The sequence below is a fragment of the Dipodomys spectabilis genome, unplaced genomic scaffold (assembly GCF_019054845.1).
Source record: "Dipodomys spectabilis isolate Male_0828 unplaced genomic scaffold, ASM1905484v1 ptg000264l, whole genome shotgun sequence".
Taxonomy (NCBI): Eukaryota; Metazoa; Chordata; class Mammalia; order Rodentia; family Heteromyidae; genus Dipodomys; species Dipodomys spectabilis.
This window is the reverse complement of record NW_024870941.1, coordinates 7784802-8354784: the sequence shown is the minus strand read 5'-3', so window position 1 is coordinate 8354784 and position 569983 is coordinate 7784802. Positions and strand designations below refer to the sequence as shown.

Sequence of the window (569983 nt, the reverse complement as noted above, 5' to 3'; positions counted from 1 at the left end):
GGCAGGGGAGATGGCTGGAGCTACGGAGCGGCTGCTCTTGAGGAGTGGAGACAGGCTGCAGGATAGGGCTGGATTTAGGAGAGGAGCGGCCGCTTAGGAAAAGGGCTTTGTGAGCCCCAGATTCCCTGGGTGCGGGGCTCCGAAGGAGACAGACAGGCAGCAATGGCGCCTCTTCGCCAGCAGGGGGCCACCAGGCTTCGTCTTAGCAGAGAAGGGACACAACGAAGCCCTGGCCAAGAACGAGAGTGCTTAGCCGGGAGCCGGGCTGCCAGACCGAGGGAGGAAAGTGTATGACTCTTTTGTTTTTCTGGGGTCGGTCGTGGGACTTGAACTGCGCTCCTCAGCTCAAAGCGAGCGCTCTGCCACTTGAGCCACAGCACAACTTTCGGTTTTCTAGTGGCTTATTGGAGATAAGAGTCTCATGGACTTTCCTGCCTGGGCTGGCTTCGAACCACAAACACGATCCTCAGATCTCAGCCCCTTGAGTAGCTAGGATGACAGACGTGAGCCACGGTGCCCGGCCTGTAAGAGACTTTTTTGGGGGGGCGGGGTTTGTCGGTCGTGGGTCTGAACCCTGGACCTGGGCGCTGTCCCTCAGCTCTTCAGCTCAAGGCTAGCGCTCTACCACTTGAGCCACAGTGCCACGTCTGGCTTTTTCTGCTTATGTGGTCTGAGGAATCGAACCCAGGGCCTCATGCATGCAAGGCAAGCGCTCTACCACTGAGCCACCTTCCCAGCCCAAGGGGAGCCGGGGGTTTGAAGGGGAGCAGCCGCCCCGCCGAGGCCCGCGGGAGGCGCGCGCGCCGCCCTGGCCGCGGTGGTTCCAGTGCAGCTCCGGTTCTGCGCGTGGGGACGGGGTCTCGGGCGGGGTGGGCGGCCCGGGCCCTACACGCGCCTCGCGCCCCGCACGAGGCCAGGGTTCGCAGGGCGCGGAGCGGAGCGAGGCCGCGGCGCCGACGGCGCGGGGCCCGGCCGGGGTCGGAAGGCCCTCCAGGCCGGGCGGGGTGCGGGCTCCCACCGCCCCCGCCGCGGCGGGAACTCGGGAGAACAGTCCCGCACTCTCTAGGTGCTTCCCACGGGTTTCCTGGGATCCCGGGCGGCGCCGGGAGATGGCGGTGTGGGCCCGCGCGAGGGCCGGGCGGTGCTGGAGTGGCAGCCGGAGGGCGGGGGAGGGGCGGGGGGCGGGCGGGCCGGGGGAGCGGCCCCACAGCCCAGCCTCGCTGATAACTTCCAGGCGGCGCCGCCGCAGGACGCGGGTCCCACGCCGGACGCGCGCGGCTCGCCCGACCCGCACCTCCCGCGCAGCCTGGGCGGCGCGCAACGCGGCGGCGCGGCCCGGGCTCCCTCGCGGGGCTCGCCGGGGAGACGGACGACGCGGTCCCGGGAGCCCGCGGGGTCCTGCCCCGCGCCCCGGAGCTCGGCTCCCGCGCCGCGCCCGTGCGCCCCGCCCGCCAGGGCGCGCGCCTCCGCCCGGCCCGCCTCCGCCCCTCCCTCCGGCGCCCCGCCCCCCGCCTCCCCGCTCCCCCCTCCCGGCGCCCCTCCTCCGCGGCCGCCTCCCTCCACCCCTCCCCCTCCGCGCCGCCCGCCGCCGCCTCCGCCCGCCGCCCCGGCCGCGTCGGGTAAACCTGTTTGGCGAGGCGGCCGCGCCGGGGCGGATCGTGCGGCCGGCGGCTCCCTCGCGGCTCGCGGCGTCGGGGCCCGTGGCGCGCGCGCGGCCGCCCCTCGGCCCCGGAGCCCCTCGGCGGCGCCACCATGTACTCGGGAGCCGGCCCCGGTGAGTCCTCGCGCCCGGGCCGCGTTCCCGGGGTCGGGGTGGGGGGGAGGGCGGGAGGATCGCGGGCGCCGGGCGCGTCGCCGCCTCCGCCCCGCGGCTCCGCGGCCCCCCGGAGCGGCCCGGGCTTCCCGCGCGGCCTGGGCCCTCCAGGCGCCTCGGGCTCGCGTCCCGGCCCGGGGCCCGGCGGCAGCACGGCGGAGCCGGCGCGGCGCGTGTAGGCCCGAGGCCCGCCTGGCGCGGCCTCGCCTTCCCGGGCGCGCCGGGGGCCGGGCTCCGGGGTCCGGGGCGCGGGGCCGGGCGCGCGGCGGGGCGGGCGCGGACCGCGGCGCTCGGGGTGGCTCTCCGGCCCCGCGCGGCGGGGAAGCCGGGGCACCGCCGCTCGGCGGCGGCTCCGAGCGGACTCGGGCCCCGGGCACCCGCACCGCGCGGGCCTGGTTCGCGCGCCGGACACGCGGTCTCCACCGCGGCTGCCCTCCCGAGCGCCCCTTCCTGCCGGCTGCCTCTCCTTCCCTGGAAAAGTTCCAGAAAACTTAGCGCCGTGCCCCGTGCCCCGGTGCGTGCGGAGCGGCGGGCGGCCGCCTGCTCCCGCCGGGCACGTGGCTCCCCGCGGCCGGGCCCCGCCGCCCGCCGCCCCCTTTGTCCGCCGCGGGGTTCGCCGGCGCGCCGCCTCCCCGAGCGGTGCGCGGGGTCCCGCGGCCCCGGACCGGATCCCCGAGACGGCTCCGGGCGCCTGGTCTCCGTGGCTCGGCGGATCCCGCGCCCTCCCCGGCGTCGCCTCGCCTCCCCTCGGCTCTGCGAACAACTTTCCCGGCCTTCGGGGCTCCGAACGGCTCGTGAGGGCCGGGTGAGCCCCGCGCCCGGAGGTGCCCACGTCCGCCCGGGGCGGGTGTCTGCGGCTGACCCCCTTCCCGGGCCGCCCGGCCGCGCAGCCGGAGAACCTTCCAGAGATGAACGGCACGGCGGAGGCGCCCAGCCCGTGAGAGCCGCGCCGGGCCGCGCGAGTTGGTGGCGACGCGGCGGGAAGGTGCAGCCCGCCTCCCGGGCTTTGTGTGTGCCGCCTTCAGCCCCGGCGGGCCGGGCGCCGCCAGTCCCTCCTGACCCCGGCCCAGACTGACTGGATGGGGGGCCGGGAGCCGGGCTGGGGCCGCACCCGCCCCGTCCGCGACGCACCCCGCGCGGGGCCGCGGGCTGGTCTCCCTCCGGTGTTTTTGTTGGTTTGTGTGAACTCCTTCCTAGCCCGCTGGAGCCCCGCCCCGCCCCGCCCCGCCCCGCCCCGCCCGGTGCGTCTTGAAGAGCGGTTTCGCGCATCTCCAGGGTCATTTTGGGGCATTCCCGGCTTGGAAAATGGCTGCAGTGGCGCAGGCCTCTGAGATCGTGGCCTGGGGAGGAGCAGACCCGCCATCCGGGCTCAGACCGAGTGCTGCCGAGGGCGACGAGCCTGGCTCCTGGCGATGGAGCCGCCCCAGGCTCAGGTGTGGCCGCGTGCTCGAATTATAAGGTCCCGGCCCAGTTCCGTTGGACTCCCGCGCCGAGGCTTTTAATTTTGCCTAAAAGGCGTTTTTGGAGCCAGGCTTGTCCTGCATTTCCTCGCGTAGAATAATGAGGAGACATTGGGCCTGAATTGTAGAAAAGTTACACATAGTGTTGCCGCTGCCAGTAATACTTGCTGAGCAATTTATGCAAAGTCAGTTTAAGATGGAGAGGGTACGGTGGCCGTGACGAGCGGCGTTACCTGCGTGAAATCTGAAATCCCGCACCTGTCTCCATGGGAAGAGGCAGAGCTGAAACTGTATCCAGGGAGGGGGTGACCTCCTGCCACTGGCGTCGGGGTTTGGCTGGCTGGCACTCCTGTGTACACCTCCCGTTTGCTACAAAGTAACCTCTGTGAGGGTTCAGACTTGAGGCCAGTTGTGTGAGCAGGATTGTTACCCACTTCTTCCCCCTCACATGGATTCGCCTGCCCTCTCGGGTCTGTGCCCAGGCAGCTGCTGAGGCCCCGGAGGCCTGGCAGTGTGGTTGGCTGGCTGGGCAGTGAGTGCCCCTTCCCCCAATACGTACACCCTAGAGAAGAACTGCAGTGTCCAGAGGTGGGAAAGCCTGGACTCCTAAGGATTGCATAAGCTTAAGAAGCGATGTTATTTGTGGAGCCCTGGGGTGGAAGCCAGGGTCTTGTACATGCTGGGCAGGTGCTCTACCTGTAGGCTACACCCAGATGTAGTATTGTATCAGTGGCAAGCTACACCCCCAACCCAGTATTTCTGTTGGTCCCTGTGGGTGTTGGTGGTGGTTGACGTTAGATGCTTGGGCTCAGGTGTGGGGGTGCAGAGCAGGTTCTGGCCTGCACCCCACCCTTCTCTTATCCTTTCCTGCCCATCAGCGCCTCACAGCCTTGCCCCACTGGGTCCCCTATCTGGTCCATGTTGGGGACTGCTGGCACCCAGCCACGCTTGGCACCCCAGTTGTGGCCTGTTACTTCCACGTCCTGCTGTGGAGGACTCCATCTCCATTCCCTGCCCTCCCGAACCTTTTTTATTTTTGTCAGTCATGCGGCTTGAACTCTGGGCCTGGGCGCTGTCCCTCAGCTCTTCAGCTCAAGGCGAGCGCTCTACCACTTGAGCCACAGCACACTTCCGGCCTTTTCTGTTTATGTGGTGCTGAGGAATGGAACCCAGGGCCTCATGCATGCAAGGCAAGCACTCTACCACTGAGCCACCTTCCCAGACCCCCCTCAGAACCTTGAGGACCTGGGGCTGCTGTTCTTTGCTCTCACTGTGCTGCGAGTTCGCCTCCATGGAGCCGTCCAGTGCCGGGCGCCACTCTGGGAACTGGCAGGGTGCTTGCTGGGCCCGCAGGCCCCCAGCGCTGTGGCCTCCGACTCCAGACTGGGGGGCTCCAAACCCCCAGCAGCTTTGGACAACTGAGACCAAGGGCTTCCTGGGAGCCCTGTGATATCCCAGGGCCGGGCTGTGCCCTTGCAGCAGTGCACTGAAGAGCGCGGTCACAGTCTGGAGCGGCAGCCTGGAGTGGCAGCCGGTCTGTGGGCAGGGCAGGCTTCCCCAGCCAGGGCCTGGGCCTCACTCACTCCTGTCATCCTAGCTACTGGGGAGCTAAGATCGGAGGGCTGGGGTTTGAAGCCAGCTGTGGTAGAGTGCTAAGAATAGAGCAAAATAGCTCAGGGACAGCACTCAGGCCCTAAATTCAAGTCCCAGGTTGGTGCATGCGTTCAAACACGTGTGCACACAGACACACGGAATGTCGGCGGGCAAGCTGGGCAAGGGAGCGTCATTTGTAAGCTTCCTTTCTCAAGGTCATCTCCCCCCACCCTGTGCTCCTGTCTGGGCTGTGGGCATTTGTCCTCTGCGAGAGTCACCATTCTCTTGTGTGTGCTAGAGGAGCTGGGTGCTGCTCTAATCTGGTTGCATGTGGTCCTGGGCTAATGGAGAGCTATACATTTGCCCTGCCAAGCTTGAGAACATTCCAGGGGAATGAAGAGGATAGAAGAGCTTTCTCTAGGCTGGGCAGGGACAGTAGGGCCTGGGTTTAAGTCCTGCATGCCCAGCTTGGCTCCCGGCAGCCATGCTGTGGGCCTGCAGCATTTCCTGTGTAATGTGTCGAAGTGAGCACTGAGGTCCCAAATTGTGTTTCTTCAGAGCATGCGCACTGTGCTAAGCACCGCGCTGGATGCTGGGGGTGGTGAGGGGCATTGTGCGGCCCTTCCCTCTGGGCACAGGCACAGCTTTACCCTCAAAGGTTTGCTCCTCCAGGACGGAGCTGCGCGGGTTGGTGTGTAGCGCGGTCAGCTTGTGCTTGCTCCTGATGGTGGGCTTGGGTGGGAGAGGGGTGGACCCCACTGTGGAGGGTCCAGGGGAGGGGGCTGGGGCAGCTGGGTGCTGCTGATTGTCTAGGGAGAGAACTAGGGGACCCTCCCCCCATGCTGGCCTGCCCCGAAGCGAGAGCCAGGGAACACGGACACTGACAGTTCCCCCGCATCCAGCCGGTGTGAGGTGTGCACAGCCAGACATCAGAAAACTCACTTAGGTCTCCACAGCAACGTGGGTGTGGTGGGTTGTGCTTGTGTATGCACACGTAGGGCATGTATGGGGAGAGCTGAAGAAGACAGCAGCAGGAAGCGTAAGCTGCCCTGATTGGGCAGGAGCTCTGGGTAGGGGCAGGACCCCTGTTGGGCCCTTTTGTAGCACCTGGTGCCTCTGTTCTTTGCACTTGGGCTGAATGAAGACTCAGTTTCCCTAGGCGGATGTCGAATCCAGACCCCATGCTCCTGGCCAGCCCCGTACCTTGGGTGAGTGGTGCGGCTCTGTCCTTGGCTCTCTTCCTGGAAAGCAGAGTTGGTGACAGGCCCCCGTGGGTGTGGGGTGAATGGGGCCAGCTCCCGCCTTAGAGGGTGGAGGAGGCCTGATCTCCTCACCAGCACTGCATCACGCATGTTGCAGCGGCCGCCTTCCCTAGAGGAGGCAGGCGCTGTTGGTGTTGATGCCTGACTGTGCCAGTGCCCATATCCCGCCCGCTGTCAGGGCGCCTTTGACCTGTGACCCAGGGGTCATGGAGGAAGCGCTGACAGCGGATCGTTGACATAGTCGCTGATGGGTTCTGGGGAGGCTTGGGCTTACTGCGCTGTGGGGTTTGGGGTGCTGAGGGCACCAGCCATGGCTTAGCAAGGCCAGGAGAAGGTGGGGTTGGGGCTGAGAGACTCTGCGGCAGGGCTGCCCACAGCCATGCGCAGTCAGAGGCCCAGGCTGAGCCCTGCCCGGCCCGGTGGCTCCGGGTCGAGTCGGAGGGCTGCTCCAGCTTTGCTGGATCGTCCTGGGAATGTCGCCGTTCTGTGAGAATCCTGCTGCGGGGCCCAGGGCGCCGCCTGGGCGGGTTGCCCGCATCACTCCTGCTCAGATTGCTTTTTCTTTTTTCTTTTTGCTACTCCTGGGGCTTGAACTCTGGGCCTGGGCGCTGTCCCTGAGCTTCTTTGGCTCAAGGCTAACACACCAGCACTCTACCACTTGAGCCTCAGCACCGCTTCTGGCTTTCTCTGTGTATGTGATACTGAGGAATCGAGCCCAGGGCTTCAGGCATGTTAGGCAAGTGCTCCACCACTGAGCCACCTGCCCAGCCTCTGCTCTGACTTCTGCGTGCGCTGGGAGTTACCATGGCCTCTGGACCTACGTGCACCAAAAGGGCAGAGAACTCTTTCTTCTTCTTCTTCTTTTTCTATTTTTTCTTCTTCTTCTTCTTCTTCTTCTTCTTCTTCTTCTTCTTCTTCTTCTTCTTCTTCTTCTTCTTCTTCTTCTTCTTCTTCTTCTACTTCTTCTCCTCCTCCTCCTCCTCCTCCTCCTCCTCCTCCTCCTCCTCCTTTCCTCCTCTTATTCTCCTCCCCTCCTCCTCCTCCTCTTCCTCCTCCTCCTCCTCCTCCTCCTCCTCCTTGCTTGCTGAGTGACATGGCTGGGGCTTTTGTCTTCTGTGTCACGTTTCTGTAAGTGGCGGAGCTCGAACCCAGGGTACTGGAGCTTGTGGTCTGAGGCCCCCCGTGTGCTTCACTCGCTTCCTTCTCAGGCTTTGCTGCGGGATGGCCTTCTGCCGTGTTCACGCACCCGATGCAAGGCTGGTGCTGGTGTGCGTGGGGTGTGGTGGTGTGGCGGTCGGTATTCTGGGGGCCGTGACCCCGTGCTCTCCTGAGCCTGGCCCCAGACATGCAAGGGGCCGAGCAGAAAGTGAGGGGACAGCCAGGCTCCCGGAGATGGCGAGGGCCAGGCTGGCCTCGGCACTGGCAAGCAGTGACATCATTTATTTCCCTTTTTGTGGGAACAAAGGAATCGATGGCGAGATAGCAGTAAAAGGTGGGGAGAGGCCAAGGCGGAAGCCGGGGCGGTGCTGTGATGGCCTCCAGGGCGGCGGCCTCGGCCCCAGCCCAGGGCTGGGCACCTGGCTTCCTCTGGGATGCCCTTGTCAGGCGCAGGCTGGTGGAGGTGGGGCCGGGGCAGGGTGAGGAGGGCAGCGCGGAGCAGGCTCCACGGGCCTGGACTTGAGCGACAGGCAGGCAGGTGGGCGCTCTTCCTCTCCCTTGGGTATAGGCCTGTGGGTCTTTACTCTGCGGCGGGGAAGGAGAGGGACGCGAGCAGGCCATGTCCGCACTGTGGCATTTGCTAGGCGTTTGCTGGCGGGGGGCAGCGGTGACTGCAGATAGTCAGTGCTTGGCCTCCACGCCAGGCTTGGCCCTGCATTGTGTCATCGCAGACTGGATACCAGGCCGCGGTGCCTGGAGCTAGATGGGCACTGGCTGGAGCCGTGGCCTGGCCTGGCATGCTTTGCGTGGCACTCGGGGGATGGAGCTCAGCACCTGAGAGGAGGCAGGGATTTCTGGCCACCCCGCATGGCGGCCGCGCCGGCTTTCCAGCTAGGCGCAGTCAGCCCGGGTAGGTGGGAGAGGCCCTGTTCTGGCTCATGGCCACTCCCTAGCAATGCTGCACCTTGTCTTGTTTTCTGGGGAATGTTCTGGGGCACTTGAGGACCCCTTGCACGCAACCAGTCATCCTCGGACCTGGCAGTAGAAATGCAGAACCAAGAAAGCTGCGCAGGTGGCGGCTGGGGTGGGGTTCCCTGGTGGAATACCTGGAGCAGGCTGTGCGGAGGAACCGACACTTGGGGAAGAGCAGGCTTGGTTGGAAGAGACAGTCCATGCAGGTCACCCTGGAGTCTCATGTATGCTCAAAGAGAGCCACTGTCAGCAGTTGGGGAGGGAGGGGTGGCGGGACTGGGGAGCGAAGCTGTGGTCTGCATTCCCCGCAGCAGGGCTCTGGACAGACAGGAGCAGGGACTAGGAGAGGGGATTTGCGGGTTGGCCTTCTGGAGGGCTGAGCAAGGGAGAGGGAGGGGGCTGAGAGTCACCACCAAAGGGGTCATGGTGGAGGCAGGGAGGCCTGCCTGGAGGAGGATGGCGGTGCGGTGCCAGTGTGGGAGTGTTTTCAGGACCTGGAAGAGCGGCGTGCAGTTGCCCTGCACCCAGCCAGACGGGATGGCCGGCTTCTTTGTGCAAAAGTTGGTCTTGTTCCTTCCTGAGCCCTGTTCACACACAGTTCCATTGCTTGTCCTTGGATTGACACGTGCTGCAGGAAATAACCACCTTGGGAGAGGATGCAGCCCCTGGCCTGTGACCAGGCAGCGACACTCCGCAGGGCCGCAGGGCCCCCGCAGCCTGGTTCTCTGTGGGTGCAGTTGGGACGCCCGCACCTGTTGAGCTCCTGGGCTGGGTTTGATGTCACACATTAGGGGCCTGGTGCTTCATGTTGTGGGTGCCACACACACATACCTGAGGTCCGGCCCCTCCCCCCCTCTCTGGGTCTGGTGTCTTGCCTTCCCTTACCCTTGATCTCTGACCTTGGTGTTCTGTTTCTGCTACAAATACATTGGGTTTGGGTGTACGCTAAGGCAGGAAGGGTAGGGAGGGGGGCACAAGCAGGACCATTGTGGGGGACCAGTAGGATGGGAAGCTGGTGGGGGCTGAGCCGGGGCTGCCCAGTGGGGCCGCGGGAAGATGCGGTAGGGGCAGACCTCTACAGCAGCTAGGCAGATTTGAGCGGATTCTTTGAAGTCCAGGGGAAGAGAAAAGTTCTAGTCCCTGACTTTTGGCACCCAGTGTATTTTCCTCACGGGGCCCCGCCCTCTGCCGCCACTCTCCTTGCCCAGGGCGTGGTCCCGAGCCTCTGGCTCATGCGTGCTGTACCTACCGTGCAGTACCGGGGTGTCCCAGTACTAGGCGGCCTTTGATAGGGAGCTGATGAGCCTTAGCCTCAGCTAAGGTTGAGATCCTAGAGTTGAGTCAAGGAAAACATGGATGTCTTGGGACACGATTCTACACCCCGGTAAATGCTGCGAAGTACATAGAAGTGCTGCCGAGAGCCCCTGTGACTCGTGTGCACAAGGCACACACTGCGCCGTCCCCCTGGCAGATTTGGGGTTCGCCCACTAGGTTATCTCTCCCTAGTGACCCTCTCCTGAGATGGCGCTGGTGGCTGGCGCATGGCTGGCCAGGGAGGGGTGGCGGTGCTATCAGCGCCCGCCACCTGGCAGCTGCTCAGGCGGTGCCCTGGGGGCAGGATGGCCCCTGGCAGCCCCGCTGAGGTGAAGCTGAAGTTGTGGCCCAAGACACAGCATCGCGAGCGGCCCCAGGCACCAGGCGGGAGTCCAGGGCAGGTTTATGGGAAGTGTGGTTCTGGAATGACAAGTGGCAAGGTCTTGGAAAGCCGTGACCTTGACCTCAGTGCTGGCCTCCCGGGACACAGCCCCCTGGGAAGTCCGTCCTCACCTCCCCCTGCAGTCTGACCCACGTGGGCACCTCGCCAGCATGGGTGTAGTTAGCAGAAGAAAAAAGGGCAGCGTTTCAGAGGGAAGGACTTCTTTCAAAACTTGTCTTAGGGGCTGGGAAGGTGGCTCAGTGGTAGAGCTTGCCTTGCATGCCTGAGGCCCTGGGATCCATTCCTCAGCACCACATAAGCGAAAAGAAAAAAGCCGGAAGTGGCGCTGTGGCTCAAGTGGTAGAGCGCTAGCCTTGAGCTGAAGAGCTGAGGGACAGCGCCCAGGCCCAGAGTTCAGGCTCCACGACTGGACCCCCCCCCCCCCCAAAGAAAAACCAAAATACCTGTCTTAGAGAAAACACTGAAGGTGAAATTCATGTAACAACACTTAAAAGTGGGGGGTCAGGCGCCCAGAACTTCCCTTGGCTGGTACCCAGACATTCCCTGGGCCCCCTCCGCCTCCAGTCTGAGCGTTGGCGCCTCTGCCGCGCGGTTCACCTGCTCTCGGAGCGCCGGGCTGTCTTTGCTTTGCAGAGTGTGCTCTGGGTTTGTGGTTCAGCCTGGGTCAAACCCTCATTGCTTGCTTGCTCTTCCCTCTTCCCTTCCATCTCAGCCGCGTCTTGTCATGCTGCCCAGGCTGCTCTCAAGTCTTGGGCTCGAGCATTGCTGTGGCCTCAGGTTCCCGGTGCTGGTCAGCACAGATGGACTGTGTGTCCCCAGCTCTAAACTTTTTTTTTTGGCCTAATATTTCATTGTATGGATGTACCACAGGTTATCCATTCATCTGGTGGGTCTTTGTCTTTCTTTTCTTCTTTCTTTTTTTTTTCTTTTTCCTTTATTGCCAGGCGTGGGGCTTGAACTCTGGGCCTGGGCATTGTCTCTCAGCTTTTCAGCTCAAGGCTAGTGCTCTACCACTTGAGCCACAGCACCATTTCCCATTTTCTGGTGGTTTATTGGAGATAAGAGTCTCACGGACTTTCCTGCCCAGGCTGGTTTTGAACTGCGATCCTCAGCTCTCAGCCTTCTGAATAGTTAGGATGACAGGTGTGAGCCACTGCCACCCGCGTGCACTGTTCTCACTAGTGATACAGGGAAGATTGTGGCTTTTCTATATCCTTGCCAACACTTGAGTGGCATCTAAGGGTTTTAGAAAATGAAGCTCTTGGGCTGGGAAGGTGGCTCAGTGGTAGAGTGCTTGCCTCGAATGCATGAGGCCTTGGGTTCGATTCCTCAGCACCACATAAGCAGAAAAAAGCTGGAAGTGGTGTTGTGGCTCAAGTGGTAGAGCGCTAGCCTTGAGCTGAAGAGCTGAGGGACAGTGTGTGCCCAGGCCCAGAGTTCAGCCCCCACAACTGACCAAAAAAACAAAACAAAAGAAAGTGAAGCTCTTATGTAGTAAACCATTTTAAGGGGGAAAATCCTAGCTTTGTCCATTTTTCTCAGAGGGACCTAAGTGATACAAGGCACATTCATTCTTTTGTGTACAATGTAGCCCATTTGGAATCAGAATATAAACAGTTAAATAGCAAAAACCTCTTCCGCCACCAACCAGCAGGGTGAGCTCTGCCAAGTCACTTAGCTTCTGCAGGCCTGGCCGCGAGGGGTCAGCGGCTCTGCAGCTTGCCCCCCAGCTCAGCCAGCCCGTGGTCTGCGCCTCACAGCCGTGGGCCCGTCCACGCAGGCTCCTCTACTCCAAAAAAGAGAAGGGGCTTGAAAAAGCGCTGGGGAGTATCACGGGAGACTAGACCGAGACTGTGACGAGGGTTTGGGAAAACAAAGCACAATTTAATGGCAAAAACCAAAACAGAGTCTGCAATGCCATGAGAGGCCTGGGTCTAATGCGAGAGATCTTTGATGGGGGCTTGGCCTGCCCTGATTGGCTGAGTGGACTCGGGGGCACCTGATCCCCCCTTGCCCAGTAGCTGGGACACGGGTGAGGGCTCAGACAGAGTAGGCGGGCATGCATCTGGCAGTGCTGTAGCGTGAATGCATGCAGTTCACTGACGGCACAGACTAGGACTGAAAAAAACAGGAAGGACTTGTTGAGGAACGAACACTTAAAGTGCACAAAGCAGAGAAGATGTGAAGACTTCGTGTGCGTGGTCATCTGGCGTCTGGGTGAGGCCCAGTGTCGTTGCTGCCTGCTCATTTCCTCCCCGCTCCTCCTCGGGGATTTAGCCGGGGCCTTTCAGGCGCTACACCCAGCTACAGCCCCATCCTCAGAAATGTTATTCTCTTTAAAATTAAGATTCTGTTTTTATTTGCTGACTATTCATGTGCTTTTCTTTATATTCTTTAAAAACATTTAGTTGTTACTATAAAAGTGATGTACGGAGGGGTTATAGTTACCTAAGTCAGGTAGAGTATATTTTGGGGGGACAGTGGCTCCCCTTCCCTCACTCTCCCAGTTTTTCTCTCATCCCCACCCACAAGTTGTACAGTTCATTTTCCACGTAGTGACTAGTGAGCACCCCGCTGTATTTGTTCACGCTTGCTTTCTCTATTTCTGTGCCTCTCCTGACACTCACGAAGACATAAATGAACAAACAGAACAAGAAAATAAAAACAGGAAAATAATCTCATTTCCTTGTTCTGGGGTTCATTTCGATGATACATAATCAGATGCAATATAGGCATTGTGCCTTTCTGTCCTGTCTCACTGTGTTAATGCCTAGAGTCCTGTATAAGTTACTATGTCTCGCCGGGCACTGGTGGCTCACGCCTATAATCCTAGCTACTCAGGAGGCTGAGATCTGAGGATCATGGTTCAAAACCAGCCCGGGCAGGAGAGACAGTGAGACTCCTATCTCCAATAAACCACCAGAAAACCGGAAGTGGTGCTGTAGCTCAAGTGGTAGAGCGCTCGCCTTGAGCTGAAGAGCTGAGGGACAGCTCCCAGGCCCAGAGTTCAAGCCCCACGACCGACCAAAAAAAAAAAAAGTTACTATGTCTCTTTTTTGACTGTGAAATGATTTCAGCCTTAATAGGAAAATGCGTAGAGTAGTTGGGGGACCAGGAGGCCCCTCTAATGTCCCTTCAAGGCAGAGATCTGACCTCACCTGCAACTTTGGCTATTTGTCGATCGTTGTCCATTTTCTGGGTATCCTGTGCCTGCTTCTGGAACCCCTTCCAGCAGGGTGCCTTTTGTGTCCATCAGGTTTGGTGACTTCCCATGGGGCCCTTTATCTTCTGGCGCTGCTCCTGCAGTCTGGCATTTCCCCGATCTGCGCTGCCGTGGGCCCGGGTTCCTAACGGGTTTTCCTAGGGGGGTTGATCACAGAGAGTGGGCCTGGGGCATCAGTGCTGCTGGCTGGTTCCACCCGTCCGGGCCCAGGGGGCTTGCTGCTGCTGGGGTGTTCTGCTGATCTTCTTGTTGACACAGCCAGAATACGTGTGCACAGGCACACCAGCATCTGTGCTCACCTTCTGTATTCATTATTAAAAGCCATGAGTTTGTACTAACATTTGCAATTCAAATCCAGCACCACAGTGCTCATTTAACTGTAACCCTTCCAGTTCGGAATTTCTTTACCAGCTAGTAGATTGTCTGGCCTTTGCTTGAAGCCTGTCTGTCGCTCTTCAGACCAAGCCTGCATGGAAGTAGTTTTAGGATCGCGATCTGACCTTCCCGTGGCTGCTGGTGTGCGCCTGCTCTGCCTGTTTCTTTGCCGTACCGGCAGGTGCTGCTTTCCCGGGTGGCTGGGCTGGTCCCTTTCTCCTCTGCCCTGGAGGGTGGCTGACACACAGCTGTGGACATTCTCATGGCCCAGGGCCCTGCCCTGGCCTTGGGGCCCTCTTCCCTGACCCCACAGATACCTGGTGTCCTGGGTGTCAGAGGCTTGGTGAAGCGTTTATGGTGACGGTTGTGATCCTGGGTGAAGATGAGGTGGCCCCTGTGCTGCACTGAGGCCTGAGCCGGCTTAGGAGGCTCCAAGCCCTCGCTCTGTCCACTGGTGAGTTGCCCATCCCTGGTGGTGCGCCGCAGGTTAGAGTTGCCTGAACCACCGGCCGCTACCAGGGATGTGCCAGCGGAGCCCGGACAGCACTTGGCAGCAGTGGCTGCCGCAGGCCAGAGGCATCTGCTGCGATGCCCCGTGCGTGCAGCCAGGGTGATGGGAGCTGTGCGTGGCACCGATAAGTTCCGGGCAGCCAGCAGCCTTATTTAAAGGGAGGGCCCTGCGCACTTACCGGGGCCTAAGTGTGAGCACAGCTCAGCTGCCTCTGATTCAGAGCCTCCCTGGATCATCCTCCTTTCTCCTCCTCCTCTTCTTCCCCTTCCCTCCCTCTCCCCTTTATTTCCTCTTTCCCTTCCTTTTTCTCCTTTCTTACAAGCTGTCTTTCATGGTAAAAAGAAATGCATACTCATTTCAGAGAACTTAGAAGATAGGCAAATAAGAAGAGACAAAATCACCATAAATATTGTTTGTAAGAAATAACTGAGCCGGGCGCCAGTGGCTCACGCCTGTCATCCTAGCTACTCAAGAGGCTGAGATCTGAGGATCATGGTTCAAAGCCAGCCCCGGCAGGAAAGTCCGTGAGACTCTTATCTCCAATAAACCACTAGAAAACCGGAAGTGGCGCTGTGGCTCAAGCGGTAGAGTTCTTGCCAAGAGCTGAGGGACAGCGCCCAAGCCCAGAGATCAAGCCCCATGACTGATCAAAAAAAAGAAAGAACTGTTCGTGGGCTGTGAAGGTGGCTCAATGGTAGAGTGCGTGCCTTGCGTGCATGAGGTCCTGGGTTTGATTCCTCAGCACCACATAAGCAGAAAAAGCCAGAAGTGTCGCTGTGGCTCAAGTGGTAGAGTGCTAGCCTTGAGCTGAAGAGCTGAGGGACAGCGCCCAGGCCCAGAGTTCAGGCCCCACAATCCCCCTTCCCCTCAAAAAAAATGTGAGAGCCACATGCTGGGGTACAAGGGGTCCCCTGGCAGTTGTGTGGTGGAAAGCCATGTGAAAGTGGAGCTCTTTGGAGGCATGGGACTGGCCACGACTTAGTGTGGTTGGCAGTGGAGAGCTGAGCTTTGCGGGAGCATGGGGTGGGAGCTTGTACACGTGTGTGCTCAGGAAGGGAAGCCCCGATGCTTAGTGTGAGAACAGGATGCCTTGACGTGTGCATCCCGTGTGGTCATTCACAGGCGGACCCTGAGCACTGTGCTGAGCCCCTCTGGCTGGGCTCTGCACGGAGGGTGGCCTGCAGTGGGCTTTCCCATGGGCTCATACCCAGCTTTGCTCCCTGGGTCTGTCCCCCACTCGCTGGTGGGGGTTCTAACGGCGCCCCTCCTAGTCCTTGATTGCTACCACGTGCTTATGCAAAATTGTATATCGTTACACGGCCCCAAGAACTATCAGCCACGGACTGCATTGTTCTGTGGCATAGAGCGACGCCTGTTTGTATCATGCAATTGTAATTGTCAATCTGACTGGGTTAACTATGTCGTTGTTGTGGTGAGCGTGTTACTGGTCATCCTGAGCGGTGTGCCAGAGCCGCCTGGGGGGAGTGAGCCGAGGGAGCCGTGGCCAGGGCCCCTGTGGCAGTCCATCTTTGGCTGGACAGTGGGGCAGTGGAACTGAGGGTGATGCAGTGCGCCCCCACTTTGTCCTCCAGACACACCCTCTGCGCCAGCCTGTGCCCCAGTGTGTGCCTTGGTGGCAGAGGAGAGGTGGCCAGCCACGAGGAGGAGCCAGCCGGGCACCTGTTTCTCATCTGAGGCTTTGGTTAAATGTGGACCAATAGCTTTTGGTCTACCCCGTCATTTGGTCCCTGTTGTTTGCTCCAACATTGTGGATGCTACTGTGTAAGCAAGCTATAGAAGAGACAGAGCAGATACTTGAGTGCTGAAACTCCATGGTGCCTTCTAATTCAAGCCAGACCTTGGAAGAGGAGAGGGAGTGGTGAGTGTGTGTGGGGTTGGGGGGGGGAAGAGTGCGTGTGAGAGGCTTGCTGTCATCTGAGAGCAAGCAGAGAGCTCGGGCTGTGGACCCCTTCCTTACTCAAGCCCAGTTAGCGCGGGAGCCAGGACTTGGCTGGTGTGTCACCAACGGCGTGTGGCCTGGGGGTTGCACTCAGGACGGGTAGTGGGGTCAGGACTCTGCAGAGACTTCCAGACCTTTATGAGGGAATTCTTTGAAATAGAGCAAGCTTCATAGCTTCATAAAGGGACAAAAGGGGAAAAAATAGACGTGGAACTTAATGGGTTTGGAGTTTCTAGGCTTTAATTAAAGAACAATCGGTTGTGTGTTTTGTTTTTTTTGTTTGTTTTTTTGTTTTTTTGATGCTATTTCGAGAAAATGAATGGACTTGGGCTCCGCTCTTGCTCGGTGTGGTTTTAACAGGGTTTCGCAAGCACGCTCACTGGGGTCCCTGCCAACCACCAGGTTTCCCTTGGGCCTTTCTCAAGCCGCCCTCCCCGGCGCTGTCTGCTGCGTGGGGAGGATGGGGGGATGCTTGCACGGGGAGTAGGATGGAAGCCTGGCGGAAGCGCAGTTCCTGGCTCTGTCATTCCCCGTCTGCACTGGGCGGAGGGGCTCCTAAGGAGACAGCGGATCACGGATGAGAGTGGGAGAGTGCACCGGTGGTACAGCGGGGCCTGTGGCCACCGCGGGGTGTCCCCCGCAGCGGGGTGTCTCTCGCGCTCAGCTGTACTCCATCAGTGCTGCGCCAGAGGGGCCCCACCCGGAGCACAAGGGCTCTGGGGCTTGGTGGCTTTTTGTTTGTTCGCCATGCTGGGGTCAAATCCAGGGCCTTGCCAGGCACCCATGGCTCATGCCTGTCGTCCTAGCTGCTCAGCAGGCTGAGACCTGGGAAGATGGAGGTTCAAAGCCAGCCCAGGCAATTAAAGTCCACAGGACTCTTAGCAGTGGAGCTGTGCTCAAGTAGACAGTAGGTCACCATCCTTGGGGGAAAAGGCTAAGGGACACTTGGGCCTTGAGCTCAAGCTCCAGTATGGAAATGAAAACAACAACAACAAAACACACCCAGGGTCCCTGCCCTGAAGGCAAGGGCTTAACTATGGAGCCCAAGTCCTCTTTTAAAGGTTAAACTTTAAGGGGGGAAAGCAGTGGGGAGAGGACGGAAAGCTGCGGTGGGTGGCTGGTGTTTGGGTGATGCACTCACCTGGCTTAGTAGGTCCTGGGTGGCAGGGCGGAAGTGAGCCGTGGCCCGTCTTCTGCTCTCCACGCCCACAGCCAGGTGTGGAGAGGCGCCCCACTCAGCTAAGACCTGTTTGCTCATCTCTTTCCCCTGGTGTCGTTTTATGTATTTTGAAGTGAATGGTGTTTGCTGTCTTTTGAGCCAAGTGCTCAGTAAATAGTTGTTTAAACTGAAGGGGCTGGATTAAGTTGGAGGCAACATGACAATTTGCCACATTTCTAAAAAAAAAAAAAGAAAAAAAGATATGCTCAGGATGTCTGCCCTGGTGATTCATCCGCACAGACCCCTCCCCCTCGCTCTCCCTGGAGTGTTGCTGATAGCCAAAAGCAGCCAGCTGTTCAAATCCCCTCCTAGCGAGATCACAGCTGGGAGAGGCTTGTGTTTGCTCTGGGATGAGGACCCACATTCAGGGGCTGCTCTTACGTCCTGTGTGCTCAGGAACTCCTGTGCTCTTCCACTGTTTCACTGCTGTGAGTCATGTCTGACAGTACTTACTGTATGTGATATATTAAAACTGAGTTAGGGGCTGGGAAGGTGGCTCAGTGGTAGAGCGCTTGCCTTGCATGCCTGAGGCCCTGGGTTCGATTCCTCAGCACCACCTAACCAAAAAGAAAAAAGCCGGAAGTGGCACTGTAGCTCAAGTGGTAGAGAAGTGGCGCTGTGGCTCAAGTGGTAGAGCGCTAGCCTTGAGCTGAATAGCTGCGGGACAGCGCCCAGGCCCAGAATTCAGGCCCCACAACCAGACCCAAAACATAAATAATAAATAAATGAATTAAAGGAAGAAAACATTCGAAGTCAGGCATGGTGTCCGTGAGTAGTGATTCCAGCTCTGGGAGGCTGGGCAGGCAGACATGGGTTGAGGCTAGCCTGGGCTGCCTCTAAACAAACAACAGACCCCAAATTCCCTCCAAAAACACTAACAGAATGAAGTAACAGGCCTGTGTGGATTCAGTGTTTTCTGACATGAACAGCGTTTTCCATTTCTTGCGGCTCTCCGTGCGGCTGGGCCCTACATCATGCGTGATCGGGGTTCTGCGTCCGCCCCGCCGGGCTGCCTTCTGTTTGAAGGGCACCAAAGCAAGCCTAGCCGCACTCGTGTAGCATGCAGGGAAGAGGGGCTGTGGAAGCCTTTTCAAGGAGTTGTGGATACTTTTTTTTTGTTACAACACTCAAACTAGAACATGAATCCTAATACCCCTCACCTGGAAGTCCTAAATGCAGATGGCACTGGGGTGCACAGTGCTTTGAGGTCTGACACAGTAGAGAATTCCACACCTGACCTCGGGGCCGGCTGTCTCCAGTCTGTGGCACACAGACACAGCGGAGATACTGCAGCAAATCACCTTAGGTTGTATAAGATGTCTATAAAGTAGGAATGGATTGGGCTGGGAAGGTGGCTCAGTGGTAGAGCGCTTGCCTTGCATGAATGAGGCCCTGGGTTCGATTCCTCAGCACCACATAAGAAAAAAGCTGGAAGTGGTGCTGTGGCTCAAGTGGTAGAGTGCTGCTATCCTTGAGCTGAAGAGCTGAGGGACAGTGCCCAGAGTTCAGGCCCCACAACCTGACCCCCCCCCCCCCAAAAAAAAATGGAATGGATTATGTCCCCAGGTAGCACATTAATTACCCAGGCCCATTGGCATATCAGAGATACTTCTGACGATTTTGGATAAGGAATACTCAAAAGCTCAGGAACACCCCTGCTGGTCTCTTTAGTGTGAGTATTTAGAAGCTTTTCCATCTCACGGTGGCCCATATAAATGTTTTTTACTTCAAGTTTTTAATTCTAATTTTCATGCGAAAGCTTGATTTTGTTAGTTGCCGCACATACCTGAACTGTTTTTTCCAAAGTGGTATGGAGGTTGCTTGTTTCACTTTTGAGGAAAATGCCTGCCCACTCCGGCCTCCCACAGACAAAGGCTGTGGTCAGCTTCATGTGCATATAGCTCAGCATGGCCCTCAGAACCTGCCATGTTGTTTACACTACTAGCCTCAAATGCACGATCCTCCTGCCTTGGCCTCCTGAGTGCTAGAACTATGGGTGTGCACCACTGTGCTTGGCAAAGCTGATTTATTTTTTCTTTCTGTGGAGTCAGGTCCAGTGGCTGAGAGTATGGTGGGGTAGCTCACCCTACATTCGGCCCTCAGCCCAGCTGTCAGCGGGGCAGACACAATGATTAGAGCTCGGGGAGACCCTGGAGTTCCCCAATGTACTTCGAGAACTGCTGGGTTGGAAGCATCCTGAATTCTGCCGACAGCCATGTGTGTGTGAGAAACCTGAGCCGCACGTTAGTTTTAAGCAGCTCTGATGTCACACAGCTGTCCTCGGAGTTGTCAGAGCTGAGGTGCAAACGCTTTCACCTGATGTGGAGGCTCTGCCTACCTGTGGGAGTGGCGGGGAGTAAGTGTGTGTGGGAGACTTAAGCCTGGGGAGCTGTGGGGGGAAGACCCCTCACATCGCTGGTGTGGGGGAAGCGGGAAGTCCCCCAGGGCCGGCTGTGGCTCCGCTGAGTTCTGCCGAGCCTTTGTGGGGAAGTGGATGTGAGCCCGAGAGCCGCTCTGCCTTTCCCGGCCACGTCGGTGCTGTTTCTTTCTCTTAATTCACACGAATGGCATTTGGGGTGTCGCTCGACAGAGCGATCTGACGATGCCCGCCACTCCTGTTGACACGCAAGGTATTGCTGGGTTCCGTGTGTTTGTGGGCGCTGCCTTGAGCCTCATTTACAAAGGAAGCCTCCCGCTCCCCACAGAGCAGCCAGACACCCACCGGGGGACCTGGTGTTGGGGTGCTCAGGTGAGATGGGGAGAGTGGTGTCACTGCGTGTGTCCCACAGCCCCAGCCCAGGGACAAGGATGGAACTGACCATCTCCTGCCAGGCCTGGTGCCTGGCCCTCCCTGCGCTCTGTCCTGCATCGGCTGCCTCCCTCCCTCTTCTCCTCCACCTTGCACTGTTGAGCACCCAGAGGCCAGCCGGCCTTGCCCCACGCTGTTTCTGACGCCAGGGAGCTGGGGATGGGGGGGGTCAGCAGGAAAGGACTGGGCAAGAGCCGGTGTGGGCACGCTGAAGTTCCTCCTGCGACCTGCTCAGAGCTGTCTCCTATAAATAGCTCCCATCATCCTCCGAGGCGCTCAGCGGGCGGCTGCGTGGTGTGGAGCCTGGCCACAGCTCTGCCCCACCTCACGCTCCCTGTGTTTCAGCCACTCAGCCACACACTGCTGCTCCCATTGGAGTGGCACATGGGAGTGAGGACTGGGGGTCCCCCCTTGGCACTGAAGTGTTGGGACTGGGCTGGACTGGGCAGCCAGGGTGTCTGGGGTGGGAATGGGAGGGGTTGAGGCCTTGGTGGGCTGCGTGAGGGCTTGTTAGCTGCTGCAGGGTGCATTCAGGTGCCATGTTGGCTCAGCAGGTGGCCCTGCCCAGCTCCTGGGAGGAGCGGGAGGAGTGGCCTGGCAGAGAGCCCTCCCTCCCTGCCTCCCTGCTTTGTCTGGCTCCCCTGTGGACCGACACAAGCAGGGATTTTCCAGGAGCGGTGGACTGAGGCCGGCAAACCACAGCAGCTCAGCCGGCGGGGCACAACCCAGGATGCAGTGGTTTTCTTGGCGGGGGAAGCTGCAGGGAGGATCGGATGACATGGGGGGGCTCCACCCGTGCCCTGCCTGCCCACGTGCTCCAGGAGGCTCTGTGGGCTGAAGGAATGAGAGGCCACTGTCTGGTTGGCTCTCTGCCCGGGCCGTGGCTGCTGGGGGCCTCGGGTCAGGGCTGTGCTGTCAGGAGAGAGAGCTGCTGGCTGTGCTGTCTGACAGCCCTGGGTTGAACGAGGTGCACCAGGTAGTGTTGCCTGGTGCTTCTCCTGGGGAAGCAGTTCCAGGGTTGTGACCACCATGCCACAAAATGCTGCGGACACCCTGGGCCCCTGTGCCCAGGGCCAGGGGTGGGGGGCACTGGGCTTGGGGTGCGGCCAACAGGAAGCCTCAACTGGGGCTTGGGTCCTGTCCCTGAGCTTTTTTTTTTTTTTTAAATCAGGGCTAGCATTTTACCACTTGAACCACAGCTCCACTTTAGACTTTTTGGTGGTGAATTGGAGATGAGTCCAGACTTTCCTGATTGGGCTGGCTTCAGACCATGATCGTCAGATTTCAGCTTCCTGAGTATCTAGGATTACAAGCGTGAGACTGGTGCCTGACTGAAACGCCTGTCTCTCGATTGGCTTGTCTGTCTGACACTGACATCTGAAAAGGCCACAGCTTTGTTTTCTCAAGGTAGAGCAGCGTGGCTTCTCCCAGGCCACGGGGGAATGTCTCCCGTGGAGGGGAGGCTGTGAGGGACTCTGCCATGGACAGCTGGTGGTTGGATGGTGGACTCGCACACGTAACCCACAGAACACAGACAGGTGCTGTGGCCAGGGCAGCTGTGTCCCCAGGTCCCCTCCCCCATGGTGTGTGGTGGCTCACAGTGGAAACCCGTGGCCAGCACTGCCCTCATCGTACCTCTCAGGATAAGTGCCACCCTCTGTTTAGCCACTCATTTGCCATTGGGCATACTTTGTTTTCATAATTACGAGGTTGCTGATGGGGTACACCTTAAAGCCCAGCCAGGATGGCAGTCAGGTCGCTGTCATGGGCCATGTGGGCTGCCTGTTGCTCTTCTTCCCTGAGGTCCGTCCTGCGCCTCGTCGGTGCACCCGGCCTACTCCCAGGGGCTGGAGCTGTACACGCCCAGCCTGCTCTGGAACTGTCCTCTGAGGGTGTCTGTCCTCTCCCTGGGGTCAGAATCCCCCAGCTTGACCGCAGGTGAATTCAAACACTTGCATGTTCTGCAGGAGACATTTAAACTTCTCCACATTTATGATTTGGGGAAACTCTTGGCAGTTTTTAGTGAACTTGCAGAGCTGTAAATACAGTAGCATGTGCTCGGCTGATGGATGGACCGCATCAGGATGATTTCATGGTTCTATTGGCCCCCGAAGTGTCAGCAGAGGCCCCTCTCATTTCCTGACCTGCAGGGTTGAGGCAAGTCCATCCACCGCTGATCCATAAATAGCCGTGTGAACGTCTGAGGGGTACAGCGCTGTGACCATGACCACAGCCATTCCTTGGATGACCGGGGGGGGGGGGGGCTCAGATCTCCTTTCCCTTTCTTCCTTCCTTCCTTCCTTCTTTCTTTCTTTTCTTTCTTTCTTGTTGTGAGGCTTGAACTCTGGGCTTGGGTGCTGTCCCTCAGCTCTTCAGCTCAAGGCGAGCACTCTACCGTTTGAGCCACAGTGCCACTTCCGGTTTTCTGGTGGTTTATTGGAGATAAAAGTCTCAACAGACTTTTCCTGCCTGGGCTGGCTTTGAACTGTGACGCTCAGATCTCTGCCTCCTGAGTTGTGAGGATGACAGATGTGAGCCACTGGCGCCCGGCTAGAGATCTCCTTTTCTTTGTGCTTGGTTTGAAAAAAAATTTGTCCCGCTAGCGGGCACTTGGCTGTTCCCTGGTTTCGGTTAGCTCGTTAAGGGTGACCTCACGGCCGAAGTGCCCCTCATTGGGGTGGCGTGCCTGGGGCCTTTTGGGTAGGCACGCTCACGTCCCTCGGGTGGACATTTCCCATTGCCTCATTTCCTGGTGCTCCTCAAAACCGGCTTAGGACTGCACTCGCTGCTGCGTCTGGTCTCGGCGACCCGTGGGTGTCGGGCAGCTCGGCTGGTCCTCTCTGTGGACAGCCAGGCCGCCCTGGGTTGGTGGCTGCTTTCTCAGGAGGCGGGATTCCAGAAGGGCGAGCAGAGTCAGGAAGCGCTCCTGCAAGCCCCCCTCCCCCCCAAGACCCCCCGCCCCCCGTGATGTGGAACAATCACACCCGTGCGGTGGGCGGGGAGCAGGCCACCCGACATAGCCCATGTCCACCGAAGCTGAATAGGTGGGCCAGTTTTCCAGGAGGGGGGGTGTCTCCCCGAAGTCTGAAGGCAGTCCAGGTGACCGTCGGAGATCTCTGGCATGCATGCGTCGCTGCCGTCCTGCTGCGGGAAGGTGCCAGGCCCAGCTGACCAGGGGCCACGATTCCCCTGATGACACGGAGATCCCTAGAGAGAGGCATGGGTGGCATCTGGGCTGGCAGTAGGGGGCTGGGGCGGCCTTGTGGCAGGTGGAGGTGTTCAGCAATGAGATAGCGCTGATGGTTGCACAGGACCAGCTGCCACGGCCAGTACTCCCGGGTGGCTAAGAGTTCAGTTGACACGAGGGTGTCCCCCACCCCTACCTCCAGTCCCAGGACCTGGTTCTGGGTGCTGTACCCCTCAAGCCACAGCTCCACTTCTGCCAGGTTTTTGTTTGTTCATTTGTGTTTTGATGGTTAATTGGAGATAAGAGTTTTACGGACTTTGCTATTCAGGCTGGCTTTGAACCATGATCCTCAGATCTCAGCCTCCTAAGTAGCTAGGATTACAGGCGTGTGATCACTCAGGTACTAACTCAGTGAGGCCCAGCTGTGGGAGTTTTAATATAAGAAAACACCCACCTGGGTCATTTCCTGAGCCTGTTTATCCAAGGCCAATGTCACTTTGAGGTATTGTCTGGCTGCTTGGTGATATTGGGGTTCTAGCTTGTGCTATACGGGGCTCAGTTTCGCGGATGCCAGGCCTTGCCAGGCCTCAGTGGTGGGCCAGACAAGGGCTGTGGAAGCAGGAGAGCCTCGCCTTCCGCTCCACAGAAAGCAAGAAATGAAATCAGCCTGCCGCCGGAGCCTGGCTCAGTGGGACAATTCTGTAATTGTGCCATTTCTGTGATAACCAGGGCTCTGTGTGTCTGCACAGTCCACAGTATGACCTGTGCAGTTATCATTATTCAGCATTCCAGAGGGTTCCAGCATGTTCCAGCATAACTTGAGTTCTTTGCTGGGAAGTAACTGATGGGAGAAACCTAGCAGTCCTGGGGTCCTGTGTACTTTATTTTCCACACTTCACCCCCGAACAGTTATTCTGGCTAGAAAATTGTACCTCCATGGGACCGGCTGGTATGGTGGTGTTTAGAGTGACATTTCAAATGTCGGGTGGGAGGGATTCGGGATTCTGTCTTTAAGTATCCCCTTGGGGAGTTGTGACTTCCGGGCTGCGGGTAAGGAAGGCTTCACCCCTGGGACTTGTGGGGTACAGGTGTTGACTCAGGCGCCCTGTGACGGCTATGTTACCAGTCCCTCCAAATCTGACTTTTATCCTAGGGGGAATGGATGCTGTGGCTGTGCGTGCGTGCGTGCGCGTGTGTGTGTGCGTGCGTGTGTGTGCGCGTGCCCGTAGGAGCCTGAGAATCACGTGATACAAGATCCTGGAAACCAGGATGGGGAGGCCGTGGGGAGTGGTTATAGGAAGCATGTATGGCACAAACAAGATCGTGTAAAACATCTTTCTGATTTTCCCATCCTCACCTTTACTTCGGACGGTTAGGACTGAGGCGCTGTGGAAGTGCCGTGAAGGCAGGGCGGTGGTGGGTGCAGGTGGACAAGGCCCCAGACAACAGACGCCGAGGCCGGCGGGCCGGGCAGGACCAGGCCTGGGAGCTGGCTTTCCCTGCATGCGGGCCCCAGGGCTGTGTGGGCCTCTGTGCTCCACTCCTCAAAGGAGGCGGCAGAGGTCTTAGCGAGCGGTGGCAGTGGCCATGGCAGCAGGAGGAGGACGTTAGAATCTGTGTGTGTGTGTGTGTGCGCGCGCGCGCGTGCGTGTGTGCATGAGCGGAGGCGATGGGCCTTGAACTCAGGGCCTGGGCACTGTCCTTGAGTTTTGTCTGCCACAAGTCACAGCTCCCCTTTTGGCTTTTTGGTAGTTAATTGGAGATAAGGGTCTCGGGGACTTTCCTTAGTGGGTTCACTCCCGGTTTTCTTTTTCTTTAATTATTAAGTAGTTCCCATTCTAGAAAACAGTACATGAGTACAAAGTGTCTGACCGCATTGTCACCCATCTCTCCTAACCCATCCCTTCTCTCACTTTTTTTCCTTAATTGAGATTAGGCGATTACATAAATTTCACATACTTCACAGTATTGTGGAATAGTGATACCTACAGTCACAAACACATTGTAACCTTCACAAGGCAAGTTGTCCTTATCATGGTCTGTAGACTGCTGGTTGTCTAATCATCAGTATGCTTAATAATCCTTTGTTGTATAATCATGCGTGTGCTTCACCGTTGCACTCCTGTGTGTACACGCATGTGTGTGCTCCTAGGTAGGACAGTGGGGTGGCGGAACTTCCTCTGGCACACCAGCGTTGCGGGCTCTGCGTGGTCTGGGGGTAGGGGGTGGGTGTGGTGGTCCCGGCTCTTGCAGTTGAGGGGAGGTTGGCTCACAGGGCTGAGTCTGGGGTCCCACCCTCCCAGTGGGTGGAGTTTGCCCAGAAGGGAGCAAAGGCAGTGGGGCCTAGGCGGCCGCACACTCGTTCTGTGTTAACGGAAGCCACTCTGGGCTCACACTCAGTCATGCCAGGTCAGGACACACCCAGGGCACTGTTCATTCAGCCAGAGGAGCAGAACAGAGGCATGGTCCCTGCACCCCCAGCACAAGCCAGCTTCCCTTCACGGCAGGTGTGGCCGCACCCCTGCTCAGGAGCCCTCAGGCCAACTGCCATGGGCGGCAAGCCCGAGAGGGAGGACAGAAGTGAAGCCTTCCAGGAACTGCGGCCCTCTCCAAAGATGATACCCACAGGTCAGCGGTGGCTGGGGTCGTTCGCACAGGCCCTCCCCTCTCCTTCCGTCCCCACCAGAAAGCCCCGCCGGAGAGAGGACCAGGGCGCTGGCTGGAGCCACGTCCCCTCGTGCACGTGTGGAGGCGCCATCCAGCCTGTGAGGACGCCCGTCTCTTCCCAGCGTGGATGCTGGCGTCGTCTGTGTTGTGTTCTGGGAACTTGCTGTGCAGCACGGGCATCCAGAGCCCTCGGGGCTCCCCTGTCCCTGGAGTGTTGTTGGGGGGGCCTTGGGGGAGCAGGGGAGGGGGCGTGCCGTTCCTCCTGGAGTGTTTCCCTCTCGTCTTTCAGGTTCAGCAGTGTCTCTAGGTCTGGGAGCTGGGGCCTTGCTCTCAGCTTTGCTTGCTTGGCAGCTTCCAAGCTTGCTTCGGGTTGACTTTGAGACAGGGAGGTTTCTGGCTGCGGCTGTGACGTCAGCCGCTGGTGTGCGCTTGGCGTGGGCTGCACAGAACCCACTGCCTGGGTGCGGGCGGGCTTTGGCGGGTGTTCTTCGTTCACAGTTGGCTAGTGGCGGTTGCTAGGGGTGAGGCCTCCAGCCTGGATGAGTGTGGAGCACGCTTGTCACATTCCCCCTTGAGCTCCCTGAGCAGATGTTGCCAGCTGCCTTCTTAGCACATTCTGAATTCCCTGTTCAAGCCTGAAAAGAAAAAAACAAAAACAAAAACCTGTTTTTATTCTGTTTCGTGCAGTTCGGCCTGGCCCGTGGAGACAACAGGTGAACTGTCACCGCGTGTCCTGGGTCTTGCTGGGATGCTATCCTTGATGGCCTGGCCCTCCCTCTCTCTGGAGCAGTTAGGGTCTGTCCTGCCCAGAGGCCCCCATGAGCAGTGCAGGCCTGATAGCCCTGGTGCTTGGCTGTTCTCCCTCAGAGGACCCCGACCTCACCCAACCCAAGCCTCCAGAGGCTTCTCCATGGTGAGGCCAACCTGAGCCACAGAGGAGAGGGTGTCCACGGGAGACTGGCCCAGGGCGTGCACAGCGCTCCCAGCCCCCCGAGTTCTCTCTGTTGCTTTCTTAGGCCTTCCCAATTTCTATAGAGGCTGCCTAGTGTGCTGAACACAGATCTAGAAAGAACCTGGGGTACGGGTTGTGGGAGGCGCTGGTTCCGCTTCCCGAAGGAAAGCCCTGGGCCCTAGGCCCCCTTATTAGTGGCCACTGCTGCTTGCCCTCAAAGTCAGGGTCTTAGCTAATTGAGTCATCTAACGGCTTAGGTTTTCATAAGGAGCCTTCAGATTCCCCAGGACTGAGCAGTCATGCAGCTGGGTCTGGTTTTAAAGGTCATGTGACTCATAGTAAGTGGCAGTGACAGGAAGCCTGCAGCCAGTCACCTCCCTTCTGTGAAGTCTCCCCTGCTGGGGCCACACCCCCTAGATCAAGCTTTGGCCCTGTCTCTAGCACCCAGTGACTCAGAGCAGGTCTGCTGGGAGGCGTGGGCTATTTCCTCCCCTGGTTTCCAAGGTGACTGTTCAGCTCCAAGTCCTTCCTAAGATGTGTCACGTGTCAGCTATGGTCAGGGACTTGGTTCTCAGCCGGGGGGCCATGCTCATCGCACAGTAGGTCCTTAATAGAAGCCTGATGGCTGGGAAATAAGATGAGGTGACAAGACGTAGTTCTTACCCAGCAGACTTGAGGTGTGTGCCTGCCTAACCTGTCAGCTCCGTCTACTTGAATGGTCTGGGTACCGGGCTCTACCTCAACCCTGTGATGGCTGACCCTGCAGCGCCCTACCACCCCGGTGTGGTGCCCCAGGATGTCTGCCCTGGGGTTCCCAGCCCAGAGCCCTGCTTGTGCCCCAGCAGGCTGTGGGCTGACCACACGCCGGAGAGCCCGGTGGTCATGCGGCTGGTCAGTCGGGAACTCGGCGCGCATCCGTGCAGCTCTGGTGATGGCAGCGGAGTCCCCGCTAGGCCCACTGGCCAGGAGCCGGGCATCAGAGGTGGCTCCTGCCGCGCACGGGCGACACAGTGCTGGAGGGCAGATCTGGATTCTCAGGATTCCCCCTAACAGCAGCTTCCGCGGTCAGAGGAGGAGGAGGAGGCTCTCTGACAGCCGCCGAGACAGTTGGGCGAGCCCCTTTTGCTGAATTTCAAGGAAAACCGAGCGCATAATGACCAGTGAACCTGGTCTCACTGATACTTGGCCGTCCACGTCGGTGTGTAATGAAGCAGCCCGGGGTTCTTCGGTCGCCGTTAATGATGGGGCCCTTTAGCGGGTGGATGGAAGTGCTGGACGGTGTTGATGCTGAGTGTTGCTGGGCAGGGGCCGTGTGGGCCTTGGCCGTGGCCCTTGGTCCCGCTGGCCTCACACACCTTGTTTTCCATCCAGGGTGGCCTCTGAGGGCCTCGTGTGGCTCTAGCCTCTGGCTCCAGGGTGACTTTGCACCGCTGCCCGCCTCGCTGGCCTCAGGGTCATATGGACTCGTGGCCGAGCCGTGGTGAGGGCCGGCACTGGGTGGAGTGGGCCGAGCAGACTTCGGGCAGCGAGCGGTGGAAGCAGGGAGAGGTGGGCCAGCGTGTCCAGGGAGTTTTCGAGGAGCACAAGACATTATGCATCAAAGTAGGGGGGGGAGTCTCACAACCTTGTTTGGAGGAAAAGGTCGGGGTGGGGGTGGGGGTGGGCAGCAGGAGGGAGATTGGGGGCAGCCTTTGGCTCCCCGGGCGCCTGGCAGTGCTCGCTGGTGTGCAGCGTTGGTCTGCAGGGCTCCGGGTTGGTGAGGCTCTTTAGCCTGTAGGCTGTGAGGCTGCCGGCCATGACTGCCTGACCCAAGGGGCAGCGGTGTATGGACATGTCCGTGCTGAGCAGGGCTTAGGGCCGAGTGAGGGTGAGTCTCTGAGCTGCCTGGTGGGCCCCAGGGTAGGGGTAGGCGGCTCCTGCCAGGGCATTGTATAGGGGCATCTGCAAGGATTGCCTCTCAGCATGGTGCTCTGGGCATGCTGCTTTCCTCCACTGATTTCTGCAATGGCTTGTTTTTTTAAATCTTTATTGAAAAGGTGATGAGCATGGGGGGTTCCAGTTACATAAGTAAGGCAGTGAGGGCATTTGTCTTTAAACACTGTTACCCCATCCCTCACTTTCTCCCGCCTTCCCCTCCCTACTCCCCTCCCCCCGCCAAGTTGTGAAGTTCATTTCCAACATAGTGTCAAGTGAGTATCAATGTTGCATTAGTTCATCCTTTGTCCTGCTGTTTCTGTGATTCCCTTTCCCTCCCCCTGATCAAATAAACTAATAAACTAATATACAAGACACAAGGTACAGAAAACGGGAGGGGGAGGGGAGAAATAACTACATACACTATGTAGTAAGACCCTCTTGTTTCCGATTCTTGGAGTTCATATTGATACACTGCCTTGCTTCCTCCAGATAAAAGCAGATACCCCCAAAATATTACAGGAAGGAATAGGGCAAACACTAGGGTTCCTTGGCACAGTTCAAACCTACTTAATAAAGACCCAGAATCACAACAAATCAAAGAAAGCCTGGGAAAATGGGACTGCATTAAACTGCAGAGCTTCTGCATGGCAAAGGACATAGCTAGCAAGATAAATAACCCATAGACGGAGAGAAGATCTTCTCTGGCCATACAACAGACAAGGGCCTCATATCTAAAATATACCTAGAACTCAAAAAACTAAATCCCCCAACACAAATCCCCACAGAAACCACCGCCCCATGAACAAGTGGGCTAAAGACTGCACGGCGGTGAAGAAGCGATAGTCTCTGCAGCCAGCTCTTCCCTCTCCCTTGCTGGCACTGCCCGTGGGGCTGGCTGGGAAGACCCAGCTGCGGCCTGAGCCGGGTAGGGTGCCGTAGTGGGGGGACCCATGGCATGGCTTCTCTGTTCAGAGCCCTGCGTGGGGGCGCTGGGCACAGATGCTCCTCCTGCGGTGGGCTGCAGGGGGTAGGGGGAGGTGGGGGGGCCCACCGTTCCTGACTGCCGTGGGGGTGGGGGGTGAGCTGGCCCCCCACGCCTGCCTGGCCTCCTGCTCATTCATCCCAGGGTGCGCTCCGCCCCTCCGATGCTACCTGCACCGTGGATGCTCTCACCCTGCTGGACCTCCCAGGTCCCCACAGGAGGAAGGGATGCATATGGTTCTAACTTGTGCTGCGTGTACTGAGCCACCATTTTCTGTAGGAGCATCTCTTCCCAGGGGCCTGAAAACTGCTTAAGAGCAGGCAGATCAGCTGGGTGCTGGTGGCTGCTCAGGAGGCTGAGATCTGAGGATCACGGTTCAAAGCCAGCCCGGGCAAAGAAAATCTGTGAGACTCTTACCTCCAGTTAACCACCAGAAAACTGGAGTTGTGCTGTGGCTCAAGCAGTTGAGCGCTTGCCTTGAGCTGAAGAGCTGAGGGACAGCGCCTAGGCCCAGAGTTCAAGACCAACGACCAAAAAAAGGGGAGGCGGGGCTGGGAAGGTGGCTCAGTGGTAGAGCGCTTGCCTTGCATGACTGAGGCCCTGGGTTCGATTCCTCAGCACCACATAAACAGAAAAGGCCAGAAGGGGTGCTGTGGCTCAAGTGGTAGAGCACTCACCTTGAGCTGAGGAGCTGAGGCACAGCGCCCAGGCCCAGAGTTCAGGCCCCACGACCAACCACCCCCCCCCCCAAAAAAAAAAAAGAAAGAAAGAACGGCAGATACCTGGCCCTGGTCTTGCTGAAATCCACTCCACTAGTGGGACACCCCCAGGGGGACTCGGTGGAGATGGATGTCCACCTACCTGGTTAGCAGTGGGCCCTTTAGAACCGCTCTAGAGGGGGAGCCCCCCGTACTGGGGCCTGGGTGTCCTGTGGTAGTCATACCACATGTGCGTGGCTCCCCGGGACCCCTGAGACCTGCTGACAGCATGGGGTCCCCTCTGGAGGATACTGGGCCCCGTGTCATTGTCCTGGCCCCTCCCTTAGAGGAAAGGCTGAAGCAGAGACACAGCAGTGCTGAGCTGTGGGGAGACCCCCCCTGGGGGCGGCTTCCCGGCCGAGGCCTTGCTCACAGCCGCCGCTCTTGGCATCTGCTTCAAACACCAGGACTTTTGGTTTTCGCTTGTGCCGTGTGTACCAGGCTGCCCCTCAGGCAGTTGCTCACACAGGAAGTCATTACTCACTCTCTACTTCCTTTTGCTGTTTGAGATGTGGCTCCAAAAATGGAACCTTAAACAAAATGTGCTCCGTGACCGGCGTGTGGGCAAACACTCGGCGGGCGCCTGCTCTGCCCCTGGCACCGTGCTGGGTGTGGGCCTGGAGAATCTGCCTGCGGGGAGCCCGCTCTGAGAGGAGCGCCAAGCAGGGGACGTGCACACACGTGTGCACGCGGCCAAATGCAGAGGGCAGCGCCACCCCTCCTGAGGTCTGGTCCCACGGTAGCCACGCAGGGGCGTGAAATCCTGGGTGGAGCAGGGCCTAGGCTGCCACGAGAGGCCCACTTTTGGTAGTGAAGCCTTTGCTCTTGGCTGTTGAGATTCAGATTGGTAATGTGGTGTTTTGTAAACTGGAACCTGTCCGATAAAGGGTGTTTATCTCTTCTATGTGGGGGGCCACAAGCCTGGGAGTTTCTTGGGACACCCCCACCATAACTGTGACTTGACTGGCTTTACTTGTTTGGGGAGGGGGATTGCTGTACTGGGGCTTGAACTCAGGGCCTTATACTCTTTCTTGGCTTTTTTTTCCTCTCTCAGGGCTGGCCCTCTACCTCTTGAGCCACAAGCTGTATTTCCAGATTTTTTTTTTTTTTTGCCAATTAATTGGAGTTAAGAGTCCCCATGGACTTTTCCTGCCCAGGCTGGCTTTGCCCTACAATCCTCAGATCTCAGCCTCCTAAGTAGCTAGGATTACAGGCATGAGCCACTAGTGCCAGGCTGTCTTGTCATAGTGAGTGTGTGTGTAGTTACAAAGTGTTGTTACCATGTCCTAAGCCAGGTAATGAGTGGATTCTCGTGTTTGTCTTGACCTGAGCTTACTCTGGTAGGACAGGTGGAGAACACACGCAGGCAGGCCTAGGTGTCTGTGTGGTGGGCTCTTTGCTCTGCCCTTCGGGGTCCTGAAGGGAAAGATAGAGTTGCGGAGCCCATCTGGATGGATGGTGGTGGGAAGGACGGAGCGTGGCCTGCCTGCCAGGGGTGACAGCGCGGAGCTTTTTGGGGTCAAGCACATTGTGGAGTCTCTTCTCTGGCCACCCCAGCTCTGAAGGGGTGGGGCGGGCTGTGGAGGGAGCAGGCGTGGCTGGTCTGCTGTGCCGTTTGTGAAGGCAGGTGGTAGAGGAGAGACCTGAGTGAAGCTGAGATCCACCACTCTTGAACACATTTCATTTTCTCTTAGAAAACCAAACACGTAGCACAGTCAGGGCCACCCTGGCCTTCCAGGAGCGTGGCTTTTGGCTGTGTTTCCTAGTGAATGTCAAGTGGGATGAAGTACATGGGAGTTTTTTTCCCCTGGATTTGGGGTCGAACACAAGGCTTCAGCTTGTGAGGCAAGTGCTTACCATCTGATCTCTTGTCCCCAGCGTTGGACTTTTAATTTTGTTTTGAACCAAAGCTACTTGATTAAAGATTAAAAGTAGTTTATTGTCAAACAAGTATTTAACTCTTTATCTAAATTCACAGCTTCTACTCTACTAATACAGGATCGGCTTGGTGTTTCCGGGACTGTTGATGTAGAAAGCATTGAGTCTGCAGATCGGGTAGCAGCCGGGTGACCTGGGGCTCACGCCCGTCTCTCCCCTAGGTTCCCACTGGGGATGTGGTGGCCCAGGGCTTGCTCTGATGTGTTTAGTTGACAGTGGGGGGGGTGTTTCCATGCCCCCCCCCCCCCGTAGAGATGCGGGGTTGGCGGTATGGTTTCCGGGGTGGAGGGGCAGTGCTCCCAAGGGCCCAGCACGTTGGCCTGTGTCACAGCTGGACTTGGGTGACTCTGGTCATTAAGATGGTGCTTTCTGAGCGACTTTGGGAGCCCGCTCTGCCTGTGAGAACTTCCTTGAGTGTTGGTGGAAGGGGCTGATGAAATGCTCCCTGGCCTCCCTTGGTGACTCTTGAGACCCTGGGAGGTGGGTGGCAAGCGTGGTGACAGCAGGGCCGGCAGGGATTGTGGGTGGGGAGGGCCAGGCTGGGACGCATTGTAGGAAAGGTCGGCTCTGCCGGCTAGGGAGGCTCTGTTAGCCTGAGACCAGGTTGGGAGGCTGGCAGGGACCTTGGTGAGCAGGCCAGAGGCCGGTGCCTAGAAACAGACCCAAACCCGTTCCAGGTCCACAGGGTAAAATGCCCCCCCGCCAACTGGGTCAGGCAGAGGAGTGGACAGAAGGGATGGGCCCTGGTGAGAAGAGCGAGGTGGGGGAGGGGGAGCAGCTGCTGACCACCGCGGTGCCAACCCCGAGCCTCCAACGAGATGCGAAGGGGTCCGGGCAGAGGAATCCCAGCACAGGGAGGGACAAGCCAGGAGAGGACACTGAGAGCCTTTGGAAAAGAGGGGCTTGCAGTGTCGCATTCCAAGGAGCCATCCGAGCTACACTCCAAGGTCCCTTGAGCTGCTGGCGTAGGGGGGAAGGGGGAGGGGGAGGGGGGCTTTCTGTTTCTAGAAGGAGCGAATAGAAGCAGAGAGGGACGAGGGACGAGTGGGAGGAACTGTTAGGAGCCCTGGGCTGAGTGTGGCTGACTCCCCGGGGAGGGGTAGGCCCTGTGTTAGAGCACCAAAGAACGAATCTGCCCTCCTTCTAATGGACTTCTCCCTCTTCACGCAGTGCTTGCCTCTCCTGCCCCTTCAGCAACACCCATCCCAGGATATGCCTTCAAGCCCCCACCGCGGCCCGACTTCGGGACCTCGGGAAGAACAATCAAACTACAGGCCAACTTCTTTGAAATGGACATCCCCAAAATTGACATCTATCACTATGAATTGGATATCAAGCCAGAGAAATGCCCAAGGAGAGTTAACAGGTACTTAATCCCATCTTTCTTTAGTGTTTGATTTATGTGGGTGGTCTGAGAACACAGAAAAACAATGCTGGGCGCATCCTTAACTTTTCTCCCAGTTTCAGTTGCATTTGTTTTTGGAAAAATGTTTTTGTAATGAGGTGTAATTTTCGTACAGTGAAATACACTGTCAGTTCTGCTCAGTGAGGTTGACAGGTGTGTCTACCTACTGTCCTCTTCCAGACACTTCGCTGTCCCCAAAGTCACACTGGGTTCTGATTTCTGTCACCATGAATTATTTTCCTGTTTGTAGAAACTAAGCAGTGAACAGTGTCTCTTTGGATCTCACTTATTTTATGTGGCCTTATTTTTTGGAAACCTACATATTGTGAACTTATTTTTTATTACTAAGAAATATTTTATTCTATGTTTCCTAATTTAATGTTCTATTTTCCTTATATGCACTTGGGTGATTTAGACTGGTATCTTTGTACGTATATCTGCTATTTATATTTTTGTTCATTTTTCTGGTGGACATACACTTTCCCAGGAGACACCAGAATCACAACAATAGACATAGAGACAAAGAATTGTCTCAGGCACAATATACAGAACTTCTGCACCGAAGAGTGTGCCATCAGCCAGAAATCTGGCAAGCAAACTCTGGAGCAGGCAGGCTGCTCCCTATTTATCCCTGATACAGAAGGCCCTGCCCCTCTGCTTGGATTGGTTGAGCTCAGGTTCACAGTCTGCTTGTGATTGACTAATTTGAGGAGGGTAAGGTATATTTACATAAGGTGACCTTAAAAGCAATCTCCAAAAAACCCAAAACTACCCTCTGTTCTTTGAACAATCTGAGATGAGGCTTAATCAGTCAGTTAAGGCACAATTTTTCTGTTCAAAAATCCTTCCTCATCTCAAAGCAGTTCCTCTTTCCCTTTCTCTTTTTGCTGATATTGCCTTAGCAGAAGAATCAAGAAGACCCGAGTCAAAAGCAAGACCTATTTTGTATGTGTGTTGTGGTCCTGAGCCTGGAGCTCCTGGGGCAGGGTTCTGTGCTCACTTGAGCCACAGCTCTATGTCCAGTTTTTTGGTGGTTAATTGGAGACAAGAGTCTCACAGACTTTACTTCCCAGGCTATCTCCAACTATGATCTCCTGAGGTAGCTAGAATTATAAGCTTGAGCCAATGGTCCCAGCAAAAAAGCAGGAACTTTTTGTTTTTAATTTTTCCATTTCCTGGAGGTTATTTTTTTTCTTCTTATTCTGCCAGGGCTGGGGCTTGAACTTGCAGAGTTTTGGTGGCTCTAACACCATCACTGGCACCTGATATGGCCAGTCTGCTCTGATTGTTGCTGTTTTGGTGGATGTGTTGCAATTTATCATGGTTATTATTATTATTATTTAGTGGGGGTTGAACTGAGGGCTTCATGCTTGCCAACGGGTGCTCTGAGCCACAATTCCAGCCTTTGGTTTTTAATTTTGTTGGTAATTGACAAACGTCTTTCCTTATGCTTAGATTCACATTACATTCATGTGTTAGTGTTCTATTCTTCCTAGTGAACCGTCTGGATGTTCCTCCTTCTGTTGATTTGTAGGAGCACTTAGCAGATCCTAAGTGCAAGCCTCTATGCTGGGATCTCTCCCTCCCTCCCTCTTTTCCTTTCTTTTCTTTTTCCTATTGAACATTATCTACTTAATTAAGTTTATTTATTTATTTATTTATTTATTTATTTGGTCATGGGGCCTGAACTCTGGGTCTGGGCACCATCCCTCAGCTCTTCAGCTCAAAGCTAGTGCACCACCTACCACTTGAACCACAGTGCCACTTCAGGCTTTTTCTGCTTATGGTGCTGAGGAATCGAACCCAGGGCCTCATGCATGCAAGACAAGCACTCTACCACTGAGCCAACTTCCCAGCCCCATCATTTTACTTTTAATGCAATTTTATTGCCATTATTAAGGTGTTTTTTTTTTTTTTTTGTCGGCCGTGGGGCTTGAACTCTGGGCCTGGGCACTGTCCCTCAGCTCTTCAGCTCAAGGCGAACGCTCTACCACTTGAGCTACAGCACCACTTCCGGTTTTCTGGTGGTTTATTGGAGATAGGAGTCTCAAGGTCTCTCCTGCCCAGGCTGGCTTTGAACCGCGATCCTCGGATCTCAGCCTCCTGAGTAGCTAAGATTACAGGCGTGAGCCACCAGCGCCCGGCTTAAGGTGTTGTTATATAGGGGGTTTATAATTTCTTAAGTCAGGCCATGAGTACATTACCATTCCTTCACTTTTCCCAAGTTTTCCCCTCCCTGTCCACAAGTTGAAAGGATCGGTCACATCCATCCCAGAGGACCAGGCGAAGGCAGGCAGGCACAGGAGAAAGATTATTACAAGGTTTATTAGAGGAACCATATTTCTTCTGGAGCTCCACTATCTAGGTGGCAGTGGGGTCAGAGGGGTAGGACCTGAGGTAGGTGGGAGTTCATGTGGGTCTGGGCGGAGGGAGGGAGGGGCCAGCTGTATGGCAGGAACTCCAGGGCAGGAGGAGCTCAGGTCTGGGTGGAGCTGAGGACCAAAGGTGGGCATAATGCTTACACAAGTTACATAGGTCATTTTCCAGATAGAATGTACTGAATACTATGCTGCATTTTTTTTCACCCTTCTCCCCCTCAATTTCTGTACCCCTATGTGTCCCACCTAAAATGAAAACAAAGAACAAATACCACCACCAACAAGAACAACAACAAAAAAATGTTTCCATTTTCTGGAGTTTATTTCAATAAATAGTACGTTGGAATTTTTCCTTCCAGTCTGAAGTATGCTATTTTTCTTTTTCTTTTTTTGGGTCCGGTCGTGGGGCCTGGGCGCTGTCCCTCAGCTCTTCAGCTCAAGGCCAGCGCTCTGCCACTTGAGCCACAGCGCCACTTCCGGCTTTTTTCTTTTTGCTTATGTGGTGCTGAGGAATCGAACCCAGGGCCTCGAGCTTGCAAGGCAAGCGCTCTACCACTGAGCCACCTTCCCAGCCCCTATTTTCTTTTTCTTAATAGTATAGTGTCTTTTAGTGGTTAAAACATTTCTTAGCCTTTTTCTTTTCTAAATATATATGAATATATAGTTTTGTCAATCATACTTCTTGCTGCTAGTTTATTAGCATACTTTAGTTTTGTTAGAGAGGAGGTTTCATTGTGACAGCTCTACCAGTATATACAATGTTTCGAAATCAACCTCCTCTTCCCCTCCTTAACTTCCACATGGTTCTTTATTCTATTTTCATAACATAATGAGCTCAGACAGATTTACCCTCTCTACTGCCCCTCCCCATACCTGCTTTCCAAACAGCCTGCTTTGCTTTCATGTTATTTGCTTTTCTTTTCTTTTCTTGCATGTTGTTGTATTAGAAATTTCATCATGGTAAACTTTTTTTTCTTCTAGTCATGGGGCGTGAACCCTGGTCCTAGGCACACTGTCCCTGAGCACTTTTGCTGAAGGCTAGAGCTCTGCCACTTTGTGGCCCACTGCCACTTGTGGTTTTCTGGTAGTTAATTGGAGACTTTCTTGCCTGGGCTGGCTTTGAACTTTGATCCTCAGATCTCCTGAGTAGGATTGCAGGAACCATCAGTTCAGGGCCAGATGTTTCCGTCTTGCTGGAATCCAGTTTGTACATGTTAAGAGATGTCTGAAGAGGCAGATCCCCTTGTGGGAGTCTGGGCCTCAAAAGGTTTTAAAGATAATTTTCTGTTTGTTTTAAGGAGAATTACAGTTTAGGCTTATATGTTTTGAGTCAGATCCATCCTGAGTGTGTGTGTGTGTGTGTGTGTTCGTTCAGTATGAATGAAGTATAAGCGTTTTCTCGACTTACCATGGACCTTTGGGAAAGGAAAATCAGCTGGGGAGGGGGAGGGGAGACTGATTCCCAATGCCCTTCTTTCTGTTCTTTAGGTCAGTAGCCTGAACCTAATCTTGTCAACGGTAGCTTGTTTTGGTTTGGGTTTTTGAGGTTCCCGGGGCACCAGGTTGACAAGCTCAAGAGATGCATTCTGCCCCTAAGCTACATCCCCTTTCACTTAACTGTAGTTTTGTGTAAAGTCTTGAGTCAGATGTCCAAACTGGTTCTTCATTAGAACGCTTTGGCTTTTATGGAGCCTTTGCCTTTTTGAAATAATAATGCCATCATTCTTCTCCTGATATGCTGAGAATAATCCCTACCTTGAAGTTGAATTTTCTCAAATGCTTTTTCTGTATCTGTTGAGTTAACCACATTTTTCACTGTTGCGATGAGTTTGCTTTTGTTCATTAGTTGTTAGACAACTGTATTTCTAAAAGTCATGATATGTTATTTCTGTGTGGTGAGGATGGAGTTTGTCGCTGTTGAGAACTGTGTCTGTGGGGACACTGATACTGTCATTTTTTCTTGTCATTTTTTTTCTTTTGGAATCAGGGTTATAATACTGTATTAAGGCATCTGGTGATCCCTCCTGCACACAGAAGCTGAAATGAAAGCTTCATGTAATTTTTTTTGTGTGTGTGCCAGTCCTGGGGCTTGAACTCAGGGCCTGAGCACTGTCTCTGAGCTTCTTTTGCTCAAGGCGGGCACTCTACCACTTGAGCTATAGCACCCCTGCCAGCTTTTCCTGTTTATGTGGTACTGAGGAATCCAACCAGGGCTTCATGCATGCTAGGCAAGCACTCTACCACTAAGCCACATTCCCAGCCCCAAGATTGATGTTATTTCTTCCTTACATGTTGATAGAATCTGTCATTGAGATGGACATAGGCCTAGAGTTTTGTTGTAGGAAATGTTTTTTTGTTTTTTGTTTTTTGGTCCAGTCGTGGAGCCTGAACTCTGGGCCTGGGCGCTGTCCCTCAGCTTTTCAGCTCAAGGCTAGCGCTCTACCACTTGAGCCACAGCACCACTTCCGGCTTTTTTCTTTTTGCTTATGTGGTGCTGAGGAATAGAACCCAGGGCCTCAGGCATGCAAGGCAAGTGCTCTACCACTGAGCTACCTTCCCAGCCCCATGCAGGAAATGTTTTATGCAATTTCTTTTGAAGCTATCGGGAAGTTCATCTTTTTAAGTTCCTTTATGCTCAAATCACATCCTAATTTTTCCATGTTTTGGAATTGAGTCTCTCTCTCAATGATGTTTATTAATGGTACAAAGGGTTTCATTGTGATATTTCCATATGAATATAAGGTACTTTAGTCAAATTCATCATCTCTTTTGCTTTTTTCTATTCCTTTGCCCCTGTCTGAACAATTTTTAATAAGTTTTATGGTTCTGTTTTCATGTGTAAATGTGAAGTACTTGGCTCTGTTTGGGATGTGGGTCATGACCTAGGCATATGCTTTATCTTGATAAACATTCCCCATGAGATGAATGGGTTCTGGAGTTGTTGGGCGAATATTAGATAAAGTCAGTCCTGTTTGTTTGTTTTTTTTATTTGGTTGGCTGTGGGGCTTGAACTCTGGGCCTGGGCACAGTCCCTCAGCTCTTCAGCTTAAGACTAGCGCTCTACCACTTGAGCCACAGCACCACTTTGAGTTTCTGAGTGGTTTATTGGATATAAGAGTCTCACGGACTTTGCTGCCTGGGCTGGCTTTGAACGGAGATCCTCAGATCTCAGCCTCCTGTGTAGCTAGGATGACAGGTGTGAGCCACCGGCGCCCTGCTCAGTCCAGTGTTTTAATCCTTTATGTTAAGGTGTGAGTGTATGCGCGTGCGTGTACATGGGAACACAAGTTGCATAAGATTTCTCTCTTTTATTTTTTATGGTATTGGGGTTTGAACTGAGGGACTCATCGTTGTTAGACTGACCCTTTACCGCCTGAGCCATACCTGTAGATCTACTTATGGCTGGCTATTTTATTTTTTTTTTTTGGGTCCAGTCGTGGGGCCTGAACTCTGGGCCTGAGCGCTGTCCCTCAGCTCTTCAGCTCAAGGCTAGCACTCTACCACTTAAGCCACAGTGCCACTTCCAGCTTTTTTTCTTTTTGCTGTGGTGCTGAGGAATCGAACCCAGGGCCTCAGGCATGCAAGGCAAGCACTCTACCACTGAGCCAACTTCCCAGCCCCTTATGGCTGGCTATTATGGAGATAGAGTCTAGCAAACGTGCAAGTCCTGCTGGTCTCCAACGGAGATCAACTTCCTGAGTAGCTGTAAAATCTGGTTACACTTCATGTAGTTTAAGCTCAGCAGGTACATACATATCTGCAATCGTTGTCTTCTGTCATTAGGGTATAGTTCCCTCCTTCTTCCCTCCTTTCCCTTCGTCTTTCCTTTCTTGCTCATGACAGTACTGGGGCTTGAATTTAGGGTCCTGCACTCTCACGCTGCTTCTTCATGACTTTACTCTGCCAGTTGAGCCACGCCTCTAGTTCTGGCTTTAGTGCTGGAGATAATAGTCTTATTAATTTGTCTGCCCAGCTGACTTTGAACAGAAATCCTCAGATCTTAGCCTTCTGAGTAGCTAGGATTATAGAAGTCAGCCACATCTTCTTTGAGAACATTTTTATACTTAACTGTCTGTTACACTTTTAACGAAACCACGTGTGCTTGTTAGTATTGCTGGTGCCTCTGGAGGCCACTAGATACTTGGGTCTTGCCTTACCCAGCTTTTTTTTTTTCTTTTTCAGTTCTTTGGGATTGAACCCACAGATGATTTCTTAGGTTCATGTGAATTGAATGTGATTTCCGGTGGTTTGATTTAAGACTACCAATTGCCATTGTTTTCTGTTTTGTGTTTTGGTGACATGGTGGGGGTTGGCGAAATGGTGATTGGACTTCATGTGAAGGACGCTCAACCACAGGGCGCAGCCCTGTCCCTGGCTTCATCTGGCCATCCATGCATCCGTCAGTCCATTTGTATCTGTTTGTAGCTAGGGCTGGCCCCTAAGTCCTCCCCCTACCCCAACACTGGGGCTCGAACTGAGAACCTACACTCTTGCTTGGTTTTTAGCTCAAGGCTGCTACTCTGCCATTTGAGCCACACCTCCACTTCTGGCTTTTTTTGTAGTTAATTGAAGGTAAGAATCGCTGGGATTTGTTTGTTTGACTGATTTTAAACCGAGGTCCTCCTATCTCAGTTTCCTGCGTAGCTAAGATTACAGGTGTGAGCCACCAGTGCTTGGTTCTAGGTATAATTTTACTATTATCTTTCCTACCTGGAATTTGTCATTTCTTGGACTTGCATGTTGACTTCTATGAGAAATAAGCCAACACTGACCTTTGCTTCTTCTAGTGTCTTTTTTTTGTGTGTGTGGGGGGGTGGGGAGGGTCGGGTTATAGAACCTGAACTCTGGGCCTGGGCGCTGTCCCTCAGCTCTTCAGCTCAAGGCTAGCGCTCTACCACTTGAGCCACAGCGCCACTTCCGGCTTTTTTCTTTTTGCTTATGTGGTGCTGAGGAATCGAACCCAGGGCCTCATGCGTGCAAGGCAAGTGCACTACCACTGAGCCACCTTCCAGCCCCCTCTTCCAGTCTCTTTTGCTGCCTTGTTTTCTCCTGTGTGGAATTGCCAATCACGAGCAGTAGACCACTTGTGTTGGCTGCTGGACAGGGCCTGTGGTTTGGACTCCAGCGGCTCTGCCCCTCTCTCCAGCCGCATGCCTCCGTCGCGAGGTCCCCAGCACTCTGCCCCGTTCCCATCCAGTGGTGCTGTCATGGATACCGGACCTCTGTTCTGCCTCACATTGACACTCATGATTTCTCCGTCCTGGCACTCACATTTTTTTCTTGATGACCTTGAATGTATTTGTAGGAATCGGCTGCATGCTTCGTTCAGCCAGCTCCAGATCTGCTTCTGTGCCTGGCTTCCCTTTAGTACACATCAGTGTTTGGTTTGTTAGCTGCCATTACACAACAGATGAGTAGCTGGTGCCCTGTGGGGTATTCCTACCCTCTGCAGCTCTGCATCCACTGCTTATCTCTTGGGCCCTTACTTTCCAGAGTCTCTAACCTTTGGGCTGGAGCTTGGCAGGTGGTGTAGGGTCTGGCCCACATGGTTCCCTTCTCTCAGCAACCACAAGTTTCTTCGTGCCAAAGGCAGCTGCCTCCTGTGTTCTCTTCCTTGTTGCAGTGCTGGAGGCCAGGGGAAGCTGTTCCTTCACCTGGGGCCATCTCCTGCAGATAGACTAGATGCCCCGTGTGCATGCTTGTGCCCATGGGCTGCATGCTTTGTGCTGAAGACTTCCTCCTTCCTAAGAAAGAATAGGCTTCAGAGCATATAATACCTCCCACATCTGTCAAACTGAACAGCTGGACTTGGCCAGAATTTGCTGAGAGTTAGGTGAAGGCCTTTACCGCGTGCATCCTAGTGCTGCTGCGTGAAGCTGAAGCTGTGGTGCAGCTCTGGGGCACCACAGCCCGCAGAGCGTCCTTCCTTCCTTCCTTCCTTCCTTCCTGCAGGTCTTTTTGGGGTTCTCCTTTTGTCTCATGCGTGTGACTCCCCACAAATGGGATTGCCGGCCTGCTTTTGGAGTGGAATGAAGGGGAAGGCACCCACAGCTCCTGGCTTTGGAATAGTGAGGCAACGGGTTCCTATCACGCATCCGCACAGCGTGCAAGCAGCTGTCTTTGTGGATGTGGTTGTGGCCGTTGTGTGGCAGAGGGTGATCGCCAGGGGCCATCTTTTGGCCTCTCCTGCTGCAGCATTATGGCATGTGCCATGCCGGTGTGGTGCTTAGGTGTGACCACAGCTTGCAGCTACGAAGCTGTAGCCAGAGCCAGGCCAGCCACTTTGGGACAGCCTGAGACCTACTGCCCTTTTACATGCTCTTCAGCATTTTGTGCCTGTTAGCACAGCTGCTGTCTCAGTATCACCATGGTCACCTGCAGTGTGGAAGATGGCAGAGGTAGCGTTCTATGCGTCCCAAAGCCCCATGGCGGCGCCTGGGCTACACGCGGGCACAGCTGTCCGGCATGTGTGCTGCTCTCGTGGTGGACTCAGCTCCTGCCTCTCATGGAGTGCAGGCTCCTGGCCGGCCACCCTGGTGCTCAGCCGGGCAGCGGTGGGCTTGGTATGAAGTCCTGAGGAGCCAGCACTGCCTCTGAGCTCTGCAGTGCCCGTGCACGGGGGACACTGGAGTTGTGAGTTCCAGCCCTCAGCTTCCAGTGTGGCTGTGGCACAGAGACAGTTACCCAGGACAGCCATACCAGGCGTATCTGGAAGGCCCCGGCAGGGATCGGGGCCTGCAGCCCCGCCCTCCACCTCTGACTGGAGGGCTGGTAGAAAGCAGCCAGGTGCATTTGTTAAAATAGCACTATTAGAGCTGGGCACTGGTGGCTCACACCAGTAATCCTAGCTACTCAAGGCTAAGATCTAAGGATTGTGGTTCAAAGCCAGCCCAGGCAAGGAAAGTCCATGAGATTTATCTCCAATTAACCACCAAAAAGCTGGAAGTGGAGCTGTGTGGCTCAAGTTATAGAGTACTAGCCTTGAACAAAAAAAGCTAAGAGATGGAACCCAGGCCCTGAGTTCAAGCCCCAGGACTGGCGCCAAATAAAACCCCAAAACAATAGCAACAAGAGAAAATCCAGTGTTCTATACCTCATTATACTAAGTGCTTACTACAAAATGAAAGGTACTGACTGATGACTCTTAACACTGCTATGAACCACTTCCCCCCCACCCCCAAAAAAAAAGCCACTTAAAAGTCAATTTTAAAGAAAAGGAGGAGCTTTTCCTGCTACATGCATGGGGTCTGTGCGTATAGGGTGGTCCCCCGCGTGAGGTTTGGTCAGCTGCGTGGCCGTCCACCACAGCCAGTCTCCCCATCCCACGTGTTAGGAACAGCTGGGGATGTGGAGGTGTCCTGTGAATCAGGACACCCAACTCAAAAGGCAGAGTGTATGTTGGCTGAAGGGTGCGCCTGTGGCTAAAACTCTGGCAAGCCAGCACGTGAGTGGCAGGCTGCCCACACACACACAGTGGGGGGACACAGTCGGGGGGGGCCCCCTCTGCTCACGTCGGTCATGTTCTGGTTCACCATCGGCGAAGGGATGTGGCTTAATTACCAGTTCTTGTCACTTGGGAAGTACAGGGTTGCCAAAAGGAGACCACCATACGGCCCAGGCAGATCTAGGTGTGCAGAGAAGGGACGATGGAGAGAGGAGACTGGGGAGGAGGTGTGGCCACAGCAGATGTGGAGGTGACTCAGAGCCTGGGGCCTCCCGCTATCCCAGGTGCACCGATTACCTGGGTTACGCATGCCTGGCGAGGACTTCTAGGGGAGCCGTGGTTCAGTCTTGCACCGAGAACAAAGGGGGAGGGGTCTGTGTGCCCTTTTGCAGGGAGAGAAAACAAGAGAAGGGACAATTTTTCCTGGAGGACCGCACAGGAAAGCAAACCACGCAGCGCTGCTTTGCTGGGCAGGCAGGCCCCGGAGCCAGGAGGGTCACGCGGGTCTTTGGGTGCTGGGGCAGCGTGGACACAGGTGGCCGTGGGTGGGGCCGTCTGCTGCCCCCCCGTTGGCCCATGTCCCGTTGGGTGAGGCCTGGCTGACCAGCATCCTTCCGTGGCTGCACACTGCTGGGAGCTGGCGCGGTGCCGGCCACCCTGGTGCATGCCATGGTCGTTCTATCCCCGGGTGCTGGCGCTCCCGACAAGGGAGAGCAGGAACGTGGAGTGGTGCGCTGGTGGCTGGAAGGTTCTTACTCCTGTCTGATGCTGGGTCCGTTCGGGTGCCCAGTCCACTGTGAGTTGCTCGTCTGTATGCTACAGCCTGGTCACCTCTGCCATCATGGCGCTCAGCTCTGTGTCTCAGCTCTGGCACACGTCTGCAGCCCGCTCTCCAGTGCTCTGGCCGGCCTCTCCTTGCTTTTGACCAGATTGTGTTACGATGACTGCTGGTTCCACTGAGGTGAAGCCCAGCCGCCACCCTCGGGAGGGCATCTCCCAGTCGGGCCTGGTGTGGGCACCGCCGGCGGCAAGCGCCAGCCTGACCCCTGAGGCTTGTAGAAGGCCAGCTGGGCAAAGCTGGTTTTGATGAAGGATAGCCTGAGCTGATCTGTGCCTCTAGTTCCCAGAAGGGCATGGAAGGAGGACTTCTGCTCCCTGAGGGCCGTCCCACTGCCCGAGCAGAGGTTCCAGGGACAGAGCTGAGAGGCCACCTCTCCCCCCCCCCGAGGTGCGGAGCTGTGGGGGTCCTCTGCCTGTCCCTCCGTGAGGGGCCCTGGGGCCAGGCAGGGTGGAGGCAGGCTGCTGGGGAGCTGACTTGGAATTCCACAGAACCAGCCAAAAACGTCAGGGGAGACGTGCCAGGGGAAGATGACCTGGAAGGAAGGCAGAGGTGGACGGGCGCCTCAGGCTCAGCACTGGGACAGCCAAGCCCTTCTGCTCGCCCATGGAGCGTGTTCTGGCTTCCAGTGCTGGAGGATGAGGCGGCACAAGAGGGGCGACCTGGGCCGCTTCGCGGGGCACACAGGGCAGCCTCTCGGAAGGCGGCAGGCAGGCTTGTGCTGCAGTCACCGCCGGGGGCTTAGGGCGGCAGACGTCTGTTGCTGTGGCTCCTCTGCGGGCAGTTTGGCAGCCAGCTTGGGCAGACTGGACTGGTCTTTGAGACAACTTGAAGGCCTCATAACAGGGTCCAGATGTAAGGAGCCAGCCACACCCCAACTTGCTTTTTGTGTGTATGCCTGTACTGAGACTTGAACTCAGAGCCTGGATGCTGTCTCTGAGATTTTTGCTTAAGGCAGGGATTCTACCACTTGGGCCACAGCTTCATTTCCAGTTTTTTGGTGATTATTTGGAGATAAGAGTCTCATGGACTTTCCTGTTCTGACTGGGTTTGAACCGCGATCCTCACATCTCAGCCCCCTGAGTAGCTCGGATTGCAGGCGTGAGCAGCAGAGGCCAAGCCTGCCTGTGTCCCGTGTGATGTCCTTGTAGCGGGAGATGACTCACCCCTTGCAGAGGCAGGGTGCATGGCGTCCACGCTGATCGATCTGCCCCCAAGAGCCTTTCTTTCAGACCTTCTAGAAGTTCTGCTGTCTGCACGTGCAGCACCTTAGCAAGTTCTCCCGTGATAGCGTGACCACGCACACGTACATAAACCCACATGAGGCCCTGGGTGGACAGTCCTTGCGGAAGAGTCCTGTGACTTAGCTCCTGTGTTACAGGGAGGCTTAGGAACCGGTGAGAACACCGCCCTTCCTGTGTGGCTTCCCGACTGTTGACACCGTGCCTGGACGCTGTCTTTGTCTGTTTCAGGGAAATAGTGGAGCACATGGTCCAGCACTTTAAAACACAGATCTTTGGGGATCGGAAGCCAGTGTTCGATGGAAGGAAGAATCTTTACACGGCGATGCCCCTTCCAATCGGGAGGGATAAGGTAAGGTCGCAGTGTGGGGTGCTGGAGTGAAACTCGCTTTACAAAGTAGTTAATGATTGCTGTGCATCACGGGAGAGCCATTAAACTTCCCCACGACATGGTTTCGGTAGTGGGGGGTGAGTAAAAATTCCCAGCACTTCCCTCCCCTCCTTGCCGACGAAGTGGGGTGCAGCCTGTGCTGGCACGGGGAGCCGTGTTGCTGGCAGCACACAGGTGAACATGCTTCTTTGCCAACGACTCATCTGATTGGGATGAGGAAGATCAGTCCCCCGTGGAATGGTGGTTACAGTAACATGTCACCTTCTGCCCTGTTTATCCTGTGGCAGCTTTATTTACAAAGTGAAACAGTTTCTGCCCAGAAGTTGTCACTTCCACAGGAATTTGCTTCTGGGTGATGGCAGGGATTGCAGGGCTGCAAAGGAGGGGCAGGGCAAGCTCAGAGGTAGCTAGGAGACCGGCCCAGGTAGGGTTGCTTGTCTCCTGAACAACCCTGGGGTAGAACGGAGCTCCAGGTGGTCACCGCTGGGCGAGGATGTGCATTTTTTAGGGAGAAGTGAGGGACCACATTTTCTATAGACACAAGGATGTCAGGGCTTTTCCCCTTCATTGTAAAGGTGTGAGCTCCTTGCGTCCTATCGGCCTGTCTGTGTGTCCAGCAGCATCCAGGATGAGGGCACCCAGTGCTTTTGCCCCGCATCTCCGTGCAAGAGGACAGGGCAGGCTGGGAAGGTGGCTCAGTGGTAGAGCGCTTGCCTTGCATGCATGAGGCCCTGGATCTGATTCCTCAGCACCACCACATAAGCAGAAAAAGTCTGAAGTGGTGCTGTGGCTCAACTGATAGAGCGCTAGCCTTGAGCTGAAGAGCTGAGGGACAGCGCCCAGGCCCCATGACCGACAGAGAAAAAAAAAAAAAGAGGACAGGGGCTGGGAAGGTGGCTCAGTGGTAGAGCGCTTGCCTTGCATGCATGAGGCCCTGGGTTCAATTCCTCAGCACCACATAAGCAAAAAGAAAAAAGCCGGAAGTGGCACTGTGGCTCAAGTGGTAGAGTGCTAGCCTTGAGCTGAAGAGCTGAGGGACAGCGCCCAGGCCTAGAGTTCAAGCCCCACAACCGGACCCCCCCCCACCCAAAAAAAAGAGGACAGGGCAAAGACCAAGTGACCAGTCACAGCTCTGAACAGCATGGCGCTCCTCAGGCTACCAGTGGTACCTGGGTTACCAATGGCACCCTGAGGTGATGAGCCATGCACCTGAAATTGGAGGGGGATCCAGGTCAGTGTGAGTCCGAGGGGCAGGAGTTCCCCTTGCAAATTAACTTGCTCTGAATGTGACGTTCACCTATCATACAGTTCACATTTCATTGGCTCTATGTGCATTTATGTTGGGTTACACTCAGAGCCTGAGTGCTGTTCCTGAGCTTTTTTGTCAAGGCTGGTGCTAGACCACTCTGACTTTCTGCTGGTTAATTGGGAATAAGAGTCTCACAGACTTTCCTGATCTTCAGATCTTAGCCTCTGGAGTAGCGAGGATTACAGCTGTGAGCCCCCAGCTCAGCTGCTCACTTGCGCACTTATTTTTGTTGAAAGTTATATAAGAAAGAAAAGCATGCCGGGCAGCTGTGGCTCACACCTGTAACCCTAGCTACTTAGGAGGCTGAGATCTGAGGATCACGGTTCAAAGCCAGCCTGGGCAGGGAAAGTCTGTGAGACTTTTATCTCCAATAAATCACTTAGAAAACCGGAAGTGGTGCTGTAGCTCTAGTGGGAGAGTGCTTACCTTGAGCTGAAGAGCTGAGGACCTAGAGTTCAAGTCTCATGACCAACCAAAAAAAGAAAAGAAAAAAAGCATAGCAGGAGCTGTTCACAGTTTCATGTGTATATATTATGACTAGGCACTGGGAGGAGGCAGTGGAGAGTGTCCTCAGGGGTGGGGAGGGGTCTTGTGTTAAATTTCACATTGTCGTGGGGAGCAAGCATCGTGGGCTGGGGGCGAAGGAAGTGCCCTCTCCCTGCCAGGCCTCCGCAGCCTCCCAGGCAGAGTGGAGGGCAGGTTTTCATTTTGGGGCTGAGTTCTCTGCCAGTGCCAGTTGCCTCCTCTCTGGTCCCACACCACAGGGTGATAGTGAGCCCCTGGCAGAAAGTGGGTACGGAGCTCCTCCACCGCCCTCACTTGCATGAAGAGCGTTTTGGGGTTACCCACTCCCTGTGAGTCCTTCATGCCCCGGCTAATGCCCGGTGACACTCAGCGTCTCTTAACTCAACCCTGGCTGCCCTTGTCAGGCTGACCGGCTGGAAGGAGCTGGTGCACGGCCCACACCCAGCAGGCATGGGTTATGCTTCTCCCCCTTGCATGTCAAGTCCTGTGACAGTCCTGAGGCTCCAGCCCCTCCTCTGGGCCCCCATTTCTGCAGGGCTTCTATTTTCTCACTTGCCCTGTGTTCTTTGCCTGGCCTGTAGTAGGAGAGAAATCACCAAGAGTCCAGTAGTCTGGCACCTGCGCAGAGACTCAGCGGGGGCTGGGGCTGTGAGTACAGGTGCCTGCACAGCATCCTTGTTACATGCTCTTCCTGGGGAGGGCTCCCATAAGGAATTCACCTGCCTGCCTGGCTTCTGGAAGACCAGGCCCACCTGCTGAGCTCCTGTGAGCACTGGGCCAAAGACATAGACTTGGTTGTGCAAGTTGCTCAGAATCCAGTGCTTTGTGCCCTTTCTCAGAAACACAAGGTGATGTCCCTGGCTCTGGTCCAGCCTGCCTCTGCTGATCAGACCACCCACTGGAGATGTGCAGCCTTCTGGTCAGGGAGAGGTGCCGGAGCCCGGGCTGGATGGCTTGGGTACAGCTCAAGTGGTCACATAGCTGCACACACTCTGCCCAGAAACAGCTTGCTGTGGGGGAGTTCAGCCACACATAGGACTACTGCCACACATTCTGGTGCCTGTTCACCTCCAGGTGTGTCTGGGCCCAGCCATCCACGGCCACAGGAGTCCCTGCAGGTGTCAGGGGGCTGGCGTCTGCTGGCCAGGAGGCCAAGGTGTGCCAGGCCTGCAGGCAGGTCAAGGAGGAAGGGTCATAGCACCACGGGGGTCCAGGTGCCTGGAGGCCGCCCCAGCACCTGCCCTGTCCCCTGCCGGTGCCTGTGGGTTCCAGTACTTCACTTGATGCCGTGGCTAACACTAGTTTTGGTGCCAGGAGGTGCCCGTTGCCCTGTGGTTCTGAAGGTTGGGTGTTGTGTGTCAAAGACGCTGAAGTGCTTCAGTCAGTGGTGCCCAGGCAGGGAGCCCTGCCGCTGCTCTGGCCTGGGTGGGTGGGCGCAGTATGTGTGCCAGGACCGGGAGTCCTGTGGCACCGGCGCCCGCTGGTGCCAGCTGCCTCCCAGCACACACACCCCCACCCCCCGCACACCTCTGGTTTACTTGAGTGTCGCAGGACCCAACAAGTCTTCCCTCTGCCTCCGTGTTCCCGGACCTGAGCTTCCCCAGGCAGACTCTGCCTGGTAGAGCTGGCAGGCTGGCCTGGCGGTGGTCGAGGCCAGTGCGGGCTGCAGCTGCACTTCTAGGTGGGGCCCCCTGGGGTGCTGTGTGACTGGCCATGGACACAGGTGAGGCCAGCTCTCCAGAGAGCCCCAAGCTACCATGCCCCGTGGGTGGGGCGGCACACCAGACGGGCACACGGGAAGGCGCAGTCCAGGCTGCACTTTGCAGCTTGCAGTATGAGACTGAGAAAACACAGGACTGGAATGTGCTGAACAATGTCAGTAAGCCTGTGCTAGCATGGGGAATACCCTTGCTGTCTCCCTACTGGTGTGGTAGAAACGGGGGCTCGCAGTGCCCCCAGTGTTGGTAGTGCCAGGCTTTCACTTGTGATCACTGCCACATGGCGTCAGGCCATTTTCTGCACCAGTGGAAGGAAGGGCTCGTTCTTGCTGCTCTGGCAGCAGGCATTCTGTCATAGAAACCAGGTCTCTGCGGGTCTGCAGTGGACCTCCCCTCCCCCAGCCTGGCAGGCCAGGCCTTGGTCACACCCTGGCCTCATCATTCTGCCCCGTGGTCTGGGAGACTTGTGTGTCTGTCCGTCCATCTGTCTGCCTGCTGTCCTGAGGCTAGATGTACTAGATGTACTGTCCGTGAGCTTTTTGTGCTCAGGGCTACCACTCTACTGCCTGAGCCATTGCTCCTCCAATTCTGGCTTTTTAAGTAGTTAATTGGAGTTAAAAGTCACACAGACTGCAATCTGCCGGGCCGTTCTTCACAGTGGAGGTGGAGCAGATGGAAGGATAACGGGTTGTTAGCGAAGTTAATCATGTCAGGATACTGTTTCATTTCCTCTGTGTTAAGATGTTTGAAGTCCATTCTGTCTAAGGTGGACCTCACCTAGGGCTGGTGAAGATGCCAGCATCTCTGCAGGTGGCAGCGTGCGGTCTGTCCATTGCACTTGTGATGATTGAGGAAAATGTAGCAGGACACACACACAAACCCTAACACCTCCCTACCCCCAACCCCACCTCCACCCCATCCCCAAGTCCTCGGAGGTCTCTGGCTCTAAGGATGAGCAGGTGTGAGCTGGTGGGTGCATAGGCCAGCAAGCCAGTAAGTGTGCTGGGTACTTAAAACAGTGAAGCACAGGTGTGAGTAGGTAGCGGCGCTGTGTCAAAAACTGTAGACACAGGGTGCGTCTGGCCTCTAGGCTGTGACAGAACACCAGGCTGGGGTGAGCCCTGTTGTTGGGATATTTGAGCCTTTAAGGACAAAAAGTGCACATAGTCCGTGGCCTGTCCGAACGCTGTTCTAGAAACGGGGGGCTATGTCAGCAGCAGCTGACAAAGTTGCATGGAGTCACCCGAGGGGCCTGAGTGCCGCATTTGGAGGTGTTCGGGGCCCAGTGGTGAGCCAGCAGGGCTGTGCCAGGCGCCAGGCAGGCAGGTGAACGCAGCGGGGCTAGAGGCAGCTGGGCACGTGCAGGTGGTCCAGAGTGAGTGTGGAAGGCCTGCCAGCCCCTGTGCTGGCCGCCAGGACTGAATTCATTAGACGTAACGAGACAGCCGGGCCCTAGTGGCTCACGCCTGTAATTCTAGCTACTCAGGAGGCTGAGATCTGAGCGTTGTGGTTCAAAGCCATTCCGGGCAGAAAAGTCTGTAAGATTCTTGTCTCCAGTTAACAACTTGAAAACTGGAAGTTTAGCTATTGCTCAGAGTGGTAGAGCGCTAGCTCAGGGAGAGCACCCAGGCCCTGAGTTCAAGCCCTATGATGGACAAAAAGGAAAAAGAAATTGACAGGGGGAAGCGGTGGCACAAATGTGTAGAGGTGTAACAGGCGCTCTGCTCCCTTGTGTAACCGACCCTCTCCCTGTGTAACCGACAGGGGCTTAAAATTAGTAGTGCTGAAAATCCAGGTTCTTGATCACATTCCGAGTGCCATGCTGCCATGCAGAGGCCCGCGCTCAGCTTCTCCAGCCTGGCAGTGTCTCGGGGTTGACCGCGCCCAGCCTGTCCCGGAGGCTTCCGGGGAGGAGTGACCACGTGTGTTTGTGTGTGCAGATGGAGCTGGAGGTCACGCTGCCGGGGGAAGGCAAGGACCGCATCTTCAAGGTGTCCATCAAGTGGGTGTCCTGCGTGAGCCTGCAGGCGTTACACGATGCACTTTCGGGACGGCTGCCCAGTGTCCCCTTTGAGACGATCCAGGCGCTGGACGTGGTCATGCGGCATTTGCCCTCAATGAGGTGAGACCAGCGTGCGGAGCAGCTACCTGTCAGCGAGTGCGAACAGAGCTGAGAGACCCGGACAGACCAGCCAGGGGTGACGGCCATGTGGGTGTTCTGTGGGGAAGACAAGGCCAGCGGTGCATTTTATATGAGATGGAAACATTTCATTGAAAAGTCACGGGCATCCTCAGCTGAGCGTGGAAGCCCCTCCCGCCTCTCTGTCTGCGCCTCCGTTGTTGACACACTCCGATGTGGGCATCGCTTTGCTGGCCCTGCCACTGTCCTCTATTTGGTGCCTGGAGCAGATTAATGTGCCACCCTAGGGGAACCTTCTCCACGGCAGCACCGGCAGTGTTCACGCTCCTGCCTGAATTCCAGGGAGGGCCACAGATGACGGTGCTTGGCACCTCTGCGAGTGGGAGGTACACATGCCGTCACCTTGCCTGGTTGTGGGTAGAAATTTCATGAAACTGGCGTGTGGGAGCAAGTCCAGTGCACGAGGTCCACACGTGGCCCTCACACTGTGCTGCATGCACACGTGTGCTCACACACACAAGGCCTGAGGGCCAGAGAGAGCAGAGACCTAAAGCTGAAACCTGCAGGCATGGCCGGGGTGCTCAGAAGAGAGCTGGGGCTCTTCCTTGCTCTTCCTGACTGCTAGAGAACCAGCGTGGAGCCACGCTTTAGGTGTAGAGGTGACAAAGCCAAGATGGGCTGCCACCCCTGGCAAGGCCCAGCATGTAATCGAATCGGTGCTTAGAACCCTTGGCAGGAGGGAGACAGGCCGCTGCCAGAATAGAGTCTATTTTTACTTGAGTGGCAGGCATTACTATGAGTTTTTTTTCCTAATTCCTTTGGACCATTCTCATTAATTGTATAGTCAGGGAGGAAAAACTACGTATCTCAAGTAGGAAGTGCATAGACCATCTTGCCTGGCTTTGTTGCCGTGGAACTGCCCACCCAGGGTCACGGAGGCCCAGCCACCCACGGGGGAGCCCACTGGACACACTGTCCCGTGTGGGTGGCCAGGCACACCTGAATAAGGTCGGAGATGTCCCATGTGGACCTTCCTGTCCCCCTGCATCTCTGTGCAAGCTCAAGCCCTGAGATCAGAGACGCTTCACTCCAGACAGTAGCCAACCAGAGCTTAGCTAGCAGCGGTCTCCTTGAGGCCTGGGGCACACAGCCCTGCTGTGGATTTGTGGCCATGTGCTCAGCTGCCCATACTGGAAGGTTAAAAAGTGAGAATGAAGATCTTAAATGAGGGTAGCTAGGCTAGGGTTAGGAGCCCACAGAGCGGTGTCTCTGTCTATCCCGAGGCCTGGGCTGTGGCTGTTTCTGGCTCCCCAGGTGACTGTTGTGGAGAGTGAGCCTGTGTTGTGTGTCGTGTCCCTAAGCAATGAGCATGTTGGCTCTTGACCCTGGAAGAAAGGCCTCTGGGTTGTGTTTATCTCCCTCTTCCTCCCCCCGCCGTGTGGTATACTGAACATTGATGTGAAGTTGCAAGTCACTCTCCTGTCCCCCCACGTCAGCCATGAGCGCAGGCTGGAGTGCTCTGCCACGAGCAGGATTTCATAGGGTAAACCGGAACGATCTTGTGTGCAGCCTGTGGTGGCAGAGGGGGTGTGGGCTGCGGCCCCCTGTGGCCATGCGTGCTTGCGCTCAGTGGCCTCTGGCTTGCAGGTACACCCCGGTGGGCCGTTCCTTCTTCACTGCGTCCGAGGGCTGCTCCAACCCGCTTGGCGGGGGCCGAGAGGTGTGGTTCGGCTTCCATCAGTCCGTCCGACCTTCTCTTTGGAAAATGATGCTGAACATCGATGGTGAGTTGGTGGGGATGGGAGGCCCCCGCAACCGGGCCGGCTGCGGCCTCCATGGATGTCAGCCTCGTGGCAGCTGGCCGGTGTCTCCTCTGTGGTGTCTGAGCCTGAGACAGCGGTTCTCACACGGGTGTCAGGATTCCTGGGAGGGACTGGCCCCATAGACGGGTGGGGAGGATGTCTCCCAAGACCTACTCCTCAGGCCAGGCCCCAGCTCTCATCAGTGCCATAATAGAATTCCATGAAGGGAGGAATCGATTGATATCAAAATTTCCATGATCCAGCTACTTCCCAAGAGCCCTACTTCTGACTGTTGCTTTGGGGACCAAGTCCTCATTTGGCATATGAGCCTTTTGGGGTACACTATATCTAAACCATAAGAGACACTGCTCCTCTCCCTCAGAAGACCCCCACTTCCCCTCTGCTATAGGCCAATGTGCTCTTCTCATTTGAGTGTGTGTGTGCACACATATGTGCGCGGGTGTAATTCCTGGGGCTTATTAAACTCAAGGTCTGGATGCTGTGCCCGAGTTTTTCTTGCCCAACAATAGTGCTCTACCACTTGAGCCACAGCTCCACTTCCAGTTTTTTGGTGATTAATTAGAGATGAGTTTCACAGACTTTCCTGTTCAGGCTGGCTTTCAACTGTGAGCCTCAGATTCTGAGCAGCTAGGATTAGTGATGTGAGGCACTAATACCCCACTGAGAGTTACTTATTTTCAAATAATTCTATCAAGGCCTAGATGGTGGATCTTGCTCAGATAGGCGTCTATTCCTAAACAGCTACACAAAAGGTCAGAGTTCAGAAATCTGTGCAGAAGATGGTCAGGAAAAACTCTCAAGTCTGAGAATTGCACTGTGAGGATCTGTTCAGATAGGTTAGAAAGTGAGTTCATCTTTAGATTCAGCCAACCCCTTACGCTCTGGCACAGGAATGTGGACATCCCCCCTGGCTCAGCATCTTCTTGGGCATTGGGTGTGAGATGTGGGCTTTCTCACCTCAAAGACTAGAGGATAAAACCAGGCGCCAGTGGCTAACACCTGTAATCCCAGCTACTCGGAAGGCTGAGAGAGGGAAGCAGTTGGAAGCAGAAAAGCCCATGAGACACTTAACTCCAATGCCCTACCAAAAAAGCTGCGAGTGGAACTATGGCTCAAGTAGTATAGCGCTAGCCATGAACTTTTTAAAAGCTTGGGGAAAGCACTAAGGCCCTGAATGCAAAGCCCCAGCACTGGCATCAGTGAAAATCAAAACACCCACGACTGGAGGATGAGCTCAGAGGAGGGGAGGCTGTGTGTCCTCTGCCCGGACACTGGCCTGCGGAAGCCTCTCCACATCTGTCAGGCTCTCTGTCCTCTTCCGAGTGCTACCTACCACTGAAGTTGTATCTTTGTTTCTTTCTGTTCCTGCCTGCAGTGTCGGCCACGGCGTTTTACAAGGCACAGCCGGTGATTGAGTTTGTTTGTGAAGTTTTGGATTTTAAAAGTATTGAAGAACAACAAAAACCTCTGACAGATTCCCAAAGGGTAAAGTTTACCAAAGAAATTAAAGGTAATGACACACCAGCGAAGAGGCATTGTGGGCTGGGCAGCCCCCCTGAGCTCTCTTGGCTTGTTGAGGGGGTGTTGGTGGTGGACGGAAGGGGCCTCGGGGGAGGTAACGGAAGTGAGGCGCAGTGGGAACAGTGGGAGTGGTGACTTCAGTGGTGTTTGGGTGCAGATCAGACGGGAGTAGATAAGCCCTTGGCCCAGCAGTGTGGTGACCTGCTGCCCACTCCCAAGGCCCATGCCCCTTATACTGGTACGGGTCCCATTCAACCTGGCCTTCATCTCAGCCATTTCAGACTCGGGGTTTCCAGGCTGCTTCTTCAGCGGGCAACACAGCACTGGTTTTGGCTGTCTAACAGAAAGCAGCCTGAGTTATGGAGATGGCCTTTGGGGAGCCCAGGCTCCGCCCTTGGGGCAGAGCTATGGATCTGCACACTGCATCCCACACCCGGGGCTCTGACAGGCTCTGGAGGGCAAGGTAGACCTAGCCTGGGTGTCCTCGTGGCTCCGTGCCCCCTGGAACTGGTGTGTCGCTGCGGTCTTGAGCCTTGCCTCTGACACAGAGCCGGTGGTGGGGGCTGACGCCTGCTGCTTGCCTCACAGGTCTAAAGGTGGAGATCACGCACTGTGGGCAGATGAAGAGGAAGTACCGTGTCTGCAACGTCACCCGGCGGCCTGCCAGCCACCAGACGTAAGATGGCCCTCCATTCCTTTCCCACTCGGGAGTGTGGCTACAGGGACCCAGAGCCCCAGCTCAGGCCTCGGGGGTCCCCAAGCTCCTTTGCAGTGTCTCATGTAGGCCTGGGCCTCGGCCAGGCCTGGACCAGCCCCCACTGCCATGCTGGCGGCCCGTGTGTGTTTCTCCACTGCAAGAACCGTGTGGTGGGCTGGGAAGGTGGCTCAGTGGTAGAGCGCTTGCCTTGCATGAATGAGGCCCTGGGTTCAATTCCTCAGTACCACATAAGCAGAAAACGCTGGAAGTGGCGCTGTGGCTCAAGTGGTAGAGCGCTAGCCTTGAGCTGAAGAGCTGAGGGACAGCACCATATCCAGAGGTCAGGCCCCACGACCGACAAAAAAGAAAAAAGAGCCATTTGGTGTCCCAGTCCATATTGTCATCTGTTGATTGTGGCTCTGTAGAGAAAGTGCTCTACCCGTGGTTGCTTACATGGAAAATTGCGGCACTCCCAAGGTGGCTGGGCCTTATTTGGCAGCAGGCTGAGACTGGTGAGGTGTGTGCCTGTCACCTCCTTTCCCTGGACTGAGGCAACCATCCCTTGATAGTCCGAACAGAGCAGGAAAGGCCAGGCTGTGCGGCCTGTCCCCAGCTGGCGGCCTGCCTTCCTAAGCCTGCATCCGCTCTTACCATGCATAGAGGCTACGGCTCCCCCGCGGGAGCAGCGCGGGTGCTCCCAAGCTGGTCCTGCCTCAGATCTCACTTCCCCTGGGCACTTCCACTGGGCACCACAGTCCTAGGTGCAGTGCTTCAGCGCCACGGTGGCTTTTCTAGATTCGTCTTCATTATCCTGAATTCTCTCTAGACTGTAGGTGTTAGGGAAGTGTGTGATGGTCGCTTGTCTATGACCTACAGGTTAGGGGCAGTGAGAGTGGAGGGCCCTGCCGTTCACCGGTCAGGACTTGGTTTCCAGTGTTTTCCACAGGTCAGCCTGGCAGGGAGAATGGGCATATAGGCAGCCCCCAGGCTGTGTGCGGCTCCCGGGCTCATTCTCCAGATCCAGGGACATTGCTGTCAACACTCTGCCTCCCTCCCCGCCAGGTTCCCGCTGCAGCAGGAGAGCGGGCAGACGGTGGAGTGCACGGTGGCCCAGTACTTCAAGGACAGGCACAAGCTGGTTCTGCGCTACCCCCACCTCCCATGTTTACAAGTCGGGCAGGAGCAGAAACACACCTACCTTCCCTTGGAGGCAAGTGGCCGAGCACCGCCCTCACCCCTGACAGCCCTCTCACCACTGGGCAGGAGAACAGGGCAGGCTGGATGGTAGGCCGGGGAAGTAACCAGGAGAGTCATGATTGAAAGCAGTGTGTTTTAACTCTTTCCTTAAGGGTCACTTTCTGGGAGCCCCAGGAGGGCCTTTGTTTTGCACTGGCTGCTCTTTGGGCAGCCTGGATCATGCGCATTTCACGCTAGCATCCACTGAGGTCTGGGGAGAGCCAGAGCTCTCAGGTGGGACCCCTGCTCCTCTGGCAAACTGGTGCCAGGCTGTGCGGTTTTGGGTCGCGCTGACTTGGGTAGAGGGCCTTCTACAGAGAGCCAGAAGGCCTTGGCGGCCTGCTTCCCTTGTCTCCTCCCCTCCCCCTCCCCCGTCCCGTCCCCCACTGGCTCCCCAGCCGGAGGTGACTGTGTCCTCTCTTAGGTCTGTAACATAGTGGCGGGACAGAGATGTATAAAAAAGTTAACGGACAATCAGACCTCAACCATGATCAGAGCAACGGCCAGGTCGGCCCCCGATCGGCAGGAAGAGATCAGTAAATTGGTAAGCACTGTGTTCTTGGGGTCAGTCATGGGGTGGGGCAGCCAGGCTTTGGATAGACTGGATGCTGGAGTGGACAGAGCGCCCTGCCCCATCTGACCCCGCCTGCTCTCTTTTTCCCTTTTCAAGATGCGAAGTGCAAGCTTCAACACCGACCCCTATGTCCGTGAATTCGGAATCATGGTCAAAGATGAGATGACAGATGTGACCGGGAGGGTCCTGCAGCCACCCTCCATCCTGTATGGGGGCAGGGTAGGTGTGGCCTGGGGGGCAGGTGAGCCTGCCTGGTCCTGGTGGGACGGCAGTCAGCTCCTTCTGTTCCTTGTCGGTAACTGTGGTGCAGACAGACCGTCGGTCCAGGATTCCTTCTGCTCCAAGTTGTGCCTGCCTGCTTGCTTGCATTCTTCCTTTCTTCCTTCTTTCATGGTGCTAGGGTTTGAACTCGGGGCCTTGCACTCTCTCTCAGTTTGCTTGCTCATGGCTACTCTGTCACTTGAGCCACTTGGCATTTTGCTGGTTAACTGGAGGTGGCGTTGCTGCCTGGGCTGGCTTCTAACCACGGTCCTCCAGGGCTCAGCCCTGGCTGGACAGCACCTTTGAGGCCTGAGATTTCATGAAGACTTGGTGATGCTGTATTTTTGGAAAGACACTGGAATTATTTTGAATGTTTTCAAAACACTACTCTTTCCCATCAAGGTGCTTTTCTTCCTGTGCTAAGTTCTCTACCAGAGCTGAGCTATTTTCTAGAGTTTTATCCTGTTTTCCTGGTGTTTAACTTTCTGCTTTGTGGGTATTTAGTAGCAAGCCAAGTTAGAGTTTTTTGTCTGTTTTTGAGACAGTCTTCTTACATGGCACGGGCTGGCTGAGAACCTGCCCTGGCTCTGCAGCGCTCCGGTGATGGGTGGAACACTCAACTTCTAGTCTTCATGTGTGACCCGGAGTCCTGGCCCCTGACCCCTACAACTGCAATGCTCTTATTCCCTCTGGGAGCAGAACTCAGAGTTCCTTGGGGACCAGTGTGGCTGGCAGTCCTGGGAGCCAGGGCCTCTTCCTGGGGCCTGGGCTCCTGAGGCGTAGACTCATCAGCAGCTGGTGCTGGAGAAGGCTCTACCGGCCTTCGTCCCTTCCCCAGCCTGCTGCCGTTCCACCCCAGTCCTGAGACCTGTAGCAATGTATTCTACTTTTTTTTTCTCTCTTACACAATGCGTGCTTGTGTTTGAACACTGAGGTTTGAATCCAAGGCTGCGGTTCTGTGCATTGAATGGGAATGGATAGAGTTGCAAAGCATTTCTGCAGCGTTTTATTGGCGGGAACACCCCCACCACCTGTCCTACGCCTTGTCCTCTGTCACTGGGAGCACTCTCAGTGGAGAAATGAAGCACCATGGGCAGCAGAGGCTTAACCGGGTAGCTTTGCCCTGGGGGTGCCTGGCTTTGCCCCAGGGGTGCCTGGCAGCGTCTGGAGACATGTTTCATTGTCCCAGCTCCAGGCAGGTGGGACTGAGACACCGCATGGGGAGAGTGCTGCCCTGTGGTGCACTCGCAGCCCAGCGCCAGGCTTGCTGCACTTGACCACACCCGGCTTGTGAGGGGCTCCTGGGAGGCCATGTGAGAGGCTGGTGAGACACCAACTCTGGCAAGTCTGTGTTCTGTAGTGGCCCACACAGATCTAGGACAACAGCTTTGCTCCTCTAGATGTCCCCTCCTGGAGAGCCACATGAGGGCTGTCAGATTTCATGGCGTCTTTCTTTTGGCAGATGTGTGGCTTGAGATTTCTCTTGGAAATGGAGATGGCTTCTGTGCCTGGCACAGTGGCTGAGCAGAAGGGCTCGGTCCTTGCTGGGTCCCTGCAGGCCAGGGAGGCCCTGTGCACTCATGCACAGACAGACAGTAGACCAACAGTGGGAAGGGGAAAGATGGACAGGAGGAAGGGTAGTGAGATGGTTGGTGTGTGACTGCAGGAGGAAGGGTGTGTGCGTGTGTGCGCGCGTGTGCAGTGGGTGTGCAGACACACGCAGAGGGAGGTCCTAGCTCACCTAGCCTCCTTGGGCGCCCTGGGGAGAGAATGCTGATGCCGCAGGAACTCTCCTCCATGCGTCATCTCTCCCTTTTCCTGTGCCAGGCTGGTAAGGGGCACGGCAGCACGGTCATGATCGAGCTCCAGCACTGTCAAAGCAAAACTGACCGGGTCCCTGTTTCCCACTTGTTCTCACTTGTTGCTCACTCTCAACTTTGTGCTGTTTGCAGAACAAAGCGATCGCCACCCCTGTGCAGGGCGTGTGGGACATGAGGAACAAGCAGTTCCACACAGGCATTGAGATCAAGGTGTGGGCCATCGCCTGCTTTGCACCCCAGCGCCAGTGCACCGAAGTCCATCTTAAGTAAGCCCGCTTCCAGACACGCCCAGCCTTCGCCCTACTGGACAGGCAGGGATTGGTGACTAACAAGAAGGTCCACCTGGTGGGGTGGGGCCGTCACCTGGGTTCTGATGTGGGAGATTGTCAGTCATTGCCTGACCAAGAGCTCTTGTCTGGGTTAGACTGGTCCAGGGCTGAGGTCACCTGAGTTGTGGCTCTCGGGAACTGAGATTCCAAATGGTACGGACTGCAGATGAGCAGTGAGGCCCTGTGCGGGAAGTTGGAAAGTATAGGCAGAAGCTGAGTCTCAGGTACTTTGGAGTTGAAAATTAGGAAAGTTTCAGTTTGAGGCCAATCCTGGCAAAAAGTTAGCAAGATCCCACCTCAGGAAACAAGGTGTAGTGGTTCCTGTCTGTGATCTGAGGCTGTTTTCTATCACCTCGCTGGCTTGTGGGGGGGTGGATTGTAGTCTCTTCACCCCACTTAACTTATGCTAGTCACGAGCTGGGACTTGGGTTTCTGGCTTTGTCCGGGACTTGGTGTGGTGGCCCACGATGATCATGCCAGCATGTTAGGGGCTGAGGCGGGAGGATTGAAATGAAAGTTCAGAGCCTGTCTCCCCAAAAGAAAGAAGGCACCTTACGTCTACCCTCTGTAAACATGCTTCCGGCCTCGTTGGTGGATGCCATTCCTTAGGCCGTGGTGGCACTGTGCATTTGTTGTTACTTGCTGTGCGTGTTAGTGAAGCGGACCTTCTCCTTCAGATCCTTCACAGAGCAGCTCAGAAAGATCTCGAGAGACGCGGGGATGCCCATCCAGGGCCAGCCCTGCTTCTGCAAATATGCCCAGGGTGCGGACAGCGTGGAGCCCATGTTCCGTCACCTGAAGAACACCTATGCTGGCCTGCAGCTCGTGGTCGTCATCCTGCCTGGCAAGACCCCTGTTTACGGTAGGCTTCAGAGCCGGGGCGCTCTGTGGGTGTGGGGAGCAGCCTAAACCTCTCATGAGGCTGAAAGAAGGGGAGTTCTGATAGCTTAGGTCAGCATCTTGTCTGAGGCCACAGAGCTGGGCTTGGAGGGGCGGAGGTGGGGGGGCGGGGAGGAGGCAGAGCTGGGATGTGATGTGGTGGGTGCATGCACCGAGGTCCCTCACATCCTGCCAGAGGACGGTTCAGCCTCCCATAGGGATAGTGTGCCAAGCCACGGCGGGAGGGGTGAGGCTCTTGGCCCAGGGGCTTTGGCAGGAGAACCTGGGGAGCAGGGAGGGAGATGGGGAACAGACCAAAGCAGCTCCTGCTTGGTAAGTGCAGCCGGCACGATTCCTGATGATTCCCGATTCCCCACTGGCCAGAGGCGCTTTGCAGGCCCCTAGAGCCCCAAGTCCTACTCACAACTCCCACGTTAGCCTCCAAGCAAGGAAGGAGAAGGCGCGGGTGTTGACGCACCACCAGTGGCCAGTGTTGCCCGGGAACAGAGCTGCAGGGTCAGTGGGCCCAGAGGCGCTTTGCTGTCACGTCGCCTTTGCCAAGGCCTCTGAGGAGCTGGTGTTTTTATTTTTATCCACCCAGCCATGTTCTGTGACAGGAGGTGGCATTCCTGCCCAGGAATGCCAGGCTCCGGCTTCTGCCTGCCCATCCTGGGCCTGGGCCTCGTTTTAAATGGCTTTAAGGCACCAACTGGAGGGGCCAGGGGAGCCGCCCGCCCTCCCTGTGTAGGGCACAGTGGTGCTGGAACCACACGGCCAGCGCCCAGCCACCCTCCATCTGTCCGTCAGCAGCGTCTCCCAGTGCCTCGGTCGGGCAGGGCCGGGCTTCTGTGGGCGCTGCAGCGTGTGCCCCTTGAAACCCCACAGCCGAAGTCAAGCGTGTGGGAGACACAGTGTTGGGCATGGCCACGCAGTGCGTGCAGATGAAGAACGTGCAGCGAACCACGCCGCAGACGCTGTCCAACCTCTGCCTGAAGATCAACGTCAAGCTGGGGGGCGTCAACAACATCCTGCTGCCCCAGGGCAGGTGAGGGAGCCCCGCCCTGGCGGGGTGCGGAGGGTGAGGGGCGCTGTGCAATGGGTGTAGGCCAGAGCGCCATCCTGGACACCCCAGAGCAGAGCAGGCCTGGGGTTTACTCCTGACCCAGGGCCGAGCATGGCCACTGGCTGGGCAGAGCCATCGAGCCGACAGGCTCGATGGCGTGGTGAGGTCCGTGGGGGGCTGGGTCCACCCACATAAGCCTGTGGCCACAATTGAGGGCGCACAGAGATGGGGAGCCTGGTGCTGCTCTTGTATTTATCGAGCGCTTGCCTGATGTCCACGTGATCTGTGTCCCCTTGGTGGGAGGGTGAACTCACGAGGTGAGGGGCTGGGCTCCAGGTAGGCTGGAGGGTCTTTCTAGAAGGTAGCATGTGGTCAGACTCCAGGTGTCCAGGGAAGCAGCTTTGGGGGTTTCTGGAGCAGAGCCTGTGGCACAAGGCTGAGCAGGGCCTGCGGTAGGATGCTGCAGAGGGGCGGAGCCCTCGCGTGAGTGCATTGAGATGGGGTCAGGGTCACTGCCCCACTCTGCCTGCACTGCGCACTGGCCTCAGGGAGAACACGGCCGTGAGTGGTGTGAAGTAGCACCTGGGGGCTGATGGGGAAGGCAGCGGCCTGAGGGGGGGGGAGAGGGAATGATGCTACGCAGCCTCCTCGCAGCCCCTCCCTAACTCAGAGCAAGTGGCTGGAGGGCGAGAGGAGATACCGGGCCTGCAGGGAGATAGAGGTGTGAGGTGCTGGGCCCTCCATGCCTGGTCCCCATCCCCGGCACCATGGCCTAGTCGGTCTTGGGGGGGGGGGGGGCGTTCTGCTCCTCTCCCTCTGTCCTGGGCTGTTCTGTGGCACATCCTTGGACTCAGTTGCTTCTGGGAGGTTTTCTGGTGGACTGTTGTGTTGTGTTACAAAGCTGCACTGCCCATTTGTACCAGCTGGAGAGACGGGCAGTGTGGGTCCCAGGTCCCTGTGCCAGGTCTCCCGCCTCAGCCCCCTCTTCCCGCCTCCCTGCAGGCCTCCTGTGTTCCAGCAGCCTGTGATCTTTCTCGGAGCCGATGTCACCCACCCGCCTGCTGGGGACGGGAAGAAGCCGTCCATCGCTGCCGTGAGTGCCAGCGCTTTCCTCCAGGCCCTCTGCGGCCTCGGCAGGGAGTCTTTCTGAAGGGCATGGGGGAGGTTCTGGGGGCAAGTCAGTGTTGGGAGGGTGCTGGCAAGCTATGAAGGGCTCTCAGGGGTGCTGGTCTCTGCCAGCTTGGGTCCTGCCACCGGCACCGCGGCTGGCAGAGCTCAGGGCTTCACAGAGGAAGGAGCAGGATGGCTCCCGGCTCAGCAGGGGGTGCTTGGCACTGTGGCCACACGGGGTGGATGTAAAAGGGCTGAGCCAAACCGGTGCTCTGAATAGCGAGGGTTTCGAGTTTGGAATGCAGAGCGCGTTTCCCAGAGCCTGGCCGGGGACACCAGCTCTGTGGTTGGGAACACTGAGTGCATGGGTGGTTTTCGTTCTCGTTCATCTGAAACCTCCTGAGATGCTTTGGCCTCCCAGGGAGAAGGATCTTAGAGAAAGCCCAGGTTTAGAACTGGAATCAAAGGCCCGTGGGGTGTGTAGGCCTTGGGTATGGTAACCCCAGCACCCTGAATGAGGGAAACCCCAGCCTCGACCCTGAGCCCCGCACAGCCTGGAGACGGCTGCCACCTCTGCTGCTCTGCCATTGTGCGCTTTCTCCTGCTCACCTGTGATCATTGGGGAAGCCAGTGTGGCGAGGCCCAATCAGATACCCACGCCATCCAGCCCGCGTGGTGAACGCCCTGGTGAGACAAAGCCTCCACGTGTGCCCTGTACACTCGCATACCTGTCAAGCGTGCCACACTCCTTGTATGGCCTTAGTCACAGTGTCCACACGCCCCGTGTGAGCTGCGTTCCTGGCCCCTTCCTTCCTCCCTGCCATCCCTGTGCTCTGGCTTACAGAGGAGGAAGTGGGCTCCGGCTTGGGGTCCCAGCTGCTTGGCTTGGCAGGTTCTGGCCTGGCCTCCCCTGGTTCCCGTTAGCTTCCTTCTGGACAGATGAGCGTAAGGAAGGTGCGGCTCTGGCACAGGAGGCTCACATAGTGCTCATCGAACCCTTGAGAGCAGACTCTGTCCTTCCGGCGCCCACAGCTCCCCATCACAAGGGGCTTCTGTTTAAGTCAGGGTTTTTCTGTTGACAGCCTTTCAGGCTGTTCATTTTTACTCAGATTGAGAGAGAAGTGGTTGCCCCAGAAGGGCGAGCTGGGGGCACGGGGCATTTCTGGCAGCGCGTTCCCCACGAGCGGCGACTCAGGCCTCTGTGCAGGGCTCCCAGCCGCGCTGTGCTCACACTGTCACCCTGACCCTTAGCGGCAGCCTGCCATCAGAGGCCCTGCCCTTCCTGGGTACCAAAGACACGAGATAATGTGTGTTGAGTTGGAAAACCATTTGGTCTTGAGCTACAGCCTGTTCCGTAGCTTCCTTTGGCTGGATGAGAGGCTGCTGTCTGCAGCGGAGCATGTAGAATACTGGTCTGCTTTCCTTGCGTTCCTTGGCATGACTTCGGTTCTTTAGGATGTACTTAGGAACCCTTGCTCCACACACCCAAAGAAAGTCACGAGTGGTATTGGCCTTTGCTGGGCTGGACCTCTGAGAAGCTCTGCTCACCTGCCGGCGGAAGAAGGCCGAAGGCAGCCTGGGAGCCCTTGTCCTGGGCTCATCGCTTGTCTCCACAGGTTGTGGGCAGCATGGACGCACACCCCAACCGCTACTGTGCCACGGTGCGCGTGCAGCAGCACCGGCAGGAGATCATCCAGGACCTGGCAGCCATGGTGCGCGAGCTGCTCATCCAGTTCTACAAGTCCACACGCTTCAAGCCCACCCGCATCATCTTCTACCGTGATGGTGTCTCCGAGGGCCAGTTCCAGCAGGTAGGCCGTCCTCCTGCCTGGACGCAGCGGGCCATCACACCTGCACACCCCCGTGCGTACGCATGTGCATGCACACACACCAGTACCTCGTCCGACACACCTGGTCTCTGTGGGGTCATTTCCCCGCCGGCTAATGCAAGGATGGATGCAGCCGCTCTCCTCCCACTGTGGGCTGTCACCCTGTGGAAGGCCAGTTGAGGTGCGGACTCACAGAGACCATACAGCCCCTGGCACTGGTTGGATCCATAGCGTGTCAGGCGGCATCCGCTGTGCCTGCAGCAGGTGGCTGGCTGAGATGTGATCACGGCAAAGGCAGAAAATAAGTGGGGGCGGAGAGAGGTCTGGTGCTGGAGAAAACTCCACGGAGCAACATGGAGCACTTGGTTTCTCAGGCCCTGGGTGACGAGATCCCCTGGAAGCCTCAACTCTGCCCCGCAGGAGCCGCGCGCACTCCTCCCCTGTGCGGCCTCTTATGCCCAGCCTCTGTTTGTTGCTGGGCTCATGGCTCCCTGCACCCCAGCCCTCCTTCCTGCCTCCTCCACTGGCACCCCGGTAAACACATCATCTCCCAGAATCTCTGTGACTGAGTTTTCCGCCTCCAGAATGCCAGGTGTTTCTGAAACATTTTAGCACGGTTTTTGTTTGTGACTGTTGCTACTCAGGAGGCTCCAGTAGGACAAGCAATTGAGTCCAGGAGTGTGAGGCCAGCCCAGGCAAGTAACAACTAAAACCTAAAGTGGCTGGTACTTGCAGGGTGCAGTGACCCAATCCTGTAATCTCAGCTACTAAGAAGCAAAGATTGGGAGGACTTCCGTTTCAGGAGGGCTTGGCTAAAAGTTAGCAAGACCATTCCTCTCAACAACACAAGCTGGCCATGTGGTACACTGTAGGAAGGAGGATTACAGTCGGAGGCTGACCTTTGGCGGAAGTGGTACAGTGCCTGCCGAAGAAGGGCTTTGAGCCCCAGTACCCCCCGCGGATAAGTAACGGGTGTGTGCCTCACGCGGCATGAGGCTTGCCCTTCAAGTGAAGGAATTGGAGGTCAGTTCATGGTCCTCCCAGGTTATATCGCGCTATGTGATGGCAGAGACCGATTTGAACTCAAATCCAGCTCCAGAGAGTTTTCTATCAGATCTTACCTTCCTCTTCATAACAGACAAACAAGGCTAGCAAGGGGCTAACGTGTCTGGTAGTGCCTCATCACTGTGAGGAGCACGGGCACCGTTTACCCACTGTGGAGAAGATTCTAATGCTGTGCCAAGCACTTGTCCTGCACTTTCTAACTGGCCCCGGGTGATGTGGCGCTGTCATGAGAACGTGAGCTCCAGAGGGAAGGTTGCACACCAGTGACATGCCCGCGGAACGGAGCTGTCTAGCCTGTGTCGGCTAGTGGGACACATTGTTGGGGGTTCATCTTTAGGTAGCACGAGGCGCCTCAGCCCGGTCCTCCTGCTCTCCCTCCCTCGTAGGTCCTCCACCATGAGTTGTTGGCCATCCGCGAGGCCTGCATCAAGCTGGAGAAGGACTACCAGCCGGGGATCACGTTCATCGTGGTGCAGAAGAGGCACCACACGCGGCTCTTCTGCACTGACAAGAACGAGCGGGTGAGTGCCCGGTGAGGCTCAGCCTCCCCGCAGGCCGCCTCTGGCCTGGCTTTCACGGCGCCTGTCCTCCGAGGGGTGTGACGGGGACTCAGGCAGGGTGCTTGCTTTCCTGAGAAGTCTTAGTCAATCTGCAGACTTGGGACAGCCTAGGCATGAGCTGTCACTCCTTGGGAGAGAGCTCTGAGAAGGAGCCAGCCGAATGGTGGAGCTGGCCCACCCGGTGATGGTTGCACATCCTGGGGGGCCCTAGGCTCAGCCAGCCGCCGCCACAGCTCTGCACCCACAGGCCAAGAGCATGGCCTGCAGCTGCACACTGAGGAACATGCCGTGCTCCCCCCCTCCACGGGCCATGAGGGCCACAAGGGCTCCGCGGCTAGAGGAAGGAGCTGGCCAGCAGGAGGCCGCGGCGGGGGGGGGGGGGGGGGGAGGGGGTCCTGAAGCCACACAGCCAGCTGGCCAGCTAGCATTACACTGACATTCAACGGGAGAAAAGGCCAAGGCTGAGCAGCTTTCAAAGAGACGTTGAGAAGCTCTACTATCGCAGCGGGTGATTGTGCCCAGACGTGTGAGCGACTGAAGCAGGTGCGAAGAGCGGGCTCTGAGCGCTGGGAGAGCGAGCCCAGCCACCTAGCAGCTGTGCGCCGCGGAGCCCCCGGGCTCCAGCGCGTGTCCTGGCCTGGGTGAATGGTGCTCAGAGCCGGACACAACCACATTCTAGTCAGCAGTGAACGTGAAGCTCGAGAGCACAGCTTTCAGCCAGGTGTGAAGCACTGAACGTGTCACGTCATGCCCGTGGAAATGGTGGGGCACTTGCAGCCAGCAAACACTGAAGAACGTTCACGAGCACCTCACACTAACAAAACCCCGCGGTCTGTAGAGTAGGCCTGGCAGCCTGGGAAGACAGGCAGGAAGGGAAGGCAGCCTCCGCCCAGGGCGTGGAGGGGAAGCTGCAGTGCCTGGCTCACCTCTGCCCGCCCCACACACCTGTACCCCAGACCACTCCCCAGATTGGACAGCAGTGGAAATAGAAAATGAGGGTACAGTGAGGAGATGAAAATCAAACATGCTTGAAAGTACAATAAGACTCCTTCATTATATGGGGTTTTGACCAAATGATGTCAAAAAGAAATAATATTTAGTCAGTCATGGGGCTTGAACTCTGGGCCTGGGCGCCGTCCCTCAGCTCTTCAGCTCAAGGCTAGCGCTCTACCACTTGAGCCACAGTGCCACTTCTGGTTTTCTGGTGGTTAATTGGAGATAAGAGTCTCACAACATTCCTGCCCGGGCTGGCTTTGAACCACAATCCTCGGGTCTCAGCCTCCTGTGTAGCTAGGATTATAGGCATGAGCCTTTTTTTTTCCTGTCAGTCATGAACTCTGGGCCTGGGTGCTGTCCCTCAGCTCTTCAGCTCAAGGCGAGCGCTCTACCACTTGAGCCATAGCGCCATTTCTGGCTTTTTCTGTTTTATGTGGTGCTGAGAAATCAAACCCAGGGCCTCATGTGAGTCAAGCATTCTACCACCGAGCCACCTTCCCAGCCCCAATACTAATTTATTTAATCCAAAGAAATTTAATTTCCACACGTGGATTGCGGTGCAGTTGGTCAGCTGAGCAGGAGTGGGTGGCCCATTGTACTTAGTCCTGCAATGTGCACAGTGTTGCTCTTCATTCTGTGAGAGCCTGTCTCCCAAAGAGCAAGGTACAAAGGGTTGCGCTTAAGTGAAGTGACGGTGAGCATCAAGCCGGGCTGGAAGGCTCCATGTGTAGAGGAAGCAGGTGAATGGGAGGAGCATCCCCTGGCAACGCTGGGCTCTGAGCAACTCCATGGTGGTTATCCTTGGAGCCAGGAAACCATGGCTACCAAGGGGCTCCTGTAGACCCAGCTGCAAGCAAGTGTATACCACACCCGTACTGGGAGCAGGAAAGGAGCCACAGCTGCAGAGAAGACAGAACGTGCAGTCATGGGATGTGGGTCTATCTGGACACTCAAGAACGGGTATTGGTGTTTGTGGAATTATATATTCCTAAAGTCAGCTCAAGAAGATAAATCCACTCATTGTCATCAACTCCTCCAGTCCCAGTGTTTGGTGTCCAGAGCGCTGCACAACCAGCTAGACAGCCCTACAGCCTGAAGGGAACAAGGGGAAGTTGCTTGCTCATCTTGAGAGCCGTGTCCCCAAAGCTGCAAGGGACAGAGAATATGAACTCGTGTGTGTTTGCCCGCAGGCATGTGAGCCCCATCCGTCGGGGCTCATACTCAGGGGCCGAGCTGGCCTCTGCCCTACCTCCAGGCGGGAGCAGGAGGTCGTGAGAGCTAACACAGCACGGGACCCGTCCTTGGCATCATCCCCGCAGAAGCTGGTGTGTGCTGTGGAAGGGAGTACAAATGATAACCAGGTGGCAATTCTGGGTGTGTAACTGCAAGAAACGCATGAGTCTGAACACAAGAAGCTGTGAATAGAATCATTTGTGGGAGTCTTTCATTCCCAGGCCCTGCGTGGGGAGCAGGAAATGTTTCTCATCTCCATTTCTCCCTCCTCTAACTCTGTTATACTAAAATAAGTACTTGCTATAATAATAATATTTGATGGCTATACTGTTAGCAGTATGAGAAAAAAATTAAGATGTATCCGTCCAACAGCACAAGACTTGATGACTGTGTTCACATATTAATATTCAACACAGCAAAGGAATACTAATGAGCTGTATTATGGACATGTCTCAAAATTGTAACATTATGCAAAACCAGCCAGTAGCTGGTTTGTGATATACATATATATAACATATATATGTTATATATATGTATATGTGTATTATATATTTGTGTTATACATATATATAAAATCTCTGAGCCGATCCAATACTCTGGTAGTGAGTAGTGTGTACTTTCATTTTTTTAGCGCTTGCATGTGCATAATGAGGTCTAAACACTAGGGCATTAATGTGTACAGTCTTTCTGTTTACCTGTGTTTTCTCTGTCACCTGTCACGGGGGTCAGGTGTAGAATCTTCCCTGTGTCTTCATGTGGGCATTTGAAATGTTTCCAGTTTGGGACCATTTCACACTTAAACGGGTGAGAAGCTCCACTAACTGTGTGCGTGGAGTGTTAAGTCCGTGCAGACAGGGTAGGATGGATCTAGGATAGATACAAAGGTGCCACAGTTTCTACATTCTTGAGTCCTTCTTAGACACTTGAGAGTCCAGTAAAATTGGAAAGAACTTAATGGCTGTCTTTTGTGTGGTGTCTAAAGCCATTTACAACTAAAGCTCTCTAGGGCGTGGCTGGCTTGGGGTGGGGGTGGAGCCATTGCATAGTTACCTGGTTGAGTAACTACTTCTCCCCCACCCGATTTTGAGAGCTCTAAAACCGCCTGTCCTCCAGAAGCCTCTGGCACCACCGAGGCTCTAATGCGGACATCTGTGGCCCTCTGTGGCCTGCCTCCCGCCTCCAGTGCTGGGAGAGCGTGCTGGGGCTGGCTCTGCCTAATCAGTGGAGGGAAGACCCCAGCCCTGTGTGTGGCTGGCAGTTTCCATCTTGGCTTCAGATCAAAATAGCCCCGGGGATCACCAAAAACTCATAAAATCTTGTGGGTCCTGAATTAAACTACACTTTAACTCATGCAGCCTGAAATGGGAACAATAGCCCAAATGGCAGTTTGCGGGTTTTTGTTGGTACTCGGTTTTGTTTTAGCACTGCCCCGCTGAGCGAATGCATTAACACATTTTGAAAGCTCACACGGGCCAGCTGAGGACAGGCGGCGCTCGCTGTGGTGCCCGCCACCGCCACCCGCCACGCCTGTGTTGCCCACCCACCTACCACATCTGACGAGGCTGCTGTGTTGCTGCAGGTTGGGAAGAGTGGGAACATTCCAGCAGGCACCACGGTGGACACAAAAATCACCCACCCGACAGAGTTTGATTTCTACCTGTGCAGCCACGCCGGCATCCAGGTGAGGACCAGGGTCCCCGTGGACAGAATGTGTGGCATCTGCCACACTGTCCATGTGTGCAGCGAGCTCTGGAGCTCTGCTGGGCACTGGAGTTGGCACGAGCCATACAGATAAGGCTGCAACCTTGCGCAGCTGTGCTCTGCCTGGGGACAGGCCCGAGCTGGACTCCTGGGAGCTGAGGATCTGAGCTGGGCGGAAGTTGGGGCTGGCCACCAGAGGCCCCCATGGGCTCCCGTGGACGACATCCTGTTTTACATGCGGTGGGGCCCACGCGCGGTGAGGGCCAGGGCCGGGATGCTTGTGGGGGCCAAGGGAAGTCGCATGGCTGGAGTTTGTGAGCTAGAAGATGAGGCCTCACTGCTGATGCAGGCGAGGCGTGGCAGACCACCCTGGCGGGGTGATGGGCGCAGAAGACGGGCACCCACCGGCTCCCCTGAGCTCCCAGGGGAGGGACGCCTACATCTGGCCAGGAGGGAGCCACATAAGCGTGACCACTGAAGTGCCGCATGTGTCCTTGGAGCTGAGCCACCAGCTCTGCCTCGTCACCCGGGGATGGGAGGCGCCCCGGCTGTATGCCCACGTAATTGTGGAAGGCTCTCGATTTTTCAAAGGCCAAGGAAAGACTTAAATCCAGCCCCACCCTACTCTAACTTGAGAATTTGCTATGAACTGTCACAGTCCCTTCAAAAATATAAAGCCTTCCACAGCGTTCACGCTGCCTGAGGGTAGAGAATTACGGCCCGGTCCCACCCACAGCCCATTTTGGATTCATCCTGAGAGGCAGAGGACTGTATGACAGGACCTGTGTCCGTGGGAGGGGCACAGACGTCCTGCTACCGCTCCTTGCTCCTTGTCCTGTCCAGAGGCCAGGCTGCCAAGATTGCCACGTGGAGGCTGGCTGTGTGGGCTCTCAGTCTTTGCCCTTTTTGTGACCACCCTCTGTGGTTTCTGTCCTGGCCAGCAGGCCCCGCCCTCCAAGGCCTCTTTGGCTTGTTGTTCTGCTCAAGGACTTCGTAACAGGGACACCACACCGCTGGTGGAAAGGCCCGCAGGCTGGCGCTGCGTGGCTGTGCCCTGGAGAGCCAAACTACCCACTCAGACGCAGACTGCCTGCGCTGAGTCCGAGGTGTGCCTGGGAAGAAAGCCTCTCCAGCCGTCCGTCTGCCAGATGAATAGGCTGCTCTAGGCTGGTCTTGCGGATTGGCCTCCTGGTGAAGTGGGGCGGGGCAGAGGCACTAGGGCCGGGCCCCACGGCCTGGGCCCACGGCCTCCTCCATGAGGCCTCCTCCATGAGGGAGAACGGGTGTTTCCACTCCCTTTAGGAAATCCTTTCCCATGTGCACCTTTCAGCGGAGAGTTTTTTGCTTTTTCTTCTTGCGGTTATCAATAAAACAAAATATTTAACATATCCAGGCGCATTGTCCTCAGTTCATCTATTTTTTAATATTAAACTTCTTTTGGGTCTCAGTGTGGTTTGAATTTGGGGTTTTGTGCTTTCTAGGCAGATACTCCACCGCTTGAGCCACACTCCCCATCCTGCTTGCCTTAGTTCTTGGGGGTTTAATAAGGTTTCTAGACTGTGAACCTTTTGCTTACTTCCAAGGCTGGTGCTCTACCATTTGAGCCACAGCTCCATTTCTGGCTTTTTTGCTAGTTAACTGGAGTGTCCCCAGGTTTCCTGCCCCAGGAGGCTGGCTTTGAACCTTGATCTAGTTATTCTTCCGTGGCCTTCTCCAGAAAGGACCCCACCCCCACCCCCGCCATCGCCCCGCCCCCCACCCCCTCCGCGCCGTGCCTGACCGGCAGTGCTCTGCTTGGCCTGCAGGGGACCAGCAGGCCCTCTCACTACCACGTCCTTTGGGATGACAATCGCTTCTCCTCGGATGAGCTGCAGATTCTCACCTACCAGCTGTGTCACACCTACGTGCGCTGCACGCGCTCCGTGTCCATCCCAGCGCCCGCCTACTACGCTCACCTGGTGGCCTTCCGGGCCAGGTACCATCTGGTGGATAAAGAGCACGACAGGTAACGGCTGTGGCTGCGGTGGCGGGGAGGGCTCGCTTCTTGATGGGGTGGCGGCAGCGGCGGCACCGGAATCCCTGGGTGCCGGCAGCTTGGGGCCTCTGCTCCCATTCTAGCTGCTGCGACCCTCGCCTCACTCCCCCTCTCCTCGGTGTCCCCACAGTGCCGAAGGAAGCCATACCTCTGGGCAGAGCAACGGGCGCGACCACCAGGCCCTGGCCAAGGCGGTCCAGGTCCACCAGGACACACTGCGCACCATGTACTTTGCCTGATGTGTAGCGTTGAGCGGTGCGTGATGCCCACGGATTCACACGAGACCAGCTACTCAGACCAACAGCCGCCCAGCCCTTCCGCCACAGCCAGCATCGAACATGAGACGTCATTGGTGTTACTCAATTCTCCATTTTCCAGAATGCCTTCCGTCCCAGATTTCAGACTTGGATTTTGAACTGCAGACCTGTAAGAGACCCCCATTATCGTAGGAAATATGGTTTGCCAAAATCTAGAAGCTGCTTATTAAAATAGAGTCCCGTGTTTCCTAAAAAAAAAAAAAAAAAAAAAAAAAAAATCCCCTAAAACCAGTTTATGAACTCAGGGCTTTAAAACATTTTAATTTATTTGGTCATTCAATTTACTTGTTTTTAACACATGATTCTTTATGAAATTGTTGGGAGAGGGAAGCAACACGAAGCACGATAGGGGTTTTAAAGCCTTGAACCTTCTGACATCCCTAGAGTTGAGTTCCGGGTGGCGGTGTGGCGGGTGGGGGGGGGGGGGGAGTGAGGCGGTCCCCGCCTGACACGCCATGTGTGCCCCGCCGCGCCGCGGAGCAGCGGCCTGGGAGGGTCATGCGTGTTTACAGCAGTGATGGCCCAGAGAGATTGGCAGACAAGTGCCGTTTTAATGAAAGTTTATTTAAAAAAAAAAAAGAAGAAAGACAATATACCGACAGTCTAATCACAAGATTTGTCCTACAGGACTGTGACATTTATTTTCCAAAGTTTCTAAAGAATACGGGTCTGTGGTGATAAATACAGTACAATCCTTTTTCACTGTTAATGTCTTTTAATGTAAAAGAAAAAAATATATATCTGGTTTGCAGTATTAATGTGATAGGTAGACGCTGTTTTCCTTTGTGAACTAGGGGTGCTGTTTGTGACCTGTCCTGCGTAGCAGGCGTGGCTTGGTGCCTCTGTGGCCCTTTGTGCTTGAGTACAGGAAGATGCAGCTGACTTGCTCATGTGACAGTGGTCTGTCCCCGGCGTGGGCCGCATAGCCCGGACCTCAGGCGGGCGGTGTGCACTTTGGTGAGGCGAGTTTCCTCAGATCTATGCACCGAAGCAGGCGGGGAGCTGCCGGGCGGCTCCGTTCGCCAGGCTTGGAGGTGGGGCGGAGCCTGCCTGGCAGATTAGCCCCGTGCCTAGGCCGGTGGAGGGCGCAGACCTTGCGGGCAGGATGTGCATCATTTGAGACCAGGGATGGCGGAAGGGTGTGTGCTAAGTAGACGCTTTGTGTTTGTACCCGTGGGCGTGAGACTCGGGCTGAGGAAGGGCGGGTGTCCCCTGTGCTACTGTGCACTCTGTACCTCCCCTCCCTGCTCACGTCCCCTGCGTGGCGTTTCCTGGGCACCGTGAGCCTCCTCTCGCTGGGGCAGGAGCCTCCTCAGGCCCCTGCACCTGGGCTCCAGGTGGTGATGGGGGCTGTGGCATGTGAGTGTGTCCTCCTGGGGTATGCCCTTGCCTGTAGGCCTCAAGAGGGAAGCTTTTGACCAGTAAGCTTTTAGACTCTGAAATTAGGTTGGGCTCAGCCGTTCTCAGAATCACTGGGGAACACCTCTCCAAGGTAGAGGGGGAGGCCAGAGGGAGGGAGCCTGGCTCAAATGCAGATTCCCAGGCCTGCTACAAATGTCCTGGTCAGGTGCTTGGGCCAGGCTGTCATCTGTGCTTCTAGCCATCCTTGTCCAGCCAGGGTTCTGAGGCTCACCCCTCCCCCCCCTTCCTCCCTCTCCCCTGAGTGCCATCTGAGCGCCAAGGAAAGCGTGCAGAGGCTGGCAAAGAAAAGTATCAGACGTTTTTTTTGTTGTTGTTGTTTTTGTTTTTCATTTTTATCATCTTTGAAAGTGGTAGGATGCCAGTCTTGAGTGAAAAGCCAAGTGAGAGCTCAAGGCCCTGAGTTCAAGCCCCAACACTGGCATAAAAGGAAAAAAAGTATTTTGAAGATAAAGTAGCTTTTCAGTGGCTGCCTCGTCTCGCCCTGTGCTTGTTTTGTGGAACTTTGCAGATTCCAAACATCCGCAGGCCAGCAGCCGATGAGGAGGCTGTGTACACCTGTACACGTCTGTTGACCGTGTAGAAATTAAATGGCTGTAGTTTCAATTTCTCAGGTAAATCATTGTTTTCCCAATTTTCTACCAGACCCCCGCTCTTTGCCCTTCCCCACAAGCACGAATCTCGAGACTGCAAAGCTAGGTCTGTTCTGTAGCCGCCGGCCCGAGGCTTTGCCCCCACCCCACCGTTAGGTAAGGTGTGCCTTGCTTCAAGCATACTGAATGTGAAAAAAAGAAAGAAAGAAAGAAAACTGATGTAGGAAACGGGACTCATTCCGAGGAAATGTAGGACTTAGGATTTAGCCTGTCTCTTCAAAAGAGGCCTCTGGATTGGATTTTGGAACTGGACTCCCAGCCACACAGGCCCCTCCCCCTGGCACCTCCTCATGGTAGCTGGGCTGTGCGGCACCCCTGGAGGCGGGAGGCATTCAGAGAGCCGCTGGTCACAGCGCAGACCCCACCCCCACCGCGGGCCAGCTGCGCATCTCCCTGCTTCCGACCAGACCTGTGAAGGCGGCCCGGCCCTCTTGGGCCGCTTTGCTTTCCTGTTCTGAAGTCTTTCCACACACACTTTTTTGATACTACTTTAGAGTCTGTTTTGTCTCCTCCATATTTAGATGCTGGCCACTCCTCATCCTCCCCCGAACCCCAAACTGAAGGAAGGGCTTGGGGCCAGGGTTGCTGGTCCCCAGAGGGGTGGCCAGGCCGGAAGGAGCTGTGCTGTCCGCCCGCTGGCCCAGATGTTTACCCCATAGGGAGAGCTCCGCTCCTTGGTTGAGTCCCACAGCAGGGGCAGGGCAGTTCTTATTCTTGTTGTATGTTATTTTATTGTTTTTAAATGCAAATGTTGCTATTTATTTTTTCCTTGGTTGCTCTGGCTTGACTTGGCCTACATGGGTATTCCGGTGCATGTGGTACCTGATGGATAATAGTAGAGGTCATTTTTTTCCCCAGCTTTTATAATTACCTGATGTTTACCTTCTTCAAGTTTGCCGAATGGATTTATTTTTTGAAAGCCACAGATGTGATTTTTCTGGATGAATTGTTTTTCTTATATATGCAGCAGTGTGCTTTTGCATTGGTCTGCGGAGTGATTTAAATTTTATTTTTGCAAGGCAGTTTTTCAGTCAAATTCTATATTTGATACGATGTGTTTAAGGGTAGATCAGCCACAGGTCCTGCAGTCTGGAGCCCCCCGAGTGTCTCTGGGAGGCCTTTGGGGCTGGGCAGCCACCCTGGGAGCCCCTGGGGGCCGGTGGCAGCCCTCGCTGGTGACAGGTCGTCCCCTGCACGACCTTGGCCTGCTGCATGCGTCAAGGATTTTTTGGGCATTTTCCTCCGCGGAGTCCCAGGAGCGCGAGGGTGACCGTCCCAACCCGCCTAGTGAGAATGCCAGTGGCCCAGACAAGCCATACGAAACCTGCTGCGACCTCTTGTCATCTCTCGTGCATGAGAAAAGGAATGTAGCGGAGACACCCCCCCTCGGCATCCATACACCTCACCTCTCCTGCGGAATGCAAACACTCGCTTTATATTTTAACCCCTTCCCTGGAGTCACTGAGGCCCTCCTCCCCCGCTGCCCGCAGCACGCTCTGCTCTGCGTGATGTGTTTTGCTGTGGTACAGGGGCGTCTCTTGTCGCAGGGCGTCTGTGACATGCATGCTGCCTCTCTAAGGCAAAGTTCTCCGCTCAGAACAATTGCACTGATCTTCTGACAGCCTCTCCACGCCTGCTGTGCTTGTAGGAAGTGGTGCAGAGCGATCGCCATGGCAGGCGATGTGAATATGGGATGTGGCTTTGCTTCGGTGATTGCGCCATGCATTTCAGTGTTACATGCTCATCCTGCGGACTTCTGGTCTGGTCTTGGGCCTCGGGCCTCCACAACTGTGATGGCCTGGCTGGTCCGGCCTCGTTTCCTATCCGTGCATGGGGGGGGGAGTGTGAGCATTTATTGTGAATTTCTGGATGCTTTTTGTGGGTTCGTTTCTCGTAGTTGTCATGTTCCCAGGCACCTGGTTCTGGTTCTGTCCAGCCCCTTGGCTGAGATGGCCGGCGGGTGCAGGGCCCTGCTGATGGCCCACGCGGGCCATGACGTCACTTTGCTATTCAGCTGTCATTGGTGGCGTGCCTTCAGAGAGGCCAGGTGCCCGCTGGGGCCCCCGGCCTGTGGCTGGTTTCAGGGTACATGCTCCCGTCCACACAGGAACTCTGTCTGGTTGAGATGCCCAGTGTCAGATACAGAAAGGAGCTTTTAACCCCAAACCTCCTGTGTGTGTGTGTGTGTGTGTGTGTGTGTGTGTGTGTGTGTGTGTGTGTGTGTGCATGCGTGCGTGTGAACGTGTGCGTGTGTGTGTGTGTGTGTGATTGCAGTGCCATTGTGGTGCCCTTGCTTTGCTTCTTTTACTGTGTTCTGCCATTTTATTGTCTCAAGTGAATGTATTGGCTAAGCCAAATAACTACAGAAGGTGGTTTCTAAATACCTTTTAGTTAAAAAGAAACAAATGCATATAAAAGCTACCTCTAAATTCTCAATCCATGTTTGCTCGTAAGTGTAGCTATCCACACTGAAAGTAGCCAAATTGTTGCCTGAATAAACTGAATTGTGAGCATCTCTGTTCAGTTCTGGCTTGGATGTGTGTGTGCCATACTGTGCCCCCGGGCCCGCCCTGCCCGCGGTGCTGGGCTGTGAGAGAGGCCAGCATGGTCAGCTGTGCGGCTCTCCCTCTGGGAGCGCCGCCCCGCCCCTGCCCCCGGGCTGGCACCTGGCTCAGGGCAGGGCCGGAGCAGAGCGGTGAAGCAGCCTGTGCCCACCTACCTTCATGCTCCCACGCTTCGTGTAAGAAAGCACTTTTTTTCCCCTTATTTACTCGTGAGTGGGTTGAAGATAGCTCCCCCTCCTCCCCGGTGTCAGGTGTCACAGTCACAGGAGGAGCTGCCCTTTGACTTCCAGGGCCCGAGCTAACATTCTAGTCCAGCCCAGCACCCTTTCCCTGGGAGGAGCAGGGGCTTGCAGTCTGAGTAGGAGTTCCCACCAGTGCTAGGCACTGGAGGCTGTTCAGGAGCGCCAGCCCCTCCCAGGTCCGTGCTGCTGTCTGAAACGTGTCCCCCGGGCCCCCCGCTGCCTGGCATTCTGTGTTTGTCTATCTCAGCAGCGTCGCGAGCACCCCATGAGTTGCCCTGTAGATGGGTGGGTGGACGCGCGGCTGACTGACCATGGAGTCTTCTTGCCCCTGCCCCGCCATGCGGGGTGGGTGCCCGGGCCATGGCATCGAAACAGGCAGCTCAAGCAGCTGGCCAGGGGTGCGCACCAGTGCCCACAGGCATTAGCAGAACGAGAGCACTGGGGCTGCTGGCACTCTGGCCAAGACTTCTTTTAGGGCTTGAATGAGAACGCGGGCGCTCTGACCCCGCTTGGGCCCTGACCATAGGCGGGCGGGCGGTGTGGTAAACCCTCCTGGTCTGGTAGTGCACAGCTGAAGCTAAGACACCGCCCAGCAGCGCCCGGCCCAGCCCCACCCCGCGCTGTGCTGACCCCTCCGTGTCCAGGCAAGGGACGGCGGGTGGAGTGAGGTGACCTGAGAGCCCAGCAGCCCTGGAGGTCAGTGCCAGGCTCTGTGTGTGGTCCTCCGTGTCTTTCAGAGTCCTGTTGGGGGGCAGGGGGCCCCTCCACTGCCTTGGAAGCTCCTCTGCCCCCTGCTCCCCGTCTGGGAAGTGTTTTGCCGCCCTCTGCTTGCTCATCCCGCCCAAGGGTGGGGTGGGGTCGGGTCCAGTCCAGTCCAGTCCAGTCCAGGTGCCGCGCCACACTGAGCAGAATGTGGATTGTTTGAAGAAGCAGGAAGGTCTTGGGAAGGTCTTGGTGCCGTTGGTGGTTTAAGAAGGTACAGGAAGGCCAGGTTCGCTGTGTCCCGGCCTGGGGCATACAGTGCAGGAAGGGTTGGTGTGCCCTGGGCAGGGCTGCCGCTAGGTGCTAGGGCACTTGGGGATGCGTGGCTGCACTGCATTGCATTTTGGGACCTTTGGGGAGCCGCTGGCTGCTCAGGTGTGGTGTGGCGTGGCGCCAGCCACGTGTGCAGGACCCCAGCTCTGCAGGCCCTGCGAGCTGACTGTCACTGTGCAGGCAAGCCAAGTGTAGGGCAGTTCCTTAGGAAAACAGACAACCACAACAAAAACCCCACACCCACAAGAGCACTTCCCACAGAAGAAGGGCGCTGGACAGCTTAGTTCTTCTTCAGAGCCAAATAAAGGGTAGAACTGAACATTGAATTTGAGTCCTAAGTTTGGTGGTGAATTTTAATGTAGTTATTAAAGGTATGAATTGATGTTCTATAACTGTTGAAGCAAGCAAGTTTTTATTTTAAAAAAGAAGTATAAAGAGAATAATCGTAGATTTCAGTGCAGCACAGAGGCTATCCATACAAGAGTAGAATGTGGCTTCAAGTCCAAATCTGCTGACCTGTGGTACACTTCAGTTTTATCAGTTGCTAGTTTTATTTTTGTAAAATAATTGAAAAAGAACTAAAAATGAATTCTAAGTCCCGTGGTGGACCTCCCCCCTTCTGTGTTTTTCCCATGCTCAAATATTTTCCACGACATTTTAAACGAAATGCATTATGACCACTTAACGTTTACTGTTTTTTGGGGAGTCCAGTAGCAAAAGTCCTCCATTTGGGCAGTGCTCTGCCTGTCGTGGGCAGTGGCAATGTCTTGGGCTTGTGATCTAGAAAACCAGAGTTCCCAGACAGACTACCCTGCACGTGCATTGGCCTCTCGATGGAGGTTCTCATTTAATACACAGATTGTGAAATTCTAAAATGACAGCAACTGTTCCATCGAATCCTGAGGCTTCACCTCATTGTCTTTGATTTGACACCATTCTTTGTCAGGAAGATGTCCATTATTGCATGATGCTAGGTGGTAATGCCACTTTAAATTAAGCCTTAATCAGATCTTAAATTTGTGAGTTACAGAGTATGCAAAAATATTAAGCAGAGTGAGTTTTAACAGTTCAGATCGGGATGCTATAGCATAGTTCAGCGAGTCTTGTCTCTGCGGGAAGAAGCTTTTTCTCCCTTTTCTCCTGTTGCCCTTGCTTGGTGAAAACAGACCATTGTGCATTTCTGTGGCGGTCAGTTCTGAAAGTCTAGAGACCTTTTCAAGGTCACCTTGGAATGTCTGCTGCGTCTTCTCCAGCCCAGGTGTGTTCGTGCTGCTGGAGGACAGTGGGGAGGAGGGGCTGCAGACCTGCTCGTGCCCTAAGCTTTCTTCAGGTAGTGCTTCTGCAAGATGATTAAAAATGGATTTTTGTTCTAGTGAGAACATCTTCAATTTACACATAAAATGGAGGGGACCCAGCTTTCTTTACAATGTGGATCTACCTCAGTTAAACAGTTGGGTGCTATTTACTAAGTCTGTCAAATTAAATTGGAAAAAAAAGTAACCAAACCATGAGATGTAACTCCACATGAAACTTGAAATCATAATTTCCGTTTATTTAATAATAGTTTTATTTATTTTGTGCCTTTTATGTTGAACCCTGATGCATTAAGAAAATCAGAATAGAAGCAAACCATTTCTGTGACTGCAGGCAGGGAAACAAGGCAGTGGGAAGGCACTTGGTAGATTCTTCAGCCAACTGCTACAGTGTTTGGGATTCCCAACCACCCCCTGTGGGAAGGGGAGGAAAATTTACCATTTTATGAATAATAAATTCCAAGCTCTTCTCTGCATGTATTATAGCTGTCACTTCATTTTCTGTGCCAGTGACGGGGGCGGCCAAAAAGGACAAAACAAAACTTAAAAAAAAAAATCACAAGTACTTTTATCCTTGCTCTTTTTTTAACCGCTCACGCCCCTCTGCTGGCCTTTTCTGAGTTTAGTTTCCTAAGCAGCAAGTGCACTCTTGTCTCTCGTGGCCTACCTGGTGGAGGTGCTAATTGTGTGGACAGAGGCAGGGTCAAGCTCAGAGTTGGGGGGAGGCAGGCAGAGGGCTGTGGTTAGCGGTGGGCCCCGGGGCCCACGAGTTAGAAAAGCTTTCCGACAGGTTAAAAAAAGAAAAGATAGGAGGCCAATGACTTTCCACGCTTTTCTATTCGGCAGTTTACAATTCTAGACTTTTCCTACTGTGGCAATCTTTTTTAACTCAATTCTTTGGAGGTAACAATATTTTGGAGTCTTAAGAATTTGATTTTATACCAATAAGAAATAAAAGTTAGGGATCTTTCCTGTAGTATATAGTTTTACTCTTTTAAGGACATCTGTGGATTTTACAAGAGAACAACATTCCTTAGTGGCAGAACTTGGAAAGATTTGGGGAAGCTATTGCCGCAGGATCTCAAACAAATCAAAACAGGAAGGGGAAAAAGAAAAAAAAAGATGATTGTAGTTAAATGTTTTTAATTTTTTAACTTCCATCATGTTGACACGTAAGCTATATTTTATAAAGAGTAGATCATCCTTTAGTATGCTGCATATAAAGACCAGCCTTGTTGCACTTTCTCTGTAATAATAACGCCCTACCATTGGCTCACCAGGAAGCATTTTGTTTGAACCTCTAGCAAGAGTACTTTGGGCAGGTGATTAAGTTTATTCTATAGGTACCTCAAGAAAAAGCACCTGTATATGCTGCATTTTGTTTCCTTAGCTTTTACATGTAGCATTTGTTTTGCTTTTGTTACTTTGTTTAGATACATGCTTTTGGACCCCAATAGACTGTTGAGAGAGAACTTTGAGTTAGTATTCATTGTTGTTGTTGTTGTTTTATTCTTTGACCTTACTGCAATATCTGGTTCAAAAGGTGGCCCTCATTAGAATACTTTCCCCATGCACACCTGAGGAAGAAGAGTATGCTTGTCAGCTGACAGTAATTTCCAGATCCTTCGGTTCACACTGCTTCCTCCGTTCCCTTCTCTACGTCACCCAGAGGGTGGATACCTTGCTTCTAAGCTCAAAGCTAAAAGTCATGGCATCTTAACTTTTCAACCCCAGACCTCACGAGTTGCCATTGAGTGAGTAGCACGACCCTAAAGGTACCACTGCCGTGCAGCAGCACTCACCATACCGGCCTGGTGGGGGCGCTGTACACAGACGAGACACCTGGTTGAAGAAAGCTCAATGCTCGGACACTGAGCATCCGTCATCATCCTTAAGCTTAGCTGGGTCCTTTTCACGTTTGTTTTTACAGCTTACTAGATTAAGTAGTTTGCACTATTTTTGCAATAAATTCATGGGAAACCCTAACAGTTACTTGTTCTGTTTCTTACTGTGTGTATATAAACTAATACTAAAAGTTTGGCATAGTGTTTTTTCACCTCCTTCCATAACCCCTAACATGCACAGATGCTGTAAATCTGATAAAATATGATGTGAATGATATTTTATAAAGTTATTTTGTATGGTGTCAATTTTGTTTTGCCTCATAGTATGTCAGCAAAAGAAAAAAAAATAAAATTCCTCATATTTACAGCTGCCTCTTCAAAGCCTCCAGTTTATTCTCACGTTCTGTGTGACTTTAGGAAGGCGCTCAGAGCCGCCCAGGGCAACCCTCAGGGCTGGACAGAGCAAGGCACCACAGGACGAGGGATGCACTGGGCAGGAGTGAGGGCAAGCATGGCATGCGGAGAGTGCGTGTCCCGTGCCAGCAGCCACGGACAGGCCTGAGCCACATTGTGTGGGAACAAATTCGCGTCACGGCTCTTGACCTGATCACTGCCTGGCGGTGGCCCTCCTTGGGGTTCTTGGGTGGTACTGGGTTTTGAATTCAGGGCCTTGCTCTCACCAAGCCCTGTCTCCAGCCTTCTCTTGGCTGGTTTTGGCTTCTGCTATCTTTCCTGAAAAAAAAAAAAAAAATGAAACACTCAGCCCTGGGAAAGGAAAGTTGCTTTAAGGATAAAACTCAGCTTCCTGAGCTTGTTAATAGGAGCACTTGATACCATGCTCTACTGATTCACAGTTGTTTTTGTTTTTGTTTTTAATTCATTTACTGAATGGGCAACAGCTGGCATACTGGTCGAAGAGAAAGAGATGTGAAAACAGTATGTGGTGACAAGCATTGCATGGATCAGGAAGGATTCCACACAGCAGCTCCATGAGACCGGGAGGGAGCATGAATGAGTAGGAAAGATCTAGAGGAAAAATTCACTGCCGTGGGCCTTGACTGCTAAGCAGAGCATTTCCTACTACATGGGGACACTGCAGTCACAGTGATCCAGCCTAGACTTCCACCTAGTCCTGTCACTCCGTAGTGCCTTAGGACCCATGTGTACAGTTATGTGCTTTGAAATTTTCAAATATTGGAGTCAGCATAGAGATCAGAGGCTCAGCCTCCAGTACCTGTAAATATTGGTTATTGTTAACACTTGTCTCCAGAAAGACAAGTCTCATGAAATCTTTTTTGTTGTTGTTGAGGGCGCTGTCCCTCAGCTTTTCAGCTCAACGCTAGCATTCTACCACTTGAGCCACAGTGCTACTTTCAGCTCTTTCTGTTTATGTGGTACTGAAGAATCGAACCCAGGGCCTCATGCATGCACTCTACCACTGAGCCAGCTTCCCAGCCCCACCCCATCATTTTTTCTTTTAATTAAGTTTTTTTGTGCCACTACTGGGGGCTTGCACTCCGGGTCTCTGCTCCTACTTGGCTTTTTTGCTTCTGGCTGGCCTTCTACTACTTTATCCACCCTTTCAGTTTTTTAAAGTTTTGGGGGTTACTTGGAGATAAAGAGTCTTGGATTTGTCTGCCTGGGCTGGCTTTGAACTGCAGTCCTCAGATCTCAGCGTCCTGGGTAGCTAGGATTACAGTGTGAGCGCCAGTGCTCAGGATGAAATCAGTCGCTTTGATCATCCTAGTGCTTCAAAGACCAACACGGAAGGAAATTTGAGACTGGGTCTAGCGGTGAGTTTTTAGAACACAAGCAACATAGTCTGATCATAAAAAATGGCAAACTGATTTCTCAGAATTGAGAAATTTTCTTCAAATGATGCAGTTAAGTGCACAACATAACACACAGGCTGGGAGATGTTTGCAAATCACGTTATCTGTCCAAGATTCTGACTTGTGAAGCATGAAGCAATGCCAAGTTCTGCAGAACACAACTGGAGCTCATTCACTGCTGGTGGGAAGACGAAATGCCATGGCCTCTTTGGAAAACACTTCATCCGTTTTTTTTGTTGTTGTTGTTGTTGTTGGTTGTGGGGCCTGAACTCTGGGGGCTGTCCCTTAGCTCTTCAGCTGTAGACCAGCACTCTACCACTTGAGCCTCAGCCCTACTTCCGGCTTTTTCTGCTTATGTGGTGCTGAGGAATCGAACCGAGGGCCTCATGCATGCTAGACAAGCACTCTACCACTGAGCCACCTTCCCAGCCTTTGTCTGTTGTTGTAAACTTCACTGTAGGCTTCTATTCATGGCTGATTAGTGAAATAAAATCTCAATTTGACAAAGCCCACAGACAAGTGTGTGCAGGGAGCCATTTATTGCCATCAGCGCTAGAAATGCTGAAAATGGGACACTATATGTCATGTTCCCAGGAAAGGAAGACAGACTTCTAAGCCCATACACAGTGGCGTTGTACACAGCCATGAAAAGGAATGGGCACTCACCTGCAACCTTAGGAACGAACCTTACATGTACTGTGCCAAATATGGGTGCCAGACAAGCACTGTACACTTGATGCCACGGCTACCACATGCTGGGAAGACGAAGGTCCACAGACCGTACTTTGTTGGCCAAATCCAGTCCTGTATTTTGTTTTTTTTTAACAGCTAAAGTATGTTATTCTCTGTGTGTGTATGTGGTGCCACAGACAAGTCAAGAAGCACAGGTTTGAGTCCAGAGCTTCAGAAGGGATAGGTAAGCCTTTCTAACTGCTCAGCTACAGCCCAGACCAAAATTTACTTTTTTCTTTTTTTGCCAGTCATCACCAGAGCTTAAACTTGGAGCTTCTTGTTTTTGAGGGGCTGGCTAATTGGAGAGATGTCTCAAGGACTTTGCCTGGACTGGCTTCAAACCAGTGTCTCCAGATCTCAGCCTCTGGAGTAGTTAGGATTACAGGCATGAGCCACTGGTGTCCAGCCTAGGATTTATATGCTTAAATGGCTGATGAGCTGGGCGTTGGTGGCTTACGCTGTAATCCTAGTTATTCAGGAGGCTGAGATCTGAGGATCGCAGTTCAAAGCCAGCCCAGTCAGGAAAGTCCATGAAACTCTTATCTCCAATAAAAACCACTCAAAACTGGAAGTGGCGCTGTGGCTCAAGTGGTAGAGCACTTGCCTTGAGCTGAAGAGCTGAGGGGCAGTGCCCAGGCCCAGAATGCAAGTCCCACGACTGACAAAAAAAAAAAGGCTGATGATACTTGAGTATGTCAGGGGTTTTGTTTTTGTTTTTGTCAGTTGTGGGACTTGAACTCTGGGCTTGGGCGCTGTGCCTACACTCTTCAGCTCAAGGCGAGCACTCTACTGCTTGAGCCACAGCACCACTTCCCATTTTGTATTGGCTTATTGGAGTCTCACAGGAAGTGGCGCTGTGGCTCAAGCAGTAGAGCACTCTCCTTGAGCTGAAGAGCTAAAAGTTTTAAGCCGGGCACTGGTGGCTCACGCCTGTAATCCTCGCTACTCAGGAGGCTGAGATCTGAGGATTGCAGTTCAAAGCCAGCCCGGGCAGTAAAGTCCGTGAAACTCTTACCTCCGCTAAACCACCAGAAAACCAGAATGGCGCTGTAGCTCAAGTGGTAGAGCCCTAGCCTTGAGCTGAAGAGCTGAGGGACAGCGCCCAGGCCCAGAGTTCAGGCCCTATGACCGACCAAAAAAAAGAGTCTCACAGACTTTCCTGCCCAGGCTTGCTTTAAACCACAATTCCCAGATCTCAGCCTCCTGAATAGCTAGGACCAACCAAACGCCCGACTGAATTATGTTGTTTAAAAAAAAAAAAGTCTCGGGCTGGGAAGGTGGCTCAGTGGCAGAGTGCTTGCCTTGCATGCATGAGGCCCTGGGTTCGATTCCTCAGCAGCACATAAGCAGAAAAAGCTGGAAGTGGCGCTGTGGCTCAAGTGGTAGAGCGCTAGCCTTGAGCTGAAGAGCTGAGGGACAGTGCCCAGACCCACAGTTCAGGCTCCACGTCCAGCAAAAAAAAAAAAAAGTCTCGGGCTGGGTGCCGGTCCTAGCTACTCAGGAGGCTGAGATCTGACCATTGCGGTTCAGAGCAGAGAGGGAGGGCAGGAAAGTCTGTGATACTCTCATCTCCAATTGACCACCGAAAAAACAGAAGTGGGCTGGGAAGGTGGCTCAGTGGTAGAGCGCTTGCCTTGCATGCATGAGGCCCTGGGTTTGATTCCCCAGCACCACATAAGCAAAAAGAAAAAAAGCCGGAAGTGGCGCTGTGGCTCAAGTGGTAGAGTGCTAGCCTTGAGCTGAAGAGCTGAGGGACAGTGCCCATGCCCAGAGTTCAGACCCCACAACCAGACCCAAAAAAAAAAAAAAAAACAAAAACGAAAAAACAGAAGTGGAGCTAGCTCAAAGTGATAGAGCACTAGCCTTAAGCAGAATAACTCAAGGGCAGAGCCCAGGTCCTGAGTTCAAGCCCCACGACTGACCCAAAGCAAAGGGGGTCTTGAAAAGTTTTCAGCTGGCTCAAATGGTGATTTTCCCTATCTCAGCCTCCTGAACAGCCAGATTACAGTGTGAGCCACCAACACCAACCTTTTTGGTCAGTAACAGGGCTTGCTTGAGTTCAGGGCCAGGACACTGTCCCTAAGCTCTCACACTCAAGGCTGGCCGCTCAACCACTTTGGCCCACAGTGCCACTTCTGGTTTTCTGGTTAATTGGAGAAAAGAGTCTTACAGACTTTCTTGTGCCAGCTAGCTTTGAAATATGATCCTCAGATCTCAGCCTCCTGAGTTTCTAGGATTACAAGAGAGAGCCACAGGTTCTGGCTCCACCCCCCTTTTTAAAAGAGCTGTGGTGCCAAGCGCTGGTGACTCACGCCTGTCATCCTAGCTACTCAGAAGGTTGAGATCTGAGGTTTGCGGTTCAAAGCCAGCCCGGGCAGGAAAGTGAGTGAGACTCATCTCCAGTAAACCACCAGAAAACCAGAAGTGGCGCTGTGGCTCAAGTGGTAGAGGACTAGCCTTGAGCTGAAGAGCTGAGGGACAGCGCCCAGGCCCAGAGTTCAAGCCCCACAACCGACAAAAAATAAATAAATAAAAGAGCTGGTGAAAAGATAGGAGTCAGACATTCGCCGTGTTAAAAATAAAGTAGGGTTTAATAGTTTTCTCCTACAGATGGTAAAAATAATTAGTATTTAAGGAATAAAGCATGAGAAATTATCTTCAATTTACAAAAATATTAAAGAACAATTTCTGTATGTGGAGAAAATAGCTTTTGATATTTCACTTGATAATTTGAATTTTTTTTTCCAGGAACAAAAGAAGCTAGGGAGCCCTGCTGGCACACAGGCCAGCTCAGCGGTCTACCCCAAACCACACTCCCAACAAATGCCGGCTTTCAGGTTTCACAAGAATTTTCAGGTTTGACATTAGAACAAGGGCCTAGAATTACTTCACAAAGCATTTTACTGTCAAAATACATCTAGCTGTTTAATAGAAATGGACAGGATACTTCCTTACAATAAAAAGTGAATAGTCAATTTTTAAAAAAAAATACAAAAATTCACACGTCACATTCTATGTATCAACTACATATTTAGTAAAACCTTTCCAGTTGTGTTATGGGTGAACACTGCACATCAGGGCTTGGGTGCCAGCTGTGGCCTGCTGCCAGCACGCCTCCGGAAGGCCTGCAGGTGCTGCAGGCCGTCGCTGCTGCTTGCTATCGGGCTGTCTGCCCTGGGCTCTGTGGTGTAGGTGCAGGAGATGCCAACTTAGCCAGGAAATCCAGCGTGCTGGAAGTGTGAGATGGAAGCCGCACGGCAGCGGGGGACAGGCGGGGGGGGGGGGAGGGGAGCTGGGGGGCTTGCCGGGTGCAGAGGCCTGCGCTGCACTCCGCAACTCCTTACACGCTGACCTTCCTTCACAGCACATCTGTCCTGGCTTAGGACTCCGCTTCCTCATTACCGCTTTCATCATCCTCATTCTCTTCCTCTTCCTCCCGCTTCTCTTTAAGCATTTTCAGGTACTTACTAGCTAAGATCTTCTTCGGTAATATATCTTAAAAACACAGAAGCTTCCGTCAGCAGATGAGCTAGGAACACAGCCACACACATTTCACAATGGACTAGTTCCTGACCTCTAGAATAGGTTCCAGAAGGAGATGAAATCCAGACCCCCCTGTGGTCAAATGCCACCAACTAGCATTTCCTGACTCTTGCTACAGACCATGATGCTCTTCCCATTGATTTTTGTGAGCAATGTGCTCAGCCTACCCAAGTCAGACTGGGCCTGCCCCAGGATAGACCTACGGACCCGCAGCTGCACCCTGAGCTCCCCCTCCCTGTTCTCATAAAGGGACTGGGGGGGGGGGGGTGGAGAAAGGGGATAAGAAACACACTCAAGACTGGAAGGCCCCTGGAGACGGCAGCCCACCGTGTGACTCAGGTGGAACAGGAAACAGGAAGGCTGTCGCTACTAAGCATGCTTTCTTTTTAAACCCAAACTTCCAATATTAAGTACCTGCGAGAAACTGAAAAGTCTCTGATTCCTCCGCAGTATTCGCCAAATCACTGTAAGTCAGCGCTTTCTTTTCTTTCCCACTGCCATGTCTGTAGGAGTGGCTGGCTAGATACTGAACAAAGAGCTCCTAAAACAAAATGGAGAAGTCAAATGAAAAGTGTACATGAAGAACTTGCCAGAGCGCTTATTTTATTTTTGTTGTGGGGCTTGAACTCTGGACCTGGGCACTGTCCCTGAGCTCTTCTGCTCAAGGCAAGTGCTCTACCACTTGGCCACAGCCACTTCCGGTTTTCTGGTGGTTAATTGGATGAGTCTCACAGACTTTCCTGCCCAGGCTGGCTTTGAACTGCAATCCTCAGGTCTCAGCCTCCTGAGTAGCTAGAATTACAGGCGGTGCCTGGCTCTGATTTTACAACTTTTTCATTAAATGTTATTTCACTAAAATTTACATTAGGATTAAGTTATCTTGATTCCTTCAATTACTGTAAATCACTACAGGTGAGGTCAGAAAGGAAGTGCAACTGAGAGGTGACTGGACAGGAAGTAGTGGACACTTGGACGCGTTAAATGGGGCCGCTTTGGGACAACCTTCTGAAGTTCAGAAAAATACCAAGCACTACTGTGACAAAGGTGGAGGGAGAGCCAGCAGGCATTGTCTAGTTCAGGTGTATACCTTAGGGAGAACATTTACAGCTAATTAAGAACAATGAGTGATAAATGTCGAATGACCAGTCTCTACAGTCAAAGAAGCACAACATTCTCAGAACATTTTATTGGTGCCAACGTGGTGGTGCGTGCGTGTCTTCCCAGCACGGGGCCTGGGCAGGGGGATGGCAGGTCCCACGCCATCTTGGCTATACAGGCAGATCCTGACAAAGGGGGGCTGGACTGCAGTGGCTCCGCTACTTAAACGTAGCTTCTTGGAGCCCAGAGGTTGGAGGTCAGCCCAGAGGTTGGAGGTCAGCCCTGGCAGAAGGGTGCTGCTTGAGCGCATCCCAGCTACGTGGGGAAACAAAAACAGGAGGATCGAGGTCGACGCCGACTGGGCCTTGAAAATAACCGATGAGCACACCACCACCACGGAGCTGGCGGCCGGGGCCCGGGGTAGAGCCACGCCTGCCCGGGCGCAGGGCCGGGCTTCCACTGCTCCCGAGGTCCAGCGTGAGGCCCACGCCTGGAACCTTCGATCCCGCGGAGTCGATGACCCCACCTCCACCTTTCTCCTCGTCCTAAAGCAACCGCCGGAGCGCAGCGCCCCTCGAGGCTCAGGTCCCATCCCTCCACTAGCTGGGCGGCGCCGGGGGAAAAACAAGGCACGGACACATCAGGACCTGCGGACGGGGCGGCGCGGGGCGGGGCCCGGCGGGAGGGGCCTGGCGGGAGGGGCCCGGATGGACGCTGAGCGGGGGCGCGAGGGACGGCGGGAGGGGCCCGGATGGGCGGCGAGAAGGCGCGCGAAGGACGGCGGGAGCCGCGCGGGTGGGCGGGGCGGGGAGGAGGGGCGCCCGGAGTCGTGGGAAAGGCCGGCGTGCGCCTGCTCCGAGCGCGGCGGCCGGCGGTCAGGGCCGCCACCGTCGGGCCGGCCGTGTCGCCGAGCCTGCGGGGCGAAGCGTTAAGGGCGCTGGCGCCCCCCTCACGCCATGCCTCCGGGCGCGCGGGCCGCCTCACCGTGGCCTTGGCCGTGAGCACCAGGGCCTCCTGATTGATGCTGGACACCTCGGGGGAGCTCTTCATGATGACTCGGATGCGGGACAGCGGTAGCGACACGAGCCGCTGCTCCCCGCACTTATCCTTGCCGAGGGCCACGTCCGCCATCTTCCTGCGCCCGGGCGGCCCGCGGCTGGCCTCGCTGTCCCGTGGGAGTCGTCGGGCGGCCCGGGGCGCCCATGATGCCCCGCGCGCCCGCGCCTGCGCAGACACCGGTCCCGGCGCCCGCCCCTCCCGGTTGCGCAGAGCGTGGGAGTCCGGCCGGCGGCGGGGCGGGGCTTTCTCCTGCGCAGGCGCAGTGAGCGCCGAGTGCGCCTGGCTTGTGGAACTGGGAACGCCGCCAGGCGGGGTGTCCCCGCGCGGGGCGAGCTGCCTGGGCGTGCGCCTGTGCCGCTATCCGGGGGCTGTGGTGGGGCTCGGGCCGACCGGGAGGCAGAGTGTCCAACCCCAGACGTGCCGCTTGCAGCCCTCAAGCTGGCGAGGCTGGGTTTGAGCCAGGCGGTGGGGTTCCATGGCGACACCCGGACTCAGAAAAGCGAAGAGATGGAAACGAGGCTCCCGAGGGTCCCGTTCTCGAGGGGAGCAGATGCCACGCTGCCATGGTGATGAGAACCCCCGTGGGAAGAGAGAGGAAGGGGAGAGAGGGGGAGCCCCCTGACGGGTGTGGGCGCCTCCCGGGGAGCCCAGCCACCCCCCGGGAGGCGCCGGGCCGCGGGGAGTGGGAAGCTGTGGAGGAGAAGGGGCGGGCCGCGCCTTGCTTGTAGAGGATACCCTGGAAGCCAGCCCTGGTGGCTCACCCCGCTGGTGCTTGCCAGTCGGGAAGGTGAGGTCTCTCCAGAGCTCCTGGTTCAAAGCCATCCCTGGTAGAAACGTCTGTGGCACGAGCTCTGGCTCGTGTGGTAGAGCCTTGAGTGAAAACACTAAGCACGAGCACGAGGCCCTGAGTTCAAACCCCAGTACTGTCACTCACACACACACACACACACACACACACACACACGTCTCTCCTGGGACTTTTCTGATTGAAGTATGTGCATGTAGGAAATGCCATGGTGAAACTTGTTTAAACAATAGAATAACAGAATTGAAAAACAGGCTGTGTTGTGGGGTACTGTCAATGGGAAGGGAGTGAATGAGGAGGGTGAACATGGTTGAAATACTCTATGTTCATATGAAAATACAACATTGAAAACAGTTGAAATTTAAGAAGCGAGAAGGACAAGGGAGAATGATACGTGCGTTTAATGGGAATACATTGAATGCATGGATAGAAGTGCCACAATGAATTCTCCTTTGTACAACTAACGTATGCTAATAATAAAAATCTGAAAAAAAAAAAAAAAGCATAAGGAAAAGATTCCTTCCTCTTACTGCTTACTGTGAGTCAGGTGGGGTTTGAGCGGAGTGGAGTGGATTGGGCAGCATAAGGGCAGACCCAGAAAGACCAGGTAGAAGGTGGTCACAAATACAAGCAATGGTAAGGGTGAGGCCAGTGTGCCAAGATGGTGGGAACTCAGAACTGCAGAAGGTAGGGAGCAAATCAGGTCAGTCCTTAAAACTACAACTCTTTCCCAACGAGTTGAAGCCTATGGAAAAGTAGAGTGGTCAGATAGAACTTTTTCAAGAATCAGGGGAGGTAGTATGTCTTGGGATATAATTTGAAGCAGAGTCCAGAGAACTTGATAATATGAAGAGGAGAGGTGAGAAAGATGATTTTTATGTGCTGAGTTGGCAGCCCTGGGGAGGGGCAGGTCACACAGGGATTTGGGTGGAAGCATGTTAAGTTTCAGTGTCTTAACCACTGCAGCCTTGGTTGTAGCCCAAATAAATGAGCACAAAGTACAGTTGTCCCTCAGTATCCCACTGGGGACTGATTCCAGGATCTCCCACAAAAACAAACAAAAAATTGCAATATGCATGTGCCCAAGCCCTCTACATAAAAAAGTAATGTTCTCCTGTATATCGTTCTTTAAATCATCACTAGGGTAACTCATCATACCACATGCAATGCGGATGCCCTGTAAATAGTATACTGTATTGCTTAGGAAATCATAACAAGAAAATCAAAGGTCTGTACGTGTTCTCTCAGTACGGATGAAATTAATTATTTTCTGAATGTCTTCTGTCAGGTTGCTGAATGGGTGGATGCAGACCTGGCATCCTGTGTCATGTTAGGCCCTGTGAGGCCCAAAAGTACAGCCAGTGAGCCAGACAGCCATGTTCCCACCTCCACAGACCTTTCAGGCCTATGGCAGGTTGAAAAATAAATACCGGCATTTCCGCAGGTAAGTGCGATGAGGACCACAAAACTGTGCTGGAGATAGGCTCTGAGAAGTGCCCTCTGCTCAGATCTGCAGACCCCAAAGGAGCTGGCCATGCAAAAAGGCTGAGACAAGATGAGTGCCTCCTGCCCCACATCAACCTGGGATTTGACCCGAGGAATGAATGCTGTACTGCTGAGCTATGTGTTACCAGGAGGCGAGCTTCCTGAATAAGGACATCCACGGAGGAAGAGGGCTGAAGTAATTTGAGGAGCTAGAAGGCTGGTGTTACTGGAGTTCAAAGGTGCTAGTGCTGTGAAATCCAGGTGTGCTCAGCTCATGCAGCTGGGTAAGAAGTTTAGCTTTTGTCCTGAGAACAGTGGAAGAACATTAAGAGTTCTAAAGGAAAAGCAGCTCAGAAGTCAGCCTGGTTGTCCAGTCATGACCAGCGGCACCAGTGCCTGGGCAGAGCAGACTGGTGAGGGTTGCAAGGCCGGGAGGTGGCTTGTCTGCCTCGGTTTCAGCTGTTGCAGAAGACCACTCGGCAGCCTCCTGCGTAGTGCTCAGAGTTCCCTCCCTGCCCCCCTGGCACTCCAGCTCTGCCAGTGACATTGAAAACAGTTCTTGCTATTAAGTCCCTCTGTGTGAAAAGGCTAGGAGCAGTTTCTGCCTCTAGATTACACATTACAATGCCTGTACTTGGTCGCTGGAAGGGTTTTAGGAAACAGACAATGAGAATCTGAATCTGGTTATGTTTTTTTTTTTTTGGGTCCGGTCGTGGGGCCTGAACTCTGGGCCTGGGTGCTGTCCCTCAGCTCTTCAGCTCAAGGCTAGCACTCTACCACTTGAGCCACAGCGCCACTTCCGGCTTTTTTCTTTTTGCTTATGTGGTGCTGAGGAATCGAACCCAGGGCCTCAGGCATGCAAGGCAAGCGCTCTACCACTGAGCCACCTTCCCAGCCTGAATCTGGTTATTAGATGGATGTACTGATACTTTGAGACAGCCTCAATAACATACCCTGGTGAAGTGACAGCTGTCCATGTGCTGTCCCCTGATGACCAGGCAGCCACAGTGGCCGTCCCAATGCGAATGGCGAGCACCAGCCCAGTGGATGGCCTCACTTCTCATTGCTTTGAGGAGACTTCAGAAAGTAAAAGGTCAGGTCGGTCAAGCCCAGAGGGACCTCTAAGCAGATAGAGCTTCAGGTTAGACTTACCTTTGATCCTCTGTGGTACATCTCTGCCACACAAATTGAGTTTACAACCTTTTTTATGTGCTATTGGGCTAGGACTGGGCAGAGAGGGGTCCCAAGAACCAAGATGGAGACTACTGGAGGCTGTAATGAAGCCAAGAATCTTTTCTCTTTTTTTGTCAGTTGTGGGGCTTGAACTCTGGGCCTGGGCGCTGTCCCTGTGCTCTTCAGCTCAAGGCGAGCACTACTACTTGAACCACAGCATCACTCCCGGTGCTGTGGTTTATTTCTGAGTGGTTTATTGGAGATAAGAGTCTCACTGATGTTTCTACTCTGGCTGGCTTTGAACCACGATCCTCAGATCTCAGCCTCCTGAGTAGCTAGGATGACAGGCGTGAGCCACTGGCACCCAGCTGAAGCCAAGAATCTTTAACTGTAATTTGTTGGCATCTGTCCGCGGGAAGGGCAGGCCACTCCTGCCCGTCCCCACCTGAGTCCTGTGCTGATGTCTCAGGAGGTGGCCCCCTGGGTAGAGAATGCTGTGCCCTCCAGACCCCCCGTAGTCAGTCAGACCTCGCATGCCCCAGGGAAATCACTGCAGGGGCTGGTGTGGGAGGTGTGTGAGCAACGGCATGGGTCAGAATCCGTGCTGGGAGTAGGATCCTGGGGGATATGTACCAAGTCACTTTGCATGGGACAGGGTAGGGTTGACCTGGCTCAGGGAGATGGTCCAGTCAGAGGAGAATCCCTATTCTGTGCCAGGCTCTGTGCCAGGCTTGTCTCGGACAGAATGTAGCTTCTCCTGTAGTCAGCCTTACCTCTCCTTCTGTACTTGGAAAAAGGAGGCTCGGAAAACTGCAGGAGCTTGCTGGTCACACCTGCTGGGTGGACCGCTGGCTTTCTCGCCAGCCCTCCGTGGCTCTTTGCAACAGCAAAATAAGAGAGGAACAATGGACTGGCTAGTGGGTCCTGTGCTGAGCAAGTGCTGACTCAACTCCTCTAACCCTGACTGTCATAGCTCTGTCTGATAGCTCTAGAAATTGAGGTCCAAGGAAGGTAATGCCTGAGGCCAACAAAGGGCAGAGGCCAGCACTGGAAGGCAGCAGCCCAGCTCTCACCCACCAGACGTGCTTTTGTAGCCCAGCTCTGACTCACCATTTGGCACTGAGTTAGGTCCACACTGCCACCTGCACATCACCAAGGTCTAGTACTTGTGACATGAGCAAAGGGCACTTTGGGCTGTCAAAGCCTCTAGGTTTGCAGAGTTTTGGCATGGCGGCGGCAGCAGATGAATGTCTTCCTATTTCCTGCCTGGCCTTTTCAGTCCTCCCTGCATCCTTCAAGCTGTCCTGACACAAATGTGCTTGGAGCCCGGGTCGGTGGGCCAGGACATCCCTCACGCCTCTGTCTTGATCATGGGTGAGAAAGTGGGGCCCACAGGAGGTCACCCTCGCTGGCTTCATGCCCAGACCAAGCTTGCCCCACAAATGCATGTATCTGCTAAAAAAAAAAAGCCACGTGCCGGCCCACTTTGTCCCAACTCTGGCTCAGACATGTCTCTCTTAAAGGAAATTTATCCCAGGTACACACTGTGCCCAGCCAGGGCTGACATCACTCACTTTGATTAGAATCAGCACTGAGGAGAGGTCCCAGGGGCTGGTGTCCAACATCAGGACATGAATTGCTGCCTGGTGCCAGAGGGGCTGGAGCTACAGCCCTGTTGGATGTGCAAATCCAGCAGGTTGAAGGATAGCAGCATCTGTCCAGGCTCACTGCGGTGTAGCAAGGACCGTGGGCCCCAGGCAGTGTGAGCACCTCCCTGGGGAAACTGCTTTGTAAGTGGCCACAGCCCTGAGCAGGTTTGGTCCAGATAGCTACAGATCTCAGAGGTCTGCACTAGCCCTGGAATACAGAGATGCTGCTGCAGGCAGAGGGGCCTCAGGGAGAAAGAGGTGGTGGACTTTGGGTCTGTCAGTCCTTGCTTAAACCCTGGCTCTCTACTTACTGTGAGATGCTTGTCTTATCGGTGTTCTTTGCTGCTGTAACATATAACCATGATCTTGGTTGCCTAAACAGTACAAATTTAGTTATCTTAAAATCTGAGATGGGGCTGAGAATGTGGCTTAGTGGTAGAGTGCTTGCCTAGCATGCATGAAGCCCTGGATTCCATTCCTCAGTACCTCATAAACAGAAAAAGCTGGAAGTGCTGCTGTGGCTCAAGTGATAAGAGTAGTAGCCTTGAGTACAGAGAGGGTCAGGGACAGCACTCAGGCCCTGAGTTCAAGCCCCAGGGTTGGGGGGGAAAAAGTCTGGTGTCAGAAGCCCCAAATATGGTTTACGTAGATGCTGTTCTTTCTGGAAGTTGTAGGGTAATCCATTTCACTCTTTCCAGTTTCCAGAGTCTCTGTCTTCATTTCCTGTGCTCTTCTTCCTCCTTCATAGCCAGCAGTGTGTGAGTGTGTGTGTGTGTGTGTTTGTGTGCATGTGTGTGTGTGCGTTTGTGTGTGTGTGTGTCCTCTAGTTTGCAATGCAAGGGTGCAACCCAGGGCGTTAGTTGCTAGGCAAGTGCTCTACTTGTGACTGAGCTGCACCCACAGCTGGCCTCACATCTCTGACTCTTCTGTCTCCCATTTCTAGGGACCCTTGTGCTGATGCTGGGCCCTTGGGGCTGGTGAGCAATCATCTAGCTGCAAATCTTGGATTTAGTCATCTCTGTAAAGTCCCTTCTGCTGGCGAGGGTTAGAGTCTCAGTCCCTAGGGATTGGGGTGTCAACAGCTTTGGGGGATAGCGGGGTACATCTCTACATCTTGGAGGGAAGCCATCTACACTTGGAAGGTGGTTGGTAGTGTTCAGAGCACACACATGATTTACAAGGGCTGCCAAAGCCAAGATGGTGGCTTCACAACAGAGGCGCACTGTCTGTAATGAGGTGGTTGAAGGGAGATGGAGCGATCAGCAGGTAGCTTCTTCCTTAGCCACTCTCATTGGCTTGTAGGTAGTCTTTTCCTCATGTCCCCAGTGGCCATCCCTGTGTCCCTTGACCTCTGTACACATCTGTGTCTCTTCTATGCCACCGGGCATATTGCTCCTCTAATGGCTTCATTTTGACACACTCGCCTCTTCAAAAGGCTCTGTCTGACATGCCCTGAGGTACTGGTATGAGGTATTGGGGGAAGGATGCAACAGTCTATATCAAGAAGTTACAGATTTGACAAATTATACCAGCATTCTTTGCTTTATTGCTTGTTTAGAGATTATGAATCTCTAAAAGACTGCAAGGCTTCTTGCTGGTTGCCCACGGCTCCCATCCTAGCTATTGAGGAGGCTGGGATCTGAGGATTATGGTTCAAAGCCAGCTGGGCAGGAGAGTCCAAGTAACCACCACAACCTTGGGGTAGAGCTGTGGCACCAGGGGTAGATCACCAGCTTTGAGCAAAAAAGCTAAGGGAGAGCACCTAGGCCTGAGTTCAAGACTCAGTACTAGCTTAAAAAAAAAGCTGGGTGCTGGTGGCGCAGCCTGAAGTATAGTATAGAATGTTGGGATTATAATCATGTGCCAGCATGCCTGGTGCCTGAAATTTTAACTAGGTTCACATTCTCTCCCAAACCTATTGTTCCCTTGACTATCTTATCTCAATCGGCTTGGGAATTACTTTTTTTTTCTTTTTTTCTTTTGTTGGTCATGGAGCCTGAACTCTGGGCCTGGGCGCTGTCCCTCAGCTCTTCAGCTCAAAGTTAGCACTCTACCACTTGAGCGACAGCACCACTTCTAGCTTTTTCTGCTTATGTGGTGCTGAGGAATCGAACCCAGGGCCTTAGGCATGCAAGGCAAGCGCTCTGCCACTGAGCCACCTTCCCAGCCCCATCTAGGCTTTTTTCTACCTACGGAGATGAAGCCAAATTCTCCTCCTAGGCCCTTTTTGAGTGGTCTTCTGTTTTTGGTAGGGTCTAGCTGTTGTTGTTTTGGTCAGGAACTGCCTCAGACAGAAATCCTATGCCTCCTGTGTAACTCCGCCCATTCACCGAACTACTTCCTGCTACTAGGCCCTGGCTCCCTTTCATCATTTGCTCCCGGTGCCAGCATGTTGGGAATCTGTCTAGCCTCAATCTGTTTAAAGTCAGAGTGCTTTACTAATCTGGGTGTTTTTCAAGTTGACAGTTGATATTAACCATCAGGACAACGGAGGGAGCAGGTGGTGGAAGAAAGCTGCTTAGTGAAACAGGCGTCACCTTAGCTCCCGCGGGACCCGAGCGCTCCCTTCTCTTGTTTCCCCTTTAATAGATGTCTTTTAAAATTATGTGATGGCCTTTTAATTACTGAATAAAAAAGAGCTATCCCGCATGTTAGTTTTTGCAGGGTGCAATGTTAAGAACATTAATTCTTTCTTGGGGGGTTGGGGTGGGGGAGGGTCGGTCAGTCCTGGGCCTTGAATTCAGGGCCTGGGCGCTGTCCCTAAGCTTTGATGTTCAAGTCCAGGGCTCTATCCCTTTAAGGCACAGTGCCACTTGCCATTTTCTGGTGGTTTATTAAAGATAAGAGCCTCGTGAAGTTTCCTGCCCAGGCTGGCTTTGAACCATGATCCTCAAATCTCAGCATCCTGAGTAGCTCGGATTACAGGCTTGTGTCCAGCTAGTGTCCAGTTTAGTGACATTTTCAATACATTTTTTTGGTGCATTACTTGAACTAGTGGGGTTTCGTTACAAGGTAGCCAACATCACCCCCTCCTTCACTCCTTCCTGCTCACTTCAAAATAGTTTCAACAAGTTTCATTGTTTCCTTTTCACAGGGCATATTGAGTATGTGCACCATATTCACCCTCTCCATTCAGCCTCTGGATTTAGTACCTTTTTTTTACTACAAGGATAGTAATAATTTATTAGATACAATTTGATACAATAAATAGGCACAATGTGTTAGATGCAATTAGATTTGCAGTTGTGTATAAAATTGTGCATATTTTGTGATACTTGTATGTAAATTATAAAAAAAATTTTTTTTTTTTTTGAGTTCGGTTGTGGGCCTGAACTCTGGGCCTGGGCACTGTCCCGCAGCTCTTCAGCTCAAGGCTAGCGCCCTACCACTTGAGCCACATCACCACTTCCGGCTTTTTTTTTCTGCTTATGTGGTGCTGAGGAATCGAACTCAGGGCCTCATGCATGCAAGGTAAGCGCTCTACCACTGAGCCACCTTCCCAGCCCCCTAAATTATAAAGTTTATACTATAATTATGTGCTGGTAAAATGACATGATGTGGGGATTTGTTTTAAAATACTTCGAAGAATTGGAGGGACAGTGAGGCAAAATCATTAAATATGGTGAATTTCATGAGGAATTATAGAGTAGTTTCGCATAATTTATGAGAAATTTAGAGAATTTTTATGGGAATTTGTTAGCTTTATCTCTATATTTGAGTGATTAATATTGTCATGAATAATTTGAGTTTTAAAAGTTTTTGTTGCCGGGTGCTAGTGGCTCACACCTGTAATCCTAGCTACTCAGGAGCCTGAGATCTGAGGATTGTGGTTCAAAGTGAGCCTGGGCAGGAAAGTCCATGAGACTCTTATCTCCAATAAACCACTTGAAAACTGGAAGTGGCACTGTGGCTCAAGTGGTAGAGCGCTCGCCTTGAGCTGAAGAGCTGAGGGACAGGACCCAGGCCCAGAGTTCAAGCCCGACAGAAAAAAAAAAAAAAGACAGTAGATTTTTGTGGCTGTCATGTGAGTTTCTTTGTGAAGTGAAGGCTATCATATAGTCAGTGAGCTATGGACTTCCTCAGCATGGGAGTCTTCTTAGAATAACAGGAGGAACCGGGTACTGGTGGCTTATACCTGTCATTCCAGCTACTCAGGATGAGATCTGAGGATCACAGTTCAAAGCCAGCCTGGGCAGGAAAGTCCATGAGAGTCCAATGCTACTGCTTTGAACTGAAGGGCTGAGGGACAGCTTCAAGGCCCAGAGTTCAAGACCCAAGACTGACAAAACAAACAATGACAAGAAGATGTTATTTGGGGAAAACAATGGAGGGGGTAACAATGCTCAATAGGAAGTGTACTCATTACCTTGCTCACGTAACTGTAACCCTCTGTATAGTATCTTTACAATAAAAAATTAAAAAAAAATAGCAACAACAACAACAAAAGAAGATGTTATTCAAGACGGTTGTGAGGGGCTGGGAAGGTGGCTCAGTGGTAGAGCGCTTGCCTTGCATGCATGAGGCCCTGGGTTCGATTCCTCAGCACCACATAAGCAAAAAAAAAAAAAAAGACTGTTGTGATAAGAACCAAGACTGTTGCAATAAGTGGGTTCAGCAAGACACAGGGATGGGGGGTGTGGTGGCCCCAAGGAAGGTCACTAATTGGAGACGGTGGGGGGTGCTTGTTAAACCAACTGAACTGGCAGGCGGGGGTCACTCTGTAGGGGAAGGGCTTCTGGCTTGACTGGGAGCAGATCCTTGCTAGAATGGAGGCTGGGGTGGAGGCCAGGCGGAGGGTGGCTCACAGAACCTGCCCACAGTCTGCCCGAGGCTCTTGTTGCGCTTTCCTTGGAACACTGACCCATGAAGGCCTTTGTTCTGTCTTTTGCAGTACTGGGGATGGAATCCAGGTCCTCCTGTGCTAGATAAGAGCTGGACAACTGAGCTCTACCCTAGCCTTGTTTCTAAAATGTGTTCATTGAAATTCCTATATTGCGTTTCGTGTTTGTAGCTCACTGTAGCCTATACTGGCCTCAAATTCACAATCCTTCTGCTCCAGCCTTCCAAATGCTAGCATTAAAGGCAGTCGTCACCACACTGTATTTAAATAACCTCAGTGGTCAGATCAGAGGGGCTAAAAGCAGGAAGCATGGCTCTGTACTGGATGGGGCTCCCAGAGACACTTATTTGACAGGCACAAAACAGAGGCCACATGTCCTAATGGCCACTGGAGTGGAGCATGGGGAAGGCACTTTGTAGAGGTTCTTTTAAATGTTTGTTTACTTATTTTTCTTAATGCCAGTACTGGAACTTGAACCATGTATTCTCACTTGGCTTTTTTGCTCACAGCTGGTGTTCTACCACTTGAGCCATGCCTCCAGTACAGCTTTTTTGCTGGTTAATTGGAGATAGAGTTTCTCAGACTTTTCTGCTCAGGGGGCTTCAAACTGTGATGCTGAGATCTCAGCCTTCTGAGTAGCTAGGATTACAGTCATGAGCCACTGGTGCCTGGCTAGTGATACTTTTTTGTTGTTGTTGTTGGTCATGGGGCTTGAACTCTGGGCCTGGGCACTGTTCCTCAGCTCTTCAGCTTAAGGCTAGCGCTCTATCACTTGAGCCATAGCACTACTCTGGTTTTCCATGGTTAATTGGAGATAAGAATATCACGGACTTTCCTGCCCAGGCTGGCTTTGGATCATGATCCTCAGATCTTGGCCTCCTGAGTAGCTTGGATTACTGGCGTGAGCCATTGGCACCTGGCTAAGTAACTTGTTTTCCTGAATATCTTACAGTAAGTGGCTGTCCTGACACCCCATTGTTACCTTGAAGAGTTTAGTGTGTTTTCCACAAACAAGGATATTCTCCTATAGAGCCACCAGGTGCCCTCACAATCAGACATTGACACTGATAGGCTACTAGCATGACGTATGCATGTTCTGTTTCACTTTCATCAGTTATTCCAATTTGTGTGTGTGTGTGTGTGTGTGTGTGTGTGTGTGTGTAGAGGGGTAGTATATACTTTTTTTTTGTCGGTCGTGGAGCTTGAACTCTGGACCTGGGCGCTGTCCCTTAGCACTTCAGCTCAAGGCTAGTGCTCTACCACTTGAATCATGGCACCACTTTTGGCTTTTTCTGCTTATGTGGTGCTGAGAAATCAAGCCCAGGGCCTCAGGCATGCAAGGCAAGCGCTTTACCACTGAGCCACCTTCCCAGCCCCTTATGTCTCCATCTTATTTAATCTGGAATCATGACTCAGCCTATCTTTGACTTTCATACTTTGATTCTTAAGAGGATCATAGGCCAAATGGTTTGTAGACTGTCTCCCTTTAGTTTTATCTGTACTTTCCTTAAGTGGAGGGACAAGTTATGTGTGTCTGGCAGGAGCATCACAGGTCCTGCTGCGTGTTTGGTGGACACCATTCACATTGCCTCTCTCCCCCTTTTTGATGCTGGTCCTGGGGCTTGAACTCAGGGCCTGGTAACTGTCCTTTTGCTTTTTTTTTTTTTTTTTTTTTGTGCCAGTTGTGGGGCCTGAACTCTGGGCCTGGGCGCTGTCCCTCAGTTCTTCAGCTCAAGGCTAGCACTCTACCACTTGAGCTACAGCACCACTTCCGGCTTTTTCTGCTTATATGGTGCTGAGGAATCGAACCTAGGGCCTCATGCATTCAAGGCAAGTGCTCTACCACTGAGCCACCTTCCCAGCCCTCCTCTTGCTTTTCTCACTCAGGGCTGGTGGTCTACCACTTGAACCACAGCTCTACTTCCAGCTTTTTGGTGGCTAATTGGAGATAAGAGTCTCATGGACTTTCCTTCCTGGGCTGGCTTTGAACCATGATCCTCAGATCTCAGTCTCCTGAGAGTTAGGATTTCAGGCTTGAGCCATTACTAGCTTTAGAATCCTAGTTGCATGCTTTTGAGAAAAAGGGAATGACAAGAAATCACACACACACACACACACACACACACCCTACATGAAATAATCTACTTGAATAATGTGGATAAACCTTCTCTTGAGTAAACAGATACCAAACATATGGCTTCAATTTGTTCTTTTAAAATATCACATTAGGGCTGGGAAGGTGGCTCAGTGGTAGAGCGCTTGCCTTGCATGCATGAGGCCCTGAGTTTGATTCCTCAGGACCACATAAGCAGAAAAAAAAAAGTCAGAAGTGGCACTGTGGCTCAAGTGGTAGAGTGCTAGCCTTGAGCTGAAGGGCTGAGGGACAGCGCCCAGGCCCAGAGTTCAGGCCCCACGATCAGACAAAAAAAATAAATAAATAAAAATCACTTTATCCAGGCACCAGTGGCTCATGCCTGTCGCAGGACTGGAGTGCATGCATGCGCGCGCACACACACACACATATTTATATCTGTATATGTATATCTGTGTGTGTGTACAATGTGATCGTAATGATGGGTCTAACTGAAGGAATCAAGAGGAAAGACAGAGAACAAATACTATGGAATACATTATGTCTATAAATAGATAGGATAAGGTAAGTCACAGGAAGCCATTGAACATTAAGGAGTAGGGGTATAGAAGAAAAGAGCAATATAGGGAGTAATATGACTAAAACATAATGAAGTGTCAACTTGAAAACCCTTTGTACAATCAATAGACACTAAAAAGTGACAGAAGAATAAAACTTTTTGTTGGGAGGTGGTAGGGGGAGGGGTAATGGACAATGGAGAGAATGAATGAGGATGTACGTTATGTGTATATGTAAACTAAACCTTTTGAAATTGTTTTAGGATGGGCGAGGTGGACAGGGAGAGAGATGGAGGAGAGGTGAGTTTGACTCACCTCATTGCATACAAGTGTGGAAATCTCAGAATGAATCCCTCTTGTACAACTTTGATAATAAAAACTTTTTCTGGAATAGTTAAGATACACAGAAAGGTCAGGCGCTGGTGGCTCACGCCTATAACTCTAGCTACTCAGGAGGCTGAGATCTCAGGGTCCCAGTTTAAAGCCAGCTCAGGCAGGAAAGTCTGTGATACCACCAGAAAACCAGAAGTGGCGCTGTGGCTCAAGTGGTAGAGCGCTAGCCTTGAGCTGAAGAGCTGAGGGACAGCGCCCAGGCCCAGAGTTCAAGCCCCACAACCAACCAAAAAAAAAGATATACAGAAAGTACGGAGAATTTTGAGTTAAAGCATAATGTATACAACTAACATTTCTCATTATTACATTAATATATATTTAACATAGGAGATTTACAATGTAAGAAAGCATAGTAATACAATAATGAGTTCTTAAATCAACCAACTCAAGAATTAGGACGCAGCCAATTCATTTACATCTCTCCTGTGAATTCCTCCTCACCATCAGGTCTACTCAGAACACAGTGACCTGACTCCCCTGACACAGTGACAAAATCCTGAGTTTCTGTTGCAATTTGAGGCAATTAGATCCTAATTTTGCCCAGACGTAGGCGTTTGTTTTCTTGAATAGTGACTTGCTTCTTATGGCACCTGGTGGCCAAATGTGAAATTGCAGCTTTTCAAATCTGTCAGGATTTTCCCAATTCTTTCACTCTCCTCTCTCCTTCCATCCCCCTCTCCTCTCTCCTTTTCTCTTTGGAGCTTGAACTCAGGGCCTTGGCACTGTCTCTGAGCTTTTTTTGCTCAAGGCTAGTGCTCTACTACTTGAGCCACAGATCTCATTCCAGATTTTTTTCTTTTTGGTGATTAATTGGAGATTAGTCTCAAGGACTTTCCTTCCTGTCTGGCTTTGAACCTGGATCCTCAGATCTCATCCTCCCGAGTGGCTGGGATCACAGGCATGAATCTCTGTCTCCGGCCTCAATTCTCTTCTTTTAAAAAGTACAAAACCTAAAAATTGTTCTTCAAATTGACAAGCTTTTTTTCTTTCCTTTTTTGTCTGTCTTGGTGCTGAACTCTGGGCGCCGTCCCTCAGCTCTTCAGCTCAAGGCTAGTGCTTTATCACTCCAGCCACTTCTGGTTTTCTGGTGGTTTATTGGAGATCAGAGTCTCATAGACTTTCCTGCCCAGCCTGGCTTTGAACCCTGATCCTCAGATCTCAGCCTTCTGAGTAGCTAGGATGACAGAGCCACCGCACCCGGCCAGCAAGCTTCCTGAGAACAAAGAACTGCGTCCGCTCCCTCTCTTTCTCTGTCAATCCTGGGGTTGAACTCGGGGCCTGGGCGCTGTCCCTGGGCCTGGCGCTCTACCACGCGAGCCGCAGCGCCACGTGGGGCTTTGCTGTTGTGTGGTGCTGAGGAATCGAACCCCGGGCTTCGCGTGCCAGGCCCGCACTCTACACTGAGCTGCTCGGTTAAATGACTCATTTTTCATTATGCAACCAAGGCACCATTTCATTCTTGGGCTAAGGAAACAGCGTGTCAAGGAGTGACCAGGGACTGCGGTTCTGCGCGGCCTGCACGCGTGCTTTCGGGAGGACGAGGGAAGAGCCAACGCGGCGGCCGCTGAGCGGGAGGAACCGCCATCACGGCGGGGGGTGGGGGACGGAGAGCACCGCAGAGCCGCGGGTGTGGGAGGGGGGCGGCGGGGACGCCGAGGAGGGGGCGGGGAGGGGGGCCGGGGGAGGGGGGCGGCGGGGACGCCGAGGAGGGGGCGGGGAGGGGGGCGGCGGGGACGCCGAGGAGGGGGCGGGGAGGGGGGCCGGGGAGGGAGGCGGGGGAGGGGGCGGCGGGGACGCCGAGGAGGGGCCGGGGAGGGGGGCGGGGAAGGGGGCGGCGGGGACGCCGAGGAGGGGGCGGGGAAGGGGGGCGGCGGGGACGCCGAGGAGGGGGCGGGAAGGGGGGGCGGGGGAGGGGGCGGCGGGGATGCCGAGGAGGGGGCGGGAAGGGGTCCGGGGAGGGGGGCAGGGAGGAGGGCAGCCGGGCTGGGCTTGCTGAGGGCTGGGCTTCGGGGCTGGGGGAGGTCAAGGCGCAGCCCGGCTCCCCCGGGTCCGTGCGCACGCCGCCCGGCCGCGGACCGGCACCTGCGTGTGCGGAACCACGGAAGGCACAAAAGCGGGCCGCGCGGAGCCCCCTCGCCCCCGGCCGCCCGCAGCCGCGGGCAGGCGAGGAGCCGTGACGCACACGCACGTAAGCGGGTCGCTCGGTTTCCAGGGCAACAGGCTCCGGGCCTCTCTGCTTCCGCTTGCCTAGCGTCACTTCCGGAAACTCCCAGGGTCTTTTTTTTTTTCAGCCTAGTAAACGACAGGTTCCGTGTGTCGAGGGGGGGGCCGCCTCCCCCCAGCGCCGGGGCGAGGACTGTACTGGGAAAGGGCCGGGAAAAGCGAGCCTTCGGACTCGTGATAGGCGCTGAGCCGGGGTGGGCGGGGACAGGCGGAGCCTGGCTTCCGTTCCCCCAACCAATCGCTTCAAATCTTCCTCCCCCTCGGCGCCGCGGGAACGTGAAGTCCTGGTGCGGCCGAGCAGGGAGCATGCGCACTCCCGGCCAGGCGCGGCCCCGGATTCGCTGCTCCGGGGTTTCCACGGAGCTGGCAGGGAGGGGGGGGGAAATGGAGGTGGAGGCTGGTGGGAGAAACAACGCGGAGGGGGCGTGGCCAGGGCGGCGTGGGCACGGAGACGGTGATTGGCCAGTTGGAGACCCCCAGTGGCGGGCTCGGCGCTTCATTCACCGCGAGTTCATTCACGGAATGGATCGGCGCTTCCAGTGTTTGCAGTGTTCGCTCCTGCCGGGTGCTAGGTGTGCAGAGTTGTACAGGGCCCGCGCCTCGGCCGTCACTACGACGCCCCCTCGGTTCGGTGCACTAGGCTTTTGGAAAAGGACTTGACCCCAGTGTCTCCCTCCACGAACCCTTCTCTGGTCCTTTCCTACAGCAGCTGAGCACTGCAAGGCCCGACGCGGCCTCCGGGAGCAGTGGAGCCCTTCCACCACTTTACACTCCCTCTGCGAGTACAGGCAGATGAAGACAGGGTCACCTGTGCTAGTAGCACGGGACAAGATTTGCTCACCGTCTGAAATCGCTTCCTCCTTTTCCAATGAAAGTGATCACCCCCATTCCATAGATGCAGAAGTGAAGGTGTGGAGTCGGAGTGATGGGGTGACAGCTGACTTGCACGCGTGTGTCCACGTGCACGCGCAGTCCTTGAACTTGGCCAAGGCGCTGTTCCTTAGCTTTTGCCGCTCAAGGCCGGCATTGGGACCCTTGAACCTCAGGTCCACTTTTTGGTGGGTCCTTGGAGATAAGAGTCTCCTAGACTTTTCTTCTGGGCAGGCTTTGAACTTCAATTTTCAGATCTCTGCCTGCTGAGCAGATAGGTTTAAAGATGTGAGCCAATGGCGCCCAGCATCTGGTTTCTACTTTGAAATCATGGCTGGCCTAACTCCAACATTAAGCTTCTTTGGGAACTGGTCCTGTGTGTGAGCCCCCCAGTCATGATTTGATGTAGCCTGGAAGCAGGTGCTGGCACATTTTATTTATTAATGAATTGTACTTTTTTTTCTTCCTTTTTTTTTTTTTTCTCCTGTGCTCAAGGTCAAACCCAGGACTTTGCCCATGCCACACAAGCACTCTACCACTACACTACATCCCCAGACTACTGGGGAGTTCTTTTCTTTTCTTTGGTCAGTCATGGGGCCTGAACTCTGGGCCTGGGTGCTGTCCCTCAGCTCTTCAGCTCAAGGCTAGTGTTCTACCACTTGAGCCACAGTGCCACCTCTGGCTTTTTCTGCTTATGTGGTGCTGAGGAATGGAACCCAGGGCCCAAGGCAATCACCCTACCACTGAGCCACCTTCCCAGCCCTACTGGGAAGTTTTCTGATGAGTTTATCGTGAATTGCTTGTGCTCCCTGTACAATTGCAGTTTGAAATCTAATTCCTGATGGATGGTTTTAGGGGGTGGAGCCTTTGAGAAGTAATGACATCAGGAAGAGGGTTCTTCCTCTGCAGTGGATTAGTGCTCTTTAAAGAGAGGCATAAGGCTGTCAGCCCAGATGAGGATCCAGTGTGCAATCAAGAAGGCCCTAGTATCTACTACCTACTACCACCAGCAACACCGAACCTGAGCAACTATGAAGAGAAGAGGGGGACATTTTTGTTGTTGTTGGTTGTGGGGCTTGAACTCTGGGCCTGGGCACTGGCCCTCAGCTCTTCAAGCTCAAGTGCCACTTCCAGGTTTCTGGTGGTTTATTGGAAATAAGGGTATCATAGACTTTCCTGCCAAGGCTGGCTTTGAACCTCAATCCTCAGATCTCAGCCTCCTAAGTGGCTAGTGTTAGGTTTTTAAAAAGAGGTTGCCGAGTAAGAACTGCACCATGCACATGGTATTCAGGTAAGGGATAGGTTTATTCAGTAGACCTGCTGGGACCAGGCAAGGTTGGCACTCCACGTGGCTAGGAAAGGCCTGGGAATGAGAGAGAGCTGGGAAAGAGAGGAAAGAGCTAGAAAAGAGCAGAGAGGGGTAAGAACAGTAGCACTCACGTGGTATTCAGGTAAGGGGTAGGTTTATTCAGTAGACCTGCTGGGACCAGGCAAGGTTGGCACTCCACGTGGCTGGGAAAGAGAAAGGAAAGAGCTAGAGCAGAGAAAGAGAGCAGAGAGAGCTAGAAAAGAAGAGCAAGAGAGCATCTGGACCTGGGCTAGGCCTTATGTGCGGTATGGGCGGGGAAAGGTGTGGCCACATCAAATTCAGATGTGACCTCAGTGGATGCAGATGTGACCTCTTCCAGGTGTCCCAGTTGCCTAGGTAACGCAGATACTGGGTGGAGACTTTGCTGCGAGGAGGGTGGAGTCTGCTTGCCATCCAGGGGCGGACCTTACAGCTAGGATTATAGGCATGAACCACCAGCGCCTGGCTGAGGTTGAATTTTGATTTGCCATTGTAGAAGTCAAAGGGCTACATGTGGCAGAATTTCAAGGCAACAGAAAGTGCCACAGGAGATAGGGAGAGTCCTTGTACCTGTCAGTCGGTCTGCCCTCTCATTGTAAAACCTAGCGATTAATCAAGCAGCTTGACCCTGAAAACTTTAAATCTAATCACCTCCTAAGGACTCCTCCTCTGAAGGCCAAGGTCAGATTAAATTTCCACCCACCCAGTACCTCTCAGTGAAGATTAAATGTCAGCCTTGGGGCCCTGGAGGAGTCTTAAACTACAACAAGAACTTGAGTGGACTGGGACCCTCATCTCAGACCCAGACTCTAGTGCCATGGCCAGAAAATGTTTAAGTTACCCTGTGTATGGTAGTATATGTTACAACAGCCAGTATAAAGAGCAACAACATCAAAACTTCCACTTCTCTTGGAAACTGTAGGGCGGATCTGGTGAATGAGATTGTTTTAGAGGCCTCTTCCAACTTGGGGTGTCCGTAAATGTCCCACAGGCAGTCTTTAGGTATTCTTGACTTGCAGCACTTAGAGGTGACACTTGGCACGTACAGAAGCTAGTACAGGAGCATGGTCCTACAGTCAGGGACAGCACTTAGCCTGGCATGGAAAAAGCCACTGGGCAAGTTTTTTTCCCCCTGGAGGTGGGGCTTGAACTCAGGGCCTAGATGCTGTCCCGGAGCTTGTTTTTGCTCAAGGCTAGTGGTCTACCACTTTCAGCCACAGCTCCACTTCCAGTTTTCTGGTGGCTAATTGGACATAAAAGTCTCACAGAAAGCCGGGGGCCGGTGGCTCACGCCTGTCATCTTAGCTACTCAGGAGGCTGAGATCTGAGGATCATGGTTCAAAGCCAGCCCAGGCAGGAAAGTCCATGAAGCTCTTATTTCCACTTCACCACCAGAAAACTGGAAGTGGCGCTGTGGCTCAAGTGGTAGAGCGCTTGCCTTGAGCTGAAGAGCTCAGGGACAGCGCCCAGGCCCAGAGTGCAAGCCCTATGACTGAAAAAAAAAAAGTCTCAGACTTTACTGCCTATGCTGGCTTTGAAACGTGATCTTCAGATGTCAGCCTTCTGACTAGCTAGGATGACAGGCGTGAGCCATGAGCTTTTACACTGAGCTGAGCCTTTCTTATCTCAAGATGAAGAATACTAGTCACTCCCCTCCCTCCCACAGCAAAATAATAAAGTGAGTAAACTGAGAAAGGCGCCACAAAAACAAGCAGTGTTTCCTTTTGCCAGCTCTCCAAGTTGCTTATCTATTTATAGAGAATGAGAACAGAAAGGAACTTAGAGGCCTGGAGATAGGCAGGCTGGATTTGAATCCCAAAATGGCACCAGCCACGTGTGTGACATTGACCAGTGGTAGAGCCTCACTGCGTAGCTGTGTGAAGTTGTGAGCTCAGGAAGGAGTCTGGCTCCTGGCCTCAGCCCTTGGTTAGTGGCAGCCTTTTTTTTTTTTTTTTGACTAGTCCTGGAGCTCGAACTCAGGGCCTGCCTCTCTGTGCTCAAGGCTAGCACTCTACCAGTGGAGCCACAGCACTATTTCCGGCTTTTTCTGTGTATGTGGGGCTGAGGAATTGAACCCAGGCTTCACGCATGCTAGGCAAGCACTCTACCACTAAGCCACATTCCCAGCCCCTGCCTTTTATAATGTTCTTGTTAGGTTTTTAAAAAGAGGTAGCCAAGTAAGAACAGCAGCACGCACGTGGTATTCAGGTAAGGGATAGGTTTATTCATCATTCCGGCTGGCACCAGGCCATCTTGGTCCTCCACGTGGTGGAGAAAGGCTTGGGAAAGAGAGCTGGGAGAGCTGGGAAAGAGAGAGCTGGGAAAGAGGGAGAAAAGAGCTAGAAAAGAGAGAAAAGAGCTAGAAAAGAGAGCATCTGGGAAAGGTGGGAAAGAGAGAGCTATGAAGAGAAGGAAGCTGGGAAAGAGAAGGAAAGTGCTGAGAAAGAGCTAGAAAAGAGCAGAGAGAGAGGTCTGGGCCTGGGCTAGGCCTTATCTAGGGTATGGGCCGAGAAAGGTGTGGCCACATCAAATTCAGATGTGACCTCAGTGGATGCAGATGTGACCTCTTCCAGGTGTCCCAGTTGCCTAGGTAACACAGTTACTGGGTGGAGACTTTGCTGCGAGGAGGGTGGAGTCTGCTAGCCATCCAGGAGCGGACCTTACAGTTCTATCCTCGGTTCTTTTCCTGGGAGCTTTTGTGTTATGTGGTGGACACTCAGACCTTATATTTCTGCTGAAAATGTATCCTGGCTACTCTGCCTGTTTTGCCCTGAAGATGTGTTTTGTTTATAAATTATTTGGAGCTGGTGCTGGTGGCTCATACCTGTAAAGCCAACTACTCAGAAAGCTGAGGGACCAAACCAAAACCAAAAACCAAAAACCACAACAATCACTCAACTGGTTTCCCACTGGCCCTGGGCAGGGATAAAGTAAATAGTGTATTATTATTTATACAAAAATGAATAATAAAATAAGTCATAAGACAGCATGGCCACTTAACAAGAGTCAATGCTTGCAGCTTCAAGCAAGTGTTAGCTTGAACCATTTTTCTCCTTGTGCCTGCTGAGAAAGAACTATACTTAGTATTGTAAAAATATTTTAAATTGAGAAACGAATGCATATACATATTAAAGAAAATCCAAGCCAGGTGCCAGTGGCTCTCTTCTGTAATCCTTAGCTACTCAGGAGGCTGAGAGGTGAGGATTGTAGTTTGAAGCCAGCCTTGCAAGGACATAGGGAGTGGCCAGCTACATGGCCAGAATTCTAGGGCAGGGAGGAGCGCTGGTCTGGGTGGAGCTGAGGACCAGAGGTGAGGATGATAGTAACTAGCTTACGGTAAACTCCACCTGTAAACCCTTCTCCCCAGGTGCGGGTCCTGACCCAGCCCTACAAAAGCTGCAAAGGAAGCACGCCCGGGAGGCAGGCCCGCACCAAGGGGCCTCAGTTTCCCAACGTGTGAATGGGAGAACCGCCAGCGGGGCCCTGTGCGCAGGGCGAGGCTGGTGATCCCGGGACAGGTTTGGAAACGGCCATCACCCCAGGGTCCACCAAGAAAGTGAGGTTTAGAGCCGGTGGCTCACGCCTGTCATCCTAGCTACTCAGGAGGCTGAGATCTGAGGATCACGGTTCAAATCCAGCCGGGGCAGGTGAGACTCTGATCTCAATGAACCTCCAGAAAACCCGAAGTGGCGCTGTGGCTCAAGTGGTAGCACACTAGCCTTGAGCTGAAGAGCTGAGGGACAGCGCCCAGCCCCAGAGTTCAGGCCCCACAACCAACCACAGGCAAACAAACAAAAACCAGCTCAAGCCTGGGCGGCGAGCTTCGGCCCGGGTCTTCCCGGGTGTGTCACCCCGGGGTACGGGGCTCCCCATCCTTGCTCCTCCCCTCCCTCCTCCCGTCCCGCTCCGGCCGTCCAGCTTTTCCCGCTCGCCGGCGGCCCCGCCTCCGGCCCCCCCCCCTCCCAGGCCCGCCCCGCGCGCCGGAAATCCCGGAGCGGATCGCGGAGGCCGGGCCTCGCGCGTGCGCACGGGCAGCGCCGGCGCGGCCGCGGGTCGGAGCTTCCTACCGAGCCGGGCGCCGCCGCAGAGCCGCTCGGCCGCGCTGCCCGCCGGGTCGTCGGCTCCCGCTCCGAGCCCGGGGCCGCGGGCCGAGTAAGTGTCCAGCTGGGGTCCCGGGTGAGGGGGCGCGCGCCGGCCGGGAGGGCCGTGCGGCGGCGGTGCCCGCTGAGGGGCAGCAGGTGCGGGCCGGGTCTGCCGCCCGCGCCCGCCCGGGGCGCCCCCGGCGCGGTGTGCACCCCGGAGCCCCCGCCCGGCGCTCTGCTCACCTGTCCGGGGCCGGGTGCACACCTTCCCGGACCCGCCGCACACCTGTCCCCGTCGCCGTGGGCGGGGCCCTCCCCCGCGTCGGGGTGCGGGGGGGGTGCTCCCCGAGAACGGGCTCCGCCCTGCCCCGCGCCCCGCCACGCCCCCCGGCCGCGCTCACCCGCTCACCTCTGCCCCGCGCCCCCAGCACCCCCTCTTCCCGCCCAGCGACCACGCCCTCCGCGCAGGTCTCCGCGCTAGGACCCCTGCTGTGCGGTGTGTGTGTGTGTGTGTGTGTGTGGGGGGGGGGGGTCTGGGGAGAGTGAGCTAAAGGTATGGGCTGTGACACACCCCTTTAGGTGATTTTATTCCATCTAGTATGTTATATATTGCAGATGTGTGATAGTCATATATTCACGTGCGTGCACACGCAGTCTATATGTGTATGCATGTGTATACGTAAGGATGTGTGTATCCTTTTCTTTGTCGGTTGTGGGGCTTGAACTCAGGGTCTGGGTATTATCTCACACTTTTTTGCGCAAGGCACTTTGAGGCACAGCCCACTTCCGGTTTTCTGGTGGTTCATTGGAGGTAAGAGTTTCAGGGACTTTCCTGCCTGGACTGGCTTTGAACCGTGATCCTCAGATCTCAGCCTCCTGAGTAGCTAGGATGACAGGTGTGAGCCACCAGCGCCTGGCCTTCTATTTTTTTTTTTTTTTTTTTAATGTGCCAGTACTGAGGCCTCAGGTTATCATTTGACTTTTGCCAAGACTGGGCCCCTACCACTTGAAACACAACTCCACTTCTTGCATTTTTTGGGAGTTAATTGGAGATAAGAGTCTGGGACTTTTCTTCCCCAGGCTGGCTTTGAACTGTGATCCTCTGATTTCAGCCACCTGAGTGGATTACAGGTGTGAGCCATCAGTGTGCACTCAGCTTGAACTAGTGATTTAAAAAATCTTCCTCAGGTAGCTTTCTTGATGTCAGACAGTAGCACAGTGAGCAGTTTTGGGGGACCTATGGATTTACAGGTCTAAACATTTGTCCAGGCGTGATTGTGTGAGTGTGTGTGTGTGTTTAAATTGTTAGACCAGTGATATAGAGGGAAAAACAGTTGTTAGGAAACGTGGTATCTAGGACGTTGGTAAGAGGCAGGGAAATTGGAAGTCCAAGGCTACCTAAGCAAGACCTTGTAGAGAAAAACCAAACCAAACCAGAAATAATCCATGGAGACATTGTTCACTTAGCAGAAGAATTACTTGTCTGTCGATTACAATTGAGGGGTTTCCAGTATATTGAGTGTTACAGCCATCACCATTCCAGAACATTTTCTTCACCCCAAAAAGAAACTTGTGCCCTCATCACCCACAGCCCTCACAGGCCCCTGGCAGCCGCTAATGTACTTGCGTCTGTGGCTTCACATTTCATTTGAGTGGAATCTAAGTCATGCTTTTACCCCTTTTCAGCTTGGTTATAGTCAAGGTAAGGTCTCACTTTGCACCTGAGAGGGCCTGGGCTCCAAACCTCCTCCCTGTGCCTCCATTTATCGCTAGTGATGACAGGAGTGCACCTCTGTGTCCAGTCATTGGCTGAGATGGAATCTCAAGAACTTTTCTGTCCCGGGCCCAGAGCCTTGAGCTGTGGTCCTCCCATCTCTGCCTCCCAAGTGGCTAGGATTATAGGCTTGAGCCACTGAGCTCAGCTTGTGTCTCCCTTCTTTTTATTCAGCATGCCGCTATCAAGGTTCATGTCGTAGTGCACACTACTCGTCTTTATCACTGCATAATCTTTTTTATTTGGTCATGGGGCTTGAACTCAGGACCTGGGTTCTTTTCCTCAAGGCTAGTGCTCTACCACTTCTAGTTTTGTTAATTGTAGATAAGAGTCTCACAGACTTTCCTGCCCAGACTGGCTTTGAACTTTGATCCTCAGATCCCAGCCTCCTGAGTAGCTAGAGTGACGGGCGTGAGCGCTGGTGCGTGGCTTGCATACTGTTCTATTGTGTGCTGAGTCTGCATTTCATGTGTCCATTGGACATTGGTGTTGTTTTCACCTTTTGTCATGAATAATGCTGCTTTAAGTTTGTGTGCAGGTTTTAGTGTGGACACATACTCGGATCTCTTGGGTAACTACCTAAGAACTGCAGGGTTGAAGAAGGAAATGTATTTTTGGTGTGTTTGCGTGTGTCCTAGCTTTGTCTTAGATGCAGGACTGCCTCAGTGCAGGGGTGTCCTCAGCCACATTCTCCTGGGAAGGCCGGAGCGGGGAGCGCGGAGCCTGAGCTCCAGCTGGCTGTTGAGTGGGTGGTGAGCTGTCCTGGAGCCCAGCTTCACTGAGAGGTTGTGGAGGGTTTGTTTCTTCCCCAGGATCCCGCCTCTGTCAGATCTGTTTCTTCTGAAGTGAGAGGATACTTGAATGAGAGGGGAAAGTTCACAAGAAGTTGGGTCCGATCCCGAGTGGCTCCTGCGACAGTCTTTGCTGCGGTGTCCTGGCAGGGCCTGGGTGCGGTCCTCCTCGGCTCCGCACAGGACAGGAGGGCCGCGGGGGACTGCTCCTTTACTTCATAGATTGAGCGACTGGGTTGCTGGGAAAATTGAAAACCCCAAACTACTGCTTCCTACTCACCAACATTTTATGCAAGTAAGATTTGTTTTTGAGGCTGTCACCCAGGCTGGTGTCTTAACTCCCAGAGTTTATCAGTTCTCTCTCTCTTTTTTTTTTTTTTTTTGGTCAGTCATGGGGCTTGAACTCTGGGCCTGGGCGCTGTCCCTGAGTTCTTCAGCTCAGGCGAGCATTCTACCACTTGAGCCATAGCGCCACTTCTGGTTTTCTGGTGGTTCATTGGAGGTAAGAGTCTCATGGATTATCCTGCCCTTTCCTGTCCCAGCTGGCTTTGAACCGCAGTCCTCAGAGCTCAGCCTCCTGAGTAGCTAGGATGACAGGCGGGAGCCACCGGTGCCCGGCTTGTTTGTCTTTCTTTCACACACCTCTTTCCTCAGTCTCGTGTCTGAGGCCCAGCGTCCACCAGCCTTCAGGCACAGTGAGCTGTGTAGAGCTGCATCCAGTGCACCTTAATTTGGCCCATGGCAGAAGTACCCTATAACTCGTTGGGTGGATGGGAAGGCCTGAAGGTCTAAACTGAATCAGCCTGCGGAAATACTCAACTTTAAAGCATTTGGTGTTTTTTTTTTTTTTTTTGTTGGTTGTGGGGTCTGAACTCTGGGCCTGGGAACTGTCCCTCAGCTCTTCAGCTCCAGGTGAGTGCTCTACCACTTGAGCCACAGTGCCACTTCCGGCTTTTTCTGTTTATGTGGTGCTAAGGAATGGAACTCAGGGCCTCATGCATGCGAGGCAAGCACTCTATCACTGAGCCACCTTCCCAGCCCCTGATTTTCTTCCTTATATTAATTTGAAACATTTTGAAATACCAAATATACAATATTTGAACATATACTTTGTCTAATATATAATACTTAGAGTACATTTTTAATGCCATAAAATTTAAATTACATATAGAATATATGATGTTTCTATATAGTTATGTGGATAACCAAACAAAAACCCCTATATGCCTAACCCCCCACTTTAAATAAACATGACTAGTACAAAGTTTTCCTTTTTTTTTTTTTTTTTGTTGTCATGGGGCTTGAACTCTGGGCCTGGGTGCTGTCCCGCAGCTCTTCAGCTCAAGGCTAGCACTCTACCACTTGAGCACAGCACCACTTCCGGCTTTTTCTGCTTATGTGGTGCTGAGGAATGGAACCCAGGGCCTCATGCATGCAAGGCAAGCGCTCTATCACTGAGCCACCTTCCTAGCCCCTCCTTTTTTTATTTTTTTATTTTTGGCAGTCCTGGTATTTTGAACTCATGACCACTTGCTGAGTAGGTACTCTTATTATTGAACTCTGCCTCTAGCCCTGAGTTTTGCTGTTCCTTATTTACTTTAGCTGAATGGAGTTATCCTAATTTCTATTTATGATTATTCTTTTTGAGATAAGGTCCTACTTCCTGCTTGGTATGTGCCTAGGTACTAGCCCCCTGTGTTAGGCTTCCTGGTAGCTCAGATAACACACATGCTACCAGGTCTCCATTGAGAAGTTTCATGAATTTTTTTTCTGCTCCAGCTGGCCTAGAACCGGTATCCCAACAATTTCAGCCTCCTAAGTAGCTAGGATTACAGGTGTAAGTCACCCTGCCTGGCATGACTAGTACTTTGAAGCCTGCTGTTTCTCTTGCAAACAGGCAAACCACATTCTTCTTTGCCATCTAGGTTTCAAAGTGCCAGGTCTTACCTGTGCTCTTTCATCCATTTGAGGAGATTTTTGTATAGATATAGGGGCTCACCTGTAGTCTTTTTAATGTAGATATCCAGACTTTTTTTTGTGTGTGCCAGTCCTGGGGCTTGAACTCAGGGCCTGGGCGCTGTCCTTGAGCGTCTTTTGCTCTAGGCTTGCACTCTACCACTTGAGCCGCAGCACCACTTCCGGCCTTTTCTGTTTATGTGATGCTGAGGAATTGAACCCAGGGCCTCATGTGTGCAAGGCACTCTACCACTCTACCACTGAGCCACCTTCTCAGCCCCATAAAGTCTTTCTTGAAGTGAAATAAGCATCTTAAAAGGACAGAGGTGCTTATAGACATGCAGTGCATAGAAGTAGAAGGCAGTGCGCTGGGGGGCTGGGGGTGGAGGCTGGTGGTGGAGTTTGGCGTTAGAGGAGGAGGGAGCTCGGGATGGGGGGTGGACTCAATCTTAAAACCAGCACATTCTATGCCTATTTTACCACCACAGAGCCTTTCTTTTTGGTCATGCTGGTGGTTTTGACCGCTTTTTCTGGATCGCATGGAGGTGGGCAGCTCTGACGTGTCAGCTGCCCAGGCTTCCTCTTCAGAGATGGCTGCTGGCACCTGGGCCCCAGAGGCTGGGTGGCTGGCTTCCTTGTGCATGCATTTCCCGTTGGCCTGGCTTTCCCTGTGCTCTGCAGTGGCACGGCCCACAGGTGATGTCCCGGTCTGCGCGGGCCTGGTTCCATCCCGAGGCCTCACCCTCGGTGTGCCAGCACGGTGCCCACTGTGGCCCTGTTGTCCTCTGACTGTGCAGCCGTGCTGGGATGGCGCGCACCTCGCACGGCCTGTGGCCCGGTGGGCTCGGTGGTTCCCGGCAGCGCGGTGTCCTTCCTCTGACTCCACACTCCCCTCCGGCCTGGGGGCTCGCGCGGGGCCTGTGGAGGCCGGGGCGCGGTTAGGGTGTGCACGTCCCGCTTTCCATCCGCTCAGAGCCTGGCGCTTGGGGAAGCCCGCCCCGAATGCTGAGCAGGTGCGTGACGGGATTTGGTGCGCGGAAGGTGCCCGCCGTGGCCTCTCAGGAAGGGAAGGTCTGTCTTGCGTGGATTCGGTGGGTTCTCAAAGGGGGCTCCCTGCCTGCACCCCCGGACCCCCGCCCCGCGGGAGCGGGCTGCTCAGGCCTCCCCCCTCCCCCGCAGGCCTCCAGGATGAGCGTGCCCGACTACATGCAGTGCGCCGAGGACCACCAGACGCTGCTGGTGGTGGTGCAGCCGGTGGGCGTGGTGTCGGAGGAGAACTTCTTCCGCATCTACCGGCGCGTGAGCGCCGTCAGCCAGCTCAGCCTGCGCGACTCGCAGCGCGCGCTCTTCATCCGCTACCGCCACCACTACCCGCCCGAGAACAACGAGTGGGGCGACTTCCAGACGCACCGCAAGGTGGTGGGGCTCATCACCGTCACCGACTGCGCCTCGGCGCGCGACTGGCCGCCGGCGCTGGAGAGGTTCCAGGTGCAGAAGGAGCTCTACGGGGCCACGCTCTACGACTCCCGGCTCTTCGTCTTCGGCCTGCGGGGCGACGTGGCCGAGCAGCCGCGCCCCGACGTGGCCTTCTACCCCAGCTACGACGACTGCGCCTCGGTGGAGAAGCGCATCGAGGACTTCATCGAGTCGCTCTTCATCGTGCTCGAGTCCAAGCGCCTGGACAGGGCCACCGACAAGTCCGGGGACAAGATCCCCCTCCTCTGCGTCCCCTTCGAGAAGAAGGACTTCGTGGGACTCGACACGGATAGCAGGTAGGTGTCCTGAGGGACCGGCCCCAAGGCCTGGCTCCGGGGCTGCCCCAGCCGAGGGCCTGACAAAGGACGGGGCTCCCTCGCCCAGCTGGGCCGTCAGACCCATTGCCACGCCGCTGGCGCAGCCTCAGGAGGCTGAGGGCTGAGGATCGCGGTTTGAAGCCAGCCGGGCAGGAAGGTCCAGGACACTCTTAGCTCCCAGTGAGCCGCCAGAAAACCAGAAGTGGAGCTGTGGTTCCAAGTGGTGGGGGGCCAGGCTTGAGCAGGAGAGCTCAGGGACAGCGCCCAGGCCCTGAGTTCAGCCCCATGACTGAAAAAAAACAAACAATTTCCCAGTGATTTTTAAAAACCGGGGTGACCAGAGTGAGGTTGTGGGGACGGGGAGGCCTCTGGAGGGAGGTCCCTCAGGAACCAGTGGTTCCCCTCTGTGACGGCCCCCTGGGACCCCTGGGTGCTGGCCAAGGCAGCAGCCTCCCCCACCCCAGCCCCAGAAACTAGGCTAGCAGGACATAACTGGAAGATTTCCCTACTGAAAAAAAACTTAAAATGCCCCCCTTATCCACATTTCAGATGTATTAAAGCCTATTTCAACTGTCCTTTATAAACGTGGCTGCCAGAGACCCTGCGAGTCCGTGGCCGCCCTCTGCTGCCTGGTGCTGCCTCAGAGCCTCCCCTTCAGCTTTGCTTGACAAGGAAGCGCTGAGTCTAGACTGGCAGGAACCAGGCCCTTGGTGGGAACCGAACCCACGGCTCTGACCCCCAACTCTCTGTAGGTGCCAGACCACTGATAGCCCAGCAATGCCACGGGTGTCACCAGGGCGCCCCAAACAGCCCCCGGTGTGAGCAGTGTGGCCGCTCTGTGTTCCAGAGTCTGATAGGGCTTCCTGCTGCTGGGCTTTCCTTGGACTAGAACTGTAGATTAGCTCTTCTTGAACTCCCTCTTTTGCCATCTTTGCCTCCATGGCTGAGCCTGGGCAGCAGCTTTTGCCAGCGGGTCTCTGTTCTCTGCCCTGTGGTCTGACTGCCCCTTACTGGCCTGGTGGTATTGACAGCCGCCCCCCACTTGATTCTCCTCTGGGTGGGGTTTCTCCCTAGGGGGATCAAACGACGTGCCGTGCCGTGCTGTGCCTGCCACAAAATCCTGTGCTTCTGGAATTTCTCACAACCACGTAGTTACTTTCTTGCTGGTGGCATGTCTGAGGAGGAAGTGTTACAAAACTACAGAAAGTAGGCCAAGTCTGGCCCTGGCAGTTGGGAGCGTGAGGGGGCCTCTGTCAGGCTGCAGGCCATGCGGTGCAGGGTCTCTTTTTGGCTCTAGGAAAGGACAGGCCTGTCTGTACCGTCCCCGGCAGGGGAGCGCTCCACGGCCCGAGTTGGGGTTGAGGCAGCAAAGCTTAGGAAGCAGAGCCGCTCCATTCCCAGGGAGCCTCCTGCCCAGCTCTGGCCTCACTGCAAAGCCTTTCCCAGCTCCATGCCCAGCTCTGTGCAGCCCCGAGCTCTTCCAGCCCTGCAGCCACCTGTCAGGGTGGTGGGGAGTGAGTGGCCCAGCCCTCGGGGCCTCAGAAACTCCCTGAGGGAGCCCCTGGGAGTGAGCTCTGCTCCCACCCTCGGGCCAGTGCCTTTGTCCTTTGCTATATGAACAAAGGGACATTTGTCAGCTGTCAGCTTCCACCAGTGAAGTGGGTTCCACAGGAACGGCGGAGCCTGCCAACACTGCCGCAGCCTGTTCACCGGGGGTAGATCATGGCCCTCAAGGGCATGTCCACTCGAGATTACGAGCAGTCGTCCCTCAAAGTTCAAAAAGAAGCTTGGTGAGCCACGGTCTGATCCGCGCTCTGCCCACTGGTGATCCTTGCCTCTCAGGACTCCAGCTTCCGTTTCCTGCAGGGCTTCAGAGTGTTGCCCTGGCCTGTACTCCTGCCAGTGTGGAGCTGCGGGGACACGTGTGCACCACGCCCCGTTTGGGTTTGGCACAGTCTGGTAGTCCTTCCCAGGCTGCTGGGGAGTGTCCGTTTCTCATCGGAACCGAGGGTGGGTTTTGTACATATAGCTATCAACACTCTTTTTGTTCTTGTATGTTTCTAATTTTGCTTGTTCCTCTTCCTTTCCTTTTCTTTTCCTTTTTCTCTCATACTGCCCTGTGAGTATGTTGTTGGGTCTGAAAAGGTAGGCTGTGAATGGATTGCCCCCAAAGTAGCTAGCTTTCCCTGTGTGCTGATTCATTGCCTTCACCGCTTTCAAGAAACAACTAACGGCTGCCTACCTCCGTGTCTCATTCTCACATGTCCTTTAGTTGTAGCATTTTAGTCCATTGGTATGTGATATTTGTCAAATACCTGCTCTTTTTTTTTCTTAGTGACAAATGAGCCTGCACTAATTTTTTTACTGCAGTGCGGTGGCAGTGGCTTGGGGGCTGCAGAGGCCTTTCCGTGGCTGTTCAGCTGGGCCACAGCAGCAGCGCCTCGCTTGGCCCCAGGCTTTCAAGCGAGAAGCCGGCATGAGGTTGGCGCGGCTGTGGGGTGTGCATGGTGGCCGCTGGCAGGTGCAGACGTGTGCTGGGGGCCGCTCCGCCCTGCGCCTCTCCTCTGCGTTCCCGGAGCCTGCATCCACTCTCCTCCACTCAGCCGCTGCTCCCCACGAAGGGCAGAGGCTCCTCCAAAACTCTCTGTGAGGGCTCAGGGAAAAGTCCGAGATCTGAATAGCTACGTTCACTTGGGCCTTGTGAACCTGTATCACGGGTTGCCGTGGACGCAGGGACCTGTATCACGGTTGCTGTTTCCTGTGAGCCTTTGCCTGCGAGCACATGGAGCCAGGGGCGGTCTGGGGGCTCCCCGCAGCCATGGCAGGCCTTCCCACCCTAGGCTTGCCGCTTCCCTACATGGCCAACACAGCCGCTCTGCCCCGGTGAGGCGGTGTCACAGCTGGTGATGGGGTGGTGCTCCTTCGTGTCACAGATGCCTGTGGTCAGCCCTGCCGGTCAGTCTTCGGCTGACCCAGATCCCGGGGTCCCCACTCGCACTTGGCCCCCAGGAGCCTCATTGCCTCTCTTCTGCTCTGGCCCAAGCGCCAACACTTGCATTCTCTGTTTCCTTTGCTCTGGTTCAATGGGCGGGGCGCCAGGAAAGCAGTGCGGTTGCCAGTGTGGGAGCCGGGGCTGTTTCCTGGGAGACGGAGAGCGGGAACCTGTTGGCTGCCGCGGATCCCGCGGTCACCGTGAGAATAGCTGGGTCTGGGTCGGTCCTTGCCTGCTCACTCCTGCGGACATGTCAGAGCCATATGCAGTGGCCCTCCTGGCTCACCTTCAAGGAACAGACCGAGTAGTGCCCTGATTCTCGACTGCCCCCCACAGCGGGGCCGTCACCGAGGGGCTCAGCACCTAGTTGCTGGGTGCTTGCTGCCGGTCAGGCCGCGCCCACAAGCCCTGCTGGGGAGTGTTTTGGAGAGAGGGCCACACTTGGGCTTTGATAGGTTTGGGGAGTGAACTGTGAGGAACTCGGCCACTGGCTGGGAGTGAGGGGCGACAGGGCAGGGTTTGCCCTGTGGCCGGAGCTCAGGCAGCTGCGGGGGCAGTGGGGAGGGTGGCAGGGTGGCATTCCCAGACTCAGGGCGGGGGGGGGGGGTGTCTGATGAGAGAGGAGATGGAGTTGGGAGGGAGGAGGGCTGTTGGATAGTTCTGGAATAGTTCCCTCCCAGTCCAACTAGACTTAAAGACACAAACGTTCTGAACATTGATATGGGCTCTTTGATCCCTCTGGCTGTGAAGGCAAGTAGGCAGTGTGCTTCGAGGCTCTGCACTGCTGGGGGAGGGGAGGGGACTAGCAGGACCTGTGTCAGGCCGAGCCAGCCACCCTGCCCTACCTGCATATGTCATTCGTGTTGCTGACAGTCCGAGGCAGAGGGCCCGGGTGGCAAGTCCAATCTGTGAGCAAGAGGCTTTCTCAGAGAAGTTGTCATTGGTCCAGCATCACACAGCTAGTTGATGAGGTCCAAAGTGTGTCTCCTTTATTCCACTTGGAAGTATAAAGCAGGTGTTCTGGAGCCTTCCAGGAAAGCCTCTCCCACATAAGCACTCATGTTCTAATTCATGAGGCCAGTCCTCTTTGCACTGGTGTTTAACCCCCGCCCTCCAAATGAGTATCATCTCATGTTTATGTCTGCAGTGACATGGCTACAGACAGTGCGCACATACGAAGATAATGCACATTTGCATAACACAGGCATGCCTGCACTTTGCTTCTTTTTTTTTTTTTTTTGGTCTGGTCATGGGGCCTGAACTCGGCCTGGGCGCTGCCCCTCAGCTCTTCAGCTCAAGGCTAGCACTCTACCACTTGAGCCACAGCGCCACTTCCGGCTTTTTTCTTTTTGCTTATGTGGTGCTGAGGAATCGAACCCAGGGCCTCGAGCATGCAAGGCAACCGCTCTACCACTGAGCCACCTTCCCAGCCCTGCACTTTGCTTCTTGTTTGTGGTGGTAGGGATGGAGCCAGGGCCCAGCAAGGTACACACATTTTCTACCACTGAGCTGCACTACAGCTCTGCTTCCGAACGTTCCAACTTTTCAGCCCTCCCTTCATCCAGTGGAAGGTAACCCAGCCGCAGGGCCAGTCCTGAGCGCCCTTATAGAAGCATGTCTTGTTACCCAGGTTCAGTGTAAGAATGTTCAGATGGAGAAAGTCAGCACCGATGTTTGTCTCCGGTTCTTCTGAACCTATGCGCTGCATTGCAGCTTTAACTTCCTATGTGGAGCCTGCTCTAACTTGGCTGTGACTTGAGCTTTCGCTTTGCCACCCCAGCACCTTGCAGAGGGTGTGATTGCGCTCGCTCACCGGATGCCTGTAATCCAGGGCCCTCACCCCAGGATACTTCAGTGCAGTCATGAATGGGAGCTGTTGTTTAATTATGCGAAGACTTCTAACTCTGCACAGTACTCCCCTCATAAAAAAAAGAGATTGCCTTTCTCAAAGTTCCTTGGGATTTTAATAGCAAACTATTTTTTCAGTGCTTGCTTCTCGTTGGGTTTGAGTATAATGTTTCTTTGTCTGTAACTGGTTTATGAACTGGAATACTAAACCATTCTTTCCCATCAGCCACACAAATAGGACCAAAATCACAAAAAAGTACTAAATATTTTCTTTTCTCTGATCGTGTCATGAAAAATAGTACAGCCTCTAGCTTTAATTGGATTTTTCTGACATTTATTTGTTTTTATTGCTGTGCTAGTGAGCAAACTCAGGGCCTCCAGCATGCAGGGCCTGCCTGCTCCTCTGAGCTGCTCTCCAGCCCTCTGCAGCTGAGGGTAAGGGAGGGAGCTGTTGTTATGGTGTGTGGTAGGTGCTTCATCCAGCTTCTAGAAGGCATCTTTCCTTTATCTGCACAGCCTGGCCTTTGCCTGGGACTTCGCTGAGACAGGTTGTAGTTACGAATTACATGATCCCAGGTATTCTATAACCCCACACTTAGCGCCTGTGTTGTAGGCGTGAGGAAGTGATGAGCATCCTCTGGTGAGGCCCGGGGAGCAGGCTCTGCGGCTCGGGACCTTGAAGCTCCCATGGTCTTACAGTTTATGACAAACTAAAAGCATGTCTGTTAATATTTGCACTTTGCATTTGCTTTAAGTTTGTTTTGACTGTGGATTTCTCTTTTTAAACCATAGAAAAGAGGTTCATTTAAGCTCTTTGCATGTTGCTTCTTTAGTGCGTGTGCCAGTACTGGAGCTTAAACTCGGGATCTGGGTGCTATCCTGAGCTTTTGTGCTCAAGACTAATGCTCTACCACTTGAATCACAGTTCCATTCCTGGCTTTTTTGGATAGTTAACTGGAGATGAGAGCCTCATAAACTTTCCTGCCCAGGCTAGCTTTGAAACATGTCCTCAGATCTCGGCCTCCTAAGTAACTAGGATTATAGGCATGAGCCACCAGTGCCTGCTTAATCTCCCTCTCAACTTCTCCTGCCCCTTCCCCCCTTTCCTTCCCCCCCTTTTCTCACTCCCTCTCTCCCTTCCCTCCTCCCTTCTTCTCTTCCTCTTATCCTCTTTCTCCTCTGTCTTCTTTCTTTCTTTCTTTTTTCCTATTTGACTCCTAGGGCTTGAACTTGGGGTCTGGCACTGCCCATGAGCTCCTTTTGCTCAAAGCTAGCACTCTACCACTTGAGCCACCGCTTCATTTCTGGCTTTTTTGGTTATGTATTGGAGATAAACTTCCCGGGCTGACTTTAAACTGCGTTCTTCAGATCTCAGCCTCCCGAATTGCTAGGATTCCAGGTGTGAGCCACTGGTGCCCAGGTACCCAGTTAATCTTTTTCTTTTTTTCTTTTCTTTTTTGCTTGTCCTGGGGCTTGAACTCTGAGCCTGGATGCTGAGCTTCTTTGGCTTAAGGCTAGCACCTTACCACTTTAGCCATAGTGCCACTTCTAGCTTTTTCTGAGTAGTTTATTGTAGAGAAGAGTCTAATGGACTTTCCTAACCAGTCTGGCTTCAATCCACGATCCTCAGATCTCAGCATCCTGAGTAGCCTGAATTCCAGGCATGAGCCACTGGTGCCTAGCTAATGCTGCTTTTTCTTTTTTTTCTTTTTTTTGCCAGTCCTGGGGCTTGAACTCAGGGCCTGGGCTATGTCTTTGAGCCTCTCTGTGCTAAAGGCTAGAGCTTGAGCCACAGCACCACTTCCAGCTTTTTCTGCTTATGTGGTACCGAGGAATCAAACCCAGGGCCTCATGCATGCAAGGCAAGCACTCTACCACTGAGCCACCTTCCCAGCCCCTAATGATTTTTTTTGAGTCCAGTCGTGGGGCCTGAACTCTGGGCCTGGGCACTGTCCCTCAGCTCTTCAGCTCAAGGCTAGCACTCTACCACTTGAGCCACAGCGCCACTTCTGGCTTTTTTCTTTTTGCTTATGTGATGCTGAAGAATCGAATCCAGGGCCTCAGGCATGCAAGGCAAGCGCTCTACCACTGAGCCACCTTCCCAGCCCCTCTAATGATTTTTTTAAAGTTACTGTTTCCTGTGTTTTTTCCATGTCCATTAGGCATATTCAGTGCTCATACAGTTTTAGCAGTTTAAACAATTGTTCATAAAAGAATTCAAGGCTTCTAAAAGGATTTGAAAACTAACATTCAGAGAAGAAAGGGTCTGTGACTTTTTTTTTGTTGGTTGTGGGGCTTGAACTCTGGGCAGCTGTCCCTCATCTCTTCGGCTCAAGGCTAGCACTGTAGCACTTTGAGCCATAGCACCACTTTTGGTTTTCTGGTGGCTAATTGGAGATAGGAGTCTCCTGGATTTTCCTGCCCAGGCTGGCTTTGAACCATGATCCTCAGATCTCAGCCTCCTGAGCAGCTAGGATTATAGGTGTGAGCCACTGATGCCTGGCATGCTCTGTGACTTCTTGCAAGACTGAATTTGGGTGAGAAAGTTTGAATTGTACCAAAATAGGCATAACATTTTTTAGTTTTTTATATCATAGCCAACAGGAAATTAAATTTTTTTTAAAGTTATCTTATTTTTTTTACATTTCTTTAGCCCTTTTTGCTTTTAATTACTTTTTGGACAGAACCTCCTCCTCTTTTTTTTGGCCAGGGCTAGTCTCAGACCAAGATCCTCCAACTTGTGCCTCCCGTGTAGGTGGGGCTACAGGTGTGCACCACCGCACCAGGCTAAGGAGTCCAGTTTTTTTTAAAGTTGAATTTAAAATACGTTGAGTATGTATTCAGAACGGTGCATGAAAGGGTGCATGAGGTCTGAGGACCTCAGGATGTGAAGGAAGGGCCTGCCCGCAGGGCTGCTATGCGGGGCAGGGTGGCATGCAGGCACGTGAGCAGGACGTGCCCGCCCTGGGGAGCCAGCACACCTGCTGCATTGCTGGGTGACTCTCAGGCGGACAGAGAATGTCCCGCCTCTTATTTAGTGTTCTGGGAAGATGGAGAATCCCTAGAGTATGTTATATTGAGGATGAGATGCTTACAGTGGTCACCTTATTCCCTAATAAATCCAGCAGCACGTGACACACAGGTAGGAACCTTGGACTTTGAGATCTTGACCTTTGCCCTCCTTTCCCTCATCTTACCTTGGTCCTTGTCCCGAGTGCCCTTGGTGAGCCTCGGATCACTCTGCAGATAGGACCCGTGCAGTACTGTAGTGGATGGAGCACACTAAAGGCCACTAAGCCTGAGGAAAGGGCCCCTTGGGCAGGTATTGGACTAGGGTGGTGAGAAGGGCCAGCAGATGGTGTCTCGTGAACCCGGGTCCTCTGGAGCTGTCCTGAGGACCCTTTGGGGCTTGGAGCTGGGGCAGGACGGGATGGGGTTGTGCTGTAGGCAGGCCCGCTGGCCCGTGTGCAGGGGAGGCAGGGGGCGGCGGCGCTGTTGGGGAGGCTGTGGTGGTGGTCACCTTCCCCTGGGATGGGGAGCAGGCTGATGCCACGCTTTTTGTAAAGGGCTTGCCAGGGCCAACCTCGCGCTGCCGTGCAGCAACGCCAGGTGTCTCTTTTCCGGCTACAGGTCGCATGGAGCAGTGTCTGGAACAGAAAGCTGAATTCCAAGGTAGCCAGAGGCCGTGCAGTTGAGGGAGTTAGGTCTGCGTGGGTAACTGTGACTGAGAGCTCTCAACCACTCATTTGGTTAGGCATATTGCTCTTCAGGATTCTTGTGGGTGTTCAATCTGGATTAGATTGTTTTCTTGGTGAGAAAACACATACAGCTCTTTTTTTTTTTTTTTTTTTAATGTAATACTCAGCCAGGCGCTGGTGGCTCACGCCTGTAATCCTAGCTACTTAGGGGCTGAGATCTGAGGATTGTGGTTCAAAGGCAGCCTGGGGGGCTGGGAAGGTGGCTCAGTGGTAGAGCGCTTGCCTTGCATGCATGAGGCCCTGGGTTCGATTCCTCAGCACCCTATAAGCAGAAAAAAGCCAGAAGTGGTTCTGTGGCTCAAGTGGTAGAGCGCTAGCCTTGAGCTGAAGAGCTGAGGGACAGCGTCCAGGCTGAGTTCAGGGCCCATGGCCGACAAAAAACAACAACCACAACAACAACAGAACAACCAAAAAAAGGCAGCCTGGGCAGGAAAGTCTGTCCACGAGATTCGTATCTCCAGTAAACTACCCAGAAAAATCTGGAAGTGGCATTGTGGCCCAAGTGGTAGTTCCTTGAGTAAAATGCAGCTTGGGGACAGAGCCCAGGCCCTGAGTTCAAGCCCCAGGACCGGCACAAACAACAACAATAACAAAAAACCAACAAAACCCCTCCCCCAATGTGAAAATAAAACTTTTTTGTACTAGTGCTGCAATTGGCAACATTGAAAGGTCCAACCCCAGTGTGTCTAAGTGACATGCAGAGTCGAGGACTTATACCCACGTTACCTTTAAAAAATCACCCAGAAGTTGAGGTTTGGAGTCAGGACCCCTCCAGCCCTTGAAATTGGCAGTGACTGGTGCTGGCTTCAGTAATAGAGCTACCTTCTGGTATATCTTAGCAGTGGGAAAGGTGAGCAGCACCCTGCTCTGCTAGCCCCAGGGCGCATGCGTGGGTTGATAACCATGTGTTTCCATTGCATTTTGTCTTTCAGACATTATAAGAAGCGGTGCCAGGGGCGCATGCGCAAGCACGTGGGGGACTTGTGTCTCCAGGCCGGAATGCTGCAGGACTCCCTGGTGCATTACCACATGGCCGTGGAACTTCTCCGCTCTGTGAATGACTTTCTGTGGCTTGGGGGTAAGGCTGTGTGATGACGGAGTCCCATAAAATAGTGCTCTGGTCTGTCCTTGTGGCTGGGGATACGGCTGCTCTGTCCTTGTTTCAACTGTTGGTTAGAATCAGAGGAAACAGTAAAAGGGTCTGGCGGGAAGGGCAGGAAGGACTAGCAGCCAGCCTGTGCTGGTTGCCACGAGGGTTTGCGGCAGTCCTGGGCCTTCTCCGCTGCCCCCTCCAGCCGCCCGAGCCGTGTCCTGGGAAGGAGGCTCAAGCTTCCTTCTGCCTGCTCTTAGCACAGAGCGCTCTGTGTGGCCACCATTGTCATCACCTCCATCTCTCGCACCCCGCATGCCTCGACGGGGAATACACGGAGGGTAGTTATGTTCAGCCAAAAGTTGAATAACATATGGCAGTCACTGCAACACAGCTGGACGTTGGAAGCGAAGTGTTAAGGCCATGTGTGGTGGGATTCCATGATAAGAAATGTCCAGGGGCAGGAAGGTGGCTCAGTGGTACAGCGCTTGCCTAGCACGCACGAAGCCCTGGGTTTCATTCCCTCAGTACCACATACACAGAAAAAGCCAGAAGTGGTGCTGTGGCTCAAGTGGTGGAATGCTAGCTTTGAGCAAAAGAATCTTAGGGACAGTGCCTAGGCCCTGAGTTCAAGCCCCAGGACTGGAAAAAAAAGCAAAAAAGAAATGTCCAGGGTCGCAAGCCCACTGAAGAAGATGGCAGATGAGTGTTGCCTGGGGATGGGGGAAAGCATGCGGAGGGACTGATGACGGGGGGGGGGGGGGGCAGCAGGCTTTTGGGGATACGGGTATGGGATGTGTTCTGGCAGCAGGCGGTGGTCATGTTGTCATAACGGTGAAAAATGGAAAACTGAGTTGCACCATGTGGGCAGCTTCTTACTGTACGTGAACCACCTCAGTTTTAAAGACTGAAAGGAAAAAGAGCAGAAAGAGCCGCTTTCTCTTGCCCTGGCGGGCCGCAGAGCCGGGCGCTGTGGGAGGAGTCACCTGGGGGGAGGGGCCAGTGTGAACCAGGCATGTCCAGTGTGTTTTGGGGGGCTCCCATAATTCCTGCAGATAGATGTTTGTAGTGGCTAAACTAGGGCTCTGTCTTGAGGGTGACTGTTGAGGGTGCCTGCTGTCAGCCGCTTAGAATAAAACGTCACAGTGAAGTAATGAAGTAAGTTCTTTTATAGAAACTGAGTGGAGAACACCTTTAGTATCAGACGGGCTTGATGGCCTCACGCAAGTCCATAGTTTGGCTTCTTAAAGAGGTGGAGAAAGCCGGGCGCTGGTGGCTCACGCCTGTAATCCTAGCTACTCAGGAGGCTGAGATCTGAGGATCCCGGTTCAAAGCCAGCCCGGGCAGGAGAGACCGTGAGACTCCTATCTCCAATAAACCACCACAAAAACCTGGAAGTGGCGCTGTAGCTCAAGTGGTAGAGCGCTCGTCTTGAGCTGAAGAGCTGAGGGACAGCGCCCAGGCCCAGAGTTCAAGCCCCACGGCCGACAAAAAAAAAAAAAAAAAGAGGTCGAGAAATACAAGAGGGGAAGAAGGTGAGGCCTGCCTGGACTAGTGGGATGCGAAGAGGGGCCGGCGAAGGGCTCACTGTGTTTGTGGGAACAGGGTTTGGGGGCTTTGCTGAGGTTGCTGGCTCGAGCCTGTCTAGCACATGTAAGGTAAGGGTGGGCAGCTGGCACTTGGCACTTGCTGGTGCAGGGACTGTGCTCGCCTGCTTGCTCCCTGCGTGCTGAGGAGCTCCTGATAGAGGGGCCCTGGCTGTGGAGGAGCCTGCCTCCTTCCACACCTGCTCTGCCGGTCGCCAGCAGTTAGTTGTCCAGGAGCATTAGGTCTGGTGTAGGCATGGCCGGATGTAGAAGTCACTGGGAGAATCAAGCAGTCTGTGGCAAATCGGATACCAAAGAAACCTGTGTACACGTGAGCCTGCCCTTCTTCCTCTGTGCGATTTTGTTTGGGAGAACACTTATTTTCCATAAAAAATGGTAACTTATTACTGCTTTACTACTATGAAGGAGTGAGTACCTACATCTCCAAAGAGATGTAAAAAGAGAATGTTGGCAATCTCAGTTTTATTTTCCACCTTGGGAAATCTCTGCAGTGGGAACTATGTTTACAGCAAGGTTTCTGTGTTTTTGTTTTTGTTTTTTGTAATTAAAATATTAAAAAAATTTTTTTTGGTCATGGGGCTTGAATTCGGGGTCTGGGCGCTGTCCCTCAGCTCTTCAGTTCAAGGCTAGTGCTCTACCACTTGAGCCCCAGCACCACTTCCTGCTTTTTCTGCTTATGTGGTTCTGAGGAATCGAACCCAGGGCCTTATGCATGCTGGACAAGCACTCTACCACTGAGCCACCTTCCCAGCCCAGTTTCTATGGTTTTTAGTAACTCTTAAGCACATCCAGCAGTTTTGGTCCCAAAAGTTCCTTGAGTTTTCTCAAGTTTCTATGTAAAGCAAAACTTTAGGTTTGATGTTTTGCTGGGGAAATTGGCTTTCACAAATGAGCCAGCTGTTAGAACCATTCTTAGCCTCTGCAGTTAGAGTAAGTCACCCAGAACACTGACTGATGGATGGTGTCCTTTCTCATGACAGCTGCCTTGGAAGGGCTGTGTTCTGCTTCTGTCATCTACCACTACCCCGGGGGCACTGGCGGGAAGACCGGGGCTCCGAGGCTCCCTGGAAGCTCACTTCCTTCAGAAGCAGCCAACAGACACCGGCCAGGTGGGTGCTTTTCCTCCAGCCTCAGCTCACTGGTAGTTCGTAAAATAAGCAAGAGTTCGTTGCTTTGTCTCCGGAGTTAGGCTGGACCAGTGCCGACATAGAGTGTAAGCTGTTGACTCAGAAATCTTGCACGTAAGATGCTTTCTTCCTGAATAGTTCTAGGTCTTAGCTCACCGCCACCAGTCGACTTCTGGAACCTGTGAATGAAATCCCATGGTGGGGCTTGCGGGTCTGCCTGGGCCTTTTCCGTCATTCCTAGGTATTGAGTGAAGCTAGTCCCAGAATCATATTTTTTTCTTTCTTGCTTTCTTGCTTTCCTTCCTTCCTTCCTTCCTTCCTTCCTTCCTTCCTTCCTTCCTTCCTTCCTTCCTTCCTTCCTTCCTTCCTTCCTTCCTTCCTTCCTTCCTTCCTTCCTTCCTTCCTTCCTTCCTTTCTTTCTTTCTTTGTCTCCTCTCTTTTTCTTTCTCCGTGTGTGTGTGTGTGTGTGTGTGTGTGTGTATACATGTGTACATGTGTGTGCAAGTGTGCCAGTTCTGGGGCTTGAACTAGGGCCTGGGTGTTGTCTGTAAGCTTTTGTGCTCAAGGCTCAAGCTCTACCTCTTGAGCCACAGCTCTACTTCCTGCTTTTTGGTGGTTAGTTGAAGATAAGAGTCTCATGAACTCTCCTGCCCTAAACTGTGATCCTCAGATGTCAGCCTCCTGAGAAGTACAGATGGGAGCAGCCAGCAGCTGACTCCAGAATCAGTTTTAACACCTAGCTCGGTAGTCAGGCTACTTCTTGTTTTCTTGGTTGGTGAGGTTCTAATGACGTAAGCTTGATTAGCACCAAGGAAGAGGAGGAACAGACCCACAAATGCTGAGTGAATCTGAACTTGGACCTTTCATGAATGCACTTGCCTTTAATGGTCGTGATGGTAATGAATGAGGCCTGACTCAAGGCCAGCACGGAAGCTGCTAGATATTTTTTGGTCTCTGAGAGGTTTTGAGTATCCTGAAGAAGCAAATCGTGTTCCCCTCCCCCCAAAGAGAAAAGAGTAGTTAATGTTGGATGGGGGAGCCAAGCTGAATTTCTTCTTCCATGACTCTCCACCCCTCCCCCCCCAGCTCCTCTGTGGGAACCAGGTTCCACAGCAGACCCTCCGATTCCAGACATGCTGTGTGGGGGCTGCCTAGACAACGCCATGATGGTTCTTCAGGCTATTTTATTGTTTTTGGTTTTGTTTTCTTTTGGTTGGTCATGGGGCCTGAACTCTGGGACTAGGTACTGCCCTTCAGCTCTTCAGCTCAAGGCTAGTGCTCTACCACTTGCCACAGTGCCACTCCCGGCTTTTTCTGCTTATGTGGTGCTGAGGAATCGAACCCAGGGCCTCATGCATGCAAGGCAAGCACTCTACCACTGGGCCACCTTCCCAGCCCTGGGTTGTTTCTCTTAAGAGATGTCCTCTCTTCTCCCAGCAGTTCTTGCTGAGGGTTTGCTAATGTGTTAACTGTCTTGCTGATATGATTAGCAAGACTAGAAACTTCTTAGGGTAATGTTTCATTTTTTTTTCCCCCTTGATAAACATAGGCAAAGGAAGTTTAAGGGAGGACTTTTTGTGGAGTACAGAAGAGTCCTTATTTAGCTTTTACTGTTGAGGGAGGCTGTGGGGGAAATACTCAGTGATGTCTGTGTGGCAGTTGGGGGAGAGGAAGCGGCTCCACTCCTGTGGAAGCTGTGGAGGGTCACCTACCTCAGGTGGGAGCTCAGGCGGAGTTCCAGAGCATGCAGTAATTGCACAGGGGGGAAGCTTCCATTTCCCTTAGGTTTTACTCTCAAGGTCTGGCAGTTGTAGTGGCAGCCTCATTCATGCAGGAGACACTGAGGCTAGTTCACAGACAGAGTATCTCAGGTCCAATGGCACTGCCCGGTGGCAGGGTCAGCATCAGCATGAGCTGGAGCAAGCTGCTTACTCTTTCTTTTTTTTTGTTTGTTTTGATGGGTCGTGGGGCTTGAACTCTGGACCTGGGTGCCCTGAGCTCTTCAGCTGAAGGCGAGTGCTCTACCACTTACTTGAGCCACAGCACCACTTCCGGTTTTCTGGTGGTTAATTAGAGATAAGAGTCTCACGGACTTTCCTGCCCGGGCTCACTTTGAACCATGATCCTCAGATCTCAGCCTCCTGAGTAGCGAGGGTTACAGGCATGAACCGTCGGCGCCAGGCTAAGTTGCTTACTCTTTGTGCCTCAGTTTCCTTGTCTGTAAAATGGGGCAATGGCAGCTCCCATACAGAGAGTAGGTGTTGGCACTTGGTGGTGCTGGCGGCTGTGATGAATGTCATGTCTACCGTTGAGCATCACAGTCGCGTAAGTTCAGGAGCACTGGTCAAAGACTGTACAATGCACACTCAGATCGTATAGCTTCTAAACACATGTCCTTTGAGAAAAGTAAGGTTTCCTTATTAAATTAGAATTATCCTAGTTTTTGAAAAAGAATGCTGTCTCTTTTTCCATTAATTTTAGTTTTTAAGTTGTGTTTGAAACTTCACTGCCTTGGCATTGAAACATTAGGGCTACAAATTCTTTTTTTTTTGTCAGTGGTGGGGCTTGAACTCTGGGCCTGGGAGCTGTCCCTCAGTTCTTCAGCTCAAGGCTAGCGTTCTACCACTTGAGCCTCAGCACCACTTCTGGCTTTTTCTGCTATGTGATGCTGAGGAATCAAACCCAGAGCCTCATGCATGCCAGGCAAGCACTCTACCTTTGAACCACCTTCCCAGCCCTACAAATTCTTTCTTCTGAGGTTTATATGCAAACCTGTAAGTCTGTGATTAATGGATAAAACTTCAATTTATTCAGAAATGATTGGTTCTGTGGTAGAGCCAGGCATGTGCAAAGTTATGAGTTCAGTCTCACACCAAATTAAAAGTTATTTGGGCATTTTTTTCAATAAATCTACAGAAAATTGCTCATCATTGACTTGTGTTTCCTTTTTTTTTTTTTTAACTTTCCCTTTGGCACTAGAGTTTGAACTTTGAAGTCAAGGCCTTGGTGCTCTGTCACTTGAGCCATATCCCCAGCCCTTTTTGCTTTAGTTATTTTTGAGATAAGATGTCCTGTTTTGCCTGGGCCAGTCAGAGCTGCATTCTTCTCACTTAGACCTCCTGAGTAGCTGGGACCACAGAGGTACCCCACCGTACCTGGCTAGGTGGCATATTATGTGGGGTCTTACTTTTTGCCAGAGTTGGCTTCGAGTAGCTGGGATTATAGGTGTAAACCATATTCCTAGCTTTTTTTTTTGTGCCCATCCTAGGGCTTAACTCAGGACATTGCCTGAGATTTTGTGCTCAAGGCTAGCACTCTATCACTTGAGCCACAGTTCTACTTCTGGCTTTTTTGGTCATTAGTTGGATAGAAGAGTCTCATCTCTTCTGACCAGGCTGGCTTCAAATTGTGATCCTTAAATCTCAGCCCCTTGAGTAGGTAGGATTATAGGTGTGAGCCACGGGTGTTTGGCTAACTTTTGAACTACATGTCTCAGCCTCCTGGGAACTGGGATTACAAGCACGAGCTACCTCATCTGATTAATAAATGCTTCTTGATGGTTATCTCTCTTTTCTGTCCATCTGAGCCCAGTAATACTAGTCATCATTACCCAAATCACCTAGCAGGGCTGGGTGTGGCTTGGTGTTCACCATTCATCATGAGCACGTGTTCATCTTTCCCGGAGACCTGGTCTGTCCCTGCACTGGGGATGAAAACAATGGGTTACCTAGCTGGAGTCCGTTGAGCCCCTCAGGCCGGAGGCTTAGTATCAGTGCTTTACTCTGGTCCCTTTGTGGCCAGCGTTTGGGGGTAGGAACCAGGTCTCCTTTTACAAGTAAGGAGACTGAGGCCAGGTGACTGCCCTAAACCACTGGTGTGAGTGGCAAGGTTAGGATGTGAGCGTGAGTTGGCCTGACTTCACAAGAAGAGGGGTCGGTGAGCATGAGAGACAATGGTGGCAATTAAAGTCCTTACAGCCTTCCACTAGTGCGCTTTACTCACAAGTCAAGACGGAACGTTTTTTATGTTTTTTTTTTTGTTTTTGCTTTTGCTAGTTCTGGAGCTTGAATTTAGGGCCTGGACATTGTCCCTGAGCTTTTTTTGCTCAATGCTAGCACTTTACCACTTGAGCTACAGTGCCACTTTCAGCTTTTTCTGTATATGTGGTGCTGAGGAATCCGACCCAGGGTTTCATGCATGCTAGGCAAGCACTCTACCCCGGAGCCACCTTCCCAGCCCTTCTGTTCTTCACTTTGGAAGCATAAAACCAGCACATAACGAATGATGCCAGTGTAAAAATGAAGTGACTTAAAGCTGGTGCTGCTGCCTGTCATCCTATCTACTCAGGAGGCTGAGAGCTGAGGGTTGATGTTCAAAGCCAGCCTGGGCGGGAAACTCTGGAACACTTTATCTTTAGTAAGAAGCTAGACGTAAAGCTGTGGCACAAGTGGAAGACCAGCCTTGAACAAAAAGTTAAGGGGTAGCGCCCAGTTCCTGGTACTGGCACAAAAACAACAACAAAAAAGCAAAAGAAGAAGTGACTTCTAAATCTAGCTATTGTCAATGATTATTGATTATTTTCCTTTTCTAGAGTTGGTTGTTAGGAGAAGAAGTTATAAAGACCAAGTTGGTGTTATATAGTCCTTAGTATGCATAAAGGCTGCTTTAAGTTAGAGACTTAGCCTGCTTTCTATGGCCTAAATATATTTCCTCGTCCATGAACTTAGGCCAGTGTCACTTCTTTTGTATGGTGTGAGATACCTATGCTCACACACATGTATACATATGTGTACACACGTGTATATATAGATATATAAACATATACATAACTCATCAAAGTTAAATGCGATAGCAGTAGATTGGTGAGGAAGATCAGCTTTGAATAATGAAGCTGGTGGGTATTTCTGATGCATAGTAAATACTTATAAATGTGATACTTACGAGTATGGTTTGGAGTAAAAAAATGCCATTTTCTTTTTCTTCTTTCTCTTTTTGAGACAGGAATCTCACCAGACAGTTCAGGACGACTTACAACTTGTGGCCCTCCTGCCTCAGTTTTCTTTTCTCCTGATGCTGCCATGCTTGCTCAGATTTTCATTTTGGTTTTGTTTTTGTGTTAGTCCTGGGGGCTTGAACTGAGGGCCTGGGTGCTGTCCCTGAGCTTTTTTGCTCAAGGATAGCACTTTACCACTTGAGCCACTGCTCCACTTCTGGCTTTTTTTTCGATAGTTCATTGGAGATAAGAGTCTCACAGACTTTCTTGCTTGGGCTGGCTTTGAACCATGATCTTTAGATTTCAGTCTCCTGAGTAGCTCAGATTACAGGCATGAGCAGATTTTCTTTTCAATGCATAATGGACCTTGAAATAGGTCAGTGTCACTCTGGTAAGATGAGGAGCAGCTAAATTTCCTTGGGTTGAGGAATTTGTTAGGTTATTTTCACAGAATATATATTTTTACAACTCCGAATTCCTGTTGCTCCATAATCATCTACTGAAACCTTTAAATTACTAAGCATTTGCTATTCAGAAGTTGACCTTAGCCACTGAGCTTCGACAATTTGATGTTGAGCTATTTTCCAGGAAGAAGCTTATTCCTGCGCTGGTGGAAGAGGTCTGCACGCCCCTGACCCTGGTAAAGAGGTGAAAGTGTGGCTTGGCGCCTGCCACTTCCCTTTATGGTGGGGAACAGCAGGTTCTGTCACTGACCAGGTCATGGTGTTTTCGTCTGGGCATGCGTGCTGTGAGACTCACGGCCTATAGCCTTTGGGAGGCTTTGCAGATGTGGCTTTATGATTGCGGACTGTCTGTGAGCAGTTGCCTTTGGTACAGAGCAAAATACAAAGGTGAAAAAAGCTTTGTGGCAGACTGCTAGAGTCTCAGCCTCTCTGGTATAAAAGGAAGAGGCTGGGCCAGTTTGAGAGTCCTGCTCTTGCCAGGCATGGTAGCTCATGCCTGTAATTCTAGCTACTTAGGAAGCTGAGATCTGAGGATTGCTGTTCAAAGCCAGCCCAGGGGCTGGGAAGGTGGTTCAGTGGTAGAGTGCTTGCCTCATATGCATGAGGCCCTGGGTTCGATTCCTCAGCACATTAGCAGAAAAAACAGGAAATAGTGCTGTGGCTCAAGTGGTAGAGCACTAGCCATGAGCTGCAGAGCTGAGGGATAGCGCCCAGGCCCACCATTTAGGCCCCATGACTGACAAGGGGGGGGGAGAGAGAGAGAGAGAGAGAGAGAGAGAGAGAGAGAGAGAGAGAGAGAGAGGAGAGAATGTCTTGCTCTTGGACTAGTTTCTGTGAGCCTGTCTGTTTTGTTTATATTCAGCATGTTATACTTTTTAGATTAATTACCAAACCCCTGGGGCCTTCTTTCCTGAAGCAGAATTGAGTTCGTGCTAGCTAGGCTTTAGTTACCGCCTCTGAACATCCCATTTGAAAAGCCTGCTCATTTTAACTTGTTGCACAGCAGCCTGGGAAGGCGTTCAGGGAGCGTGCCATAGGTGGCACTGTTGCACCTGGTTTTCCTGTTTGTGAAAGACTTCAAGTTTCTTTAATTTGATTTCTTCATTTGATGCTTCATAATAGCATGCTTTCCATTATATCTTGGAAAAAGTATTCTAGTTATATCTTATTTTTGTTCTGTTATCTCAACATGAAAATTTGAGGAGTGCCAAGAGAGCAGTGGGGAGATTGGTTTCTCTAGCAATATTAGAAGGCAGCCATGATTGTGTAAGAGAAGGAGAAGTCGTCTCTGCTGTCCTTAAAGTGGAAAAGATTGTTGAGCTCCTGAGCTTTGATCCTCTTTCGTGGCTTATTTTTTTTTTTTTTGTCGGTCATGAGGCTTGAACTCTGGGCCTGGGCGCTGTCCCTCAGCTCTTCAGCTCAAGGCGAGCGCTCTACCACTTGAGCTACAGCGCCACTTCCAGTTTTCTGGTGGTTTATTGGAGATAGGAGTCTCACGGTCTCTCCTGCCCGGGCTGGCTTTGAACCGCGATCCTCAGATCTCAGCCTCCTGAGTAGCTAGGATTACAGGCGTGAGCCACCAGCGCCCGGCTCTTTCGTGGCTTATTAGTGGGAGGCCATTTGGTATCATGGGGAGCTGAGTTTTTCAAGTTTAGCTGGGGTTTGAGTGCGATGCTGCTCTGAGCTGCGGCTCCCACGCAGCCTTTCTTGGAGGTGGAATGGGGCTGCTTTTGCAGTTGTGGGGCCTGGAGCAAGTGTGTCTTGTGTTTTCTCTTTTTCCTTCCTTCTTTTTTATTTTTTGTCAGTCATGGGCCTGAACTCTGGGCCTTGGTGCTGTCCCTCAGCTCTTCAGCCCAAGGTTAGTGCTCCACCACTTGAGCCACAGCGCCACTTTCAGCTTTATGTGATGCTGAGGAATCGAACCCAGGGCCTCATGCATGCAAGGCAAGCATTGTACCACTGAGCCACCTTCCCAGCCCGTGTCTTGTGTTTTCTATAACGGCCATTTCCTTAATTGGCTTTTTAATGTTTTGTGCTGGTCCTGGGGCTTGAACTCATGGCCTGGGTGTTATCTTTGAGCTTCATTTTGCTTACGGCTGGTGCTCTACCACTTGAACTACAGCTCTGCCCTCAGCTTTTTTGGTGACTAATTAGAGATAAGAGTCTCACAGGTTTTCCAGCCTGCGCTGGCTTTAAAATGTGATTCTCAGATCTCAGCCTCCTGGGTAGCTAGGATTACAGGCGTGAGCCACTGGTACCTGGCTGTTTTGTTATTTTTATTGTGACTTTCAGAGTATAGTGATTTTTATTCTGTATTTAAAAATAGAGATTACTGCATATAAGACAGCTCTTACCGTAAACATATCAGTATAATAATCATGGGGCTTGTTCTTTGTATAGAAAACTCTTACTAAGGGCACATCTTATTGGGATATACCTTTTTGTTAAAATGTGAAAAAGAATGATAGCTAATGATAAATGTCATTCTTGGAAAGGGATGACAGGAAATTTCATTCTGCACAAAAGATTGATTGGCTATCACTGATATTTGGGTAATTTGGTAGATGATGAGGGCTTTGACAAGCTTCTTGATAATAGCAAAGTTAATTGCTTATATTTGAAACTAACTACAAAGCTACCTTCTAAACATTGGATATTCTGAGCTTGTGAAGCTTTCAGTGATTGTGTGTGTGGATGTGTGGATGTATGTGTGTGTATGCGCATGTGTGTTTGTGAGAGAGAGAGAAAGAAATGGAGACTGAATGTGATTTTAGGGAGAGGTGGTAAATTCGATATTGTTTTCTGGTACCTTTTCTTTCCTCATTCCAGGGTGCTGATACGGATTTGCACAATATTCCTTTGTTTTGTCACTTGGCTTATTTGTAAATAAATCCTCTTAATTAAGAGGCGTTAGGAGCATGAGCTTCAAAGAGGGAGGGGGAAGAGATAAGGAGACCCTTTGGAGTTTGCTTCCATTCCTGTTTTTCCCTCTGCAGTATGAAAGCATTGTGCTTACAACACACTGTTATGCAGGATTGCTTTTCTGATCAGATACAAGTGTCACAGATTTGTCAAGGGTATGTGAATTGGGAAATGTGTTTTAGTCTTTATCTTGAGAAGCAGTTTTATTTTTCCAATAAAGGACCATGCTCTGTTCTTTCTTCCAGGAGCGCAAGAAGTCCTCATTGATCCAGGTACATGATCTACGTGCTCAGTTTCTTTTGGTTATTTTTTTTTTTTAAGTGCTTGTTTCATGGTGGTGTGAGTGATGGTTAAAATTTCTGGATTGTAATCTCTTGAACGTTCTGATTTAAGTGATTTTAAATCAGAACTGTGGAAACCAACTATTGTGTGGTCCTTGTTGGTTGGGCGCCTGTTGCTTCGTGTTGCCTGTTGAGAGGACTCCTGCACTCGCATGGTGATGTGAATGACTTGAAATCTCGGAATGCCCTGAGCATGTTTCCCCTCTGAGTCCGTTCACAGACCGGCTTGTGCTCCTTTCCACACAGATTGCAATTCCCTGTGTGTCTCCCATATGTGTACTTAGAAGGGACAGAAATTCTGCATTTTTTTTTTTTTTTTACAGAGGTGGATTTCGCTTTCCCCTCTTAACACCTTCTGTAATTAGTACAGCAGAACCCTACTTTATCACAGTGCCTAGTTATTTCATGATGAGTTCAGTCATTCTCTGGTTTAATCAGAAACAACCAACCGAGTAAGTAGTAGAAACACGACAGACACCTTGCTTTGAAGAATGCAAAGCAGACAGCAGTGCTTACGTGGGCTTCGTGCATGAGATATTTGAGCTCACTTCACTGTGGAGTAGAGTAGCTTCAGGTTGGTCAACTCTCATGTTTGCATCTGTGTCCAGCTCCTCCTCTGTGGATACTGTTTAGATGGGGCTGTATGAAGTGTAGAGGAGGGGCATTGAGGCTTCCCTTTGCTTTTGGGAAACCGAGCTGCTAAGAGAAAACAACTTGAGAGTTTTTGATGACTGAAAAGTAGATATTTCTGCCTGTACTCGTGAAAATAAGACCAAGAAGCTGAGAGTGGTGATGCACTCATGTAATCCCAGCGCTCAGGAAGCTGAGCCAGGAGGAGCTTTCTTTTTCTTGTTTTAAATACAGTTAAAAAAGTTAAATAAATGTATTTTTTCAAAAATTAAGTGTAGAGGCTGGGAAGGTGGCTCAGTGGTAGAGCACTTGCCTTGCATGCATGAGGCCCTGGGTTCTATCTTCAGCACCACATAAGCAGAAAAAGCCAGAAGTGGCAGGTACTGTTGCTCCAGTGGTAGAGTGCTCGCCTTGAGCTGAAGAGCTGAGGGACAGCGCCCAGGCCCAGAGTTCAGGCCCCGCAACTGACACCCCCCCCCAAAAAACCCCCAAAACAAAACATATATCCTACAAAAATGAGTGGGAATGTTGAAAGGAGTGGTAGTGATCAATAGATATTGTATTCCTACACTGCTTTGCTAAATGTAAACTCCTGTGTACAAGTTCTTGATAATTAAGAAAAATAAAAAAATTGAATTTTTATCATCTTCAAATAGTCATACAAAAGGATTTCAATCCAACATCTCAGTTTATGGGCACAGTCCATTTTGATCAGTGTTACTCTCCCCATATTCTCCCAACCCCACCTGTCTCCTCAAGTTTCCCAGTTCCATTTTCTCACAGCTATTTTGAGTATTTGTCCACCATTCCTCCATTCCTCTGCCCCCACCGCCCCCATATTCTACCCTCCTAGGACAAGATGTGTGTCCAGCTAGGATGAGGAAGCGCAGTGGCCTGGCCCGGCTCTGGCTCTGCTGGCGCTGGCTCTGCTTCTTTTTCTTTTTTTTTTGGGTCCGGTCGTGGGGCCTGAATTCTGGGCCTGGGCGCTGTCCCTCAGCTCTTCAGCTCAAGGCTAGCGTTCTACCACTTGAGCCGCAGCACCAGTTCTGGCTTTTTTCTTTTTGCTTATGTGGTGCTGAGGAATCGAACCCAGGGCCTCAGGCATGCAAGGCAAGCGCTCTACCACTGAGCCACCTTCCCAGCCCTCTGCTGCTTCTTTTCAGAACAAATTGTTTCCTCCGTGGCTGCTGGCAGTTCAGCTTCTGAGCTCCTGATTTGCATTTTAAATGGAATGATTCTTTTCCCAAACTTTTTTTTTTCTTTCGGTTTCTGGGCATTTTGTGTACACTCAGCACGCGCTTGATTCAATTAAAACAGTCCTTTGGCTAACTTCATTTGACTCCTACTTGTTTTTTTTTTTTTCCATTTTCATGTAGAGAGCAGTTTCTTCCAATAATAAAAGCAATCAATTTGTACTTGTAAGGAGGAAGCCTGTTCTCAGGTACTTTTCAAGTTTTTTAAACAGCTTTAATACAAACCACCGATTTCTAGTAGACAATGCAGTTAGAGTATCCGGAGCTGTGCAAGCACTACTGTAGTCTATTTTCATCACCCCAACAAGAAGCCCCTGCGCCCAACTGAGTGTACCCAACCTGCTGCCACCCAGCCCGCGCCAGGAGCCGAGGCACTCACTGCTGCCTGTGGTTTCCTGCTCAGCACGGGTCACGAGGGCGCCACCAGCAGCGCCCTTCTGGGGCTGGCTTCTTCACTGCTGTCTGCAAGGCCCGGCCTCGCGGTTGCACCTGTTGCCCTCACTGCCCCTGAGTGTCAGTCTGCTGTGTCTCCAGTCTCGCTTGATGGACGTTTGCATCATTTTCACTCTTTGCCCCTTGTGAACTGTGGTGAGGTGGGCATTCATGTGCCCGGCTTGGTGTGCACGGTGCCTGAAGCGCTCATGTTTGTGTCTTGGAGGTGGGCTTGCTGGATCCTTTGCTAACTCATTGTCTAACAACAACAACAACTACTACTACAGCAACTACCACTACTGCTGCTACTACTTTCCTCCTCTTCCTACTACCTCCTCCTCCTCCTCTAACTCCTCCATCCCCTCCTTCTCTTCCTTCTCCTTCTGTTACTGGGACTTGAACTCATGCCTGGACACTGTGCTCTTGCTGACCCCCCCTCCCCCCCCAGCTCAGTTCAAGCCTGGTGCTCTACTGCATGAACCACACTGGAAATTAGTCTCACAGACTTTTCTACCCAGGCTGGATTGAAATCTCAATCTTCAGATCTTAGTCCCCTGAGTAGCTAGGATTACAGGTGTAAGCCATCAGCACTTGGCCATGTTTAACTTCTTGAGAAACGGCCAGATTATTTTCAAAAGTGGCTGTACCACTTTACATTCCCTCTAGCATCTGTGCATGAGTTCCATTTTTCTCCGTCTTAGCAGTTGTTACCTTTGGATTCCTGGTGGATGAAAGGTGATATCTCACTGTTGGTTTGTTTTTTTGTTTTTTCATCTTAATATCAGGTCTAGAACTCAGGGCCTTGAGCTTGCTTGGTTTGCTTGCTTAGCTCAGCCACGCTTGCAATCTGGCATTTTTGCTGGTTAATTGGAGATGAAGTCTATTCATAAACTTTTCTGTCTGGGCTGGCTTCAGACCTGAAGCCTCCAGGTTTCAGGGAGGAGGATTACAGCATGAGCATCTAGTGCTGGGCTTTGTAGTTTTTTTTTTTCTTTTTGTCTTTTTAAAAATTATTTTAAGTCGTTGTACAAAGAATTTCCCATTCTACAAAAGAGTACATGAGTACAAAATGTCTGACCGCATTGTCACACATCTCTCCTAACCCATCCCTTCTCTCACTTTTTTTCTTTAATTGAGATTAGGTGATATTTCACTTTGTAGTTATTTTGATTTGCATTTCCTTTATAGTTAGTGAACATTTCTTCATGTGTCCACTACCACTAGTTACTAGTGTATTTCCTTTGAAAAAATGTCTTCTCGGGTCCTTTAGCCATTTTTAATTGGGTTATGTATCCTTCATTAGTGAGTCATGTTTCCTTTTCCATTTCATATTTTTATGATGTGTAGAAACGGGGTATCTTCGGGTGTTCTTGTCCAGCAGCTTGTTTAGAGCATGGCATCTTCACTTCCTATCTCATGGCAGTCTTAGAACAGAGTGTGTTGTTCTTGTCACAAGGGAAAAGATCGAAGAAATACCCCTGTAACCTGCAGAAAACAGCTCGAGGATCGAGCAGAGTTCCACAAACCAGGTGGGCATTTCTGCTCATTTTAGAACCATCCTTGACATACCATGCTCACACAGCAGAGCAGGTGCATTAACTAGACTTGACAAGAGAAGCAGAATGTGGATCACGTGCCCTCATTAAACTATTTGGCCTTGGTGTCAGGAATGAGTACCCATGAATAAAGAAAAATAAGCTTGTATTTATTAGGGATGTGGGGGCAGCCTTCACAGGTATAGGGGGTACATTTCTGGCTGTTTTCAGAGCATTTGGTAGTTTTTCAACCATGTTCAAAAATTAGAACTCTTAAAAAATCATCAACCAGCCTATCCTGGCCTATGCACTGAAGTCCATGTCCCTGCAGAGATTCTGTTTTCATTCTATTGTACTAGAGTCAGAGTTAGGGGATTTCTAGGTCTTTTCATGTATGTGGAGTTCACCAGCTCCAAGTGTGGTTTCTCTTTGTTTCTTGGGTTTTCATGATTCTGTTAGGATTTTTGAGAAATAATTTTTGCTTCGTAAGTTTCGTGTGCTTCCTGAGGGATGTGGTACACTTGTCCTTTTAAAACTTTATGAAGTGTACTCTTTTTTTGGGGGGGTGATAGTAGAATTTTGAATTCAGGGCTTTGTTTGTTTGTTTTGGTCCTAGGGCTTGAACTCTGGTCCTGGGTGCTGTCCCTGAGCTCTTCAACTCAAGGCAAGAGCTCTACCTCTTGACCCACAGCGCCACTTCCAGTTTTCTGGTAGTTAATTGGAGATAAGAGTCTCACCGATTTTCCTGCCCAGGCTAGACTTGAACTGTGATCCTCAGATCTCAGCCTCCTGAGTAGCTAGGATTACAGGCATGAGCCACTGGCACCCGGCTAAATTCAGGGCTTTTAACCATGTGATTACCAGTTGAGTCATGTCCTCAGCCCTGTTTTGTTTTTTTAGGACTTGAACTCAGGGCCTGGATGCTGTTTCTTAGCTTCTTGCTCAAAGCTGGTGCTCTACCATTTCAGTTATGGCTCCACTTCTGACGTTTTGGTGATTAGTTGGAAATAAGAGTCTTATGAACTTTCCTGCCCAATCCGGCTGTGATCCTTTATCTCAGCCTCCTGAGTAGCTACTATTACAGGAGTGGTCTACCAGTGCCCAAACCATATGTATGTGTGTGTGTGTGTGTGTGTGTGTGTGTGTGTGTGTGTGTGTGTGTGTGTGTGTGTGTGTGTGTGTGTGTGTGTGTGTGTGTCTGTGTCTGTGTGTATATATATATATATATATATATATATATATATTTTTTTTTTTTTTTTTGCTGGGCCTGGGCACTGCCCCTGAGCTCTTCAGCTCAAGGTGAGCACTCTACCACTTGAGCCACAGCGCCACTTCTGGCTTTTTCTACTTATGTGGTGCTGAGGAATTGAACCCAGGGCCTCATGCATGCAAGGCAAGCGCTCTACCACTGAGCCACCTTCCCAGTTAAGTTTTATTTATTTATTTATTTATCTTTTGGGGTCCGGTCGTGGGGCCTGAACTCTGGGCCTGGGCGCTGTCCCTCAGCTCTTCAGCTCAAGGCTAGCGCTCTACCACTGAGCCACCTTCCCAGCCCAAGTTTTTTGTTTTTTTTTTTTTAAACAATTTCTCCTCTCCCCTTCTCTCTCCTTCTCTCTCCCTCTCTCTCCCTCTCTCTCCATCTCTCTCCATCTCTCTCCCCCTTTCCTTCCCTCCCGCTTCCTCCCTCCCCCCTTTTTCATTTTCTCTCCTTTATTTCTTTCTCTCCCCCCCCCTCCCCCCCACCTTAAACTCAGTATCTGACACTTTTGCTCATTGGCTGATACTTTACCAACCGAGCCACGCCTCCAACCCATGACTTGTCTGTTATACTTAACATTTTTTTCAAGGAGTGGATATTTGAACAATTTGTTGAGTGTGTTAGCACACACCTGTAATCCCAGCTAATTGGAAGGCAGAGGTAGGAGGATAGTGGTTTGAGGCCAACCTGAGCAAAGATATAAAAAAAAAACCTAAAAGCAAAAAGACTTGGTGTGTGGCTCAAGTGGTGGAGCACATGCCTGGCCAGTGCAAAGCTGTCCAATCACCAGGTCTGCCTCACAGTGACTTTTTCCTTATTATAAAAGTCATTATCTCAGTGTCCTAATAAGCTCCTTCACCTACAAAAGAGAATGAAAAACAAACCAGCCATGTTTAGTGTAGAGATTTTAGAAAACAAAGATCAAATGGATAAATTTAAAAATTACTCTTACCCAAGAGAGGTCATGTGAAATTTGTGATTGGGAAATGTCAATTCTTTCTCTAAGTTTGTTCTTTGCTTTCAATGGTTTAGGGCCAGATAATCAGTTTCCGCAAATAATCCAGTTGGGATTTTCACAGCGATTAATTGGAGTCTGTGGCTCACTTAGAAGGTGTTGCTGTCTTGAGAACACGAAGTGTCCAGTGCGTGGGGTGCTGCCCCCTCTCCCCGCCCTCCTGCGTGCCACGCGGTGCTCTACCATTGAGCCAGAGCCAGAGCCCTATCTTTATCATTTCTTTTTTAGTGATGTTTTAAGTTTTCAGAGCATGAGACTATTGGGGTTTTTGGTTAAATTTATTCTTTTTCTTTTGTTTTTTTGGTGCCAATCCAGGGGCTTTAACTCAGGGTATGGGTGCTGTCCCTCAGCTCTTCAGCTCAAGGCTAGCGCTCTACCACTTGAGCCACAGCTCACCTCCAGTTTTCTGGTCGTTACTTGGAGATAAGAGTCTCATGGGGGCTGGGAAGGTGGCTCCATGGTAGAGCGCTTGCCTTGCATGCATGAGGCCCTGGGTTCGGTTCCTCAGCACCACGTAAGCAGAAAAAAACAGCCGGAAGTGGTGCTGTGGCTCAAGTGGTAGAGCGCTCACCTTGAGCTGAAGAGCTGAGGGACAGTGCCCAGGCCCAGAGTTCAGGCCCACGACTGGATCCAAAAAAAAAAGAGTCTCATGAACTTTCCTTGCCTGGGCTGGCTTTGAACTGGGACCCTGAGATCTCAACCTCCTGAGTAGCTAGGATTACAGGCATGAGTCACTGGCATCTGGCAGATTTTAGATTCTTGAGTAGTTAGGATTACAAGCATGAGCCCCTGGTGCCCGGCTTAGATTATTCTCAAGTTGTTGCTATTATGAGCATAGTTGTTCTCTTAATTTTATTTTCAGATGTTCATTCTAAGGTATGTATATATTCTCTTTTGTACATTGATCCTAGATCCTGTAGTCTTGGTGAACTTTAGCTCTAATATGTTTTTCAGTGGCTTCTTTAGGATTTTGCTCCATGTAAGACCATGTTACCTGAAAAGAGAAATAGTTTTAGTCCTTCCCCTTCAGAAATGTGTTCTATTTTAGGGGGAACACGTTTGCCATTAAGTATAATTGACTATAAGCAAGCACCATTAGCTGTAGTTTTCTCATGGGTGCTCTGGATCAAGGTGAGACCATTTTCTGGAATTCCTAGGGTATATAGTATTGTTATTTTGGAAGCGTTTTGAATTTGCGTGTTTGTCCTGTGTATGTTGAGGGAATGATGGCCTGTTAGTCCTTTATTTCACTCGCATGAGTATTATACTAATTGATTTTCAGATGTTAAGCCAGCCTTACACATCTGAAATAAGTCTCACTTGATCCTGTTGTGTAATCCTTTTATATCTTGCTGGATTTGGCTTGCTAGGATCTTGGTGAGAATTTTTTCATCCGCTCAGCAGAGACAGTACTCTGTAGTTTTCTTCTGCTTTGGGTTCCTTTTTCTGGATTTGGAATCACATCAGTGTTGGTTTGTAGCATGAGTTTGTTGGAGTGCCTTCCTCTGTTTTTTTTTTGTTTTGAGTCCGGTCGTGGGGCTTGAACTCTGGGCCTGGGCGCTGTCCCTCAGCTCTTCAGCTCAAGGCTAGCACTCTACCACTCAAGCCACAGCGCCACTTCCGGCTTTTTTCTTTTTGCTTATGTGGTGCTGAGGAATCGAACCCAGGGCCTCCGGCTTGGAAGGCAAGCACTCTACCACTGAGCCACCTTCCCAGCCCCTCTGGTTTTTTTTTTGGAAGCTTTTGTTAAGAATTGACATTAGGGTTGGGAAAGTGGCTCAATGGTAGTGCTTGCCTTGCATGCATGAGGCACCACATAAGCAGAAAACGCTGGAACGGGCCTCCGTGCCCTCCGTGGCGTTATCTTGCATTTGAGATACTGTAGTTGTTCCTCTTTCTGAGCCAGTAGCACATATATCCTGTCCTTATTGATTTCTTTTGCTCTATTGAACCTCATCATGGTTCCAAAATTAAAACTATACAAGCCGGGTGCCAGTGGCTCACACCTGTCATCCTAGCCACTCAGGAGGCTGAGATCTGACTATCATGGTTCAAAGTCAGCCAGGCAAGGCAAGTCCGTGAGACTCTTATCTCCAATAAACCACTAGAAAACCGGAAGTGGCGCTGTGGCTCAAACTGTAGAGTGCTTGCCTTGAGCTGAAGAGCTGAGGGATAGCACCCAAGCCCAGAGTTCAAGTCCCACAACTGACCAACAACAACAACAAAAAATCTATACAGAAAGGTAGAGGTGTGGCAGTTCCTCTGTCTCCTATTTCCTCCCTTCATGGGAGGAAACTATTTTCATTTTTTAGAGGTGTCTTCTTTTTTTTTTTTTTTTTTGGTGCTGGTCCTGGGGCTTGAAGCCAGGCCTAGGCATTGTCCCTGAGCTTGTTTACTCAAGGCTAGTGCTCTACTCACTTGGGCTATAGGTCCACTTCCAGAGTTTTGGTGGCTCATAGGTGATCAGAGTCTCATGGACTTTCCTGCCCTGACTGGCTTTGAGCTTCAAGCCTCAGGTCTCAGCCTTTTGAGTACCTAGGATTACAAGCGTAAGCCAACACTGGCACCTGGATAGGTTTCTTTAAAAAAAAAAAAAAGGTGGAGGTTTTTCTTGTGCTAAAAGAGTCTATCCTTTTCTTTTTTTTTTTTGGGTCCGGTTGTGGGGCCTGAACTCTGGGCCTGGGTGCTGTCCCTCAGCTCTTCAGCCCAAGGCTAGCGCTCTACCACTTGAGCCACAGCGCCACTTCCAGCTTTTTTCTTTTTGCTATGTGGTGCTGAGGAATCGAACCCAGGGCCTCATGCATGCAAGGCAAGCGCTCTACCACTGAGCCACCTTCTCAGCCCCTGAGAGTCTATCCTTTTCCTCCCAGGGTGTTCCGGATGGAAGTTAGGTCTGTGTGTGTGCTGGCAACACTCTGCACTGAGCTTCTGTAATTTTCTCTTAGGAATAATCTGCTTATCTTTTTTGCTTCTTCTTCTTTTTTCTGTTGGATTTTTATTCTGTTTTTCTTCTCAATTTTTATGACCTCTTTATATCAGGAGTATTCGCCCTTTGTGATGTATGTTGCAGATATTTCCTCTCAGATTATGTCTTATATACTGTATTACTTATTTTTTTGCTCTATTATGTAGTTGAATATATATCTTTTTTATGTTGCATTTGAATTTGCATCATGAGGGTGTTTTGCTGTATTTGGGTTTTAAAATACCCAGGCATTTAAAAGTTCTTACACATTGTTTTGTTTAGATTGAGATCCCAGAACCAGTTGGAGTTTGTCCTCATGTTTGGTACAGGATATGATGTGGGTCTGGTTTTACCCTTCTCCAAATGGCCACAGGCAACACAGTGCCACAATTCAGAAGCCATCTCAGCCGTGTCATTTCAGGGCTTGATGCTGGGAACCGACCCTCCAGGCTCACAGATGCCTGTCTTTCTGCTTGTCGTCTGCAAAACAGGGCGGGCAGCACTGGCATCATGGGCTTTGCTTTGCGTTTTGATTGGGCGGCATCCTCCACCTGGTCCAGTGCTGCGTGTTGGCTGTGGCTGGAATGACTGCGGCAGGAGAACTTGCCACATCCAAGCCCCTTTGTTCTTCTCTCCATGAGGCTTTGCCTTCCTCTCCTCAGCCCCATTCCTCTCTGCTTTGTCTCCTCTTCCCTGCTTTGTCTTGTCGTGTATCTATCTGGGTTCCAGTCTTGAGCCATGTATCTAGTCTTACACACAATAGGAACCTGTAGCTATCTTGCTGATGGCTAAAGGACTGAGGATACTTGAATGCCTTTGTGATGGGGTCTCTCTCCGCCTCCTCATCTCTTCACACTCTGTTCTCCAGCCTAGGCTCCAGCCTGTCCATGGCATTGATTTTCTTGCCTGCAGTGCAAAGGTTGGGGTTTGCGATGACTCGGGTTTCATTGGCTCATGATAATGTTGTGTGTGGGCTGTCAGAACTGTAGATGTCAGGGAAGATCAGGTCTGCTGGTGCTAGTGTTTTTAGAGCTTGTTGTTTTTTTTTTTTTTAATCAAGTGAAATTAAATCAGTCTGGCCCGATAGGCTCTCCTGAGACGAGGCTGTACTGTTACCTTCCCACAGATGAGACCGTTTGTGCTTGCTTTGTACAAACTATGTCCTTCAGGGCCGAGTGCAGCCTTCTCCACAATGAGGAGAGATGCCTGGGGACTTCCCAGGCTTAGATTCTGCTGCCAAAAAGCCGTGATCCCTGGGCAGAAGCTCGTACCCCTTCCTGACCCTCCACACGTGTCCTCTTTTGTTTCTGTACGAGAAAAAAATGGATAACGTATGAAGGAATTTAATAGAGCTAATGCACTAAATTTGCTCTCTATCATTTATTAAATATTGGGGCTAGGAAGGTGGCTCAGTGATAGTGTTTGCCTCGCATGGATGAGGCCCTGGGTTCCATTCCTCAGCACCACATAAACAGAAAAGGCCAAAAGTGGTGCTGTGGCTCAAGTGGTAGAGCGTGAGCCTTGAGCTGAAGAGCTGAGGGACAGCGCCCAGGCCCAGAGTGCAAGCCCCAGGACCCACAAACAGACAAAAACATTTGTTAAATATTAACTTGCACAGAAACTTCTATTTTTTTATAGAAGTATTTTTTATTGTGAAAATATTGTACAGAGGGGTTATAATTACACGGGCAAGATAATGAGTACTTTTCTTATCAAGCATTGTAGCTTCCTCCTTTGTTTCCCCTTCCCATCCCTTCGTATCCACCCTCCCCCGCTCCGTCCCCCCCACCAAAGTTGTAAAGTTCGTTTTTCCACATAATGACTTGTACATCTCATTGTTGCAATGGGTCCACCTGTATCCGTTTTAACGATTTGTTTTTTTCCCTTCCCCTCCACATATACCAACATCAAATACAGTGAAAGCAGGGGTTATACCATGGGGGAGGTTCATACAAAGCAACAAAGACATAATCTTATAAATATGTTAGAAACAATCGCATGAAAGATCTCTCTTTTTTTTTTTTTTGTGAGTCCTGGGGCTTGAGCTCTAGGTCTGGGCGCTGTCCCTGAGCAATTCAGCTCAAGGCTCATGCTCTACCACTTGAGCTATAGCGTCACTTCTAGTTTTCTGGTTTTTTTTTAATAAGTGATTACATAATTTCCCAAATTTCACAGTATTATGGGATAGTGATGCTCATTTAAAGTTACAAACTCATTCTAACTTTCCTGGAGCAAATTGTCTATCATGGTCTGTAACATGTAACGGCATACACATATACACCATACATGCGATCAGCAGCTTGGCTGCTGGTTATTTAGAAACTTCTTTTTTTTCCGAGACTGGAACTTGAACTTGGTACCTGACACTTTTGCTCATTGGCTGGTGCTCTACCATCTGAGCCACTCCTGCAGTCCCAACACTAGAAACTTCTTCCCTGCTGAAGACACAGAGCACGCACACATGAGAGTGGCTTGGGGTGCACATGCCAGGCTTGTGTTCCAGGAGCTCCCCCCTGTGAGGCCCACCAGCCCCCCGGTCTCCCCTGCCTGGGCTGGATCGCAGATCCTTGGCACAGGTGCCTGAACACAATGGCTGGCAGCTTTTGTGGTGTGGGGGCCTCAGAACGTGCCCCTAGGAACCCCCTGGTTCTGTGAGCACCTGGGCTTGGGGTGCTGGGTCTTGAGATTTGAATGTGTTCTTTGGAAGTGCATTCTTTCAAACAGTTCTTCTTCTTCATAGTCTTCCCGCTCCTTGCTGTGACTTCCACAAAATGCACAGGACACATAATCCCAGGCTGCCTGCCACCCACCCCCCACCTTGCCACCCACTCCCACCCTGCCACCCGCCCCCCCCACCCTGCCACCCACCCTTACCCTGCCACCCGCCCCCCCCCACCCTGCCACCCGCCCCCCCCACCCTGCCACCTGCTCCCCACCCTGCCACCCGCCCCCCACCCTGCCACCCACCCTTACCCTGCCACCCGCCCCCCCCCCCGCCACCCGCCCCCCCACCCTGCCACCCGCTCCCCACCCTGCCACCCGCCCCCCACCCTGCCACCCGCCCCCTACCCTGCCACCCACCCTTACCCTGCCACCCGCCCCCCCCACCCTGCCACCCGCCCCCCCACCCTGCCACCCGCCCCCCACCCTGCCACCCGCCCCCCACCCTGCCACCCACTCCCCCCACCCTGCCACCCCCACCACCCTGCCACCCCCCACCCTGCCACCCGCCCCCCACCCTGCCACCCCCCCACCCTGCCACCCCACCCACCCTACCCCCCACCCAGTCTCAAGCCGCTGGCCGCCCTGCAGTCCTCTCTCCCCCCCTGCCCCGTTGTCCCCCGTGGTCCTACTTTCTGCCAGGAGACAGTTCTGCAGGTGGCATTTTCTTGGTTCCCCTCCTGCTGACGCTCTGTGTGCTCATCTGTTGCCCACCCATCTTTCTCCTTGCCCCTTCCTTCTGCCTGCTTCCAAAAAGCCTTCAGGGCAGCTTACAGAATCAGTAACTAAAGCACAGGTGAGAAAAGTGGAACACGGCTGGAAACAGAGGGTGGGAAAGGCCTGCCGGGCAGGCGGTGTGCCACTGCCCGGTGTGTGCGCTGGGAAGGTGGGCTGTGGCGGCCCTGGCCTCCGGCCGGCCATGTGACAAGTGACCCTGGTCTCCGGCCGGCCATGGAGCAGGTGACCCCGGCTGAGGTAGCCCAGCCCACCTCATACCTGGGCTTGGGGGAATGTTTTCCATTGTTCTTTGAAATCAAAGAACATTTCATCTTTTTTATTCTTATTCTTTGTCTCCTTGAATTCTCTGAGTAGTGTGGGTTATGTTCTGAGACTGGAAGTTTCTTTAAAATTCGTTCCCAAAGTGGGCCCGCTGGTGAGGGAATTGAGTGGCTCTGCTTATGGATGGGAGTTGTTCAGAAATGGAAGATGTCAGCCATGGCGAGGAGGCTGGTATTTATTTATAGGTGTTCAGTTCAGAAGATGTCTGGTTTGTCTCCCGTGAGGCGATGCGCACCGACTCCCCCTCTTGAGAGCAGAGCCGGGCGCCGGCTGCGCCGCCTTCCCGTGTTGCATGCGATGTTCTCTAAGGAGAAGTTTCAACAGGGAGCGAAACTTCCTCTCGTTAATTAACGCCAAACACAATGCTTTGCTGCTACGACTGTTACAGGACATATATAATCTATGGAGATTTTAAACACTGTTTCATTATTTAAGCTGATTCAGTGCTTTCTTTAGGTTTTGTCTAATTCACATTCCTCTTTAAACCAACAAAAGACCAAGACCAAAAAAAAAAAAAAAAAGCAAAAGATTATTTCTTTTTTTCCCTCTGTCTGCAGGTGCCCTCACGACTAATGGCATAAACCCTGACACCAGTGCTGAGATCGGCCGTGCCAAGAACTGCCTCAGCCCAGAAGACATAATCGACAAGTACAAAGAAGCCATTTCCTATTATAGCAAGGTGCTGCCGGGCTTTGTGTTTTTCGTGCACAATGGTGTCATTTCCATCATAAGTCCTCTTTGTGCAGGGCGAAGTGCTGCAGTATCGTTTAAATAGTAGTCTCTGTAGGATTCATCCGTTCTTCTCTAATGCGTGGTGCTATGTGCCTAGTATTTTTTTCTGACTCAAGACAGTGTATATTTACTGTTATACATTTAGGAAAAAGAAGACAGCAGCACCATAGCCCCACTTCTCAGAGGAATAGTTATTAACATTTTGATGTCTATTTCTGGTCCTTTTGTGTGTTACTTGTATCATAAAAACAGCTCAGGATGCTGGACTTGCTGTGGAGAGTGCTGTGGTTTTCATTTGGCATATCACATGTTCTTCTATTGGATAAATATTCCATGGCACAATTTTTAACCATCTAGATGGCCTTCCGTTCATTCCATGCAATGTCCTTTTTAACTTTGGGCTTAATCGTTTTTGATTTTGATGTGCTGGGGACTGAGCATGGGCTTCACAATGCTAGGCGGGCGCTCTGCTGCAGATCAGAGCACAACCTTAATTTTTTTTTCTTTTTTAAAATTCGAATGCTCTTACTGAAGCACTGAGAGGGAAAATGCGAACTGTGTACAACAGTGCTCTCCAGAGAGCCGTGGGGAGCCTCCCTCTGCCCTGCGACCACCAGCCCTTCACTGTATGGCTTTTGTGACCGTCTCGCCGCTGAGACACGCACACACGTTTTCTTTGCCTGTCTCTCACCCTGCAGCTTGCCTTTTCCACCTGGCGGTCTGTTCTAGATCATGGTCCTCCTCCCTCAGACCAGCTCACCCTCCCCAGCGCTGTGGAGAAGAGAGGTCGGGTAAACATGTTTATGTCTGTCATCGCTGTGTGGCTCTGCCCGCGGCTGGCAGGCAAGGGCCGAGTGAGACAGCTGCCGCTGCTCCTCCAATTCTCAGCTGGCCGAGCCGCTGCTCCCGGAGTTCACAGCTGGCCCGGCTCACTTAATCATCCTCTTGTTGGTTGGCATTGAGGGTTTCTTGCTAAAAATGCTTTGCTGAGTGTTTTGTGCATACATTCCTGTGTTCTCTGTGAATATTCCTGTGGGTTAGATTTTCCTAGACCTTTCAACACTGGGGAAGACATTACTGTCTCTTCCTGGTTATTTCCTCCTACCCTCCAAATTCCTTCTATCACGACTGAAAAGATACAGAACTATTTATTCAGGCAATCTTTTGTTACTGATCTTACTTAGTTTTGATTCTTCCCACTGTTGTAAACTGTGGACTCGAGTCAGGTCTGCATTGGTTTAGATTACAGCTTTTTGTGTTGCCTTCCAGAAAGGTACGCGCAGTCCCCGCTCCCCTGCGAGAGTGATAGAGTCTCTAACTCTTGGCCTTACGGTGTCTGCCAGTGTGGCAAGCAGAGGGCATTAGTCGTTGTTTAGTTGATCTGATCCACAGTGAGGTGCTGAGCATTTGCCACTCCTTTTGTGATCTTTATTTGCCTTCTTTGTACACATGCAGGTAGGGTGCTTTATTCCTTTTCCTTTCCTTTTTTTTTTTTTTTTTAAAACAAGGTCTTGCTCAGTGTTCTGGGATAGCCTCAAACTCATAATCATTCTGCTTCAGCCTCTGAAGTACTGGCCTTACTGATGTACACGTGTGTGTGTGTGTGTGTGTGTGTGTGTGTGTGTGTGTGTGTTTGTGTATGCATACATACATATATATATATATGTATATAAAACTAGATATATGTCTGTCTATATGCATGTAGAGACATACACACACACACCTAGCTGCATATCTAGATATATGTGTATATATGTATATGTACACCCACATTAAACGTGAGCACTTAGGTATGCTAGGACAAGCCTCTGCCACTGAGCCATAGCTCAACTTTATTTATTTATTTATTTATTTATTTATTGTCAGTCGTGGGGCCTGAACTCTGGGCCTGGGCGCTGTCCCTCAGCTCTTCAGCTCAAGGCTAGCGCTCTACCACTTGAGCCTCAGCCCCACTTCTGGCTTTTTCTGCTTATGTGGTACTGAGGAATTGAACCCAGGGCCTCAGACATGCAAGGCAAGCCCTCTACCACTGAGCCACGTTTCCAGCCCTCTTTATTTATCTATTTTTTTGTCAGTCACGGGACTTGAGCTCTGGGTCTGGGTGCTGTCCCTCTGCTCTTCAGCTCAAGGCTAGCACTCTACCACTTGAGCCACAGCACCAGTTCTGGCTGTTTCTGCTTATGTGGTGCTGAGGAATTGACCCAGGGCCTCATGCATGTGAGGCAAGCACTCTATCACTGAGCTACCTTCCCAGCCTTCCACTTCTGGTTTTCTGGTGGTTTATTGGAGATACGATTCTCACAGACTTTCCTGCCCAGGTAGGCTGTGAACCACAGTCCTCAGATCTTAGCCTTCTGAGTAGCCAGAATTGCAGGTACAAGCCACCAGTGCTTGGCGGTGTATACGTTATTGTTTGATTTGTGAATGAGATTTGTTGCTATTATATTTTCTGACTATATAGAAAATCAGATTGATTTTTGATATTTATTTTATAACTGCACTTCAAAATTGTATTAAGCACTTTTTTTTAGAGCCCTTTCTTGTCTCTTTTACAAATTGGTTAAGTTTGAAAATGGCAGTAGCTGGCAGGATTGGTGTGCGATGGCTTGTCTGTGATAGAGAAGCAGCGATGTGCTCTTCTGTGGTCATGGTTAAACCCATGGCAGGCCGGTAGATGCATAGCAGGGGTGAGGCAGCCCCCCCCCCCCCCCCCCCCGTTCTGGATCAGCCTACTTCTGGAGGGCACAGTGCTGGAGCAGGCAGCTGGGTGTGGACCAAGCCCTGCTCCTGAGGGCCTTCTGGCTGCAGTCAGGGCTCTGGTGTCTGAGCTCCAGCTTTTCTCCTCTCTCAAAATGGGGAAAGAAGGTCTGCTGTGGAGAATGCTGAATCAGGGTAAATGATTTTATGTATATAAGTGTCTAGCACAGTGACAGGCTCATTAGTACTGCTCAATAAAACATTGCTTATTGTCTCCTCCCCCGAGTTTAGTATTCCACAGGGCATCTGGGGGAGAGCTCACTTCTCATGTGGACTTATGCGGGTTGGAAAGGAAAATTAATGCCTTGCCTTTATCTGCCTGCATTTTGATTCCTTTGCTTTATTTGGCTTTTTCTCCTTTCCTCTTTTCTTTCACCTCTACTTTCCCATGTGACCCAGGCCTCTAGATTAGGATTGCCTGGAAGCTTGCAGCATCATTGAGAAGTATCAGTGATACACAACATGTGTAGTGTGCACACACATACACACGCACACACACACACAGATGCACACAGGTGCACATGCACACATACACAGATACATTTATACACGCAGATACACATCTACACAGATGCACGGAAGTAAAAATATGTATATACACAGGTTCACAAACAAATATGTATGTGCACACACACACACACACACACACACACTCACTTACATGATATTACCTCATGCTGTATCAGTGAGAACCACACCACTGTTTGGCAGATTCTTGCTAGCTTTGTGAATGATTTCTTCCTGGGTTTCTGATTTTTGCTTGAGGAGAGGATATTCTCTTGCTTGGAAGAGAGGAATGGAGGATTGACAATTTGCTGACCTATTGGGGCATTGCTTTTTAGTTTTGTTTCTTTTTTTAGCAGTCCTGGGGTTTGAACTTAAGAAGGTGCTCTACCACTCATCCATACTTCCATCCTTTTTTGCATTGGTTAACTTTTAAAAAATGTTATTATAGGGGCTAGGAAGATGGCTCAGTGGTAGAGCACTTGCCTTGCATGCCTGAAGCCCTGGGTTCGATTTCTCAGTATCACATAAGTAACATGAAAAAAGCCGGAAGTGGCGTTGTGGCTCAAGTGGTAGAGTGCTAGCCTTGAGCTGAAGAGCTGAGGGACAGCGCCCAGGCCCAGAGTTCAAGCCCCACACCGACCAAAAAAGAAAAAGTCATTATAAAGATGATATACAAAGGGGTTACAGTTAAAGTCAGGTAATGAGTGCGTTTCTTTTTGGACAGTGTCACCCCTTCCCTTGCTCTCTCCCAGTTCTTCCCTCCTGTCCCCACCCACAAGTTGTATAGTTCATTTTCAACATAGTGTCTAGTGAGTACCACTGCTGTATTTGTTTTTTTTTTTTTGTTTTAGTTTTTGTTTTTTTGGTCAGTCATGGGGCTTGAACTCTGGGCCTGAGAGCTTCCCTTAGCTCTTCAGCTCAAGATGAGTGCTCTAAGGTGAGTGCTCTACCACTTGAGCCACAGCGCCACTTATGGTTTTCTGGTGGTTAATTGGAGATGAGAGTTTCACAGCTTTTCCTGCCTGGGCTGGCTTTGAACTGCGATCCTCAGATATTGGCCTCCTGAGTAGCTAGGATTGCAGGTGTGAACCACTGGTGCTCCTCTTGTTCACTCTTTGACCCTCCATTTCTGTGTCCCCCACTTACCCTCAGATAAATGAACAAACAAGACAAAAAATAACAGCAACAAAGAGAAAACTTCTTGTTTCCATTTCCTGGAGTTCATTTTGATAAATATTATTTTATATGATCAGATGCAAATAGGCATTATGCCTTTGTTATCCTCTCCTAAGAATATCCTCCTTTGGTCTCACTGTGTGTGAATGTCTAGAGTCCTGTATAATTTACCACGCTGCGTGCACTGGTTAACTTTGATACAGGATTTCGCTTCCTGCTGTGTGCTCGATACCTGATCCACCTTTATTTTAGGCTTCCTGCCATAGCTGAGATAATGTGCATGTGCCAACACACCCAGCTTCTTCCACTGAGCTGGAATCTCTTGGGAATCTCTTGTCAGCCTGGGCTGTTTTGGAACTGTGACCTTCCTGATCTGGGCCTCCCTCATAGCTACAACTATAGATGTGAGCCACCGGCATCTGGCTTGGAGCATTGCATTGGAGTTGGAGGGTCCTTGAACAGCATGTAGCCTTCTGTCTTTCTTTTTTTTATATTTTCTATGTAGTTTAATTTTCTTGCGTCCTTTACTCCTCCACCCACCATTTTTTGTGCCAGTCATGGGTCTTGAACTCGGCCTGGGTGCTGTCTCTGAGCTTTTTTTCCCTCAAGGCGAGTGCTCTAACACTCGAGCCACAGATTCAGGCTTTTTGGTGGTTAATTGGAGATAAGAGTCTCACAGACTTTCCTGCTTGGCCTGACTTTGAACTGTGATCCTTAGATCTGAGCCTCCTGAGTAGGTAGGCTTACAGGTGTGAGCCGCCAGCACCTGACTTATCCTTTACTTCTTAGTAGGGAAATAATATATATATATATTTTTTAGCAGATTTAAAAACATCTGTAAGTAGTTGTACAAAAGGATTTCAGTTCAGCATGTCAGTCTATGAATATACCCATGAATCAGGGTCACCCCTCTAGTGGTGTAAAGAAGCAGACTCAGAGAAGTCACAAGCACTGTCACACACATGCACAAGAAGCTGGGACCTGTGTCATCCTGTACACAGGTAGTAAGGCACAGGGTGTGGGAGGCCAGAGGGCCTTGCCTGTTTGGGTTCTGGGAAGCTAGGGCCAGGCCTGGCCTGCTTTGGCTGTGGTGTCTTGACCAAGATGTCACTCATGTCCACCGTGGCTTCGGCAGAGTCTGGGTTTCTCATCAGCAGGAAGCCTGGACCCCAGGCCTTCTGTACTGGCTTGCTGATGTCCTGGGACATGGACCCCTCATTGTTTTAGTTGGCTCTCCAGTCCCACATAGGTGGGGTACCAAGGCCAGAGAGGCTAGATCTGAGCTAAGTGAGGTGACAGCCTGTATTTCCACCTTAAGTTTGGGGGCCAGGCAGCCCTGAGTTCAAATCCTGCCGCACCATTTACTAGCTTTGTGACCTTAGGGAAGGAACTTCACTTGTTGGGAACCATTTATTTTAGAGGTTTTGTTTTAGAATTGTTTTAGAGGTCTCTCAGTTACTCCCTGGCTCTGAGCTGGGGTCTTGGCAGGTAGTTACTTAGGCCCCAGCAGTGAATATGGGGCCCATCGCCTGCTTTCCAGGCCTCATGTTTATGCCAGTGTTTGTGCAGAACTGGAGATTCAGTGGTCAGTTACTGTCTATTCTTTTCCACATCCCCGCTAATTCTGGGGTCTCCCTGTCTCCCTGTAGTTGTGTATATTTTTGAATGATTTTTTTCATGATTCTATTTGAAAACTCTTTAATATTGTATGTACAAAATATATGGAAAACTCCTTTAGCTAACATTAATTCTTTTTTTTTTTTTTTTTTTTGTTGGTTGTGAGGCTTGAACTCTGGGCCTGGGTGCTGTCCCTCAGCTCTTCAGCTCAAGGCCAGTACTCTACCGCTTGAGCCACAGTGCCACTTCCAGTTTTCTAGTGGTTTATTGGAGATAAGAGTCTCATGGACTTTCCTGCCCGGGCTGGCTTTGAACTGCGATCCTCAGATCTCAGCCTCCTGAATAGCTAGGATTACGGGTGTGAGCCGCTGGCGCCTGACTATCATTAATTCTTAAAAAGAAATGATTTTAAGAGTTTTGAAGGAGAAGTAGTTCTTTTACCTCAGTGAAATCGAGTCCCTATGTCAGTTTTTATTGTGTTGCTAAGTGATACACACAATGAGTAGGTATTTGGCTTCATTGTTAGTATTAGGCAAATATAAAATAGTTCCCTGTTCTGATCATCTTTGATTAATTGTATGTAATATGTCACAGATTATTTGCATGTGACGGGTATGGAAAAGAGAAAAGAATGCAGACTTCTTTTAAGGGCTATAATTATAAGTAGTTTTTTTTTTTTTTTTTTTTTTTTGATGACCAGTTCTGATTAGTGCTTGACAAACAGGCCAGCTATGTTTTCATGAGCAGACATGCCGTGCAGGCTGGGCCTGTGATTGACCACACGTGTGGCATTCTGTGTGTCATGATGCCACTCTGAAAAAGGTACTAGTGTGTTGCCCTGCCCAGCCTGCATTCTCTTTGCACTAGTTCCCACAGACTTCACTTCTGTAAACATCTGTTTAGTTTAAAGACTTTCTTGACCTCCAGTTATATCAATTGAAAAACACTCCAGCTGGGGTGAGTCGGGAAAACAATAAGGATAAAAGACTTCAGTGAAAAAACAGAGAATGGCAAAGTTGCAGCTGGCCGGGGCAGTTTGCCGTGCAGCTGAGGGGAAATAGTAGCATAGAGGGAGAAGGGAGGGAGGAGGGAGGAGGGAGGACTGGCCGCGGGCGGCGCCTCTGCTGCCGGCTCCAGTGCGTGCTCCCACATGTGAAGCGCTTCAGTCTGACTTATTTTGACTACGTGATATGGACCCTGAAATGTGACATTTTATGCAGTATCAAGCTGTGGTGATTGCATTGGTTTAATGAATGTAAACAGGCAGGCAGTGGTGGGTCATTCATAAAGGACAGACTTTCTCAGAAATGTCTGCGCCCCATGAGGTGGGAGGGTATCAGCAACTTCTTTTCCCTTGATGATGGAGGTGCCTCCTTTGTCCCCTACAGTATAAGAACGCTGGAGTCATCGAGTTGGAGGCCTGTGTCAAGGCCGTGCGTGTCCTGGCAATTCAGAAGCGCAGCATGGAAGCTTCGGAGTTCCTGCAGAACGCGGTGTACATCAACCTCCGGCAGGTGAGCGCTGTGGCCTCGCGGAGGAGGTGGCACAGTTCGTGGGGAGTCTTTCACTGCTAATACAGCCGATTTTGCAATGCTAGTTGCTGTATGGCATGGTAAAATGATGGAGTTGTAGCTTGAGAGCCAAGTGACTGTTGTTTCTGTATTTGACTTCTTCATTTTATTGTGTTTTGCTTTTGGACTTTGCTGTCCTGTCAATATTTTTTTTTTTTATTGGAGAACTGACTTTGTCCCTGCCACTCCACATTCCTGGTCATGCTTCATGGATCCTGCCTGTATTTTGTTACTTGCGAAGAACTTGCCATTGGTAGCCCTGTCTGGGGTGTGGGTTTATAAAACATGACGTTTCTAGAAGTACTTTGGAGGACCTGCAGATGTTCGTTCAATCTGAATTGGAATAACGCTGGGGATGCGACTCAGGGTCTCATGTACACTGTGCAAGCGCTGTGCCACCAAGCCACCTCCCAGCACTTGAAAGCTGGTGTGTGTACGTGTGTGCGCACGTGTGTGTGTGTGTGTGTGTGTGTTGTGTGTACATGTGTGGTTCTACCCTGTGCTAGCTATCGCTGACCTTTGCAGGCCCCTGGATGGAAGTGTGACCACATCTAGTTGTAAACTGATCATGTGAAGTCCTCCAACGCGGATGGTGGGCGTAGCTGGGCTGACTGGGGTCTTGGCAGGGAGCCTCCGGCATGCACTGCTGGAGCAGGGTGAGGAACCATTTTTTTCTGCCGAGGGACATTGGACATCAATAGCATTATTCACAGACCTTACAAAATGACCAAAACAGAAAAAAAATCATTGCAGGCAGATGGCCATGGGTGGTCCACAGGAAGCTTACGAGTAGCATGTGTGCCTGTCCTGTCACTTACTAAGTAAATTTGAGGGCCCACGGGCTGAGTTGCCTCCCCTGAGGACCGTGGCCAGGTAGGTGCTGTGTTAGGAGCGTGCGCAGAGAGGAGCAGCCCTTGCTGTATGAGATCTGGGGTGTGGCCTGAGACCCCTCTGTGCTGAGAGATTGCCCTCAGAGGGAAAGGGCCTGCCATGGGGGCGGAGGAGCCTCTGCGCCAGGTGTACAGGGTGCAGATGCCGTTCTGGCTCTGAGCTCGGGAGCCAGACGTCCTTCAGAGGCTGGAGCAGTTGTGTTTGTGAGGGAAGTCAGGAGCCCGTGCTTCAGTGGCAGCTGGTGAGACGTTGGCACCGGCCCTGCTTGCAGATGAAGAGAGCTGGGTCCCCCCCAGACAGGCAGGAGTAGGAGCCAGGGGGCCTTCCTGCTGGGAACAGCAGTCACTCACTGATGCTAACTTCAGGTATTTCCACCTGTGAAACAGCAGCACGCAAGTGCACTGTGGTCAGGAGACTCTCCGGTGCTGCTCCGTGCTGCCCTCTGGTGGGACTGGAAGGAGCAGGGCTTTGAGGGACAGCCTGTGACAGAGCTCTCTTGAGGCCTACCTTCAAAGGCCTGAGGCAGAATCACTGCGGCCTGTGTGGCAGACGCTGGCAGGAGGGATTCTGGGGAGGAGAGCAGCCACAGCTCTCTCAGCAGTTGCCAAGGACTTGAGGTCCCTTAACCACTACCCCTGTCTTTGCAAGCTGATGCTCAAAACGGGATCCTGCTGAGACGTTTCCACAGGTGGGCATCTGCAGACATTTTTTTTTTCCCCTTAGAAGATAGTGTCCCTCAACACGTGGGCATGTGCTGCCTTTGGAACAGCTCCATCTTTGCCATTTTAGAGCACTAGAGGGCAGCAAAGGCTCACAAGAAGGGCCATCCAGGCCTGGTGACGTGGTGCCAAGGTGGCTGCCTGCCTCTCCTCTGCTGCATGGTGCTTCGGTGCTTTGTTGACTCATCTGGATGTCTGTCTGCCAGATGGGCAGGCAGAAGTAATGAGTTCTGGTGGGATTTTATAATCACAATAAAAGGAAGGGACTGTCGTTTTTCTGAAATAGAACAAGCTTTTGGTTCTTGATCAAGTGTGTTCCATTGTAGAGTTGATGACTTGAATCGATTTCTGGGGAATGATTTGGGAAAATGTAAAATTTGAAAGGAACTGATAGATGAGTACTGCCGGTTCCTCTGCTTGTAAAATCCCGGCATGAAACCAGGGGCCAGTGGCTCACGGCTGTAGTCTAGCTACTTAGGAGGCAGGGATCTGAGGATCACGGTTCAAAGCCTGCTTGGGCAGGAAAATCTCTGAGACTTTTATCTCCCCTTATAACCACCAAAAGACCAGAAATGGGGCTGTGACCCAAGCGGCAGAGCATCAGCCTTGAGCAAAAAAGCTCAGGGACAATGTCCAGGCCCTGAGTTGAAGCCCCAGGATTGGCACAAAACAAAACAAGAAAACAAACCCCGGCATGAGCATCAAAATGGATAAGTAGTGCCTTTGGCCTCCTTGGTATTGGAAAAGCTTTCTGCAGAATTGGGTGCAGGCTCTGTCTTCTGTGTTAGAGGCACAGGTTGAACTTGTGGTCAGGGTGTCTGGTTTGTGACAGCTAACTAGCATACCACACAGCAGCAAGCTTTTTGTTTTCTACCAGCTGTGTACAGATCTGCATCTCGGACATGTTCATTTTGCAGGCAGGTGGTGAAGTAGAGCTGGGGCGGGAGGAGCCTGGGCTTCACCCCAGATTTAGGCTTAAATCGCCATGGTATGGTGTGGCCCAGAGGAGTTATGTAACATTTCACTCTGCTTCCAAGTCTGTAAAGCAGGCACAGTAATGTTCCTTTCTTCCTCTACCTGTGAGCAACCCGGTGATGCGTGCCCATAGCTGGACACCCTGCCGGGCACAGACTGAGTGTTCACTGGCATGTGTGGGGCAGGCAGCAGCGCAGGCTGGTTGGTGACTGCTTATCCTGGTGTTGCGCGCCCTTACAGTTGTGTGTTCCAGGAGTAGCGGTGCCTATCTGCAGAGCAGAACCTTGGGCTAAAGGAAGGAAGTTCTTGCCTGAAGCCAGACTGGGATTCGGACATGAGGGTTTTCTGCCCTTCACTGTCCTCCGCAGTGCGCTGTGCGGGCTGCCTGCCTCCTCTTGACCGGCCAGTGAGCAACAGACAACCCGGGCTTGAGTTCTGAATGGAGAAATAGGTTCGAAGCAGATAGACACCCGAGCCTTAATTCCCACTGGGTCCCAGACCCCAAGGTTTGGGTCACTTTCTAGTTGGGCCTGCTCTAGTGATACCAATCCCAGGTAAACAAGTTCTGCAGCCATGAAAAGATGAGAGCAGAGCTCCTCGCGCGGCGGCTAGGTGCTTGGAAGCTGGCAGCAGCAGCAGCGTTCCGCCGAGGCTGGCTGCTAGCGCCCCCCGCAGCGGCCCCGCAGCTGGCTGCACGCCGCCCCGGATGCGGGCCAGGCTCAGGGTCTAAATCTGGCAAACCGTGATTTGAAAATCCACCAGGTAGCCGCGGGATGATTGAGGCTTTTTTTTCTTTTCTTCAATAGAAATGGCAAGTGACAGAAGAGAAAGTGAGTGAGGAATTGTTCCGAAAGCTAGACAAAACCCTGCCCTTACGAGACGTGGGAAAGTCGAGGAACGATTCCAAGCCACTTACCAAGAACATTTTGATTTGTGACTCCATTGACTTAAGTCTTGCAGCCTCTTTGTCTCTGGTTAATGTCTCTTCAGAGACGTTCAGATCTTAGCAGGCTGCTCTGCGCCGCTCCGCTCGGACCGAAGCGCAGCCTCTTTACATTTTTGGATGCAGTTCCTTAATGAAGCTGTTGCTAAGGAAACCTGCAAGGGCCCGGCTCACAGCCATTGTAGGGCGGGGTTGCAGGCCTGGCAGCCAGCCTGGTGGGGGAGGAGGGAGGGCAGGGGTGGGGGGTGGGGGATGGGCACGGGGGACTGGGGAAGCCTGGGAATGCGGCCCTCGGCTTTCAGAGGCTTATGAGCAATTCCTGGTTCTCACAAAGAAACTGTCCCGCTAGGAGGGAGGAACGTCGCTTCTGCACCAGGGATGGCAAAGGAGAGGGAGCTGGGAAATTTCTGATGGAATGAGAGTGCGGGACATAGAGAGTCACTCAGTTCTTTTGGAGAGAGGGGCTGATAGGGGGCAGGCATAGGAACACATTTCTTGAAGGAAAACGTAAAAAGCAAAAGCGGAACGTGAGGGAAGCACTGGCTCTCTGCTACAGCTGGGTGCGGTGGCAGCTGAGAAGAGGAGCTCCGGGCAGCCCGGGCAGCCCTGCGGGGCAGTGAAGGAAGTGAGCACTGGAGAGGGAGCACGTGGCTGCCCTGGAGCCTGCCCTCCCCAGGGACGAGCCGGCAGCAGGCCTTGCGAAACTCACACTGCACCCTGGTTTTTAGAGGGGCGTCTCACGTACCTGATACCCTCACACACTGTGTGCCAGGCACTGTGGTCTCCCCTTTCCCTGGTCTCTTGTCATCTTAATCCTCGTCTTCTCTTCACCCGATTTCGAGCTTTGTTTTATTATTGCGGGTGTATTATGTGTGTTTTAGAAATGGATCTTGGGGGGCTGGGAAGGTGGCTCAGTGGTAGAGCGCTTGCCTTGCATGCATGACGTCCTGGGTTCGATTCCTCAGCACCACATGAGCAGAAAAAAAAAGCCAGGAGTGGCGCTGTGGCTCAAGTGATAGAGCGCTAGCCTTGAGCTGAAGAGCTGAGGGACAGCGCCCAGGCCCAGAGTTCAGGCCCCACGACCGGACCAAAACAAACAAACAAAAAAAACAAACAAAGAAAAAAAGAAATGGACTGTAGCTCCTTCTTTGGAACAAGGCAGAATGTAAATATGTGCAGAAACAGTGTGTCGCAGACTTGCATCGCTCTTGGAACTTCGAAACTATTCACCTTAGGGAGGGCAAGGCTGAGCTGAGTGGTAAGGTCTAGGGAAGTTGGGCGGTGCGTGCAGGTGTGTGCAGGGGCTGTGTGTTGTCTTCATCTGTCAGCCTTGGGCTCGTGCGGTGCTGTCAGGGTCTGGCCCCGCACTCATGCCTCGGATGCCTGCGCTGGTGGGCTCTGCCGCATCATCCCCGCCTGCTCTCCATCCGTGCTGTGCCTCCCAGAGCAGTGACGATGTGGCTGTCGGTGGACATGCCAGGCACCATACCAAAAGCTTTCAGCCGCTCCTGCATCGAGCCTGTAAGGCCCTCCTGCGAGGGCGCATTTTCATTACTCAATCCCTATTAAATAGAATCAGGCTAATTTTTATTTGATGGACTTCAAGCCTTGAGGAAAGTGGCCAGAGCAGTGCAGTGAGCACGTGCATGCGGCCAGAGATGACAGTGCTTGTCCTGTTGGTGGATTTAATCACTGGGCAGAATGGTTCCAAGGCCCCTCCATGATGGAGTGGAAACTTCCTTTTGATAGCCAGATAATGTTCCGTGTATTGCGACACCAGCTTTTGTTGATTCATTTATCTCTTGGAGGAGGTTGGTTCTGTTCCCCCATCGTTTGGCTGTTATGAATAATGCTGCTACAAACATTTACATACAGGTTTTTGTTGCAATGTTTTCAGTCCTTTTTGCTGTAGGCTTGGGAGTGGAATTTTTGGTCCTAAAACTCTGTGTGTGTGTGTGTGTGTGTGTGTGTGTGTGTGTGTGTGTGTGTGTGTGTGTGTGTGTGTGTGTGTGTGTGTGTGTGTGTGTGTGTGTGTGTGTGTGTGTGTGTGTGTGTGTGTGTGTGTGTCTATGTCTGTGTCTGGGCACTATCCCTGAGCTTTTTTTTTTTTTAGTAGAACCACAGTTCTACTTTCAGCTTTTTTTTTTTTGGGTCCGGTTGTGGGGCCTGAGCTCTTGGCCTGGGCGCTGTCCCTCAGCTCTTCAGCTCAAGGCTAGCACTCTACCACTTGAGCCATAGCACCACTTCCGGCTTTTTTCTTTTTGCTTATGTGGTGCTAAGGAATCGAACCCAGGGCCTCGAGCATGCAAGGCAAGTGCTCTAACACTGAGCCACCTTCCCAGCCTCAACTTTCAGCTTTTTTGTTGACTAACACTTTGAAGCTGGCTTTCAACCATGATCCTCAGCTAGGATTATAGGCATGAGCCACTAGTGCCTACTCCCATTTAGCTTTTTGAGGAACTCTGAAGCTGTTTTCTAAGCCCATTGCACCGTTTTCCATCGCTGGCAGCACACAGAATTTCTAGTTCCCTGTCAGCGCCTGTCATCCATCTTTTGGTTATGGCCTGGCTATAGGAGCAAAGCATGTCTCATGGTGGTTTGGGTTTGTGTCCCTCCTGGTGTGTTTTTGTATGCCTACTGACTACTTGCATATTGACCCCAATTCTTTGCTAATTTTATCAATATACTTTTGGTACACAGAGATTGAATACAGGGTCTTGAGCAAATTCATGCTGTACCACAGAGCTGCCCCCTTAGCCTATAAATGCTTTGCCAGTTTTAAATTGAGCTTTCTTTTCTTTGTATTTTTTAGTTGTGAGTTCCTAGTGTATTTTAGGTGTTAGTCCCTTATCAGATTTATGCTTTGCAAAATTTTCTTCCCATTTTGATGTTAGATCTCTTTTTTTTTTTTTTTTTTTTTTTGAGATTGAATCTCACTGTGCTGCTCAGGCTTGTGTTGAACTCCTGGATGCAAGCGATTTTCATGTCTCTTGAGTAGCTGGACACCAGCATGCTTGCTTTTACTTTCTCCTCGGTCTCTTTCATGCACAATTTTGATGAAATCCAGTTTGTGTTTTTGCTTATTGTGTGTACTTTGGTGTTATATATAAGGAATCATTGCCAAAGCCATAAAGATGAGTATGTTTTACTTTAGAATTTTTTTTTTTTTAGTCTGGTCATGGGGCCTGAACTCTGGGCCTGGGCGCTGTCCCTCAGCTCTTCAGCTCAAGGCTAGCGCTCTACCACTTGAGCCACAGCGCCACTTCTGGCTTTTTTCTTTTTGCTTATGTGGTGCTGAGGAATCGAACCCAGGGCCTCAGGCATGCAAGGCAAGCGCTCTACCACTGAGCCACCTTCCCAGCCCCTACTTTAGAAATTTTATACGCTTCCTTCTTACTTGTTTGTACTATGCGAGGTAGGATTCCTGTCATTTTTTTGCACATGGCTTATCCAGGTGATCCACCACCAGTTGTTGAAATGATGTTGGAGGACTAGCAGTAACTTAGTGAAACATAACTTTAAGCCTTTTTTTCCTCCCCTTAACTTACTCTACCAAATTCATGCACCTGTTCTTAGACTAGGAGCATATGATCTGCATCACGGTAGCTTTGGAGTCAGTTGTAAAGTTGGGAAGTTGGTCTTCTTTTGTGCTTCTTTTCCAAGACTGTCCTGCCTGTTCTGGTACAGCTTGTTGACTTTTCCAAAGAAGACAGCTGGGGTTTTGAAGGTGGACACCATGGAATCAATAGATCAGTTCAGGGGCTGTGGAATGTCCACAACGCTGTCTTCCCATCTGCACACGTCGGATGTGAGTAGCCAGAGGCCAGTGGGCCTCCTTCCTGTTCCAGGAAGGAAGCTTATTCTGCTGTGGCCTTTTTATTTTGTTGGTTGTATTTTACTTGGGCTGTTTCCTAGTAGGAGAGGTATCTACCTACGTCAGTGTCTTGCTGAGATGAGATGTTTTAGGAATTAAAAATGTCACCCAGAGGTGAGCATTTTATAATTGTGTAGCTAATCGTCTTACTTTCTTGCCTCACCCCTTTCTTTACCGTGTGTGCCCCTCAACTTGTATTCTACTTGGAACCTTAATTTAAAAATTAGGCAAATTTCATTCCAATAAAGAATGCTTTATGAAACAAGGAGTATCTGGGAACAGGGATTTATCTTAGCTTTCTTCCTATGTCTCACTTCTCATGTACAGTGTGAAGATTTGGAGTTGACATTAATTTTGTTGGGGGGATTGATATTAGATTCTTTTGCCTCTCACTCCTAGGTTTTGGATTACAGGTATGAACCGCCGTGTCCAGCCATGTTTATTTGGTTTTGACACAGACTTCTACGATGTTGCTCAGGCTGGTCTTAAATTCCTGGGCTCAAGAGTGAAGCATCTTGGGTTTGCCTCCTGAGTAGCTGGGACTATAAGCATGCACCACCACATTTAGCTAAATGAAAATTTTGTGTAATTTTGAATACTTTCTGTCTGTGTGATTATGGCTGGGCGTAATTGTGGAGAGAAATGGCAAACGATCCCTAAGCTGGAGAATGCCTGGTCTCTCCATTTTCATGTCTGCTTTTGTTCACAGTCAGCACTCTAGTGTGCTGACTGTGGTCCCAAAGTGGCCCCCACTCCTGCTCTTCAGATCTCCACTACTTCCTGTGTTTGCAGAGCCTGGTGAGAGCGAGGCACAGTTCTGAGCATCCCTGGCTGGCCAGGTCATTTGTAGCCAGTGATTTGAAAGGTCTTAACTCATTTCTTGAACATACATTGAGAACTTTAGGTCTTCGCTACCTGTCCATAGATAGCAAATTCAAGTTGTCTTCTCAGTAACCTGTATTGGACTTGACAATCCCCCTCGGCCTTTAGCAGAGGAGCAAAGAGCGGGAGCTAGCCATGTGACAGGCTGGCCCAGGCCGTCTACCTGCACTGTGATGAGTCTCCTCCCACCCCCTCACCAGTGTGCTGGCCTGCTTTCTTTTGTGTTGTGGGATGAAAGGGGTCCAAGTTCACTTCCCTGCTGGCAGCAGGAGGGCGCATCCCAGCTGGAGTCCCCAGCAGGCTGTCTGGTGGGTCAGGCCTCTTGTCTTGAGCTGCTTTTGAGCCACTCATGTTGGAACTTCCATTACCATCTGGGCTCTGGCGGGGACATCGTGACTGTGAGGCCCGTTTGAGAATCACAAGAAGCATGTTTCTAGCATTGCTCCCTAAAAGAGCAGCAGATTGGAGATGAGTTTGGGGATTTGATTCCATTTCCAGTTTCCAAAAAGATCACGGCTGGCCTCTGCTTAGGACCATCTCATTTGCTCCTCATCCTTGTTGCTGCTGCCCTCCATGTCCATTGGCCAGGTGGAGCTCTGTGCCCGGCTCCCAGGACTCCTGCTAATGAGAGGCTTCCTGGTCAAGTGGCTGCCTGGATCTGGAAAGCTCTCTCCACAGGATCCAAGTAATTTCCATTCCATTTGCAACAGAGTGCTCATCTGTTGCTGTCTTATTACAGCCAGATGACAAGGAGAAGCGGGGAAGTGTTACCTTTGTCTAAGTCGGTTCCTTGGAAGGACACATGTGCACTCTGATGTGTGGAGGCCAGCACGTGGAGTCCTGTCTTGGCAATCCCTCTCACTTGAATGGTGGGCTCATGAAGGCCTCCAGCTCAGATCACTCTTTTGTTCGTGTGTGTGTCTGCCTGTGTGTACATGTGGGTGTGGGTGCCAGTCCTGAGGCTTGAACACAGGGCTTTCTGTTCCAGATCAGTTCTTTTCACTCACATCTGGTGCCTTACCACTTGAGCCATGCCTCCAGTTTGTTTTTTTCCAGTAATTGGAGATGAGACTAGGGCTGGCTTTGAACTGTGATCCTCAGGTCTTAGCTTCCTGAATAGCTAGGATTATACGTGTGAGCCACCAACCATTGGTGACTATTGTTTCTTCTCCCTTAGTATCTTTTGCCATGTTTGGCACACAGCAGGTGCAGGGCAGGGTGAGGAGTTTCCAGATGTGTGATGGAAGCATCAGATAGTCCTGCCTCTCCTTCAGACCTCTCTAGCCCCTGGCCATGGCTGGCCCCTCTTCCCTGAGTCCTTTGCTGCCCACGCCCGGAAAGCAGCAGTATTCTAGGAAGCTTGAAGTACCTCTGATCATCACTGAAACATAAAGCTTCTAGAAGAACACATAGAATATCTTTGTGACTCCAGGTGAAGTTTTCTTAGACAAGGACACAGGAAGCACGAGCCATAGGAGAAAGAATTAGGAGCTGTGTCGTAATGAAATGTTTCGGCGTATCAAGACTCCCTTAGGAAAACACACTGTATATGACTGAAGACTTACATTTGGAACAAAAAAAGAACTACTGCAATTCAATGCTAAGACAAACGACCCAATTTTAAAAACCATCAAGAGATGTGAACAAGTGCTTCACAGAGGAAGATACACAAGCGGCCAGTCATCACATGGAAAAATGGTCAGCATTGTACTTATCAGGAAAATGCAAATGAAACCTGAAGTACGGCTAAAATAAAAGAGACAGATAGCATCACATATTGATGAGCTGTGGAGAGGGCAGTGGAGGTGTGTATGCCTCATCGGTGTGAGTGTGAAATGATACCATGGAATGTTCTGGCAGTCCTGAGGGGGGGTGGTGGTGGACATGAATGAAGTAGGAGACAGATGATGTTAGAGGGTCTGGAGGGCATAGAATTTCTGGAAAGAGGCAGCGTATAGCTGAAGGTTAATCACACAAGCTTTTGGGAGAGAACTGGTAGGAGGAGACCTAGACAGCCCATTCACCCCAGAGCCTGGTCTAGCCCAGGCGCTCCTTGTCTGGAGCTGGGCCTGCCCTTTCCACTGTTGCTCATTGCATTGTTCTGTTTCTTTGCTTGCTAGTCTATCATCTTCCAGGCAGAGTAGCAGCTCCTCAGGCAGCCGTGTGGGGTTGCCAGCCTTCCTCTATGGGGTAGCGGGCAGGAGTGTGCTGGGCAGGTGATGCCCGACCCACAGTCGTGGCAGTGTGAGTAGAAGTTGTTAATATCTCTCTGAGCTTTACACGTCCTGACTGCGTCTGGGACTGCCGTGATGATGAACTTCAGCATGGTACGATTGCTGGCATATGGCAGATGCTTGGTTAGCAAGCCTGCATCCCGGAGTGAGGAAAGTACACCAACGTCATGTAATCCTGGAAGTCTCAGGTCTAGACAGCGCTGACATGTCACAGGGATCTCTCCATCATTTTCTGAGTTTTATGTGTGACAAAAATCCCTGCCCAGGGCTAGGAGTGTGGCTCAGTGGTAGAGTGCTTGCCTAGCATGTACGAAGCCCTAGGTTTGATTCCTCAGTACCACATAAACAGAAGAAGCTGGAAGTGGCTCTGTGGCTCAAGTGTTAGAGCGCTAGCCTTGAGCAAAGGAAGCTCAGGGACAGTGCTCAGGCCCTGAGTTCAAGTCCCAGGTCTGGCAAAAAAAAAAAAAAAATCCCTGCCCAAAGCCTATTGTTTCTTTTCTTTTCTTTTCTAAAGGATGCCTTCTATGATAGGTAGCAGATACTTCCTGGCAGAGGACCTTGGGCTTCTTAGCACACAGGATGACTTGGAGCTGTGGCTCGTTGCATGTCCCGGAGGATCCACAGCAGCTCCTGTCACCAGGCTTTCCTGCTCCCTGATATCTCATGAAGAGAGAGAGAGAGAGAGTGTGTGTGTGTGTGTGTGTGTGTGTGTGTATGGTGTGGTGTGCGTGTGCATGCGTGCATGCCTGTGTCAGCTCTGAGGCTTGAACTAGGACCTGAGTCTCTTGTGTACTTTTTCTATTCATGGCAGGTGCTCTACATTTGAATCACATCTCCAGTTCAGCTTTTCTTGTGTGCTACTTTTAGGGCTTGAACTCAGGATCTGGGTGCTGCCCCTGAGCTTATGCTCAAGGCTAGTGCTCTGCCACTTGAGCCATAGCTCTACTTCCAGTTTTTGGATGATTAACTGGAGATAAGAGTCTCACAGACTTTCCTATCCAAGTTGGCTTCGAACCACAATCCTCAATTTCTCAGTCTCCAGAGTAGCTAGAATTATAAGCATGAGCCATTGGCTCAGTCCAGCTTTTTTGCTGGTTAATTGTAGATAGATTCTCTGGGACCATTTTGCCTGGGTTGGATTCGAACTGTGATTTTCATGTCTTAGTGTCCTGAGTAGCTAGATTAAAGGTGTGAGCCACTGGCACATAGTTCTTTTTTATTTTTTGTTGGTTGTGGGCCTGAACTCTGGGCCTGGGCATTGTCCCTCAGCTCTTCAGCTCAAGGCTAGCGCTCTACCACTTGAGCCACAGTGCCATTTCCAGCCTTTTCTGCTTATGTGGCAAATAGCTCTTTAGGTCTTAATTTATAAAAGATCTTTTAATGTATTTCTCCTGAGCTCTCTGTTTTCTCCCTTCAGCTCTCGGAAGAAGAAAAAATCCAGCGCTACAGCATCCTCTCAGAGCTCTATGAGCTCATCGGCTTCCACCGCAAGTCCGCCTTCTTCAAGCGTGTGGCTGCCATGCAGTGTGTGGCCCCCAGCATCGCGGAGCCCGGCTGGAGGGCCTGCTACAAACTCCTCCTGGAGACACTACCTGGCTACAGTCTGTCACTGGACCCAAAGGACTTCAACAAAGGTACTGACATCTGGCCTATTAATTCCATGTGTTTGAGTACCTGCTTGGCTGTGGCAGACTTTGTGACAGGTGCAGAGGATCACACTCTGGCTCTGTACTGGGCACTTAGAACAAAGCACTACAGAACGTGGTGGAGCGGGCTGTGGGGCTGCACTCTTAGTCATGTCAGAGGGCCAGACGCCACTGCTGCCCTCACTGGCAACTAAGTACTTGATGTCCCTAATGACTTTTACTTATTTACTCATATAATTAGGTAAGTCAGCAAAAACCAATGAACCAGAAATAAACTCACATGGGTACCTGTGTATACAGAGAGCTATGCATTTTGTGGCCAAGTTTTACCCTTCCAGCTTAATAAAAGGAAATACATATAAAAATACAGGAGGAACACAGAGGTGCAGTACCTCAATGCCTTTGCTTATGAATATAATATTTATTGAAATGAACTCCAGGAAGAGGAAACAAGAGTTTTTTTTCCTTTTTGTCTTGTTCGTTCCTTTATTTGGCTTTGGAAGGGGAAGGTGGGGGGTACAGGAATGGTGAGACAAAGGGTGAACAGATGCAGCAGTGATACTCACTCGATACTACGTTGAAAATGAACCATACAACTTAAGGGTGGCGACGGGAGGACAGGAGGGAAAAACTGGGAGAAAGCCAAGGAAGGGGTGACATGGTCCCAAAAGACCTATGAAATGTAGCCCCTCTGTGTATCAACTTTATAATAACAGTAAAATATTTAATAAAGAATGCAGCTACAAATCTAATAATACGTAACATAAATATAATGCCCACTTGAGGTAAAGTCTGAGGAATAGGAGAGAAAAAGCCTTTTAGTGACTGATTCACATGGAAAATGACGTGTGTTCTTCGGTTCTGATCTAGAGTGAGCGGAGGTGTGGGTAGGAAGGAACTGGCTCCTCTGGGCTGCCGTCTCGCCAGGTCCATGTAGAACCCAACATCCCCAGGTCACAGTCCTCCTCCTTCCATGTCCCCGCGAAGTCACACCGTGCTGGAGTCTAGTAGGCACTGAGCTGAGGCTGGCTCACTCCTGCAAAGGCCATTTCAGAGTGGGCCACACAGTTTCTATTCTCTGCCATTGTGGTAAGAAAACAGCCACAAGGGATCTGTAATCCAGTAATATTGGTTGGCAGGAGCAAATTTGGAATGCTGATTATAGTTTTCCCAGCCTGACTGGGCATTTAGTGAGGTCTGTCTGTTTGTCTGTCTGTCTGTCTGTCCGCCTATTTGCCTATTTATCACCTATCATCCGTTTACCATCTATTATCTGCCTATCTATTACCTGTTTATTATATACTTCTTTTTTTCTTTCTTTTCTTTGTTGGTTATGAGGCTTGAACTCTGGGCCTGGGCGCTGTCCCTCAGCTCTTCAGCTTAAGGCTAGCGCTCTACCACTTGAGCCCAGCGCCACTTCCAGTTTTCTGGTGGTTAATTGGAGATTAGAGTCTCATGGACTTTTCTGCCTGGGCTGGTTTTGAACCGTGAGCCTCAGATCTCAGCCTCCTGAGTAGGATGACAGGCGTGAGCCTCCAGCACCCAGCTTATCTATCGTTCTCTTTTTTCACATTCCAAGAAGGAACACTGGGTTTGCGAGTGGTGCAGAAGTGAGGGCTTTCCAGGCATCGATGAAGGGAGGGAGACGGCTGGGCCATGCCGTCCAGCTGCTTCCTCTGTTGGGGACAAGAGCCTGGGTGAGGACACACGTGGTCCGGTGGCACTTGTGCTCAGGCATGAAGTTAGCTGGAGAGGGGCTGGGCGTGGCCTCAAGTGAACAAGTTGAAGGGCCTGAACATCACGTGAGTCCTCTCAGGACCCCACAGAAGCACTGGACTTTAATCTTTAGGACCTGTAGTCTCTGGAGCCACAGATGTAAGACTGGTTTTTTTTTTTCCAAATTTTTTATTGTGATTAAGTGGTTACATAATTTCCCAAATTTCATAGTATTGTGGGATAGTGAGGCTAAGTTAAAGTCACAAACACATTCTAACTTTCCTGGGGCAAATTGTCTATCATGGTGTATAACATTGATGAGTTCTATGAGCTTTGCAATACGTCATTTCTTCCACATGGGGTGATGTGTACATTTCTTTTGTTTTGCATAGCATCAGCTGTTCCCTCTTTCCCACTTGTTCCCTCCCTCCCATCGCTGCCATCGAGTTGCTTAATTCATTTTGGTCAATGTCCAGCGCAGCTGATGGGTCCTGCTGTTGTACGTTTTTCCCTGATTCCCTCTAGTTCTGTGTCATCCTCCTGGTTTCCCTCTGGTGTGCACATATATACCATACATGTGATCAGCAGCATGGGGTTATTTAGTAGTGATTTGACCAGATGAGTAGAAGTCCTTTGTTTCTTAGGTCTTGTTAATTTTGGTAAGACTGATTTTTTGAGGGCTGCTGGCCTGCTTTTCCAGTCATGAAGTCTGCCTATGTCCACCTTTCATGTTGGGTTCACAAAAAATCATGTCCTTACCTACGACCTTGCAGAGCTCTACCTTCTGCTCCTGCAAAGGGTTGGCTTTATTTTTCTTTAAACATGAGACTTGGTATTTATCTGTGCTGGGTACCCACTGACTATGACTCATTAGTTAGGGACATTTTCTTTTCTTTTCTTTTTTTGTTGGTTGTGGAGCTTGAACTCTGGGCCTAGGCTCTGTGTCCCTCAGCTCTTCAGCTCAAGGCAAGTGCTCTACCACTTGAGCCACAGTGCCACTTGCTGTTTTCTGGTGGCTTATTGGAGATAAAAGTTTCACAGGCTTTCCTGTCTGGGCTGGCTTTGAACCGTGATCCTCAGATCTCAGCCTCCTGAGTAGCTAGGATTACAGGTGTGAGCCACCAGCTCCCGGCTAGGGCCAGTTTCGTTTGTTTGTTTTTTTGTTTTTGTTTTTTATTGAGATGGGTCTTAATGTATCTTAGGCTTGCCTTGACATTGCTTTATATCCCAGGCTGGCCAGAACTTGAGATTCTCCTGCCTTAGCCTCTCGAGTGGTAGGTGTGACCCACTGCCAATGAAATTAGTGCCAGGAGTCAAGAGTAGGATTTGGGAGCCTTTCCAGCAGGCTGGGGCTCTGCAGACATTTCTGGGCTCATGCTCTGTGCTGGACACCAGGCCAGTGTCAGGAGTTGGGAGATCATCAGCCTCTCCTGGAGGTTCGCATAGCCGGTGGGATCCAATTCATTCTTGATTTTATTTTGTTGGGATTGGGGTTTGGACTCAGGGCCTTGAGCTAGGTGTGCAGGTATTCTACCCTTGAGTCATACCTCTAGCTTTTATTTATTTTTTTAAAGAAGTAGAGATCACTTAAGACTTAATTTTGTCACATTCTTCCCATCACTTTATTCTGTGTGACTTGGCCTTTTTTTTTTTTAATATAGGCTTTATTTTTTAGAGCAGTTTTGGTGCGTAACGAAATTGGATGTAACATATGGACTGTTGTCATGTTGTCCCCTGCCTCCTCAGAGCACAGCTGTCTCCTCTATCAACACCCCACAGCAGGCCAGAACATTCTTCAGTCCAATTAGAAACTGACATTATAGGAGACTGTTTCAAATCATGGGAAGTACACTACTGTCTCAAGAATGTTTAACCCAAATCTCATCATAAGGAAAATAACCAAACAATCAAAACCAAAAGACATTCTACAAACATTCACACTGAACTCATAGATGCCACAAAATTGGGGAAGGGACAAAAATGGGACACTGTTTAGATTCAAGGAGACTAAAGGGACATGACAACTAAATGCAGCGTGAGTCTCAAATGGATATTCGGTTTGAGCCATGCTAAATGCTCCCAGGCACCCTGTTATTGGGGCAATCAAAATATTCAAAAATAGTCAGGTACCCTGGCTCGTGCCTACCATCCTAAGTATCAAGGGGTAGAGATTGAGACCATAGATAAAAAAGTTGGGAAGACCTCGTCTCAACCAATAATAATAATAATAATAATAATAATAATAATAATGAAATCTGGACATGGTGGTACACACCTGTCATCCCAGCTACGTGGGAGGCATAAATAGGAGGATTACAGCATAACTTGGCCATAAACCTGAGACTCCATTTGAAAACTAATTAAGGCAAAAGATGTTGGGGGCATGGGCCAAGTGGAAGAGTACCTGACTTTCAAGTGTGAGGCCTTAAGTTCAAACCGCTGTCCCTCCAGTACAAAGTCATCATCAATGACAACAAAAACCCACATTCAAATATAGATAGTAGAGAAGCTAGTCTGTGTTATACTAAACTTCATAAGTTTGGTAAAGATGAATGGAAAATTTTCTGGGAGAATACCGTGCTGGCCCCCATCCCCTTTTCCAGACATACATATTGCAGTATTTAGGATTAAGGTGACCTGATGTTTGAAACTTGCTTTCAATTAAGGAAAAAAAAGAACAGTCATTGAGTCAATAGGAGCACATAAGCACCCCAAAGTGCACAGTTTATATCAAGTTTGCTCTTGGCGTGGCGCCATTTCTGGGTTTTGATGAATGGGTAATGTCATGTATGTACGGACAGTGACTCCCACAGAGTAGCTTCACTGTCCTAAAAATCCACCTTCCAAGGTCTGGAAGCTCTGATATATCCTTTTACTGTGGACAGTAAAAGGAGTGGCAATAGGTAGTTTATTTATTTATTTATTATTATTTTTATTGTGAAAATATAGAGGGGTTACAATTACATGGGAAAGATAATGAGTACATTTTTTTTTTTTTTGGTCGGTCGTGGGGCTTGAACTCTGGGCCTGGGCGCTGTCCCTCAGCTCTTCAGCTCAAGGCGAGCGCTCTACCACTTGAGCTACAGCGCCACTTCCGGTTTTCTGGTGGTTTATTGGAGATAGGAGTCTCACGGTCTCTCCTGCCCGGGCTGGCTTTGAACTGTGATCCTCAGATCTCAGCCTCCTGAGTAGCTAGGATTACAGGCGTGAGCCACCAGCGCCTGGCCATGATTACATTTCTTATCAAGCATTGTAGCCTTCTCCTTTGTTTCTCCTTCCCATCCCTTCCTATCCTCCCCCCAATAGGTAGCTTTTTTAGATTGGCTTCTCTCGGGTCTTCTCATGGTCAGAAATTCATTTCTTTGTAGCTTTGAACAAGAGTCTACTGTCTAAATATTACCACAGTCACTTAAACAATCATCTAAAGAATCTTGGTTGTCCTCTTGTTACTTTCAAGCTTTGGCAGTTATAAATAAGTGAGCCACAAGCATTCGTGAGCAAGGTTTGTGTGGACATAGGCTTTCTACTCATCTGGATGAATGTCAGGCAGCACAATGGCTGTATCACATGGTAAAGCACCTGTGGCTCTGTGAGAAACTGCCCTACTGTTTCCCCGGTGGCTCCCCATCAGTGCTGTGCCACATCCTTGCCAGCACTAGGTGTTGACAGGGCCTTAGATTTTGGCCACTGTGAAAGGTGTATGGTGGTATTTCATGGATGTTTTTAGTTTCAGTTTCCTAATAGTGCATGATAGTGAGCATTTCCAACCTGAGTTTCTTCTTGGGTGAAGCATCTGTGAGATCTTTAATCATTTCAGTGATCAGGTTGTTTGTTTTTTCATTGTTGTATAACTTGAGTAACAGTTTATCAGTCCCTTATCAGATATGTCTTTTGAGAATGTTCTTGCAGTGTGTGTCCTGTCTGCTCATTCTCTTGATGGTGTGTGTCACTTGCAGAGCGGAGGCTTTGAATTTTAATGACAGTTAGCTTGTCAATGCTTTCTTTCACGAATAAGACCATTGGTGTTGCATCTTAGACAATCAGTTACCTAGATTTGTCCCATGTTAATTTTAGGGGTTTTATGGACTAAATTCTGAAACCTTTTATTTTTCTTTATTTTTTTGGGTCCAGTCGTGGGGCCTGAACTCTGGGCCTGGACCCTGTCCCTCAGCTCTTCAGCTCAAGGCTAGTGCTGAGGAATCGAACCCAGGGCCTCAGGCATGCAAGGCAAGCACTCTACCACTGAGCCACCTTCCCAGCCCTCTGAAACCTTTTAGAGGAATTTGCATTTTTTTCTTTACTTTTGAAAAACAGTTTTAATTATCGTTAGATAGTCAGACCAAGGAGTTTCAGTCAACATGTCAATTTATGAGTACAGCGCGCTATGATCATTGTTACCCCTACTGTGTGTCTAGAGCAGCTGCTGTCCCGCGTGAGTGGTTGCCTTCAGCTACTGTCAGTACAGGCCACCGGGCACACTTGTTTGGCATCAGCCCAACTTAGGGCTGCGTGATTCTCTCCTCTGACACCTGGTAAGGGCAAAGCCTCACATCTAGGGCTCTATAGGCAGGCCCAGAGGGGGAGTCTGATCCACACCAGGGCAAGCTGTGGCCTCTTGGTAAGCAATTTCACTGAGTAACTTACTCCCAGTTTGCTGACGTCTAGGGTACAGAGGCTACAGACCTTGTTATATGACTACAGCCAAGCCCCCTAATGTCTGGTCCTGTGTCTGTGCAGTAGGGATGTATGTCTGGAGGGGAGGCGTTCCAAGGGTTGAATTTATACCCGTGAGAACTTAGGATGGTCTTCACATTTTGCAGCTGTCCTATTAGGGAGGTGTTCTGACTACCTCCTTCTCCAGTGGGGCCTGGAAGGCATGGAAGGCCTTCAGTGCTGTCCTTTGCAAGGACAGCTGTGTCAATGGCCCAGCCCCTGGCTGTCCTCTTGGTAGTGTTGGCTGGAATTTCAGGACTGAGATCTGGACAGAGCAGAGGAACTTACGGCATGTCCAGTCAGAAGGCTAATGGTTAACTGGTAGACAAGAAGAAATCTAAATTTGAGAAGGGAGAGTTTAGCATTCCAACTGGATTTTCCTGTATGATGAAGAAATTTGGACAGTGCGAAGTAGTATCTGTGAAGACAGAAGAGAAAGTTTTTAGAGCAGTCTCACTGCTGCTTGTGGAGAGAATGTAGGAAGAAGCATGTTTTTCCAGGTTTTGTGTCCCCATTTGGTATGCTTCCGAGGCACTCCTCTATCGCTCCAGGCTAGTGTCAGAGCAAAAGCAAGCCGCTGGGCTTTGTGCAGACTTCATCTTGATTTTCCCTTTCTTTAAGGCAGCCAGTCTCTCTGTGAGACACTTGGCTCACAGAGTCCCGCCTGGCCCCTCCTCCTTGCAGGGATGTGCTTCTCTTGTTCTACCTATCTTACTCCCAGCCATCCCTTAGGTCACAGCTGGACCCCTTCCTTCTAAGACGCTTAGGGTCCCTTCTACCTAAATGGAGTTTTCTTATTTCTGTCTTTACTAGAAAGACAGAATCCTGTTATTTTTCACTTCATTTCTTGAAATTGTAAGTAGATTAGAAAACATTTGGGGTGATTAGTCAACATTCACCTTGTCCAGCAACGCGTGAGCGTATGAGAACAGAGATTAGTTCAGCTAGTTTTCCCAGCTGGCCATGGAGGGTCCTCCACCTTTAATGGAGGACCCAATCTTGTGGGCAGTCGCAGTACTGTGTCTATGCTAGTTATCGAAGGGACTGTGTTTCTTGCTCTTCACTTGTTGGTCTGATGATTGAAATAGATTTCTTTTGGAAAATATAAACAAACACGCTTGTGGGGGATTTGGTAGTCCTTACTTGGGCTTCTGACTCAGGAGGGACATTTGTCAGCGTTTCATGGAGAGGTCAGGGAAAGAAGGCCAGCGAGTGAGATCAAATAAAGTAAAAATGGTAAATGTCAGCCCACTGTACTTCTATCTAAAAATAAACACCACTTTAAGCCCATGTCCCCTAATGCCCTGGACCATTTTAAACACTTTTTAGAGAATGAAATGGAAATCTACCAAAATCCAGTCCCTGTGAAGAGAAGGTATCAGGTCAGTGTTCTCAGTCCTGGGCTGTGTTCTGTCTCGTTCCTGAAGTGAACATGTCAGCGTGGGTTTGCAGGGACAGCAGGCGCTCAGCAGTGTGCCCTGTGCACTAGCACTTGAACCTTCCTGGTGCTGCTGTGTGGGAAGAGTCTCTGGCTTGCTGGCTGCACAGTCTCCCCCCAGGAACCGGTAGCAGAGGAGACTGGTGCAGCCGACAGTCTGTACGTGGCAGCTGTTGTCACGGGCAGTCGACGTCCATGGGCCAGCAGCACGAGAACTTTGCCATGGAGTCACATGCTGCAAGTCTGTCTTAAGAACCTTAAGCTGGGACTGATGGCTCACGCCTGCAATCCTAATTACTCAAGAGCCTGAGCTCTGAGGAGCATGGTTCAAAGCCACCCTGGAAAGGAAAGTCTTCAAGACTCTTATCTCTAATTAAGCACCAAAAAAGCTCAAAGTGGAGCTGTGGCTAAAGTGGTATAACATTAAAAAGCTCAGGGACACTGCCCGGACCCTGAGTTCAAGCCTCAAGACTGGCACGTGCGTACACACACACACACACACACACACACACACACACACACACACACGACGTTCAAGCCTCAGGACTGGCATGCGCACGCGCACACACACACACACACACACACATACACATGAACTTTAGTATTTTATAGGAGGAACACTTTGAATCACAGGAAAGTTACAACTTACACACTATTTACTGCTGAGAAAGTGTATACTGTCTTACCCATGATTACCTGTGGGAGGAACTGGCTTATTAAATATTCAAAAATGAGCAAAATTAAATTCGCTCGATTCCTGTGTGTGAAAACAGCTCTCTTGGTGTGGTGCTGTTCGAAGGTCTGACTAGTTTAATCACACATGGATTCCTTTTTAAAAAAAATGTACTTTGTTATTTTGGAGGTGATATACAGGGGCTACATGTCCATGTGTCAGGTAGTAAGTGCGATTCCCTTTGCACAGAGACCTCGCCCCCCCCCCCCCCCCCAGTGTCCCGTGCACTCCACTGCTGCACTTCTCACCCTCTTCCTTGGATTGGCCCCCACACCCTCCCGTAGATGTGCACGCAAATATATATATAAATATATATAATATACGGATATTATAAAGAATACAGAATCATCAGAAAAAGAAAAACCAAATTAAGAAAAAAGTCTTCTGTTTCCACATCTTGGAGTTTGTTTCAATATGTATGTTACTTTCTATAAATATGAAGTGCTTAGGCATTACGCCTTTGTGTTTCTCTCCTAAGCATATCCCCTTTTGGTCTCACTGTGAGTATCTAGAATCCTATGTACTTTGTCCTATCCCAGTTTTAGATCTAACTTCCACATATCAGGGAGAACATGCACCATTTGTCTCTCTGAGCTTGGCTTACCTCCCATGACATGATTGTTCTAGTCCCATCCATTTCCCTGCAGGTGACATTATTCTTTCTAATGGCTGTGTAAAATTCCATTGTATATAGTTACCACATATTTTGGATTCACTCATCTATTTTGGGGCATCTGGGTTTTTTCCATATCTTCGCTATTGTGAATAGTGCGGCAATGAACGTGGATGTGTAGATGTCCTTACCATATTCTGGCTCATGATGCTCAGGGTAGATGCCTAGGAGTGGTATGGCACACATGGATTCTTAATCCTTTTAAGTTTCCTCCCTCCCTCCCTCCCTCCCTCCCTCCCTCCCTCCCTCCCTCCCTCCTTTCTTGCTTTCATGGGGCTTGAACTCTGTGCCTGGGTGCTGTCCCTCAGCTGTTCAACTCAAGGCTAGCGCTCTACCACTTGAGCCACAATGCCACTTCTGTTTTTTTTTTTTTTGGCGGTTAATTGTGTGTCTCACAGACTTTCCTGCCCGGGCTGGCTTTGGACTATGGTCCTCAGATCTCAGCCTTCTGAGTAGCTAGGATTATAGGTGTGAGCCACCAGTACCCGGATTACTCTTCTTTCTTTTTTAGCATTGGACCATAGCTTTTCCTTTTTTATTTGGTGATATTGAGCTTTGAACTCAGGGTCTGGTACAGGCTTGGCTGGTGTTCTACAACTTGAGTCATATCTAGCTTGGATTTTTGCTGGTTATTGTGGAGATGAAATCTCATAGATATTGCTACCCAGGCTGGCTTTGAACTGTGATCCTCTAGATCTCAGCCTCCCGAGTAGCTAGCGTTATTGGCCAGTGCCTGGCCTGACCCAGCCCTCGCTTCTTTTGACCACATGGAAGTACTGCAGGAATGTGTCTCACTCTTCCTTTTTTGTTGTTGCATGAAGAGCAAAAATTTTATATTCCAAGAGGTTTCTGGAAGATGAGAAGCACCCTAGATGGAAAGTAGGGCCGTGTGTGTGTGCGCGTGTGTGCGTGTGTGCGTGTGTGTGTGTGTGTGTGTGTGTGTGTGTTGGGAGCTCTAAGAATTTCAGTGAATAAATTGTTAAGAAATACCCTAAATATACAACAATTAGAAGAGTACAATCAGCCCATCACCTAGATTACATTGTATCTATGTTTTACCACATCGGTAATATTTTTACCCTTTTTCCTTTGTTCATTCTTTGCTGGAATATTTTATAGCAGGTTCTAGAAGGTAGCTCATTTTAGCCTCATGTACCTGAGTATGCATGTCTTGAACAGTTAGGCTTTTATCTTGACATGCATGCTAGTTAAGAACCAACTGTGCACCAGGCTTCCTGCTAGGTATTAGGGTCCCTGGATGAATGAAGAAGATGTATTCCTGACTGCCAGTGCAGGGTTGAGGGGGGAAACAAAATCACGAGCTTCTAGGCGCCTCACTGCGCCTCTGTCAGCTGAAGTTTGTGGACTGAAGAAAGAAGAGGACTGTGCAGGACAGGGTCTGAGATGAGGTCAGCAGTGGTCATGGGAGGAAGAGCCCCCTGCCAGTGGGTATTATAGGCAGCCACAGTTGGGTTCAGGAGGGAGCAGTCCGTGCTGGCTGGCGGTGGGACAGGCTCCTTCCATGTTCCCTGTTCTCATCTGGCAATGTTGATTGCCTGCTTCCATGCTGGCTGTGCACTGAAATCAGAAATAACAGTCTTCACACTTGGGAACTCATAACCTGAGTGGGGGAGTTTGACACACAAATAGGTAATTTTACTTCATTAGTGAGATCTGATAAGTGTAGAATCCATTCTGGAAAAGACAGGAAAACAGGTGGCACCATCAATCATTTCACAGCTAGAGTCAGAGGCCAGCGTTCTGTGTTAACCACATTAAATTCATTGAGTCATAATGTCATTAGCATTTATCAGCTGGCATTTCTGGAGAGTTTATGATAAATGGTCACCACGCTTGAAATGGCTTGCTGTGTCCTAGAGTTCTGTTTGGTCACTTTCTCCTGGAGACCACCTCCTTGCTGCCAGCCAGCCTGGCGACCCCCACCAGCTGTGCCATGCGCTGCTGTGTCTCCTCAGCACACTTGCTTCCCAAGGACGCATTGCTGGGCGCCCTCGCAAGACAGGGAGCTCCGGGGGAGGGGGGAGTGTGGGGAGGGGGAGATGGGAAGGGATGGAAGGGAAACAAAGGAGGAGGCAACAATGCTTGATAAGAAATGTACTCATTATCTTGCCCATGTAATTGTGACCCCTCTGTACAGCATTTTCACAATAAAAAAAAAAAAAGAAGAAAGGGACCCCCAGGACCAGACACTTAATCCCCTCCCCGCTCTGGTCGTGCCTGTTGGTAATAGGTTCCCCATTTCAGTGAGTGGTCATCGTGCATGGGCCTGATGCACCTCGTGTGCTTTTGTGTCCTAAGTCTCAGATCAGTGGGAACGGTGGGAATGAGCTACTTCTTTGGGCAGGAGTTGGGGACTCAGCTTGCCTGGCCTCTCCTTGGTCATGCTGAGAGTGGAGTTTAGGGTGCAGTCTCTACTGGAGAGCCCTCACTGTGACTCAGCATGGGGAAGCCTGCAGCTGAGGTCACCCGGACTTCCCTGGGGAGCCTTCACCAGGGACAGGAGCCCTGCCTGGGCCAGCAGAAGGAGGCCTGGTGGAGGCAGCAACGTCTTGGTATCAGACTGGCACTTGTGTCTGGTTATCCCCCCAAACATCCCTGGTCCCCTGTTTCTCTGCATTCTAACACCAGGGTTTCTTCCCTGTGGCACATCCTGGTTTTTCTATTTTTTTTTTTGGCAGTTCTGTGGATATCACTAAGGCATTGTGTTTGCTGGTCTGCCACTCACCACACATCTTGAGCCTTGCATCTTCTTCATAAAGGGGTTCACAGTAGAGAATATTTAGATTAGTATTTGTTGACAAAAGGGAAGTGGAATCAAAGACTGTAAACTTCTGTGGTGTTTCAGTTGGCCGTGCGCTGAGATTTCCGCTATTATTTTACACCTGCCGTGTTGGGGGTAGCGGGCGGAGGGAGGAGGACAGCTATGTAAATCCCTTGGTAACATCTTTATCTAGTTTAGCCAGGTTTCTGCATTCTTCTCATGCTTCAGAGAAATACTTTTTTTTTTTTTTTTAGCCTAAGATCTGGATTTGAACTCAGTATTGCTCTACAACTGCTAAACCCTGTACTTTTTTTTTTTTTTTTTGTCGGTCATGGGGCCTGAACTCTGGGTCTGGGTGCTGTCCCTCAGCTCTTCAGCTCAAGGCTAGCCCCATTTGAGCCACGGCGCCACTTCTGGGTTCTTTTGCTTATGTGGTGCTGAGCCCAGGGCCCCATGCATGCAAGGCAAGCCGTCTACCACAGAGCCACCTTCCCAGCCCTAAACTCTGTACTTTCAAATTTTAATTTTTATTGTTATTATAAAGATGATGTACAGAGGGGTTACAGTTTCATAAGTCAGGTAATGAGTACATTTCCTATTTTTAAAATTATTTTTAATATATTTTTATTGTAAAGATACTGTATAGAGGGGTTCCAGTTACATGAGTAAGGTAATGAGTACATTTCGTATTGAGCATTGTTAGGAGTATATTTCTTTTTGGACAGTGTCACCCCCAGCTTTTCCTCCACCCACAAGTTGTATCAGTCATTTTCAATACAGTGTCTCTTGAGTACCACTGCTGCATTTGTTCACCTTTTGTCCCTCAATTTCTATGCAAACCCTGTACTTTTAAATTTAATGTCTTTGGCCATTGGTACTGAAGGCCTACTGACCCCAGCATTGTCTTGAGCACAGTCCTTTACTGCAAGCTTATGAGGGTTATTTTCATGAAGTATTTTGAAATTGTATCTCTGCAGAAGAGAGAATGTATGTTTTTAATATACAGAAGCATGCCAGTCAGGAGTGTCTCCTCTGTTCCCCATTGTCCCCCTCTCTCTACACACAGGGCAGTATTTTTCGTGGTCTTTGAGTGTGACGGTTGAAGCGGTTGTGTTTGAGTTGCCAGACAGATCTTACATGTGGCACTGAGCATGTTTCCTCTGTGACACTCTGTGACTTTCGCTGTAGGAACACACAGAGGCTGGGCCGCCGTCCAGATGCGACTGCTTCACGAGCTGGTCTACGCCTCCCGAAGGATGGGGGACCCTGCCCTGGCTGTGCGACACCTGTCCTTTCTTCTGCAGACCATGCTGGACTTCCTGTCAGATCAGGGTGAGTGTGTTCCGACTGGGGTTCTTTTGACTGAGAGACTTTGCGGGCTCGTGGAAGCCCTGGTCTGGGTGTGAGCTTGTTTTGGGTACCAGGTACCAGGCTCCACCTGCCCTTGCCCGTCCTTCCTCTTTTCACTTCTTGAGCTCTCGGGGCACTGCCCTGTTCTTCTAGGCCTCTCCTGGCTCTCACCATGCGTTATTCCTTCCTCTCAGCCCGTGGTCTTTTCCTCAGCCTCTGGTTTGGACACCTTTGCCTTTGCTTGCACTGCATTTAATTACCTGCTAAGGTGAGAGGCTCCTGTAGAGGACACCGCTCAGTGGGCATGAGTAAGGCCTCGGGTCAGTTGCTTTGTGCTGATTGCTCTTCAGGGTATCTCTCTACTCTGCAATCCTGAAAGTCGTTATTTTCTTTTTTTTCCTTTTCATTGTCTCTTGAGTTCTACTACAAGTTCTGGAAGAGAAAATAGACTTCACGTGTGAGTTGGAATTAGCCACGGTAGGCTTTCCATTCCACGGCGTTCCAAGAGTGAGGCTAGAAGAGATTGTGTCCGTGTGGATGACTGACAGGCCCCGAGGGGACCTGGTCAGGTGGTTACGGGACGGGGGCAGCTAGGATAGCAGTGTCCTCCTTTTGGGGTTTTGTTGTGTGTGGCTAGGTCCTGGTGGACAGTATCTCCCCTGTTTCTGTGTTCTTGCCAGGCACAAGTAGCCTTTTGTCTTTGATGAAGCCGCAGCATGATCGCTAGGGGAGTGTGAAGTGTAAGAGGTCCTGCCTGGGTGTTTGTAGGTAGTAGGAACATTTGTTTGCCCATAAAGTGCTTGTGGGATCCTAACAGTTGCTAGAGGTCATGCTCAGTAGAACTTGGGTCTTTCATGAACTGTTGGACCAGCTGCTATGTTCTGAAACACAGGCGTGTGTTGTGTCTGGCTAGTTGGAGTCTTCTGAGGAGACAAAAGTCGGGGGGGCTATGAAGATCTTTCCACTCATCTCCCCACTAATTACTATCTCAGCAGATCCATCAGTAAGTCCTTCACGAGGCTTTGTTTTCTCACGTGGTCAAGTAAGATGTGGAAAGTTCTCTGTGTTGGTTTGCTATCTTGGAGTGATAGTTACATTGATTTAGTGGATGACCTTTCCCCTAAAGAGCTGCCTGGCCACGAGCATTTGTAACCGTGGCCTGGAAGTGCGGCAGGAGGGAGAGACCGCAGAGATAGCCAAGTGCACTCGTGGTTGAAGACAGTGCCACCTGGGTGTCTCCCGCTTCTCCCGCGCCTCCCCCAGCCACCCCTCCTGGGCAGGACGGCGGCTCACGCGCGGCAAGGTCTGCACTCCCGGGGCCTTTGCTGGTTTTTTTTTTTATTGTGAAAGCACAGTATAGAGGGGTTACAATTACATGGGCAAGGTAATGAGCACATGTGTTTTTGCAAGTTGTTCTGAAGGTTTCCTGTCTGGACGTGCAGGTGCAAGGCCTCCGTGGCGTTATCGCATGGATTCACAGAGCCGTTGGCGTCCCAGGCCTCAGGGCTTGTCATGCAGAGGGAATGAAACAGTGTCATTTGGTAGAAAATGGATGGAACTGAGAACATCATGTTAAATGGCATAAACTAGTCTCTCTCTCTCTCTCTCTCTCTCTCTCTCTCTCTCTCTCTCTCTGTCAGTTGTGGGCCTTGAATTCAGGGCCTGGGCACTGTCCTTGAGCTTTTCTGCCCAAGGCTAGCACTCTACTACTGTGAGCCACAGAACCACTTCTCTAAGCCAGTCTTATAAAGACACTTATTGCATGTGTTCTCTTATGTGTGTGTGGAAGCTAGGGGAAACCAGAACAGAACAGAACAGAATGGACTAGAACGAGAAGGAACAGAACAGAGCAGAGCCGAACAGAGCAGAATGGAACAGAGCAGAGCAGAACAGTGGTCAGTACAACTAGGCTTCTGAATGTGCTGAAGCCCAGCCCTGAGGTGTGTGTGTGGGGGCCTTGCCACCATCATGTACAGTAGATTGTGCAGGGAGGCTGCCACTCAGCTAGTTCTGGTAACCCAGGTGCCATGTGGACTCGAACATGGTGCCCACCAGGGCAGTGGACAGGGTAGAGGAGGTCAGGATCTGGCTCGTTAGCCTCAGTCCCTCCACTGTTGCTGGGATTCTAACAGGTTTGTGTATAGAGGCGATCGTGTTCCCAAGGCAGATAGCATCTGAAATATGGGCACCCGGTCTCCAGGCTCCTTCCCTGCACCCACGCCGGGTATTGGGCAGTGTGCAGATGTGACGGCTTGGGAACTGGCATGCAGTGGGTGCCTGCCCTGCCACATGCCTGCCACGCTTTTGTCTCTCATTGCCATGGGCTTCTAAAAGCTAACATGATTTTACCAAGAAATAATTCCCATACCAAATAATTCTCCCGTGTAAGTATACTCAGAGGTTTGCACAATAGCTATCAAGAGGCATTCTGTGGATGACCCTGGGCACAAAGGACCATTTACTGATGCAACCAGTAGAGGATGCAGCCTGCAGCTTCTGGCTTCCCTGTGGATGCCCCCATCTCTCCATTCTCATGGGTAGTGTTGCTCCTCACTCAGGCATGCAAGTCAGGCAGTGATCTTGCACACATGCCTGAGGCTGTGTCTGCTCTGGGGGCCTTCTTATCTCTGAGGCCTTCTTGCTGCTCTGTCTCTGGCATGCTTCTTCAGCTGAGAGTTCCTACCTTGACCCAATTCTGGCCACCCTTTGGTTTTATTCTGTGTACTGCCCTAAGATTTCCTTTAGTTGCAAATCTGATCATATTATATCTTTGCTTAAGACTTCCCCTGGCTTCCCCTTACTTCTCTGGGATACATTTTGCCTCCTCTTTGCCTCCTTTCCCCATTCGTCTTTTCGACCCTTATTGCATCTTACTTGATCTTCTACTCCCCACAGTGCCTCTGGGTCCCTTGGTGCCAGGCCAGGTGCTTCCCACCCAGAACCCATGTGAGTGAGCCAGTGCAACAGTCCTCATACAGCAGGGCTTTCTCCCAGTGGCCTCTCCTTTAGGAGACTGGCCTTCCCTCCACCTTGATGCTCATAGCTCTGGCCAGCTCCCTCACTGTTCTTCCCCCCTGCCTGCTGTCTTCCTCCTTGGGCACGGTTAATGTACAGCTGGAGAGAGTAAGTGTACCCTAATGGGGGGGAGGCAAAAGGGGGGGTGAGACACAACTTGCCTTAGGTTTTGCTTGCCTGTGGCTCTGGGACTGTGTCCCTGTAGCATTGCAATGGCCATTAAGAGAAAGGCAAATGTCATCCTCCCGCAGTGTGCTGATGAGACCTGTCCGCAGCCACTCCCTGGTGGAGCTGCAGGCTGATAGGAGGCGGAGGCCTCAGCCATCCCTGTGAACACAGGACCAAGGCTCATCCCTGCTCCGATTCTGAAAGGAAGCCATTTACCACTTCAGAGGAAGTCATGCCCAGCACAGAATCCCACCGGCCAGTTGTGTCCCATCCAAGGCTCTGGCTGAAGCTCTTTCCCCGCGGGGCCTCTGCCTCAGGGACAGGCTCACCTTGGTGACTGAAAGCAGTCTGGGGAAGGGAGGCTACTAGGCACGGAGCCTTGGTTACTGAGGTGAGGCGACTCACAGCTGGCTGATAGCAGTGATGTGGACCTGAGCATGGGGTAGAATGGCCCATCCGGGCTGACACGGTCTTGGTGGCCTGTACTCACCACGTGACTCGAACAGCAGTGGCTCCTGGCGCGTGGCCATGGCCAGTTACTGTCTTCATGATCTTGTTGGTCATCGCACCTTCATGTTGGTGGTGCAGCTCTGCTTCTGCAGGGATGCTGCAGGAGATTGCAGGAAGCTTGCCATCATTGCTGAGGGATGGCTGCCAGGGAGAGGCTGGATTTGCAGGCAGTGGGACAGGAACCCCCACTGCTGTCTGCCATTCAGCCTTGCTCCTTCCTGCTGCTTGCCTCAGTCCCCCTGTGCGGCCCCCCCCCCCCCCCCGCCATTGGTGGGCCAGTGTGCCTGGATCATCACATCTCACATCGAGCAGGACCCCAGAGCAGCGTCTCTGCTGAACATGACCCCTTGTGCCCACTCGTCCCACCCTTCCCTCCTCAGCACCCGCCCCTCACCAGATGCCTGTCTTGTCACACATGCAGAGGACAGCACCTGTCTGTCAGCTGTGTCTCATGGCTGCATGCATGCTCTGCGCAGCCCTTCCCTCCTGTCCTTGCGCCCATGCATGCACTCCTCAGTCCTGCTGTTCCTCTGCTTCTGTGAGGCAGACACTGGCTCAGCGCCTGGTTCTGTGTCCTCTTGTCACTTTGTGCACACACCTTTGAATCTTGCTTAAACTATCCTCTTTCGGTTCTTATAGTTATGGATCTGTGTACTGATCACAGCAGTCTACCTGGAGACAGAGACATCTTTGGGTCTTAGTCTTTGTTGCAGGAGAGAAATTTGACAGGAGAGGGCTTATTACTTGGTCAGCCGTTCTAAGCATTAGTATTGCTGTTGAGACATATCACCAAATTGCCTTCTGAAAGGATTGTTCTAATTATACTTCTGGCAGCAGTGCCTCTGGTTCAGTGTATAGAATGTCGCCTGATGCGTTTAATTTATATTTTCTTGATAATGTGAGGAGTTGGGTGTTTTTTCACTGTGTTTGTTTACCAGCTGGAACACTTTCAGTGGCTCCTTGCCGGAATGGATTTTTATTCCAAGGTTGATGGGCTTTGGGGCTTGTGTCCTGGCCACTGGGGCTGTGAAGTGCCTATTCAGTGGTCAGACGGGGCTCTCAGCCCTGCCCCAGTGGGGATGCACAGCAGGAGGTGAATGGAGCCTGTGCCCTGGGACCTGCCCAGGGTGGAGACTGGGAGACTGGGGATGTGTGTGTGAGTGAATCTATCTGTAGAGTGTATCGGGCCTGAGGGGCGGGACCTCCCCGCAGGAGGCCACAGCTGCCAGAACTGTGCGGCCACCATTGCAGGCTGGCTTTCCTCAGCATGATCTGACATTTAAACCATAGCTGGACCTGAAACATCATCTCACTGAAAGGAGAGTCAGCTCAACACATGTGAACTTGCTGGTGCTGTGACCACACTGGCTGCATGGGTGTGTTTACTGACTGTGCCAAGTGCTTTTCCATTTCAGAACCTCTCCCTCCCTGTCCCCACTAACCCATCAGAAAGCTCATCCCCCTTCTGATGCTTGTGTTCTGTAATGCGTGTGTTCTGTGGAGGGTATTTGTAGAGTATTTGTAGGTGGCCTCCCTCTCACTTTTTTCTTGAGTACTATCCTAAGTTTTTATCCTGGGATGGATTTTGAGGAATGGACCCATCTTTTATGGCTGATCCCATGATTATTCTCCTGGTAAGTTACAGGAGTTAGGCAGGACAGGAAGCAAAGCTGAAGGATGGGATTTGGGTCTAAACTATTTCATGTCACGGCATTTAGTGGAGAGGTGTGAAGCCGCAGGAGCAGCTGCAGCCTTCCTGGATCCTGCAGAAGGAGAGTCTAGGTACAGAGTTCCTCCCAAGGACTGGCCTGTGCATCTCAGTCCTGGCCATCTCTGTCCTAGGTTCAAAGTTCTGTGATCCAGCTGCCTCCTGTGGATGGGTTCAGGCTGAGGGAGGGCAGTGGTCTCCTGTGAATGGGAGGGGCTGGGGGAGGGCAGTGGTCTCCTGTGAATGGGAGGGGTTGGGGGAGGACAGTGGTCTCCTGTGAATGGGAGGGGCTGAGGGAGGGCAGTGGTCTCCTGTGAATGGGAGGGGCTGGGGAGAGCAGCTGTGCCCCCAGGTTCTGTAAGCCCTGAACCAGGCTGAGGCTGCCGCAGCCTCCCTGCCCCAGCTCTGTGCAGAGGGCCCACGAGTCATCACCCAGCTCACCTAAGAGGACACGGGAAGATTTTAATGGCAGATGTGAATCACAAGTCCCATTTTTTTCAGGCAGCAGTAGATAGCAAAAAAACAAACCTACCAAGAACAGGCATTTATTTTCCCTTCTCCCTAACATAGTTGATATTTTACTTATTGTGTAACACCCAGGACAGCTTTGTGTTTTGTATCTCTGTGGGACACCCACACTTACAGGAATAGATGGGCTAGGCAGGAGTAATAATGATAATACCCCTCGGCCATTACAAGGTGTTGACCTGATGTCATGGGATGCTTTTGAGCCACCTTGAGGAGAAGAGTAAGCAACTCTCCAGTCCCTGCTAAAGTCTTGGTTCTTCACGGATTGAGTTGTGAGCCCAGTTCTGGGAGATGTTGGGGCTCAGGCAGGTGCATGGGATCCTGGAGGGTCCTGGTTAGGGATGGGGTGGGGAGAACTGCTGAGCAAGAAAGGCAGCTCTTTTGTTTTCCTTTTATTTCTCGCAAGTTGGGCTCAGCTGGCCTTAAGCAGGACTGGATGTGACCTTGGACTTGCCTCTACAGCCCAGGCTGTACAGTAAGGCTTGGGAACTTGAAGTGGCCGAGGCCTAGGCCAGGTGTTTGCTGTTGATGTTCCTAGATGCAGTCCAGGTACCACAGAACACATGATACTTGCAGCTCTGTAGACTCTGGCACTGGAAAGGAGATCCTGATGCCTGAAAGGGCTGGGCAAGGTGATGGAGCCGTGAGCAAGAATCAGTCTGGAGCTGGGCACAGAGGAGGCTGCCCAGTATGGAAGGTGCTGACCAAATCCCTCTCTGGGAAAGGAAGGAAGGAAGGAAGGAGGGACAAGGTCTAGGGCTCTGGGAGTGAGTTAGAGAGATTGCCTGGATGTCTTTGGGATGGGGAACAAGAGCAATATGGAGAAGCCAAGATCACTGCCTTCGGTGCTCACCCCCCACCCTCCCAAGACAAGGTGCCCAGGGGCTTTAGGTAGTTTGGCTTTCTTAGGTGCAACCCATATGGGCATTTATTACCATCTACTTTATTTTCCAGTATGGATTTGGGATTGAAACCACAGGCTGTCACTTACTGCTAAATTTCCTTAACACTTCTGGTCTCATTGGGCCCCTAAGTGGAGACCCTTTGACGTCTCCACTCCCCCAGGGCTGTGCCAGCCTGCTCTGGGTCTTCATGCCCCCCCGCTCTCCCCCGGCCTTCTGAAATAACAGAAAGGCAAGCAAGATCCCTCAGTGTCCTTTTGTGAGGACAGCAGGATTTAGAAGAGATGCATTTTGGGAAGCCAAGAACAAGAAGATGCCACTATTGGTGTCACTGGCATGACACCCCAAGTTAGAGCAGGGGGCACTCCTGTAGCCAGTGTCAGGCTCCTAGAGACAGTGAGGCTGTGGTGGGGACACTGAGGGGGCAGGAGAGGGAGCAGTGTGGCGTGAATAGCTCGTCACTTGCTCAGGGACAGCCTTGTCATCTCTGATGTGACCAAGTGATTCTAGCAGCCGAGCTCTGCTCCATGCTCTGGGAGCTCTGTTATTAGCTGCCTTCATAGTGCTGATCTCCAGCTCTGTTCTGATTGGAAGTTTGCCGCAGCACGTGGAACCCCCTGCCACACTTGGATGCTTACCAAGCATCCACGGGTGCAGCCTCGATTGGCCCCCGCTTAGCCATTTTGCCGACAGAGGCTCAGGGCAGGTGGGTCTTGCACACCCTGGCCTGCACGGCCCCCATGTGATGCAGCTGGAGGCCAGGGGCCATTCCCATCTGCCGGCCTGGCTCTCAGGCTGAGCCCAACCTGTTTTCTAGTCCTGCTTGGCTCAGCCTCATGCTAGTAGGTCACAGTCTTGACATACTAAGGTTAGTTAATTCATCTTTTCATTTGCCTAGCTAGTATTTATCTTGTAAGTACTTCTCTGTTTTTCCGCAGATGCGGCACCTTGGATACACAGAGAGAAAATGGCCTGCCTTAGCCTTTGAGTCTAACGACAGTTGTTGTTACGCACTTTCCTTGTCGGGTGCTGCTATGTGGTCCTCACAAGCGTCAACCTTACCTCGCAAAGTTGCGGAGGCTTATTTTATGGGGAGGAAGCTGAGGCAGACGTTGATTAGTTAGCCACTCTTGTGTAGTTCCTGGAGGAGCTGGGATTGCGTGCAGCCCAGGGGCCCTGGGCTGTCACCCTTCTCCACTGCCCCTGATGGTCTCCAGCGGGCCAGGCCCACTCACTGGACGTGGGGTCCTCTTGCTGACAGTGACAGGAGCTGAGCCCACCAAAGGCTGTGTCAGCTGGCCTCAGACACCACACTTCTCGTTGTCCCTGTATGGAGGAGGTTATCTATCAACTTAGATGTGCTTGTTATTTGTTTGAAAGACAAGAATTGGATGAGATAGAAAATGTCAGACGTAATTTATTCAGCTATTCCTTCATTTTGCCGCCAGGTCATTACTCTGCTACTCGGCCCAAAGAAAATGCATTAAAAGTTTGCCATTCATCAGTGTCACTGTAGATGGGGACTTGGCTGGTGGAGCTGTGCTGCAGTGAGGCCTTGATCTTGATGAGGCGGGTGACACTCTCTCATGTTACTGCATTTGGGGGGATGGGATGGACAGCAAAGGAAAGGGATGCAGTCCCCGCATACTGCCCGAGGTCCGGCCTCCCAGCTCCACACACATCCTCTGGCTGGCTGCAGAGCAGAGGCAAGTGTCCACAGGCCGGTAGGACCAGCACACCTGCCTCTGGAGATATTAGAAACACCCGTGGGGCAAAGGCTTGCGGCACTGCAGCTGTGAGCATTGTGTCCTAAGACCACTTTAAATGCGAAGCAGCATTTCTTCAGGGATGTGACGCAGGAACTTGTTTATTTCACTCACAGCACCTTGGGGAAGAAAACTGAACAGCTGGTTTCAGGAAAATTATGAAATTAGTTATATTTCTGAGACAATGATTTGTTACAAAAAATGTTGTTAAGATCAGAAATTACGGGGCTGGAGGTGCGGCTCAACTGGTAGAGTACCAAGCCAAAACAAAACTAGACATTATAAAAGGGATATTTGAAGACATAAATTAAAAAGTATTTCATTGAAGATTTATGGTATTGATTTAAGAGTGAAGCTCTTAGTCCATTCAAGATATATGTTTTTTTTGGTGCTAGTTCTTGAGTTTGAACTCAGAGCCTGGATAACTGTCTCTGAGATTTTTTTGTTTTTGTTTTTTGGGTCCGGTCATGGGGCCTGAACTCTGGGCCTGGGCGCTGTCCTTCAGCTTTTCAGCTCAAGGCTAGCGCTCTACCACTTGAGCCACAGTGCCACTTCCGGCTTTTTTCTTTTTGCTTATGTGGTGCTGAGGAATCGAACCCAGGGCCTGGAGCATGCAAGGCAAGTGCTCTGCCACTGAGTTTTTACTCAAGGCTGACTCTCTACCACTTGACCTATGCCTCTACTTCTGGTTTTCTGGTGGTTTATTGAAGATAAGCGTCTCATGGACTTACCTGCCTCGACTGGCTTTGAACCATAATCCTTAGATCTCAGCCTCTTGAGTAGCTAGGATGACAGGCGTGAACCACTGGCTAAGAGATATATATATATGTAAACAAAGATTTGCTCATGATTTTATATACTTGGACTTCCATTTCTGACCTCTGAGCGTCAGCTTCTCAGTGAAGGCTGAATGTCTGCTGGATGTCTCCTGGCATCTAAAAGACACCAGATCCTCAGATGCTGGAGATCCTTACCAGAATTCCTTGTCTTTCCTACTCTTGCAATCTTAACACTTTTGGAGTCATCTTCAAGTTGCTCTTCTTGTCTTGTATTCCACTAATTGCTTAGAATGAGCTCAGAATTGAGTTTAGCTGAATTCATACTTTCTCCATCCATACTGAGATTGTCTCATGTATACCAGGCATTTTTTGTTGTTTAAACTTATCAGATGTTTTTGTGGAAATGCTGTTGTACTAGGCTCTGCCCTTAAGTGTTCTGTTTCCCCTCTTGGGAAGAAATGAATAGGTTCTTCCTTTGCACAGTCTCATTACCTCACAGTCTCATTACCTCACTTCATTCTCAGCATTTCATTGTGTCCCAAGAGTAATTTCCTGTTTGTCCCCTTGGTGGTGAGGGCCACGTCTTATTTACTTTTTACTTCAGTCATTTGGCAATGCTTTTCCTTGAAAGTGGTCAGTCCATGGGGAACTAAATTAATGTAACATTGCCTTTTCCCAAATTTCTTCTTGAGCTGCATTAACCCCAGTAGACATAGTGAGAGAAGGGAAGTAGAGGATAAGGTTAGTATTCTTGAGATGAGAGGCCATCTGCATGCTGTAAGGTAGGAATCGTCCACCTGTGAGTGGAAGTCCAGTATTTGCTTGTTAAGTGAATGTTGAGTGAAATATCAGGTAGTTTAAAAGGAAGGGAGAGGTCTGAGCACATTGTGAATGAGAGGCTGTGGTAGAGAGGTAGAAGGCACACAGGGCTAGGAGTAATTCCTGAGCTTTGATTTACTCTGCAGATTAAGATCTGATCTTGACCTTTGTTGTCCTTCTTCTACAGTCAGCCTTGCCTTTGTTAAGGTGTGTGGGGAAGCAGTTGCGGTCAGGTGTGTCCGGTGCCTGGTACATTGTCTGTCTTGTGTCAGGCATCCGTGGTGCTGCCATCGTTGGAGGCCAACCATGATGTTGCCTTGAGTTCGGTTCTCTCCTCTGGAAGAGAAAGCGCTTCACAGGGTCTTCGCTGCACTGGTGTTTATCTTACTGAGGACATTTACAACTTTACAAAATTACATCCAAAATACTTTCAACCAAGATGCCAAAAGCACACATTTGGTCAAGGACATGCTTTTTAATAATGGTGTGGGGAGAACTGAATGTCCGTTTGCAAAGTAATGAGACCAGATTCCAAAATGAGCCCAAGGTAGATTAAACACTTAATGTATCCCAAACCATAAAACCACTAGAAGACAACAAGGGAAATGTTCTGTGACACTGGTGTAGGTAAGAATTTTTTGGATAAGAAAATGAAAAGAAAACAAGAAAAATTATATCAAACTAAAAAGCTTCTGTTTTTTCTTTTTCTTTTACTTTTTGTTGTTGTTGTTTGTTGTTGGTTGTGGTGGTTTTGGGGCTTGAGCTAAGGGTCTGGGCGCTGTCCCTCAGCTCTTCAGCTCAAGGCCAGCGCTCTACCCCTTGAACCACAGTGCCACTTCCAGTTTTCTGGAGGTTTATTGGAGATAGGAGTCTCGTGGATTTTCCTGCCCAGGCTGGCTTTGAACCATGATCCTTAGCTCTCAGCCTCCTGAGTAGCTGGGATTACAGGCGTGAGTCACCGGCTTACTTTTTTTTAAACAATTTAATTTAAATTTAATTTAATTGCCAAGTTGATATACAGAGGGGTTACAGTTACATGTGTAAGGTAATGGGTACATTTCTTGTTGAACACTGTTACCTCCTCCCTTAGAAAGCTTCTTTCTATACAGCAGAGGAAATAATTGAGAGTGAAGAGACAGCCTAAAGAATGGAGAAAATGTTTTCAGCCTCCTCATTCAACAAGAGTTTTATATCCTGATTTTTCTTTCTAAAACCTTTTGGAAGTCCAATTTCAAGGTTTTAGTATACCATGAATATGCTGCTTTTAGGAATCTTGGAAAACACTTCAGTGGGAAAATTGTGCATAGTACATAGACAAGTACTATTAGCATTTTAGTGTATTTCTTTTCTATTGTTTTCCATTATTTTCAAATTGGTTATTTTTTGATTATTTTAAAAATCAACAAAAATAAAAATAAAAAATAGAAATTTAAAAATTAGTTTTATAAATTAATAATACAATTTTTTTTTGTCAGTCGTGGGGCCTGAACTCTGGGCCTATGCACTGTCCCTCAGCTCTTCAGCTCAAGGTAAGTGTTCTATCTACTTGAGGCATAGCGCCACTTCCAGCTTTTTCTGCTTATGTGGTGCTGAGGAATCGAACCCAGGGCCTCATGCATGCTAGGCAAGCTCTCTACCACTGAGCCACCTTCCTAGCCTCTAATTTTTAAAATTAATAATTCAAATGTAATTCTGTGTCTTGACTTTCCATACAACATGAACGACATTTCCACATTATTGAAAAACTTTTATAAATGTTATTTAAAATGATAGAATTTTTTCCTTTCCTTTCCTTTCCTTTCCTTTCCTTTCCTTTCCCTCCCTCCCTCCCTTCCTTCCTTCCCCTCTCCTCTCTCTTTCTGTTTTTTTTTTTCTTTCTTTCTTGGTTGTGGGGCTTGAACTCTGGGCCTGGGCGCTGTCCTTCAGCTCTTCAGCTCAAGGCTAGTGCTCTACCACAGCGCCACTTCCAGTTTTCTGGTGGTTTATTGGAGATAAGGGTCTCACGGATTTTCCTGCCTGGGCTGGCTTTGAACTGCAATCCCCAGATCTCAGCCTCCTGAGTAGCTAGGATTATGGCATGAGCCACTGGTGCCCAGCTTAGAATTAATTTTCATTATGTTACTGTATACTGATTTACATAAGCATGACTTTACAGTTTGGTGTACAGGTTCTGCTCACCAAGTCTTTATTCGTAAGGATTTTTTCCTTTTAGCTGTTCCATCAAGACCTCTAGAGATGTTTACAAGTTTTCTAGGTAGTGTTTAAAATGCATAATTATATAATGAGCTGATTGATTTAATACAGTTGCCATTCATTTTGGTACACTGTTTATATACTTGAAAGGAGCATGGAGAAATATTTAATCTCTGGAAAACTTGAATGACTGCTTATCAGAGATTCCAGCGTGTCACTAGGTAAATTAAGTCATGAACAGAGATAAAGTAATGTCCATGGGAGACCGTTAGTGTAGCTCAGTGCAAGCTTATCAGTTCATCAGTATTCTGTTAAGGAAAAGGTTTGTTTTCTTGTTTCATGACAGATCTTGGATGCCGCCTGGTCTGGCCTATCATTTATCTTCGTAATGGTGGCAGGTGACTTTTTCATTCTTTGAAGGTGCACCATGATGTTACCTGAATGTTTATGTGTGTGTGGGGAAAGTCAATCCTTCTGGCTGTGTAATAGGTTTAACTCAGCACTCTGGAGGACAAACTGCAGCATTGTGAGTTTGAGGCCAGCCTGGGCAATGTAGTGATATTCTTCACTCGTTGCATACATTGGATTGGTTGTTTCAGGCTGGATTTGCTAATAACTTGGGCTAATCTGGGTGGGAAGTGTCACAGAATTAGAAAAGCAAAACATTTGAGTCTACAGAGTTGAGTCAAAATGGAACGTAGTCACTCATTACCTCAGTAACCTCATGAAATCACAATCCTCAAGTTCCCCATCTAGAAAATGGGCGTACTAACGCCCAAGGAAGTCACTCTGTGTGGTGGAACAAGCACTAGGTTGAAAAGCTTAGGGCTAAAACCTTTGCTTCATTCACTTGCAGGGTGACTTTCTAGAGGTTATTTGGCCTTGGGGTGTTCCCTGGGGTGGCTTCTTCTTGGTGGATCTAGAATGCTCATTTGTCCTTTTACTTCCAGGAGGGCACTGGAGATGCCAGGCTGTTGGTGTGGAGTTCTGCTTTCTTTCATTTACTTGCCAGCTGTGGTATTGGGGTGACAATGGTCACGGGACACAAGCAGGGAAGTCCTTCCTCCTTTATTTTCTGCGAGCTTGTTTGAATGAGATTAACTTTATTTCTTGGATGAGAACATGAGACCATCTGGGAGAGGAGTCCCTCCCTGCCCCCCAGCCACTTCTGTTCATGAGTTGTGATTGTAGATTCAAGAAAAACAGGGTTGTTAAGATTGTCCTTTTCTGCTTATGGCATTTCCCCTCTGGGAATTCCTCTGTTCTATCAGCTCCCAGGATGGCTGGCTGTGCTGTTTGTAATATCCCCTTCCTCTAGCAGCACAGGTCTGCCCCTTCTCCTCCAGGAGTTCAGGACTGGGCTTCTTTCCCAGGGGCTCATTGTTTTATTGACTTTTTTAAAGAGACGACTTTTGACATTGTTTGTTTTCTTTATTTTGCATCATTCATTTTGTTTTTTTTCCCCCCTGATATTTACAGTGGCATGTTAAGTAATTAACTTTAGACATTTCTCTTTTTCTAATTTTAACATTTACAGCTATGAAAATTTCTCTAAAGGTGGCTTCCTTTTGGCCTGCTACATTTTGTTACTGTTGAGTTAGAACTCTGAAAAATTTTCTTTTCTTCTCATCTGGAATTCTGTGTGTGGCTTAGCCTTCCAGCTTCTGCAAATAGATGAATGGTTGTGACTGAGCTCTGCTTTAATGTTGTCATTACAACATACTGAGGTTTGTGTTCTGGTGGAACCTGGGCTGTGTTGTGGTAACTACAGTCTGTGTCCTGCGGTTGTGCATCCAGTGTTCCATGAGTGTCAACTAGAAGACATTTGCTGGTTTGTGCAAATCTTCTGTGTCCTTATTGGGATTTTCTTACCATTGGTTAGATTATGCAATGTTTTCTTTCTGTTTCTAACGTATTTCACTTCGTGTAATGTTCTCCAGGTCCATTCATGTTGTGGCAAATAGCAGGATCTCCTGTGTATGCGAGAGTCCTAGGTTTGAACTCAGGGTCTGGGGGCTGTCCCTGAGCTTTATGTGCTCTAGGCTAGTGCTTTACCACTTGATCCACAGCTCCATTTCTGACTTTTTGTGGTTAATTGGAGATAAGAGTCTCATGGAATTTGCTGACTGAGCTCACTTGGAACCATGATCCTCAGATCTCAGCCTTCTGAGTAGCTAGGATGACAGTATGAATTACCGGTGCCTGGTGATTTTGGTGTATTTTAAAATAGATACCACATTCTCTTCATCCATTCATGCCGTCAGTGGACATCTAGATTGTTTCTCTATCCTGAGTGCTGTGCGCAGGGCTGTGGTGACTGGGGGTGGGGGGTGGGGGTGGGGCTGTCTCTGAGGTGTGGGTTTTCTGCCCCTCGGGTGTGCTTCCAGCAGAGGGATTGTGGATTGCTGGGGGAGCTTCCACCCTCTTTCTGCATAACCCCAGTGCTCTACAGTTCCCTTCTCTCCACATACCTGCCAGCATGAGGATGTTGAAAGATGGATAATATTCTTAGGAGAACAGCTCAGGTGTTAACTGGGGCTTTCTGGAAGTGTCGGTTCAGGATTGACGCACTGACCGTTTTATTTCCCTGTACTCTTCTTCCTTAGTCCTTAGTGTTTTCTTCTTTTTGTCTCCTCCCTGTTTAGAATACCGTAACTGACTTCCTGCACACACGGCTGTCTCAGGTTGTTAGTAAGAAGAAACAAGAATAAACTGTGAAATCGTGATGTGCCGGTTTTCATGCCCACATCAACTCTTGAAATGCCAAATGGCCCATGAATTGTTTGTGATCAAAAGTTTGCTGATCACATTTTCTGCTTCTATAAAGAACGTTATAATTAGGTGACAGCCAGTTTTCATTAGAGGTGTTCTTCTGTCTGCATGAATTCTTTAATTTCTGGGGTGGAAAAATGTGCTCTTGAGGGCATGAGGTGCTCTAATTTAACTGAAATCATTGTTGGAAGTGCTGGTCAACATGAAATGAGATATATTGATTTTTAGTGAAGCGAATTAAGGACCAAATCACAGGCTTGGAAATGATTAGGCTTTATTACAAGCTTTCCTTCAGCTTGGTTGGGGTGCAGATGCCAGTCACCATGGGGCCGTGTGCTCTGTTGTGCTGTGGTGCACAGGGTCTGGCTGTCAGGCCTCCTCTGGGGGGCAGGAGGACCAGCCAGCTTTGTTCCTCTGCGTGAGGCCCCCATGGCTCAAACACCTCCCCAGGAGCCCTGCTTCCTGACACTGCTGCGTTGGGTAGGGGTGGGAATATTTCCCCACAAGAAGTCTCAGGACACTGCAGCCGTGGTTACAATGAAACCACAGCTAACAGAGAGCTGTCGGTTGTGCAGTGGCAGAGGTATGCTCTTGCTGCAGTCAAGGTGACTGCTGAGGTCCCTCACCCCTCAGAACCCCCCATAGCAAATAGCAAGCCTGTAGCCCCGTCAGAAGGGTCTGGGATGGAGAGAGCCTATACGCTGTGTTCCACCCCAGCGTGGCCCTCAGGCCTTCCTCTGGGCGAGGCTGGTCAGGCACTCTGTGACTTCTCGCGAGTTTCGCATGTGGTATTTGGCACTGCAGATAGATTCATTGCCTCCTGTATTTTAGCAGCTCTTACTGAGAGCATGTATGGAGCTGGTGTAATTCAATCTAATAAGACACCTGAACCCTAACTGCTCTATCCAGCATTAGGCAAATTAGATAATTTGCATGGTATCAGCTGGAGCCCTGGGGGAGACTTATCATCTATAAATTGAAGATGATTTGATTATTTAAAGATTTTTTTTTCCCTGTTGAAGATCAACATTACCATGTTGTATTTAAAAGTGGTTCTGCTCACTTTCCTGCTCCCTAAAGAAGGCTACTTTCAGCAGAAAATGTCGGCTGGGTGGCTTCCTGGACAGCGGCTGCCTGAGACCTACCAATTTCTGTGGTCCTAGCCTGGGCAGCGCCCTCATCCACATCTACCTGTTCTCTGACCGCATCAGTGTCGGCTCATGTCTGTGGGTTGCTGGTCTCCAGGTATCATCTCTAGTGACCCCCTTCCCCTTCCTGTAGGAAAACCAGGCTCAGTAGACACAGAGGGACATCCTGGCCACGTACAGCTGCTCTTCTCTGCTAGGCCCCCTTGCCCTCTGTAGTAGCTTTTCTCTGGCATTTTATAGAGGAAAGAGATGCCTGAAGACATGAACCCCCTTGCCCACTTCCTTCCCCCAAATCAATCATTTTCTTAATTCTTTAAGGCACCATGTGAAGTCTCTCTCTCTGTCTCTGTCTGTCTGTCTGTCTGTCTGTCTGTCTGTCTGTCTCTCTCTCACACACACACACACACACCACGCACGCACACTCACAGCAGGATTGCAGTGTGCAGTACTGAGGTTGAACTCAGGGTCTTGCACTCAGGGCTCTAGGCTCCATCACAGGAGCCACGCTTCCAGCCTCTTTTCAGGTTGGTGATTTTTAAGGTAGGCTCTTACGTTGTGTCTGGGATGGCCAGGCTGTGATCCTTCCCTGTCACTGGGGATGACAGCCTTACACCGCTGTCCAGCCATTGTACTTCCCCTATAGCTGGGATAACAGTTGTGTGCTGTTGTACCCAGCCATTGCTTGAGATACAGTCTTGCAAATTTCTTTTTGCCTAGGCTGGCTTTGGACTCCAGCTTGCATCTCCACCTTCCAAATAGCTAGGATTACAGAATAGAGCCACTGTGCTGGCAAATCTCAGATTTTCTGTGTGCTATATGGAGGTAGTACCACTTGTCATCCTGAGCTTTTACCCTTGTGAGAGTATGTCATGGACAATAGGCAAACATGGCCACTACCACCTGTGTCTCCTTTCTTCCTTCTTGGTCTTTTCTCACAACACTTTCCATGTGCTTCAGAACATTGGCTTGTGATTATTGCTTCAATATATGTCATACAGACACACTACATTGTGTTTGGTGCTTAGTACTCATGGAAAAAAATATTTTTCTAGTGTCTTTGATCCCTCCAGCCCCATAAAGTCTCATGATTGTTTCCCAGCAAGTGGATGCCTCCTAGATTACAGCAGAGTAACTGGGCTTTATCTGAGTCCAGGCCTCTCCAGGGGAGTCTCTTTTTGTCTCTGGTGGTTACTGCTCTTCCCTCCCCCCCCCCCCTATTTTTTTTCTTCCTTTCTTTTGATGGTATTAGAGTTTGAACTCAGGATCTTGTACTTGGTAGCTGGTGCTGTACTACTGAGTCAGCTCTGGCCCTTCCTTGCACTGGTTATTTTTGGGATAGGGTCCTCCTTTTTCCCCAGGCTTGTGCTTACACTATGATCTTTGTATGTGATCCTCCTATTTCATGCTTCTTGCTGTTGCTGGGATAGCAAGCATGTACTCTCATGCTCAGTTTTTTCCTGCTGAGATGGAATCTGATGAATTTTTTTTTTTTTTTTTCTGTTATGGGGCCTGGGCACTGTCCCTGAGCTCTTCAGATCAAGGCAAGCGCTCTACCACTTGAGCCACAGTGCCACTTCTGGTTTTCTGGTGGTTTATTGGAGATAAGGGTCTCATAGACTTTTCTGCTCGGGTTGGCTTTGAACCATAATCCTCAGATCTCAGCCTCCTGAGTAGCTAGGATTACCGGCGTGAGCCACTGGTGCCCGACCTGATGAACTTTTTTGCCTGGGCTGACTTGGAACTTATTTCAGCCTTCCCTGTAGCTTGGCTGGAAGGTATGCATCCTTGTGCCCAGCTGTGAGTTGAGAAGGGGTCTTGTGGACTTCTTTATCCAGGCTGGCTTTGAACCACATCCTCCTGATCCTAGCTTTTCCAGCTAGGATGGCAGATATGAGCCATGCCCGTTTCTACCCCTTTTTTGTGTTGGAAGATTAGAGTCAGTAGGCTGGCATGGGTTGCTCTGAATAAAACATCTACTGTTACTTTTGTTAAGTAACAATGATTTTGTTTTTATTCCTTTTCAGAAAAGAAAGATGTGACTCAAAGCCTAGAGAACTACACGCCCAAGTGCCCCGGGACGATGGAGCTCATCACTCTCTCGGATGGCTTTGTGCTGCCCCCGGTGCCCTTCACTAAGCTGCCCATCGTCAGGTGAGGGGCCATGCCACCAGAGGGCAGGGCATTCCCTGCGTGAGGGTGCCTTCCTGGGCCTGGTCATGTATGGGGGCCTCTGGAAGAACCACATTGCTACTGGCTTATTGGGTTCATGACCTCAGAAGCATCAGTACCCACCAGTCAGCGCCCAGCAGATGGCAACGGATGGCAAACATGGGCCTGTGGGCTCCACATCCATCATTGCTACCATGCTGAGCTTGAAACCAACAGGTTAGTCCCTGTGCCCCCTGCCCTGGACCTGTGTGCTGGCCACACAGCATGGGCACCCTGTCCCCACTCCTGACTGCAGGTCGCTGCCTGCTTCAGGTTTACCACAAGGTCCCAGGGTCCCTGTGCTTCCCCCACAGGGTCCTCTGCTTCCCTCTGACACCAGAGGTGCCACACGGAACTTTTTTTCTACACTTTTTAAATATACTTTTTTATCGAGATTAAGTGATTACATAAATTTCACAATATTGTAGGATAGTGATACTTAAAGTCATAAACACATTTTAGCCTTCATAAGGCAAGCTGTCATCTTGGTCTATAAAGTTTGTGAATTCTGTAAGTTTTGACAGTACAACTATTTCTTCCATGTCGTGGAATAGGTGCATGTCTCCCTTTTGCTTGGTGTAAGCTGTTCGCTCTTTTCCTCTCATCCCCTCCCTCCCATCGCCGCCCTTGAGTTGCTTAGTTCATTTTCATCAATGTCCAGTGCAGCTGATGGGCCCCTATGTTGTATGTTTTCCCCTGATTCTGATTTTTTGTTTTTGTCAGTCATGGGGCTTGAACTCTGGGCTTGAGTGCTGTCCCTCAGCTCTTCAGCTCAGGGGAGCGCTCTACCACTTGAGCTACAGCGCCACTTCCGATTTTCTGGTAGTTTACTGGAGATAAGAGTTTCATGGACTTTCCTGCCGGGACTGGCTTTGAACCGTGATCCTCAGATCTCAGCCTCCTTAGTAGCTAGGATTACAGGTGTGAGCCACCAGTGCCTGGCTTCCCCTGATTCTGAGATGCCCTCCTTCCCTCAGATGTTGTGTTGTTGGTTCTTGTTGTGGTGGTAGGAGTCTAGAGACTGGACCCTTGATACAGACAATGCGGGCATTTAAAAGAAGCTTATGAACCAATGTCATGGAGAGATTTTGGAACCCCTGGAATATTTGTTTGAAGGCTGGAAGCAAAACAGTTCAAATTTGGCTTTCTGCTGCTGAGCAGAAGTGCTGTAACTCTGGAGGGCTGGGCGAGGAGGGCACTAGGCCTCTGGAAATGTTCTTGGCTTGGCCGCTATTTCCCAGGCCCCTCCTGCCTTGTGGTAGAGAGGTGCGGGCTGTACTTACAGGCTGATGCCTGTCATGATGGCGTCACCTCATTTCCCTGGACCTGACATGGGTGGTGTTAAATTTTCCAGAGTGCAGTGCAGCAGTAGGTAAATGCACGTGGTGTGGAGCGTAGTGAAAGCAGCTCTCCCCTCCCTGTGCCGCCTTGGAGGCGAGCATAGTTCTGATGCTGTGGGAAGGTTGCTGAGCACAAGAGCCTAACAGGCTGCACCTGGGTTTTAAGAAGGCGCTGAGGGGCGTCCACGAGGCTGTTGGCAGACAGGAATAGGAGGCTCTCCTCCACTGCCCTCCTAGCGACTCACATGACCTCCACCACTGCTGCGAGCTAGCCAAGGTCCATGCACCTCCTCATCCTTGATATGAGCTGGACAGGAAAGGCTCCCGCCTGGCTTTTCTCTGAGTAAGACTTAAAGTGATCTGCATGTGATTTGGGATTAAGGGTATGATTCATTTTTTTAAAAAAATAAAAGTCCAGAAAAGCCTTTCTTAATAATTTTTGTCCACATCATGACTTGGATCACGTTTAAATTTAGAAAGCCTTGTATAATAGAACACTCTGAACTTCATAGAACATTCTGGACTTCCGTTGCCGCTGTGATGTCCGAGGGCTGGGGAGGGTGGTTCTGGAGGGCATCGGAAGCCTCAGGGAGAGAGCCTCATGGCCCTAGAGGCTAGGGAGCATGTGTGGCTCACTGAAGCAGCCCTGCCGTTGAGCATAGAGCCTTCAGGTTTGCTTTTCGCTAGCTTGTGTCCTTGGGCAAGAGTGCAGCCTCTCTGAGCTTTGCTTTGCTCATCTTTAAAATGGGCTTGACATGGTTAGCTCCCAGGGTTGTCTGGCTTTGCTGAGCCGCGCTGGTGCAGGTGTTCACAGCCCGGTGTACACGCAACACTTGGCAAATTGGAGTGTTCTTCTTGGGGACACTTTCACATTCACATTTTCAAGTGTCTTTCACTACATTTCAGCCCTTAGTGATATAATAAACAGCTAGAGCAGTGTGGGCAGAAGTGCACAGTTAACATCGTGCAGATACCAGTCTGTCAATTGGCTGTGGTTGCTGTCCTTTATTTCCAGTCCCACTGGGGGCCCCCCTGCCCTGATCTGCTCTCAGCTGCTCTGTCTGGGTTTCTGACACCGTAGTTTTCTTTTTTCTTTTCTATTTTTTGTCAGTTATAGGACTTTAACTCAGGGCCTGGCCACTATCCCTGAGCTTTTCTGCTCAAGGCTAGTGCTCTACCACTTTGAGGCATAGCTCTACTTCCAATTTTCTGGTGGTTAACTGGAGATAGGAGTCTCATGGACTTTCCTGCCAGGGCTGGCTTTGATCCTCAGATCCTTATATCTTAGATCTCAGCCTCCCGAGTAGCTGGGATGACAAGCATGAGCACCAGCACCCATAGTTTGCTACAGTTGGACTCTAGGTGCTCCTCACTGTTCCTACAGTTCTTACAAGCGTTTAGCTGGAGAAGACAGGCGCAGAGGACCGGGTGGACGTGCTCCTTGCTGTGGACATACTGGTGCCATGGGAGGCAGCAGAACAGAACTTGCGTGCAGGGTCTGGAGGGCCAGAGTCTTGCAGTCTGTATGCTTCTTGCTGCTGTGGGGCGAAGTCCAGTGTGCCTAGGTGCTCCTCTGTGGCCCACCTCCCTGCTGCCCATCACACCTCTGTGAAACCCTTAGGGGAGGCTTCCTCCCCTCAGCTTCAAGCTGCTTCTCCTGCTCCGCCTGATGATGACCCTTAGGTGCCTTTCAAGGATTTACAAGCGTGCGAAGTGCCTGCCAAACACCCACATGGGAAGTGGGAATGGCCGTACTTCCTGTGTGAGTTAGGGGTTGTTTCAGTTCTGAAAAAAACACACCTCCTGATTACTAGATGGCTGCAGCAGCTCCTGATAGCGTGTCTCATCCAGGGCGTACTGGGAGAGAAGGGTGAAGAGGAAGGTCCAGGAATGTTTGTCTTTAGTTTCATAGTGAAGCAAAGATGCTCTTGCTAGTGCCATAGTGGGTTTCTACCCTAGTCTCCTGGCTAGAGGTGTGTATCATCGTCACCTCTAGTTACAGGTAGAAAAAATGCACATGCAGCTCTCCTAGGGTTTGTAGTGTAGCCGGCCAAGGGAGAAGGGGGTCAGAAATCCATGCTTGCCTGTCAGCCTTCAGACCCTGCCACGTCCTTTTTGCTTGCACTTATAGAGTCTGGCTACATGTCTCTGATGTCCTTTTAGGTCCTAATCTTTTTTTGGTTGATCATGGGCTTGAACTCAGGGCCTGGGCGCTGTCCCTCAGCTCTTCAGCTCAAGGCGAGCGCTCTACCACTTGAGCCACAGCGCCACTTCTGACTTTTTCTGCTTATGTGGTGCTGAGGAATCGAACCCAGGGCCTCATGCATGCAAGGCACGCGCTCTACCACTGAGCCACCTTCCCAGCCCAAGGACCTAATCTTTGAGCTGTGTCTTAGTTGGCCCTTAGGTGCATGTATGTGTTGATTGGATAAGCAGCTGCTTCCTGTCACCGTGCTCAGCAAACTGGGCCCGGCTTGATGCACGCAAAAGAGGGTTTGTGACACACATACCTGGAGAGCCCGCAGAGGAATTAGGGCAGGGTTCAAACAGCCTGGAACTTGGTTTCATCCTCTTCATAGCTCTAGCCTCAGCTTTAGTTTTCAGCCCTTCACGGGCTTCAGTTTTGGGACCCAGATGGTTTCAGAATGGCAGCAGCAGCTCCGGACCTTGCCTGTTCTTCCCACAGTGTGCAGGAGAAAAGAGAAGATAGCTTTGAGAACCCCATTGCCTCTTGTGGGGTATTGGAAGTGACATGATGTTGCATGTCATGTGTGGTTCCCCGAAGACAACCCAGGATAGTGGGCACAGGAGGGTGCAGCCCCGAGGGACAACTACAGAACTACAGCGGGTAATGGCACAGCCCATCCGCCAACTGGGACGCGGGAGTGGTGGACAGGCACCGAGTTGTCCTCACCAGTCAGAGTGAGAGATCTGGACTTGAAAGACACCCCGGGAGTCAGGCAGGGACTCGGTTTCCTAGGCTGCTGGCATTCTTCTTGGCCTCGTGTTCATGCTGTATTTGGGATTAATTTCCAGATGCAGGTGTGGTGACGTACATCTGTGACTCCATCGCCTTTCCAGACACAGAGGTGCGCTGTGTGTATACCCTCACTGCTTAGCTCACAGCAGCTGTTTCTCCAGAAGGCCCCATCCCTTCCGTGGGGAGTGTGGTTCAGAAGGAGGATCTGGCTGTTGGGTCCTTGGCTCCATTGTTTCTCAGTAAGCAGAGCCTGGTGGAGGGGCATGGCAGGGGAAGGCCACCGTTTCATGGCCCCAGGAAGTGGAGAAGGGTGGGAAAGGAAAGGTCCGCGGACAGATATGCCCTCAATCATACTGCAGCTGCCTGCTTCCCCCTGTTGACCCATCTCCTAATGAGCATTCATCTATGGACTCACCTGGGCCTTTTGGGGGTTCACATTGTGCCCAGCTTATAATAATCTCTACCTTTAGTGCCTTGGAACTTGGGCTTTATAAAAAAAATAAAAAAATTAAAAAAAATTAAGACAGGAATTGCACATCACCCCAGTAGATGTGGAGGTGTCAGGTCAGTAATCTACATACTTGAGGACAGAGCTGGTCACAAAGTCCCTCGGTGGGTCTGTTTCAGAGCTGCTGTGTAGAGCGGCTAGATACAAGCTAATTTACTGCCATTCAACCATCCATTGTTTGTTTTGGTTTTGAGTAGATGATCAGAGCCGTTTTCTGTTTTGTTGGGGCTTCTTAGATTTTAGCCACTCACAGGAAAATGAATGCATACCTGTTTTCTGAAGCTTGGGCTCGTGAACTAGGCTCACCCCACAGTGGCCGCAGATAATCATGATGCAGGTTCATAGAAAAGGAGCCAAGACACAACCTTTTAAAATTCTGTCCTGAAATTCAGTGAATCAAATGAGTGCTCAAGATGGGCCTGGCCACAGCTGACTGCCCAGGGCCCAGCAATGGTCAAGAACGGCCTTGTCACCAAGGGCTGTGTCCTGTTGCGAGCCTGCTGCCCACAGCTGGAGCAGAGGACAGCGGTTAGAGTGTAAGGGGTTTGCTTTTATTCTGACAGAGTTTTTCACAAGAAGTGTGGGGTGCAACCACCAAAAGAGAATTTCAAGGCCCCAGTAACTGTGCCATTGATTGTTAAAACTGGGAGAGAGTTTGGTGTCCTTTCCAGTTGGCAACGAGTGTTTAGTGTGGGGGATGGAGAAGCAGCGATTGTTTTTTGGTGAGCTGACATTGAACATCTTACTTGGAAAGGGACTCGGGGATTAAAGAAGGTGTTTTAATTGATTACGATTGAGTGCGCCAGCAAGACTGTGCATTTTAATTTTACTGTTTGAGGAGGTAGTGTAGGGACTGGAGGCTAGACTCAGGGCAGGTCTCCAGCCTCTGCTCCCTGGCTAGGGCATAGACGTCCTGGTCCCCGCAGGTCACGTCCTGTGTCACAGTGCCATCTCATCCTTGGCACGTGTGCCCCCAGCTCCCTCCTAAGCATTTCTTACACTTGAAATGTGTGGGACAGTAGGTAACCACGGTGGCCTTTGGGAGCAAGGGTGGCTAGTCCTGCACTACCTGCCTGCCTAGGCCCCGAGTGCTGTGACCTCCACATTACCCAGAATCGGCCGAGGCAGCTGGTGTCAGCAGCAGGTGCTGCTCAGTGCTCTCAGTGCTCACAGCATGCCAGCTCAGTCCCCACAGTGTCACCTCAGTCCCCACAGTGTCACCTCAGTCCCCACAGCGTCACCTCAGTCCCCACAGTGCTCACAGCGTCACCTCAGTCCCCACAGCGTCACCTCAGTCCTCACAGTGTCACCTCAGTCCTCACAGTGTCACCTCAGTCCCCACAGTGCTCACAGTGTCACCTCAGTCCCCACAGCGTCACCTCAGTCCCCACAGTGCTCACAGTGTCACCTCAGTCCCCACAGTGTCACCTCAGTCCCCACAGCGTCACCTCAGTCCCCACAGCGTCACCTCAGTCCCCACAGCGTCACCTCAGTCCCCACAGCGTCACCTCAGTCCCCACAGCGTCACCTCAGTCCCCACAGCGTCACCTCAGTCCCCACAGTGTCACCTCAGTCCCCACAGCGTCACCTCAGTCCTCACAGTGTCACCTCAGTCCTCACAGCGTCACCTCAGTCCCCACAGCGTCACCTCAGTCCCCACAGCGTCACCTCAGTCCCCACAGTGTCACCTCAGTCCCCACAGCGTCACCTCAGTCCCCACAGTGTCACCTCAGTCCCCACAGTGCTCACAGCGTCACCTCAGTCCCCACAGTGTCACCTCAGTCCCCACAGCGTCACCTCAGTCCCCACAGCGTCACCTCAGTCCCCACAGTGTCACCTCAGTCCCCACAGTGTCACCTCAGTGCTCACAGTGTCACCTCAGTCCCCACAGCGTCACCTCAGTCCCCACAGCGTCACCTCAGTCCCCACAGCGTCACCTCAGTCCTCACAGTGCCACCTCAGTCCCCACAGTGTCACCTCAGTCCCCACAGCGTCACCTCAGTCCCCACAGCGTCACCTCAGTCCCCACAGCGTCACCTCAGTCCCCACAGCGTCACCTCAGTCCTCACAGCGTCACCTCAGTCCCCACAGCGTCACCTCAGTCCCCACAGCGTCACCTCAGTCCCCACAGCGTCACCTCAGTCCTCACAGTGCCACCTCAGTCCCCACAGTGTCACCTCAGTCCCCACAGCGTCACCTCAGTCCCCACAGCGTCACCTCAGTCCCCACAGCGTCACCTCAGTCCCCACAGCGTCACCTCAGTCCTCACAGCGTCACCTCAGTCCCCACAGCGTCACCTCAGTCCTCACAGTCCTCACAGTGTCACCTCAGTCCTCACAGCTCAGTCCCCACAGCATCACCTCAGTGCCCACAGCGTCACCTCAGTCCCCACAGCGTCACCTCAGTCCCCACAGCGTCACCTCAGTCCCCACAGTGTCACCTCAGTCCCCACAGCGTCACCTCAGTCCTCACAGTGTCACCTCAGTCCTCACAGCTCAGTCCCCACAGCATCACCTCAGTGCCCACAGCGTCACCTCAGTCCCCACAGCGTCACCTCAGTCCCCACAGTGTCACCTCAGTCCTCGCAGTGTCACCTCAGTCCCCACAGTGTCACCTCAGTCCCCACAGCGTCACCTCAGTCCCCACAGCGTCACCTCAGTCCCCACAGCGTCACCTCAGTCCCCACAGCGTCACCTCAGTCCTCACAGTCCTCACAGTGTCACCTCAGTCCTCACAGTCCTCACAGCGTCACCTCAGTCCCCACAGTGCTCACAGCGTCACCTCAGTCCCCACAGCGTCACCTCAGTCCCCACAGCGTCACCTCAGTCCTCACAGCGTCAGCTCAGTCCCCACAGCGTCACCTCAGTCCCCACAGCATCATCTCAGTGCTCACAGTGCCCTCTGAGGTTGGTGTCCTGTTCTGGTCAATCTCTCTTTCCTCCTGGCTTTGGACTGGACAGAAGGGGACGTGGTGGGAAAGCGAGCAGGCGGCGCAGGGCCTGTTGGAGGGCTGTCGCAAGCTGCACCTGAGTCAGATGGGCTTCGCCCCCTCCGGACCTGGTCGGGGGAGAGGCAAGTCAGTAGATGCAGAGAGAGGAGTCGAACGTGAGCTATGCAGGCAAGCGGGCTGGCCCCAGAGCCAGGGGCTGAGCAGTGCATGCTGGTTCCCCTTCCCCGGCTACCACCGCCCCTGGGAGCCAGGAGGGTGAGGAAGGTGAAGAGGGCAGGGCCAGCCTGGGCTGCCTGTCTCAGGACTACACGTGTTGTCAGGGGCTTTTTCCTACTTTATAAGCAAAATAGTGGTCCTTCAGGCAGCTCAGGTCCAGGCACGCTGTTCAGCTGTGTCAGGCTGGAGCAGGCCTTTCTGCTGCTTCAGGATGTTGTCAGACTAAGAGCTTGCTGTGGGCGAGCCTGCGGAGAGCACGTGCAGTGATGGGCTGCTTATCCTTAGCGTGGCGCTTCAGAAGCTGAATTTGAAGCTCAAGCTTGGGCGTCTAGCCACTCACCATTGACTGAGGAGCCCATTGGAAGGCGCGTGTTCAATCCGTGTGGGGCAGTAGGTGAGGATGAGAGGGCAGGGCTGGTCTGACCGTGTGGGGAAGGGGGGCGCGGGACAGTGCGGGGAAGGGGGGCGCGGGACAGTGCCTGTAAGTGGGGCACGGGAGGGGGCTGAGGGCGGTGCTGCTCACCATCCCTGCATGAGGAGCGGTGCTGCGCACACCATCTACTTAGCCTGGGTTGTTGTGGGCGCTGGATGAGAGCAAGGTGACGGCAGCATCTCCTAGTGTCGGTTAGGCTGTGCTGTACAGAACACAACCCTGGAACTCAGTGGCTTCCTACAGCGCCGATGCTTGTCTTACCCACCCATGTGTGGGGACAGTTGGGCGGTGGTCCCAGGCAGGGAGCTCGCTAGGCTGTACAACCTTGTGCCCTGCCTTCTCAGCATCTGGCCGCCAGGACCGCCATGCTGTGGACAGAAAGCGCTGGGCTGTTGCTTGAAATTGTTTTGTGTCAGGATTCCCTGTAGCTTCCACTCGCCGGCCCCTGGCGAGAGATGTACATGTGCGCTCACCTTCCTGCCCGAGCCTGGGCTGGGTGGGCGCTGCAGGACAGCCAGTGTCCCCACACCTCTCAATCGTCACCACTCCACCCTTGTCCTTTTTTGTCTCTGGCCCAGGAATATCCTAGATTTTAACTACCAACTGCTCACAAAGGTGGTCTCAGCATTCTGGGGCCGAAGAGCTGACCCCGTCCTCATCAGTGTCCAGCTGTGGGTATTGGGTGATGTGAAAGCTCTCTTGCTGGCGTGTCAGTTTTATTGGTGACCTGGGAGTCAGAGCAATAGGACTTGAGCCTGGAAACAGGTTGAATCACTTGGCTGAGGCTGAGCATAGGAGGTGGGTGGCGTGGTGCCTGTGTGTGCTCAGCCCCCCACATGAGTGTGTTTAAGCAGGAGTAAGGTGTGTGTTCATGGAAGGATCATGTTCCCTTGAGCCACAGAGGGGGCTAGCAGCCTTCCTGAAGGTTCCTTCTGATCAGGTGGCCTGACTGCCTTCCCTTGCTGAGGGCCTGCCTGTCTGACAGGGGGGAGAGAGAGAGAGAGAGAGAGAGAGAGAGAGAGAGAGAGAGAGAGAGAGAGAGAGAGAGAGAGAGAGACACCCTCTGTCGAGCAGTGGGCCCTGTGCTGGCAGTGTCTAACTAGTATAGAGCCGAGTTCAATGAGGGAGGCCCTGGCCCTGTCTGCATTTTGTAGAACCTATCTCTGTCTTGGAGATGGAAAGGCCCTTGTCCATGGCACCTAGCTGGTGAGCAGTGCAGCGCTCCAACCTGGTCCTCTGACTAAAGACCATCCTGGGCCCAGTATGTGATACCATAGGGGGATATGGTTGCTCCCTGAGCCTGGAAGATGTGTACTGCATTTGACTGTCCTGCCTTGAGTTGAGTGTCTTCCCTCCCCTCAGTTTATCTTCTCTTTGCACCGATTGGCTGTTTTTCTCCCACACATTGCTGGGAGCCCATGTCCTCAAAGCAAGTTAACAAGGCTGTGATACATTTGTGTTCTTTGCGACACTAGGCATGTGAAGCTGCTGAGCCTGCCTGCCAGCCTCCGGCCACAGAAAATGAAGAGCTTGCTCGGTCAGAACGTGTCCACCAAGAGTCCCTTCATCTATTCACCAATCATCGCCCACAACCGTGGAGAGGAGCGTGACAAGAAAATAGGTAGTGCCGTTTACCCGCTGGGGCCCTCCTGCCCCAGTGCCAGTCACTCTGTGGTGCCCAGCACCTGCCTCCCCAAAGGCTCTACTGGCATACAGTGGCTTTGTAATAAATTTCTGAAAACTTAGTGGCTCAAGATGGTATGAATACATCTTTCACCATGTGGGTATAGATTAGGCGTTTCAGCCGGTCTGGGGAGTTGCACATTGAAATCCCAGGGTCTGCTGGGCCCTCCTCTGGAGGTTCAGCAGGGAGAAGATCTGTTTCAAAGCCCTTCTGCTTGGTCTTTGTTCATGAGCTTGCAGGTGCCTAACTCAGGACCTTATTCTCTTGCTGGCTGGCAGCCAGGACCATGGACAGCACCCAAGGCCACCCTTCCACATGCCCTTATAGCTCCCATGTGGGCTCACTGTATATCAGGCTTCACAGGAGGCCTCATGGGCCTATGTGTATGTGTGTATCCGTGCACCTGCATCTGCATGCTTGTGTGTGCTCGCACATGGCCCATGGGTGTTGGTACTGGGCCTAAACTTCAGAGTCTTGTGCTGGCTTTGATTGCTCACAGCTGGTGTTCTGCCACTTAAGCCCTGTCTCCAGTTCAGCTTTATGCTGGTTAATCAGAGATAGAATCTCACAGATTTTCCTGCCTGCACTGGCTTTGAACCATGGTACTTTAGGTCTTAGCCTCCCACATAGCTAGGACTAGTGGTGTGAGCCACCAGTGCTGGGCTGAAGAAAAATCTACCTTTGTATATGTGTGCCAGTACTGGCTCTTGATCTCAGGTCTGGGCGCTGTCCCTTAGTTTTGTTTTTTTTTTTCCTACTTGAGCTACAGCTTCACTTTTGGCTTTTTGTTGGTTAACTGGAGTTAGGAGTCACATGGGCTTTCCTTCTGGGGCTGACTTTGAACCATGATCCTCAGATCTCAACCTCCTTAAGTAGGTAGGATGGCAGGTGTGGGCCACTGGCGTCCTTCTAACAATCTACCTTTTAAGTAACTCACAGCCAACTCACTGGCACCTTTAATCTTCATAGTGACGTAGAATCACTGAGTTATCATGTGCTTAAACACCCTGGGACTTGGGGGCTGGGGTCATTTCAGAGTTTTGGGAGTGGATGGGGGCAATAGGAAGCTGCCTTCTCTCCATTCTCGGGGCTCAGGGTCATTGTGTTCTGTGCTGCTTGAAGGGGGCTCCACTGTCATCTCCAGTACTGCCAGCCTCTGTGTCCTAGTGTGTCGACTACATTAGCGTGGTGCTGCTTGCATCAACTTCATGTGAGGCTGAATTTGCTTTGGGATGAATTCAGCCTGCCCAGCCCAGTGAGAACATGGTTCATTGCGTCCAGTGATGGTGATGACGATCATGGTGCCACTGCTGTTGAACACACAGGTCACTGGAGGAATGAACTGAAGCCCTACGAGAAGAGCAAAGGCAGCAGCTAACACATGTGTTTTTCTGTGTGTTTTGTAGATTTCCAGTGGGTGCAAGGAGATGTGTGTGAAGTTCAGTTGATGGTGTACAACCCGATGCCGTTTGAGCTCCGTGTGGAGAACATGGTATGTACTACCAGTCGTTACCAACTTACCAGTATGACCCCTTTTTTTTTGCAAGTACTATTCTTTGAACCCGGGGCCTTGTACTTGTTTGCCTTGTGCTCTACTACTTTAGTCACCCCTCTAGTCATGCTTTTGCTGACTGTTTTTGGAGATGGAGTTTGCCTAGGTTAGTATTGAACCTCAACTCCCTGGATCTCAGCCCCTTGAGCAGCTAGGATTGCAGGCATGAGGCACTGACTGGTACCTTGCTAATATTTTATTACTTACTGTCTGCCACATACATCCGATGATATATGCTCATTATCTTTTCTGGTTTGTTAAAGATTGTGTGCTGTGTGTGAGTGAAGACTGTATTTCCTCATGGCTGTGTCTTTATGCCTGACATTCAATAAATGTTTGACCCCCACTGAGAAACCTCTGATTTACACAAGAGTGAGTTTGGTTGATTGTAAGATTTGAAATGTGTGTTTGGAAGTTTGCATGAATGAGCACAGGTTGCAGTCTACACCGTGCCTGTTGCTTGATGGTGCCAGCACTATTTTGGCACCATGAGATGGCCTGCTGGGAAGGCTCAAGGGCAGAACAAGCTGTGGGGTAAGAGCTTACACTGTCTCACTGGTGCTGTGCAGTAGCTCAGGTTTGTGACCCTGATAATGCTGCGTCAGCCTTGTGGAGGGTGTTACCCTCTGCCTTTGGAGCAGCTCACCCAGTTCCATGGTCTGGGAAGGGATTCTTGAAGCTCATAACGTTGCTTCCAGAGCCAGGCCCTCTACACATCCTCCCTATGTGGATTCCATTCCCTGGCATGTGACTGAGCTGTATATGCACCAGGTGTATTGTGGTATTCCTTACAGTTTCTGATTGGCGTTGAGTGAAAAGCAGATTGTTCATGCAGGTGCTGTGTTGAGTTCTCACCATATGTGGGGCCTGGGCAGGACCTGGATATGGGAGAGTGTGTGCCTGTCCTGGAAGGCTGGGGAGATTTCCTGGAGATCTGACTTTTTTGTTGTTACTGTTTATTTAGTGCCAGTCCTGGACTTGATCTCAGGGTTGGGTGTAGTCCCTGATCTTCTTTTGCTCAAGGCTAGGATCCTACCACTTGAGCCACAGCTCCACTTCTGGCTTTTTTGGATAGTTTAATGGAAATAAGAATCTCACAGACTTTTTGCCCAGGCTTGCTTTGAACTGTGATCCTCATAGCCCAGCCTCCTGAGTAGGATTATAAGTGTGAGCCACTGACACCCTGCTAAGACTGGATTGATGGTGCTCTGTGGCCCCAGGCTCACCTCAGTGCTGTTCTCCTGCTGGTGGCTGAGGACAGGTGTGGCTTAGAGTGTGGCTTTCATGATTCTCCCACAACTTCTCCTCCTGGGCTGGACAGGGGACAGCAGTAGTTTAGTGGAGAAGTCTCTCCAAAGTACTAAAGAATCATAGGAGGAATGAAGAATAAGATAAAAGCTCCACTTGCTATTCTACAAATCATAGCAAAAAATTTAAAAATTGAATTGTGAAATATGTATGAGATGTCTCAGAGAGTCAAGCACTCTTAAATCCACCATCCCTGTTTAATAAATGGTAACAGTTGGCCATATTGCTTTAGCTAATTTAAAAAGAAATAAGCGCCAGTACATTTGCTGGGGGCATTGGCTGTCTGATGGGGCTTTCAGCTTTCAACCTTGCCTTCTACATCCATCCGCACATGGGTTGTTTACAGCTTTGTTCAAAATCCAGCCTACAGCCTCCCTGTTGCCCCAGTGCCTTTGCTTCTGGGTGTTCACTGAGGACAGAGAAGAGAGAATGTGCATATACTCAGATGCACTTACATTTCTGTTCACATGGGCCTGGACATGGGTGCACACATACACTGGTGCACACAGATAGACACTCATGTTTCTGCTTTCATATGCTCCACAGGTAGATCCTGCGATGCTGTGACCGCCACACCACAGCAAGCACTCCTCCCAGAGGGCCCTTCTGTAATCTGTCTTAGCCATCGCTTCTCTAGCTCTTGTAAAATCCCATACATCACCTGCTGTTCCAAGATAGTGATAGTTTTGATTACTTGCTAATGGTGTTTTATTTTAGGAAAACATTTTACTTTCTAAAAATTGTTCATTGCTACATTATAGAAGTATCTTTGCTTTTTTTCTAACCCCCTTAACTTTGTCATTTTGCTAAGTGAACTTGTTCAAGTTTCAATGTTTGCAGGACTTTCTATGCTCATAGCCTTTTTTTCCTTCAGTACTAGAGATGGAACTCAAGACCTGCGTATGCTAGGCAAGTGCTCACCACAGAGCTACACCCCCATGCCTGAAAGCTGTGCTTTTGGTGACTGACCATCTATGTACGTTATGCCTTTTCTTTCTTTTCCTTGCCACGTTGCCCTGGCTGGACCTCTGCCACAATGTTGAGAAGTCCAAGGGCTGATGCCCTTGACCGTTGCCTGTCACTGCCTCCTGGAGGCCCTGTCCAGCGGCAGGCTTAGAGCCTAGGCATAAGAAATGAGTTGAAAACTCACAGGAGCACTGGCGGAGTATTAACAGGTGTATCTCCTCATTTTGTGTTATTTTTCTCTTTTTTTCTTTGGGTTCACACTCCCATTTTGGCAGAACAAAGCAAATAAAAAAGTACACCCAGGGGTCACGCCACGGAGGATTTTTTCTGTCACTTGAGAGCTCGCTAGGGTTTCCATATTGTTTTGTGTCATCATACCTTGCCACCTCTAAAGTTTTCTGTGAGATTTTGCAAAGTTATTACCCATCTTATGCCAGCAGTTCCAGGCATGCTGTTAGCGATGCCCAAGGTTCATGTGGAAGTGACCATTGGGACGGCCTGGGCTGCTGCTCCTGACACCCCTTTGCTTTCTCTAGGGCCTTCTCACCAGCGGAGTGGAGTTTGAGTCTCTCCCTGCAGCTCTTTCTCTCCCGGCAGAATCTGGTCTATACCCTGTGACCCTCGTCGGGGTTCCTCAGACGACTGGAACCATTACGGTGAATGGTAAGGAACATTTGTATTGCCATCCTGAGGCCTAGAGCTGGTCACCTATCTAGCGAGAAGATGCAAGGTTGGGGGATGTGATGTGTGAAGCATTGGCACCTGCCTGGCTCCTGCAGTGGGAGGGGCCTGCCCTGTGCTCTAAGGCCACACTGTACCCCTTCCTGTGGGCACTGTTCTTCAGGATGTTCTTAGGCAGCACAGCAGTCAGACCCTGACTGATGCCATGGGTACCTCATGCTTTGCCAGGCCTCCCCAGGATGGTGTGCACAACCCACACACCCCACCTCTGCCTCTGTAGTGATTCTAAAGTTCCTGTGTCCTGAATCTGCCTCTTAAACTTCACCCAAGATCCTGGGGCCTGGGTCACTTACTAGCAGTGCTGGTCCTCAGTCACTAACATCAGTCCCTGAGGTGTGCTCTACCACTTGAGTCGTAGCTCTTCTGGCTTTTTGGTGGCTAATTGGAGATAATAGTTTCACAGACTTTCCTGCCTGGGCTGGTTTTGAAATGGGATCCAGAGTTGAGTCTTTTGAGTAGCTAGGATTATACATGTGAGCCTCCAGCGCCTGGCTGCTTTTGTGTTTTTGGTTGTTTTTTCCTCCTGACATTGGCGCCTTTCTGGCTTGCTTGGCCTCTCTTCTGCAGTCCTTTCTCTTGTAGCCTGGCCTTCCTGCAGGGGCTCTGCAGGCTTTGGTTCCTTTCTTCCCTTCCCTATCTTGTATCTTTCCCTTTCCCCCTACTTCTTCCCTTCTCTTTTCTTTTCTTTCTTCTTCTTTCCGACAAATGATCTCAGCTGGTCTTAGCCTTCCATGGACATCACTCCTTCATGCCCCCCATGCTGATGACTCCTTTCAAGAACCCGCCCAATCAGCTGTTCCTCAGCCTCTCCTGTCCTGTGGGCACGTGACATATGTCATGTCCTACCAGCTTACACTTCCCAAAATGTCTCCTCTTCTGGAGGTCCTCATCTCAACGTGTCCGCCTGAGCCTGTTGCCCCAAGTCTTCTTGGAGCCACTTTTTTCTACCTGCACAGCCAATTCTGTCTTGCACAGCCATTTCTGACTTGCAGGGTTGGTCGCAGTGTTGGGACTGATCTTCCCCCGTCCAGGCCTCACAAAAGGCCCCCTCCATGCTGGAGCAGGTGTCTGCGTGTTTTTCTACATGGGAATCCTGAGACCCTGGCCCTCCTCAGTACCGGGCTTGCCCCGGGGTCTCACATAGCTCCTGCCAGCCAGCCTTTGTGGTCCTGTCTGAGGGCCCACCCCCAGGCACTTGTGCCACCTCAAGTTCTCAGTGTGGTTGCCTTCTTCAACTTGTGCATGTGGACTGGGTCCCTCCACTTTTCCCCATGATGCTTCGTATGTCTTCCTACTCATGCTGCGGGGGATGGGGCCTTACTAGCCTGTGCCTGTAGCCTTGCCTTTCATGTTAGCAACGTCCCCAGTGCTGAGCACATAGCCTTGCCACAGTCTGGCCTGTATCGTCTTCAGTATGTATGGGCTGGCTAAGGAGGCTATTCCTGTTGGGTGAGTGAGGCTGGTGTAATTGTAGCGTAGATGTGTTGCAGCAAGCACTCTAGTATCCAGCACACTGGGCATGGGAATGAGGGAAAGGGAAGAATGCAAAAGAGGTGGTCAGCAGAGACCCACCAGGAACTCTTCTGATGAATGCCAGTGGGCAGTAAGGAGGGAGGCAGTGAACATGGGCCGCATGCAGAGAGAATAACTTGTCCAGGAACAATGGCACGAGAGACCATGGCACATTTTGGGAACTGGGATGCTCAGGGCAGGAGGTCCCCGGTGGAGAAGGTAGCAATGGGTCTGGAAGACAGGAAGTTCTGAGAGTGTGGGGGGCTTAGGACTCACCTTGAAGGACGCAGTCTGTCCTCTGGGCCAATTTGGACAGAGGTAAAGCTGGCCACATGGTCACTTTGCAGCAGCTGTCAGGCTGCCAGATAGGGATGGGTGAGGGAGAGGCAGAGGGGTGAAGGAGCGGTGCCTGCCTGAAGGGTGGGCCCAGGGGGCGGGACAGGGCCACTGTGTCATCAGCCAGCGGGAGCAGACCTGGCTAGCCCTCCATGCTCACCAGGAAGGTCTACGCCTTACCGAAGAAGCAGGCAGATCTGCTGAGTGAGCTGGCCTCTTCATGGGGGGGCACCTAGCACTTGCCACCAGATTCAGCACACTTTTTAGAGAATGGGAATGTTTAGAATTGTGAAATAATGGTTGCTTGCAAATAAACAACACACTAGATTAGGTTTCTCAGAAATTCAGGGGTATTCATCCTGGGGGCTTCTGTGGGGGAGAAATGTATTCACTAAAAGAAGCTATAGACAGCTGCATGGGGTGAGGGTGGGGCCCAGAGTGGCCCCACTGGCCAGGCAGCAACAGGGCCTGCTCTGCCCTGAGAGATGGCTGGCTCTGCCCTGAGTGATCGCTGGCTTCGTTCCCCCTTTAGGAGAACAAGTTCCATACGGGTGTAGAAAAGTTGTCACCCTAGGCATTAGCCACTGGGTATTGTTTAATTTTGTTACACAACAAATATTGTTGATAATAATTATCTCTTGAAATCTCAAAAGCCATTTTAAAGCTTTACTTAAATAATTTCAAGTGTTTATCTAACCAATAGACTTTTTTTTTGGCTAGGTAAATGTGCTGATCTTAAATTATAGTCCTTTGTCCACATACAGCAGATTTGCCACGTCACATAGCAGCTCTATTAGCAGTGTTTGGCCCTTGAACTTAACTCTTTCAACAGAAGGTTTTGAACCATTTTTCAGATACTCATTAGGTCATAGTATGTCCCAGAAAGGACTATTAACTACCCTTTTTAGAGATGTATAGCATCTGGAAAGCAAGTCAGTAAGGGTCGATAGCAAGCTGTGAGGACCTTCCGCACATGCCTTCATCCGGACCTGGTCATCCTCGTGGCCAGGGCCCAGGGGATGTTACCACTCCATTTGGCATGAGGATACTGAGATGTCTGTGGTCTGGGGTGCCACATGATGGAAGCCAGTAGGTGATGGGCCAGGCCTTAGGGAGAGGATTCCTGTGTACATCTCACCTCGTCTGATGTATGAAGACTGTTGCCTTCTGTTGCAGGGTACCATACTACAGTCTTCGGTGTCTTCAGTGACTGTCTGCTGGATAACCTTCCAGGGGTCAGAACCAGTGGCTCCTCTGTGGAGGTCATCCCGGCTTTGCCAAGACTACAGATCAGCACGTCTCTGCCTAGGTAGGTTCCTGAGAAGCTCCGGGGGGTGGGGGGGGTGGGGTGGGAGGGGGGAGGGAAGGGGGGAGACTAATGGTTGGCCAGGATTGCCTCTGGTACTTTTCACTTATATGTTTAAAAAAATAACGCAAGTAGATTTAGTCTGATGTTCTCCTCACCAGAATATGGTTGAAGCATTTCTTTAAGATAATCAGTAGTTCATATGCGCTGTTGAAAACGAATTGGAACGAAGTTGAAGTGTCTGTTATCAGAAAGTATGTGAAGTTAGCTGTTGGAATCATAATTCTTTAGAAAAACAAGGTTTTAGGGCATTTAAGAAAAACTTGGTTGAAAAATGGCTTTGTCCTTTCTTTCGGCTGCTGAGTATTATAGGAAAGCATGAGGAAGAAAGGAGAGCGAGTGTTAGGCAGCCCCAGTGCTATTTGTGCTTTGTGGTATTTCTGGCAGAGTTTTGTGGTTTTTGATTTTTGTTTTTTGTTTTCGAAAACACGTTTGGAGTTTTTGGTATTTTTAGATATATGAGTTCATGCTGTATCATACATTTAGGTTCACTGATTACTTTTTGTGTAACCACATAACAAGCTTTTATTTCTACTTTTTAAAATTCTTTTTTTTTGCCAGTCCTGGGGCTTGTACTTAGGGTCTGGGCGCTGTCCCTGAGCTGTGTGCTCAAGGCTAGCACTCTACCACTTGAGCCACAGTGCCACTTTCAGCTTTTTTTGAGTGGTCTCATGGATTTTCCTGCCTGGGCTGGCTTCCAACCATGATCCTCAGATCTCAGCCTCCTGAATAGCTAGGGTTACAGGTCTGAGCCACCAGTGCCCAGCTATAAATTCTTAAAAAAATCAATTTGAATTATTAAAAATGGATACCATAAAGATACCTTAATAATGTATTCGTATTTATTTCCTTGTGGTTGGAATTTGAGATTTTCTCAGTTCTTGCACTTTAGAAAAGCAGTGGCTTTCCTTTTGGCCCTTTTGGTAGTGTATCTTGGGCTTGTGTTCAGAAATGTTCTTGAAGTGTGTGTGCTTCATGGACCCTTGCGCTTGTCGGGCCATGCTGTGGCTTGGCTGTGACAGTGAGCTCCACAGTCCTGGTCTGTCCTTGTGGCAGGTCCTTCAGGTGGTGAGACTGACAAGCAGTGTAGCGACTCTGTAGGGACTCTGACAGGTCCCCTGTGCTCTGCACAGCACAGGGACTTTGGGAGTTTCTTCTAGGAGGCAGCATCAGCAGTGATGGGCTAGAGGGGTGGCAACAGCTGTCTGACATAAGGAACAGAGGCAGGAGAAAGCTTTCTGCAGTTTGGAGATGAAAAAAAAAAAAGAATGCATAGGGGACCATAGACGTGATTGTAAGACCAAAAGTACACAACTTTTAAAAAGAAAGCAAGAGAGAGTGTACATGACCTTGGATTCAGATAACACCAGAAGCAGAATCCATAAAATAAAACCTTCATAAACTGGACTCCATCAAAATTAAAAACCATCGATGCTTCCAAAGACACCATTAAGAAAATGAAAAGACAACTCACGGGCTGCCAGAGACTATCTGCAAATCATATAGCCGATAAAGAGCTTATGTTCTCATAAAGAACTCTGCAACTTACTAGTAAGAAGACAAACAACCTAATTAAAAAATTGGCAAGAAATTTGAATAGCTATTTCACCACCAGATATGCACAAGTAGTTAATAAACAGCGTGGCCGGGTGTTCGGCATCATTAATCTGGTGGTCCGGCATCACACGAGATTCCAGCACGTACCCACGGGGGTGGGCTGTGATTAGAAAACAGGCGACTGCCAGGCTGACAAGAGAGTGCAGGAGCTCGGGCCCTCCTGCACTACCATGAGAATGTAAAATGGAACCCCCAGGCAGACACTTGGCAGTCTCAAAAAATGAAACACAGGCTGGGAAGGTGGCTCCGTGGTAGAGTGTTTGCCTTGCATGCATGAGGCCCTGGGTTCAATTCCTCAGCACCACTTAAGCAAAAAAAGCCAGAAGTGACACTGTGGCTCCAGTAGTAGAGCACCAGCTTTGAGCTGAAGAGCTGAGGGACAGCGCCGTGTGTGTGTGTGTGTGTGTGTGTGTGTGTGTGTGTGTGTGTGTGTGTGTGTAAACTTGCAGTATGACCTAGCAATTCTACTGCAATATATCCTTCCAGTGCAATTATATATTGACATGGAAACTTAGGCATGACTTTGTAGTCAAGAGTGCAAAAGGCCTACATGGCTATCAGGTAATGAATGAATACACAAAAGGTGGCTCCTTTGTACAGTGGCAAAAAACAATGAGAGAAAAATGAGAGAACTCCTGATGTATGTCGCAGTGTAGGTGGCCCTCACACGAATTGCAGAAGGCCCTGTGGTATCTGATTCCTGTTGTTTGAAATGTCTGCAAAAGCAGATCTGTGGAGAAGAAAGCAGACCAACAATTTCTGGGGAGGAACAGGGATTTGACTACAAGGGCCAGGCATCTCTCTGGGCTGATGGAAACACTTTATAATTGTTTCTCAGTGATGGCTGTACTCCTTTGTAAATTTGCTAAAAACGGATTGTATATCTAAAGTAAAGTAAACTTTATGGTTTGTAATTGCACCTCAGTTAGGTTGTATAGATAAGTCGTTTCAGGATGAACATTGTAGTTGTGTCTGAGGTAGCCTGGGTGTGGGGCGGGCAGGGCATTCTTGTTTCTGTAACTGCGTTCTTGGGGATATGAGCTGCCTCCATTGTAGCAACTTCAACAGTTCAAGTCTGCAGATGTCTGCTCAGGCCTTGCTGCCGGCCTACCTATTGTTCTTCATGGTAATGAGGCACCTGGCAGATGCCAGGTTAGGGAAGACACAGGCTCTGGGCTGCAGGGGTAAGTCTGAAACTCCTGGGCGTTTTGCAGAGCACCAACCACCTGAACAAAAACTCAAGGTGAGCCAGGAGAGAGAGCTGGTTGGAGATGTGACAGTGCTGAGCCTGCTGCGGGGCGGGAGGCTGGAGACAAAGAGTGCTTGGTGGAAGGGCTTCACCAGGAGGAAGCAGCTTGTTGGGAAAGGCCATGCCACCTGCCCTGTCAGTACAGCTGCCTCAGCTTACCTTTCCAGCTGTACCAAGCGAAGAACAAGATTCTAGCCATCACCATGCCCCTCTGTTTCTCCCGTTTCTAGGATAGATTCTAGGGATAATATCCAGAGGTAACTGCCTCTGCTTCTTACTGTGCTGTGGTGGGCTTTGGTGAGGGCACATGGACTCCCTGGTGTTGATGCTTGCAGGGAATCCTGAGCACAGGGCAGGGGGTGGAGCCTGTGGTGGAACTGAGGCCTGTTAGTTCTCTGACAGAGCCAAGGGCTGGGAAGAGCACCCCATGGGAACAATTTGGGCTTAAAAGGGAGATTATTTTTCTAAGGTGCTTTTATGCACTAAGAAAGTGACTGTTCTTTAAAGGAGTGTTGTCTGTAATATGAGAGTGACTCATTAAACTCACTCACATTTGTCTATACCTGAGGTGTGCTTTGTGCTTGAGTGAACAGCACAGTGCCAGCTCCACTTTCAGCCAAGCTTCTCTGTTCACAGCCGCTGGGCCAGGGCCAGGTCCTGTGGCTGTGTCTCCTCTGCTCTGCTCTGTCCTTCTTTTCTTCCTTCCTTCCCTCCCTCTTTCCATCTCTTCTCTCCTCCATCTCTTCCCTTCTTTCCTCAGAGGGCCTTGGTACCTTGACAGATAGTTCAGTTCCTGACGCAGAGGAATTCATCCGGATCCATCACACTCTTAGTTTCTGAGAATCTGGGTTGACCGTCAGAGCTCTCTTATCCAGGCCTAGAACCAAGCCCCAGGAGTGTGGGAGTGGCTTGGTCAGGTCTCTCTTGTTTTAAGCATTGACTTTGTTTGGAAACCAGAGGTGTGAAGCTGTTATTATATGGAGCATTCCTCACTGTCCTGTGGTCCAAACATCTAGATGTGAACTCTCCAGTGTCGTGGGAGACTTGCCTGGGACTCAACTTTGAGCTGTGCGCAGCGCCCAGGGCAGAGCTAGAAAGCATAGGTCCCTTGGAGGCTGTTGGACCCTGGGCACAGGGTGTCGCTGAGGTTCCTGTTGATCTCCTGATCCATTTACAGTTTTATTAAGTGCAACATTAGCTCATATTTCCAGCTGACTGTGGCTGTCAGTGTAAATCCTTCGGAAGAGGGAGATTGTAGGGTCTTGGGCAAATCTTGGGGTTCCTTTTTCGCTGTGGCTCCTTCCAGTTCACCTAGCCTTTCCTTTGTGGCCAGGCTTCCTCACAATTGTAAATACATTTTAACTTTGCCTACCTTTCATGCCTGTCATCTTTGCCAGCTGGCTTTTGTCTTGACTGAGTCCAAGAGTCCTTTCCTGGGGTACAGTGCCTCCTGACAGGAAGTCTGTTTGCTGCTGGGGTAGTTAGTATGTGGATCCAGTGCGCTCCAGCAAAGCTTGAAGATGCGGGGCATTAGTGCAGGAGGCTTGGGGGCTGTGGGGGGGGCGGCGTGGAGAGCCCTGGGGTGGGCTGTACAGGCTATGCTGCTGGCTACCTGGTTTAGTCCTGCAGGGAGGGCCGCATGAGGATGGAACCCACTGCCCTGTCATGTTCGGGGTTGATGGGCAGTGCTCATGGTTTGCACCTTAGGGATGGAATATGGAATATGTTGCATATACTTTTTTTTTTTGTCGGTCGTGGGGCCTGAACCTGGGCACTGTCCCTCAGCTCTTCAGCCCAAGGCTAGTGGTCTATCACTTGAGCCACAGCACCACTTCTGGCTTTTTCTGCTTATGTGGTGCTGAGGAATCAAACCCAGGGCCTCATGCATGCAGGGCAAGCATGCTACCACTGAGCCACCTTCCCAGCCCCTGTTTTATGTACTTCTAATTTTTTCTTTGGCCCTAATTCTCATGGTATTAGTAGGAATGGATCATTGAAGTTTTCCTATTAAATCCATGGATTTTTTTCCAAGGCAGTTCTGAGCATGAGAGCAGTACCCTTAGGGTCATTTTTTTGTATATATATTTTTATTGTAAAGATACTGTACAGAGGGGTTATAGTTACATGAGTAAGGTAATGAGTGCATTTCCTATCAAGCATTGTTGCCTCCTCAGTGTCATTTGTTAATCCACCATTTTATTTTTGCTCTCTTTAACCTGGTGACGCAATGTTTTCATGTTTCACAAATGCCCAAGAAACTGAGGCTGAGCAAGAGTATCAGATTTTTAGCCCGCAACTATGTCTGTGTGAACCAGGCCCTGCCAGGTGGCTATTGGCCATTGGCTTTCTGTCGCTGATGCTGGGCACATTTGAAGTTGGGGTTTGCCCACGTACTTCTGAGGTTCACTGGTGTGGTTATTCTCTTATATGGTGTGAACGGTCCTAGCGTGCTGTCAGGTTCTTCGCATTCCTCTTGCTCACATTTATCACTGTTACCACTATTTCAGATCTGCACACTCGCTGCAACCATCTTCTGGTGATGAAATATCTACTAATGTGTCGGTCCAGCTTTATAATGGAGAGACCCAGCAACTTGTCATTACCTTGGAAAATATTGGGATGGAGCCATTGGAGAAACTGGAAGTTACCTCAAAAATTCTCCCCACCAAGGGTAGGTAATGCTGGGACTGCGTGTGCTGTTTATTAGCAGGAGGTATACACTGAGTGACTAACTCTGGTAGTCTTCGAGAGGTTTGGTGATACTGCCTTTCATCTTCCTCTCCTTTTCCAATTAGTGGACCAAATACAGGTGCAGTATGTACAAACGGTCTCTCTAACACAAAATACCTTTCTTTAGCACTCTGAATTCCAATTAATTGGTGGTTTGGGTTGGCATTGGAACAAATAAGCCAATATTGAATGATGCAAAGTGCTGATTTATATGGGAAAGTCATTCACATCTCTTATGATGTACCTTGCCTTTACAGTTTGGTAACAGGAAAATGTTTTTTCCTTCTCTCAACTAAATCCAGATGCTAACACTGTTCATGACACGTCCATGCTTGCTCTTTCTGGGGCACACCCTCTCCTCTGGAAATTCTCTACCAGTCCCTGTTGTCAGGGTGCCCGAGGCCCTGCCCACCCCCCCAGCGGCATGTCAGCTGTCTCCCCTTACTCTGTGCTCACGTGTGTCCTTGGGAACTCATTTCCATTTCCCTTCTACACTGTAGGACCAGTCATCTCTTCCCCCTGGAGCTTAGCTTGCTGACTTCTGTTCCTACCCCGTTGTCTCCTCAGCTTTGATTCTAGCCAAGTTTCTCTAACCAGGGAAACTCTCCCAGGACTGGGTCATGGGGTGTTTTGTCATTTCAGAGTGCCCCAAAGCGCCACGACAGCTCCTCATCACCATGTGCTGTGACGGCCGGTTACTGGTTCAGTAACTGAGAGTCTCAGACGCAGCCAATTGGTTTTTTCTGGGTATTGGCACATAGTAAGGCGCTCAGGACAGAGGGACTGTTGATAGAAAGCGGTTAATGCGATATGCCATCTAGCTTATTGCTAGGGAGGATGTAATTAGTAAGAGTGGCAAGCTATTCTGGAATTCCCATGTATCCTGTGTGCCCCTTTCTTCTCCCCCTCCCCCTCTGTGTCCTCTCAGGCCGTCCTCCCCACCGCAGTGGTTTCTGCGGACCAGCCACTGCCTGGTCTTAGAGTTTGGCTTCTATCCCACCCACACGCTCTATAATTAGCGTTTTGCTATATATGCACATGCAGGCTGCCCATCCATTCGTTAATCCATCTTTGTGTGTGTATATGTATGTGTGTGTACACGTGTGCTAGGGCTTGAACTAAGAGGGCCTGGGTGCTGTCCTTGAGCTTTTTAACTCAAGACTAGCAGTCTACTACTTGAGCCACAGCTCCATTTCCAGCTTTTTGATGGTCAGTGGGAGATCATGGTCTCACGGACTTTCCTTCCCAGGCTGTTTTTGAGGGACGATCCCCAGATCTCAACCTCTGGAGTAGCTAGGATGACAGGCCTGAGCCACCAGTGCCCCTCTTAATCTATCTTATTTTTAATGTTTAAGCCACGGATTTCAGTAATTTTACTCCTAAATGCTTCAGCAAGTATTTTTTTTTTTTTTATCAATGACAGTGTGAATTTTTGGTAAAATATGTGTGCAGTGAAATGTACAAGTCTTTAGTGTGTCGTTTGGTGAGTTTTGACAAATATAGATACCCTGGCCAACCCACGCCCTTGTGGCAATACAGAACAGAACATCTCTGTTCTGGAGACAGTTTTCTGGGGTCCCTTTGTATCCGCCCTCCCTGCCTCTCCCCCAGAGGCTCCCTCTCTTTTCCATTTGCCTGCTCAGCCCTGGTGAGGACTGTTAATGATGCAGAAACTTGGAGCCTGCTCAGCGGCTGGACGGAACCCGGGGGGGACGACTCTTTGGTGGTCATGCCGACACCCACCTTCTCCACTCAGCCTCGCATTGAGTTTCTCACCTGGCCTTGCCCAGACCTCATGTCTTGCTTGCTGGACTGCCCTCTGTACTGGGCCCTGGGATGGGGAGCCGGTCTGCCTTAGGCCACATGGCAGGTTCATGAGAACTCCAGTCTCCTAATTTTGAGCTCTGGTGTCTTCCTTGGTGTCTTCATGGGAGAGGAAGACAGTCGTATAATATATAGCATGGCACCGCCATTTCCTAAACAACATGGTTACAAATGAAAAATTAAAGCCATCTTAAATTATTGTCCCAAGCTAGAGTACATTTGCACATGGGATGAATGAAAACAAACCATCTGCTTCCAAAATATGTAAAGGCAATGATTCCTCCCATGTCCCAAGGTGAGAGCCCTGACAGATGACCTGCTCTCGTGAGGAGATGAGGACATGCCCTCCGGGGACTGCGAGCCGTTTTGTGCGGGTGCAGTGGATGGGAGGAGCGGCAGCTGCTTCCACTCTGGTTTATGTTTGTTTGAAGGCCGGCACATTGAGCTCCCCTTCGCCACGTGGCGTGACATCCTGCTGTCTGCGTGCTCCGCTCTCCTTTCTCGTGGCACAGTTAGCCTTTTCCTTTCCATGCTCTGATGTGCTGGAAAGGTGGCTCTTCACCTCATCCTCGCTCACTTTCTTCACAACAGGGCTTTTGGGCCAGGGCGGTGGCCTGTGTGTTTTGCTGCTGCAGCCTCAGGGCCGAAGGGCTAGGGACAGTGCTGGTGACACTCAGTAAGTGCAGCTCTGGTGCCCTCTGCATGGCTGCCCTGAGGGTAAGCTGTCCGGGCAGAGCACAGGAAGCTCCGGGCACAGGCCAAGAACCACACTTCACTCACACTTGCTTTAAGAATTACATGTCCAGGCACAGCGTTTCATACCTATAATTCTAGCTACTCAGGAAGTGGAGATGTGAAGGCTTGAGGCTTGAGGCTAGCTGCGGCAAAAATTCAGCCAATCTCCCCTTCCCTCCTCTCCTCTCCTCTTTTCTGTGTGTCTCCCCCCTTTGTCTATCTCCTCTCTTTCTTTCTCCCTTGTCTCTTCTCTGTCTCTCTCTCTTGTCTGCTCACTGTCTCTCTTTGTCTTAAGTGAGATAGCTGGTAGCCTGATGTTTTCTGATGCTGGCAGAGTCCAGCTGTCCTCTTCCGCAGTGTTTCCAGAACAGACACAGTGCCTGTGCTGCACTGCTACCTGGTGTGTGGGGAGGAGCTGATGGGTTTGCTTCCCTAGACTGCCAGGCCTGGGAACCAGAGCAGTGGGATTGTTCAGACCGACTTGAAATGAGCCAGTACACGACCCGCCCGAGGAAGACGGGGTCCTGTTCTTCCCAAAGTGTTGCAGACACAAGCTCAGCCTTTCCCCTTGTTCTCATTCCTTTATTGGAAAGATGCACCATCCTCTGGATGAGTGAGCATGCATTGCCCATCAGAACTAGAGACCTAGAAGTGGCGCTGTGGCTCAATTGGTAGAGCACTAGCCTTGAGCTTAAGGGCTCAGGGACAGTGCCCAGGCCCAGAGTTCAAGACCCATGACCAAAAAAAACCCAAAAAACAAAAAAAACCCTACTAGAGACCACACAGCAGTTAGCCAGAGCCCTCCTTGGTACCCAGGGAGGAGGTAGAGGAAGTTAGAAACAGCCTGGGAGGCCCTTCTTTCTGTCCACATGGGGCCCTGTAGCACCCAGGGCTCAGTAATGAGCTGGCCGCAGGGCTGCATGGACGTCACTTTCCCTGCTGAGTGTCTGACTTTCTGTCTGGTCTGTCTCAGAGTTGCTATGCTATTTTCATGTATTTTTTTTTTACTCCCCCCCCCCCCCCACCGTAATTATTTTTTTAACACAAGGCAGAGTTTTGAAAATAAGTGTTGCATGAAAGTGGTTTCTACTTAGTGTCATCAAAGTGAGCGTGCTGTGGGAGTGAGGGGAAGGACTTTGTCTATCTGGCTCTTCCTGAAGTTTCCACACCAACTCCCACCTGATGCCCTGGCATGGCGAGAGCAGAGATGTGGCTGAGAACAGGTTGCTGTGGCCTGCACTGAGGTGGAGAAGGGAACCAGCAAGAAGTCCCCCATCGCGACTGGGAGCCCTCAGAGTCAGCATTGCCGTCCACAGTCAGACCAGCCTGGCTTGAATCCTGGCTTTGCCACTTAGTGGCTTTCTTCTGGGACCATCTTTTTCTTCCTGGTAGAGATTGCTTGCTGACACCTTTGGGGTTGCCATAGTACACGTGAAGTACTTACGGCACTCCCTGGCATTACCAAGAGTTCAGTACACCATAGTTCTTCCTGTAAGCCCGTGTTATTGGTGCTGCTACTATTGTTATCTTTTAAACTGTTACTTTGTCACCTTCCTTAAACAGGCAAACATTTCTCAGCATTTGCAGTGTGGTTGCGGTACCGAGGAGTAAATTCAGGATGTCGAGCATGCTTATATGTGTTTCCCACCCCTGAGCTGCACCTTCCTCCCAGCATTCCAGAAATCCATCCTTTGGCTTGTTGCCACCCTGTTGTCTTCCTGTCTCTTTTGCCTCCACTGTGTCGGGTACTGTGCTTTCGGGAGCGGCACCGCAGTGACGCGTGTCTCCCTGGGGTGCTCACGATGGGGAAGCTGGGCTGTGAGCAGGTGTCATGTGGGCAGTACCAAAGTAGAGAGAGCAGGGCCCAGGCTCTCCTGCCTCCTGAGCTTCTTGTCTGGCGTCAGCAGCTCGTCTTGGACGGGCTTCTCAGCAGGCCCTTGCTGTTGTGCTGGGCACTGGGGACCCCAGGCGAGTTGGATCCAGGCCTCTTTCATGTGGCCAGCCAGCCTCTTCCAGCCCGGCCCTTTTCCCCCAGCCAGGACCAGGGCACCTCTTGAAGGCTTTTCCAACCCCTTCCACTAGGATTGTTTTCACCGTTCCTGCTGCACAAAGCCCGCGGCATTTCTCCCAACAGTGCTCACCTTACTCGGCTTTGTGTTCTTTAACAATCAGACGTTTATGTTACAATTATATGCAGTGACTGAGCAAGCGCATGGATAATGTCTGAGCATTGTCCCAGGGAGCTCACAGCTCCATATGGGAGTCAGACATGTTCATGGGCTTGTGCTGAGCCTGGGCCACTCACCTGTGTTGTTTCTTCTCCATGTGACTGCCCACAGAAAATGGACTTGCAGGTGATTCTCTGCCAGGATGCCAGAACTCCCGGAAGACTAAGAGCCAGTCAGGCTGGTGTCTCTCTGTGTGTATGTATGTGATTTCAGTGCCTTGTATAGCACAGCCAGCTCTGGGGTCAAGCCAGAGAAATCTGTGAGCCAAGGTGACATGGCTTGTAACTGGCGCCTCCAGTGTCGGAGGTTCAGCTTGGTGGGAGCCTGAATGAGAAAGATCTGAGCAAGACAGGAAGGGCAGAAGTGAGGGCGCCCAGCCTGCAGGGGGAATTTTGGTTATTAAATTAATTCTTAGTTGTTTGGAGTCTTTATGCGTCATGCTTATGCAAAAAGTTAAAATGTGGAGAAAAGCACACTTGTTACAACTGAAAGGCAGCACTATTCACAGGTGTGCTGTTTATGTCCCACAGGTTTCTTTATATATTCAACAAGTGATCCTACAAAGAGCAGTGTGTGGCAGATTGCTGGGTCCTGGCAGAATCCCTTCTGTGCGGCCCTGAGCACCTAGCCAGAGCAGGGACAGTAGTAGGCCTATCGAGGGTAGCTCTGCTCAGCACAGCCCTGGTTTATGGCTGTACCCTCAGGCTAGCAGGGGAAGTGGGCAGGGGCTGGGGATGTTGTAGGAAGTACAGTACCTGGCCCTGGGCCACTGATTCCTCCCGTCTTCCTCTGGGATTGGGGTTGGCCTTGGTCCTACAGCCCCGCTGAAATCTCTGTGTTCTCTTCTCTCTCACAGACCCCTGTCCCTATCATTGTGTCCTTAAGTCCAGACGGCAAGCATAGTGCTGTGATCATGGTTTTAGTCTCCTTGCCCCTACTAGTCATATGTCTCTGATCAGCTAAGAGGATTTATTGTCGTCTCGCGCCCCAGACCCTGCAGGACAGCAAATCCTATTTTAGTTCTGGACAGTTAATTGATTCAACACAGAAACTGTTCTGTGTGCAGTTGTGGTACAAATTCTTTTTTTTTTTTTTTTGGGTCCGGTCGTAGGGCCTGAACTCTGGGCTTGGGTGCTGTCCCTCAGCTCTTCAGCTCAAGGCTAGCACTCTACCACTTGAACTACAGCACCACTTCCGGCTTTTTCTGCTTATGTGGTGCTGAGGAATCGAACCCAGGGCCTCACGCATGCAAGGCAAGCGCTCTACCACTGAGCCAATTTCCCAGCCCATGTGGTACAAATTCTTAAGGAACTTTTTGAATTGAGAGAAAGCTTCTGTCTTATCTGGTCTACTTATGGGGACTTCTGTGCATGGCCCCGTTGTTCCTATAATCAGACCAGCAATCCTCTCCCCCACTTAAGTCTTTACCCTCTTGATAGCAGGGGGTCGTACCCATATTTTTCTCTTTGCCCCTAGGACCTAGGATAGTACCTGGCATGAGAATATACACTGTCTGTGCAAATGAAAGCTCCTGAGCTGGGTCCTGGCGGCTCATGTCTGTAATCCTAGCTACTCAAGAGGCTGAGTTATGAGGTTCTTGGTTCAAAGCCAGCCTGGGAAGGAAAGTCCATGGGATTCTTATTTCCAGTTAACCATCAGAAAACTGGAAGTGGCGCTGTAGCTTAAAATGGTAGAACACTGGCCTTGAGCAAAAGAGCTCAGGAACGAAGCCTAGGTTCTGAGGTCAAGCCCTGTGACTGGGTGGTGGGGGAAGGGTGGGAGCTCCCTGAGTGGATGGGTTGTGTGAAGCAGGTGTCACTCACCACAGGGAGGGAGTCCATAGAAGCCTTGTGTATAGACCACACTGGGCAGCGTGCTGTGTTGTTGTATGTTATAGTGTCTCATCCCCTTACAAACAGCCTGTTGGGATGACGGAGGACATGGAACTGTCTCATTCACGGAGATAGTACGTGCTGTGCTGGGACTCAAGCTCCAGCCTGCCTGGCCCCAGGGCTCATGTGCGTGGGTATTCCATTCCTCTCCCCCTCTCCACACACACTTCCTCTTTTGGAGGCACTGTGTCATATCACCTTTGTGAGGATTTCCTGGGAAATAGTCTACACACCAGAGACAAGGCTGGAAATAGGGGAGGTAGGGTGGAGGGTACATGGAGGTGAGTGGGGTAACAAGCCACCCTGGCCAGTCCTACCTCTCACTTTTAATAGCTTTGAGCAAATTGCTTCACTCTGAGCTTTAGTTGCCTCTTTTACAACACAGGAACAACGTAGCTCTCATGTGGCATTAGGTGATAGTACTTATTATCTTGCGTTCCTTGGACTGACTCCTATCTCCTTTCTCCCCGTGGTCCTGCTGTGTCTGTGAGCACAGAGTTTGGGAAGGAGAGGTAGAGCTTAACTGATCAGTGTGGGGTAGCTTTTCCTTCCTCTAATCAAATTCTTTTTTGTCGGTCGTGGGACTTGAACCCTGGGCCTGGGTGCTGCCCCTCAGCTCTTCAGCTCAAGGTTAGCACTTGAGCCACAGCACCACTTCCTGTTTTCTGAGTGGCCTTTCCTGCCCTGGCTGGCTTTGAAACACGATCCTCAGATCTCAGCCTCCTGAGTAGCTAGGATTACAGACATGAGCCACCATGCCCGACACTGATCAAATTCTTTTAAGCCATTTGATCACCTGTTATTTATGTGGCAATAGCAATGACACAGACCCATCACTTTAGAAAAGTTTATTCATCTGGCAACAGAGTGGAGTCTGGGGACTGAGACAGTGATACCGATGTAGGCCAGGTTAGTGGGAGTAAATTAGGGACCAGTGTAAATGTATATGGGGGGAGGTGCTGAGATTATTCCAAAATGATGTGTTAGGTTTTTTTTCCCCAGAACTGAATTTTGAATTTAGGCTCCAGCTCTTGTTAGGCAGGTGCTGTGCCATTTTAACCACACCGGCAGCCTTTTTTTTTGGGGGAGGGGGGTCCAGTCGTGGGACTGAACTCTGGGCCTGGGCGCTGTCCCTCAGCTCTTCAGCTCAAGGCTGGAGCTCTACCACTTGAGTCACAGCGCCGCTTCTGGCTTTTTTTTTTCTGCTTATGTGGTGCTGAGGAATCGAACCCAGGGCCTCATGCATGCAAGGCAAGCGCTCTACCACTGGGCCACCTTCCCAGCCCTCTGGCAGCCTTTTTGTTTTAGTGTTTTCAGATTGTGCTGTTTGCTGGAGCCAGTGCTGAAGTGCAGTCCTTGTACTCATGCTTCCCGAGTTGTGATTAGGTTGTGCTCCACACCCAGTGTTTTGGTTGAGATTGGGTTTTGCTAATGTTTTTTGGCCTGGGCTGGCCTTGAACCAACAAACCTCCCCCTGAATGTTAGTACAGTTTTGTTTGTAAAAGTATACTATATGCTCATTGTGGAAAATTCAGAGAATACAGAGTAATTTGAACTACCTTATGAACCCATGACTCAAAGCCAGCCAGTATTAGGAAGGTAGCTATGCCTGCTTTCTGTCTGAATGTCTCTGTGCAGTTAGAATTACATTCTATGTTGTTTGGAGATCTGCTTTTTTCCACATAGCCTTTCCCCATCTGTTCTAATTATAAATCTAAAATGATGTCTTGGCATGCATGGATGGGTTTCACATCGTACACTGTGGAGTGCCTACCGGGTGCCAGGTCCTGTTAGTCATGGAACAGGGAGGAAGCCGACGGCTGCTAGCACTAATGTATACTTACCGAATGCCAAGCGCAGGGTGCCGCAGCCTGGAAGCATCCTTTCCCCCCACAGCTCTGGGGAAGGGCTGTGAGGATTATCCAGTTAGGAAAGAGGAGTAGCCACCACCACCCGAGTGCTTACTGTGGGCCAGGCAAACACTTGCTTTTATTAACATGACTCTGCATGGCACCCCAGTTTATAGATGAGTGAAGTGGGGCGTGCACAGGTGTGTGAGGAAGCGCGGCCTCCCAGGCGGCCTCACAACACCAGCTTTCAAGACAGGTGGACTGTGTGTGGAGCGGAGAGCACCTCTGTCTCAGCCCTTCTTCCATTCTACCTCTCCCACTGCCCCTCCCACGCCCACTTCCTCTTCCAGGACCCCTCCCCGTCCAGCACCTCCTCCCTCTTCCACCCCACAAGCCCCCCTTCCACATCCTCCTCTCCTCTCGCCCCTCTTCCCCACACCTCACTTCCCCACCCTTCTCTCCCAGTGCTCCTCTCACACCCATTCTGTCCCCTCCAGCCCCCTCGCTGCTTCACACCGTCTCCCCCATCTCCCCCTTACCCTCTCCATAGAGCTGCGCATAGTTGTACACTTCTGATTGTGGGTTGTGTTTCTGAAGAAAATGCAAATGTAAGCCCGCCCCTCCCCCCCACTAAACTTGACACTGGCTCTCTTTAGAGTGATACAGTAGAGAACACACTTTAGAAATCTAGTTTAGTTCTCATTTATATGAGCAAAGAAAGTGTTTAGGTTGTGGGCAAGAAAGAGCTGCCTACTAGAAGCAGATTCCTCAGTTTAGGCCTCCAACTCTTGATACTCTCCCTCTGCTTTGTGCCTCCTCTGTACATGGGCAAGTGCCTCAGGTTCCCTCTTGATTCTAGAATCTTCTTAGCATTTCCTCCTCTCGTGTTTTCCGTCCTTTTCCTTTGGCCTTGCTTTGAATGCATCGGAAGTCCCTGGCGGGGGTGGGGGGGTGGTAGGTCTCTGGCCTCAAGAATGTCCCCCTCACCACTGCTGTTGTTATTGTAGAAAAGTTGTGCGGAGACTTCTTGAGCTGGAAGCTGGAAGAAACGCTGTCCCAGTTCCCTCTGCAGCCTGGGAAGGTGGCTACCTTCGCCATTAGCATCAAAGCCAGATTGGACTTCTCCTGCCAGGAGAACCTCCTCCAGGATCTCAGTGATGGTGAGCTTCCCAGTTTATTCCCCCCCTCGGTCCCTGGTCAGCACTGCAGCCTGCTGCTCAGGGGCTGCTGCTCAGTCCTCAGTGTGAGCTTCCTGGGACTTGTCCTGACTGCTCTGTGTGTCTGAAAGTAATAACACTACATTTTAGCTAAATGGTTTCTTAATTCTCATTCTTTACTGTTTTATATTCATTAGCCAAGAGGTCATCCTAAATGAGTGGAAAGTAGATTTTTTTTTTTAAAGTGTAACTGCTGTGATCCAAAGAATCTAATTAGCTGTGATAAAGTGTCCCTTCAGTCTGCTGCTTTCTTGAGGAGTCTGGGTCTAGGGAAATGAGTTTGTGTTCGCTGTAGCAGTATGAAGGGCTGGCTAGGGATGAGATTTCACAGATTACTTATGGCAAGTGGTGAGGCATGGATTTATGCACTCACCCGAACGCATTGTGAGGTGTATTAGTCAGCACGAGCTGCTGTAATGAAACTCCACAAACTGCATGGTTTAAACACATCAAAGCACAGCATGGAGGGAGGGGTGGATGAGGATCTTCTTCCTGGCTAGTAGCTAGAGAAGACTTACATGGCAAGAGAGGCATCATCTCTCTGGTGTCCCTGGCCTATTACATTGGGGCCCTGGTTTTGTGAGTTTTTTTTTTTTTAACCCCTGAGTACTTTGACTATGAAGATAGTTACTTTGGGTTGCCAAGGGTTCAACATGTGAATTTTAGAGGGGAAACCAACATTCAGGCAGTGGCATGACTAGCCGTGGAGACAGTCTGTAGAGTCTGTCTCTAGAACTTACCAATTATTTACCTTTGGGTGGCTGCCTTAACTTGGTTGTGTGCCTTCACCTCCTGATTTAAAATCAGTAACAGTCCCCATTTCTAGGGTTGTTGTGAGGATTTGCACATAACTTGGTACATGGTCAGGGATCATAAGCACTAGTTATATAAGAAAGTGGTTGGAACTCATTTAGTTCAGCAGTGTGATTTAGGTGTAGCTTGCTTGGTCTGCCAGGGCCTTGTAGAGAACTTGATTTGGGCCTAGACCTGGAAGTTTCTCAGGTGAAGTAAAAAGAGTGAGCCCCACAGCTCAAGGGGTGGCAGGGGTGGTAATCCAGAGACTAGTGTCTCTGTCTCTCTATTGCAATAGGATTCTGCATTGCAGTCAGTCCCGTGCAGAATTCCTACATGCTCAGGTATGATGCTGTTGTGCCAAATGAGAGAGCGTGAAGGATGAGCTCTGGGTATTTTTTGTCACGTTGTGACATTTCCTGTGGAGTTTTCTTCCACACCTTGCCCTCTGTGGGAGTCGCCAGCTGTCTGTAAGTGTGCCCAGCACCAGGCCTTTGCCCATGCCTTTCTTCACCTGTGATCCTTACCTGGGTCTCTCACTGCTCAGCTGTGCAGGACCTGCACCTGATTCTGCAGACCTTGCAGCCAGGCTCCTCGGGACCACCCTGGCAAAAATCAGCCCCCTCCCTTTCTCTCTTACTCCTCACCCTGTGCTGCTTCCCACACTGTCCTCTAGAAGGCTCATTTCTCTTTCCCTGCCTGTCTGCTTGCTTTAGAATGGGAGCAAAGACCCTGTTTTGTCTCCTTCAGTCCTGGACCAAAAGGGACATGTTTATAGAATGGATCATGGGGACCTCTGCTCCTCCCCTCAGTGTGGGGTTTCCAAGTTCTGTTCCTCCTCCTCCTCCTCCTCTTCCTCCTCCTCCTTCTCCTCCTCTTCCTCCTGCATTCTCCCTCAAAACACTTCTTTAAGGAGTTGGTGAAGATCCTACTCCTTGTGTAGGGAATACGGAAATGAGCTACTGTGTTAAAATTAAAAAAAAAAAAAGTATCACAGTGGCTATATTAAGATCCAGGATGCTCTGTCTTAATCAGCTTGGGCTGTTCTAACAAGATGCTATAAACTAGAAGCTTGAACAAGACATGTAATTCTCACAGTTCTGGGTCTAGAAGTTCAAGATCGAAGTGTTAGCAAGTTGTGTTCCCGGGGACCTCTGGTCCTGGCTTGTAGACAGTGACCTTTTTGATGCGGCCTTGTGGTGGAGTTGGGGAGCTCTGCTGCCTCCTGGTCCCTTGTGGGCCTCTTACCCTCGTGAGCTCATCTTTCCTCATCACCCCTCAAAGACCCCACCTCTCCATACCACTCTGATGGTGACCAGCCAATGAGCCGTCCTCACACCTGCCTAACATTTCCTCTCCTCCTTTCTGCAGTGTTGTAGTACCCTCCTGGCGCCCGTGTAAAATGGTAGAACTTCATAAAACATGGTTTTTATTCTTTTTACATTATTAGAGTTATGTAAATGTTTATGTCATATGTTATGTTATATGAATCTATACATATATATATATATATATATATATAAATTTTTATATTATTAGCAAAGGTATGAAAACAAGTTGAGTGTTGGGAACATTAGAAACTGAAAAAGTCACACAGATTTTCCATTATACTAAGACATACAAATATTAGATAAAAAAGCAAAACAGAACCAGCTTTTGGTAGGAGCTGAGGTCAGTGCTAGGCACTTGCCTAGTCTGTAAAATTCCTCGGGTTTGATCCCTAGCATCCCAAACTGAACAAACAAAACAACAACAAAACACAAGAGCCGATGAAGTGGACTGTAAAATGTTTCTTTGTAAACTGCATTTTTCTATTAGTTGATTGAGGGTTACTGATGTTCTGACTTTTCTTCCCCAAGAAGGGAGTTTTTCATAAGAAATGGTGCCCAATCCTAAAACCCTGTTCAGACAATCATCCCTGAATTGCTTGGTTAGATGTTATCCTTAGGATATGTCTTGGCAAATAGACTTCTGGCTGAACTTACCTACCTGTGGGACCAAGGGACTAGAGGTTCTATCTCTGACTACAGTGTCACTGTTCATGAGGAAGGGAACATCAAGATGTAATCTTAGGGAAGTGGAGCTGTGGTTCAAAATGGTAGAGATCTAACCTTGAGCAAAAGAGCTCAGGGATGGTGCCCAGGCCCTGAGTTCAAGCCCCTCAACAGTCAAGATAAAAGGAAATATAATCAGTGTCTGTGTTTGGTGGCTGTGTTTGTGTGTGTGTGTGTGTGTGTGTGTGTGTGTGTGTGTGTGTGTGTGTGTGTGTGTGTGTGTGTGTGTTTGTGTGTGTGTGTGTCCAGAAGACAGATTTGGTTATGCAGCTGTGTTTCTGCTTTAGTTAGAGGGTGAGAAGGGAATTGAAACAACAATTATGGTTCCTTCGTGGTTTAGAAGTGTAAGGCTGACTAATTTCTGGTAGTCAGGTGGATGCAGTACCTGTAGTACATGTGTGAAGAGAACAAAGCAGTTACTTAGATGCTGTCTTCACTGATCCTGGTCCATGAAAGCTTACCTAGCAAACGGTTGGATGACACAGAAGGTCTTACTGGACAGGTTATGTGGGGAAACGATGGGAACAGTATAACGTGAGTGAGTGGCATGTTATTGTTATTACGTGTGGTTCAGGCCGACAAGGCAAAAGCTTGTTGTCAGGCCCTTCTTTGGAGGCCATAGCAAAGGATTTGTGTCCTCCTGGGGCTGGGCTGCTATCTGTTGGACAGTCTCAGAAACATGGGACTGGACCCAATTTGTTTTTCAGGCATGAGCTCCCATTAACTCTGGTTGCTGAAATTAGATGCCACTTTTAAAATTTACTGCAATAAATATAGCTCTTGCACAAATGAAGGGTACTGGATTCAGTGCAGGCAACAGATGGGAAAAATTAATATTTATTGATGGTGTCATGAGGACTGGGCTGGCCAGTTTATTTGCATTATTCCTATTTAATCTTCCCAGCAACTCTATAAAATAAAAGTTATTATTATTACAATTTCCATTTTGTAAAAACAAGTGAGCAGACTGTTCTAGCTACAGGAAATTGAAAAAAAATATGACAATCAAATGCTGTTCATTGTACTTAATTATATCCCAGATTAAAAAACTAAAGGCATTTTTGGGGCAGTTTGGGAGACTGAGTATGTGCTATAATTAGTTAATGTTATTGTATCAATAACAAATATATTGAGAGTGACAAGTTGAAAATATAGCAATGCTTTTGTTCTTAGGAAATATATTCAGGCGTATTAGAGGGTAAACGATAGTTTTCCCCATGTTTTGGAGCTGTTAGTTGGCTGTGGCAGACCCAGGGTCCCCAAACAGCCAGGGAGCTCACTCCCTGGCTCAGCCGGCCATGTGGGATCAGCAGCGCACACATGCAGAAGGGTCTACCATGTTCCAGTCTCAGGGGAGGGCCAAGAATTGTAGAACAAGGATCTGAGTAGAAGCTGCAGAAATAGATGTGGGGTAACAGCAAAGGAGAGAGAAAGGGGATCTAGTGCTAAGGAATAGAGACAGGAGCACATGCGACTTCAGCGGCATCAGAAGCATAGAATAAAATGGACATATTTCAGAATCAGAGGCTAACTGGATTCATCTCTCTGCAAACTTTATGAAAATTAATTTCGTGTAAGAGAGTGGGCAGAAAAGGATCAGCAAATCCCATGCAAAGTTACAGTGAAAACAGGCAGCAGAGAACTCACCAGGACACAGGGAAAGCATGCCAGAGGAACAAATGTAAGCACTCACATCCAAAGCAAATTCATAAAGCATTTCACAACGTTCTCAGAGACACTGAGAAATTATACCAGGCAGGAAGCAACATGAATCCAGATTAGAAAAGCTCAGATACGTGGATAGAACACAGGAAAAAATTAAAAATAAAGGCTTTTTTGTCAGGAACGTAGTCTTCTACAAACGAATGTGCCTAACACAGATGATAATAAGAAAACGAAAAAGAATAAGAGGGGAAGAGGAAGTGATAAGTGGAAAACAGGCAAAGAAGACCTAACATGTACACCTGCTGCATGCACATGTGTGTGATACACATGTCCTGTCATACAGAACCACCTGCTGGGAGACGAAGCTCGCAAGCTGCCTCTACAAACTGGAATTCAATAAAACTTCCTGAAAAAAAATCCTTGAAACTATTGATTGAACAGCACACTGTGTACCGGAAAACACTGACCCAGAAAGACCAAGACATATCCTAATGAAATTACTGGAGAGGGAAGAAAGTTTGGGGCCCTCAGGCCAAAAACACAAGTGATTTATGAAACAAAAGAAATCAGATTATAGTTGGACTTTCTGACTGTGACAGTAGATGTCAGAAGTTAATAGAATAGCAAGTTCTAGATACTCGTGTAGAGAAAACAGGAGGCAGAAAGCTTTTAGGCCCAGCTATCCTAACTTTCACGTATCAAGGGCCCAGATAGAATGCCATCATGTACGAGCGCAAGGCTTATGTTCTCATGAGTCCATCTTGAAGATTCCACCAGAGAAGTACTGCCCAACAGCGTTGGAGACACTGTTACAAGGACCATACTGAGCAATAAGCACTCAGATTACTGTGTGACCAAGATTTGGGCAGCAATGTAAGGGAACATTGGAAGTGTCCTGGCCATCTGCCCTCATGGTGCCCATCCATCACACTGACTGTAAAGGTAGGGAGCAGGGATAAAGTGTAAGCAGAAGTAATTTTCAAGCTGATTCCATTAATTATTTTGGAAGAGATAATGTGATATAAGTATTCTGAAATTTATTAGTATAATAATATGGAATAAAGTAAATGATTTACTTTATTAGTGTAGGGTAAAGTTAACTATTCATTTTATGATCCTCTAATTCTGTTGTCAGAGTCTGGTCTTGAGCAGGACTGTCATGTGAAGACAGGATGTAATGCATGCAAGGTAGGAGGTCAAAGAAAAATATCTTACAGTCTAGACTTTGAATGAAAAATACCATAAGAACACAAGAACTAATTAAAACTCAATACATCTCTATCAATCACTATGAGCCTTTTGTCTCTTACCAAAGCCTAAAAACTGACCTGTCCAGCAGCAGTGGACAGCCCCAGTGCCCACAGCGTGGTGTGAACACTGACCCGTCCAGCAGCAGTGGACAGCCCCAGTGCCCACATTGTGGTGTGGAACCACATTTTCTTTCCAACTCCGAGAAGCCATTGCTTCTTAGAGAAATGGCCAGTGCTAGCAGTGGAGCAGGAAGCTCTCGGAACATCTTATGAAAGCCACGGCAAGGCAGCGACCTGGGGACCCATGGGCTGGGCCTCAAGGTGCTCTCAGTGCCCGCTTTGTGTCCAGAGGGCGACCAGTCAGTCTCCAGCATCCTAATGGCCTAACAGGAATTGTTTACTTTTGGTGATGGCAGGGAAACAATTCGTTATTTTAAAACTGGTAATTTGTTCTATGTTTCTACATATTGTGCTTGGCACAGCATTAAGTTGATGAGGGGTTTCTCTGAGTAGAAGGATTGCAACTAACAATGAAGATGGGGGGCGAGGGAGGGAGAAACAGCGTACCATTCTTTTGCAGTTCCTGTCATGGGGGCAGTAAGGAGCAGCACAGGCACTCCGTGGGTTAGCATTGTCCCCAAGTCACACTCGAGTCACAAAGGCACAGCTATACCAAGGCTTCGTGCTTGGGATGTGAGTGCTAAAGAAAGGAGAGGCTGCGGCCAGCCGAGGGCCCACGGCAGGCTGGCCTTGGAGGGACATGAGGCAGACACAGGCCACAGACGGGGGTCCAGGGTTTGGTTTCTGGGTTGTGTGTTTGCTTCTCCACAATTCACTAAACTACACATTTATTCTATGCAGTTTTGTCCATCAGTGCTGTAGTTCACAGCAAAACGTTTTCAAGTGAAAAGACAAGTTAGAAATACATGGGGCCAGTAATTTCCCCTAGCAGAGCGTTTCTCGTCTGATCAGAATGAAAGTTGTTCTGACTGAGCCGTTCTCATCAGGGCGTCACCCTGCGGTCAGGTGGCTGCTGTGGACCCTCTTGTGGAGAGGCGAGTTTGCCCCCCCGGGGGCTTGGGATCCGTACCTGGGCATCATCATTTATTGGGATGGATGCTCTGGAGAGAGCAGCCTGTGGGGGCTTGCTGTGTCTCTTGACAGTGTCTGGCTTTCACTTTTCTTTTCTATTAATTATTTAAGTTGATTTTTTTTCTTTGCATTTTTGGCTCTTGGTTTTATAAGAGAAGTGTCAGCTTCTCCCATTGACAGTTTCTATTAGACCTGATAATTAAATGTGGCATTTCAAATTCAAGACGTGAAGGAGTGAGCCTAAAATCTGCAGCACGGGGCAGACCAGTTTGTTTTAAGGAAAAGGAAACCGAATCCCAGAAAAGTGCGAGGTGTCCCATGGCCTCGCGCGGCGGGCGGCGGAGCTTGTATCATGCTCCCCACTGCTCCTCCGACCGGGAAGCAAATGGAACAGTGATTCTAGATGCATCTTTGAGAGATGAACAGATACAGTGCTGGTGTACTGGGCCTGACATGCCGGTTATAGTTCCGTGGGCTGGTGATACTGGGGTTTGAACTCAGGGCTTTGAGCTTGCTTAGGCAAGTGCTCTGCCCCTTGAGCTACATCTCTAGTCCTTTATTGTTTAGTATTTTTCAAATAGGATCTTACATGTCTTCCTGATTTTTGCCTTCTGCAGTAGTTGGGGTGTGAGGCGTACACAGCGATGCCTGGCTTATTTTTGAGATGAGGTCTTTTTCTATCTCTTTGCCTGGTCTTGTCTTGAGCTACCAGCCTGCCCTCTGCCTCTTGAGTAGTTGAGGTGATGGGCATGACGTGCCAGGCTTTTCTCTCCCTCCCCCACCCGTGTTTCACCTGCCTTTCTCTTTTTCTTTCTTACTGGGATTTGCACTCGAAGCCTTATACTATTAACATGATGTTTTAAAAAAATGGAGTAGTGACCTGTGTCTTCCCGCCCTTCGTTGGGGAAGGTGGGAGTGGTGTGTGTGCTAGTTTGGCTTTTGAACTCCACTTGAGCCATACTTGTGTACTGCTTGTTGCGTTTTGGGAAGGGGCAGGTGCCGTGTGGGTAGCCTTCCTGTAATCTCCAGGGCTGTAGCGCTGCCGACGGGATGTGGAGCGCCATCTCTGTTACAGGGCTCTGTGCTAATGGCTCTGACACTGTCACTGCGTCCTTCCTTTAGGTCTCCTCCCCGCTCTTGCATTCTGTCCTCTCTACAGTGACCTCTTCAGAGATCCACGGAGGCACGCAGCCCGCCTTTCCCCACTGCTGGTCCTGAAGACACACAGGAGCCCTGGCTGTCCCCTTCTTTGCTTTAGTGGTCACTCTGATCTTCCGTGGGAACCATTACAGTTCCCAGTCTTGCCTTCTTAAACCCACCTTCTGTTTTATCCCAGACCCTGCTTGTCCCCGTCCCTCGCTCTTCCTCTCGTTCCTGGTGCTGGACTCCTCCATGCCCTACTCCAGCCCTTGTGAATACTGGTGTGAGGGCCAGTGCTGTCTCACAGGTGCAGATCTTTCTGTATCTCTGCCCTCCACTGCGATGTTGATCTGGCTCCTTCTGCCTGCTGAGCCCAACTTTAGTCTCCTCTGCTAAGCCTTGCAGGTCCTGTCCCTACTATTGCCTGGTGGCCAAGGTAGCTCTTTGCTTTGTGTCACTGTGGCACCTTCTAGTACTGCTGGTTTTCCCACACTGTCTCTCTTGACGCCATCTACTCGTAGCACCAGCGCAGGGCCTGGCTCGGAGGCTGGCTTCCAGTAAATGCCCCCAGTAGAGGGGCAGAGCCCAGCTGAGCCCTCAGAGAAAGAGGGAAGTCTGGGCTGACCTGGTGCCCGATGGACAGAGGCCTTTGAACAGGGCCCGACTAGAGGTGAGCGTGAAGCTTCTGCTCGCTCTGCACAAATAGCCTGGCGGCTTGCGGGGTAGGTACAGACCAGGGACAGAAGGCCATGGGGGGTGGGGCCACAGAGGCAGTTTGGGCTTCATTGGAGAGCCCACCCACCGTTGTTTTTAGGAGGCAAGTGTGCTGGGGCTGGAAGTGTTGCCTGAAGGTGGAGGGGACAAGGCGCACAAGTCTCCTGAGGGAGGTGGGGTGGGGGAGGGGAGGGGTGTTGCCCAGGGCAGCAGTGCAGAGCTGGAGGAGCTGTGTGGCCAGTGGGGGGCGTCCCTCCACCTCCCTGCACGCCGCGGCTGCCGGGTGCTGGGTGTGGAGAGGCGTTCCACGGGACAGCAGGGCACACTGGCTTCTAAGCTCCCTGCTGGAGGCCAGTTACTGCTGCGCTCCGTCCAGAGTAGAAGACTAGAAGACGACGTAAATCCATGCAGTTCCGTGTGGTATCTTACTTTATTTTGCTTCCTTGTAGTCTAGCGACACCAGAAGCATTGGTTTGTCATTAGGCCTAGGGATTGGTCCTCACCCCTCCAGGGCTATTTTCTAATGTGTTGTATTCACTTTTTTTCGGATGGTCCTGGAACTGTCCCTGAGCTGGGCACTGTCCCTGAGCTCTTTTTGCTAAAGGCTAGTGCTTTATCACTTGAACCACAACTCTACTTCAGGCTTTTTTGTTATTAATTGAAGATAAGAGTTCACAGTTTTTCCTGCTGGCTTCCAACTGTGATCCTCAGATCTCAGCCTCCTGAGTAGCTAGGATTACAGACGTGAGCTACCAGCCGTGGCTCTCTCTACTCACTTTTGTAAGCCAGCTTCTCCCTGGCACTGTCCTCTGGTATGGGGACAGTTACTCAGCATCTTTGTCCTAACTTTTCGAATTCTCAGTCTTATTTTTTAAAGAACAGTGACTCATCCTGAATCACCCACAAGTCATTGGCAAACGTGACTGGAATCTTAATGCTGTGATATTTCTTTTTTTCTTTTCAGTTCCTGGATGCCTGAGGTTTTCCACATGTATATTTTAAAGAAGGCCATGGGTTGAATCTCGGGTGGTTTTTTTCCCCTGAGCTTTGAGTGTGGGGCAAAGAATAAGTATGTATTAAGTGCTCACCATGAGCTTGTGCTCTGTAGTTCAGGTGCTTTCTGCTGGTGGCCAGAAGTTATGCCTGGCCTCTGTCACACCTGGGCCAGCACTGATCCTAACAAATGTGCCTGTCTGCACTTTGGGTCTTTCTTAGTCCACTGTGGGCATCTCCAGGGCAGGGCCAGGGTCATGTCTCTTATTTCTAGTGACTCCCTCGCAGGGGTTCTCACACTCAAAGCCCTTACCTTTAGATTTATGATTCTATAGGATTTCATCCAAGGCCGCCTTCTTCTTTGTTTCTGAGCTCTGTCTCTGCAAACTTCATTGGCCATCTATCTAGCATCAGTGACCAGCTGTGCCCCACATCTGGCTCCCTGCCCATGGGAGCGGGGAGAGGCTGGTCTGGTCTGGCTTTGGATCATGTCTGCTCCTTCCCAGCTCCATTTCTCTGGTGCTCTGCCGGTTGGTGCCTCGGTCCTTCTTGATCTTTGCCTTGCTTTGTTTCATATAGAATCACGGCAGGCTGCTGCCCCCTCCCAACCATCTCTAAGGAGAAGCCACTCAGGACCATTCCTTACCTGCCCAGGGAGCTTCTTGCTGCAAGGCCTGTGAGGGGTAGGAGCATTCAGGCCTGCAGCCCCATTGCCTGCTCCCTCTGGCCAGCCTGCTCTAGGCCTTGAGCAGCTCAGTGAGCGCTCTGAGCTGAAGCTTTCTCTGCTTGCCTGTTTCCTTTGTGGGCTAGTTTCCTCTAGACTTCGGCCCTCTGGGCAGTCAGAGAAGGCTAATTTTCAGTTTATCCGGTCTTTTCTTATTGTGAGGGGTAGGAGCTATTCCTTTGTCTCTTCTCACCATCTTGGAGCTGAAATTGCAGGTTTATATCTTACATATTAATTCAGACCTGCAATTATTTTTGGATTGTATTGGCCATTTGTTATATACTGCTTTTGTTTTGTGTTCAGTGGGTTTTCTGCTTTTGTTCTGAAGGAAAAAGGCTAACGATGCCCTGGACAGCCTGCCCATTGTTATATTTAGCCTGCGCCACCTACCTGCCTTCTGACTCACAGTCGTTTCACAGCATGGCGGCGTAGCTGCGGGAAAGGTCAGCCTGCCCTGCCCCTGCCCCCCAGGAGCACCTGTCTATATAGATGGCTTCACAACACCCCAGGCCTAATTCTTGGCCCAGACATCTGTCTAATAGCCTGTGAAGTATAGTTATCTCTAGGGTCCTGTTGGCCCAGGAGGTGGGAAGGTTGACTCAGTTCTTTGATTCACATTTGAGTTGGAAGGTAACTTTCCAGATGTTTGTCATTCGCCAGCAACAGGTGATCCTAGGGCAGACGACCGGAGCTAAGGTCTTCTGCACCATTGAGCTCACTGTTGTCATTTCACCTTCGCAGCAAAGCTGGGGATGAGTCATTATGCAGATTAGGGAAGCGTTCAATAGGGAAGACTTAGGAGGGACATTAAGAGATGACATTTGCCAGGTCAGGGCAGGTTGGTGGACTGTTGGCTCTGAGGTGGATTGCACCAAGCCTTGCCTGTTGTGTTTCTAAGCAGGCCCACCCTACCTCTCCATGTCACCACCAGGGCTCTGGTTCAGGTCCTTGTCATGTCCTTTACCAGTATGGTCTCCCAGCTACTAGTTTTGCCCCCTTTACGCTGTATTCCTCCTCCTCTCCACAGTCCTGTTCCTACGCTCCCATCACATCTCTCCCTTACCATTTGCACTGCTCTTCACTGTCCTCAGGGTGAAGATCAGGGAGTCGTCCACTCTCGAGCGCTCACGCATTTGGTTACCTTCCAGCTGTCCTAAGGCACTTGCTTTTCTCTGATTTACCCTTGGGTTTGTTGCCTCAAGTATGGGTTCTTCAACCTTCCTTTACACTGGGGTCTCCTGGGATGACTAAAATGCTTGCCAGGCACCCACCCCTAACCACTGCTTGAATTAGGCTTCGGGACATTGTAGGCACTCCACATGATTCCAGTGGGAACAGTAGTGTAGATTGCCCTCTTTCTTCTTTCTTGTTCTTGGAACAATCTTCCTCATCCTGTTGGTTGCAGGCTAGCTGCTCAAACGCTGGTGTTGCCAGGCAGATGCAGGGGCTTTTCATTCCTGATTCTCTGGGACAAGGAGCTTTGAAATATGCTAGGGCGAGGTCACTGGTGGCCTGTTCCGGAGTTCTGGATAGCCTTTGTCCTTCGATCTGCCTTATCTATTTCAGAATCAGTGAAATTTCTCAAATTAGTTTGTTAGAATACTGATTAGGATCACATCAAATTCATAGGTCAGTTTTGGGGAAAAGTGATTTTCTTGTGATACTTAGTCTTCTTAAATATGAGTATTGTATCTCTATCTTCTTTGACATCTCTCAACAATTCCTATTATTTCCTGCATAAAGGTCTTACAGAATTTTATCATTCAATTCTAGATAGCATATTTTAATTTTATTGTAATGGTATATGAAGTCTTTGTACATAAGTCTAACTTATGTGTGATAATGAGCAAAATGTTTATTGCAGTTTGCTAAATTGTTTTTTTGTATGATCATATTGACCTCCAGCATGTTATTTCCATCACCCTCCAGTTCCTCGATACCTCCCTAAGAGGTAACCCTCATTGATGCTAACTACAGTGTACATTCCTATGTCTTTTCATCCTTTTTTCCCCCATTGGTTTAAAATTACACAAACGTATTCTACATTTTTGGGATTTGGCATACCTATCCTCCTTCTCCCTCCACCCTGTTACACTATATCGGAGGCTGTGCATATTGTTGTTCATTGCATTTGCTCTTTTTTATTGCTGTATGTTATCCTGCTGAATGAGAAGACAGCAATTTGTCCATTCTACTTCAGTTAAAAGTTCGGGTTTTTGGCCGGGCGCCGGTGGCTCATGCCTGTAATCCTAGCTACTCAGGAGGCTGAGATCTGAGGGTCGCGGTTTAAAGCCAGCCTGGGCAGGAAAGTCCGTGAAACTCTTATCTCCAATAAACCACTAGAAAACTGGAAGTGGCACTGTGGTTCAAACGGTAGAGAGCTCGCCTTGAGCTGAAGAGCACAGGGATAGCGCCCAAGCCCAGAGTTCAAGCCCCATGACCGACAAAAAAAAAAAAAAGTGGGTTTTAAGCACCTGACTATTGAGAAGGGAGCTGCTGTAAATGTTCTGTGTTCAGTAGATGCAAACACTTGCATTGGTAGATCTATACTATAGCCAAGTAGATTTTCAAAATGACTATCTCCCTTCCCTCCCTTTCCCTGTCCCTTCTCCTTCATTTATCCCTCCCTCTCCACCTTCCCTTCTCCTTCTTCTCTTTGCCTAATCTTTCCTTTTTCACTCTGTGAAATATTGTGTAATTACCTGTGTAATATTGTGTGATACATATTAGATACTCATAAGTATTCATTGACTAGGGAGCTGGCATTATAGAATATTTGGAGTTATGTTATACAGTTTTAAGTTAAATAACTATTAATCTGTTCTAATCACATAACACCTTGGAAGACAATTTCATTTTTTTCTAGATTTTTTTTTTCAAAAGACATGTTTAATTTAGTAAAGTACGCAGTTGTAGTTCCTGTTTTTCCTTCTCCCTTCCCCCTCCCTTCCGCTTAGGTCTCTACTGTGGAGCTTCCCGCCCAGCCTCCTCATAGTGGCTGTTCTGATTTCTGTGCAGATCCGCAATACCTCCCCATGTTCTAGCTCCTCATCGTGCCTGTACCTGTCTGTCCCTGCATGGTGGTATCGTAACTAATGTGCTGTCTGCCTTTCACATGTGTATTTATTACCTGTGTCTCTTCTTTCATGAGATGCGTGGTAAATTATTTTCCTCATATTTAATTGGACTGTCTACTTCTGGGTGATTTGTAGGAGCACTGAACACATTTTTGGATATTAATCTATCATTAGTTATGCATTTTGTAAATCTCTTTATATATATATATGTATATCTCTTCTTCTGGCTAGGATTTTAACTTTCTTAATATGGTCTTCTCATGAGCAGAATTTCTTAATCTTATTATCATTCTCTTCTTTTGGTTAGTGCTAATTTTTGTGTAGAAAGCCCTGACCTATATGAAGATCCTAGAAATATTACTTTCTTCTGGAAGCTGTTTCCATTTTTTACATGTGGGCTTTCAAGCCATCTTGAGTTAATTTTTTTTTTTTTTGCTGTATTGTATGGTACATATTAAGTAGTCACAAGTATTTCTTTTGTTCATATTTAGAAGGTTTAATTTTTAAAAATTTATAAATATTAATATTCAGAAGTTTTGTATTTGTTGAGTTTACATTGGCATTTTCTTTTTTTGTATATATTTTTAATTGTAAAAATACCGTAAAGAGGGGTTATAGTTACATGAGTAAGGTAATGAGTACATTTCCTATCAAGTGTTGTTACCTCCTCCTGTTTTTCCCCTACCATCCCTTCTCTCCCCACTTCCCCAACTTCTCCCTCCCCACCCCTGAATTTGTTTTCAACATACATCTCATTCACAAATATTGCTTTCTTTTTTTTTAGTTGGTCATGGGGCTTGAACTCGACCTGGGTGCTGTCCCTCAGCTCTTTAGCTCAAGGCGAGTGCTCTACCACTTGAGCCACTTCCAGTTTTCTGAGTGGTTTATTGGAGATAAGAATCTCCAAGCCTTTCCTGCTGGGGCTGGCTTTGAACCATGATCCTCAGATCTCAGCCTCCTGAGTAGCTAGGATTACAGCGCCTGGCCTAGAAGAGTTTTTCTTTTTCTTTGTTTCTTTTTCTTTTTTGTTAGTCATAGGGCTTGAACTCTGGGCCTGGGCATTGTCCCTGAGCTCTTCAGCCCAAGGCTAGTGCTCTACTACTTGAGCCACTATGCCGCTTCCACAAATATTTCTTGACTAGCAACTGGCACTGTAGACTATTTGGATTTATATCACATAGTTTTAAGTTAAATAATTATTAATCTGTTCTAATCATGTAACAGTATATAACATATTTCCCCTCTTTTTCCAGATTTTTCAAAAGAAGCATATAGTTCAGCAAAGGAAGCAGCTAAAGTTCTTTTTCCTTTTTTCCTTTCTTTCCTCACAGATACCTCCCTTGGTCAAACCTCTCCCCCCCTCCCCCCCAAGATTGTGTAAGCAGTAACACAAGACACAGTCTCTTCCCTAAGATCAGGCCCATGCTCCAGCCATCCTTTGGCGCTCTCTGCACTGTGGCTGACCTACTTAGCGCTTGATGCGAAAGGTAGCAGCTGGCCACATGTTCCTATAAGCACTTGAGGTGTGCGTGGAGCAAAAGGACTGATTATGGATTTTATTTAATTTTAATTACTTAAAATTTAAATAAGTGTCTCTAGTGGCTGTTATATTAGACAGCACAAGTCTAGTGGGAGAAAAAAGCAATTTCTTAAATAAATGAATTATGACTTTGCTAAATGCTAGCTTCAAAAATCATGCCACCTGGGCTGGGAAGGGTGGCTTAGTGTAGGGTGCTTACCTTGCATGCATGAAGCTCTGGGTTTGATTCCTCAGCACCACATAAGCAGAAAAAGCCAGCAGTGGTGCTATGTCTCACGTGGTAGAGTGCTAGCCTTGAGCTGAAGAGCTGAGGGACAGCGCCCAGGGCCCAGTTCGTTTTCAACACAGTATCTTGTACATCTCATTCACAAATATTGCTTTCTTTTTTTTTTTTTGTCAGTCGTGGGGCTTGAACTTGGCCTGGGTGCTCTCCCTCAGCTCTTTAGCTCAAGGCGAGCGCTCTACTACTTGAGCCACAGTGCCACTTCCAGTTTTCTGAGTGGTTTATTGGAGATAAGAGTCTCAGGCCCCACGACTGACTTAAAAAAAAAAAATCATGCCACCTAATTTAAAGGGTAAGGGAAGAATTTTCATTAGAAGTCAAGATTGAGGTAAGATTTAGAGCATGAGCAGGACTTAAGTGAAAGAAAGTAGGGTAGGAAAGGAGTTTTTCATGCATGTGTTAAAGCTCTGTGGCAAAAAGAGTGAAACAAGTTCTAGGAACTTAAACATTTTTTGAAAAGTGTGTGTGTGTGAGAGAGAGAGAGGGAGAGAGAGAAAGGGAGAGAGAGAGGGCGAGGAGAGAGAAGAGAGAGTGTTGAAATGATTAAACTATTAGTTCGTTAGGGACTTGGGCCATAGATATTGAAAGCTAATTTGTGGGGGAGAAAGATTTGCACCACAGTTGGGTGACCCTTTTCTTTGGATAGTTTTTTTTTTTTTTTTTTGGGTCCGGTCGTGGGGCCTGAACTCTGGGCTTGGGCGCTGTCCCTCAGCTCTTCAGCTCAAGGCTAGCGCTCTACCACTTGAGCCACAGTGCCACTTCCGGCTTTTTTCTTATGTGGTGCTGAGGAATCGAACCCAGGGCCTCACGCATGCAAGGCAAGCGCTCTACCACTGAGCCAACTTCCCAGCCCTCTTTGGATAGCTTTTGAAATCAAGGTTCCACCTGGAATATCACCTTTGAATCCTGGCTGAGGGCTTAATGAGGAAATACTGACTTGGTCTGTCTTTTAGGGTTGTACATTATTTAGGACTGCGTGCACATATGCATGTTGAGCTTGTTCTTTGAGTCTCTTGTTCTAGAGGATACACACATGACTCTCTGGTTATCTGACCTGGAACTCCCCCCAGTCATTTTAGGAAAAAGCCATTATACTTACATCTCAGACTAATAGTCCTTGGGTTTTGTGTACCTGATTTTCATTTTAAACTAACCTATGCTGATTGAACTATTTCTTTGGCTTTCTCTGAAGAACTGGTGTTCATTTATTTGTTTCTCTTCTAGTAGGACTGTAGTAGTGCATGTAACCAAGATAGAAAAGTTGTCAAAGCCCGAATAGAAACAGACAAGGAGCCAAGGGGTGGGCAGAGCCAGCCTGCCTCCTACAAACTGCCCTGGACACCTGTGGGATGGCATACAGTGACTGCTCTGTCCTGCTGCCCCCACCTGGCCTGGCGAGGTGATGTGGCTGGTGGTTGGCACTGCAGCTGCTTAGAGAAGGAAGGTGGAAGGATGGGAGCAGCTGCCTGGGTACATACCCCAGCTCCTCTTCCCTCCAGTTGTCCCCTGAGATCTTGGTCAAAGTTTGCTTAATTGTGCCAAGGCTACTCTTCCGGGTAATATATCCTTCTTAGTGACTCATTGGCCGTTCTTCTTTTTATTTGTATCTCAAATTGTTTTTTTTTTTAAATTTCTAAACAGAGATTTTATTGCAGTACATATTCTCCATCATTTTTTGATTATTATCTTTAAGTAGTTATACAAAGAAGTTCCCATTCTACAAAACAACATATGAATACAAGGTGTCTGACAACATTGTCACCCAGTGTCATTAGCAGTTCTTAAAAACAATCCTTGTAGAAGGTTACAAAGAACCTACTTTTCTTTCTTTTCACTAGGAAGTTGTTCACTTTCTTACCCATTTGTGTTCATTCATGCCTGTCTATTTCACTGGGTGCCTTTCACTGCACGAGTGCAAGTCCTTGTTGCTGTATCACACAACTTTGGAAGGCAAAGGCCAGAGAGGCCGGGGTTCTGGAGTCTTACGCAGGAGAAGATGCTCAAGCTGCGGGAAAGCACCAGGCCTGTAGCTGAGTGGAGGTGCCTGCCTCCTGACGGCGGGCCTTCCCCACTCCATCCGTAGATGTGTGTGGGCCCATCTTCTCTGGAAACACCCTCACAGGCGCACCCAGAAATGATGCCTTATAATTCTCTGGGTACTTGTTAGTCTGTCAGATCAATGCTTAGAAAGCACCTGTTTTTCTGTGTCTGCTTCTGCTTCCCGTGGCGCATTCCTGCGTTCAGCTGTCAGTTTTTGCAGTTGTCATTATGATTATGATATTCAAACTAAATTTGAAAGTATTATTTCAGTACATAAAATTATACCTATGAATTGTCCACAGAAATGCTGTTAATAGAAAATTGAACACTGTAAGTGGTAGCTGTTGAATTCTCTTTACAAACTCACTTTTATTCCTGACGTCTGCTGGCATCATACCATTTTCATATACTCTCTGTCCTGAAGAGTTCGCTGAATTCTTTGGTTCTTTTACTAAGCTGACTTCATCTGTTTTTAATTTTTTTGGTCCTGTCTCTAGGATGTTAGGCCAATCTGTTCTCCATTCTATTTGTGATAGCCTGTGTTGGCAGAAAAATGGGTGGAATGACTGAATATAATTTCATCCCTGCACTCTGGCTGGAGAGGGTTCCTCCACAGGTATTCCTAGTGAGTTGCTTTCTTGCTCAGCCAGTGTTTTCCATCTGATTTCTGACTACTCTTCTGAGCTGCCCAGTCCCCTCTCCAACCTTGTTCATGTTAAGGCTGAGGGCTAGTCTTTTATTCTTTTAAAATTGTTTTTCTTTTGTGTTGGTCTTGGGACTTGAACTTAGAGCCTGGGTGCTGTCCTTGAGCTTTTTTGCTAATGGCTAGTGTTCTACACTTGAGCCATAGCTCAGTTCCAGCTATTTTTGGTGGTTAATTGGAGATAAGGATCTCACAGACTTTCTTTCCTGGGCTGCTTTGAACTGCAATCCTCAGATCTCAGCCTCCTGAGTAGCAAGGATTACAGCTGTGAGTGGCCAGTGCTTGGCTTCCAAAGGCATTTTTTTTGTTGTTGTTGTTGGTCATGGGGCTTGAACTCTGAGCCTGAGCACTGTCCTTGAGCTCTTCAGCTCAAGGGAAACGCTCTACCACTTGAGCCACAACACCACTTCTGGTTTTGATGGTTAATTGGAGATAGGAGTCTCACAGACTTTCCTACCTGGGCTGGCTTTGAACCACAATCCTCAGATCTCAGCCTCCTGAGTAGCTAAGATTATAGGTGTGAGCCACTGGTTCCCAGCTTACAGGTATTTTTAATGGCATATATGGAGTCCTCTTGAGTTGCTTCTCTATACTTAACCTCTGTCTTTGTATAGGGTAATGATATGAATTAGGATGGATCTCAGGATGGGAAGGTGCTGGAACTCAGGGAGGAAGAACTGCTTTTAGTTAGTGTGCCTCAGGATGGATTACAGATTAGAAGTGGTAAAGATCGGAACTGAAATGGAGATTTAGGAATATTAGTGTGTACAAAGATGATCATCAAAAAAGAAGAATATGGGGGCTGGGAAGGTGGCTCAGTGGTAGAGCGCTTGCCTTGCATGCTTGAGGCCCTGGGTTTGATTCCTCAGCACCACATAAGCAGAAAGAAAAAAGCTGGAAGTGGTGCTGTGGCTCAAGTGGTAGAGCGCTAGCCTTGAGCTGAAGAGCTGAGGTACAGCACCCAGGCCCAGAGTTCAGGCCCCACGACTGGACCCCCCCCCCCAAAAAAAAAAAAAAAGAAGAATATGGGTAGGATAGGGAGTGGAAAGAGTATATTTTGGTAATTTTGGTAGAATATGGTAATAATTGGAGTAGTAAGATGGTAATTGGAATAATAAGAATATGGTATAATTTGGTAATTTTGGCAGAAAAATTGTGTAACTAGAGCCTGGGACTGACTTGGTTCAAAGCTGACCTCCAGGGGCTGGGAAGGTGGCTCAGTGGTAGAGCGCTTGCCTTGCATGCATGAGGCCCTGGGTTCGATTCCTCAGCACCACATAAGGAAAAAGAAAAAAAGCCGGAAGTGGTGCTGTGGCTCAAGTGGTAGAGCACTAGCCTTGAGCTGAAGAGCTGAGGGACAACACCCAGGCCCGGAGTTCAGGCCCCATGACTGGACCCAAAAAAAATAAAAAATAATAAAAATAAAAATAAAAAAGAATCATCATTAAAAAAAAAAAAAGCTGACCTCCAGTGTCTGTGAGAACTGTTCATGTCTGGTCACATCTTCACTAGATAAATTGTTCTTTGGGATCCCAGCCTTTAAGACTATCCATCTTCTAGCCTTCATTCTCCACTATCAAAGGTATATGTTTTTCCATACCTTGAACACATCAAAAGCTTTGCTCAGCCTCAGCCTCTTTGTTTACTCCTGGAATCAGGAGATAGTAGTAGTAGAAGTTATATGCCAGGTTCATATCTCAGTATTCCTTGTATCTGGGAAGCCCCGTAGTTCCCTGCTGCCTTGTTAGTATTGTGATGCTTGAGCAGAATTTGAGATGTCTTTGACCATGTTTTCTAGCTGCTCTCCATGGCTGAGGTAGCCTGAATCATTGAACACCAAACATGTTGCTGTTGCTTACACTTGATACTTGAGGGCCTGTCTGCACCTTTTCTTTGAAAGTACCAAATGAACTTCCCATGCACATTTAGTTCATCTTCATGCATTGCTTTGGTTTATTTTTCTCATAGATGCTCAATAGTTAGCTCATAATGCTATCTTGAGGATAAGGTGAAAAATTCCAAAATATATTCCAAGGGTATCTGAAGTGGATTTGAACATATTCTTGGTTAATTATAAGTTTCTGTAAAAATATTTCAGGCACAAGGCCTTGCCTGGGTCTCAGTGATTGGTAATTTAGAAATGATGTGTTTTGCATCAATTAAAATTAAAAGCTCTTCATCTTATCCCAAGAAACTTTATTAATAAGTTACTTAAATGTGTTTGTTTGGGATGTGTAGAAGCTTATATTTTCTTACTCCACACCTGTTTTACAGGGAAAAGGATTGGAAATTGAATGCATCAGTTTTGAATTTCAGATCTGCCCCATACCCTCAGTTGTGGGGCTTGAACTCTGGGCCTGGGCGCTGTCCCTCAGCTCTTCAGCTCAAGGCTAGTGCTCTACTACTTGAGCCACAGCTCCACTTCTGGTTTTCTGGTGGTTAATTGGAGATAAGAGTCTCATGGACTTAACTGATTGGGCTGGCTTTGGACCTTGATCCTCAGATTTCAGCCTCCGGAGTAGCTAGGATTATAGGCACGAACTACTGGAGCCCAGCTCTGCTTCTCTCTACCCCTCTACATTTCACCCCCACTCATCATCCATCTGTCCATCCTTCTACCACCCATCCTCCTCCCCACCCACCTGTCTATCCATTCATCCTGCTACCCCAAATTCCCTCTATTAACTCATTCATATGCCTACCCACCCAATCCATCCATTTAATTAAATAGTTATTCATACCTGGTATTATACTTTAGATCACTTATTGTAGACAGGTTACTTTTTTTTTTTTTTTTTTTTGTCAATTGTGGGGCTTGAACTCTGGGCCTGGGTGCTATCTCTGGGCTCTTCAGCTCAAAGCAAGCACTCTACCACTTGAAACGCAGTGCCACTTCTGGTTTTCTGGTGGTTTATTGGAGATAGGAGTCTCATGAACTTTCCTGCCTGGGCTGGCTTTGAACCTTGATCCTCAGATCTCAGCCTCTTGAGTAGCTAGGATTATTGGCATGAGCCACTGGTGCCAGGCCTACTTTTTGTTCTTTAAAATGAGGCCATTTGTATAAACTATAGAGTATCACACGGATAAGAGCAGTCTTGTTTCCTATGGTTTGTATTATCTTTTCAGCTCTTGTCCAGGTTCCTTTTGGGTGTTTGCTCTCTCAGCCTGGCTTGCACTGTCTGCCATACTTGACACGTGTACCCATTTATCTGATAGTTTGCGTCTGTCAGGGAATTTTAGCTGCTTGAAAGTAACATATTGGAGACAAACAATTATTCTGAACCATGATCCAATTGTAGTCTAGTAACTTATGGGCTCGTCTTACGTCTTTTTTCTGGTTAGCTGGGAATGGAGAGTGGCTGGTGTCAGAGCCTGCCATGGTCTTAGAGACCCATGTAAACTTTGGCCTCTCCTCTTCAGTGGCATCGTGGGATGGTTGTAGTTTGAGGTATGTTTTGGCAGAGCGCTTTGCCTATTTGTGTGGACAGAAGATGGTCAGAGAGCAGTGCTGATGGGAGAGTGGCTGGGGTGTGCGTGTGTGACAGTGATTCAGACCATGAGTGCCAATGCTGGATACCTCCAGAGAGCTTGAGCTGGAAGGCCTGAGGGCTTCCGAGGTGCTATGGCCGGGTTGTCCCAGACAAGCCATTGTTCCTATGAACAATGTTGTACTTGCTGCCTGCTACTGTGGGAAGATCCACAGAGTTGTGGACGCAAGACACGATGATGTGACACAGAGTCGTGGACACAAGATGTGAAGATGTGACACAGAGGCAAAACACAAAATGCTCAATCGTTTAAATAGGGACACAGGTGGACCCGTTGCAACAATGAGATGTACAAGTCGTTATGTCAAAAATGAACTTTACAACTTTGGTGCGGGGGGGGGGGGGGGACGAGGAGGATTGGATGGGAGGGTGGGGAAGGGATGGGAAGGGGAAACAAAGGAGGAGGCTGCAATGCTTGATAAGAAATGTACTCATTATCTTGCCCATATAATTATAACCCCTCTGTACAGTATTTTCACAATAAAAAAAAAAAGAGAAATACTCAAAAAACCCCCACAAAATCCTCATGTTAAAAGACACGGAAGCCCGGTTTCAGTGGCTCACATCTGTTTCAGTGGCTCACATCTGTAATTCTACTTACTCAGGAAGCTGAGGCTTGCAGAATTGAGGTTGGAAGCCAGCCTAAAGAGGGAAAGTCTGTGAGATTCCAGCTCCAACTAACCAGGAAAATTCTGGACTGATGGTGTGGCTCAAATGAAAGGGCATCATCCATGACCAGGAAAGCTGAGGGAAAACTGAGGTCCTGAGGTCAAGTCACAGTTCTGCCATTTGTATGTGCACACTCTCACACACACACACACAAAAAAACAAAAAGAAATGAGCTTAGGCCTTACCCAAGTTTTCTGTCCTCTTTCCTAGATGGAATCAGCGTGAGCGGCTTTCCCCTGTCCAGTCCTTTCCGTCAGGTCATCCGGCCCAGAGTGGAGAGCAGACCTGGGAACCCTGCTGAGGGCAGCAAGGCGGGAGACCTCAGCCCCCTAAAGGTGAGTCCCCTCTGCCGAGGGCCAGGCTGCCCAGGCTTCTCTTGGTTTCTGAGGAAAAGCAAAGCCTTTCTAAGAATGCTTGGAGCATTTTTCTGAGAGGAAGTGGTTTTTGTTTTTGTCTGAGGGAATGTTCTGGAAAGCAGTTGTGAGGAAGCTTTCGTACCACGTGTTTTCTTGTTTCCCTGTGTTGTGGGGACTTGCTGCTAGATGCAGGGGGTCAGTGATTAGATAATATCTTGCCATTTCTTCTTTGAAAATGTATTTATTGCATAGTTATTTTTGGCATACATGTTCATCTTGTAATTTTCCCCCTAATCCTTTGGCAGCTCCTTGCAGCTCTTGGTCGCAAGCACACTAAGGTAGCAGGTTGGGATGCTTGGGACCCACGGGCCACAGGAACAGAGTGGAGTGTGCAGTGGGACACTGCAGGGCTCGGAGCTGGGACCCCTGCCGACACCCGGCTTTCAAGACCCAGCTCTTGCTGCGGTCGGTGGGCTTCTTATCTTCCTTTGAGCCCTGCCCAGAAAGCACTGGGGTGTCTGGGAGCAATGAGAACATCCACAGGCTGGAATCCTGCCATCCTCCCAATTCTTATGAAGACCAAGTGTGCTTTTATGGATCAGTGCTTCTCAATGTGTTATATGCCTTTGGTAGGATTGAAGACTCTTTATGTAGTTGTTCACGATGCCTTGGTCTAGTTTCATCTTTGCTTTTGGGCAGGTTTAGTCATTCTACAAGTCCTGCCTTCAGACCTATTTACCTTCTGCTGTTCTTTCAAAGTTGAGGTAGTAGTAAAAAAAAATGCTTCTTTGAAAAGATGTTCCTTTGGGCTGTCTATACCCCAACTTTCTTGCTTAAATATTGTTAGAGCAGTAGTTTGTTTGCGGTATTATAGTAACGTTCTTCAGCTTTCCTTGCCTTGTGTGTGTGTGTGTGTGAGAGAGAGAGGGGGCGGGGAGAGGGGGGAAGCAGGTACAGTTTCATGTGCAGATTATCAACATGCTTGTGTCTGAGCACATGAACTCCTTATAAACTACTTCCGTTGCTTTGCATACAGTAGCCTGCTCAGCATGTGCTTTTAATGCTGCGTTGCCTTTACAAGCACAGTGATTTATGGTGGGCCCTCAGGTCTGTAGGGGATCAGGCTGTGCAATTGCTTGCACATTGCTTTGACACAGCTATAGGGTCTAGCATTCATTTGAATTATCGTGATTCCAAAGGCTGGGGTGTGGACTCTTCCATGGGATAGGAACATGGCTAATGCCCCCTTCTTTAACTCTTTACCCTTACATCCTGCTTAGCCCTTCTTTCCCTCCATTGCTTACTATCAGAGTTTACTCTCCTATCACATGCTGCTGTGTCTCCCGCTTGCTCTGTCTTGTGCTATTCTTGCTGGAATTGAAAACCCCATACCTCCCTTCACTGCAGCTGCTCTTCAGCTATGCTTGTGGAATAGTCCTGAACCTGTACTGTGAGCTGTGATACAGGCGCATTGTGCATTGCCCTGGGCCTGCCCAGTCCATAATCTCAGTGTTCAACATTCCTGTTCTACCCTCTGCTCAGTGTTCAGCATTCCTGTTCTACCCTCTGCTGTGTTACATGCGCACGCCCCCCCCCCCCCCCCAGCTCTATTGGACAGGGGGGTACTTCCTCCCTAGTTTCTCCTAGGGAAACTAGAAATAAAAGAACTAAAGTTTGGCCTGTGTTCTGTGGTTTATACACTACATTTGCTCAGTTCTTGCTAATATCCCAGGAGCTGATCATGGAAGCTATTTAGGGAGGACTTGCCCAGATGTGTGGAGAAAGGGTGTGGCACCACATCCTTCCTGCTACCTCTAATGGGGTAGCATGGGGCCATGAGGGGCCTCTCATGTAAACACAGGGCACTACCTGAGGCAGGCAAGGAGGGGTGCGGACAGGGGAGCAGTGCAGCCTGCTTCAGCGAGCACCTGATGAGCGTGTTGGTAGTCTCACACCTGTGATCTTCCGCGGCACATTGCGGGGTCCAGATGTGTTCTCTCAGAGGCAGGGTGTGGTCTGTGCCAGGGAAGTGGCTCATGGTGCATTCTGTGGGACATCTGTGCCTTGGGGCCAACTATAAGACCTTTCTCTTTGAAGCAGGTGCTATGTCATTTAATCGGAATGGGTTAAAACCTATACAATCACCAAGGAATGGTGTCATGGTAACAAGCAATTCTTTGAAAGTGCCTTCATGGACCAGGACAATGTTTATTTCCTCAGTTCTTCCTGAGGAGCGATCTGCTAGCTGGCAGGGGCTGTGTGTGTCCACACTCACGGCTGTAGGGCTGGCAGGGGCTGTGTGTGTTCATACTCACACCTGTAGGGCTGGCAGGGGCTGTGTGTGTCCACACTCACGGCTGTAGGGCTGGCAGGGGCTGTGTGTGTCCACACTCATGGCTGTAGGGCTGGCAGGGGCTGTGTGTGTCCACACTCATGGCTGTAGGGCTGCACACCTTAGCAATTCTCCTCTAGGATGAAAGCAGATCAAGCACAGCAGCTTTATCTTGGAAATATATGGGCTAGTGTAGCTCAGTGGTAGAGCACTGAGCTAGTGTGTGTGAGGTCTTGGGTTCCACTCCAACATGACAAAACTCCTCAAAAAAGTGATTCTGTCTGAGTTGCCGTTCTGCTTCTCAGCTTGCCTATAAGTAACATGGGACAGTCACACTCTCCACACATGTAATATGGGATAGTCATACTCCTTTCATGCATGCACCACAGAACAGGCACACCCCTTTCATGCATGTAACAGGAGTGATCATGGTCCTTTCATGTACATACCATGGAACAGTAAATCATTTCCTGTACGTAACGTGAAATAGGCTCACTTCTTTCATGCATGTAACATGCCACTCACATTCCTTTATTGTTTGTAACATGCAATAGTTACACTCCTTTCAGAGGCTGTTGGGAGTTTTGTATTTTAAAGAATCAGGAGCTCTGATCCGAGTCCTGCTGCAGGAATGGAAGCTGCTCAGGAATAAGCAGCATTGTAGGGTTCCGGAGTGAGGTTCTGGAGTGACCTGGAGTCTGGAATTGGCTCAGATCAAGGTTGGCCCTGTGGCCGGGTGTTTAGTGCTATGCAGTCCTCTGGTCACCACCTTCTAGATCAGATGTGATGTGTGTGAAGTGTGTGAATGCGACCACAATGTGACAAGGAACTGCAGAGAACCCCCCGAGAGGGCCCAGGGTGGCCGGGCTGTGTCCTAGGCCGGGGCTGCAGCAATGCCTCGGGTTGGGTTGTATCAGAAGTCGTTCAGCTTCCAGCCCCCAGAGCTGGGCCACACAGAGGAGTGGAATTAACTCAGCCCTGGAACATGAAGCATTTTGCAAGGCTAGAATGATGGCAGAACAGTCTGAGAGCTGACTGCAGTGCAGACCACTGTGGATGTTTGCCTGGTGTGTTCTCTGGTGGCCCAATAGATTTTCCTCTCCATTTCCATTATTGCTTTGTATATGTTTCACACCTGCTTCTTAGCTTGCTGGAAAGCAATTTTGAAATCCTAACAAAAGCAAAGCTTGGTGGATGGCGTGGTGTTAGGCCTCCCTCAGGTCTGTATGCAATGGTATTGGAAGGCTGGTTGGCATATACCCACCAACTTCTTTTAAAACTTGGACTGGCAGGTTTAATAGCCACAACCAATTCACGGGTATCTTCCATGGAGCTCGGCATTCCAACTTTAAGAAATTAGAAAGGCATTAATAAAGACCAGAGCAGATATCAATAGTCTAGGAAAAGCAGAACCCTAAGTAGACAAGACAATCAAAAGTTTGTTCTTTGAGAAAAGTCAGTGAAATGTATCAAATTTCATCCAGATTGATCAAAAGAAAAGCACAGAGATTACCATTATTAGAAAAATAGAGTCTATGGGTAATAAGAGGACAACAGAGATATATTAGGAAAACTTTATGCTAAAAATGAAAAAAAATACCAGAATATCTCTGTACCCATTAAGGGAACTGAGTTTTTGTTAAAATTTCCTATAGAAAAAATTCCTTAATGGAGAAATATGAAGTCTATGTATATCCTTCTTTCAGGAAACTTAAAAGAATGAATCCTTCTTGAGTCATTCTATGAGGTCACTATTGCCCTATAGCAAAACAGAGAGCTTATGGGAAGAAACATAAAGGTCCCAGACACCCCACAGAGAATAGCCCTCCTGAACACAGATGTAAAGTTTAAAGCAACATTTTAGTTTATACTATCTAAGAGTAACTATATCAAGGTTTACCTGAGGAATGCAAGGTTAGTTTAACAGTAGAAAATGCACAATTTTCCCACCTTAGTAAACTAAAAAAGGAAAATTATAAGCATCTCAATGGGTATAGAAAAATCACTTGGGAAAATCTGGCATCTGTTTCCAATTAAAAACCCTCAACCACCTAGAGATGACAGAGATTCCTCTCCCTGGTAAAGGATACCCACAGACACACGTTCCATGTGAGAAAGGCCAAATATGCTTCCCCAGGAAGCTGCGGCTCACCCTGCCCCTCTCACCTCCAGCCAAGGCTGTGGCTTTCTTATTTCCTTTAGTCCCTGGAATGTTCTTGAGCCCTCCAATGGGGGCTGCTGCCCTTCTACAGATTCCTCCTGTGTCCTGCTCAGCTCTGCACCCACCTCTGCTGTTTCATGCAACACATTTTGATGCTGCTCATTGCTTTGACCTCTGAGTTCCCTTAGCTGAAAAATGGGCCTGGGCTTGTGAAGCCTGCCTTTGATGTAGATGTTCTAGATAACTCAGTGAAATGTTGTCTTGACGAGGCCTGGAGAGTCCCTTCATCTGTGAGGCCACGCACCACTTCACACTGGGCTCTTCCTCTGTTACGGTCCCATCAGCACTCCAGTGACATGTCTATGTGAAGATGCTGTGAATTGCAAATAATGTGGACTGCTCTTACATGCTTTTACATTTTAATAGCTATAGTTGCAATGGCAAGAGTAGAAGAATCTACAAAGAACAATTGAGACCAAATATATTCAACACTAAAACACCTATACTATGTAACAAATAACACCATTTCTTAATCAAGCTGAGTTAAAATTAAAACTAGTTCTGGCAAGCCTTTTGGGGTTGGAGCATAGAATTCCCCATAACCTGCTAAGAGAATATGTACTATGTTTATATTCACTGAGCATTTCTAGAACATTGATATGTGGGAGGCACTGTGGGGCTGCCTGCTCTGGAAAATCTTGGGGTAGAGCTGGGGGGGGGGGGAGGAGGGAGGGAAGGAGAGAGGGAGAGGGAGATATACCAGGCCTTGAGGGCCATCACTGCTCCTGTTGGAAGAGTGTGACTGCCCCTGGATGGGAGGTGTGCCTTAATTGTCTGTGCATCATCAAGGTCTCATTCAAGCCTCTGTTTGCTGAGGGAGTAAAGGGAACTGGGGAGAGGAAAGAGGTAGGACAGGGAGGGAGGGGCTATAGCAGAGATAATGATGGTCTCTGAGCCAAGAGTAATCAGAGGGGAAGTCTTCCCCAGGGAAGGCTGCTGTCCATCCTAGAGTGCAGGTGGGCTTGCCAGCAGACATGGTGATGGCAGAGTGGAGGGAATAACCACCTGGATAGCGGCAGAGTCACTATAAATACCCCCCCTCTATCTCCCGATGTTCACTTGGTGCTGAGTGCTGTGCCCAGTACTCCGTCTGCCAGAATTTTGCCATTCTCACCACCAGCCTAGGAGGTGGGCTACTGTTAGCCTGTTTTCCAGATGAAGACAGTGGTGACAGTGGCAGTAATTGGGAGACCGAGGCAGAGTGACCCCAGCACATTCAGCTTCAATCTCAGAATCCAAGCCCTTCTTGAACCCTGGTGGCTTGGGAAGGCTAAACCCTTAAGTGTGGCAAGGCTAGAGAGAAGCACAGGGCTTTGATGCCCTGCCTAGTGTGTTCTACTTTTAATGGTATTGACGGGTTACTTCCCACATGGCTACACCTGCACATTATTCAAGTGGAAATCACCCAATTGAGAGCTCAGAAAGATTAAATAGTATGGCCAGGGTCAAGTAGTTACAAAGTAAAAGTTAAAAGTCAAACCCAGACTCCAAAGCCTGTGCACAGTCATTTCTGTGATGCCACACTGGCTGTGTTCTGATAATTTCTGTTTCTGAACTTAATATACCACATTCTGTATTGATTCAAGCTGTATTTATAGAGCAGTTTCATATAAGCTTTTTGGCCTATCTGACCCCAGTTTCCACTCTGTGAAAGGCAGATAATACCTCTTCCTCCCAGCTATTGTAAAGAAGTAAGTGTCTGCTATTAGCCCTGGTAGATAAGAAAAGCTTACAAAGTGGCAATTCCAATTCAGCTCCAAATTATTTCTAATCTGTCCCAGTGATAGTTATAGAGAGGGGGAATTTCTCCCTGCAAAGTTGAAGTGTAAAAGCTTCAAAGGAATCCTGTAATCTGCTCAACAATTTCAAAACTTAATAAGTTTAGAAGCTATGTGGAAAAAGTCTGTTGCCTGTGGAATTCTAAAACAAACATTAACCCTGAGGTTCTGTGATGCCCAGAACTAGTGGCTTTTCTGCTCTTCTGACCCTCCCACTACCCTTCCTCAAGTTCATTAATTCAACATGTATCTGCTGGGCTGCTAGCATATGTCTAGGGGGAATGCAACAGTGAACAGAGCCCCAGAGCTATGCTCTGGCAGAAGAGACAAACAACAAATGGGAAGCATGATGTGGACCAGGACTGAAAGAAACAAGAATGTCTGCCACTTGCTGTTCTGGTAGACTCAGGCCCTGGAGCTAGAGGAGGAGCAGGTGTAGGCAGACCTTTCATTCTCTGGGACCCTCTACTGAGATGAGGGTATTGCTTGGATGTCAACATCAGCTGTTAAAATTTAAATTATACATATACTCGATTATTCCCAGTAGATTGTCAGTTAACTAAGTCTAAGGACAATACCTTATCAGTCTCTGCATTGCCCACACTCTGAGTAAGGGCTGACAGGCACACAGTACTCTCAGGGAATGTTGGATGGATGAATAAATGAGAAACCAAACAGCTACTCTTAAGTCAGGTTCTGAGTCTGAGTGGTCTGCACATCTTCTCACCCCAGTGCATCACAGAGATGCTTGACACCAGTCACCTGCAGGGCCTGTAAGCCAGCAGGCTAGGTCCATCCTCAGATCCCCGTCCTTTAGGTCTGCTGGGTGGGAATCTGGTAGGCATCTGCCAAGTTCCCAGGTGCTGCCACCACCACTGCTGTGGGAATCTCATTCCAAGGGCTCAGCCTTTGTTTTGATCTTTACTATCTGCAGGACACACATATGGCATCCTTAAGAAGGCCTCTCTGATGTGCCTTACAGAGATGAGCATGAGGTGAGCTCTAAAAAGCTCAGTTTGAGGGACCTCAGTAAATGATAGATCTAAAATAGGGACTTCAGATACCCAAGAAGGGATTTTCATAAACATTAGTGATAAAGCCTTAACATAAACCTACAATTAAAATTAAACCCAGACATTAAAATCAGGGGGAAATCATGGAAGTGTCTGTCTTGGAAATACATAAGCCCATCAGCCCTGTTCTAGTTCAGGACTTGCCTCAGTTGAGAGTAAATGGTAGTATAGCAATAGAAACCCTCAGGCCTATGAGCGTGGGACCCTGCCCCACAGGGAGGTGCCCTGTGGTTTATTTGCAGGATCTCTGGGACTCTGAGGCACTTACTGAGTGTGGGTCATGTGGACTGCCATCACAGATCTGCTTGTGCTTTTGTATTTAACAGGACCGATTCTGCAGACAGTGGGGCAAGAACCAGACAGCAGAGGAAAATGTGTACTTTCATTGCATTCTTGCTAAACAAGAAAATTGAGTTAGGTCTGCTGCTCAGAATGACTGACAGAAAACAAATATATTTGCTTTGAGTAAGGACATTTAAGTGACATTATTATTCCCTACAGAATCCAAAGCAGTTTAGAGACCATATGAAAGCAAAATAATCCTACCCCCACTTCCAGAAGTACCTCCACAGACAAGTCAAGGGAGGACAAGCCCCCTGTTTATTTTGTGTCAACAACCCTAATGACCCTCATGTTTGCCAGCTTTGCCGCAGTGGACAGTTCCTTCAAGTCTTCTGTGGAATGTAAATGAACTCTGTGGGTCAAAGGTAGTACCTATGGGAGGCAGGTCACACAGAATCCAACTGCAGACAGTGACCTGGGGCCAAATAAACCAGGGCCCTGCTGAACACACTAGCTGGTGTTCCGCTGCCTGTGCTGTCTCACTGGCATTTGATGAATTCTTGGCCATTTACCTATCTGTTGCCCACTGCACCCTAAGTTTCAGAAAGACATAAAATACCGTTTTCATATCTTTTTCCATGCCTTGCAGAATGCCTAGCATGCTAGGTGGTTAGTAAATGCTATTACTACTAAAATGATTGTGACAGCTCGTGAAGGAGTTGGGCAAAATGGCATCATCATTTTCCTACTTGCCAGAGACTGGTGGTACGCATTCCAGCCTTGGGGCCAGTCCTTAGCCAAGTCAAGGGAGTATAGGCTACTTGAACATAATTGGAGTAGTTCTGCTGAAATATGCCAATAACTGATAATGTGAGCTAAGGTGGGACCACAGTGAGGAATCCTGACCATCTGCTGTTGTCATGGAGATGCCTTGACTGGTAGTGCTCCATGACCTACCCTACCCCAAGTTGTCACCCCAAACTTGAACATTCTGCATTTTTCCTCATCCTGTCAAGAAAGATAGGAAACAGAATTACCTGATATCCATCCATTTTAGGACATGGAGAATTGTTGTTTTACTATTTGTAAATAGTGAAGGGCTGTTATTACAACAGACAAAACTAAAGACAAGAACAAGAAAGAAAACATGAGATGCAGAAAAAGGTAGATGCTACAGAAAGCTGTGGCTGACTTTAAAAGCAGTTCTTTAACTAAGAAGATAATTGTTTACCTTTTGAACTTAAAATTCTTGGTTTGTTAAGAATTATCTTTGAACCAGGAATGGGTGCTAGGTTTCTCCAGTGCTTTGTGTGTGAATTTCTTTTTCTTTTTCTTTTCTTTTTTTTTGGGTCCGGTTGTAGGGTCTGAACTCTGGGCCTGGGCACTGTCCCTCAGCTCTTCAGCTCAAGGCTAGCGCTCTACCACTTGAGCAACAGAGCCACTTCCGGCTTTTTCTTTTTGCTTATGTGGTGCTGAGGAATCGAACCCAGGGCTTCATGCATGCAAGGCAAGCGCTCTACCACTGAGCCACCTTCCCAGCCCCTTTGTGTGTGAATTTCATAGTTTGGGTTTTTCATTCTAGTTTGTTAAGATGATGACTTATGTTGATTGGTTTTAGACTGTCAAACCAACCTTGCATTCCTGGGTTAAGCTTCACATGGTTATGATGTAGCATCCAGCCATGAAGTGCTTGGGAAGGAACCTGATGAGATGAGAGTAGGGAAGAGGGTCAGCTATGACTAAGATGAAGTTGAGGTGGAAACTAAGGCTGTACTTCAGAAGAGTCTTCTGGGTAATATAGTACTGCTTTGGGTTGTGAATGAGCATTGAGAGTGTGAAATGACAAAAGTGGCTGAAAGCTTTGGGTAGATGGTGACTCTGGTGCCTATGATGGAGAATGGAAGGGAATGTGAGCAATGGCCCCTTGTGCTGTGTGTTCTGATCATGTTGCCTCGCCCTGGCTGCCTCTGAAAATGATACAGAACTTAACAGTTTGCTCTTAAAGGCTCTTTTTTCTCATTCTTCTATTATATTTGTTATCTTTGAGGTTTAAAACTGTTTATATAGTGTAGTCCTGACCTAAAATCTCTTATTTGCAAATAGCATTTGAAGGGACAGTCTTCTGGGAATTTCTGTTTAACTTAGGGTTCAAAGTTGCTGTTCTTAAGGAATTATTCTGCACCACTGAGGTTTACATAGCATTCTGTAATTGATGTTTTTAAAGTTAAACATTTCTGATCTCTCTAGATATCCTGATTTTGGGTTCCAGTTCTTAAAGAGTTAGAAGTAAGCACATTGCATCTTCAGGACATAGGTCCACGTCTTTTACGTATGAACTCCTTCCTTTGATAGCTTTTGTATTGGTGGATGACACATACTTGATTTAGATAGTCTCCATCTTTTAAATATTAGTGGTATCTTGTTTCACTCCTGGTAACTGCAAGAATTTTGGAGGCAGAATAATTTTCTTTCCTTCCTTCCTTCCTTCCTTCCTTCCTTCCTTCCTTCCTTCCTTCCTTCCTTCCTTCCTTCCTTCCTTCCTTCCTTCCTTCCTTCCTTCCCTCCTTCCCTCCCTCCTTCCCTCCCTCCCTCCCTCCCTCCCTCCCTCCCTCCCTCCCTCCCTCCCTCCCTCCCTCCCTCCCTCCCTCCCTCCCTCCCTCCCTCCCTCCTTTCTTTCTTTCTTTCTTTCTTTCTTTCTTTCTTTCTTTCTTTTTTTCTTTTCCAGTCCTACAGGGCACTGTCCCTGAGATTCTCTTTGCTCAAACTTAGTGCTCTACCACTTGAGCCACAGTGCCGCTTCCAGCTTTTTTCGAGAACTTTATTGGAGGTAACAGTCGCACAGACTTCCTATCCAGGATGACTTTGAACCATGATCCTCAGATCTCAGTCTCCTGAGTAGCTAGATTATAGGCGTGCACCACTGGTACCCAGTGACAGAGTAAGTTTGACATTAGTAGAGAGAATTCAGTATTACCATTCCCTGTAATTGCTCTGTACCCAGTTTGGATACTTCTATTCATACTTTTTTTCCCCCTTCCTTCTTTGTTTTTAAAGTCCATTTCCCTAGATGATCTCTGAATTTCTTGGATAGCTCTTTCTATACATTCTAGTCCTCTTTTTTCCCACTGTGGAGGAACTGCCTTAAATCTTCAGCATTTGGTGAAATTCTGTTCTCTGGGATTTTCTGTGAGCTTTTCCTCTCTGCCTTGGCTCACTCTGACCCCACTGGATGTGGCACTGCCCTGTCAATGCTCATCTATCCAGCTGTTCCATCTGTGAGAGACCTGTAGGTTTTTTTGTGTTCTTAATCCTTGAAGCTTAACACCTTGGTCTCATACAGGGTCCTCTCCCCACTCCAGGCACCCAGCCAGGAGCTGACAGTTCATCAGATGACCTCCCAGAGCTGTCGTTAATCTTGTCATTAGTGATGGGCTCTTACACTCGGGGACCACCTTGCACTACCACTGTCTGGGGCTTGCTGAGCAGCACTGTGAGGTTACTAGACCTTGGGCCTTTTCAGACCATTAACAAATGCTAATCAACACAGCTGCAGTGTCAGCAAATATGGCCTCAGTAATGCAATGAAATAAGCAGAAATGAAAGGAGTTCCCAGAGATCACAAAACCAGTGCTATATTTATCATTCTTCATCTTTTTAATGAATTTTGTGCATGATCTCCTCAGAGCCTGTGTGGATCCTTCTAAATCAGAACTAAATCACTGAAAACACTGCTTCATAACTTTGTTCAACTAATGCTTAGCCATTTGGCATTTCAACATTTTTTTGTCTCTACAAAGTGAATATTTAAAAATTCCCTCACATTCTACTATAACTAGTTCATACCAGTAGACAATCTGGGACTACTACTTGTTTTGGTCACTATGTTGCTCAAGTTTGTGTTAACTTGATACCGACTTGTAGGAGAGAGCAGACTAGTTGTCTGATTTTTTTCTAGTTGCTTCCCATAGTGTAATTTGATTGTTTTCTTCTCGTCCCTGGTTTCTCTTGCATTGGAGGTTGTCCATAAAGGCTCAGTGCAGTCTGAGAGTGGATTGAGCTGCTTTCACCTGGAGTTTTGACCTTCAGGTTGCATGGCCCCATGGATGCTCAGGTTCTGGCAGTCCATGTCAGCAAGCACATGCTGACTCTCATGGGGTGATGAGGCTCTGAGACCACCGCAGTCTCCTTCCACTGGAGAACACTCCTTTGCCAGCAACACCAACTTTTCATTTTAATCAGTTAATGGCTCTAACACCCCTTGGTCATCAATCTGCCTGATGACACTGTAGTTCTATAAAACCTTTCTCATAACTTTTTTTTCACAAGGTGGCATTCTATTGTAGATTAGAACTTTTAGCTCAGCTGCTAGGTCTGTTTGGTTACTCGGAGATGATATATACCTTACTACAAAACCAGTGAGCACCTCCTTTTTATTTTCTAAGTTCAGTGGTTTGACAGTAAAGTCCTCACCCTCTTTTTTGCCAGTCCTGGGGCTTGAACTCAGGGCCTAGGCACTGTCCATGTGCTTCTTTTGCTCAAGACTAGCACTCTACCATTTGAGCCACAGTACCATTTCTGGCTTTTTCTGTTTATGTGGTACTGAGGAATCAAACCCAAGGCTTCATGCATGCTAGGCAAGCATTCTACCACTAAGCCACACTCCCAGCCCCTCACCCTCTTTTCTGAGTATCACTGGAGAATCGTGGTTTTTGGTTGATTATGTGTTTTGATCTACTTGCAGTCAGTATTCTCATTGCTCAAATAGTCACAGTTTGGCCGGAGGAAGCTTTCTTAAGTTGGCTCCTGTGTTCTTTTGGCATGCTTATTAATCTTGGAAAGGTTCGTTGTTTTTTATTTTAAAGGATGAGCTCTTCACTTTGGTGGCAACTTGGAATGTATCAATATCTCTGTTTGGAATGGGGAGACTAAAGCTTAAAGCCGATGCTGTTTAGTGTTTAATGCAGCTAGTCAATGGCACTGTTGTAGTACAAAGTCAGACTTGTCTAACCCTAGCATCTTTCCTACCGTGCTGGAAGCCTGCTTGCTCTCCTCTGCCCCTCTCGGCCTGCATGGGGCTCCTACCACACTTTCACACTGTGTCTGTGAATGAGGCTTCCCTCCCTTCCTCTCCCCACCGCCCCCCCCCCCCCAGCCCCCAAACTTGACATGGAGCCCAGCTGTGGGCCTGCTTCATCTGCCCCTGCCCAGCTGGTATACCCAGGGTACTGCGAGCCTGTACCAAGGGGCCACCGTGCTAAAGCCTCTGGCTTTTGTGCCTTTTCTTTATTCTTCGCTTTGATAAGCTCGGGGTTGGTAATAATAACAGCGAGCAAGTGGGAGTCACCGCGTCAGTATGACTCAGTTGAAGTTTGACTGTGTTTTTAAATTAAATATCAAGACCTGCCATCTGACAAAGCAGATAAATGGCAGTGAGACACAATATTTGAAATCAGAGCTGCTCTGGGGAGGCAGTGTCGTGCTGTGGCAGTGTACACACTAGGCACGTCAAAGTGAAAGAGGAGGAACTTTGTTTCCTGAAAAAGTTAAAATGAAATTTGTCAAATATCAGCTGAGTTGTTTTTTTTTTAAGTCAACTGAGGCATTCTTGGAAAATTCTGGCATCTTTTATAAAAAAGTACAGCAGTCCAGATGAGGAGGTTAGAAGTGTTTCACAGGAGATGGAAATTATGAACAACTCTCTCAGGGTCCTAACATTACTTAGGTCCCAACTGTGTTTTGTAAAATTGTTTTATTGTCATTATAAAGGTAATGTACAGAGTAGTTATAGTTATATACCTGAGGTAGTAAACATTTCTTTTTGGACATTACCCCTTTCCTTGCTTTCTTGCAATTTCCCCCCTCCATTCCTATCCAAAAGTTGAATAGTTCATTTTCAACATAGTGTCTAGTGAGTACCACTGCTGCATTTGTTCATCCTTTGTCCCTCCATTTCTGTGCCCCCCAGAGACTGATAAACAAACGACGATAAGAAAGCAAAAACAATGAAAAAACTCTTCTTTCCATTTCCTGGACCAAGTATGCTATTTACCACTAAGTAAAGAGCTTAATCAAGTCCATGTATGTAGTGTATCCTGCTCTCCAGGATCTGTTCCTTCACCGAGAGGAAGCAAAGTTCAGCTCCAGCCGTGCTTTAATAGCACCAACACTGGCATTGGAACTGGGGAGCCTGGGGCAGGGGGGGCCACAGAATCCCACCGCAGGCCTCCTGAGTCTGGAGTCGGCTTTTTCAGACCCCAGGTGACTTGCTTGCAGATTTGCTTGCAGATTCAAAGCCCCGCTCAGGCTGGGCTTTGAACTCCTCTTCCGCTTGCTGCGCTGCCCCTCCCCTGCTCCCTGCTCCCCTGCTCCTCCCCTGCTCCCCTTTTCTCTGCTCCCCTGCTCTGTCCTTGCTGACATTCAGCCTGCTGTGCTATTGCCACCTGTGTGCTCTGTGCTCACGATCATGGCCTCGTGTCTGAGCGCAGTGTCTGGCACACTGAGTGCGCTCCATCAACACTGCTGAGGAGAAGAGTGTTCATGTTTTTTGTCCAGCTCTGGAGATGATAAGAGAGAAGAGCAGTGGTCCTCACCTGCCTGGGAAGGAGGCCCGCTCCTGATGCCAGGGAGCCTGCAGCCACGCAGCTGCCAGCTGTGAGGACCCTAAGGTGGGACACAAAGTTGGGCTGTGTGAGTTGGGCTGTGTGAGCACTGGGGAAGCCAGGCAGAGAGCAGCTTCCTTCCCGTCGCACTCACGGCTGACCCAGGGGAGCTGGGGCCCTCCTTCCTGAGGTCAGTCTCGGACACATTAGCAGGTGGCAGTCTGTTCACCCTAGTGCCTCTGCATTTCCTGGAAAGACCCTCTGAGCCCTGAAGCCCACCTGCTCTGCCCCTGACTGGGCCAACTCCCCATGACCAGTCTTGGTTCGTTTTCTTTGTTCTGTGTTCTTTTGTTTTATGTTCTGTGCTCTAGAAGAGACAGGACTACTTTAAAAAGCAACACGGAAGTCATTAAATGAAAGATCCCCAAGGGCTGGATTGTGGCTGAATGTCAATAGATATCTGTAAGGAGAGAGGAAATTAAAACCCACATCAGTGAACTTCATCTGGCTGGGCCTCGATGGTAAGGCAGCCTGTCCCAGTAGCAAGGCTGCGGCCAGTGCAGATAGCACGGCGCCCGTGGCTTCTGACTGGAGTTCCAGTCTGAGGCCTGCTTCCTCTGGAAGGTGGCTGTGTGGCTCAGGGCCTCCGCCTCTCATTGCCTGCTATGGGGCAATGGGATGTTGCTTCCTCCAATCGAACAAAGCAATGGGGTTGTGTTTAATAGATAGCAGTGCTCTTACATTAACATTAAGGAAAATTGTGATGACCAACCCCAAAGCTTATTCTTAGTGTTTTCCCAAAATATTATCCTAAGTTTGTCCTTTCCTCCCTTCTCCTTCTGCCTGGCCTGTTCCTGGCCCTCTGCCCTCCTCCTTCCCCTTTCTCCTAGTCCTCTCTAGCCAGTCCCTCCTCCCATCAGCTCTGCAGCTCTCTTTCTCATCCATTCCCGCATGAAGTTTGCATTCCCTACATCACTCTGGCAATTGCTAGGTGTCAGGGACACTGGAGATAAAGCAGTGTTTTCCCAGTAGCATTCCTATGTGAACCATTAGTGGCATTATCATTCGGAGGACCTGGCTGGACATTTGTATACCTGCATGTAACTACATGCACCTGCACACACCTGTACCCATAGATCTTGAACCTTTACAGGGGAGCTGACTTGCAGCCCGTGTACACAGGGGGTCTTGGTGTCCCGCTCAGTGTTTGTTCCAGGCATGTACAGGGGCTCCAATGGCACCAGGTGGCTGGGGTGTGGCCAGAGAAGGGCTGGGTAGTAGTTAGGAGAGCCAAGAAAGCAGAACTGAGGAAACAAAGGCCCTTGCCACAGGACGGTGTCTGCATTTTAAATGGCTGATCCAGGGGAGTTCAGTGGTGGAACAATGTGGTTGGAAGTCATTTTCAGAGTTTATTCTCGTGGCCACAGGGGCAGGGTGATGGGTACAACTGGGATGAGGACCTGTGGTGCGGAGTGAACGAGCCAGGGAATGGTGGCTGAAGCCTGCCTTTTTGGAACCCACTTCTTGGCATTTTTCAGAGTGTTGCCTTATGCAGAATGACAAAGCCCATTAGTTTCTGTGTGTCATTAGGTCCTTGAGTCTTGTGTGCTGTGCTGAGTGCTTTGCACATATTATTGGCAGTTCTCAGGCTGCAGCTGAAAAGTAAGTCTGCCACATTCCTCCATCAGTAAGTTTTCTATGCATAAACTGGAAATGATCTGGGCCTCAGAGCTCTTGAGGAAAGAGAGCATCTGCATGAGAAGATGTGGTGGACGGCGGTCCTCAGTGAGCGTTTCTAGCTTCCAAGGGCCTGAACTGGTGCACGGTGTTGTAGTGGAGGCTGATGCTGAGGATCTGACGGTTTGGTGACCCCCACCCTCTCATAGCAAGGGCCTCTTTAGGACCTAGGATCACCGTTGATGTGACTTTGGTCTGTAGTGAACTTGGGAATTCGTGAACTGTTCAGCACTAGGAGGTGCATTCTCCAGAGCTCAGATGTGCTTTCCCTGACTTAATCTCTGTTCTTATGTGTTTTACTGTCTTCTTTCAGTAAAGTCTGGACAATAAAACTGGATAAGGTCTTACTTATATTTGCTACAGAGTAAAAAAAAAATCTACTTCTGAAATAGCAGCTTACTAGAATGAGCCAAGGAGGGTAAGAAATGATATGTTTTTTGTTCTATTCAGCCCTTTTGCCTCTTTCCTGTGCCCCATTCCTTTGTGTGACAGAATGAGCCACTTTTTCTCCGGGAGGGCAGCTCTGCCTGCCTGCCCTGTACACACTTGAAAGCCAGGGCTGCTCAGGCCAGCTAACACCTGCTTGGAATTCCACTCAGCACCATCCCTCATGCTTTGTTGTTCTCCACAGGATTTCAGTGACCTTTTCTCTTCTGGTTTCTGGCCAGAGCTGCTGGTGCAGGACAGTGGGAAACAAATGATTTCTAGCTTTGATTTCTCCTCTCTGTTCAGTTTATTAGACCTTTCTGGAAGTGCTTTGTGCTTTGACATGTGCCGGACAATGTGGCGATGCCCAAGATACAAGAGAGATATGAACGGCATTCGTCTGCCCTGGAGAGCCCGGACTGGCATGTGCGGGGTGACTGGGGAGGGACGGTCTGTGTCCCTGTGTGGCCCGCTGGGGAGAGGACACTAGAGGGATGGGAATGGCATACACGGCAGGAGATGTGGCAGCTAATTCTTTCTGTTTGTGCTCACTAGTGTTTTCTTATCCTCAAAGTAATGAACGTCCTTCTTAGAAAAATCTGAAAGCCCAGAAAAATCTAAAGAAGAGTAAAATGTTCCTCATGGTTTTGCTCCTCAGAAATGGGTGCTTTCATCTTTATAGTGTGTGTCCTTCTGGGTTTTCTCAGCAGCTCTGCCTTCGTGAGATCAGACCTTTGAACAGTTTAGTCCCCTGGTAGTTCTCCTGCAGTTATAAGCATTTTCACACCATATGCAAGCACATTTTTTAAGTTACTTCCTGATAAACCTGCTCCATGACTTATAAAAATACTCCTGCTTGATGCTTGGTCGCTCGTTCTTCATGGTGCCGGTGCTTTGCTGGAGCTGGTCTTATGCAACAGTGAGCTGGCAGAACTTTTCAGGCAGATCTTCCCCAGGGTGGGAGGAGCTCCAGCCAGGGGGGTTGGTCCTCCAGTTGGTGAGTCATCGGCCTGCAGATGCATGCTGGCATGAGGCTGAGGAGAAAGCTGGGACCTAGGTGATGCAGGTTTGCAGGAGGCGGTATTAGAGGGCTAGAGAGCAGGGCGCTGATGTGAGAACATTATGTGCAGGGTGCGATCTTGGAACATTTGCAAAGCCACCCCTCGCTGGTGATGATGGGAAGAGGGCAGGTTTCAGGTTGCTCGTTGACACTGCCCAGGTGATAAGTACTGCTGAGGAGTAGATCTCTGCCAGGATTCCAGAGCGGGCTTTCAGCAGTGGCAGGAATTAGTGACCCTCAGCTTGTAGATAGGGTTGTGCAGGTCCAACTGCTTGGGGCAAATGAGGAGAGAAGCGGACAGAAGCACAGGTGGGTCGGTAGGAACATACTTAGGAGGCCGTTGGGAAGGTGAATCAAGTCAATAGAAGGCATTTCAGGCCCCCATACCTGCAGGGGAGGATCAAGGCTGGCAAAGGGGACGCCAGGCTTAGCAGCAGGGCTGTTGAGTGTGGTCCGAAAGGCTGCATCAGTAGGGTCAGGGAGGGTCGGGAGAATGGACGTTTGGTGAGGAGCGGAGGATGGGAATGAGCTGTCCATGACATAACCATGCTCCGAATACAGAATAGGTACTTCCAAAAGAGGCATGGAAGTACTATTCTGGGAAGATGTCGCCTTGCTTGAGATCAGGATGGATGCGTTTCTCCAAAGGTTTCTGCTCATGTCTGCATCCATTCACACCTCTGTTTGTGCACTGATTTTATGTCTGCGTATCATCTGTATGTTTCTCAGAGTTTGTTTCAATCCCGAGGGCAGTGCACTGTCATTCTTTCACGCTGGGGAGTATTTCCAGCCTCTCGCAGTCCCCATGCTAGTCAGCTTTCCATCACTGTGACAAAGTACATGAGATAGCCAGTTGATGAAAAGCAAAGCTTTCTGTTGGCTTTTTCTGAGGTTTCAGTCTGTGCTGGCTGGCTTTGTTGCTTCGGGCCTGTGGCAAGGCGGCATAGCATTGTAGAGAGTGGGGGGGGGGGGGACACAACTGCTTTTCCTGTAGCAAGAAAGCAACAGAGAAAAGAGGAGAGGGCAGGGCCCCACAGACTCCTTCAGGGGAGGTCCCCAGTGACTTACACACCTCTCAGGGGACTTCAGACACCACCCTGAGGACCTTTAACACCACTAACACCTGGGCCTTTGGACACCCAGATACTAGCATCCCTAAAGCTGTGCTGCTAAGCAATGTTCTATTCTAATTTTCCCAGGGACTTTTTATTTTATTTTATTTTATATTATTTTTTTGGTCCAGTTGTGGGGCCTGAACTCTGGGCCTGGGCGCTGTCCCTCAGCTCTTCAGCTCAAGGCTAGCGCTCTACCACTTGAGCCACAGTGCCACTTCCGGCTTTTTTCTTTTTGCTTATGTGGTACTTAGGAATCGAACCCAGGGCCTCATGCATGCAAGGCAAGTACTTTACCACTGAGCCACCTTCCCAGCCCCTTATTTTTTATTTTTATTTTTGTCAGTTGTGGGGCTTGAACGCTGGGCCTGGGCACTGTCCCTGAGCTCTTCAGCTCAAGGCTAGGGCTTTACTACTTTGCACCACAGCACCACTTCTGGTTTTCTGGTGGTTCATCGGAGATAAGAGTCTCACGGACTTTTTTGCCTGCTGGCTTGATCCTTGATCCTCAGTTCTCAGCCTCCTGAGTAGATAGGATTACAGGCGTGAGCCACTGGCACCCAACCATACTTGGTAAATCCTCTTAAGTAGTCTTGCTTATCTGTTGAGATTGTCCTGCCACAAGCTCTCAGGAGGACCCTATTTTCTTTTCTGCTTCTGAATTATTTGAGGAGCAAGTTGGGGCTATGGGAAGAGCCAAAGGGGCCCAGAGTATGTACAGCAGGGGAGATGCCAGCTTGGCGTCCTGCATGGGGAGGTGGGGAGGTGTGGCAGGCAGAATCTTCCATGGCTTTAGGGTCCTCATGCTTTGAGAGAAAATTGGAGAGGGATTTAAGGCTGCGTGGTAGCTGCTCTTCAGGGACTCCAGTGAGGAATTGGATTCTCTGTGTCAGGAAGCATCGCCAGACCTGGGTCCAAGCCACATGAGGCCTGTGGGCCTGTGCAGCTACAGCTTTAGTAGAATAGTGTGCAGAGAGAGTACCAAGTTAACGTTGATAAACATGCATCTGGCAGACTCTAATAGTGACATAACATGTATCTTTGGTGTGCGTTTCTTTTGTCATTAGCTTGCAGCACTAGTTTTCTATTTACTTGTTCCAAGACAGGAAATGTTCTGGAATGTGGGACTCAACTGTTAGTCATTTAAATTCCAGGCTCATATCTATGATACTCAGGAGGCTGAGATCCCGAGGATTGTGGTTTGAAGCCAGTCCAGGAAGAAAATCTGTAAAACCCCATCTCTAAAATAATAAGCAAAAAGCAAGACTGGAGGTGTGGATCAAGTGTTAGAGCACCAGTAGAACATGTTAAATGAGACAGGCATGAGACTTTGAATTTAGGCCCCAGAACCCCAAAAATAAAACAAGACAAGCTAACAAAAAAAAAAACTCCAAAAACAAAAAACCCCTGATGATTCTGCACCTTAAGGCAGATATTTTGTCCCTCATAAATTCTTCCTCCTGTTGTCAGAATCTGCTGACTTGAAGATTCCTTTTTTCTCTCTTTTTACCTGCTGTCATTAAAAATAATGTAGGGACACAAAAATGCATCTGGGTTTTTCTTTTGGGGGGAACAGTACTAGGAATTGAACTCAAGACTGTGTACTCTACCACTTGAGCTATACACCCAGCACATACAAGACCGCATTGTTTTAATGAAATAAACCATCAGGAAGAAAAAGATAATTGCTTATGTTAGAAATAATATTACTTACATTATAAGCAAGTATTATGACTCTTTGATAACTTTTTTAAAGCTTTATTTAAAGTTGATGTCACTTTTTTTCTTTGGTGGTTTAGCTCGTGATCTGTGCTTGGAAGCATTCTCATCTTGAGCCATGCCTCAAGACTGCAGAGATACCTTTTGGCTATATGGTAGGTCTGTTGTAGCTTTTTGAGGCACTTCATACTGGCTTCCAAAATAGATACACCAATTTACAATGTGCCATCAGGGATCCTTTTCCCCACAAGTGTTAACTTCCATCTCTTCTATCATAGTTAGTGTAGCAGGTGATGTGATGCTGTCTCCTTGTGGTTTTAATTAGTGATAGGGAGTGTTTTTTAATATATTGGCCATTTTATGTCTTCCCTTGAAACATTTCTGTACAGATCCTTGGTCCATTTTCAATAATGTTGTCTTGTTATTGAGTAGTGTGAGTTTCTTACATGTCTTAGAGATTAGCCCTTATCTGATGTGCAGTTCCAAGTCATCTCTCCACTCTGTTGATCATTTTGGTTGCTGGCAGGACTGTGTGAATTTGATGCAGTCCTGTTTATTTGCTTTAGCTGTCCTTGCCTGTGCTTTGGGGATCATAGCCAAGAAATCATTGTCCAGACTAATCCCATGGAGCTTATGTTTTCTTCTGGCAATTTCATAGTGTTGGGTCTTCAGTTTAAGTCTATAATCTATTTTGTGCTGACTTTTATATATGAGGGAAACAGAAAGATCTAATTTTGTTCTGCCTGTGGAGATCCAGTTTTCCCAGCACTACACTATTCACTGTAGAGACTGTCCTTTCTCCATTTGAGCATCTCTTTATGGTAAAACGTCCCTCTCCATTAAGTAGGTGTTTACAGCATATGATTCAATATAATAAGCACTATACATGATTAACTCACGGTTAATATACATTAGAAAAAAATTAAAAACTTTTCGTTAAAGATGTGGAACAAGGCAAGGATGACGTCTTTTGCCAGTTCAATTCAGTCTTGAGCTGGAAGATCTATAAAGAGTTGGGCAAGAGAAGGAAAGACGAGGCCTCCAGGTTGGAAAGGGTGACATGAAGTTGTCTCTGTTTGTAGATTGTACACAGAGAAACCTCAATAGTCTCCACCAAAAAGGCTGTTAGAACTAATTAGTGATATGCAGGATACAAAATCAAAATGCGAATGTCAATATATTTCCTATAAACTAATAGCAAAATAAGTGAAAAATTAAGAAAGCAATCTCATTTACTTACAAAAATACTTAGGAATTAGTTTAATCTCCCTAGTCTGAAAACTATAAAACATTATTGAAAGCAATTAAAAAGGACACAAATAAATGGAAAGCTAGCCCATGTTCATGGACAGAGGAATTAAAGTTGTTAAAATGTATTATCCCAAACAGATTATTTGGGATATAGGTAAAAATATAGATTAGATAAATCCACGTAGAAAAACCTATTGATATGAATAAACCAACATAGATAAATCTATGTATGTACGTTTATCTGTTCACAGTTTTATAGATAAGCCTATTCAAAAATATATATGAAGACTCTAAATAGCCAAAATAGTCTTCAGTAAAAAGAATAAAGATGGAGGTGTCATGGTCCCTATTTTAAATACAACTTTCTAGTTGTAGTAATTGAAACAGCAAGATAAAAACAGACTAAGCAGAACAAAATAGAGAGCTAAATCTACCCATCCATATCCACTTGAGTTTTGATAATAATGTTTTAACAAAGAAGATACAATCCACAAACAAGAAAGAACAGGTAGCTTATCATGTTGTTACAGAAATTCTTGAATAGGATTTTTAAAATTTGTTCTGTAAATCAGTCAAGTTAAATATGGGGAAATGTTTTACTTTGAAGTTTGTGCGTTGGTTTATTCTTTCGCAGGCTTCTAATGTCCTTGGCATTATTTGGCCTCATGATGGCCCGTGACAGTAGCATTTGGAGATTACTGCTCCAACTTTATCAATAGACACGAGACTGAGGCTCAGAGAGGACCTTGTCTGGCAACCTTGGCAGCCTCATGCTGCCCTCTGTGCCCCAGGTCAGGCCTGGACTCAGATTCCACTGCAGCTTATCTCTGCTGGAAAACGACGTAACACTCTAAAGTGGACAGACATTCGTTTGCACTGCTGCTCAGTTAACATCCTTCCCACGGTAGCTGCCAGTTCCAGCAAGTGCCAGGCCCTTGGTGTGGCCCCAAGGCACAGCTCCTTGCTCCTCCTCACTGGCACGTGCTCTCCTTTGTGCCTTGAGCTGGTCCCTATCCGCACAGGCAGGGGCCTGTCCTTACTCCATTGTGCGCCAGCACTAAGCTGTGCATGTGTTTTGCAGTCTGGACCCTGCGACAGCAGGACTTCTGTCCTTAGCGCAGTCATGAAGAGTGCTGTCGCCTCCTGAGGACCGGTGCTTGGGTGCTCAGTGCGAATGGTGGGCTCCGACTCCCGTTACACACAAGAAGAGTGAGACCTGTTAACATTAAACACTTTAAATATTGTTCATCTGTCCTAAGCTGGGTCCTTTGGTTACATTATTGGACTTGATGGTCTCTCTGTCAGTTCATCTGTGTGCTCACCCCTCCTCCTCTCTCCGCTTCCTACATATTCAGTAAGATATTCAGGATCTGGGGATGAGAGGAGGGAAGGACAAGTTTTGTTATGCCATGTCTACATGAAAGCCTTCTACCAACCGTCCTTGGTCCCCAGCTAGGTTTAGCGCTCCTCTAAGAGGCCTGGTCTCTTTAATTTTTACTCTTATCTGGAGTTTGGCATAGTGCCTGGCACTAAGGAGGCTCAGCTCTTGATTTTTGAACAAAAGAGTGAGTGGAAGCTAGGATCGGGAAGAAATACAACAAATTAAATACCATCTCTCCCCCCTCCCCCATATCAGTTTTATGAGAAATCAGTGAAGTGATACATATGGAAGCGTCTAGCTTATTCTGGAAGGCAGTATTGAGCTGGTCACAGTGATATGAACACATTGCTTCACGAGCGAGAGTCCTCTGGTCCTGGGTTGGGTGGGCTTCTGGGGAGCTGTGTCTGGGCCATGGTTTGGGGGTACAAGGTGCAAGGCCTGGCGTGTGTGAGGATGTGTGTGCGTGAGAGGAAAGGTCAAGATCAGGTCAGGTCTTCCTAGCCAAGTTGTGTTCTTGGAGTTTGAATTTTCTTTAAATAATTTCTTAGAATCTAATAAACAAATGGTACAAGGATTTGTTCTGCCAGCCCCTAATACTCTTTATTAGAGAATGACACGGGAAGGCTATGGGCAGGAGACTGGCATGGCGCTTAGCAAAGTGGCGCTCCTCATCTCTCCAGTAGATGGATGGACACCGCCTCGTTCTAAAGGCGTGGTGTGGGCCGAGTGTGCCATTGAAGCATCAGCTGACATCAGCGCACCGGCGGGCTGCATAGCAGCTCGGGAGGCAGCCATTCCCAGAAATATTTGTGAGACTGAATTTCAAGTAGTGGGCAGTTATTTTTGGAAGGTAGCATTCCTAAGCATATTTCTTTTGACTTAGTAATATGAAATATGTAGAAAATAAACTAATGGACTAAGAAAGACACCTCTGAAACTTGCCTGCCTCAAGCTAGAGAGCATAATTTCAGTTATTGTTTTGATACATGTATGCACTAGAGTGTGGTGAGTAAGATTTCCAGCTACCTGAAACAAGGGAAAGGGTCAAAACCTAAGTGATTAATACACAGGCAGTTGCAATGACTTCTTAGATAAACTTTCCTAGGCCGCACAGGGCTCACGTGGAAAAGGGGGTGTGTCTGCACAGAGTCGCAAGGACCTTCCTGCAGTCACAAGTCTAGACCATACTCCCTGTGCAGACTGGCAGGGGAGTGTGCCAGGACCCAGCGTCCTGGAGAGGAGGTCAGCGCTCCTGACACCTGTGGGGAGCAGCCAGGCAAGCCATAAATGGCCTCACAGGCACTGCCAGGCCACAGACATGGATGTTCCATGTGGGAGAGTTTGTGCAGAGGAGGTGGGGTCCATTGTTTCCCATAAACCACATCAGGACCCAGGCTGTCTGCTGCGTGGAGGTCTACAGCAGCAGATGGGGGAATGCTCCTTCAGCTAGGAGACTTGGTCGTCATCATGGATGAAATGGCCGGAAGGGTACTAGAAGAAATGAAACCACACTGAAACAAAGGTAGGTGAACTGAAGAAGAGCCACACGGAAATTCTAAAGTTAAAAACAATCTATGGGTATAGCTATTGAGGTAGCATAGTTAGAAAGTATGGGTTGTTACAGAGGAGACAGAGGCTCAGTGAATTTGGGAATGGATCTTAAGGCCTCCCAGGATGCATTTCAGTGAAATCCAGGGAACACTGAGGGGTGGTTGAGAGACTAGTGTGTGTTGGTTAAGTAGGACCAGAAAGCAGGAAAAAACCCTGGAGAGAAAGACATTTAAAGAGATAACAATGAGGTGCTGGGAAGGTGGCTCAGCGGTAGAATGCTTGCCTTGCATGCCTGAGGCCCTGGGTTCGATTCCTGAGCACCACATAAGCAAAAAGAAAAAAGCTGGAAGTGGCGCTGTGGCTCAAGTGGTAGAGCGTTAGCCTTGAGCTGAAGAGCTAAGGGACAGCACCCAGGCCCAGAGTTCAGGCTCCATGACAGGATCAAAAAAAAAAAAAAAAAAAAGAGATAACACTGAAAACTTAGCTTAAGAAATACATAAGCCCTTAAATGGAATAAATACATCAGATTTTGGGGTTTTGCATTTAATGATAATGATAAGCCGTCAGATCCAAGAAATTTCTTAATCCGATTAGGATAGGACAGAGGAAAAAAATCACACAAGATACATCATAATCAAGTTGCTGGAAAATATATTGAGGACAGTTTTAACCATCAGAAAGGACTGAGCTTGGTGATACATGCCTGTAAAAACAAACAAGGCCTCCCACCTTTCTCCCCAGTCCAAACCAGTTAGAGACACCGTGTGGGAATGATGCTAACAACCTGATGTCTTGCTAGCACACCTGCCCCGGAAGACAGTAGGATTTTACCTTTTATTTAGTAAAATAAAACACTTGCAACCTAGGATTCTATATGTGGCAAAAGTATCCTTTAAAAAAATGCAGGTGAATGGGCTGGGAAGGTGGCTCAGTGGTAGAGCGCTTGCCTTGCATGCCTGAGGCCCTGGGTTCGATTCCTCAGCACCACATAAGCAAAAGGAAAAAAGCTGGAAGTGGCAATGTGGCTCAAGTGGTAGAGTGCTAGCCTTGAGCTGAAGAGCTGAGGGACAGCGCCCAGGCCCAGAGTTCAGGCCCCACAACCAGACCCCCCCCCCAAAAAAAAAAATGCAGGTGAAATACAGGTATACCCTGAGTGAATTCATCTCCTGTGAACTGGCTCTTCAAGAGTAGTTCATAGAATTATTTAAGGCAAAGAAATGATGCCTCAGATCATGAAATGGAATGAAATAGTAGAAGTCTAACCAAATAATAGTGATTTCTAGAGCTGGGTGTGGCATGATTAGAAAGTATGACACACTTCTAATTTCTCAGCTGCATAAGAGGCAGAGATAGGAAGATCATGTGTCATGGCCAGGCCAACAAAAAGGCAGCCAGACCTTGTCTCAAAAAGGAGTCTATGTTTTCAGTGGCACACACCTGTAATTCCAGTTACTTGAAAGGCAAAGGTAAGAGGATTGAAGTCTGTGGCTGGCTAAAAATGTAAGATCCTGTCTCAGAAACACTAAAAACTAAAAGGGCTGGAGTGGAGTATGTCTCAAGTTGACAGGGCTTTTGCCTAGCAAGCATGAAACCCTGAGTTCAAGCCCCAGGACTGAAGAAAACGAGAGAGAGAGAACAATTTACATACTTGCTTTTTGAAATTTTAAAATTTTCTTTTAAGGAAAATTGATTGTATCTTAAGCAAAAATGCTTTTAAAACATACATCGAGTAGAAAATATAACCAAGCATATGGTGGGAGATGAAAATGGAAATATGATGTGAAGTCTTCATTTTCTATATAAGGTTTTATGACACTGCTTGAGGATAGCTTGTGATCAGCTCAAGATGTGTGTTATAATCACAGAATGATCATACAGCAGAATTCAAACCATTATATTTGAGATGTCAACAATTCAGGTAAAATAAAACCCTAAAAAAATATGTAACTATGAAAGGAAAAGAGGGGAACAAGAGGAAGAAAAAAAGAGATGAGCCAAATGGCGCGTGGGAGGTCTAAACCCGACCACGTCTATGCTTATGTTAAATGTAAGTGGTCTAAAAACGGCAGCTTTTGGTAGAGACTATTATATTGGATAAGACAGAAGGCCCATCTATATGCTCTTTATAACACATGGATTTAAAATATAAAAACACAGATTTGATATAAAATGATGGGAGTAGATTGCTGTGCAAATACTTCACAATAGGAAAGCAGGAAGCTATTAATGTAAAATGAAATAAACCAGGAATAAAAATGAACATTTTATGATGATGAAAGGTTAAATCATTCAAGATGTAGCATCCTTAAATTTCTATACACTAAATTACAGAGCTTCAAAGTTTATGAAACAAAGAACTGGTAACATTGAATTAAGAAATGGACAAATCACAACTGGGGATTTGAACACTCCTTTCTTGGTGATTGATAGAAAAGGTGGTATAATATCAATCAGGATATAGAGGACTTGAATGAGACAAACAATTTATCTAGTTGACATTTATAGATTGTGTAGACTACTTAACAAAATGATACTCTTTGATTTCAAATATGTACTGAAATTTAGCAAGCTAGAACATATTCATGGTTATGTCAAGTCTCAATAAACTTAAAAGTACATGAATCACATACAATATTTTAGGACTATATTAGAATCAAATTGAAAATCAATAACAATAAAAAGTCTTGATAACTTCAGTATACTTGGAAATTAACATACTTATGAATCACTCATAGGCTACAAAAGCAAATCATAAGGCAATTTGAAAACCTTGTGAATTGGGAAAAATGAAAGCACAGCACATTGTGATTTCTGGTTGAAACTAGAGGGAAATTTATAGTTCGGATACTTACATTTAAGGAGGAAAATGCTTTACAACTAATTAACAGACTTCCTTCTTAAGAGATTAAAAATAGTTCAAAGTAACTATAAAGGAGAAAATAAAGAGCAGATGTCAATGAAATTAAACAGAAAAATAGCAGTGATAACCCAACAAAAACCGAGATCCTATTCTTTTTTTTTTTTAATTTAATTTATTGTCAAGGTGATGTACAGAGGGGTTACAGTTACATACGTAAGGCAAGGAGTATGTTTCTTTCTTTCTTTTTTTTTTGGGTCTGGTCGTGGGGCCTGAACTCTGGCCTGGGCGCTGTCCCTCAGCTCTTCAGCTTAAGGCTAGTGCTCTACCACTTGAGCCACAGTGCCACTTCCGGCTTTTTTCTTTCTGCTTATGTGGTGCTGAGGAATCAAACCCCGGGCCTCATGCATGCAAGGCAAGTGCTCTACCACTGAGCCACCTTCCCAGCCCCGGCAATGAGTACATTTCTTTCTTTTTTTTTTTTGTTGGTCATGGGGCTTGAACTCTGGGCCTGAGCGCTGTCCCTCAGCTCTTCAGCTCAAGGCTAGCGCTCTACAACTTGAGCTACAGCTCCACTTCCGGTTTTCTGGTGGTTTATTGGAGATAAGAGTTTCTCAGAGTTTCCTGCCCGGGCTGGCTTTGAACCTCGATCCTCAGATCTCAGCCTCCTGAGTAGCTAGGATTACAGGCGTGAGCCACCGGCGCCCGGCATGAGTATAATTTCTTGTTGAACATTTTTAGCCCCTCATTTTTCTCCCCCTTCCCCTTCCCCTTCCCCTCCCCCTTCCCCTTCCCCTTCCCCTTACACTTTCCCCATAAAAAGTTGTGAGCCTGTTCTTTAAAAGGTTTAATCAAACAAGACTGACCAAGATAAGAAAGAGAAAATACTTAAAATATCAGTATCAGGAATGAAAAAGAGATATCAGTCTTTCATACAGACATTACAAGAGTAATAAAGGATTTTAACAGACAAACTTCATATAAGTAAATTTGGTAAGTTAAATGAAATGGAAGAATTTTTGAAAGAAATACATCACTAAAGATTGACTCAATGAAATTGAACTTTATTTAAAGAAAACCAATTCATTATTTTAAAATCTTTCTCAAAATAAAGTGTTAGTGATATAGCATCAGTAGATTTTTGTCATATTACCATAAAGAAGAAATACTATTTTTTTTGCTAGTTCTGGTGCTTGAACTCAGGGCTTAGGCACTGTTCTTGAGCTTCTTTTTGCTCAAAACTAGCACTCATCACTTGAGCCACAGTTCCACTTCTGGCTTTTTTCTGTTTATTGGAGATAAGAGTCTTGGGGCTGGGAAGGTGGCTCAGTGGTAGAGCGCTTGCCTTGCATGCAAGAGGTCCTGGGTTCGATTCCTCAGCACCACATAAGCAAAAAGAAAAAAGCCGGAAGTGGCGCTGTGGCTCAAGTGGTAGAGCGTTAGCCTTGAGCTGAAGAGCTGAGTGACAGCGCCCAGGCCCAGAGTTCAGGCTCCACGACTGGACCCCCCCCCCCCCCAAAAAAAAAAAAAAAAAAAAAAAGGAAAGAGTCTCTTGCACTTTCCTGCCTGGGTTGGTTTTGAGCCATGATCCTCAGATCTCAGCCTCCTGAGTAGCTAGGATTATAGCTGTGAGCCACTGACACCCAGCAGAGATGCCAATTTTTATAAAAACTGTCTCCAAAAATTGAAAAGAAATAATCCCTAGTAATTTAATGAAGCTCACTCTATTCAGGTGCAGAGACCTCATAAGGAAAGTATAGACCAGTATCACTCATGACCACATGTGCACAAATCCTTATAATGAGCAGATAGATTCCACCAATAGAGTTATACTGTGTGTGTGTGTGTGTGTGTGTGAGTGAGAGAGAGAGAGAGAGAGAGAGAGAGAGAGAGAGAGAGAGAGATGGGACTTGAACTCAGGGCCTGGGTGCTGTGCTGTCCCTGTGCTTTTTTTTTTGTTCAAGGTTAGTGCTCTACCACTTTGAGCCATAACTCCACTTCCATATTTTAGGTGGGTAATTGGAGATCTAGTCTCATGACCTTTTCTGCCTGGGATGGCTTCAAACCACAATCATAAAATCCCAGCCTTCTGAGTAGCTAGGATTATAGGTGTGATCTACCAGCACCTGGCTCTACCACTTGAGCCACAGTGCTACTTCCAGTTTTCTGGTGGTTAATTGGAGATAGAGTCTCATAGACTTTCCTGCCTGGGCTGGCTTTGAACCTTGATCCTCAGATCTCAACTTCCTGAGTAGCTAGGATAACAGGCGTGAGCTACCAGCACCCAGTTAGACTTGTACTTTTTAAAAGAAGGGGGGAAAATGAAGCAATATATAAAATGGACAATTTGTCATGATCCAGTAGGATTTATCTTAAGAATATAAGCTTTGTTAAACATTCAAAATTCAGTCAGTACACTTCACCATATTTATAGAATAAAGGAGACAACACCAATGCATTTAGAAAACCCTTGACAAAATATTTGACGTTTTTAGTATATCAAAACACTGAGGAAACAAGATGGAGAAGTTCCTGGGCTCAAACTGCTAGTGGCATCTGCAGAAAAACCTAGAGAAAAATCTAGAAGAAACATTGTGTTTATTGCTGACCTCCTTTCTCTGAAAGCTGGTTAGAAGGCTAGGCATAACTCTCACTACTTTGATGTACCATTTGTACAGAAACTTTAGTTAGTGACATCAGAAATGAAATAAAAATAAGAGTGCCCAGTCTGGAAATGAAGAAATAAAACTCCTTGTTCATGAAAATATTACCAGAAATATTTACAGAAAGTCTATTTGACTAAGTTAATTTATCAACCACAAGGTTGATTAAAAAGCACTTTTATTTCTGTATGTTATCAATGGAAAATGAGATTAAGAATACCATGTATTATAAAGCCACACAGTTAAATACTTGGAGATGATTTCAGAACTAGAAGAACTGCACATTGGAAAGGACAGAAGGCTGATGTGAGGAAATAAAGAGCTAAATAGAGAGGAGCCTGTACAGCTGAGCATGGCCCTGGGTGGAGGTTTCTACTGTGGACGCCACAGCTCTATCCACCGGAGCTTCGCATTCAACGCACCGCTCTCCACACTTCCAGCAGGCTGATTTCTTAAATAAAGAAATTGATTGCTTTTACTCTAAAATTTATGTGGAGGCCCACAGGAGCTGAACTGTTCCAGACAGTGAAGGCACAGTAATTACGCAGGGTGGTACTGGCATAAAGATAATGCAGAGATCAATGCGAGGACAGGCAGCTCAGCAGCAGGCCGTTCATAGACAGTCAGATGTGCCAAGGTGAGTTAAAGGGAGAGAGAACCGATTGTTTTTTTTTCAACAGATGATTCTGGAAGAACTAATTATCAGCATGCAAAAAATAAATTTTGATTCTTTATATACTTAAAAGTTACATTGAAATGGGTCACAGACCTAAATATAAAAGATAAAGCAGTGAATTTTCTGGAAGAAAACACTGAAGCAAATCTTTTCTTCTTGGCAGGGCTGGGGAGAAGTCGCACAAAGATTACTTAAAATTTAAAAAAGCACGAACCAAGGCTGGGAAGGTGGCTCAGTGGTAGAGCGCTTGCCTTGCATGCATGAGGCCCTGGGTTCGATTCCTCAGCACCACATAAGCAGAAAAAAAAGCCAGAAGTGGTGCTGTGGCTCAAGTGGTAGAGTGCTATCCTTGAGCTGAAGAGCTGAGGGACAGCGCCCAGGCCCAGAGTTCAGGCCCCACAACTGGGCCCCCCCCAAAAAAAGAAAAAAAAAAGCACGAACCATAAACAATGAAATAGTAAATTTGATTTCCTAAGCAATAAACCTTTAAAAATCACTTGTAGGGGAATGAAAAAGCAAGCTTCGACCTTGAATTAAAGATTTGCAAAAATGTCTATCTAGAATATTCATAAGACCCTCACAATAAGTGATAGGACAAAGAAACAGGTTTTCAGAGTAGGCAAAAGATTTGAATAATAATCCACATAAATAGCAGTTGGGCACCTGAAAAGAAGCTTAGCATCATTTATTGGTAGGAAAGTACAAATTAAGACCATAATGAGCTCTGTTGTAGAACCTTAGAACTAAGGATTGATCATTCCATTTTTTTTTTATTTTGAAAATACTGTACAGAGGGGTTACAGTTACATGGGCAAGATAACGAGTACATTTCTTATCAAGCATTGTTGCCTCCTCCTCTGTTAGGAGTGATCATTCTAACTGTTGCTAAGGCTATGAAGAAACTGGAACTCTCCAACATTGGTAATGAGAAGGTAAAATATTAAAATATTTAGTTTCCTATGAAATTAAACTATTTCTTACCCTACGGCCTGTCAGTTCCGCTCTTAGGTTTTTACCCTAGAAAATGAAAATGTAAGTTTCCACAGCACAACAGATAATAGTTGGGAGCCACTGTGTCTGTGGACTGGGGACTGGAGAAGTAGCTGCAGGGTGCCTGTAGATGGAGTCCCACTGGGCAACGAGAAAGAAACCAACCGTGCCACACCCAGCCACACCCGCATCGGTCACATCCATCGCTGGGCTTTAGCAGGCAGGCACACAGGCACACAGGTGCTTTGATTCTGCTTGGAGGTATGGTTGCTGGGCAGACACTGGCATTGACCCGGGGAGCCATGAAGGCGCTTTCAGACGTGGTGGAGACTTTCTGCATGTTACTTCTGTGTTGGTTACAGCAATGAGTTCATTCGTCAGAGATTGTTTTGCATATGCTTACCGTGACAGCACTTTATTGCATATTAATTATTCCTCAGTGCCATTGATTAAAACAGCTTTTCTACATTTGGAGTCATCTTTTTGATGACCTTTCCTCACCATTCCACTTGCAATGCGTTCAGTGCACTGTGCTCTCGCTGTGCCTCAGCGCAGGCTGCACACTGATCATTCCCCCCTCTGGGTCCAGGCTCTGACTCTGTGTGTGTGTGTGTGTGTGTGTGTGTGTGTCTGTGTGTCTGTGTCTGTGTCTCTGTCCCACGAAGCATAGGCCAGTGTGGGGCATAAGTAGTCCTTGCTTAACAAGTGTGTGAATAAGAGAGTAACTTCTTCCTTATTATCCCCGATCCTTTCAAAGTGCTCGCTGCACACATACATTCCAGAAGGCCTGGCAGTATGGTCACATGCTATCATGACGTACTGCACACAGGATGGAGCTTTGAGTGACTTCAACATTTGCTCAAGATGGTTCCATTTGCTGGGCACTGGTGGGTCACACCTGTAATTCTAGCTACTCAGGAGGTTGAGATCTGAGGATCATGGTTCAAAGCCAGCCCGGGCAGGAAAGTCTGTAAGACTCTTATTATGTTCACCATCAAAAAAGCCAGAAGTGAAGCTGGGACTCAAGTGGTAGAGCACTGGTCTTGAGCACAAAAGCACACACACACATACACACACACACACACACACACACACACGCACACGCGTGTGTGCACACGGCTATGATGTTTCATGGCAGTGTCCAAATTTGAACTTCAGATTCTGTGGTTTCACACATAGACCTTTAGCTCTATCTGCCTGTACTGAAACTCAATTACTTTTTTGCTTTTAAAATTGTCCTTATCAGTAAGTGCAGATTACTTTGGAGTGTGAGCTTATATGTAAGCCTCCAAATTTTGGCATCAGTTTTGTTTTTTTTTTGGGGGGGGGTTGGGTGAATGATTTAAAGTAAGAAACATCCTGGAACAAACTGTTCAGACCTTGGTCAAGCATATAAGTTGAATAGCATTGTTGCTTGCTTAATTGCATAATAGACTAATTAACTATGCAGCAGGAGCTGACAAACTCCCGTGGCAACTCTGATGCCAATTTCTGCTTGTTTCTTTTCCCTTAAAGAAAGCATAAATCTCTTACTGACTCTGCATAATGGAAGTTTATAATTCAAAAACCAATTATTTTGGGAGCTAATGGATGAATTTTCTTTGGCGTCCTCTTGTGGGATGATTTTCCTGTGAGCAGTAAGTGCTGTTTTCCATAGAAATGTGAGTGGTTGTCTATAGAAAATATGGTACTCTGATTTTGAGACTTGATTGAAACTAGGCGACCTTAGAATAGATACCACATTTTTCTTTGCCAGCAAATCCTAAGAAATTTATTTGACTTTATGTCACATCAAGAAAGCCAAACCAAACCAAACCAAAACAAAAGCAGTCTCTAGGTATATTGGAAAGCAGTTAGGTAGTTCTTAAACACTGAGTTAAGATGTGAACACATACTAGATATGTATTCAAGAGACTACAAATGTCCACGTAAAAACATGTCCAGGCAAGAACTTGGGCATGAATGTTTGTAGTAGCCAAACAGTGGAAACAACCCACCTGTCCCTTTGTTGATGGATGAATAACCAGAACTCCCATGTCTCTTGGTTGGTGGATGGATAACCAGGCTGCTTCATTTCCATACTAGAGTATTATTTAGCCAGAAAAAAGAATAAAATGTTGATGCATGGACACACAGCTCAAAAAACTCTCGAAAACTTAAGTGTAAGAAGACAGACACCTATTGTATGATGCCATGGGTGGGAAATTCTATGTGCTTGTGCCCATAAGACCAAGAGCAGACGGACGCTGGTAGGGCATTGAGGGGAGGAGGAGGTTGGGAGTGACTGCTTACGGGTATAGGATTTGGGGGATGGTCGACAGATTCTGAAATTAGGTAGTAGTGAGAGCCAAGCAAGCCTGTGGATGTACTGAATTGTCCAGGACTCTAAGAGGCCATTATGCTGTTTATGGCAAATGGTACATTAGTGGAAAAGTCCCTGAAGCTCATCCTTCTTTTCTCCTTCTCATTTGTCCGCTTGCACCTATCTACCAAACTCACATCTTCTGAGTAATTATAGTAATGGTCTTCCGCCTACTGAATTTACAAGGCCTGTCTGCAGGACAGGCATTGATGAGAGCACTCCATTTTCCTGACTGTGTGCAGCACCCATTGCGTGTGCTTCTCAGAGCCACTCACCGGATTTCACCTCCTAGTGAGCGGCGGAGGCAGGTGGAATGTGGCCTGTGTGCCCAGTAGACATCTCCTCCTGTCTCTAATGTTCCCCTACACCTGAGACTTCTCCATGTGCGTGAGTAGCTAAGCGTATTTCCTGCCTGGACATTGTGTGTGTGTGTGTGTGTGTGTGTGTGTGTGTGTGTGTGTGTGTGTGTGTGTGTGTGTGTGTGTGTGTGTGTGTGTGTGTGTGTGTGTGTGTATCTTAGACTAGGGCCACAGATGTTCACGGGGGCAGGCTGGTTTCCCCCTGGAGGAGCAGCTCGGTACTCTGACAGGCCGATTTTTAGAAGGCATCGAGTGCTGAGCAGATGTTTATAACCTATGGGTCTGGCTTTTGATGCCCTTGCTGCATGGTGCCTTCTTTTCTCCTTTCTTGCAGTTATAAACTCTGCATCATATCTGGTAATTGGGTGCGATTGTTCACTATGAATCAAGTTAAGATGCAGATTGGAGAGACCATGTGATGTATATTCTCTGACTCCTGTGTCTGTCTCAGCCAGCTTAGTCCCATGCCTAGGGCTTCGTACTCTCTGGTATTGGCTGTTAACCAGCAGATATGGCTGGTTACTGGCTTCCATTTTGTTCCTATATTCTCTGCCATCGTGAGTAAGGGTTGTAGCTCAGAGACAGTTTCTGTAGTTAGATTCTCAGACCCAACCTCTTAGCTGCTGACTTCAGTCAACCTCATCTTCAGCTCTTGGCACCTTAGCTTTCTCATCTCTACAGTAGGAAATGATAGTGCTTTCCTGGTAGGATTATTAAGGGAATTATTTGTAATAATGGCAATAGTTAACTTACCTTGTGCTGGAGACTTTCTAAATTCTGTAAGGTATTTAGCACGGTGTAGAGCATTTCTAAGTGCTCAGTAAATGTCAACTGCTATTATTACTATTATAATATCTCTTAAGCTCAAATCTAATTAGGCTTTTCCTTTCTTAAATCCTCTTCCATTATTCAGAGACAGTTCAAACTGAAATCCAAGTCCTTTTTCAATCAGATACAAGCTGCCTCTTTAGTCCCACCTCTCTTGGGTCTCCTCCTCCCTTATGGAAAGCTCCCCGTCGGTCCAGTGGGCTCTGCTCTGCTCTGCTCTGCTGTGTTTTAGGTGTGTCCCTGCTTTCAGGCCTGCTAGTACTTGGGCCCGGCTCTTTATCTCCTGTGTCAGGACTCCCCTGTGCATCGACTTTCTCGGGCAGGTGGTAGCCATCGCTGTGGTCAACTTCCACACAAATTTGCTTGCCCCTCAGATGTTAATGCATCCTGTGTCCAAGTCTGGGTTCAGAGCCTTTTCCTGGTACCACCGACTGCAGCAGTGCTCCTGAACACGAGCACTGATCCCCAGCACCACAGAGAGTTTCTGCACGGAGGCCCTGCCCAGGCTTAGTGTGCCACAACCTCCATCAGAGTCTCACTTTCAATGCATGGGGAGCTATAAAAATGACATATGGCCCTGGAAGATGGCACACAGACTGTTCTCAGGAATACAGAGCCTTTGCCTCCTGCCTTGCTCCCCCATGGCTTCTCCACGCAGCCAGGCCTTGCCCTGTGTGAAGCCTGTAGGGAGCAGGAACACCTTCGCAGTAGAGGCCTGAGGTTTTGTTTTGTTTCTTAGTCTCTGATTCTAGCAGCTACTTTTGTTCCTTTCTATTTCTAGTTCTTGGTATTAACAGCTCCTGTAAGATTTAACAGGATACAGCTGTAAGCATAGATAATCACAGACCCTCAGTGACGCCTTAGTTTTAAGTTATGTTCTTTTTGGAAAATGAATCTCCAGCCGTTTCCTAGTTCCTTTCTCATTTTACAAATAGTAAGAACTCCAGGGTGAACACGGCTACATCTTTATTTAGTATTCTCGGCCCTACTTCCCCTCGCCACCTTTTGCCTGTAGTTTGCAATATAGCTGTACACTCATGTGTGAGAGCGTAAAGACTGCGGAAGATGTTTTGATTTCTAGCCAGAGACCTACCCATGACGGTGGGTACCTGCTGATCTGTATGCCCCTGCACTCCGCCCCCGGGAGCCGAGCAGGAGGGAGGCCAGGCTGGGGCTCAGGCTCCTCGTTGCAGGCACAGAATGGGGCTTCTCAGATCAGCCTTGGGTCAAGGCTCAGGCAGGAAACTTGAGTCATATTCACCCCGTCACTGCATCTTAAAGCATCTTTCTGTGCTGGGCATCCCATAGAGGGCTGTGAGGCTGGTCCTTTGTCTCAGCCTGGTTGCGCTCTTCCTGGTGCCACAGGAAGTGCAGAGAACAGAAGCGTTCAAGACTCTCTTTGTTGGCACATAGCACTCACTCAGCCTCAGACGCCCACTGGGGCTGGGCAGCAGCTCATGCCCCTTGCACCTGGAGCAGCCCTCCATCCCCTTCTCTGCACCTGCCGTTCCTGCCGTCATTAAGATTGTACTGTCGAGCTGTGTCTTTCTGAGTCCAGTCTTTCTGTGCCAGGAATCTTTATGTCGTTAGTGGTAGAAGCTCCCGCTATGTGGTTTACTCAGAGGTAATATACTGGCTCATTAGTGGAAGAATTCAGGTGTGGGTTTGTTTTCTGCTCTCTCCTCTTCTTGTTGCAGATGCATGTCATCTTTAGGCTGCATTTGGAAAAACACAGCTGACTAACCCCAGGCCCATGTTCTCCTAGGTGTAAGATGACAAGGCATCTTGGACCTGCGTTTCTATTACCCAAGTCACACGGTTGGGATGATTGGCAGGTGGGACAAGCCGAGGAGGGCTTCAGGTTGGGTGTGGCCACTCCCACCCATAGCAGCTGACCCAGGTACTGGAGCTGTGTGACCCCTAAAGGAAATGGGGCCCTCGTTAGGGGAAGAGGAATCAATAGACCTTGAGCTGCAGACTGGCTGCCCTCCACATGCTTTCCTTCAGGGGGCGCTCTGGCTTTTCCTCCAGTTCTGATTGTCCTCCAGGGGTGCCCACTTCCCCTTGGAGACAGGTGGGGCATTAACAGTGAGGGAGGTAAGTTGATTGTGTACATTGCTGCCGAGCCATGAGCAAGCTCACTTATTTTTAGGTCAACAAAAATGATTAGTTTTATACAGTGAAAATTAATTATACTTGGAATGAAAAATAATTACAGAGAACATCAAAACCACAGTGTACAGGTACCAGAACAAACAAACCTGGAAGCTAACAAGTATGGGTAAGAATGTGGAGAAATGGGGCTTGCTAGTTTCTCCAAAAGTGATACATGCAGTTACCATATGATCCAACTGTTCTCCAAGGTATGGAGAAACGAGAACTGAAGACAAGTGTTCAAATAAGCAAATGCACACATGTTCAGAGCAGTGTAATTCACAATAGCCAAAATGTGGAAAGAGCCCAGATACCTACCAACAGATGCCATTATACAGCCCTAGGAATGAGGGAAATGTGGGTAGATGTACCAGGGGTAAGGCTTGAGAATGTGCTAAGTGAAAGGGAGTGGATGTATGTGATCCTGTTTATATGTAATATTCAGAATAGTCACATTGCTGATTGGTATCTGCAGGTCCCGAGCAGGAAGTGGAGAGCGGTAGCCTAAAGGGCACAACCTTTCTTTTTGGGGTGATAGAAGAATTTGGGACCTGGATAGAAGTGGCAGATATACGACACCATAAATGCCCCTGAATTGTTTACTCTAAATGCGCTCATTGCTCCTGGATCGTTCACTATAAAATAGTTAATGTTTTGTCAACCTCACCTCAATTACAAAAAGTATTGAAAATTAAAAGTCACCCTATCACTTTGAAAGGCAAGACCATGTGGCGACAGTGATAAGGATGTCACACTAATTAGACATCTCCGTGCCTTTCCCCAGCCTGTCGTTAGCCTCTTGGTTGAGTGAGCTGCCTGGTGGAGGGGAAAAGTGTCTGTTCAGGAGCACAGATGGTGGCCTGGCCTCATTTCACGAACTGGCTGCTAGGTCCTCTGTCCTGTTTTGTGGGTGCTGGGGTCCCACTGTTCATGGAGCAAGTTGGTTCTGAGCAGAGCCCTCCTGCGGGCTGAAAACCTTCCCTCAGCCACTCACCAGGAAAGTGGAAATGAGCTCAGACCAGCGTAGTTTCTTTGTAGAAATACCTGGTGGGCTTTTGCGTGGCCTTTTGGTTTTGAAATGAGGAAAGAAGAGGTGATCGTTCATACTCATGATATGTTATCATCACCACACTCATTCTCAGCTCCATCCTCTACCTTTGTCTCCATCCTAAGTGTCTCCGGATATGCCCACATGGATGCCTGAGCAGCCCTGTGGCCCTATAAACCCAACATGTCCAGTGTAGTAACTGTCTTTTCACCAGGGAGACAGATTTGAGCAGTTAGTTCTTTTTTTTTGCCAGTCTTGGATCTTGAACTCAAGGTCAGGGCGCTGTTCCTGAGCTGCTTTTGCTCAAGACTAGCACTTTACCACTTGGGCCACAGCGCCACTTCTGGCCTTTTCTGTGTATGTGGTACTGAGGAATCGAACCCAGGGCTTCATGCATGCAAGGCAAGCGCTCTACCACTGAGCCACCTTCCCAGCCCGAGCAGTTAATTCTTATAGCTTCAGTTTCCATACTTGTTAGTTGGCGATCAAGTTGCCTGTCTTGGGCCAGGGTGAGAATTACATTAAATAGCGTGTCAAGTCTTCCCATCGCCCTTTTGGCACATGATCTGCGTAATACCATTCCCCTTTCTCCTTTCAATCTCTAGACCACTTAACTCTTACTTTTGTAACCCTCTCATAAAAACCTGTGACACAACCAATCATCCTTCACTACATTGTCATTATCACTAGTACTGCCCAAGTGACTTAGCTGTTCTCTCTTTGCCTGTCCACCGTGTAACATAATGTTGACATTCATTCCTCAGACTCCAACCTCCTCAATCCAATCAGAAGTTGTTTCTTTGGGGTGCGTGTGATAGAGATTGAATGCAGGCCTCCCTTATATGCACTGGTTTTAGACCAGGGACTGTCCCTTCAACCCCTTGGTCCTGTGACCTGGTAAGAGGATGAAAATCAAGGTGACCTGCAGCAGATACGAATGTCTGAGCGATTCAGAAACCTGGGTTTTATATTCAGTAGCATGTTGGAGAATGTATGGCAGTTTTTCTGGAGAGGTTTAGGGCGAATTGCCTTCCCTCCATCTGCTGCATGGATGCCATCTGAGTTCTGGTAAGGTGGAGAGGGATTTGGGGACACACAGCAAATGGAAGCCCAGCCACAGAGGAGTGGCTTCCCAGGGGAGGAGGCCAGAGAAACATTCAGAAGAAGGCCAGCTGTGAGTCAGCCCAGCTCTAGGCACAGAGGATAAGAACCAGTCCCGATCTTCCATCCCTTTCCTCTACCATTCTTAGCTTTACAGGCCAGTCCGTGTCCTCACCCGTGGAGTTGTTCTGCCTGTCCCCGACAATGGGGTGGCCTGGGGTATGCTTCACTAGAAATGCCTCTCATGAGACTCCACTCCTGGTGCCATCCACTGACCACTGACCACGGTTCCTCATGTTCGCTTGGAATCCAGTCTGCTTCGTGAACTCCGGGCCTTCCAAAGTGAGGCTCTTGTGCTTCTTCACCTGTCTGCCATTGCTTACCCTGTTCCCCAGCCTGTGCCCTGACTCGGGAGGGCCCTGGAGGAGTGTACAGGTCAAGAGGAAGTATGGAGGAAAGATCTTTAAGTCAGTGTCCTCGTTGCTAAAGAAGAGTATGTCTTATTCTAAGTTCTCACCAGGACATTGGAGTAATGGCACTCATAGTCAGTGTTCCACTAAATTCTCTGCACACGAAGCCATCAGCCTGACCAGTACAGACAACCCACAGTGGTTGGTGTTAACCAGTTTCCTATCTTGCCTGTCGGGCATCATGATTAATGTCATTCTTCTGAGGTGTCTGTGCCACACCAGCTGAGCCTTCATGGGTGTGTACAGAAGGTGCTCCTGAAGGAGATGGTGCATGGGTTCCCTGGGAAACGTGAGCCAATGCCCTAAGAACTGGTCTGGAACACAGTACATCAGCAGCAAGAATAAGGAAAGGTGCAGAGGGGGAAATGTTTTCATCCCTTTGGGCCATATATTAGTGGGGAAGTGATGAGTGACAATGCAGGAGAGAAGACAGAGGTCTGAACAGAGTGGCTCGTGGCATGGGCTCCAGGCAGGTTGCCTTGGCTTGAGTTGTGGTTTCACTACTGACATGGATGTGATCCCAGGCCTCACTTCAACTCTGTATACTTTAGTTTCCTCATCTGTCAAATGAAGTAGCACTCACTTCCTAAAGTGGATGTCAGGATTGAAGCACTTGGGATACTTCCCTCCTCTGCACAATATGTACTTATTCTCAAGATCCTTTTGCCTTTTTGCTACCAGCAAGTGAGGCCAGGCCACACGGAGGCTTTTTAATCTCCTGGCCAGATGTTGTACATTAACTGTGTGTTGTGGCCCCAGAATTCCAGCAGCCTGCTAACCTTAAATTTGAGAGAGGGACAGTGACTGCAAATGTGGAGCAAAGAGATAATATAAGCCTGAACCCAGTGTTAAAAATGGCTGGACACAGAGGACGGACTCAGATAGTTAGATCCACAAACCAGAGACTGATACGATGCGGTAGAGGTAGAATTTGGTTTTTGGCCTGGTGGCTTTTGGACAGAGGTACGTGGCAGGTGTGTACTGAGCTCTGCCTAGACCTGCTGAGTCTGTGGCTGCAATGTGACAGGCAGACCCTTAGGGCAATCACTAGTTGTCCAACTGAGTGAGCCAGAGATGGAGACATGGCAGCCCAAGGTAAGGGGAAAAGACAGCCCCAAAGGGACGCCAATCACTCGGAGAGCGATCTTCCACGAGAAGAAATGGGGCCAGTGCTGGAGTTCTGCATCCTCAGTGTATCAGGGTTGGAAAATGAAGAGATTAACAAAAAGATAGGTCACAGAAACCAAAGGAATATCCATTAAGTTGTGATTCATGACAGGTAGATCCAGTGGGAAAATAATGAAAAATACCAGCTGAATTTGGCACTGTGGAAGTTGAGGACCTTACTCGGCTATTAGAAGGTTCTGTTCTACGTGTGGGTTGACATCAGATGACATGAAGTGAAGGGAGTTAGTCCTGGAATGAAGGGAGTAATCATGGGGCATAGCTGCCCTTTATGTGAAGTCTGGTGGTGAAAATCATGGCCTGGGTCTTAGGTCTCTTAATGCCCCACTGCCTAGAACCTCTGGCTGACAGCAGTTGCACACCACGGAGGTGTGGGGGTCACGAGGTGGCTCTCTACTTGATGCCACATACTTTGATGTGTGATAAAGATTTTAATCTTCCTTAGTTCTTCATATCTTGTGTTCGTTAAGGCTTGAAGTTAGAAGTTTTCTTTGATGAGGTATTTTTAGATCCTCATAATTTTTTTCCACTTGTTAATTAATCCCAAGTTCTTCTCCCTTTTTCTTAAAAATCTCCTTTCTAAGTCAGTAACCTTTTTACCGCTCTCTTTTTGGTCCTTGAGTTAATAGACTTTTTCATTGACCTTATCCATTCTATCCTTTGAGATCTGAATTGGTAATTACAGTCTTCGTGTGCCTGCTTTCCCCACTTCCCCTTTGAAAGACAATTTATTGAAACAGGCGCTTTGATAATCAATGGGAAATGTATTCTGTATAATAGATTGATCTGGTTTCAGGGCGCAGAGGGTACCCCAAGGCTGGCTTCCACTAAAGGCGCAGCTCTGCTCTACACGTACTCCGGCCTTCTGCCCCACCTCACTTGCTTTCTGATGTTACTGCGCAGGACTCCAGCACTCTTTAGATGGGTGAGTAGGCAGGGAGCCGGCATTGGACTTGGACTGAGTGTCCCTGGTGGGGAATGACATGCCCACCCAGAGCCTGACATGACCCCTCTGCTGGACCACTGCTCTTTGTTGGTGCAGTTCTGGGTGAGGGCCGTCCTTCTGTGTGAGGAGTTCACAGCCAGGTTAGGGCCTCACGAAATACACTCTTGATATCACTGTGAGGTAGAGCAGGCTGGTGTACCTCACTCAGGGAACGGGGCTCACGGCCCTGGGGCATGGCTCTGGGAGGGCTGCAGCTCGCCCAGGCAGGCGGTCAGTGGCAGCGGCACGTGGCTGCAGGAAGGAGGCAGCTCTGTGCAGCCGAAGGAGGACCGACTGTGCGGCTCACACATTGTGGTAAGTGCACATAGCATAGCGTTGACACTGCCGCTAGTTTTAAGTGTACGATTCCGCGGCATTAGGGACGTTCGCCCCGTCGGGTGCTTGTCACCACTGTCACCACAGGACTGTGGCCTTCCACTCCTCCCTCTCTAATTTCATTATTGCCGTGGTGGCTGGCTGCATAGCGTTGCATCATTCTGGGCTCATTCAGTAAATATTTATTGAACGTCTATGTATTAAGCCCCGAACTCAGTCCTGAGACTACAGACCAAATGAGATAGGACTATCTTTAAGGAACTCAGACTCTTGCCAGGAGCACCGCAATGAAAATCCGCTATCTGGCTCACATTGGAGCACGCGGGGCAGCGCTGAGCCTGGGGCAGCGCAGTCAGGCCAGCACTAGTCTGGGGAACCATGAGTTTATCGAGGTTGGCCTAGGATGTGTGGGTGTGCACAGATGTGTGCAAAGTAGATGGGGGGGGGGCTGCCGTTGTTTCTGCGGCTGTCCTTTGGGGTTTCTTGATAGAGAATAGGGACCATTTCAATATTGTCGTCTTCGTCTGTTGGTGCAGCCTAGTGAATGTGTACCTAAAGTGACAGGCAAAGCTCAAGGCTGACCGATGGTCACGTGAGCTGACAACTGGCATCTTAACCGCAGTCCCCTTGGGGCCAGGACTTCACATCCAGAGAAGACAACAGAGGTGAGAAGAGCAAAGGTGCTCACCCTGTAGGCTCCCTCTGCTGGCCTTGGTCTGGCCGTGTGTTAGGGCCAGGCGTCCCGGGCAGGGCAGGGTCTGCACTGCATGGCTGTTTTGTACCTCCTGCAGATACTTCTCTCTTCCCCTCTCTCTGCCCAGGTTTAGACCGCTGGGTCTCTGTTGGAGACATATAACATGGCTGAAAGAACAGTTACATTCAGAGCCACCAGGGAGCGGCTCTTGTCTGCAGCTTGCTGGTTCGGCACTGGGTCTTTGAGCATCAGCTTTTCCATCTTTCAGTCTGGGGTAGGATTTACCTTGGGTGCTGTATGAGTACAGGTAATGTGTGCAAGTGCCCAGAGCCCAGTGGCCTCCCAGAAAGTTCCATGGGTCATATGTGAGTCTGTTCCAAAGAGGAGGAATCGGGGGGCTCTAGTTCTTGCTGTAGAAGAAACAGTTTCCTGCACTGGGGCCTACCAGTCATCAGCCGGAGACTCTGCAGGAAACATCAGCCCTTTCCGGCCTCAGCCTCCTCCCCGTAAGGCAGGCACCATAACAGCTGCTCCTGACCACGCCGGGCAGTTGACTTAACCCTGGAGACATTATACATGCAGTGGATGTTCGGAACTCAGTGGCAGGTGCTCTTGTTTAAAAACTCAGGATAGTTCATCATAACCGTCTTCATCATAAAACCGTCCACCTAGGCTGTTAAACAGAGCTGGAACTTCTGTCACGTGGGCGGGGGGGGCAGCAAGCAGGCCCCTAGCCTGTCTTCTCTGGTGTGAGGGAGGGGATTGTGGGCAGCTGGCAGGTGACGCAATGCCCTGCAGTTCATCCACTTCACCACACAGGGCTGCCCTTCCTCACAGAATAGCACCACTGGTGTGGTACCTTCTAGAAGTCTTGTTCTGAAAGATGGATTGATCATTAGATTTTTTTATTCCCACTCCTCTTTTGCATGCAGTGCTCGACTGTCTTTGGGTCTGTAGAGAGCACTGACTTCCTTCTTTACCGTAGAGACACAAGGTAGATGGGTTTCTGCAGAAGTTCCACCGTTGGCTGAAATATTCTTCATTTAGAATCGTGCTCTCTTCCTTGCCTCAGATGCCGATTTGTGTATTTGACTTGGAAGCAGGTGGGAGGTGAGGTTTTGCCGGGCGGTGGCGGTGGCGTGGAGGGGAGGGGGACTTGCAGTTGCTGAGGAGCTGGAGAACGTGTTGGATGGGGGAGTATGGCAGGCACGCTGTCTTGACGGGGTTCGTGGTGATCTGAGGATGAGGGCCCTGCCTTCTATCATGGGAAATATATAGATTTAATTTTAAACTTCACATGTTCGAAGTGTGCTGTCTGCCTCTACAGAATTACTGTTGAACCCCCCTTCTGCTATGAGTGGACAGGAGTAAAAAAGAAAATCTAACTTAGCTCTGGGATTTTAGGCATCAGAACAAAAGGCAAACAGCAGAGTGAGCTGGGGGCTGGCAGGCGGGGCTGGTTGCAGTGCTGGCTTGGGGGGTGGGGCTCAGGCTTCCTGCCAGCCCCCTGGGGTCGCTGGCACAGAAGCCCCCTGCCGGGGCTGCTTTGTTCATGCTGTCCAGCATTGCCAGTGCAGAAAGCAGGGCGCCCCGGCAACAGGCGCTGCTGCCTGTGGTCGGGTGAGTGAGGAGGTGTCTGTGGCAGTCACCAGACCTTGATCTGTAGTCTGTTGAGTGGGAAGGGTGTCAGGTAAGTCCATGTTTGTAAGCTTAGGAGAAGGATGAGGTCTGCGCAGGCTCGTGCTTGGCACACAGCTCCCAGACAGAACCACAGAGGAGGGCACACTCAGTGGTCTAATACGGTACAGTTTGCCTTAGAAGGAGCATCATACTGTAAAAACATCCAAATATGTCTTGTTTTCTCTTACTGCTGCTGCGGCTGCAACAAATACTATGAAGCCTAGTGGCCTGCTGCCCCGTGGTTCTGGGGCTGGAGCTCTCACGTGGCAGTAACCCCAGGCTCATGTCATTCTGGAGGCTCTGGGTGGGGAACTGCTTCCTTACCTTCTCCAGCTAACACAGCACCGCTAACACAGCCCTCCCTCTATCTACGGAACCTGTGTGCAGTGAAGTACTAGCCACTCCTCAAACCCAAGGCCCTTTTCTCTCACTTGGACCTCGTGTTGGCAGTGGAGCTACTCCACAGTCTTCCCCTGCTTGGCCACCCCTGAAGGATCTTCTCTACGGATTTTGCATGTTGGGATGTGGCTGTCCCTGGGGAGCTTTATCTGGTTTCATGCCAGGACGAATCTTTTTTTTTTTCCCCAGTTGTGGGGCCTGAACTCTGGGCCTGGGCGCTGTCCCTCAGCTCTTCAGCTCGAGGCTAGTGCCCTACCACTTGAGCCATAGCGCCACTTCTGGCTTTTTTTCTTCTTGCTTATGTGGTACTGGGGAATCGAACCCAGGGCCTCATGCATGTCAGGCGAGCACTCTACCACTGAGCCACCTTCCCAGCCCAATGACAAATCTTTTTATCTAACCATTCCATATTTAGTTTATGTTAAGAAAAAAAAAGTGGGCTGATGCACCAAGATGTGTGGACTACATCTTTTGTCATGGCATTATTTATAATACCAGGATTATTTAAAAGCATCATAAATGTCCAGTAACAGGGAATTAATTAAATAAATGATGATAAATCCATTTGATGCAGGGTCATTAAAAATGAAGGTCTAGAAGGCCATATATTAACATGGAAAGATAGCTGTGACTTAGTAAACAAAGGGCAAATCATAAACCAGAAGGAAGGATATGATCCCATTCTCACACATGCCTTGAGAAGTCAGCGTTGAAAAAGTCTAGAAGAACAGACACAAGATGTAAATGAGCGTTCGATCCAGGTTGTAGGCCTACAGGAAACCTTCTTTTTTCTTCTTTTTGTTTCCTAATGTTTTGACAGAGAGACGGTGTGAATCTTATAAAAAGAGCCCTGTCCCTTAGAAAAAGATGACTGAATTTAGTCGGCAAGAACATCTATGCCACAGTGAAGAGCTGGCACCGGAGGATCACGCTTGAAAAAAAGTGCTGGGGTTTTATTTGAATAGAGTCCTTAGTCCTTAGCTGGATGGCAGCTTCTGAGGGCTGCATTGTCTCCTGGCATTGAGCTAGAATTTTCCCAGACAGTGGCTCCCATAGCCTTCCACTGTGGTGGGCCTTTGCCTTCCTGCTACCCAGCTGTCCCCAGAGAGACGGCACGAAGGGCTGTGAATGGAAGAGGAAGCTTTTTCAAGCGTTGCTGCAGCAAAGTGGTTTTGTGCTTGTTTTATTTAAACCTGTGTTTTTGAAACTCTCTCCTCCTTACATTATAATTTTCTGCCATTCTGCCTGTGTTTGCACTTCTGTATTTTTTTTTAAACCTATTTCTTGGCCATACATTTGTTCTAGAGATTCTGTGACTTTCCCTGTGTTGGTGGCTGTGCATGTTCCTTCCTGGTTGTGACTCAAACACAGATCCTTTTCCTCCTTCCCAGCCGAAGGCTGTGTCCGTGTCCTCTGTGACCGTGGAGGAGCTGTAGGCAGAGGGAGCTGGGCCAGGCCCCAGCCTTTCAGTTCTCCTTTTACCTCGCAGGACTGATCCAGGTTCTTATTCAGATCCAGGCAGCTGCCAGATTTGCTCAGGAATCATGTGGTCTTTTTCTTGTGTGATGGGAGAAAGAAAGCAAAGTTGTGATTAAAAAGCATTAGTAGTAATAGCGATTGAGAATCCTTTGCCGGCAGTGATAAAGACAGGCTTTAAGCAGCACTTTCTCCTTTTTCCACATGAGTGCGGAGCCCTGGCCTGGCATCAGCGGCATCTGAGCGTGGCAGAGGCAGGCACCGAGGTGTCAGAAGTGACCACCGTGCTGGAACTGCAGAGCTGCTGCACCTCTGAGTTATGTCAGATGCTCAGGTCTCCTTGCTCCCCAGCCAGTGTGCTTTCATTGTGATCAGAGAGATCGTACGACAGACAACACAGGGGTTGAGCCTGAGTACAGGGCCTTTTGTCCATCAGGCCCTGATGTGGTCGTTCTGGGTTCTCTGATCCGAAGGTCCTTGAGGGCCTCCAAACAAAGGATGCCCTTAGCACTCAGACAACAGCCACTGTAGAGGTTTGCAAGTGTCTCTGAAAACACAAAATGACTCTTTTTGCTGTCGCTATAACATAAACCTTTCCCATTAGGCATCACCAATCAATCAGGCAACTGTTGCAAAGACCAAATTATACCCTCAATTGATTTCACTTTTCTCACAGTTTGGGGCATTGATTGACAGCCTGGGGGGGGGGTCAAATGTCAATAGATTCACAGAGATATATCTATTTTGGCTGGAGGGTTATGTATTAAGACAAATAAGACTGTACTTTTAATTTATGAATGTGGTTGTTAGTCACCAAGGCCTGTGAGAGTCCATGCAGCACCTGCCGCTCTTCCCGATTGTGGGTCAAGTCTTCTCCCAGCTGCTCCCTTTGTCTCTGGCTGCATCTCTGCTGAGTGCAGGGCTTCTTCTCATGGCACGGCAGCAATGGCGTGGCCCTTGCTGGTCACATTGAGTGATGAGGACGCCGGCCCTCCTTTGTTTACCACCCTGAGGCTTCCCTGGTGGTTGAAACTCTGTCTGCTGAAGCCTGGTACGGTCTGTGGTAGTGATGCCTTGCCCTGAGGAGTTCCTGGCTCTTCTAGGCCTGGCTTCTCTGAGCAGAACAGGCCCAGGCTAGAAATCCTTCTCCATCTCCTGACCTTGCTGGTGGAAAGTTTTGCTTTTTAACATGGTAGCTCCCAGCATTTTAAGACGTTTACTGAGTGTTTGCTGAGTGCCAGGGCAAGACAGGTGAACTCAAAGACCCATGAGGGAGAGAAGTAGACAGAAGTTTCTGCTAAAAGATCCCATGTGCCATATCAAGATGCGGGCACTGCCTGTGGAGCCATTTCTTTCTGCGAGGGGCAGTGAGGGTGATCTTACTATGCACACACTGGATTGAGTGCCTTCTGGGGAGCCCGTGCAGTGTGCTAAGGGGCATGGTACCACTGCTTCTTCCTGAGGCTTGTAGCCTGTATTCTACAGTGATCTGATTCCAGTGAGAGCTTATTTCAAATGGAAATGAAAACTCCGGAGAGAGCCATGGTTCTGTGAGGCTCTGGACTGGGCCTGGATGAGGGGACCACCCTTCACCTGAGAGTACCACCTCAGGATTTCCTATCAAGGTCAGATGTTCAAGCTCAGATCAGAAGGCTGAGTAAGCACTGGTAGGGGTGGTGGAATGGGCTATTATGGTGCATGCACAGCCACTGTGGGGTGTGGCATCCATCACTGGAGGTGTAGCTGCTTCTTGAGGGCCTTCAGATAGGTAGCAGCCTCAGGAGCAAGTGGATCTGACCCCAGCGAAGCCAGCTGACAGTGAGGATCAGGAGCAAAGCAGGAGTGATTGGTGGGAGGTGGAGGCATAATGCTAGAGAAGTGGGTGGATTTCAGAGTTGCCTAGGAGCAATAAAAGGGTCACCCACCCACCCTTGGTGGTGGAATGTAGAGAGAAGGACTTGTAAGGCTCTGTCTTGAGTGTTGGGGTAACTGACAGAATCATTATTAGGCTGGGACACAGGGGAAAGGGAACGTGTGCTTGTGAAATTACAAGCTGAGAAGGTAGGTGAATGAACCGATCTAGAGCTCAGAGGTGGAGTGGGAAGACAGCAGGGTGGTTTCTGACTGCAAAGGGTGGAGGATGTGATATTTAGTAACTAGATAGTACAATAAAATTTACACTGTAGAAAAATATTTTGTCAGGAGAGCAAAGCATTGATTGACGAGTTCTTAATTCATTCAATTAATTTATTCCTTTAGCGTTTGGTATGCCAAATCCTATGTTAAATGCTGTGAAATAAAGGTCAGTAATCCAAAGACAGTGCCTTTTAATTCACTACTTATCAGTGGGAGATAGATCCATAGGGTAAGAGTGGACTGTACTTTGGAAGTTGTAATAACACACGAACATAGATGTTGGTCTCTCAGCAGAAGGGAAATACAACTAGATGGCATTTAGTGGAACATTCCAGATAAAATCACACAAGATTTTAAAAGAATTATATGGGAAAATGAGTCATCATAGGGATTGGATTTAATACAGAAATGGTATAAAAAACAAAATTGTGGAGGGAAAGAGTAGCAGAGTCTGTTAGGAGAGGGCAAAGAGCCAAGTGAAGTGGTGAGAGGGGTGGGTGGCAGCGTGGGTGGCAGCGTGGGTGGCGGGGCCTGAAGTCCAAGCACAAAGTCACAGCAGACTCGTGTAGCTCTGCACTATCTCAGGATCATTCTGGCAGCTGCAGAGAGGATGAATTTTCAGGTAAGACACTGAGAGTCCCTTCCTGACAAAACAGGACACAAAATTGAACCCAAGCCTCATTTAATAACAGTGCATCTCCTAAATGAGTAAAAGTATCTAAGAAAAACCAGTTTACGCCACACTTTATGCTGTGACAGTTTCCCTCGCTAAGATCAGGAAGAAGACAAGAAGGTCCACTTTTTCCATTCCTGTGGAAGGGGAGAAGCAATAATGCCTGTACTTGTGGATGATATGGTGTTGTATTATAGAAAAACGCACATAGTTTACTAAAACACTAGCACTAGTACATGAGTCCTGGAAGGTTGCAGGATACTTGGTCCATACTCAAAAAATTGCTTGAATCTCTCTCTCTGTGCATTTGCAACTCAGCTGTCAGGATTCAAAGTTAAGAAAATTCTGATTATAATAGTATCAAAAATAATAAAGTAAGTGTAAATAACCAAATGAAGTGTAAGATTTGTACTCTGATCACCATAAAACATCAGTGGGAGAGGTTAGAGAAGACTTAAGTGAACGCAGAGACATACCATGTTCGTGGATAGGAAGGCTAAATGTTGTCAAGGTGGCAATACAAATACCCAAATGCATGAGCAGCCAGTGCCATCAAGATCCCAGCTGGCTTCTCTGTACATGTCAGCCAGCCAGTTCTGAAACTCATGTGTTTCAAGCACACTTTCCTGGAAAAATAGAATTATACAGCTTCAGCTCCCTTAAAGGGTAATTGACATATATGAGGCACAATGTTATCCAAAACCTGGCTTATCTTTTTATATGAATTAACGAATTTATATAACTTTGGAAATAACATTGGTAAGAGGAGGAAGCCGGGACCAGCCCACAGTCACAGAGCCAGGGAGTTGGGTAACCAGAATTCCAACCCAGTCCCTAAGCCTTAATCCCACAGAAACTTGCTCCTGAGGCCTTCCTCCACATACAGAGTAGGAGGGCTCTGGTTACTTAGGTGACAGTACCAAGCAGGCACATAGCTTTATATCTGACACTCAGGGTGAGAACTAGATATGGGGCAAGGGCTTGAGCATCACTGACCCAAAGGCAGGGGTCTTCATCATGACAGGGAAGAAGCCTCAGAACAGGAGGTTGTGTGAGAAGAGCAGTTGGCTGCGTATTAACACTTCAGAGTCATGGGACTAGAAGAATGTTATGTTTGGACTGTGTCTTCCCACCCCCCATAATTTGAGTCAAACTCTTGACCCCAGTACCTCAGAATGTGATGGTATATGGAGATAGCGCCTCAGCCGAGGCGACTGGCGATCTAGTCCAAGTGAGATGCTAGGATAAATCAGTGAGTCTGGTGTCCTCATACGAAGGGGAATTTGCAGACAGGCACACATAGGGAGGAGGCCACGGGCACAGGACATGAGTTCCTTGGCCATCTGTAGGCCAAGAAGGGAGACCTGCAAAGGAAACAATGCCTCCACTCCTTGATCTGACTTCTAGCGACCAATACTGCGAGCAAATGAATCTACGTTTGTTTCAGCCCCTTAGTGTGTGGCTCCTTATTTATGGCAGTCTGATTGAAGCAACACAGGCAGGAAGAAGTGCTGCTCAACAGAGGGATTTGCGTGTCCCATCACAGGGATCGGGGCCAGACCTGCCCAGAGGTCCTGGTCAGATCAGAGCTCTGCAAGGGCCGCTCTGATGCTGGTGTGGCCTCGGCTGTGCCCCCCGAGTCCGGCTCCTGTCCCCTTGAGCAGAAGTGGGTGTCATGCGCTCCTGGCTCTGCCTCCCTCACCTACCGCCACTCTCAGCCTCTCAGCATCCATTTCTGTGCGATTTTTTTTGCTCTTAAGTGTGTGCCCTGGCACATGTCATCTTACAAGTTGGTTTTCGTCTATCAGTAAAAGTTGCTTGAAATGTCTCTACATTTCTAGAGAGGTTTCCCTGCCAGTTCTTCCTCAGAATGGCACCAGAAGACAGGCCCACAGCCACGGTGAGTCTTTCTCCCCTAGACTCTGGGCCCCTTGAAGTCCTGTTTATCCCACTTCCTCTGGAATCCTCCCTGGGTCCTCCTCCCTGGTCCGTGTATGTGGATGTTATCTAGGGTCTGGTTGTCACCTCCCTGGTCATGACACCTCCGCCTCTGTCTCCAAGGCCTCGTCCCCTGGTCCCAGTCCCCTTCCGCTGCTCTCAGAGCCTCTTAGGGTGAAGTCCTTTGATCCAGTTAGTTTCCACTCCAGCGATGTCTTGGGCTTCAGGCTCCCCACCTGTGAAATGAAGATAATTGATACCAAACATAATGTGAAAGTGATGCTAAGTGAGATGATACAAGCAAAGAGCTTGGCACCGGTGTGGTGCATGCCAAGCCCCCAGTGAATGTTCACTGCCATTGTGGCCACCGCTGTCATGGGGCACACACTTCTCAGGGACGGCCTGCCTGTACTCTCACCAGGCCTTGCTATTGGGTGACAGCCGGCACTTGTCTAAGATCTGTCTGAATAGCTTGTCTGCTTCCTTCTCTTGTCCAGCCTGCAGTGTTCTGGATGTGAAAGAGTCATCTCATGTAGGTTCCTTAGGGCTCATGTTTGTACTTCATCTACTGGGTCAGATTAAGCAGAACTTGGAGGCTTCCAAGATACTATGGGGGGTGACTCCTTGATTGAATCCCTGCATGGTAGGTATTAGATACTAGATTCTCATGGAGCTCAGCCTCTGTTCCGAAGCAAAGTCTTACTCCTGTGTGAGAGTCCAGGAGCCTGGCAGTTGTTTTTGAGCTTCTCAGTCCAGTTAGGATTGATTTGGCATCTGGGGCCATCTGACAATGCTGTGGGACATTGGTCAAGTGTAGGGCAGGCACCAATGCATATCATCATACCTCAGGCATATCATCAACACTCCACAGTCCTGCCGCCTGACAAGCATTTTCATAAGTGGGACCTCAGCTTCACAAGACAAACTGTTCAGATCAGCAAATTATAGACTGAAGAAATAAAAGACTTACCGGTGTTCCATTTCTGTTTTAGCTACTGTGGGCTTAACAATAACAAAAAAAACCCCTACCCCCAAATGAGTGTAGTCAATAGAACATTATTGTAAATAATGTCTATAAATGAACACTTCACAATCTCAATAAAGTATGAACAGATTGCAACAATAAATTGAAAAAAATGAGCACAAAAATGAGAAGAACTCCCCCCAGGTTGTTCATTATATCATCTCGTGCTGGGAACTGGGAACTAACCAGCTTCAGGAATGCCTGTGCCTTCTGCTGCCAGGTGAACACGGACACTACGGGCTATGACTGTACAGGATACGTCCAGGTTTTCTCTGAATTGCAATGAAGTAGCTGGATGGCACAGACAGGATAGAAAAGCCTTTGGGGAGCACTCTCCATGGTTGGGACAAGGGGGACATTATGTTTGCATGAGACGTGTTGTCTGGCTGTGTGCTGGGACCCGCTGCTGAGCTTTGCTGTGAACCCTTTGGTTTTGGGATACATTGAAGCAACTATGGGCTTAAGAATGAGAGGATGTCTGGACAGTTCTTCAGTTTTTTCTTCCTCAGATAATGAGTTTATGAAGGATAAGCAGGAATTTTTTCCTCTGACAATAGAAAGCTTAGCATAGAACAGAGTTTAGTGTAACGAAGCCAAGTCCAGAAAGTCAAGGGACATACGGTTCATTCCTGTGTATGGTGAGAGGAAGTGGACCGTGAAGTGCATGCTAAGGACAGAGGGAATCGCTGTTGGTAAAATGGTCCAAGTATGAAAATGCAGTGTCTCGAGTATACCTGGCTCCCTCCAGGCAGCCTGAGGCTAGCCTGCTGCCTGCCTAGCCCCTTGTCTGGGCACACTCTCCATTCTGCCCATGGAGTAGACACTTTTGTGAGAGCAAAACTGTGTCTGTCTTGTCACTGCTGTGTTCTTAAGGCCGGAGCCAGCAATTAGCATTAGTAGGACCACATTCCTTGTCAGTCATATGGGTGAATGACCATCTTGCTGTGTGTTAATGTCTCCCAGAGGCTTGAATGTACTAACCCTGCAAACCGACTACCCCAGTGGATGGGCACTGATCTGGGCTCTTCTAAGAAGAGCTGCTGTGTTGCTGCTGAGGCCACTTCCCCGGCTTCAGTATCTCCTTATGTAAGTTAATTTTCTGTGGTTTAGGTGAATCAGGTCTGTAATACATATGAAAACACTTTTAAAACCATGAGGCATTGTTGATTAAGCTGTTTGTCTGTCTGTCATTGTAATTATGTTCTTTTAGGTCAGAGTGATGTTCACACTTAAGATAAAAATAATCCTAATAATGTTAGTAAGTTCTGATTTAATCTTTGGTTTCTCATCTTCTTGCCCTGAAGTTATCAATTTATAAATAAGTGTTCTGACTGCCTTATGACAAAGGAATTGAAGCCGAGCTTCTTATCTGGCACTGACAACTTATCTGTACAACCTTAGCCGGTGCAGTTCACTGTCTCCCGCGACTATTGATGATACCTTTCTGTCTCCTGCGTAGAGTGAGGCATCAGCTGAGGAATCTCGACATTTATGAGCTCTGAAGCTTTGCCTCTGCTGGGCGCACATGTGCTGCTCTCACCGAATACGATAATTCATTTAAATATATATTAAATAGAGGTGCACAGTGTTATTGACGCAGGAAAGCGATTCAGACATACAAAGATATTCTTGCCTGTGGCAGCACCATGCTCTCTCTATTGGATTTTCTGCATAAATTCAGGCTAAAGAAGGCAGAAACTGTAGGAGAGAAACAGGAGCAGGCAGGAACCATCAGTGGGCATTTAACTATTTAATATGGAAGGATAGAGGAAAATGGGGGGAAAGGAGGCAACAAAGTGGAAAAGAAGAGAAGAAATGGAAGGGAACTGCCTCAGACAGCTGCACAGTCAGGACGTCCATACACCATTCTACATGGTCACCAGACTGGCTCAGAGGAGGCATTCTCATGCCCGTTTGTTTTCTCTAAGTTGACTGAGGCTCATAGATACTAAGTACCTCACCCAAGGTTGTAGACACATTAGAACAAGTGTTCAGAGCCTGGTGGGTGGGAAGCTGGAAGAGCTATGAGTTAGTGGCCACTCATAAAGCCCAAGATGCCCTGCACCAGGGGAGGGCCAGGCAGGGACCTTATCATTAAGGTGGCGCTAACATTTGTGAAGGAAGCTTGAAAACTCAAATGTATTTACAAAATAATATGATTTTAAAAAATCTCAGGGGCATTGCTTTCTTTTTTAAATTTCATTTTATTATAAAGATACTGTAGTGGGGTTACAGTTCCACGAGTAAGGTACTGAGCATGTTTCTTGTTGATTCTTTTTTTAAATGGAGATACTTAGAGTGGCAGCAATGTAAGCTGAGTTAAAAAGAGAACGCCTCAGGATGACCTACCCAGCCTTGCCCTGCCCTGCCTTGCCCTCCCCGCCACCTGGCATGCACACTTGGAACCTGTGGGCACACATTCCTTGAATTTGGAGTACAGGAGCCAGTTCTTGGCCAGACACCACTCGTATCTTGCTGTGGCATGAGTGGGCAGCAAGGCATTGCTGTGGCCACTGCACACATGTCTCCATGGCCCACACGACACTGTGTGTGCCATGCTGGGCACAGCAAGTAGAACGGAGTAGCCACTGACGAGTTTACTACTATTTCTTTCACATTTTCTTTAAGTGCATATCTCCTTAAAGCTTTTGTTTTTTTGCAAAATGTTGGGTTTCCAACTAGTGCACTGAATATATAGCAATTTGTTACATTGAATCAACTCTCCATACACTCAGTATTCTAGTAGGTAACGTTAGTATACACTTGTTGGACATAAGGGAGTAACTGCTGAGTGGAGGTGGAGGTTTGAGCAAAGGAGAGAGCATGGGATGGCATCGGGGGAAGGATTGGCATGGAATCCTAGCCAAGCTGGCCTGCTTAAGGTCAGAGTTAGATTGTCCTTGTCAGTGAAAGGGCTTGGGCAATGGCAGGAAAAGTTTAATAGGAGAAAACCCAAAATCGTTGAGCAAGCTAAAAAATAAAACAAACATTTAGCAAAGTAGAAATAAAATACAATATGAAGCAGTTATCTGGGTTCTGTGTCCCAGAATTTCAGTGGTGGCTAGGTTTTTTTTTTTTTTTTTTTTTTTTTGGTCAGTCGTGGGGCCTGAACTCTGGGCCTGGGCATGCTGTCCCTGAGCTCTTCAGCTTAAGGTGAGGGCCCTACCACTTGAGCCACAGTGCCACCTCTGGTTTTCTGGTAGTTAATTGGAGATAGGAGAGTCTTACCAACTTTCTTGCCCAGGCTGGTTTTGAACTGTGATCCTCAGATCTCAGCCTCCTAAGTAGCTGGGATTACAGGCGAGAGCCACTGCACCAGGCTCCTTTCTTCTGTCTTGAAGGAGTACCAGGGTTTGAACTCAGTGTCTCTGACCTGATAACCAGGAGCTCTACCACTTGAGCCATTTACCTAAGTCTTAAATACAGTAATCGAAATAGAAAAGAATACAATGACATTCACCATTTATTCAGAAAAACAGTTCTTTGTACATGAAGTCTACAAGGGGCCATATTAACTTAAAGAAGGGTATCAACAAAGAATCTCTAGGAAAAAAACCCACCCTTAATGGTAAATTTTAGACACCTGACCTTTTAAGTCACCAACAAGACAACATCATCTGCTACCATTGCTTCTATTTGAAATATTGTCCCAACTGGTTATTAGTTCCAACTAATAACTATTAATATAATATAATATATATTATATGTATTATATAAGTTCCAACTAATGCAATAAGAAGAGATGAAGACATGCGAGATAGAGGAATTAGAATGTAATGAACAGAGGTGACTTCATTTTTAGGTGAGAGGATTCTGTCTATGGGTATTTCAAGAGAAGTTATGAATAAACAGAATTTGTGAAGGAGTTCAAGTTTTCTTGGCTCAAGATGAAAAATTGGTAGCATTCCCCAATGAAAACAATTAGAAAATAGAACTGAAGATATCCTATTCACAACACTTTTAAGATACCTTGAAAACAAAATGTGGTGATCAAGGTAAGACCTCTCTGAGGAGTACAATGGAACAGTAAACATACAAAAACCTAAGGAAAGAGCGAGCTCTACCATACTCAGGGATGAAGTAGGCATCATCATGAATAATCAACTACTAGTAGATTAGTCTAAGAAGTACTGTAAATCTTGGCAAGATTGTAATAGGAATTTAAAAATTCAACCTGAAAAGGTAGTCTTAGAATCCATACAATAGAAGGAGGCAAGACCAGCCAAGATGAACGGAAGGGTGTGACTGACTCGAACAGTCTTGCCCCGTCAGACATCAAGGCTTATAAGCAATAGTAGTTAAAACATTTAGGTAAATATACAGAGGGAGACAGACTATGGAAGAGAGTAGTAGAAAGCTCCAACGCAAATCTGTAGATAGGGAGAAATTCAATTATGTCCTATTTCAACTAGGAAGTAGGAAACAAGAAGGATCTTTGTTTTATGTCTGAAATACAAATTTATCTGACAGTCAATGGTATCTTATAGTTGGCGTCAGCCAGATGGCGTACCTAACATGCTTGCCCCACGTATTTCAAAGATTTTATGTTAATATATCTTTTGGCGGGCATCATTCAGCCCACCTCACTGCCTAACTTGTTTTTTTTTTTTGGTGGGTTGTGGGGCTTGAACTCAGGGTCTTTGTGCTCTCCTTGGGCCTCTTTGTGCACAAGGCTTGAGTTCAACCACTTGAGCCACAGTGCTACTTCCAGGTTTTGGAGATAAGAGTCTCATGGGGACGTTTTTTGCCAGGCTGGCTTCAAACCATGATCCTCAGGATTACAGGCTAGGATTACAGGCATGAGCCACTGGTGCCTGGCTTAAAATATTTTTATAAAAACTTTCTGATAATGGAAGCACAAAATGTAGAATGGTAGGGGATATTACAGGGAGAAAATGAGAACTTTCTCATGGTAGTAGGATACATACTTGCTTGTACATGAGAAAAAATCTGAATATTACCTACAAATGAGTATAAGAACCTACATACAAGTATACGAACAATATGTTTAAAATTTCAGAAGACCGTCTGGGAAACCATCGTAAAGACTTGGGGCCAGAAGTGGTGCTGTGGCTCAAGTGGTAGAACACTAGTCTTGAGCACAGAGGCTCAGGGACAGCTCCCAGGCCCTGAGTTCAAACCCCAGAACTAGCAAAGGAAAAAAGAAGAAAAATGACTTTGGAACAGGGAACAGTTTCTTAAGTAAGGAAGGTAGGTGTAAGACAACAGGAAAAGACTGACCCATTTGATGACATTCACCTTTTATATAATTCTATAAGGCCATCCGGAGTGAAATATGAAAAGTGGGTCACATGTACAGTGTGCAGTATGTATCTTTATGCACATGTGAGAAATTCCAATAAAGAAAAGCTAGAAGGGTGCAGAGAGAGTCCCCGGGAAGGGGCCTGCTGTCTAGCTTTGAGTGGTCCTGGTGCTGGTGGGAGCAGAGGAGAAGCTGAGCTGAGCAGGCCTGAGCCCAGCGGGCAGGGGGCTGCTCATCCTGTTGGCGTCTGGCCTCCCTCGGCTTGAAGGATGCGTGTGCCCCACCTGGTGATGAACCGGTTTCAACACTGCTGTCAGGCATGGGTGAGGCAGATGTGCCAGCATACTTGCCAGGTGCAGTTCCCTCACTCCCTGCCCGGCCCCACGCTCTGTGTCACTCATTCACTGGCTCCCTGGCAGCTGTGTCTCTGCGGGGCTCCCCATGTACTCTGTGGACCTGTAGTTTAGGTGCCATAGCTTGCCTTCAGAGAGTTATGGTCTGCAAGTGAGGGGCGGAGGGGGAGGGGAGAAGACAAGCAGACCTCCTGCCGGCCTTGCCCAGTACCATTCTGTGCCTCTCTTTGATTCTTTCCTCGCTGCAGTCTCTGGTTTAGCCATTTTACTCTTCTTCTTTGCAAATGAATGGGGTAGGTTATTTATAGAGGTAAAGCAGCCCTGTGGCCAAGCCGAAACTCAAGCCTGCAGCTGTCTGGCTCTCACTCCAGGTAGAAAATGACCCGTGTCTGGGGGGAGTGTGAAGAAAGCGCAGGCGCATTGGTGGAGGGGGCACTGGTGGAGGGGTGGCCATGATGACGGGCTGCAGGGAGCAGCGGCTGCAGGGAGCACTGTGGTGGGAGGGTGGAAACGGCCGCTCCCGTGCGGGTGTGGGGGGAGTCTTTCTGGAGAGAGTGGCCCGGGGACCACGGGACACGGGGCACCACGGCACCACTGGGTTCGCACACAGTGGACCTTCTTTCTGGAACACTGCAGTGACATAGGAAAGTTGTCAAATGTCACACCATTTGTCGTATACTTCCAGTGTTCAATTCTTGGCGCTGGGGGAAAAAAGGAAAATGAAAAGCTCTCCCTGTGTGTGCACAAGATGCAGTGTTTCTGAGGACACGTCTCCAAACGCAAGTGCGGGCAGCTATTTTTAGGCACCCTTCCTCCCAACAGTGCTGTTTAAAGATTCAGCTCAGGCTGCTAATAGGTATATTTATAACCATTCTGTCGACGGCCCCAGCATGAATGCTGCTGCAGATGATGCTATTCTTGGAAGCAGTTGCCATGGTTACCATTAACCCTTTTGCTTTGGAAGAGTCTATCTGTTGGAGGCTTTGTTCCCCCCCGGGGTGCTCAGTAGCATTTGAAGACGTAAGTATGCTCCAAAATAGGAATAAAAATGGAATGCATCTTATGCTTAAGTAATGAAGAAACTCTATACATGAGCTGGCAGCACTGGTGATGAAGAGCAGTAGAGGTGCGCCCCTCCTGACCTGACAAAGATCATAATGAAGGCAGCTTCATAGCTACTCCAAGCACTGATGGGCTACAGTCATCCTTTGAATCTGAGCATAGACCAGCACTCTAGAAGGAAGACTCAGTCCCTGAAGATGCATTGTTCTGGCTTCACTACCTGTGACCTCTCTTAATTTAGAAACTTTGTTATTAAAAAAAAAAAAGGAAGTATTTCCTTGTCATATCCATTCATTAATTGGAATTTCACTACACTAAGCATCTTGAGGCATGGTACCGATTATAGGTCATGGGGTTAAAAAAAAAAAGGATGGCTTTTTAATTTCCAGCATTTTGCAAGTAGTGTCAGAAATGTGGTGATTTTTCCTGCCCACACGCAGGGGAACCGTGATAGTGTAGCATGAAGAAGGGGCGTTGTAGACAGCAGGCGAGGCCTATGAGAACCATAGGGAAGGTGGAGGAAGCGGATGTGCTTCTGGCTGGGGGAGGCCGTGGTGCACGGGCCTGGCGAGGCAATGGGTGGGGCCTGAGGATACCTCAGTAACTGTGGCTGAAAGATAGCCTGGGCGCAGCCCTGGAAGGCCAAGCAGCTGCTTCAGAGCCGCCCTCCCCGCAGCAGCCCCTGGAGTGTTTAGGAAGAACTGACTTGATTTGACTTGGTTTTATTAAGATTGCTGTGTGAGGCAGAAAAGAGCGTGGAACATTAGGTGTGTCTGGGTGGAATCCAAGACGCATAGAATTCTTTCTTCATTGCTTGGTGGGTTTTTGAGTGGAGTTATCTTCCTTTCTTTCATTGACTGATTCACACAGGAGACACGTTCATGCTCTTCTTGTTTTCACTCTTTGTCCCTTCATTTCTGTGTCTCCCCTTATCCTCCCAAAGACATGTTTGTGCTCTTGTTAAAAACACCAGTTATAATACCTGACAAATTAAATGTGAAATACAGTTTATAAGCAAGGAAGGAGTCGTTGGGAGAGATGGCCAGGGATGGGCAGGGTTTTCTCGTTCATGAAATGAAGAGGAAGGAGATCACGGCTGTAGCTTGAGTCGATGATGGTGATGATGGCTCAGGAGTCCAGTCACTCCAGTAAGCTGTCCTCCGGTTTCCTTCTCTGTCTGCCCCCTGACTCTGTGCATAAGCACCACAGGTACGGTTGTAATCAGACTTTCTGTCTTCCTTCTCCTATTGCATCAGATTAGGGGACAGCCTTAGTGATGTGTGTCCTCAGATGCTTTATGGTAAGTACCAGAAAGTGTCAAATGAATGAATCAATGAAAACAAAACTAAGAAATGTGTAACAGCTTTGTGATGAGTAGACTTTAAAAAGGACTTATTGAGATCTGACATATACTGCAAAGGCATAAAGAATGTTTTTTTTTTTTTTTTTGGGTCCGGTCGTGGGGCCTGAACTCTGGGCCTGGGCGCTGTCCCTCAGCTCTTCAGCTCAAGGCTAGCACTCTACCACTTGAGCCATAGCGCCACTTCCGGCTTTTTTCTTTTTGCTTATGTGGTGCTGAGGAATCGAACCCAGGGCCTCAGGCATGCAAGGCAAGCGCTCTACCACTGAGCCATCTTCCCAGCCCTGAATGTTCTAATGGATTCCTCCGAAGCGTCTGAATCCACGGACTGCATCAGCACCTCCCCTCCCCACAGGTAAGAGCCAGAGTCCCCAGCTCAGTATGCCAGGTAGCTCTTACTGCTTCTGAAAACCTTCGCAAATTCTGGCTTTTTGTCAGTTGAACTGTGTGAACAGAATAGAAGGGCAGTGTGGAGACAGGCTTCCCAGGCAGTGTTGCACACGTGTGGAAAGAGGGCACGTGGGGCAGGGAGGGGGTCTGAACCTCTGTACATGGCAGGATGGACCTGGGAACTCTGGGACTGGGGCTCACACACACGTGCCAGCGTGATTTCAGTGTGAGCATTCCTTTGCTTTTCTCTGGACTCTGTGGTTAAAGCAATTCTGTATTTTCTCATCTGTATTTTAGAAGTAATCATGGCAGATACTGTTCTTATTCTAGGAGTTAGGAATATAAAATACAGGCATTTTCATCAACCACCTAAAAACATCTCGCGAAGCCATAAATACTCAAGAGGTGGAGGCAATCCTGGGCTTTCCTTGGGCACCAACAAACCTAATGCCATGAACTCCACTTATTTGTGTTTTATTTCTGAATAAATTAGATAAGTTGGGCTTTTCAACATTTATTTTTCTTACCACAAGAAAAGAAATCAGCATTATTATTCAACAAATCCAATATTATCTAATAAACCTCTTCTTATCATTGAGCAGGTAACTGAATTAGTTGCAGATTAGGCACTGTCTGTAGATTCAGAACCTCAGAAGAACCTTTTAGAAAACTGAAAAATGCAACATTTTGTTTTCTCAAAAATGTCTTACAAAAATAAGTAGGCCACAAGATATATTTCCATTCTCTTATTTTTAAAGGGCTGCTTACACTGGACATGGTGGTATACAACTGTAATTCTATTATGTAGGAGGATCGAGAGTTCAAGTCCAGCCTGGACTGCACACTGAGACCTTGGCTGTACATACGTACTTACATATATACACACATATATGCATGCATGTATGCATGTATGTATGTATATACATGTATGTATGCATGGATGCATACTTAGATTGCTTGGTGGCAGTTGCCCAGGTACAAGGTTACCAATTTGGTAAGCCAGTGAGACCATGAGGAGGTTTGAAGAACAATCTCGCTTTCTGGCAATGCATAAGTATATGTGTGTTTTCTGAATAAAGATGCCATTTAAGAATGGTTATGTGGTTGGCAGAGACATTAATATCGGGGTAGCTGAGAATTTGAACATTTTCTTGTCAGCTTGTTGGCCTTCCTGAGGAGGATTTTTGTGTTTTTTTTTTTTTTTTTAACAAAGAAAAAAAACCTTTCTTCCATTTCCTGGAGTTCGTTAAGGTAAATATTATTTTATATGATTAGAAGCACAGCGGCATTGTGCCTTTATGTTCCTCTCACTGTGTGTAAATGCCTGGAGTCCTGTATAATTTATCATGTGCCAGTGTATTTTAGATCTAGTTTCCACATATGAGAGAAAACATGAGCCGTTTGTCTCTCTGAGCTTGGCTTACCTCACAACTTGATTTGTTCTAGGTCTGTCCATTTCCCTGCAAATGACATGATATTATTCTTTCTAATGACTGTGTAAAATTCCACTTTGTATAGGTACCACAGTTTTTGGATCCACTCATCTGTTGTAGGGCATCTGGGCTGTTTCCACAGCTTGGCTATTATGAATAGTACAGCAGTGAGCATGGTTGTGCAAGTGTTTTTACGGTATCCTGGGCTGTGATGAACAGGGTAGATGCCTAGGAGTGGCATGGCTTGGTTGTAGGGAAGATCTAAGATCTATGTTTAGCTTCTTGAGGAACCTCCAGACTGGTTGTACTAGTTTACATCTGAGGAGAATTCTAAATAAGTGTGTGGGTCTTTGAAATGGGGTACTTGTGGGTTAATCTAGTGCTGATGTGGTGATGGAGGTAGGAGTGGGCTTCTCTGGCATCTAAATTTTTAAAATGGGAATAAACTCAGTATTACTTGTTTGCTGGCTGGCTGGTTAGTTGGTTGATCTGTTTGTTTTTCTCGCGTACTGGTTGGCTGGTTAGTTGGTTGATCTGTTTGTTTTTCTTGAGTACTGGCTGGCTGGTTGGTTGGTTGATCTGTTTGTTTTTCTCGAGTACTGGCTGGCTGGTTGGTTGGTTGATCTGTTTGTTTCTCTCGCGTGCTGGCTGGCTGGTTGGTTGGTTGATCTGTTTGTTTCTCTCGAGTGCTGGCTGGCTGGTTGGTTGGTTGATCTGTTTGTTTTTCTCGCGTGCTGGCTGGCTGGTTGGTTGGTTGATCTGTTTGTTTTTCTCACGTACTGGGGGTTAAACTCAGGGCCTCACATTCTCTCAGTTGCTTTTATGTTTTTTGTTTTTTCTTCTCTCAAAGCTGATGCTCTACTGCTTTAGTTACACCTCTAGTTCTGGCTTTGTACTAATTAATTGGAGTTAAAAGTCTCTAGAATTTGTCTGCTCAGACTGGCTTTGAACCTTGATCCTCAGGTCTCAGCCTCCTGAGGAGCTAGGATTATAGGCATGAGCTATTGGTGCTGGCTGGACACAGTTTTAAAATTTGTTGAAAGTATACGTTAAAGGACAAACATTCACTCTGGGCTAAGCAGGAAAGCACGGGTTGAGATAGCTGCAAACTTGGGAGGTGTCTCGGCTACGGCTTATTGGTCAGGGCCCCTGAGGGAGGAGGCATCTTTGGGTGCTCCTTCTTTTATTCATACACACGAGTGCACATAACTTCCCTTGCTGTCTGTTCAGCAGCAAGCCAAGGTGGGATGCTGAGAAGGTAGGAAGCAGGTGTCTGCCACAGCATCACAGTGAGGATCAGTGGAGATCCTGCAGGCAAAAGCCATGGGCACCCTTGCTCTACTCATTCTCCCTTTTTACTCCTCCGTCAGGGGGCTGGGCCCCTGGGATTTAGAACAAGAAACAATCATGGCCCACGTGCAGGGAGTTCATGGTCTACACACATATGATTGTCGGATGGATGGATGGTCAGCGATGCCCTTCATGTGGTGGGAATACCACCAGCTTTATTGTAAAAGAGTCCTTGGTGAAATCCTGGGGACTGAGTGACACATGCCCTAGGTCCTAATAGCCCAGAGTCATCTGGGAAGTAAACATGGTGCCTGCTGGGTCAGGTGGTGATTATATCAGATCACATAGGAGTATTCTGGCTTGCCTGCCACTCTTCCATGATACTTTCTTAGTATATTGTAATGAATGTTTGATTGAATTAAAACCAGAAGGCTATAGGTACATGCAGCTTTATGACATAGTTAATACTCTTGAACTGAGTTGCTTTTGAGACAAGGTTTTGCTAATGTAGGTCAGGGTAGTCTCTGCTCTGGCCTCTTGATTGCTAGGATTACAGGCATGCATCACCATGCCTGGCTTAAACCAAACTTTTAAATACTCCCAGGTAACCACCTTCTGTCAAGAATTATACCACAGGGTAGATCATGTGCTTAGTATGTGAGAGTTCCTTGACGCTCTAGCATTGCCAAAAAATATCAATAAAAAAAAACTAAAAAGAGAGAGATGAAAGTAAAGAAAAAAACTGCAGACTAGCCCTTATGCCGTAAGTCAGGTTATTGGCCTGGTTCATTCATCGCTTACCCTTTTCCTCCAAACTAATAACTGTTACCAGATTCTAATATCACAGGTGACTTTGCTTGTTTTGAACTCTGTCTCAATGGCTTTGTACACCAGGTACTTTTTTTGTACGTAGTTTCTTCTCCCTGTTATGCTTGTAAGATGCATGCGTGCTGTAGCATACGGTAGGAGTTTATTCATCTTTTTTCGTGGGAGTGTATCTCAAGCTCCATAGCTGTCTGTGAGAAAATCCTCAGAGCGCACAGTGGTAAATTTCCATGGTACAAAGAGCGAAGAGGCCCTAAAGCTTCCTGGGAGCATTTAGGGAGTTTCACAAACACTGCACAGGCTATAGATGGAAAGTGCCAGGTGAAAGGAGGGGCTCAGGCAGAGGAATGGTGCCACAGGTACCCAGTAGCCAGCCTTACATCCAGCTGGCCTCTGTTCCTCTGGACGTATGAGCTCAAGGGTTCTGGAGCTGTGCTGTACTCGGCTTGCTCCCGAAATGCTTCCTTTGGCCATGTCTCTAGAGAGAAGGGCAATTTGTGGACTTCTGGGTATAAATTTCAGGCCCCTGGATACCACACACAGTTCACTGCCAAGTCTGTCCTGCTGTCGGGCCCTGGCGTCTGTGTGGGCGCAGTGCTGACTCAGGCCGCAGCTGACAGCGCTGCCTGTGTCCAAGCCAGCTTACCTCCTCTTTAAAGAAGAACTCTGACATCCACCTGTTCATTTGTTTACTTGTCTTTTTGTCCATAAAGCAGTGCAGAGAGACACATTCCTGTCTTTCTGGGCGTCTGCTCTGTCGGTGTGGAGGGAATGGAGGTAGCCTGTGCTGGCTGTGTGACGCTGCTGTCCTGCACACAGTGGCAGCCTGGGTACATCGTCCCTGGGGAGAAGCTAGCCCTGTGCTCGAGGACCCGGCAGGTCTGAGGAGACATGCCAGGGCTTCCAGCAAACACAGAGGAGTCCTGGGACGCCAGCTGGGAGCATCCTGTTGGGGAGGCAAGGCCTCCACCAAGCCAAGTCCTTAACTAACAAGGCTCAGACACGCATGTCCAGCACACCCCCAAACCAGATGCTGTTTAAGTTGTTGCTTTAATAATATGACAGTAACACTGCCATGTATTTGCCAGTATCTACACACGCTACCATGTGAGCTCCGCCCTCCCACTCATGCTACTGTGACGTTTGCAAGTTGACAGTGTAAAACCGCATGCGTTGCTGGCTACTGGTGGCCCACGCCTGTGATCCTAGCTACTTAGAAGACTGAGATCTGAGAACTGAGGTTCAAAACTAGCCTGAGCAGGAAAATCCATGAGACGTTTATTTCCAGTTAACCACCAAAAAGCTGGAAGTGGAATGGTGGCTCAAGTGGTAGAGTGCCAGTATTGAGCAACAAAGCTCAGGGACAGTGCTCAGACCCTCAGTTAAAAAAAATTGTATGCCTTGATGGGTCCAAAGTAGGCAGGCCTGGCTTGAATGCTGACCTATTTACTGGGCAGAAGATGCGTGCGAGTTCCTGTACTGTGTGAGAGGAATTGCCCGCCTCTGTGGCGCAGGCCTGCTGACGAGGGGGCAGGTGCTTCTACCATGTCAGCTAGCACTGGCGCTACCTGAGAGGCCTGCTACCAGTAGGCTCTGACCCAGCAGGTCTTCCGGCGGCCTGCAGCCCTGATGACCATCCCCAGGAAGTGCCTGCTGCCCCATTAGTTAGCTCTCCATGCGGGAGGCTTACTTCCCACTTCTGAGTGAGTGGGCAAGGCGGGCCCCCTCTGGAGTCTGAGATCACTCCCCGAGAGGACAGGACAGGATGCGGCCTTAATTAACCAGGCAAAACGTACTGATTGCCAGGTGCTGGGCTGAGGTGGTAATTGGAGCGTGTGGTCTCTGCTGTGGAGTGGCTCACAGCCTAGGGGAGATGACGACAGCCCAGAGGACCCCAGGCAGAGGACAGTGCAGGAGCCCAGTGCCCAGCCTGCCCGGGGACTCCATGTACTGAGAGCCATGCCTGTCAGGCCGCGCGGCAGGTGTATCACCCCTGAAGCAGGAGTATCCACCCCTTCCCCATCCCTCTTCTTCCCGAGTTCCTCTGTCTTCCGCTCTGCTGCCTGTGGCCGCACCCACCTCTGTCTGGTGGGTCTTGCAGCTGGCTGCAGCCTCACTCTCACTATTCCATACTGTCTGGAATCTACTCTCTTGCCAGGCACCTGAGTCAGGGCACAGCCCAGGGCTAGACCTGAACCCCTCCGCCCCTAGCTGGATGTGGCCCAGGCTCAGCTGCCTCCCTGACTCTGTGGGTCCCCTCCCGGCGCTCCATGCTCCTTGCTGTGTCCATCCACCTTGAGTTGGACCTGGCTCAACCACAGTCACCTGATAGTGGTGCTTTGGACAGTGATGGAGGGCGTACAGACCGAGGTCTGTGAGATTAGGATGGAGCTGATCATTTTTACCACCCAGTGATGACGCGACTTGGCAGTCCTGGCACTGCAGCACAGTGCATGTGTGGGGTGGCCAGTCCTGTAAAGGCGTGGCGCATACAGTTGTGTTCAGCAGGCAGTATCTGGTCCTAGCGATCCACATCTTAAGGCTATGTGATTACTGCACCGTGATTGCTATTTTAGCGTGTGCTCCTGCTTATAAAACTGTTCCCTGTGGACAGCAGGGCCTTGTCCCTCCCCCTTCCCCTAGCCCCCTGCCCACTGCCCTGTCTCCTTGGACTTTGTAGAATATGGTGAGTGCGCTGGCCTTCCTCCATGGCTGGAGGTATGACAGGTTGAAAAGTGGAGGAGACTCATTTCCTTCCCTCCTTACCCCTGCCACAGTGTGCACATTCTCACTGTCTCCCTCCCCATTTCAGTGTAGTGCTTTGCTTTGTCACTTTTATGTTATTACAGTGACATATTTTTCTAAAACAACTGAGTCTGTCACTTTTCACCTAAACTCCCCTGCCAGGAAGCAAAGCCTTATCACCCAGCCTCCTGCACAGCCCTTCTCTGCCCAGCGTCTCAGAGTCACTTTACTCTGTCTTAAAATTGGGACAGTTATAAGACATTTTAAGATGTGCAACACAAATTACGTTCAGAATGTAATTATCATATTCTGCTATGTGCAGCTATTACCAGTACCCACAAAGAAACTGTCTCATTAAGCAGTGATTCTCATTTCCTCATTTTCCTAGTCTTTGGAAATCTCTAGTTTCCTGCCTTTTATGAATTTGCCTAGATCAGTTATTTCCTGTATGTGTCTTGTATATTGCACCTAGCAGAATATACTTGAGGTATATCCATGGTATAGCATCTGTTAGAATTTATTCCTTTTTCTGGATGAATAATATTCCATGTGTATACACAGCATACTTCATTTATTCATTCTTCTATGGATGGACACTTGGATTGTTCTACCTTTACAATGAATAATGCTTCAATAAACATTGGCATACGAGTGACTATTTGAATCCCCAATTTTGATGTTTTTCTTAGATATATACCTAGGAAAGGAATTGCTGTGTGATAATTCTACAGTTAGGTTTTGAGAAAACATCAAACTTTTCCATATTTGTGGCACTGTTTTTTATTCCCACCAGCAGAAAAGCAGCAAATTCTCCATATTTTCACTAATGCTTGGTATTTTTTTGTTTTCCGACAATGCCATTCTAGTAGGCAAGAAGTAGTATCTCACTGTGGTTTTGACTTGTGTTTCCTTTATAACTAGTGTTGAATTTTTTTTTTCTCTCTTTTTTTTATTGCGAAAATACTGTACAGAGGGGTTACAATTACATGGGCAAGGTAATGAGTACATTTCTGATCAAGCATTGTAGCCTCCTCCTTTGTTTCCCTTTCCCATCCCTTCCTATCTCCCCCCCTCCCCGCCCCACACTCTGTTGAATATCTTTCTACATGTGTGTTGGAAGATATATTTTTCTTTTCAAGTCCTTTGCCTAGGTGTGTGTGTGTGTGTGTGTGTGTGTGTACATGTGCATGCGCGTGTGTGCTGGATCTAGGCTTGAATTTAGGTCTTGGGCACTGTCCCATGAGCTTTTATTCTGATTTTTGTTTTTCCTCAAGGCTAGTGTTCTACCACTAGAGCCACAGCTCCATTTCTGTTTTTGTTTTTTTTGTAATTAATTGGAGATAAGAATCTCACGGACTTTCTTGTCCAGGGTGGCTTTGAACTGCAATCTCAAGATCTTAGCCTCTGTAGTAGCTGGGATTACATGTATGAGTCACCAATGCTCGACTATTTTGCCCACTTTTAAGTTGGGCTTATGTTTTTGTTTTTGAGTTGTGGGAGTTCTTCTGCTTTACCCATAGTTTTGACCAGTCTATAGATGGTCCTTTTACTTTCTTGCTACTGTTGATTTCATGTGAAAAAAGCTTTAATATTGATGAAGTCTAGCATATTAGCTTTATTTTTTCTTATGTTTTCAGTGTTTTATCATAGTATTTACTCTAAAGTCCAAGGTATAAAAATGATCACTATGTTGCCTTATAAAAGTTTTGTGGGTTCAGTCTTCATACTCAAGGAAGTCCTCAGTTTGAATTAATATTTATATATGGTGTATATGGTATGTGGTGTGAGATGAGTGTCAACTTCATTCATTAACTTGTGGAAATCTGATTTTCCCAGTACCATTTGTTAAAGATAACCATTCTTTCCCCACTTCATGAACTTGATACTCTCATCAAAATTCAATTCTGGTGGGGTTGGGAGAGAAGGGAGACAATGATGGAAGGAATGACATTGATCAAGATGCATTGTACTTACACAGTGATATGCTGAATTGAAATCTCTTTGTACAACTATTTAAAGATAAAAAAAATCAGTTGCCTATGGATAGATGCATGGCTTTATTTCTTGACCCATAATTCTATTCCATTGGTCCACTTTTTATGTCTGAACTACCTTTTTTTGACTTTGTAGTTATCCATAAAATTGGAAAGTATGAGTCTTCCAACATTAAAGAAAATACTGTTTCTGCTGCCTAGGCTCTTTGCAATTCCACAAGAACCTCATCTTTTCCACATCTGAAAAAAATGCTGTTAGAATTTTGGTAGAGATGGTGGTGAGTATTTTGTTTTGGATAGGATTAACATCTTAACAATAACATCTAATCCAGTGAATGTGGATTTTTTTCTATTCATTTAGGCCTTCTTGTTAGCAGTGTTTCTTTTGCAATTTTTAGCATGTGATTCTTTTATCTTTGGTTACATATAGTTCTAGGTGTTTTGTTCTTTTACATGCTATTTATTGTGTGCCAAATTGCTTTCTTATTTTCCTTTTCAGATCATTGTCAGCTTATAGAAATACAACTGAGATAGGGATTTGGCTTAGGTAGTAGAGTGCTGGCTTAGAAATACAACTGATTTTAAATGCTTGCTGATCTTGTATCCCACTACTTCTCTGAATTTGTAAATTGTCTCTAGTAGTTTTCTAAAATATTCATTGGGATTTTCTATATATGTAGGATTGTGTCACTTATGAGTAAATAATTGTTTTACTTCTTACTTTCCAAACTTGATGCCTTTATTTTTTTCTTGCCTAATTGCTTAGGCTAGAACTTCAAGTACTATATTGACAGATAGTGAAGAAACTAGGCATGCTTCTTGTTTCTGAGCTTAGGGGAAGAACTTTCAATCTTTCTTATTAAGTATCATGTTAATTATGTTTTTTTCACATTGAGGAAATTCCTTTGAATTTCTGTTTTGATGAACTTCTAAAAAATTCGGAAAGGATGTTGAGTGTTTTAAGTACTTTTTTTCTGCATCATTAAGATGACTGTGGACCTTGTCTTTTCATTGTGTTAACAGGGGGTATGACATTGATTTTTTTTTTTTTAAATGTTGAATAGTTCTTTTAGTCCACAAACAAACCCCAGTTTGTCATTGTGGAAAATCCTTTTTACATCTATTTGGTTTGGCTTCCTAGTATTTTGTTGAGAATTTTTACATCTATATTCATTGGGAATATTGGTATGTGGTATTCTTATGCTGTCTTTGTCTGGCTTTGATATCAGGTCAGTCTGAACTCATAGCATGAGTTAAGAAGTATACTCCCACTTACATTGTTTGGGGTATTTGAGAAATATTGCTCTTAATTATTATTAAAGCTGGAGGTTATAATGACTACACCTACTTATGATCATTCTTGCCTTCCTCTAGGCCTCAGGGCCTACTGCTGAGTCCTGTACTGAGGCTCCTCCCCTTTTCCTCCTCTCCCTCCTCATGACTAGCCCCACTGCCTACTAACTACCAAGGCTCCTTGTGTGTCCTCTGTGGTTACCAGTATTCTGTGATTGTCTCTGTTCTGTTGGTCTTGGTCACCAGACTAAGGTCTAGAGTATAAGTTCTTTCCAGTTCCTCTTGGTGCTGCTGGCTCTGTCTTCCTGTTGGCCTCTGTAGCTGTGGTTTGGTGAAATGACACTGTAGTGCTAACAGCAAGGCCTTAATCTCATTTCTCAGTGACTCACAGCAAAAACAGGGAAGATGATGTAAGCTCCCCAGACTGAAGTTTGGGTGATAATAACATAATATGAGAAAAAGTTATACTGTTAAAAAATATCTCAGCAGAGAACAAAAGATCCTTGGATTTCAAGATTCAGAATGCCATCTTACGTGGTTTTAGTCCTTTTTCATTTTTTATTTTTTTCAGTCCCTTTTAAAATGGCCTTTTTCCTCTTCTGAGCATTGACATGACAGAGTCTGAAGGGCGCACTGCTTGGAGGCATGATGGTCTGCGGTGCTGTGTGTGGTGCTTTGGGACAACGTGTTGCTATTATTCTGTGGACTCTGGGTGCAGAGGTGAGGAAGGCTTGCTGGTCTCTGGCCTTGCATAGTGGTAGAAAAGTGGTCAGAGAGCGTGTGGTGGTAACAGCCAGGCTGGGGAGCCTAGAGGGAGTGAAAGTTCATGGCTGTGTCACCCAGTGGGGTGCTGGGATAGGAGTCCGTCCCTCCTTGAAGGACATGAAGCTGCAGAAGAGCTTTGTACCATGGTGGACTAGACTCTGCTGAAGCAAGGACTCTGTGAGATGTTACTGAATGCGTGAGAGGAGGGGTGATTGTGGATGGACTTAGTCTCTAGACTGTTCTCTAAGGTCCCCTAAGAAGGACCAGCTCAAGATTTGTTTTCTTGGGGAGAAGAGTCATCAGTGCATTCACTGGAAGCAAAGGCGTCTAGAAGGGAAGGTGCACATTTCTACCATCTGCTCTTGTGTGATGCAGAGCCTAGACCAGATCCCTGTGTTGTGCCCTTGACCCTGGCTTTCGCCGTGAGTCCTTAGAGGTTCGGATAGAGTGATTTCCTTCCTCGCGGGGTGGAAGCCCTGTCTGTGGGAATACCTGAGTGTTTGGTGCAGGACCGTAGTGATTGTGCTGAGATCTGAAGTGGTTTTGTGAAGATTCTTCATATGGTAGGTATGGCTCAGTGTGGTGTAATGTTTCTGCAGGGAAACGTGTGTGCTTCTGCATGCGAAGGACCTTGAGAGCCTATCCTCTGTTATCCTCTGATTGCGCTTCTACTAATATGCCCTAAGGGGGTACCCGAAGTGCTCAAAGATTTGATGCAAAGAGGGGTACTGCAGTATTATTTATAACACAGAAAAAATTGGAAACGATCTAAATGTGAAATAATAGGGGATCAGCTAATTGAATTATTGAGCACATTTACAGTGGAGTAATATGCAGTCACTGAGGAAGTTTAAAAAGTGCACTATAAAATATTTTTATAGTATAATTCCAGCTTATTAAAAAATCTATTTATAGAAAAGGGACTGCAAGGCTGCACAGAGAATTAATGGCCATTACCTCAGTGATGGAAAAGTAGATTGTTTTAATTTTCTCTCCTATTTCCTCAAATATTTTATGTTGAGCATTTATTATGCTTAGCCAATTGTTAAAAAGTTCTGAAATAATCATACACTTGTAGAAGTTTTCAGCACAGGTGGCTGATTTGGTGCCCCAAACCCTCAATTCTTCTTCATTTGCTTATTTTTTTGCCAGCCCTGGGGCTTGAACTCAGGGCCTGGGAGCTCTCCCTGAGCTTCTTTTGCTCAAGGCTAGCACTCTACCACTTGAGCCACAGCACCACTTATGGCTTTTTCTGTGTATGTGGTACTGAAGAATTGAACCCAGGACTTCATGCATTCTTGGCAAGCACTCTACCACTAAGCCATGTTCCCAGTCCACATGGACCCTCAATTCTTTATAAGATTAAAAAAAATTATCTTGAAGTAGTTATACAGAGGACTTTCAATTTGGTATATCAATTAATTTGTGAGTATAGTGCATGGTGATCATTGTCGCCCTTCTCATAATTCTCCACTGTCTCTCCCAACTTCACCCCCTCCTTCAATTTTCCTAGTTCTGTTTTCACATTGAATATTATGACTGCATTTACCTATCCTTCCTCTCTCCATTTGTCCTCCCCCCTTCCCCTCATCATCTGACAACACAAGTTCCAGCTTCCTGGCATTCATTGTGTTAGACTGTAGGTCTAACAAAGGAGATACAGCATTTGAATCTTCCCCTGCATATATCATACTTTAGTTAATACATTTGTGTTTATCTGCATATGACCCTGTATATGTTTAATAATTTAGATCTAACTTCCACATAGGAGAGAAAATGTGCCCTTTGTCTCTCTGAGCCTGACCTACTTCACTTAACATGACTTTTTCCAGGTCCATCCATTTCTCTGCAAATGATAATAATACCATTCTTCCTGAGAGATGAGTAAAATTCCATTGCATATACGTACGCCACATTTTTCTGATCTGTCTGTCCATTGAAGGGCATCTGGGCTGATTCGATTCCATACCTTGGCACTCTTACTTCTTTACCATGAGTTCCCCACAACTCAGCATTTTCTCTATAACCGTGGTCCAGCATCCAAACAAGGGAGCTGCGGTTCAGCCGTCAACACCGGCATGGTTTCCAGTGGTCCCCGCAGGTCTCCGTGGGGAAGCGCTCCACTTTTAGTCTCTGTACAGTGCACTCTGGGGGAGGGGAGCTCTTCTTCAGGCACTCATTGGCTTTTATGCTGTTTTCCTGGCATTTTTAAGATTATGATGTGGTTATTTTGTAGGGCTGTGCTGTGTTCAGGGCAGGAACGTAACAGAAACGAGGCAGCCGTGAGGTGAGGCAGCACGTCTGTCTGTCCAGTGTCTGACCATTCTCCCCAGTCATGGGAGCCAGGAGGTATGGGTCGGGCACCCACCATGAAGCTGCTGTGAAGTTAGTTAAGAACTTACAGAACGGCGTTAGGAACTGTGTGAGGACTGCACTCATGGCCCTGGGACCCCAGGTCTTATTTTCTGTAGCAGGTTATAATCCATGACTTGTTTATGTTGGTATACATTGTCTCAGACTTGACCAATGCAGCCCCTTTAGGCTGTCGTATTTCCTTGCTCCCTGGCATAAGATGCTCCAAACAGATGTACTTTCCCTGCTGCAGCCCTGCACTGGAGGATCATGGGGCTTGGGCCCCACGGTCGGGCTTGCTGTGTGCTCATAGCTCCTGGCATGCCACCCGGCCTGGGCCTCTCTGGACGGCTGGGTGCGCTCACCTCCACCTGTACTTTTTTCCTTTATTGTCTCTAGAGATAGAAAAGTATGAGCTGTCGGTGATAGCTTCAGTTCTTGTCTGGTTCTGCCAGCTTTGTCCTAACTGACCTGCTGCTCTCTAGATTAATAACTCCTCTTTGTCTTCAGTATTTCCCTGGTTCTCGCTGGCTCAGATTCCCTGTGGGTGACGAGTGCGTCCCCCCCCCCCCCCCCCACTGCCTCTGCTCCTGAGTGGACATCCCCGTCACCCTGCTGAGGCCCAGCCTACATCCTGGCTACTGGCATCATCCCTGGCTCCTGTGTCCCAGGCCGGTTTGGCCCCTCCTGGCTCTCCCCACTGGGGCTCTCCCCTCTTTTCATTGAGCTGTGTGGTGCCACTTTCATGCCAGACCTCCCTTCAGCTTGCCGCGCCCGCTCCCCTGCGTCCGTTCTGGGCTTTGGCTGTCTGAGCCCCGCTCCCCTTGCTTCGGCTCTGACCCCCACTCCATGCCACCCTGTAGCATCAGTACTGACTGGTTCAGGGGGGAGGGGGTTTGCCTCAGTTTGGGCTGTTAAAGAAACAGATTTGGTAGGGAGTTGGCATAAGCTTTAGAGGTGACTCGAGGCTGAGAAAGAAGAACTTTGCCTTCCACGGATTGAAAATCTTCATTCTCCTGGGCCAAGTCACAAAGATGTCAGCAAGGAGCCCCCTTCGTGGGAAACTAAAACAGCTGTGGAGATGCAGCCTTTCTAGAAGAATCAGGTTCTCTGTCCCCCATGTGCCGACCTTTCCGTGGGATGAACTGACTCACCGTTGGCAGGGCCTGGCGGAGGCGGGACGCACAGTGGACCGAGCATTTGTGACCAGTGGGTCTGACTCCAGGCCAAGCTCTGCCACTTACCCCCGAAGTCACACTCATCCCGTGGGCCGTTCACCGGCATCTTGAGCCTCAGTTTTCTCGAAGTCAAGTGTAGCTCTGTTAGTTCCCGCCTCGCAGGTCCATTTTGTGGGTCTACAGTACAGGAAACATAGTCGGTATTCAATTAATATCACTCCCTTTAGACTTATCAAAGAAGTAAATTGTCCTCACTCAGGCTTTCAGGGTAAAATTGGGAACGCTTTATATGCTAGCCTTTGTCCCTATCGTTGGTCTTTAGTCTGCACAGCAGCTCAGCCATTTAGTCATTGTGTCTTGCATGCCAGCCTCTAGCTACCAGCTGTGGGTACTAGATGTCCCCGTGGATGGCTTGTTTATTACAGGAAAAGTCATAGAGAGCTGGACAGGGTGTTGCGTGCCTGTAATCTCAGCACTTGGGAGGTGGAGGCCAGAGGATTGCAAACTCAAGCCCAGCCTGGGCTACATAATGAAAAAGAAAAGAAAAAAATATGGACATGTGTCTATTTGTCTATCTATCTATCTATCTGTCTCTGTCTGTCTGTCCACTAAGTCTGTCTATTCTTTGTCTTCTCTGAAGCAGAGGCAGCTACATTTAAGCAGTCTTGGGATCCAGCATTATCTAGACTTGAGTTGTACCAACGTGATCTAATGATCAGCAACTGTGAAGAGCCACAGGAAAGTAAACTGAACTTTTCTTGCCTTTGGTGTTGATAAAAACAAATTTAATTCCATTGTAAATCCTACCTTTTATGCACACCATTGTTCGGTTCCTGGCTGACAAGCCCGTTAAGCTCTTTATCTGTGAATCATTTGGTGAGTGAAGTAGATGATATCTTTGTTTATTGGTTTATAACTCACTCACAATAATTAGAATACATTTACATTCAAAAGTAAATTTGGGCTTTACAGTCTATGACTGTAGGTTAGTGTACTACTTTGGCTCATTTATTCTGGGGGCCTTATTTTTTCATAAGGACCTGGTAAAACAACAAAGGTTTTCAAGTTCAGATTCTACTTTCTCTCATAGTTGTAGATTCTTGGTATTCTTTACATGTTGGCATAGAAACACCACCTCAACCTGGCAAATGTTTCTTCTAATGGGAATGCATTTACAGACAAGAACATCCTTTCAGTGTTCACTGAAGAGACTCTGTTGTCTTGAGGTGTGTGTGTGTGTGTGTGTCTTATCTTCAGTGAAATCTGTGGCTTTTCGAACAACCCCATATCCTTAAAGTAACTCTTTGAATTAGGAAGCCAAAGATTTCAGTTTATTTGACTCACAGAGTGCTTACTGAATACCCTTAACAACACCAGCTTGTGGCTAGTGCTCTGCTGCCTTGAGCCACAGCACCACTTGCGGTTTTCTGGTGGTTTATTGGAGATAAGAGTCTCAAACACTTTCCTGCCTGGGTTGGCTTTGAACTGGGATCCTCAGATCTCTGCCTCTTGAGTAACTAGGATTACAGGCATGAGCCACCAGCACCTGGCAAATCCTTTTAGCTTTTTTTCTTTTTTCAGAGCTGAGGACTGAACTCAGGGCCTTGTACTTGCCAGGCAAGTGCTCTTCCACTGAGCTAAATCCCCAGCCTCCCTGTGTTTAACTTTAGAGAAACAACTCTTGGCTTCCCCTTTGAGGCTGGGCCATGTCAAGTGCCTGTCTGGATATTGACATGTGAATTCTCTGCCCATTGACCAGTAAAACAGGGGACTCCAAAGGCCTGTTGGGGAGACATGGGTGTGGAAGAGAGGTTGACCCAGGCCCTAGTCCTACCTGTGACAGCTTGCTGTGTGAGCCTGGACTAGATTGGTTCCTGTCTTGGAATGAGGGAGGAGTGAGGGTCAGGATGTGGCTGCTGTTGTGCCATGAAAGCCTGGTGTACAGTTGGTGCCACCTTCAGTGCCCCCTGAACAGGGAGCGACACTGCACATGGGAGCCGGGGCCCCGTGAGCCAGGCGCACTGGAGGGCTTGAGGCTTCCCTGCTTGCGTTCCGGCTGTTGGCGACTGGGAGGCCAGCAGTCAGACCAAGCTGCCCTTCCTTACTGCCTTGCTCTGGTGGAACACCATCCTAATTAAATGTTTCTTTTCCATTTAAAATTCCACAGTGCTGTAATTCAAATGAGAGAGTTACTGTTTTGACAGATGATGTCATTTAATTTTAGGATCATTGTGCTTCTTGTAGTCAACCACAGACTAAATTGGACCCTGTTGCAGGGCTTTGATGAAGGATTGTGTTCTTTTGAATGCCATGTGGCAGGTTGGAGTCTCTCCTGCTGATGGTCTTTGACAGGGCTTTATGGCATGGGGACTGGCTAGTGAGTTTACTGGTTTGGAACCTGGTGCCCAGTGAGCCTGGCTCTGGACCTATACAGTTGCGTTTGTCTGGTGGCCGCAGACGGCTGCTCCCCTGGAAGCCCCGCTCCTTCTTGTCTAAGCCTCATCTTCTCCCTCAGCCAAGAGCCTGGGAAAAGGTGGACAGAACCAATCGCTTGTTCCTCTCTTGCTTTGCCTCCGAGTTCCCCTGACAGTTTTGCCATTCCCCATAAGTGAAGAATAGCTCTCATGCAGTAAACTGGTCCTGCTGAATTTGCATTCAGGATGCGATCTGATGAGTGGGTGTACCCGGGAAGCCACCACCACCACTAAAATGGCATAGTCATGATCTCACAGACCCCTCCATGCCCTTCCCCAGCAGCAAGAGGTGGAGTGATGCTGAATGGGGGGTGGGGATGGGGGGCATGTTGGGGAAATCTTAGCCAAGAAAAGCTGAAAAAGGAAGTGGGTTCTCCTGAGTCATCCTGAAGGAAGGTAGCCTTGGGATCACTGTGGTCTTAGCAAACTGCTCTCTAGAATGGTGTTCGATGCATTTAAGCCTGTAAGTTTGTGATCCTTTGCTGCAGTGCTTACAGGAATCCAATATAGGACATTGTGAGACTAAGCAGGAGCTGTGGAGCAATGTGGATATAGCCGTCATTCTATAGCCTCCAACTGAAGCTAGCAAATGACCTGGACAGGGCTGCTACATCAGCAGGCCAGAGTGGAGACTGATGTGAGTTCAGGATCTGTCACTAAGGTCCACGGTCTGCTCCTGTCCCCCTGCCCCCTTTCACCTTCCCTGGCAGAACCCTGTCTGTACTGCCAGCAAGAACCAAAGACACATGGTACGCAGCAGGTTCACTTTAGTGCTCTTGGTGGCCAGGCCGTGGATTAGCCCTGGATGTCAATCACTCTTATTTTGGTTCTGCTTATGGTCTTATTTGAGCAGACTAGATAGAAGTAAGTAACAACTACATATGCATTTATAGTTTTTGCCAGGTTGTATGCCGGCACCGCATACAGTGAGGAAGGGCATGGGGGAGATGGGAGCGGGGCAGGGCTGAGGCAGCAAGGGGGAGACTAGAGCCGGCAGAGCCGTGGCAGTATGGCACAGCGTGGCTGTAGCAGTGTGTAGGGAGATGGAGAGGCAGGGGAGAGGCAGGGAAGGAGGGGAGAGGAGGAGCTCATCCGGTGCTGCAGGGCCCACGTGCTCCAAGGCCTCCGGGTCATGGACCCACATTTGATCAAGAGGCTGTGGGTGCCAGGGAAGGTTTTAAGCAGGAATAACATTTGCAATTTCACTTAAGGAAAGAGCTGTTTTGGCTGGCGTTTGGACAGTGAGTTGAAGAGGTCAGACGCGGCCATGAGAGGCCAGCTGGGGCGGCCGTGAGCTCCGCTCACACCAAGTTGATTGTCTGGCTGCTGCGTTGGCAGCAGGCTTCATCATGGCTGTTATTGTTATGGCTTTGAAGCACTTTCCCGAAGAACCAACAGCCAGACTAAGCTGAGGAAAGGGGTAACCAGCAATGAGGCCGATGGTAGGACTAGTTACTGAGGTGGAAAAGCCCAGGAGAGGGTCAGGTTCAAGGGGAAACTAGGAAATGCAGATATGGAGACCTCCCATTCAGGTTCTGGGGTGACAGCCCAGGGGAGATGTCGGATTGGCAGACATATGCACGAGTCATGCTGAATACATAAAATGAAAGTGAAGATTTAGAGGGTGTAGGGAAGCGCTTCCGCACACGCATGCATCCAGCAGACATCTAATGTGTGCACACTGTAGATAACATTGCAGCCAACTCGTCCACAGAGCCTCAGAAACTTGTTCCTGACCAGCTCTGATGCCCCATGTGAGGCAGACCGGAGGCTCTGGCAGGAAGTCATCGCTGGCACCGCCTGCTCTCCAGTCTCCCCCTCATTGCCACATCTTTGAGGTACAGAAGAGGCATGGAGCTCTTCTTCTGTTGGACCTGCGTGTACACATTGACACAATTTTATTCTCATAGAAACTTCGTACGTAGGCATGATTTCTCTCAGAAAGGGAAGAGGAAGACTTGCCCAATCACAGAGCTAAGAAGGAGCAGTTCTAGGAGCGGATTAGGTGTCCAATCTAAGACTTCTTCATTTCGACTCACTGTATTAGTTGTCCATTGCTGTGACAAGTTACCACAAATGTCACCAGGGCTCAGAACAACATGTGCTTACCACCACATGGTCTTTATGGGGCATAGTCCGGGCAGGGCTTAGCTGAGACCTGTGTTCTGGGTCTTGTAAGACTGTAGTCACAGTGCTGGCCAGGAGACCGGTCTTGGAGGGTCATCTGGGGACATTTCTGTCTCTGAGTTCCATCATTGGTTGGCAGCACCGAGTTCCCTGCAGACAGAGAAATGAGCACTGTAGTTGGTGCTTACTGTTGGTTGGAGACTACCCTCAATTTCTGGAGGCCACTTGCAAGGCCTTGCTATGTGAGGTTTCCCAGGGGGCCACTGGAGAGAAAGACTAGCAGGATGGGTGTTTGTGCCCACACATACCTGCCGTCACCTCCACTGTGCTGTGTTGGTGAGAAGCAAGTCAGCTACCATCAAGGAGAGTGGATCCTACTGGAATGTGAGCCCCATAGGGAGAGCTTGTGGGGGCTGCAGTAAGAGACTGTCTACCACGCAGAGTCACTGTGCCTTACTTATCCATCTCCCCAGGCCCCTGGGGCACTTCGGTCTTGGCCTTGGTCAGATTTGACCATCCTTCCAGAATTTTCTTCTAATGAAAATCAAACAGTTCTTTCCTATGGCTCAAGAACAGAACCAGGTTCTTTGCCTGCACCAACCTTTTGTTCCATTCTTCCTTCAGCTTGACTTTTGATACCACCCTCCTCCAAGGTCCAACACTGTCAGTATTATTCCCCCATCTCCCTCCCCAGCCCTTGGTCGCTGCACCTATCACGTTCCTCTCTGAAATGCGCCTTGACCCCTGCCTCACCTTTCTTCATGCTCAGTTACGTGATGAGTGAACTCCTCCTCCCCGGTGCCACTCCTGGCAGCCGCAGGAAAGGCCCAGCGCCCTTGTGCTTTGCTGCGTGGTTCTGGGTAGACTCCTTTCATGGAACCAACATCTGTGTGGTCAGAGAAGTTTGTTCCTTGACTTTATTCTTTGACATTCACCTCTGTATTCTCAATCTTTGGGAGAACTTGTTGATAGTGTTTCATTCATTCATTCGTTCATTCTGGTGGATGGATGGTTGATGGATAGATGGGGGAAGAATGAAGATACTGCCCTGGACCTGTGTGGAACTGCATATCTTAAAAGCAACATCTATTAAAATTCCTTTCTGGAATAAGCACGCTATATTGTATTAATTAACTCAGAAGCTTGTAAATTGGGAAATGCTAATGATCTCTTTTTCCAGTTGCTGAAGAAAGGAACTGGCAGAGCACCGATTCATTCATCACTTTCAGCTTAGGTCTGGCTGTGCTTGTTTTTCTGGTAAACAAGGAAATGAAATTATGCCATACTTTTGAGTTGAAGGGATTTTCATTTGGAGCTAGAGTTGCCTTAATATCTGGTTTGTGGATGCATATTGAGTGTCACTGAATTTGAGGCTGGGGTTAAATCTCTCCTTTTTAGGATCTTCCATAGTGTCTAGACCTGCACTGCACACAGAATAAGCCTGCAGGTTTGCTGGGAAAGTGAGTCCCGAGCAGGGCTCTGGGCTTGCCTTTATCTTCATCCGCCTTGGGGACACTTATGGCTCTCTAGTTTGGTGAAACCATCATATCCAGGGACCCAGGGATTTAATGTCAGCGGAAGGAGGGCCGACAAGAGGGCCGACAGAGGTGCACAGACTAACACTCCTAGAAGACCACAAACAGATCTATTGGAACTGAGAGGAAGTGCTTCCTTTCTGGTTTCCATGAAATTGGAAGGTTTAGTAGATCAGGTGACATTTTGGGGACCCCACAGTTAGAGAAGGTGGGATTTAAAGTCAAAGGACCTGCCAATTTCTCAACCTTTCTACTCTGGAGCAGTTATCTCCCAAGCTGTGTTTATGCGATGATCAAATGTGCAGAAACCCTCAGAGGACTGAGTTCATTTCTGTCACGCTGTGGTTCCTGGATGGACAGAGGAGAGGTGCAGAAGGAAGTGCACCACAGGCAGGGAGCCAGGTGAGGCTGGCGGCCTGAATGAGAGCTTCCTGCTCAGCCACGGTCTGTGGCCTGGGTAGAAGGGGAACAGACCAGCACTCAATGGACTCATTTTGCTTAATCCTGCATTGCATTTCCCTCCCTCCCTCCCTCCCTCCCTCCCTCCCTCCCTCCCTCCCTCCCTCCCTCCTTCCCTCCCTCCCTCCCTCCCTTCTTCCTCCCTCCCTCCCTTCTTCCTCCCTCCCTCCCTTCTTCCTCCCTCCCTTTTTCCCTCCCTTCCCTCTCTCCCTCCGTCTCTTTTTCCTCCTTCCCTCCCTCCCTCCCCCCTCCCTTCTTCTCTCTTTCTTTCTGTTCAGTAATTCATCATCCTGATCACGGTTTTCTTAGGCTATGGCTAAAATTAGCTTGAGTTTCCTGAACTCCTTCCAAATGATAACCCTCTGGCCCAGGTGCTTGCTGGGATGTCAGGGCCTGGGAACATCCAGGTGGCGTCCTTTATGCCTTAGCCTACACTGCATACCTGGCCCCCTTGCTCTCTCTGCCTCACCTGTGGTGATGTGGCTGTGCCCACGTGGCTTCCTGGAGATTCTTATACTTCACATGGCTTTGGCATGACATTAGACTGCTTTTGGAAGGGGACTCTCTAAATGAAGACTCTTGACTGTGGTTATCAAAATCATTGTCAAACTGTCTTAAGCAAGGAAAGAATGCACGGGAGAAGGTTGGGGCTGTGTGTGTGGCCTAGCCAGGCTGCAGGTGGGGCCATGGCTGGAAAGTCCTTGAGCGGCCTGGCCAGCTCTCAGCCCAGGCTGTCTCTCTTTTACTCTCTGTCATTTCTTGTCCTTCTGTTTTTTTTCTAGTTGCTGGCTCCTCTGCTTTTTCAAACCATGGCCTCTTAACAATGGCTCTCCAGGTCCTCAGCTAACATCACTACAGGTGATACCAACAGCCCAACAAGTCATCCTTTGCTGACAGTCCCAGACTGTTAGGAGGAGGCCTCTTCTTGACCCAGCTTCTCTTTTCTGCCCTTCCGTGGTCCTGTCACCTGGGGCCAGTATATCCTGAGCCTGTTTACCCAGCGGGACTGATTTCTCTACAGACCTACTCTGGAACTGTTGCCTGATCTCTGCTTTCTTCATTTTTCTAGCTCTAGAATGGAATATTAGAATCTTCTGAGCTTCTGCATTATACAAAGGTCAAGGGGTGTTTCCTGACAAACAGGACAGTTTCTAAAGAAGGGGCTCCTGTGGGCTGTGAGGAGACTTGAAAGTGTACTCGTTATCCATGTACTCAGAGATGAGGGGCCTCTGGGCTCTGGGGACGCCTGTCAGAGGCTGTTGGAATCGTAGACATGTGTTGATTGAGCACTTATAAACCGCCTGTGGTGTGAGGCAATGGCTGTGCTCTGAGGGTCCAGCGGGAGACGCCCAACCTCACCTGTAGGAAGCTGTGGTGGCTGGACCCGAAGCTACCATTGGGTCTCCATTCCCAGCTGCTGGCTGTTCTGTGGGCATCTGGCCATCTGTGGGGAGGGTGTCTAAGCTGCCCGCAGTGCTTTTCCCAGGGGGAATTTTGGTTCCTGGTAGGTAAAGGCAAGGGTCAGCCCCGTCTCACAGAGACGGTCCTTATTTCACCCTGTGTTTTATGGGCAGCATTTGTATGAGCTCCAAAGGCTCTGTACCAGTTGCATGGCTGTGACCTTGGGCGTGGGGCTGCAGGGCAGATGTGTGATCTCTGAAAGTCCTAAGCGTGGGAAGAATCTATTGGTTGCTTTGTAGATGATGTGCTTTTCATGTTCTATCTCTGAACCCAGATGGGCTGAGCCAGAATTTAGTTCCCAAATTCTTTTTGAGAGAAGTAGTACCGAGCTTACTTTCACTACTAATGAGTTCTGTTATGCCGTATGTGAGAGTCTCACTGACTTCCTGCAGGTATTTTTTTTGTCTGCTGCCATGTGCCTTGTTATGGTTCAAATATGTGTCCCTTCAAACTCACACTGAAATTTGTCATGACAGCATTACCATGTATGTAATAAGGTAAGTAAGAGGGAGGACCGGTAACAGAGGCTGAGGCCAGGAGGCGCCGTACCCCTGGGCGGCCCTTCCTGCCATGGGAAGACCAGGTGCCCCCTTCCTGTATGAGGACAGAGTGTGCCAGTAGCACCATAGAACCAGAGATGCCAGGAGCCAACCTGCTGGGGCCTTGATCTTGGGCTTCCCAGCCAACACAGCAACTAACTTGTTGCTGTTTCTTATACATTACCCAGTTTCAGGCATTTATTATAGCAGCACAAAATGGACAAATTTGACTATTGTGTGCATGCATCCTGTAATTTTAAATCTTCCTCTGCACAGGATAGATTATTTCCTCTTTACATATGAGGACACTATCTCAGCCAGTAAAACTGATTTACACAAACGATGCTGCTAAGACCCTCAGACTTTAGAGTCCCTCCTCTTCTTCCAGTGCTATCCTGGGGAGGAGGACAGAGTTTTAACCAAGACTCGTCCCTTTCTGTTCAGGTGGATTCTCCTGCCATGGATTGCTCTGGGGGTGTGGGAGAGCTAAGACCTCCCCTTGCCTAGCCCCCCTAGGCCTGTGCCCCACCACCTGGGAGCCTGTGGACTCAGTTGAAAGCCATAGATCTCTCCACTCTCTGCCTGTCAGAAGCCACATGAGGGTACACCCCAGACTACAGTGCAGCCTGGGGACCTCACTCTCCACATGTGTTATCTTTAAGCAAACAAACAAACATGGCATTGTGAATTAATTTTAGTGCATCAGAGCTATATATGGCTCTTAATGGTCCCCCAGAATTTAGAAATTACAAGTATTAACATCTGTGAAATAAACAGTGGCTCCTAACTCCCCTGGGGTTCTGAGTGACTCTTCTTTCAAAGGGAAAACGAGTGTTAGGTTGGCTGTTTCACTGAGGTCTATGAAAGGAGAAAAAATGTCACATGTAGAAATAGCCACCCCTGGGGACTGAAGATTGTTCCTTTGAGTACGAGGTCCCTGCCTCTGAAAGTCAGCCAGGGCTTGTGCCAACGGGTTTGAGATAAACCCACCCCACTGTCCAGATAGCTACCAACATGCTCTGTTTAAGGTTCAGGTAGAGCCGGGTGCTGGTGGCTCACCCGGATAGTCCTAGCTACTCAGGAGGCTGAGATCTGAGGATCACGGTTCAGAGCAAGCCGGGGCAGGAAAGACCATGAGACTCTTATCTCCAATTAACCATCAGAAAACCGGAAGTGGCGCTGTGGCTCAAGTGGTAGAGCACTCATCTTGAGCTGAAGAGCTCAGATGATAGCGTCTAGACTCAGAGTTCAAGGCCCACGACCCCAAACCGCCCCCCCCCCCCCAAAAAAAAAAAAAAGAAAAGAAAAGATTCAGGTAGGAACATACCTTCCCCCTGCTTTCAGCCTCTCATTATTCACCTTCAGAGTGAAAGGATGCATTCTTGCTCCCACAGACATGCCCTTTGCCCCTGCCTCTTCCCCACACCACTGGCCTCATTTCCTTGGCTGTCTAGGATTTAAGCCTGGTGCATCTTTCCTTCCCTCTCATGCCCACAAGTGCCTTTAGACCACCACTCAGCAGGCAGACCCTTCTCTCCCTTCCCCAAGAATGTCTGTGCTCCGTACCTGCACTGTGCCTGTGTGAGAACGTCGTCTCCTGCAACCCTCCAAGTCCCACCACGAGGAGCTGGCACTGGCGTTCGGAAGAATATAGGGGGCCCTACAGGAGGGGGTGTCCAAGCTTGACGCAAAAGTCCATGGTCCCCTCCTTCCTCCAGGTTGCTTCTCCAAGACAGCCACTACTCGCTTCTCTGCGCCCTCGCTGCATGGAGATTTGTTCCTTGCAGATCTGTCTTCTCTCCTGGATTGTGGTTCTCCTCCCATCAGCAGCTGTCCCTTTGATCCTTCTCCTTCCCTTCAAGCTATCATAAACCTAGCTCTCAGGAGGCAGTTAAGTTAACCTAGGTGGATACTGGAGACTGGGAAGACATTTGCTCTTTCTTCCAATCTTCCATTACTACTCATGTAGCCAGAAGCAGCATTATTTCTGAGTCATCTGCACTTCTCTCCTCATCTTGTCTCTTCATTGCTTTTACTTCCTTCAGCCTCTTGAGGCCTTTCCTATTTCTGCCCAGGCTTGTGGGAACTAGCTGTCCTCTCTCCCCTTCCTGGACCCTTATTTGCTCTTGTCTTCATGGCACGTCATTTCCTTTCCCTTTCTTTGTCTCTGAGTCTTGGATGTAATGACCCAGGTCCTAGAAGCAATTACAGAATGATTGCCTCAGTGATGGATGGTCCATTATGATTCAGTCGTGTGCGGGGATTAGAGATCTTCCCATCCAATGCCGAGGATGGCTACATTAATGTCAAATTTTTGATCAAGCTTAACTCAAATTTTCATGGTTGAGAGCAATCAAATTAATGACATTATGATAACACATTTCTACTTTCAGCTGTATGGCTCTAAAGTACCATGTGTCTTTTGAGGTGTCAACAGTTGCTGTTCCAAATGCTTTCTTTGGTATTGTTTTGAAATATTTCTCATTCTCATTAGCTATTCTCAGGCACGTGAGGACATTTGGCAGTGCATTAGCTTTCTAGACACATGGTCTGGGGGTGGCAATCTGCCCTTCTACATTGTAGGGAGTCCCAGAGAGCCAGGCCAGGCGATGGGATCCCAAAGGTGAAGGCCAAACCTCATGCTCCAAAACAGAACGCACTCTGTGCGGATTTGAGCATGGTAGCCACAGTGTCACCCGTGTGCTGGAGGCAACACTGGTGCCCTGGAAGTGCTGGTTTCTCACCAGAGAGGCGAAGGCCACTCTGGTGAAGAGTGCTCCCCATGCTGGAGACAGAAGATCTGCAGAGGAATGGGCCTGAATAGACTTGGGATGGGGAGGAGACTCTCAGGAGAGGGCCGGGGCCTTTCCTGTGTAAGGCCAGGTAGAGACTGAAGTCAGGAGGAAGATGGAACTTTTACCTGCACCACTGGTAGAGTTCACTGGGGGGACTAGGCCTGGCTTTGCTAGCCAAGTGGGCTTGGGGACAGTGTGCTCAGTTGAATCCCAGTCTAAAGCTGCCCCAAGGAGTCTTCTTTTTCCTGTCTTCTAGTACAGTATGGAAGATGCACTTCCTATCAACAGATTTCTCCCCAGGAAGCTCCCCAGGGCTTCCATCTTTTTCTGTACCTGTTTCTCTGTTGCAGATATCCTGGGCAAGACACAATACCTAAAACAGTTCTCAACACGTGGATGCTCGGTAAATGTTTAATGAATGAATGACAAGGAGTGAACAGTGAAAGTTATCATGGAAGACATTTAATTTTTTTTCCCATGTTAAGAAACGAGGCAGTGTATAGGATCTAGCAGGCCACTGTAGGAGGAGGGTGGGCCTCATTCAGACAGATGTGGTTTGAGCTTTAGTTCATGAACTGTAATACCACGTGCCAAAGATGGTGTCTTGAAGCAGGAATGCCACCTGTGAACAGGTGCTTGTTCTACTTGGTGTGTAGGTCAGGGACAGTGGCTGCATCTTACAGCTGTGATGTCCAATTCATTCTGTGGAGACTGAGAGCTCAGAGAGCTGTCACAAGGATTAAAGTCACACACCACGTGTCGACATGATGTCAGGCTTAATATCTGGTAGCTATTATCATCACCTGAAGTTCTCAGTTACCTTCCTTCTGCCTCAGGGCAAAACAAGTCAAAGCTTCCTGTTGATGTGTTGGCTCTCTTATTACTTCTGTGGTTATGAAAATGGCCAAGTTGATAAAGGAGAAGGGTGTCCCCTAAATGTTCTTTTCTAGAGAGATCTGTGAGTATTTGACGGAACACATGGCTGCATCCCGCCGTGCCGCCTGTGCTGGCCGCCTGCAGCAGTTGCCTTATTAAAGTGTCCCCTTGATGGAGTGTGCCAGTGCCACAGGATGACTTGCTTTCTTCCAAAATCACTCAAAAGTCATAAATATTTTAAGGAGTTTTATCTGCCCACTGTGTTCTGTATGCTATCCATCACATTGATCACTTTTCAGGACAGGTTCTTACCCAGGAGCTACAGATTGTGGCTTCTTTTGTTTTGCTTCAGTTTTTTTTTTGCAGCACAAGGCTCTTCATTGTCTTCTTCCTCACCCGGGGACGCTGAAATGCCTGGCATCTTGAGGAGACAAGAGTGAGAGTGGTCAGGTTAGCATCAGAGGAGTCCACGGTCTGGGTGTTTAATCTTGTGGTGGGCACAAGACTAACAGAATCTGTTAGTCCTGAGTGCCTGCTACACAAACTGGCCTTTGTGGGAGGAAATGGCCTCTGTGGTCCTTCCTGTCTGCTTGTGTCTATGGCCACACCCAGGTCCTGGGGAAGGTAGCTTAGAGTGTGTACCTCGAGGGGCCAGGGGCTGAGCCCAGCCTGGGAGGAGTGGTCAGAGAAGATTCTAAAGGGTGGCCCCCGAACCTCATGGATCAGAGGAGAGGCCCTGCAGTTGACTTTCCTGTACAGTGCCAGGCACAGGATATGCACACATGGTAGACCCAAGGCCCAAGCCAAGGAGCAACCAGAAGGGGAGGAAGCCTTCAGGGTTCTCCTCAAGACAGGTAGCAATACCAGAGTGGGCTGGGGACAACTGAATACAGCGAGCCTTTCCAAAGAACTGAGAGTGTGTGTGGGGGGGGGGGAGAGGAAGAAAGAGGGAGGGAGGTGGGGTGGGAATATCTGGGTGGTGGGGTGGGGTGGGGCTGGCAACTGCTGGGAGCCCATCAGCCTCTAGGCAGAGGCAGAAGGAGCTGCAGGTGGGTGCGAGGAGGCAGAACTGAGCCTAGCATCTGGCCAGGGTCCAGAGCCACTGCTCCGAACAGGTGCTTTCTCCTGTCACCCATGCTGGTGCCTCCCCATCAGCTATGCCTAGCTGGGACCCAGTGTTCCTGAAATGTGCAGATGTTGTCGTCCGAGCCCTGTTCTCGGAACACCTGGTCGGGTGGAAGCAGACTGGGGAGAACACTCAGAGCATGTTCAGCACGAAGGGTTTAAGTGTAATTAATTTTCACCAGGCTTCCATGTTGAGCGTGTGGGCCTCTGAGGCGCTCCCTGGCATCCAGCAGACTGGGAGAAACGGGTCTTGGTGTCCCAGAGTAGGAAATGTGGCTGTGTCCATTATTTATTTATTTATTTTTAATGCTGTCAGGTAGGAGGGGTTATGGGCTGGCAAATGAGGAAACAGATGTCTGGAGAGGCTTAGTAACTTGCCTGTCACCTCAGGGGTGGGGCTGGGCACCACGCTAGACCCTCAGTTCCCTCCCACAGAACCCACCACCCTCTAGGCACTCAGGGCATCAGGGCATAGGCTAAGCTCCGCCTGTCTTTCTTATCTTATCCAATCCGAACCATGCAGGCTGATTTGCTCCTTAACTTTTTTTTTTTTGAGTGACAGACTTCTTTGACTAAGTCTTGCCCACTCCTTCCCAGGTTGCCTTGCATTTAGTGTGTCCAGGATAGCCCTATCCACTCTTGCTTGCCCGGAGTAATGATTAGCACAACCTGCAGTCTCACAAATGTCCTAGTCACTCAGGTTGTCTTCTCGTGGGCCCAAGCCACCCCTGCCCCAGGCGGGGACCCTGAGATACGAGGACTTCAGCCCTTCCGGGTCTGGGGAGAGATTTCTGCTTCCTCACCATCCCCATTGCCTGAGTGGCATCGCTTTTGCCACGTGAGTTGGAGGCCATTTGAACACATACCCAGAGTCTTTTAGTAATCACGTTTGCTTCTGAATGGGAAAGGAAAAGTCAAGTATTTGGGGAGGGTATAAATTCTCTTTGTCTTGGTGTTTGGGAGCTCTGTATAGTTTGTGCTGTTTCTCAGTAAGTAAAAAGCCTTGAAACAAGGCATGGGAAAAAATGGCTACCTTCTAGATCGTTGTTTTAAATTTACTCATAGCCATAGGATATTCTGTCAATGCAGAATGGGTGCAGGTCAGGCTTCTCTGGGTAGAGCTGAGCAGTGGGTTCAGCCAGCATGTTCCATTTCCTGTGGGAGGCACTGTACAGTACTGGGATCCATAACTGGTGCCAGGCACCGTTCAAGCACCTGGATCCGTACCTGGGAAATAGAACACCCTGGGGATGGCAGGGGACAAGGGTGTGTTGTAGGCCGAGGGCGCTAGGCAAGCATGCTCTGGGAGACGGGAGGCGAAAGGCACGTGTTGACTTCCATGCCTCCTCTGTGGCAGGCCCCGGAGGAGCCCAAAGTGACCGGTGACAAGGGGCTTCACTGCCAGGCTACTTGGCAAGGTGGGCAGGGTTCCGAGGTGAGCAGGGGCTGGGCTGGAGCAGTGGAGGGCTGGAAATGTGCAGTTTAACTTCTCATTCTGCCTTTGCAAATAACCAAGCAGCTCATTCCTGGGGGGGGGGGGGGGGAGTTCTCCATTTACTCTCTCTGGGACTCACTTTCCTCATTTGGAAAGGAAGATTGGACTGGATTAAACCAGACTTTCCTCCTCCCCATTCATCCTTCGGATTTAAGGATCAGTGATTTTTTTTTTCAGTTTTGATGTGACCCAGAGTATGTTTTAGATACAGTTTCTATGATGCGTATGTATGTGTACACGTGGGTGTATGTGTCTGCCTTCCCCTTCACATTTTGAAAACTGAGCACTTCATGCTTGTCCCTTCTGGCCTACACTGTGGGCTGGGTGAATTCCTTGGGACTTTGTAGTCTTCCTGTCTCTCCCCTGCACAGATTTCGAGTACATCCCTGTGAGCTCCTACTGGAGGGAGCCATGCAGGCTAGCTGGCTGTCCCAGGGTCACGCCCTTCTTACCTGGTTGCCTCTTGTGTGGCCAAGCTCCCTCTGCTCACCTGAGTGCACAGGTGTGGGCTGGCCTGCCTGGGGTACTGCTCACCTCAGTCTCCTTTGCATTGTGATGTTCTCCTGGGATGTAGTCCCTAAACCAACTGCCCCTTTCCACCCTAACACCCACCACTTCTTCTGCGACCTCCTGAGTGCTCCCTTCAGTTCCCTTGGGATCACATGGCATGCGCTCCGAACTGCAGCCGTCTAGTCTCTGGCCGCGTCTGTGTGGCACAGAAACCTCGGTGGGGCTGGTCCACTGCACGTGCTTTTCTGGTCTCAGCACCTCACACCACACCTTGTCAAAGCAGAGCCTAACCAAGTATCTGGTTAGCAAGTGAAGGCAGGAATGATTGTCATCTGTCACGCTCTGTGGCCCGGAGGTCCCAGGCACCTGTGCTCTGCTGCAGTCAGCGCTTCAGAGGGCGGTCCACACGACTTTTGGCTTGGTGGCTGAGTGTGCATATGCCTAGTGTGGCACTTTCACAGTGGCCCTTCCTGTGTGTGGGCCAAGGACCCTTTCAAAACTGTAGTGAAAGCCCTGGCTATTTCCACAGCTTGTCTTTAATGGCCAGAGGGCTTAGGGTGAGAACCCCTGTACTGGGCAGCGTCCACTGGGGCAGATTTGAACTTCTGCAAATGCTTTTTGAGATTTTACTCTGTGCCAGGGCACTTAGCTGTTTGCCAGGAATGTACAGATAAGCAATGCTCTTGAAGGACAAGAAGATAGGGCTTTATTTATTTTTTATGTGTCTAGGTGGAGCTTATTTCTGTTAAGCCCTGTATGTGTTATCTCACTGGATTTTCATAATTGTGCTTATGAAGTAGGCTTTGCCCACTTTGTAACTTCCACAGCCCAGGCTTCCCTTGCAGGTGCACGCCCCTCCGGCCCTCTCACCAGCCTGGGCATCCACTTACCTGTGCAGCCCCAGGGGAAGGCCCAGCCTGGCCTGCCCTCTGCAGGGACAGCTGCTGAGTAAATGCATCCAGTAGCCCAGAGCCCTTTGCAGACACTGCTGCCACTCCTCAGCTAATCTGATCCTGACTCACAAACAGTTTTCCAAGAACCTGTTTATCAGCAGCCTTTATGGCTTTTTCTGTGAATCCTTGAGTCCAAACTGCAAGCCCAGTGTTCATTTCGTAGGTCTTGACTCTGATGGTGTGATGGCCTTTGCTCAGGGCCCGAAACAGGCGACAGAGATGCTCTCACAGATGAGGCCTTAGCCTTGATTTTGTTTTGAAAGTTGTGATTCATCACCCCGTACTTTGTCCTTTGTGTTTCTTTTTGATCTGAGCACTGGACTTAAAAAATTTTTTTTTAAATGTCATCATTACAAATCTACATTGGACTGGCACTTTAACTGGCTAGGCTTTGCCCTTTCATTGTTCATTTCCAAGGACAGGGGAGTGCGGACCCTCCTGCCCATACAAGGCCACGCCTGAGCTGCCGAGTCTGTCACTGAAGAGGACTTGTGCGGGACATGGGGGCCGTTTACCGGGACCACATTGGGGCTTGTTCCTTCTCAACTCTGCACACTGAACTCTGCCACCATGATGTAACTGAGGGACAGAGGTGGCATGGGAAGGCTGGAAAGAGACAAGGAGAGATGGCACAGTGGAGGCTCTGCTACCGGGAGGACCCGGAACAGATGTAGTATCTGCAGGGTGGACCAGAGGAAGGTGGAGGATGATCTGTTTAGGAAAGAAGGCCTGGGCATCCTAAGTGGAGAGGCGTGGAAAGGCATAGGAGTGTTTCTATCCATGGCACTACAAAGCTTCAATCCTCATGAAGTAGAGTTTTGTCTTTTTGTTGGTAAGATAGGGGAGGCCAAGCAGCACCAGAGAAGGAAGACAATGTACCTGGAATTGGAAGGTCTGATCTGATTGGCTGTTGGAACCACATATGCTAACCATTGGGAGACCGATCCAACAGCATTAGTTGAGGTCTCAGAAAGGGCTGACTGCTCTGGATGAATTACCAATTCATCTGCCAATTTACCATATGTTTATGAACCGTGTCTTACATGTCAGGCAAACTTGAGCACAGCCACCCTGTCTTTCCCTGGAGATGAAATCTGTAGGCAATGCCACTAATTATACCAAGATGCCACTCAATCACAGTGAGGAAACAGGAGCCGAAACCCCATGGTCTTGGCTGGAAAGTGGGTGCTCAGAGAAGGGGTGGGAGCCGGGTGGAGGGAGAGGGAGGTAGAGAGGAGGGACTGTGTCTTATGCTCCCTGTAGGCTGTGTCCTCACTGGGCAACAGCACTGCCTCCTCTTATTACAAAGATGGGGCTGTAAGAAGAACTGCAGTTGAACTTCGTGCTTATGATCTGGAGCTCTATCATGGTGCACCACAGATAAATGTAGAGCAACCTGGGCCAGAGTTGTCTTGGAGAGCCTGGGCTCATTTGTTATGGCCATTTAGCACCATTCTTCAAAGGGCTAGGCGGGTGTGGGCTTCCTTGCTCTTGAGCAGCTGAGAATTTCCTGCTCACAACAGGGTGTGTAAGAAGTGCCATGGAATAGGTCAAGCTCCTGAAAGCCAGACATTGCACGCTTTTAACCAGACCTAAAAGATACCATACTCATGGGCATGCATGTGCACACACAGTAGAACAGGAGTCTATGGGGCTGTCTGGGGAGATGAGAGGGAAAAAGAAGGGTGGAGAGTGAATGATTCCAAAGTGCATTGCAGCTGTGCATAAAGATGGTTTGAGCAATCTCAATGGAAACAACAGGGAAGATTTTTCTGAGCTAACTGTAATATATACACATTTGAAATACCATGTGAAACCCCTTGGTGCAGTCAATGCACACTGGGAGAAAAACACAAATGACAGGGAAGCAGGCAGCCGCTGTAGGAGGATGGCTGCCGCTGGAAGCGGGAGGGCTGGTGAGGATGGCAAATGGAAATGCAATCGTGAAGTCTTTGGGGTGTTTTGAGAGAGAAGGGTGAGGGAGAGTGATGGATGGGGTGACTTGATTGGGATGTCTTCCATGCATGTGGGAAAATGCCACAGTGTGCCCCTCCAATACAACTAATGTATGCTTTTCCAAAGGAAGGTGCCCATGCCAGTGCTGCCCTTTGGTTAGCCAGGGCAGCTGCAAGCTGGCCCAAATTCTGCTGCCTGGGCCGGGCTGGGCTGGGGGGGCTGCACTTGCTAGGAGGGCAGGTGCGTAGCTCTTCATAGCCCTGGAACACGGTATCTCTGAAGATGACCACAGCTGTCACCTGCCTACCTCGGAGCTACCAGGTTTCAGGCATCAGTGCTGAGACTTCAGGGAGAAGAGAGCCTCTTCCCCTTCTTCCATAGCTACTCCCATGTATTACTTAGAATTTCTGTAAGCCACTCTGAGTATTCATTTCCATGTCAAACCACGGTGACAACCTATAGGTTTTGAGGACCACAGTTTATTCCTTCTTTCTCTTTCTTTGTCTCTCCTTTCTCCTTTTCTCTCTCTTTCTCCCTCTCGTTCTCTCTTTCTTTCTTTTTCAGGTCATGGGGCTTGAACTCTTGGGCCTGGGCACTGTCCCTCAGCTCTTCAGCTCAAGGCGAGCACTTTACCGCTTGAGCCACAGCACTACTTCTGGCTTTTTCTGCTTATATGGTGCTGAGGAATCGGAACCCAGGGCTTCATGCATGCAGGGCAAGCACTCTACCACTGAGCCACCTTCCCAACCCTATTTGTCTATTTTTGCTAGGATCTCATGCTTCTTCCTACTTCCCACTGCTGGATACATCCTTCCTCCTTGACCTTCTTCAAGACCCATCTCAGAGAGAAGCATTCCTGGGTCTACTCTAGCAGACCCAGCGGTCTGCCTCTGGCCTGAAGCCACACACTGGCGTGCCATGTGGCTCTTGTATTATCCTGCCAGTCTTTGTTTACAGATCTGACTTGCCAGCCCACCATCCCCTCCCCACACCTCCAGCTTGGTACACAGTCCCATGGTTGGCACGCAGAACAAGTGTCTGGCAGATGTTGAGTGAATGAGTAAATAACATACAGGAAAGGGTGTCCAGTGTGTGAACACAGACATGCATGTTAACACTGCTTTTATAGATTCCTTCACTTACACATTCACAAACATGTATTTTTGAAGAGGAGGAATCAGCTGTTGGTTTACATAGGTTCCTGGTTGTGGATGGGAGGGTGGAATAGTAGAATGTTCAAATGCTCTGGAGTAAGGTCCCCAGGTTGGATACCTGGCCAGCTGTACTGTCTCTGGGAACCTCAGGTCGTTAAGCTGTTCAAAAGGACAGTAGCAGGTATCTCAAGGCTTCTGTGCCTAGTGGCACAGCCTCCAGGAGAATGCTGTGTTGCCACAATACTAGCGTTAATATCACTGCAAGAGTATTTACTCTTCTCTCCCCTACTGGTACTGTCTGACGCCGCACACCAGGGGTCTTGGACAGCCATAGCACTGACATTATTTTTCTTTTTGTGGGGCTATAGGATGACAATAAAACTTGACTTCTGCCTATCCCCATCAGATGTGACAACACGCATGTCTACAGATCATCTGAGAGGATAGAAAGAACTGATCTGGAGGAGGCCCCCTGCTCCTAGTTGTTCTATTCAGCCCCCACACGGCCCTCACATGGTTCTGTTCTTGGTCTTGTCCATGGTATAGGAGGGTGGAGCAGGTGGCCTTTCCTGTTCCTTTGCCAGTAGAACTTCGAGCTGCCAGCTTTCCTTCATTCCATTTCTGGTTGTCTCCACTGTGCTATCCTGATAGGTCGGAGACCATCTGGTTTTTAAGAAACATTCAGTTGGACAAAGTGGCACAGGCCTGTAATCCTAGCTATGCAGGAGGTGGAGGCTGCAGGACTAAGGTTCAGGGCCAGCCCAAGTGAAGCCATATCAAGAGAGGCCATGTAAAACAACAACAAAGGACTGGAGGTATGGCTCATGTGGCTGAGTGCTCGCCAAGCAAGCCCAGGGCCCTGGATTCTCTCTCCGGAAAGGGAGGGCAAACATTCAGGATAATAACTCCCTTGAATGGGGACCTAGGGACACGAGGTTGAGCATGAATCCTGCCCAGTTGTATTTCTGGACAAAGCACCAGGCATAGAACTGAAAGGATTGCCCAACATCACCTAGCAAGATAGCACCAACTAAATGCAAGACACAGCCTTTGGTGTGTTCTGAGCCCATACCCCCGTTCCTGCTGGCCTTTACTGCCTGGCTTCTGGGGAAAGCTGTCCCTGCTCATAATCTCTGTGCCTCTCCTTCCATCCACCCTTGAACTCAGCCCAGCCCAAAGACTTGACAGGAAAAGCCAAATTAAACCAAGAACACATGTATTTGGCAGCTAGCCAAATGTATGTGTCTTCCTCCCTTACATCTGTATTTTTTTGGTTTGGTGTTTTGGTATCTTTTAGTAAGTAAGTATTCATTTGGCAGTTCTTTGTGCCGGTGCAGATGCTGACCTGAGAATATATAAGATTTTCAATTTTCCTCAGACTAGGATCTTCAATTAAATTTATATGTGTCTGTTACAGCCTTTTTTTTTTTTTTTCCACCTGGGTAGTCAGAAAACACATTAGACAGATTTTTAAAAATTAAAGTTAACACAGACTATTATAAACGTTGAGGGAAGCAATAATTTTGAATTATATTAGTAATCAGCAGCAGCAATTCCGAACACCACATTCATTGTCTTTTATAAAGCCTCGCCAGTTACACCAATCAGTGGTTTTAACTACATTCTATTATGATTTGAAGTCGAGTAACTAGACAGATGCAAACCAACAAATTAGCATATACAACGCCACAGAACAAAAAGAAAAACACTCCCGAACAGCTCGGCCGGAGCCGATTTGAGATTTTACTGGGAGCAGACATTCAGACTGCAGTACTGACGTGCAGGCGTCTCATAAAAGCAAGTGTGTCCCCGTGCAAGTGTACCAAAAAGAACAATTTCAAAGAAAATCCCCCCCCCCCCCCCCATGAACTAGGATTTAAAAATACCTGGCCGTGGGCACGCCGCGCAGTAGGGTGCTTGCTTAGCCCGCCAGGGCCCCGGGTTCGAACCCCAGCATCACACATAAATAAAATGCACGTCCACTGGAGTACAGGTGCCCCCCAGACACAAGAGAAAACGCAGACGGTTCACGCGAAGACAAAAGGGCGGGCACTTTCGTGTTTAGAGAGGAGCGCTCACCAACTGCGCCCCGGGGAGCTCGCGGAGGCCCTGCCGCCGGCTCTCCGGAAGGAAGACCGCAGAGCTCGCCAGCCCCAGCCGAAGCTCCGGCCGCTCTCGCCAAAGGCGCCCACGACCCCGTGGAAGTCCCCGGGGACACCCCACGCGTGCTGGCCGCGGGCAGGGGACGGCCGTGTCCGAGTCTGTCACTGGCGTGAAACACGGGAGCCATAAACCCAGGCCTCGTGGTCTGCTCCAGAACACAAAGGACTCCCCTGTTGGTGCTCCTCCCGGCCAGGGCGCCCGCGTCCTCCGCGTCCGCTTTGGATCCGGCGCCGGGCCCGCCCTGGAGGGGTCGGAACAGCCCCGGGACCCAGGCCTGGTGGTGGGCCGAGCGCACCCCGGCGCCTCTCTGGGGCCCGGACCCTGTGTCCCGCCGCGGGCAGCCTTGTGTTGGACAGCGGCGCTCTGGACGCTGGGCTTCGGCCTCGCCTCGCGGACGCCCCGGTGACCGCCTCGCCCTAGCTCCCGCCCCGCGGCCGCCCGGGGACGGCCTCTCCAGGCAGCCGACTGTCGGTGGGGCTGCGCGGTCTCGCCCGCCGCGTCCGCAGCCCGGGCAGAGCCTACTTGCGCGATCACCTTCCGCGCGCCATGGACGCGGCCTAGCTGGGCACCGCCAGCTGCCGCGCGAGTTCCGAGGCGCCTCTCCCCGCAGCCCCCCGTAGAGGGCGTCCTTACCCTTCGGACCGCCGTGCCGCCGTGCCACCGCGCCTGCGCGTCTGGTGGGCTCAGCCCCCCACACCGCGTCACTGCTGCGTCTGCACACTCGGCCGCGGGCAGACATCTTTACCCCTCGGACGGCGGCACACCCGGCCGCGGGCAGACACCTCTTTCCCGCTCGGACGGCGGCCTGGCCGGGAGCGGCGCGGACGCCCTCCTCCGCGGGCTGCGGCACGCCGAGGCCGCGCTGCCGCGGCCGCGCCGGGGACAGGGTGGACGCCCCGAGCCCGCGCCAGGCAGCCCGCTGGCGCCAGGCACGGGTGCCCGCGGAGTAGGACGTCGCGCGGACCACCGCCCTGCCGCGCCGGCCCGGAGGCCCAGGACGGCATCACTTCACCCGAGACCCGGGCGCCGTGGAGGGGCGCAGGCCGCGGCCAAGCGCCGTCGTGGGTTGCCGCAGCGTCGCGGCCGTGCCCCGGGATCCAGGAACCGGAGCCGCGCGCCAGGCCCCGCGTCCGGGCGGCAGGCGCTAAGACCCGGGCGGACGTGTCTTCGCCGCATCCTGGCTGCGTTCGCCATTTCTACTGCGCAGCCTGCGCCACGGCTGGGAGCGGTGGCCGCCTCTGCCTCGAAGACGCCGGCCCGGCCGCTCGTCCCTGCTCCGGAAGCGGCCACGCGGTGGTGGCGGAGCCCAGCTGTGTCTTCCAACCACAAGTGCCGCGGCAGCGCAGCACCCGCGCTCCCAGGACGCGGTGGACGTGTTTAACTCGCCGAATGCAGCGCCCCTGGGGTCTGGACGGGCTCCCCGGCCCCGGGGACCCTGGGGATAGCCGCATTGCGGGGTGCGCTTCAGATCCGGGCCGGGCACCCGGGCACCCGGACCGGCGCTTTTTCTTTTTCTTCCGTCCTCTCCGCGCTGTGGAGTGGCCGGAGCCGGGCTCTGTGATAGGCGTGTGCTGGTGGCCGGCTGCGCGCCGAGGCCCCGGTGGCGCGGGTGTGGCCCCCTCGCCACCCGTTAGAGCGAGCCGGCCCGCCCGCCCTCGGCGCCTCCGGCGCGCGCGCCCCGGGACTCGCCGCGTCCGCACCGGGGCGCCCTGGCCGCTGCGGGGCGCCCTCACCTGTGGAGAGCCGCATTGCGGCAACCGCGCGGCCGGCGGCGGCGGGCAGCCCCGCCCCGGGTCGCGGCCCCGCCCCGCGCCCTTCCTCCGCACCCGCGGTCTGCCTGGATATTCTCGTCGTGGGGACAGCGGAACAGCGAGCTGTCCTCACCCCGCTGGATAAACCCGTGGCGGTCGCTGCCCACCGAGGGTCTGGCAGCCGCCCTGGGGACGGAGGTTACGGCGGGGGGTCCTTGCTCACCGGTCACCGCATCGTAGTCGCCACACACTGGGAGGATCTCTTGGATATTCCTGCTTTGCGGCTTGGCGCCATGGATCGTCGGTTGCACTGCAGCGCCGGCGCTCCGGGGATCTGCGCGGATATCCTTTTCCCGAGGCGTCCTCCCGCGGCTCTGGGGTGCGAGCGGATAGCCTCTTCCCCCGCGTGGCCAGGCAGCGGGGCGCCTTTCTCTGGATAACCGCATGGAGGCTTCTGCGCTTGTGGGTGGCTCTCCTGATCCCGGGGACGGCGGTCCCGCGCAGCATCTTTACCCTGCCTGATGGCGGCATGGCGGCTGCGCCCGGGGTTGGGGCGGTGTCCGTTCTGGCGCGGTGGTTCGGAGAGGCGTCCTCCGGTGGCCGGGCAGCCTCAGGGTGGCTGCACTCTGAGCATCCGGGTGGATGGCTTTATCGGACGATGGAGCTACAGCTTGGCATCCACAGTGCGGCGGCTGCGCCTTGAAGATCCGGGCGGGAACGGGGTTACCACCGCGGTCCGGTCTTAAGGATAGCCGCTTTGCTGCGGCCGTGCGCTGAGAGTCCGGGTGGCCCTTTTATGCATTCAAGCTGCGTCCTCGCCGCATCTGCACTTACACTCCCGGGCAAGCCTTTTCATCTTCCATTCTTACCCTGAAGACAGTGGCATACTGGAGCGCCACCTTGCTAACACAGCAACACGTTGTACTCCACCCGGAGGTCAGCTGCGGTGTTGTGGCCCTGCAGTAAGGAGTTCGCCAATCCTACGAAATCTGCTGCAGCTCTGGAGGGCTGGGGAAGCATGTTTTACTTCGCAGACTATGACACAGCTAGTAGAGGATTACTTACTTCTCAGCTGATGGTGGTGCAGGCAGACGTCTATACCCAGTGGATAGCCGCATTGGTGCGGCTGCATACTCGACATCTGGGCAGGCTTTGCAAACCTCTGGTATAGGACTTGGGCTGATAGTTTTGCACCACCAGTGGTAACGATGATGCGCAGCCACACAATGAGTGTCTTTACTTTGTGACCTGCCATCATGGGAGAGCTGCCCGCTGGGCACCTGGTTGGAAGTCCTTATTTTGAAGGTGGTGGCACAGTGGAGCTGCACACCACTAATTCAGCTGAGTACCTTTGCCCTGAAAGGCCCAAGAACTAGCCTGTGTCCTAGGCTAGAACACGCTGTTGGGGTGACCAGTTTCTGTACATTGTGCACAACATCAGTATCAGTGCTGAAGCATGCACTGACATAACCCCCCTTCCCCCCTGCTTTATTGCCTTGGGAATGGTGGCTCACCAGAGATGTACATCCACTCAGCCAGGTGTCTTTGTCTCTTTGCTACCACTTACCAAGAATCCTTTGGGCATCCTTCCCCCAAGGGTTTTGCAAAGGATGCTGCACCCCATGTGGAATCTAGCTGTTCTGTCCTCTGTTGACAGTGTTTGCAACCCACGTGAAATCCAGCTGGTTCTGTCCTCTGTGGACAGTGTTTCTGTCTCATGTGGAATCTATGGTTTTTGTTCTTTGTGGGTAATGGCACTGCTGCCATCGTGCCTGGATTGGGTCTGGATCTAACACTTGGACAGATGTCCTTACCTTGCAGAAGGCAGCATGGCAGAGCCTGCTGTGGCAACCACCGCCCAGGTGGTGATTGCTACCATGTGGATGGCTAGGGTCTGCTGGCCTGAGTGGATGTCCTTAACTCGGGGACAGCGGCACTGTGTGCTGATAGTGCAGTGCACACCCTCACACAGGGACCGCCGCAGCTGCAGAGGAGTGCCCGGGCAGTGGATCTCTTTTCTGTGATGATATCATAGCAGTACAGAGGTCTGTACAGATTAACCAGCTGCTGGTGCCCTGATGCTCATGGTTATGGTGGTGGCACAGCGGAGCTTTGGGCTGATAAGCCATTTGCCTGTTCTCACCCTGTGGATTTGCCATGATGTTGCAGCTCCAAGAACCTGGCCGGATATCCTCACCTAGCGGAGAGTAGTATATCTTCCACTGTGCACTCAACCTCTGGGCAGGCTTCGCAAACCTGTGGATTACATTGTAGTTACACAGATCGCCTTTGGCTGGCATCCTGATCCTGAGAACTATGGCTAAGCAAGGACTTACGCAGGCATGGTTTTTCTTCACACTGCAGCATGACTTCTGCCACACCTCGAGAACATGGGCTGTCTCTTACCCCTGGCCTTAGGAGAGTTCTGGAGTTCCTGTTGATTTGGGCCCCAGTGGCAGCCATTGCATACCTGGGAGGTGCTGTAAGTGGAGTTACAAGTACTTATTGTCCTTGGTTTCTTCGTTTGGGAACCAGCAATATGATCTCACAGCACACTCCTGGCTTTCAGTACCAGATGAGAGGGTTTCTACGTCTTGAACCCCAGGACCGTGGAGCTGCTGTTTGCTCTGGGGAGGGAGTGTAGCCCCTATCCTGGAGTCTTCTGGACATCATGTATGCAGCATATTTACAGTTGGGATCTGTGTCTACTTGGCCCATTTTCCCCATGTCTGTGTATGGAAATTCCATCATTCCAAGGATTCACGCCAGACTCCTCAGGGTCATCAACGTTACTCTCTAAACATCATACCTAACGCTGTAGTAAATGCTGTTGTCTCTGTCTCTTAATTCACTGCAGTCCTGTGTTTTATCACTGATTAGGTCACCATAAACACTCCCTTTGGGGACTACCATCATTTCCTAACATGTATCCAGCCTTCCTCCTTCCCCTTTGCTTTCAGCAATTGGCCACAGCAGTTCTCTTCACACTGAAGTCAGGTTTGTTATTTCTAGCTACCCAGGTAAAGTCCAAAGCCCTTCAATGCCTGAGAAGCTGCTCAGGACCTGACCCCAGTCCCCCCACCTTACCTCCTCTCCTCCTTTCCTCTATGGCTTTTGGTCACAGCCTTCATTAGCGGAGGAGGCAGAAAGAATATTTCTCCCTTAATATAAGGAAGAGGCTTTTTTTGTCTTTCTGAAATGTTCTTTCCCTAGCTACCCACGAGGCTATCAGGTCTTTGTCAATACGACAAGGAATATCTATTGAGGCCCCCTTCCCCCCCCCCCCCCCCCACTTTAACATACTCTTCCCAACTTCTCTACTTTGCATTCTTTCAGCGTGCTTTTCTTTCTCTGTCATGTACATGGACTTTTTAGGTTTGGAAAGAAGTCCCTGTGTGTGGCATGACCACTAGATTTGACTTCTGTTAGTTGAGTTCCAACCAGACTTGTGTGCAGTGGAAGGGCATCTGTTGGTAGGTAACCTGCTGATTTTTGTTCAGGTACCTTCTGTAAATGAAAAAATATACCAGCACCTAAATTTGTTTCCTCATGTAACATCAGCTTGGAAGAGAAACAGCAAGGTAGGTACATGAACCTTGCTTTGTGAGAGAGAAAACTGAGAGCCAGAAAATGAAGGCAGTTGTCCGGCTGTGCCCTGGGCTTTCGGTGCAGCCTGTGTTCAGGGTGCTGCATAGCCTGCTTGTGCATCTGGCTTTCGTTCAGCTCTTGGGCATAGAGGAGGAGGTACTTCCTTCCTGCACACCTGTTGGGCCACTAGCATACACCAGATGACTACAGGGGATGATTGTGAAGAGGAACAGTGCCAGTACCAGGCATTTCTCTAATTCATACTAGATTGTGCTTCGTCTAGGCGGAGGTGGGTGGGAGCCATGAGGGAGACAGTTCGTTTGAAGTAGAGTGACCCTGTGCGGCCTGGAGCCAGCCTTACCTGCTCACCCCCACTGGCTGCCTGACTGACTCACCGGCAGACACCTTTGTGTGCTCTCATCTGACCCTGGAATTTGGTCTCTCCTATACTCCTGGGAAGGCCGACAGCCTGGGGGGCGCAGCCCCTGCCCTCCTTGGTGAGGTAAACCTGCCTGGTACCACTTTCTCCAGCTTAAAATGGGTCAGTTCTAAGTTTAGGGTGCTAGGTATCAGTGAGCAAGCCAACCTCCAGGACAGAGCTAGTCCAGTGAGAGTTTTAGGCAAAAAGTGCCCCAAAGTAGAGGAGGTGGGTGAGGCGGGTTCTTCATGAGTGCTTTAGCTTTTCAAGGACATGGAAACCACAGTAAAACGAGTCATGCCCTAGGCTGCTGGGACGGCCCAGAGGACTGAATTCAGAATCTTTGCCAGTGTGGACTCTGAGGGAATTCTGGATGGTGGTAGGAAGGTTGAGGATGAGTAAGGGTCAGGGAGGTTTACGTGTGACCACACTTCTCTGGCCATGTCAGACCCCCTGAGTCACTGGCACGTGACAGCAGGCAGGTGTCCTTGTTTCCATCTGTGCTCAGCGAGCACCTGGCTTGGTGTCCAGGAGCAGTGGAATATTTGCATGGGCAGGCAAGCATTTGCTAGCTATCGTCCACTTTCTCCAAGACCGTGGGGGGACACAGACGATGTCTCCGGCTGTTGGGGCCCCATCAGTGACTCCCTGTGTGGGAACCTGCAGGGTTGATGCAAACGATGTCATTTCCACTGAGAAGTGTTCAAGACTGCTTGTCTCAGGTTCTGGAGGACCTTAGAGACCCAGACCACAGAGTTAGGTGTGGAGTGTGTGTGTGTGTGTGTGTGTGTGTGTGTGTGTGTGTGTGTGTGTGTGTGTGTGTGTGTGTGTGTGTGTGTGTGTGTTTGGGGGGGGGCGGTGGTTCTGATGCAGGGAGAGGAAGAGCTTCTTTCTTTCCTGATGCCAGCAGCGGTTGTCATTGAACAGAGACTGGTGCAGGCAGCATACTAAGTACTTTCTGTCTGCTTCCTAACTTGATTTCATAATGATTCTGGGGGAAAGATTCAGAAGATTTAGAGAGTGCAGGTTCTCATAACTTCTAAGCAGCACAGTCAAGATTCTAGATCTTTCCAGCTCTAAATCCGGTTCCCTTATATTGTGGGTTCATTACTTTAAAAAAGTACAAACAAGGGAGATATATAAATACACTTAAAAAACCTCCACTGCTCCCACCACCCAGACGATCCTGTCCTGAAATGTTTTCTCTTCCTCATCCCTCCTTGGCCAGAAATAGGCAATGTAATGTTTGGTCATGGTGGGGTAGGGGAGTAGAGCTCAGGGCTCAGGGACCAGTCTGTGGTTTTATTCTGGCACTTACTAGCCAAAGGCCACTCAGACTCTGAAAGCCTCTTTCTTGTTTGTGAAATAGGAACAAGGATGGGTTTAGCATCCAAGACACTGACGAACCCGTGAGATAGTACACTGCTTAGCAGAGAGCATGAACTGTGCCTTCCATGGGAGATCTGCTGTGGCAGCTGTGTGCTGAGTTTCTGGAGCTACCTGGCCGGAGGACAGTGGAGCCCTGTGCTAGGACCGCACAGAGTTCTGTGGCTGGCTCGTGGGGTGCTTTGTAGATCTGCGGAGGCAGGTGGTTGCATCCTGAAAACCATGATGGGGTTGGCCTCTGTCCCAGGCAGTGGGGAGTCACTGACGGCTGAGAAGAGACTGCCTGGTGGGACAGTCCTGGTCTGAGTTTTAGATTCTCTGTTATTTTTGTAACTTAACCACAGCAGGCGGGATGGACAGCAGATCAGAGCCCTTTGAAGCTCACTTCAGAGGCCCTGTGCCCCCCCCCCCCCCCCCGCGTTCACTGACTTCCTCTAGTCTTTCATCTCTGTTCTTATCTAGAACGTTGCAGTTCGTTATTTCCCCCAGTATTAACTCTCTGTTACTTGGCAGGAGATGATCCATCATCTCCCGAGGAGAACCTTTGGTTTTCTGCAGGAAGCACCCTGGGCAGCCGTGTTTTAGGACCCACAGAGTAGAGCAACAGAGGGGCTCCCCTGTGAGAGCAGTGAGCATATGCAAGTCCCCTCCCACCACATGATGGGGGCACTTGGAGCTCTAGGAGCTGAGACCTCCGTCAGTCAGCTCACCCTCCCACTGCTGATTCCTCTCTGGGCTGTGCGGTGTTTATACAATCCAGCTGCCTTGGGCCCTGGTGATGAAGCTAGCCAAGGCCATCACGGTATGACAGGGGTAGTGACAAGAAGGCAAGAGTCACAGGGAACTATTGGTGAGGGGAGGGAAGAGGATTGTCAGCATTGGCAGAGTTGGGGTGCAAGGGCTAGGGCTTGGCTTGAAAGGAGCTGTTTTAACCAACTAGGTCTCTGTTTTCCTGAGGGATGTGAGCTCTGTACAACTCAATATCTGAGCTTTTGATGACTTGCTCCTATGCGTTTACGGTTCTTTCTTTTTTTTCTCTGTGCCAGGCCTTCTGTAGCTCCAGTGGGTTGGTTTGGTCTTCATGCTTTTAAGCTCTGACTTTCATTCTCTTAGCTTGAAGAGCACCTACATATCCAGGGCAGAGCCACTGGATGGATACACAGAGCTCTGGGATCCAGTCCACACGTGAGCTCCAGAAGTGGGCTATGTGTGGACCCATCCGCCAGCCAGCGTCCTGCGGGGTTGGGAAGCAGGTTGTGAGCTGCTGGAGAGCCTGAGGACGAGTTGTACGGCAGGCAGCCCCTGGGCCTCGGGAGCCTGCAGCGGTTTTCTGGACCTTGTTCTGAGGGGACAGGAGTGAGGGAGGGTTGGTGGTTTTCAAGGTCAGCGGTGAAGCGTGAAAAGGTCCCAGCACAGAACTGGGCATAGCCTGGGTGTCTGGTAAATATGGAATTGTTTGGATTAGGCCCAATCCCTTGGTCTCGCAAGGAAAGTGGAAATGAGTCACCTGGTGACGCAGCCTACGGAGATAAGATCGAGAGGATTTTTTTTAAGTGGCAGCTGTTTAATGTCAGGTGGGAAAAAAATGAAGCTCGTCCTGGGTTGTAGGTTCTGTGTGGACACGGCAGGCAGGCATGCATGCGGAGCGCTGAGGTGCCACTGCCTTGGTTCTGAGCCGGTGTCCCCGCAGAAGGGGTCTTGGGCTGGAGATGCTCGCAGGAGGGGCAGCGTGGGGCAAGGCAGCACGTGGTGCTGCAGGCATTTTGGGCTTGCAGGGCCGAGCTGCACTCAGGTGGTGTCTGCAGCGGGACATCAGACCGACGCCAACCTGCTCAGGTTCTGGTGCTGAACAAGGGTCCACCTGGTGCCTGCTGTGTTTGGAGCTGTGTAGACAGGGCCTGCTTTTACGTGTTGAAGCATGAACTCTGATGTTCTCCTGGCCTGCTCATCCATCACCCATGGGTGTGTCTCTGTGGTGAGCAGGCCTCGTGTAGTCCAGGATCTGTGGTGAGGAAGGTGAGCACCGGTCTGTGAGAACCTCATTCTTCTTGGGGGAGGAAGGCACTAGGCACGTGGAGGCCTTTGCCTGTCCAAAAGCCAGAAAGCTCCCAAAAGAAAGGATTCTCTGTGTGAAGCCAGTATCCATACGCCTCGGTGGTGAACTAGGCCTTGGATTCCTGGTTGGCCTTTTAGGGTCTGTCTTCATTCCACTTCACAGTTGGCTTTGATGTGTCCTTGAGACCTCGTGGGTCGGACACAGGTGAGCATCCGATGGCCCTTCTTGCAGTCTCACATCTGAGGAAGCCTCAGGTACATACAGTCAGCTTCAAGCCTCCAGGGGAGCATGTTCCTCTTACTTCTGTAACAGGCTGAGTGACAGGAGGAGGTGAGGCACCAAATTCAAGGACTGTGTCTGGAAGGCTTTAGGAAGTAGGGAGTCCTTGGAAGGGCTCAGGGTAGGCAGGAGTGCCCCCAGAAGAGAGGAAGAATAGACTCTGTGGGACATCAGTGACCATCACTGGCCACTCACCACCATGGAGATGCAAGTTCAAACCACAGCAAGGCACCAACTCATCCTAGTTAGAATGCACATGGCCAGCAGTGAGGAAGTGGTTGGTGCTGGCTAGGATGCTGAGAAAGGACAGGTTTCCACCCTGCTGGTGGGAAGGTGAAGTAGTGCAGCATTCTGGAAAGCATAGATCCGTCGCATGGTCCAGCAGTCCTGTCACTAGGTGTCTGCACACATAGTAATAAGACCAGCATGTCAAAGGGACACTTGCACACACTCATGTTTATTACCGTGACATTCACAGGATCATACCCTGGGGCGCCGACTCCTGCAGGGTGCTGGCTAGCATGAATGCGGGGGGGGGGGGGGGTGCATCTGTGTGTGTGCACATGCACACACGGCATATTCTTTCTGCAAACAGAATCCTGCCAAGAGATGTGGAATGATCCTGCCGGAAGCGGGCATCTGAGGACGGCAGACGTGCAGGAGAGTGCCATGTTGGTCAACAGCCGGGAGGCTGGGGTATTTAGAGGGACACAAGGTGCATTTCTATCAGTACTTAATCTGTGTAACACCTCTTTTTGTGTCTGCATGGTCTGGCTGTGGGTACCGAGCCAGCTAGCAGAACAAAGCCCTCATCCCAGCCCTGTGCCTTGAGCAAGTTTCTGCACCTCCCTAGGTACCAGTTTCCTGTCTGCAGGATGAGAGCCGTGATAGGCCTGCTGAAGGTTTGTTTGGTACGCATGAAGCTGTGCCTGGCCCTTACATGTGCTTGGCCATCCTCTCCTGTGGAAAGGTTATTGGTTATTTTATCCTGTCAGGCTTTGGCCCCAGACCCAGGGCTCACAGACAGACACGTCATGTGACTGAGAAAGACAAGGTTTTTCCGGCCATCACTCACTGATGGACACTTTGGGCAGTCCCTGTCCTGCCTGCAGCCCTGACCTTGGCAGCCCTCGGGCAGCCGGGCTGAGTGAGCACACTTAGCACCGGTCCTCGGATACATGCCAGCACTCTGTAAAGGCCACAGGGCCTCATGTCTCCTGCACTCTGTCGCGTCTCTTAGCTAGACAAGGGCCCTGCTCAGCCCGTGTACCACCGAAGTAGCCATTACATGTGAGTGAAAAGCAGCTGGGACCATCTAAAGGGGTGGTGCAGTAAAAGCAAGGGCACAATAATGTTTTTATCACCCTGGCCATTTAAGATATTTTGCACCTAATTTTAGATTTATTTTTATTAGAGCAGTATAACATGTTTACCGTAGAAGATGTATGCAATGTGAAAATGTTGGAGGGAAAAGAGTCTGTTGCACAGACTCAATCCTGTGTCTTTATTCCCATTTTTTAATGCATGCATACCCCTCCGCTGCCGGCATGGCAGGTGGGAGGCAGGCCGCCCTCCAGGCATTACTCTACACTTGTTATTATAGCAGCCTTGAGGGTAGTGGCTCCTCTGCCATGCACATGTCGAAATAGAAGTTCGGCGAGATGAAGTTACTTTGCCCAGGATCTTACAGCTAGTTCTGATGAGTCCCTGCCTTCCTGACTGCAGGATCTCGCTCTTTCCAGGCCATTAAACTATAAATGGTTTCCCTTCTACCTTCTCCATTTGCCCTTTAACACAGAGACTTCCTTCCATTTCACTCAGCATTCATTGCCACCGTAACTTTAAAGGTTATGTATGATGATATAGAACTTTCTAAACTTCTTTTTCGGAATGTTGGACGTTTAGGTCCTGCCCTTTCGTGGCTAATTCTGTCAGCTCTGTTGTGATAAACAGTGTGGCTTTGTCTCTATTCCTGGTTGGCTTCTTAGGATGGATTTCCAGAGGAAGAGTTACCTAATCCCAAGGAATGAATACTTTTAAGCCTTTTTCTTCCAGAAAATCTGTCCCAGGCAGATACTGCCAGCTGTGTCTTGAGGGTGCTTACCTGAGTCTATATTTCAAAGCCAGGGACACTTAAAGACCTTAAACCAGTGGGAACTGAAGCCTACGTCATTCTGTGGTCTTGAACTAAATCACACTGTCTAGATTTCTTTTGTTTAATGATATGGGGAAAATATGTTGAAAAGTCTTTGGAAAAGCTGAATATCAGGCTTAAAAATACCCGAAATTAATAACAGTTTGTCAAGGGCTGGGCTATTCAGAGTATTTTCAAGCTTAGTATTTTATAATCCTTCACTTCTTAAACCCTTTTCTTTTGTGTGTTGGTTACTGCCTTAATGTTAATGAGGTTGTTAAAATGCATGGAAATATCATGATGTGCTGACACATTCCTCTTTCACCTGTCTTTGTTATTTGGGGAGAGAGAATGGCTTCTGTGCACATACTTCCGGGCTGTCTAATTATCTGCATGTTCTGGGTGCACTCTGATCCCCTGATCTTTGTGTAGAAGAAGAAATGATTCACTCCTTCATTCAGCATATTTTTTTCCCTCCTTAGGAGACACACCGCTGTCTAATGGGATGTTTTAGATGCTTCCTTCCGCTAAATTATTAGAAAAAAACAGCTGCTGGGTTAAGGTCGTAAGAACACGTGGCCCTCGGGTGGCTGTGGGCACTGATAACAGAAATGAGGTTTCCACAGATAAGGCCGAAAGGGGTCAAAGCGTTTGGAAGCTTTTTCTTCCAGCAGCAGCTTCGTTTCCTTGTCAAGGACTCTTCAGTTTGATACCGTTCCCCGGCTCCTCGGAGGACATGCTGTGTGCAGAGGATGGGGACCTGGAGGTGTCAGCCCCCGCCATGCTGCTGGGGTCCTTGGTGAGGTAGAGGTGGCGCCAGGCACTGCGAGGCTCGCTCAGCACCAACCTAGTCTCTGCGAGGCTCGCTCAGCACCAGCCTAGTCTCTGCGAGCCTCGCTCAGCACCAACCTAGTCTCTGCGAGCCTCGCTCAGCACCAACCTAGTCTCTGCGAGCCTCGCTCAGCACCAGCCTAGTCTCTGCGAGCCTCACTCAGCACCAACCTAGTCTCGTCTTCCTTCTCTGCACCAGACCTTGGTTTGTGTCAGGACAGAAATGCATCCAGAAGCACATTTTTTTTCTTTTCCCCAGTATCTCCCCCACCCTAATCCCCACACAAAATGTTCCTTTCTTTCTAACTGTCTATATGGCATGTCTTAAGAAGGACTCAGCCGTGCATCTTCTGTCCTTGGTGGCAGTAGAGGTCTGAGCTTGGGACCCTAGGTCTGTGAGACAAGCACTTTGCCACTTGCTCTGTACCACAGCTTTTTTTCTGCTTTATTTTTCAGATAGGATTGGTGTTTTTGCCTGGGGCTGCTCTCATGCTGCGCTCCTCCTGTGTAAGGCTCCCTCACAGCTGAGATAGGGACTTTTCTTTTTTCTTTTGCCTCCCTTCCTCCCTCCCTCCCTCCCTCCCTCCCTCCCTCCCTCCCTCCCTCCCTCCCTCCCTCCCTTCTTCCTTTCTTTTACATGCTAGTCTTGGGACTTGAACTCAGGACTTGTATGCTGCTATCTTCTGAGCTTTTCTGCATAGGTTAGCACTCTACCACTTGAGTCCCAGCTCCACTTTCAGCTTTTTGTAATTAATTAGACATAAGAGTATCGTGGCCGGGCGCTGGTGGCTCACGCCTGTAATCCTAGCTACTCAGGAGGCTGAATATCTGAGGATCGCAGTTCAAAGCCAGCCCGGGCAGGAGAGACCGTGAGACTCCTATCTCCAATAAACCACCAGAAAACCGGAAGTGGTGCTGTAGCTCAAGTGGTAGAGCGCTGGCCTTGAGCTGAAGAGCTGAGGGACAGCGCCCAGGCCCAGAGTTCAAGCCCCACGACCGACCAAAAAAAAAAAAAGAGTATCGTGGACTTTCTGCCTGGGCTGGCTTTGAATCGCAGTCCTGACATCTTGACCTCCTGAGTAGCTAGGAAGATGTTCATTGTCTAATTCATGGACCACTTTGTGCTGGACGAGTCTAGGGCCCTGTCTCTGTGTGTCTGGAATGTACCCTCTGCCACCCTTTTTCCTGCATGACTCTCAGGAGATAGCATGTTCTGGGCTCAGGCCTGCCTCTTATTACAGTAGGTACTGTTCCAGGTTAGACCCTGTTCTGTCCCGAGACTGCCCTTTGGTATTATTTGATTTCCTTTCCCTGAGCAGAAGCCATTTCTTACTTGTGCATCCCTGCGTCCATCCCTGGCCTTCTGTCCCATATCACTGAGCTCCTTCCTTCTATGCTCCACTCAGTGTGGCTCTCGCCTCCTCTTTCTGGAACTGAGGTATGAGTGGGGTCTGACACACCTAGGTTTGGCTCTGAGTGCAGAGATGGCATCCTCCCAGAGCGCCAAGAGAACCCCTATCACAGCTTCTTTGTTAAAGAAAAAAAAAAAAAGATCTGGTGCCAGGTGTTCGTGGCTCACACCTATAATCCTAGCTATTAGGAGGCTGAGATCTGAGGGCTGCGGTTCAAAGCCAGCCCGGGTAGAAAAGTCCGTGAGACTCTTCTCTCCCATAAACCACCAGAAAAGTGGACTGGCCTTGAGCTGAAGAGCTGAGGGACAGCGCCTAGGCCCAGAGTTCAAGACCCATGACGGAAGAAATGTTTTGTTTTTGTTAAAATTATTCTTTCTGGGCTGGGAAGGTGGCTCAGTGGTAGAGCGCTTGCCTTGCATGCATGAGGCCCTGGGTTCGATTCCTCAGCACCACATAAGCAAAAAGAAAAAAGCCGGAAGTGGTGCTGTGGCTCAAGTGGTAGAGTGCTAGCGTTGAGCTGAAGAGCTGAGGGACAGCGCCCAGGCCCAGAGTTCAGGCCCCACAACCAGACCCCCCCTCCCCCAAAAATAAAATTATTCTTTCTTTGAAAAGTTGCTTTAAAATCTGATAGAGCGCTGTACTTGTGCAGTGGCAGTGTAGGGAGATTTGAAGGCAGAGGAGGCAACGAGGAGATCTTTGTTGGGTCTGCCAGGCGACTTCAGGAGGGGACTGGAGAGTAGCTTTAGTCAAATGCAGGTGCACCGCAGGCTCTCGAAGACACTTAGCCTGGTGGTGTCTCCACTGGCATTCTTAGCTTCTTACGTACCTCGTGTCTAATTACTGTGACTTATGTGCTGTATGAGGCTCTGGGTTTTGTGTAAGGAATAGTGCACGCGCTCACACGGGCTTTCTCCCCGTGGTCTCGAGGTTGGCCTGTCAGGCCTGCTAGTTTTTCTTTCTCTGTATTTACTACATAATTCCCCTGCCTGGGACCTTCCCACCCCAGCTCTCACCACCCTGCTCCTCCCTCCTCCTCCCTCCTCGTCCTGAAGTGTGCTGTGTGTCCTCAGATGCTTCCTCTGCATGTCACGTACCCCTGCTGCTTGGCACCAGAGCCCTCAAAGGCCTGCACTTGGGCACAACTGGAAGCTTCTCTGGCCAGCCTTCGCTCTAGCTTACTCTGTGACCTGTGCGGTTAACTCTTCAAAATAAGGGTTCATTCACAGATGCCTTTGGGCCTTCTGTGAGTTGGAAAAAGAAGCCAGAAAGCCATAGATTATCTGTTTAGTTTTTATTCTCTCCTATCAACCTACCTGTCCCTTCAAAGCAAAGACTATTTTTCTCCTCTCCCTCTCTCCCTCCCTCCCTCCCTCCCTCCATCTTTCCTTTTCTCCCTCTCATTCTCTCTCTCTCTCTCCTTCCTTCCCTTCCTTCCTCCCTTCTTCCTCTCCTTCCCTTCAGCAAGTATTTGTTGAATGCCTTGTGGTTGAGCAGATCAGCCAAGATCCCGACTTCATGCAGTTCTTGGGCTAAAGGGAGAGAACATATTCAACACACAACCAAGCGAGTAGGTATTATTTTACTTAGGATTTATGGTCATATTCTCTATTCCAGTTATATGTGCATATTATATACAAATCATATACAGATTTGTATCAGAGACCATCAGCTTGTAAAGAGAGAAAATTGATTTTGGCTAACAGTTTGGGGGGGTTGTGGAGGGTGCAGTCCATGATTGATTGATGGGCCTGGTTGGTTGAAGCCTGTGGTGAGGAGCTTATCACAGAGGGAGCACGTGTTGGAGCTGAGCTGCTGCACCTCAAGGGCTTGAACAGAGGGAGGAAAGGCAGGCCCACCCCCACCCCCTTCAAGGCCATGCCCGGCCCTGGAAGGCCTCCCTTTAGGTCCTACCATTGAGGTTCCATCACCTCCTGATAATGCCAAGTTGGGGACCTAAGGCTTTACCATGTGAACCTTTGGGAGACATTTTGCATCCAAAGTATTATAGTATTATATTACCTATAATCTCCTTCTCTCTCTCTCTCTCTCTCTCTCTCTCTCTCTCTCTCTCTCTCTCTCTCTCTCTCACACACACACACACACACACACACACACAGTGCCTAAATTAGTTAAATTAGTTGGTTCAATGGTTGGAATTATAGACTGACAACTTGGGTATTGTGGTTGTGGTAGAGCACCACATGGCTGGTCTCCATGATCATACCTTAAATCTGGATGTTGCTGTCTCTGAGCTCAGAGGGACACCAAGGAGCCCTGAGGGGCACTAGGGAGCTCAAAGAGGTGGGGCCTACATCTTGCCCTATCACAGGAAGGAGCAATCCTGTCTTGTCCCAACCCTTTCCCTTCATCAGTAAAGGCAATTGCCTTTACTGATGGTTGGTCCTGGCTTAATCATGGTTTTGTAAGAGAATAGTGGGAACATTACAAAAGCAATCTTGAAGTACTTGTACAAAGGAGTTGCTGTTCAATAAAGTATCTGAACACAGCGCATCTTGATCACTGTCTCCCTTTCATCCTCTTCCCCGCCCCTCCCAATCCCATCCCTTCCCTCAAAGTCTCAATTTTGTGGCGTGTGCACTGAGTTTTATAGCTGCACTCCCCCCGCCCCGCCTTGCTCTCTTCATTCGTCTACCCTCTCCCTCTGGATCCCAGCCCCCCATTTTTGAGCACCTGATTCCTGGTATTTCTTCCATTGGGCTGAGAGTTAGCCTTTCAGAGGAATTATGCCATTTGAGTTCTCAGTGGGGGCATTTTGCTGTGTAAACAAACCCCTGTGAGTGAGGGCAAGCTGTACCCCAGGAGCGGGTCATCCAAACTCATGGGGTAGAGCCAGGTCAGTGGGGAGGCTCTGGGAGCCTTGTCCTTCAGTGCCATCGCATGGGGTCACGTAGCTCCTCGGGAAACCCAGGCTGTGGGACCGTGGCGGCGAGGGGTTTCGGAGGTCTGGTGGTATCTCTCCTCCTAGGCAGACCTGGTTTGGATAACTGGGGTTCATGAGGGTAGCCATTCTTACCTTGCCACACTGCAAGCTGTCAGGTGCAGGTGGAGGGGAGAGGTGTTGAGGGAGGTGGTGGCTGCTATGTGGTAATGAGGGTCCCTAAATGGAGTGTGGGCTTCCCCGCACACAGGAGGGACAGCGTCCGCTCACCTGGCTGGCGGCAGTAGGCAGGTGGTCGTCGTCTTTTGGTAGAATGGAAGTGCCAGCCGCTTCTGTGGCTGGGCAGAGCTGCTGCTGTATGAGCTGGTTCCCCGTCAGAATTATTAAGGTGGCATTTATAACAGGGATAGCAGCAATGTAGATTTTCTACCAGTAGTCTTCCAAGATGGCCTCATGAGGTTGTACCATTCTGTCTGTCCTATAAGACAGAACAGTGAAGTCGTTTTCAGGATCACTGCTTTGAGGCTAAGTCTGGTCTCTGGCTCCGAGAGCCTCCTCTCTGTCAGGCACACACTGCCCCTCATCATCAGAGGGGCAGAGAATCTCACCCCAGGTAGAGGGGCCAACATCATGAATTCAAACAACAACAAATGTTGGTGGGGGAAAAAGGAACCTTACTGCACTGCTGGTGGGAATGTGAAGTAGGACAACCACTCTGAACAGCAGTCTGGAGGTTCCTCAAAAAACTAAACATAAATCTTCCCTATGACCCAGCCATACTCCTCTCGGGCATCCACAGAAGCTCACAGGCCAGGGTACTATTATGACACTTGCACATCCATGTTCGTTGCCGCACTGTTTGCAATAGCCACGTATGGAAACAGCCCAGATGCCCTGCAATAGAAGAGTGCATCCAAAAACCGTGGTACCAATACAAAGTGGAATTTTACACAGCCATTTGAAAGAATAATAGGTCATTTGCAGGAAAATGGATGGACCTAGAACAAATCATGTTAAGTGAGGTAAGCCAAGTTCAGAGAGACAAACAGCTCATGTTTTCTCTCATATGTGGAAACTAGATCTGAAATACACCGGGATATAATAAATTATACAGGGCTCCAGGCATTTATACATAGTCCACCAAAGGAGGACACTCTTTGGGGAGGAACACAAAGATGCAATGCTTGTGTGCATCTGATCATAAAAACGTTTATCGCAATGAACCCCAGAAAATGGAAAGAAGTGTGTTTTGTTTGTTCATTGATCTATCTGGGGAGGGGGCAGCAAAGGAGGCGCAGAGACGGCGGGATAAAAGTAGAGCAAAAGCAGCCGTGGTACTCACTAGACATTATGTTGAAAATGAACTATACAACTGGTGTGTGGGGATGGGAGGGAAAAGCAGAGAGAGCAAGGGAAGGGGTGATGTCGTCCAAAAGGAAATGCACTCTTTACCTGACTAATGCAATGGTAACCTTTGGATAAATCACCTTTATAATAACAATTTCTAAACAGCTAAAACAACAACAAAAAAAGGCAGAAGGGCAGAGACCTGGGTCTGAGGTGTCATCAACATGGCGGCTGTCCGGCGACCCTGTCTGGATCCAGTTTCCTCATGTGGCGCCGGGGCCAGCCTCGGGTGGGGCAGTGTCTGAATGTAGTCCTGCCCCAGCCACGGACAGCTAGAGCCTCAGCCCCCTATGTGGTCACTGCCCCTCCACCCTCTCCTCTGCCCGTGCCTGTTCACCTTGTGGACTCCCCCAGGCTCCCTGGGCCACTGGCCCCTCACCAGGTCCTTCCCAGCCCCCGGGCTCTCACTGACTCATTCCGGGCTTGACCTTGCCCATCTTCTCCTGAGCAGCGGGAGGTGCTAGCCTTTGAGGGTCCTCCAGTGCCTGAACCAAGCCTGCCTGACAGTGGGAGCCTGACCTGTGTATGTTAAGTGGTGCGCTGTCGGGCCTGTTTCCTCTGAGCTGTGTGTCATGTGTACTTTCCTCCCTCCCCTGGGCAAAGACTCAGACACAACCCCGGATGTTAGTGATGGGGAAAGAGTATAAACCTGCCCCCAAATTGAAAGTGGTGGCTTGTCTGAGCATCTTGGTTTTCAGGAGGGCATCTGTCAGATCCCACTCGGGAAACCGAAGCCGAAGCTCAGTGCCAGGCTTGGTTGTTGGGTGTGGACACATGGGAAGTGTGTCTCTCTCTAGGTGTGGCCTAAATCCAGAGGATCAAGAGACAGGCAGTCTTGGTACTCAGGCACGATGCCTGATGTCCACCCTTGATATCTCTCTCAGATTGGCCCTTTTGCCCCCTCCACTCAAGACTCCTCACCTTCTTCCCATGATTCCTTCAGGCCTACCTGACTATGGTCCACAGACCTGGTACTTCAGATGACTTCAGATGACAGCAGATGTTGAAATACTTGGTGCCGTGTTTCTAAGACTTGCAATGTTTATTACAGAAACATTTCAAATATGGAACAGACACAGAGCAGTAATGAGTCCTCCCCCAAGGCCGCTTCCATGGTTGTTGGCTATCTGTGTTCCTTGTCATCTCTTCTCCACCCATTCATTCCATCCCCTCTGCAGTTTGGACATTGACGATGATGGCAAAGATTTTCCAGGCAAAGTTGAACACACTTAAGTGTACAAATGTGAGTGCTGCAGTTTTGATGATAGAAACACTTATTCCTTGGGTGATAGGGAATGTTCCATCTTCTCACACAGCTCTCGTATCCTCTCCACTGGTCCTTGTGCCTGAACAGGACGAGACTTCCCTTGCCATTGTTTCCCCCAGTGCCTACTTCAGAACAGCAATCATGTCGTGCGCTCACTCTTGAGCCTGGCTTCTTTTATTCAGTGGATTGTTCCTGAGGTTGTTGGCTCCTGTTGGCCCTCAGTATTTCTTTTAGGTATAAAGTTAGTAATTCATTATATATGTACACTCTACAATTTGTTTGTCTACTCACCTTTGATTGACTCTGATTCTTTTCCGTGTTGTTCTATAGTGAATGAGATACCTATGATCATAAGTATATAAATGATCTTATATGAGTGTATGATTTTATTTTCCTTGGGCAAAGAACTGAAGGGTAGAGTTGCTTTGCTATGCATCTAGTATATGCTTAACCCAAAAAGGACAAGCATCTTCCACAAGTGGTCACACCATTTTTCTTTCTGCCATACCGAGTAGAAGACGTCCACGTGCTTGCCGTCTGCTCTGCAGTGTGGCCAAGCACTAAAGCATCGGCTGCTCTGCGTGTGTCTCATGGTGAATTACCCTTTGTGCTTCCTGCATCCTAACACCAAGCCCCTTTTCACATGCTGTCGGCCTGCTTCGTCGAGCTTCTGTCCAGTTCACAAGTTGTTTATATTTTTGAGTTGTAGGGGTCCTTTGTATATTCTAGTGTTAAATTATTTGTCATAGAATGAAGATGTATACACACATACACATATGTATGATGAAGCTGTATACACACACACAGAGTGAAGAGCTGTCCACACACAAGCATGGACCTGCATATCTGCACGGTAAAGCTACAGGTACAAAATATGACGATAGATAATTCTTTTTCCTAGTGTGTGGCTTTCCTTTTCATTTACCAAGTTTAATTTATAGAAATGTGGTTTACATGCACTAAATGTCATTCATTCTGGTGCACTGTTGTGTGAGTTTGGCAGTCATATGCGTTACCAGGCCGTCCAGATCGAGACTGCAGAGTGCCTCCACCCTCACACTGGTGCTCCTCTGTGGGCAGCCTGGCCCTGCCCCCAGCTCCCAGCAGCCCTCCAGCTGTTGTATTTCTACAGTTTTGTTGACTGGTGCTTCGGCATCCACCACGGGGACCCTGCGGCACCTGTTTTGTTTTGTGAATGTGCCACAGCACATTGGCTGACCTCTTGCGTCAAACAATCTTTGTATCAAGGTGTTTTTCCTCATCCTGCCCACTGCTTGGTACCAACCTAGGATGTGGGTTTGGAAATCTCTTGGCTATCATTTTCATAATGTCTTCTTCAGACAGAGCTTGTGCATGCATCACCTCATTTTGTCCTCAGAATCATTCCAACCTAGAGTATAGTTCCTGCAGTGTGCCAAGGGATCCATTGACAGGAACTCGGCTGGGTTAGGTTGTTGAGGGGTGTGGAGGTTCCTCTTCCTTCCTGGGTGTGACTGCTCAGAGCCTGGCGGAACCTGTTAGCGAGCTGGTTCATGCATTTTTAAACTCTCATAATTTTAAAGTCTCATTTTCCTTCTAATGTTCTTTTTCTTAATCCCCAATATATTGTAGATGCAGGGAAAATTCAAGGGCAAATTCCTCAATATAGTAACATAGATTAAATAATCAAACTTGCATTGACAGCAAAGAGTTCATGCATAATTCAGGTAGTTAAGACTCACTGATTTAATTTATTAGGCAAAGCTATATTGTTGTGCCAAATGAAGCGTTGTTGTGAATGAGGATTGAACAGGTGTCCAGAGTAGTGCTGTTTGTGGTAAACTAATTAGGCTTTGATTGCTGCCTACAAAATACAAATGGACTAATTAAGCTATTTTGATTTAAGAATTTCGTAATATAGATGATCACCCATTCTTGCTTCATCCTGTGGCCTGATTCTATTAGGAGGGTGTCTGGGTTTGAATTCTTCTTCTTTTTTTTTTTTTTTTAAGAAGCAGTATTAATGACAGAAATGTATTTGGAAATAAAAACTACTTAGTTCGCAGTAGTATAAAATTTCTGAGTGGAACTTCTGTCCCTTGGGCTGCCCTGGTGTGATTAACCTCAGTGTCCCTCACAGTCCTCCAGGAGGCTAACTGGTCTCCTTCAGGTTTCATTGGGCACTGGTGACTTTAGAGCCACCGGTAGCCACAGAAAGCAGAGCCTTCCCTTCCCTCTGTCCACTCCTCATCCTCTGGAGCCACTGGTACTTTCTGAAGTGTCTCCAGGATTGGCTTTCCATACACCTTCTGGGCTACTCACTTCAGACAGGTGGAGAGTGTTCACTGGGGACATGAAGACCAAGCCAGTCTAATCACTGCTGTGTGGATCTGTGACATGTACTCCATACAAGGTCACACTAACACGTGTGTGTGTGCAGGCACATACACGAGTATGTAAGAAAACTTTCATATCTACATACAAGACGTGCTTCGTAGGTATTTGAGAGTTGGGCCAGGCTCACTTCTTGTGGCTGAATACCAGGCTCGAATTCTTTCTGCGCAGTCCTTTAGAGCTTTGAGTTGGTGAGAGTCACCCTCCCGGCTGTCCTGGGGCGTTTTTCCCTCTCATCTATCCACTTTTCCACATCAGCTTGTTGTTTCTGTGTGGGCTGGTCTAGGTATATACTGCCTGCCGACTGAAGGAACATGCCTACTTCCTTCCCTGCCATCCTTACCCCAGTTTTCACCAAGCCTCTCCTCTGTGTTTTCCTCAGCAGTGGGAAGTGTACCTCCAGGGCTCCGTCCAGTTCTTCCCTTGCCATACATTTGTCCAAGGCTGAGTGCCCAGAAATGGACAAGGGACACGGACAATTCTCCTGGGCTACAGGGCAATCAAGACAGGGAATCTTATGCCAAGAGTCCAATTTGGCCATTTAGAACCTCGAAGGTCAAATCAGAGAGTCAGAAGGCTTTGGGGGACTGCTCCTTGTTCTCTGATCAATGCCAGCACCATCCACTGTACCCGGCACTCCATGGTTCGTGAGAGCACTTGCCCTATTTGAGATTCCTCTCACCTGTGCTAGATATGTTCCCCAAACATGTTCCTGGAGCTCCGTCATTGGATGACCCAACTTGCTGTGCTGGTGCATTTCCTTGTCTGATGGCTTACCTGTCTCAGCTCCACAGGAGACTGGACTGGACTGTCTGCTCCACAAGCAAGTCACCAAGCACCAGCCACACCTGTGCTGCCCTGCCGTAGATTACGTGCTGTCCTCCCTGGGTGGCCAGGCTTTTGGCTCCTACCTCCCCTCCCCCACCTGGGTATCAGATGGCAGTCCCTCGGTGACCTGGCACACTGCGGGGAGAACCTACACACACCCTCCCTGTGTACCCAGTGCAGTGCAGATGCCGCGTGCACACTCAGGACCCTGTGCTGGCGAGGGGAGAGAGTGCACGTGTTCAGAGCCTGTACGGCGCTCCCTGTGGAGTGTTCTGCTGTGCACCCTGAGGACGGACGGCCAGTTACCGTCCTTTGTGTGGGTACCAGGTAGCTTTGATCTTTCTCCCCTTTATAGACTTAAAAACAAAAGCTACCCCACACAGTGGGCTTCCTGAGGTACTGGCTTATTTAGGCACCTAGTCGATTTTCGGCAAACTGTTAGCATTTTACTTGAATTGGGTTCTGCTCGTATTTACTCGCTGGCTTGTTTTCCTTAACCTATTTACAAACTGCAATTTATGGCAAATCTAATAAAACATTCTGCAAGCAATTTCTTTTTGGAGCCCTCTCGAGCCGCCTGCTTTCTGGAGCCGGGAGTGTCCCAGCGTGCATCAGCCTAGCCAGTCCAGTGCACTGCGTTTCCCGGGTTCCTCACCGCAAGGGCCTTTGGGAATTGCACTGAACTGGGCTCCGTCACTGTTCCATGGAGCTCAACCCACTGCCTGACCAACACACCTCTAACTCGTCTGTCTTCACATCTGTCCCCGTCTCCTGTGGCAGCCGCTCCTGTGGCAGCCGCTCCTGTGGTGTCTCCACTCCCACTGTGGCTCTACCGTTCCCTCCTGCTGCCTGGGGTGGACTTCATCCAGCAGGGCCCAACTTCCATCAGCCACTTGCCTCCGCTGGGAGCCGAGCATTGTGTAGATTGGGGAAAAGGCCAGGAGTCCTGACTGAGGCAGACACGTTCCACACACAGCTTCACTGTGGTCCGAGTGGGCCAGGGACAGCCTCTAGGAGGGGCTTTGTAGAGAGCAGTTGCCGGCAGGGGCTTGGAGCAGGATGTTAAGTTTCAGTGACCATCATCTGCCACTACTTCAGAGGCCGGGAGTCCGGGTTAGCGGTGTGAATCCCGGGAAGCCCCCTCTGCCATGCAAAGGCAGAGCTTCCCCCGGATCTGGCTTCCCAGGAGAGCCTGTTCAGGATGCTGCCAGGTCCCGAGGCAGCCTAGTTTTCCAAGGCTCTGTCAAAAGAGGAGACAGGAGGTGAGCACTCAGAAAGCCAGGTAAGTCAGTAGGCAGCCAGGAAGGTTGATGCAAGTTGCATTGATGATCTGTCGAAAGCTGCTTCTTTTTTGACACAAGAGACAATGCCTCTCTGCTACTGGGATCTCCAGCTCTTCCCTCCGCTCCTGGTAGGAGTGTAAATCAATGGACAAGAGAGATACCTGCATACCCTTGTTTATTACAACTCTGTTCACAATAGCTAAACTTAGACTGAGCAGATGTGCCCAACAGTACATGAATGAATAAAGAAAATGTGTGTATGCATACTTGTGTGTGTGTGTGTGTGTGTGTGTGTGTGTGTGTGTGTGTGTGTGTGTGTGTGGTAAATGAAGACAACATAATGAAGCCCACCAAACTGTTTGTAAGAGGAAAGAGAGGAGGAGAAATGAGTGTGTAATAGAGGAGTGAGTGTGTTCACAGTACACTATACATGTATGGAACCCTCTTGGGTGATGTGTTAATTCAAAATAAAATGAAAATTAAAAAATTAAAATGAGCCGTACTGTCTAAATATGTTAGGATGGGTCCTTCCGGTGGTGGGGAAGAGGTTGTTTGCCATGGTTGTTTCGGAGACTGTAACTCTGCCCCACTGCCTCTTCATCTGGACCCTCACCAAGTTCCCAGGGCTGGGAGTTCTAACACCAGACAAGTGCTTGCCAAACTCCCAGGGAAAGAATCGCCCTTTGCCCAGCCTTTGCACTCCCTCGGACCTCCAGCATTCAAGCCCAATGGTGTGCATGTCAGTTTCTCCCGTATCTCTTGGGCCTGTGAGATTGGGCACAGCCCAAGGAGATTCGTGGTTCCAGCCTTCCAGGAGCACCAAGCCCACATATCCGCCACACAGGACAGGCACAGGGGCCCTTGCCTGCAGCTGCCCTTCTACCACTCTTTCTCCCACTGACTCAAATGCCTCCTGCCCCTCCTGGGGTGTTGTGTTTGTTTGTTTGGAGGGGGAAGGGAGAGGTTGTGGTGCTTTCTTCCTTTTATCCTTAGAGTTGCAGTTTCCAACTCATGGTACACAGAATTCTGGGTATATGTCAATTACTGTCACTGTAAAACAAGGAAGAGTAGACGAAAGTTGGCTTTCAGGGTGCAAGCACAATAGCTTCCTTCCTGATTTTCAGAAGGGGTCGTGTGGGTTTGTGTGTAATTGGCATAGGAATTTGTTTTTCCTGCCAAGTCTGTCAGGTGAATTGGGAAAATTAATTATTTGACTGTGCCACTCATGAAAGGCGTGGTGTCTTGGTGTACAGAGCCACGAAAGCCACAGCAGACGAGTGAAAGGTGAGCCATGGGGCTTCACAGAGAAGGAGAGGCGCCCTGCCGGAGGGGGGCAGCAGTCCTGCTGTTTGTGGGGAGAGGAGAGCCATTTCAATAGAAGGGCCGGGCAGGGCCACCAGTGCCCTAGGGCTTGGGAGGTGAGGTAGGGAGAGGATAGAACATGACCCAGAGGGGTGAGTGGGCACTGGGGCCAGGCACCATGGTCTGTGCGTTGAGCACCGCTGAGTGCCGGCACCGCGGTACGCTGGGGTTGAGACAGTGGCTTGAGCTTGTTTTCCGACGTGAGGGCAGGCAGCAAATAGACAGGAAGGAGGGCAGAACTGGCACCCAGGGCTGCGAAGGCTGTGACCAGGTGACGGGCCAAACCTAAGCGGGGTTTCCAGGAGACATATAGGGGTGCTGAAAAGCTGAGCGTCCAGGAAGAATGAGGTTCTGAGGGCAGAGGGAGAGGTCAGCAGAGGCAGCAACTGCAGTCAGGCTGCAGGGCTGGGGAGGGCAGGGAACTGGGGGTCATGTTGGGGAAGCAGTAACAGTAGAATGGAGTATCCAGGATCTTTGAGGAAGGAAGCAGCAGGCACGAGCCCCTGACAGCAACTCTGGTATGTATATTTGGGGCAAGTCCACTGATTCTGATCTCAACTCATTGAAGGTCTGACCTAGGGATCTTCCAAAATCCACAGGGGCAATCTCCCCTAGATCCAGAGTCGTGCCTAGCCTTGGTTTTGCCAACACTTCTGTATGTGGTGTGCTCAGGGAAGCAAAGTGTCCAGCTGATATTATGGGAGGGCTCCTGGAGAGGAGACTTGCTTGCCAGCTCCAGGCTACCCTGCTGGGCACCAGTTTAATTACTCTACGTGTAATTTTTTTTTCTTCATCATGGCACGGACAGTGGACATGAGAACTAGCTTCTTGACAAAATTTTAAGTACGTAACACAGTGCACACAGTACAGTGAAAGTTACTGTGGCTCAGTAGCGTTCATCTGCTATTATAGTTGTTTCTTTCTCACCATTAAAACATTTTCTTATTGTAAAAAATTTGTTACTATAAAGGTGACATACAAAGGGGTTGCAGTTACAGAAGTAAGGTAAAGAGCACATTTCTTTTTGGACAGTATCACCCTTTCCCGTGCTGTCTCCCAGTTAAAACCTTTTCTAGCTGTGTATTTAGAAAAATGGATGTCTACTTTGTGGCCAGGACTTGTCTAGGGACCCCATGTATTTAGTTGTCAGGATGTCACCGGCTGCTTTCTTCAGGGGCATCGCCATGGGAAACAGGCCTGAATTACTTTTCAGAACATCCCTCGATGTGACTGAGTGGTCCTGCCTGATGATGTCTTGTGGCACTGGGAGCGGGAGTGATGAGTGCCCCTCTTAGAGTTGTGCTTTGGCATGTTTTTTCCCTGGTCACATGATCATAGTGGCATCTGCCATCTTAGTCCACTAGAGAGTTACTAGATTTCCTCTTGCATTTAGTACAGGGGTACTGTTGGTCTGTATCACTGCCCTGTTTCTTATTCTTCTTCCCTGAGTAATGTATGCTCCAGTGCTCACCGAATGGTGACTTTTCCCTTTCCATAGTTCCTTCTGTGATCATTTGCTAGAATTCTGTAGAAAGGAGGTGTCTCATGTTCTCCTTTTGCTTGCTAATGTCAACAGAGGTTATGCATATTTGTTTATTCTATGGCTTAGAATCTGCTGTCATTTATCTTGTGACTTTAATTATTCCAGACTTAACCACTAAACTTGCCTTACTTTTGATGAGAATGCTTTTCCACCCTCTGTTTCCTTCCAGTTAAGAGAAAGGAAGGGCTCAGTGTATATGGGGTGTAAGTTTGCTTTCTGGAGAGCACTGTGTGATGGGTAGCCTCGCCTTATTCTGTATGTGCTATGGTGATTTTGAATTAACAGTAGGGCCTCCTTGCTTGGCCTTGCTTCCTTCCCTATGGTCTCCTCTGTTGTTGGTCTCTTTTCTAGCACTGACCTGTCCACCTACATGAGTTGTGGTCTAACCACTGATGCTGGACAGAAACTGCAAGCGGGAGAGCACATGACCCTCTTCCTGCTCTTCCTCCTCATTTTTCTTCCTCTATTACGTTGACTATCACAGTAGAAAGAAATGTGGCGGACACAGTTGGATTGGAAACACATTGTCACTTGTGTGGAATTAAAAATTCGGAATCACTAATAATGAGTTTAAATGTGTGCAGTTCTCATCAGGTCTTCTCTGCATGGGCTCACCCAGAAGCATCGCAAGTCTACAAATTGTATTTCTGTCTTATGTGGGGAAGCAGTCATCCTAATTAAGCATCTTTAAATAATTACAAATGTCCTTTATAGGCCATTAAGTACAAATCTCTGGAGAACAGAATGTCCCCTTTCTTAAAACCTTGTTTTGTTTGCTATTTGTTTCATGTTCTTGAATGCAAATAAAAGAAGCAGAAAAATGAACCATATTTCACTGATGAGGTAGAGTGGGTAGGAGCTGCCAGCAGCATGTTCGTCCCGGGTCAAAGCAGAAGGTGTTGTGTGTGGGGAGGAACGATGTCATCGATAGCCTCCCAACTCCTCATCTGGGTCAGGAGAGCAAGATGGGCCAGTAAGATGCTTTGGGGACACACATGTGTTTGTAGCCCTGAAGGCTTCCAACTGCACATGGGCACAGGTGTTTAGACACAATTGTCTGAAATGTGACCATGCGAAGGTGCAGGATTTGCAGGAGTCCAGAGGCACCAGTAGATTCCAGCTGTTGCATCCATCTTGATGATTATGGAAAAGCCGTTTGTGCTGTGACTGAAGTTTCTGTTTGTTTTTTTCTGTGCTAAGGGCTTTGCACTTGCTAGGCAGATGCTCCACCACTTGAGCCATTCCTCCAGCCCCTTTTGGTTTTACTATTTTTCAAATAGGGTCTTGTGTGAACCAACTGTAGACTGTGACCTTCCTGCCTGTATCTCCTGGGTAGCTGGGAGATGAGCAAGCAATACCTTGCGAGCTTATTGACTCAGATGGGGTCTCACTGACTTTTTGCCTGAGCAGTCCTTAATCTGAGATCTTCCTAGTCTCCGCCTCCTGCGTAGCTAGGATTACAGGGATACGCCACAATGCCTGGCCCTCGTGCTCCAGGTTTCCAGGGTTCCTCCATCCGCCCGTTCTGTAGTTGTGGATGGGATTGGGGATATGCAGTCACTGCTCTTGTCCACATCTGGAAGCTGAAATGGACACTCTTCCTTCTCATTGATTCCTTGCACAAGGTGGCCAGCGACGCCATGTGCGGGGCTGTGCTTCCCCATGTCTGACGATTCTAAAATAGCCATCAAGGACTTGTCACGACACCACCCTGTCAGCTTTGAAGTCATTGCTCCAGTCGCTTCAGCTATTACTCTGCTCGGCCCCAACCCCTTTCCTGTTCTTCCCCTCCACTGATGTTTCCTGAGCATTTGTCACATGCCGGAGCCCCTCACTGTAGGGCAGTCCACACAGTGAGCAAGGCGATGATGTGGGGGGGGGGGGACACACAGAAGGGGGCGCTTGGCCCCCTGATTCGGCGTGGGAGTTGGGCAGTCCAGGTCATGGAGCGGACAGTACCCTGTTCTGTGTGCAGATCCATTTGAGTTCTACTTGAGGCTTTGGGAAGAAGTTACGTCCCTAAGAGTTGATGCTCAAGACTTGAGCAGGGGTTTCTCCCCACATACCTACTCATACGAGGCCCACAGTTGACCTCCCGACATATTTGACCTTGACTCCAGTGAGTGTGATGGCCTCTGGGGGTCGCTTTAGTTTCAGTCTCCTCTTCTGTGGAAGTGTCGTTCTCGCCACTGTCTCTGTGTGATGGTCTACTGGGAACTCAGGGTGTGGCGAGCTCCAGCCTCCCACGGCTGTTGATGCCCAGTGGGCATGGTGTGTCTGTCAGCTTTCTGTCTCTGTAACAAAATCCTTGAGGGTCAGCATACCCTCCCAGCCAGGTGGGCCTCTTCAGAGGACTAGCGTGCCCGTCCCACAGCACTCTCGTTCTGCCCGGGCTGTTCTTAGCGCGCTGCAGTCGGAGCTCTCCCCCATGTGCAGGAGGTATGCTTGTTGAGTGTCTGTGTGCATGCTTCCAGAAGGTGCCTGTGCAGGCGTGTGCGTGCGAGCAGGGGAGGAGACCAGGGACCACACGGCCGTGTGTCCCAGACGTGGGGGAACTTTACCAAACCTTTCCCGGCAGAGCCCGGCGCCCTGCAGAGTGGAGCGCCCGTGGGAGGCCACAGGTGTCCTTGCACACCCTCGCACACCCCCCACACTCCCTTCTCATCAAAGCACCCGGCTTGTCCCACAGCCCTGAGGCAGAACAGAGTATTTTGGTGTGTCAGGATCCCTGCTAGACTTTCCTGTGTGTATTTCTCTTCTGCAGAGCAAGCCCATAGACTGTCTCTCACACTTTGCAGATGGAAAACCTGGGGCCGCAGGTTGAACTAACATATCCAGCTTTGTTCCTTATGGAGCTAAGATCGGAACTCAGATCTTTGCTTATACCTCAGGATGAAGTTTCAACTGAACCCTTATCACATGGAAAAATTAAACAGTGCTTATGAGTTAGAAGCAGGAGGGAGCATTGAGGAGCAAGGTCTGTGCTTTAGGCCAGAGGATTTGGAAAGTGTGACTGGTGGGGGGGGGGGGGTGGCCTGTGGTTGGTGTGCCAGTCACGCCACACCGCTCTGGGAGCTGGCTTCTGGGGGAGAAACATCAGAGAGGCCGTTCAAGGCTGGGGTCAGCACGGACTCCTGCTGGGACCTCCTGCCATCCATCCTGTATGGCAGAAGCCCTTAGGAGCAGAAGGCCGGGGAGAGGACAGAGTGTCCCAGTGGTCCTGAGGAGCCCCGGCCCGCCAGCTCTTCTCAGCCTGCCTCCAGCATGAACCCTGGGATCTGGTCACACGAGCTGGTCTTGCTCTTCCATGTGGGGGAGTAGGCCTACCTAGCCTGCCAGAGAGGAGGCGGATGAGACGGTCTGCCTCTCAGGAGCCGTTCTGATGGGAAGGAGACGATGACAGGCACTGCTAGAGGGGCAGGGCTCAGGGACTGTCCACGGTGGGGCCCAGGGCCCTCGGGCAGGAACATGCGTTCCAACCTTGCTGTTCCTCAAGAGGAAGACTGCTTAGCAATGCTCCAGGAGCTCCTTGCCAAGTATGGATTCAGCTCAAATTGTACTTAAAAAGAATCCCCAGGTTCCCTTTTCTTCTGGTTAAAATCCCACCGTTCTTTGGAGACAGACGCTGATTTATGGAAAGCCAGTAGCACTACAATAGTAAGTTCAAGTGGTGGGCTTGGCAATAACCGCCTTTCATTTTTCATAGTTAAATAGAGTAGTATTGACTCCGAGAAACCATTTGGCACAAGATGAATTGAGGAACACAATTGATCTGCGACTGTGGTGTTGGGGTTGAGCTGGGAGCCTTCTCCTTGCACTGCTTGGTTGCAAGTTCCCAGAAAACCACACTGCTGCCATCCTCTTCCTTAGGATGCCAGCTAATTTCCAGGTGGCAGCACCAGGAGCTGACCCAGAGACCAAGGTCCTTTTCTTATTCAATAGCTGTATCTGCAGGGCAAAAAAACTTTAGCATCTCATCACATACAAAAGGAAAGAGGAAAGGGCAGGGCGTGGCGTTGGACTCCATTTTCTCTTCCTTTTTTTTCTCTATCTGGTGGAGGTAGGGAGACCACAGGCAAGGACTCACATGAAGCAGGAAGTCAGACGCTTCAGTGGCCATTGACCTCTGTTTTGGAGGTATGAGGCACTGTGCCCTCAACTTCTTCCTATTTTAATGTCACCGATTCCTTGGGATGACTTATTGACTACTAATCCTAGCTTACCTCTGGCTTAATGTTTTCAGCTGACACAGAATATTGCTCCTTTGTAAGTTATATTATTTAGCTATTCTTAGTCTTTAGAGTGAATGTCTTAGGTGAGTGTAATTAGAAACGCATATTTAGCACACAAGGGATAATTTCCATTTTCACAGCTGTGCATTAAAAAAAAAATAGCATCTGCAGGACTATTTGAGGTTTCCATTTATAATAGGGACTTATTCTTCCAGAAGCCAGAAGCTGTAATCCTCTGAAAGCCTTGAATATCAATTCAGAAGGTGTTTCTTTCACTGTAAGCATGTATCGATCCTCTTTATTAGGCAGCGTGCCAAGCTCTGAGCTCAGTGCCGGGGGGCACGCTCGTGTCTGGAGGAACTCTCGGGAATAAGCTGGACAGGTTGTGATGCCTGTCTTGACTTTGGACCTTATCTATCAGTTGGTAGGGCTTCGGAGTGGGGTCCCTGCTGGCCCTCATTTCACCACTAGCAAGCCGTAGAGATAGCTGGGCAAGTTACAGACTCAAACTGCAGCTTCTTTATTGAGCTAGAATGAAAAGCTATGGGCGTATGGATAGGCCGAAGTCAGGGTCGATCATAGGGAGTGGGTCCCAAAGCATCATGCTGTATCCTAGCCCCTTGTTATTTGTGGGTTTTTGGGGGTGGGGGATTCTGTTAGTTTGACCCAAGTGTCTGGTACAAGGTAGTTAGTTGCTCCACAGATGGTCACAAAGAGACAAAAGGACGGCATTTGGGATCAGGCCTTGATTTGATGACTAGCCCTGGGATGTCTTCAGTTGGGGTTGAGGGTGCCTAGTGAGCACCCTTCTTGTGTGATCTGAGTTTAGAATGACAGAGCTACACACTGGAGTAGCATGGGCTGTTTACCTCTACTGAGTTGTGGTGGGAGCTGGCCAAGCTGGGAGCAGCTATCTCAGCTTCACCCCTAATGCAATGGATGAATTACCCATGCAGTCCTGAGCAGAGCAGTGGACTGGACCACAGCCAGGGCAGCTGGCCCAGGGCTCCGGTCAGCCTGGAAGGGCTGCTGGAGCGGAGAAGGAAGAGGTAGAGTCCGCAAGACCTATCTGTTCCCTGTCCTACCCATTAGGGACGTGGTCCTCGTCTGCATCACCTTCAGGGCGGTGGGTCTTGAGGTGTGGTCCCTAGACCCACAGCTTCGGCGACCTGGGAGCAATGCAGACTCTCAGGCCCCACCCAACATGTAAATCAGAAGCACTGCCCTGGGGTCCAGCTCCCCAATTAAACACGCTTGGCTGGCGACTCTGCTGTGAGCTCCTCCACACAACTTCCCCATCCATCCACATGCGGTGAGAGCATCGCTGGAGCGGCACAGGCTGCAGGACCGTCAGATAACAACCTGGATAGAAGTTCTTCACATCCAGGTGGAGAGCGGAGAACTGGGCTCATGTAATCTTCCTTACACCCCGTTTTCCTCATCTGTGAAATGAGGGTAACAAGCTCTTTATTTATTTATTTAATTTTAAGGATTGAGTCTTAAACTGCACAAAGAGAAAACAAAAGTTAAATGCCTCCTGGATGTTCATGATCAGGCATTTCCTTCCCTTACCCTCATTTCCTGTCGGCCTACATAAGATAACCTTGAAGGGCTAGAAGAGCAGCTCAAAGAGGGGAGAGGATGCAACTGTCACCCCAGCTGCTGGATCAGCCTTGTTCATTGCAGACGGAAGCCCGGCGGAGGGCTTGCTATCACACTTACTAAACTGCAGCCATTCCCCGGTCCTCTGAGGGGCTGGGATAGCCGCTGTCCATAGCAGAAACAGGTTGCACGCGCCCAGCTCTTGCTCACTGTGCAGGCTGAGCTGGAAAATAACTGAAGAGCTCCTATTACATGGATTCCATTGGGAAGATAAGGGGAAGGAGGCCCTGGGAGAGGAGATGCTTCCACAGGTGAAACCATCCTTGGAAGATGTGAGCTCAGCAAGGTAGCTCCTGTACTCTGTACACAGCGCAGTGTTGGTTATTTGTAAAGTCGAAGTCCTAGCATGCTTGATTGGTCAATGACTTCCCCAGTGTTATCTTCTGAAATATTTCAAACACACAGTTGACAGAATAATTTAATGAGAATGGATGCCTATTCCCTTCCTTCTGTCCTGTCTCTCTGTATGTCATTCTCTCTGTGTCTGTTTCTCTGGACCCTTTTTAAAAGCAAGTTGCAGCCTTCATTTTTACTTCTACTTAAATACTTCTTTATAAACCTCCTAAGAGCAATGATATTATCCTAAATAACCATTATCATAGCCACGAATGTTGACACTGGAATGGCAGTATTATTTAATATTGATCTCATATTCAGATTTCCTCATTTGTTCCCAAACATGGATTTGTTGGTCATCTTTTCCTGTTTAATGATAGCCATGCCTCTTTCTTTCCTGTGCAGCTTGTTCTGAGATGCTTTTCTTCATTAGCCTTTGCTATGTTTCTCTGACAGAAACTGGAACAGCAAGCTGATCGCCTTCTAGGCGGCGTCACCTGAGGGCTCTTTTGCTCCCTCCACAGGGATTTGGGATTTGGTGTGCCAAATGGCCAGATGTGCACCCTGGCTGTGGCAGTGGTTCCAGGGAGATCACACGATTCCTTTCTGGACCTTGGTTCCTCCAATTAAAAGCAAGGTTACTTACTGAATTATTTCTGACTTTCTGTATTAAGGCAACTTGATCTTTGATGCTGGGACGGAGGACTTCAGAGCTCTCTCAGTTCACGCTGGCATACCATGCCGTGCTGGCAGCTCTGTGCTGTTTGAACACCTGGACTGTTGGCAGCACATTGCTTTGCAGGGGTATTTGGACATCTCACTGTATGTGTATATGCTTTTCCCTTCGTGAGGTGGGGCACAGATGGTCTTGGTTGCATGCAACTCTTCTGACCTCCTTTCGTCAGTGGAGAAGGGCAGGGATAGGAGGTTCAGGGTGTGTTGGGGTAGAGCTGGGTCAGAGATCTCCCTCACTGAGGGCTTCTTTTCCCTTGCTGTTGTTGAGACTTGGAGGCTGTATTGACAGTGAGACCTGCCATGCACTTGTCACCAAATTCATACCTGGAAATTAGCCTGTTGGTAGTTGAAGGTAAGGCCAGCCCCAGCATCCCACCTTTGAAGGGACTCTACCATAGTTTCAGGAAACATGGGCCTCCTTGAATCCCAGGATGCCTTCCAAGAGGCCTGTCGTGCATGCTTGACCATCTCAGGATGGTATCGTGACTGGCTTCTTCTAGATGGTAAGTCATATGCCTGATTAGCTGTACGGGACCTAGGACACAGGCCTTGCCAGTGTAAACTCATTAAACTCAGAAATAACCTCACCACTGACCTTGGTAGTTTCAGTGGACGTAGGAATCATGTTCTGAACAGGACAGTCAGAAGGGCTACCCCCATCTTCTGGAACATGTGCACTGCAGTCACGAGTCGCTCCACTCATGGCAAGCCTACGGTATTGCTAGCCATTTAGAACAAGGGTTCATGTTTCTGTGGTTCATTATCCTCATGTACCTGGGGCAGTCAGTAGAGGAGGAGGAAGACATGGTGGCTCCTTTGGCTCTACTTCTCAGGTGAGTCCCCAGGTTCTCAAGGTAGCTGTAGGTTCTATAAGGTGTTCATACTAGCAGCAACCATGTGGTTTTTCTGGGTTCTTGCTCCAGATGCAGTCAAATTGGAACATGCAGGCCATGGAGCTGTCAATGAAAAAAATCAATGAAGAAGTCAGTGTAGTCACCGATGGCCAGCATGGCCAGTTTTCTAGAACTGAAAGCAGCTGATAGGAACTGTTGCCTCATACAGCTTGATCACACCCTCTGATCTCCACCATGCTTCCTAGGGAGGCAGCTGGCACACAGTGGAAGGCACGGGCACCTCTGGAGAGCAGAGCAGAGCAGAGAGCCTCAACTCCAAGCCTTCTGTTTGCACAGGATACTCATAGCAGTGCCTTACTGTCAGATAGGAAGGAAGTGCATTCATGGCTTAATGACTAGAGCGCAGGTTCAGATTTCAATGTAGCTAGCATATTAGCTATTGGGCGCATGAAAACATTCGGTTTCAGCTTTCTTATAAAAAGTAGGTAATAGTTACATATTTTTATTGTGGTTTTAATAGTCACATAATCAAGAGAAGCACTTAGTACAGACCTTTCCTCTATTTCTCTGGCATACTTACACTTCCTCAAATAAAGACCTTCCTACTTCCTCAGGCCTCATTAACAAGAAAGTGTCCTTTGTGATTCAGGTCTTCCTGATTCTTGTACATCTCCTGGGTGAAGCCATAATCATGTGTCAACCATTTGAGTAAATCACTCCCTGTTTCAAAGACAGGTGAACAGACCATGCAGCCCTTCCCCATCAGAGCCACAGCACGCAGGCAAAGTAGACTGGATTGTGCCTGTACATTGAGGCCAAAATGTGACTGGGGACTTAATGAAGGTGCACCGGTCCTAGCAAGGATAGGGGACTAACAAGATCAGAGAGACATGTTATCGCAGACTTAACCTTCCCATCGCTCCACGTGGAGCTGAGATTCAAAGATGTGGCTATAAGCTCTAGACACCTGTCCCCTATGCGTCCTTCTGCACCTGCTGGGTAGGATACTGCTCTGGTTCCATCTCTCTAGGCCTACAGACTTGGGGCAGAGTGAGCAGATACAGACGGGCACATCTTGGCTTCTAACACTGACCTCTGCTGTCACACCTGCACTGGGTGTTTCTGGCTGAGGAAATGTTGCCTCCCTCTGCATCGGCTGCTTATTTCAGTTCATAGTGTGTGTGTGTGGGGGGGGGGGGGGCAGCACATCCATCCATACATGCCCTGCAGCAATTGATCGTTCACTGAAGCTGGTTTCCAGGCGGTCCTTGGTGACTCTGAGATGATGGGCCATAGCCTGTTCTCTGCAACGCTACTGTCACCTCTTCTGCTAAAGAGGCAACCTTGTCCCATCCACCCTCCTCACTTGAAGCCCAACTCTGGTTTAAGCCTGTAGCAGGGTCAGGTCCTATTCCAAGCATCCCTCTGGGGACACATGGCCCTGCTCTGGAGCCCCGAGGGGAGATGTGTGCCACACGCACAGTCGACATTGGTGTGACCACTCTGTACAAGGCATGGGGGTGAATCTCAGGTCTCACTTAGTCCATTCTCCTCCTCCTCATGTGATGGCAAAGGTTGCAGTGAGGGCCCCGAGCTGCAGGCAGGGAGTTAGGGAGGAGGCGGGGAGGGCTGCACTGGTGCTTCTGGATGAGGGGAGAGGTGTGTGGCTGCCACCACACCCAGCTAGCGATTGCCAAGCTTTTTAGACAGTACTGCTTAGGTCACTTTGTGGCTAGACAAAGTTCCTACAGCAGCTAGCACAGTGCCTGGAAGCTAGAAGGAGCCAAATAATGCAAGCTTTCCTTGTTTCTTTGAGATCCTGGTAATGATGCTGTCACCGTGTGGCATTGAGCAGGTGCATGTGGAGCTCTGGCCTCGGAGGTTCTTGGCGTACAGAGCATGGGCGTACCCCTCCCTCAGTAACTTCCATGCTGTTGGAGAATCTGAGCCTAGTACTCCAGTGTGGCAAGGAGTTTGCTCTGTGCTATGGTGGTCAGCCCGGCCCTGTGTGGCCTCAGGCCTACTGAAGGCGTGTCCAGTGTGCACTGCCCTCATCCCTGGGGCTTTGCCTTGTGGATACTCGCTATGTAAAGCCAGGTTCCAAGCCTGCAAAGAAGAGAGCAATCTTTCCATGTAGCAGACACTGTACAAAATTAACATGTAAGTCTTCAACACACCAGAGCCCACATAGCAGGTATCCTGTGCTAGCTACAGACACTGAAGAAAAATAACAAAGCTAAAAGGTGAATGTGTCAAAGCAATAATAAAGTTGATACCCCCTCCTCCCAGCAGACATATCAAGAAAAGATACAGTGACTCACAAATTTCAGTGTTTAGACTGAAACCGGAGCTGGGTGCGCTGGCTCCATGCCTTGTTATGTGCGAGGCACAGATTGGGAGGACTAGGTTTGAGGCCAGCCCAGGCAAAAAAGTACCTAAGGTCTCATCTCAACCAACAAAAAACTGTGTAGCGGCACGTGTCTATCATCTCAAGATGCAAGAAGTATAAATGGATTGATGTTGGTTTAAGCCAGCTATAAATGTGAGACCCCTAAAGCAAGAAGGACTGGGGTTATGGCTTAAGTAGTAGAGCACTTGCCTAGCAAGTGCCTATCCTTGGCTTCAAACTCCAGTGTGAAAGAGCAAAAGAGAGAAAAAAGAGGGAAAGGCAGCATACTGTGGGTCCTCCAGACATAAAAAGATAGCATTATAAACAGCCACATGTCAATACATTTGACAGACTGCACCGATGGGCAGTTTTGGTTATCTAAGTCAACATCTAGATGACCTATATAAATTGTTTTGTTTCAATTTTTCATGAAATTATTTTTTCCCTTTAATGTGTAGTGGCTTTGTGTCTTCGGTGGTCTCTGATCCTATCCAGAGGTGGCACAGATGCCTCGTGGTGTCAGTGTAGAAGAGCTGGTGTCCCACACGATGCATGCACAACATAGGGCGGGGTGTGGAGGGGGGCTGGGTTTATTAATTCAGTTCTGTGATTGTTTGTTGGAAAGAGGAATTTGATCATTGAGTTGCCTTCACCCTTGGTCAAAAACCAGTTCTCAGTATCAGTGTGGGTGAATAGTTGGAATCCTTATCCTCCTCCAACCATTTACTATCCCTTGTCAGAGCAATATGCCAAGAAAAGAAAAACATATTTTTTCAAAAGGCCTAGCTATTAGAAATGAAGTAATAATATTGTCTTTATCTGCAGACATGATTTTGCACAAGGGTAATCTCTTTAATATGTAAAACTTCCCAGAAATCTCGTGCTGACACCGATGGGTCAGAAAGAAATATGAAGGGTATGAGTATCTAACTCACAAAGGAACACGGCCTAGCGTAAAAAAGATGCCAGCTTTCACAATAATGAATTAATGTAAAATAAAGCTGCACTGATTATTGTTTAAAAATATATCCGATTGTTAAAAAGCCCAAAAGCAACATAGCCTTGCTTTCAAAATTGTGTGGATTTTTTTTTCAATGCTAAGGAACAAACCCAGAGCCTGTACACGCTAGGGAGCACTCTGCTTTGGGCTGTATCTCCAGTCCTTGCTTTCACTGTTCTGAGAAATGAAGTGCTCTCAAATACTACTTGTTGTAAAAGAAAAGTATTTAATTTTTATTAGAATATATTAATGGTACAAAGAAAAGGGTATTATTATGTTGTTGTTTGTGTGTATAATTCTGTCTTCTTCTTTCTTTTTCTCTTTCTTTTCTCCTGTGTTGTTTTCTGTTTTCTCCTAGCTTCTACAAGCTGGGAAGTAAGATGATGCCTGGTTTTGTAGGACTGGCTTATTACACCGAACACAGTGATCTCCAGTACCATCTATTTTCTAGCAAATGACGTTATTTCATTCTTTTTTTTTGGATGAGTAAAACTCTATGGTGTATGTATATCATACTTTTGGGCAGATTCTATAATTTGGTACTGTGAATAGAGACACAATAAACATGAATATGCAAGCGTGTTTATGGTGAGCTGACTTTGATTCATTCAGGCCACTATCCAGAAGTAGCCCTGCTGATCCTATGGGAGATTTGTATGTTTGTTTTGGGCTTTGGTTTTGAAGAGCCTCCACACAGGTTTCCATCGCGGCTGTATTATTTTACATTTCCACCAGCCGTGAATCAGAGTTCCTTCCTCACCCCTCCCGGCGCCCTCACCACTGTGTGTTGTTGTTTGTTTTCTTGATAATGGCCATTCTGACTGGGGTATGATGAAATCTCAGTCTCATTTTGATTTGCATTTCCCTGATGACTAAAAATGTTGAACATTTTTCTTGCTATATTTATTTGCCATGTGCAATTTGAAAAGTACTCGGTTTAGTTACCCATTTGTTGATTGGATTATCTGCTTTTCTTGGCGTTTAATTTTTTGAGTCTCTCTATATTCTGGATATTAATTCCCTAGCAGACGAGTCGCAGGCAAAGCCTCCCTCCCCTCCTGTGGGCTGCCTCATGCTGTCTCTTTCTCTTGTGTTGTGTAAGAACTTTTAAATTTGGTGCCATGCCATTTGTCAATCGTGCTCTTATTTCCTGAACATTTGGAATCTTAGTAAGGATTTCATTGCCTCTGCTTATATCTTGAAATGTTTTCCCATAATAGTTTAAAATTTTCAGATCTTATGTTAAGGTCTTTGATCCACTCTGTTGATTTTTGTTCAAGATGAGAGATAAAGGTCTGGTTTCAGTCTTCTCCATGTGGATATCTGGAGGCTGTTTGCCAGTGCATGTTTGGTGTCTTTGGCAGGGATTGGATGGCAGTACCTGCTCGGGTTTATTTCTGGACCTTCTATTCCCTTGATCTATGTGACTGTTTTAGTGCTAGTACCATTTTTGTTACTATAGCTTTGTAGTATAGTTTCAATTCAGGTATTGCAATTCTGCCAGCACTGCTCTTTCAGTAACACTTTTAGCATGTGAAATGATTCAACTTCTGCAAGGACGTTTTGCAGGGTCTATTAAAATACATTTACATTTGGATACATCAAGAGAATCCCCCATGAGATGGGAGAATGATTGGGGCCAGTGTAGGATGCGAATACGTTTGTTGGAAAAGCGTATCACTTAAAATGTGACATATGCTAATAAGGTAGAGAAAAATTAGGGTGCCCAAGTAGCATGAGTTGGAGCATGAGGGATTTCTGCATAGGCTTCTAACAGCCTCTGCTTGAGCCTCTGGGGCTTGAGCTCATCGGTTACCTTGTAAGTCTGCCATTCCCCAAGCAGATGGCCAGGGCCCAGCTTAGCTCTCTGGTCTCTGACTTGTGGCTTCCCTTTCTAACCTGAACCAAACTGTGGAGTCTTTGATTAGTTCCTAGACCTTTATCCACCTGCTTCTCAGCCTCCAGGGTCTCTGAGTTCCTGAGCTGGATGGCTGCCGTTGTTCAAAAAGGCCCTCTCCTTAGTGTGGCTCTGCCATTTAATTTGGAGCTACTTGGCATGTTTGAGGCATAACTAACACTGAGGAGACTCTGGCCAAAAGTGCTAATTAACTGGAATGTAATGGTCCAGCTTTTTTTTTTTTTTTTTTTTTTTTTTTATTTGAATGCTTCTGTGACCTTAAAGAATCTTCTGAGCTGGACTCCTTCAGGATGAGCCCTGGCTTCTGGTCTTGGGTGTTTGGTTTACTAAGTGGACTGCATCACTGCTATTATTGATTTTATGTCGTATCACAGACCAAGAACAGAGAGAAATCTGCTCTGACAGGTTCAATTGGGGCCTTTAAAAATTAGAGATCTACTTATACTTTTAAATTGGCTGGGATATGTATGAGAGTGATTGTTTTTCCCTGGCAATAGGCTCAGTTTTATTAGAAACTGTGGAACATTAGATTAGCAATACAAAATGAACAATAACAGTTCGTATAAGAGCAGATCAAAATCTCAGGCAATATCTGTCAGAACACTCAGATTCTGAGCAAGGATATTGAACTAGAGGAGTGACATGGCTTTTCCAAGGTTATGTGAAATTTTAATTACAGTCAGTCACAACTTGGCTTCTGAATTTCTGCTTTGCAGCCTGGGACTGCTAGTCTCTCTAGCTGAAGCTCCTCCAGGCTCCATATTGGTCCCACATCTAAACAGCCCACATTCTGACTCAGCTCTTTTGTTTTAAATTGTATAGATGGCTGTGTGCCCATTTCAGGATCAATTTCCAAAATCAAATTTACCGAGTGTAATTGGCATTTTGTAAAATACAGGCACATGAATCATAATCTGATGAATTTGGCAATGACTTTGGCAGTACCCATGCGACCACCACCACCACTAACCTATAAGACGGAGTCACCCTCAGCGTCTCCCTGCCTCCAGCCCAATGCAACTCGCACCCCCTCTTCTCACTGAGGATTGACCGTAGTTTCTGAAGCCCATGTAAGCCCGCAGTATCTTGCTCAGGGTGCACAGCTTCTCTTGCTGGCCTGAACACCTCAAGATTTGTCCACACTCATAGGTCAACAGTTTTGGTGCAGAGAAGTATTCTGTTTTGTGGTTATATGGCTTCTTTTATTTGGTCACCTGCCTCTTGTTAGACATTGAGGGTATCTCCACTTTGGGATTATTATGAATAAAGCTTCTATGGACATTTAGATATGTGTATTCATATTTATGTATTTTTTTCTTTTTCTCCATAGAAGTTGCATGCTGAATAGTAGTATGTTAGGTGTAACTTTTGGTTTGTGAAGACTTGTTTGTCTGTATTTCAAAGCATCTACACTATTTCATATTGCCACTAGCAGTTTCTGAGAGTTGTAGTAGATTTTTTAGGACTGTTTCTACATGATAATGTTGTCTATGAAGAGTTTTCCTTTTTCCTTTTCCACCATATACCTCTAGTTTCTTGACATTGAACTTGCTAGGATTTCAAGCACAGTGTGGATAGAATGGCCATGGCCATATAGTTGTCTTTATTCTGGGTTGTTAAGTAGAAACATTCTCTTTCTACCTTAAAGTGTGGTTTTAGCTATAAGTTTTTCATGAATGCATTTAATAGATTGACGATGTGGTTTTCTATGTCTAATTTGTTGAGAATGTCTATAAAAATCATAAGTGAGTTCTAGACATTGTCAACTGCTTTTCTGAAGCTATTGATCACACAACTCCTTTTTCTTTTTGTTAACAATATGCTGGTATAGCACATGGCATTGATGCTTGAAGATTAAACCAACCTTGCATTACTGAGATGAGTCAGCTAGTCAGTGGTGAGATAGGTGAACAGATCTTGATATATATGATATATTTTATATACTACTGCATTTGATTCACTAATACTTTGCTGAGAATATTTACAAAGCCCACAGAGTAGTTTGTGTGTGTATGTGCATACACACTTGTGTGTGTGCCAGTCCCGGGACTTGAACACAGGGTCTAATGCTGACTCTGAGTTTTTGTGCTCAAGGCTAGCACTCTGCTACTTGAGCCATAGCTCCAGTTTTTTTAGAGCTAAGAGTCTCACAAACTTTTCTTGCTTGGGCTGGCTTCGGACCATGATCTTCAGATCTCATCCTTCTGAGCCACTGGTACCTGGCAAGGGTAGTTTTCTTATAAGCTCTTTGTATAATTTTGTTCTTTAGGTATTACTGGTCTGATGAAAAGGATAGGGAAGTTTTCCTTGTTCTTTTTGTTTTCCGAAGATGTTTGTGTACAAACACAAATGTTTGAATTCAGCTGAAGCCATCTGACCATGGGGTTTCTTTAAGGAGGACTTTTTCATTACAGATTTCATCATGAATCCAGAGGCTTCCATTGACATGAAGATCTTTTTGGGTTTTCTTTTAAAACATATTTTTGTTATCTTTAAGTATTTGTACAAGGGAGTTGCTGTTCAGCAGGGCATTTTAAGAAGACAGCGCATCCTGATCAGTGTCACCCCTTTCAGCAATCTCACTTACCCCTCCCAACCCTCCCTCTTCTTAATTTTGTAGGATATACACTGAGTTTTTTATTGCATTCTCCCCACTTCTTTTCACTGGTCTATCTCCCTCTCCTTGGTTCCACCCCACCCCTTTCAAGAATCTATTTCCTGGTGTTTAGTTTGTTGAACTATGATTTTGCCTTTCTAAGGAATCAAACTGTTTGAGTTTTCTCTCCCCTAAGTCTACCTTATTTGAATTAATACATTTGTATACACGTGCACACCACCCAATGTATTTACTTGTATACTTATAAACCAATTCCAGCTCTCACCTATGATAGAGAACCTGCAAGCTTTGTCTCTCAGGGCCTCATTTACTTTAATAATTAATAATTAATGTTTTTCCAGGTCCTTCTATTTCTTTACAAATGATGCAGTATCGTTCTTTGTAATGGATGAGTAAAATTCTGTTGTGTGTATATGCCACATTTTCTTGATCCCTTTGTCCTTTGAGGGGCATCTGGGCTGATATTCTACTATTCTTTTGTTCCAATTGGGAATGTTTGCCCACTGAACCTAAGTTGTTAGCTCACATGTTTCCTTTCTGTCTTTTTGAGTCTGTAGGATCTGTATGGATTCTGTTTATTCCCGATATAATCCATTTGTTTCCTCTTTTGTCCTTGATCAAACCCGAGGGGATTGCCATCTTTATTGATGTTTTCTAAAAGTAGGTTTCAGATATTCTTAATGTTTTGTTTTTGTTTCTATTTCAATTTAAGAATGGTCTGACCCTCCCTTCAGTATTGTTCTTCCTCCTGCTGCCCACCAGCCACACCGCCCCTTTTCCTCGGTCCTCTCATATCCAAGTACACTTAGCTGTGGCCTGGCACAGCATAGTATGGATGGCTTAGAGGGGTTGAGGCAGTGACCATCCATCCAAAGCCAGCAAATAAATGGTGAGAAGGGTGAATGCATGTTCTTTGAGCAGTCTATATGCACACAGGGGAGTGGGCTGCACACCAGGTGAGGGAGGGCTCTACACCAGGCAGCTGTGTATCTAGCTCCCACATGCCTCTTCCTCGTCTACCCACCCAGAGTTTCTTGTATACAAACAGCACAGGGCAGATACTCGGTGTAGCATTGTCTCTATGGATACTTGACAAAACCATTGAGAGGCCTTTTTATTTCGTTTGTAGGATGCCTAGGGAATAAATAGTTTGTTTTTAGCTCCTTGCTCCTTATGGCATTTCATAGTCACTGTCTTTCAAGCTAAGGACCAAAGGATTCTCTCTCTCCCAGAGGTAAAGTTGGGCAGCAGAGGAGTGAATTGCTTCCCAGGCCTGCGACAGGAGGAGAGCTCAAAGCTCCATTGTCTTTTACCTTATTAGCCTGTGGAATGGTTTTATTAGAATATTCTAATTTTGCCAGACTGTGGATAGATTTTGTTTCTTTTTTCCACTTTTAATCATTGGTGGAAAGGTAATAATACCCAATTTCACAAGACCTTTTCTGTGCTTGATTTTTCATAAATTAGACATTTCCCCCCTTAATTCTGTCTTTTTTCTTGATTCTCTACAGAATAAAGATACAGCCAGTTCCAAGAAAACAGAAACAGACGGTTTCTTCTTTGTTATATGACCCTTGACAGTGACTTCCCTGTCTCCAGGCGATTTCTCCTCTATCACTGTCTGACTGACATAAGGCTTACCTTAAAACCCAAGTGAGCCAGTTTGCTATTTATTGTTGCTTCACAGATCCAGCTTTTTAAGGCCATTTCCTTGACCATCATACCTGTGGTCTTGAGTGCTAGATGATGGGTTGGCTACTGGCTCACTTACTAGATTGGTCCTGTTGATTTGATGCCCTTGTCATTTACTGGGAGACCATCCGTATGTGCCCTTCATCCTGTACCAAACCCAGGACCTGGCACTTAGAAGACACCAGAGGTGTTCCAAAGGTCAAATGAGGGAGCAGATAGCACAAGCCAGAGTCAGCAGGACTAAGCACCTTCACTGAGAGGTGAACGGATTGTGTTGTCAGGGCTTGGCTTCCCCACTGCCAAGGACAAGGGTGAATTCAAGGCTCCAAGATGTGTTCTTAGAAGCCGGCAGCCCTCTGGAGGTGGAGGGGCTATGCTTTGGGCCAAGGAGAATAGAAAATGATTTGGGTTCTGGGGAGCCCAAAGTATGATTCTTTTAAAATATGATCTGTGTCGCTGTGCACTTTGGGGGTGAGGAGAAGGCACGGCTTTATTGTGGCTATCAAGCAGTTGAGTTTATGTGAGTGGAAAGGATCAGGAAGATCAGGAAGGTGTTTCTAAAAGTACAGGTTTGGAGAATATGCATAAACACACAGGCATAAAGACGGCCTGAGTGGCAGGACACAACTGGAACAATGGCACAGACATTTTTTCCAAACAGGATACACAAATGGCTAGCAAACACATGGCAAGAAGTTCCACATCTCTGGTCATTAGGGAAATGTAAATCAAAGCCTCCTCAAGATACCGTTTCACGCCCATTAGGGTGTCTATTATCACAAAAATGGAGAACAAATATTGGCGAGATATCACTGCTGGTGGGGAGGAATGTAAAATGCTGCCATTTCTGTGAAAAAGCATATAAAGATCTTTCAAGATAATTAAATGCAGGATAACTCTGTGATCCAGAAATTCTACTGTTTGTACACCAGAAACTGGAAGCAAGGCCTTGATGTTTGCAGACCCTTGCTCGTGGCATTTTTCACACAAGTGACAGCCAGTGGGTAATAGAGGTGGCCCGTGCATACAGTGGGAGCTTGTTCAACCTTAAAAAGGCAAAGGAAGCCAGGTGCCAGTGGCTCACGCCTGTAATCCTAGCTACTCAGGCAGCTGAGATGTGAAGATCTCAGTTCAAGAACAGCCTGATCAGGAAAGTCTGTGGCACTCTTATCTCCAGTTAACCCCAGAAAAAGTCCAAATGGAATGTGGCTCAAGAGGTAGAGCACTAGCCTTGAGCAAAACAGCACCGAGATAACACCTAGGCCTTGAGTTCAAGCCCCAGGACTGGCATGCACCGATTCCGCCCCCCTCCCTCGCCCCACAAGATGGAAGGTCCTGATATATGCTGTAACAGGAGCAACGTCCAAAAGCGTTTAGGTAAATGAAATAAGCCAATTGCTAAAGGACAAAGCATCTGCTTTCGCTCTCCTGAGGCTCTCAGAGTAGTCTCATTCATAAGGCCTAGAAGTAGGAAACGACCTCTGTTGTGGGAAGGGAGTGTTTGTGGGTTTAGAGGTTTAACCTGGGGAGATGTTTCTGCAGACTGATACTGCACCATATCAGTCCATGCTCTGGAGGTGTGTACATATAAAGATCAAAATGGTAACTTTTGTCAGGTATATTTTTGCACACAAAGAATGTAAAAATCAAGCAGTGGGACTAAACCTCCTTCTTGTTCTGAGCCACATTTCCTGAGGGCGCCAGCTGGGTGAGACTGCGTAGGGAGATGGGGCCCCCTAGTTCTCCCAGGGTCCTCTCAGAGTCTCCACCAGGAGAAGTGCTCACGCATGTCAGTGCCATTGTACACGTTGTCGTCCCCATTTGACAGTGGAGAAGCAGAGGCTGAGATGGCTGAGAGGCTGCACAATGTCACACACGTCCTGACACGCAGGGTCTGCTGAGGAACTGTCCTGACACGCAGGGTCTGCTGAGAGGCAGCACGTCACACAGGGTCTGCTGAGAGGCTGACACGCAGGGTCTGCTGAGGAACCGTCCTGACACTCAGGGTCTGCTGAGGAACCGTCCTGTCACGCAGGGTCTGCTGAGGAACCGTCCTGACACACAGGGTCTGCTGAGGAACCGTCCTGACACACAGGGTCTGCTGAGAGGCTGCACTCACAGTGTCACAGCACCGTAGTTACACACCAGGTCTGCTGAGATGCTGTACCCACAATCTCACCGAATTGTAGTGGCACACTGGGTCTGATAAGCTGTTGTACCCACAGTCTCACACAAGCGTAGCGGCGTGCTGCGTCTCGCTGACAACCATACCTGTGGTGCTTCCACTGTGCAGCTGCTTTGCCTCCGGAGAATCACACTCCTCCTTGGTGTGGCCTCTCTGGGACACCATATACCTACAGGCTGTTCCTTTGCTTTTTTGCTGCCTCCTTTGGAGAGAAATAGCTCAGTAAAAGCAGTCACCCCAGGCAGACTGTGTCCTGCTGGGAGTTCACTGCAGTGACTCTGAGAGCTTGGGGAACAGAACAGAAGGCCAGGGCTCCTCCAGCCTCCCGTGGCAGTGGGGAGGTGAGGGTGAACACTCACTTCTATGCCTTAGCAAAGTGGGCACTGCCAGCGCCAGACCTGCTGCTCGCCCACTGTGCCCTGACTTCCGCCCTTACTGCCACCTCCAGAGCACGCTTCCACTCGGGTTTGTCAGTGGCCACCTGGATGCGCTGGGGGCCTTCTCACACCTACGTGGACATGCCGCAGGGGCAGCCTGCTCCCGCTTCCTGGCGCGCACCGCGTTGGATATACGTGGCACCAGCCCTTGGTTCCTGGCTTGTTTGTGCTCTTGATATCAGTGGTCTGTGGGACCATTGCCAGGTCCAGGCCACGGAGCTTTTACCTCTATGTTTTCCTCTAAGTGTTTTCTCTGAAGTTTTTATTGCGAAGGGCCATATGGTAATATTCCACACTTTGCCAGCTGTAGAGGTCTTTGTTGCCTATCCTTGTTTTATTTTGTTTCGATTTATGACCTTTAAAAAAAAAAGTCAGCTCTGTATTTACCTCCCAGGCCATACGCAGATAGCCGATGGTCAGGTTTGGCCACGGGTCACCGTTGGCACAGTTGGTTTGGGATTGTGCTGTTGGAAGAGCTGATTTTTTTTGTAATCAGAAACTAGCTGGGGTGGAATGTCTTGTTGCTATGGTTACTCTGGGAGCTCCACAAGCTCCAGACTCCTTCAGAGTTGGCTTGTGTGCACATATGCGTGCACATGTGTGTGCGCGTGCTGCAAATGCAGCTTTTACCATAACAGCGTTGGTCCTCCCCCCTCACGTTCCCTTCCCTGCGGGCAGTGCCGTGGTGGATCTTTACAGGCCTCCGAGGGGCTTTGAGGCCCGTGTCGGAGGCAGGAGAGGCTCTCTGCTCCGCTTTCCCCTCCCGGTCTCAGGTGGGGGCCTGAGCCTCTGGGATGTTTGTGCAGGGTCCTGGCTCAGCACCCTCGCCTCCCCCCACCCCACTGGGGTGCAGCTTTGCTTAAGAGGCCCTTGCAGGTGGCCTTGGCCTGCCCTAAGGCTTTGCTTCATGGGGGAGGTTCAGGCAAGGTGGGGCTTTCCCATGGCGGTGCTGATCACCTCTTCCATGCCTGAACCCCTCAGAGAGACCTTGATGATCCTCCTGCCACGTCATGGGTGTGAGCACCCAGGGAGCATCTCCGTGGGTAGAGCCCGGGGGTGGGGGGCTTCCAGGCCCGTCTGCATCCTGCGAGTGAGGTCAGCACATGTTGAACCCCATCAGCCTTTCTCAGCCCCACACATCTTTGCCCAACTGGGTGGTGACTCCCCTTAGCCTATACTGCTGCCGGCTGCGGGTGTCACACCTGCCCTCCTGCATGGCCCTCTTTGCCCTTAACCTCACCCCTTACACAGGTCCAAAAAGTGCAGTGAATGTGGGTCTCTAGCCTAGCTTTTACCGACCATTGCCTGGGAGCTGGCCTCCCACATGCCACCTCCCCGATGGACCTTGTGTCTACCCTGTGTATTGAAGGGATGCTCACTACAGTGTGTTTCTACCTAAAGTGCTATATCTAGCCACAGAGAACATTCTGGAATCTCTTTGCGTGCATATGTAGGCTGAGGATTGTGTAGAGATGGGCTGTCACAGGAATGAGGGCACCAAAGGGCTGGGGCTGGGCAGGGTAGTAGCTGTGCAGTGCTAACACCTCTGCTGCTGGGCTGGTCTTTAAACTCTGGCTAAGTGAGCCTACCTCCTGACTAGGAGTCCAGATCAACTAGTGAGTGCTGACTTGTCCTTTCCTCTGTTATTTTTAGACTCTGGAAGCTGTACTGAATTTCAAGTACTCCGGAGGACCAGGCCACGTCGAAGGGTATTACAGGAACCTCTCCCTGGGTCTGCACGTGGAAGTTGAGCCATCTGTGTTTTTCACACGAGTCAGCACACTCCCTGCAACCAGGTACTCGGGCTACAGCGCTGTGGGTCTCCCCGTGTCTCCCACCTGCCCCTCAGACCTGCGCCCTGGGCACCCAGGACTGAGGCTCTTCATTAGACACGTGTTCCACAGGAGTGCCCCCTCCAGCGGTCACACAGGAGCGGGCTGTGGGTGCTGGCGGTTTTCATGTGAGCTCTTCTGGCGCAGCTCCTTTCTCTGGTTAGCGGGGTCAGCAGAGCTCTGCATGTGCTGGGGACTCCTGGAGGAGCCCGGCATCCCTGTGTGCTGCTTCCGGTCAGCACAACAGGTGTTCTTGCCCGGGGCCCAGCTGTGGAGCAGCGCTATGAGTGCTCAGTCACAGGCAGCCACAGGCTACTCTGCACACGGAGCCCCTCTTGTCCAGCTGTGCTCTCTACACTGGCCCTTAGAAAAGGCTTCAGCTCCCTTCCAACTGGTTTGTCTACATCCCAGACATGTCAGGGGGTGCTGGGGTCTTCTTCTCTCAGGCAGAAGGGTGGCAGTTCTCACCCCACACTTTGACCTGTGGTGAAGTGGAAGCAGTGGGGACCGGCAGCCCTGGGTAGAGCCCCAGGCACTGGAGACCCTTGAAGATCACAGTCCCGTCCAGGTGGTGCAGCCTCTGGGAGGCAGGCGCTGGCCTCCGCGGAGCTGGCGGCATCGTCAGGCAGAACCACGCTTTTCACGTGCGCAGAGAGGTGGACCAGCTTCCTATTATTTATTCTTACTGGAGTTAAGCAGCACTGATGGCAAACCTTACTTGTCCTTCTTTGAACATGAGGCAGGTTGGGGGGAGGACATCTTAGGGAAACCCCGCCACCCCCATCCCACAGTGTGAAACAGAGGAGTGCTGTTGTCCGTGTTAATGTTGACACAAAAAGCCATTCAAAGTGATGCAGCCCCAAATAATAAGTGTGGTTTGGTTTATTGGAAAGACCGTTTTTCTTCCCGGCGGATGGAGAATGGCTTCAGCAAGAATTCATGGCTTCGCTGGGCCTTGCAGCATCACATTTCACCATCTGTCATTTTCTCAGTCCTCGCAGTAATGTCTTCGCTGGCAATGCTTGCCTCTGCTTTGACTCTGTCTGAAGCAGTACAGCGCTTGTCCCTGGGGAGGACTTGGCCAGGATGCTGCCAGACGATGGCAGAGCGTGCCCGGCCCTTTTGGGCGTCAGATCTGCTCCATCTCAAGCCCGCAGTGTCTTTCTTTTGTCCCCCTCGGCTCTATGCCGTCGCTTTCTCACTGACTCTTGAAGCAGCTCAGCTTGCTGTTGAGTTCCCCCCCCCTCCCCCTCTGCTGTTGATAGCTGGCTCTCCTGTCACAGCCTCTATGTCTGTAAATGTCCGTTTCAGGTAAGGAGAAAGGCTGCCACAGATTTAGGAGAGGTGGTTACTAGCTGGCGTCCTGGTCGGGTCCCAACCCTCTGTCCATGGTCCTGACTTTCTCTTCTTTTGGTCTATGTTTCTGTTCCCAGCCCTTGGGCTTGTGAGCCCACCTCTAAGCTTCCTTCTCCATTATCACTAAACCTTATCAATCACTACATTTTATGGGTCAGACCTCTGAAATGTCTTTTCTCATCATTGTGGGAAGACTTGTTCTCTGTGCATCCAATCCTACTTTATCTCATTCTAAGTACGATGTGCATGTGTCCTGCTGGGCTCACATACCATCCAAGGCTTGTGATACAAAGTACAGAGGCTGGCCCGTGCTGTGTAGGGGGCTTCGAAGCCATCTAGACCTTCCTTGTAAGCTGCTCCCAAGCACAGCCTGCCAGAGCGGCTCTGCGCCTTGTATCCCCTGTGGGCTTCTTCCACATCTTTTTTTTTTTTTTCTAAAACAGTTCTTTTTCTTAAACTAGTGGTCTTTCCTTTACCTTTTGAACAGTGTGTTTGTCTTGAGGTGTATGTTACCATTCTTGCAGACTTTTCCTGAGCATGATGAACAGATGGGTGTCCCGGGCCTTCCTTGGACTTCTGGTGAAGTGCTGCTTACCTGCAGTCCTGCGAATGCATTCATTTGTGCTTCAGGCTGACACCTCCCCAGTTCCAGATACATGTAGGGTGTGGTGGACAAGAGAAGGTCTCATTTCTCACTGCAGCTCATCAGGCCTAGTCAGCATGAAATAGAAATATGACCTACATACTGATAGCAAATACATGTAAAACACTTGTTTTCTTTATTTTCCAGTTTCTATAAGAAAGGCCCCAATTAATGAAAGAAGAATGGTAATAATTCTGTAGTGTATAGTACATGTACAAGTGCATGTGTGCACGGTGGTGGATAGGCGTGCTATGTTATATACAAAGCATACAAAGCATTACAGGTTTATGATGTCAGAATTCAGTGAACTGAAGACTCCTAGCATTTGGACCCTATTATCAACTCTAAAATAAACATTTAAGGCAGAAAATAACCCAGAAGTAATACAATGGAATATTGACATATTTAATCCATCCAGGTGCTAGTGACTCAGACCTATAATCTTAGCTACTTAGCAGGCTGAGATCTGAGAATCCCAGTTTGAAGCCTGCCCCAGGCAGGAAAGTCTGTGACTCTTATCTCTACCCACTAAAAAGTCTTCGGAGGAGCCATAGTTCAAGTAGAGTGCTAGCCTTGAGCAAAAAAGCTCAGAAACAGCACCCAGACACTGAGTTCAAGCCCCAGGACTGAAACACACACACACACACACACACACACACACACACACACACACACACAGCCACACACACACACACAGAGCCAAAAACGATGAGGTATCAGAAAAGAATGAAAAAGAAAAGGAGCATGTGGCCAAGCAGTAAATACATAGCAACATGGCAATCTTCACCTGTGAAATCAAGAATTACACTAAATGTAAATGAGCCAAATATTGCGTCTAAAAATATAGATTGGAATTGGAGGTGGGGCTCAAGTGATAGAGCACCTGCCTAGCAGCACTAGGAAGTTAAAACTTCAGTGCTTGGGGGTGCGTGGAGGAGAACACATACACACAGTAGGGATTGCCATACTCTATAAGACAGTAAGATGCAGACTGTAAGCTTCCTGAACGAAGCTGGCATTAAGCTGCATAGCATAAAAGTAAAAGTTGGGGGGGGGGGGAAGAATTATTGTGCAAAGACTAATATTTAAAAATTGGTGTAGGTCTATTAATATAAAATAAGTAGACTTTCAAGAGGAAAGAGACAACACAATTTTTAGTGATAGAAGAAGCAAGTTTTCTCAAGTACATAACAGTCTTAAATACAAATATAGTTAAAAATGTAATTCCAAAATAAAAGAGCATAACCTCAAAATGATGCCAAAGAAAAAAGCTGAATAGTTCAATGTTTGTTTCAAATTTGGTAGAAAACAAGTAGAACAAAAGTAGCACAAGAAAACAGCAGCAGACCTACAGATAATGCTGCTAACAAACTCTGCTTACATAATAGTGAATGCTTATTTTTAGAAAACGTGAGGTTTAAAATCAGTGTCATAGCTTCTGCATTAGATTATAAAGAGCAACTGGTGCCAAAAGTGAATAGAAGAAATTATAATGAGAGGATTGGATGTTATGAAACAGAGATTGTAAAAAAAAAGCCATAGAGTTAGTGAAGTCAACATTTGGTTCTTTGCAAAGGCTAATAATAAAATTAATAAATTGTAACCAAGGAAATCAAGGGAAAAATAAGCAGATACAATAATCAATGGTAGAAATAAAAGAAGTGGCAGTCTTCTGGATTCTGCAGCTATTGAAAAGATTCTAAGAGGAATTGTGAAAAATCCTAGGATGCAATGTTAGCTCTGACACACACATGAATAGTTAGATGAGTCAGAAAATTTAAATTCCTAATTAAACATTTCCCACAAAGCAACTGTCAGCCCAGATAGCTCCACTGCAGAAGATACCAAGCCTTTTGTCTTGTGTGTAAGTTTATCTGCTTTGAGGAGGGCAAGGGGACACAGAGCTGGTGGAACAAAGGGTGAACAAAAGCAGCAGTGGTACTCACTGGACACCATATTGAAAATGAACTGTGCAACTTGTGGGGAAGGAGGTTCAGGAGGGAAAAACTGGGAGGACACAAGGGAAGAGGTGACACTGTTCCAAATCAAATGTACTCTTTACCTGACCTATGTAACGGTCACCCCTCTGCACATCACCCTTACAATAACAATAAAATATATATTAACAAAGAAGAGATATTCTGCCACCTTTACAGAGAGTCTTTCAAGCCAGGCCTGGTGTGTTCAGCACCCTGTTCTTCTCCAGAGAGCTTTGGAAGTGAGTGTCCCCCCGGACATACCCAGCACCTCCCCTAGTGGGTGAAGACGTGGGCTGAACTGGGGTCTGAGCACTACACTGAGGCCTTTGGCCACTACTGTGGGAAGTGCGTGAGCAGAGTCCTGGACTCTCGTTTCTTTGCTGCTCCTTCATGAGAGACTGTAGATTTCTTTCCTAGTTTCAGTTTCCCAGTCCCTTATCATCTAGATAGTCTTTGCCCTGCTTATGTCATCAGAGTGATAATTAAATTAGATTTAACAAGGGCAGAGGCCAGTTTTTCTAAAGGCTGCCATCAAGCACTATAGAATCTTGTGATTGTTTTGAACCATTCTCCCTCCTGGGTATATAGAGGTCTCCACCAACTTTTCTTTGGAAGATCAATTGCCTGTGTGGTTCACATTGTACACAGAGCTACGTGGTCATATTCTCAGGGACCTGGTTGGTATAGACCAGACTCACCATCCCTGTCTGAGTGCCATGCTCCCTTCTCTCTGGGGCAGCAATTCCTTTTTAGCCTGTTACAATAAGTGATCCAATCTGAGACATTTCAGCTGTGAGCTTTGTGGAAAATACACTCCTCAGAGGAGGGCGCAGGGTGTAATAGGTACTGCATTATTAATAGGCACCCTAACACTTGCCCTCAGTCATTTAGAAAAATTCCACTTCCCCCGTGCAGGGATGGGGTGTAGGAGGCCTGCGCTCACAGCTACATAATAAAGGGCATTTTTTTGAAATTTCAAATACACTAAAAATTTTATTTGCTTATGTGATCTAGGCAAAAAACAATCACATTTGCTATCCATATATACTGTTCTAACTAGCTAGGCAGTGCAGAGATACTTTAGAAATTAACCATGCCAAAGCCCTTACCCTGAAGATTGGAAACAGGAAATCTTAAATGAATAAAGGGCATTTTAAGGGAGACATGTTACCACAATAGATCCATTTCTAAGTTGCTATATTTATTTGTGAAGTTAATTTTAACATTTGAAAGAAGTTCAGTGAGTAGCAAAACTTAGAACCAAATCTAACAGTGTGTGCAAAATTTTCTCAGCTTATTTGTGCTGTGGTCCCTTTGAGCACCATTTTTCTTCCTCTTGAAATGAAGATCATGCCGACCTTGCAGGGCCATGAAAGTGCATGTTTACACACTGCGTAGGAAGGGCCTAGTACAGCCGTGACACAGGGTAGAGAAGGAAATGTGGACGCTGGACCTTCCGTGGTGGGTTGTGAGTGCCCACGGCCTGTTTGCTTGAGGGATCCAATGTCTGCTGGCACATTCGGCAGCTGGCCTGTTTCAGTTCAAGTTGGTGTTTGGGATTCTTGCATTTTGCATATTTTGGCATTTTACTGATTTTTCTGTTCAATCACTGCATTTCCAAATAATGGCACACGAAACAGGATTTCAGGTTGTTACTCGTCAATACTTATCCCCAAATAATCTTTTATGAGTTTGGATTGTCTTTGTTCCCAGAAATGAAATGCCAGGTTGAACCCGGGGGTGGTCACATGTTGTCTTTTCCACACGACTTTGGGATGTGCTACAAGTATTCGCCTGTGCCGCAAGTGAATTGTGATTAGATGCGCAGGGCCCGGGGACCCCGACCCGTTCCTGGACACCCGGCTGCACGCCTGCTTTGATGCCTCTCATCAGTACGTGCTCTTCATGGCGCTCTCTCTGTGCAGTGGCCCATTTGAGTACAAATTAGATAGTGTAGCCGAGTGTCAACACTGTGTCTGTCAAAAGCCACTATGGGCTTTTGACTTTTATGGCCAACAGATAAAGCAGTGATGGGTCTGGTCCTGAGCCTGTTGATCTCGTCTCCAGAAACTCCTGCATTCTCTTTCTCTGCACTCAGGAGCTCAAATTGTTTTCTTTAAAATAACTTTATTTAAGTTAGGTATGATAGTACATTCCTGTAATTCCAGCCTTCAGGAGGCCAAGGTTGGAGCATCATGAGTTCAAGGCCAGCCTGAGATACGTAGAGAGACCCTATCTGAAAACAAAAACAAAACCCAAACACGCTCACGCCTGTTATCATAGCTACTCAGGAGGCTGAGATCCAAGGATTGCAGTTCGAAGCCAGCCTGGGGAAGGAAAGTCTGTAAGACTCTTGTCTCCAAATAACCACCAGAAGTAGAGCTGTGGCTCAAGGTGGTAGATTACTAGCCTTGAGTGGAAAAGCTCAGGGACAGTGCGTAGGCCCTGAATTCAAGCCCCATGACAGACAAAAACAACAACAACAACAAAAACCTACCCACTTTATTGAAACGGAATTTGCATACCATGAATTTCACCCATTTAAATTGCACAATTTGATGTTTTAAGGTATCTTCACAGTGGCTCCACTATCACTATAATCTAATTTTAGAATTTTTCATTGTTTCAAAAGAAACTCGATACGCTAGTATAGTGGTCACTGTACCTCCTTCCTTAATGAATCTGCTTTCTGTCTCCATAGCTTTGCTTATTTTGGGTATTTCATATAAGTGGAATCAAATTACATTTGGGTGGCTTCTTACACTACTGCTAATATTTTCAAGGTTCATCCACAATGAGGTATCAGAATGGCTTTTTAATTGTTATATGATATTCCATTCCATGGCTGTAACATGTTTTGTTTAATCATTAGCTGTGAACTTTTGAGTTTTTCCACTTTTTGTCTGTGATGAACTTAACGAGTTTTGTATGTTTTGGTAGTATGTTTAAATTTCCATATTTCACATTCATGCAGTTGGGGTGTGCATGCTCTGATATTTCTATTTTTACACATTCTTGCCAATATTTATTCTTGAGTATACAATTCTGATTATAGCCATTCTACAGAGTTTTCTTAAGGAGAAAATTTAGAAAACCATATTGAAAATCTATTCATAAAAAAATTTTGAGGACTGGAGGCATGGCTCAGGTGGTAGAACCCCTATTTAGCAAGGGCGAAGACCTGAGTTCAAACCCCAATACCACTAAATAAAAGAATAAATAATTGAAAAAAATTAATTAAATGGTTTACAAAATTACAAACAAACAACTACATCGTGAAACTCTGAGAGCTCCAACAGGATTGGGAGCTGGCGAGCATGCACCTGCTCAGCGCTCTTGTCCTTTCTGTATGTGGGGGGCGGGGGGTGGTATGTTTTGTGCTGATACTGAGGCTTCATGTCAGGGCCTACGCCATGGTGTATGTGGCCACGGCTCCTGGGAGGGAAGCAGCATCAGTGTTTGGACCCGTACGAGGCCCTGGAGGACAACAGTGCAGCTCAGCTTCCAGTCCTGGCACCAGCTCTGGCTCTTCCATTCCTGTTTGCTTCCTTGCTGTCCATAGCATGGGCATTCTTCTCCTGCTGGGGAACCAGAGGGCTTACTTGCCACTGAGCAACAAAACTGGTGTTGGGGACACACTGCACTTAGTCCTTTCTATATCACAGTGTTTGTGTTTAAAGGCATTATTTAGTTTTTTAACTAGCATGCCTGTTTGACATACATTATTTATGGGCGTTAATGTAACAGATCTGTGACTCGTCCTCAACCAAGGTAAACTGATTAACTTCACCCTGCTCCCTGGTCTTACTCCCAGAAACTACCCCCCGAGAGGTAGTGCCTCACTGGCCCTTCGACCATGGTGTGGACAGGCCGTACAGTCAGGTGACCACGTAGGAGTGGCTGCTTGCCCTCAGCGGTGGCTGGAGACCTATGCATGTGGCTAGTAATCAGGCTTCTTTATACTTTGTGCTGAGAGACACCTGATCTGCTTACTTAGTATAGAATTATGTACACTAGTTGGGGGTGTATAAATATTTCTGTCTCTAAAGTAAATAACTAAGCATGAGATCACTGGGTTATATGATCAATGTTTTTTTTTTTTTCCCTCCCGGTCTGGGCCTGGGTGCTGTCCCTAAGCTTTTATTTTGCTCAAGGCTAGCACTCTACCACTTAGCCACAGTTCCACTTCCACCTTCTTTGGTGCTTAATTGGAAATAAGAGTCTCAGGGACTTTCCTGCTGGAGCTGGCTTTGAACTGCAGTCCTCAGATCTCAGTCTTCTGAGTAGCTAGGATCACAGATGGGAACCACTGGTACCCAGCTGGACCAATGATTATTCAACTTTACAAGAAACTACAAGGCTGCCTCCCAGCATGGCCCTGCCTTCTTCAATACCTCTGGCAGCACTGAAGTGTTCTGTTTGCCGTCTCCCCGGTAGTGTGGGTATTACCTGTTCTTGTTGCATTCACTAACAGGTGGGTAGAGCATCTTATCATGATTTTAATTTGTATGTCTCTAGTACTTACTGATATTGAGTACCCTCTATCTTTTTTAATTTTTTAAAATATTTTTGGTTGTTCTTATATTGCCTTTGGCAGTTTCTTTTCAAGTCTTTTGCCCAATTTGTATTGGGTTGTTTTTTTAGTGTTGAATTTTAAAGTTCTTAAATATGTATTATGGATGTAAGTCCTTTGTTTGATTTTGCATTTCTAAATATGTTCTTTAATTCTGTCATTTTTTCATCCTCTTAACAGTGTCTTTTACAGAGCAAAATTAAAAAATTAAGTTTATTGAAATTTTAATTTAACAGAGTTTTTTTTCCTTTTGTGGTGCCTACCTTTGGTTATGGAAATTTTCCTTTCATATTTCTTGTAAGGATTTTTATAATGTTGTTGTCTTAATTGTGTTTTAAGTAACCTTTATGTTTAGGTTAAGCTTTTCCATCTCTTCGCTCTGCTCTTCCTTCTCCCCCACCCCATATCCTTGTCCCCCTCCTTTTCCTTCCTCTTTATTCTCCCCACCCCCTTACTTTACTCCCCCATCTCCAACGTCTGGTTGCTTGTGTGCCCTTTGTTGAGAAGACAGCCTCTTATCCATTGATTTCTCTTTCCGCTTTGTCAGAGATGTAAAGGCCCTATCTGTGTGATTCCCGCTCTGGAGTCGTCCCCAAAGAACTGGAGGTTCATCGTCCCTATCCCTGTGGGCAGTAGTTCATGAGTACATCTTCTGATTAGATAGAGCCCTCTGGCTTTTGTTTTCTTTTTTGGTATTATTTACACAGAGTCCTGCTGTGTTGCTCAGGCTGGCCTCAAATTCTTAGTCTTTCTGCCTCAGCCTCCTCTGTGTAGGGATTACAGGTGCCTACCACCACACCTAGGCATGAGTCCTTCAACTTACCTTTTATTCTTCTAGGTTTTTATATTTCCATATAAATCTTCAGATAAGGTTGGATTTGTCTATAAAATATGCTTTTATGATTTGATTAAAATTATTTTGAATTCATAGCTTAATTTGGAAAGAATTGATAAGTATATTTTGCCTTCCAGGTTATGAATGTTGTATACACTTGTTTATTTTGGTCTTTGATTCTGAAATATATATGTGTGTGTGTGTGTGTATATATATATATATATATATGTATAGTTTATCCATTCTGTAATATATATATATATATATGTATATATATATATATATATATATATGGTTTTAGAAGAATTGATTATGGGTATTTCCTTTTATAATTAATTTTTGAGTTTCTTTTAAATTGTGAATGGAATCTGAATTTTGTCATTGTTTGTGTTTTTCGTATCAAAAATTTGTTGAGCAGGCAGACGTGATAGCTCATGCCTGTAATCCCAGCTATTTGTGAGACAGGGAGTAGGAGGATCAAGTCTCAAATCCAGCTCAAGAAGAAAGTTAGCAGAACCCAATCTCAATAATAGCTGGGCATGGGGGTAGGAAATATAGACAGATCATAGTCCAAGCCAGCCTGAGAAAATGGGAGAGATCGTTGAGGATAAACAACTACAGAAAAATGGGCTGTGGTGTGGCTAAACAGTAGAGCTCCTGCCCACCTCGGCCTGCAGAACATTGTTAAAGGTTATCGCCTCTAGATTCCTCAGAAGAATTTGTGGTTTTTTTTCATTCTGTTGGTGTCTAGTTTTAGTAGTAAAGCTATTCTCATAATGCTTTAGAATGTTCCTTCCCTTTGCTTTCTGAAAGAACTCTTATGGAATTATTTAATTTTGAAGTATTTGGTAGAATTCACCAGAAAACATTTGAGCCTGGAAATTTCTTTCTCAGATTTAAAAAATAATGTCTTTAATTTACTTATTAAACATAGGACTTTGCAAGTTACTTTTTTTTTTCTTGAATGGATTTCAGTAATTTGTGGCTTTCAAGTCCTTTCATCTGAATTGTCATATTATGTGACCAGAGCTCACATTATCCTGCTAATTGCTGGGTTTTCTTTGCTTTTACTCATGATATTGGTTCTTGATGTCATCTCTTTTTTCTTTATTATTATGCTAAGGCTTATTGGGTACATTAATTTTTTTAAGAATCAGACTTAAAAGTGTTAGATTATAGATTTTCTATATAAATCTGTTTCCCCCATTGTTTTCTGTTCTTGATTTCCTTTCTGTGTTCCTTTCTTGAGTGTTCTACTGTTTGTACTCTCTTAAGACAGAAGCTTTTGGATTTGAACCCTTCCTTCTTTTCCCTATCTTTATTCGAGGCTACGTGTTTTCCTCTGAGTATTGCTTTAGCTACATTCTGCCGATTGGGATAAGTTGTGCCTTGTTTTTATTAGCTCCAGAAATCTTTTCAATTTATATTAGATTTTTTTCTTTGACTAGAGAGTTATTTTTGTTAGCAAACATTAGCTGTACACAGACTTGTCCTTGTGGCATTTCCACACATACATACGTACATACACATACATACATACATACACATACATACATACACACACATACATACATACACACAATGGATCCAAATCATCACCCCTTCTGTCACTCTCCCTTTCTCCACTTCTTCTTAGAGCAATTTCAGCAGGTTTTATTGTTGTTTTCATACATGAAAATTAACTATTGATTAACCAGATGATCCTCATTCACTCACAGGATTATTTTGAAGTGAGTGGGTAAATTTCCAGGTGTTTGTTAGATTCTAGGTACCCTTCTGCCATTACTTTCTGGGTTAATCATGTTCCAGTCTGAGAACATACTTTGCTGTTTATTTTCTTAGATTTGTTAGGGATTTATTTTTCATGGCGCAGAACATGATCTTTTACGGTGCACTTGAGAAGCGCGTGTGATCTGCAGGTGTCGGGTGGAATTGTCACAGTGTCAGAGGCTCAGTTGCTCCTGTGTCCTTGTTGACCTAGTGTCTCGTGGCCTATCAGCTACCCAAAGAAGCATGTTGAATTTGCCAGCTGTAAATATGGTGTTGGTCAGTCATCTTTTTAATTCTGTTTTCCTTTGAGTTGGAGCCTGTAGAGTCACATGCACACACAGGAGTGAGCGTGGCATCCTTGGTGGATCATGTAGGTCGGTCACCTCGGTGCACTGATGCCCTCTTTGTTCTCTTACCTCTCTCTCTCCAGTGCTGCTCATTTCCCTGCCGTGTAGCGCATCCCGTGTTACGCATTTGCCTTTCAGCATCCTCTGTCTTATATGGAACTTAAGAAATTAAGTTCAGTCAGACACTCGCCATGAGGAGGCCGCGGTTTGGGGCCTGCTCTCTTAATCCCCGTCCTGTACTAGGTCTCCCTTCTCTGCATGTCTGCTGCCAGTCCGTGTTTGGTTTCCCCTGTCACAGGTCACCTGTAGGACTAATGGGCCAGTGGACCGAGAGGCAGATGAAAGTGATGGGCATCAGTGTTTGGGACCTTGGCTGTGGGTTTACAGTGGTGTGATCCATGTACTCCGACTGCTGGGATGGCTCTCTGTCTGCCTCACGGCTGCCGAGGGCTGGAGTGGAAGGAAAGGGAGGAAAAGGGAAAACGATGAACGTCCTGATCTCCGGCCCTTGCTGCCGCCATCCCCACTGGCCAGACCAGCATGGGAGGCTTCTGTGACTCTTGCTGCTGTCTCTCGTGCACACTCCCATCCAAACACCTAGCACTCACCTGTGAGGTACTGGGGCACACCTGTGAGCTCCCAGTGTGTACCTGCAAGGTAGCGATGCACACCTGTGAGCTCCCAGTGCACAGCTGTGAACTCCTAGCACACATCTGTGAGGTTCTGGGGCACACTTGTGAGCTCGCGATGCACACTTGACGTGCTGTGCACACTGTGAGCTCTGATCCCACACCTGTGTGCTGCCGGCACGCTCCGGACTGTACTTTGCTTCCAGCTGTGGCACCAAGAGGAAATGGAACTCACTATCGGGGCCGAACTTGGATTTCTGTTCTGCTCTGGCTCACCTTCTGCAGTTTAATGTGTAAGTCTTTGTCTTCATCCTGTTTACCTGCGATTTACAGGTAGAATTGCAGTCAGTGGGAAGACAGGGTAGACTGTGCTTACTCCATCTTTTCCAGAGTTGGAGCGCATCCCCCACCCACCACATAAACCAATTCATGTCGCTCCTCTGCTTAAAATTCTCAAAATAGCTTCTCATCAAGCTTGGAATAAAATCAATATTTTCCTACGACCTTTCCTCTGTCATTAATCTTACACCACTCACTCCTGTGCTTGTTCTGCTCTGTGATCACACTGTGCCTGAAGATCGTTTGCATTAATTGCATATTCTCTATGGAAAGCTCTCCTCCGAGACCCTGGCAGGATTGCCTCCATGTCATTCACGTCTCAAGTAGAAAGCCATTTCTCCAGGGAGGCCCTCCTTTGCTATCAAATCTGAAGTGACTTCTTAATCCCTGTTGATGTTTTCAGGAGGTGCACTTAATTTTTAAAAACTATTTGTATCTTAAGAGTCTTGTGCTCTACCTCATACCATAGCCTAGTTTTTATGCTAGCTGTTGCCATAGCAACTGGATTGATGCAGTTGCAACCAGAGAGCAGCTTACCTCAGCAGTGCGCTCAGCATCTCCTGCCTTCTAGACTGTTCTAAGTGCCTTGTCCGAGGCTGTTGGAATGAGTGACCACAGGTGTCCACCCTTCATGATGTATGTGCACACTGTGCAAACTCATCCTGTGGTCGTGGAGGGTAAGAGCCGGCAGAGGAGTTGTTCTGTCTCCTCTGACTCAAGTGCTCGACTCTAAAATCCAGTTCCTGCACACCTCTTAGGAGCTGCAGATCAGGCCTGCTGCCCCCATGGCCTGCTAGATAACACGTTCTCCTGCCTCCATCCCTGTGCACACTCCCCCTCCCGCCTCCCTCCCGCTCCCCTTCCCTGGGCATTGGCTCCATGTCCAGAAGCCTTTGCTGGGCAGGGCCTAAGACAACAATCGAATTCTGAAGTTTAAATATTTTTATAAACCATTTTAGCTACAAGAAACAAAGGTCAAGCGGCTTCAGCTTGTCCACCTTGCAGATTTGTTCAATTTCATATTTTTCTATATTGTATTTGCTTCTATTTTCTAAAGTTAAAGACATAAGAATATTCTTTGAAAGATCTGTATAATCCTCTATAAAATACTTTTTCTTCCTCATACCACACCAGGAATAACGAATCTCTTACCTTTGATGTTTGGAAACACTGTGAAGTGTTTTCTTGAATCTTAATTTTGGTATATATATTCTCTCCTCTCTCTCTCTCTCTCTCTCTCTCTCTCTCTCTCTCTCTCTCTCTCTCTCTCTCTCTCTCTCTCATATGTGTATGGTAACTTTTACAACTTATTTTGCTGAACATTATTAACACGAGATTTACCTGGGGTGCTTTTTACCTCTCATTTTCCATCTTTGTCTCTTGTAGATGCTCTTCACTTGTGGATTTGGTTAAAAGCGGGTCTTTGCTTTTGTAAACAATGTTGCAACAAGGCTCCTTTTGTCTTACTCAGAACAGATCCAAGATAAGTGCCTAGAAGTGGATTTGTTAGGTTGAGGGGCACATAGAACATGGCTAGGTGCTCCCAGTTTTCTCTGAGGGACTTGTACCACTTACAACCACTCCTGATGCCAAATGAGAATTCCCATCCTTTATGTACATCTTGGCTGACATTTGACACAGGAGCACTTCTAAACTATTTCCACTGGGATGAATGGCAAATCTGATCTCAGGATTTCATTTCCTTGTCTCAGTCTACTAGTTGAATTTAGTTTCTGTTTTCTGTTCATTGACTCTTGAATCTCCACTAGTGTCAATCATCAGACCTTGTCCTCCTGATTGGTTTACTACTGAGTCACTTCTTACTCATTTTTGAGAATTTGCTGTAAACACAAGATTCTGATCCTTTGTCCCTGTAAACATAGTACAAATCCCTTTTCACAAGTAGGCGTCTGGGCTTTGGTTTTAAAATGTTTTCTATTATATTGGTGTTCTCTATTTCAATGTAGCCAAACCTTTCAATCTTTTCTATTTTTCAGGTCTTATAACTCATTTGAGACATCTTTCTCCTTTCCAAAGTCTTAAGCTGTTTAATTGTACCTTAGAAAAGATTTTATAATTTTTCTATGTTTAGGTAGATACTTTACTTGGAACTTGTTTTGCTTATGGTGCAAGGTGCAGTGAGACTTTCTGTCTTACCTGTGTAACTGTCTGTTGCAGGATTCTTTCTAGTGCTTTCTCCGTGCAGATTGGCATCCTGGTGTCAGCAATCCTTCCAGCCACTTATGAACATGGATCTCTTCTGGTGTCTTCTCTTTTCACTCCTGTTTTTCCCACAATGCCCCAGGACCTCTGTCCTCACTGATAACCTTGTAACAGCTCTCAGTATCCACCGGCTAAATCTTTCCCAGATCGTTCTCATCGTTGCTTTGCATGTTCTTGGCCCTTGGCTCTCACATATAACATTTTGGACATTAGTATTGTTCATAAATTCTCTACTAGTGTACATAAATGCATTACATACATTGCATTACATTTATTCCTATGTACCTTATGACTTACGTTTCTTTATTTTTTTCATATTTTTGGTGTAGTTTTTTACTCTGTTTTATGGTAGAGGTGATGTGCAGAGGGGTTATGGTTACCTAAGTAAGATACTGAGTAAATGGCTTTTCAGACAGTGTTCCCCCCTCCCTCATTTTCTATTTCTTTTCTTTAAAAATTTACTTTGTACTTATTTTTAGTTAGTATGCAGAAATATTGGTAATCTTGCATGTCATAATCCCTTACTCAACAACTACTTTGAATTTGTTTTGGAAAAAAATCACAGCAAGAGATTAAACTTTATTTTATATTGTTTTATTTTCTATTTGGGTGGTCCTGGAGTTTGATCGCAGGACTTCACTTGTGCTGAGCAGGCACTTGAGTCATTCAATTAACAGTCAACCCCTTTTGGCATTGGTTATTTTCAAGACAAGAGTCTTATTTTATGCACAGGCTTCCCCGGACCAAAATCCTATTTGTACTGCCTTTTGTCATACACAGCCATTGGTTGAAATGAAGTCTTGTCAACTTTCATGTCCAGGCTAGCCTAGACCCATAATCCCCTGATCTCTGCCAACCAGTTAGAGAGGATTATAGGCATGGGCTGCCCTATCCAGCTAACATTTTAATTTCCCAACCACAGCTCATCCTTTGTCTACCCTTTCCTAACGGCTTGCTTCCATATCCCAAGTGTTCAGAGCAGAACTGTCACAGGAGGGATTTAATGGGTACTGGTCACATGAACGAATTCCCAATTCTGGGCAGGGAAAGCTTACTGCTCTGTCTGGGGATGTCTGCCACCCAGCAGCTGGATCCCCTGTAGTGAGCTTGACCTTAGACTCAGAATGACTGCTTTCTTGAGCATAGGTACTTTGCTTGCTTCTTATTTCCAAGCCAGGTGGACATACGTGCCGTCAAAGCCTTCTTCCGACCATCGTTCTTCTGGTAACATTTCTTGGGCTCCTCAGCTCTAAAGATAAAGATGGAACCAGACAAACCCTGTGTCTTGTATATACGTTGATCTGAATTGGGGAAGGGAAGGGGAACAACAAAACTGAGACAAAGGACAAAGGGTGAACCAATGCAACAGCCATACTCACAAGACAGTGTGTTAGAAATGAACTTTACAACTGGGGGGGGGCAGTTGGGGAGGGAAGGAAAGAGAGAGAAAAACGAGGGAGGGGATAACAATGTTCAGCAAGAAACGTACTCACTGCCTTACTTATGTAACTGCAACCTCTCTGTACATCACCTTGACAATAAAATTTCAAAAATCTAAAAAAAGAGAAGAAAGAAGGAAACAGAAATGGAAAGTAGACTGTGCTCCAGAAGATCCTAAGCAGTAAGGAGAATCATCCTGAGGGAGGAGAAAGGCAGAGAGAGCGTGATATTGTGATGGGCACAGAATGCTCCTGCAGTCTGCAAGAGGGAATTAATTTATGAGCAACGGATGGAAAACAAAGATCTACCAGTATATCATCATGTCAACAATAAGGAGGAAGAGAAACACTAGCTCCGGCCGCCCCCACTCTCAGACAGTGAGTCAGAAAAACAACTCGGACAAAACCATGTTGTGTATTGATGTTTGCTCCTTCCTGTGCATTTGCTGGGCTTGTGAGCTCTGTGAGTGCAAATGACATATATTGGACTCTTATCCCAACCTTAAAAAAAATCGCTTCAATTTCCCCTCCTGATAAATGTTTTACCAGTTCCTGTTTTCTGTTGAAAGCTTGCGCTGTGATTAAAGATTTCATGAAGTTATGACAAGAGCAGCACAGACCTTCGTTTTCCTAGGAGCTGCTGTGTGTTGTCAGCTGGCGGAACTAATGAGTATTTTCCAGATCTGAACCTCTGGGGGCCACATCCCCACCCTCATGGCCCCATGTCAGCTGATAAGAGTCTGTCGTCCAAACACGTGTCGCACCACACAAAGACACTGTAGTCTCTAGACTAGAGTAGTCTAGTGTCTGGTAGTCTAGAGATTAGTAGTGGTCTCTAGACCTCTGCTTTCCTGTCACCAGAGGTCATGTGCCCGCATTCTGAGGCTTTGATATTTTGGATGCCCTGTGGCCTTTGGATAGTGTTTACATCTATGTGTGTGAGCCGTTGGCATGCTTCTGCACTGCTCTGTGCCTCAGTTTCCCTCTCTGGAGGGAGCAGTTGATGGGGGGTGGCTTTGAACCCAGGTCCCCAGCCCCATCTGCTGGCAAGGCAGAGCATTGGAATGATCACACGAGCAAGTCTCTCTTCTCCTGAGCCACTCCTTCTTTGGGCTTCCCTGGGATCACCACCAGGACACAGGTGGAGCCTGGTGGTTCATCCCTTCTTGCCGTTGACTTCCTAACATCCAGAACAAAGCCTTGCTCATACCTGGGGGGCAAGGCCTTGAGAAACCAAATGCCCTTTGGAAGGTCATATGTGAAGCCACACCAAGCTAGAAATGACCACAGCACCCCAAATCTTTGTCTCCAAGCCTTTCTTGCATCCATCGGATTTGTCCTGCCTGCCTTTCCCAGGACAAGCCCCTGCTCTGATGCCATCCTCTCTCCAATCCTGTCATGGGAGCCGCCATCCCATGGAGATCTGTAAACCCTTCTCGATTCCCTGCCACGGGCTCGCTGGCATGCTTGGAGTTTGGAATCCTGTGTGAGTTTTAGGCACGCATTCAGCTGTAATGGAAACCTAACGAATAGTGACTGACACAAATGAAGCATGTGCTGTTGGCTTTTTAAAAACATTTCATGCGTGTAGTTAATAAGTGTAGAGGAGGAGGCACTGGGGAGCGCCTTAGCCGCTGAGCCTGTCCCTCTCGGCTGGCTTCTTCTGGCCTCCACTGTGCCATCTCTCCTCTGGGTGGTTGCCCAGCTCCAGGGACCCAGCTCCCTCCCAGGGAAGAAAGAAGGGAGGAGGGCTGTGGAAACATGGAAGCCTCCACTCTCAAGGCACTGTCTTTTATCTGGGGTAGAAAATCTTAGAGCCTGCATCTTCTTGGCTACAACTTCATCATACCAACTACTCACAGCTGTAAGAGGCCATGATCGCTGGAATGTTTAATTCACCTACTACAAAGCAAACAAAGAATAGAGGTCTCAGGTGGGTGGTAATTAAGCTCTCTGTCTGCCTTGAGGAGGAGTCTGGTGGAACTCCTGGGTCAGAAACTCACGGGGATTCTATACAGGTAGGAACTGTGCCCAGCCTCTTACTTGGTGCTTCACTCAAATATAGCCTTTGTTGAGTGACACTGTGTACCAAGTGTATAGGGTAGGTGATCTCGACCTCCTCCCATGCTAGTAGAGAGAGCTGAGTTACCTTCCAACATCACTGGTTTGTAGAGAGCAGGGCTCACTTGTAAGAAGGTGTCCTGGGCATTTTGATAAATTGCAATCTGCGCCTCTCCAAGTGGGGAGAAATCTTAGTACCTAGGGGAGGATTCTGAGCTTCCCTTCATCTTTCCACAGTACCCGGAAGTGCCACCTGCTACTGGACGTCCTCAACTCCACGGAGCATGAATTGACAGTCAGTGCCAGAAACAGCGAGGAGCTTGTTCTGCATGCCAGCGAGTGCCAGCGGTGAGTGTGCTGTGACTCGGGTGAGCCCAGGCCCAGGGTATGTCCCTGGCTCTGGGAGCAAGCAATGTCTTGTCCTGCTTCCCCCTCCCCTTCCCCCCCCCCCCCCCCCCGCCGGCTTTTCCTGAGACAATAGAGGGTACCTCCAATCCACCCCGGGCTGTTGCGCCATATGCCTGTGGATGGGATCATGGATGGAATCATGTTTGTTTGTTTTTAATTTTTAATTGAAAAATACTTCAAACATACAAAAAAGAAACTAGCATACTTGTGTTTTAGATTTAAGCTTTTTGTTATATTCGTTTCATATCTCTTTCTTTGTCTCTATTTTTCTGTTTCTCTTTCTATCTGTCTTGTTTTAAGGAATGGATTTTTTTTTTTTTTTTTGGTCAGTCATGGGGCTTGATCTCTGGGCCTAGATGCTGTCCCTCAGCTCTTCAGCTTAAGGCTAATACTCTACAACTTGAGCCACAGCACCACTTCCGGCTTTCTGGTGGTTAATTGGAGACAAGAGTCTCACAGACTTTCTTGCCTGGGCTGGCTTTGAACCATGATCCTCAGATCTCAGCCTCCTGAGTCGCTAGGATGACAGGCGTGAGCCACCGGAACCCGGCTAGAAAAGGAAATTTTTTTAGAAATAAAAAAAATAACTTTTAAACTGACATTAATATTATTAGTCAATGGGGAGCTGCAAGTCCTAACCGCAAGCAGGTACAGAGCGGTTAGAATAAAAAAGACGACACTGAGTGTTGTGGACGGTGTGGAGCAACTGGAACTCTCCTGTTGGCAGAAGACAGAATAAACAGTGCAGCCACTGTGGCAGAAGTTCTGGCACTTTCTTATAAAACTAATCATGCACTTATCTTTGTCCATCTATCCCAGGTCTAGTTAGTTATTTTTTTTAATTAAAACATAGAAACAATTATACAAAAATGTCCCTAAGCCAAAAACCAGAAAGATCCCTGGCATCCCCACCAGAGGAATGGTTCAGAACGATTCCTCCACAGAAATGGAGGTACCTGGGAGTGTTGTGGCAAGTGAAGCCAGACTCGCCCCCAAGGGCACATCCTGTGTGGTTCCATTCATATGGAGCTCAGGAACCAACCAAAGCAGCCACTGGAGGAGAGGCTGAGCGTCTGCTGCCTGGAGAGGTTGGGATAGCTCTGACCCAAGAGGCCATAGGGAATTTTCCAAATGAGGTAATGTGACAGGTTCTTGTGTTACCCAAGTGTACGTCGTCAAACCTTAGCCACGTTGACTTGAGAGTACATTTCTCTGTATGCCAGTCTTACCTCAAAAGAAAAAGCTGCGAACAGACGCTGAGTTCCAGTTCATGATACGTGCACCAGCAGATTTGGGGAAGATGTAGGATATCCACAATAGTCTTCAAAGCACACAGCAAACCAGAAGGAGTTCGGGGTGGGAGGAGACATCAAGTGACAAGGCCAATGCAGTGTTAACAGCCCTGTCTCCTGGTGGGCTTGCAAGAGGGGTGGGGAGCGGGGACTGTAGGGTGGTCACTGTAACATCTGCCAACTATACATTTGAATTTCTTCAGAAGAAAATGTTGGGAGAAATAAACCAAAGTAAGCGTCTCTCCCACCACCTCAGTTCTCTTCCCTTTCTCCTTAGAGCGACCCCTGTCTTGGGAGTGATGGTGTTTGCATTTGTGTTTTTCTGCTGTTATTGTGTGGCTATAGATCCACAAACAAATGCTACTCCCAGCATTGTTTTTCTTTTAGATGATAGAGTGCCTTCCTGTCATAATATGTCCTCTGAAACTTAAGCACTACACTTTGGAGTAAATATACATCTGATTGTTTCATTTTGACTTATTAATATTTTATTGCAGAAATATGTCACCATAGTCATTTCTATGCTGATGCTCCCGCCACTTGACTTCCAGGGCATTCACATGTGGTGTGATTGTTGAGGGCATAGGAATGTGAAGGGGCTGAAGCCCTATCTCAGGGCCCGTTTGGCTGATGGAAGCTGGAGCTCCAGTGGTGGAGGCCGGGCTGTTGGGGACCTTTCTGTGCTTCTTGTCTCCCGGTTGGGATGTTCCGCCGCAGTGTGTGCTAGGTCCCCAGTGCCCAGGGTGGTGTGGGCCAGCGAGGCTGAGTGAGTGAGGTCAAGAGGACTGGCTCCTGCCCAGGGCTCCGGGCTGCCCGGAGCTGGCCCCTTCCATGGGTGGGGAACTATCTTATGCTCTTTGTCTCTTGGTCTTGATGTTTTCATGTGGCCCAAGATCCCTGAGAACATAAATCTAGTCTTCTTGTGACATCAACACAAATCACTTCTAAAAAGTTATAAATTGCTCAGCTTGCTCTGTGGAGTAAGCAGGAATCAATCTTGGCAACGCTGGGCTGATAGATATTTACAACACCAGTCACAAATAATTACAATTTGGTTTTGTGCTTCAGGCTCCTTCTTTATTAAGCTTGTTTCTTAACTTCTCATTTCTGAATGTGTCTAATTCACATATTTTTAAAAATTCATTCATGAAATATTCATCCAATATACTGATACTTGGAGAACTTGTGATGTGATAAGACCGAATCAGGCGCCAGGAGTGCCCCGAGGAATAAGGACCCGGCCCAATGGTAAGAAGCCGGATGCGTCAGTGGATGGGAAAGAAGGGGGCAGTCGCTTGTCTAACCAGCAGTGTCCTTCGGGGCACCTTGCTGTCCTGGGGAGTGACAGCTAAAGCAGAAGCCATGATGCATGTCTGCCTGGAAGACCTATTTGGCGCTGTATGTTGACATATTTGTGCTCAGTGTCCACCTGGCATAGATGTGGTGATGGGCGCCTGGGCTGCAGTGCCTCGTGGCTCATGCACGAGAGGAGAGCAGCAGCAGGTGCTGATGGTGTGTGATACCTCTGGAGCTGAGAGGAGAGGAGGCTAGTGGGTGGGACCAAACTCAACCTTTATGAGAATTCCTAAAGTCTACTGTCATGGGGTAAGTCCCCAGTGACTTCACCTCCCAGAGGTCCCAGACACTGTCTGATAGTTGCACCTGGTGACCTTTAACATACAGACCCCTGGAGGATACCTGTGCTAGGTTATAGCAAAATGAGTCTTTAGCCTTCAGGATGTTAATTTACTCATTCAGGGAATACTTTCTGAATGTCCAGGGACCAGGCCCTACCAGTAAATGCAGAACTGCTTGTCTTTTGGTGGGGAAGGAAAGCAGACGCCCCTCCTCCCATCTTATGTTTATGCAGCCTGAGGAGATCCGACAGCTTATAGAAATGTACCCAACCCAGCCTGGGAGCCAGGGGGCTGGCTAGGAGGTTTTCTGGTAGAAGTGATGCTAACTTAGAAGATACCTTACTACAGTCACACTGCTGTAACAAAGTACCATAGACTAGGCTGTTTATAAACAACACAAATGTGTTTCTCATAGTTCCGGAAGCTGGAGGTCCAGCATCAAAGCAGCAGCTTATTCAGTGTCTGCTAAGAGCTATTTCCTGTTCCTGGACAGTGGCTTCTCACTGACTAGGTAGAAGAGACAAAAGGTTTTCTGGGTCTCTTTGAAAAGGGCACTGGTCTTAGTCATCAGGGCTCCATTCTCATACCCTGATCACCTCCCAAAGGCCTGCTTCTTAAGTCTGCTACTTTGGGGGTAAGTTTTCAGCATAAGCTTTGCAGGGGGGTGGAGGGGTTGCTTATGCCAAAGGAGTAGGAGTCAGCGAGGACAAGAGGCAGGGAGAGAGCATCATAGGCAAGGGAAAGAGCATGGTGTGGAGCTGTGTATATGTGTGTGCATGTGTGTGCTCAGGCACACTTGCACAGGGAGGTCTATGAAAGACCTACTTGCTCGTAGACAAGTCATTTAAAAAAGAGTTTTTAAAAATTGGAAATACTACTCTCATCTCTATACTTCTTCGAGCTGTCTTCTAATCTTCAAAGTACAGCATTTCAGAAAATGGATATAGAAAGTCCTTTTCTACTTCCCTAATCTCTTCTTTGAAAGGTCCTCTGGAAACTGGTGACTCATCTCCGAGCTGTGAGTCGCAGCGACGTGCCCAGTGCATCACTTCTGTAATTAAGGACCGCCGGTTAACTTCGCTGGGGCCGGTGTGATTTGTGCCTCCTGGTTTGCAGTGATTACATTTCCTAGGCTGCACTCCATCCGTCACGAAGTTCACGGTGCTGTCCCCAGTCGTGCGGGCTGTATCAACTTCCATTTTTACCCCAGGAGTGGCGTCACTCAAGCTCCACTTCCAGCCGCGAGGCTTTCTTAATCTCATGGTAGTTCAGGGTGCACTCGGGGCTGGTCCCCCCTCCCGTGGGTAGGAGGAGCGAGGGTTCACGAGGGCCTTGCCCTTGGCTGGCCCTGGGCTGCAGCCGCCCACCACCAGCTGGGGTCTCCAGGCAGCAGCCACTCACTGTGGCTTAGGCTGTGTCCCACAGAGCCGCACGCCCCTCCCTGCCCAGCTTCGGAAGTGGAATCAGAAGCAGATTTCTCTGAAGAGGGGGAAAATAAAACACACTTTTTTTTTTTTTTTTTAATTTAAATTTTATTTTATTTTATTTGAGAACATACTGTACAGAGGGGTTACAATTACATGGGCAGGATAATGCATACATTTCTTACCAAGCATTGCAGCCTCCTCCTTTGTTTACCCTTCACCTCCCTTCCCAGCCTCCCCCCTCCCTCCCACCCAATCATACCTCCCCACCACCCTAAAACACACTTTTTAAAGAAAGTTTACCAGCACTAAATGTACTAGAAGATGAAGATAGCATCATTATTATGGGTTTTTCCCCTTAATTATCAAACCATTAAAAGTAATTTTCATAGTAACCCTCATAAATGCATAGGCCCCTTTCTAATTTATGGTGATAGATGTTATCCTGTTACTTGCTTCGGGACACTGGGGTTTGTTCCTCCCCCCCTCACCGCAGAGGCGCTGGGGCCTGGCTTCAGAGCTTCTGAACGTGGTGGCCATCCCTGGGTGATGGAGCAGATCCCTCTGCCTGTCATTCGACTGGCTGCTTCACCGTCAGAACGCAGGACAGCCCTGGGGCCTGTGGTGGTCCACAGGTCGACTTCCCGAGGAGGCTGTGACACGGCAGTCCTGTCTCCTGGGGGCTGCCCCATTCTCACACGTTTCTGTTTACTCGAGCTGAGTACCTGTCCCTAACACTTTCTCATTTAGTGCCTTTAAATGCTTCAAAGCATCCTGTGGAACATCAAAGTGATAATTGTTTTATTGCTACATATCTAAATGTTTGAGTCCATTTCCATTTCTCAGTCCTGCAGATTCTGTTCTACAATCTTTCTGAGTTACAGGTGGTTTTTTTTTTTGGGGTGGTGGTGGTGGTGGTGGTGATTTTCTATACAACTAGGTTTTTTTTTTTTTAATTTGACAGCTTTTAGAAACAAAGGACTATGTCTTGCTGTGCTCTTCTTTTGCTAACAAGGGGCCTGGGGCTCAGGTTCACTTCTCAGCCCTTGCTGGGGGATATTAGAACCCAGGACCCCTCTTCCCACCCCCACCCCCCAACTAGGTACCCATCTAGCGCTCTCCTGCCCCTCTGCTGTCAGCTTTCAAAGTCTTCCTGATGGAAACTAGTGGCTCTTGAGTCTGTGAGCAGCTCATCAAGATGAGTAGGCAGAGCACAGAGATTGCACAGGTACATCAAGAAGCCATTGGATCCAGACACTGATTGCTCTGGGGGAGGCAGCATTTGCTGACTTACGACAGGAGAAATTCTCGTCTTTTTGTGAGTAGAGAAAAACAAGATGGTGGGATTGAGTGTCCATACACTCTCGGGCTACCTCAGAAGTGCTAGCGGGAAGGCTTACTCTCAGAGGTTCTTTCCCTGTTGTTCTTCAGTGTCTGGCCCAGTGGGCTCGTGCCTAGAGCCTTCCCTCCGCAGGCAGAGACCCTGCCCACTCCAGCATACCTGTCTCAGGGCTCGCTCAGTGGTTTTCTGTCACACTGAGGCTGAGGCCAAAGCCTGGGGCACATGGTGCAGTCCCAGCCTGGCTCTTCTAGAGCTGCATGGCTGCCTTGTTCTAGAAACAGAAGAGACAGCTTCTGCCCATGTGATGTTCCAAACAGCGAAGTGAACCCTGGCCAGGTAACCAAAGCACACCTGATGTGCGGGAGATGCTTGGGAAGCGGAGGGTGACAGGGTGGCTTTCCAGCATCCCCTGATGACACTTCACCCTGGAGGCCTGTGTGAAGGGTGTGTTCCAGAACATGGAGGTAATCAGACCTGGTTTTTGCTCATCAATAGATCTCATTTAGGGCCTCAGCTGCTGGACTCCTCCTGAGTCTCTAAGCGGGGACAGAAAGTTCTCTTCTCATTGGTCAGGAGTAAGAAAACACAGTGCGTTATTTACCGAAGGAGATTTAATATCAAGAGTTTTGAATGAGTCAGCGCCCACGTGGGGGTGAAAGATCCAGGCGCCCAGCTCCAAGTACCAGGATGGAATTCTGAGAGGTGATGGTCCACCGGAGAATGGGCCTTGCAGAGAGGGGAGGGGCCTTGTTACCCCCAGCCCTCTGTGGTGGGGGAGTATGTGCAGCAATCATAAGCAGACAAGAAGGGGTCTCAATCCCCCGTCACGGTAAGCATTCCCACACTCGCTATCCTGTCCAGCACTTGGTGGTGACAGGAAGGTTTGGTGGTGAGTGGTGAGCTGGCACAGCTCTGCTGCAGTGCCTGACCCTGGGCAGGGCTCCCTCCTCTTGGGAGACTTTGGTCTGCCGAGCCTTAGCTGTACAGTCTGCAGGGGGTCTACAGGGGAGGGCAGTGGGCTGCAGGCCTCCAAAGAGATAACAAATACTGGCCCCAATCTCATGCTGCCGGAGAGTTCCATTCCGGTCAGGGTTTACTGCCGAACCCTCAGCCACAGCACTGCTCTCCTCTTCCTAGGGGTTGAGGTACAGCCCCTACCCCACTCCCCAGGAAGCTCAGCCAACCCCCTCTGGTCAGCAGTGTCTCTGCCCACACTCATCTCGTCTTGTAGACTAGGCTGAAGTAGGTGGCAGCTGCAGCCCACACTCATCTCGTCTTGTAGACTAGGCTGAAGTAGGTGGCAGCTGCAGCTCTACTGGTTCTTGGTCATGACCTTAACTGTCCTTCAGCCTTTCTTGAATTCAGCCCCATGTCTGTCCAGTGGAGAATATGAGTCCAGCCAAGCCTGCTTTGGGGCTGCACAGCTTCCTTGAAGGTGCCACAGTGAAGGCAGCACAGTGTGCACACGTGTGTGTGCGCACACGCGCATGCACACGCACACACACCATGGCTATGCATTCTTTTTCCTGAAGCCTTATTACAGAGATGTCAAGTATGTACAAAAGGTGCCAAAATGGCATCTTGGACCCTGGTATACTTGTCGCCTCTGCAAGTGGTAAATCACAGCCGGGAGCCGCGTCCTCCTCTGCACCTCCCCTCCCACGTCCTCTATTATTTTGAAGCAAATCTAAGAAGTCATAGTACTTTATCTGTAAGTATTTTCATATTCAGTGCCAAGACTCTTAAATAAACACAGCACCACATTAGGCTTTAAAATTAACATCATTATCATCAAATGTGTAGTTGCTGCTTAAATCTCCAATGGTCTCGCTGTCCTGTTGTTGTTGTTGTTGTTGTTGTTTTGGCTGTGCTGGGGTTTGAACTTAGTGCCTTGCATGGCACTTACTTAGCTTGCTTGGCTCTTTGCTCAACTTGCTTATGGCAAATGCTTAACCATTTGATCCCCAACGTCAGTCCGGCGTCTGCTGTTGGAGATGGAATCTAGCAACCTTTTCTGCCTGGGCTAGCTTCAAACCATAATCCTCCAGGTAGATCTCAGCCTCCTGAGTAGTTTTGTTTGAATTAAAATGTAAGTAGCTGATGTCTCCTGAATCTAGTTGTAGTCTGTGGGTTTCCCATCACATCTTCATTGCACGTTTTTATGGAGTAATCTGCAGCTGGGAGGCTGGCGGGTTGCATGCCTGTGGGGTTGCTTCTCTGACTTCTTTCCTCTTCTTTATCCCTTGTTGAGACAGTGGTAGCAGCTGGGTGCTGAGTGACAGCCAGGGACTTCCCCAGAGCTGCTTCTCTGGTGCTGCGTGCTTGCTTCCCTGGTGTCTTCTCACCTCCCCAGACACACTGCATGGGAGCCTTGCTCCTGTGTGTGTGTGTGTGTGTGTGTGTGTGTGTGTGTGTGTGTGTGTGTGTGGCTTCTCAGACATGGAAAAGTCCCCTGACTCTCTGGGATTTGGCAGGATGGATGCGGACATGACACTGTTGTTCTAGCCTGGCAGATTCCTGGGACACATTGGGGTTCCTCCGTGGTGGCGGGGCGGGGAGTGGGCAGTGCAGTCCTCCTTAGGGCTCTCAGGGGCTGGCAGGACTTGGAAATCTGCCAGCATCCTGGGTGGAGACGCCGCCCTACAGCAGAAGGTGGCTCTGGGACTCCCCGGTGGGGCTGGCTATGGCCACTGAGCCCCCTAGCTCCCCACCACCGTGTCCTCAGGGCTGGGGGAGGGCTTGAGCAGCATCCATGGGTACCTCCACTAATAGAAACCTGGGCTGGTGACTTTTGGGGTTATCAGCTCACAGGAGCCTAGGGATGGGTGAGTTGCTGGATTACGCCGCCAGCTTGGGCCTGAGCTACTGACGCTCGGCCCTCGGCACGTTGTCCTTGTCACCTTTACACCACTCCTCTTGGGAAACCAAGAACTGAGCATAGGCCTCACCCTCAGTGCTCAGAGCCCGGGCGTAAGTGGCCAGAGCTCCGTGGGAGGCAGAGGAGGCTGGGGTGGCCATGGTGTCCTTTTTTTTTGTGTGTGTGTGTGTGTAAATACTGTACAGAGGGGGTTATAATTACATGGGCAAGGTACTGAGTATGTTTCTTATCAAGCATTGCAGCCTCCTCCTTTGTTTCCCCTTCCAACCACCCACCCCCCAAAGTTGTTAAGTTCGTTTTTTGACAAAAAGTCTTGTACATCTCATTGTTGCAATGGGTCCACCTGTATCCCTATTTAAATGATTTGTTTTTTCCCTTCCCCTCCACAAATTATACCAACATCAAATACAGTGAAAGCAGGGGTTATTCCGTGGGGAGGGACATACAAAGCAACAAAGAAATATCTTATAATATGTTAGAAACAATCGCATGAAAGAAAAAAAACATTTGAATATTTATTTTGGGGTTCATCTACCTAACATTAATTTATCTGACCATTTCTGCTTGACTTAGCCATATACTAGTTATTGCAAATAAAGGAAACCAGGGGACCTATGTTTCTTTGGGCCTGGCTTACTTCACTTAATATAATTTTTTCCACACCTTTCCATTTCCTAACAAATGGGGCAATGTCATTCTTTCTGATGGAGGCATAGAATTCCATTGTGTATATATACCACATTTTCTTGATCCATTCATCTACTGAGGGGCATCTGGGTTGGTTCCATATCTTAGCTATGGTAAATAATGCTTCAATAAACATAGTCGTGCTGGTAGCTTTAGTATGGTCTTGTTTGTGAACATTTGGGTAAATGCCCAAAAGTGGGATTGCTGGGTCATAGGGGAGCTCTATGTGGAGTCTTTTGAGGAACCTCCATACTACTTTCCAAAGTGGTTGAACAAGTTTACACTCCCACCAACAATGCAGTGAGGTTCCCTTCTGTCCACATCCCCTCCAGCATCTGTTGCTATTAGAGTTCTTGATTATAGCCGTTCTAACTGGGGTGAGGTGGTATCTCAGTGTTGTTTTGATTTGCATTTCTTTTATGGCTAAGGAATATTTCTTCATGTATTCTTCATGAATATTTCTTCATGTATCTATTGGCCATCCTTCTTTCCTCTTCAGAGAAGTTTCTCTTTAAGTCTTTAGCCTACTTATTTATTGGCCCTGGTGTTCTTATTGAGACTCTGAGAAGGCTTCGTCATCTGAGTTCGGGGTCCATCCTACAGGAGTGTGCTGCTAGTCTCCTGCGTGGCCGGATGACTGAAGCGGCCTCTGGGGTGCCGGGCTGCCAGTGCTGACCTCGATGGGAGCAGTATTATTGCCGGTCCCTTCTCCCCTTTTCCCTGGCTTGGAAGCGGTCTTGGGTTATACAAGTACGTATTTGTAGGTGCCAGCCCTTTGTCCAAAATGTGATGTGCAAATATTTTCTCAGGCTGTGATTTGTGATTTGCCCTTTTATTTCCTTCATGGTTGAGAAGTCCAATTTGTCAGTGTTTTTCTCTATAAATTGAGCTTTTGGTGTCATATCCAAGAAACCTTTGCATAATCAAAGGTCAGACATGTTTTCTCCTGTGTTCTCTTCTGTGAGTTTTATGGGTTTCTCTAATCCGTTCTGAGCTGGTTATTTTGGGTATGATGTAAAGGAAAGGCTCGGGTTTTGTTGAAGGTGGCTGTCCATTTGTTCCAGCTCTGTAGGCTACAAGGACCGTCCTCTTACCCCTGGTGGCTTTATACCTTTGTCTGAAATTACTGTCTCTGATGGCCCTGAGTGCCACAGTTATTTCTGAAGACTTTTAGAAGCAAGGGCCACTGACATGGACCTCAGGGGAGGGGGAGGAAGATGAGGGTGGACCGGGAGGAAGATGACCAGAGGGGGATGCTGGGGGCTGGGCATGGTATCAAGTTCCATTCAAGAGCATGGATGGCAGATGTGACAGGTCTCTAGATTTGGGGAGGAAAAGTGAGTTCGTTGCTTGGGGTTGGTTCATTATTTGGGGGTTGGGTGGTACTGGGGTTTTCCATAGGCCTCATGCTTGCTAGGTGGGCAAGCTACCTTTGGTGCCACGTTCTAGTCCTTTTAGCATGATTTTTGCTTTAGAGTCTTGAACTCATTACCCAGGCTTAGCCTCGGTCCTCAATCCGCCTAGCTGCTCCTCTCATATACCTAGGATTAGACAATGCCATAGTTTGTGCTAATTATTAACATTTTTTTTGGTTCTGGCTGGCCTCAAACTACCATCTTCCTATTTCTGCCTCCCAAGTAGCTGGTTTACACGTGGGAGCCACTGCGTCCTCCCTCCCGCTGGATTTTATTGTGGGTTTGGGGGTGTGTTGCCAAGGAAGCCTCTGTCTCGGCGCTTGGTGCTTGGTCATCTGCAGACAGGTGACTCAAGCAGAGCCGGTCAGGAGACACTGCCTCAGTGTTCCTGACTTCCAGGGGGACTCACACCAGAGCCCTTGAAATTCTGGGACTTCTAGACACCATTTCCGTTTTGTAGCACCTACCCTCTGCAACTTGTCCTCCTCACCACACCGCCCACTTTTAAGCTGGCCTGGGCTGGGAACCCAGGCTCTTCCTTTCCCCCATTCCCCACCCAGCTTCCACCTGTAACACGGATCTGAGTGACTCCAGCCCCCTCCTTGTCTCACCTTCCGCTCGTGGGCCCGTGGCTGGCTTGGGTGGCCCAGACACGCCCGGAGTGGCTGAGGGATGCAGGCAGGTGCTCCATGTCTCAGCGCTGGGTGGGGTGGCTCTGCTGCCACCGTTTATTTCTCAGCACTTCCCACAGGTGCATGGAGGTCAGCAAGGGCTGGGGAGGACATGGGGAGGGCGGGGTGGGGGAAGGACTCTGGGGAGGACGGGGGAATCTGATGGACAGTCGGCAGAAAGGTGGGAAGGGCGGTGGGAGCACAGAGGTGCCTCCCGCCTGAGGAGCAGATCTCGGTGAAGGTTGCCGAGCATTATGGGTCTCCCCAGAAACTGCTGGCTCCCCAGAGAGGCCTGAAGGCCAGCGGGCTCTTGGCTGTAGGGTTAGGTGCTTCCTTCGCATCGTGGGCCGCACTCCGCCCCCTCGCTCAGCGCCACGCCCCCTTGCTCAGTGCCACGCCCCCTCACTCAGTGCCACGCCCGCCCCCCCCCCCCTCCCCCCGAGGCTTTGGCTAGGAGACCTCATCACCGCCCTCCACTTCCCCTTTTAGGCATTTTGGCAGTGGGAAAAATTCAATTTGTTCTGCATCTTGCACTTGATTCTGAGAAATTCTCTGGAGTCTGAAGTTGTCATTCTTTCTGTTTCCTGAGTAGTTTGCCCTCAAATTCTGTGTGTTGGCTGAGCTCTCGAGAAAAATGCCGTGTCTGCGGTCTCAGTGACTTAAGCTGCTTTGGGCTGAGTCATAGCCAGGTCCAAGGCCTATAGTAGCACAAGTTATATCTTGTGTAGGTACGTTGCAGGTGGCCTGCATTCCTCCTCACATGTTGGCTGGCAGCTGTGTCGGAGGCTGCCTGGCCTCAGGCTCCTTTGTCTACGTGGACTGTCCAGAGGTAGCATTTTGCATCTTGGTACCCAGGCAGCTGGTGCATCGCAGCTCCTGTGTGCCGTGGCCCTGGGCAAGCCCCCCAGACTGGGCCCGGCCTCCTCTCACTCTTGGTCTTCTCTTATGCAGATCTTTGGCCACAGCCAGGGTCTCCTGCACACTGCTGCTTCCAGGCCGCGTGGGGCTTGTCGTCCTCAGATCCGTGCCATGGGCTGTGAACAAAGTACCAGTGCCCAGCACTGCCTTGCCTGCCTTCCTCCTCCAAGCTTTTGGTATGGGCTCTGGGCACTACCTTCTATTGCACAAGAGGAGAAAGAGCGCTCCTCAGATCTCCCTGTGGGGATGGCCTGAACTTGGACACGTTGTTCACAGGCCAGGGCCTGTGTGGGCCTGCAGAATACAAGGCAGTCGTAGCACTTTAAGGCCTTGCTTCCCTGGGGGGCCTGCATCTTGTAGAGGGCACGCTGCTGTTGATCAGCAGACTGTTTATGGCCCAGAAAAATTCCTGTGTCCCTCCTTGGATGGTGGCTCACCACATTTGTCACACAATGAAAGAAATACTTCAGTGCCGAAACACTGGCGAGGAACTTGGCTAACAAGGCCGGTGTCACAGAGCCGAGTGCTTGCCGATTAGAACTGTTGGCGGCAAAACCAAAGTGAAATGAGGCTGACATAATGGAGTCATTTAATTTGTGTTGGTTCGGGAAAGTCTCTGAGAAGTTACATTAACTCGGAAGACCTATTAGCCATTGGATCCCACCCAAGGTAGACACAGCAAAGCCAGCCGTGTCCAAGCTTGACATCTAGTGCCTCTGGCCTGGGAGAAGGCACGTCCCATGGCTTTCTGCACCAACCGTTTGCTGACACCCTTGAACAATGCATGTTCTCGTGCCACAGCATGCTCGCCTCTGCAGGACGTCCTCACACTCATCTTACCGCCTCCGCGACCCTTGCCGTGTCACCCCTGCTTGGCAATAAAGAAACTGAGGCTTGATGAGATGAAGAGATGTGCCTGACAGCCGCAGACCTGTTTCTGTGCTGAGTGAGATGCCGACGAAGATGCCGGCTCTGTCACGCTTGTGCACTGCCTTGTTCCCAGTGTGAAGCGAGCTCTGTGCCCGACACCCACGATCTAGGACAAGGGGAGCCTTGTGGGAGGGTATACCCCCAGAGAAGCCCAGATCTAGGACAAGGCAGGCCTTGTTGGGAGGGACGGGTACACCCACAATCCCTGGGGGGCCAAGTGTGCCTCTGCGCCTTCTGCTCCCCTCCCACCATGCTGCTGACTCTCCAGGCGTGTCTACCGGGCCTTCTCAGTGATCTTTGTCCAGTTTGGGAGCTGCTCCACTAGACGTGGATGGTACTTGTGCTGTCTGCATGTGTGTGTACAGAGCCATGTGAGTGTTTGTACACACTTGTACATGTGCAAAAAAAAAATTGTGAATTCTGTCGTAGACTATGGCTGCCCTGGCGCCTTGGGTCTGTCTGAAATGCAGTTCATGAGACATTGCCCAGTGAACACGAGCCCGGGGCTCTGGAGCAGAAGTTGGAGGCCTCTCCCCATGGAGGGTGCATCTTGTGCAGTACGGGCAGGCTTCTGACCTCGCAGAGCTCAGCGCTGGCACTGTAAAGTGGGATGGGGCAGAGCTGGCCTGGCCGGGCTGCGGGTGAGGTGGGGAGGGCTAGAGAACAGTTCTGTGTGCCTGGCACGGTGGCAGAATTCGGTCTCTGGCCTGTGAGCCGTAGTCACTTGTCTTTCCTTGGAGTACCTGGAACGCTCCTCGGGTCAGTAACCTGTCATTCTAAAGAGGAGAAATGGAAGCACCCTTTAGACAAGGGTCACCGGAGTAGATGGCACCTACCCTAAGGAAGAGCAACAGAAGGCACACAGCAGGTGCCCGCCAGCAGCACAAGGCCAGGCTGTGGGGGCCAGTGGTCCAATGAGGCCTCCTGGCTTGTTCTCCTGTTGGATTTCAGGACTGTCTTGTTTCTGGGACCCCTTGGGCCCTAGGAGGATGAGAGGCAGAGCAGGCTCCCAGTCCTGTGGAGGAATGCTGAGCAGTTGGCTATTCCCTGGGTTTAGGGACCTAGAAACACACTCCAAGGAAACACCTAGGCCGCCTTGGGCACAGGCTGCAGGTATCCGCCTATTGCATTTTAAAAGAGCATGTACAAGCATCACTATGCCTTTTAAACAGCCCCAACACAGTGCCTGCTTGTTTAAAAACAATGTCTCCCACCACGGTTTCCGGTTACTGTGCATCGCCAAGGAAAAAGAAGCCGTGGTGCAGCCAAGCGGCAGGAAGGGCGCTTACTGATGCCCCGCCCACACCCCTTCACTCACCGCCTCCTGCCACTTAGCTCCTCGGGCCTCCCCACTGCCCTGCCATTGTGTGCTTCCGTGCCACCTTGTCTACACATCTTCCCTACACATCTCATGCTTTCATGTTGGCATGTATGTGGGCATCTGTCTTTCTAGGAGCCACCTTTGGCTGAGACCCTGTCTTTCTCATCTCTGCTGGTACCCAGCACCCTGCTGGGAGGGAATGGAAAGAACCAGAATTGCCTCCTGTATCCTCCATGTAAGAATGGGTCACTCTGCAGGAACAAATGGCCTGGCATCTTAGTGACTTAGAGCAACAAGACAGCTGGAGGCCTGTTGTGTCTGCTTTCATTCTGTGCCCATGTCTCTGAAATGGGCGCGTCTATGGCAGAGGAAGAAGAGAGAGGAAGAACTGCTGCCTAGAGTGGTTTGTGTCACTTCAGGGAGATTCTGTGGGTGAAAACAAGTCACAGGGGAGCCTGCAAGCAAGGGGGCAGGGAAGGGTTGACCTCGTAGGAAGGGGCGTTTAAGACTTGGAATAGTAGCGCAGTCCATTTCACCTACTGTGCATGCAAAGCCAAGCCAAACTACCATTCTTCTCATAACTTGGTGGGGTCTTTTTTTCCATCTTGAAAGGGTGCATGCCTTTTCCTTAGCCTGTATTGACGTGTTACATTACTCATGGGCACTGTCTTCTTTTGAACATCCTGTATTCATTCATAAGACCTGTATGGAGCACCTGTTATGTGCCTACAGCATGTCAGACATAGCTTTGAGACAGTCTTACAGAAATGATTTGGGACTCCTGCTGTCCTGTGAGTTTGTGTACACCTCTGCTCACAGGTAAACAAGGCACATGATACTCGCATGGGAGTTTATTGAGCACCTAATGGACTCTACTGGCCATGGATGGTGTGAAACTATAGCCCGGCATGTGCTCTCAGGCAGATGTGGTAGTGGAACTGGAAAGGGACTGACCCTCACCACTGCGCAGCTTGTGTCAGACCTGTGCTCCTGCAACCAGAGAGGAAAATTCACACCTGCTTTATGAACAAACACATCAAGATTCATTTGAATGAAAAGAGACAGTCTGTAAGAGCCTGCGTGTGCCTGCAGGCCCCATTGCACAGATGCCCCGCAGGAGCTGGCACGGCTGGTGGGAGCAGAGGGCAGGGCCGAGAGGCGTGGAGGAGAAGGTGCAGCCATCCAGGGGAGCACCGGTCCCAGTCAGCCTGAGGAGCAAGTGGGGCCCAGTGGTGACCTGTGTCTCCCACCACGCTGCCCAAGAACCTGATGAGCTAATATTTGTGAACAGAGCGTGTGGCATCTGGTCTCCTGTGGCGGGGTCACATGACATGACCTTGCCATTTGTCCAGCTGCCCTCTAAAAGGTGGGGAACCTCTGGACCCTGGGACTTACAAGGGCTGTGGAATCATTTGGTATCTGATGGGACAGACACATCGTGCTTCCCATTGACTGCCTGAGGTCTGTGTGCCTGTGTTGATAATTCTGTATGGCCTCAAATGATGGTATAAATATCCATGGCCCTTGGGAGAAGAAAGGTTCCTGCTGCTAGTCACAGTGAGAAGCCATCCCGCCAGCCTCCTCCTCCTGTTCTTGAACCCTTGCTAAGGCCGTGGCCGGGAGGAAGCCCTCCCAGCTGCTATCCCCTGGCTTCTTAGAAGGTGGTTTCTTTTCAAAACTGATAGGACTAAGAACTTTGTCACTCAGAAGGCGCAGAATGTAGGTAGCCCTGGCTGGGAGGCGTGGGCCTGCGCTGCTCCTGTCTCTGCTAATCATTCGTGATTAGGCTAAAGGAAACCCTTTCATCTCCAATTAGTCATCCTGTTTTGTACGCCGCACGGCCTGCTCCGCTCCGCTCTCTTCCCTGGTGATTCTTTAGTGTTTGAAAGTAATTGTGCTGTTTGTGTTAGCACCTTGTGTTTGGAAGGTGTCTGGAGCAGGAAGCAGAGGTCACCGCTGATGAGGGCTAATGGGCAGCAGGATAGGGAAATCTTGGTTAGCCACGTCTGTCCTGGGCTCTCAGCTGCTTTGCCTCAGAAACTTCTATTCTTGGTTCTTGATCAATTTTCTTGACTACTAAAAATTCATGAATGCATGATTTTCAGTGAGATGGAGCCCGGGACCACTTGTCACTGCAGCTGTGCAGTGATGGGCACTGAGGGTCTTCAGACTCTGGGCGTGAAGGCCAAGGCTGCAAAGGGGACCGTGAACCAGGACCTCTGGGGTGCCGAGGGGAGTGGGTTATTTGGACAAAAGGTGAACTTTCAAGGGCTGCGGGCTCAGGGTTTGTATCTCTGAGACTAGAACTAGGCCTCAGGGCACAGCGCAGAATGCACGAGAATGTTCTCTGTGCTAGATTTCCTTTGAACGGTCATTTCTAAATGGGTGAATGCTCCAGGCCTCAGGCAGAGGTCTGCAGGTGGCTGAGCTGCCTTCTTTGCCTTGTGGGCAGCAGTGGTGTTGAAGGAGGTGAGTGCTTCCCCAAGGACCCCGTGCAAGAGGAACATCACAGGCAAGCTCCAGAGGGTGACTCAGCTCCAAGAGCCGGGCCAGCCAGCCCTCCCCGCCCTGCAAGCCCTGCGTCAGCTGCACCGTGGAATAAATTAGTGGCTGTTTGGCTCATTTTGTGGACAATCTTCTCCTCCTGTTTCATTGACTAATCTTCTTGAGTGTATATATTAATAGTACTGAGGTCAGAGTTCTGGGTAGAAATGTTGATAGTATTTTAGGGGAAATTAAAACTCTAGCCTCCATCAAACATTGGTTTTCCCCCAAATTTGCTGTGTACATGAAGTTACAGTCTGGCCATGTTTTTGCTCTATTTCATTTCCTAATGTTTTCTCAAATAACTATTCCTGGATTGTGTTGACAATGCACTTTAGAACATTTGAAATTGTTTTTCTGAAAACTGTCTCTGAAGATCCCATTGAACTTGGAAACCTGCAGTTGGGACCGGTCTCTGGACCACCCAAAGCCCCCATCTCCCGTTTTCCAGATGAGTCCTAGGCTTTGGGAAGGCAAAGTGGTGTCTTCAAGACCTTAGAGCCATGGCTGGAAGAGTCCAGACTGGATCTTGGTAGAGGTAATCTCTTCTTCCCCAAGGCCCTGGGTTCTCAGCAAGGGGCTGAGTCCTGGCTGTCTAGTTTACCTGAAGAGTTTGAGACGAATTGATTCCTGTAGACTCCTTTTCTGTCTATGAGTCCTTTGTCTGTCCATGTCTCCCCGACTACCTCATGTCTCCTCTCCACTGGTCCATATCTTGGTAAGTGGTTAATGAGTGTGGGAGGCAGAATAATGACACCCAGCCCCCAAGATGTGCACACCTGAGCTCCGTGCACATGACACTTCCAGCAGAAGTGTTTACGTGAAGCACCTCATGATGGGAGAGAACCATGAAATACAAGGTGGGTCCTCTGGCCAGAGGATCCTTTCTAAGGGGAAAAATGGCAGTAGGGTCAGACTGGAGTAGAGATGCAGACTCAAGCAGAGGTTTGGGTGTATTAGGCCTGGAGCCCAGGATGGTGATGGCTCCATGGGTGCAAATGGCCTCCCAGATTCTGAGGCTCCTTCTGTCCCTTAGTAGAATGACCTCCCAAGGACCAAACAACAAAGTGACCCATAGGCTTGTGTCATTTTTATTTGTGGCATTAGAGCACTCTTATATTAGGAGTCTGATTGTGTGCAGTCTGGCAGATGGCACCTAGGAGGGACTAGGTGACGGCTGCTCTGCTCGACTCCCTCCCTCACGCCTCCCTGGGCTCTCAGCTCCCGTTGCTCATTTTCCAAGCATGAATAACTGTGCCCAGCCCTCCTTGTACCTCATAGCCGATGATCTGGTGTAGAGGGTGGATAATCCCTTAGTACCAAATGGGTTCTGGAGTATGGGCTATTCTCATGTTCATGTGCAGACCTTTGTTCTGAGCTCCCAGCTCTTCAACCTTCTCTTGTCCAGAGCCTTAAGGTTCAGACTGGAGAAGAAGCTGAGAGCAAGTTCCTTTTGCCATCCCTGGCTCTGTATTTGATGCAGACTCCCAGTCCCGAGGGCTCTGTTCAGTAGTTAGCTTTGGAGGCACGAAGGGAGCACTCACAGCCATAGGTTGGACATGTGGCTCGCCAAATGCCTACGTGGCCCGGAGCTCCCTCCACCCTTGGTTCTCCCGACAACTGTCCTGAGCTTTCCCCGTGGCCTCATGATGGTGGTGTTATATCCCACTCTGCAACTGGAGATGCAGGAGCTTGTGTCCATCAGGCCCTTTGCAGCATCACATAGCTGCTCTCAACTCAAGTCCAGGTCTGCCAGCACCAAAAGCAAAGCTCTTCCTAGTTTCTACTGTACCTCAGCTGCCGTTGTGATCACCCACAGTTGCTCAGCCTGTACTTGAAAGTTTGTGGAGTAGGTTTAATGTTCAATATGCTAGATTAAAATGGTGTATTTTCTGGGTCCCAGTGGGTCTTGGGCTCACCTTGAGGACTGTCTCACTAAGGGCAGTCATGCCTATCAGCTGTGTACTGTGCCGGGCACATAGAACAAGCGTGGCTAGCCCTTGCCGTGGTAGCCTTCACCCCGGGCTCCCAGGGGACAGTGGAGGGCTAGGGAAGGTAAGCAGTGTGCTCTGTTAACCCTTGATTGTTTGATCACCACCCAGTCCTTCAGCAGGACTCCCTGAACTGACATGGCAGCTTTTTGACTGCTAGGGGTTCAGCAGGAGCTGGATATCTGCTCCCCAAGGCTTTCATTGTTGTGGACTCACCCAGGCCAAGGGCAGCATGTCAGGCAAGATGGATAGAGGAGCAGTGGAGGCTCATGCAGGCTCGTGGGGAGGAGCACACACAACCCCAGGCTGGCACTGGAGGTTTTCGAGGACTAATGCAGTGTGACCACTATTGTCATGGGATCACAAGGTCTACAAATGCTTCCAGCCCAGGGCCTCTTGGGCCGCAGAGCCTAGACACTTCCTTCACCTTCACACACCTAGTGTTGCCTCCCAGCGGGTATGGAGCCTCAAGAAGGCAGCTTCTTGAGGATATTAGTCAGGGCTTGTTTGGTTTTTCCCCCCATTCTCCATTGTTTTCTTGGTATCTGGGGTGCCCCATGGCCCCAAGGGTCCCTCCTATGGTGCCTCAGGTCATGTGGCCCTAGGCCCCTTTCCCTTTAGGTATTCTGCATAGATGCTTAGTCCCTGTGTGGAGAAGCACACTGGACGCCTCTTTGCCAGACCACATCATGACACCTGAAGCAGCCTTGAAGGCTTGCAGCCAAAGAGAGTCTCCTGGGAAGACATCATTAAGAATCCTAAACCTCAGCACCAGTCCACACCACCAACTTGCTTGTTTCTGGGTTATTTACAATGTAGAAAAAATGGAAAGAACCAAACTATCCGACAGTGGCGCATGGTGAATAAATTATGGCACCTTTGTATAATTGACCATTGTGCAGCTATCAAGAAGTTGTGCTGTTATAGAATTAGTAAGGCTCACTTGTCTCCGTGAGGATGGTAATGCTAATAGGCACAGGCAAGAGACAAGTTCCTCAAGTGTCAGTGAAGGAAATGTCCTCAGAGAGCGAGACGTGGCCGTGTCAGGCCATGCCTGGGCCCCTGAGCTGCTGTGGGCCTCTTCCATTGTGAGTGTCTGGTGTGTGCATGCAGGAGCTCATGAACCCCTTCCAGGGTGGCTCACATGTTCTAGTGTTGGTAACTGTGCCAGACATTCTGCGTGTTCCCTCCCATTCCCCTACGGCAGCAGGCAGCAGGCAGCAGGCAGCGGGGATGTTCTCATGGAGAACAGCAACCCTAGGTTTGGGAGAGAAAACAGCCTGATTTGACTGAACCACAGAACTCTGGAAGGGACAAATGAGAGGCAGCTGTTTGTTTGTTTGTTTCAACATACCCATACTCACTTACTTGAAAAAAGGACTAAGTCACCTGCTAGAAGGTTGCTTGCTGTCCACCAAAGACAGGTTTTTGGAGTTGCCATTTTCAGGTACAGTCCTAAGCCTTCCCTTCCCCGTTCTCCAGTGTTGTAGCTGACTCCCCTAGGCTGTCACAGTCCCAAGAGGCCACATAGGCAGATACCGCCACATGTCCTTGCTCATGGCGCCTTCCACACAGTGCTGTTTCCATGGCAACTCTCTCAGCTGGGCTGACCCAAGTTTCTGTGGACAAAGTTAGTTGTTGCTGTTGGGACTAATCAGAACTGTGCCAGCTATTTTTAGCTCCTCTAAGGGAAATCTTCCGACTTAGGAATATTCCAAGATAAACTGTGCTTTCCAAGCGTGCGGTACCCTGTGTGCAATGTAAGCTGGCCGTCTCTGAGCAATAGTTTCTTGATGCCATCGTCTTTCAAAGTCAGTAGCCCTCTCCATCCGTGCCCCTCAGCTCTCCCTGGTGACGTCGGGTCGGTTCCTACTGCACTGGCCCTACATCACCTTGCTGCCAGCCCTCTTGCCAGCCAGGCATCATCCATCCTCCTCTGCCCTGCAGAGAACCTCTGACCCTGCAAGAGTACGTAGCCTTTGGGCCAGTGGCACCAATGGGAGGGCCCTAGCTGATGGAAGACATCCTCTCCTCTGATTAGTCCAGAGTATCTGCTTGGGGATTACCTGCTGGGAGAGTGGCCACATCTTCTGTGACACATTTGGAAATCGCATCACTTTTGTAAGAACCAAGGCGTTTGATCTCTGTTGTTTCTACTGTAATACCACGACTTAACTGCACTCACAGAGAATTCGTGTAGGGTCCTTATACTGATGGCATTTATGTTTGTAAGAACAGTTTTCCAAATTACATACATATATATAAAATGATCAGATATATAAAATGATCAGATTGACCTCACAAGACGTTTTGGTGGAACCAAATTGCTAGTAGACCCGTGAACATTGTATGATACCACTGTCAGTCCTTTTACTTTAGCATGTCTGAGTGCTCATCGAGACAGAACTGATCTATTCTCCTGACATTTGTCTTTATTTGAGCTAGGCAAAACCTTTTTTGGCAAACCATGATGTTACTTGTGAGTCAAGGAGTTCTTTTGCTGTTGGATGGTGGTGGCAACAGATGCCTGATTCCAGGTGCAAGTGCCAGTCCAGATCCTGAGGTGGCACAGCTATTTCCTCTCACTGCAGGGCCATTTGGATGATTTAGTATGAGCTGCGTTGATTTCCAATGTCTGGCTTAGTCTGCTCAGGTGTATGTAACGAAATACCAGAGACGGGGTGGTTTTAGCCACAGACGTTTATTTTCCTTAGCTCAGCATGTGTGATGAGGACCCTACTCCTCTCTTAGGAATGGCCACCTTCTGGCTGTGTCCTTGCACGGCCTTTCCTCTCTGTTAGCAAGTGGATATTAATCCCACCAAGGAGGCCACTCCCTCCTGACTTCCTCCAAAGACTTTGTCTCTAAGTATCCTCAGATCAGGAGTGAGAGCTGAAGCATATGCATTTTGGGAGGATGCCAAATACTTGGTCCTTTGTGGCAACTTTATTGAGGTGTAATTGACTCATAATAAATAGCACATAAAGACAAGTGTGCAGTTTGGTCAGTTTGGGCATATGGTTATACCTGAGACATTGATGCACAATCAAGATCTGCACTACCTGGAGCACACTAGTTTCCTCTGTTCCTTCCTACCCATGACTGCCCCATTCCCAGATAACCAGCCATCTGCTCTCAAGCTTGCATTTTTTTAGGGTGGGTCAAATACCACATACTCTCCCCTCCCTCAGCATCCTGTGCAGTTTACCCATGTTGTTGAGTGCATCAGTGTTCTTGCCACACTTGCAATGCCAAGGCCAGTCCTTCTCATTGATGCCACCCTACCAGTGTATAGTGGCCCACGATTATGGATTCTAAATGACCTTTTCTTGTATTGATCTGTAAATGTTTTGGTGTGTGTGTATGCCTTATTTATCTTTAAGGTGTGTTGTTTTGTGACTATTGAATTTTAACACCTTTACATTTTCTAGGTACAAGTTACTGACCAAGTATAATGATCTGCAAGTATTTGGGCCTGGTATGGTTTGTTTTCACAGTGCTGTTCAAAGAGCAGATGGTTTTGGTCGATGGAGTAAAGGACATTCTTTATAAGTCATGCATTTGTATGGCTCCTAAGAAATCCTTGCTTAACCCCAAACCCCCAAATGTTCTTTTGTGTTCACTTCTGCAGGTTTGGTAGTTTTAGGTCTTCCTTGTGGATCAGTGGTCTGTTCTGAGTTCATTCTTGGGACATGGTGCAAGGTAGGCAGAGTCCAAGTGGACTCCATGTGTGCCAGCACCTGCCCCGTAGCTCTGGGCATTGGTCATCATCTCCTGTATCTCATGGCAGACAGTTTCACATGTCTCTAGCTGTGGCTCTGGGGTGCCACCGCGTGGGTTCAAGCCGGTTTCTCCACTGCCAAGCATGCGACTTGGGAAGGAACTACCCCTTAACCTTTCGGCTCCCCATCTGTAAAGCAGGCCAATAATAGAATATGTTTAGGGCCGTTGTGACATCCAGTTAGACTGGGTTTAGTGCATTAGTACTGCATGTGGCACACAGGAAGTACTCTGTCCACCATGACACTGCTGTCCTGAGAGCTGCCATCTGCTTCAGCTGCCTGGCCACTGCCAGGCCCCCTCTTGTTTCTTGTTCTTAAGCACAGGCACCCCAGAATCTTCATTTGCAGTCTTTTTTTCTTTCTTGTTCTGTTTTCCTGGCACCTCGCTCCCTCTTTTTTGGGCCTTTGTTGCCTGCTCCTAGGGAAGTGGTGGTCATGGAGAGGCTGCACTCGCACAAAGGCTGCTCCTCTCAGGGCACATTTGGTGCATTCAGCTTTGTTCTTCCCTAGGAGTCCAGAGAATGTACACTGGACCTGCAGTCAGACCCAGCTTCTCAGCCTGTTTTTGTTTCTGTTTTTTAATCACTTGTTTCATGCTTCAGTTTAGGCAAGTCAGTTTTAAATTCTCAGAGTCTGATTCAAAGTAATAATAGGAAAAAGAACAGCTTTCTGGAACTATTGGAAAGGTTAAATGAGACATTGGGTATAGAAGCCCATTCCCTGCACAGTGCCTGGCATTGTGGTCCGGCCTGCTATGGTTCCAATCCTAAGGAAGCAGAGATTGGGGCATTAGCCATGGTATGCAGAGGAGAAAAGCAGAGCTTTTGAGTCTGAACGTGGTAGGCTTGTAAATTGTGAAGATAAAACAAGTTGTTATCTCACATCATCAGCCTAGAGAGATGGTTCTTTTTTCTCCTCTAACTCTCTAGAAAGAGGAAATTAGAAGAGAAAGTTTGTCCTTCATGGAGATACCTGTTTGGGCTAACCTGATGGCCATGTGAATCCCCCTCCCTGCTGAGCCTTGTAGACATGGGATGGTGCTGTGTGCTCACTTGCTGCAAGGCTATAAGGATTGAGTGAGTTTTGGTTGCTAGTCTGAGAGAGCAGTGATTACACTTGTAATCTTGTCCTGGGCAGGCCACCCTAGGCTACATAGTAGCAAGACCCTGTCTTGGAAGAAGGAAAGACATAGCCCCTGACAAGGCTTGGCTGCTGGCTGATGGGTGTCTGAGAGGAGACTAAGGGCCCTGATCTAATCAATGGGTGAATCCATAGCCGACTTCACAGCTGGATGGGCTGTCGGGGGCCAGGGTCTAGTTGGAGGAAGGTCTCTGGAGCTGGCTGCCATGAGGTGAGCAACTCCGCTCCCCCAGTCACTTCCCCCATGATGCTCTGCCTCACCGCAGGCCTGGGCACAGTGAAGCCCACTAACCTTGAACCAAAACCTCTGAGACCGGGAGCCAGGATTAGCTTTCCTTCTCTGGACTGATAGTCCTGGGCCGTGACAAAAGTCTGACTGAAGTAACTGACTTGTCAGTACTTACACTCTGACGGTTAGGTCATCTTTGAATCCTTCTTTCGTCTCATCAAGACCCTGTATCGCTAGTGTGATGGCACATGCCTGTCACCCCAGCACTTAGACGACTGAAGCAGGGGAATTGTGAGTTCAAGGCTAGCCTGGGCAATAAGGAAAACCTTTGATGCAAACTCAAAGAGTACACTTGGAGCCAATGACCACACAGTGAAAGGAGCCAAGTCCTACACTTGTGTCCCTGCTGGTAACTTGAAGTCTTGAGTAGATCATCTCAGGGGTCAGTCCATTGCTTAGAAAAGGGACATTCATGCCCCAAGTACACAGCATGTGTGGTGCTGAATGCCTGCTGTCCTCTGGGATGCTCAGCCCAGTGGTCCAAGCAGAATGGGATGGCTGTGCACAGCCCGGGGACGGTGAGCGTAGAGGCCATTGTGGTGGCAGTGATGACACCACACACCTGTCTCCTGTTTCTCTCACCATTTTTAATCTTCTTAGCACAGATTTTTTTGGGGGGAGGGGGAGGTCGGTCCAGGTCCTCAGGGCCTGGGCGTTGTCCCTCAGCTCTTCAGCTCAAGGCTAGCGCTCTACCACTTGAGCCACAGAGCCACTTGCAGCTTTTTCTGTTTATGTGGTGCTGAGGAATCGAACCCAGAGCCTCAGGCATGGAAGGCAAGCGCTCTACCACTGAGCCACCTTCCCAGCCCCAGCACAGAGGTGGTTTTTTTTTTTTTTCTTCACTGTTCTGAAAAATAAGGTGACAGGAAAAGATGGTTGACTTCAGCCAGGCTAACTGGTGCTCTAGTCATTTCGATCCATGCTTGCAGTCCCTCTGAGGGAAAGGCAGGGTGCCCTTGCTGGCTGTCAGCAGAGCGGGCCTGAGCTTCCATTTCCTTTCTATCCATTCTGTGGGGAATGAGGCTGATCATCTGAGTTCTTGAGAAGAAGGTGAGCTCACGAAGGCACCGTCACTGCCCTGGGTTCTGGGTAAGAAAGTGGCGGTAGGGACTTGACCTCTTCTGGCCTATCAACAGAAGGAGGAATGCTGTCTGCCAAGGCTTTGTCTCTGGTAGGCTCCTTCCACCTCCTTGAACTTCATGTGTTTTTTTACTATAGAATGGGCACGCTGCCTGTTCCCCGGGAGGCCTTGTCCAGGCCAGTGTATTTTGGTGTGTCCTCAAAGGGCTGCTGGAGCCCAGTGTTCATTGAGGGGCTGCTGAGCCTCTCCTCTCCTCTCCTCTGCTCTCCCCTCCCCTCCCCTCCCCTCCCCTCCCCTCCCCTCCCCTCCCCTCCCCTCCCCTCCCCTCCCCTCCCTTCCCTTTTCCTATTGTGTCATCTAGAGTTTTGTGGGTTGTTGCTTTTATCACCAGGACTCGGAAGAGCAGCTGCCATGTGGTGTCTGCTTGTGCTTCATTAAACCCTGGCCAATCAGATGCCTGGGTCATCAGAAGTCACTTGTCTATTTTACAGCAGGTCCTAGTTTCCTCACCATGAATCTAGAGCTCCCTAGCCACAAAGACCTGCAGTGACTGCCTCCTTTCGGTGGGGAGAAGAATTGACTGATGGAGCTGATTTCAGCTCCTGACTTATCCAGATTCCACTCTGCATGCTGATCCTAAAAAAGCAGAGGATAAAGTATTTCCACATGTGATCACTTTTGATCCTCACACTGAGAACAGAAGTCAGTATCTACACAGAAGAGAAGTGGATCTCGGGACAGGAATCCCGGCCTGCCCAGTGCTCCTTTATCAGCTGCTTCCACTGTTCCTGCAGCCCAGTGTCGGGTGTTGTTACGTCTACCATCTTGAAATAGACGCTTCCTTAGGGGTGGTTTCCTGTCTTCCTGGGTGATTTGATGGCTATTTGTTCTGCTGAGTGTGGTGTCTAATCTGGGTGTCTTTCAAAGGGGAGCAGTTAATGGCATCTGATGGACAAGATCCATAGCTATTCCGATCCTTTTTCAGTGACAGTTTCATGAGATATAATTAACATGTCATACTCTGCACTCATTTGTAGTGTATAATTCAGTGGTTGTTGACTTATTCACAGAATCACACAACTGCGGCCACATCAGTTTTAGAACATGTTAAACCCCTCCCCCCCCCAAAAAAAATGACCTAAGAAGTACTCCTTTCCTCACCCACCCCTGTCCTGTAGCAGGTCTTCATAGATTGACCTCATGTGTGGTCTCTTACCAGGGTAATGATGAGGTTCATCACTTGGAGTGTGTGTTCACACATCTTTCCTGTTGAATCGTTTGGTAGACAGGTTCTTCTCCCTTTCATCTTCTATGCATGTGTTTTTGTTTTTCATGGGTGAATATTTAGGAATAAGATTATTGAATCATATGTTAACTTTGGAAATTTCTTCTTAAATTAGTTCTGCTGACTTGTATTTTGTCCCTTGGAAATTTGTCAGTTTTATCTAAAGTTTTAAAGTTTATTGGCCAAAAGCTAATCATAATGTTCCTTTTCCTCCTTAGTATTGAAGGGAAGGCTGGGTTTCCTTACGCTTCAGATTCTGTACTTTCTTTGTTTTTGTTTTCCTTGGTCATTCTCACCAGAGATTTCTGTGTTGGTTTGCTGTTGTGTTTTTTATATCTTGGTGATCAGATGGGTTGACAGGTTTCCCCTCATAAGGAATAGAGTAGAGCATCTATGAGCCGGGGGACCAGAGGATCAAGCTGGTGTAATTGGAAGTCCCTGCCTCTCTTTCTTGTCTCCTTCTCTCTTGTCTTTCATCTCTCTTTCTCATCTCTGTCTCTCTCTGTCTCTGTCTCTGTCTCTCTCTGTCTTTCTCTCTGTTTCCATCTCTCTTTCTCCCTCAGGATATAAAGCTCATATCAAAGGAAGGTGTGTACAGTGCTTTCCTTCATTCTCCATTGTGCTATTTCATTAATGACACCCAACATGCCAGGACTCGCCATTGAACCTCATAGAAAGAAAGCCTGTACTTTGATTACACATTTGTTTCTACTTCCTGATGCAGGATGTGCAAGCTTTTCTTTTCTTGGCCAGCCAGAACCAAATGCAAGGTTATTAACACAGAGTATCTGGCCTGTGTACCACAGACACGTCCAGCCAGATGATGATTACTCCTGTTCCTCAACCTCAACCTATTTATAACCAGCACTGGTATAGCATTAGGAGCAAATATCAAGTGCTTTATATCCCAGACAGCATACTGGTCCTGTTCATCTTTCAGTATCTTCAAGTATAGGCAATAACTCCATTTCACAATAGAGCACGCAAGGATGAAGGAATTCCATGGAGAGGAATTGGTGAAATTAGAACAAATACTAGGTATTTCTAAGCCAAAACTTGCCTAAACAAGTCAGGTCTTTGAGCCTCTATTTCTTTGAGATTTTCTTTAAAAAGGAGGATGGTGGAGTTAGGCACCAGTGGCTCTCACCTGTAACCCTAGCTACTCAGGAGGCTGAAATCTGAGAGTTGTGGTTCAAAGCCAACCCAGACAAGAGCCTCTATGAGGTGCTTTTCCCAAGGAACCACCAAAAAGCCAGAAGTGGAGCTGTGGCTCAAGTGGTGGAATGCTAGCCTGAAGCACAAAAGCTCAAGGACAGTACCTAGGCCCTTGATTCAAGCCTGAAAACTGGCACAAAAAAAGGGTGATGGTGGCTCTTGACATACACAAGTTAGGAGAACGCTGTGCAGCCGTTGGCCCTCATTTCTGTGGTCAATAGTGTCCTAAGAATTTTCAGAATTCTTCCATTTAAGAAGATGACTTCATTTTTTTTCCACTTTTTAAAATATATAGCAAAGTTAAATTCAACCATGAATATTTAGATCTTCGTTTTTTGTAAGTTTCCTATATCCATCTTTTTATCCATCCATGACTCTATCAAATTTTGTTCGTGTACTTTAAATTGTAAGCGTCAGTGTATTTCCACATAAAACACTTGCCATATCTGTCATTAGCTCGAGTTTAATACAGCCTCTGGGTGATCTCAGTGAGTTTTGAGTATATTAAGACTCATTTTATGGTCCAGCATCTGGCTTACTGTGACAAGCACCCTTCACATCCTTGAAAAGATGTGTGTCTGAGGATGTGTACTGCTGCTGACTACACTGTGTCTATGGTTGATAGTTGCTTTTCAATTCTTTCTTCACTGATACTTGGTTTTAATTTCATCAAATGGTTACATTATTTGCTGAGAGAAAAATACAGTAATCATCACCTATGATGAAGAATCATCTGTGACACCTTTAAATTTTTGCTTTATGTATTTTGAAGTTTTTTCCTACATGTCAGTGATGACTGTGTCCTGCCAATAAAGCCCTTCTCAACCCCTATTGACTTGTTTCCTTATCTCTAGTGCTGTTCTTTGTCTTGAAGTCTAGTCTGTAAGGTTAGCATAGCTGTTGCCGTGTGGTAATGGAACCACGCTATGCCCAACCCACGCCTTTTTTTTTTTTTTTTTACAAACTTAACTCTTTATTTTATGTTTTCTTTTCTCTTTATTGAAAAGGTGATGAGCAGGGGCTACAGTTACATAAGAATGAGTGCGTTTGTTTTTAGACACTGTTACCCATCCCTCATTTTCTCCTACCAACTCACTTCTTTTCTCTGCAGTCATTTTAAACCCTACCTAATTTTTTTTATTATTTAAACTGCATTGCTTTTCAAAGTGGCTACCACATTGAGTTGCTTTTTAAAAATCTATGACAATATCTACAAGGGTTGAATTCAAAGGTTGAATTTATGAATAAATTTGACTGTCTTTTAATTCGCTCCTTTTTCTCTGCTATTATTGGTTCCTTTGTTCTGAATGATATAGACTGGTGTTATATATGTTAAGTATATAGTTATATATGAATAAATATACATTCATATATAAATCTATCTGTCCACTTTTACATGTTTTAGTGTTTGCCCTAGATTATCAGATACAACTTTAATTTTCACTGAAAGTTATTATTACATCATTTCTTTTAGAAGATAGAAGTTTCATGTATTCCAACCCTCTTTCAACAGCAGTTGCTGCATATGTTAACGCTGTATACATTCTAAATCACAGGAGGACGTTGTTACAATTTTTTTATTTAAGAAATTCTATATATTTATTTTTGAACTCAGGGACTTGTGTTATTTCTGGCACCCTACCACTTGAGCCACACTTCTACTTCCAGAAGTAGAAAAATGTATTTGATATTGTACAAGTATTTATTGTATCTGTCTTCACTTTCATGTTGAATATTCAACTTTCATACTGGTCCTCTTTTTCTTTTAACCTGAAGGAATTTCTTTTAACATTTCTCTTCTTGGAGGTCTTTTTAGTGATCATTTCTCTTTGTTTTCTTTCATCTAAAATATTTCTTTGCTTTTACTCCTGAAAGATATATTTTCTGGATATAGAATTCTGGTTGACAATTCTTTTCTTGAAAGTATGATATTTGGCTCTCATAATTCATGAGTATTTACTTGAATTGGAATTGCTGTGTATATAATGTGTCATTTTTCTGTCTTTCCAAAATGTTTTTCTTCATCCTTGGTTTTTAGTAACTGGAATATATCATGCCCAGGTGCATTTATCTTATTTGGACTTTGCTAAAGTTTAGAGTCCTAGATTCTCTTATATTCCTTTGAAGTTGGTTGATTTTTAATAAATTATATTTAGCAAGCATTTATCTTTGTTGGACTCTTAATAGAAATTCTACCTCTTGGACATCTCATGAGTCTCAGATTTTTTCTTTTATGCTCAGCTGGACTTCACTGAGTCTGCTCCATACACACTAAGTTCAGGCATAATTCAAACATTCAGGCAAAGTCTGTACACATCTGGGGCTCCTACCCTTCAGACCACATTTCCCTGTGCTGCTATGCTTGCTCCAAACTGCCTGCACGAGTTTTCAGTCAAGTAAAATGTCTGGTTCTCTATTAGAATTTTATTTCCATGTGCTGCTGACTTAGCCATCCTCACACCAAAAGTTGTAAAGAAAGAGTAGCTGGCTTCATGGTTTTTCCTTCAAGTGTCTACTGCCCTTGCCCTGTAGTTGCTGTTTATTTGAAAAGAGTTTGTCTTGAATTCATTGTTGCCATTTGCAGGAACAGTTAGAGCCCCTCTATATATGCTGAAACTTTTCTACTCTTCCAGACTTTGTGTTCCCCAGTTTTAACCTATAAACTGTTTTTATATCTATCAAATGCCAATGAAATTGTGGGAACAACTTTTCTTCTGGAATACCTTGGAAAATTCTGCTTCATGGGAAGCCTTTGAAGTTCTCATTACTTGCTAAAATAAAGTGAGAAAATCCCTGATCCAATAGGCACCTCGTGGTCAACATCAAGTGATTGAATAAATGTGAACTCTTATCTGTCTACCTCTTTGCTGACCTTAGTGGGGGAAAAGCCAAGGGTGAGGCAAACCTGTTATACAGCGAGAAAACAGAGAAGCCACATTTCGAGGGCTGGAATTGGGAGTCGTTATTGGAAAGCTGGTGAATGCAGGTGGGCTCTTGTCCCAAAGATGTGCAGCCCCATAAATACTCTTAACACGCCAGAGAGGAAAGAAAAAGCAGAAAAACAATACTAGCAAAACAGATCAACTCCAATGGAGAGCTGAAGTAGGACACCATGGTGACCAGAGAAGAGCCAGAAGACAGGACACAGGACATGTGGCCTGAGGGCCAGGAATCTATGGTCCGTGTCCCTGCTCAGGCCTTTAGGAATTCAGGCACACCCATCACCTGGAAGGTGAGACTTCCCTGCCTCCACCATGAAGACAAAATGGCACCCAGTACCCTATCAATCACCGCGTGGCCAAGATGGTGCTGGCTAGATTCAGCATCCCTACTTCAAAGTGGGGGAGCATCTCTCCTGCGGGAAGCGGATCACTTTGCCCACACTGTAACTACCACCTGGCTCGCAGTCTACAAGTGTTCTCATGGTCCTCGGCCCAGACCAAGGTTTAGAACTCAGTGGAGCCAGTGTTCTAATTCCCGTTGTATAGACACTGCTTCTATGATGTCTGAGGCTTCAGACGTTAAAGCAGTCACTGAGGAGTTGGGCTCAAAGCCACTTCTGTCTGTTTCTGGGCCCAGGTCCTTGATGTCTTCCACCACTTGGCCAGCAGCCCTTCCACTCTGATCTTCAGGTCCATTTCCTGCAGATCTGCTCTGCCATGGTCTCCATTCATCTGAGGAAAGCGTGTTGCAGAGCTACATGGCAGCTCGAGCTCCAGGCCCCCATGGGCTGAGACAGATATGCGTGGAAACGCAGGCCTGTCTGCCTCAGTCGTGATCACCTCGGGGATCACTGGCCTGCCTCTGTTCTAGCCAGGCCATTTGGAGCAAGCCAGTCTGTCACAGCTGGGCTGGGCTGGGCTGGGCTGAGCCTTTCCTTGTGCTGGTATGGACGACATCTCTTCTTTCCTGGCTGTCTCTGTGAGGGGTCAAGGGGTGAGAAGGAGGCTTGTCCTCCCTGAGGACAAGCTGACTGCCCGACCTGGATCTGCCCCCAGACCCTGGTGCACTGCCCACATTCTCCAGGCCAAGGTCTAAACCTGCCTAGTAACCCATCTCACAGGTTCTGACTTGGTCACCTCTTGGAGATATTGATGGCATGTACCCTCCCAGGGCCATTTCCCTGGTTGCTGTGATGCCTAACCAGCACTTGGCTTTTCTGAGTATTTGGAGACAGCCATAATCCCAACCTCTTCCCTTACTGCCCTTCATACTGACCTCAGCCTTTGCCCAGTACAGTCTTGTCAACTTGGGATGGAGCAACTGCAGCCTTTCTGTGCCATGAGGACAGTGGGAGGTACTGCAGATCCTCATTCACAAAGCTCAAAGTACAACGTAGGCTGGGAATGGATGGAGGCACTTTTCCCGGTGCCTACTTACTGCCCTTGGCCTGTGTGGTCATGGGTCCCTGCAGGACACAGCTGCCATAGCCTGGGTGGGGTGTGACCTCCCCATTTCCCCTCGGCATCTGGGGTCCTCCAGCTGGGCTCCGCATCCCTGCAGGGAAGCAGGTACGCTCTGGCTAAGTGTCTGATTCATTCACTTTTAATTTTCACATCTCTTCTCCATCTCATTATGATGTTTCATTTCCTTCCATCTGGCACTATGAGGCTCTCACAGTATGAAATTTAAAATGAAGACGATAATATTGGTAGGAATAGAACAGAGCAGAAACTTTGCAATTAAAATAAACTTTAGCGTTTGATTTCCTCCTCCTTTCTCTGTTCAATAATTTGTGTCAGTGTATACAGAGATGACAAAGGAGATACAGTGTGAAGCAGAGTAACAGAGCTGCTCAGACAGAGCAAGTTCCTTCTGTCACGGAGACCCTGTTCCCGGGGCACAGGCTGTGGAAGACTGAGGAGGTGTTGGGGATGCGTGTGTGGGACAGAAGAGGGCGGGTGTCAATCAAATGAGCCAACAGAGAGTCCTGAGTGACCAGTGGACACAGTCCAGCTTGCAGATAGATGTACTTGGCCTGCCGAGTATTTAAAAAACTAGATAAAACAAACTGTATGTCGTTTAAAAATATAGAAATTGCAGATTTGGTCTTGTTTCTGACTCTGTTGAAAAGCAGCAGAGTGTGGTCCTGCAGGTCTGCTGGGGCAAGCAGCGGCCCGGGCCAGGCTCCCAGCCACGTCAGCAGAGGTCATGTCAGCGGCTTCCATCCCCCGCACCAGCAGGCCCCTGGGCCCGTGTTGGCCGTGCCCTGGACTCAGCTATCTCCTTCAGTTGTAGGGTTGGGGTTTGAGCATCTTTGGAGGTAATGTCGGTTGCAGTCGTTCAGATCAGATTGGGATGTTTTAGTTAATCCTGGCTGTAAGCATTTCCCACCAGGAAGTGGAGCCACCAGTGGCTCCTCAGCCCTGACAGACAGGTGTTTATGTCCACTTTCTGCCTGGAAGCTTGGAGCTGGAAGGAGAAGCTGAATGGGCAGAGCAGAGCCCGCCCTGCGAACGGGGCACGGAGCAGGGAGGCGTGTCCAGGCTGGACAGGTGCTGTCCTGCCATTCAGCCTTCTGTGTCCTGAACCTCCTTCCTGGCCTCCTGCCTGGCTGTGGGCACCTGCCCCACATGCACCTGATTGAGTGCTGCCCACTACAGTGCAGAATCGGCCTTGCAGCATTTTCACTTCTGCAGGCCCTCGGGCCGAGCTGTGGCATTACCTCTTCCAGAGCCTTCCAGGGCCTCCACCTGGGCTTTTGTCCCTACACTGCCCCTCCCCCCAACATAGCCCCTGACAGAGTATGGAAGAATGTATTGCCTACTTGTCTGTCTGTCTGTCAGTCTCTTGGGATGTCTGGCCAGTTCTTTGAGCACAAAACCGTGTTTGATTGTTCCATACCTCCCAGTACCTAACAGAACCTGCAGGCCAGACAGGGCCAAGGCTTAATGCAGTCATCCTCAGCCTTTGAAAGCCATGCAGGATAGCTCTGCATACTTGGAGAGGCTGGAGAGGTTGCATGACCAAGACGTGCACATCCAACACTTTCCCCTGCCTCCTTTGCTGTGTGATGCTCCGTGTAACTGGTGAGCGGCGTGCTGGCTTGACAGACTGATAGTGGTGCAGACTTCCGCAGCCCCTCAAAGGCTTGCCAGTCTGTGTGGGAGAGGAAAGGGCACTGTTTTGTTGTTGCACCTTAGGAATCTATTTCTTATCCTTAATTATAAACTGCCCATTGCCCAGGACTCCCTCCTATGTGTATGTCAGTCGCTGTGGCATTTCACTCTTGGAAGATGTTTCTCTTGAGTCAACCTCTCACAAGATTGACGTTTCTGTCTTCAAATCCCCACGATACACAGCAGCCCAGGAAGTGTCTCCTTCCCCACGTGTCTTCGTCACACGTTTCTCGCCTTGTCTCTTTCTCTGAGCCACATCTGGTTCTGAAGCAAGCATCAGGGCCACTGTGGCTCTAGGCGGTGATGGCCTTGTTGGGTGCCGATCCGAGAGAGCTTGGTCGCCTGTGTTTAACTCGATTAGAAGCCTGGGTGGCAGCAGTAATAACACGTGACACGTTCACATTTCCACTTCACACTGTGTCTTCCAAGGGCTTTTCTTCTTGGGCCCGCCTGTCTGCCAGGAGATGGTCCAGAATTCCTCGCTGTGATGTCTCCCCTCCCTGCCCCGCCCTGTTTCCTGTGTGTGTGGTGCTGAGCTCTGCTTGCTTGCTTGCCTTGGTCCTCCTGCTTTCCCTGACTGCCCCCGCCCCTCCCCCTTCCCCCCTTGTCCCCTTCCATTCCCGCCTGCTGGTCTGTTTTCATCCTGAAGCTGCCTACAGCCCTGGCTAGTTCCAGAAGCTTCCCTGGAATGAGATTTCTTTTCTTCTTTGAGATAATATCCGCTAACCCTACCCCCCAAAAATTTTTTTAACATGTTTGTTTAGCAGATAAGAAAAAAGATGTAGAAAGTAATTTTAAATTACTCTTATCTCCAGGTAGACCGCCATCTTGCAGATCCGTGGGTATCCATAGCTGGGCCTGAAGCCTTTGTTTATGCCAAGCAGGGGTTTCACTTTCCATAGTCCGCCTTTCCCCGCAGTGGACCAAGAGCTGTTACTGATGCTCTTCGAGAGCCTTTTCTTCCCCCCGGTTTCACGGTGTCTGTGAACACGTGTGGCGGAGGAAGCTGCTCCCGGGGGCATGGTCCGGTGCGGGCCCGCGTTCCAGCGTGGCTTCCAAGTGCTCCCTCGCAGTGCCGACATGCCAACTCATTCCAGCCGGGGAGTTGGCCCCACACTCCCTGGCCCTCTGTTCAGGATGCCCCACCCCTGCTGGCCTGGGGGAAGGGCCTAAGTCATGTGCTTTTCCCAGCATTCCTCCTGGGTCCTGAACCCTGCTGTGCCTTCGTGCGCTTGCTTGTGTGCATAGCGCGCAGTCCTCTACCTCACTGGGCGCTGGCTCTGAGGCCACGGGTTTGAATGAGTGGAGGCCTCACCCAGCTGCCCCTATGCGAGGTCTGTGCGTAGAGCAAATCCACTGAACCTGAAGCAAATGTCAGTCTGTTTTTAAAAATTGTAAAGTCCTTGGAGAAGCATCCTAATGGGGAGCCCAGACCCGAGGAGTGCTTTATGTGCAAGTGCCTCACGAGTTCCATGTCCTGCTGCCAGGCTCCAGGACAGACGACTGTCTTCTTGCGTGGCGTGGAAGGGTGGCTGTCAGCTGGAGCTGCCCGCCCGCTTGTGTGGGTACCACGCGAGACACGGGGCCATTTTCTGTTATTAATCCTCGTGGGAGTGCAGGGGATGGGTTTTCTCTTAGAATGAGGGAGCGAAGGCCCAGTCAGTGAGGAAACGTGGGGTTTCAGAGCTGGCCGTACCGGGTTCTCAGTGAAGTAGCAGGACCCGCAGGGGTCCTGTTCAGAAACTGGCTGAGCGCGCGCCTTTCCCGCTGCCCCCTCCCAGCAGCTGCGTCCAGGCTTCAGATGCGAGTTTCTGTGCGAGCGCCTCAGCCGTCCTCCTTTCCCAAGCCGCTCACCCAGCGAGGTGTGCTGTCTGCAGACAGGCCTGGCAGCGAGAGCACGAAGTAACGGCTTTCGGGGACTGCATCACGTTTTCCCTGCTACTCCAGTGAAGCCAGTGCGGGGCTCCCCTTCCTCGGTGAGAAGGCGGGCCTCGGAGTGGCTGCTGGTCCTCACAGGCCCCAGGGCTCTTGCAGCACAGGTGTGCCAGACCCAAACGTGAGCACCGCAGGTCACGTCATCTCGCTCTTTGGCCAGTGTGCCTCCATCCGGGGCCACAGCCCTGTCCCCAGGGAGCCCCCAGAGCCTCTGCTGTCACGCAGAGGGGAGGCCTTCGCTGGTCTGCAGGCAGGGGCCCAGGCCTGTGCTCGGCCCTGGGGGCCACGTGGCAGAACTGAAGGTGCTTCCTGTGGATAGGAGCATTAAAGAGACTCACTTAGCGGTGTAGGAGTGATGATTCAGACGCAGGCTGATTATCAAGTAAGAGACGACACTGTGCGTTCCTCTCAGACGGCCCTGGAATGCAGGTGAACCAGCTGTGCACAGTCTGAGAGAGACTCAGAGAGCCCAGCCCCCGCATGGTCTGTGGATGCCGTCACCCTGCTTGTGGACTGTTCCCATAATCCTCCCAGTGCTCCCAGCGAGGGAGACCGGTCCCAACAGCCGGCACGTCCTCGTGTGCCCCTGCCGTGCTCCCAGGTGCCTCCTCTCCCCCGACCCTCACCAGCTGCTCGGGGAAGCAGAGCCCCAGCCTCATCACCCCAGCAGGGCCTGCTGCCACGCAAGCATGCGTCAGGGTGGGTCGCTGGAGGGAGTGTCTCGATTATTCTGCTTGGGTCTGGGGATGTGTTTTGTGCTAAGTGAATCCTGCTAGGTACAACCTCTCATGGGGAGTTTATAAGCCCCCCCCCCCAGCTAAGGATGGAGAGAGATGGGCAGGATGCTCTTAGGATCAAGTGTTTACAAAACAACAGCGGGTACCATAGTGGATGTCTTGTTTATGGCGTTCCTTGTGTTTGCCTTAAAGCGCAGTTGCTATCATTATTACATAGACAAGTGAAGGTCAGATAGGCGAGGTAGTAGATCGGGGTCATACACCTGTCTGAGTTAGAGCTGGAATCTGGATCTGTCCTATGCCAATCAAGGACTTTATGGACATTTTTGTGGTTAATTTGGTTTGCCTCTTTCTGTCTGGTGCTAGGAATCAAACCCAGGACCCTGCACCTGTTAGGCAAACGCTGTACCACTGAGGTACATGCCCAGCTAATCTGGGCCCTGATTTGAGCTCAGACATGCATAAATCAATCTCCAAACTTGGTCCAGGAAGAAGAGAAACCAAGTCAGGACTGTCTGAGACCAGGATGAAGAGGGCAGTTAGCAGCGGAAGCAGAGGAGCCGTGTGTGAGATGTAGTCGGCTGGGGCCCTTCGGGAGTCAAGGCCAGCCCTCAGTGTGCGAGATCTGGACCAAACCAGGACGAGTTGTCTGCCCATAGTTGGAGGCGGAGGGGGCCCTTGTTCGTGGTTCAAAGCTCTGGCCCGCTGTTACCATGTGGTGCCCTGGTGTGCAGCCGGTTGCTCTGCTTTGTTCAAGCATGTCTGCGTGGATTGGTGAGGCAGGAAGTGTGATGAGGGAGATGACCCTTGACCTGCCAGCGCATTCTTGGGTACTGTCGCTTATCATCATGTGGTTTCCTTATGCAGAGTTCCGCGTATACGGATCTTCTGATTGGGCTGTATGTCTTAAAGGCTGGGAGAAGTCTCATTTATCAGTTTCCTGTTTTAGAGACAAGTAGAAACAGTAGGTACAGGAGCTGGTATGGATCTGGGTTCTGGGTCTAATCCCTGAGCCTATCCTCAAAAGATTTTTCAGACAGTAGGTAACAACAGCACTTGGCTATAAAGTACCACCACACATGACCAGAGAAATGCACTGGTAGACCAACGAGGGGCTGGCGGCCTTGCTGGTTGCAGGGTGGGAGGTGCTTGCTGGAGGGCCGAGGCCTCACCTGCTGGGGAAGTGCTGTGTGCCTGTCACTCTTATGGCGCGCGGACATACCATCCCTAAAGGTCAGCTATGAGTGCAGAGCTTGATGTCCTTGCACGGTTGGCTGAGGCTCTGGCACGTCCCCCACACATCTCCATCCTGGCACTCACATCAGCCGCCCTTGTCTTGTATTTGTGGCAGGGGAGGGAGGAAATGGCCAAACTATACAGTGGTCTAGGCCTCAGCTCCCACCTGGCCTGTGTCCCTCTGTGGAGGTCCAGTACCGGAAGCCTGACACCCAGGAGGCGGGAGGCCCTCCCTGCACGGTGGCCGGGCTGAGTGAGGTCTGGCAGTGTGAACAGGCCTCCGTGTTGTGGTTTGATGGTTCTAGGGCCCCCCTCGGGGGTCTTCATGGCTGCCTGCCCGTGTGCAGTACTTCCGCCACTCAGCTGCGGGCTCTGGAGCGGGGCCTGGCTCTAGCAGAGCCTCTGGACAGCTTTTGCCTTTTCTTTCCACTTGAATTGTGTTGCTGCTCTTAGGTGCTGTTGTAAAGCTTGACAAATTCCCTGTGAATAAAAGGGGAAAAATTGAAGCATAAATCATCCAGAAAGTAGCATTTTCTAATTTAGATGTGTGGCAAAACAACTCGGGGTGATTTTTATTCTTTATTTTCAACACAGTTGCTCTGACAGTTCGTCATCAGCTGCTGGCGAGTCATAAATCAGCGTCATATTTCAGCGTGGAGTAGGCTTCTCATTGTGGCATTCATGTTTTCCTCCCTCCGCTCCCGCATGGGAATTGCGATGCTTGATGATGCTGTGATAAGACATGATGGTGGCAGACGCGGTTATGAAGATGGGCTGATAAATCACGGGGCCCACATTGCCCCGTTGCTGCCTCAAGCAGGAACTGTGCCATGCAGCCCCAAGGCCGGCTGGCCTCAGCATCGGACCCCGCACGGCCTGTAACCAAAGCAGGGATTTGGCGGAACTCTGCCACTCCTCACTTGCCCCTCTGTGAAATGGTGGCATTCGCGCCAAGCTCTGTAACTGGTGCTTGAAAGCAGCTTTCGCTGAGAAGCACAGATTCCGTACACAGACCCCGGAAACAACAGAAAGCAGCATAACAGCATGTGCCCATGCCCTTTGCTCCCAGCCATCTCCCCCACAGCCAGCCTGGAACCCAGAACACAGGACTGACAGAGAGATGGAGGGGACATCACCCCACCTCCACCCCAGGGAGGAAAAAGAAAAGGATTAGCAGAGACAGACCGCTTGCCAGACAGCAAAGAATCTTACTGTTAAGGGGCTTGGAACAGCCACTTGAATACCCCAACTGGGATTACTTAATAATCATGCAGGGCTGAGAATGTGTCTCAGTGGTAGAGTGCTTGCCTAGCATGCATAAAGCTCTGGGTTTGATTCTTCAGTACCACATACACAGTAAAAGCCGAAGTGGCGCTGTGGCTCAAGTGGCAGAGTGCTAGCCTTGAGAAAAAGAAGCTCAGGGACAGTGCCCAGGCCCAGAGTTCAAGCCCCAGGACCAGCAAAAAAGAAAAAAAAGTACTAATAATCATGCATACCTCTCTTCCAGTCCTAAAACCCTGAAATAAATGCTTCCTTCCCTTTTCCCACAGCTGCCTGTGCTGTGTCATAAACTTTCTTTCCTTCCTCCCACCATTACTCATCATTCACTTGGTGCTTTGGAGCAAGTGGGCAGCCTTGACCAGAGCAATCCAAGAGTTTGAGCTTGGACCCCAAAATCTCCTGGATTAGCTCCTAAGGAGGCCAGGGCAGCTGGCATGCAGTAAACTGAAGTTTCTCTATGGTTAATATCCTCTTTGTCAGATGACAAACAACCTGGCAAGGTTGAGTCCCAATGAACTAGCAACTTCTGGTTGTAGAGATGAAAGTAGAGTTATCCGGAAGTTCTTCCCTTACCTGTGGCAGGGCCTGGAAACAGCAGGACAAGACTCAGGACCTTGGGTTGTCTGAGTGCCAGGACAAACGAACTGTTGGGGCCCGTGGTGGTTCTGGCCCTGAGGGCTGATCGCAGAGAGGCAACCTGCTTGGGCCACAGGCTGCCATTGGGATGCACTGACATCTGCACTGGGAGCCCCCGGGGCTGTCCAGGTTGTCCTCCTTGGGTGGCCAAGGTTGCCTGCCCCTCTTTATCCCTCCCTCCCCCAGGCGGAGGAGCTCTCCTGGCACTGATTGACAGTGCAGGCCCTGTGCACAGCCAGGCTCCTTGCAGGGCCAAGCATGCAGAGGCATTGTATTTGGAGGCTGGAGATTACCTTTGCATATTAATCTGTCAGTGGCACCTTTTTGTCCTTTTAATGTCTGGGCTATAAAGAAGGGGAGTGTGAAAAGCAGTTTGTTTCCTGGAAGGCTGCTCCCACACCGTGCTGGGAATGCAAAGCAGAAGTTCATTTTCAAGGTTTTGATCTAGTCATTAACTCCCTTGTCTTCCCCTGTAATCCTGAGCCCCCCTCCTCTTGCCTGCACCACAGTCTAGAGAATCATTTTGCTTGTGATTGGCTCTTCACCCTTTGCTCACATGACTTGTCAGCTAAGGCTGCCTGAAGCTCAGAGACTGCACGATCCCCTCCTGGGGTCAAAATGAATGGGGAGCTGCAGGTAAGAGGCTTGGGGGAGAGTCTTTGCCAGTACTGTCCTCAACCCAAGTTAAGTATTGCTCCATCTAAAGTAGCTGGGAGATCCCAGATGTGAGTGAGGGGTGTGAAATTAGGATCACACAGACATGTACTATGTGCCACACGCGATGCTGAAACCCTGTTCAATCAGAGAAGTTTGCACATGTGTAGTGCTGTCACCAGGAGGGGTGCCCTCTCTAGACCCTGGAGGGTGGACGAGTCAAGAGCAGAGACAGGCCAGAGTAAGGAGGGAAGATTCCAGAGGCAGGGCCTCAGCCTCCGCTGTGGGGCCTTGCGGGACAGACACCCTGATGGACCCCACAGCCCACTCGCAGGATTTCCACCAGAGCGCCTCAGACTCCACACCTCCCGTGCCCAGAGCGCGCAGGTCATGCGCAGAGGCTCACGTTGTCAGCATTCTGAAAGCGGTAGAGGCCTGCAAGTCAAGAAGGACAGCACAGCTGTGGACAACTCTGTTGTGCGAGATGACCAAAGCCGACACCTGGGGCATGTGTGGCGACTCACACCAGTAATCCCAGCTGCTTGGGAGGGAGAGATTGAGTAAAGTGGTAGAGTGCCTACCTAGCATGTGCGAGGCCCTGAGTTCATTCTCAGTACCCCCCCCCCCCCCACACACACACTTGTACACATACAGGAACCAGCGGCTGCCTGAGTGTGGAGAGGCCCAGCTCCCCCATCCCCTCTGAGCCCAGTCGGTGCCCGAGAACAGCTGTGTCCTAAAGCTCTTAAAGGTGTCTTGTCTTCACTGGTGTATACTGATGGCCTGGACCTGAGCTGGAAGCCACCTCGGTGCTATGCAAAGCTGAGTCCTGTGGCTCTGCCTGGGAAAACAGAAAAAGAATACCTAAAGTTGAGCAGATCGTTGATAATGAACACATTTGAAAGAGAATCGCTTTTTTATTTCAAGCAAACAAAACGGATGATCATTCCCATTTTGTTATTTGCACATTTTCCCCACACTAGAGCTGGTGTTGAGCGCCGTGCACAGGGCCCTCCCCCCCCCCGCCCCCCCCCCCCCCCCCCCCCCCCCCGTCTGCCTCGTGGTTTGGGAGCACGCTGGCACGATGGTGGTTGGGACTCCAGGAAAGTCAGCCATGGTGCAGCCCTCCTCCCCGACCCTCGGCTTCCTAGAGAGGCCAAGGGGGGATAAACCCCCCAGCCACCTTTAGGTGGCTTGCACTCTTGCTTGTTTTTGCACTGTGTCTCGATGTGGTGGGTATGACTTGGGTTGGCCTTTGGCCTTGTCGAGTAGTGATGGTCCAGTCAGCCTCTACCCCACTTTGCATTGCCGGACTTGGTTGAGAGCTTAGCCCTCAGCTCTTCAGGCTCACCCTTGACACTCTGGTCTGGGGTCTGTCCCATGGTGACCTACAAACCTGGAACACATAATCCTCAGTTATGACCCACAGATCCACATCGTGCAGGATCTCCCCTCTGGCCAGTCTCGAGAGGGTCATGACATCACTGAAGGGAAAGCAGCCAAGGCTGCAGCACACCCTGGCACCGGTGTCCCCCAGTGCCACAGCTGGGATGCTGGTGTGTGAGGCAGGAACCTCTGTCTGGTTCTCTGGTCTCTGCTTGGTCTGTCCAGTATGTAACGCAGAGGTAAACCTGAAGCTTGTGTGAGGAACTGAAGGTTCAGATCCTTGTTCTGCTGTCTGTGCCTGCACCGTCCTCTTGAATCTCCTCCCAGGGATCAGGCTGAGATCTAAGTCCGAGCTCGTCCCTGGCTCCCTCTATCTAGATCCCTTCTCCCTATCCACCGCCATCTGCAGGGCCTCTGCTACTGGCCCTGGCTTTCCTAGATAGGAAGGTGTGGGTGTGGGGCAGGTTGGAGCTCATGCCCAGTGCCCAGTGAGTGGGAAGCGTTCCCTGGGTCCCGTCCTGGGCTGCTTTTCCCCATTTCCCCCCAGCACTGGGCCTCTGAGAATTCATGTTGACTCTCTAGAAGTCTTCTAAATTTATTTCGTTTTGTCTAAATATGCACCCTATAAATATATTTGGTGTTTACGCTATTTGTTGATGGTGATGAGCATGTTATTTTATACACAGATGATAATTAGGCAGTTTCCAATTTGCAGATCCCTTTGGGAATTCCGGAACTTGGGGATTTTCGTTTTCCTGCTGGCTGGGTTGGTTTGGAAACAGGCCCTGCAGGCCCTCCAGACAAGTCTCTACACAGTCCTTTCCTGGCTCCCCAGGCCAGCAAGGCACGCGTGCAGCCTGATTTCTGCCTGAGGGAAGTGAGCTGCAAGCAGGTAGAGAGGTCTGGTGATGCGGAGTTGCTGCTTGGCGGTGGAGGGGCCGGCCTGTGCTGGCTGGGCAGAGGGAAGGCGGTGGGCCCTCGGCGGCCAGCCATGGCAGGGCCAGTGCAGTGCCTGGTGCCTCACTAGGCTGGAGGCAGGGCAGAGGGAGCGGCCACTGCTGCCCGTGCGGGGAAGGACACACAAAAGGGACACGTTTCTGGAGAGAAGCAGGCTCCGGGACAGCGTGTGTGGCGGGGATGCTGAGTTGAGGTGCCAGTGAGAATCGATGCTGGAGCAATGAGCCTGAAGCAACTGTGGTTTTTTTAAACTATTTTCTTAGTAAGAAAACACCCTCTTTCTGGACACTGGTGACTCACACCTGTAATCCTCGCTACTCAGGAGGCTGAGACCTGAGACCACTGGGGCAGAAAAGTCCATGAGACCCTGGTCTCCAGTTGACCACAAAAAAGCCGGAAGTAGAGCTGTGACCCAAGTGGTAAACACCAGCCTTGAGCAAAAAAGCACCCGCGTCCCGAGTTCAAGTGCATGCACACAGACACACACACACACACTCACCCCTCCATTAGCTAGGTGTGTTCACCTTACAGATAAGAAGGAAGAGTCACAGGAACAAGGCCCTTCCCTGGGTCATGGGCAGCACGGTAGAATGAACCTGCAGTGACTTCCATGTGCCTGGGCTCAAGGCTGCCAGGACAGAGCTGAGTGTCTGAGGAGTCTCTTCTTCACTAGGCACACTGCCCCCTCTGCCTGGCAGAGCCCTTGTGGTCCACCACCATCCTTCCTGTGGTCATGCGCCCTCGTCTCCTCTTCATGATGGCGGGTGGAAGGAGATGAGAGAGCACTGCCGGGGACCAGCACGAGGCGTCTGTGGTGATGCCAGCCTCCCCAGGGCCCGCCTGCAGGCCTGTGGCACTGGCACAGTGTGAGTCTGATGGCGCACAGCTTGGCTAGCCAGCCTGCTGTGTCTGCTCTGCCCCGTGAGTTGCTGGGGGTTATAGGGAGGCAGGCTGGGAAATTTGTGCCTGATTTAAAGAGTTCTGTCAAATAACAAGCCAGGCACTGGTGGCTCATACCTGTAATCCTAGCTACTTGGGAGGTTGTTATCTGAGGGTCGCCGTTTGAAGCCAGCCGGGGCAGAAAAGCCTGTGAGACTCTTATTTCCAATTAACTACTCAGAAAAAGCCAGAAGTGGTGATGTGGCTCAAGTGGTAGAGTGCTAGCCTTGAGCAAAAGCAGCTCAGGAACAAAGCCCAAGCCCAAAGTTCAAGCCCCAGGATAGGCAAAAGCAAAAACAAAAACAAAAAGCACCAAAAAGTACCAATCAAAACAAACACAAAGCCCCATGCAATACAGTCTTTTATAGGCCCAGCACCTAGCAGGACATTTTTCACGCTGAAGGGCTTCATAGCTGTGGAAGACAGATGAGGGGCCTGTGGGGTTTTGTTCTTCCCAGTCTGTTTTCATTTACCTTTGCAGCTGGCTGTGTGCTAGGCCCCGGCGCTGGCCCCGATGCCACACTTGGGTGGATTTTCTAGTCTCATCCATCTGTAGCTGCTCTGTAAAAGCTATCTGAGGATTTGTCTCCGTTGGTTCTTTGGCTTCTAATTAGCTTGTTGAGGGAATCGACCCTGTCTTCTTAAGTCCAGAGGTCAGAAGCCTTCCATGGATCACGCTGCCTGCTTCCTTCAAGCTGCCAGTGATGCTCAGATCTGTCCTTCCTGTGACTTCAGCTTCCCTGGGCCTGGAGGGAGAAGACAGATGTCCGTCCTGACCCTGCTTGGCATAAGCTGGGTGGATTTGGGCCACGCCCTTTTCTCTCTGCCCCAGTATGTACTGGAGGAAGGAGGGAAAAGGCCCCCGGGAATGGGGAGGATAGGCAGGGCCTCTGGGGGATGACATGTAGACATAGCAGCTTCCGGCACCCCTGGCCCTCTGCCCAGTCACTCCACGAAAGGAAGGTCCGTTTGCTGTTGGAGACCTGGCACCTGCAGCTCACGTTATTGCTGGGGCCCCCATTTCTTTCTTCATCTGCTTTGTGAAGACCCATTTTAAGGATTAATCTTGAGGGGGAAATAAAAAAAAAAAGAAGTTAAAGTATATGAGAGTGCAGTGAAGACTGAGTCAGTATTCTCTGCCTTTGCCCTTCATTGCCTTCTCTTTCTGTTCTTCAGTTCTTCCTTCTTGTACTGCGTTTCCTGATTTCCTGTCTTCTGAAACCTGGCCTTGGCGTTCACATCTGCCTGTGAGCCTAGGGAACACTTGGGCTGGTGGGGGACAGTCAGCTGGTGGGGGGCGCAAGAATGAGGGGAGCTGCTCCCATCCCATCCATCTGAGGGAGTGAGGGGGGTGGGGAGGCTCCTGGCTGTGGTTCCCACATCTTCAGAGATGAGCCAAGGCCACGGTGCAGTCTTCCAGCACACCAGTGGTGAGGGCGAGGGGCAGGGGCGTGCTCTCTGTAGTGATCGGTCCTCTCCATGAACCCAGCCAGGTATTCCAGCGTTATTCCAGAGGACCTTAGAGGTAGATGAAGGGGCCTGCTCTTCACATCATGGAGCCAGCGCCAGCGTGCATTCTGCTCCAGCTCCTCCTGCGGGCTCTGCCTGCTGTGAAGGCCTCTGCACATCCTGCAGTTCAGCCACTCCCTTTAAAGCACTCAGACCCACCCAGCCACACAAGAAAAAGAAACTGCAGAAAGACTGACTTTCTGTGACAACTGAGACAGCAGGAAAGACATCCTGCCAAGTGCCTACTTGGAAATAACTGGAAGGAAGGAGCTTAGAAACCAGATGACTGTCCAAAGGCACAGTGAGTTATAAGCTGACCCAGACAGGGCCCAGACCTTTCAGAAAAACTGATTAGAGTCCAGAAAGCCTTATTGAGCCACTCCTCTAGCTCTGATTTTTATACATGCATATGTGTGTTTGTGTGTGTGTCATTCCTGGGACTTGAACTCAAGTCCTGGGCACTGTCCCTGACTTGTTTTTTATTTATTTATTTATTATTTATTTATTCTGAAGGCTGGTGCTTTGCCATTTGACCCATACCTCTACTTCCGGCTTTGTAATAGTTAATTGGAGATTAGAATCTCATGGACCTTCCTGACTAGGCTGGCTTCAAAGTGCTCAGCCTCTTGAGTAGCTAGTACAGATGTAAGCCATCAGTGCCCAGCTGACTGCATAATTTTATGGGTATACATAATGAGTTATACAATAATCTATAGCTAGGTGCTATTGATTTACCATCTATAGATCATGGGTAGAGTTCCTCTCAAGATAGTCACAAGGGCTTTCTTGCCACCAGCAGGCTTTGCTGAAGATCTTGGCCACAAAACACCTACTTTTACCTGTCAGCTAAATCTGAGTTGTCTTTTGGTTCAAGTCAGAGTGACCTTCCTCCTTCTCCCCCTTTATTTGTCCCTGTAACATACCTTTACTGAATGACTACTGTGTGTCTGAGTGAGTGCCAGTGAATGGGGTTTTAGACATCATGAAGCCACCTCTCCTTGCCTAAGTGAGTCTGATGCTGCGGGGTAGGAACAGGCTACAGGAAGTTAGGAGAGTACCAGGATGGGGGACTGGGAACTGGGGACACAGAGGTATGGAACAGAGGAGGGAGAAAGACATGGACTCTTGGTAGCAGGGAAGGTTATTTGTTCCTCATTTATTGGTCTGATTATTAACTGAGTGACTACTGTGTGCCATGTGTTGTATTCCAGGCCTGAGGTACTCAGTAACAAGACCCTGCCCTCAGGGAGCTAAGTTCCAGGAGAACTAAGTTGAATTAAGTCTTTAGCTCACAGGAAATGTCTTTCCAGAAATGAGTGAATGCTGCAGTAGGGATTAAGAGCTATCCTAGACTTACACTAATTATTACAAATGAGGGAAACCATGGAGCCTATGTTTCTTTGGGCCTGGCTTACTTTACTTAATGTTTTTTTCCAAGTCTTTCCATTTCCTTATGAATGGGGTGGTATCATTCTTTCTGATGGAAGCATAGAATTCACAAATACACACACACACACACACACACACACACACACACACACACACACAAACACACCATATTTTCTTGATCCATTCATCTACTGAGGGGCATCTGGATTGGTCTGTATCTTAGCTAAGGTGAATAATGTTTCAATGACATGGTTGTATTGGTAGCTTTAGTATGGCCTTGTTTGTGGTCATTTGGATAAATGCCCAGGAGTAGGATTGCTGAGTCATAGGGAAGGTCTATGTTTAGTCTTTTGAGGAACCTCCATACTGCTTTCCAGAGTGGTTGAACAAGTTTACACTCCCACCCACAATGTCATAGGGTTCCCTTTTGGCCACATCCCTGCCAGCATCTGTTGTTATTAGACTTCTTGATAATGGCCATTCTAACTGGGGTAAGGTGGAATCTTAATGTTGTTTTGATTTGCATATCTTTTATGGCCAGAGATGTTGAGCCTTTTTTCATGTGTCTATTGGCCATTCTTTTTTCCTCTTCAGGGAAGAATCTCTTTAAGTCTTTAGCCCACTTATTAATGGGGTGGTTGTTTCTTTGGGGATTTGTTTGGGGGGGATTTAATGTTGTGAGTTCCAAGTATATTTTAGATATGAGACCCTAGTCTGTTGCATGGCCAGTGAAGATCTTCTCCCAATCTGTGAGCTTTCTGTTGATCTTGCTAGCTATGTCCTTTGCTGTGAAGAAACTCTGCAGTTTAATGCAATCCCATTTCTTTGATATGTGTGTCTCTGTCCTTAGAGACTAAGGACAGAGGAAGAGAGGATGCTGCCTCTGCTTGGTAGGGGTGGCCTGGGGGGTTCTCTAGCTCTGGCGTCAAGGATACAAAGCATTCAGGAGAATTTTCTCGGGGCAAAGGCTAAGGCTGATCTAGAGACAGCATAAGGCCAAATGTGCCAGACAAGCAATGAGGGTTCTGTGTGGTGGAGGTGGGTCTGTGCAGAGCCTGAAGGGGCTGTGGGAGGAGGGGGCTGAGTAGCCGGAGTGTGATGCCAGCTGGGAAAGTGGCTGGAGGAAGAGGTTGCAATGGGGAGGTGGCGGTGGGCTCGAAGTCTAGGAGGGGTGTTCCTGGTGGGCTTTAGGGGTGCATGCCAATATTCTGTATCATTTTAGCCACGGCAGAGTGCCTCACGTGGGCAGCGTACTGTGCTCTGTCTGCCTCGCCCGTTGCAGAATGGAAATCCTCATCCGGGGACACGGGTCTGCTCAGAAGTCCAAATCTGTGACTGTCTGCACGCTGTTGCACCAGCTCTGCACCTCAGGAGTCTATTATTTCATTTTCTTGAGATGAATCTGTTATGAACTACTAATGATAATGATTCATTACACTACCTCATGCTGGCCTGTGCTGATTCTCTAACAGCCAGCAGAAGAAATTGCTCCATTGATTAATTCTCTGCTGTCTTCTTTCTTCTCGCAGAATGGCTATTCAAGTGGATAAGTTCAACTTTGAGAGTGTCGCTGAATCCCCTGGAGAGAAAGGACATTTTGCAAATCCAAAGCAGCTGGAGGAGGAGAGGCAGGAAGCCCGCAGCCTGGAGATCAATAGCAAACTGGACATTCGCTGGAGAATCATATCCTTTTGAGTGTAGCCCACTCTGAACGGGGCTGCACCTCTGCCAGCCCCCAAGTGCTGAGAGGGGCCACGGGGGTTTGGTGTAGGAGATAGCTCCAAATGACTTGGTAAGAATATATAGACCACAGAGTTGGCGTTGGCTTATCATCGAGTTCTGCTTATTGAGGTGTCACTCCCATGTGGGAAAGGTCTTCTTGAGGCTGATGATGTTCCTGACTTTGGCTCACACATTTCTTGACAGGGCTGGTGTTCATGCTAGTGACAGGTCCTAATGGCCACCTATCAGAGCTGAGCTGAGAAGGTTTCTCAGGCTGACCGTTGCAAACCTGGGAACCAAAACCCAATTGTACAGCCTGGCAAGGTGCGAAGGTGCCCAGTGGAAGCCATGGGGCTTTCTGAGGGAAGAGCGTGCCACAAGCAGCGGAGCCTGCCCTGCGCTCTCACCCCACTCTGCACTCAGACCCCTGTCTGGCTCATAGTCCGCACTCAGCCGAGTGTGGATGTGCTGCAGAGACCCCCGTCATTTCTGCGTTGCCTACATCAGCCGTCTGTCCCGAGCACCTACAAAGTAGGTTAGGGACTCTGTGAGGCAGAGCTGCAAATACTGGATCTCAGTGCAGCCATCTTGCCTGCCAGAAAACAGAAGGGGAGCGGGGGAGGGGCCACGAGTCACAGCCATCACAGGTGGGGGTGGACCAACAACATCCGTGCTGTGGACGGAGCAGGTCCAGGGCCAGCTGTGGACGGAGCAGGCCCAGGGCCAGCTGTGGACGAAGCAGGCCCAGGGCCAGCTGTGGACGGAGCAGGCCCAGGGCCAGCGCTCTCTCTCTGGTATTTTGCTGGGCTGCTAGAGTGAGAGAGCAGCTTGAGGAAGGGCGTGCAGAGCCCTGGTGTGCGTGCTGTGGACACAGCCTTGTGAGGTTTTCTCCCAGTCACACAGCTTCCATTTCATGAGATCTGCATAGTGCAAGGCAGGCCTGGGTGGATCTGACTCGGTCCTGTTCCACTCAGCAACACCTGGAAGAAGGGACTCTAAAGAGTGACTCATTCTCACGAGCCCTCCTGCTCTGGGCTCAGAGGAAACAGGAAGCCTGGGCACCGGGTCTGCCACCCCTGCGTGCACATGCCCCTCAGGCAGGCTCCGTCCTCAGCAGCTCAGTGCCTGGCAGGTGGCAGCACTGTGGTATCACGGTGGCCGGTTGTTGTGTGCTCCACTGGGCCAGTCCCAGATGAGCTTCGAGTCTCTAGCTCAACTCCCAGCATGGGCTCATCACCCTGTCTTGTATCTGACAAGATGCATCTCAGGATCAGGAGTCAGTGATAGAGGATCCAGCCTTTGAACCCTCATCGCCCGTCTCTGGGCTTGAGTCTCAGCCCAGCATGCTGCCTCTCCAGGGCTCATGTCCACCAACACGTGGTGTTCTCGAGAAATGAGGACCAAAAAGTTAGCTGGGTACCAGTGGCTCATGCCTGTCACCCTAACTACTCAGGAGGCTGAGAGCTGAGAATGGTGGTTCAAAGTCAGCCCTGGCATGAAAATTTGTGAGACTCTTATCTCCAATGAACTACTTAGAAAAAGTCAGAAGTGGCGCTGTGGCTCAAATGGTAGAGAGCTAGCCTTGAGCACAAAAGGAGCCCAGGGACAACACCCAGACCCTCTGAGTTCAGGCCCCAGGACCAGAAAAAAAAAAGTAGAGGAAAGACATTTCTTTAAGGCTTGATTCCTTTAAGTGGTTGACGTCTCTATTTTCTATATTTGTTCAGCAGTTCTTGCAACAAACATTTATGAAAGGCTTGCCATGAGCCACCCACGTCTGTCCCCCAAACATGCTGACTGGAAGTGGGTGGGAGATTGGCCCTACGGGGCAAGAGAACTGGTGTTAAGGCCATCTTCTCCATCTCTGTCTCTCTGTCTCAGCTGGTGGTGGCATCTGCCTTGGGATGGGTGGCAGACTTTGCTATTATGAACCTGAATTCAAGCAGATGGAAAGACCAAAGATTGATTTGGCTAATCATTTCATTAAGCCTTTAATAATACTTTCAAATATTTATACTCTGTGAGCCTAATTTGAAATCCATTCATAGCTACAGAACCTACTCATGTGTAGCACATTGGGTCAGGACGTTGCCACAGGCATAGGCCCCCTGTCTGTGTGCTGTCTACCGGAGGGTCTTTCCGTTCGGGTCACCTCCGTGTCACTGAGAATACCACCCCGAGGCTGAGCGGCTCACCATGTCCCCACACGTTCTGTGGCTGAGGTGGATGGGATCAGTCATGGGAGATCCTGGGGCCGAGCCTGGGACTGGGCACGTGCTCCTCAGCCTCTAGGCCAGTTCTGCCATCCCCACACCTGAGCCCCTTAGGCTGTGTGGAGAGCAGGAGGAGGCCATTGACTTCCGTGGAGGTGGTAACCCAGGCCACTCAGCCACCAAGGGTAGGTGAGCAGGGCAGGGCCTGGATGGTATGTTCAGCCCTGGAGTTTTCTGGTTCTAGGGAGACATTTGCTCCTTTTGACACCGGCTTAATTAGATGAACTAATGTGTTAGCTGGTGCTTGTTTTCCTTTAGGGGCTCTCTTTTCTTAAGCCTTATTTTTCTTTTTTGTTATTGTTATGGCTAGGGAGAGCTGCCTCCTGAGCACCTCCCAAGCGTTAGCTCTCCGTGGCGTGTCCTCACAGCACCCCACATAATCTGCAGTCCTGTGTCTTGTGTCCCTGAGGCCGAGTCAGTGGCACACCTGGCATGCAGAAACCTGCTAGGGCCTAGGCGTGCCCGCCCACCACCCCGCCCCATCCTGTGCCACCACAGCCAGGGGCTCAGTCCCTCTGTTTCTCTGTTTTCATCCTGAAAGGAGCTTGTGTTGTTTCAAAGAGTCCCAGAGGAACTCTGGGGTGTCTGCCACAAAGGTAGAGCGCCGTCAGGGATACTCCCTGGCACACCTGTGCCCTCTTGGCACCGGCTCTGTGGCCACAGCCCTTGTCAGAGGCCTTCTCCTGACTTCCATGATGTTTCTACAAAGGACTCCTCACATTCAGATCTATTAAGCTCTTGCTCCTGCATTTCCTGTTCATTCGCCAGACCAGCAATTAGCTTTGTGATTTCTGACACTTGGGCTTTTCTTTTTCAGTAAGAACTGGTCTGTCTGTAACGACCATGCAGTTTCCCTGGGAGCCGGGGGTTTCTGCCTGCATAGGCGGCATGTGGTTTGGGGAAGCTAGGTTCCAATACCCATTGATGATCTGTGGAGAAAACAGCCTTACATGTACTTCCTCAGCGCTCACTCTGTAGCTTCCTTGTCAGCCCCCACTGCCAGCATCACTCAGCTCTTGCTGACCTCACAAAGAGCCTTCCGTGCACAGTCCCGAACTCAGGCGTATCTGATTTTGAGATAAATCAAATGATGCCATGGTTCTGGCGCTGGAGCCCTGGGGTCCTGCCACTCCAGCAGCAAGACATGGATGCCAGGTGAGGGCCCAAGCCCACGTGTGCGCAGCCAGAGGTGACACCTGCAGCAGCAGATTGCTGTTGGACTGGTTCAGAGTTCCATCTGCCCTTTTGGTCACTTGCCAAGTGCCAAGCAGGACTGGCCTTTTACTTCCCAACCTGTCCCTTTTAGAAGAGCAGGCAGCGTGGAAATTCAGGCACTGTGGCGATTGCACTCAGCAGGGTCACCAGGACATGGCAGCTCCCTGCCCCAGAAGGTGTCAGCAGATGTGGAGAAGTGTGGAGAGACATTTTAAATCGATCTGGCTGCTTTATGAGTGAAACAGAGGCCCAAGCAGCTCATTGGCAAACTTTAGATGCCTAGCAGGAAGTGCCTGGCTCACACAGGAAGTGGATATCTTCGTGGGATGCAGAGAGCAAATAAACATCCATAGTTTGCCAGGTGGAGGGATATAGAAAGGCACAGCTGTCCCCATAATGAGGTCTTGCCTGGAGGAGCTCCTGGGCAGAGTGGCGGAGGACAGCTCACAACCTAGCCGGGCACTGCTGAGACCTCAGGTCCCTGTGCTGGCCTCTCGGACACCAGCCATCTCGAGCAGGTGAGGAAGCTCAAAGTGTCTTAGTTCTGGCAGACTTTCTGGGGGCTTACAAGTCCTCTGAGAACTTTAGGCCCCCTGATCTAGATTTGGTTGTTCACACGCTGAGCTCTCTCTTCCTTGCTGGAAGGAGAAGCTGTGCTCCCAGAGCTCTTCCTTCACTACAGACTCAGGGATGAACCTGCTCACGCTGGACACTGGGCAGCTAGCCCCCTCCCCTGCTCCATCCCCTCCAGTTGATTTCTCCATTCTTCCCTGACGGAGCTCTGGCTTCTCATCTCTTGAAAAAAAAATTAAACCTCTTTAAACAGGGTTCTTTTAAAACTCAGCACGCTCCCTTTTGCTAGTAGTCACACTTGGAGAAATATTTTTATCTAAATGAATTTTAATACAAACCGCTCTTGTCATCAGTACAGTTGATTCCTTGATCATCGTAAGTGGAATGCAGGCTTGCACTTTGTGTCTACCCTCCGGGAATTTGGCTGCCAGCGCTGTTTGTAATAACTTGGTGTAGAGGCCTTTCATCTTTGGTGACTGAGAAGCTTTGCAGCAGAGAGAAATGTCGTGCCTGACCTGGCAGGGCTCAGATTGACTTGTCTGTTTGGCCCTCACTGGGCAGAGGGTATGCTGGTCATAGATTTGAGTCCTGTCCTTCCAAATCTAAGTATGGTGGCATGTGCCCCTTGAAATTATTTTGAAAAGAATTAGGGTTGCTACGTGGAAAGTGTAGATTTTAGGGTCGGCTATCTCAGGATTTGGGGAAAGACATTTCATATACAGCACTGGTTGAAATCCACGTGTATGTATGTATGCATGTGGCTGCTTATTTTTGTCATAACTGCATAGCTTACATAAATAATATCACCAACTTACCAAGTATAAGTACCAGCCACTACTTGGCACTTACTAGAAGACAGGTACTGATCTGAGCAAGCCACATAGATCTATTTACCTAATGTTCACAATAACTCTGCGGCATTGCTTTTACCCACTATCTACAGATGAGGAAACGGAGGCTCCGTGAGGTTCAGTTCCTTGCCAGGTCACCCAGCCGGGTGGGCGAGATGGGACATACCCACACCTAGCCATCCCCAGAGCCATGCTTTGGCTCTGCCGGAGCAGTGTGGGCCTCTCCCTCTGCCCTGGCCTTCCCACATGTCCCACGTGCAGAGGGAGCCTTCTGTCCCCGAACACAGTCCCGATGGCTACCCTCCTCCCCACAAAGAGCACCTCCATTTTGCCCTCTCTACTGTGGGACTCGAGAATGTTCTCCAGCAAGCAAGATGTGCAGCAGTGAGCCACTTGCAGCCCGCGCCCTCCCCCTGCCCAGGCAGTGCAGCATACTGGGAAATTTCTGTCCAGGTGGGCCCCTGACTCTGGACTCTGCTGAGACCGCGTGCCTCCCCCGGCACTCTGAATTCATGATGCAAAGCAGAAAACAGTTCTGGGGAAGAGTCTCATGAATCATTTAAAGCAGTCTTTCTATTAGTCTAATTTCTATTTATGAGAATTTGCTCATTTATTTCACCTCAAGGGGGTTCAGGGGCCGGGCCCAGTCAATGTGGCTGTCTTGGCTCTCCAGGGCCGGTGTCCTGCTCGCCGATCGTCTTCCCGGGCTTGGGGCCACATAAAGGGCAGTGCCCGCCCCTCAGGGCTCACCTCAAAAACTTCTGTATCTGCTTTCTGTTGTGACAGATTTCTGACTTTTGCTCCCCAGATCCTAGGTGCTACCTAGGCACTCCAAGAAAGGCAGGTACTATTTCCTGGAGAGGGGACGTGAGCACACCTCCTTTTGTGGGTTCAAAAGCTACCCTCTAAAGTTCCCACGATGCTTTCTGTTCCCCGAGGGCACCATGGATTAAGCAATCAGTCCTAGAATATCGAACTAGGTCGTGTTAAACTTAAGCCACAAATATAGACAGAGTCCAAATGCTACTGGGTGGTTCCTAATGTGTGTGATACATTACCAAATGCTTTGCTGCTGTTGTCTAAAGGCCAGGGGGAGATGGAATGGTATTTGCCTTCTGCTTTTCTTTGTATCTGGCTATGCTTTTCAAAGCTTTAGAAGCAAACATTCATGGCTCCTCAGATTAACTGAGATGATATGCAAGAAAATGATTGTGAAATAAAAGCTGTCTGCCTTACAGGAGAGCACATACCTATAATCTTAGCACTGGGGGGGGGGGGGGGCGAGGATTCAAGTGTGAGGCCAGTCTGGACTACAGAGTGAGTTCAAGGCCAGCTACGGCTCAGAATCCTTCAAGAGCCACCCAGCACTGTCAGAAGTAAATGGGCTATGTGAAGAGACCCCGCCCCTCCCTAAGGCTCTGCACAGTATTCATCAATTACATGTAGTAAATAATGATGGATGACTAATAACAGTAAAGAGGATATTAGAGGAGTCTCATTGGCCTTTCATTCCTAGTAAGCATAGCAGGTGCTCATAGGCACCTGCAGGTGAGGCACACACAGGCACGTGTGCGTGAGGTTGCATGCTAGGGGCAGAATGGGTACTTTGCAAAACATGGTGAGGAAAGGGAGGAAGGAAGGGGCGGATTCTAGCATGGGGGTGGATCCAAGGGGTTATCCTAGATGAAGCTGCACTAAAAGGCAGCCTATGCGCAGCAGAAAGATGGAACCAAGAGTACTGAGCAGAAGAGAGCAGCAGCAGGCAGGCCGGACGCGACTGGCACACAGAGAAAGACACGAGGGCTCTGAGCGGAAAGCAGGTGGTGGTGAGGTTTATGTGTGTGCCAGGTGCGATGGAGCCGGGGCCTCTGTCCTGAGTGACGGCGGCCATGAATGCTGAGCAGTAGAGCAGTGCGATAAGCCTCCTTGTAAGAAGCAGCGCTGGCTGAGTAAGGAAGTGGTCAGGGCGTTGCCCCTGCTCCTCACTGGGCATGTCTAGGACACTGCGGATCCTGCCTTGGGGTTTTTGTGCTGCCAGCCTCTGGGAACCAGAACTAAGGGTATTAAGGAAGAGCTAGACCAGTGCACGTCCTCCTCGGCCTCCTGTGCACCTGCTCTCGGGGAAGCGTTGAAGGGGTGGCCAGCGTGAGAATGGTCTGGATGGGCTGTAGGTTTTCTGACTCCTAATAGGGAAGAGCAGATCAGCAATGGCCCTCTGAGCCCTACAGTGTGTGAAGGAGTAGAGAGTGAGACTTCTCGGAGCACAGGAATTCCCTGAGTACATCCGTGTAGGTGCCCTCGAGTTTGGTTCTGTTTTAAATGTGTATCCCTCTCTTCCAGTCAGATTTTAAGCCCAAGAAAGTCATGGAGACAGGATCCCGCCAGATTCCCCTCCCCATTTCCTCTGTTTACTGTGACAAGGGCAACTTATGGAGGCCTCAGTTTCCCCCTGCCACCCAGGAGCTGTACTCTCTCCCCCTGATCTGTATAGCACAGCCGGCACCATTCCTTCTGGAGCCTTTCTGAAAAAAATGTGTGTGGCTCACTCACCCTGGGGGCCTGAATTAGGGGGATAGGTACCTTCGTGATCACGGGCCTGGTTTGGGACTCAGTCATGGCAGTAGATACCGGGACCCAAGGCGGCTGGGATTGCTGGGGGTACAAAGCAGACCCCCAAAGCTGGGGGTGCTGGGAGGTGGGGTGCTTCGGATCTTTACCTGACAGACTTGTCATTCCCATTACAAGAATAGCCCTTTGCGCGCGTGCGCGCACACACACACACACACACACACACACACTCTCTCTCTCTCTCTCTCTCTCTCTCTCTCTCTCTCTCTCTCTCTCTCTCTCTCTCTCTCTCTCTGCCCATTCCTGGAGTTCACAGCATCTTAATCCACGCCATTCATGGGCTCCAGCCAGAATTCCAGACAGACCTGTGTCCCCACAACCCTCCTAGCCTGTTCTGGAGAGCTTCATGTGTTCCTTCCTATGGGGCACAGTCCTCATCAAGACTTAACGTGAGCAGTTTCTAAGGTTCCACAAAAGCCCGAAAAATCTCTAGCTATTTGGAGGTGTGCTCCTGACCCACGGCCGTGGTGCCCCAATGGTGCCAGGCAGCAGGCTTCCTGGGAGGGATCTGCTTGGGAATGTTCCTTACCATCCCCTGATGGCTTCCTGACCTTACACTATGAGATAACTCAGCATGACTAGCACATGCTAGTTGCTCAGTAAAAAACAAAACAGCAGGTGCTCATTGAGCCCCTCTTGCATGCTGGGCATAGGGCTAGTGACATGGGACACTACTCTGCGCTTTTCCAGGATGAAGAACCAGAAGCAGTCCTCTGAGCCCTTTCCTTATTGGTTGTGGTTCTTATTCTATAGAGGTAATATGTTCCCACGGGAATGCCGACAGCTTGGCAGCTGTCAGTGGTGTGCACTGACCTTGCTGATTGGATGAAGAGGACAGGGGAAGTTATGCTGAGCAGCTAGGCCCAGGCCTCTCGGTTCACTGCCTTCAAGTGCCTGTGGCCAGCAGGAAGTGCAAGGAACAGGTCACCAAGATGTGTCACCAAGGTAGAGGGTGGCCAGCTCCAGGGTTTGTTCTTCTATGCAAGGGCATCCGAAATGACCCCTGGAGAAGAGAAAGTGATCTGGGACTCCAGATTTCTCAGGTCTGGCACCCGGGATGTCCAGCTCAACAATGGTGTGGCTTGGGGATATTTGCATAAACCCTGTGCTGGCACCAGACATGATTTCAGCCCTCTGCTGTGTCTGTCAGTGTCTCTGCACCAGCACAGTCCCAGAGAGGACAGCCCATGGGGGATTTGGAAAGGTGATTGTGGGGGGAGGGGGATGGGGAAACGCTGTGACTCTTCAGCACAATGGAGAGCTCACCAGAGGCTTGAAGCTGGGCTGGGAGGAAGCAATCTCAGAACCCTCCCAGGCCCAGCCCTGCCTGCAGCCCAGGGCTGGCTGTCAGATGCTGGCCATGGCACTGGGTTCAGGTTTACTATGAGAGATGGCAGTTCAGAGCAAGCCCTCGGGTGCCTGCGCCCAGCCTCCACTTGTGGGCACTGGCAGCTTTCCTGGCCCTCCAGAGGCCTGAGTTATTTTTCCTTTTTCTGAAAGCCTGTGAGTGGATGTTATACTAGCTGTCTCATACCTAGCATGCTCTGAAATCTCAATTTGAAAATGGTGTCAAGTTGGGAGATGCATGTTAGACTCTGAGCCCTGGCCTCTCCCTGGTAGACAGGCACCTTCTCTGCAGTGACAGGAGTGACAGGAATTCCTGTCATCATTCCCATTATTTATCTACCTTTGGCCACAGAGGTCAAGTGTGTGCATTTAAGAAGTAGTCAACACCATCCTCATCGGTGTGACGCCGTGTCACGAGCTGTGACAATGGCCGCCTGTCAGCTGGCCTGGCCATTTATGGGCATGGGCCCTGTTCCTGCTTAGTGCTTCATAGAGGTGCACGGGAGGAGGCTGCGTGAGGGAAACTGGCAGTATTAGCACAGACTGGTGCTATTGGAAGGGCTTCCAGAGCCAGTGCCAATGGAAACACTGTAATTTCCCATATGCCACTTTGCTCCTCAGCTTCAGTTTCTGAGCCCCCGTCCTTGGTCAGGTGGGATCTGCTCTGTGCCTCAGAAACCATCTACCCCAAGAGCCTACACGAATGTTTATAAGAGAGGAATGTGCTGCATTGGGAGATTTTAATTTCCTACAGCCTACAATTAGAAAGGAAAGCAGAAAGGAAGAAAGAAAGAAAGAAAGAGAGAGAAAGAAAGAAGACAAAAATGTGCATCTTTTTTTTGGGGGGGGGGGTCTGGTCGTGTGGCCTGAACTCTGGGCTTGGGCGCTGTCCCTCAGCTCTTCAACTCAAGGCTAGCGCTCTACCACTTGAGACACAGCGCCACTTCCCGCTTTTTTCTTTTTGCTTATGTGGTGCTGAGGAATCAAACCCAGGGCCTCAGGCATGCAAGGCAAGTGCTCTACCACTGAGCCACCTTCCCAGCCCCCAAAATGTGCATCTTTTTAAACCACAATGGATGGGTGATCTGCTTTCTGGCGTCCTCCTTCTTCAGACAGGCGAGGCCCATCCTGGCTTCTCTGGCTCCACTCCAGTCTCTGCCTCACCTAGCCTCTGCTTCCCACATAGCAGTCCCAGACTCACCTGGTATCCCTTTCCATTTCTTCATTGCTCTCTTTGCCAGCACGTGAGCCTCTTGACCTCAAGGCTCGGTCGGGGGCCAGCCCCTCTGTCCTCCGTGCTCAGATGCAGGCCTCCCTCATCCCGATGCACTGGATGTGTGGAGAACTAACCCCACACCGATGGAGGAAGTGGGCTTTTCCTCCACTTTGCATCTCTGGAAAACATAAGAAACTAAAATGTTCTACTTTGATTATAACATATGTATTTAATTTCGAGGGGAAAGGGCAGGAGGCTTATCGACTGTTTTCTTTTTTTTTTTTTTTTTTTTTTTTTTACTTTTATTTTTTATTTTTTTTTTTTTTTTTTTATTGTAAAGCTACTATACAGAGGGTCACAGTTACATGAGTGAGGTTATGAGTACACTTCCTCTTGAACATTGTTACCCCCTCCATTGTTTTCCCCCTACCATCCCCTCCCTCCCTCCCTTCCCCGAGGTTCTTTTTTTTTTTTTTTTTTTTTTTTTTGATTGTGATTAAATGATTACATAATTTCAAAGTCACAAGTTCATTCTAACTTCCCTGGAGCAAATTGTCTACCACAGTCTGTAATATATAACAGTGTTCACATGTTATATACCATATTTGTGATCAGCAGCATGAGGATATTTAGTAGTGGTTCAACCAGATGAGCGGGAGTTCTTTGTTTCTTAAGTCCTGTTAGTTTTGTCGTATCACTAACCTTTTGGATTTAGCATCCACTTATGAGGGAGACCATGTACCGTTTGTCTCTTCGTTCTTGGCTTACCTCGCTCAACATGATTCCTTCTAGCTCCATCCATTTCCCTGCAAATGCCATTATTTTGTCATTTCTAATGGCTGCATAATATTCCATTGTGTATAGATACCACAATTTTTGGATCCATTCATCTGTGGTGGGGCACCTAGGTTGTTTCCATATCCTAGCTATTGCGAACAGTGCTGCAATAAACATGGAGGTGCACGTGTCCTTGTATATTGGTTCCTGTTGTTCAGGGTAGATGCCTAGAAGTGGTATGACTGGGTCGTAAGGGAGGTCAATCTTTAGCTTTCTAAGGACCCTCCAGACTGCTTTCCAAAGTGGTTGTATAAGTGTACATTCCCACCAGCAGTGTAATAGGGTTCCTCTTTCTCCACATCCCCTCCAGCATTTGTCGTTGGCTGATTTGTGGATGTGGGACATTCTGACTGGGGTAAGGTGGTATCTCAGGGTTGTCTTTATTTGCATTTCCTTCACCACCAGGGATGATGAACATTTCCTCATGTGTTTCTTTGCCATTTTTATTTCTTCATTTGAGAAGTCCCTCTTTAGTTCCCTTGCCCATTTAGTAATTGGTTTGTTAGGTTTGGGAGGGATTAGTTTCTTGAGTTCCCTGTATATACAGGATGTTAACCCCTTGTCTGATATATTGCTGGTAAATATTTTTTCCCAATTAGTTGGTTGTCTTTCTAGCTTAGTTGCGATAGATTTAGCTGTGCAGAAGCTTTTTATTTTAAGGTAGTCCCATTTGTCGAGTCTCTCTCCAACTTGTTGTGACCCTGGGACTCTGTTCAGGAAGTTCCTTCCTGTGCCTATTAGTTCAAGTGTCTCTCCTACTCTGTCCTGCAGTAGTTTCAGAGATTCAGGTTTAATGTTAAGGTCTTTAATCCATTTTGAGTTGATGTTGGTGCATGGTGATAGGCTGGGGTCCACTTTTAGTTTTCTGCATGTGGCTGCCCAGTTTTCCCAGCACCAGCGGTTGAAGAGGCTGTGTTTCTTCCATTGTATGTCTTTGGCTCCTTTGTCGAATATCAGCTGGCTGTAGGCCTGTGGATTTATATCTGGATCTTCTATTCTGTTCCATTGGTCTTCGGGTCTGTTTTTGTGCCAGTACCATGCTGTCTTTGTGATTATAGCTCTGTAGTAGAGTTTGAAGTTCGGCATGGATAGCCCTCCCATATTGTCTTTATCCCCTAGAATTGTTTTGGCTATTCTAGGTCTTTTGTTGTTCCATATAAATTTTTGGACTGTTTTCTGTATTTCAGTGATGTACGTCATTGGGATTTTAATAGGAATTGCATTGAATTTGTATATTAATTTTGGAAGTATCACCATCTTTACTATATTAAGTCGGCCTATCCAGGAGCATGGGAGGTTTTTCCATTTCCTAGTGTCTTCTGCAATTTCTTTCTTTAACTTTTTATAGTTCTCATTAAATAGTTCTTTTACATCTTTGGTTAGGTTAATTCCTAAATATTTTATTTTTTGGGAGGTTATTGTGAATGGGGTTGCTCCCTTTATTTCCCTCTCTTCCTGTGCGTTATCAGTGTATAGGAAGGCAACTGATTTTTGTGGGTTTATTTTGTATCCTGCTATTTTGCCGAAGTGACTTATGATTTCTAAAAGTTTGGGGATGGAGTTTTTGGGATCGTGGAGGTATAGTATCATGTCGTCTGCAAAAAGGGATAGTTTCACTTCTTCTTTCCCTATGCGGATCCCTTTAATGTCTTTTTCTTGCCTTATTGCCCTGGCTAAGGGTTCTAGGACTATGTTGAAGAGGAGTGGAGACAGTGGACATCCTTGCCTTGTTCCTGTTTTTAGGAGGATTGGTTGTAGCTTTTCCCCATTAAGTATAATATTGGCTATTGGTCTGTCATAAATGGCTTTTATTGTTTTTAGAAATGTTCCTTCTATTCCTATTTTCTCCAGAGCTTTTAGCATGAATGAATGTTGAATTTTATCAAAGGCCTTTTCTGCATCTGTGGCGATAATCATGTGATTCTTGACTTTGGCTCTGTTGATATGCTGGATTACATTTATTGACTTACGTATGTTAAACCATCCCTGTGTCTCTGGGATGAAGCCTACCTGATCATAGTGTATTATTTTTTTTATGTGTTTCTGGATTCTGTTAGCTAGAATCTTGTTAAGGATCTTTGCATCTGTGTTCATCAAGGAGATTGGCCTGTAATTCTCCTTTTTGGTTGGGTCTTTGCCTGGTTTGGGGATGAGTGTGATATTGGCTTCGTAGAATGAGTTTGGGATAGCTCCCTCCTTCTCTGTTTCTCTGAAGAGCTTGAGGAGTATGGGTATTAGTTCTTCTTTAAAGGTCTTATAGAATTCTGCTGTGAATCCATCTGGTCCTGGGCTTTTTTTTGTTGGAAGACTTTTGATAGCTTCCTGTATCTCATTATAGGATATTGGCTTATTTAATTGGTTAACTTCTTCTTTGCTCAGTTTGGGTAACTTGTATTTCTCTAAAAATGCATCCATTTCCGCCAGATTTTCTTCCTTTAGAGAGTATAGCTTTTGAAAGTAGTCTGTTAGAATTGTTTGGATATCTTGGGTACGTGTTGTGATGTTTCCCGTGGCATCCCTAATCCTATTAATATGGGTTTCCTCTCTTCTTTTTTTAATTAATCTTGCCAACGGGCCATCAATTTTGTTTATTTTTTCAAAGAACCAGCTTTTTGTTTGGTTTATTTTGGTTATGGTTTTCTGATTTTCTAATTGGTTAATCTCTGCTCTCAATTTGGTTATCTGGCTTCGTCTAGTAGCTTTAGGTCCCATTTTTTCTTGTTTTTCTAGCTGTTTTAGTTGCAACATGAGATTATTTACTTGGTCTGTCTCCATTCTCTTGATGTGGGCACTGAGGGCAATAAATTTGCCCCTCAGGACTGCTTTTGCTGTGTCCCACAAGTTTCTTTGTGAGGTGTTTTCATTTTCATTGAGTTCTAGGAAATGCTTTATTTCTTCTCTGATCTCTTCTGTTACCCAGGCCTTGTTAAGGAGTGTGCTGTTCAATTTCCATGTATTAGAGAAATTTCTGCGGTATGCTTTGTTATTGAGAGCTAGCTTGATTCCACTGTGGTCAGATAGGATACAGGGGATTATGTCGATCCCTTTGTATTTGCTTAAGTTCCTTGAATGAACTATGATATGGTCTATTTTGGAGAAAGTTCCATGAGCTGCTGAGAAGAATGTGTACTGTGTTGTTTTAGGGTGAAATACTCGGTAGATGTCAGTTAATTCCGCTTGAAGTATGGCCTCACTTAATTCGGTAGCTTCTTTGCCAATCCTCTGGTTGGTAGACCTGTCCTTTGGTGAGAGTGGCGTGTTAAAGTCTCCTAGTATTATCGTATTGGGGTCTATTTTATTCTGTAAGTTTGAGAGCATTTGTTTAACATATCTGGGTGCACCGATATTTGGGGCATATAAGTTGATGATGGTTATATCCTCCTCTTGGATTGTTCCCTTTATTAATATGTAATGTCCGTCCTTGTCTTTCTGTACTGATTTTAATGAAAAGTTTATTTTGTCAGATATCAGGATAGCTACACCTGCTTTCTTATTGGGGGAATTTGATTGGTAGATCCTTTTCCACCCCTTCACTCTGAGTTTGTTTGTATGTTTGGCTGAGAGGTGGGTCTCCTGAAGGCAACAGATGGATGGGTCTTGTTTTCTGATCCAGTCCTCAGTTCGTTTTCTTTTAATTGGCGAATTCAGCCCATTTATATTAAGAGAAAGTATAGAGAGATGCATTGTTGTCCCTGCCATTCCGTTTTCCTAAGTTTTTCTTCTTTCCTTTCCTCCTGTGCTTGCTCAGTTAGACTTTGAGTAATGCCTGTTTGGGGCAGGTCCCAGTTCCTGGTTGCTTTCTTCAGGTTGTGTCCCCCCTCTTAGAATTCTTTGTAATGCTGGCTTAATGTTTATGTATTCATTTAGTTTTTCTTTGCTATTAAAAGTTTTCAGTTCTCCATCGAATGTGAATGCTAGCTTTGCCGGGTATATCAGTCTGGGTTGGCAGTTATTGGCTCTCAGGGCTCGTATGGTGCTTTCCCAGGCTTTTCTTGCATTCATTGTTTGTGTGGAGAGATCTGCAGTGATTCTAATTTTTTTCCCGTTGTAGTATAGCTCCTTCTTCATTTTTGCTGCATGCAGGATTGTTTCCTTATTATTCAGATCCATCATTGTTACTATTATGTGCCTAGAAGTGTTTCTCCTGGGATCTTGCTTGTTGGGTGTTCGATAAGCTTTTGTGATGTAGTTAAGATGGTCGTTTTTGAGGTGGGGAAAATTTTCATTGACTATCTTGTTAAATAGGTGTTGCATTCCCTTGCTCTGGAATTCCTCACCTTCGTCCACTCCGATTATGCGAAGGTTAAATTTTTTAGCATTATCTGCTTGCTCTTGAATTTCCCTTTGGTTTAATTTGAGTGATTTTTCCATATCTGTCACTTTTTGGTCCAGTTGGTGTATTCTGTCTTCTGTATCTGACACTCTACCTTCCATTTCATTCACTCTGTTGACCGTGGCTTCTATTGTGGTTTGCATGATGGAAATGGATCCCTTTATGGATTCAATGTTGGTTCTCAGAGTACTGATCTCACCTCTCAATGAGGTGATATCAGTATGCATTACCTCTAATTTGGCGTTTATCTCACTTCTTACTGAGGTTTGTGCAGCTTCTATTTTTGCATCCAATTTTTGTTTGATATCCTGTATATCTTTTGATAGTTCATCCTTGTGCTCTTTCAATTTCTGATCCATTTCTCGCTTTATTTCTTGAGTCATTGCCTCCAGCAACCCTTGGATGTAGTTTTTGTCTTCCATTCCTGCTTTGCTCCCACTGGGGCTCTCCCCTGCGTGGCTGCTGGCTTTTGAGGTGAGCTTGCTGTCCTGGGTAGTGGTAAACCTTGTGATTTTTCTCTGTGATTTTCGCATGGGGGTTCAGGAGACTGCTCTTCAATCTTGTTTTGGTGTGTCTGTCTTTGCTTGGTTGCTGATTCTCTATTGGTAGAGAGAGTCTGTGTCTGATCTGGATTCTGTTGGGAGCCTATTTCCAGCTGCTATTCACTTAGGATTCTCAGCTCTCTGCTGTAGCAATTCCCGCCTTTGGAAGGGTTGAGCAGCCTAGACTGCTTGTGTTTGCTCCTGCGGGTGCTCTTGGGAAGATCAGATGCTCTGGATGCACTCTCCCAAATACTGGAGTCTGCTATGGGCTCCTGATGTGTTTTTGTTTGTTTTGGGCTGGTTGTGGGCTTGAACTCTAGGTTTGGGTGCTGTCCCTCAGCTCTTCAGCTCAGGGCTGGCACCCTACCATTTGAGCCACAGCCCCACTTCTGACCCTTTTTGCTTTGTTCAGGCGCCGGTCCCCTGGCCTGGTTCCGGCCCCAGCCTGGAGCGCGCTCGTTAGGCCTGTGCTAATGTGTATACCACCTTGGTTATGCAGCCTGGAGGACACAGTTCAAATTTCTTCTACTGTTGGTAGTCTTGACCCAGGGGCACTGTTCCTGGCTTGAGCATTTAAGCTCCCTTCCCGGGGCGCTCTTGCTCTGGCCTGGCCAGCAGAGTGTGCTCCACCGGCTGGTGGGGCTCTCGAACAGTTCCCAGTTTTAGTGGGTCCTGTGGTCCGGGTGTTGGGGTAGGGAGTCTAGGTCAGGGTCTGGGGATTCCCTCCAGCTCTGGTCTCCCTTGATGGATTCCCTGTCCCCTGATGGGTACTCACCCTGTAGGTCGTCAGTTGTTGTTGCAGTCCGTCAGTTGTTGTTGCAGTCCGAGTTCAGTTGGGGTGGTTGCGGGCTGGGTTGGGCGGCCCCCCGCCGGGTCGTTGCGATCGCGACAGGTCCCTTTGTGGCGCTGCTGGTGCCGGGCGGCTTTGGCGGGATGGAGCCTCTCCGCTCCGGTGGAGAGTGATGGGTGGGGTGGGATCCTCCTGGAGACTCCCGGCTGGTAGGTTTCTCTGTTCCTGGCGATCCGCTGTTCTGCAATCCGGTACCTGGTGATCTGCAAGCAGCCCCCTGTGTCTCTGTGGCTCCGGCAGCCCCTGCCGGGCCGGCTGGCCGGCGGCTTGGCGCACTGCCGCGCGGCCAGTAAAGGTTGGGGGAGGGGTCTTCGCTCTTCTCTGTTCTGAAATTCTTCTTTTCCTCTCTTTCTTTTTTTGTTATTTTCCACCTCTGGTTTTTCTCTGAGTGTTCGTCTTTTTGTTGTTGTCGGTCTCTTGGGGAGATTAAAGGTTGGAACTCGAACTCTCTTTTTGGTTGGAGAGAGCTGTGGCGTTTCCCTACTGCCCCGTCGCCATCTTGAGAACTCCTGTATCTTATCGACTGTTTTCTGAGCGCACCACCGGCTGGTTAATAGCAGTGCCTGGGAGATGCTTTCTGTCTACATTTCTAAGCTGAATTTCTCCATCCACGGATACTCGCTGAGAGACTTTATTACTTCCTCGATCATGAACTTGCTTAAGTGAGTCTGTTCACAATAATATATGTAATTACATCGAGATGTATTACTGTCCACAATAATACATATAATCACATCAAGACATCTAATGTGCCAAACATGAAGCCAGCATGAACCCAGTACATGTTGAGAAACACATGGTCATATTGAACAGCGATCACAGTTTGCATGTACTATTAAGGCAAAATAACTTCCTCTGTTTCCCCCTCCAAGAGTGGTTGTTGGATTAAAGTATCCCGGTGCCCTTCCCTTCCCTGTGTAACGGTCACTCAGGTGAACAGACTTCGGGTGGAGGAAGAGACACGCTTGCTGCTGTGTTTCTCTGCATCAGTCCCAGGTTCTCAGGGTAGCATGTGGTTGAGTAGAGTGGAGACATGTGTGCTACAGGAGGTTTGTCCTCTAGGGGGACTGGTTCTAGAATTTTCTAGAATTTTCCGAGCTGGTCTGAACCATGTTTTCCTTGACCAAGGCGCACCCATCCCTGAAGCGCAGCGGCGAGGCAAGCGTGGAGGGCCTCCTGAACCAGCTGGTCTTGGAGCACCTGCAGCTGGCCCCTCTGCAGTGGGGTGAGTACTTTCTCTCAGTATGTGGAAGCTCAGAGAGTCGGGGGCCGGAGTAGCCCCAAGTTTGGCTTGTGTCCTTGCGGAAATGAGCTCATCCATGCTTTACCAAAGAGTAACTCTGCATAGCTCACCTAGGGAGAGACACAGTGTTTCTGTAGAGTGAGAGTCTTCACCGTGCCCTGAACGTTTTTACATCAGATTGTCTACTTGGGATTGGTGGCTAACAGTCAGTTTCTTCCTCTTCCTCCTCTACTTAAGAAACTGCTATGCCCCTCCTCCACCCAGGAGGAGCCATCCCGTCCCTCGTGTGCCCCTCCTGCGGAGTGCCTCTCCTCTGCCCTCCCATTCCTCACACGAGGGCTCTGCGGCTGGGCAGAAGGTGCCACCCTGGTCCTGGCCCCCTGGATGGCATGTAAGTGTGTCACATGAAGGTTCTAGGTCCCTTCCCTGGAGTCCTGTCCTCCTCTCTGGCCCAGCAGGAATGCAAACAGGGCTGTGTTTCTGTAGAGCGGTTCATGGCTTTCCCCAATGCCTGGAGACTTGTCTAGCTCGAAATGTCCTATACCCTGGTTACCTGAGAACAACCTGCTACTTCCACTAGACTCTAGCCATGGAGGAGGGTCAGTTATCTGGACTCTCTTGACCACAGGACAGGCCCCCAGAGAACCAGCCCTGACTAACCTCCAGCCAGGGGAGGCCACACCTCCTCCCCCTGGCAGGGAAGTACCACGTTCATGAGGCCAGCGAGCACACCACCAGCATATGCGTGACAGGGGCCTACAGCAGAGTGACCTAAGGTGGGGAGGAAGCAGAGACCCGGGAGCCAGTTCCCTGCAAGACTGCACAGCGTCAGAGCTGTCCTGGCGACTGAGGGACTGGACGCCGTGTGGTGTTACTGGGTTGCTATGTGGTAGGGGGTCTGGAACTGGCAGGCACAAGCCTGGGAAGAGGGAGTGAGCTCCCATGACTGACCTGTTCCCGTGAGATGTACCATCTGCTCCCCTCCACGGCCTTGAAGATGATCGCGGCTACTTCCAAGTAGGGAAGCCTGTGGCAAGGCAGCTCGGCTGCCAGCAGCCCTCCTGTTCACAGCGGGGCTGGAAGGGCTCGGACACAGGGGAGGTTAAAGAGTCAACAATAATGAGGGTCCTTCCTGTTCATCTCCCCTCCCTGAGGTGTTCTAAGAACACTCTTACAGGTATATCATAGTCAAGAAATTCGGGAGAAGCGTGCAGGTAGTCAGGGCTGGGTGGCCCCGAGATACCTCTTGGTGCAGAGCAGCGGGAGCTGGCAGACACAGCTGGACGTGAACCTGCCAAGACCCCAGAAGGCTGTGCCATGCCTGTCCTGCTGGTTCTCAGTTCATCTTTTACAGAAGTTTCAGGACGTTCTTTTATACATAGTTTTGCCCTGTGGCCTTTCTAGATAAGGCACCCCTGTGTCAGGTGCCAGCTGTGTGATATTTGACATGTTCTTTAACCTCTCTGAGCCTGAGTTCCTCAGTGATGAAAGGGAGACAATCATGCCAGCTGGAGAAGTCACTGGCAGGTCACCTGCAGGGAAGTCCTCCAGGGACCCAAAAGCCCCTGCCATTCCCGCCGGCTGCGTCTTCCTGAGTTCTGTCTGTCTTTCCTGTAGGAAGCTTAGGTGGGGCTGGTGCATGCCATGCCGGTGGCAGCCAGTCAGTGCCCGGTGAGATGCCACCTCTCCAACGCCATTGGCCCTGACACCCACTTGCTGGCTTGGTGGGCGTGTTGGGGCAGGTGGTGGAGTGGGCGGACCTGGGCTGGTTTGGGGTTCTGCTGCATGCTGGGTCTCCCGTGGACACGATGGCATGGACGCCCCTGCCCCGCCAGCGCCTCGCAGTGCGGCCCCGAGAGGACGCGCGGAAATGCGTCTGGGAAACCATAAATCCCTCCTGGCCGCTGGTGAAGATTTGTTGTGATCACTGTGTTTTACGAAGCTCAGAGCCTTTCATGCAGCTATTTCTGTTATTCCTCAGTTCGCAGAGTCAAGTCTACCACTTCGGCGCCTCGAGCCCTGGAAGGGGTCCCCATTAGTCTGCACCGCGTACTCTGCACGCCTCCTCAGACCTACCCTGGGGCCCGGGCAGCAGGTGGCCTCCTTCCTGACCCAGCCTCAGAGGAACAGCGCCGGCTGCCCCTTGGCTACCCGCGGGGACGGCTCCGCAGAGGGCCTGCCCCGAGGAGTGCGGACGGCAGAGGTGCTGTGCTTCCCTCTGCCTGGGAGCCAGTGTCGGCCCGGGCTGCCATCTTCCGTGTCTCTGTTCCTGGAGAGCGGAGAGAGTGGTCGAGGGGCATTTGCGTGCTGAGGAGGTAGGGCGGCCGTTTGGGTTCCCCAGGCACTGGAAACCTGAGAACTCACCTCAGCACCAGGCCAGTGCCTCAGTGGCTCAGGCAGCAAACCGTGGGTGGGAAGTGTTCACACACCGTGAGGCGCGCTGGATAGAGGGGAGAAACGGCAGGTCTTGCAAAGGATGGCCACTGTGGTCATCTTAGTAAGGTTTGGACAGAGCCCCCAGCTGCACAAAGAAGGAGCGGGGCTCTGCAAACACCCGGTGCAATCGAATAGAGCTTGGATTCTGACATCACGAGAGTCACGGGGACCAGGCCCCCTCTGAGGGAGCGCCGCTGCCCTCCGCCCTCCTGCCAGGGACTCTCCGGAGACGGCTGGCAGGGGGTGCTTCATAGGGGTTCTTTTCTTCTGTGTGTCAGTTGGTAGAGGTCGGTGACCCATGGACACAGTTCCCAGGCCCGCCAGGCTGCTGCCAGAGGCTCTGTTAGTGCATCTATCCTGAAGCAGTGTGCGGCTTCAGAAAACAATACTAATGTTCAGACCCAATAGGCCTTTTGGAGAGCCAGTGGCGGGCAGCTGCGTCTCAGGGGAGCCCTGCCCAGCCCCGGGACCCTCTCCAGACGCGAGAGCAGCCCACAGACAGTGCCTGCTAGTCCCCGCGTGCACAGCCACAGTGTATCTAACCATGATCAGATCTGACTATTTCCAGTGGGCATCTTCTGACACAAGGTTTGATTCTTTGACTGTCCCAGTTTTCTGGTTACAGCGTTGCCAGGTTAAAGATGGGTCTCTCCCCAAATGCTGCCCTCCTAGTGGTCCCCGGCTTGCCATCCTGCCAGCCATGGACATCTGGAGCACTGGCACATCCCAGGCTGGCGTCCACCAGTGAAATCCTAGTGATTTCCTGTTTAGACTTCCCACTGTAACTGTGGTGACAGGCACATGCCATCCAGCCTGGCCTTTTCTGTTAAGATAGGGCCTCATTATGTTGTTTTTTGCACAGACTTTCCTGGAACTGTGATCTTTCCAATCACATCCTCCTTCATAGTTGGGATGACAGGCATGCGCCACCATGCCTAGCTATGTGTGAGATGGGGTCTTGTGAATTTTTTGCCTGTGTTGGCTTAGAACCACGATCCCTCCAATCCCTACCTCCCAAGCATCTGGGATTCCAGGCATCAACTGCTGGCACCAGCTAAACGAATGCAAGATAATTTGATATTTGTTCTGGTGGTGAACTCTGAGATGGTTTCAAAAATGTTTGGCCTTATAAAAAAGTCTTACACCCCAGCTTACACCCAAAGCCTTTCTGTCTGTTTAGGGGTAATTGGCCAACTGCCCAGAAGGTGCTGGCACCTGACCGGGTCTTGGTGGACAGTGAAGCTGTCAACTCTGACATGTGCTGGGGAATCGGTTTCTGACACAGGCACGGCATTGCTGCTGAGCCGGCCGCCTTGCATGTCCAGTCTAGCTCATTGACGTTTGATAGGGCCTCTGCAGTTGGTAGGTTTTCCGCTGCTCTTAGGTTCTCTGAGCCTCCGTCTCTGCATTTGTAACGGTGCAGGCTTCCCCAGCCTCTATGAGGGAGGAGTGCTGTCTTCTGGCGGAAAGAGGCGGCTCGCGAGTGCCTGGCTGGCCTCTGCACTCCCTTCCGACGAGCTTGTTGGGAAGCAAGCTGAAGTTCTGGGCTGGGAGGCTGGAGGTTCAACAGCTGGGCCGGACTCACAAGGCAGAGCTAGGCCTGGGCTGGAGCTGCTGAAATACAACGTCTTAGTAGGAGAGAGTGAGTGAGTGAGTGAGTGAGTGAGTGAGTGAGTGTGTGTGTGTGTGTGTGTGTGTGTTATGCATCTATGCTGATCCCATCCTCCGGGTGGGAAGAGCAGGAGGGCTGCAGAACTAGGCTGTTCCCTGGCTGTCTACTTTGAGCTCCATCTTCTGGGCTATAGGGACTAGTGGCTAGCTGTCTGCCACACTGCCTGGCATGTCTCACCGCTGTGCTGAGCTGCCTGCCACTGCCTTCGCCAACTGGTAACACGCTCTCCTTTCTACTCCTTTGGGTCTTTCCAGACGCATCTGTGACTGGTCTGTGCCGTCGTTCATAGACGTCCAGCAAAGACATTGTGCGGTGTGTGTTCTTGGCACACATTCTCCAGCTGCGCTCACCTGTCTGCTTAAGGTCTGAGCTCTGGCATGAAAGCTGTCACATAGGAGGGCGCGGGCCGCGCCAGCCTCGGCAGATCCCCCCCACCCCCACCCCCCAACCCACCCCCGCTGAGGGGGCCTTGGGCCCACGGCTCCCTTCCATTCCAGAACCTGCACAAGTCCATGAGGTTAGCATTACAATTCCCTTCACACAAACAGAAATGGTTTCAGAGAGGAAGGTTCGCCCGACGTTCATGTGGCGTTCACTGCTTCTGGGTTGACAGATTCATCCATTCTCCGATGAAAATCTGCTGACCACCCACTCCCAGGATGAGGGGCCAGGGCCCAATAACAAACGAAGCTCCGTCACTGCCTGAGAGGGTTGGGGACCCGCCCGTGTCGGCGCCAGACCACTTGTCCCCATCCATTTGCCTGTAGGCCGGGAGCCAGTGCAGGTGTCAGGGAAGAAGTGTGGGGGGGAACCAGAGCCCAGCACCCCGCCACTGTGAGGGAGACCCTGCTTCTGCTGCCATCTCTGAAAAAATCTTCTATTTTGATATGGTTCTGAGAAAGACCTTCCCCATTTGGATTCTATGTTTTTAAAACTCTTCCCCCTCCACCAAAGTTGTAAAGTTCGTTTTCGACATAACGACTTGTACGTCTTTTATTGCAATGGGTCCACCTGTATCCCTATTTAAACAATATTAAAGAAATCCACACTGACATCTTGACGTGCTAAACCCACCTTATTAACAGATTGGTTACACACTTGACCAAGCAATAGACAGATAGATGATAAATAAGCAAAAGAAATGGCAAAAACAAAAGTTCTGATGTATGTGTTCATAGCTATAAACTTTGCTTTTAGCACTGACTTTGCTGTATCCCTGAGGCTCTGGTAGCTTGTGCACTCATTCTCATTACATTCCAGGAAATTCTTTATTTTCTCCTCCTTATTTCTTCAATGATTATTCAACAATGAGTTGTTCTGTTTCCACGAATTTTAATATTATCTGTAGGTTCTTTTTTTGCTGTTGAATTTTCCTTTTGCTCCATGATGGTCTGATAGAATATAAGGAGTTACTTCTGTTTGCTTTTATTTGTTATCGTGTTTTATGACCTAAAATATGACCAGTTTTGGAGAAGTTCCTGAGTTGCTGAGGAGAGGCGTGCAGTGGGGCTGATGGGTGAAGCGCTCTGTTCGTACACGCCTTGTCAGTCCGTGTGCTCTGTGGTGCCGTTTAGTTCTGAGGTTTCTTTGTTGATTTTCTTGTTTGGATGAGCTATCCATTGGGGAGACTAGAGTATTGAAGTCTGCTGTGATTACTGTGCTAGGGTCTATTCTTGCTTGTAAGTCCAGAAGTATCTGTTAATGAACTCTTGGGTATGCCAACACTTACTATGTATATTAACGACCGTTATTTCTTCTTGATGGATTTTTCTCTTCACTGACGTGAAGTGACCTTCTTTGTCTCTTTTGACTAATTCTAGTTTAGAATCTGTTTTGTCAGATACAAGTGTAGTTATTCCTTCCGGTTTTTGAACTGTTAGCTTGTGCTTTGGGATCCCCTGTGAGGTGTGGTTCCGCGGGCCGGGGGCTCTCGGGCTGCTGAGATGCATGCTTTTGCTCCCATGTCTCCGTTCCCTGCCTCCCTCTCTCCTTCCCTTTCCCAGCTGGCGCTCACACTCGTGTGTGTTTCGGGCCCAGGAAGACCCGGGCGACCCCGGCCCCCGGCCCCGCACCTGCTCTGCTGCGTGCTCCCTACCCACATATCCGTTTCTGTCTCACACTCTCTGAGCTCACAGCACAAAGCAAGTGCTGCTGAATGACCAGTGAAAACTAAGCCTTCGGCAAATGCACATTCAGTGAGTGATGGGGTGAGATAAATGGTCCCTCCCCAGGGAGAAAGGCTGTGTTCCTGCAGCCTGGACCATAGGGGACCCCTCTCCCCACAATGGAGAGAGCCAGCCCTGCCCGCCAGGCCCCATGGGGACGGCCTTCATTGTGACCACGACTCTTCTTGCTGGCCCTCAGGTTTTTTTTGTTTTTTGGTTTTTGTTTTTGTTTTTTTCTGCTGCCACCTAATCACAATGAAATCAAGGGAATTTAGATGCTGTTTGAATCTGTGCTAATTAGTGCAGATATAAATTAAGCCCAGGTCTCTGTGGGCTTCTTAGTTCCAAAGCTCCACATGAGCTTCTAGGCAAAGCTCACAGATGCGCTTCCTGCAGAGCTGGTCCACAGCCCTGAGCCTGTTGACGTGGAGTCTCAGCATCCGAGGATGCTGGCGTTCTTTGCCTTCCAGGGCTTCTTAAAGTCACATAGAGCAGGCCAGTAACTGTTAACACAAAGCACCTTTGACCCCAGCCCATGGGGCAGGCCTTGTGTGGGTAAACGGATTCAATCCAGATCCAGGATCCTTTCTGTTTCCTAAGACTGACCCCCAAGAGCAGGAGAATAGTCTTGGGGTAGGGGTGAGGAGGGGTCTTTCTCACGGCCACACAGACGCACTGGCTGTTGGGAACTCTGCTGCCGGGCAGGCCTGTGGAACGGTGCGTTATTCTCATTCCAGAGATGAAACCAAGGTCCCCTCATTCCTCTGTGGCTCATCAGTCACGGAGCTGGCATCGGAATCAAAGCTGTCTGATGGAATCCACTCAGCCCACGTCACATCATCCTCGCTGTGTTCCGTCCCTTAAATAAAAAGCGAATGGTGAAGTGGGCGACACACTGAGAGTTAGTGATCGAATTTCAGTCTTACTTTGGTTTTCCCATTGTTTCTTTACAAGACAACCCCCCCCCACGCACACACATCGTACGTCCATCTTTCAGGGAATTGTATTCTCTGGATTTCACAGACTTTTGGGGGAAAGTTAAATTTTTATTGTAAAGGTGATGTACAAAGGGGTTACATTTACATGAGTAAGGTAATGAGCACGTTTCTTTTTGAGCAGTGTTACTCCCTCCTTCCTCATTTTCTCCCCCTTTCCCTCCCCCCAGCTTCCCTCCCCCCAAGTTGTAAAGTTCATTTCCAACGTAGTGTCTAGTGAGTATCACTGTTGCTTTGGTTCACCCTTTGTCCTGCCGATTCTCACAGACTAGTGAAGAGCTGTGTGGATGAGAGTTGGGGACGGGCTGTGTGGATGGGAGTGAGCAGGGACTCCCTGCTCTGTAGTTGGCCCAAGGCACCTGTGGTGTCTGTGAGCCTCAGGAGCCTGGCTGTTCGTGTCCTTCCCGTTGTGCAAGCACCTTGCCATGTCTAATGAGATGTGGGGCTTGACCCAAAGTGTCCACCAGGAAATCAAAGTTAGACCTTCCAGTTCTCCTCCCTGAGCCTCCCAACACCTTCAACCAGGTCCCTTGATTGCCAGAAGCTGTTCCCCTGTGACCCTGCCAACCAGGCTTCAGGCCCCATGAGGAACATGGCTCCTACAGGAAGCAGGCAGACACACAGGCCAAAGTCTAGATACCGTAGAAGTATGAGTAAGTGGTCAGAATGTCCTGTGTTCTCACGTAACCGGAGAAGCCAGGAGGAGACGCAGGCAGGTAGAGAGAGAGGCAGCCGGCAGAAGCCAGCCCTCTGCCCTCACCCCAAAGTGGGCCTGAGGTCCCAGCTTTGTGGCGTTGAGTAAGTATCATGACCTGAGACCCATCAGATGAACGGAGGATTCGTAGTCGGAAGTGGAGGTCAGACGCCTTTCCCCCTTGGCCCATAGACATCTTTTAGGGGAATAGGCAAACCCCTAAGGTGCAGGAGCCCCCGGCTCTGGATGCTGTGTGTGGCAGGGGCCGGGCCTGGGAGGGTGGGTGCCCAGTGGGCGCCCTTGCAGTGCGTGGTCCCGTGCCCACTGCCTGCCAAGCCTTCCCGGCAGTCCAGTGATATCCATTGCAACTCCACAACGCTGTCTCTTCCCTGCTGCTAGTCCCTTCCCCTACTCCTTGGGGGGGGGGGGGGGTTAGCTGTAGCCTTGTAATGGGGCTGCAGGCAGCCAGGGAGGAGCAGGAGGGCTGCAACTGTCCTGCGACCTCTGCTTCCTGGCCTCCATGTGCTCACGGGCTCAGCCTTCCAAAGTAGAGAGATCGCAGGGTCCATTCAGAGCCCACCTGCTGACAGGGAATAGGAGCAAGACTATCACCTCCTTCTGGGCCTGGGCCTCCCCTAGTCCTGCCATAGAGGGGCCTGACCATCTCAACCAGCACCCATGGGTGCCGAGAGCCGCTGGGGCCTGGCCAAGGGGACGGGAGGGCAGCTGCCCTCAGAAGCCAGAGGCTGGCAGCGTGGCAGGCACAGACCCTGATCTGCCACAGCACCGTGCCTTGATTGCCTTGGCATGTACAGGGGATGTCCGAAGCCGAGGGGTGTCCTGTCCCGGCAGTGCAGAGCATGGGGACCTGTTTGGGGTCTGCTTAGGGCCCTGTCAGGCAGGGGTCAGTTCTGGCCCTTGCATTGCTTCTCCTTCGTGTCTCTGACTTCTGGTGCTTAGAGCCTGCAAAGAAGCAAAGAGAGCTGCTAAGAGAATTCTAAGTTAAGACGTTTAACTCAGCAAGTGGGGACCCCTGGAAGCAAATGTGGGTCACTTGGGCCGTACTGTTGGCAAGTTCGGGGAAAAATAGCTTCTTCCATGTGGGGAGCCCGCGCAGGAAGTGACCCTTGAAGGAGCACTGGCATCCGGGCCACTTTGAAGCCAGACCTTGAGCCTGACAAGGTACTTCAAAGGCTCAGACTTTGACCTTTCCCGGCAGCCCCATGGACGTCCCTCTCCCCAGGCCCAAGGTTGGTGCTTCGTCACTGGACAATGGTTCCAGGGCAGCAACTGGAAAAACCCAGTGGAGCATCCCTCCCTCCTGGCCAGCCAGGCCACGCCCCGCAGCTTGACCGAGCTGGCCAGGGCTTTCCTGATGGTAGACTGGGAAAATCACAGGGCACTGTCCCACCGCCGGACAGGAGAAGCCCAGGAAGAGCCGAGGACGCAGTTTCTCCCGGCTAAGCTGGTTTTACCCTATGGAGCCTGTTTCTGGATCTGTAAAATGGACACAGTCCCACTTTATGTGACTGTGGGAAAGCCATATGCTGCTCATGGCGTAGTGCCAAGTGCCTGGTAGGTGCTGCGTTCAGATGGGAGGCCTGCCGAACCAGCCTGGGTCAGGGCTCCCTGCCGACCTAGGGGAGGTGCACATGAAGTCCCCCAACCCTGTCCCAGAGCCAGCCGTACCCAGTGAGCGGATCCTGCGAGCGCTCGCTACCCCCTAGGGTCATTGGCTGTGACTGCGGCTCCTGCAGCAGGAGGAACCTGATGACGGGACAGGAGTCAGGACTCCGGGCACTAAGGGACCCTGAGGTCTTGCCGCCATGTAGGGCGTCTGGGCTTAGACACAGGTACCCCGGTTCAAGGAAAGACAGCCCTTAGACACAGACCACTTGTGGACTTCAACCGTGGCCTTGGTTCCTGGCAGAGGTAGGAAAGAAATGGGGCCTGCTTCTGCCTCCCGTTGAAATTTCTCCACTAAGTCCTTGGTCTGTCGCGCCAGCTTCCACACACCTCTGTGAGCCCCACATTTGGAAGGACCAAGGCTGTGGCGGGAGGGCTAGCCTGCTGCAGGCCGGAGCAGCGGCCTCCAGGAGATGTTCCTTGAGTCTGTGAGGTCCTTGTCTGCACACGCTGTCCCCTTTAACTCAGGATGTAGCTCTCCCTCAGTGAAGCGAGGGCTTCTTGGAGCCCAGGCCACCTGCTCAAGGCCTGACAGATACCCGAGAAGCAGCCTTCTCCCCCGTCCTGCCTGGCTTAGAACGCATCAGCTCTGTGCCAGGCCTGGTCACTTCCTGGGTCTGCGACCCGCTGAACTAGTCACGGGGCTCAGTCTCAGCCTCCGGGAATTACTGGGAGCTTTACAAACCATGTGCCAAGCGGCTCCAGCACTCCAAAGGTTTCTCATGGAATCCCTTGTAGGCCAGCAGTATAGCCTCATATCCGCTTGTCTTCCAAGCCCCAGCCTGGCCCTCCCATGAGCTAACTGGGCATCTGCCCCCATGCTCTGGGAGTGCCACAGGGACCTGACACGCTGCTCTTGTCTCTTGCCAGGCATTGAATCTAGGCTCAGAGGCGGGAAGTGGCTCTCAGGCCACAGTGCCTGCAAGGGCCCGGGTCTGAGCAGGAGCTACTGCGCTGCCCCACTGCTGGCAGGACCGGGGTGAATGAGGGTGGAATTCTCTGGAAAGCCCAGCCACTTAACTTCACGACCAAGGAAGACAAATATTTAATTATCCTCCTCGCTTCCTGCTTCATTGGCTTAGCTTTATCAGATTGGCCCGTCTTTTTATTTATTTGTCTTTGGTCCAGCTTACTCCTGGTTACAAGGTAACCAGGTAGGCCCTGTTGTCTTCCTGGAGGTGTGGGGAGGACTCTGTCTCCCGCCTCTTCCAGACATAAACAAAGAATGTGTTGATCATTGAGGTACCTGCCCAGGAGCCCAGTGCAAGAGTGGCACAGCTGAGAAGACTCATGGAGAGGCTGGGACCCATCAACCCTTGCTTCGTGCTAGGAAATGATAGAGCCAGGCTAAGGCCATGTTCTGGGCCGTAAGCAGGCTGGTGCACATCCCGTATATCACAGGAACGCCAGCTTGGCCTCTCTCGACTGAATGTATTGGAGAACTTTCTGTGACTGTAGGCGTGGGCCCAGCGGAGGGTGACATCCCGCACGTCTCTGACGAGGAAAAGGGGTCTGAGGGGGTGTAAGAACAGTGCTCGCGCGATGTTACCTTGCGCCAGGCACGATGCCGAGCGATGCCCTTGGGGTAGCGGCAGTGACCGCCGCCCCTGTGTCCCCTCAGGGACGCTCGAGGCTAGCACAGCCGGGAAGGAGATGGGCCAGACCAGCCTGCTGCTTGAAGTGCTGCGTTTTACTGAGGGTGCGCTTTGTGCCAGGTGCCGCGGGACACAGAGAAGGACGGTGAAGGCTGGACTTGCCCCCTGCTTCCCGGGCTGTCCAAGGCCGAGTGCACAGCACGCAGGCTGGCCTAGGCCGAGCCCCTAGCTACTCACGCGTGAGGAGGGTGGGACCCGCTGCGGAGGACGCTGACCAGGCCCTGGGAAGGCGCGTCCGCCTCAGCGACCCCCCAGAGGGGCTGGTGAAAGCCTGTGTGCCAGGGCAGTACAGGGTGAAGAGGGACACTCACACCGTAGTGACAGTAATGGTTGAGCACCAGGCTCTGTGGTCCCCTGGCACACCCCTCAGGAGGCCCAGATTCTGAGCCGTTACTCGATAGAACATGCAAAAAATGATTTTGGACCAAGGAGAACAAGGCGAGAGCCAGGCAGGCCCTGACGCAGGTGCTTAGACGCAGCGACGTGCATTTCCCTCCCTACCAGAGAAACTCTGCTCGCCCGTCCTCTCCCAGGGCCCGCCAGACCTGAAAAGATCGTGCCCCAGCCTGTTTGATGGTGAGTGAGAAACTGGGTTTTCATCTCCCACTGGAGCTCTGGGCGGGCCCCAGGTAACTGGTGCCATCCCAGGGAACATGAACGCAGAGGCAACGGATGCAGTTGTTGTCTGCAGGTCGTGGTGTCTTGTGGAGGATAAGCGTGATCTCCTATTGACTGTCTGAATCAGTGCAAGTCATTACCATTAACACCACACGTGCTACCATCAGCCCTGGGCAGTGCCATCAGCCCGACTCTGCGCTGCCATCTCCTGTATGGGGAAAATGTACCCAGGAGAGCAGACTCACAAACTGCAGGACCTAGACAAGGGAAATGAGCAGGTGTTTGCTGCGGGGGTGGGGGTGGGGGCCTGTGTCCATGCTGGACACGCTTCAAGGAGCTGGCAGCCCCAAGGGATATGGACAGCACCAGGGCTCTGTGTAGGGAAGGCAGAGCCAGATCACAGAGATGCTCCCACAGCACATCAGGGAGCACTGTCGGTGCCACAGGCCTCCAGAACCATCTGTGGGATGCCCAGCCTGCCCGTGAACCAAGCCGGTGTCTTCTCTCTGCCGGCCCCTTCCTGGACAGAGCCCAGCCGGCCCCACTGCGCGCAGCCTAATGGCGCGAGCTCTTGTTCAGATGCCAGCTCAGTTGACAATCAAATCATTTTGTACAGCTACCACATATGTTCCAAAGATCATTAAGTGTAAATATTTCCCTCAAGTCCACGGGAAGTCCTTTCCCTTCCTGACTCATTTTCTCGCTGCGTGTTCTCATTTGTTTGCCAGGCCTTCCAGGCTGCGTCCTCTGGCTTGGATCATCGCTCTGTGGGGCTTCCCTTGCAGGACCAGTTGTGGGACACAGTGGGACCAGAGCCATCCCCACGGGCTCTGCTTCCGGGATCTGTCACCACCTCATCCCCCTCACGCTATCCCTGGAGTCAAGGGAGGGACAGATGGTGGCTTCTGGGGTCAGCACTTCTCTTTGCTAAGTTGCTGTGGGCCTGCGAACCTCAGTTCCTGCTGACAGCGGTGTAATAGCACCAGGAGAGGAAGAGCTGTGGACCCACACCCACTTCTGTCTGAGCCAGGCCAAGTCCCACTAACGTACAGTGTTCCTGGACCATGGTGCAGTGCGCTCTGCTCCAGTTGGGCTTGATTCACAGCTCGCTTTCAAATCTCCCACTCTGCTGCTGAGGCTCCTCCCCTTACCAACAAATTAGGCTCTGCAGGTGACATGCATGCCCCATTGAGCACTTTCTCTGTTATTTGTTCTTCTGAAGGTCCCTTAGGGCAAAATCTGTGGTAGAGAGCTGTAACTTGTGTCTTAACATGATCTCTTTTTAGACGGTGTTCTTTGGAGCCTGGAGAATGTCTTATTTATCTGGGTGTCCCAGTATCTGGAATGGCTCTTGGAATGTGTTGGGTCCTTCATAAAACAGTCTTGTTGGAGATGGGAGAGTTGAGTTGCGCATTGCTAGCAGAGTGAAGGGTTAAATGGATCCTGCACAGCTGAGTGGGTTAAAGAAGAGTCAGGTACATGGGCCAGGAGATAGGCGGACAGGAGAACTACGTGGATGACTGAAGAGGGCAGTGCACGGTGGCTGCATGCACTTGTGGGTGGATGGGTGATTTAGTTGCCCAGCAGACTGACATAGCAAAAAGTCTTCCTCACATGGTTTAAGTTCTCCTCCCCCAGATTCTCCTTTCCTCAAATGGAAAACTATATGGCACAGCTTGGGCACACATCAGCCTCATATGTGAGAGCATCACTGTTACCGTGGGGGTGACTTGTGTGTAAGAAGATGGCGTCATGAGTAACTGAGTTTCTCCCAGGAAGGAGGTGACTTGGAATCGCAATGGCAGGAAAGTGGCTGGCATTTCCTGTGCCATGAGGGGCACTGCCGCTTTGGGGCAGCTGGAAAGAGCCCTGAACGCTGCCGTCAGGAAGGAGTCTTGGGTTCTGGTGTTGGTCTAGCTGGCTGCTCAGTGTATGCCCTGACCACCATGCAGGCTGAGCACTGACTGGGGTCACGCAGCCACGCTTGCCACTGTGAGGAGCACATGGTAGTCACTCAGGAATTCTTTCACTTCACCCCTCCGGACTTCTTAGACCACTGTCTGCATATGGGATGTGTAGCTGCTAAGAAAAAGGGCACTGGAGCATTGGAAGATGGCCTGCACCCCCAGGGAAGACTGAACAGAGGCTCAGACATCCCTGGGAGCTGAGACACACAGCAGAAAGTCTGCAGGAACAGGGTAATACCTTATTCATCCAGTGTCTGGTCACGGTGGATGAAGACAACAGCATCCCGCCTCTCACGGGACAGGGGCATCCCATGGCTTCCAGGACACAGAGCCAGGGAGAAGCAGGCTGGCCTGGCAGAGCCGGCCCTGGGATAACAGCTGAGATGTCCTCACCCCTTGTGGGTTTCAGAGCACGCAAACCCACCTCGGAAGGAGCGTGAAACTGAGCGAGGCAGAGACTCACCTCCCGGCACAGAACTCACTCAGAAACGCCCAGGCTTATGATATTTCCTTGATGATGGCTCCTCAATGCTGCATACTAGTATACATAACTTGTCTGTCCTTGGAAATACACCACAGAATAGTTACAATTGTACAGTTGGTTCTCTTGCTAATTAAAAAATCCTTTTTCTTTTGTGCTCGTCCTGGGGTTTGAACTCAGGGCTTGGGAGCTCTCCCTGAACATTCTCATGCAAGGCTGGTACTCTTAATACTTTAACCACAGCTCCACTTCTGGCATTTTGGTGGTTAAGTGGAGATAAGAGTCTTACAGACTGGCTTCAAACTGCCATCCTCAGATCTCAGCTTCCTGAGTAGCTAAGCTTATGAACAGGAGCCACCAGTGCCCTGTAAGAAGTTCTTCCTATAATGAGGAATGTGATAAAGCCCTGAAGCTGACAGGGACGGAGAGGGATTTCTGCACTGCTGGGTCTGCTCTGGTACACTGCAGACCTATCCAAGCACAGCTCAGGCTGCCACCAACCGCTGAGTCGGTTGAGGTGGCCAGGGCACCTATAGAATCCATTTCTCAGCTACCTAATGCGTTTCGCTGTAGCCCTCCAGGTGTGTTGAGAGGTCCCAAGGAATCTTTTCTCCAGGTGTGCTTCTCAAGTGCTTGAGGTCACTGGGTAATCTGGGCTCATCTTGCCTAAGGAACAGCTAGAGATGTGTGGTCCAGGGTCTAAGAGGATCCTCAGTGCCATAGTCTGACTTGGGCTGAGGAGGCCGGGGCACTACGCTGACTCTCAGGCAAATGCTGGAAGAGGCTGGTTGGTGTGCTGAGAAGCTGCCTTCACTGAATATTCTGAACTTCCCAGACAAAAGCCTTCAAGATCATTTCCATTCCACTTCTGATGTCTGCAAGATGCTCTGTACTGTCTCTAGACTCGCACAGCACGGTCTGTCTAGACAGTAAACCTGCAGTAAGGCTCTGGCTTGTGAGGCCACATCACCCAGAATTGGAGGAACAAATGTAGAGCCAAGAGAAAGCTGAGAAGGGGGGAAAAAAGAAGAAAGAAAGAAGTCTGGAGCATCAAGCATAAATATCTTTAGAGTTTCTTTTTAAATAGTATAGTTCATCTAAGTATGTAAGTTTCTAATTCAGGGGCTGGAGATTATATGTGTGTGCGTATGTATCTGTGTGTGTCTGTCTCTCTCTCTCTCTATATATACATATTATATATATATATATATATATATATATATATATATATATAGACACATACATTTATAAGAGAGTTGATTCTACAAAGTTCTATACCTATATATAGAAAGTGAGCCAAATTAAGATATGTACACATAGATTTTACCTTTATCTCTGTATGTGTGTATGCATATGTATATGTATATTCCAGGGAATATATCCTGGTTCTCTGGTCCATGTTAGAAGTTCTCCTCTTCTGGTTGCTTGCAGACAACCACCGTTCTGGGATGCCCCGCTTAGAGCGTGGGTACAGGCATGCTCCCGTGCACATGTGGGTCTAGTCTGTGCTCTATAGTCATATAAAAGAGCTGTGTGGGTATGGGGTGAGGGAGACCAGTGAGTAGTGCCTCCTCTGAAGGGAGTTAGGAAGCTAGGGCGCAGAGGTTGGAGTGCTGCCCATGTATGGGCAGGGCTGGTGGTTCAGGACCAGTAGCTGCCCATGCAACGGATGTTCATCTTCAGCCCCACAGGCCCTGCTGTCTCAGGCTAGGCCATCATCTGCCATGTTCCCAACCTCTGCTCCGCTGTGCTCCCTTGCTGTGCTCCCTTGCTCTTCATAGGGTGTCGGGAAAGCCAGTTCAACCAGTGCCTTGCCCCAAGGAGGGCCTGTGAGAGTGAGGGCTCAGGCCCTGCAGACCCTGTCCCTGGAATCCCAGGATTCCGATCTCTTGTCACACCTTGTTACACACTTGTTACACACTTCTGCCTCCAGCCACTTTTCAGGAAGGGAGCTGCTCCTCACCTCCCCCGCTAGCCTGGGGCAGAACTGGCTCATGGTTTTCGTGTTGATCTTCAAGTATAATTTAGTTTGAGAAATTGATCGGCTGGCTCCAGGAAGCTGGTTGAGTTCGCAAGTGAACAGTGAACTCCATTCTGACTGAATTAACTAAATGGGCTCCATTCCTTATCCAGGAAGAAAATTCACTTTCAGCCATTGCTCCTGGGCTTGTGTGTGTTGGTGGCGGGCGGGGGGGGGGGGGGGGGGCGGCGTAGCTCCTGGGACTCAGGAGCCCCTTGCTTACTCGTTCTCTATTAGCCTGGGCCTGTGCTCAGCAAGTTTCCGGGGGGCAGCCCGTGGATTTGGAACTAACAAATGTATTCAAGTGTGCCCTGACCTGCTTCTTCCTGGCCTGCGCCATCTTCCCTACCTGTTATCAGAGTCTTGTTCTGCCTGTGCATCCACAGTACCTGGCTCACCATGATCTCATGACCAGCATCATTGCATGAATGATGGAGAGACTTCATGCTCTGATTGATGGGCGCATGCAGCCTCCAAGCTTGCTAAGGACTTTGGATAATCAGTGTGGTGATCAAGAGAGCCGTAGGGCTGATGAACACCGGGCAAGCAGACCACACTGATGATCCAGCTCTGGGCAGTGGCAGCTCACCCCGGCCCTGCGGTGGCAGCGTGGGTGGCAGGTGAGCATGGCCCTGTCATGGCAAGGGCTGCGTGGGGATTGGAAGCTGCAGATGTAGATTAGCTAGGGCTCCACGAAGCACGTCCATTTTCTGTGAGAGACCGTGAAAATGCTGGTGGTGATGGTGGTGGGGATGGGTGGATTTCTCTCCAGCAACTTGTAAATATCTAAAACGGAGCTCTTCCTTCGTTTTCTTCCTGAAATAGTAACGTTGTCCGCAGGCAGGCGCAGGAGGAGATAGGGGAGTTTTGCAGGCAGGCAGGGAGAGCTGTGCTGAGCAGAGCCTTGTCCTGCCCCCCCCCACCGCCTTCCCCCCTCCTGCAGTGCCCACTGCCACTGTCAGGGAGGTGGAACTAAGTGCTCAGTTCAATTTAGGTTTGATCATTGGCTTCTGTGGGGGAGCCCAGAGCCCAGGCCAGCCATTGATTCTCACCAGGACGATTAGCACAGCTCTGGCTGCTGCTTCCCTTCAACCTTGAGACGCCCCTGAAGTTCCAGGCTCCCCTGCTCCCCCCGCCCTCCCCCGCCCCCCGCCTCAGCCCCTCAGGCATTCCTTCACTCTCGGCTACAGGTTTCAGGCCCCTCGTAGTCGCTCCCTCTGTTGATGCTTTGCCTCTGCCTCAGCCTGCAACACCCTCTCCTTTCTCCACGTTCCCTCACTGGCCCCTAGAAGCACATGGTGTGTGGCCACCTGCTCCTTGAAGCCCTCCTAAATACTCCAATAGTAGTGCTTCCTCCGTGTGTGGGTTTCAGGGCTTGGTCACCAGGCCGTGAGAACAAAGAGCTTGTCAGGAACTGAAAAAAAAAGGCAGAATCCCGCCCCCTGTATCCCCCCCCCCCACACACACACACGGTAGCAGCCCCAACTGAGTTCACACGTCTCGGTCAGATGGGGTCTTGGGTAACTGCTGCAGCTGGGTGGCATGCACAGTGCCGTCTTGGGTAACTGCTGCAGCTGGCTGACATGCACAGTGCCGGGCACTGGGATGCCCCTCTGCTGCCCTGCTCTGTGGAGGAACTGCAGGGCCAGGGCACAGGCATCCGCAGAGCTGCTCAACCCAGATCACGGCTCTGAAGGGGAAGGAGAAGGTCTGGCGGCTCAAGAGGAGGCTTGCTCTTTGCAAAGTGGGGAACCTTTTCTCCATTCCAGTGTACCCTCGAGCCTGCTCCTGGGGGCGGAGGAGGGGGTGCAGCGTTCCTGCTTTCTTTCTTCTCTCGCTTTTGCTTTTTCTTACCTTACGGTTTGTGGTTAGTGATGGATCGGCAATGGTCTAGCCGGGGACCCCTCCACTCCCCTTCTTCCCACAGCCCACACTCCCTCCCTACCACCAGGAGACCCATTTTCAGAATTTGCCTTTCTGGAAAATTAATTGTCCCTTCATTTTACACAGAAAGAACAATGGAGGGATGTCCTGATGAGACGGAAACGCTCCATCCTCCGTCTCATCTGGTTATGCCGTTAAATCCCAATGATTTAAGATGGGGAGGCGGCGGCGGGGCGGGGGGGGGGGGGCAGCCTGGCTGAGCCTCTTCTAGCAACACTGTTTCTCTGAGCCCTGGCAACAGCCATGTGTGCTGATAGTTGCCCTACTTCACAGATGAGGACAGTGAAGCTGGGAGGTATGGCTGCTGGCGAGGGGCCGGGCTAAGGAGCCATGGCCGCCCCTGCTGAAGGAGGCCTCTTGGCCCTGTGTCTTCAGCAGGGGACAAGGACAGAGCTGTTCAGGAAACATGTCTGTGTGGGAAGCCCAGAGCTTGGATAATTCCACTCTCAGGAGTGGATTAGGCCCAGATGTTTGCCATCCATTATCACACCTGCCACATCTACTAGTGCATTTGGCACACGCTGAGATGCAGATGTGTGTGTCAGGGCTTTCTGGCACCGAGAATCCTCAGAGCAGGGGGCCGAGTAGTCCAGGGTTCTAGGCCTGGCCACAGCCTGCTGACTCCGCTGGTTCATGTTGCTGAGCTCTGCTCTTGATATTTCCAGACTGCCTTCAACAGATGCCCAAATGCCTACCGCGCGGCACTCGCTCTCACCGATCCCGTGCTTGTTGAGTGCGCACCGTATACTAGGTACAGTGCTGGCGTGAGGTGTAAGCCTGACAGGATGACCCCACCTCCCAGCAGCCTCCTGTCAGACGGCGGGGCCTGGGCTGAGCCGTCAGAGCACGTGGCACAGTGGGCCCTGCCCTGTTGCCTTCCCTCCCTGGGCCTCAGCTTCATCAACTGCGGGGAATAAAAAGTCCTCTGAGGCAACTGCTGGCATCCCTGCGGGGCAGTGTCCCTGGTGCTGACAGGATAGGTAAATAGCCTTGATGGCAGGACAGGTGCATGAAAGCACACCGGGCTGGTGGCTGGATACCTCTGTGCCGTGCTGTGTTCTGTGAGTACCACTGATGCAGGGAGATGGCTGGACCGCCACTTGGGAGCCCAACAGCCAGCCCCCCGCACCTGACCGCATACTACGCCAACCCCTCTTCCATGGAAGTCTGGCCATTCTGTGCTCATGATCCTGGACAAGAAGGAAAGAACGGTTCCGTTTACAAATGAGATGAATGGCTGCTAACTCTTTATTTGCAGGGAGCTGGGGCTAGTGGGGGCTCTGTGTGGATCGAAGCTCAGTCTACTCTGACAGGAGTTAGACGTTGGGCATGTCTTGCTGTTCGCTTTGAATGGGGAGCGTGCAGGCCTGGCTGGAGGGCTTCTCAGGACAGAGCTGGACAGTGATGGAAATCTGAAAGCAAGTTTCTGCAGGCAAGAAAGCCCAGGCCACGGCCGTTCTTTACAAGAAAGGAGGCAAAAAGCCCCAAGGCCAAACAGCAAGTAATATTTCAGTAGGCAATGAAATTAATTCTCCCTGCAACCATCAAGAGAGGGACTGCAAATAGGCCAGGTTGGTGCCAGGACAATCTCTCAAGAGTGCTGCTTTGATCAGCAGCCAGAAGTCCAGAAGTCCAGCTTCGTTTCCATTACAAGGGTCTCTTGGGCTGGCTGATGCTCAGTTCCACCTCCTCATTTCAGAGCCCAAGCCCATCCCCGATGCCAGTGCCCTGGACTCAGATCACTGCATTCTGCAGTCTTCCAGGCTTACCCATGTCCTATGTGGTCACTTGCTCAACCCACACTGACCACAGTTCCGTGTCCCTCCAACAACTGGCTAGTAACACTGGAACTGTCTCTCAAGCTACTATGCTAGGAGATACACTTAGCCACAAACGTGCCCCTTGCTGCGCTGGGCAGGGCGGTCTCCTCTGGGCTCATACATGGGGCTGTGCTTGACTCCACCCTGACACTGGACACAGGAGGTTTAGAGAGCTGGCTCCCAGCGGCCAGCGCTTCCGTGTGAGTCTGGGTGTGCCACGTGACTTTGGAATCCCATGTGAATGACATGCGTTCTGGGCCTGCTGTCTGTCCCAGTCTCTAGCAGCGTGCTCCCTTCCCAGATAGCCCTACAGGGATTAGGACCCATTAGGCAGAAGGAAGACCCCAGTGGGTCTGAGATGTGGCAAGGACAGGAAGAAGAGTCCGTGCAGCTAGGAGGGTGGGTAAGGACCGATAGCTCTTCCCTGGAGCTTGTGGGAGTGTGACTTGACTAACTGTGCAGATCTGCTTTGGCCTTTGGATCTCTTGAAGAGAGAGAGCGCGAAGGTATGGATTGCTTCAAGCCACAGCAATAGGAAATGAAGGCATTCTCTTATACCGCTGGGACCACCCTAAGGCATCACACTAATCTTCCAAGCCTCTAGAAGGGTGGCCAGATGGCTGAGCCACCAACACGCTCAGGCTTAGCAGGAGCAATCACACTAGCAAGTGGTAGAAATCTCTGGCCATTGGCACAAGACCTCCTGACCTCTCTTCCTTACTGTCATGGTAAGACATTTTGGGAAAAGGACCGTGGTGACCCATTCTATGTGGGATGATGGCTGCTAGATTGTTCTTCACAGTGGTCAAAATTCCTCTTCTTAAGCAGGGCCTGATGGTGTACATAGACAATTCTAGCAATTGGGAGGCTAAAGTAGTAAGATTCCAAGTTTGAGGCCAGCCCGGGTGACACAGAGAGAACCTGTTTAAAACAAAAGTCCTCTTCCTCTAACACTGAAGGTCATGCAGTGACCAGTGACCTGTTCCCCCCCCCCCCGCCCGCCCGGGGTCTGCAGCCAGGGTTGCTGCATGCTTCTGGCATGCTTCACCTGGCATAGCTATTCACGTGATGGTCTGTGCGCACACAAAGAGGCCACACCTAAGGATCTTGGACTTTATGAATTGCAGCACTCACATCCCAGACCAGCCACACCAATGTCACCCAAGAAAGTCCTAGCTGACTGCCACCACCACATCTGGAGTCCTTACATGGACCCTTGTGGGGCGGACGTCAGGACCAGATGCAGGGGGACACCAGTAGGGAGGTGGAAATCTGGAGCCGGGTGCTCAGAAGTCAGCCAGAAAGGATGGCTTTCCAGCTGTGAGCAAGCCGACTCATGTCCAGGCGCCGAGAGCTGAGTATGTATGGGAGGCAGGGCTCACCCACCTCTAGACCCCATGAGCTCATTTATCTTTGGTCAGTCATGGGGCTTGAACTCTGGGCCTGGGTGCTGTCCCTCAGCTCTTCAGCTCAAGGCAAGCGCTCTACCACTTGAGCCACAGCGCCACTTCCAGTTTTCTGGTGTTTCACTGGAGATAAGAGTCTCACGGGCTTTCCTGCCCCTTCTGGCTTTGAACTGCGATCCTCAGATCTCAGCCTCCTGAGTAGCTAGGATTACAGGTGTGAGCCGCTGACGCCCAGTGCGAGCTCACATTTTTGAGGAGAGTCAGAAAGCAGGGCGCAGGGGTGCTGTCCATGAACTGCGATGTCCAAGGGCATCTCCGGCTCCCATCTTTACTCAGGACCAGAGTACTTCCTCCTAGCTGCAGGCTCTCCCTGGGCCAGCCCCTGCCCACAGCAGGGCCCCGAGTCCCCCCGAAGTCTGCCTAATGTTTCTACTGCTCCATCAGGAGTCCCTGGAGCCTAGAGGACCGTCCCCATGTCAGCAGGTGCTGGGGACCTGGCGGCCCCACGCGAGGCTGGAGGGCCTTGCCCATCATGCGGTGCCCCTGTGCAGATTACAGGGCATTACTGCCAGGGTCCTTTACCACAAAGCCAAGCCTGGGGCTCCACTGCTTCCACTGCTTCTGATACACCGCAGTGAAGCAGCCCTCACAGAGGAGCTGGGCATGATCCAGGAGTCCTTCAGCAGAATGCGGGACAGCTGAGGGTCCCGGGTCCTCTCATGTGGCTCAGGTCCTCCAGGAACTGGAACTCCTGATGAAGGCCAAAGCAAATGGGGGTCATTGTCACTTCCCATGTAGGTATCTGACAAGAGAAAGCCCTTGGGGACTCCTAGCCAGCAAGCAGCACCTGCCACATGGGGGCCTTCTCAGGGAGCTGTGCATTGATCACTAAGAATCTGCATTCAGAGCTGCTCTGTTGTCATGGCTACAACATGGCCTGGCACCAAAGCACCCGATCAAAGATAGCTATCCCTCAGGCAGTTATGCAACAGGTGTTTACCTGGAACTGCATGTAGAACGGCACCCAAGTCTGGGGATTGCTCCGTGGCTCCCAGGTCGAGGTCCCTGGTGGGGAGAGACTGGAGCCATTTCCAACACTACCGAGGGTCCTGAGACAGCTTCCAGGCCTGCTGCAGGAGTCGTTTACTGTGCCCTTGGTGGAAAATGACAGCCCCCCGTGACCCAACAGCTACAGTTGCTGTGGCAGTCACACAAAGTCAGAAAATGAACTCCGTTGGAGAAAACAAACACTGCCATGAAAATGTCACCTTGGAAGGGAGGGGGCATTGGTTGTTAATCCCCAGTCCATTTCCCTCCCAGTGCTGGCCCTTCTTCCTCTGGAAGGCACCACACCCATTGCCCATTGCCCTGGCTGATTGTTCTCCTAGGACATTCCTTCTTGCCTCCTTATTCCCAGACCTTGGAGGTTCCCTGGAGAGAGCTGCCTAGACTGCTAGGTGGAGCATGGGAAGAAGAGCCTGGCTGACCTTGATAGAGCACATAATTGCCTGTGATGCGCCCTGGATCCGTCCAACCTCTGTTGATTCCCTGAGGACCTTCGCCAAGCCCTCTGTTTCTTCGCCACACCCCACCACTAGCGTGGTCTGCCGGCCTTCCTTCCCCACAGCCTGGGCTGCTGCAGGAACCTGGCTGGCCCCTCCCTTCCCTGTTGAGAGCCTCTCCCACCCCAGTCTCTCCCGCCCTGTACCCAGGCCCGTCCTGCTGTCCACACTGCCCAGCTGGGTGTCCTGTTCAAGAACGGCCTCCGTGGCAGTCCAACCTGACCCTCCGCGGCGCAGGCATTGGGCGTGTGCCGAGTGCACGAAGGACTGTCTGAGATCAGGCCTGAGTCGAGTCTCTCAAAGGCGTCATCAGCCAGACAGCCAACGATGCAAGGAGCATTTCAGGCCAAGGTAACACCTTGAGCAAAAGGCCAGGGGCTGACTCATCATGTGATAATACTTGGCATTGTGGGGTGGATGTTCCTACTGAACAGAGCCCCCCCTTAGGAAAAGGGGGGGAGACTTCCTGCAGACACCATGGCCATGCACATTTGTCTCCTGTGTCTGCCCGTTCTCCCAGCCCCCCAGGCGGGCAGGGTCCCCGCCCACTGCACATCACTCAGGGCTGGGTACAGGCCCTTGGCCTCTTCCAGGCAGGAGCCGAAGGAGGGGGCGATAAGAGGAAGAAAATTGATGTCCCAGTTCCCAGGCAACCCCTGGTCATCAAGCCTCATTTAGAGGAACCATCTGTCAAAGACAGCCATAAAAATACCTTTGACGGGGCCAAGAATGTTCCATGAGGTGGATCCCCACTTCCTGGAGGCAGGCAGAGCTCCTGGGCGACCTTGTGTGCCCATCATCGTGGCTGGCGGCCTTACCCAGGGGTGTGGCAGGCCCCTGCTGGTTGGTACTGGGGATCCCTGTTTCTGTTTCTTGTAGCTTCCTGGCACATACCAGGAAGAGTCCTTCTCTCCTGCTCGGTGCCCTGCACCGACCTCCAAGAGTCCCGTCCTCGCGCCTTGGCATGACCGCATGTGTAGCGGGGAAGGAATGTGCTGTGTGGGCCCCAGGAATATGGCTGGAGATTGTGTAGCTGTCCAGCCAAGCCTTCCAGGGGACCTGGAACAGCCTGGTGGCTCTTCACTAGGACTGGCCAACACGAGTCCCACTGCTGGGCAGTGTGTCGTCCTCAGCCCTGAGGGCCTTGCAGTCTTTTCTGTCCCCTTGCTGGTCCTGGGGGTCTCTCTGAAGGTCTCATAGTCAAGTGGGGCTTGAACTCAGGTCCTTTAAGCTTCAGGTTGTTGCTGTGTGTGCACACGCACGTGCGTGTACACACGTAGGGATGTTGGCTTTGTTCTGAGAGATCATTTCTTTTAGCTCACAAAATCAGAAGTGCTATGTGGATGCATCGCACAGCAGATGACATGTATGCTAAGATTTCTCAGAGCCTGATCTTTTCTCATGAGGACTCAGTGGAACATTCCAGATGGTTTTGGGGAAGCTGAGCCCATTCCCTCCTCAATTCTCTGTAGAATCCGAATGAGTTAGGACCTGCCATTTGCCTCAGTTACGCCCTGTGCTTTGAGCTTTCCTTGTATGGGGTCGCGGGGGCTGGGACACGCTCGTATCTCCCTTGAGCTTGGTATGTGAGGCCCCCAGAGGGTTGGGAGCCGGAGAGGCAGAGGCAAGGCCAGCACACGGAGCACCTGGTAGCAGGGCAGAGCAGACAGGCTCACCAGCCTGTGGGAGACCCCTCCCTGGATGCCACACCTGCCATCCTTCTCGAACCTGTGGTGATAGATAATTTGTCCCAACAACTGGCACGGTCAGGCCCACCCCGTCCCGCTGGTGGCTTGCACCAACGGTCGGTATACACGGCTGGCCTCTTTTGCAGCACTTGTCTGTGAGCTTTCCAGAGAAAGGTGTTTTTTTGTTTTGCTTTGTGTGTGGGTTTTTTTTTTTTTAATCTTCAGCTTTTTCTCTCATGTCTCAGCAAAGCAGTGAGGCTTAGAGTCTCTTCATTTCACTCTGACAGCTCTTATCAATCTCCCCCTTAATTAAAGAGAGCAGACTTGGCAGCAGCGCCCCTGCTCTGCGTCACCTGGGACACGGTGGGTTTACAGCGGCGGCACGGATCAGCCTGCCTGCTGCCTCTGCGCAGTCCCGCCGCTCTCAGCAAGGACGGCTCGTAGCGACAAGAATAGAATCATAGATGCATCAGTGGAGAGGTTCATAGAAGTACGTGGATGGGGAGGTGGGCAGGGGCAGGGTGCCCGTGAGCATGCGCCGTCGCTGGCACCGGTCGGCAGGGAGAGGCAGTGGTGACCGGATGCTGCTCGCATTCCGGAGTGAGAGCCAGGAAGGGTCTTCAGGGCTCTTGTGCTCAGAAGTGCTGTGCCTGTATAACCTGCTGTACAAAACGTTAAAAGCAGTCCCGGCTGGGTGCCGGTGGGTCATGCCCATGATCCTAGAGGATCGAAGTTCCAAGTCATCCTGGGCAGGAAAATCCATGAGACTGTTGTCTCCAAATGACCACCCAAAAATGCTAGTCACAGGCACCCTCCGGAGGGACACAGGGACGTGGGAAGCGAGTTAGGGACACTTCTCATAGAGCAAAGGGACACTTGAGTCCTACTTGTCCTGACACACAGCAGAACAGCAGGAGCTGCTATCCTCTGCTGCCCAGGGAGAGGCACTAATAACCATCCCCCCTCCCCTCCCAACAAGCCGACGGGCCTGTCTGGTCCTCAGTTTCCTCTCTCTAAAGTGACAGAAGTAAAATTTTCTGCCACAATCTTGCTTTGCATAGCAAATGAAACTGAAGACTCCTTCTCTGTGATGTTTTGTTCTTCATAGAACAGAGATGAACCGCCCCATCAAAGGAGTTGATTCGTGCGTGTGCATGCTGTGTGTGGGTACGACCATTTGTACGTTTGTGTGTGCACACGAGAGCGGGAGGCTGTGGTTCTTGTCCAGTAGGCTCTGTTAGGGCTATCAAGAAAGCCTGTTGATGTCTGGAATTCCACACAGGCCCCGCCACCTCCCGGGGCCATGCACAGAGCCGGTCGTCGGCGTGACCAGGGCCCTCACACGCACGCATGGGCACAGTGGACCAGACAAAGTCCAAGTGCAACATGGACGGTCAGCTTCCATCTTGGACGTACCTCGTGGCTCCAGGTTCAGAAAAGTGAACTTCCGGAAGCCGAGACCCCTGGGTTCAACTCCAGCTCTTGCTCCTGTCTGCCTGCTGTGCGCCTATGGGAGCTCCTTCCTGACTCTCGGCTTTTGGCTGAGAGTTTTCTAAATGGGCTAAGTGCCCCTGCCTTTCAGAGTTGCTAGGAGCACTAAATGCACCCCAGGCATCCGCGAGGGCCTGATGCAGGATGAATGGGCAATCAGCACCGCTGGCCTGAGTGTTCCTGCCCACTCTGCCACTATTAGCAGCCCTGACATTTTAGGCTCTCCAACCCGCAGTTAGCTCTGTTGGAGAGCAAGGTAGTGCTGGCGTCCCCTGGGGCCAGAAGGGGCAGGGGCAGGGGGACAGGGCAGGTGTTAGGACTGGCCCTTGCCTTTAGGGCACCCTTGCTCTCCACAGAATGGTCCTGGAGCCAGAGAGGCTGGTGGTCTCTCTGGTGACAGACTCCACACCAGCACTTGCCACTGGGCCAGCTCTTTCCAGGACCGGTGAGAGAATGATGCATGTACTGTATACGTGGAACACGTATACATGTGGGAACATGCATGTACACGTGGGAGCATATGTGCGTTTGTGCTGTGTGTACATATGTGTGTGTTGCCTTTCCCCCAAATTCATGTATGGAAGTCCTACCCATGTGTGGGCCTCAGAATGAGACTCTTTGGAAATGCATCCTTCAAAGGGATGATTCAGTTAGAGTGAGGCCATTGGAGTATGTCACCATCCATATGACCGGTGTCCTTAAAAGAAAGGAAACTTGGAGACGGACACGCAGATGGAGGCCACCACTCAGAGGAGGCTAGGGGGGAGTGTGCCACCGGCAGCCGTGGAGAGAGGCCTCCAGAATGACAATGGGATTCTGGGAAGGTCCCCAGTTGGCCAGCACAGCGTGTGCATGCATGTGTGCGTGTGTGCATGTGTATGTGCACGCGCATCCGGGCTCTTTCCACCCACCTCACCTGCGTGTTGCTGGCAGTTGTGGATCATTCGTCTGCTTTTCAGTTCCTCTGCAGCAGCGTTTCTATGTCTAGTGTCTTACGCCTGTCCTGACAGCGTATTGCTCTTAGTGAATCGTGTTCCCTCCTCTCCCCCAGCCTTCTTGTCACCCTGGCCACCCGCGTGGGCGCAGCAGATGCTCTCTGATGCAGGTAATGGGAAGCGCATGGTCTTTGGGTTCAGACCCAGCTGAATTCCAGCCCGTGTCTGTCAGTCATTAGGCACGTCACTAGATCCAGCCACGTCACCCCTGTGAGCCTTAGTCTTCTGGCTTACCTACCGAAGCTAAGTTCTCTGTCACTGGACCTGACTTAGTAGGGCCACGTGGCACCCACTAGTCTGCCAGTCTCTGGGCACTTTTGCATGTGTGTGAGCCTCATAGCTGCACAGGAAGGAACGTTTGTCCAGTTGTTCTGTAGCTTTGCTTCCTTAACTGCCTCTTACAGTGACATTGCTTTCTGCCTTGTATAGTATTCACAATTATAACCTCACCAAGCATGAAGGCTGCCGAGGACCTCCAGTCTCATACAGGAGCCCACATGCTCCTCCCCCACAGCCCCTGTCACAGGCATCTGTGAGCACTGGTGTCGTGACACCTGCAGGTTAGTACAGATGGCAGTGCTTCCACGGAGAGCCATGGCCTCCGTGCTAGCACACAGACAGGCCCGGCTGGGCTCCCCTTCCATCTCTGGGCGCGGCTGCCTTGTACTTGGGTGATGGAGAGAGTCTCGGGCTGCAGCTGTTTCAGAGGCCTTGAGCTTGGGCAGTGTCGGCCTCCTCCTCACAGGCTGCCTGTGTGACAGCGTGACAGCCAGCCCCTCCCGGGACAGCTCCACACTTACACTGGTCTATACAGGCCTGCCACCATCGGAAGGGACATCTTCTCCATGAGCAAAGACTGGGAAAGAACAAGGAGGGAGCTTTCCAGGCCGATCGGTAGGAAGTTTGTGGGGGGAGGGGGCTGGGGTGAAGACGTGCAGCGGGAAGGGAGGAAAGGAGAAATTATTTTCTAAGCAATGCTCATACAGTTACAGCACACACACTGTCCGGTTTGGTGCAAAGTGTTACCCACTGGAAACCACAGGACCGTCCTGGCTAGCGACTGCGGTCAACCCCCTCATGCTGAGCAGCGGCCGTGGCCCACAGCTCCCAGCCAGCCACCAAGGGAGCCCCTGGAGCCCACAGCGGACCAAGTTACCGAGCTGTGCTGCCCAAAGGGTGGACCTGTTGGATTCATTTCTGACTGATATTTTCAATTCATGAGGTTGTGCCAGGGTAGAAGCCCACCATAGCCAAGGAGCATCTGTTAGCTGATCTTAGTCAACGTGGCCTGTTGCTCATTGGTCAGATTCTCCCATCTGCCATGCACGTGTGTTGTGCCACTCATCTGGCATTTGTTGTGTTCCCTGCTGTGGTTCGGACCCTGGCCTCTGAGCCATGGCGGGACCCTAACAGGGTCCTCCTGCGCCACCGCTGGAGCCAAGGCAGGGCTCCTTCAAGTTGTGCCCTGGCCATCACCTGCATGAAAGCAGCAACGTGCTGCCTGACCTCCCGGGGTCGTCCTTACGGAAAGCTGCAGGCCAGGGTCAGAGGGTGGGGCCATCTCAATCCATGTGTGTTAGCTGTTTGTCCCAGCCCCAGGGTGAGACCCTGGGGTGTTCCCTCAAAGGAACATTTCTGAGTCAGTCAGTACTTTTCCCAGTGGAGCCTGGACTTTGAGCCACTGGGCAGAAAATTTGAACGATTTATCTTCCATTGAAAGCCAAGGTTGGGCCCATCGTATTTTAGGACAATGGGTCATGTGGTTTCCTAGATTAGCTCCTAGGGACCAGAGAAGCCGAACAGACCAGCAAAGATGGTACTAGGGGATAAACAGCTGCCCTGTGGCATAGAGGATGCCCTGCATTCTAAGGCCAACTCAGCTGAGTATGCCCATCCCCCAGCAGATGGGTGTTGTAGGGGGGCTGGCATGCAAGTATGCCCAGCCCCAGCAGTCCGGTGCCATGAAATGGGGGGCTGGCATGCTAGGGCAAAAACACGGAAGCTGAGGGACGAAGTTCCTTACCTCACATACTGCATGAAGCTCATCCTTTGTACCATTCCCTTGGCCGACTGTCAGAACTCCAACCTCCCAGAACCTCAGTTTACTTACCAGGCAGAGAAGTTCGCACAGGTGTGAGCCCTACAAGTCCCTGTCTTGTACCCAGCTCCCAGCCTGCCTGGTGTCTATAGCTCTGTCTTCTTATGTCCTGTATGCAGGACTCCAGCAATGAATTGAGTGAATGCATGATGTACCCTCATGGTATCAAGGCCAGTAGGAACTAGAATTCACTGACATCTTTGACTTGGACGATTTAGTTTTGTTTTGATTATTTTAAAGTAGTCTACAAAGAGGTTTCAATTCAGTATGTCAGTGTGAGAGTGTAATGCGTCTTGATCAATGTCATCCTCACATCATTTCTCTTCCCCACGCCTCCCAACCCCAGCCATCCCCTCAGTTTACCTAGAGAGACAAAGGACGCATGCTTGCTCTCACATGCAGAACTAAGATCTAGGTTTTAAATATTGTGTCAACATATACAGAGTCAAATGCGCTTACCCATGAACATACTGACTAAAGTAAGGCATATTCAGGAGAGGATTCCAATGGTGTAACACCTTTGAGCAGCTAACCTACAGTTGAACAACATAAATACCAGGAAGCTGGAAGGGGAGGCACAGAGAGGGGAGAGAGACGGGGTGGGCAGGAGACTGGAGATCTGCAACAATGAGCTTTGTACCAGGGGTTCGCTGCAGCTCCCCTGCAAGTTCCATGGCCTTAGGAAGAGCAGAAGCAAACAGTCATGGCTCTTGCCAACACACTGCGTCCCTGCCTTCCTGGAGGCCCCAGCTGCAAAGTGACCATGGTGCTTTCTGCCCAATCCCCAGCCTTGCGTTTGGCTGCTCTTGGGGGCCTCAGTGGCTACAGTTGTGTGAGTAGTGCCTTTCCCGGCCCCTGGTCCTGATGTCCAGCAACCCCTTGTCCTTAGGAGAGGACCCCTGTGTGTGTAAGCCCAGCAGCCTCCTGTGGGAGGAGACAGCACGTGCCATTCTTCATTTAAAGTCAAGGGAAGGGCTCTGTGGAAAACCCCTCTGGTTCCGGGGCCATCTCAGCACTCCGCTGACTTGCGGTCAGATGTGGCTCTGACAGCGTCCTCCCTATGCACAAACAGTTGTAAACACAGTTGTGGGTCCCACTTCCCAGGTTCCAGGAGGGTGCTGGACCATTGTGCTCCTGACCCGTTGGGCAATGTCAGGTCCAGTCCTTTCCTTTTGCATATGAGAGGGCTGAACCCCAGGAGCTGCTGCACCAGCCTTGTGCGTACCCCCACCCCTCCGCCATGGAAACTGCTTGGGTCATTTCCTTAGTGCCAGCCTAGCTTGTGGGATGGGCCAACCAAGTCGCCCCCATGTACCCAAGGCCCAGCTCAGCCGAGGAAAGGAAGTTTTAACTGAGTTGGGTCAAGGCTGCAGAGCCTGGGGCTCTGTAAAGCAAACCCATCGCCCCTAATAAAGCCATCCTGCCCACTGGGTAGAAGCCAGGCCATTGTGCTGAGAAAGAGTCCTCAAAATCCCTCCTCTTTATTGCTTAGCCACTTAACAGAGTCTCAGAGTGAGGGACGATTTGGACCTAGCCAACGACCACGCGTGCCGCCGCCATTCATTCTCCTCCCCGCCACGCTCTGTGGGGAGTGCGGCAGCTGCCGCCTCTCTCATTCCTCCTTGCCAGGCTGCCCTGGTGCTGGGGGTCCGCTCCTCTCCCCTCAGAAGCCCTAACAAGCCGCAAACATGGTAACCGTTACACCGCTTAGCAAGCCTGGCTGTCGCTCCAGTGCTCTGCCTAGAAAACACTAGAAAACCACTCATTACAGTTGTTAATTACAAACGTGATCCCCATTCGTGTTAGCTAGTGAAATAATACAAAGCAGTGTAAAATGTACCCCACGACCCCTGTGTCTCTCTTTTCCACCTTCAGGACCCCAGTTACACCCTTTAGCCTGTGGCCGCAGGCTCATGCAAGCGAGGGCAGACGGATGTCTACATTGGCAGTATGCATTTGCTTTGTAACGTGGGGCCCTCTGTTACTGATTCGTGTATAGGCCATGCACTTGGCATTCCATACGCTCCCAGCTTTTGCATCTAGAGACAGCGCAGCAGCTGTTTCCTGCACACCCACCTGCCCATACTCCTTCCCGTGCTGAGCATGCCCCTTCTTCATAAACGGTCAAGTGCATCATTATTGCTTTCCTCTGCCTGCCTCACACTTCTCATGGGGTTGGGCATCTTGCTCCTATGTCTTGATCCTTGGATTCCTCTCCTCCACTGCCCTAGTTGCACTCTCTGCTCTCTCCCTACCATATTGTGTAGGAATCTGTCAATACCTGTAGCACATGCACATGGTTTGGTTTGGTTTGTATGTTTTGTGCCATACTGGACCTTGCACTCAAGGCCTGGGTGCTAGCTATCCTTCTGCCCTGTTCCAGCTTTTTGATGGCTAACTGGAGATAAGAGTCTCACAGACTTTCCTGCCCAAGCTGGCTTTGAACCTTGATCCCCAGATCTCGGCGTCTGAGTAGCTAGGATTATAGGTGTGAGCGATGGGTGCCCAGTAGGTTTTGTTGAGTTTGTTTTTGCTTTTGTTTTCACTTTGTTTTCTTGGCTGTTTTCTATAATCCAGTATGTTGTCTTTAGAATGGTTCCCCAACCACCAAACTACCATATGCTCTCTTAGTTTCTTTTATTATCTTTTTTCACTTAAAACATTAAGGTATCATGTTGAATATGGCATGAAGTAGAGCCGCAGTCCATTTTATTAGGTGTGTAGTCAGTTATATGAGCAACACTTTATTTTCTCCTGTATTCTTTTTTTTTTTTTTTTTTGGTCCTGTTGTGAGGCCTGAACTCTGGGCCTGGGCGCTGTCCCTCAGCTCAAGGCTAGCGCTCTACCACTTGAGCCACAGCGCCACTTCCGGCTTTTTTTTTCTGCTTTTGTGGTGCTGAGGAATCGAACCCAGGGCCTCATGCATGCAAGGCAAGCGCTCTACCACTGAGCCACCTTCCCAGCCCCTCCTGTATTCTTTCTTCTCTGAGTTAGCCTGCCACCTTTGACCATATATGCCATCCCTACCCAGTCACATGTCACCTACTGGCAGTGTGTTCTGAGAACTGTGTCGCCAGGTGAGGGCGTGGTTGTGTGAGCATCTCTGTGGTGGTTTGTCGCCCCGTGCGGGCGGCCTGGTCCCTAGGGCAGCTGTTCTCAGGCTTTTTGGGAAGTGAATAATCCGTGTGATGGATTCAGATTGGTGGCATTATGGGAGGTGGTGGAAACTCGCAGGCAGAGCCTTGTTGGAGGAAGTCGCTGGGGCGTGCCCTGGCCCCTTCCTCTCCCTGTCCCGCTGCCCCGCTGGCATGACGCGGCTGCCTCTTTCTCATGATGCCACCACAGACAGTGTCCCCACAGACCACCACAGCGGAGCCAGCCAGCCCGGCCCGGAGCCTCCGAAACCGGAGCCAAAACATGCCTGTCTTCCCCCGAGGGTTTTTCTCAGGGATTCGTTATGGCTGCATGCTATGCACATGTATGCGCATGATCCCAGGGCCATGGTGAACAAAACATGGGGTTCATCGAGGGCAAGAGAAATGATGCAGTCAAGAAGCACGGTGCACAGGAGATGTGTGCGGCCATGCCGGCGTAGCACAGCCGGGTGACAGGGAATGCCATTCACCTTCTCCCACCACCAGCCAGCTTGGCCTGCCCCTCTTCATAGGATCCCTCCTTCCGCTTGCTGGAGTGCTTCCTCCTCAGGCTTTCTCAGGAAAGAGTGCAGGGGGAAAAGGTATCTGAAATACCTCACATCTGAGAAAAATATGTTAATTCTCTCTCAAACCTAATGCATCATTTGGATAGGTTGAGAGTTTAGAATTCCTTTTCTGTAGCGTTGATGGTGTTGCTCCTAAAAATAACTGCTAGCTTTCAAAATCTATAGTTTTCCAAATGAGCTTCCACTGGTGCTGTGGAGATGTGCCCGGCTGTAGGAATCCCCCATTTCTGACCCTGTGTGAGGGACCTACTTTCTTCTGCAGGGCGCCTTTGCTCTCCTGCCTTCTGTTGCCGGCATGATGCAATTTCATGTAAACTGCCTTGGTTCATCTGTACCTTCCCCTTAGCAGACTATTTCAGGGGGTAAAAGCCACAATAGTTTCTTTTATGATCTCTTTACTTTTGTTTTCTCTTCTAAAAATGCTTGTTTTGTTGGGCATTACGCCTCCTTGACTAGTCTTTTCATTTTCTCTTCTCTCCTTTTCCATCTCTTAGAATTTGGATGCTTCCTGGAAATGTCAACAACTTTATCTCAAGTCTCTATATTCAGTTTTCATTCTTTCATTTTTAATTTCCAAGAATTTGTTCTTGTTCTCTGATTGTTCCTTTTTATAGAATGTTTTATCCTTTTTCAATGGATAGACAATCATCTCTGAAATTATTAATCACAGCTTTCTTTGAAATTTCTCTGTTCCCTACATTATTTCTGTTTCTGTTCCTCTTACCTTTTATGTCTCTTGACCAACAAAAACTGTGTTTCCACAGGCTGTGCCACCGTGCTCTTGGCATCAAGTGAGGCCTAGACATCCTGGGCAGGCCGAGCTTCGAGTGGGGCTGGGCGGGGGGCTCGTGAGGTGTGCTGGACCCTACTAACCGATCCTTGACATTCCCGGAAGAGGCAGGCTCCCGGTCACGAGGAGCCTTCCTTCGGTCCCTCCCTGCAGTCCACAGACTCGCTGGCCTGTTGTGCTAATGGACAGGGGTCCAGGCAGCCCTGGCCTCCTGGGGTCTCCAGGCAGGCAGGGGCTCCTGCTCTGTGGTGTGTCCTTGGTGGTTCCATTAGCCGTTGCCACTCACACGTGCAATTTGCTTCTCCTCCGTAGCGCTCTCAATTCTGTTTCCTTGAGGTGTCATGCCTCGTGTGTTCCACCCTGTCTCCCTGTGGGTTTCAGAGGAAACAGATCTCTTAGAGCACGGGAGAGGCCAGGAGGGCCAGGAGGAGGAAGTGCTCCCTACCTCCGTGCTCAGAAAGTGCTTTGCAGATCACAGGGGGCCAGCATGTGGGCAGTGTCTTACCTCTGGTTCTGCAGGGGCTGAGGTAGAGGTGAGGGTCACTGTTGTTTGGGGGGTGATAGAGCCTTCGGGGGCAGGGCTGACTGTCATCTGAGGACACCGCTGAAAGTCTTGGTGATGAGGCAGGAAGCACAGGGCCGGAGCGTCAGCCGCACTGGGCTGCAGAGGCCCTGGGCGCCAGCTGGCAGACACAGCCCTGCATCCTGCACTGCAGTGGGACAGAGACTGAAGTTAATGCGACAGAGCCTGAAGTCAGTGCGACTGCCCAGGATTCATTTGTCAGTGCGCTTTGTGCCGAATGTCTCATCGGCTTGGAGTGACTTCATTGTTACTTCATTCTGGCCCAGAAATCACCTGCTGGCTCCTGGGAAGTTTCCTGTATCCCTCAGCTTCAAGATCACTTCTCCCCAGCCTACCCCAGCCCCCAGACCTGCTTCAAGGATGCTCGGCCCATGCCCAGCCCACATGTATGCTGAAAGGATGCTATTTCCCTCCAGCCTTGGTGCCCACTGAGTCAAAATGTTGCTCACACACTTGGGCACCCTGCTGGTTAGCCTGGGCACCATGTTGTCTCCTCCAGGTGGCTCTTCTGCTTCTTGTACGAAGTGGAGCAAGAGTAGCACAGAAGGGAAGGGAGGTCATGAAATCAGGTGTTTCAGGAGTAAAATCTTTAGTCCCTAGAGAATCTCAGATCCGTCTGGGTTGGAGCTTCCATCGGATATAGGTAGAGAGAACACAGAGATTAGGGCAGGCACACTCAGCCCTAGGCAAAGGGAGTCAAAACAGATGTCCACACAGAAGCCACCGTGAATGTTCATGGCAGCCTTAGTCATACCCAGTAGCAGCCCGGATAACCCCTGTGTCATGACACACTGGCCTTCCTACCTGGCGCCATCAAAGCCACATTGACAGAAAAGCTCCCCAAACAGCCAAGAAGTGGGCACAGTAGAGTTAAATGTCCATCAGCTGATGGCTGGTACCTGTGTCTGCAGTAGACTGTTTCAGCCATAAAAGCGGGCTGACTTACTGATTGATGTATGTAAAAATGCTGGTAAACGTTTTCAAGCATTCTACTGCATTGACGCTAGACAGAAACTTCTGTGTGTTATGCTTCCATCTGCGTGAAGCATCCACAGTAAGGAAATCATAGAGATGGAAAGTTGTCTGAAGGGCTGGGTGGGGGGAGGTGATTGCTAATGGACAGGAGCAATCTTTTGGGGGAAAACAAAGAAGTGGGAATTAAGTAGTGAGTACGCTGAAACACTGAATTACATACGAGTGGATGGTTTGTTGGGTAGGTGAAGTGTGCCTCATTAAGGACATGATTTGTGTGTGTGTGGTACTTGGGACCAAGCTCAGGGCCTCCCACTTGCTTGGCAAGTATTCTGCTACTTGAGCCATGCCCCTGTCCCTCTGCTTTCAGTTTGCATTTTTTCAAGTAGCATCTCTGCTAACTTTGGGATTGTAGGTGTGCACTGGCATGCTTGGGTTCGTTTATTATCATTATTACTATTGTTATTGTAAAGGCGATATAGAGAGGGGTTACAATTACATAAGTCAGGTAAGAAGTACATTTCTTTTTGAAAAGTGTTACCTCCTTCCTCATTTTTTCCCATTCCCCACCCCAACTCCCCTCTCCTCCAAGTTGTAACAAAAAAGTTCTATACTTTTTTTTAAAGTCAAGCAGAGCCCATCTTCCTGCGATCTGAGCATTGCTCCTCCAACTTCTCTCGCCACCCCCTGTGTGCACAGGGCTCATGACCCCCAACTCTAGGGGACCAACTTTTGCCTGCATCTTTCCAAGACACTTCCAGGATGCGGGGAGTTACATCTTCTGAGCCAGCCTATCGCAGGCAAAGCCTGAGTCTGTTTGATGTGAGTTTGGCCCCTGTTGCTGCTGCTAGTTCTATAGGCCTTTGAGATCATGTTCTCAGCTTCCCAAGTAGAGACATTGGGGTGGCCAAGGGCCTTGGCTGTGAGGAATCAGCCAAGGAAAGTGAGGGCCCGCACCCCTACTGCCACTAACATTGGAGGGAAACCCGCTCTGCCCTGCTGTCTGCAGGTACCATGCCCTCCCCAAAGTGATAGCAATTCATTGCTCCCCTTAATTGTAGGTTGTCCATCTCTCTGGGCCTCAGGTTCCTCCCTGATAGCACAGGACTCACACCTGCTGTGTCGGGTTTCTGCTGTGTACCTGTCTCGTCTGAACGGCTTCTGCTCATGCTCTGTTCTCAGAGCTGCACGCTGGAGCCCCCGGATGGCCTGCTGAGGGCGCAGGGCTTCCCACGTGGTGTGCACACCCCCCGGGGCCCTTGCATGGTCGTGGGTTAGCTTCTGCCAGGCTTTCATAACTGAGATACTGACAGGCACAGGGTCAGCCAGTCTGGAGGGGGCGTCGTGACCCCTCGGAGCACGCGCTGAGCCATTCTTCCCGCTCTGTGGAGGACAGGCCACACATCATAACAGCTCCGCGGACGGAGCCTCCGAAGATAGAGTGGACCTTTCACACACGTGTCAGGACTTAGCAGCCCTTCCACTCCTAGCCAGGCCTCCTTTCATCATCCCTCCCACAGACTCAGCACTGGGAAAGGTTTTATCTGTTAAAATATCTACGACTCGGAAATCATTCGCTCACTGTCCTAGCAAAGCAGGGAAGGCTCACCCTGTCTCACGGGAAGAGCCATGTACCGGCCCTGGCACGGACGGGGGTCTCAGGAGTGTTTTCCCCCTGGGTGAGAGGACAGAGGCTCCGAGGCCCTGGCTCGCTGCGGAGGAACAGAGCGCAGAGTGGAGGGTGGAGGGGGGACAGGACACCGGGGCTGCGGCTGCCTCGCGGCTCCGCCTGCCCCATGCCCCGGGCTCTGCGGGAGGCCAGACGAGGCACAGCCTGGCGCTTTCAGATTCTAGAGCAGGAGGCAACCTGAACGCACTCTCGCCGCCACCCCTAGACTCTATAACCGCTCTGAGACCGTCAGGGGACCTGTGCACTGGGGACATGTACTCTGCATCTGCGCCAAAAGCCGAGGCAGTGACGTCTCCAGAGGGCTCTGTGTGGGGCCTCGGAGGACGGGGGTGAGGCTCAGCCTCTCCTCTCTAGCTGCCTCCCCCAGCGCACAGCTCAGAGATGCTTTGCTCAGGCTCTGGGCCAGCCTGAGGACTCCTCCTCCGAGTGAGCTCCTGGTGGAACGTGCCGGGGCATGGCCGCCCAGGATAGGCACTGCAGGCAGCGGGAGTTTGCCTGGACCCTGGGCCTGTGGTGAGAAACCACAGGAAGAGCCACGCTGCCATGTTGGCCATCGGAACACCAACGCCATGGGCTGTGTTTGTAGCCCTGGGGCCCCAGGGAAAGGAAACTGGGGAACCGACAGACTCGGCATACAGTACATGGCACTGAAAACTCCATGGGCCCTTGCATTATGCTTCACTCCCCACGGCAGTTGAAAGCTGGAAACGAGACCCAGCCCAGCCAGCGGCCCTGTGAAGCAGCCCAGTGAGACCGTGAGCTCTGAGAAGGGGCGCGGGAGAGAGGGCCACATCTGTGTCAGGAAGCCACAGAGAGGGCCTGCTCCTGATCGCACTGTCCACACCCGATCCCAGCGCCTCCTCCTGGGCCAGGGTTCTCAGTCTCCAAGGAGCCTCCCCTGAAAACACAGCACTCTCCTCGTCTCTCCTCCACCCCAACCAATTCACTGAAAACCACCTCCACGTTTCCTCCCATCATTCCTGTCCTGTGATTCACTGGCAGGTACCAGGAGGGTAAATTACCGCCCGAACTCTCCACCTGGCACAGAGAGGGTGCCTGGCACATGGCGGCTGACCCTAGCCGGGCGGTGTGGGGCAGGGAGAGGAGGAACGAGTCCCGAGCAAGGCAGTTACAGGGCAGCTGATCACAGGCGAGCTCAGTGCCGGGGAGCTGGCTCTGCTCCGTGCTTCCGGGTGGAAGAGGTCTCTGCTGCCACGGAAGGGGGCACTGGTGGCTTCTGTGTGCTGACTCCCTGGCAGGCTCTGCAGACCAACCGTGGTTTAGGAAGCCCCTGCTTCTGGGACAGACAGAACCTGAGCTTAGCATCTGTGTCCCCGACAGATCCCCTTCAGTAGCTAATAGGCTCTTGAGTGCTTCTTTGGGGGGGGCAGCAGCTCTGGAGAAAGTTGGTTCCATGGCAGAGCTGACAAAAGTCAGCATGACTTCTGGGGGGGTCCCACCTGTGGCTGCAACCCCAGAACTCTACATTTATGATGCTTTCTGTCCGGGACCCTGCACCCCTCTCTCTACTGCTGCCTTCCACAGTTTCCCTGTTGGAGCTCAGTGTCTTCGCCTCCTCCCTTCACTTCACTGAGGACTGAGCCAAGAGGGAGCGAGGAGCAGCTAGGCACCAATGCTCCCGCGGTGCCCCTCCCCCCAGCACATGCGCTTTGCACGCCTGTGGTGTGGGGCTCAATCCTACCCATGCAGGGCACCTCTCCACTGTGCTCAGCAGCCTTGTGCTTGGGTTTTCCAGTCCCAGTGGAAGGACCCAACCTGCAACACTTAAATGAAGTTGCATGTGACTTGCAGTAAGACTGGAGCTAGTACAGGCTCTGTTTTCTGCCAAATAATTGGCTGTTTCATATCTTTGTGATGGGAAGCAAGCCCCCATTTGACTTTTCCCTTTCACCCTGTACCCTGGAGATCCCAGTCATCAATGGTGGCTTGGAGTCCAGTGGTCTTCCCAGGACCACGGGAAACCAAGGGAAAGCAGTCCACAGAAGTCTGCCCCTATGGCCCATTGATTGTCACTTGCCTTTATTCATCCATTGGCTCTTGTAGGATGCATGAGGACAGTGTGTGCTCTGCTTTTAGCCATGGGTTGTCCATTGTGTCCACGACAATCCACAAGAGTACCAGGGTACAGAAAGTAAACCGTAGGCAGATACTAAATGTTTCAAGCCCGGCTTCCCACACTATTTCCATGGGTGTGTGTGTGTGTATTTATTGTGTATGTTGGCATCAGAGCTCAAACTCAGGGCCTTGAGCTCTTGCTTGGCTTTTTCACTGCTGTTGGTTGCCCTACCACTTGAGCCACATCTCCAGTCCTTTAGCCAGTTTTAATGGGGGCCAGGTTGGTGGTTCAGGGAGGAGAGTTGGTGTTTGCTGACTGTAGCTATCAGAGTGTCTATGATATCACCTCACTTGGATCCTCCACCGTCTCCCGGTCCTCGCCTGGGACCAGTGACTACTGCCTTGTATTGTAAATAGCTAAGGAATTTGAGCTGAGATTGTCCTGGATTCTCTGGGCAGTTCTTGGTACACTCACACATATGGTTAAAAGGGAGGCAGAGAAGGAGAGCATGTGAGCTCAGAGGAGAGACGGGTACGGTATGGTTAGCAATCAGTGACCACTCTAGCTGGAGATGCAAAGAACAGATTCCCGCCCCCCGGGCCTCCAGAGAAAGGGCAGCCCTGGAGAGAGAAAGGGCCGTGGTCCTGATTCAGTTGCTCCGAGTCTCCCTGTGTGTGGTCCCCTATGATAGCAGCCTGGGAAATGGATCCTGGAGTCCTGCTTGGGTCCCATTCCATATTCCCATGTTGTCACTGACCCAACGGCCAGGACCCAGAGTTCTTGCATTCCAGAAGATGGACACTGGGCACCAGCCTGCACCATTGCCAGCCAGAGTAGTTTGTCACACCTCGTTCCTCCCCATTACGCTGTCTTTGAAAACAACAACAAAACAGACAATAAGCCAACAGGAATAATCATTGTAATTCAGGCCTCATCTTTTCCATGTCTCCAGAACTCCTCGCTCCCTACCGCAGAACTCAGGGCCTTGTGCTTGTTAGACAGCTGCTCAACTGCCTGAACCATGCTCCTAGCATCCCTTGTGGCTTTTAGTTATATTTTGAATGGGGTCTTGCATTTATTTGTAGTAAGGTATGAACCACTCCCAACTTATTTGTTGGTTGAAATGTGGGGGAGGGGGGTCTTATGAACTTTTGTCTGAACTGGCCAAGAACCAAAATCCTGCCCATCTCTGTCTCTCAGTAGATAGGATGACAGGTGCAAGCTCTTGTACCTGATTCAAAATCTTCTCTTTAGGACATTACAATAATAATTTTACATCTCAGCTACATTTGAAAGTCTCTATTACCATTTGAGATTGGTACACAAAAGTCAGTCGTATTTTTGTACATGAGCAATAAGCAACCAAAATGACACTAAGAAAACAATTCCACCTACAATAACAGAAAAAAAGAATAAAAGAAGAATAAAGCTAACACAGAAAATTTATCTGTACACTGAAGACTACAGTGAGAATTAAAAAAAAAAAAACAAGGAAAATGACATCCTGTGCTCATAGAGTGGAAGGCTTCATTTTATTAGGCTGTCAATACTCTCCAAATTGATCTACAGACTCAACTCAGTCCCTGCCAGAAATCCAGCTGGCTTCTTGGTAGAAAGTAATAACATACTAATCCTAAAATTCTTGTGGAAATTCAAGGAACTGAGCATAGCTGAAATAATATTGAGCGAAGTTGAACAAGTCATACTTTCCAGTTTCAGGTTGCCACACAGAGCTGCAGATATCAGGGGTGATAATGGCATAAGGATGGACATAATAGATCAGTGTAATGAAATTGAGTGTCCAGAAATAAACTCTTGCATTTATGGTCAATTGATTTTCAACACAGGTGCCAAGACAATTTAATAAAGAAGTACATTTCCTGCAAAGAATGCTGGAACAAGTAGATAGCCAAATGCAGAGTGAAGTTAATCAAATACCTACATCTGAAAACCAGAATGACAAAACTTAGAGGAAAATAGGAATACATTTTCATGACCTTGGATTTGGTTCCTAGGTAGGAACCTAATGTGTAAATAAAAAAGAAAAATAGGAAAATTGGACTTCATCAAAATTAAAAACATTTGTGCATCTAAGGAAATCATTAATAAAATGAAAAGATAACCCGTGGAATGGGAGAAAATGTTTGCAAGTCATATATCTGATTAGAGTGTTATTTAGAATACATAAAGAATTCTTGTAGGCCAATCAAATTAATAACCAATTTCAAAAAGGGCAGAGAACTTAAATATTTCTCCAGAGAGACATGCAAATGACAAAACATGTAGAAAGATATCCAACATGATTTGTTAGTCACTTGGAAAATGCAAATCAAAACCGCAGTGAGATACCACTTTTAACTGACTAAGATGGCTGCAATCCAAAAGACAGACCCTAACAAGGGTCCGTGGCCTTGTGGAGGAAGTGAGTCCTCATCCAGCACTGGTGGGAATGGAAGATGGTGCCATGGCTTTGGAGGACACTATGGGAATTCTTCATAGATAAGTATGAAAGAGGCCACAGCCCTACTCCTAAATATATACCCAAGAGAACTGCAAACACATTTCACACAAAAACATGTACATGAGGGCTGGGAAGGTGGCTCAGTGGTAGAGCGCTTGCCTTGCATGCATGAGGCCCTGGGGTCGATTCCTCAGCACCACATAAGCAAAAAGAAAAAAGCCAGAAGTGGCGCTGTGGCTCAAGTGGTAGAGTGCTAGCCTTGAGCTGAAGAGCTGAGGGACAGCGCCCAGGCCCAGAGTTCCGGCCCCACAACCGGACCCAGAAAAAAAAACAAAAAACATGTACACAAATGACCAGAGCATCATTATTCATAATAGCCAGCAAGTGGACATGGTACCAGAGTGCAACAGACACACCATGTGATGTCGCTTGCTGTGGAAGGGGATGGAGGGCTGACTCAGGCCTTCATCATATTATGCTGAGAAGCAGCAGCCAGTGACAAAAGTTCCCTATTTCTGATTCCATTTATATGACATGCCTGGAACAGGTAAAAAGTTTAAATGGTCACTGGGGAGTGACTGGTGCCCACTGTTGCCGAGAGCACAGCCCAGACCCAAGGGCCCAGGCTGGAGCCAGCAGCCCGCCCTATCACTCTGGGGTTGGGCCTGCATCTGTGGATGTAGGCCTGAGCCTAGCATCCCAGAGCAACCTACCCAGGGCCGCAAGTCAGTGCAGGTCAGGATGGGTTCACTCAAGTGTATTCAAGTTTTATGAGTATGTCTATGAGTAGCGCAGAAAGGAAGTGTCCTAGGGAAGACTCCCGCTCTCCTCGTTCCTCTAGCCCCATTTCATCTCTTGCCAAGGGCAGCAGACTCCTAAAGGCAACAACGGGAGCTCAGCTGCCTTCTCTGTGCTGGCTTCTCTGTGTTTGCCTGGTGCCTGCTCACAGTGCTCAGATGACCCTGAGTACGTGTGCACTGGGTCCTCGTCCGTGCTCCTGCCATGCTGCGGATGGATGATCGAGGTCCACACGGTAACTGGCCCGTGAGCGGCTGAGGTTCCGAGGTCTGCCTTGCCGCTGGTGTCCCACCTGCCCTGGAGCGTGTCCTGACCCTCCCGTGTGCATCGTGTGCACTGGGGTTCAGGCTAGATTAGGGATCATCTCAGATAATTGAAAAGGAAGCATGATGACTGTTAATCAGATGTCTGCGTCCTGATGACTCCCCTGCTCCCGCTGCCCAGCCTGGGTCACAGATCCTATCAGCACATTGCCTAGCGATTAAGCCCCGTGTGTCTCTGAGGACAAGCTGTGTTTGGAGGATGGCGGCCCGGGCTGCCGGGCCAAGGGAGGTCTCTGGGCATCATCTTTCAGGGAGTGTTTGGAGGCTGAATCCAGGAAAAGCTGGGCAAATGGTGTTAGGACAGATTGCAGACCTCAAAAAGGAGGGCACCTGAGCCCTGTCCCCACCATGACTCTTGGAGACCCGAGTGAGGTGCTTAACTCTCTAAGCCTTGGTCACAAAGAGCCCTGCTTGATACAGTCAGCATACGCATGTGTGTGTGGGGGGGGGGGGAGGGGGAGACAGAGAGAAAGAGAGAGACAGAGAGGCAGGGGTTGGCGGGAAGGGGTGGGCTAAGGCTTGAACTCAGGCCCTAGGTGCTGTCTCTTAGCTGTTTTTTACTCAAAACTCTACCAGTTGAGCCCCAGCTCCACGTCTGGCTTTTTGGTGATTAATTGACAGTAAGAGCTCCACATACTATCCTGATAGAACTGGTTTTCAGCTGTGACCACAGCCTTCTGAGTAGCTAGGATTACAGGTGGGAGCCACCGGTGCCTGGTGGTAGTCAAATTTTGACTTGTCTGTCACCTTATGTCCCCCTGTGAGCCCTCCTGGGCAGCAAGCTAGGTATGACAAGTGTCTGCCATGTGGTAGGTGCTAGATGAATGTTGGGTCCTCTTTTTTTATTCCTTATCCCTCCCCCAGGTTTAGGAGGGGACTTGGGTTTGTCTTCCCAGGCTGGAGAGCTGGTGTCAGGTGACTCATGATGTGCACAGCCTCCTCCACACGGAGCTTCACAAGTACAGGGATTCTTGGCCATCGACCCTGCTTCAGTAGCATCTGAAGCAGTTCCTGCGGGCCATCCTGCCGAGTCTGAATGTTTTTAGCATCTGTCCCTTCTCAGGGGTGGGAGGCCCGGCTGGTGCATGCTCAGCCACCACAGCCTTCCAGACAGAAGCCCATGGCCTATCAGTGGTCCTGAAAAGGAATGGCCGAAAGCAGAGCCAGGGAGTTGCCCCACTCTGCACTCGGATACCACCAGACAGGCGCCACACCTGCAGATCCCAAAGTTTAACCCAAAGCTAGGCCAGGGCCAGGGGTACTTTCTGCCAGCTTGCTTTGGATGCTGAGTGGGAGGGCCTCTGGGAAGATGCACCAGACCTCAGCACTGTCAAGGATCTGAGAAGCACCCATGGGCCAGTCCAGTCCAGAGCTTTATAGGACATCATCTGAACAGGAAGTATTCTTGTCTGTGGCGGGAAACCTGGGGAAGCTGCTTAGAGCAGATTAGTGGTGCGTGGCCTCTGTGGGCACGGTGGAGGGAAGCACTGCTGCTTCCCCGGAGTGCATCAGTGGACATCAGGGCACACCCGTGCTGGGGACACAGTGGGGACACCAAAGGTGTTCTCCCGGCATGCACCAGGCCGGGGGAGACTGAGCAGCAAAGAGCACTAGCTGAAGTCTGTCTTCCTTATGTTTGTTTTTAAAGTGCAAGGTCACATTTTATATTATCTCTGAGTATAGTATACTTAGAGGGGTTTCAACAGCTCAGTTTGTGAGTGCCCTGCACTATGATCAGTGCCATCCCTTCTGTGGTCCTGTGTATGTGGGGCTGGGCTCAAGTGGTAGAGTGCCAGCCGTAAGGGCAAAAGTAAAGTCTACTGATGGCACTGCATGCCAAGATACAAGGCAGGCCCGGGGGAGGAGGTGAAGGGGGCAGGGGGGACGGCAGAGAGGCCTCCCCAGGCCACCTGCCTTCAGGATCTCTGCAGCCTCTCCCGCCCTCGTGTTATCCTGAGCTCACGTGGTAGGGGTAGGGCTCCCGTGCAGTCTGTCTGATTCCAAAGTGGACACCTTCCCTGCCATACTAGAGACACAGAGATGCCCTCCTCGCTGCCTCTCCTGCCCAAACCTGCCTTACTCCAGGGCCCTGAGGCCCATGGGGAGAGCCAAAGTGTCTTCATGGCCCCAGACTGCGCAACACGTGCCCCCAGGGCTGTGGATGTTCACCTGCAGGTGAGCAGCGATGAGGGCATGATTGGGCACCTGGTATTCCCTTGGCCGTGAACCAGCTCCTTGCAACTGGAGTCACGTGATGCCTTAAGTTATGGGGGGGGGGGGGGCAAGAGGAAGGACAGGCCTCATCCGCAGCTCTGCAGCCTAAGCCACTGGTCCCCTGGTCTGCTCCTTCTTCACATGTGCTTAAGTCATAGCTCTGTGCCAAGGTTTGGGATGGTGCAGGACTAGAGAGAGCCCCGGATGCCATCCAGGCTTCTCAGCCACTCAGCCCAGGTGATGGACGCTGCTGCGTGGACGGTCAGCAGGCCCAGGCCTCCCTGGTCGTTGGCATGGGGTGCAGTGGGGATCCTTCCCTGCTGAAGAACAGAGCCCCACGATGGGCTTGTCTGCTCTCACACCAGCCTGTTCAGGTTCAGAGCTTCTGAATCTGATTAGCAGAACCATGCTCCCTGGCATCAGCGTTAGCAGAGCGCTCAAGTTCCTGTTCAAACAGGGATAAACTTATCTTTCAGAAAATAGACTGTTTTTGAGGCCTAATCACAGGCATTAAAGCCATTAATTAGTGATAAGATTCAATTTCCCCGGTGTCCTTGCTGCGAGAGCGTCCTGATGGAGAAATGGTGCTGCGAGCGCTTTTCACAGGTGCACCCACAGACACCTGCTGTTCCAGTTGGGCAGCAGCACCCCGTAATGTTCCCCAGCCCAGCCAGGCCCCAAATAACCCCATTACTGAAAAGGGCGACCCACTCCAAATGCCGTCTGCACAGGTTGGGAGGGCGAGTGGAGGGGACTGGGGAGCAGCAGCCGGCGAGGCCTCCTCCCTTATCAGATTGCTGATTTCAAACGTTCTGGCCAGGGCCTGTTAACAAAAGGGACGCATGCTGGTCACTGGTGGAGGTCTCTACCCCGCGCGGCCCCTGTCTCGTCCCCCCTCAGTAGCTGGCTTCTCTTGCTGTCTCCCCTGGCACGCAGCTTCCAGGGTCTCAAGCATCCTTACCCTTCACCCCAACCTAGGAGATGCAGGAGCCAACCGCTCAGAGGGTGTGGATGGCCAGAGGAGAGGGCCTGGGCACTGGGCTCCACTAGCTGCCCCTCAAAACTTCCCTTAACCAGTGGGGTGAGAAGTGGCGTCAGGTTCTCCCAACCCTAGAAGGGGCATGGGTGTCCAGACCACTGGTCCTTTACCCAGTCATGGGAGCCTGCAGCCTTAAACAGCTGGACCTAGCCAGTCACCGGTGGCTCACGTGCACGTGTCATCCTAGCTACTCACAAGGCTGAGATCTGAGGATTGTGGTTCAAAGCCAGCCCAGGCAGGGAAGTCTGTGAAACTCTCATCTCCAATGAACCACTAGAAAACCGGAAATGGCACTGTGGCTCAAGTGGTAGAGTGCTCACCTTGCGCTGAAGAGCACAGGGACAGCGCCCAGGACCTGCATTCAAGCCCCATGACCAATACACGCAAAAAAAGAGCTGGATCTAAAGCAAGCCCTCGAGAAGGAGGGCTCCCCATTGTGAAGTGGCTGTGCCCCACGGCGTAATGAGACCAGGCCCCACCAGGTGTCTGAAGATGGCCTGTGAGGACCTGTGAGGACTTCCACACCTGGCTGCCCAGCTCCCCAGAGGCAGGGCAGAGTCGGCCCCCCGCCCCGCCCCTGTGCTGAGAGGCAGGCGTGGGCTCTGCTACCTGCAGCCAGCAGCTCCTGCTGGCTGTGTGCTGCTCTGTAGGAAAGGAGATGGCGGCCAGAACCTGAGGAGCAAATGGCAGATGGACAGAAGCCCCTTCCATACTGGGAGCTCCGGACTGGTGTTTCTGTGCATTTGTCTAATACCAGGATACTCAGATTACCTTGTATGTGGATTTTAGCAGACCCATGTCTTAGTTCCCACAGCGTTGCTTCATCTTAGTGCATAGAATGTTTCTCAGATTAGGGGGGAAAAAATTCAGTGCTTAGTTTGTTGACCTTTAAAAAAAAAATGAGATGCTTCCGTTTGGACATTTCTCCCTCACCTGCCTGATGGCCTGGAGATCGTGGTAGCGGCTGCTCACCTGACCCTGATACCTGGGTTTGTTCCTGGGACCCCAGGAAGGCAGTGTCAGGTGTGGTGGGTTGGCTGGTGCCAGGTTTCCTCCACCGCTTTAGGATACCCTGAGCGTCCTCCCGTTCTCATCCTGCTCCCTTGGCTGCCGATGTCTGCCTGGAAAGGAAGGCTGGTGGTAGATGGAGCCCAGCCAGACCCAGGTCTCAGGACCTGCCGGAGGGGCCTGGCGACACACTGAGGAACTGCCCCTCAGAGGCCTTGGTACTTTCCCAGCCCCCCTACGCCCTGCAGGTACAGTCCCAGCGAGGTCCTGAGTAGCAAGCACGTAGAGCAGCTGTTCCCGTCCTTCTGCCCTGGAGGCGGCCGTCACGAAGCCCTGCCGGGTCCCCAGGGCCAGCTTCCGATGGCATCACCAAGTGGCCATGGTGGTGGCAGCACAGGGGGCTGCCCCGGCCAGCTGTGCTGGGGGTGTGGACTCCGAAGAGTCCCGTGTGGAGCCACCACAAGCATGCTGTCTGCCCTGCCTGATCTTTAGCAGTTTTGACAGGCCAGGCTATTTTTAGAAGCTCGTTCCCACTCCTTCTCCCTTTGGGAAAAGGAAAGCAAGTGAAGTTCTAGAATTAACCCACCACGCTCCCTTGCACAGCAAGCACCAGCCACGCTGGCCACGCGGGAGGGATGGAGCAGAGAGCGGTCCGTGGGCCGGCCTCGGTGGTCTGCAGAGCTGGAGCCGCTTCAGGCCACAGGCCTCCTGGCTCTCCCAGCATCCTCGGCGCTACTTCAAGGTCGTCACACCCGACCTATTTCATCCTGACTGTCACCCCTGGAAAGAGGCCAAGTCTAGATTCTCCCCTCAGGTAAGCTGCTGATGAAATCAAAGTTTAAGGCTGCTCAAAGCCTCCCTGCTTGGAGCACGCCCCGCTGGGGAAGCGCCTGGATCAGACTGTGAACCCTAGACAGAAACTGGCCAGATCTACAGACCGGAACCACCCGGCCTGGCAGAGGAGTCTGAGAAAGAAACAGAGTCACCTTGGAAAGATAATCTCAACTTAGAGTGAAGAGCCACGGATTTTTAGCAATTCGCCTAATTGAGAAAAAGAAAAAGAAAAAAACGGTGCATCTGTCTTGGGCTTGCCCTGTTCCTACTCCAGCTTGTGCGCTTTTCCAGAAGGCCCACTCTCCCTCCCTCCGAGACGGGCAGTCCGGAGCACAGGCCTGGAAGGCTTCTGGGCCACTGCTCCACACCTGCCTGTGCTGTGAGGCCCTGGGAGGAATCCCAAGCCCGTTCCCGGACTGCGGCAAGACTGAAGATGCGCTGCCCATCCAACAGGCCTGGCCCGCCCTGCTCGCCGCCTCTCCTGCCCGCGCCTGGCAGGGCCCAGCCACCCAGGGCCTTCCAGACAAGACTTCCTCATCACCAGCATGGATGCGCTCACCCAGTCTTGCCAGTTGCTGCCTTAGAAAGGCATGGTCTCCCCCTGGTATCGGTTGGGAGGAAGGTGAGCACTGTTGTGCCTGCTGCTTGGCAACCTAGAGTTTTAGAAGGCTTGGTTGTGGTCTGACTGACACGTGAGAAGTTAAACTACATGTATCAGTACACACGTCGCTTGAGCGTATAGCCTGACAAGCTTTGACAAAAGCTCCCAGGACGGTGGAACCCGCCCCAAAGTCATAATAATGAACTCTTGGTCCCCTAGGTTTCTTCTTCATCCTTTGTAACATCGCCCTGTCCCTGCTAACTGCTGATCTGCTTTATGTTTACATTTCATATAAATGAATTTACCTACTCTATAACCCTTTTTATACCGGCTTCTCTCATGCCACATAGTTATTGCGATTGTCCCCAAGTAGTATTCCAAAACATATCATAATATCCCTCCTCCACTCACTTGATAGATATTTGATTTGTTCCCTAGCTTGGGGCTATTGGAAGTGAAATTATGCTCATTTGCATAAATGTCTTTGTGTGGACATTGGTTTCCATTCACTTGGAGGAACTACCTAGGACCCCAGTCATTGGGTCACATGATAGCAGTGTGTTTATTTTTTTAAAGAAACTAACCAAACTATTCTGGGATGCATGTGGTTCCCCTACTTTACATTCCCACCAGTGTGTGAGTTCCAGGCTCCCCAACCTCAGAGGGAGAAGCGCTAGATGTTTGCTGTTCTAGTAGATGTGATACGGTGTCTGTCTCGTCATTTGCATTTCCCTAGTGACTGATGATGCTAAGTCTTATCAGATACTTACTTGCCTTCCATGTTATCTTTAGTAAAATCTCATGCTTTATGTGAGTATAGAAAAGTACTTCATCAGTGGCCAATAGACACATGAAGAAATGCTCAACCTCCCTAGCCATAAAAGAAATGCAAATCAAAACAACATTGAGGTACCACCTCACCCCAGTTAGAATGGCTATAATCAAGAACTCTAATAACAAGATGCTGGAGGGGATGTGGACAGAAGGGAACCTTACTACATTGTTGGTGGGAGTGTAAACTTGTTCAACCCCTTCGGAAAGCAGTATGGAGGTTCCTCAAAAGACTCCACATAGACCCAGCAGTCCCACTTTTGGGCATTTACCCAAATGTTCACAAACAAGACCACACTAAAGCTACCAACACAACTATGTTTATTGCAGCCTTATTTACCATAGCTAAGATATGGAACCAACCCAGATACCCCTCAGTAGATGAATGAATGGATCAAGAAAATGTGGTACTTATACACAATGGAATTCTATGCTTCCATCAGAAAGAATGACATTGCCCCATTTGTTAGGAAATGGAAAGACTTGGAAAAAATTATATTAAGTGGAGTAAGCCAGGCCCAAAGAAACATAGATCCCATGGTTTCCCTTATTTGCAATAACTAGTATATGTCTGAGTCAAGCAGAAAAGGTCAGATAAGTTGATGTTAGGGAAATGAACCCTAAGATATGTATTCAAATGTTTTTTTCTTTCATGCGATTATTTCTAACACATTTATAAGATGATTTCTTTGTTGCTTTGTATGTCCCTCCCCACGGTATAACCCCTGCTTTCACTGTATTTGATGTTGGTATAATTTGTGGAGGGGAAGGGCAAAAACAAATCATTTAAATAGGGATACAGGTGGACCCATTGCAACAATGAGATGTACAAGTCGTTATGTTAAAAACGAACTTTACAACTTTGGTGGGGGGTGGGGAGCGGGGGAAGATGGAATGGGAAGGGGAAACAAAGGAGGAGGCTACAATGCTTGATAAGAAATGTACTCATTATCTTGCCCATGTAATTGTAACCCCTCTGTACAGTATTTTCACAATAAAAAAAAATCGAAAAAAGAAAAGTACTTCATCCAATTTAGGATTTTTCAAGTCCCTCCTCCCAGGCTACTGGTCTTTTTGTTCAACTGATAGTGTCTTTTGCGAGGAGAAGGGTTTAACTTTGAAATCTTGCTCAGCAAGCTCTTTTCTTGGGGTGTGCTTCTGGAATCCTATCTAAGAAATCTTGGCCTAGCTCAAGGTCACAAAGATTCTCCAGCATATTCTTCCAACAGTTTTACTTTCTATCTTGGTCTCTGATTCCTTTGGAGTCAATTTTTATATATGATATGAAGTATGAATTGGCATTCATTTTAGCACATGTACATTCAATTGTCACAGTACCATTTGTTGAAAATACTCCTTTTTTTTATTGAATTGCCTTTCCACATTTGTCTACAATTATTCATGGGTCTATTTTTGGACTCTTTATTCTGTTTTATCGATCTGTTTTTCTGTCTGGAAACTAATACCACAGCCTTAATTACTGTAGTTGTATGAGAACTCTTGAAGTCAGGTGGCATTTTGGCAATTTGATGTCTTTTGTATTTCCATATGAATCTCCTAATCAGTTCTACCTTTGGAAAAAGCTTGCTAGAATTTTAATTGGAATCATGTTGAATAATAGATCAGTTTGGGGAGAAGTAACATTTTAGTACAGAGTTTTTCCAACCACACTCAAGATATGTCTCTTCACCTAGGCAGGCCGTTTCTAATTCCCCCTGCAGTGTTTTGTAGATTTCCACATAGACTTTGTCCATCCAGCAGACTTGCCGCTAAGTATTTCATATTTGTTTTGCCACCAAAAGTGATACTATATTTTAAACTGTAACTGCAGTGGGGTTGGATGGTTGCCAGCATATGGAAATACAATTGATTTTTACAGAGTGATCTTTTATTGTATAACCTTTCTAAACATCCTTGGATCTAGTAGCTGTTTCTGCAGGGTTGTCTGGGAAGTCAGTGGTTGAGTCTTCCAAGGATAATGACAATTTTACTTCTTTTCCAACCCAGTGTATCTGCAGAACTACCCAGTGTTTCCCAGCTGTGTGCAGTAGAAATGGTGAGAGCTCCTGTTCTTGGAGGAGGTGTTGAGCCGTTCAGTCCTGTGTGTGATATCTCTACTGTCAGAGATACACTGTACCTATCCAGCCCCTTCTTGTCTACTCCTACCATGTGAACATTTGTGAAGACTGAGTACTAGGCTGGGTTAAAGCCTTTTTGTACCTAGATTGAGATGATGAGCTGGTTGTTTATTAATATTATAAGCTATACCGATTGATTTTCAAATTCTCAATTAGTCTTACAGTCATAGAGATTGTCTTCAGTTGAGAATGATGATTATTTCCTAAGAAATTTTTGAGAAGAGTTTATTTACTTTTTGTATGTGTATGTTCTGGTTCTGGGGCTTGAACTCAGGGCCTGGGTGCTGTTCCTGAACTTTTTCACTCAAGGGTAGTATTCTTTCTATCGCTTGAGTCACAGCTCCATTTCTGGCTCTTTGGTGGTTAACTGGAGGTAACGGACTCGCAGACTTTTCTTCCTGGACTGGCTTTGAAGCAAGATCCTCAGAACTCTGCCTTCTAAGTAGCTAGAATTATAGGCATACGCCACTGGCGCCTGGCTTTATTTATGTTTATGAAGAATATTTTTAGGTGTCTTGAAACTGTCTAACTTGGGCAGTTGTGGTAATGCTGGATTCATAGGTTTATTTGGTTTCTTAGAAGTTTGTGAAGAGTTAGTAACTCGTTTCTTTAATGTTTAGTAGAATTTATCAGTGGGAAATTGTTTCTGTGTGAGAAAGATGTCAACTATGTATTTGGTTTTTTTTTAAGTAATGTATATTAAAGAAAATTCTGGTTATCCTTCTTCTCTAGTGAGCATCAGTAGCGTGTGTCTTTCAAGGAATTTATTTATCTAAGCTGTCAAATCTAGTGCCGTAAAGCTCTCTATAATATTCCCTTGTTTTGCTTTTACTCTTTATGCATCTGTAGTGATGTGGCTGCTTTCATTCCTGATATTGATAATTTATGTTTTCTGTTTTCTTGTTCAGTTTGGCTTGAGGCGTATTAATTCCTTTGGGTGTCTCAAAGAACCAGTTTATGGTTTCATTGATTTTCTCCATTGATTTTCTGTTTTCTATTTCATTGATTTCCACTTTGCTGTTTATTATTTCCTTTTTTTCTTCCTTTTCTTTGGGTTTCATTCGTTCTATGCCTAGTTTCTTAAAGTGGAAGCAGAACTCATAAATTCGAGTTGTTTATCCTCTAAATAGGCATTTGGTGCTATTACTGTCTTTGCTGGCCTTGCATAGTGACATCTCAGAGATTCTGATGTGTGATGCTTTGATTTTCGCCCAATTCAAAATAATTTCTAATTTCTAACTTCATTTCTTCTTTGATATGAGAGCTACTTAGAAATGCTATTTCTAAATATTTGGAGATTTTCCAGATATCTGCCTGTTGTTACTAATTTCATTTCACAGTTGTCAGAGAGTATACTCTGTGTGACTTGAATTCATTTAAAGTCAAGAAGAGGTCCTGTATTGATGAATATTCAGTGTGTATATGAAAATAGTCTACAGTGGCTGGGTAGGATACTAGACAGATACTAATGGGCTTACTTGTGTGATCATGTCATTCATGCCTTGTATGTTATGGCTGTTTTTTTTTTTATTTACCTATATATCAGTTAACGAGAAAGGGCATCAAAATAGGCAACAACCTTCCCAGGTTGTCTGTTTCTATTTAGCTCTATCAGATTTTACCGTAGGAATTTTGAGGTTCTCTTGTTAGAGGTATAATTAAGGATTGCATGTCTTCTTGATGCATTGAGCCTTCTACAGGAGGAAATGGCATTCGTAACTTTGTAAATCTACCTCTAATGCAGCGAGTTCAGTTTTCTGTACAGATATCTTTTTCTATACTTTTAATTCTAACCTATTTGTTTCTTTATAAAGTACATTTTTTGTAAGCACTGTTTTTTTTATTCTGACAACCTCTGGCTTTTAATTAAGTCCATTTGATGTGATTATTTATATGCTTAGATTTTATCATCTTTATCATCTTCTGTTTTCTGTTGCTCCAGTTGTTCTTTGTTTTATTTTCCATCTTCTTGCGTCCTTTTGGACTTATTTTTTTAATGTTCTTTATTTTTTTTCAAACTGGCAGAAAATTAAGCAGGAAGTACAGAGGTCTCACCTGCCCACAGAGCCTCTGAAATTTTTACTATCACATGCTAGAATGACACATGAGTTGCAGTCAGTGGCCTTAGGCTGACACATTGGTATCACCCCCATTTCCATGGTGTGCGTGAGGATCCGTTCTTGCTGATATGTAGTCCATAGGTTCGGACAAACCCATTAGATATTTTGGATGATAGTCTACCATTAGAATTTGGACAAACCCATTAGATATTTGGATTTTTACTTGTTTTTTCACAGAACAGGAATTTATTATCTCCAAGGCTAGTGCATAAGGAACAACAATCTTAATCTGAGGAGGAGTCAGAGGGAAACTTCAGATACTGGGGTAGATTTCTAGCTATGTTTAAGACCTTCAAAGACAGGTAGTATTAGTGTTTGTAAAAATCATTTTGGGTTTCTCCTTTTACTTGATAATTTTCACTAACAATTCTTGCAATATGAAGTTCAACCATCAACTTAAACAAAAATAAACAAGCAAGACAAAATATATACCTCAGTATACAAGGGTGCTAGAAATAGCTTTTCTTCCTTGTACTTTCACATGCTAAAAATGTCTAAATGGAAACTTTTTTAAAAAGTTGATTTTTTTGACATCTTAAAATACTCATGACAGTGAATTTTCCTGATTGTTGATCACAATCACTTTATAAATGATAAAGATACATGTACTAGCATTTCAGATTTTCTTAGAAACACATTAAAAAATAACAGCACATGGTATATCTATATATCTATATCTATATATTTAATTTCCTCATCCTTTTGAGATATGAAAACAATCTAACAATGCAAATTGAGTCTTTGATAATTATGACTTGTATAAGATCACAAAGTTTGATTTTGATTTGTCTCAATAGGCATTCAAGTTCAAATGATTCAAACGTGCCTTGTGGATATATTTCTGTTCTTCTCATTATATGCCTAGTGTCAGTGGGCTCATGTCTTGGCAGTTTGTTTTCGTCATGGTTAGCTCTCGCAAAATCATCTTTAAAGTAGACTTCTTCCCCAAGACTTCTTCCCCAGTGCAGAGAAAACTTTCAATTGATAACAAAAGTTCAAGCCACAAGTATTCCAGGGCATTCTTGAAAACAGACTTCTACAGTCCTAAGCTCTCCTCCCTCCCTCCCTCCCTCCCTCCCTCCCTCCCTCCCTCCCTCCCTCCCTTCCTTCCTTCCTTCCTTCCTTCCTTCCCACCCCCCCCCTTTCTCTTTTCCTTTCTTTTCCTTTTTCACAACTGTCCAGTCATTGTCCCATTGTCTTCTCTCTTGGGAAACAAACAAAAATGAAAAATCCCCCCCTTTTTTTTAAGATCAAGTTTTTCACTGGCACAGAACTATTTGGAAGGAACCCCAAATGATAGTGGGATGTTGGTATCTGACCTTAATAGTTTCCTCCTTTTTTTGCCTCTGATTTGCTCTCTATTGATAATCTTATCGCAACCAAGTTCTGTCTGGAGGTCTTGGGTCAGACTGCGGCTGACACCGTGCATGTGCATGCCAGGGGCTCCTGGATGAAAGCTGCCTGGGCCTGTGCGTCGTCGTCGTCGTCGTCCGGGGCAGCCCGGCCCTCCAGGTCCGCAGGAGCATCTTGTTGGCTTCCTCCAGCCGTCCAGCCCCTTCTGGGTACTTGCATTCACCCGCCCAGTCCTTGGCCTCCCAATGGAGCCCGGGCTCTGGGGCCGGGTCAGCCCCACCTCCTCCACCGCTGGCCTGCCTCCTGCAGCCACCCCAGGCCACCCAAGCCCCGCATCACACCCATCTGGAGTCCTGGCCCCCTCGCACAGCTCAGACAGTGTTGCTGTTTCTGCCATGGTGATCGATACAATTTCAGTTCTTTTTCCCCCAAAAAAGTGATGATCTGGTGCAAGATGGGAGATGCGCCAGTGGGCTGTGTGGCTGTAATCCGTCAGACACTTTGGATGATACTCTGTGACTGGAATATGGTCCAGAATGATCTGACTGCTCTACAAAATCCTCCATGCTCTCCCTAATCACCTCCCCAGCCTCCACCACCCTGTCATATAGTTGTATCATTCAATGTGCAGCTGTTGCAAATTAGTTGTTTTAATTCCTTTCATGGTAAGATTCCTCTATACTCTGTCATGGCTCAATAGCTCATTTCTATACATTAATACTATATTTGTATATACACTACTGTTTAACCACTTGCCTGCTGAAGGGCATCCTATTTCTAAGTTTTTGTTTCTTTTTTTTTTTTTTTTTGCCAGTCCTGGGGCTTGAACTCAGGGCTCTGTCCCTGAGTGTCTTTTGCTCAAGGCTAGAACTCTACCACTTGAACCACAGCGCCACTTCCTGCTTTTTCTGTGTATGTGGTACTGAGGAATCGAACCCAGGGCATGCTAGGCAAGCACTCTACCACTAAGCCATACATATTCCCATCCCCTACTTCTGAGTTTTAACAATTGTGACTATAGCTCGTATGGTAGTTTCCGTTGCTGGGACAAGGATAGCTGAAGGAAGAAAGGAAGTATTCTGGCTCATGGTCTGGGAAGCTTCAGTGCATAGCCGGCTGGCTCCATGGCTTCCCGGCCTGTGGTGAGACAGAAGCAGGTGGAAAGGCATGGTGGGAAAAGCAGCTTGCTGAGCTGCATCCGGGAAGGAGCAGAGAGAGAAGGGAGGGGCTTTAGACAGAACAGCTTTTCAGATGTACCTCCAGTGACCTTTTCCTTCAGCATGGCCCTACCTTCTAGGATGTTCTCCACACCCCAGTGACGCCATCAGCTGGGGACCAGGTCTTCCACATGTGAGCCCTGGAGTCATTCCAGACCCAAACTATAGCAGCTACCATAAACACCCACAGGATGGGTTTTTCTGTAGAGATCAGTCTTGCAAGCCATCTGGGTGACTGTCATGTGCGTGGTTGCTGGATTGTATGATAAGAAAATGGTCGTTTCCGTAAGAAATTACTCAGTTATCTTCTAAAGCATTTCCATCAGCGGTGAGTGAGACCCCCCATTGCCTCTCAGCCTTGGCAGTATTTTGTGATATTTGTGTTTTCGAGGTTGATCTTTCTAACAAGCACACAGTAGTATCTCATTGTTGTTTTAATTTGTAACTCCCCAATGACATCTGCTGTTGGGCGTCCTTTTGTGTGCTTCTCTGCCATTTTTTTCCTCTTCTTTGCTGAGGTCTCTATTCAGGCCCTGGATCCATTTTTAATCAGGTTGTGCATTTTCTTATTATTGAGGCTTTAGACTTCTTTTTGTATACTTTACCAGACAAGTCTTTAAATCATTTTGCTTCCTATCCTTGGCTTATCTTCTTGCTCTCTGATGGTATTTTTCACAAAGCAGAGCTTTACATTGTAATGAAGTCCAGCTTACCAGTTCTTTGGTGCTGCAGGCCTCAGTAGATCATGCTTTAGTGGCTCATGCCTTGAGTGTGGTAGCTAAAGTATCACTAACTTGTTCAGATCGTCTCCTATGGTATCTTGGAGGAGTTTTGTATGTTGCATTTTATATTGAAGTGTGGTCTATTTCAAGCTAATCTTCGTGAAGTATATAAAGCCTATACATAAACTGCTTTCTTTGCATGTGTCTGCCAGTTGTTCCCACACTGATTGTTGAGAAGAAATCTTTCCTTCATTTTATTGCTTTTGCCCCTTTGCCAAAGGAGGATATTTTACTCAGGTGAGTTTCTGAACTCTCACTCCACTGATCTTTTTGTGTATTCTTTCATCAATACCACACTACGTTGACTGCATCGCTTTATAGCAGCAAGTCCTGAAGTAGGGAGATCTGTTCTCTGATGTTTTGTGTTAGCTATTTTAGGTCTCTGACCTGTTCTAGTGTAAGATAGCTCTCTGTAAGAGCTTGCTCAAGGCAGTGAGCTACAGTAACACAGGCTCACTGTGTTTTACCTCGTACTGTTCTGTGTTGCCGAATGGCCGGTGTCTTAGAAACATTGTTTTATATATTTTGTCTGTTTTGTGGTTGTCTCTGTTTCTTCTGGAGAACTTGGGGGGGGGAGCTGTAAAGGGGTCCTGTTACTCCATTTTGGCTGGAAGCAGGAGTCTCTTGCATGCTGGACCTCCAATGTGCTTTTTCTTTCTTCAGCATGTACACACGTGAGAACTCAACACTGGGATGAACAATTCACCCAGAAAATCCTTACCATCAGGGAGAAGATCACTCACTCCCTTGCTGGTTCAGGAAGCGTGCACCTTGTCTTTACCAGGGGTAACAGTGGATAAAAGGGTCATGCTCTAATCCGCCTGGGGCTCCCTTGAGACCAGACCTGAGGAGTTCTAACAGCTTTCTTGGGTGAAGGTAAGAAAAACAAAGCGCTCTCACACTCACTCCTTAGACCTTCACTAAGCACCGACATCTACTGAATCCCATCGCTCCTGAGAAACTCATTGAATTCCGACCAGAAAGAAGGTGGTAGGGTTGAGAACTGGAATGTGCTCAGTGGGAGGCCACCATAGGCCCTGAGGCAGACGGGGTGGGAGGGACTTTGTGGCTTGGGGCTAGGTCAAAGGTGAGGCTGGGGGCGGAGCTATGAAGGATGACAGCAAGCTGGGGCTAGCACAGCCCAGCTTCATCAGGTTTTAGTTTCAGGAGAAAAAATGATTTTACTGTCATTGCGTATGTACTCAGAAGCACAGGGACTGGATCTGTTCTTCTTGAGCACTTCCTGGGACAGTGTATGAGGCTGGGAGCTTATTCTGTTCTGCGCTCCTGGAGACAGCACGCACTTGCCCTGTGTGAGAATATATGTGTGCACAAATGTGCACACTTGCGTGTGGGCATGCGGACTCCGAGCCATGTGATGGTTCCCGATGGGGCTTGAGCCCAGCCGAGGGGGCCACGGGGAGCTGTGGATGGGGCCTTGCCTTTCCCCACTGGGCCGTGGGGAAAGAGGTGGGGCTCCGCCCTGGCTCCGTGTCCGCCGCAGGGCAAAGCTACACCCGTGCCGCCCTCGGCGCCTGCCCCTCGTGGAAGGGGATTGTCCGTGGCCTCCGCCCCTCAGTGCCCTGCAGGAGTGGCTGCAGCTTTGTCCCCCTGCTGTCACTCCAGCCTGCCCCAAAGACACTTTTCTAAGAGTTTCTGGGAAAAGCACATTTTTCAGTTTATTAAAAAAAGAGGAAACATTTACAGGAATAGAAGACACAAGATGAATGATAATCACCGTGCGGTCTGGATCCCCAGAGACCAAAATTCTAGTCTCTCCACCGGTATTAGAGGGTTGAGCCAGGGGAGCTGAGCTGAGCCCCAGGGGCGTGGAGGCCCCCAAGGCTTCCAGCACAGCAGACCAGGGGGTGCAGGGAGGCCGAGGTCTCCGCTCCCCCCTCTTTCTTGGTGACAGTGCTCCCAAGTGTGGCCTTAAATCCTGTCTCCTGGGCCTGCACCAGCTTCACCTTCTCTGGGAAGAGACCCTATCACAGGCCCAGGAGACCCACCTCTCCTAAGCAGGACAGGCTGGGAAGATGGTGGGCGCGGCTGCTGACTCCTGGCAGAAGGGCTGAGAGACGGGTCACAGCGTGCTGGGGTGAGCGTGGCCACGCTGCCCTCGCTGCCCTCGGTGGTGACCATGTTCACATGTGTTCTGCCTCCTCCCACCGAAACACGAGCCTTGCTTTCCTTCTTATTTTCTTTTCTTTGTAGAGGGGTGCCTGGAGGGAGTAGCACTGGATGAATAAGCTCACCGTGGTTGATCACTGGTTTCAAGCATCGGGACCAGCCTGGCTCCATTGGCTGCCAGCTCCAGCCCATGGGAGATGGCTGCAAGGGCTGGCACAGGACAGCCAGGCCATGACTGCAGCTAGGGGGCATGGAGCTGGGAGTGGCAGTATGGGGGAGAGGCAGCCCTCGGCATCATGTAGTGACTCGGCTGTCCTGGTGGTCTCTGAGCTCTGCCCACAAGGAAGGACTCAGCCCATCACCCCTGCTCCACCATGTGACGGGCTGCCTGTCCACCTTCCAGGTCTGACTCCCAGAGTTCAGTCAGCCCTGGCTGTGCTGGGGACGCTGGGGACACTGGGGCTGGCCGCAGGATGCTCGGCGCAGGTGGCGGCTCGTCCTCATCTACATTCATACTGATGAGTACGAATACGGTGAGCGCTAGGCGCTCTCTAGCTTTTCCTGCAGATTTTCGCTAAAGCCTACTGAAGGCCCCAGCATGAGCAGAGGCCGGAGAAGCGGACGCCCGGGCACCTCCTCACCACCATAGCCCTGCCTGCCAGCTAGGTGCCACCCGCCTTACTGCTGACCTGCCACCCGCCCTTCCTGACCCTAGAAAAGACAGCGCTGAGAGGAGGCCTGGGAGGAGGGACCTCACGGTGAGCCTCTAGAAAGGGACTGCTCTGGGGGCACTGGCTTTAAGCTGGAACAGTGTGAGGGCCTCAGCCCGACGCGCTCCCTGCAGCCGCAGTGCGTCAGTACACCCGGGCTTACCTGTGGCTCTCAGGACTCTCGTGTCAAAAGGGAAATGGGCAGGGAACACCCGGCGGAGAGCCTGACCTAGGACAAAGCAGAGCCCCGTGGATGGACACAGGGGCGGACGCCTCAAAGCTTGTGGCCGAACACAGGGCTTCTCGGCTGCAGCGGGCTCCTGTGGTGTGGCCGGGGAGGCGCCCCTCCACCATGGGAGTGGTCAGAGCGATAGGATCCGGGGTGTCGGTCTCCCCATGAGCTGCCCCGAGCCACTTCATCTGACCTCCTGCCCTGCGGCTCCTACAAGCCAGGTCCGCGTCACTGTCCCCCAACTGGAGCCCCAGCCTGCGCCACGGAGGAGATTGATCTGCCCTCATCCAGCCCTACCCAGAAGTACATGGAGGCCACTCAGAGAAAGTGGCGGTCGCCCCCTCTCCCCAGCCTCCATCTGAGACAGGGAGGAGGGGGCACCTATTACTTACCAGCTGATGGCACTGGAGCCCTAAACTTGCAGTTCCTACCTACAAAGTGGGCAGTCCTCTCTCCTTCCCAGCCCCGAAGGATGCAAGAGAACACCATATACAGTACCACTGAGGACATTTGGCCTGGCCTTCCACCCAGGCTGCGGCCTCCCTGCACCATGTGCAAATCTGCTTGCAGCGTATATACTTGGCATGCGTGCATACACATGCATGCACACACACACACACACATATGCACGCACACACACACACATGGCTTGATAAATGATTGTTTTCCATCAGGATCCCAAGTGACTTTCTAAGCAGGCTATAGATAGTCGCAGAGATTGGCAGGACAAGCCGTAGCCATTAGCCACATTTAGGCAGCCGGCACCCCTCCACCCCTCTGAGCCCGTCTGCAACATAATTAAGTTTCCTCTAAAGGGCTGTCACCATTAGCTGAGTCATCTTCCTGCTCAACCAACCTGGGCAGCTCTCCGGATCTGTGCCAGGGGAAGGATTCTCCATGTCTGCTCTCGGGGAGCAAGATGGCTCTGCGAACTGTGTCTGGTTCCAGCTTCTGTCTGATTTCCCAGGTCTAGGAAGGGGAGGCTTGCATGTATAGGGCAGGTACAGTCAGACCTAAGGCCTGGGGTCTCCACCACTGTGCAGATAAGGCTGGACTTGCAAGTAGATCCTGCTTCACTCTGTCACAACTGGCGCTTTGGTCCCTTGAGCTGCAGGAGCTGGGGCTCCTGACCTCTCATTGTAGTTTGAACTCTGCTTACCCAGGAATTGCAGGTAAGTAAGTGAGTCTTTTTTTTTTTTTTTTTTTTGGGTCCGGACGTGGGGCCTGAACTCTGGGCCTGGGCGCTGTCCCTCAGCTCTTCAGCTCAAGGCTAGCACTCTACCACTTGAGCCACAGCGCCACTTCCGGCTTTTTTCTTTTTGCTTATGTGGTGCTGAGGAATCGAACCCAGGGCCTCAGGCATGCAAGGCAAGCGCTCTACCACTGAGCCATCTTCCCAGCCAGAGAGTGAGTCTTCAATGTAACATCTTCAATAGCATTCAAAATATTAACATAAAGGTAATTCACAAGCTCAGTGCTGGTGGCTCACACCTGTAATCCTAGCTACTCAGGAGGCTGAGATCAGAGGATCATAGTTCAAAATCAGCCGGGGCAGAAAAGTCTATGAGACTCTTATCTCCAGCTAACACCAAAACGCTGGCAGGGAGGTGTGGCTCAAGTGGTAGAGTCCTAAGACTGGGCAAAAAAGCTCAGAGGTGGATAGCCCCCGACCCTGAATTTAAGCCCCCAAAATGCCACACCAAATTCTACCTAGAGTGTCTACTCAAAAGCATTAGCGCTCACCTTCCTTCCCCCTCCTTGTATGTAAAAGCTATGTCACTGTTTGCTTTTTAACTTTAAACTTCATGGGTGTCTGTTGTCTCGTTTTAGTTTTATTCTTAATTTTATTTTTATTCAAGTTTATATTCGCATGCGTCTCCTTTAAAGTGTCCAGCTGCTTAGTCTGTTACCTTGCTATAATAAAATGCTGCACCTGGGGCTCGGAGAATCACTGATTTTTCTCCCAGTTCTGAGGCTGGAAGTTCAAGATCAAGGCGTTGGCAGTGTTCGTTTCTTTCAAGGGCTCTTTCTAGGGCTGGTTGAAGGCCAGCTTTGCCCTGCGTCCTCGTGTCTCATCCTCTGAGTGCATCTGAGTCCTGATCTCTCCTAGAAACCCAGGAAGGTCCCGCCTTGGTCCCTTCTCAGATTTTGGGGCCAGGACTTCCACCTCCAAACCCAAGGGTTACAGTCCAGCCTGCAGCAGTACCATGACGTGTACTAGTCTGTCCAAGGACAAAGACTAGAAGTGAGCCATGAGCTCTCTGCTTGGACAACCACTGTGGATAAATTGAAATAAAATATTCATGCTTGTGTCCGAAAAGACATATTCATAGGTGAACACGAAGAAGCAATTGACTTTTACCAAAAACTCCACCATCTGGAGATAACTGTTAACAAGTAAGTATGTGGCTGTGTGGATTAGAGGTTGTGGCTGAAGAGAAAGGACGTTGTCGTCAGTACCTTACTTACCATGGGCACATCCGAACCATATTTTTAGTGGCCACATAGCTCTCCTTTCTACTAACGTTCTGTCATTTACTTAGCCCATCTCCTTGCATGCTTAGACGGTGGGTAGTTCCTGGTTTCTCAGTGTGAGGAGCTATATCTTCCCACATTACCGGAGTTCTGGGAGAGACATTGCCAAGTCAAAGGGTCTGTACGTCTTCAAGGCCAGTTGCTATTTACTATACAGTTGTTCTCCATAAATATTCTACCTCTAAGATTTCAATTAGCTTTCAGGAAGCAGGGACATGATACCCATGTCCACTTGTACCAGCAGTCTCCATGCCTTTCACTTGGGCCCATAGCTGGTACGTGTGAAGGCTCAGCCCTGGGCTGTGCTGCCCAACTCTGGAACCCAAGGGCAGCAGGCTGGGCTCAGGTGAAATGAGAGGCCAGAGATCCCTCAGGGCCCCGAGACTCCCTGCCTGACCATCCATTCCCTAAGCAGATGGACGTTGCAGGGCAGAGATGGCTATGGAGATGATTGAATTATTTAAAAGAACAAACTGACTGGGTGCCAGTGGCTCATGCCTGTCATCCTAACTACGCCGAAGGCTGAGATATGAGAATTACAATTCAAAGCCAGCCCTGGCAGGAAAGTCCAGGAGACTCTTATCTCCAGTAAAGTATACAAAAAAGGTTGGAAGTGGTACTGTGGCTCAAGTGGTAGAGCACTAGACTTTTCAAGCCAAAGGACCAGGTGGGGGGTAGTTGGAGTGGGGCTGGGGGGTGGGAACAAACTTTTCAAGTACTCTGATTTGCATACCAGCTCTTATTATGCTAATTACACACCATGCTTGTTTCTCCTAAGCAAGCTCTTTAGGGTAATACCTCAGAAATGTTCCTTAGCAAATGCAAATCAAAACAACTTTGAGATTCCACCTTACCCCATTTAGAATGGCCATTATCAAGAAATCTAATAACAACAGATGCTGACTGGGATGTAACCAAATGGGAATGCTGCTACACTGTTGGTGGGAGTGTAAACTGGTTCAATCACTCTGGAAAGCAGTTTGGATGTTCCTCAAAAGACTAAAAATAGAGCTCCCATATGACCCAGCAATCCCACTCCTAGGCATTTACTCAAATAACCATAAACAAGGCCGCACTAAAGCTACCAGCACAACCATGTTCACTACAGCATTATTCACCATAACTAAAATATGGAACCAACCCAGACGCCCCTCAATAGATGAATAGATCAAGAAAATGTGGTATATAAACACAATGGAATTCTATGCTTCCATCAGAAAGAATGATATCGCCCCATTCATAAGCAAATGGAAAGACTTGGAAAAATCATATTAAGTGAAGTAAATCAGGCCCAGACTCCATGGTTTTCCCCATTTGGAATAATTAGTGTATGTCTAGGATAGTCCTGGCAGAGGATCACAATAGCTCAATCGCTAGGTACATATGACCATATAAGATGATGCTAATCAAAATGAACTCCAAGAGGGCTGGGAAGGTGGCTCAGTGGTAGAGCACTTGCCTTGCATGCTCGAGGCCCTGGGTTCAATTCCTCAGCACCACATAAGCAAAAAGAAAAAAGCCGGAAGTGGCGCTGTGGCTCAAGTGGTAGAGCGCTAGCCTTGAGCTGAAGAGCTGAGGGACAGCGCCCAGGCCCAGAGTTCAAGCCCCACGACTGGACCCAAAAAAAAAAAAATGAACTCCAAGATATGGAAACAAGAGGTTTTTCTTTGTTGTTGTTGTGTGAAGTTCTTTCTTTTTTCTTTTGTTTTTCCCCCTTTGGTTTATCCCCTCTCATCTCCATATTTGATTTTGGTGCCCCGTGTCTTGTATATAGGTTTATCTGATTTGGAGAAGGGAGCAACAAAATGGTGAGAGGTGTGGTGAGGTGACATGTCGAAGGCTGGGTGTCAGAAGGAAGACTCCAGTATAAGGAGGGGTGGAGCTATGGGGAGAAGGTAGGCAAGCCAAGGGCTAGGAACAGATGCTCGCCTTACAGATCCCTCTGCAGTCACCTCCCAGCCCGGCACTCTGAGAAGTCTGGAAATGCCGGATTTGAACTTGGCCCTGTTGGTCATTATGAAGGAAGTCACCAGGCTGGGAGGATGGAACCCATGTCAGGCCCTGGCTGGTTGTCTCTGTGAGTGGCACTAGCTTACTCAGACATGGTTCCACGTGGTAGGGTTCCGGGCCACCATCACCAGCTACCTGCTGCTGATTGTTTGACAGGGTGACAGCCAGCTCCGGTGTGTGGTGCTGCAGACAGTGTTCCATTGCCCGCCACACCCAGCCCCACACTGGTTCCTTCCAGTGTCCACTGTCCAGTGCAGCAGGCCATCCCATGGAGCCACCTCCATGCTGCTTCCAGCCAGTGTCACTACAATGCCCTGCAGTCCCTAGCAAGCCCACCTTGGGCTCCACACTCCACAGCCAGCCCTCCCAGGCCATGCACAGCGCACCCTCCCCATAAGCCCATTTGGGACCCTGTTTTCCCACAACCCATGTTCGGTGAATTGGTATCTTGGGCTGTGCCTGTGGCTGCTAAGACCCCAGGCAGGAAGGATGTTCTGGTCCCTGGGTTCTAGGTCTGCCCTCTTTGCAGGAATTCCTCAGGCTGGAACGGGCCTCAGTGCTGGCCTACAGCGTTGGTTTCTGCGACATTCTGGGTGGACTTTGCCCACCGCCCCCCCTGCTTTGTTGCTTTCTCACCTAGCCGCAGGGCTGCTGGAGGCCCCAGTGCTCTTCCCCCTCCCCCCACGGAGCAGGTGACAGAGGAGGGAGAGAAGCAGTTGAGGCCTGGCTGGCTGGGGGAGGTCAGCTGGAGGAGGAGGTGCTAGGGACATGGAGGTGTGGTGAGATGGCAGAGAGAAGGTGGCAGAAAGGCCCAGGGTCCTGTGCCCAGACACCAGCCGAGGGCTCCTGAGCCAGAGTGGGTCCGACTCCAGGCACCCAGCTGAGCGCAGACCTAGGTCCCCTGAGCCCAGCTTGGAGCCTCTGCCGCCCACTCCAGGAAAGGTGGTTGATGGGGTAGGCCCAGGTGAGTGGTTAAGGCCATAGACATTGGCTGTCAGAGGAGATTAGCAGGCAGAGGCTGGGCCCAGAATCTTCGCTGCATTTCCTGGACCTCACGGGGGAGCTGGGAGCTTGGGAGCTCTAATTAAATATCCCGGTTGTCAGGTTAGTCCTTTCCTCCCTGACTCCCCACAGAACAAGCTGTTCCTGTAAGCCTGCCACCAGTCTCCAAGCCTGATTAGACAGAGCTAAGTGGCCCTAGGCAGATGGCAGCCCTGGGAGCCTGGCTCAGGTGGGCAGATGTGTGCCAGCTGTTAGGGAGCTCCAGGGCCGGTCACTCACACAGCAGTAAATGTAGGCCAGGCCCACTCATACTCAGCAGCCTGTGATCCCAGCTACTCAGGAGGTTGAGATCCCAGGATCTCAAAGCCGGCCCAGGCAGGAAAGTCCTCCTATAAACTACTCAGAGAAAGCCAGAAATGGCACTGTGGCTCAAATGGTAGAGCACTAGCTTGAATATAAAAGGGGCTCAGGGACAATGTCCAGGCCCTGAGTTCAGGCCCCAGCCTGGCAATAATTAAGTAAGTAAATAAATAAATAAATAAGTACTAGGGTTTGAACTTAGGGCCTTGTACCTTGCTAGGCAGGTACTCTACTACTCAGCTACACCTCTGGCCCATTTTTATGCTATTTCTTTTTACATTTTTTATTGTGATTATAAAGAGGGGTTGCAGTTACATAAGTCAGGTAAAGAGTACATTTCCTTTTGGACAATGTCACCTCTTCCCTCACTCTCTCCCAGTTTCCCCTCCCGTCCTCACCCACAAGTTGTACACTTCATTTTCAACATGGTGTCTAATGAGTACCACTGCTGCGTTCATTCACCCTTTGTCCTCCCATTTCTGTGCCCCCTACCCTCCCAAAGACAGCTAAATGAATAAAAAAGGTGAAAAGAAAGCAAAAACAGCAACAAAGAAAAATCCTCATCTCCATTTCCTGGAGTTCATTTCAATAAATATTGTTTTACATGACCAGAGGCACATAGACATTGAGCCTTAGTGTTCCCCTCCTCAGACTCTCCTCCTTTAGGCTTACTATATGTGTATGTCTACAGACCTGTATAATTTATCACGTCCCAGTGTATTTTAGCTCTACCTTCCATACATGAGAGAAAACATGTGCCGTTTGTCTCTCTGAGTTTGGCTTGTCTCACTTAACTAGGTCCATCATTTTCCTGCAAATGACACAATATTCTTTCTAATGGCTGTATAAAATTTCATGGTATATAGGTACCCCATATTTTTGGATCTGCTTGTCTATTGTAGGGCAGCTGGGCTGTTTCCATACTTGGCTATTGTGAATAGTGCAGCAGTGAACATGGATGTACAAGCGTCTTCACAGTACCCTGGTTTGTGATATTCTGTGGATGCCGGGGAATGGTATGGCTGGGTAGTAAAGAAGATCTATGTTTAGTTTTTTGAGGAATCTCCAGACTGCTATCCAGAGTGGTTGTCCTAGTTGACAGTCCCACCAACAGTGCAGTAGGGTTCCTTTTCCCACACATGCCCACCAATATTTGTTGTTTGGATTCATGATGCTGGCCAGTCTAACTGGGATGAAATGCAATCTCAGAGCTGTTTTGATTTGCATTTCCTTTATGGCCAGGGATGATGAGCATGTCCTCATGTGTTTCTTTGCCAGTCTTACCTCTTCTTCTGAGAAGTCTCTCCTTAGCTCTTCTGCCCATTTAGTGATTGGTTTAGTAGCTTTGGGAGGGTTTAGTTTCTTGAGCCTCTTGTACAATTTGAATATAGATAGCTGGTAAAGGTCTCCCAGTCTTTGGCTGTCTTTCTGGTTTGGTAGCCATGTCCTTAGCTGTGCAGAAACGTTTTGTTTGGATCTAATCCCACTTGTCAAGTCTCTCTCCTCTCTGCTGTGCCCCTGGGACTCCTTTCAAAAAGTTTCTGCCTATGCCTGTGAGTTCTAGTGTTTCTCTTACTCCCTCTAGCAGTGATTTCAAAGTTTCCGGTCTGACATTGAGGTCTTTGATCCACTTTGAGTCAATATTAGTGATGGTGACAAACAGAGACCCCACATTTAGCGTTTTGCATTTGGATGCCCAACACCAGTTATTGAAGAGGCTTTCTTTTTTCCACTGTATGTCTTTGGCTCCCTTATCCAATATTAGATAACTATGAGTATATGGTTTTATTTCCGGGTCCTCTTGTCTGTTCCAGTGCTGGGAACACGGGGCCTGGGATTGTGACGTCACCATATCTGGTTATTTTTGAGATGGGAGTGTCCCTTTCTAACTCAATATACACCTGGCCATAGGCTTCCTTTTCTTAGCTTCCCATTGTAGCTTGAACGGCAGGTGTGGACCACTGTGCCCAGCTGTTGCTTGAGAAAGGGTCCCTTGAGCTTCTCTGTCTAGGCTGGCCATGAAACATGATCCTCCAGGTAGCCAGCATGACAGGAGTGAGCCGCCGGTGCCCTGCTTCGAGAGGCGTGTTTGTCTTTTCAGTTTTATTTTAAGCCAACGAGAAGCTAGTGTGCAAATAGCATGATCTGCCTCTGTTTTTACCAGGGTTCACCTGGTCTTGGGGGAGAGGGGTAGATTTTGTGAATTCTACGGGTGCCAGTGGGGGAAGAGCAAGAAGCCACAGTTCGCTTAGGGAGCACGGCAGGGGTCCTGCACGGGAGAGGGGGATCCAAGGCCCAGTCACCGCAGCAGGGCTCAGGAACCACACACTCACACACACGCACACACGCACACCGTGCCCCACCCAGTGCATGCTCCCATGCACGCAACATGCAGCACACGCGTGTGCACACTTTAGTGTTGAGGTCCAGGGGCCTGAGCTCTTGCACAGGCAGAGTTGGAATCTGAGCACCCTGGCCCCACAGAGATGGCTGGCTGGAGGTCCAGGGGGACCGTGGGCAGGGCCGGGTGCGGGGCCCCTCCCTGCATCAGGCCCGGAGCTGAGGGAGCTGGTGGCGGCCTCCAGGGGCCTTTGAAAGCAGTTGGCTGTAGAGTTTGTGTCCCTCCCAGGGGAGCCCCGCCAGCTCCCGCCCGCTGGAGCTGCATTTCCCAGAGGAGGCTGCCTCTCAGAAATGGTCTTTGGCTTTTGTATAGAGCAGCCGCTTATCCATCTCAGCCTTGTCTGAAAAGTGGCCGGCCTCCTTCCCTCCTGCTCTGCAGGAAGCGGCCTCTGGATTCCCGTGTGCCATCCCAGCGTGCCCGCCGTGCTGGTCCCGCACAGGCCACGCGCCTGCGTAGGCCCCAGCCCCCACCTGCTCCAGCAAGGGTTCCAGCAAGGGCTGCAGGGACAGTGGGCGTAGCCTGGCACAGTGCTGGGAACACGGTCGGCTCACTGGCTTTGAGCCGGTTCCCCACCACGCTCAGCTAGCGCATGACATAACCCAGCTCTTCCACTTCTCAGACTCATTCCATGAGCTGCCCCGCACTGGAAATTCTGAAGACCCAGAACAGGGGTGCCACCCGCTCCCCTCCCTTCAATCAAGTCTGTCTTATGCCCCTCCCACGCCTGGCCCTCTTGCCCCAAGTCCCCCCTCCCGCCCCCCACTCTTCTTCCTCCAGGAAGCACATAGTAGGTGCTCAATGAATTGTGGAGGAATAAATGGGCGAGTGGGCCTGTATTCCTGGAGCCTGATGTCTTCCGGTGCTTGAAGCTCCGGAACTCACCTGCCCTCCAGCCAGGAAGTTCCTAGTCTCACCTGGGATTCCTCAGAAGCAGCACAAGAGCTAGGACGCTGAAGGAATCGGCCTTTGAATCTCCCTCAGTTTGGGATTTCTTCCTCCCGCACAGCCCGTCATCCATTAGAAAGATAGAGAGAGCCATGGGAGGGGGCCACAGGGCTAAGCTAGAGAGTAATAAAAAGGACGTCACCTAACCCCTGTCCTTCTTGTGACAAATGGAGAAGCCAAGGCTCAGAGAGGTTTAGAGCTTTACCGCAGGCCACACTGCAGAGGTCAAGGAGCTGGGGTCATTTATTCCCCTGATTGGTGCAGTGTTGCCTTCACACCCTGGTGCCTGGAAGTTGGTCCATTCAGGCCGCTTGTGGCATGGGACTGGCAGAGGAAGGTGTGGTTCAGGAAGGCTTCCTGGAGCCAGTTCTGCGAAGTCCCTGGTGCACATGTCCCCCCCCCCCCCCCCGGCCGGTTTCCGCTGCACATACCCCGGAGTCCTGCGACCCGGCCAGCCTCGGCCGCTCAGCGGGGCTTTCAGCCCTGGTGGAAGCCTTGCTGGGTGCCGGGGTCTGGACCAGCTGCCAGTGTGTTTGTGGAGACGGAGCACTGCCAGTAGGTGCTCTTCCAGAGGCCTGCAGCCCCGGGGGACAAGTCCCGGGGGTCACTGCAGACACAGGTGTCAGCAGCCTGGGCAGGGCCGCACACTCCTCCCCGCCTGCCACCCCCAGGAAGGAAGAGCCACGTGGTCCTTCCTGCCCTGCCCGCGGTGCGTGCGAATGGGATCAGGAGCTCAGGGTGCAGGGGCGTAGCACAGAGGGGAGGGTGGCAGGCCTTGGTGAGTTGAGCCCAGGTCCGTGCGCCTCGCAGCTCAGCACCGTGACTGGCGGGGACTCTGCCTGGCCTTGTCGTGTGTCTGTGCTGCTCCTGGTGGAGCTGCCTGGCAAGTACTCATTCAGGGGCCCGGGCTCCGTCCAGCTTGCGGCTCTGTCCTCTGTGTGGACATACTCACCCCATGGCCCCACCCACTCTGTGGCTCCACCCACTCCGTGTGTTAGACTCCACCCCCCACTGTGCCATTCCCGGGGATCCTCCTTCCTGCCCACGCAGTTTCTTCTTCCCTCCCTTCATTTCTTTTTCTTTCTCAGCCTCCATTAGATGCACAAGGGCATTTCATGTTAACATGTCCCCTATGGATACAGTAAGTCTTTATAAGAGTGTCCTGCTCTTTCTTTCTCCTTCCCCCCTCCTCCCTTCCCAAGCCAGTTTCCTATTCCATCTTCACACATGTCCATGGCTTTTGCTGACTGCACTCCTGCCTCCCCCTCTCCATTTGTCTTTCCCTCCCACTGGGACCCACATCCCAGTCTGGACATGTTTTGGCTTCCTAATATTCTTTTTGTTACACTGTCTACTGTTCAAAAGGGTTTCACAGTATCTCACACCTGAAGATAACATGCTTTAGTCAGGGGGGGAGGATTGGGTGGGGGAGTGGGGGGAGGCTGGGAAGGGATGGGGAGGGGAAACAAAGGAGGAGGCTACAATGCTTGGTGAGAAATGTACTCATTATCTTGCCCATGTAATTGTAACCCCTCTGTACAGTATTTTCACAATAAAAAATAAATAAAAATTTAAAAAAACATGTTTTAGTCAGGTTGATCATGGGTGTACACACATATATGTGTGCACACACATGATGCAATTTGTGTTTATACATGTATTTATAATCTAGGTCTAACATCTACATATGAGAGAGAATACATGACGTTTGACCTTCTGGCTCACTTTGCTTAATATGTTTGCTAGACCCTCCATTTCCCTGCAAATGATGCAGTTTCGTTCTTCTTTATGGCTGAATAATGCTCCACCTTTTCTGGTTCCATCTATCAGTGTCGAGCATAAGGGCTGTTTCCACAGCATGGCTATTGAGAGTTGTGCTGCAATGCGTGTGGGTGTGCACACACCGCTACTATATCCGGAGTTAACGTTCCTTAAGATGAATGCCCAGGAATGGCCATGGTCTGGGGATCATAGCGAAGCTCTAGCTTTAGTCTCTCGGGAACTGCCAAACTGGTTTCCATAGTGGTTGCACTAATTCTCCTTCCCACCCACAGTGGTTCCTCCCCCCACCCCATACCCTTGCCAGCCTTTGTTGTTCATTGTGTTTTGATTGTGTTCTTGATGACGGCCATTCTGACTGGACTGAGGTGGAATCCCAATGTTCTCTCGACTTGCATCTCCTTCATGGCTAACGGCATGAGCATTTCTTTACATATTTATTGGCCACTTGCACTTCCCCTGTTAAGAAACGTCTCTTCAGCTCCTTTGCCCCTTTATTAATTGGGTTATTGATTTTGGAGGTTTAATTTTAAACCCTTGTCAGTTACAGGGCTGGCAAGGAAAAGATTTTGCTTTGTGCAGGGTGACTTTCCAGCCTGGTGACGGAGATCCTGCACTCTGCAGAGCTTTTTAGCCTGATGCAATCTCTTCTGTCAATCCTCGTTCCTATTTGTCAAGCTCCTAGAGTTCTGTACAGCAAGTGCCTGTCTAGGCCAGCAAATTCTAGTGTTTTCCCTATTCTGTCCAGTTTCAGGTCTTAACGTTAAGGTCTCTCGCCCACTCTGAATTCATATTAGCACTGGGTGAGGGATGGAGGTTTTCTCTCGCCCCAGTTTCTCTAGTGTTCCTTTGAGCCTGGAGACAGCGGCACAGAAGGGGCTACTTAGGGCACAGACAGGAGTGGAGAGTCATTTTTCTTCTCTACGTTCTGCAGTCCAGACAGCATGGCTTGGGGAATGCTCTGCCAGCCTCTGCGGTCGGTGCCTCCTCTTGGGATGATCAAGGACGGTCTTGCAGAGGGCAGTTGTGGACCGGGCCTGGAGGCGCAGAGCTGGGTCACAGGAGCCCAGCCCAGGGCGGGGTGGATGCGTGCTGTGCAGGGCCTGTGCGCAGGGAGTGCTCGGGCCTCCGTCTCTTTAAAGCAGAGTGGCCTGATGCATGATAGGAGCAGGAGGATGCGGGATGCTGCTGAAGCCTTAACCTGCGCTGCCCTGTGAACTTGCCATTGACACATGCAGCTGGGTGGCTTGTTGGACTCTTAGATCAAGGCCTTGTAAACCTCAGCCCAGAGGGGTCACGCACCGGCTGCACACCACACCGCAGGCACCGGGCAGCTCCAGGCTGGCTCTGGCCGCACTCTCCCCACAACCTTGTCTCCTCTTTGCACAGCTGCCCTCAGCTCCACTGACCCCAGAGGGAAGCTCTGTCCTTGCAGCATGTGGCAGAGCTTCTCGGGGCTTCCTGGAGCTCTGCAGCAGGCCCAGTGTTCCCTCACCAAGCAGCCCAAGCCACCGGGCCCTGGGGCCCAGCTTCAGGCAGGCATGTCTTCTGTGCCTGCTCCTGACCGGGGGCCCAGCCTCTGGGCAGGGCTGTGCCCAGCTGCTGGCAGCTCAGCTGCCCTAAAAACGGCCACGATGCAGCTGCCTCCTGGGCACCTCGGGCCAGAGTGTGCCAAGAGCCACAGAGTTTGGCCGGCATTGACTCAGAGCTTTTACTTTCATGTAAAAGAATGTATTTTCAGGACCTTTAGGTAGTTGTACAAAGGAATGTCCATTCAACAAGTCAGCTTATGAATACAGTGCGTCTTGATCAGCGCATCGGAGCTGTCTTGAGTGGCACCCAGGGTCTGCAGGTGTCAGGTCGCTGGCGGGCAGCTGAGCACAGTCCCTGCCACTCCCCACTGGCCCAGGCTGAGGCTGGAGCTCCGCCTCCTGGAAGGGCATCCTGGGTCCCAGACTGAGTGAGTCCTGGCCACAGGACTGCTGGCCCCGCGTGAGTCTGCGCTAGTCTATGCGTCCAGACGCTGGCCCAGGGCAGCCCCAGCCTCAAGGGCACAAGGACACAGCCAGGCCATGCCCAGGTGCTCACCTCCGGCCTCCCAGACCCCCAGGGCCTGGACAAGCTGCAGAGCCTGTGAAAGAGAGCCGCGGCCACCGCGCCTCCTCTCCAGCTGCAGCGCTGCCTTCGTTTTAATTGAATTCCCTGTAATCTTTAATGAAAAGTAGTAAAAGTAAATTATTTACCCCGGAGAGGCTTTGCGATGTGCGGGTGATCACGCACACGCCGGTGGGAGCGCCGCGGGAGGAGGCTTCTGCTTTATGAGCTAATTAGTCACCTCAGTGAGTGCTGCCCGCGCGCCTCGCCAGCCCCGTGGGGCGCCTCCCGTGGGCTGGACGCGCCCTGCGCCCCTTCTCCCTGGCTCTACCCAGGCAGCTCCAAGGTTTTGCCTCCCCCAGCTTCTCTTCACGCCTGTCGTGTGCAGCTGCCGCAGCAGAAGCGCCACCGAGATCGGTCAGGAAGTCTGGGCCCGACAACATTAAGTCCAGGACTTGGACTAATCAAGTGGCCCCAGGCAGGGCGGGAGGGGAAAGACGGCCCATGGTTGGAGCCGAGGCTCTGGAAAGAGGCTTTCCCAGAACCCAGGCCGTCCAGGGCCCTTTCATCTGCTTTTAATTCTCTTGAGTTACACCTCAGGCGGCCCCTCGGGGCCGGCACAGCCCCCCTAGCTCCGTTGGCCCCCACGCGGGGAGCGGGGCCAGCCCTGACCGCCCGTCTTCCTTGCAGACGTGCTGGTAGGAGGGCAGCCGTGTGGCTGCGAGGTGGCGGCGGCCTGTCCCGTGGGTGACCCCGTGAGCCTGGAGGTGCGGCTCACCAACAGGAGCCCACGCAGCGTGGGGCCCTTCGCCCTCACCGTGGTCCCCTTCCAGGACCACCAGAACGGCGTGCACAACTATGACCTTCAGAACCTTATCTCCTTCGTGGGTTCCAGCACCTTCTATCTGGATGCGGTATGTGGCAGGGTGTAGGTTGGTTTTGGCTGTGAGGAACGCTTTGCCCAAGCAGACTGGCATGTCCTAGCACTCGGATTTGTGCCCCTGTCCCTGGCACGCCCACCCCTGCCGTGCTAGATCCCAGCCTCAGCTCACACCCCGCCCGCCCACCTGCCCCCAGCCTTTGCTCACGGCAGCCTCAACCCACTGATGCTTGAGAGAGGGGATGAAGCACTAGCTCCTTTGAAAGATAAAACAAAGTCTGATGCTGGTGCCTCATGCCCGCTCTCCTGAGGTCTGAAGATCGAGGATCGAAGCCAGCCATGGCAAAAAAGTCTGTGAGAAAATAACCACCCCAAAGCCAAAAGTGGGCTTTTGGCTAATGTAGTAGAGCACTAGCCTTAAGCAAAAAGCCAAGGGAGAGTGCCCAGGCCCTGAGTTCAAGTCCCAGTATGGCATTAAAAGATAACTAAGGCTCAGAGAGATACAGCTTGCCCAGAGCAGCTCAGCAAAGATGCTTTGGAGGGGCCCAGCAGCCCGGTCTTCAGCCCCAGTGACGTCCACACGGGTTTAGCCACCTCCCGGTGGCTTAGGGGCTGGTGTTCCCGCCTCGCTGATTTGATTGCTCTTCCTCCTCTTACCTCAGGTGCAGCCCTCGGGCCAGTCAGCCTGCCTCGGGGCCCTCCTCTTCCTCTACGCCGGCGACTTCTTCCTCCATATCCGCTTCCATGAGGACAGCAAAAGCAAGGAGCTCCCACCGTCCTGGTCCTGCCTGCCCAGTGTGCACGTGCGCGCCCTGGAGTCCCAGGCCTGAGTCCACGGAGCCCCTGACCCCGCCGGGAAGAACGCTGCTGACCCCTCCGCCCATGCTGGGAGAGGTCCCGTGGCTGCGCCCTCCTCCTGCTGCACCCCGCCTCTCCTCGCTCCCTGCATGTCTGCTGGGCCACACAGGAGCCCATGGGGCCCTCGCCCCTACCCCTGGTCCCCCGCCCCCCCCCCAGCCCGCTACAGCTGACGAACCGCACACCAGATGTGGGCTCTTGAGTCCCACTGGCTGCGTTCAGCCCCTGGAGGGTCTTCGCTGCTCTGCTTCCTCCTTCAGCTGCAGGAAGAAATGGCAAGGCAGCCAAAGTGAGCACTGCCTGGGAGGCCTAGCCCTCCACCCTTGGCCCACAAGGAGCCCCAAACTGCCTCGTTTCCAGAGGACACGGGTGGGGAGCCCAGGTAGGGGCAGGGAGGTTGTGGGTGCCTGGCTGGGTTCCGAATGCCAGGCCTGTGTGTCTATGTTGCCGAGTTCTTCAATAAAGCACCTGCCTTGCCCTTCTCTGCACGGTTGAGTCTGTCTGCCTGGGAGCCCAGGGCTGTCCCCACCCAGCCCACACCCTTCCAGGTGAGGCGTCCATGTGTGGGCCCATCTGTAACCAGCAGGCTGACCAGTGTTGCCTGACCCTGAGATGATCAGGGCTCCAGGTCAGCCCCCCAACATGTGCACTACTGTGCTGGCCTCCCCGGCCCCACCCAGAGCCCTGAAACCCTGGCTGGCTCTGGCTGCCTCCACCTCAAGAGGAGCCCACCCCCCCAGGACATGAGCCTCTCTCCTCCCCACGCAGGTGGACATAGAAGCACTCAGGCCCCAGCAGACATTCAGACACAGGTCAGGTGTGGGCACAAGGCCCCCCTGGAGGAGAATCCAGTAAGGAACAGTTCTCCCCTGATTTGGAAAACAAATGCTTAGACCTTAAGTAAAACACAATTCCCTTCCTGCCTGTCTGGAAAGCACCCTATCTCCGCCCTTTGATTTTAACCCTAGTTTGCCCTCTGTTAATCAGTTTTAGAGTGGTCTGAGACAAGTAGCACCTCTTATACAGATGTACCAGAAGCAAAAGCATCCTTTGCAGAAAAACTCGCTTGAACTCCAAATTAAGTGTTTGCATAAGAAAAATGAACAATTCAGAGATTAAAACAAAGTCATTAAATAGACAAGGAAACAATGCATCGTGCATGAGAGCCAAAGAAAATCAGTAAGTGCCGCCTGAAACAGAATCAGATAATAAACTTACAAGACACACTATAAAATACATAGGGTTGATAGGAGACATAAAGATGATTAAAATGGGTTAGAATATCACATGAGTTAAACAGAATAACGGGATAAAGGATTGAAATTAAACATTTAGCAATTAGGTTGAAGAGCAAATTGAGCCCAACTCAAGGAAGAACTAGTGAATGGAAGATAGAACTAGAGAGTTTAATGAAAGATGCAGCCCAGAAAGATAAGAAAATTAGGGAAGAGACTTAAGCAGCCATGGGAGAGGCTTTTCTCTGTATCTAACAAGAGTTCCTGGAGGCAAGGATAAGATATTACAGAAGAGGAAGCATTTGAGAAAACAATGACTGAGAACTTCTGAGAACTAATAAGGGCACAACAAATTGTAAGCAGAACAGCATTTAAGACATATGACTGACACATCACAACAGTTTCAGAAGGCTAGAAAAGGGAAGCCCTTTAAAGGAGCTAGAAAACCAAGACAATGACCTTCAAAGAAGTGGCCATTTGACAGCTGACTTCTTACAGCCACAATGGGGCCTGAAGTTAGTGGAATATCTGATCATGTACTGGATCAGAATGATACTTTCTAATAGGCAAGATAATGACATTTTTTGGGGGGGGTCCAGTTGTGGGGCCTGAACTCTGGGCCTGGGCGCTGTCCCTCAGCTCTTCAGCTCAAGGCTAGCGCTCTACCGCTTGAGCCACAGCGCCACTTCCGGATTTTTTTATTTTTGCTTATGTGGTGCTGAGGAATCGAACCCAGGGCCTCTTGCATGCAAGGCAAGCGCTCTACCACTGAGCCACCTTCCCAGCCCCAATAATGACATTTTTTATAAACAGAATTTATCACTCAAATTCCACTAAGGGAAATTCAAAAGAATTGTCTCTGTCTATAGACAGAAGAAAATTGATAGATGTCAGAGATGCAAAGAAAGAACAAATTAACAGTTCATATGTAATTCACTCTAAGCAAGCATTTACAATGAGTGATAGTGATAATGGAAATACATAACATTGCATATTAAATAATGGAATAAATAATGGAATTAAAACATGATGAAGTTTACAGATATAGTAAAAATAAACGTTGGTGAGGAAAGAGTGGGAGGAAAGAGTTTAAGGTGCTTTGATCACAGTCTTAATGGCTCTGGGAGAAGAGAAAACGATTTTTGGCAGATTTAGGATTTGGTGCTTTAATTATGAAAGTTTCCATTTCTTGTAAATGGAAAGAAAAGAAAAGAAAAAAGGAACTAGGAAAAAAATAGAAGGCTGGAGGTGTAGCTCAGTAGTGGAGCACTTGTCTAGCATGTATAAAGCCCTGGGTTCAAGCCTAAGTAACACCACACACACACACACACACACACACACACACACACACACACACACACACACGAAATGGTACAACAAAATTGTGACCATAATAATATTAATAATGATCACAGTAAAGCTTGCAATTAATATACCCCTATGTGTTAGACATTGCTCTAAGATTATTATATTCATCTTCCTTATGTATTGCTATAACTATAAAGCCAACATGTTTTAATGCAGCTTATATTCCTTCCTTATAGGATACTTTATCAGCCTTTTTCTCACCTATAAAAACATTCTTACAAAATCTTTAGATAACTATTATTCACATGTTAGAGTTGAGGAAAAAATGAGGTATACACAGTTAAGTAATGATTTAGGAAGTAACTAAAAATAAGTTGTTGAAATAAGTAAGTACATAAGTACTACAAGAAATGAACAAAGGTAAATATTTGAGATGAAAGACTAGACAAACCCCATTAAACCAGGGTTGTGATGATAAACATACAGACTTAAGGAATAGAAGACAGAAATAAACTGGCAAGAAAAGATGTACCAGAAAAATCTTAAAAAGAAATTCCAAGCCAAAAATAAACTACGACTAAAAAGAAAGACAATAACAAGAAGCGACAATAACTCCAAATGAATATGCAATAAATAATATATCCTCAAATAGATAAAGAAAAGCTGATGGAAGTGCAAGGAAAAATAGTCTACGGTTACGGTGGGAGATTTTAACATGTCACTCCTAGTAACTGAAAGAGTAAAAAAGACAAATATGGGTGCTAGAGATATTGATCAGTGATAAAGTACTTGCCTAACATGCATGAAGCCCTGGGTGCAATTTCCAGCACTACACACAAAAGGACATAGGAGCTTTGGCCAGGCAAGATGGCACCTGACTATAATACCAGCACTTGAAGATCACAGGCAGGAGAGCCACAAGTTTGACTCCAGGTGCAGCTGCATAGTGAGACATTCTAGAAGAGGAAAGTGAGAGTTAGTGAGCTAAGTATTCTCCCCAGGAACTAAAGACTCTGGCAGGAGAAGGGAAGACCATAGAAGGATATAATAAAAATAAGGCCACAAATTAACCAAGTAAGAAAGAAATGCACAATACCAAAAGGCCAAAGGTTGTTGTTTTAAATACCTAATTAGATTAGTAAAGAGAAGAGGCACAAATCATCACATTGCAGACAATAATTGGAGAACATTATAAATACACTGAGGAAATCAGGAAGAATGTTACACCAATAAACTTGAAAAATTACGTGAAATGTAAGTGTTCTGTTAAATTGAATAAGACAAGTGTATAATAGTACATAGAGAGATAAAACTATCCTAAAGATATTTAAGAAATTTAAATCAGTAATTTGAAAATCTTCCCACAAAGGAAAACATAGGCTGGGATTGTTTTTTCAGAGTGAATTTTAATAAACACTCAAGGAATAAGTAATTACAGGGATTACACAAACTATTTTTTTTTTTTTTGGGTCCGGTTGTGGGGCTTGAACTCTGGGCCTGGGTGCTGTCCCTCAGCTTTTCAGCTCAAGGCTAGTGCTCTACCACTTGAGTCACAGCACCACTTCCGGCTTTTTTCTTTTTGCTTATGTGGTGCTGAGGAATCGAACCCAGGGCCTCAGGCATGCAAGGCAAGCGCTCTACCACTGAGCCACCTTCCCAGCCCTACCCAAACTATTTCTAAATGTAGAAAAGAATAAAAACGCAAATACATTTTATGAGGCTGGTAAGAGCTGAATATTAAACCCCGAGAAAGACACTATAAGAAAGGAAATTTCAGTCAGATTGATGCAAGTTCAGACTTTGGGGACTCAGTGTCAGTGGACAGAGCCAGTGGTGCGTGGTAAAGATAGCCTGTCATCGCCAGCTTGTCTGTAGTCAGGGAATGCAAGGTTGGTTTCACATTAGAAAAACTACTGCAGAGTCCATGTTCACAAATTAAAGATGGAAGATTTTACAGAACACTTATTTCACATAATTTTTCAAGTTTATTGATGTAACATTCCTCCTGATTTCCTCAGGGCGTTTATAATGTTCTCTGATTATTGTCTGCAATGTGATGATTTGTGCCTTTTCTCTTTATTAATCTAATTAGCTCTTCAAAACAATAACCTTTGG

General features: G+C 49.8%; 3 protein-coding genes across 6 annotated transcripts; 2 read left to right on the top strand and 1 right to left on the bottom strand.

Moving 5' to 3' along the window:
• Positions 1 to 1707: 1707 nt before the first annotated feature.
• Positions 1708 to 73403, top strand: Ago2 (argonaute RISC catalytic component 2). 2 transcript variants are annotated; one of them, XR_006150750.1, is made up of 20 exons: positions 1708 to 1774; positions 33644 to 33839; positions 46011 to 46131; positions 51663 to 51844; positions 53510 to 53646; positions 55061 to 55195; positions 55795 to 55882; positions 56966 to 57113; positions 57564 to 57683; positions 57810 to 57932; positions 59927 to 60060; positions 60801 to 60985; positions 61888 to 62047; positions 63068 to 63158; positions 64792 to 64986; positions 66456 to 66590; positions 70438 to 70539; positions 72365 to 72564; positions 72725 to 73314; positions 73392 to 73403. XR_006150750.1 is itself a non-coding variant. In XM_042699906.1 (19 exons), the coding sequence occupies exons 1-19, from the start codon at positions 1753 to 1755 to the stop codon at positions 72831 to 72833; spliced, it is 2583 nt and encodes an 860-aa protein (XP_042555840.1). In that variant the 5' UTR covers positions 1708 to 1752; the 3' UTR covers positions 72834 to 73328. The 2 variants fall into 2 exon arrangements, 1 of the variants encoding a protein (XP_042555840.1); XM_042699906.1 differs by lacking the exon at positions 73392 to 73403 and having other exon boundaries at positions 72725 to 73328.
• Positions 73404 to 87117: 13714 nt separating this feature from the next.
• On the bottom strand, positions 87118 to 90411 carry Chrac1 (chromatin accessibility complex subunit 1). The gene is made up of 3 exons (XM_042699908.1): positions 90171 to 90411; positions 88503 to 88629; positions 87118 to 88040 (listed from the first exon to the last, which is right to left on the bottom strand). Exons 1-3 carry the CDS (start codon positions 90315 to 90317, stop codon positions 87925 to 87927), a joined length of 390 nt encoding a protein of 129 aa, XP_042555842.1. The 5' UTR covers positions 90318 to 90411; the 3' UTR covers positions 87118 to 87924.
• A 21353-nt stretch (positions 90412 to 111764) lies between these two features.
• On the top strand, positions 111765 to 565807 carry Trappc9 (trafficking protein particle complex subunit 9). Of its 3 annotated transcripts, none has more exons than XM_042699915.1 (23): positions 111765 to 111832; positions 117463 to 118055; positions 127607 to 127752; positions 130352 to 130480; positions 139123 to 139149; positions 152644 to 152765; positions 160264 to 160389; positions 172382 to 172598; positions 185854 to 185997; positions 204348 to 204474; positions 214434 to 214579; positions 216049 to 216134; positions 219005 to 219131; positions 222234 to 222366; positions 227797 to 227960; positions 237556 to 237708; positions 260260 to 260384; positions 405414 to 405556; positions 424024 to 424134; positions 472344 to 472497; positions 490336 to 490426; positions 564278 to 564501; positions 565130 to 565807. In XM_042699915.1, the coding sequence occupies exons 2-23, from the start codon at positions 117472 to 117474 to the stop codon at positions 565295 to 565297; spliced, it is 3447 nt and encodes a 1148-aa protein (XP_042555849.1). In that variant the 5' UTR covers positions 111765 to 111832; positions 117463 to 117471; the 3' UTR covers positions 565298 to 565807. The 3 variants fall into 3 exon arrangements, with proteins under 3 accessions (XP_042555849.1, XP_042555851.1, XP_042555850.1); XM_042699916.1 differs by lacking the exon at positions 111765 to 111832 and adding an exon at positions 112552 to 112573; XM_042699917.1 differs by lacking the exon at positions 139123 to 139149.
• Positions 565808 to 569983: the final 4176 nt, after the last annotated feature.

Coding starts and splice junctions, on each gene's coding strand:
- Chrac1 (XM_042699908.1), bottom strand. CDS start 90,317: ATGGCGGACGTGGCCCTCGGCAAGGATAAGTGCGGGGAGCAGCGGCTC. Junction 88,630..90,170: donor TGCTCACGGCCAAGGCCACG/GTGAGGCGGCCC, acceptor ATTTTGTTTTAG/GAGCTCTTTGTTCAGTATCT. Junction 88,041..88,502: donor GACTTTTCAGTTTCTCGCAG/GTACTTAATATT, acceptor TGTGTTTTTAAG/ATATATTACCGAAGAAGATC.
- Ago2 (XM_042699906.1), top strand. CDS start 1,753: ATGTACTCGGGAGCCGGCCCCG. Junction 53,647..55,060: donor AATGATGCTGAACATCGATG/GTGAGTTGGTGG, acceptor TCCTGCCTGCAG/TGTCGGCCACGGCGTTTTAC. Junction 60,061..60,800: donor TGCACCGAAGTCCATCTTAA/GTAAGCCCGCTT, acceptor CTTCTCCTTCAG/ATCCTTCACAGAGCAGCTCA.
- Trappc9 (XM_042699915.1), top strand. CDS start 117,472: ATGAGCGTGCCCGACTACATGCAGTGCGCCGAGGACCACCAGACGCTG. Junction 160,390..172,381: donor TGTACATCAACCTCCGGCAG/GTGAGCGCTGTG, acceptor TTCTCCCTTCAG/CTCTCGGAAGAAGAAAAAAT. Junction 472,498..490,335: donor TGGACATTCGCTGGAGAATC/ATATCCTTTTGA, acceptor ACCAAGGCGCAC/CCATCCCTGAAGCGCAGCGG.